This window comes from Lacerta agilis, chromosome 13 (assembly GCF_009819535.1).
Source record: "Lacerta agilis isolate rLacAgi1 chromosome 13, rLacAgi1.pri, whole genome shotgun sequence".
Classification (NCBI taxonomy): domain Eukaryota; kingdom Metazoa; phylum Chordata; class Lepidosauria; order Squamata; family Lacertidae; genus Lacerta; species Lacerta agilis.
The window spans coordinates 24,686,670-25,215,630 of record NC_046324.1 but is presented as its reverse complement, the minus strand read 5'-3'; the positions used below and the strand labels follow the sequence as shown (position 1 = coordinate 25,215,630).

General features: G+C 44.0%; 8 protein-coding genes and 1 pseudogene across 19 annotated transcripts; 2 read left to right on the top strand and 7 right to left on the bottom strand.

The window, feature by feature from the left end:
* The first annotated feature begins 1,731 nt into the window (after nt 1-1,731).
* Nucleotides 1,732-5,739, top strand: CALML4 (calmodulin like 4). The gene is made up of 5 exons (XM_033167962.1): nt 1,732-1,835; nt 1,966-1,996; nt 2,857-2,997; nt 3,911-4,099; nt 5,083-5,739. Exons 1-5 carry the CDS (start codon nt 1,833-1,835, stop codon nt 5,178-5,180), a joined length of 462 nt encoding a protein of 153 aa, XP_033023853.1. The 5' UTR covers nt 1,732-1,832; the 3' UTR covers nt 5,181-5,739.
* Nucleotides 5,740-6,098: 359 nt separating this feature from the next.
* PIAS1 (protein inhibitor of activated STAT 1) lies at nt 6,099-59,941 on the bottom strand. Of its 2 annotated transcripts, XM_033167961.1 has the most exons (14): nt 59,849-59,941; nt 36,473-36,917; nt 25,316-25,400; nt 24,199-24,246; nt 21,974-22,064; nt 21,268-21,402; nt 17,917-18,022; nt 17,032-17,105; nt 15,186-15,346; nt 14,840-14,970; nt 14,395-14,569; nt 12,907-13,049; nt 12,283-12,320; nt 6,099-11,043 (listed from the first exon to the last, which is right to left on the bottom strand). In XM_033167961.1, the coding sequence occupies exons 1-14, from the start codon at nt 59,870-59,872 to the stop codon at nt 10,747-10,749; spliced, it is 1,953 nt and encodes a 650-aa protein (XP_033023852.1). In that variant the 5' UTR covers nt 59,873-59,941; the 3' UTR covers nt 6,099-10,746. The 2 variants fall into 2 exon arrangements, 1 of the variants encoding a protein (XP_033023852.1); XR_004427797.1 differs by lacking the exon at nt 14,395-14,569 and having other exon boundaries at nt 10,942-11,043.
* A 7,400-nt stretch (nt 59,942-67,341) lies between these two features.
* LOC117056946 lies at nt 67,342-67,905 on the bottom strand (annotated as a pseudogene).
* A 34,273-nt stretch (nt 67,906-102,178) lies between these two features.
* On the bottom strand, nt 102,179-122,727 carry SKOR1 (SKI family transcriptional corepressor 1). Its single transcript, XM_033167651.1, has 10 exons — nt 122,711-122,727; nt 122,273-122,434; nt 118,083-120,084; nt 114,649-114,791; nt 113,921-114,028; nt 110,751-110,822; nt 109,084-109,158; nt 106,874-106,948; nt 105,667-105,732; nt 102,179-103,041 (listed from the first exon to the last, which is right to left on the bottom strand). Exons 3-10 carry the CDS (start codon nt 120,059-120,061, stop codon nt 102,944-102,946), a joined length of 2,616 nt encoding a protein of 871 aa, XP_033023542.1. The 5' UTR covers nt 120,062-120,084; nt 122,273-122,434; nt 122,711-122,727; the 3' UTR covers nt 102,179-102,943.
* Nucleotides 122,728-139,691: 16,964 nt separating this feature from the next.
* On the bottom strand, nt 139,692-270,227 carry MAP2K5 (mitogen-activated protein kinase kinase 5). Of its 11 annotated transcripts, none has more exons than XM_033167422.1 (23): nt 269,680-270,224; nt 265,468-265,516; nt 261,878-261,945; nt 258,234-258,303; nt 255,582-255,622; nt 254,654-254,721; nt 250,132-250,189; nt 243,523-243,587; nt 229,158-229,197; nt 223,823-223,891; nt 223,656-223,737; nt 222,740-222,801; nt 215,889-215,937; nt 213,650-213,723; nt 212,584-212,634; nt 206,204-206,275; nt 189,665-189,694; nt 179,738-179,791; nt 173,878-173,904; nt 173,521-173,553; nt 163,470-163,531; nt 160,092-160,137; nt 139,692-140,035 (listed from the first exon to the last, which is right to left on the bottom strand). In XM_033167422.1, the coding sequence occupies exons 1-23, from the start codon at nt 269,845-269,847 to the stop codon at nt 139,913-139,915; spliced, it is 1,461 nt and encodes a 486-aa protein (XP_033023313.1). In that variant the 5' UTR covers nt 269,848-270,224; the 3' UTR covers nt 139,692-139,912. The 11 variants fall into 11 exon arrangements, with proteins under 11 accessions (XP_033023313.1, XP_033023314.1, XP_033023315.1 ...); XM_033167423.1 differs by having other exon boundaries at nt 250,132-250,180; nt 269,680-270,222; XM_033167424.1 differs by lacking the exon at nt 179,738-179,791 and having other exon boundaries at nt 269,680-270,222.
* A 15,571-nt stretch (nt 270,228-285,798) lies between these two features.
* On the bottom strand, nt 285,799-288,454 carry C13H15orf61 (chromosome 13 C15orf61 homolog). The gene is made up of 2 exons (XM_033166890.1): nt 287,869-288,454; nt 285,799-286,184 (listed from the first exon to the last, which is right to left on the bottom strand). Exons 1-2 carry the CDS (start codon nt 288,245-288,247, stop codon nt 286,057-286,059), a joined length of 507 nt encoding a protein of 168 aa, XP_033022781.1. The 5' UTR covers nt 288,248-288,454; the 3' UTR covers nt 285,799-286,056.
* Nucleotides 288,455-291,658: 3,204 nt separating this feature from the next.
* On the bottom strand, nt 291,659-375,531 carry IQCH (IQ motif containing H). The gene is made up of 22 exons (XM_033167649.1): nt 375,459-375,531; nt 374,986-375,032; nt 371,421-371,537; nt 370,967-371,064; nt 370,387-370,495; nt 367,350-367,469; nt 360,125-360,239; nt 358,695-358,823; nt 357,177-357,403; nt 355,265-355,816; nt 353,730-353,796; nt 344,176-344,259; nt 340,612-340,787; nt 334,896-335,168; nt 331,013-331,204; nt 319,049-319,169; nt 317,617-317,903; nt 299,856-300,020; nt 294,737-294,859; nt 294,154-294,215; nt 293,057-293,165; nt 291,659-291,742 (listed from the first exon to the last, which is right to left on the bottom strand). Exons 1-22 carry the CDS (start codon nt 375,529-375,531, stop codon nt 291,659-291,661), a joined length of 3,330 nt encoding a protein of 1,109 aa, XP_033023540.1.
* A 300-nt stretch (nt 375,532-375,831) lies between these two features.
* Nucleotides 375,832-391,815, top strand: AAGAB (alpha and gamma adaptin binding protein). The gene is made up of 10 exons (XM_033166735.1): nt 375,832-375,954; nt 381,165-381,355; nt 383,972-384,068; nt 384,563-384,652; nt 385,792-385,875; nt 387,378-387,460; nt 387,892-387,976; nt 388,678-388,782; nt 389,810-389,859; nt 390,274-391,815. Exons 1-10 carry the CDS (start codon nt 375,888-375,890, stop codon nt 390,349-390,351), a joined length of 930 nt encoding a protein of 309 aa, XP_033022626.1. The 5' UTR covers nt 375,832-375,887; the 3' UTR covers nt 390,352-391,815.
* A 5,975-nt stretch (nt 391,816-397,790) lies between these two features.
* On the bottom strand, nt 397,791-456,836 carry SMAD3 (SMAD family member 3). The gene is made up of 9 exons (XM_033166976.1): nt 456,631-456,836; nt 411,313-411,506; nt 410,999-411,133; nt 409,900-409,974; nt 407,316-407,366; nt 404,008-404,220; nt 403,516-403,653; nt 401,388-401,532; nt 397,791-399,456 (listed from the first exon to the last, which is right to left on the bottom strand). The coding sequence occupies exons 1-9, from the start codon at nt 456,834-456,836 to the stop codon at nt 399,333-399,335; spliced, it is 1,281 nt and encodes a 426-aa protein (XP_033022867.1). The 3' UTR covers nt 397,791-399,332.
* Between the last annotated feature and the right edge of the window lie 72,125 nt (nt 456,837-528,961).

Below are 528,961 nucleotides of genomic sequence, written 5' to 3'. Positions count from 1 at the left end.
ATCCTTAAGGCAATCAAGCCTAATTCAATCCCATAAAAGCCCCAGGCCTAAATCCTAATTGAAATTGGTCAATCTGATCAGTTTCATCCATGAGTACTTCCTTCCATGTGGGGTTGGGTGCCACAACCTTCTCAATCACATTTCCCCCAAAAGGGGGTATTTGCAACCAAGCGGTAGGAGTTGAGGGACATTCTCAGGAGTGGTCATATTTCCACCTCTTTCAAAGGTATCTTACTTTAGGTTATGCGGCATATTTATTTATTTAGCCAAACTTCCATTTGTTCTGGTGCTGAGAGCAATTGTCCCAGGGCATTGTTAATGCTTGAATCGAAGATCCAAATGGTAGCCCTCCGCTCCCTAATTAATACTGGGCAAAATTCCCAGGGGATGTTATCCTTGCACAGTCACTATTCAGCTCAACTGGTTTGTAATACAAAAAAAAACCCCGGCAACTTGAGAACACCTGGGGCAGACCTAGTTGTCTCTTGCTCTGCCACCATTAACAGTCTCTCCTGCCTTCATGGCTAAGGCCCCCTCTGGAGAAAAACCTATTTAATCCTAGCAACGTTTTGGGCAGTGCTTTTTTTCTAGTGGGGGGGAAGGGTGCCGGTACTCACTGCCCAGAAATGGCTGGAGGAGGGACAGCCGAGTGGGGAAAAGGAGGCGGCACTTTGCACATGCTCAGCGGACCGTCAGAGCCGCTTCGGCCCTCACCTGAGGCTGCAGTGGCAGGGGGAGGCTGCTGTTGGGGCTACCCACCTTGCGAAGGCTGCAGCTGGACATGCTCGGCGGCAAAGTCGCTGAAATAAATGTAGAAGGTGGCAGATGCACGGCAGGAAGGGGGCTTCGCCTGGGTGCAAGAAGGGTGGAAGCAGCGGCTCCTGAGGCACCTACGGAAGGGGAGGGGAGGGTGAAGCCGGTTAGGGTGGGAGGCAGAGGCGCCAACGGTGGTGTAGAGTCCTCTGGTGTAGCTGCACCAACAGCAGCTCATGGATCATCACAGTGAACAGCAAAGAGTGAATGACAGCACCCCGCAAGGCCCCCAGCGGGTGGGTGCCTACCATCTCTGAGCGCATAAAGCTAGGAGGGGTAATTCAAACCCCCCTGACTTGGTTGAAGCCTGTGCAGAGAGAATTCGCTAGGTGTCACGAGAGGAGTGGCCAAGGAAAGGGGTACTGCGTTCCGGCACATTCCAGCAGCGGGGGGGAAGCACAATTTGGGGGACCAACTTTTTAAAGTGAGCCCTAAGCATCTGGGGGAATCTCTTGTCCTGCTTTCTTCTGCTGGAAGATTCATCCATGCTAACTCCTACCTAGCGGTTGAGTGACCTCCGTGTGTCCTCCTGAAACAATCGCATTAAGCATTAGCAAATGGGCACCACTAGTTGGTATTTAAACACAGCATGAGGTGTCTTGAAGTCTTTTTGGGATTACCAAGCCTTTGAGGCGCTCTGTCATTTGGGGGATTCCAGGGTGGTAATTGCTGCTTTTAGTATGGTGGCATTTTCTAAAACTGTCACACTGTTTGTTTTTGTTTGTTTGTTTTTAAAAAACACCTATGGAGAGGTGAAAAACAGCTTCCAGTAAATCGACATTTCCATGGCCTACTTACTGTCTGTTTAGTAGCTGCTGAAATCCAACACACAGCATGTCCTGTATCCATGACAGCAAAGAGTATTTATTACACCTGCTGCTTCTTGCTTCTCGTCAGCACGGGTGGACTTTAGACCTCGACCATACTAAGTCAGACGCGGAAGGCAAAGAGACTAGCAAGCTGGCAGGCAAAAGGAGTGGCACACCCCACTGAAAAGGGCAATTAATTAATACCCAACAATGGTGAATGAAGGGGGACGGAATCTAGCTTGTCTATGTGTGTTGGATATGACTGGGAGGGTGATGTTTCTTGCTTTGCAGATTACAGTTTAATTTATCAAACTTTCCCTTTTGTTCCTTTTGTGTGTTGCAGGCAAAATTCCTGTCCCAAGATCAAATCAATGGTATGTACCTTTTTACAAAAACACAATTTGCAACTAATTAAATGTTCTTACCTTCTTGTGTGTGTCCTGCTCTTCCTTGAAAAGAACACCAAAGCAGATTTTGAGGAATTTCTTCTGACAAGTTTCTCGTCGAAGCACCGAGGAAGGTCATTCTTACTTAAGTATTTAAAATATCGGGAAGCAAGTGCCCACATTTTCACTAGGTATGATGGCACCATGGATGCCACCATTTAATGCAGGGTTTCCCAAACTTGGGTATCCAGCTGTTTTTGGAATAGTTTCCATAATCCCTGACCACTGGTCCTGCTAGCTAAGGATATGTGAATTGCAGTCCAAAAACAGCTGGAGACCCAAGTTTGGGAAACCCTAGTTTAATTTATTTTGCAGTTCTTTATAGATGGCTTGTCTGTAGATGCTTCTGAAGGCAGCTCTGTATAGGGAAGTTTTTTTAATGTCTGGTGTTTTACTGTGGTTTTATAATTTGTTGGAAGCCACCCGGAGTGGCTGGGGCAACTCAGTCAGATGGGCGACATATAATTACTACTACTACCTTAGAAACAGATAATAAAAGAAATAACGTCAGCTACCAAGAACTGCTACCTGTTCTCAGCCACAAAATCCTTGTTGATGTGAAAAGTTAAGCACAGCTTCACAGTGGTTCCTCTGTTTTTCAAAGGAAGAGTTTCTGTTTTACCTAGAAATGGGTTAGCATTATATTATTGTTTTCCTGCTGTTTTGTCCAGTTGTTTTCCAAGTGTTGCTCATGCAGTGCTTATAGTAATCTGGAAAAAAAAATTAAAATGAAATGATAGAGAGGGATTTGCACTGGGTTTCTTCCTCTCCTCCTTTTTCCTGACTAGAGTTCAAAGAATGTTTTTCTCTCTACGATAAGAAGCATAAAGGCAAGATCAATGCCAGTGATCTCATCACTGTTATGCGCTGTCTGGGGAGCAGCCCCACCCCCGGAGAAGTGGCCAGGCACCTTCAGCTGCAGAAAGTTGGTAAGTAAAGGGTAGGCATAGTCAATGCTTTAATAAACACTCTCTAGCAAAGGCAGCCTGTACAAATTACTTAGATCCCACCCCAAAATTCTTGGTCAGGTGCTTCTTTCCAAAGGTTAGTGTGTTTTAATGCTTAAAGCAAGGTTAACTAAGGTGATTCTCTCCTGCTGTTTTGGAGTCAAATAATCATAGAATGTTAAAGTTGGAAGGGAGCTAAAGAGTCAATAATCCCTGACAGATGGCCATCCAAACTCTTTAAAAAAAAAACTTCCAGTAGAGTCCACAACCTTCTGAGGGAGTCCATTCTACTGTCCAACCACTCTTACTGTCAGACAGTTCTTCATGTTTGGGCAGAATCTCCTTTCTTGTCATTCAAATTCCTACCCTCTGGAGCAGCAGAAAATAAGCTTGCTCCCTCTTCCATGTGACAGCCCTTCAGATTATTGGAAGATGGCTATCATGTCTCCTCTCAGTCCCCCCTTTATTAGGCTAAACATCCCCAACTCTCTCCACGGTTCCTCACAAGGCTTGGTTTTCCCACCACTGTCTGTTCAAACCCTATTAGCATATATGTGAAATTAGAAAAAAGTTTCCAATGTGCATCACTTTACACTTGTTTACTTTGAATTGCATTCAACATTTTAATCCCCATTCAGTCAGTTTGGAGAGGTCCTTTTGGAGCTTCTTGCAACTCCTTTTTTCTCCTTACATCTGTGAACCACTTGGTGTCATTAGCAAACTTGCCCAGTTCACTGACCATCCCTAAGTCTAGGTAGTTTATGAACAAATTGAAAATCTCAGGTCTCAATGCTGATGAGCCATGATAAGACTGCTTAATCCCCTCCATGGGGCCTATTAGGCACGAGAAACCACCAATTCAAGCAGAATACCCAATTTGTCTTCTGGTTTCCAGACAGGACTGGAGAAATGGATTTTTCAACTTTCCTGACCATCATGTACAGGCAAATGCAGCAAGAAGATCCCAAGAACGAAATCCTCTTGGCCCTGTTGATGGCAGACAGAAAGAAGACGGGATTCATTTCAGTGGCAGAGCTGAGGGCCAAGTTGATGAATCTAGGAGAGAAACTGTCTAAGGAGGAAGGTAAAAAGTTATTACTGGCGAGATTCTCTCTTGGCTGGCATGCATTTGTGACATGTCCCCTCAATCTTAATTTTGCCTGCAGTGAACAGGTTTTTTTAAAACAATATTGTATTGATCAGGAGTAATAGATAAAGGGTGTGCTTACTATGTGAAGCAGAAACTCTCCAACAATTTCCAGGTTATCTACCATCAACCAGATGTTTTGTTGGACTACAACTTACATCAGCCCCTGACAGGAGTTGCAGTCCAAAATATCTGGAGGACACCAGGTTGTGGAAGGCTGCTTCACAGAGTCTGACTTGAGAGTCAGTGTGGTATAGTGGTTAAAGTGTCAGACTAGAACCTCGAAGACCAGAGTTCAAATCCCCAGTCAGCCATGAAGCTCACTGGGTGACCCTGGGCCAGTCACTGCCTCTCAACCTAAACCAACTAAACTTGAGCTGCTTGGAGGGAAAATATGGGAAATAAATGCAATACATAATAGCAACAATAACTGGTTATATTAAAAAGCATTTCCTTTCTACTGACATAGCCTTTTCTGAAACATCTTCAGTCCCCAGTTTGGTTAATTAATAAACTAATCCCATATTGATTGCTCTCTCAGACCCCTTTGTTTCCCATTTTCAAAATGGTACTTCTCTTAAGTTACCTAAATTAGCTGTGGCACCGGCTCCCCCACTTTTCTTGAGAAAACTGGGTTGACAGCACCAATGTAAATATATGGAGCACCAGAGAGACAGGCAGGCGAGTAGAATAGACACAGGCTGTCAATTTATGAGACCAACAGGATTGGGAAGGAAAGCTGTTGGGCTTGTGCTTTTGCACAATGTAACCCACCTATTCCTTGAAATGGGAACACTCTTTGGACCCACTGTAACATTTGGACTCACTGTAACAGGTGAAAAATAAAAAAGGTAGACAATAATCTAGATATAATGTACAACTAAACTGACGTGCCACAATTACTGTGTGATTGTTTACAGTGGACAACCTCCTGAAGGAAGCCAAAGTGGGCCACAATGGAATAGTCAGGTATGAAGACCTGGTCCAATCCATCACTCTCCCTGTTGCCGACTACTGAATCATTAAGAAAGGAAACAGAAGGGCAACCGTCGTCCTTGTGGCTTGCAGTGCTCCTTCAGGTGCTTGATGGAACAACTGGGATCTCCCCCACTTACTTTCCTTAAATGCTTTGTCTTTTGGAACCCTCAAAAATATATAGTAGAGATCCTATTTTTCCCAGGCCCAAATTGTTGGTTCAAACAAACCAGTGGAACTGGGCTTGTATAAAATGGACCACCTATTTCACTTCAATTTCAGTGTATAAAAAATAGTGTGCCTAGGAATTTGGGTTATTTTTCAGTCCTGTGTTGGTGGGCAAATAATTTTAAGGTAGCGTACAGGAAGAACTTGCAGGTTATGTACTATGATTATTCAGCAGGGCTGTGTCTCCTGACCTTGGCAGGAGATGTGTGGTTAATTTCCCTGTATTGAGAAAGCCCATTCAAATCTTGTTTCAAAACAAGGTGGACTTTAAAAACCAAACAGTACAGCAGGTGCTGAGCAGCCACCACCCACGCAACCAGCGGCTACCAATCTGTCTCTGTGGGGCACGATCTACCAAGCCAATAGACAGCCCCCAAGTAGAGTCCAGTTGTGTCACATTTGCGCTGGTTACCTATAGCAGTGTTTTTCAACCACTGTTCCGCGGCACACTAGTGTGCCGCGAGATGTTGCCTGGTGTGCCATGGGAAAAATTGAAAAATTCAAGAGAATTACTTTATATATAGTCAATATAGGCACAGAGTTAAATTTTTTAACATTTTCTAATGGTGGTGTGCCTCGTGATTTTTTTCATGAAACAAGTGTGCCTTTGCCCAAAAAAGGTTGAAAAACACTGACCTATAGGACTTCTCAACAGACATGCACCCCTCCCTAATAGCTTTCCTGCAGATGTAAATTTACAGTGTGCAAATTCGGCAACATTTATTCCAGAAGAGACAACGTAATAATGCTTTTTATTACATCTAAAGATGTTTTACATAAACAGGTAACATTCAGTAGGGTAAACCATTTTTTTCCAATGCATGTAATAAATATTTTCACTTGATACTTTTATACAAACTGACATTGGTCTACTATACATTTTTTTTAAAAGCCACTTTTAAAACTTGTTTGGCATGCTGTATGGAAAACTAAGAAAGTTAAGGCAATGAATCACAGATCTGAGTTTATGGAATTAATAACTTTTTTAAAGTTTCTGCTTATTTACATATTGTTTTCCCTTTTGTTAATTGAAGCGACAAGCAGCAGCACAAGCTGGGGGCCTCTGGCAGGTTCTCTCTCAATAAAAATCTAAGCTCTCATTGAAAGGAAAATAATAAAAACAAAGCAAGACATAATGTATTGCGAAAAAGAAAACACCCTGAAATGTTTAATGCAATGAAAAAGGTTAACCACATTAAAAAAAAACAACAAGGACTAACTATAAGTTCAGTGGAAGGTTTCCAAAAGTGCCTTTTTCCAGGGGACTATGGTATATGTTTGATAGGGATAAGAAAATCTGGGAATGCAGTTATGAAAATAATGCAAGACTTTGCAACAAACTGCTAGTTAAGTCTTAGCAAGGTTTAATTTGGTTTTGCTTTTAGGTAAAAACAACAACAAACTCTGCATCGAGTAATGCCCACAGAAGTGATTCAGAATCACTCTACCCTTGCTATTATACAAGGATCTTGCATCTGTGTGTACTTGTGTAGACACACACACACACACACACACACTCACTCACTCACTCACTCACACCCCCCCAAAAATTTTTTGTACAAAGTGAGACAAACATCCAAGCAGCACACATCCCTCTACTTCTCTTTTGGACAAACAAGGACAAAAAAAGTGAGCCAACAAGTTATGAAATGCAAGAAGTACGCTTTCCATATTCAAATTTAATAGGATTTGTGTGTTAACTAAAATACACCCCTTAACTCCATGTTACTTAAAAAAAATCTCTGCAATTCTTAAAAATTAGTATTTTAAAGAAACTGACAGACTTCAGGTAATGCCAAAATGGAACCTTTTCCCAATTAACTATTATTGTTGGCTAAAAAAAAAAAAACAAAGAACTTAAACACACACTCTGGCCAGGAAATACCTTTTCAAAAGAGGTTCCCAGAATTAAATACATCAAAAATCCCCTCCCCGGCCAAAACCCAAGTTAAGGGAGGCCAAGAAACTCTATTCAGTTTGAATTGAGAAGATTCATTGTTTTTACTTAGTATGAAGGACAGGAGGAGCAGGAAAAGACAAATAAACAACAGTTTGCTACCTTAAATTTTCAAGCACTCTCCACATTAAACATTAACTGACTGACCTTTGTTTTTTATGTGCCTTGTCTCATTTGTAATGCTTTTAAATTTTTCATTCCCAAACTGCAAGTGGAATGCCCACCCATTACTGCCCACCATGGTGAGAAGTGGCATTTACCTTATCAGAGAGAGAAAAACATGAAAACCCATGGGCTCAATGTAGCAGGTACCTTTTAATTTCACAATTAATTGGATTTTAAAAAACTGAACCAGTCCTAGAAGATTTCTAGTCTTACACAGTTCTAGATCTTTATCGAGCACCCACAGGCTAAGAAAGAGGAAGGGCAAAATCCTCCCCCATCCCAAAACACCTTTCAGGCAAGTCACACTGAAGATAACTGCACTCTCAGGCAGTACCCGTTTACTGTAAAGCACAATATTATTTCCAGCATTTTAACACACCAAACAGCACTGAAAGCAGAATACGGCGTTCCTTGAAGCCTGACGAATTGTTGGAAAGTTTCCTAAAATTCTGACTTGATTTGTTTTGTCAGTTGTAGAAAAATCTCGACAAACATGCAGATAAAAACCATTTGAGTTGCAGTAGATACATTTGGTGAGTAGGGGGGAGCCTTGTGTAGATGCTGTAGCCAAGTGCACACTTACATATGCTTTCATTGCATGACAATAAATGGGTCATAAATACAGTACATTCGATTGCAGCCCATCATCTGCATGCACTTGACTGTACCACATATTCTAGGTAACAATATAGGAAGATGCCTCATACTGAGTCAGACTATTGGTCCATATAGCTCAATATTGTCAACACTGACTGGTAGCAGCTCTCCAGGATCCCAGGCAAGGGACCCTCCCAGCTCTACATGTAGTTGGCGGAGACTGAAGCTGGAGCCATTTGCATTCAAAGCCAGCTACAAGACCCACATCTTACTATGTATTTAGCAAGTGGTACCAGACTCAAATTTAAGTGCCTGATAAAAAGCATTCACCTTAAACTAAGAAGCACAGCATAAGCTACAGGGTTTCATCAGAACACTTGTCAATTTTGACTCCTGCAACTACACTGTGACCAGACTTTCCAAAGTTAGCAAATCTCTGATTGTTTCAGTGTTTGGAATGAACTTTCCAATTGCAACAAAATGGGACCACATTTTATATTAAGTTAAGCCAGTTTCATTATAGTTTTTTAAAAAAAGAAATCAGTTTCTGATGCCTCCAAGCTAGATTGAACTTAGAAAGGATTCCTCTTTTGTGTTGCTTTTATTTAGATTTTACTGACATTTAATAAATTATAAACTAGTCAAAGGAAACATTTCAGCCAGACAGTAATGGAATTCACATGCATGAAACAGACACACTGAGACACACACACACAGAGAGAGAGAGATCTATAAATACATATATACACACACATATACATATGAACAAACATTTTAAAAATTCAAGTCAGCTATTAAAATGGCGAAGGGGACATTTGAAAACCCATTTAGAACATAATATATGGTCTCTCAATTAGTTGAAAAGAAATGATTGTTTCCTATTGAAAAGTGGTGGCTTGATATCAATGCAAAGTTTATCTTAAAAACAATTTTGAAAGCAAAGCTGGGGGGACAAGATACTAACTTCTGCAGCTATGGTTTAAAGAAATCGCTAACATGGTCTTTGATAAAGTATAGCAAAAACAAAAAACAAAAAAAACACCACAACCAACCCTGCTACCTCCCTCCTTCCTATCCATTCCTGATTTGTTGTAAACCTAGATTTTTAAAAGCTAGCTATAAAGTATTTTCACAGCAGAGAACAGATCTGCACTCCAAAGAGCGCTCTGGGATACACCAACATGGCTGCTTGGCCCTGCCCTTCTTTCTCCCATGTACTATGAACAGCTTCCCTTTCTCTCTATTTACATGTTATGTCATTTAGTCAGAAAGGAAGAGTTTAAATAATCACCAAGTTGGAAAAGACTCTTTCTTAACTAGTCATACAGGTTTCAAGGTAGTGGGGGGGGGGAAGACCCACAAACACTAAAGGGGAATTAAATATAGTTTCACATGCTCAGTCAGAGGGAGCTAAAATCATTCAATAATTATTTTGAAGTCAAAAGGCAGGTAGGGGGATTGATCACCCTCAAGATTTTAACAAATTTTGGTAAATTTGAAGGAAAGGGGGAAGGACTTTGAACTTTAAAAAAAAACCCAGTTGTATGGGGTTTGGCCACTAATATAGCCCAATCTGATGCAGATTTGTTCTGAAGCAGAAGTGCATAGGGTTGGAGCCTATAGTTCAAATATGCTTGCAGAAAGGACTCTGGCATGCTATTTGTCATTATCCACTGCAAAATACATCTTTTTTCAAATTATATAATCTCATTTAATTCCTGATAGCACAGTATGATGAAGGAAGCTTCACAAAATAGATTTTAAAAGTCCCGGGGAAGGAAGTTTGAGTGTTAGGCCTATGTTGAATGACCTCAAGAAAGCAAGTCTTTAACACGTAACATTTAACATACAAGAAAGGATCACCGATGCCTTTATGGCAGCAGGATTTTAAGAAGCCATTTTGCCTCATGCAAAAGTGGAGAGACCTTCCAATGGTAATGCTTCAACATGCAGGAGTGTGGGTATTTTCTTCCCCATGAAGAGAACTGATGAACACACAAACAGAACAATATGGTGTCTGATGAAGGAACAAGCAAGGTTCCGAACAGATGTTCAGAACCAGAAGGAAGAGCTGAAAGAACATTCCAAGAAGCCACACAACCAGATTAGCAGGCAGAGAATGCTGTGGAATTGACATAAATTACAAAGAAAGAGAGAGGGCCTGATCCACTAGCACAAGACTCATTCGTTTCAATGGTGCTTCTGCAGGAAAATATTCCCAGAGGATTGTGCCCTAAGGAGGAAAACCATTCCCTCCAGTTATTGTGGGTGTCATCTGTCTTCCCTGGAACTAGAAGCCTCCCAGAACTTTTCAAAGCTTCAATCACTCCATTACTTTTCCATTAATATCACTGTGAAGAAACAAAGTGATGTAGTTAAAAATCAAAGCCTTAAAACAAACGAACACTCGAGGCAGAAAGGGTGGTGTAAAATCTTCCGTATCCAAAAATCTAGGTTGGGAGCTTTTGTAATTTTTTTACCAGTCAAACCATATTTTGTTTATATACAAAAGTACAACTGAAAATATAGTTTTGTTCTCTGTACATATCTTAATATTTTTTCCCTACAAAAAGGAAAAGCTCGTCTGTATTTCTAAACAAAATAAGATAAAACAAAACCCCAGATCTCTCCTCTAGCTAGTCCAGTGAAAACTCAACAAGATTCAGTCCAAGGAAATGATATCCGGCATGACGCCAAAGAGAGAGGCTGGGTCTGTGTTACTTCTGTTGGCCACAGGGTGGCCATGGGTCTCTCGCAGGCTGTTGGAGGACACGAGGCTGCTGTTACTGCCGCTGTTGCTGCCGTTAGTGGCTGGAAGGGTGGCACTCCCTCCTGCGTTCAACTGATCCAGGAACATCTGAGACGAAGCATAGGGGAAAAACCGGGAGTGCAAAAGTTCTGGGTCATCTGAAGCAGACACGGCGGCGGCTGCGGCGGCCAGAAGTGAAGTGCTATAATGCTGGAGAAGTGAAGGAGGACAAAGGGCAGCTGTGAGGCACTGGAGAGCAGGTTTTAAACAACAGTACTCATGCATATTTTTGCTACTACTCCACTGTTTTTATTTCACACCCTTCACCATAAGGGCGGGTTGCAACAATATGCTCACACAATGATAAAGACGAGTAAAACCCATTCCAAGCAAAACCAGCACAGTATAGATAAAACAAAAGAGGTGGGTCCACAAGGGTTAAAAGGCCAGGGGACTACAGGCCAATGAAGAGGGGATTCCAAGTACTTATGGGCAGCTCAGTTTCTTTGCAGAACTGCCAGTTACAGGTGCCATGTAATAATACCTGCTCCACATTTGTATGAAACCTGTATTTTAATATAGCAGCACCTACACTTTGGAACTCGCTGCCGACTGACATCAGGCTGATGCCCTCACTGTATTCTTTTTGGCACCCACTAAAAACATGCTTGTTTTGGCAAGTCTACCCAGACATGTAGAATGTTGGCACATGTTTTAAACTGGTTTCAGATTATTGCTGATTTTATTTTATTTTTGAACATTTTAAACTGCTTTTACTGATTTTACTATTGTAAACCGCTTTGATACAATTTATACACTCAAGCTGTGTGTAATTTTTTTTTGAAATAATAATAAATAAAAGGGTCATCAAAACTCCTGCATGCAGATCACAGACATGCTGGATTTGTTGGGTGTAGTAATTGGACACAGAACCGAGTGCCCCAAGAATACTGGTTTTCTGCAGTCACGCTCTAGGAAAAAGGTCAGGCTCAAGGTTTCACTGAGAGGATTATTGAAACCAGAGGAGGCAGTATAATGGGGAGGAATTGAGACCTTGACTGTGGGGAGAAGCCCCACTTCCTATTTACTGAACTTCACTGGCAAAATACACACAGAGTCCTTTAGCATTTCCTCAAAGAAGAAAAAGATCTGAATGCTTTTTAAAAAACAAGTTAAATGTTTTTAGTTTTAAGCAATACTTTTGCAGTGCAATCCAAGCTGTGTAGTCTTGCTCCCCTCAGTGATGGAAATCAATGTTAGAATAATGTATTCTGGCAAAGATATTCTAGCACATCAAAAATAATTTATAATACTGCCTGGTGGTTTCAGCCACTTGACATTTTCAATTTGGGATACTGTATTAAGAAGAAACTCTCCTTATATTGGATCAAAACTACTCCCCTTTGTGACTGTTCTAGAATCATTTCCTGCCTCCCATTAGCAGCTTACCTGATTGTCTCCTGGTAAGAAAGAGAAGAAGTCCAGTCCTATGAAAAAGGCAAAAGGCAACGGGTTTATTTTCTCAAAACACCCCCCCAAAACCAAACAGCTTTAAGCAGAATATAGCACAGATCCTCATCACTCTTGTTTACCCTTCAGCCTTCCTCAAACAGTGCTTCTCTTAAACTAACATACACAAAATTATGTCAGGAAAAAGAAAAATATGTTGGGTTTGTTTTTTTTGCTATAAACCTTTGGTGACAGGCCTTGTGAAGCCATGAAAAGGGGCCAAACCTTGTAGGGCCCATGCTCTGCATACCTTAGATTGTGGGCTCAACCCCCAACACCATCAGTTTAAAAGGATGGTAGTAACAAGGTTGTAAAAGACTCCATCACTCAAGGCAAATACCTCTCACTCAGTAATGTGGTGGCTGCTTCTCTACTACTAATTACAGTAATTAATTCAATTTATATTCCACCCAAAGAAGCCCAGGGCAGCAAACATATCAATAATATAAAATATGCTAAAAAGCCTTCTGAAAACAATTGAAACATTCTTAAACAGTTAAAATATCCAAACAGTAATATCAGGTATTACTATTATCTATGATGTTTGTACCGTCAGAAACCTACCTTGGAGGTCATAGGGCATGGGTGTCATATGGAACGGGTGCCTGTAGTCTTGTATAAGTGACGTGTTGATGTAGCTTGTGTCAACAGCCGGAAGGCTCGGGGTTCTTGAAACAGGAGAGACTTGATGCGGCATACTTGAAATGCTAAGAAGCAGAAGCAGAAGCCTGAGTTTAGAAGATGGGGCCTGCAGACTCCTCCTGCAGTATCCCAAACTGACAGAACCTGGTGTTCAGAGCTGGGCATTTGTGGTCTTTCCTAAAAGACAGCTCCTTTCACTTCATGCTTTTTGACAAATGTTTGACGCAGCTAGATTTTTCATATATACTACTGCCACAAATAATCCTGAGGTTCTCTTGCAGGGTCCTTTTCACCCCCCCCCTTTTGCTTTTGCACCTCTTGATTGCCATCCTGATTCCAATTCAGAACGTAATAACATAAGAAGGACCTGTTGGATCAGGCCAATGGCCCACCTTGTCTAGCATCCTGTTGATATGTGTAACCCTCATGAACAATTTCTGCAGCACAGGCCTCTGCCTAACATTAACCACAGGGAGGGGAGAACATTAAGAGCTCCTTCACGTGCTTCTGTTTCCAGAACTGGGGCTGGTGAAGGATTTGGTCACCTGGGGGCAATTTTTATTCACCAGAAAGGTACAGGTAAGCAAGCAATGGCAAGCTCTTATGCACAGCTCAGAAATGAAATACTTGAAGATATCTGGAGCACCTCTGAAGGCTTGGGGTTCAAATCTCAATTGACTTTTATACTCCCAGCCTCCTTTAAGTATTCCAACAAATGGAAATGGATGTTGTAATTTCAGCAAGGTAGGGGTAGAGGCAGGGAGTGAACTAGTTCAGACTTCCTGTTCATGGAAACTCAAGACAAAAAGTCACACATAACAGAAACCACCCCCTCCCTCATGCAACTTAGCTGTAAAAGACTGTACAGTTTGTTCATCATTAAAGGCAATTTTTTGAAGTAAGGTATTTCCACACTTCCCAAAACAAAATATATTGTTATATTAACTACACTCACGCCAAAACCATACTGTATTTTGATTAGCTAATCACCTTGGTGACATTGTCAGAGGTGTCATCTAGCTTCCACAATTGCCCCAATAGTTGTTATAGGTCCAGAAACTGTATTGCCTCAGGGAAATTCTCTATTATTATTTGTTGTAAAAATGCTTTGATACAGTCTTTTTGCCAGAACCATAACAACTTTCTTATGGGAAAAAGAAGCAACAGAAGGGCCACATTTGCCATTAAAATGCTACTGACTGCATTCCATTTTAGTCATAATCAGAACACGCCTATTGAAATTAATGGAACTGACTGACCTAGGTCCATTAATTTCAGAGAGTCTTCTCAGAACATAACTTCAGCTGAATACAATCCAATGCTTTTAAGTTGAAATGTTTTGATGGCTTACAAGTTCCATGAAATGAAACAGTGAGCTCTGCCTACACAGCATCACCTCTTATTGCTCACCTCTTATTGTTAATGGGTGATGCAGGAGACAGGGAAGGGCAGCTCCTCTTGGCCGATGGCTCCTCCTCTTCTTCATCCGATGAGCTGTCAATGGTTAAGTCAATCACCTCAACTTTCTTATTTTTGCTTGATTGATGAGAGGACACTTGATGATCCACAGAAGAACTTAAGCAACCTAAAAAGAGACCAGTCCAGTGCTGAAGTCCCAACTGGTAATTGCAATGTGTGTGTGTGTGTGTGTGTGTTAAAATACAGTTAAACAGCCATACGATGCTGGGGGCTGAAAGGAGTTGTAATCCAAAACATCTGGAGGTCTCCAAATTGACCCAAGGCTGATGGAGATAATCAACCTGTTCCAGAACAGTGTACCTCAAGATGACTTGATAGCATTGCAAGGTCTGCACTTCGGAAGCAACACTTTAGCAAGTCAACTTCAGTAACTCACCTTCCACTCCATTAAAAGATGCAGTCACCTCTTGTGCCTCTTTTTTTGATCTCATAGGAGCCCAAGTTCCATCTTCCTTAAACTGAATTTCATCACAATCTGTGCAGTATTTCAAGATTTCCATAAACAACCTATTAAAAAAGAGCCTCCTTAGAAACTCACCCAGAAAGCATGGAGGAATTTACACATAAGGAACATTGACGCTTCTGAAATCCATCAGAGGTGGCAACAACACACACGCACAACCTCAGTGGTTTCAGACCTTTACAAAAAGGGCAAAAATATTTCCAGGCACATTACTTGCTTCACTATACCCAGCTTTTACTGGCTTCCAAAAAGTACTTACCCATCAATTATTAGGTGTTCGTAAGGAGCTTTGTTGTCACACACAGGGCAAACCCAAGTGGGTTTCTTCTCATTCATTTGAATATACAAAGTGGCATCAAAGCACTGCAGATGTGAACAAGTCAGGGACCTGCAGGGTATCGCCAGCCGCATTTTACCAAGCTATTAAAATAAAAAGCGAAAACATTCTTTTTATGCCTTGATTTACAAAAAGAACAAAGGACTCTGCTTGAGGTGTGTGACTTTTTGTACTGTTTGTTCTATCCTTTTCAACCCAGCCCATCAAGGGTTAACACAGACTCCAAATTGAACTGACTGAACATTCCATGAGGGGCGGGTGGCTGAATGTTTAAAGAGAATGGGCAGCCGTTTTGTCAGTTGAGAGGGTGATTGGGAGAGGGAGTGTGGGGTGGTTGAAATGTAGGTTTAGGTTAGGTAGTTGTAAGGTTATATATTATATGATTAACAAAGATATTACCACTGAAACTAAGCTTGTACGCAAAGAAACCTTAATGCAACCATTACGATCTTAAGCAAATAAATTTTCATCTTTAAGTGCCAGTCAGAAAGTCGTCTGTGTTATTTTCCAGCAAAGGTACAGAAAACTCATTTGTGTGGACACTCATTAAAAAGAAAAAAATTCCTTCAAGAGTGGAACTGTGAGGGTGTGTCTTTGAGGTGCACTGTGAGGGCGAAATAGGGAAACAGACCCAGGGTGTGACAAAGTTACCTCAGGGAAGAGGTGAGCTTTTACATGAGGGGATTTCTAGTGGCTGAACCCCTCATACTGTGAACACAAGGGATAGTATCATATTTTGCCTAGAGTTTAAAAGGGTACCTGGCCACGTTGGTGCTGGAAAGGGACTCTCTTTTATTTAAAAAGAGAAAGGTTTACTTAAAGGCTAAAGGGATAAGTGGGAGTTTAGTGTTACCTAAGAAAGCCCTGTTAGTTCTTTTAATAAGTGAGAGGACGAAGTGGTAAGACGAAAGGAAGGGTCCTTCGTAATATCACAAGATGCATTTTTAAATCATGTAACTCCAGGTAAGTCAAGCAAGAGATTCAGGTTACACATAAGGGTGGAAGGCACACTCTCCTTCCACTGTCTGCATGAGCAGTCCACCTCCCCAGTATGATCTTCCCAGCTGAGTCTCTTTGATCAACACCTCTGGTGTAAACATTGCCCTATATCTCAAGTCACAATTTGGTCCAAGTCCTATTTTAAAAACCATACACTACAGAACCATTTTCACAGCCTCAGAGTTCACATGTTTCATCTCTGGGATTGTGTGCTCTGATTGAGAAAAATACCTCTCACCTCACTCCAGATACAAAGCAACTTACAGAATTATCACTGTCACATTCAGCATGAAGAAGGACAGCCTCTGATACATCTGGGCTAAATTATCTGCCCCATTAAAATTTCAAGAACTGGCAATGATGCCCCACTATCAGGTAGCAGGAAGACGAGGTTGCTTTAGGACAGGGTTGGCTACCCTTTGGGTGCCCCCCCCCAATGTTGCTGTACTGCAACTTCCAGCAAGGGGCACAGCAACTTGGACAAGGCTGTCTCTGACATTCACAGTGGAAAGAGTTCCTTCCTGCTAAAGTTTGACTTGAAACATTCTCCCCCATTCTACAGGCAGCTGGGGCTGACAAGAGCTGTAGGCTATGGGAGACTGCTCCATACCAATTACCTGGCCTTGTCACAAGAGGATATTGCCCGTTTCAGAATTCTGCCCTTCTGAACACCAAGACCCTTTGCATCAATTAATCTTGGGTTTTCAACTTCTATTCAAATTGGCATTGCTACAGCAAATAAAGCCACTTTAGGGAAGTTAAGACTTACTGGGCATAGAAGAGAAACTCTTAAGCTGGTTGTTGCTATTTCACTGTCAGGATCTGCAGTTAGTTTCTCTTTAACTGTGAAGAAAAGAAGAAATGGGGGTGGGGAGAGGAACAGAAGAACTATTAAAAGATCCATCAGGCACATTGGTTAACAAGGCTGGAAAGATCAGCAGCACAGGAATCCTAACTGGAGAAACCATCACTTGCTGTAGGTGAAGTTAGGAAGTTCTGCCACCTTAGAAGCCTCAAGATCAGCTGGCAGGTGGAAAAACAGCAAGACACCAGGCACTGACCTTTTACCCATGGGATACTGAAGGTGGGAAAGGGAGAGAAGAGTCATAGAGGCAGACACAAGCTCCCCTGCTGCAAGAAGAAAGTTAAAGGGACTGAGGGTGTGGCAGACCCAGTCCTAGACTGAGACCAACTAATGAGCAAAAGGATAGAAAGGTCTGGAAGGAGCACCAACCCAACAAGAACTACAAAGCATCTTGCGGCACTTAAGAGACTAGCAAATTCATTATGACTTAAGCTTTGTGGACCTTAGTCCACTTCATTGGCTGCATAAGGGGTAATCCTAAATCCAGCACACACACACTTGAACATTCACTTCCAAGGTTCAGTAACCCCCCCAAAAAACAGCACGCAGCCCAGCCCTCTCCAGTTCAAGAGGCTTTATATTCTGAGATTTTTTCTTTGCAAAGGAAACTTAAGAGTTGGGCTCCAGAGAAACTTTGGACCCCAGATGCAGCAGAATTATCAGAGCGTGAAGAGAACCGTCATTTCAAGCCCTCATCACAAAAGGCAGCATTAACTGCATAAGGAATAGCTATCACTGTGTCTATCTATCTGGACATTTATATTAGGAATATGCATGAAGTAGACATACTTAGTGCTCTAGAATGATCAGGATTCCTGATGCCTTTCGCTCGTAACCTCTGCAACAGGACTGTAGAAGACAGTTGCTTTACAAGGTAGACTGCCATAGAATAATTCTGAATAGAAAAAAGCAAGAACAAATGAGAATCAGCTTGGTCAATGAGCAGGAGTCTTATTTTAACGTGTCCAAAACCCACCCACCTTCCCAAGTTTTTCCAGCCTAAGGAACCAGAGGCAAAATTCACTGGCAACACGTGCAACACAACTCTCATTTATGTCTACACATTTCCAGCAAGAAGAAAATGGCAGATGCTTTTACTTTTTTGCTCAGGGTTGAAAGACAGACCTTGCGAGAAGAATCAGGATAAGAGTAGGCATGCCCTGCATGAAGCCTTTTACCTTATCAACTACTCACAGCTGGCAGTGAATATGGAACAAGAGAACACCAAAAAAGTCCATGCAAATGAGACTTACTATCGCCCAATGATAATAATATTGCAATGACTAACTCAACAATTGTGGCCATTAGGGAAACTCAGCATGTTCCCCTTCCCCACTCCAAAATCTACCAACTGATCACAGTTTGGCAAGCAGACAGAACAAAGGCACACTGAAGTCTTTGCAGGAGACATAAAGGCATAAGATGTAAGTACAGTTAAAAGCATAACACAAATGTAAAAGATGCCTTAAAAATACTAACCATAAGCATGTATTACTCCTACAATATACTCCTTTGTTAAAACACACACACACGGGCAAAACAAGCCCATTTTCTCTAATAACATTTAAAACATAAAGTTATTTTGTTTTATAATGTGCTTAAGTAAGATATTCTTGTACCAGCAGATGCAACACTAACAATGAATAATGTAAAACTGTGGTTTACAAACAGCTTCAAAATGTATCAGTACTGACAGCAAAGTTAATTTAAACATCTCTTCAAAGTCAATGCAGGGGAATTTAAAAAAAAAATCTGTTACATCAGAAACAAACCAATAAATACATTGATTTAATAGTTAGCAAAACAATTTTTTGTCTCTTTCTAATATACCTCTTAGAGGGGAACTGTCTCTCCAAATGCAAGCCTGCTAGCACTGTCTTACAGAATTCCTATGCTGTAAATAGTGACTATATGGAAAATGATCTGTAACTTCAAAGAAGAAATGGGCAGTTTCATTTATTTATTATCTATATCTGCCATTCTTTTTGGCATAAACATCTAAAAATAATTTGGCTACTCTCAGAATACAACAGAAGCAAAAAATAAAATTATCTATTCAGCTAACCCAAATATAATAAGCAGATGGTACGGAAACATCCACTTCCAAAGTAGAAAAACCTATATACATCCACACCATTTAACAGTGTCAATGAATAGATTGTCAGGTGAATGAATCAATTTCTCTTTGAATTCACCCATATAAAATTAGCCAATTCTGAAGCCATGAACATCACAGTACTCTTAGTTTGCCAATTACATTTTCCAGAAAACAGAAAAACCTGATTCTTCAAGGGACTCAGCTATTAAGGCAAGCTGGTATGTTAGTGGGTTCCTATTGTCACCCCTTCTGTTCAAGATGTTGGCTGTGGTGACATTCCATTAAAGGAGGCACTGAATTTTTAATGATGCCGTCAAAAAGTTTATTTACTTTTTAAGCTTGTGTTCCACAGATTGCCCCAATAAAGACAGCTGAAGATGCTGATTTCTTATCATAATGTGTGTGCACCTTATTGGCTTTCCCACCTTCCTGTTGTTGGTGTGCTCATCTTCCCTCTGTGTATGCTATGAAAGTTTGACCAACAGTGCATTGCTCAGTGTAGCAGAAATTACCGGTACTTTTAAGAACTCCAAACAAGCTGTCTTTGCTAGAGACATTAGAGCTAAATCTCCTGCTGCCCTGCCTGAAAGCTTCAAAACAAGTTGAAAGCAGAGGAGGGTGATAGTGGTTAATTTTAAAAAAATTAACCAGGGGACTCAGGGCTGCCTAAAAGCCACATCCTCTGATCTAAAAGCCTTGTTCTCCTGAGCTCTGATATCTCAAAGCAAGGGTCTTTAGAAGCACAAAGGATTCTGCTGGAATCTGAATCCAATTCTGTCCAGCTTTATGATTCCACAATTGTAGACACCATAGCTTAAAAAAAAAGCAGTGCCAGATATAACAAAGCCGTACCTTTCTTTATTAAGCATTGCTTAGTATGTTATTAAAAACGTTTCCCCCATCAAACTTGTAGAGGGCTACATGTTTATTTAATGCTTCAATTAGGACAAAAGACAAGAGCTGCTAATTAATAGCATTATTTACTGACAGCTTGAATCTACAGAGCGTGGAACTTGCCCACAGCAAGTTTTGATGGAATTTTGGGGGGATGGAGAAGAGAAGTCACATGGCATAGAAGCTGGAACAAGGTTATTATGCCTTTACCTGAATTAGGTTGGTCCAGACTGGAAATCCAGTGTTTGAAAGTCCCAGATGGTACTGCAAATACTAACACCCACTATGAGACCTTGTAGAATTAATTACAAGTTCCAGAAGGCAATCATGTTTTGAGTCTTGTGGCTACCAGACTGAATGTGCCATGCAGCTCTATGACCCTTTAACTTATGTGGGGGCTCTAAATGTTAACTGCATGGAGTCAAGCAATGGCATCAGGATTGCTTCTTCTTTTGCTTACAGTAGTCTTTGGAAATCCAATATTGACATCCTTTCTCCAACTCCTTATCTAAGCTTTCTGTTTCTCAATCAAGGACCTACAAAGCCTTATGCGGCTCAGACCCATTACCTCAAGGACTGCCTCTCCCCATATGAACCAACCTGAACCCTAAAATCGACATCTGAGGCCTTTTTCCGTGGACTTCCATGAGAGGTACAGAAAGTGACAACAAAATAATGGGCCTTTTCAGTGGTGGCTCCCAATCTGTGGAATGCTCTCCGCAGGGAAGTTCGCCTGGTGCCATTGCTGAATATTTTCAGGCACCAGACAGAAACATTTAATTTTAACCAGATCTTTGGCTTTTAATTGTACGTGGCCTTTTAGAATGCACAGGGCGTTTTAATGGTTTTTCCACCCTGGTTTTAATTTATGTATATTTTTTTGTAAACAACTAACAAATTTAATAAATAAATTAATCTGTCTACATTCCATATTCCTCTTACAAGTCTACAAACAGTCCATTCAGGGTCCCTACTCAAATGTAACAAGGTAAACTAAGATATAGTCAGTACATAAAATCGTAAGAAACTACAGAAAGATTTCCACAAAGGCATTAAATCTTGACAGTACTAGTCAAATTCGATAATTTCTACAGATGCATATAGCCCCAGCCCTGCCCCCAGCCTTCTGATAGCCAACTGTAACTCACTCTTCCTATTTCTGCAGTCCACGAGACGACGATTGTGTTTGGTACTGTTGTGGACAGCCGCACAAGTGAGGTGATGTTGATTGGTCTGCTAGGTCGCTTTGGTTCAACCCCATTTTTGGTTGGTGGAAGATAGCCCTGAAACAACACACACACACAAACATCACCATGAATATGCAAAGCAACTTCTCTTTTGCCACCTTGTTTGACCTTGAATGACCTTCCAGAAGTCAGTCATACCCCTTTTATTGATAGGGAGCTGAGGTTGAGACACAGGCACCTGATGCCCAATGACCAGTGCCTCCCCTTACTCACTGCCTTCCAACTCTTAATGAATGGGGAACAACATCCAGTCCCTGATATCCTACTATAACCTCTCAGGAGGAGAAGTGAACTGGGCAGGAAGTACAGAGTAAAACGATTCCCTCTCAGGATCTCCCACTCCTGCTCTCTTTAAATTTCCCTAGACCCCAGTCTGTATGTGAGCGAGGGTGTGAACGGCAAATGGCAATGAAACATTGTTAAGTGGGAGTCACGGAAGAGCTCGTTTGCTTTTCTTGTGTGTCACTTGTTGAATCTTTCAATACAAGACTTATCCTGTGCAATTCAAGACACCACTATTCACTTCAATAGCCCACAAACAATTTTTTTCTTTTCCCCCTAAGAAAGCATCTTTAACTATATCGGTCAAATTTCTGAGGATACTCACAGGAAGGCTACATGGTTTTCCATTAACTTTCACGCAAAGATTTGGTGGGAAGTGATCTTCCTGTGGGCAGCTGGTCTCAGATAAGCAAAACCTAAAAACAAGACAGTGAGTTCAATGACATTTTATATTAAATTCTATACAGGGTCTGTAAATACTACAAGTGACATGGGGAAATGTCATCATTATCTGTGAGCCAGTGTCCCATAGTGCTTTGAAGCAGCCTTCACTAATCTGATGCCCTCCAGGTAGTTTTGACTACAAATACCATCAGCCCAGGCCAGACAGCTATGCTTCCACCAGCTCTATCACAATCACAACTTTACGTGAGTCAATATGGTGGCCTAGATCCCACTCCAGGGGAAAAAAACAATAATGTAAGCTAAGAAAATCTACACACATCTTATTTTGCATCCAATTACCAAGTGTGTAAGGTATAATCTGAATTAAATATTTCAGACTTTGAAACTTGGAGAGCTCAAAAGCTAATAAATCAGACAGGCTACAGACTCCTATTGGAAGAGAAGCAAAACTGGGTCCCCCAGAGGGGAGCACAAAAGCTTTATTCCCTAAATGACAGATGTTTCTGAAAAGACACACTCTTATCCGCGTATGGAGGCTTCCACAGATTGTGTGGAGCAGTCCCCATCCCAAGACATAAATGGGGAAACACCTGTTGTATGCACATCAGAGCACCATGTCCTCTAGTTCAATCACGGGATGACCTAAAAAGGTATCACCACCATTGGGAAGAGGATTTGCTTAAGGCCCCCAACCAAATTTTATTTATGTCATTTGTATGCCACCTATCATAAAACTTCTCTGGATGGTGCACCCAAGTGAACTACAGAGTAAAACAGAAAGCCGTTAAAAAGTATTTCTGAGCCATCCTCTAGATTCCACCATGGATCCTGCATGTAACCCCTGTGACTAAAGGCTCGTGCTGCTGGCAGCCTGTCACAGGCTTCTTCCACCCAACGTAGTCCTATGAAAGCTGCTTACAACCAATGGCAATATTCCTTCCTATTGTTCCCTCTTTCACCTCCACAGCTGCCGCAGCTGCAGCTCTCTCTAATTACTGCCAGCACACAGTCAAGATTCTGGAGCTTCAGTTCAGACACACTCCAATTCCATTCATCTTCCTGATATCAGTGCTTGCTGCATGAGCTAGATTATCCTCTGTGGGTCTGCAGGCACCTCCCTATCCAAGATGCTGACAAAAGAAAGATCAGACCTCAAGAGGCAGGGGGCTGGATTCAGGGGAAGAGGCTGCTACAACCCTTTCACAAACATCACTAAACAGAATGAATGAAATTACATGCCCTGAGCAGACTCAATTATACCCCACATTAATAAATCAACAGTTAGCAAATTGTGAGATGGAAAGAGGGTGAAGTTTAGATTCTCCCCATCACCTGCCTTTAGTTCAATCTGAAACTCAGACATGGATTTAAAAGGCTAATGTTCGCACATGAAGGTGTTAAGCAGAAAGCACGGTAGCAGTGAACAATCTTTCCCTGCCTCTTTCTTTCTGGAATCCATTGAACACAGATCCTGTTTCAGGGTGGAAAGAGGGAAGAGGAGTTGTGGAGCTACAAGTGAATCAGGGGCTAGTAAAGTGAGAAGCATGTCACATGCAATTAAGACACACGGATATCAAGAGGCATAGCTACTAGCACAGAGCATCATTCTGGGGCTTTAGGTCTCATTGATTTAGAAATGGCTACTGGGCTGCATCAAGCACTCTCAACCACGACACATACAGCCTCTCCCCTGAAGGTGTGTGTGTGCATGCACACACACACACACACACACACACACCATGGTGCAAGTCCTCCTCTGGCAGATAATGACAGAATTAATCAAAGCAGCAGCCAATTCTTCTGCCACAGGCAAGTAAAAGCAACACAGGAAGTAATGAGGAGCTGCGGCTTCTCTGTTTACCAATATTACTGGGAAGGGGGGGTGCGTGGAACTTTCAGTGCATAGAGCTATTGTGCTTCTTTCCACAATTATTGGAAACAGAATAATAATAATAATTATCATTATCATTATCATTATCATTATTGTTATTTATATGCCACCTTATACCCGGAGGTCTCAGGGCAAATAAAATTTATGTAAAATAAGCATGATCATATATGCTAATTTCAACTTTCCTTGGTAGAGAATTTAAGGGAAGGGGGTGAGTCCACCAAAACAAAGACTGAATTGTAGGGAAACAATACCTTAGCTGGACCTGCACAGTGAAGTCACATTTGGTTCCAGAAATATCCCTAGCAAAGACATTGGACATCAATTAAAGACTGTACATTACAATAAACCAATTCAAGATCTGAGTATTTAAAGGTCTGAAAAGTTAAACATGCTACTCACAGTCTATGCTGAGTCACTGACCAGAACTGGACTTATTTGCCAGGATCATACCTTACTGTCCACACACACACACACATACCCCTTTGCAGGATGCTAGAGCATATGAACCTTTGATCTGATCCAGTAGCCCACTGACAATTGACCTCTGCTGTGCTTCCTGTAACTTGTATCACTTTGCCCAATTATGCAAACAGAACACATAATAGCAATTCCATAAAGACACCTTTGGGCCAGCACTCATTAAACGACTCAGGCAATGGACTCTAATGGGCTTTCATATGCTGCTTTGGGAAACAGGCCTACGCTTCAACACACTCAAAAAGCCTGGGATCCATCTTGGGAGGCTCACCAGGCAAGCTCTTTTATTTTCCTGAGCCTTTTAATCCAACCTGCTTTAATTCTGATCACTCTGACACTCCTTGCTTGCTTACTTACCTATTTTCTTACATTTTATATCCAGCTTTTCTTCTGACATGGAATCCAAGGGAGCAAAGTTGCAGCTCCCAAGTAGTCTCCCATCCAGGCACTGACCAGACCTGGACCTGCTTAGCTGCAGCCAGGTGGTGGCCTCATGTGCCTTCAGACTATACCGTGGGACCAGTGGGTCACTGTGCTGCATGATTAACAGTTCTTCTTGCAATTTTGGTTTGTTGAAAGGGAGGGTATAAATCCCTAAAATATGTAAATAAATAAAAATATGTCCTCGCTCCCATGACCCACACTCCATCTCCAAAACCCTCTTGATTTACTCATTCAGCAAAACCCTTTTCCAAATTACTGTAGCTCTCCCTTGCACTTCTGCTCTAACCACTCTCCTTTAGCTCACTTTTGGTTATTAAATTCCAAACATTTGTCTTGTTTTTCAATCTTACAGTTACGCACACACACACTCCCTCTCTAAAATGGTTTTTGCATTTCAGAATTCAGATGCACAGGAGTAAAAGGTGTCAAAAGATCACTACCACTTACATGGAACTGCTGATCTGCTGCACTTGCTGTGGAGTCAGGGCAAATGCAAAGCAGGTTTCCCGAAACCGCTGGCTATTATCGGATGCTATGGGAAAATAAGAGGAGATATGAGTGTGCAAGAGGAAGGATCACTCTACTCATCCATTTTGGAAAATACAGACACCCCACCCACTCCTGAGAAGCCATGAATGCAGCCTTCCCCAACCTGGTGTTGTTGAAATAAAACTCCCATCAGCTCCACCTAACATGGCCAATGGTCAGGGATGATATGAGTTGTAGTCCAACATCTTCTGGAGGGCACTAGGTTGAAGAAGGCCAATTTAATGCCTGGCCCATGTTTCATCTATAATTAGAAAGAAGATCCACAACATCACTAGAGTTGAATACTTCTCCCAATAATGCACCCTTATCTTCTCCCCTGCCCAACTTGAATATTTTTTCAATGCTTCCAAAAGAGAAATACAGTCAAATCTTGCTTCCCAAGCGGCTTAGTTACAGAATAAATCGGCTCCCGAACGCTGCAGGCCCGGAAGTAAGTGTTCCAGTTTGTGAACGTTTTTCAGAAGCCGAACATCCAACGCGGCTTCTGCTTGAGTGCAGGAAGCTCCTGCAGCCAATCGGAAGCCACACCTTGATTTTTGAACAGTTTTGGGAGTCAAACAGACTCCAGGAACAAGGAATCAAGGTACCACTGTACTAGAAAAAAAGAACTGCTATGAAATATATATACTTTTGGAATGAATGGAATGCTCATAAGACAAGGTTTTCCTCACTACAAATGTATAGTGCATAAACCTTTGTGCATAACAATCTACAGCAGGGTGGCTAACCTTCAGATGTTGTTGGACTTCAGTTCCCATTTTCCCTCGCCACTGCCCATGCTGGCTGGGACTGATGGGAGCTGGGAGGCTAAAAAATATCTGGAGTGTCCCAAGTTCCCCACTTCTGACCTACAATATCAGCAAATGTTAATTCCTGTGTAGACACTATGGTAAAGACATACACAAAATCCAAATGTTTTCAATGTTGCTATAAAGTATAACATACAATATTAAGGATTAGCAGAGATTTGGTGGCTTGCTATACAAAACAGTTTCAGCCCCAATGCTATACTTACTTTACTTTATTACCAACCCGTGGTTTCCATTTTCCACTAATGCAAGCACTTAAGTAGCATAGGACAGAGCGGTCTGCACCCATCTCTCTAGCTAGCGTTGGATATATTCCCCACTTTACTTGTACAAATATGCATGGGTTTACAAATTTCAGAAATATATTTACAAATTTTATAAATATATCAAATAGTAAAATCTGGTACATCAGTTGTAGCCAACAAAATAGTTGTGCTGGTGCAAGGTACAGTAACAGTATATCCCCACTCTCCTTCCACCATGTGCATCCTGTGTCATCCCAAAATCTGCTCCAGACATTTTGGGGGGAACCCCCAGAGATTTAGTGGGCACATGGGTGGGGGAGAAGGGGAAATCCTTGTGCTGTTGGAAACATGTTGCTTAGTGCTACACTGAATAAAGCAATAAAGCAAGTTTAGGTTTGACAAGACTCTATATATTTCAGGCTTTCCTCCCTGCCCCACCCACACCCTGCCAATCTCCATAGTCTCAATATTTATTGAAATCTTAGATTTATATGTAGGCCTTAACCATGCAAAAAGTGACAAGAGGTGAGCCTTAAGAGTAGCCAAAACGATAAACTTTCAGATGCTTCCAGTCTCTTTCCGAAATATCAGAATAGCTTATTATTCCACTATAGATGTAATCAGATAATGGGATATAGACTTTAGCATTTTTCAAATGCATTTCTTCCCACTAAAAACACAGACACCTGTAACATAGTAAATTATTTCAACATATCTATTCACTGAGTAATTCACAGAGCAAAAGCATATCAACTCATTCACAATGAATTAATTTGCTTCCAAAATACCTAGGTCTTTTGATTCTGTGAGGCTTTTAGTATACATCTGTTCAAACAAGTGCTTGCAGTACAAGGCAATGAAGAATTAGCTCAACAAAAAAGGGACTATGTTTCATCAAATAACAGCGTAATTTAATTAAAATACAAAAAAAGCATCCTGGGAAAAGCTAGACATTCATTTTCCATTTCTCAGTTGGCTTCAATGAAGGATGCAGCACTGCAGTGACTAAATAAGTTTCCTTCCAAGCTGGGATTTTTTAACAACCACCGCGATGTATTACAACCTGTGACCCCAAAGTCAGAGCCTACCACTACACCGGCATATTTTGTGTGACAGCAGATTTGGCAACACTGGGCTGGAAAGCTGCACCATTTAAAGGAAGTGAAAGCAAAAATAATCTTCCTGATTGTAAGTGGGAACTGAGAGTGAGCCAAATATATCACTAACAATATATTATTCATCAAGATGGAAGCTAGCCAGAACTCTAGAACCAAAAGCATCTCCCCTGAGGAAATGGCTGAGGAGTCCTTTTATAGGGGGGGGGGGATTGTGGTCCAGTTATTGCTTATTCTTTAACAATGCAGACTGTCATCTATTTTCATTTATTGAGTACATCAGCTTACCCAGCACGGTGTACTCCAGATGTGCTGGATGATTCTGACTCCCATCAGCCCCAGCCACCATGACTGTGCCAGCTGGGTTCTTTGGTAATACAACACATCTGGAGGGACACAAAACTGGGAAAGGCTGACATACATTGCGTCTCATTCTTTCCCTCAGGAGCTTGACAGCAACACATGGGTGATACTCCCTAATCATACAACTACCATGCACAGTATATCAGGCCACAAGAGCCCAAGGAGATCCATGGCTTAGTGGACAAATGCATGTCCAACACTATATCCACATTACACTGCCTGGCTCTCCTTTTTAGGCACATTAAAGCAGTGTTTTTCAACCACTGTTCCGCGGCACACTAGTGTGCCGCGAGATGTTGCCTGGTGTGCCGTGGGAAAAATGGAAAAATTACTTTATATATAGTCAATATAGGCACAGAGTTAATTTTTTTAAACATTTTCTAATGGTGGTGTGCCTCATGATTTTTTTCATGAAACAAGTGTGCCTTTGCCCAAAAAAGGTTGAAAAACACTGCATTAAAGGATATGTATGTGAAACACACACAAAATGTTTGGCCAAGTGAAGGTGTATGTAAATTGTGTATACTGAAGACTGGGGTTACGAGATGCAATTAGAGCTACAGGAGAAAATATTTCAAATACAAAGGTATGAAAGAAAATTTGTAAAATCTAGTTGGATGTCTCTATTTCCTTCCGCTTAGAAAAAAGAATGTGCTTCTCTCTCTCTTGGTAGTTGCCAGTGGCTAAATATAGCACCACAATCTACCGGTATCTCTTTTAAAATATTTCTTGCTGTGTTGGGAAAAGCTCCCCTCCGATAATCATTCAGAAATGTTCTTCTACTGCCTTTGATGAACACTGTACTATTCAGCCTAGAGCAGGCTGCACCACTCTATTTCAATGGTCATCAGCTCAATTTATTAGCTAAGAATGCCTTCCATCTTCCCTAGCAAATTGGCCATTGCTAAATAATTAAAGAGCTCACTGCGATGACTAAGGATAAAATGTATAGGGAAGTAACTGTCTGCTGGGTAGGTTTCATAGCACAATAAACTCCGACTTATTTAAAACGAGAAAGTTATATTGCTGAATTGATGGCTTACATTTCTCTTTCTGAGAAAGTGATGCAAAAGGAATCTCCTGAAGACAGCACAACATTATAGCATACATACTAAGGTCCATAAGAGATGCAGTGGCTCAACAGAAGTAGAGTCCTGCAAGAATTCTGACACATATTGCCAGGGCTTGATGCATCCAGATAATGCACAGCCTATGGCACACCTATTGCACAACACCATGGCCATGGACACTAGCTAACTGTGGACCCAACAGGGGCAAGAGAAAACTGTTCCCTTTTGTGTTGTTGTTGTTGTTGTTGTTGTTGTTGTTGTTGTTGTTGTTTGTGTGTTTTCATTTCCACTCATTCCTCCATAACTTCAAAAAGCTTCAGCATGTCATTTTGAGGACAAAGATTTATTTAGGTACAGATACTATTCTCTGTCATGGGTCCTTGGAGAAGGGTCGGTGCAACTCCTAAGGATTCTGCTGAATGAAGCCAGCCATAATTCCCACTAGCAGAATCCAGCATTTGTAAATAAGAGCCATAGAGGCATCAACTCTTAGAAGAACTGGTTGAAAAGAGGTAGTATTCTTGGGGATTACCCACAGCATAGTGGAAGGCAATGTGGGTGGTGGCATAAGGCAGCATGGTTTTGCAAAGACCCCAAAATTTCCACTTGGCTTACTAGTCAGCTGTTATTTGTGCTCATCACCAATTCTCCACACAGAGAGTCATTGCACACATGCAGAAGGCTTGGGGGAAATGTGAGATTTTCCTCAAAAATACCAAAACAGTGTAAGTCACTCTTGATGTTTCTCAGCTTCTCCAAATCTCAGAACAAATGAGATCAGACTCCCACCACCCTTCTCAAGCCCTCTGCACATGCTCAAGGACTGAGGGATGATTGGTGGTGAGCAAACGGCTCATGGAAGAGGCGTGGAAGAGGCATGTCACTTGCGAAAAGCTATAACACCCCAAACAACGCTCGTCTCTTATTCTCTTCATACCATGAGATGTCTGAGAGCCTAATGGAGGCAAGGCACTCAACAAGTGACCTTCATGCTGATGGGCTGGGACACTCGGCCTTGGTAAGCAGATGTGTCCGTGCTTGTGGCCATGAATACATTAGACAACATGGTAGCTGCTCTATGCAGAAGACACAAACTGCAAACACCAAGGGAAAACGCACTATTCTACCAAAATCTTATGCTTTTTGACATGGCATTAATGCCTAAAGCAAGCCTTGTATTGTGGGTACAAACAATGAAAATCCACTGCTGCTTTCTGGCTCATTATGATATTTCAGTTCCCTCTTGAGGAGGACTTTTCTTTGAAGCAATACTTCTTAAAGTGCCAAACAAAACACCACTAAGTCAAACAGAAAAGCAGCCCAGGGTTTTGGGGACACAAAATGCCTGCTGGATTTATGGCTAGTCAGTCTATGAACAGATGAGGCTCACATTTTTCCAGAGTGTGGACTGCAAGTAATGAGTGGCGTGGAGAAACCCCCATGGTTTTAGAGCCTGTTACCTCAAGATTGAGAGGAGATAGCAGAGCAGAGGAAGCAGCAGTAAAGGAGGTGAAGAGGATATTTAAAAGATCCTAATTTCTTTTTAAAAAAATAGGGAAAGATTTAGAACAAAATCTATTAGAACAATAGAAGGTGGAATCTGAATGTGGTCTGCCAGAATTCAAGATGTAAAACTGAAGTTTTCATTTGAATTTCAGCTTTGAAATGCAAAATATGCCAATGAAGAATAAAACAAAAATTGAAACAAACAAATTCATTGTGTTCTAAGTTTTTTTAAAGCCGTACGAAAGGAGTAGCTATTGCACTAGAATATCACATTCAGAGCAGAAGAAAGCAGCAAACCCCTTCAACTCAATTGTAAAACTTTTGAAATCCTATCACAAAACATAAAACTATGTGCATTCTCTTCCATTGCTTCCCACCCCCCACAAGAGTTTCTCACTTTCCCTAATAAAATGTTTGATGTAGATGTGATTTATTAATGCTTGGGCCATAGGCCATTCACATAATAAAATAATTTATTGGTTATGAAAAAGGTAAATATTATTTACTGACAAAACAAGAAGTGTCAAAAATGCATGGACTTGAAATATCAAATATTCACATAGCTTCAAGCAAAGACCCACAAATTTGGCCTAGATTTGGTAGCCAGCTAGTTTCTAGTAGCCCATAATGCTTGATTTTCTCACTTCCTGCTCCAAAGAGGCAAAACAAAACATCCCATTTGTACTTTCTGCCCAGAAATGGGGTTTTACTGGGGTAGGGAATAGTGTGTTTGTGTAACAACCCATGATACTAATCCCAACAACAACAACAAAGGCGTTCTCTACATTTTTGTTTTGCCAACTTTAAAATACGGTTTCCTCTGCTAACCCCCCCCCCCCCAATAAAGTGCTCACTGGCAAATGTATTTGTGAACCCTAGGTTTCAAGTTACCTTGTGCAAGCAGATTCCTTGGGAAACAAGATTTTTCATTTTAAAACTGTAAATGAATTCTAGTTGCCAAGAACAAAATGTAAATGACGTTGAAATGATAATTGTCCTGTTCCTCTCAAGCATTTTAATATTAGCCATTCTTGGAGACAAGGAGCTTAGCTAGAGTGACCAAACTTGTCTAACTCAATATGGCATGTTTCCACTTGCCTGTTCTCATAAGTTTCTAAATCTAGCCAAGATCTTCAATATGAAGATTTTGAGGTGGCAATAACCCAGCTCTGGAACTCTTTCTTACAGTTTGAAGATACAAATGTTTACAGAAGATTCAAATACATCGGAATATTTTTATAGCAAACCTGATCAACCAAAACTAAAGACAGGCTAGTTGCAATCTGACACTTGGAATTTTCATGTTCTGTGGTCAGTAGGTACATGATGTTAGCCAGGGTTGTGTCCCTCAGGAATGTGCCCACATCAAGTGTGGGCAATCTTTGGCCCTCTAGATGTTGCTGCTCCACAACTTCCATCAGCAAAGATGACTAATGGCCAGGGATTATGAGAGTTGTAGTTCAGCAACATCTGGAGGGCCAAATGTTCCCCACTACTGGCCTACATGGATGGGGCTTGGGAGCACTCTATTAACAGTGGCTTTGGTTCCTCACAGAGTGCAGACTTCAGAATTGGTGCTGGGAGATACCTTTGGTGTAAACAAGCAAGCATAGCCAATGTGATATAATCTAGATTTTGTGGACTACAACTGCCATGAGTCCCAGCCAGCAAGATGAACAGTCAGGAGTGATGGGAGTTATAGTGCACAACAGCTGCATAGCACCCAGTTAGTTCCTCCTGGTGCATATTATTATTTCTTAAATTTACTGGTCCTTTTTTCAGCAAGTTAACTCAAAGTGACCTACAACATACCGTATATATAGTGTCCCACATAGCTGCAACATCTACATCAGAGGTTGGCAACCTCCGGCCTGTGGGCTGGATGCGGCCCATGAAGGCCATTTTACTGGCCCACAAGCCGCCTGCCAACCAAGCCGCCCGCTCAGCAAGCCCCCCGCGCTAAACCAGCGCAGCGCGACGGGGAAATGCACAGCGAGATGCCGTAAATCGCGTCTGCACATGTCCAGGACGCCGAAAATCGCGTCTGGACATGCGCAGATGCGATTTTCGGCATCACGGACATGCGCAGATGCAATTTCCGGTATCGCGCTGCACATGTCCGGCCCACAGACACTCTCCGTGGTCTTGATCCGGCCCATGGCCGGATAACCTTGCCAACGCCTGATCTACATGAAACTGCTGAGAAAGATCACTCGGGGGTCTGGAACTGGCAGTCACTAATGCAGATGATATGCATCTCTATAGCCATGTTCTGGCAACAAGCTGCAACTGACACGGGGGACAAATAGAAGAAGACGCCTTCGCCCCGGTATGGCTCCCCTTTATCACACACGCACAGCCCAACAAGACAGTAACAAAAATCCACCAATGCCATACAAATCAATCTGACTAACCTGATACAAAACACCCACCCACCCCACCTACACATGAAAACAAAGACCACCACAGCCAACCACAAACGATCAACTACACCTTAGGCCAACTCCAACCTCTCACCATCAAAGGAACACAAGCGAACAACAGAGAACCTGCACAAGCAACGCTGACACCAAACCCTACATATATTAAGTAAAACAGAAACATTGCCACCCCACCTATCTTCCCCCCATCCATCTGCTCCCCCCCTTTTCTTCCTAACGTCTCAACAAATGAAACTGATTTGTAAAAATGTTACATGGAAAAAATACAAGAGACAGACATTGCACATACTTTTGTAAATCAAGAAAACCTTTAATAAAAAACCACAATAAAAAAAATAAAAAAGTTAAAAATATAAAAATATAAAAACCACAATTTAAAAAAAATGGGGACAGGAGCATGCAATCCTGCCCCAATGCCCCCCGACATGCTGGCTGCTCTCCAGACCTTTGTACATTTAGTGCCAATGCCTGAAGAGAATTTCTTAGTGTGTTTGGTTGAACATACTGTACTTAGAACCCTCACTGTAAGCCAAAACACTACCTTATCAGGGTTTCTGGTCATAGGGAGGGTTTCTAAGGATGTTCAACAGAACTTAAAAACTCTCTTCAGATTGTACTGCTAAATGTGTTAAACATCATTCATAAGTGCCTTGAGTGGCTCATTTGTCAGACATAGAAGGGTGGGGTATAAGTGCCCTAATAAAGAAAGAAAAACAGCAGGTAGACGGTCCACATGCCTAAGAACCTGAAATCTTCTTTCAAGCCCTTTACAAAATGCTCATTGTCAGTGGAAAATGCTCCTTAGCCTTATTCAACCCTTTTGCATTGTGCAAAGTTAGAGATGTACACCTGAGGCAGATGAGCTCATGTTTTTAAATCAACTAGAATACAAACATATTGGTTTCAGTCCCATTCATCCTCGTGAATCATTTAAGTGGCTTGCACTGGGTTATTATTAATAGCTAAAGGTATTACACCCAGATGTGGCAAGCCGGGATTCCTTGGGACATTAAGAAAGGAGATTCAGTTCAGTTTGTTCTCAACAAGACACCCTATGAGATTTATGTACAACCTCATTAGATAAATCTGAAAGAAAAGCATATTAGAATTAGGGAGTGGGGTGGAAAATAAAGACATCTTCTCCAAAGGCTCCTTTGAATGGCTTGGAGAAAAGACTCATGCACAAACATACATTCTTTTAACACCACTGACATTGGAATGGAACCTCTCAGGACTAAAAGATTGCTTTTTCATCTATCATGCTTGTTGTACAAAAACTGTGCTGTAATGTTTGTTCTCCATCTTTAGGTGTCATCACAGCACTCTTTTCTAACAGCCCTTATCAGCAAAATAGAAAAAGGAGTCTTTCATACACTTTCTATAGTAGGGATATATGAAGCTAAATTGCACTTGCTTCACACAAATAAACTTACACAACAGAACCCATGGAAAATGGACTGCTTCAAAGAACAGTTAAATGACATTTTCCGCTACATAGTTTTCAACACAAATGAACTCCTATGTAAATTACAGGAGAAAAAGGAAGCCCAGGTGGTTCCTTATAAAAAGTTGTCCTTAGATGTTAATCAGTTTGCATCAGAGAGGGATGCCAGAAGTTGCTAGAGTTAGAAGTAGCTATAATTTTGCTACAGTTAAGGAAATTGTCAAGCAGTTGTGTCCCAGATACTATGGTCCACCAAATCAGGAATGTTTGTCTTGCCTTCTCATTAGGAAACCAGGTCTATCAAAGCTCTCCTGGGGCCAGAAGGAGTATAAATCTGTCTTTGTTGCAGTCATTGTAGCCATACCCTTTTATTAACAGCAGAACTGGCATGGTGATGGGGTGGGATTTATGCTGCAAATGTTTTAGACAGAATCTGGCCAGGACTAGCAAGAAATTTATTCCCATGTTTCTTAGACAATCAAGAGTGAGTTGATCATCTTTCAAACAATTAGAGGTTCCTGTGCCTCACTAATCCACAGACAACTGCAATCAGGCAAGGTATGCATTGGAATAAAATGAACGCATCATCCTCATTACATGCATTCAAAGAGAGAGGTGCATAGTGTCATTCACAATTATCAGGACAGAACACTGTTTCTCAAGATATCAAAGAGGTCAAATTCCTAAGCCATTAATGATTGCTATCACCAAACAAGGGTGGGGTGGAGGGACCAGAAGGAAATCTGAATGGTTACCATGTAAGTATTTCAAAAAGGGAATCATCTTGTCCAGAAAGTATTTAACTCCACAAAATAAAAGATATCTAAAGAGTGACAATGACGTAGGATCTGTTTCCCAAGGAAAAACTCTTCCTGAGCTCTTCCTCAAGCCACCAAGATGATAGCATGAAACAAAAATTCCTGTTGTGCTAGGAAAGGGCCTAGAGAGACAGAAAGCCAGAGACCCTGCAGGGCTGGCTATAATCCAGGCAGGAAGAATCACAAGTGACTGGAATTTACATCAGCCTTTTAGAAACTGTACAAGTGTTCCAAAAAAATGAGGGGCACATTCAAAATACTAAGTGCTTCAGACCCATTTGTTTACTACCTTGAGACAGACAGTGCTAACGAATACTGGTATTTGTGAACAATGCTCCGACAAGGACAGTAAATGCATTGTAACATTATCCATGACAATACAAAATAACTTTGAAAAATGCTTATCTTCACATCTATTTTTTAAGGAGCACCTTTTCAAGCATGAGGTCGCCTTGCCAGATCTGAACTGTATGAACTGGAAGAGTGCCCCAAAAGACTAAAATAAGTAAGTTATAAGCAAACACACACACTTTTGTGAACTGCCAACTTTTGTGGATCTATGTGAAATGCTAAATTAATAGATTTTCAGACTTAAAATGTTTACCAACATTTAAGGTAGTACTCCACAGCTAGCTTCCTATAAAATATTCCTTGGAGAATAATTCATGAATGAACCACTGTAAACTGATTATGACAAAACGTCCTGCTCTTCACATTATTAAATAGTAGGTTAACTGCATTCTTGAAAAGGTATCCAAATGACTGCTTCCTTCAAACGATCTCTGGGTGAAATGTTTGACAAAACTGTGGGCTACACCCATAGTAGCTTCAAGACATTTAATTACATATGCTGGCGATATTTGTAACCTTATTTCCTTCTTGCTCGCCTGTAGATTTAACTTTTTGCAATGGGCCACCCACCCCACCTTTACATTAGCAAATGATTAAGAAACACTGGATAAGGCAACCGACAGACCTATGCACCAGCATTCCCAAGGAAGGAGAAGTATAGCTTAATGACCTTGTATTTATTCCCTACACCCCCATGCACAATGAGTGCATTTGTAAAAAGTAACAATCATTGTTTATTATTAATATGATTTATTACCTGCTCTTCACCACCAGGGTGGGTCACAACAATTTAAAATATAACATTAAACACCATTTAGAACAAATTACAATTAGAATATCCTAAAATATACATCTCAAGTGTCAAAGGCCAGGACAAAGAGGTGAGTCCTTACCTAGACTGGTTGGCTTTATCAGTTCGTCCAACAAGTCGTAAAACGGTAATTTCTGAAGCTTTATGTCTGGATGGACAGGATGGAGTGCTGAGGTAAGGTGGGGCAGTTCCAGTTCATGTTTAGGTCCCATGAGAGAAACAGGGAGCAACGGTGATGTTGCAGGGTGGCTGTCATAAGCAAGCTGTGGAATGGTAGATGGTGACAAAGTACCAGATATGGTGCTTGAGTGGACGCTGGGGATGGACAAGTCTGCAGGGGTCATGATTTTCTGTGGGAACCGCCGCCTGTACAGTTCTTTTATTTTCATTTGGACAGCAGGACTGCAACCAGACTTGAGCAAATGCAGAGCTTTCGTAAGGAGTTCGTGTTTGCGGCCGTGCTTGTTCCTTCCTGCGTATCCAAGAAGCACTTGCAGCTCAGAAACTCGGAGGCTCATCACCATTTGCTTGAAGACAAACAAAAAGCCAAGATAAGTGTTATTAAAATCGCACCATCATTGTACAGGGTGTTTTGCAGAATAAGCAAAGCAAGACAGAACCTTGCCCCAAGGAACTTACAGCCTAATTTAGGAGGGAGGCCAGGGTAACAAGACACACACATAAGAAAATGCAGTTCCACATATGTAGGCATCATTTGGGCTATGGATGAGGAATAAAGACTTAATTCAAAGGCTAAACAGAAGAGATGGGCTTTGAACATTGGTTTGAAGGGATGGAGAGGTTCCACAGAGTTGTTCTCTGAAAGAGTTCCAGATATGAGAGGCTGCAGGAAAAAACAACTTCCCTACAAGCCCTTTTGGAATGAAATGCCATGTCCCTACTAACTTTGATGAGGTTTGCGAAGTAGTCATCCACAGTGGATGAGAAACACTTTCAATACTGCAGGCATAAGTCAATTTGCCCTAAGATCTCTTCCTCTCCAAAAATGGCTCTACCCATTCTAGCTTTTCAGTGCCTTGGGATCAGGCTACCTGGAACATCCCACTCTTCCAGATATACTTTCCTCAAACCTTAAGAATATACCTAGAGGTCCTGCCCTGGGTGCTCTTGCCAAATGAAGTGAGGTGGGCAGCCACCAGGGAGAAGAGAGCCTTTTCAGCATTGGTTTTTCCCTGATATGGAAAATTCTTCCCAGGGAGGTTTGCCTGGTGCCATTTTGGGTGTTTTTTCAGTGCCATGTGAAGACTTTTCTGTTCACCTGGGCCTTTTTATAATTTAGGTTGTCTGGAGCTCTGGGATTTTAAAAGCTGTCTTTAACTTGGGGTGTGTGGCAAGTTCTGTTGTGCTTTCACTGCATCAATGTAGGTTTCCGTCCCCATCCTCTTAATGGTTTTGTTTGTATTTTAGTTGTTTTTTACTTATTTATTGCAAGCGACCCAGAGAATTTCATGCTATGGAGAGGCATACAAATGTCACAAATAAATAGTGTGCTTCTGTTCATAATCAACAAGGCTAATGTAGAAGCTCCTGGCCATCCTTCCAGTGTATAACACAGAGTATATAGCCTCATATCCCAAACAATTACTTTTCTATGGTTCCATTATACTCCCCCCTCAAGGTTGCATGATGCATCATATTTGCATAATATCCAAACTGTCAAAAGACTGAGGGTTACTACAGAAGAACTGGGAGCTGGAGGAATGCTTACACAATATATAATCTGCAACTCTCAAGTGAATGGTTGCATTACATCTGCTCCAGTCCCTAGAAGTTTTATACTGATACCTATGAATATGAAAAATCTAGACCTCTTTGGGCCAGGCTGAGCCTTATTAAACCTCCAGAACTGGCTTCCAGAAAAACAAGGGTGGAGCTCACAAGTCTGAAATATTTTTCCATCTACGAAAGTATACTTAACACGCCCAGAATTTGGGGAGTTTAAGCTTAAAAAGTTACACACTCTCAAAGGCCGCAAACTGGCTTTTAAATCAACTGAAAACTACCCTGTGTGTTAGACCCAAAAAACTTGAGGATCTATCCCCACATCTTATATATGTTGTGCAGCAAGATACACAAATCCCTTTTAAAAACTTAATAAATGGACAAAAATATAAAACCAAAGGAATAAAAGTAAGCGACTGTGAATTGTGAAGTCTAAAAAACTATTCAAGAATGCCACATTCACCTTGATAAAACAAGCCTCAATGAAACATTTTAAAAGCACCATAACCAAGTAATTTATACAGCAAACTCACTTAATTTCTATTAGAAACTGAATAAAGCACAACTATTACTATAATTGTAAAATATATCCCTAAACATGGACTGTGCTGTCTACCTTCACTTTCTTATAGCAATCTCAAGAGAAAAGTCTACTTTGGACTCATATGGAAGAGATCATGGTGGTGAAGAAAACTACACAAGGCACCTAGACTCCCAAGCTCCTAAGTAGTAGCTTGGAATTCGGTATTCCCTCAGTTACCGGTATGTACATAGTCTGCCCCTCAATTTTTTGAGTTTTTCCTAGCCTTCATTGGGACTATCAGATATCCCTTAAATTTCTATGTTGTTCAAGGAGCCATTGACAAAGTGAAGCTGCTCCCCAGTATCACCCAATGCGGCATATAGTGTAAATGGTCTGTCTGTGAATCACCTCTTCATTTAGCCAAAAATTCAAATCCAAAATCTCTGGAAGAAATTCAGAGTGCACAAGAAAGCTCTTTAAAAAAAATTGGTTCTGGAAATAAGTACGGAGAAGTACACCAGCTGCCCAAAATGCTGATGAGCCTCCTATGCAAAGGGTTGGATCCAATAACCCTTCCAACTCTACAATTCTATGTGATGTGGCATACATAAAACATGTTTTCAAATATTTTGCTTGGTGGTGACACAGGAGAGGGCTTTCTCAGTGACTGCTCCCAGATTCTGGAACTCCCTAGAAATGTTAATAATAATAATAATAATAATAATAATAATAATAATAATAATAATACATTTTATTTATACGCTGCTCTCCCCAGTCAAGACTGGGATCAGGATGTTTAACACCAAATATATAATACATTAAAAACACAAAATCAAATGATTAGTTTAAAATACCATTCGAATCACATTTAAAATCAAAATAAAATCAAGTGGGAACCCACAAATCATAACCGTAGGGGTAAGGAATTGAAAGTTCACCAGGCCACTAGTGCTGGTTCCATATGGGCCAATAGAAAGAGCCAAGAAGGCCACTTACATACAGGGTCCCATAGAAAGAAGGGGGTCACACTGGGCCCAGACCAAAGGCCTGGCAGAACAGCTCCGTCTTGCAGGCCCTGTGGAAAGATGTCAAATCCCACTAGGAAAAGACTGGCTGCTCGCAGGACAAGGAGGGATCCTTGTTGTCCTTCTGCGAGCAGCCATAGACCTTTTTATTCCAACAGGCCTGTAGGGACTCACTCTTTTTAAGCAAAGGATTGCTGCTGTGAGGTTTTTATTGTTGTTGTTATTCATATTTCTATTAGATTTGCTCTCATACTGTTTTAATTTTAATTAACCCAGTGTCTTCCTGCCAGCTTTTCTATTTTATCTGTGTTTTGTATTTTTTATTTATAAGCCACCTTGTGACCCAGTTTGTGGAAAAGGCAGTATATAAATAAATATAATATTTAATATAATATTTGAGGAAGCAAAACTAGAGAATGAGTTGGAAAGCCATTTCTCAGTAAAAATGCTAATAGTCTCAACTGGTCCTTTCAGTCTATCTGAAATATTGTTTGTTTACACTCTGTCATCACCTCATAAAGTTAAAGACTACCATTTAGCCTGTAAGCAAGAACCTAATATTTCCTGTTTGGCCACATTACTTTATATACTAATTCCCATGTGGTGGTTGTCTGCATTATTTATGGCATGACTCTCATCAGATGTAAAACCTAACCTTGCCATTTTCAGCCCCCACCTCATGAATCATGTGCATCTTCTTTATTGACCAAGTCATCTAGCATCACTTTATATGAGGATGCTCACTGAAATAAAAGAAGTACAGTGGTACCTCCGTTTAAGAACAGTCCAGTTTAATAACGATTTGGTTTAAAAACTCCGCAAAACCGGAAATAGTGTCTTGGTTTGAGAACTTTACCTCGGTCTAAGAATGGAATCTGAACAGTGGAAGGGCACTGGCGGTGGGAGGCCTCATTAGGGAAAGCACGCCTCGGTTTAAGAATGGTTTTGGTTTAAGAACAGACTTCTGGAACGGATTAAGTTCATAAATCGAGGTACCACTGTATCTGGATTGGGAAATATTCAGTTCTCTTATTCCTCCTGTATGTGGAACGGGAACTGTATTTAACTGATTTAAGTCTTGCCTATAGTGCACTGCAAAGCCTTGAACACATGTTGCAGTCAAGACAGGGAGGCTACAGCAGATGTCATCATTCTGATATAGCTCTATCCAAACCACAAATAACTAATCATAGAAAAGCAGAGCATGTGGTGTCCAGGATGCTGCCAGTGAACTGTCATATACAGAGAAGGACTATTCCACCCTTGCTAACTGTTTGGTCTGGAAGGAGGACACTTGTAATGCTGCCCATATAAGAACCAAGGAACACACTGCCTATGATGAGAGGGTTATCATCATAGCAGTGGATGAGGGCATGTAGATTGATGTTATTTTGGGATCGGTGCAGTGCAACTTTGAGTAAGCAGCACAGCATTCCCTCCAACTTGTTTATGGCTAGAAGTTGAGAACTTGCAGCTCTCCAGATGTTGAACTCCAACTCCCATCAGTCCCAGCCAGCATGGCAAATGGTCAGGGATCATAAAAGTTGTACTACAGCAACATCTGGAAAGCCACATGTTCCCCACCCTGTTTATGGATACGAAAGGGGGTTAATCAAGGAAGAAAGAGAGTGGAAATAATTTCCTGTGCTGAAATACCCTGATGCCCTACTGATGTTCCCATCAGAGCCAGCCAACAAAAACAATAATGGTCTGGTATGATAGGAGCCCAGGAGGTAATATGCTTCAAGCACCTGTGTATTACACTTTTAGTATAGAAGTAACTGTGAATGAAGAGAGAACATCATGGGGCAATGCAATAAAAAATCCTACTTGCAGCAAGACTTGTTTTTTTCTAATTTGACTAACATTTGCTCCATCATTCATTGTTTTAGAAAACAAACTGGTGGAAATTGAGATTCATATTAAGACCACTAAGAACAGCAATATATGGTTCATGAAGGATAAAAGAGATCCTGGGCTATTATATATGGGCTTGCCTTAAATTCCAGTTATAAGATTATAACCTAAGCATGCCATTAGGAAGGGATTAGAAGACTATCATCATCCAACTGCTGCAGAACTGCAAAAGGAAAGCAGGAGAGAAAAAATTCATGGACACTCAGGTCCTTGCCAGACAGGCAGTAGCTTACTTCATTTTACCTTATGGTTTCGGAATGCTAAAAGCCAAGGGTTGTTCTAATGTGAGGGAGGAGGGATGTATAAACCAATGTATCACATAACTTCACCTTTAAGTACTATTCAGGTAGCTGAAAGGGAAGGACTCTTCCTTTCAGATTTTGTATACAGAATGAGAATGCCCCCCCACCCTCAAATCACCATGGCTGGGATACGGAGCATTCACATTTTTTTCCCTTCCCAAAAAACATAATCTTCCTCCATCCAATGAAGTGTGCCTGCAGTTTATAAAAGCTTGAACAGAACAGGCCAATCTGTTCAGAGCTTTGGCTGGTTCTCTCCTAGTCTTAGTTCATAGCTCACATATCGAGGATGACACAGGGAAGGAGGCAGGAAGGAGGTGGAAGAGAAGGATTTTACCAACGTACACGCAGGAGATCCAAAACAGAGCACCAAAGTCCAACAGCAGCCCAAGGGTAAACCAGGAAAACAAACGAAATCCAGTAATTCCCTTAGGACATTATCAAAGTAACAATGACAGCACACAGAACAATCCTGATGATTTCCTAACAATATAAGCTAAAACTCCAGCAAAGCAATTGTACGCAAACTTCAGAGACCAAAATCTAGATTACGGTAATTGAGTACTAATTCCTACAAAACAAAACAGAAAAAACTTCAGTGGGTTCCGAATACAGCAGCCAGGTAACTGACAGATGACGGATTACAGGAATCATGCAACTATCTTGTTATACAGCTTACAGGAGCATTATACAACATGGGACTAAGTTATCTGAAAGACTGCTTTCTAAGATTCTTGGGAAGCTCCTTCTTTCTTGTTCCAACATTGGAACAAATTTAGCAGGAACTCAAGGAAGGTCCTTCTCAGTGACTGCTCCCAGGCTCGGGAACTTCTAGGCCCAGCTAGTCTTGTTTCCAGTAACTTCCTGCCAGCAAACAAATACATTTCTTATTTAAACAGGTATGTGACATATATGCTCACTTGTAAATATGCTGAATTTGATTTTAACTGATGTGCCATCAGCCCAAGAGACTGGAGTCAATGAGCTGATGCACGTTGCCCAAATACATGTCTCCAAAACTTGTACCCCAAATTCCGCAACCAAGACAGTCTTCAGTATGCCTCAGGATCAGGCCAGTCTTTTTAGTACAATCTACCCACCAACACTTCTGCTTTAAGCTTCATTTAAAATTAATGGAAAATATGAATTGCACAGCATTACTCCCTTTCATTTCAATGGGGCTTTCCCCATGCCTATAAGATGTGAGGATGTATGCCTGTATTACTTTGCAAGTGAAAGATGTCTGAGATTTATTTTCTGTCAGAATTTTATTGTTATTTTTGGTATTAAACAAGGTTGTGGGTTTTAACAGTATTCTTTATTTCAGTGCTAGAAAAATAAAGTCATCTTTGCTGGCATTTTCCATCTTTATTACCAGTGTTGTGTTTAGTCATGCAGATGGGAGCTGTTTTACATTGCTATTTGTTAGCCTAGTTTAAAGACAAGTAATTGCAGAAAAATACATTAGCATTAGACACTGTCTTAGTGTATACCATCGAGTGTCTAGAGGAGAATTAAAAGTGCTTGCAAGAATCAAGACAAAAGGCAAAAAATAAAGATGACATATTTCAAGGGAGTCAAGAAGGGGTTGTCAGATTAATCTTCCTTTTGTTATTTAAAAAAGAGATTGCTCCCAAGTTCCCTTCCATTCAGCTGGAGAAATGTTGTCATTACTTTGGCAACCATCACTGGAGTCTACTAGTCCGTAAGTAATTTGAAAGAGCCAGTTTCAACATTGATTTCCCCCATTCTCCAATTCCCACATGAGGTGAGATGCACATTAATGGCTCTTTCTTTGTATCTAAAGACACAGACACCCAGGTTATTTAAATTACTTAATTTTTTAATTATTTTATTACTGAAGTGTACAAAAAGGAAATGCAAGCAAGTATAGAGGAAAATACTAGAATGACTTGTCTAATATTATAGTAACACTTAATATATCACTTTTACAGTTTAAGCTAATACAAACACTCCCCACTCACTCCAACTTCACTTTTATAATAATTCTGCTTCTTTATTATACACCATGCCTTCACGTTAAATAAATCCCTGACTGTTCCTTGATGTATTTGACCACAAGACCCCCAACCACTTAAGCACTTCCTTATACTCCTTTTTATCATCATCACCATCACTTTAATTATCCCTGGTTGTTCCCATTACTTTCTAATCTGTTCAACTTTATTTGGTTTTCATCTCTCCTTCCAACATCTGGCATGCACTAACTGTGCTATGAAGAAAATATGCACAACACCCGTGTCTTTTGGTATACTACGGTAATACTTAACATAACTTAGTAAAGCACATCGATGGATTATTATTCCAATTTAAAAATAATGCAGCTATCACCTCAGTTACCTAACACCAGAAACTTTCCACATTGGGGCATTTCTACCACATATGATAGGGGGGAAAGATTACTATATTGACAAAAGCCAACCATGACAATTTCCCACTTCCCACGCTATTTATTTTTCCAAAATGTCCAGTGCCATTAGGTAGCTATCTTAATATAGTTTTCTTTGTAGGTTATAAACACTATGAAAGCTGCCCCTTTACTAGTTGAAAATCAACAACCCATACTTCATTACAGAGAGAAATGGAAGAAGGAAACACAAATATAGGTGCAGTTCTCAGTGGCAATGCTCTTTAAGGTTTGATCATTCATTGTAAGTGTGTGCCACCTTGGGAGGCAGTGTAATTCTTTAAGAATAAAGTCAATATTTACATTTAGCATTTCTAGTTTGGCCTCCATCTTGCCCATGAGGCTTCCTGTAGCCATGCATTGGCCAGGATCCAAAAAGTTACCTGGATGCGCCCAGTAAAGTTTGAAGATTGATAATCAGGACAGTGAACAGAAACTGCTTGTTCAAGAACATTGTAGGGAAAGGGGAAGTAAAGAAACAGAAATGTTATTGGGTGGAAGGGAAGAGATTGTTCTGAGGGAAAGAATTTAAGGAACAGAAACTGATGGGTGTGCAGAAAAGAGGGTGGGGCAAGGACTATGGTGACTGTTAGGGCCTGGGTCAGAGAGGGAGGTGGATTCTCTCTAGAAGGAAACAGCTTTTATGGAAGGAACATGGAGAAGTCAAGGGCAGGGGTTGTGAGACTACCAGATGGCAAGTAGCTTTGCTTGGCAAGAAGGTAGCAGAGCTACACGCAGGGGGAACTCAGAGTGGTGACAGACACAGACTTCTGCCAAAGATATTCAAAGCTGCTCTTGAGCAAGAGCACAGGAAGCATACAGAGGATGTGAGCCAGCACCAAGGATTAGGAGGGCAGATGGAACTACAGTATAAAGAGGGAGATGGGAGGACAAGAAATAAAGCTGGCAACAACAGAATCAAGGTGATGGGGATAGAGGGGAAAGACACAACTGAGGAGCAAAGGGGCAAGAGAAAGGATATGGAGGAGGCCCTACAGACAGAGTGATGTTAAGCAGGTATTGGTGGGAAGACAAAAGCAAGAAGATTCAAGAGGATCAATGCATAATTGGAAAGGATACGAAATACTTTTAAAGACCTTAATCTCACAACTGCTAACAATGCCTTTAAACTGACCCTGAAAACAACTCTCTTCTTCATAATCAAGGATCCTTTTATGCCCATAAAGAGTTCACAGTTTTTTGTCATCTACAAATAAGAGCCCAATGTTGAAGACATTCTCCCCTCTGCTTTACCTGGAAAACACGACTACAATAATCTGGAGTAGAGTTTAACTCTGCTGTCAATACGTCTTGTGAACACACTGAGATTTGAATTATTTCATCCCATGGCACAAGCATGCCTCTGTCTGGAGAAAAATTATTTGGGCCTTGAGGTGTGTTGGAGAAGCAACTAGAATGCAAAAGCATTCTAATAAGTATTGAAGATTGCATTTTTATCTGCCACAACACTCTGTCTCAAATTGTTCAATGAGCTATTCAGCATCATTTTAGGATTTCTTCCATGGTGAGCCAACATCAGTGCAGATCCCATCAGTGATCTGTTGGAAGCAAGTATACTGAATAATTGTTAATGACTTTTCTTTCTTTTCTTTTCTTTTTTGCTCCAGTGTGCATTAGTTTACTGCAAACCTTACACTTCCATTTGTCGTTTTGTTGTCCATTCACCAATTTTGAGACAACCTTTGAGAACTTTGCACAATCTGTTTGAGTTCCTAATCCTGAATATTTTGTATTACTGGTAAACTTGGGATACTTCTCTGCTGTTCCTTGATTGTAGAACATTAAACAGCAACATAAGACCAAATACAGTGGTACCTCGGGTTAAGAACTCAATTGGTTCTGGAAGTCCATTCTTAACCTGAAACTGTTCTTAACTTGCGGTACCACTTTAGCTAATGGGGCCTCCCGCTGCTGCCGCACAATTTCTGTTCTCATCCTGAAGTAAAGTTCTTAACCCAAGGTACTATTTCTGGGTTAACAGAGTCTGTAACCTGAAACATCTGTAACCTGAAGTGTCTGTAACCCGAGGTACCACTGTACAGATCCTTGTATAACCCCACTGTTCAATGGCTGTGAGAACTTTTTATCTTCTACCTCTGTTGTTTAAGCTGTTACTAATTCACAGGATAGCAAACCCTTTCATCTCATCACTGCTAAGTTTATTTACAGTGGTACCTCGGTCTACGAACTTAATCCATTCCGTTCTTAAACCAAAACCGTTCTTAAACCGAGGCGCGCTTTCCCTAATGAGGCCTCCTGCCGCCAGTGCCCTTCCACTAAGATTCCATTCTTAGACCAAAGTAAAGTTCTCAAACCAAGACACTATTTCCAGTTTTGCAGAGTTTGTAAATCAAACCGGACTGTTCTTAAACCGAGGTACCACTGTATTTTCATTTTATGTATTGTATTAAATTTGTATACCACTCTTCATCCATAGATCCATAGTTTTAAAACATACAAAAACACAAAATACATAATAAAAACAACAAAAGCCAATAAAACCCCTTCCCCCACAAACACATTTAAAAGGGGTATAAGATGTTAATCAGCCCAAGAGGAACATTTTCGCCCAGTGCCTAAAGGTGTATAATGAAGGCATCAGCTGCACCTCCCTGGCGAGAGCATTCCACAAACAGGGAGCCACTGCAAAAAAAAGGCCTACTGTCATGTTGCTGGCACACAAAGAAGAACAACCTCCTAGCCTTGCCAAGGAGGGTAACAGGGTCCTTGTTGCAGGTTGAAATTTTCTCCCACCAGCCAAGGCCACCAGCTGCTACTGTCCCTCCTAAAGTATCTGTTGTCATCGCCAATTATTCCAATGACTCATCAATCTCTTGGCAGCAAGTAGAAAGAATGACAACTTATCCCTATTTAGACCATCTAAACCAGGGGTCAGCAATTTTTTTCAGCAGGGGGCCAGTCCACTGTCCCTCAGACCTTGTGGGGGGCCAGACTATACCCTGTTTCTCCTAAAATAAGACATGGCCATAAAATAAGCCATAGCAGGATTTCTATGCATTTGCGAAATATAAGCCGTTCCCCAAAAATAAGCCATACACCGAAAATAAGCCATAGTGACGTGGTACCTCCCATTAAAACAGCCTGGGGAGGCGTGGCTATGCAGCGTACCGATGCAACGCGGTTAAAATAAGACATCCCCTGAAAATAAGCCATACTGTGTTTTTTTGAGCAAAAAAAAATATAAGACGGTGTCTTATTTTAGGAGAAACACGGTATTTTGAGGAAAAAAATGAACGAATTCCTATGCCCCACAAATAACCCAGAGATGTATTTTAAATAAAAGCACACATTCCACTCATGTAAAAACACCAGGCATGCCCCACAAATAACCCAGAGATGCATTTTAAATAAAAGGACACATTCTACTCATGTAAAAACACGCTGATTCCCGGCCCGTCCGCAGGCCGCATTTAGAAGGCGATTGGGCCTTCTAAACATTTATGCTATCATCCCAAAATGGATGGACTTCAACTCCTGTAAAGCATACCTCCAAGATTTAAATGTACCTTTGTAACCTTTTCCTTTTTTTGATGGCATACAATAGCAGTATAGACACAGAAGTAGAGGATTTTCTATACAAGGTTGACCTGTCCCAAAATGTTCACATGCCTTACAAGCCTAAACCCCTCTTCCCAACAACCTTCCCTTATTCATACTTACAGCAAATCTCCAGCTTTGCCTGCCTAGCTAACTTTGCATGCAGAACAGATATCATTTCTTCAAAAGCTGTTTTAGATAATCTGAATTTTAGCATCCTATCTAACAACTTGTTTTTTCCCTTCCAGAACTGCAACATTGCAGTCACTATCCGTGCAGAGGTACAAATCTCCCCCACCCCCCGCAATACTTTTGACAACTGGGACCTTTGCATCAGGCAGGCAAGTAACTTTGCAGTTAGTATGCCCATTACAAATCTAGGTCCCTAAGTAAATAATCTAAAATTAAGAACATAAGAAGAGCCTGATGCATCAGGCCAGTGGCTCACCCAGTACAGCATCTTATTTACACAGTGGCCAACCATATGCCTGTGGGAAGTCCCCATGGAGTTACCCTTAGAGGCACATCCTTGTTGTGAGAGGATATCAGTTCATCACCAGAGGGATGCTCATTTTTTAGACATCTGTGCTCTTTTCCTCATTATGATCCCATCTGCCCGAAGACCCCGCATCCCAGAAAACTCACGAGGTGACATCAAATAGACATCAAATGAACACCACCACACCCCTGAAAGACTCATCTATATCTGTCTTTACCTCTCAAATTATCCAAGTTAACCATCTTGGCCTCAGCATGAAAAGCCAGAAGCTCTTTGCACTGACCACATACTGAGAATTGCCCTGAGATCTTCAGGTGAAGGATGGTATACAAATTTAATAAATAAAATAAAAAATTCTTGTTGACTTCTGCTCAGCAGGGAAAACACTGGATAGTGAACGTACATACACCCACACACCCCAGTAAGCATCTGCTGGCTTTCTATCATCATAAGGTCTTTGGCTAGAAGGCCTTTTCAGTTGCAACATAAAATGTCTTGATTTTAAGTACAAGCAGCACACAACAGGTTATCACCATTACTGCAACTATAGCAGTGCTAATTAGTGCTTCTGAAATGAGTGCAAAACACTTTAAAATGTTACCCTACAGAGATTTGGTCCAGTTTTCTTGAGGAGGGGAAATTAATAGCCTTGTATGGTTTTGAGCAATGCATTTGGAGCAGGAAATAAAGGGAGAACGCACGAGCAACCTTTAAAAAAACTGCTTATAGGTGGCTGAATTATACATCCCCTAGCCTCCCCTGCCAGACTCCAACCTCATTCAGTATAAGTGATAAAAGGTATTTCAGTGAAACAGCTCATCAATATTTCTTTCCAGCCTCATTATCCAGCATGCACCCTTTCTAACATGCAGTGAGGGTCCTTTGTAGTGGTCATCAATATACTGTACCCCTCACAATATTTTAATCTCATATCCATAGTTTAAAAATACAACTTAGAAGGGATACGCCTGACGTTTAGGAAAATAGTATGTGACAGATGAACAAACAGCTGTTGCCTTGGTGTCCCTCAAAATATCAGATCAAGAACCACTGCAAATTAAAATGTTGTTTGCATTTGGATCAACTTCTGTTGGTGCAAATGCATATAGACATTCAAGCTACAGTGAGTTTACATCCATCAGGGAGATTGGAAGGCCAGCTTACTACTGCAATCATCGCTGCAGTTCTACACACACTTTATGGAATTTCATTTTGTTTGAATGGAACTTACTATCAAGTAAATCTATCTCAGTGAAGGTGATTGTCTCTTCAGAGAAATAGACGCCTAACAACATACACTGCAACTTCTTATACTGTACTGGTCAATAGATTGATTAGTTTGCCACATAACAAATGTTGCATTATTAACTACCTCCATTTGCAGATGAGAATTTTTTCACTTTCTAATCTGACTGATGATGTGGACAGCTAAAAAAAAACATTACTCAAGGATTGACAAAGTCCCAGCTAAGTTTCCAGAAGCATAGTGACAAGTTCTTGACCCAGTTTTTCTAGACTGTATGGGGAAAATCACTCTTAATAGGTTGCCAACCATCTCTCACCCCATTTTCAACTGGATGAGCTGGTTTAATGCCACAGAATGTTCACAAGCATTGTAACTGTTTAAAGGGAAACTGTCAGCTATGACAAAATTTAAATTCTGTGACCTGAGTTTGCCCGACAATGCTAGGCTGTAGGTCTTGTTGGCAGTTAAGATTACTGTATTCCCCTCCCTACTGTTATGAAACCTCATTTTGAGGTTCACTTTTTTCTATAGCTTTACCTCTCTTCAGAAACAATTGCCCTGCAAAGATTTAATACTACCCTTCACAAAAGGAGTATGCATTGTCCAACATCTGGATGGTCATTACATGAGCCCCTTGAAATAAGTTTAGGCTCTCCCTTATCTACGTGATGCCTATAACCCATTAAAGCCTTCGTCATCTGGAAAGAATTCTGTTCTATACATCCACATGCCCTGGAGCCTTCTAACAAATCTCAGTGCAGCCAAAGGCCTAGAAAGCAATGCAGCACTTCTTCAAAGGTGAATAGTAAAGAATCTGACAAAGAAAATAAACCTAGCGGCTAATATTGCAGGAGACAAACGTAATCTTCTCCCACCTAGAAGCCTTTGCCTGGGAGCCTGATGCTCTTGAAACTTGCACTTGTTCTATCTTTTCCAAAAAGAAAAATGCTAAGTACTGTTTCCTAGCAAGAGAGCAAAATACACAGTAAAATGCTCAGTCAATGGAGATTACAAGAGATGCTCATCAGGACCGGAACTAGACTGCTCTCTCAGAAAACAAGTCAATTAAATATTTCAGCTTTAGGTGTTTTGTCATTCCCCCGCCAGCAAAAACTAAATCCTACTACCAAAAATTGTGCAAAGATAAAATAAGTATCCAAATGCAACAAAAATTCATCATAAATCAGTATGATTGAACATTCACAATCTCAAGCAAGACAGACAAATGAACTTCCCTCAAAGGAAGGGGAGGAGCTGACATCCAGTCAAATGATGCCTTTTTGGTGGGCCAGAACCCTGTGGTTATTATCCAAAGTCTTTCCAACAGGAGGCTGGAAACATGAGATCAGGTCCTTTCAGTTGTGGCCCCCCACTTGTGCAATGCTCTCCCTAGGGAGGCACACGTTATTTATTTTGTTGGTGCCACTGCTAGAAAAAGGCTTTTCTTTTTCTCCAGGCTTTTTGCCCTTAACTTGAAGAGTGGCACTGTGGCATATTTTAGTCCTTCCTTGATTTGGCCAAGGAATGCAATCTGAGATTCTGCCAAGCATATTGTTTCTGCAATATGGTGACAAGGGCTTTGCCACCATACTTACCTACTTCAGATTCCTCCATTCTCTGCAGCATGTGAAAGTAACTTGTCTGTGGTCAGAAATACTCACAGGAAATCAAGAACTAAATGGGCATGTGAAAGGGTATAAGCTTGTTTCAATCTGTGTAAATCTTCAGTTTCTAGATGTCCATGATAAATATGGTGACAAATACAGAGAAACAGAAACAGATAGTGATAGCCAAGAAAGGGACTGATTAAATTTCATGTAGTGTTCAGTTCTGTTCCCCCTCCTCTCTTTTTTCAGATCTTTTAATGGAAATAAGTGCATTATGTCTGCTTGATACTGTAGAGGACTAGAGAATACAAATAATTTTCAGAGTAAATTATCATTTGTTTTACTATACTATGATGTTGATTTCTGTTTTTACTGTTTTTGCCTGCTCCTCATAAACTGGCAAAACCAAAGATATGCCAGGTTCCTTACAATTCAGCAGTTTGTAGCTTCATTTGTAATGAAAACTTGTGATTTTCAATATATAAAGAGTACTTTTTAAAATTATTGCATTTTTTTATTTTTTCCATAAATTTACCATTTTTCCCAAAGCTTCAAGATTTCCATAAATTTTACATCTCTTGTTGTACAGGAAGCCTTCCTACCTGGTCAGTGTTCTTCAATTGATTCAAAATGCCTCTAGAACCCTCTTTTGTCACTCCTCTGGCACAGCATGTTTGTAGCATGCAAATATTAAAAACCCAATTTTATTAGGACCAACTACAAAATGTCACAAAACAGCGAGCAAGGTTTTGAGTTATTAATCACCTCCCAGGCCCAGCCACCTGTGCCCTCCCTGCAAGTTTTTATCAGCCAAGAGGGACAAGGATCCAGAATGCAAGTGGTCGCCCTGACTGATCCAAGCACATTGTCCACACCCTTGAGCTTACTAACTGAAACTCATCCAACACAAAGACTAGACAGTGCTCTGGACATCCTTCAGCTTTCGTAACTGGAGTCAGTCCAGGCCCTGCCCTCCCAGGCCAGGTAGAAAAGGCATGCAAGGCAGGGAACAGGTCCTCTAGGACTCACAGCCAAAAAGGTCTACCTACTTTCCTGTGTTTTACACGTTTGTAAGGAATTATGGGAATTGTGATTCTGTGAGAATCTAAACATGATCATAAGTATAATGGAGCACTTAACTCACCATCATAGGGTGATAAGAGGAATAACAAAGAAAGATGGGTTTAACTCCATATGGTCTCAATTTATATTAACTATAGTACAGTAATCTCCCATCTCTTGTCACAGTAAGCACTATGGAGAAATTATTTTAATGCTCTAGATTGAAGTATACCCTGTGGGTGTGAGCTTAATGTGTAATGTAAAACATTTCCCAAGTATTTTGATGCCATGTAGATGCGGGTGGCGCTGTGGTCTAAACCACAGAGCCTAGGGCTTGCCGATCAGAAGGTCAGCAGTTTGAATCCCCATGACAGGGTGAGCTCCCATTGTTCGGTCCCAGCTCCTGCCCAGCTAGCAGTTCAGAAGCACGTCAAGTGCAAGTCGATAAATGGGTACCGCTCTAGTGGAAGGTAAACAGCGTTTCTGTGCACTGCTCTGGTTCGCCAGAAGCAACTTAGTCATGCTGGCCACATGACCCGGAAGCTGTCTGCGGACAAACGCTGTCTCTCTCGGCCTATAGAGCCAGATGAGTGCCGCAACCCCAGAGTTGTCCGTGACTGGACCTAATGGTTGGGGTACCTTTACCTTTACCTAGATGACAGCACACAATATTTAACACCTGTACATGCATTTGTCCTGGAAGATAACACTTTATGCTTGTAAATAAATAAATAAATAAATAAATAAATAAATAAATAAATAAATAAATAAATAAATACTTCCAGTAGCACCTTAGAGACCAACTAAGCTTGTTCTTGGTATGAGCTTTTGTGTGCATATTATTTATTTTTTTATTTTGTTTTGACTATGGCAGACCAACCCAGCTACCTACCTGTAACTTTATGCTTGGTAATTGTTTTTTAAAAATTCAATAAAGTTTGTAATTTTAAAAGTATAATGCCTAGGATTACTTCTGGAAACTCATTAAGACTGACTCACTCTGAACCACACATGCACCCAAAGTATCTACACTGGCTCCCAGTTGATTACTGTGTGACTTCCAAGCTCTCAATCATCCATGTTTAGACTGCTATGCTCTGTACTTAAACCAAACCTTCTCATTCTTCCTCCGTCCCCTTTGCAGCACCTCCTCTCCATGAAATCTGCTGCTCCATTTTCCTTTTCCAACACAATCCCTTTCAACCCATGCATTACTTCCTCGTCTTTCCACGACTACCAGTTGCATCTGTTCTGCAGTTTCTACTATTCTTCAAACCCCATCATCTCCCATCACCTTCCATCTATCCAAAATATGCCCTAATCCTAAAGGCATTACACAGAAGCAAGCAGAACTGACATCCATACAGCTTACTTCACGCAATGCATTTAGGACTGAGGGTGCTTATTTCTGTTCAGCACCACATCTGAAAATTGCTTTAAATAAATGTTAAAATAATACCAATCTAATGGTTACAAATGACTCATGCCTCTTTCAGCAACCACCACTGACATTTTCTGTCTATATGCAATACCTTTAAGCCAATGAAGTTACTTTGAAAAAGAATTTCCAGTCTTTATTAGACAATAGTTACTAGTGTATCCAGGAATAAAAATTCCACCCCATATCCCTGTAAATATAATTGATGAGAACTCCTAATGAAGTATAAAACCCTTCACAAACAAGTATGCATACACTATTCATATTTATGTGTGCATGAAATTTGCAATCTAATTTTTATTGGCAAACATACTTAAGTACCATGGGCTGGATTATTATTTTTACAGTGATGCACAGCTGCTTATTTGATCTTTGCAGCTTCAGCATGAAGAAATAAAAATGTAAAGATGACTTCTCAAAGCACACTGAAAAAACACCGTGGATTATACAAGAAGAAAAACTGTAAATAGGAAGATGCATGGTAAGGGCTGCTCATTAAAACAATTTGAATTGTGAAATTATTCTGCTTGTGTCCAACACTGAGATTTAGATAGATCTTCAATGGAAATGGTTTGAGCAAAATTATAACTAAAAGCTGAAAATGGTGGCTTCTGCTTATTTGGCTATTTGGCTAGTGCTATTATGAAGTTTCTCCATCCTTGGAGGCCCAATCTTCATTATTACTCTCATCTAAAAATACTAAGTACCTTGTTTGTTAGCAGTTTCCTCACATCCATCAAGCCTAGTATTTGATTTCAACTAAGAGATTTACATTCATAAATTCACCTGTACAGAAGAACACATTACTAGATATTTTAATTCAAAATCTTTATTTTGCTTCCATCACCATTACTCCTTAAAATCAGGAAACATAACTAACAAGAAACACATCAAGGATCTTTCCAGTTCCCAAAGGCACTCATTTAAAATGAGAGTGTAAGGACAGAATCCTCTCAATATGGACCTTTGACATCCGTTCAGAAGACAGCATCAACAATGACCATTTTAGAAATAATTAAACTCTGATCTATATGTAAACGTTATGAAAACCTAGAACTGTGTAATGAAGACATTCACACAAAGATCACACAACATACTACTCCAGAACTGTTTGTTTATATGCTTCCCCATCACGTAGTGCAGAGTTTTCCAAACTGTGTGTCACGACATGTTACTGTGTTGGCTGCAGTGTGTAGGTGTCACACGAAAGCTGCCCGCGCTCCTTCCGGGGCTGGAAAGGGGTTAGTTTAATGTCTAGTTTGCTAGTAAAACTGAATTACTGAGTTGCAAAATGATGCATGTCTAAAAAGTGTGTAACTAACATGAAAAATTTGGAAAGCTCTGACATAGTGCATAAACTCCGGGACTCACTCCCTTGGGAAGCAATGATGGCCACTCATTTGTAAAGCTTTAAAAAAGGATTGGACAAATTCATGGAGGAGAAACTATCAATGGCTACTAGCCAAGATGGTGTGCTTCTGAAAACCAGTTGTTGGAAACCACAGAAGGGGAGGGTGCTTTTGTGCCCGGGTCCTGCTTGAAGCTTCCCACAGGCATCTTATGGCCACTGTGAGAACAGATGGGCCACCAGCCTGATCTAGCAGGCTCATTTTATGTTCTTAATAAGAGCTATTATATCATCACACACACAAAATCTCATAGGTGAATAAGAATAAGGAACTGGGGAATTCACAACCCTCTAAAAAAGAACAATGCTGGGTAAGGAACCAATGTTTTCAGAACCTCTTTGATTTTTAAAAGTAATTACCGTATTTTCCGGCGTATAAGATGACTGGGCGTATAAGACGACCCCCAACTTTTCTAGTTAAAATACTGAGTTTGAGATATACTTAACCACAGATTCTCCACCCGGTGTATAAGACGACCCCCAACTTTTGAGAAGATTTTCCTGGATTAAAAAGTAGTCTTATACACCAGAATATACAGTAGATGATATATTAGGACACAAGAAATAGATGAAAAATTCTGACTATCTGGCACTCAAGCTATTTAATGTCTCAGAATGTTTTAGTATGAATACAACATTCAAAAAGAAGCCATTCTGATGTTTACTAAGAAAATACAAAGCAAAACAGAAGAACACATCTCTCTGTAATTTAACAACTTTTAGTGAAGGCGTGCCTGGCGTGCTCTGGTCCATGGGGTCACGAAGAGTCGGACACGACTGAACGACTGAACAACAAAAGTGACAGTTTTACACACAATGGGCTGGATCCACACTGAAGTTAGCTGAACTTAGGTTCCACTGAAATCAATGGGACAAGTTAGTTATGCCATTTAAATCCCACTGCTTTCAATTAGTACTAAGTGCAACCAATTTACTCTGAATCCAAGCCAGGATTATTTATTTTAATGCTTGTATTTATCTTACTTGTTAAGAATACTAACAAGAGGCGGACAAAATATTTCAGTTTAGACTGCACACAAATGTTAGCAGAAATAATTATTCAAGTTACAGTGGGGGATATTTGCTTGGTATTAAAGCGATCCAACAGGGCTTGGAAAGCCATAAAAGATGGAAAGTCTCCCCCGCCTACTTTCTTTGGGAGCATCCTTTAAAATATTAATTACCGGTACTTGAAACTGTTGCCATGGTTCTATAACAATTTACAGTGAGCCATAACCCCTTCTTGCCATCCCTCAATAAAGCATTTGCCCCATCTGACACTTGAAGTAGGGTTTTTCACAAGATCTACAAACTAACCTTTACTCTTCCCATAACTCAAGAAGCAGAAGGAACGGACATTTCCTGTGTCAAAGAACTTCAATTTTTGGTTGAGAATATGTCAAACACAGGTAAGTAGGAAACTTAATATAAATTCCAAAAGGCAAAATGTTTTCCCACCAATTTGACTGCTAACTTACAAAGAAGCTCTTAAGTAAATAAAAGTTGCTTTATTTAAAGGATTGTCCTCGATAACAAAACAAAAAGCATTTTTTAAAGCCTGCAACCCTCATCATGCTATGCCTGCAGGTCACCCCTGCCCACCTTTCCAAAAGAAACAAATGGACAAGATTGATGAAACAAGTCAGTTTCACATTTCTGGGTACAAACCAGTAAGGACAGAAAATTGAGAAGAACTATCTCAATTTCCTTATGCTGATTTTTGGGAAAGCCAGAGGAATAAGCAGTAAAGTTAAGCATTATCGGGAGAAAGGAAAGTTAGCATATGCATTGAAAATATATTAGAGGGAGGGGACAAAAACTTGCCTACTCAGATAGGAACTAGAGGTTAGACAGAGGGCAGCCAAAGTAGAACAACATAAAATTCCAGTTTTTAAAAAGAAACATAGGAAGAGCCCTGCTGTATCAGGCCAAAGGCCCATCTAGCACAGCAGCTTGTTCGTTCCCACAGTGGTCATCCAGATGACTATGGGAAGCTGAGAGCATCAGCACTCTCCCTGTTAGCGATTACCAGATGATATTTAGAGGCATACTGCCTCCGACAATGGCATCTATTTAAAAAACACAATCTAGTAATTCATCAAGTAATTTTATCAAGCTCTCATGAGGAGGAATTGCACACACATATATGTATTCACTCTCTCCAGAGAGGCTTTGAAGGAAGAGGTAAAAGATTGAGGTGGAAATATTTTGCCACCCAGATCAACCAAGCTTAAAACAACTACCTAATAAATGTAGCATCCTAGCCAATAAGAGTCTGTTACCAATACCTTGCTGTATTTACAGCACTAAGATTAATGAAGCAACCCCAAGTGTGAAGGAAAACAGATAAACCTTTTTATGCTTTACAACAAGCTGCCTGCAGAAATGGGCACTAGGCTTCCTTAAGTCTCCTACTGCAGCAAGATTCCACACACACACACCCCAAACACAAAAGGCAATGGAGGTTATAAACAGGATCCATTCATCTTCACCTCACAAAGAGAGCTGCCATCACTGTGTACACATGTCCCAAAGGAGCAAAGAACCTTTCTGAAAAGCCAGGATAAAAAAGCCATAAAAGCAACATGTGTGATTTCGAAAAGCATTAAGACATTGAGAGACACTGTAAACAAAATAATCCCTTGGTAAATGAATTTTAACTGGAAAGCATTTGACATGTATTTTGACATATTATCTATAAAAAGGTATTAAACATGTGGTTTCTATTTTGCTTACAAAGACATCATGATTACAAAAGTCTACAGTATGTAGGGAAAATAAACACCCCCACTCAACCTAGACACATTTTGTTATTCAATATTTAACATGTGACTATTGTAATCATTGTTGAATTTTATAGCATGCAAACAGGCAAGTCTTCAAAATAGATTAAGAAAAATTCTAAATACTTTTTATTTTTTTAAAAAATCCTTTGTGTTTACCAACGGTGGGTATGTTGAGGACTAAAAAAAGGAAATTATGATGTATTACTAGAATACCCCCTGGGGAATCACAGCAAGCAACTAGAATTGTAGCAGCCATATCAAACCTCACTCATTTAGCGAGTAGGGCATTTCAAGACACACACACACACACACACACACATATATCTCACACAAACACACACACTTTATTTGGATGAAGGATTGGCTGCAAAATCATCTCAGATATTTTTAAACTCACTCTTTTTTCTCTAGCTGTCATGCATGGAGGCTATACTAAGAAAATAGCAGTGTATAAAAGGGAAGAGCAAGTGAGATTCAGCACTTTTGGTTTCCTCTCACTTTAAAACAGGAAACCAAGGTGGTGGGAGTTTCCTCCTATCTACTATCCCTCTAGAGAGTTCAGAGCGCTTTAGCTTTCAACATGAGAGAATTTCTTCTCAGGAAATGAGCTAAAAAGCCCTCTCCATCACGAGCTTAAGAATCTAAATACAGCCAAAGTTTCTATTCAGTTTCTTACTCCCATTAAAATAAGCCCTTGATCATTTCATCTATGATTTCAAATAAAATGTAGGTTTAACAAACCTCTTGGGAATTAGAAAAAATGCATGCACACATGCTTATAGTTTTATTTACTTCCTCTGAAAGGCAGCTGTTGCTCACACACACATAATTTGGGTTCCCCGCCTACTGCACTAGCATCTTTGGATGGAGTAATAAAAATCCAGGTCAAGGATTACAAAAAAATGAAATCTGAACCAACACAACATCAAAAGGATCTACTACAAAACCAGTTTCCAGCCTTTGAAAGTGAAAGTTTGGGGAGGGGGGTCTCTCACACATACTAAGCATTTAAAAGTCAGGGAGAGCTGTCAAAACTTTGGGATAAAACGATTAGGGAAATACACATCTTCCTCCTTGTTCTCTGCCCTTTGCACAGTTGAAACCTATGCAAGAGGGGCAGAAAAGAGGGGGGCAAAAGCTGGGTAGGTGCAAGAAGCCAGATTCTGGACAAACTCCGTTCCACGTAGGCGAACAGGACGATCATCTTTGTCTAAGAAGAAGGGGTAGCTTTGTGTGGGACCCCCGTTTTAGATTATTCCACTTGAGATGGAGATGGGGAGGGAGGAGACACACATAACCTACCCTCCACTCATCAAATTCGTGGCCTGCAAGGGGGCGAAGACCCACTGAGCCAGCTCAAGGTAGAGGAGCAAAAAAAAAAAAAAAGGCACAGGCTGATCTGATGCAGATGTGGGGAGAGAGCAGAGTCGCCCACAACTTGGGCAGGAGAACGAGGTCTCCTCTCCTCCTCAGCCCTGGCCAACCTCGCAGGGCGGGGGGTTGAGAGAAAAGCACCTCAGACTCAGAGGGACAGCAGACTCGAGCGGACTGTCTTCCTAGGGTGGGGGCTGATAAGAAAAGCAAGGGAGGACTTACGGGGGGAGACAAACTCAGTTCAATGGGTGAGCCAAAAGGCGCTCCCCCCACCTCACTTCTCCCTCCCTCCCTCAGCGCCTCTCTTCCCTCTCCTCTTACACACCCCCGGATCGCCGACAGCCAGGCTGCCTGCCTTCCCTCCCTCCCTCCTTGCGCTCCTCCACTGGGTTGCCCGGCCGCCGGGCCAGGCCTGCTGCGGGGAGGAGGAGGGGGCCCGGGAGTAGAGAAGAGCCGCGGCGGCGAGGCGGGGGGGGGGGGAGGAAGAGGGGAGGGGGGGCGGCTTGAAACTGCGCCTTTACCTTTAGTTCCGCACTGTCCGCCATCTTGAATCGCGGGGCGCAGGCGCAGTGAACCCCGCCGGTAGGCCGCCTCCCACCACCGCCGCCCCGCGCGCTGCGTTTGAATCAACGGCGCGCCGCCGCCGCCATTTTGTTGGTCCCTCCTCAGGGCGGGACGAGAGAGGGGAGGGGGACTCTCGTCGTGCCACCCTCGGATATTAACAGACATACTGTATTAATGTGTCACTTCTCGTTATTAGCGTGGGGATGTAGAATGTGGAGAGCCATCGAAATCAGTGGGGCATGAGGCATTTCAAGTCTACCTACTTTGAGCATTACTTATTTCTTTGGATATATTATTATTATTATTATTATTATTATTATTAGTGCTTGGATGCCTGAGTGTTTGGTCTCTGTTTCTTGTTCCAGTCCTCTCACTCCACCAGTGCCACCAGTGAGAATATCTGCTGGCAGAATACTGTACCTGCTGAGTCCTCTGGTCTGGTGGTGCAGATTCTGAATGCCAGATCAGTCCATAATAAATAAATAAATAATAACAAAACCACGCTTGTGCACAATCTGATTGTGCATGAGCTGGCAGATGTGGTTCGCATTACCGAGACTTGGGTGAGCAAGCTGGATAGGCCCAACTTTACACTGCTGTGCCCACCTGGGTTTTCAGTAAAAGGCAATCTTCGTTTTGTGCGGGGGGGGGGGGGGTGTTACACTCCAAACTCCTGCTTATGTTGGCGGAGCATGCATAAGCCTGCTCTGCCCCATCCATCCCCATTTCTCATCATTTTCATGACTTATTTGTTATTATTATTTATTGAATTTGTATATTGCCCTATACCCGTTGATCTCAGGGCAGTTCACAACATTTTGGGTCTACCTCCAGGTTCAGTGCCATGCATGCGAGATCGCACGTCATTCAGATGCAACTAAATCCATCATTGTCTGTACTGCACCAGGCTAGACTAGGGAGTTGTGACAGGGGTGTTGCTGTTGTCCATAAGAGCACCATCTACTTGACGCTTAATCTTGGGATGGACTTACATGGTTGGCACCTGATGTTGGTCCAGGGATGATAATAATAATAATAATAATAATAATAATAATAATAATAATAATAATAATAATAATAATAATAATAATAATAATAATTTGTTACTTATACCCCGCCCATCTGGCTGGACTTCCCCAGCCACTCTGGGCAGGTTCCAACAAGAGATTAAAATATCAGTCATTTAAAAACTTCCCTAAACAGGGCTGCCTTCAGATGTCTTCTTAACGTCAGATAGTAGTTTATTCCTAAGAGACAGACTGGGAATGCTGCTGGTTTACTGGCCACCCTTTGCTAGAGGGTTTCCAGTGGTGAAAGCTGGTGATCCTCCTGAAGCCCAGGTTTCGCTATGGAACAGCAAGGTTGACACAAACGCTCCTGAGTGTCCTAGTGGGTGCTTTGGAGCCTGAGCAGCTCCTTGGTACTCCAAGGAGCTCTGGACTATGAAACAGACCAGACAACGACTAGCGTAGCGCAAATGGCTCATGTTTCGCATTGAAGCTGATCAAACCCCAATAAGAAAACACAATCATGCCTACTGTGTAGCAGTGCAAGCTGCAAAGAATGCTCATTTTGCAGCTCACATTGTGTCTCCTAGTAGCCAGCCAAGAGGGTTATTTTGGATGGTCCAGAGGTTACTTTGAGGAGGGACCCCTAGAGCTGAAGTACTCAGTGCCATATTGAGGATGTTTTGTGAGATAATTTTGGCTTTATGCAGTCAACTGATGTGGACAAGGGGCTTCTGGATCCAGCTTTGTCGCTGGATGCTCAGGGAGCTACAGGGAGCTGACTTCAGGCACTAGGCCTGTTGGCAGACCAATTCTGCATTAAAAATATGTCTGCAAATGTGACATGAAGGCTGACAACATTAACCCTGCGATGTGGGAATCCCTTGAAGACCTTGCTCAGATTCAGTGCTGTCAAGTATCCCGTTTTCCCCGGGATTCTCCCTTATTTCAAGCAGTTTCCCGCTGCTCTCCCTTATTTTTTATTTCCCTTTAATTTCCCGTTTTTAATGGAAGCAGCTCTTCCCCTGCTGGCCAGGGACTGGGTGGGAAGACCTCGCCTACTTGGAGAGAAAAGCCTCAGCCCTCAAAACAAGTGGGAGCCGTTTCCCGTGCTTACAGGGGGGTGTATTCCTCCCACTGTATCTGCATCAGCCCCTATCCATTGCCACCAAGCCCCTCAGCCGGCCAATAGGGTTAGCTGGCGGGCGGAGCCTGGCTGCCTTTGAGCAGCTGCTGCTTCCTGTCCTGTTTTGATGGGATCAAACAAGAAGACGATGGGGCTCCATCGCGTAGAGCACATGGCTGCCCTCCTCTTTGCTCCGCTCCGAGCCTGAGCCCGCTTGGAGTTTACATTGCTGCTCTGCCCACTTTTGCTTCTGGCTCCGCCCACCACTGACATGTGACTGTCCCCAGGATAGGTGAGACTGTTGATCCCTTATTTTCAAATCCGAAACTTGACAGCTATGCTCAGATTACATAAATAAACTGGAGAGCTATATCTCAAAATATGTGCATGAAGCAATCTCAATAGGTAGAATACCAGAATGTTCAGTGATAAAAGAAATGGGGGTGGGGACTGTCTCTAAAATTGAAATTCCCTCCTGGCAAGTCACATGACGTTCATCCCTACAGGTTTGCTCTTTCAACCATGCCAACTCAAGGAATTTGTAGGTTTTTGTATCTTGTACAATACTGTGTAGATTCTTCTTTTTATTTTTTTTAAAAAAGCAAATTACTTGCTCTTAGGTGGATTTTTATTACTTAGAACTGAGAAGCTAACAGTGCAGAAGAGAAAAAGAATAAAACTGGCCAAAATGTGCTGTAAGAGTTGTAGGTGTTTTAAAGTGAAAGTTCCCTGGCTAACCTGATCATTTAGATGTATGGTGTCAGCTATTTTGGGCACACCATGCTGCACAACCATGGTAATTGCACACACTTATCCCATATACCGGTATATGATTAGCAAAAGTTTCTCACCACCCATAAGGGAGGAGGAATCTGGCACAACCAGGCTGCTCTAATTCCAAGGATAAGGAGCACTGTTTAAGTGCAGCTTCTGAATACCACAGCCCATACATATGTCATTCCCTCCTGGTTCCTACGACTAACAAAATCTATGCAATGTGTTAGTCAGGATGTCCCTACCACTGGACACAGTGAAGCAGTTGCCTCAGGTGGTAGATGCTGGGTTGTGGGTTGAAGGACAGAACTGCACGTGCACCATTTGGCCTAACCTGTGCTTCCCGAGCTAGCATGCTGCCCTCAGATGAAGGGGAGAAATCTGTCCCATGGATAACACTGAAGCACCTCATTGTAGCTACAGCAAATCTAAATTTTTGCATCTTTGTTTATTGATGATGCCTGTTGAGAAACTTACCTCCCCTTAATTACAATTTAAATAAATTCATGTCATGCTGTACCAGAGTCCACTAAAAAATCTAGTTCATCATTTTCACCAGAATTGAGGACTCAGGCCATATGTCCTTGCAGTCATGTTTCATTACAGCAATCAGGATCAGTGTGCATTTATCTAAGAGAATATGGCTGCAATCCTATACCCACTTGCTCCATTTAATTAAATGGGACTTACTTTCAAGTAGGCATGTGCAGGATTACTGTGTAATCCACACATTCTCTGTTCAAAGTCGATCCCCCATAGATGGTGTTGCGCTTGGGGACATACCTCAGTCTGCTTTCACTTTTAATAAATTCTTCTGCTTTGGAGCCACTTAAACTTTAGAGGAATAATTGTGATGTGTAAATATGATCTATTTCCATTTCCTCCCCTGTTAATTAATGCTTGGAATATGGATGCCAACTCTGTTAGTAGTAAACACTAATTACTACAATGCATTTAATCGTCACATGCTCTAGATGAGTAAAAAATCCTTCCTGTGTGGCCTTTCATCTTGAAAGATGGCATCAAAGGGGAGCAAGCTGGAATATGAGCAATTTGTCTCACTCGCATGAACACATGCACAGACATAGGCACACACCATATGGGAACTGGGAGAAGATGAGTGGTTCACCTGCTTCCAAAAGAAAACAACTGTAGCCTTAAAAAGCTATGATCAGTCTCTTGTTTGCATTCTAAATATTAATCATCAAACATCCACATAATACAGGAAGATTGCATCTTATACGGGGGTCACTTTCCAGGGAGTGCACGTACAGTCGTACCTTGGATTTCGAACAGTTTAGTTCCAGAACATTTTGTCTCCTGAACGCCACAAACCTGGAAGTGACTGTTCCTGTTTGTGAACTATTTTTGTAAGCTGATTGTCTTCCTGCAGCCAATCAGAAGCCGCGCTTTGGTTTTTGAACATTTTGGAAGTCAAACAGTCCTCCAGAATGGATTCTGTTCTACTTCCAAGGTATGACTGTATATGCAAAGGTGTGCATACTCAAAGTGCCCTCTTGGAACCACCCCTATGGACCATCCCTAGCCTTCTGGAGCCACTACACTGAAAGAGCCTTGCCCCCCCCCCAAAAAAAGCAGAGCGCTTAAACGAAAAGCTCTTTTCACACCAGGAACGCCAATAAGACCCAGCTCTAAAAGAGCTTCTAAGCTCTCTGCCCTAGTCATTTTGTGTGGGGGGGGGGAATGCAAGGCAAGGCTCTCTCAGTGCATAAATTCTGGGATGCTTTTGCAAGATCTCACGGAGCCCGTCCTGGTTCCCACAAGATCTCACATGAGCATCCCTAGCCTTCTGGAGTTTACATTTAATTTGAGAACAGAATGCTGGGCTAGGTGGACCTTTGGCCTGATCCAGCCGAACTATTACGTTCCCTGGCTGGCCACTGTAAAAAGCAGGAAGTTGGATGAAGTGGACCTTTGGCCTGATCAGTGGGGTTCCTCTTATTCAGCTTCTTGGGAGTCCAGCATATTATTTAGCCTGTCGGAAGTCCTGCATATTTAGTGTATCTCTTCTGAAGACCGGGGTTATTAAGTTTTCACAGAATCATTTAATTGTACTGTATTATAAAAATCATTATCATTTATTCCATTTCTATACGACTTTATATGTTTAAGAAAAAAATCTCAAAGTAGTTTATAACAAATTAATACCGGTACATCAAATGAAGCAATCCAGAATAAAACATTACTAAAGGAAATAAAATATAAAATGCACATTTAGAAGATGCTAGACACAATTCTGTGGGCAGGGAGTTCCACAGTTTAAAGAAGGCCATCTTCCAGGCTGCAATTTCTGCATTTCTGAGGGTGGTAGAACTTCTGAGGCCCCTATGGATATCTTAGCAGGTAGGGATGGAGATGGTCTTTCAGATATTTGGGTCCTAAGTCATTTAGGATTTTTATGCATCATTGTTGGTCCTTGAATTGCGCCCAGGATGTAGAAATCAAACACTCACTAACAGACCTTTGCTTTCCTGGATGGAGAGATTTGGTATTGAACGTCTTCATTTGAATACAAGACATTTGTCAGATGCTTTTGTTCTGTCTGGCAAGGAGACACCGCACCTAGACACTCGGAAGAGAAGAAAGGGAGACTGTTGTAATGGTTTAATCAGGGACGGTGATTGCAAACAAGTTTGGCCAAAGCCAGTAAGTGCCAACTGTCTTCACTTGTTGGTTGTTCATTTTTCCCTTTGAAGTGCCAAGAGAGTTGTACAACATTTCTAGATCACAAAACAGCTGTGGGGAAAGGGGGCAATTAAATGAGGATAATAATTAAAGCACATATAAAGTTTGTTCTTTTTAAAAAGAAGAAGAAGCAATGATCTACTGGGAGCTATTTCTAGAACCTAAGGTTCAAGCATCTTATCCTGATTCATGCTAAATGCTTTCAAGCAAATGAGCTGGGTTTCAGTGAATATGGAGGTGAAAGGGAAAGGAAGGGGTGTGTAAAGAATGAAGGAGCAAAGGTGTTTGGATTAGTGCAAGCTGATAATTACACTTTTCTCACCAACTGCTGGGATGGGGAGGTGGGGAACAACCATGTCCAATGACGAATATGGATTCTGAGAGTGTGTGTGTGACTCCACCAAGTAAGGATAACAATGTGAGTTCAAAAATAGCAGCGCCCACTATTGCACAAACAACATACATATAATTTCCAGGTAATTACTGCAAAATAATTAGCAGTGCTGGTTTTATATATGCCCTGCTTGAGATCAGTCAGTGCTGCTTCTTCCTACTGTAACTTGACTCCATGCCAAACGTAGAGAGTGGGAGAGAGAGAATGAACACATTTGAAAGTCAAGAAGATGAGGGAGTTCAAGGGGTTTGGCACATCAAGCATCTAGGTCAAGGGTGGGGAACCTCACAGCGCCAGAGGCGGCCCTCCAGGCCTCTCTAGCTGGCCCTTGAGATTCTGCTCTAGGCTGTGTCTGCCTAAAGTGTTTATTATCTGGCTGGCAGGGCCTGCCAAAGACATTTTGGCACCTGAGGCAAATCACAAAATGGCACTCCTCCCTACTGATGAAGAAGGTGTAAGTGAATGTCTAAATCAGAAACAGGAGGAAATAAAGATCTACATTGGGATCTGCTGACCCCATGGATCCTGGTGCCCAACGGCACCACAGGGTATCTGAGGTATCTGCCTGCCTCCTCCCACTCAGCCACCGTAAAGCTGAGGGGGAGGCAATGGGTGGACTGTTTGGGGCAGCGCGGAGCCTGCAGGCGCTCAAACCACCGCGTCACTCCCAGTTATTTTAACTTTTCAAGTCTTAATTAATTGTTGCTAATTTTTCTTATTGATAATTTTATTGTTTTATCGTTTTATAAACTGCTTTGAGGGTTTTTTATGAAGAAAGAAATAAGGAAGCAAGCAGGCTCCCCATCAAGGATAAATGACCCTATTCTGAGCTCCTCCAAATACCCTTAACCTACTGATAGACACTTCAATTGCTTTGCCTTAGGTCTGAGTCCTATATCAGAAATGGAGAATTTCTGGCCTAATTAGGCAGGTCAGGCTTCCCCCATTGGGCCCACTAGGCCATTTGGGCCAAACCCTGCCCACCTGCCCTAGACCTGACATCATGTGTGGCGCAGCAAAGATGTGACTCAGTTAAAGGGAGATTTGCATCATTAATCAGCAGCACCTACAAAGTCCTGTTCAAACCAATGTGCACTGGGCATTTTGAACCCAGACATTCTCTACAGCACATGATGTCTAAAGAAATCCCAAAAAAGTTAAAAAATTATGGGTTGCAGCCAATGCTAGTCCTTTTCAGAGTAGATCCATTAAAATTAATGGACCTTAGTTAGTCATGCTCATTAATTTCAGTGGGTCTGCTCTGAGTAAGACCTGTGTTGAATACAACCCTATGGCCCCAACACAGCTGAGGCTACCCATGATTCTACTATTTATCAGACAATATATTTCTGGAAGCTTAGCCATAGACCACTAGCTTCTCTATTTTCAATACAGTGATAGATCTTCCTTCATCTGCACATAGAAGATTCCTTCTAGCTCATATCAGGCAGCTTGGTTTGAAGGAAAATATGAATTGTTGGTCTCTGTTCCTTTTCGGCAATAATATTCAAGGGCAGGTTTGGTTTCATTTTCGTAATGTTTCAGCCTCTTCATAACAGTTTCTGGTTTGTTATCATCCCATTGAAAAAGAGGCTCTCCAGTAATATCATCGCAGCCAAGGACTTTGGGAATGTTGAATTCAAGGTGGCAGATCCTGCCACTGGCAGGATGCATCCCGCGGGCAGGCGGGCATTGTCTGATAGTCTCAAAAGGCACAGTCAAGTCTATTGGACACAATTTATCCAGAGCTTCAGGCTAGGGAAGCCATTCAGCAACACACTGTTCTGCTCTAGAGTTTTCAGCTCACTTAGCATCAGCCGTGTTCAAGTGTCACCAGGAACCAGTCACTCCTTATCAATATATCTTAGCAATTTCAGTCTTCTGGATCATATTGTCCTAGAAAATGTCCCCACTGGAGAAACGTTTCAGACTGAAGTGCTTGATGATGCGGGAGGACATGGAGCCTTCTCTGGACCCATGGGGGGGGGTCACATGATCAAGACCCATGGCAGCAGCGTCTACACCAGGCATAGGCAAACTTGGCCCTCCAGATGTTTTGGGACTATAATTCCCATCACCCCTGACCACTGGTCCTGTTAGCTAGGGATCATGGGAGTTGTCGTCCCAAAACATCTGGAGGGCCAAGTTTGCCTATGCCTGGTCTACACCACCATCTTGGAACCATTTTGCAGTGCAGGGAGAAATGAAACTAGGTGCCCAGTGGCCGGCCAGAAGACTATTCTGGGAAGCCCTCAAGCAAGACCTGAGCATAAGAGCCCTCTCCTCTCCTGCAGCTTCTAGTGACTTCTCTGGCTTCTGCCACTGACTGTGAAGGCAGAGTGTAGCGGTCTTCGCCAGTAGCTATTGATAGCCTTAGCAATTATGACTTTTGAACGGGATTTAACAGGGCCTAGCTGTGGCTCAGACACACTGTATTTTAAATTTATTATTATTATTACTACTACTACTACTACTATTACTATTCTTATTATTTGCAATACAGTGGTTTGAGGTCAATATGAATTCTAAACATTGCTCTTAGCCAAGGCATTGTTGGACAACGTGCCATAGAAATCATCAGCCCACAGCTTCTTCCCAAGCTCAGTGAGTTCCCCCATGTTTGCTATCTCTAATTCCTCTCACAAAGAACTTTTTGTCGGTCCCTTTGACTTCCAAGCCCACACCCTTTTGGGGGGGGAGGGATCCATCCCTTGACCAGATGTTTTCAAGGTGACTCTTTATAACAGAATGAGTGGTTGGATGGTGCCCAGCAGGAATCCTGGGGCAAAGGTTACGTTCTGCAAACCCTTGGCACACAGTTTGCCGCTTTAAAAATAAATTAAATCTCTCTTGGGGTGAGCCTTCCCTTTCAAAATAGCGAAGGAAGCAAGAGAGAGAAGCAAGAAGAATACAGAATATATAGCCCAAGTCATAGCAATGCACTTCAACACTGGGGAACCTTGGGCACGCAAGCTGAATGTGGCTCCCCAGGCCTCTCTGTCTGGCCCTCAGGCTTCCCCCCACCCGCCATGCCACCTCTGTAGGCTCCACCCCTCACTGACTGACCCTGCTCCACGCCCTCCTTGAATGCTTTTGCCTGGGTGGAATGTTCCCCCTGAACTGTATTAATGCCACTTGCTTGCCTGGATGTCAAACAGAGAGGGGTGTGTGTCAATTTAGGTAGAAACCCATGACTTTTACGTGGCTGAAACGTAGTATATGGTACCTACATGAGAGTAACAGCAACCATTGCTCTGTACACTTTTGCTTTTGGCAAACTGGGTCTATTTTCTTTCATTGCATTTACTCATCGCCTTCTGGAAAATAAGGGGGAGGCTTGATCAGACTCTGGCTTCTTTCTAACACACACACACATCCCCTACAGATTTTGGCCCTTCACGATTTCAAGAGCATCTTCATCATTATTAATATTTTTGGCTGTACACTCTGCCTTTATTGTTTTGTTATTGCTTAGCTTCTCAGAGGATGCTTGCTCTCTTTTTTTTATTTCTCTTGGTTAATTAATAATGGCTCTTCTGGATGTCTTTTTTGGTTTTTAATTTCCTTTGTAATGTTTGGTTTATTTGAATTTGGTTTTATGGCTGTTTATGCTGTCGTTTTTTTTTTGGTACCCCGACTGGGAAGAAATACAGGGTGGAAATGCTTTAAATGTACAAATACTGTAAACGTAAGGCCTAGAAACGTATTTTTAAAAATGATGAAACCTGTGATTCTCAAGATGTTAAATTATGTGCCTGGTATCCAATTCTATGCTACTTACCTGGGATTGTAAAAGGAAGAACTATGCCCAGCTTTAAATGTAACATATTGTTGCATGTACCCCAGCCTCTGAGCAGTAGGGTTGCCAGGTGTCCACTATTTGAGTGGACAGTCCACTTTTTTCACATTATGTTCACTATTATTATTTTTCACAAAATAGACTTTTTATTCAAAAGCTTTATGATGAAATGGTATTTAATACGTGTTAAAATGTTTGTAAGAAAATATATAATTTAATTTAATTTAAACCCCTCCCCCGCTTGTCCGCTATTTTTTGGAAGCAGACCTGGCAACCCCTACTGAGCAGTGAGAAACTACAGGGGTTCCAGCACTTACCGAGAGTTCAGATTCTTTGGAGGGAAGGTCAACAGAGACTGTGATTTCTTTAGGATTTTTTGTTTTATTTACACATCTGTAAAACCTGAGCATAGGATGAAGGGGCTCACAGCATTAACACCTCAATAGAACTTGCCTTCCTATTAGGTTTCTAAGAAAGCCCTAAGTCACAGCTTTGAATCCAGAACAAGACAAGTTTCTGTGTCCCCAACTTTCAGCCTCAGCCAAAACTCTTTTCTTTCTTTCTTTCTTTCTTTCTTTCTTTCTTTCTTTCTTTCTTTCTTTCTTTTTCTTTTCTTTTCTTTCTCTCTCTATCTCCCTGTCTCTCTCTCACACACACACTGCCCCCCCTGGCCTGTTGTTCTTCCTCCCTAGATGCCATGGCATCCAGGCAGGTGAGTTGAAGAAGGGCCTACCCATTGTTTGTTTCTATGGCAACGTCTTTGGAGATGTAAATGGCAGTACTTAACTGGCCAGCTAAGGCCATTATCTTCCAAAGAAACTGGTCTGACAGTCGGCCTCAAACCTCATATACACAGGATCACAGACTTGGAAGGGACTGCTGACTGACACACAGACACACACACCCCAAAAAACCTATAACAATGTATAAACACTGATCCTTTTTCAAACCAGCACTGATTTTTTCCCCATACCCGATTACAGAATTTGCTTGGAAGAAAACACAAGCCAAGCTCCTTCTTAAATTGTGGTGCCCAGAACTGGACACAGACATCCCTTTGGGCTCCAAGATGGAAGAATGGTAGGATACCAATGTAGGAAAAACAATGGGGTGAAAGAAATTGGTCTGTACGCTTCAGGCAAGAAAGTGCCAAACCCTGTGCTTCTCTCAATTCTTTTAAAAACATTCTGCCTCTTGGTTAATTGTTGGAAACTAAAATTCCAATATAGTGTTGAACCTTATATATTATTTTTCACTTGTATAATCTGACATTCTGCTTAAAATGTAATAGTAACCAAAGAAACAAAGTGTATGCAGCACTCTTTAATTGACTCTTTTTGTCAATTAACAAAGGACACCAAATAATTTTGTATATGAAGGATACATGATAATATGAAATAATATTTATGTTTCCTGTTTACATATATGGATGAAATTGTATTTCTTTTTAAATTATGGTATCTTTTGCAATAAAAGGCCTCGATCTAATGCGTACAACTACTGCTATTATTACACAATGGTCAGTCTGCCTCCAATCTAACATATGCTTAGGTGCTGAACCTGAACAGAGGCTGGAAGTGTACTGCTGGAAACAGACATTTTAGTTCCTCCTCTGTGCTGTAAGAATTGGTGAAGTAGCCAGAAATCTGGCTATACTCTTGGAGAGTGGACTGATATTCCAACAGAAACATTCTATCCTCAGATGTCACAAGCCACAGACTACCTCAAATTGCGGCTGGGGTGTGAGAAGCACGTCTGAACCCACATGGGGAGCCATTAATGAAACTCCTCCCTGACTTGAAGGTAATTTTCCAATGGACAATCTTGAAAAGTGATGCAAAAATGAAGTTTGCAGGAGACCAACCCAGAAACTGCAAAGCAATGGGAAGCTCTACTGCATCTGGCAATTCGTTGCTGGGGGTGGGGGTGGGGTGACAAATTGCAATGAACTGGAAGCCCAAAAGGCTAGAACCACCCATTTCTCCTTTCATGTGCAACAGCAACCTAAGACTCTTGCATGATCTAATGCTTTGGGTCTTGATTTAAGCATGCCAGTGTGTTCAGGACAGTCTGTCCCACAAACAAATAGGAGTAAATAGCTTGTCAGTTAATTACAGTATGTCAGTTAATTACAGTCTGCTTCTCTTATCAGCACTCAGCTGTTACAGAACATACAGTTAAGCACTATATATATATATATATATATATATATATATACACACACACACACACACACACACACACACAGAGAGAGAGAGAGAGAGGGGGGGGGGAGATGACCATGGGAAAATAGGTTACCCCTCAGCAAATTTGGATTCATTTGGTCCTTGGAAGCCGCAAACATCTCAAGTTGAAATGCAGACATGAATTTATACCACCAGTAACTCAAGCAGGGGGCATGCCTTGCCTGTAATGGGTTGTGTCTAGCCAAGACCTACTCAGAGTAGACCCATTAAAATTAATTGACCTAAGGCAGTCATGGTCATTAATTTAAATGGGCCTACTCTGAGTATGTGGAGCAAGAACTAGCAAGCCACTCTGGTATCCCTGCCAAGAAAACTCCATGGACAAAGACAACAGGCATAGTGCCTGGCGTGCTCTGGTCCATGGGGTCACGAAGAGTCGGACATGACTAAACGACTAAACATAAGCATACTCTGAGTATGACTAACACTGAATGCAACTCCTTGTGTTCCTTTGTAATGAAATCCAGGTAGGTGAGCATTTTTCTTTCCTCGTTGGGTCCATTATTTTCACTTCCTAAATTTTCTATTTGTGTAAGAAATGAAGAATTATGGGAGGAGGGAGGTGCATGGGAAGAGGGGGGTAAGGAAGTGAGGATTACTGCTGGCATGGCAGCATACAGAATTTTTTGGGTGGCAGTGCCACTAGGGGTGAAGTATCTGCTTTCCATGCAGGTTCCCAGGTTCCAGGTTCAAGTCCTGCATCTCCAGGTAAAGCTGGGGATGTTCCCTTGCCTGCAGAGCTGCTGCCAATCAGCACTTATAATAATAATAATAATAATTTATTATTTATACCCCGCCCATCTGGGCTAGATGGAGCAACAGTTTGACTCAGTATGAGGCACCTTACCATGCTCCTAAGCAACCAAATAATTACAAGCTGAGAGGTACACCTAGAATACAGTATAATCACTTCCTGTGTGGAGGTTATGTTCCAGGGATGGTTCATATACACACAAAAACACATTTACTTAAACCAGCCCCTTGGAACCAGCCCCATATGAACATCCTTACCTTTCTAGAGCTATGCGCCAAGCGGGCCTTGTTTACTGAGCTCTGGGATGCTCTTGCAAGATCTTGTGGGGCTTTCCAAGATGCTGTGAGATCTCACAAGAGCTTCCCAGAGCCTGCACAAGAACATCCCAGAATCTGGTAAGCAAGGTGGAGAGCTTAAGAGCTCTTTCTGCACTGGGAAAAACCCTGCGCAAAAAGAGCTTTTAAGCTCTCTGCCTTCTGCACATTTGTGTGATGTCAGAAGGTCCTCTTTCACTGACCTCACACAAGGCAAGAGCACCCTGGACAGCTCCATGCAGGTCTCAGGCTGGAGACTCCCTAAGAGCAGAACTTGAATGTTGCTTCAGCACCAGCCATCCTCAGACTGAGCTTTAAGGAGGACCTTCAGCCCCTACTCACTTGCTAGCTCTGCCTTCCATGAAAGGAGCCTCTTTGTTTAAAGTCTGCTCTAGCAGTAATTTATTCTGCCCACCGTGGTAGCAGCATAGCACAGGTTCCCCAAAGTTCCCCTCCACAGATGACTTCAAAATTTGCTGAGGGTTTTGTTGGACCACTTAATGATTTTTCTGCCTGTTGTAGGAATTGTAATTCACTATGTTAATTTAATTTTACTTTTTATTGCTTCTTTTATTCCTCACATTGTATGACAATTTGAATTCTATAGAAGTTAAATTGTACTACAATATATAAGAAATAAAGGGGGCAATAAAAACATTATTTTCAAACCAATATAAATATATAATTCAATGGCTGTGCTGCCTCCCATCTTCAACCACAAATCCACAGATGCATGGCAGATTACCTAAATGAAGCACGTGGACCGTGGGGGGGTCTATGGATCACAGTTTGAAAAGCCCTGCCCTAGAGCTTCTGAGATGGCTCCACAGTTGGTTAGGTTGCTTCTGGGACGCCCTGTGGATCATCCCCTCCCCCACTCTGAATCCTCATCCTCAGCCCATGAAGGGCAGCCTGACCCCAGGAGAGTGATGGTAGAGGAGAAAGGGAGCTGGAAGAAGGAGGGAGCAAAAAACAGAGGCAGAGAATCAAGGAGAGGAGGATGCTGAGATAAGGAAATAAGGTACAGAGAGGTAAAGATGACCTAGGGATGAGACAAAAAAGTGTTGCAGAAAGAATGATGGAAAAGTGAGGTTGAATTATTATTATTATTATTATTATTATTATTATTATTATTATTAGTGAGGTCAGTATGTAAGATTACAGCCTGACCAGCATGGGTCCCTTTTTCCACGCAAGTTGCCCAAATTCAAACATGTATCATCCAATATACAGTGGTACCTCTGGTTACAAACGGGATCCGTTCCGGAGCTCCGTTCATAACCCGTGACGTGCGTAACCTGAAGCACCACATCTGCGCATGTGCACAAGGCGATCCAGCACTTCTGCACATGCGCGTGACATCATTTGACACATCTGCGCATGTGCGAACCGCCAAACCCGGAAGTAACGCGTTCCGTTATTTCTGTGTTCGGCGGGTTTGTAACCCGTGTTGTACACATCCTGAAGCATTCGTAACAAGAGATACGACTGTAATGTGTGCACTATCTCAGCCTCCTCTGTGAACTCTTTTTTTCTTGTCCAGGAGGAGGGTGGGATGAGGAACCCTTTTACAGCCTCAGACATTATGAATTGTTTTACTATTACATACCCAAGACTTCTAACCACCACTCACACACACTCATACCCGCCTCCATGTGCCCGTTTGTCCTGAGGATCTGTTTAAGGATGGGCAGAAATAACAAGCTGGTTCCAAAAATAAAATAAAATGGACAATCCTTTGGCAGTGAGTGAAAGAAACGTGGTGTAGCAACAGAGCCAGGGCACATGATCATATTTTGAGAGCATTGTCTCCAGAGCACTGTTAAAAACACCCACTAATTAACGCTTTCTTTGGTTGTCAGAAGGCAGAGGCAGGCAGGCAGAATGCAATAAGGGTGCGATCTCCAAGGGGTTGCAAAGCATTTTTTAATATTTTTATTGTTATTTCGCAAAGCATTATTACTTCTGAAAGTTTAGGTCTGCCTTCCCCAATTTGCTGCTTTGGACTACAACTCCCATCAGCCCCAGCCAGCATGACCAATGGTCAGAGCTTATGCACATTGGGAGTCAAACCATTTCTAGAGATCACCAGATTGGGCAAGACTGGCCCATGGGGTCATGTGCTTCAAGCATTGCTGATGCCAGACTATTTTGTACCATAGACAAGACTTAACCTCTTGCACCCCTGCAAAAATAAAATAAAATGCTAATTTAAAATTTCAAAACAGTTGCTTTCTAAAAATGATTAAATTCCTCAAAATATAAAACAGAAGTAAAATATTATCAGGAATGTATAAGATATATCAATCAATCAATTTATTTATTGCATTAGCCCTATGGCCATAGCACATAGTAAAAGACCAGGCAGTAGCCTGACACAATTATGCAAAGAATACAACAGATACAGTTAAAACAACTGGAAGTAAAATTGTACTGGATAAAACAAATAAAATAAAAAGCACTAGCGGGCATGACGACAGTGTCCATGTTGGGAATATACATAAGACTAAGGCTAAGGGAAGTTGGCCAAAAAGGTGGTCCTGAGTTTCAGGGCCTGTAATATGTAGATGGCCACTCCACGTGAAACCAAGGGGTTGGCATCCACCAGTAGATATTTCATGCGGTCATCGTCCCTGGCGATAGTCAGCGGGATTAGAGGGAGAAGCCTAGATCTCATTGAGGCATATAGTGGGCAGTAGAGGAAGAAGTGAATAAAGTCCTCTATCTTTCCATTGTTGCATGGGCAGAGTCGAAGATCCAGAGGGGTATTGGAAAATACATCCTGTAAGAATGCTGTGGGAATGGCATGAAATCGAGCCAGTGTAAAGGCCCTTCTCAGCGTGGGATCCATCAGATCACTCAGATAGTGGGCCAGAGATCTAACTACCTTCACACGAGGGAACCACGTGGAGAGTCTGGCCGCATTAGATAGTTCTTGATCAAGGGCAGCGTCCCTAGCAAGAATCCAGTCACGAATTTTGTCCTTGTCCCATGAGGATAGGGCGGCGAAGTCTGGAAGGGAGTAGCGATGACAAATGGACTCCAAGCCTCTTGACCAGGTGCTGCTGCCGGTGAAGGCTAAGAAGGCTTGTTTGGCTAGTAGAGAATTTGGAGTTTCAGCAAGCGATTTGTAGAAGGTAATTATCCTGATATGGGCTCTTGCTACGATGGATGATAGGCCCAGTTCCAGTTTCTTAGAAAAGCTAATCTGTATAAAACTGTGCCCCTCAAAAGTCACCACTCTGCCCCTCTGAAGTCTATGCCCTAAGGGGCTGCCTGCACTGGCTCTGGCTGCAAGCAAGAGAATGATTGCTTGCTATTTAGTTACTGAATTCATATCTCACCCTTCTAAGGAGCCCAGGGAGGCAAACAGATATTCAATTTAAAAACAAAAACAAAGCAAAAACATTCTAAAACCAACTAAAACCTTCTGAGAACAATTGCAATATTTTAAAAAAATTCAGTGATCTAGAGGCTGCCAGGAGCAATATTCTTCAGCCAGCAAACGCCTGGTTAAACAGGAATGTTTTCAGATTCCTCTTGCAAGTTAATGATGTCATAGGTTTGCGAGGGGAGGAGAGACCCCACTAAATCCAATAAATTAATGAATGTCAGAATCTAGCTAATAATTGGAATAGGGGAAATAATTAGGATAGGAAGCTACAGCTCTTCCAGACAAGGGATCCCTGGGCTGGCTCATGCAAACCAGCCTGGGCAAGCTAGCTAAGTGCAGAGCCCTAAAGAAACAATACTTAGCTATTAAGGGCCATTGGCAATGCAGAAAAACCGTCATTCCTTCAGCTCTGAGGAGGGGACAGAGACACGAGAATTGGCTGGTTACCAAGGTGGTGGTGGGGTGAGAGGTGACAGAAAAAAAGTGTCGTTTTGCATGGAACAGGGGATGCTGAGACAGGGGCATAAGAAGGGGGGACGGTGGCGGTGGACTGACCCGTTTGCCCTCACTGAGGGGGGTGACATTCGGCACGCTGCCCACCCGCGACTCCCAAGCCTACCCAGAGCCGGCAGCATCCCCCCCCCTTCCCTCTTCATTTTGACAGCTTGAGGGAGGCTTAGGAGTCACGGGCGGGTGGCGCACTGAATGTCTGCCATGGGCGGCTCACTCCACCCCTGGCTGCAGGTTGCACACACCCAGGGGCATAGCAAGGGGGACCGCCCCAGTTTCCATAATGGAGGGGGTGACAAATTATCAAGGAACAATTAATGGCCTACTAGGGCGGTTCATAATTTTTTTTTTAATGCCTGCTCCAAAGGTCTTATCTTACTATACTAGGGATTATAAAGCTATATTTGAAATTTCATGCATATCGGTTAATATCTTGACCCTCCTCCACCAAAATAGCTGTTTACTTGGCTGTTTTCCTATGTCGTGAAGGCTGAAATTTCAGTTCAGTGGAGCACTTACTGTTCCCAACCCTAACCTTGTGGACAGCCATCTAATTAGACTTTGATTTGATTTTGAGATGTTTTTAGGAGGTAATTTAATTATTGTTTGATTTTATACCAATGTTATGTATCTGATGTTAGCCACCCTGAGCCCGACTTTGGCCAGGGAGGGTGGGATATACATAAAAAGTTTTTATATTATTATTACTTATTATTCCTTTGTAAGAAAATATGAAATAATGTAAAAACCATTTTTGCAGGGGGGGGTGTCAATGGGGGGGGGACAAGAAATTTTCCACACCGGGTACCACCTGACCTTCCTATGCCTCTGCGCATGCCGCTCTGGGCACCCGAGCGGCAACCACCCCCCTCGGGAGCACCCCCACCCTGGGCAGCGCAGGCATATGCTTTGCCGCTGTGCTGAGAACAAGAAAGAACAAAGGCCAGAACCATCCTGGCTGTTGATTGGAAAGACTGCAAGCCAGAGACTGGAGAGCATGGCTGGATGCTCTGGACTGAAGCTGGCTGAAACTAAAAGAGGAGACATCTTTGGAGATGTAATGCTGTGAGCTCTCTTCCTCTCCATGTAGATCCAGATGTATATAGCTGTAAAATAAGCCATATATCCTTAAAAAACTACAGCCTCCACCATGCCCTGAATTCACAACAGAAACACAGCCCTGGGTGAGCGCCCGAAACCCCTGGAATCTTGCTACCGCTCAGCAGAGAGTGAGGTGTTGTGTAACAATAATGATGGAGACAGGGACCTCAGTAGGGAGGGCATTTCACAACCAGGGGACTACCACCAAAAAGGCCCTGTCGCAAGTCAGCGCAAACAGCCTTCAGTGACAGCACCAACAAGGCCTCGTCTGCCATTGTAGGGTCAGAGATGGTTGGAACTGGAGTAAGCTCATTTAAGGCTTTATATGCCAGAATTGGGACCAGTAGCTCAGTGACAGTATTATTGTTGCTGTTTTAGTATAGAAGTAACTGTGTGACAAGAGAGCACACCGTGGGTCAATGGAAAATTGCATTTGCCGCAAGACTTTTTATATTTCATTTGGTTAACAATTGCTCCAGCATTCATTGTTTTACAAGACAAACTCACTGAAATTCAGTTTCCTATGAAGGCCACTGAGAACAGCAGTATAAGAGCTAGCAGGACACCAGGCTGATGAAAGTTGCTTTGTGTTCTGTGAAAAGAAAGCGATGGGTGAGAGAGAAGGGGAGAGGTCAAGGATAGGTAGCAGGAATGAGGGAGAGCCAGGGGTGTAGTAGTCATGGGGGTTCTAAGACCTGCTTATTCTTTCTGCAGCAGGTTCTCTCCAGGGTCCGAGAGCCACCCAATCAGCATGAAAGGGAGCCTCTTAGCCACGGAGGAGAAGTCTTCTCACCCTTGGTGCTGTTTGGAGTGAAAGGAGGTGAGTCGGCCACTCTCTCTCTGGAGAAAATGCACAGGAAGATCAACAGGGGGGATCAACAAGGGGGGTGCTCCAAAGCTAAGAATTTAGGAACACTGAAAACACAAGGTGCTTTCTGTTTCTGTTCTGTCATTTGCCCAGGCACATGGAGAAAATAGTAGACCCAGCTGAAATGCATCACATGGAGCTCTGCATTGACCATTGCAGTGCATCTCTGTTTATTACTATTGTATATTTATCAGATTTTTGTATAAGAAGGGGCGTGGCTGTGACTATAATGAAGGAACCCCTGCACTGCTGAATCTGCCACTACGCTACAGATTTCAAAGGCTCACAGAGGAGCAGGTTAAACGTAGCCAAGGTGGCATCATAACTGGCAAGATGAAGGTGGAATCCGGAAGCCCCAACTAGGCAGTAAAGGCACTACCACCTGGCTGCCAAACTCCCTGGTTCAAGAAAATTCATAATTAACAGCTGGTTTAGAGAGGGCTTTGCTGGAGATGCTGCTGCTCATGTGCAGCAGGAAAAGAGGCGAAAAGGACACAGGCCAAAATAACGATTTGATAGATATAAATATAAATTATACAAGTCTCTTGTAGGTTTAATTCCTTGAGGTTTGTAATACAAATGAGATGAAAACGCCAGGACAAGGCCTTGTTTCGGTATTCTTCCTCAGCTGGAAAATTAAGAGACTCTATGTTAATTATCATATCGAAAGTCTGAAGTTGTATACAGATTTACAAACGCATATATGAAATATACAAAGAAATGTACAGGGAAAGTTAATCTTACCTACTAGTGTCTTAGAGTTTTCAGGTCAAAGTGTACCAATTATTTTGTTACGGAAATTACCGGGTCGAGGAGGCTCAGCTCCCGGTCCTACGGAGGAAGCCCGTGGTTCGCTGCGGAGGCAATGGAGACCAGCCGGAGATTGGAGCAAAAGCAAAGGAGTTTATTGCGCAACAAGGTTCAGGAGGATCCGAACCCCGAACAAAGGGTGTCCTGGACTTTTAAAAGTTCCCGCGATAGCCCAGAATACATAGCGAAATACATCACAGAAACGTCAGAAACGGGAGGAGGGAGAGGAGGTTCTAGTGGGATTTACATATAGGAAAAACAAGTTTTGCATAACAGGAAGGATGGCAGGAACCGGTGAATGGATCTAGGGTGGGTGTAATACACATTGAAAGTTTCCACTGTGGAGGGACAATAGAAAACTCCTAGGAGGATGTCTGCTGTCATGGCAACAGATCGATGGATTACCGGGAGGGGTGCATTCCATCCTGCACCTGGATGAGGACGTGACTTGCGGCTTAAGGGATTATGGAGGATGCTGAGTTGAGAGTCCAAAATTATGCAGTATCGAGATAATATACTTCTGATGATCGGAGGATGGCGGGGACCGAGGGGTTAGAAAGGTTATTTTATAAGGAGCAGATAGACACTCGAATCAAGCAGATCGGACCTTGCGTTGCTGAGATATTGATTTTTATGCTATTTTACTGTCTGAGCTGTCAGACAGCCCACCCACGATCTAAATAAGTCCACTTGCAACATTGTAGCAGTTCATAATTAATAGCTTCCCAAAACTAGATACATTTTGGTTTCGGTTCCATTGTTCTCGCAGCAGGGAGCCTGTCAATACCCACTTAGCGCTCAGTCAAGCGTGAAGGTGATGATTGAATCATAGTAGCTGAGCTGAACGTTCCATTTTGCAGGCTGAGCTGAATGCACGCTCCTGATTGGTGGGTTTGCCGTTCATTGAGAAAATGGAGCGCGTACGGAGCACTGTTTGACAGGAGCGCTTTTCCAGGGGCTTTTCGGAACGCAGATTTGGGGTTTTGGGGAACCCTTCATCGCGAGGGTTTTATGTGGTGCTTGTGCGACTTATATGTGTGTGTGGGGTACCCGCTCATCGTCGGGGGGGCAAAGAGAAGAAAGAGGCTTCCAGGTCCCGCATTTGGCAGCGCGGGAGTCCCGCGAGAAGGCTGCGCGGTGGGGAAGGTGGCGGCTGGAATTTTCCTTATCAGTCCCGCATTTGGAGATAAGATTTGTATCTGGTTCGCAGAACCACAAATCCTTTTCTCCACACCTACACCTTCGAGACTTGGTACTCACCTTCCCCACGCGCCTCGGCTGGTCGTATTCAGGGAGAGCGGGCCGGTCATGGTTGGATGCCAACATCGGGTGCAGGCACGGTGGGCTGTCAAAAGCCAGCTGATCGGAGAATATGATGAGCTGTCACACGGCTGTCAAAGTGGCAGGTAGTCACACTGGCGAGCTGTCAAAGGTGGCCAACGAGGAGACAGGGTGTGCTGTCAAATAGCTGTCAAACAGCTGTCAAACGGCAAGCAGGTAGACCAAGGCAAGCTGTCAAAGTGGTAAGTCCGAAAATGTGGAGAACTGTCAAACAGCTGTCAAACGGCAAGCAGTCAGAATAAAGCAAGCTGTCAAAGCGGTAGGTCCGAAAATGTGGAGAACTGTCAAACAGCTGTCAAACGGCAAGCAGTCAGAATAAGGCAAGCTGTCAAAGCGGTGAGTCCGAAAATGTGGAGAACTGTCAAAAAGCTGTCAAACGGCAAGCAGTCAGAATAAAGCAAGCTGTCAAAGCGGTGAGTCCGAAAATGTGGAGAACTGTCAAAAAGCTGTCAAACGGCAAGCAGTCAGAATAAAGCAAGCTGTCAAAGCAGTAGGTCCGAAAATGTGGAGAACTGTCAAACAGCTGTCAAGAGCTGTCAATAGCGGCAAGTCCGAAAATGGTCGGTGGGAACGATGTACGGGGACTCGGGAATGGTGACGCAGGAACTGGGGTGCGATGGACAGGAACTGGGGTGCGATGCTGGGGTGCGATGCTGGGGTGCGACGAACAGGAACTGGGGTACGATGCTGGGGTGCGGTGATCAGGAACTGGGGTACGATGCTGGGGTGCGATGCTGGGGTACGAGGAACAGGAACTGGGGTACGATGCTGGGGTACGAGGAACAGGAACTGGGGTGCGATGCTGGGGTGCGGTGCTGGGGTACGAGGAACAGGAACTGGGGTGCGATGCTGGGGTACGGTGGGCTGTACGAGGAACAGGAACTGGGGTGCGATGCTGGGGTACGGTGCTGGGGTACGAGGAACAGGAACTGGGGTGCGATGCTGGGGTACGGTGGGCTGTACCCCCGGGTATACGAGGGGTGGGAATTGAGCGCAGTCCAAAGGGGAAGGGCTTCAAGGTCCTGTTGGGGCTCTCCTTATGTTCTCAAGTCGGAAGGAGGGGCTTGAACGAATTGCGGGTCAGTTTGAACTGGCAGAGGGGCACGGAAAGGATTTGGAGGGTGTGACTCTGCGGTTGGTTGGGCCACCGAGACCTGGGTGCCTTGGGGTGGCCAATTCCCTTGGGGATGAGGTGGCACCATTTGCTGGTTCTCATAACCCTGGGCCCAAGGAGGGTGCGAAGGAAAGGTGGAGTATGGTGAGTTTCCTCCGGGGAATGGGTAAGAGTTGGCTTCAACCCATGGGCTCCCCGGGTATAAATATGGGCAGTTTCGTCTTAGGTGCCCTGGTTGAAAACACAGGTGACAAAGGCCAGTGGATGGGCCCCAGGGTCGTGGCATGGATGGGCTTGCATTCACTTCTCCCCCTCTACCTCGCCCCCTGCCTCCTCCCCTGGCCAGGAACCCTGGAGCTGGGAAGCAAGGGGTTTCCATACTGAGGGCAAGCACTGCCTCTTCCTCTGCCCTGGTGTCCGTCCTTTTCTTTTCGTCTCGATTGTTAAAGACGGATTTTGCAATTGATAATATCTCACTAAAGGTTTTCCCGTCGTAACCCACTAGGAGATTCAAAGTTTTCCTTATGTCTGGCGTTGCTTGGTCCTTAAAGAAACCCTTTACTATTATCTCGTGGTGAGGATTTTCAGGGTCTATTCCACCCCACGTTTTTATGGCCACCACCAACCGAGAATAATAGTCCGAAGGGTGTTCATTCGGTCCCTGTATTACAGTCTGAACCTTAGTCCAGTTTATTGAGCGCTGCCCTGAAGCCTTGATGCCATCTAGGATGGCCCTTTTAAACAAGTTCAGGCACCAGATGCCATTAGGGGTATTGTAGTCCCAGGCAGGGTTGGGTTCAATACGGAGATCTCTAGGTGTCAGGGCCCCCACCCCTTGAGGTCTTCCTTCCTGGTAGTTTTCCTGATTTAGGGCTTCTTCCGCCTTACTGAGGATGTCAGCCTTTTCAGCCTCATTGAATAGGGCATTTAAGAGTACGTGGACATCCGTCCAAGACGGGTGGTGGGAAGAGAAAATGGTAGCAATTTGCCGGTGGCACTTATCAGGGTCATCTCTCAAGGAGGGCATCACGTTAGCCCAGTTTACTAAATCTGCAGTCCGGAAGGGCTGGTGGGTGTAAATCATCCGTGGGGCCCCATCAGGAGTTGCAGGAGGGATGGGAAAGGCACGCAGGGGCATCTGGTAAGAGGCCATTTGGTGGTTGTTTCCCCCACTCCCTTTAGTTTTTACTTTTACTGGTTGTCGGGAAGCAGATGGTGAAAAGGCACCCTGGATGCGGATGGCCAAGTCCTTAGCGGTCTGAACCATAGAGCGGGTGGTCATGCCTTCCATGTTCTCAAGGAGATTGGAGTGGGGTGACAAAGTATAGGCATCGTGGTCACTGACTGGCGTTAAGACCGGGTCAGCTTCCATTTGGTCATTGGATGTTGCTGCTATTTCTCCCTGGTCAATGGGTTGGACCAGTAGCTGCTCGCCTTGAGCTCCTGCCTGATTGTTCGGGTCTGCATCGTTTTCAGGTCCTGGGAGATTATTTTGTCCAGGGCCATCATTCTGTGCAGGGGGAGCTGTAGGGGCTTGTCTGGGTCGATTATAGTATAGCGCCATGGCCTGATCCATAGAGTCATCGTCCGATGGATCCTCATAAGGGGGCGGTGCAGGACCTCCCTTGGGTTTCCTAGAGGCTTTCTTAAGAGGTTTTATCATAGGCATCTGGAGAGCCGGGGAATCCTTCAGAGTAGTGAGGATTTGATATACGACCTCGAAAGCTTTTAGGTAGTCCAACTGGCGGGGTCTTTCTTCTAGTAAGTGCTTTCTTAGGGTATTTAAACGATCCTGGTTGAAGGATCCCTCCGGTGGCCAGCGGAGTTCAGATGGCATGTTATCAGTAAGAGATGGCCAGGAGTTTTCGCAGAGGTCTTGCAACTTCTGCCTGGATAATATTTCTGAGCCCGGAATTTCTTTCCAGTGGTCCAGTACAAACTCGAGGGGGGAGTCGGGTTCCGGCTGGGCAAAAGAAGGCTTGCGAGAAGCCTTCTTCCCAGTGGAAGTACGACTGGGCTTCGAAGCCTTGGCACCCATTGTTCCTTGGGTTTTTTTTTTTTTTAAGAGGAACCTGGGTTTTTGGGAAAGGAGGGACGGGAAAGGTATCTTAGTAAGTCAGGGTTTCTCACTAAGGGAGTGGGACAGGGGGGTTTCTTAACACAAGCAAAGTACAGTACACAACGTTCCAATAATCTAGCCTGGTCCCTTGCGTTCACTAGTTCGGCTAGCGGGGCGGCTGACCAGGGGGATCTACTCTAAACTACCTCTTCCTTTCCTTTTTCCTGGAGCTCCCTTTTCCTCTTCCTTTCTCTTCCATTTCTTCTCATCTATTCCTATTTCTCAACCCCCATTTCCACCCATTACAGGGTACCCCCACCTGGCAACCTCCTGCCTATCGTTAACAGCTAAGGAAGGGAACCCTACTGGACGCCTGCCACTGCAGTGCCAGATCGGGCAGCCCTTTAAATAGAGTTAAACGGTCCGGAAAAACCTCCCTTGCGTTCGGAAGCGGGCTCACGCACGACCAGCGTGTTTTACATGGCCCGACCGGGGCGGCTGAGGTTTAGGATAGTGCAGAGAAGTCCTTTGCCCCTTGGCAGCTGGCAAAGTAGAAAAAGAGCCCAGTCCCTTGCGTTCGTTAGACCAGCTAACGGGGCGGCTGACTGGGTATTGGAGAAAAAGAGATAGAGCTCAGGACTCCCCTTTCGAGTTGAGCAGCAGTCCACGGGACAGACTGAGAGACAGGCAAGAAATGATAGGCAAGAGAGCAGTAGATTGCGGTTGCCAGGCTTACCTCCCCCCTCCCCCCAATCACCAGTGCACTGGATTTATACTTACGCGTCTTCCACCGCGATCCGCTGGATCGTTGGAGACGAAGCCGGCTGAACTTTGCCTTTGCTCCCCGGTTGGCTCCCCTTGAGACCTGCAATTACCGCCCGGAGGATGGCCAGGGATCCGTCGAGTCTCCACGGGAGAAAAGGGTCCCGTTGCCGGCTGAAGGCTCGGTGGGGGTCCCCAGCCACCACGGGAGAACGCAGGTCCCGGGTTTCGGCACCAAGACTGTTACGGAAATTACCGGGTCGAGGAGGCTCAGCTCCCGGTCCTACGGAGGAAGCCCGTGGTTCGCTGCGGAGGCAATGGAGACCAGCCGGAGATTGGAGCAAAAGCAAAGGAGTTTATTGCGCAACAAGGTTCAGGAGGATCCGAACCCCGAACAAAGGGTGTCCTGGACTTTTAAAAGTTCCCGCGATAGCCCAGAATACATAGCGAAATACATTACAGAAACGTCAGAAACGGGAGGAGGGAGAGGAGGTTCTAGTGGGATTTACATATAGGAAAAACAAGTTTTGCATAACAGGAAGGATGGCAGGAACCGGTGAATGGATCTAGGGTGGGTGTAATACACATTGAAAGTTTCCACTGTGGAGGGACAATAGAAAACTCCTAGGAGGATGTCTGCTGTCATGGCAACAGATCGATGGATTACCGGGAGGGGTGCATTCCATCCTGCACCTGGATGAGGACGTGACTTGCGGCTTAAGGGATTATGGAGGATGCTGAGTTGAGAGTCCAAAAATTATGCAGTATCGAGATAATATACTTCTGATGATCGGAGGATGGCGGGGACCGAGGGGTTAGAAAGGTTATTTTATAAGGAGCAGATAGACACTCGAATCAAGCAGATCGGACCTTGCGTTGCTGAGATATTGATTTTTATGCTATTTTACTGTCTGAGCTGTCAGACAGCCCACCCACGATCTAAATAAGTCCACTTGCAACATTGTAGCAGTTCATAATTAATAGCTTCCCAAAACTAGATACATTTTGGTTTCGGTTCCATTGTTCTCGCAGCAGGGAGCCTGTCAATACCCACTTAGCGCTCAGTCAAGCGTGAAGGTGATGATTGAATCATAGTAGCTGAGCTGAACGTTCCATTTTGCAGGCTGAGCTGAATGCACGCTCCTGATTGGTGGGTTTGCCGTTCATTGAGAAAATGGAGCGCGTACGGAGCGCTGTTTGACAGGAGCGCTTTTCCAGGGGCTTTTCGGAACGCAGATTTGGGGTTTTGGGGAACCCTTCATCGCGAGGGTTTTATGTGGTGCTTGTGCGACTTATATGTGTGTGTGGGGTACCCGCTCATCGTCGGGGGGGCAAAGAGAAGAAAGAGGCTTCCAGGTCCCGCATTTGGCAGCGCGGGAGTCCCGCGAGAAGGCTGCGCGGTGGGGAAGGTGGCGGCTGGAATTTTCCTTATCAATTTCGAGTTGAGTGACTCAAATGTGTTTGTGGAATTTAAGAGAAATATAAGGTGTGGTCTGCTAAAGAATTAAAGTGGCAGTGGTACAGTTTGAGATTACAAAAAGAGTTATAACAATCTACTGAGAGAATTTAAAGCAGCAGTGATACAGTTGGTCTTAAAGTTACAGTAAAAATTAAAGCAAATTATAGAAAGGAAGCAAAGTCCTGATGGTTGTTCAGACCCCGGGGAGAAATCGTATGGAAAAGATGGATAAATTTGGTTTCTTGTTGCAAGAGAAGTCTATCAGAGTTCTTGTGGTGGAAACGATCTAGGGGCAGCTTCCATATAGCGAAGAATAAGAAATCATCTTCTGTGTGTTTTTGTTGTATGTAATGTTCCACGAGCGGCGCTTCCATAATATGATTGCGTATTCTGGATCGGTGTTCATTGATCCTGAGTCTTATAGACCTAGAACATTTACCAATGTACATCTTTTTGCAGGGAAAGGTCCATATATAAACACAGTTTTTTGTGTTACAGTTACTGAAATGCCTAATGGTAAATCTGAATCCAGATTGTTCATCAGCAAATTCCTTCACCTGTGAGGAATATTTGCAGACACTGCATCCTCTGCATCTAAAGTGACCAAAAGGCAACTCGTCCCCTGGTTTTATTTGTGACATGTCAGATTTTACCAAGAAGTCCCTGAGAGCCAGTTTGGTGTAGTAGTTAGGAGTGGCAGACTCGTAATCTGGGGAACCAGGTTCGCATCTCCGCTCCTCCACATGCAGCTGCTGGGTGACCTTGGGCTAGTCACACTTCTTTGAAGTCTCTCAGCCCCACTCACCTCACAGAGTGTATGTTGTGGGGGAGGAAGGGAAAGCAGAATGTTAGCCGCTTTGAGACTCCTTCGGGTAGTGAAAGCGGGATATCAAATCCAAACTCTTCTTCTGAGAGATTGAGTTCTTTTTAAACCAAAAAGTGGAGGTTTCTGACATCCAAGAATGTTGGAGAGGAGGTGCCAATGTGTGTATATAATTGCCTTAATGGAAGAGGTGCGGGGAGTGTATTGCAGGGTGGATAAAATGCAGTTGTCTCCTTGATTTCTCATAGTAGGTGTTAAAAGGTTTTGTCTGCTTACCTTGTCCGATCTACGTTGTGCTGCATATAGTACTTTATGAGAATAGCCGCGCTGGAGAAGGGAGGCAGCTCTGACATCATGTGCGGGGACCTGGGCGATTTCCTGCTGGACGCTGCAGGGACTGCGAGCTGCACTCATCAGTGCTTTTGGACTGTGCTTTTATCTGAGCATGAACAAAGTGCCATGTCCTGTCCTCACTACAACCCTTCTTTCCTCCAGCATCCGAGGATTGTGGTGGGCCTCCCTTCTTTTTAGAAATTCAGCCCTGCTGGAATTTCAAACCAAAGCAGCCAATTAACCAACTGGAAATTAAGTTTTTTTGTTTGGGGTGAGATAGCGAGGCCTTTGGAAAGTATCCAGCACGACCCCTTCTTGATCAAAAGCCTCCACCTCCCAGCCAGAAATTTTGAAAGCAGCTGGTAATTTGGACTCCTATGGGAAACTTGGCAAGAGTTGCAAGGTTGGAATTTTTACTTGGGAAGGCTGAACTATTGCCTGCTTTTGAATTTCTCTCCCCCCTCCCTTCCTTCTGAGTGAGAAGACATAACTCCAGGAATGTCTCCAGGCCCCAGCTGTGCTGATGAAAGCCTTGTAATAAGAAAAAAATCTGCCCTTATTCCCTTATGGGGTACACAAGAGCCCTTGCAAAGTCCTTTGCAGGTTCTCCATTGGTAGGAGTAAAAAACAGAGGCTAACCAGAGAAGATGGAGAAGCAAAGCATTGATCTTTATTGAAGCTGTTGCAACAGCGGTGATTTTCAGGGGAAAAGACCCAGAACAAAGCAGCCATGCTCTTATAAAGACATTTCAAAATCCCTCCTGGAGTCTAGCCCACCCCCAGAAACATCATCCAATCAACAGAAGAGATGTAACCCAAGACCACCACCACCCCATACATCAGAGCTACATCACAAAATGGGAAGGTCAGAGGAGGTAACTTGGGAATTTTCCACACCTGTGCCATCTCTCCCAGACACACATTTCTGCAAAACAAAAGGTTTCCTGCCCTGGCTGGTAGGGCTAATGGCTGTCCTTTGTGAGGGAAATGGCCCATATCTGGCATTCAGGCAGAGACTTCTCACCTCCTCCCTGCAGATGAAAACACTTGGCCAGCTAGGATCAAAATGGAGTGAGGCCTGTCTTCCTGTGCTGTTTTCAGACATGTGGCCTTATTTGTTTGGTACATTAATAACAATTATTATATATGAAAGACCTTAAAATTCTTACAACAGCCTTCATGAATTCACAGTTAATGCTTGCAGCCCTGGATGATGAGACTGACTGATCTAGGAAGCTGAGTCACCCAACACCAGCACAGGGTGCTCTCCCCCTCTACATGACTCTTGGAATGGGTGCTCCCCAGGTGATTCATACCCCCAGACTCCAGAATCTGGTGGTGCATGAGGGCACCCACTAAATGCAGGAATCTTATAAATGGCCATAGACAAAAAGCTTGTCATGCGCAGTGATTAGATGGTGCTTCCTGTTTCTTTGCTTTTTCTCTGAGGCAAAGGTATGTTTTGCATGCTCTGTGAAGAGGAGAGAGCAAGAAACCTATCAACTCCGTTGCCAAAGGCAGTAGTCACGTCCTCAGCTTCTGTTACCGTGTTTTCCCGAAAATAAGACACTGCCTTATATATTTTTTCCCCTCAAGAAAACACACTGTGGCTTATTTTCGGGGGATATCTTATTTTAACCGCTCCACGTTGGTACACTGCATAGCCACGCCTATCCCGGCCGTCTTAAGGGAGGCACTGTGTCACTGTCTTATTTTCGGTGTAATAAACAAAAATCTGCCCTTATTCCCTTATGGGGTACACAAGAGCCCTCGTAAAGTCCTTTGCAGGTTCTCCATCGGTAGGAGTAAATAACAGAGGCCAACCAGAGAATAATTAGAAGCAAAGCAGCTAGTAAGCTTGATCTTTATTAAGGCTGTTGCAACAGGGTGTTTGCCCCACACACAGGAGAGTAGGGGGAAAGACCTAGAACAAAGGAGCTCCTCCCCTTATACATTGGTACCTCTGGTTATGTACTTAATTCGTTCTGGAAGTCCGTTCTTAACCTGAAACTGTTCTTAACCTGAAGCACCACTTTAGCTAATAGGACCTCCCGCTGCCGCTGCACCGCCAGAGCACGATTTCTGTTCTTATGCTGAAGCAAAGTTCTTAACCTGAAGCATTATTTCTGAGTTAGCAGAGTATGTAACCTGAAGTGTATGTAACCCAAGCTACCACTGTATAGAAATTTGAAATTGCCCACGCTGCCGTTCAAGACCACCCCCAAAAACATACAAACATCACAGAAGGGGTGTAACCCAGGACCACCTCCCAAATACATCATAGCTACATCACAGAAAAAGGCAGCCTACAGCAGAAATCTGAGTGCATTGTTTTTCTCCTGCCTGCCAGTTTATATGATAATGTCGGCCATTCCTTTGAGATGGTAATCATTTTAATTCCTGAGACAATGGAAAGGTTTTCTCACCCCCCTCCTTCCTTGCAGAGAAACAGTTTATCAGTTTGGGATTCAGAAATGGTGTCAGGAGTCAAAATGGTGTCAGGACTGTCTGCCTCAGGCATGTGGCCTATACATTCATGTTCGTGTTTGCTTGGTACACTTAGGAACATTTATTACCGGTATATATATAAGACCTTAAAATTCTTACAACATCGGGGTATGGCTTATATTGCACAAGTGCATAGAAATCCTGCTACGGCTTATTTTATGGGTATGTCTTATTTTCGGGGAAACACGGTATTTGATCATTTGCAAACCTTTGACAATGGGACTATAAAGCTGAGGACCTTTAGAGAATCAGACACAAACTGATGGAGAAGAAACTAGGGCTGGAAATTAAGGCTGGGTTTATCTGTTTATTATCAGTTGACAATAGCAAGGTTTGTGCTTCTTCAACTGCAGGTGTGTTATAAGTTAAGAGATTGGTAGGAGATAGTTAAGAATCCACAGTCTAGAACTGCACTTCCAGATAGGGTTGGGTGATATATCAATATATCGTCTAAAACCGGTTTGAAGTCCATGTCGTGACATTGGTTTCTTAAATTTTGACCTAGCAATATATCGCAAATCACGATGTGTGTGTGTGTGCTGTGAAGAAATCACAATGAGGGGAAAACCATGAAGCTAGCCAGTGCCTCTACATAGCTGTTCCATAGTTTATTTCAGACATTGTGATATATCAAGATGTTCAGCTGGTGATATATCGGTCAGCCCCCCCCCCCCAGATGGACTGCCCAGCTGTGGATTTTGGCAGCTTACTATCTGCACCTTAATTCCTTACACTTTGGGGCCTGGCTGCAACTGCTATCTGGCTATGCCCTAGATTGCCCTTATCAGCACTCTTGAGAGCAGTTTTCTTGGAATGGCACTGCTACTTATCCCTTGGTGTGCCAGCTCTGGCCTGGTGCTTTGAAGGGGGTGTTAGGTCAGGGCCAGAACCTCTGTTGCATGCATGCAGCAGATTCGAGGCTTAAACCACACCATCTTAATCCACACTTACTGACTTGTGAGTCAAGCCAGCCAGTGGAAAATATCACCGTTCCTATTCAGCTTCACTGCTTCTGCTCATTCGTTTAGGGTGCAGCGCCCCCTAGTGGGCAACTAGAAGCATGCAGTGCTTCCTTTCCTCAGCAAACCCTGCCACTAGTTCTCTTCTGAAAATAGAAGCCGCCTTCTAGTGAGCCATTGTGCCATCTAGCTCAGTATTGTCTACACTGACTGGCAGCAGCTCTCTAGGTTTCAGAAAGAGTCTCTCCCAACTTTACCTGGAAATGCCAGCAGGGATTGAACCCGGGATGTTCAGCATGCAAGGCAGATGTTCTGTCACTGAACAGCAGCCCTGCCCCATAAGCCCTTATCCTCCTGAATTTATTTTGACCCCCCAACTCATGCCTATATCAGTCTCTGACAACCTAGTATTCTGGGGTGCAACTCCAGTCAGCATAGCCAAATTTACTTACTTATTCAGGAATCTGTCTAATTTGATACATCAATGTGCCACCTTTCTCTCTCTCAAACAAAGCTCCCACAAACTGAAGCTTCATAAAAACCCGAGGAGCAAATGCTGTTGCCATTAGGCAACAGAGACCTGAGAACACAGAGCAGAGATCAAAGACCACTTCCAGCTTGATTTAAAAAATCAAAAACAAAAAAAAACTTCATGCCTGCCACCTTGAGCACCTTTGTGGGATATAAAGGTAATAAATAAATAAATAAAAGTTTGAAACACCCAGTTACTGTGGCAAACAATTCAAATAAATAATGTTTACCCCATGAGGATGGTGTGCCAGCCAAGTGCAGAGCGCAAGATGCTAGTTACCTGGGAAAAGGAACCAAATTCCTCCTCACCTGATGCTGGAGGTGAGAACTCAACCTGAAGAGGAAAGGCATGCGGGATCAGTCCTACTCAGGGCCACTGCTCCTCAACGAACCTGTGAAACCAGGGCCCCCCCTCCCTCCCAGCCCAATGACGTGGTGCTGCCATCATCTGACATGGGGGGCTCTGCTGTAGACGACTCTGGAAGACCTGAGACTCCTTGACTCCCTTGTAGTAGGAGGTTCCTATAGAGGTCTTGGCCCTTTTCACAGAATTATAGAACTGTAGAGTTAGAAGGGACCCCAGGGGGGCATCTAGCCCAACCCCCTGTAATGCATCATCCCTGCAGCATGGCTGCTGCCATGAGTGCTGGAAGGAAGACCTGCTCCCTGCTGCAAGGCCCATTTCCACCTGGCCTAGGGGGCGGGGGCCCAGACTCACCTTGAACTGCTAAAGGTCTCCTGGGAGGCTGGAGGGACATTGCTGGAACAACTCTTGGGTTGGGGCAACTGGCAATAATGTTTTAAACAGTTCTAATTTTGGTTTCTCTGTTTCATTTTTGTTTGGTTGGTGTTGGTTAAATGTTTAGTTGGGGTTGGCGGTTATTTTAATTTGGGTATAACTGTTAGGATTGTTATTGTTGTTGGTTTCTATTGATTTATTGGTTGGTTTGTTGCTTGTATAGGATATTTTGTTTTTTTAATGTTTGATGTTTTGTTGTGTTTTTATATATGTTGTATAAGCTGCCCAGAGTGGCTGGGGAAACACAGCCAGATGGGTGGGCTATGAATTAAAAAATTATTCTTCTTCTTATTACAGCAGCATCTTCTTGCACAGGTGGTGTTAACAACTAGGCTGCCCCTGCTGCTATTATTACACAAAGTAGGTGTGGGGAACCTGTGGCCCCCCAGGCAGGGGTGCCAAATTGAATAAAATATTGGAGGGGGGCAGGTAAGCCCTGCCCCACATAATCAATCACATGACATGGCACAGCATTTGAATGGCAATGCCCACCAACCTTGGGGTTACCCAGATCCCTTAAAATATTTTATGGAGGGGCAAAGGGACCTTGGCCCCTAGGAGCTGGCTCTTCTGCCTCCAGATGTTTCTGGACTACAGCTTCCATCAACCCTGGCCATTGGGCTTGATTGCTCAGGCTGATGGGAGTTGCAGTTCAGTGACATCCAGAGGCCCTTCGCACATCCCCAGTGCTATCTGTGCTGGACGCTGTTTTATGAACATTGCACATGATAGCTGCAGGGAGAAGGGTACATTACCAGTACTAGGGATATTCTCACAAGTATTTCCAGGAGAAGCTCAGTGGGTGGGGGGTGAATCATGCTCAGGATCCAACCGACTGCCATACGTGGCAATTGGCCAGTAACGCTGGGGCTGGTGGCAGAGAAGGGGGATACACTCAGCCTTCTGCCAAGAAATATGGCTACTTGACTCTCACCTGAATCAGCCAGACCTCTTTTAGCTGCCCATCTGCTCTGGTCCTGCTATCTAGGAATGGTGGGAGTTGTAGTCCAAAAGCAACGATGTCACGGTCCGGGTTACAGGCAGAGTCCTGGCTCGGTAAGTCGGGACCAGGGTAGAGGTCAGGAAGCAGGAATCAGCAGTCCAGGGTCAGCAGTCCAGGGGTCAGGAAGCCACAAGTCCACGAATCAGGAAATCAGGAAACCAGGAGTCAGGAAGCCAAAGCACAGCTAGGTGGGTAGCGTGTTGCTGAGGCAAAGAGCCAGAGGGAAATGCTGGTCTTATATACCCCTCCCGGCCCTTGCCACCAGGTGCTATGAGTCTTCTGTCAAGCCTCACCTATGTGGCCAAGCTTTGCCCTTCCAGGCCAAACTCAGGAAGGCCCCAGTCCTGCAAGGCCCTACCAGTCACAGGGCCTGGCTCCTGCACACACTCCTGACACTGGAGACCCAAGTGCAGGCATAGGCAAACTCGGCCCTCCAGATGTTTTGAGACTAAAATTCCCATCACCCCTGACCACTGGTCCTTTTAGCTAGGGATGATGGGAGTTGTAGTCCCAAAACATCTGGAGGGCCATGTTTGCCTATGCCTGCCCAAGCGTTTCTGAGTACCAGTTGCTAGAAGCCACAAGAGGAAGAGGGTGCTCCTGTGTTCAGGTCCTGCTTCCCAGAGGCATCTAGTTGGCCACTGTGAGACCAGGATGTTGGACTGGATGGGCCATTGGCCTGATCCAGCAGGCACTTCTTATGTTCTTATGCTACCCTAGTAGCAACTGATCCATGGACACCCTCACTTTCCCTCATCCTTACCCTAGATCTTGAATTTATTACAACTTCAGAGACAGGCCAGTCCGACTCAAGTGCTTCTTACTTTGGTGTCGGGACAATGATTTGAAAGTCCCCCTCTCTCGCTAGCTCTTCATTTCATTTCCAGGGTCTGCCATCTCCCTCCAGCTGTTTGAAGGCACTTGGCAGTGCTGGTCTTCCTTCATTCAGCCGCTGACGTCTCATTCCCTCTAATTATTTCATATTCCACAGAGTAGATCAGTTTCATAATTTCTAGTATATTAAGCACTTAATATGTTGTGTCATTTGAAACCGCATCTTACAGTCAGCAAAGTGCATTTTAATGAGAGCTAAGTGGTGTGAAAATACTAATCCCACATAACAGTTGGGTTGGTGTTTCATTTTTGCTTTTTTGAAAATTTTAATTTGAACTCTCATATTTTTATAAGCTTTGGCACCCTGCACAGAATATCGTTTGAGCAGGTGGTTGTGTTAAAATAAAATTCAAATAAATGGGTGCTTTGTTAACGCATTTGTCATACTGCTGCGGGGAGTTGCCAACGTATTTACCAGCCACTGCTCCTGTGCCTTTAAGCAGCAGCTTGGTCTGCACACATGATTAACAGCTGACAAGGCTGATTGAGATGCCATGAAAAGATTGATTTGCTGAACTCTGTAGATGAAGCTTCCACTAAAAGCACAAGAGCAAATGGGGTTGCTTTTTCCAAGCAATTGGCAACTGTGGCACCATGACCTCTCCCTTAACAGAGAGCTCTCAGAATGGCTCATAAGCAAGACTGTGGGTTATACAGCAGCAGAGGAAGCTGCCTTCTTCAGAAACTGACTACTGGCTCAGGTTACACTGTTACCTACTCAGACTGGCAGCCCTTGGAGAAGCCGGGGATTGAATCTGGGGCTTCCTGCATAGAATGGTGCTCTGCCCTTCCCCAGCGCTTGGCTGCAAAAAAAAAATCCGCATAGAAACCACAACCCTTGACCAGGGTTTAATTTCAGCCCCGAAGCCCATTTTCAGTCTGCACTAGCTCTACTCCAGACCCCCGAGAAACATCAGACAAACGGTGTTTGGCTACATTTTCCTTCCCTGAGCAAAAATTCCATTGCATCTAGTAAAATTAAACTCCTGTGGGGGGGCGGGGTGAGTTCGAGCAAACGTGCAAGGAGGGATTCAGGAGAGCCTCCGCATTCCGCGGGAGCCCGCAATTGCCGCTCGCGCCCACTAGATGGCAGGCTTGCGATGCGAAACTGAATTAATTCACCATCCGATGGGCACAGTTGTTCGTTCCGGGTTTTTAATGGCACCATATTTTTCCTATTAATGTTTCATTTTACTTAATGAGAATTTCAGAAGCTAATTAAAATATATACCAGAAACCACAATCAGCGACAAATTGTATAATTATCAATAATTATGCACATTCCAATAGTTTGGTGGTTAATGCCTCAGCGAGGTGACATTACAACAGTTTGAGAACAACAGGGCCTCCAGACTGATAGGGCTTTGGTCTTCCTTATCAAAAGCCTAGGAGGCTACATGGGCGTAGCGGGGGGGGGGCAAGGGGGAAGCTGCCTCCCAAATCAGTCACGCTCAATACAAATCTGAGGTTCTGGCCCCACTAATAAAAATCCTGGCTACACCCATAGTAGGCTGCTTCAACCTGAGTCAGCTCATCTAGCTCAGCAAACAGCCTACACCAGACATGGGGAAGCTTTGGTTGCTGGGCTGCAACTCTCTTCACATACAGTTAAACGACAGAACTCCCTTCCCCAGGAGACCACCAACTTGGAAGGCTTTAAAAGAGGGTTGGGCAAATTCTGGAGGAGGAGAAGGCTCTCCATGGTCCCTAGCCACAATGGCTATGCTCTGCCTCCAGAAGTTTTGAACTATAACTCCCACCGGATCCAGCCCCCTAGGACTGTGTCATTGCTGCATCCGATGGAAGCTGGAATCCAAAATGTCTCGAGGGCACCAGATTGGCAAAGGGCGGTTTATACACCCAGTAAGTGGAAATGTGAAAGACCCATAACCAGGTAGCCATTTGCAGTGCTATTGCCACATTTTATCTGCATAAAATGTGGTGTTCTCAATAGCGAAGGCTTGAATGAGCACAACTGCCCTCACCACCACCTGAGACATCAGCAGTGGGGTTTGTCTGAGTGAAAAAAGGTTGACATTGGTCCTACTCTTCCAGGACATAGCAGCTTTCACATTTGACAAGGAAAAGAAATTCTTGAAAGAAGCCGCCGCTCAGCAAAGCCGAGAGAGACTCAAATAACGGAGCCCTGCATTCTGGCTGTAGTGTATGTTCCTCATTTCTAGAGAGCCAGAGTGGTTCAAGGGTCAGAGTGTCAGACTAGGGCTTGGGAGACCAGGGTTCAAATCACCACACGGTCATGAAGTTCACTGGGTGACCTTGGGTCGGTCACTGCCTCTCTCAGCCCAGTCTACCTCACAGGGTTGTTGCGGTGATTAAATGAAGAGGGGGAGAACCATGTATGCCACCTTGAGCTCCTTGGAGAGAAAAAAAAGTGGGATATAAATGCAATGAATAGACATATAAATAAATGCCATCACATGACAAAGTAACAAAAGCTAATCCTAGATCAGGGAAGGACTGCAGGTATTTACACCTTTCCTACCATATTATGAACTACCTTTTGTGGTGAGACCAGTGCCGGATTTACGTGTAAGCTAAACAAGCTATAGCTTAGAGCCCCACTCTCTTGGGGCCCCCCCAAAAAAATTAAAGGAAAAAAATGGATGTACATTTCCAAAATATAAGATAAAAAACAAGTAAAATAAAACCTACATACAGCAACAGTGTTTTGTGTTTTGTTTTGTTTTGTTTTGTTTTGTTTTGTTTTGTTTTGTTTTGTTTTGTTTTGTGTAGGCTCCTATGATGTAAGTAATGGGCCCCACCTGCTAGCCTGCTCCCTAAAATATCACTGGTTTGCTCATTTCTATATATAGGGTGCCTACATTCTGCATGGGCAAATGGCTTTAGATACCTATTAGGTCCATAAATTACCATATAGCATATATTCAACACAAAAACAGTGACAATTTGTTGTTGACAAAGGACAGCTGGACATATAAAGGGCCCCATTACCTTCAGTAGCTTAGGGCCTCATCAAACCTAAATCCAGCCCTGGGTGAGACCAGATTCATTCCTCTCCAGATTGTGGACCTTGTGTTTGGGGCCTGGTAGATGTTCTGATTACGTCTGCAGCCCATGCGCTGTTCTTTCCGATTGGCCAGAATCAGTACGTCAGCCTTTCTTCAGCCTTTTGCCAGACGTTGTCCATTCTAGTAACTGGGGCCATCCCTGGCTTGACCTCTGGAGGCCTGACCCTTCCCATTTAACTTGGTCTATTGCAGTTAGGTATATAAGCGTGATCTTGTGCCCGGGTTGTCCAACAGGAGTCCATTCCACACACCTGATAAAGTCCACCACAGATACAGCAGAAGGATGTAAGAGAATCCCTGCTGGATCCAGCCAAGGCACACCTAGCCTTACATCCTGCCCCCAACAGGAAGCTCACAAGCAGCACCAAAAACAACACAACCACTTGTGTTCTCCAGCAACTGGTTTTCAGAGGCAACCTACCTGCCACAGTGGTAGCACAGCCCTCATAGCTAGGAGCCATGGGTAGCCCTTACCTCCATGAATGTGTCTGATGCTCATAAGAACCCAAGAAGAGCCCTGCAGCTGGATCAGGCCAAAGGCAGATCAAGCTCAGCGTCCTGTTCTCACAGTGGTCAACATCTCAGTGGGAAGCCCCACAAGCTTCCTGGGGTAAGAATGCAATCTCTCCATTATCAGCTGATACATGAGAAACATGTTAGCATGCTCAAGCAAGCACATAATAACTTAAAAGTGTCGCCTAATGAACATGATTGTGTAAATCAGTTGGCACTTGGATTTGTTTGTGTAGAGTTCTCTCTCTCTCTCTCACTCTCTCTCACACACACACCTCTTTCCCAAAGATGCAAGATAAGAAGCAATTTTAATTTTAAAATATCAACAGATTAGGAGAGCCCTTTTGTGCATGCAATGCTTACAGTCACCAGAGAGAGAAAAGCATTTTATTTCTGGAGACCAAAATTCCATCTCCTCAACCATCCGCCAATGACCTATAAATAAATCGGGGGGGGGGCAGACCATCTTAGAAAGATGCAGTTGAAAGGGGGCCTTGGAGGGAAATACTGAGCCTACAGTCAGTCAACCGAGCCTCCAATCAATCAATCAATCAATCAATCAGCAGTTTAAGGAAGGATCTATATTGCTGCCGCCCTCGCCAGTTCTGAAATACTTCGCTACAATTCAGAAAGGAGAGGGGGGACATGAGCACTGGCTACACAACAAGAAGCAATTATTTTAAACTCTCATTCTTTAGGTCAAAGGCCGGGAAGGCTTTCCAGACCGGAACTGCATGTAAAAAAAAAAAAAAGCCACCTAAAGAACCTGTGGAAACTCTTTTCTGCCTTGAAGGTGTCCAAACAAGGCTGGACCAGCACCTATCAAGGATTGGTTGTGCAATGGCCTGCATCACAGGGATAGAAGCCAGAGGTGATTAACCACACCAGCCACCAAACCAGTTGCAGCCTGTCTGCCATTCTTGCAGCCTGCCTGCTGCAGGTGTTGCCAGAAAAATCCCCATTGCATACCCCGCTATTCTTTTCTCTATACCTCTGTTGTGTGCCTCCATGTGCCTCACCGCGTGTCCCCAGGATACACGTAAAATAAGTGCACCCTATGTCACCCCAAAGCACCACACGACACATGGTCTCACCTTCCTTCACCGTTTAAGTCAGAAGATACACCTAGCCTGTTAAAACAAGGAAAACTTGAATTTCTCTATGGAACAATGTGTAAAATTGTTTATCAATGTGTAATTCTTGCTTTTGGATCTTGTTGGTCATGTGTGTCTCTTTGCATTGTGGGAGACCCTACACCCTCCATAATTCCCCTTGCCTGAGATCTTGTAAGGCTGCTGCCTGCCAGAGGAAGTTCCAGAGGGGTTTTCCTCCCCACCTTTTAGTTTATATGTGTCAATTGTCTTGAAATATTGTACTGTTTGCCCAGGTGTGTCACCTGAAAGGATCTCCAGGTCCTGCTGAGCATCCTGATTGTCATATCAAAGGAACCTCAGGAAATCCTATTTCCAATGTTAATGTTTTGTGTAAACTCTGTCTGGAACTACCATATGTAAAACTTGCTAACCCTCAGGAATGTCTCACCTTGACCTGCCTGAGCCATTGGAACCCCACCTTATGTGTATGTCTGACATTTTGCCTTTGTGACACTGAGTTTGTAAAGAGGATGTCCTTCCTCTCCACACCAAAATTTCTAACCTTTAAAGAGAGATGTCACACTTTGTTCTTGGTCCCTCACCTCCTTGCAAGGGGGGGGGGGGAAACTCTGTTGCAACAGGAAATAAAATATCAGCCTTTCTTTCTCTGGATCCTGCCACAGCTTGATAACGAACTCAGGGGATGCTGAGTCCTTTAGACAGGGAATTAGGCCATTAAAAGGCGCACACACCCCTACTTTCTGGTGACAGTATCAAAACTAATGATGTTATTAAGAATCTGTTGAACCACCACAGAAACCTCTATCTAACTTATTAGAAAGATTTATTTCCAGGACAGATTTATTTCCAGGGCTAGAATTATGGGTGGCCCCTAGATGGCCATCACCCACCCACCTCTTCCTATGTTTGGTCCTTCCAAGGAAAAACTTCTGGGGGTTTCTTCCCACTTCAATATTCTGCCTTCTTTCTAATTTTAGAGGTTTTGCAATGAAGAGAGTGTGTGTCAGGGCATAACGGTTCAGAAATTAGAGAAATAAAGTCTGCACATGCTCAAAGGCCCTTTCCATCACACATCCCTGCAGCAAGCCCCGGTTTCGCCAAGGGACCCAGGGCTTAAAATATGCTGCAACTTGGTTCAAATTAAGCTGTGAGAGGAAGACTAGGAAGTGAGTGGGGGGAGCAAAAGAGAAGCTGTGGCTCAGTGGTGGAGCAACTGCCTTCTATCTGAACATCCCTGGTTCAATGCGCAATGCCCTCCCATCAGATGTCAAGGAGATAAAGAACTACACAACTTTTAGAAGACACCTGAAGGCAGGCCTGTATCGGGAAGTTTTTTAAAATTTCATATTTTATTATTTTTTATATTTTGCTGGAAGCCGGCCAGAGTGGCTGGGGAAACACACAGGGTATTGGAATTATTATTATTATTATTAGTAGTAGTAGTAGTAGTAGTAGTAGTAGTAGTAGTAGTACCACTACTATTATTAATCCTGCCCAGGTGATTCGATTCCGGCGCCCTCTGCTGGCCAAAGGAAGAATCGCGAGCGCTTGAGGAATTACGCTCAGCAGGAAAGACGGCTGTTCTCATGTTTCTCTTAATTCGTGTCTAACAGGGAGGTTTGGGGAGGGGCAGCAATCCGGTGCTGCAGAAAAGGAGGAGATTGCAAGGAGGCAAATATGAGCACAGGGCTCCAGGCAGGAGATCTCTTATTTGTTCCCCAGGAGCTGCGAACAAGCAAAGGTGGAAGGAAATAAAGAAAGTGGTTTAGGATCGTCTGAGGCAGCTTATCCGGTTTGGCCCAGGAGAATGCAACACAGATCACTGGTCCATTTAGCTCAGCATTGTCTACACGGACTGGCAGCCGCTGTCAAGGATTTTCAGACAAGTAACACTCCAAGCCTTACCTGGAGATGAGAAGAATTGAACCTGGGACCTTCTTCATGCAAAGCAGATGCTCACCATTGAGCTACAGGTGTTTCCCATGAATCACCCCGGCTTCCCCCTGGCAGCTGCTCCCCCAGACCTGCGGACTTGGCTTACTAGCTGGTCAAACTGGAGATTCCTGCAAACCAGCCAACACCTAAGGGCCATAGCTCAGTGGTAGAGCATCTGCTCTGCATGCAGAACGTTGCAGGCTCAATCTTCTGTATCTCCAGGTAAAGCTGCAAAAGTCTGCAGCCTGAAACCCTGGAAAGCCTCTGCCAGCCAGTGTGGGCAGTATTGAGCTAGATGTGTGCTAACTCAGTCTAAAGAAGACTCCTCTATTCCTGTTTAAACATACCATTGATAGGAGGGCTGAAATCCTATTTGATCTTTACAGGAATCATAGAATTGTAGGCTTGGAATGGACTCAAGTCCAACCTCCTGCAATGTAGGGATCACAGCTTAAGGAAGGACCTCAGCTCAGGGCAGGAGAAGTTCTGAGATTCAATACCTGGCAAGATTTCCAGAGAGAAGACTGGGAGAGACTCCAGTCTGAAACTCTAGAGAGAGCTGCTGCCTGTCAGTGTGGACTATGCTGAGCTTGATGGGCCATTGGTCTGGCTCAGTATTCGGCTTGAAACATCAGGCTTCAAGCAGGGGTGCTGTCAAGGCAGGACTTTGGAGGAGTCTCCCAGCTACATGAGCTGGAGGGCTCGGATATGCCACAAGGAAGTGAAATTCAACAAGTCCAGCCAGGGGTGCCAACTTGAATAAAATATTGGGGGAGGGCAAGTAAGCCCCACCCCACACAATCGATCACATGACGCACAGTATTTGAATGGCAAGGCCCATCAACTTGGGGGGGAGCTGGTCCCCTCAAATATTTCATTGGGGGTCGGAAAACCTCTAGGTCCAGCATCTAAAATGACACCACAACTCCACCGCTGCAAGGGAGCCTTAACTGATGATGAAAAACTGTTGTCCATATTTTGCACAGAGAGAGAGAGAGAGAGAGAGAGAGAGAGAGAGACCATTTCAGATGCTCAGAACCTCGATGCTGGATCAGGCCTCTCCTCCTGCCCCCAATAATAAATCCATCACCAATCACGTGTGGCTTTTCGAAGTTCGCTGCTTTGTTCAAAAGTCGAATTTTATTAAACAAGAACCAAACAAAAACGGGGGGAAACAAAACCCAAAAACGAACACCTGACAAATTTTCTCCGGGAACAACTAGGGGACCGGGGGAGGAGAGTCTGTTCTGGGAGCGGCCGACGCTGGCGATGATTTTGGAGGGCGGGGGCGCCAGGCGTTATGTCCCGATCTCGCCAGCCTCTGTCTTTAAAGTGCTGTTATACATCAACAGTTTACAAGAGATGATGGTCGAGGGGGCTGGGAACATAAATAAATATACAGAACAAATAAACCAGCAAATAAATAAATAAATAAATAAACTTAACGAATACTGGGCGGGGGGAGTCGGGGAAATCACAGTACGCTTCTTCTATCCATTGCACATCGCCACTTGGAAGCCCCCCTCCCCCCCAGACCAAGTCTGTACCAGGGTGGAGAGTCGTGGACCCAAAAAGTGGAAGAGGATGGAGAGAGAGATGCGGAGGCCGGCCAAGGAACTGTGCTGGGCGGAGGGGGTCGCTGGTGTGACTCCCCATCTCACCCACCCCAAATCAAAGGAGCTCGCCTCCGCCCTCTCTCCCGCCTTCCTTACCCTCCACCTTCTCCGAGGTCTTTTCAGTCTGCCTGTGGTCCCGATACCATCGGCGGAACAATCCGACGCAGCCTCTATTTACACGAGGGGGGCGGGGAATGGAGCGGAGGTCACTCCGGATTCCCTCGCCTGTCTTATTTACACAGCTCTGCTTCTTTAGATTCAGGCATGGCTTAGTGTCTCGCGGGCGTCCTCCCCGTCCAGGATTTCTTGAGTGTGAGTTTGTGTGGCACGCACGCCCCTTCCCCCCACCCATTCCGCTTCCACGCCTCTCTAGCAGCCACGGCTTCGGCCCCAGACTTTTGAGGGGGGAGGGGCGCTGGATGTGGAGAAGGTCGCTCACTGGGGCAGCAAAGGAGGCTTGAAGGAGCAGTTCCCGGTGCAGTGGCGGGGAGTCAGCATTTTGCAGGAGAAGTGGTGCAGCGCGTCGTGGGCCTCTGTGGAGTGGGATGCAGGAGAGAGAGAGAGAGAGAGAGAGGGAGAGGGAGAGAGGGAGAGTCAAACGCAGTATAAGTCGTCCCACATGCCAATCCCCCGCGCCCCAACACTAATTTCTCCTCAGTGAAAACGGGTATTAAAATCCATGTTTTGTTTTCTGCTTTATTTCATAAAATTTATACGCCGCTTGATTGTAAAAGCAAAAAGCAAACGTGAAAGCAGTTTACAAAAAAAGACAAAACAATGTAATTATCAATAAGAAAAACTAACAACAGCCATTTAAAAGTTTCACAAAGTTAAAACAGCAATAGACTGTATTTCATTGGGTTTGATTCTATGATTATGTGGCTAAGCACAGATTAAAACTCCTTGACAGTGTTGTTGTTGGGGGGGGGGGGTCTTGACACATTGATCCTCCGAGCCAGAGGTAATGCAATATGGGGTGGGGGACCCTCTATCTTCCTAGCTCTCCCTAAGCAACTGAGCATCCAGGAACCCCATTGCACACACCCTTAGGGATCCAAACCCTTCCAAGATCACAGCCAGCGAGGCTGAATCTTCTTGAGGTCCATGCAGTCTGGGGATGGAGCAGCTCCACCCTTGTCATTCAGCCCAGACACTAAGATCTAGCTCTGAGGTTCCGTTCTGGCAGCTCCGTCACTGAGAGAAGTGAGGTTACAGGGAACCAGGCAGAGGGTCTCCTTGGTAGTGGCACTTGCCTTGTGGAATGCCCTCCCAACAGACGCCAAACAGATAAACAATCATTTGACTTTTAGAAGACATCTGAAGGCAGCCCTGTTCAGGGAAGTTTTTAAGTTTGATGTTGTATTGTGTTTTAATTTGTTGAAAGTCACCCAGAGTGACTGGGGGAACCCAGTCAGATGGGCAGCATATAAATAAGTTGTTATTATTATTACCTTCATCTTCATCATCGTCAACAACCATACATCCCTTTTAAATCTTACCTCTGGGTTTTATTAAAATATTTATATTATTATTAATAACCTGACTTGAAAATGTATCAAACCATCTGACTTGAAAATGTATCAAACCACCCTCCCTCTCTGTATCTTCACCTCCATGACGAGAAACCACAGAAACTTGGAAGAGAGAAAAAAAGGCATAATAAATGCCTTATACCAGGGGTCAGCAACGTTTTTCAGCTGTGGGCCAGTCCACCATCCCTCAGACCATGTGGTGGCCCGGACTATTTTTTTTTGGGGGGGGGACGAATTCCTATGCCCCACAAATAACCCAGAGATGCATTTTAAATAAAAGGACACATTCTACTCATGTAAAAACACGCTGATTCCTGGACCTTCTGTGGGCTGGATTGAGAAGGCGATTGGGTCGCATCCAGCCCACGGGCCTTAGGTTGCCTACCCCTGCCTTATACTTTCTTAACAGGGGTAATCCTATGTGTTGGTATAGGGCCAACTCAGTGCCCTCCAGGAGTTTTTGACCGCAACTCAGCAGGCTGGGGCTGATGAGAGTTGCTGCTCAAAACATCTGGAGGGCACCAGGTTGGCAAAGACTGCTTGCCTAGACAAAAGCACACCCTGGTGAGTTCAGTGGGGCTTTACTTCCAGGTAAGTGGATAAGAGACCGTGGCCTTCAAATGTCACTGAAATCTGTGGTACTTGCTTCCGAGTAAATGTGCACAGAATGGAGCTGCTTATTGCCCAAATGAAATGAGCCTTAGAAACAAGCTGACCTGCCTTGATTGATTGATTGATTGATTGATTGATTGATTGATTGGCTGCATTTATACCCCACCTTTCCTCCAATGAGCTCAAGGTGGTGTACATGGTTCCCCACCCCTAATTTAAACCTCACAACAACCCTGTGAGGTAGGTTAGGCAGTGTCTGGCCCAAGGTCACGCAGTGAGCTTCATGTCCAAGTGGGGATTCGAACCCCTGTCTCCCAGGTCCTAATCCAACATGTAGTCACTGCACCACATTGGTTCTTTGTGGGCTGTTCAAAGGGAGACAGAGACCATCAGTCTGTGAGGTGCTTTGACTAATGAAAAGGTCCCATACACAAGATTGATGCCTATTGTGCCTATTGTGCTCCAAACAAGCCCCTGAGCATAATATGTGCCAGTGTGGTGCAGTGGTTAGAGTCCTGGACTAGGAGACCAGGGTTCAGATCCTCACACACAGCCATGTAGGTCACCTTGGACCAGTCACCACCTCTCATCCTACCTTACCGTACGAGGTTGTTGTGAGGATAAAATGGGGAGGAGAACTATATTCTGCATATGCTGAAAGCTGCCCAGAGTGGCTGGGGCAACTCAGTCAGATGGACGGGGTTACAAACAATGTTGTTGTTGTTGTTGTTGTTACTGCTGCTGCTGTTGTTTTTGTTTGTCCAGCTTCTTGGAGCAAAGGTGGGAGATAATTTAAATGGATCTGATGATGCTGACAATCTGATAATATACATATCAGTATACTCAAGATATTGCTGTTGCTATTGAGCAACTACATTGATACTGATGAGGGGAGTCCCTCTGGTGAGACGTTTTTGCAGAGACACAAAACTCTGATGATGCATAAAATACAGATGATACTGCCCCACCAAACCAGCAGTTTGAGGGGGACGTTCCCCCGCATTTCCAACCAACCTTTTAGCTTCTGCTGAATGGCGTAGCGAGCTTTCCTTTCTTGGTCCAGCTCATTGCACAGGGTATCTGGAAAGAAAAGAGGAGAGTGGGTGGGTAGAGATTTGAAAGAGGGGATAAAAGGGTATTTGATCCACACACAGCCTGTCCGGCCACACTGCCTTTCATCTCCCAAGGCCCCAATAATCTGCCTTCCCTTAAACCGGTGTTTCCCAAACTTGGGTGTCCAGCTGTTTTTAGACTACAATTCCCATCATCCCTAGCTAGCAGGACCAGTGGTTAGGGATGATGGGAATTGTAGTTCCAAAAACAGACCCAAGTTTGGAAAACACTGCCTTACAATAGGCTTTGACAGCCCAGCCAGAAAGAGGACAAGAAACCTGCCTTTCACTCATGACCCCGAAAGAAAGTGAAAGGCAACAACTGGAGATAGTTGGCTGGAGAGAGGCTTTGCTAAGGCTGATTGTAGCAAGGGGGGTTGGGCTTGCTAACTACTTGCAGCAAAAGCCATGCCATGTTGCTCTGGAAAAGGGTCTAGCTCAGCGGTTGAGCATCCTCCTTGCATGCAGAAGGTCCCAGGTTCAATCCCCATGGCATCTCCAGGTAGGACCGGGAAGTCCTCTGTCTAATAAACCTGGAGAGCCACTACCAAGCAATGTCAGCAAAACTGAACTAGTTGTATCCCACCCCACCCCCCTTTTGTCATTGTTGCTATACATTGGAAATCAGCAAAACTAAATTTATATTAAAAACCATCCCTGAGCTACATCATGATGAACCCATGGGCTGACTCTGCATAAGGCTGCTCCCTATGAGTTTTGAGAGCTTAAAGAAAAGGTTGGAATGCGCCCATCTCTGACCCACAGCAATCCTCTGGAGGGGTCGCGATGTGAAGCAAGTATTGGAAACAAGCAGAAACACTTAGGTGGTCACATATTATTAGGAGGGAGCACCCTACTATCTTAGACCCATTGGTCCCTGGAGCTCAGTATTGTCTACAGGAGCTGACAGCAGTTCTCCAGGGTCCCAGGAAGGGAGGCTCTGCCACTGGGAGGCAGTTCCACTATTATTTATCGTCGACGTCATCCTTTAGCAAACAGAAAGGGAAGGGTGGCTTCTCCTAGTTTGGCTTTACTGGCTAGTTCTGGCTTGGGTAATTATGGCGTGCGAGAGGGAGGGGGAGGAGGAGGGGGGGAAATCACCCCCGTACCCCGCACAATTTGCAGCTGCTGCACCATTTCTTCGCGGTAGGCCAGTTCCCTCTTCATCTGGTCTTGAAAGTTATCTGTGGGGTTTAAAAAGGGATCAGTTACTCCCGGGAAAAAGGAAATCCGGCGGAGCGAATATATACAAACGTTGTTCCCGCGCTTCTGAATGTATCAATCCGGATTAACTGCAGACCCCCGCCAGAATCCAAAAGACACAGAAACAATGCAAACCATGCCTTCTCGTTTATAGGTTTTCATTTAAACTGGCTTTTTTCTCGTTTAAAAGTGCATAGGCATCCCCCCCTTTCCATATATTAATCTGGATTAATTGGTGGTTTCCTTTTCCCTGTCTCGCCCCGCTTCTCCCACAATCAGAAAAACAATTCCAAAGGTGTCTTTTCGTTTAATCCCCACCCCCAATTTCAACGTTTATTTTTCAGGGACAAACACTCCCGTATTAATCCGGATTAACTGGTGGGGTTTACTCGCACAATCAATCAAGAATACAGAGAAAGCATTTCAGCGGCGCTTTTTCTTCTAATTCCGGGTTCTTTCTCGCTGTGAGCTCCCCCGCTGTCCTTAAAGGAATCTTGGCGTCTGACCTCCCTTAAAAGACAATGTGTGAAGGGGGGCGGAAGAGCAGCCGCTCTTGTAAACAAGCGAACAGTTTTGAAAGCGGTTGTGAAGACAAGAAGGTCTGGGCGACCTTGAAGACCGGCCCCAAATCCAGGCCCTCTCGCCTCCCCTGCCCCGAGACCTTTGGTTGCTCCCTTCTCCGTCCCCGCCCAACCAGGCTGAAAAGTTGGAGAAAAGTCTGGGTGGCGTATCTAATACAGCGACCTCGCTATAGGAGTCCGCAACACGAATCAAGCACCCTTCGAAATGCATGGACTGAGTGACACTTCCTCCATCTTTAAGATCTCTCAAACAGAATAATTGAGGCGCGATGCATGAATGGAGGAATGCGCGCTCCACCTGCATGAAAAGCGATTTTCAGTCCTTTTGCTATATATATATATATATATATATATATATATAATTACTGTATTATTATTGCCCTCCCTTCATCGTAGCGGTTAACAATAATTTTAAACCTCATAATTATAACGAGTTTGAAATTGTTTACGCTCGTAATTTATGAGGATAGGAGCGGTCCTGCTATTTTAGAGGGCAGGAAAAGATTTAATTCCAGTTCATCTGCAGATTAAACACCCGAGGAGGATGACGCCCTCCACACACTTCAATAACATCGACATCTCGGTTACTCGAGAGTGAGTCAAATTAATTTTCATGGTACCCACCCACTTCCTAGCACGGAGGGCGTTTCATGGGAATTGCTCCCAGGTAAAGAGGATTGTGTGCTGAGAATGAATGGAAGAGGAGATTCCTTTCTCTCTCTCCTCCAATTTCCCCTGCCTTTCGGGGTGGGAATGCAAGTCCAGGTACCTCCAAAGAATCCTTCTTACAGATACAGCAGTTCGGCTCAAAACCATTCCAGCCAAGCAGAAACTCTGCAAAGGCGCGAAAGAGTTAACCTATAAATTAGCAAATTAATAATCGATCGGCTGCTTCAGCCACGGCAAGAGCGCGGAATATCAGATATCAATTCCTGGCGCCTTCAACTGGCTGAAGGGTTTTAATTTCTGCTTTCCACCTAAACTCCGATTTCCCCTAAAGATGCTGAGAGCTTGCCGGTTAGCTCGGTGTTATTTGGACCGGACTTGGAAAGGGTTGCGCTCAACTGCAAAGGGCAGGCAAAGACCCGTTTGGGCAAGTAAGCCAACGCCTACCCCAAGGCAAACTTCGCAAGTGAAACCCACATTTAGTCTTCAAAACCCACAACTAAATTTTATTAGGACCGACCGAAAGGTTACAAAACAGTGGCAACCTTCGGTGTTCTCCAGAACTCTTCATCAGATAGGTCTTGCCTGATGAAGAATTCTGGAGAACTCCAAAGCTTCCGCACTCTTTCCTAAAATGTTCGTTGTTCCTAATAAAGGTATCTCCCTACTGTGGAGTTTAGAGGTTTCTTTGCTTTTCCTTATGGACCAACGTGTCTCCCTTGGCCTTTTGTGTACATTTTAATCGGATGGTCAACAATCCATTAATTGCAATCCGCTTCATGCAATTTCGCCCTTATAAAATGTTTTATTTGCAATCTTTGTAGAAGCAACGGCCCTTTACAGAGACTTCAGGAAGGCGGTGGGTATACCTTTCAGACTTTGGAATTCCCGTTCCAGTTTTTTCCTCAGCTCCATTTGCTCCATGAGGAGTTTTTGCAACTCATCTGTGAAGAAAAGAATATTGGCTTGAGCCCAGAGGGAGAGTCGGGGTAGATGGACCCCAATCCTCTCGTTTCCCCATGGGGAATCATATAACTGTAGAGCTGGAAGGAACCTCAAGGGTCATCTAGTCCAACCCTAATATAAGAGATTATCTTAGAGAGAGAGATTGCCAGCTAGGGCATTTAAATTCGTCAAAAACTATTCTATTAATTTCGGGTTGTTGCTATTTTAAAAGAAAATCAAAACAAAACAAATACACCCAATGCATCTTCACTACCAGCGCAGTCCAACGCCTGTTTACTCAGAACTAAGCCCCTTGATTCCCAGGTCAGCGGGCTTCCTTGAACCCAAGCTGCAAATCTGGGCTGGGGAGGTAAGGATCCTCCTTCCAGATATTCTCTCTGGTGCGCCCTGACCCGGTGAGGAACCACCCATCTCACTCTCTTGCTTGGATATTGACAAAAGACCCTTTAAATCTCTCTATTCCATACACCACAGCAGAAACCCATAGCGAGGCTGTCAATGCGCATTATGAACGGGTTCTCCCCACCCCGCGAGATGGATAGATAGATCTAGAAATCAGGTTCGATGGGCCACAGATCTCGATGAATCGCTGCTAATACGCCCCTCTCAAATCTACATTAAGACAGGCAGGCGAGCCAACAGGGTCTCCTGACCTAGAAAAACGGGGGGGTAGCAAAATGCGGGAGGGAGCGCGTTTGCTTCATCTGGTGACTGAAGAGCGAGGGAAACATTTGGGCTACGGAGTGCAGACAAGAGAGACTGGATGTGTAGGCAGACGACGGGAAAAGAGAGAGAGAGTTTGTGTAAATAACAAGGCATGTATTTAATAAGAAAAGAAGAGCTGCAGTCTCTCCCCGGTCTCGTGCCCAGTCAGTTAGTTAATGTGATAGGAGTCTGCTTGATCAGGCCAGAGGCCCATCTAGTCCAGCATCCTAATCTCACAATTGCCAACCAGATGCCTGTGGGAAACCCACAAGCAGGATCTAACCACAAGAGCCTTCTCCCTTCCTCTGGTTTCCAGCAACTGGGATTCAGAAGTATGCTGCCTCCAAATGTGGAGGAAGAATATAGTCATCGTGGCGAGCAGTCACCGATTAGCCTTCTCCTCCATGAATTTATCCAATCCTCTTTAAAGCCATCTAGGTTGGTGACCATCACTTCCTCCAGTGGCAGTAAGTTCCACAGTTTAACTGCACGCTGCGTGAAGAAGCACTTCGGTTGGACTCCAGCTGGGTGGGGCTGATGGGAGCTGTAGTCCAACAACATCGAGAGGGCACGGGGGGGGGAGAAACTGAGCTAGAAGTTAACAGGGAGGACTGGAGGTCGGGGGAGAATCGCTGTGGATTGGCCCTTTGTGAAACAAAATAGAAAATTCTTTCCAGTAGCACCTTAGAGACCAACTGAGTTTGTTCTTGGTATGAGCTTTCGTGTGCATGCACACTTCTTCAGATACTTTTTGTGAAAGTTAACCTTAGATGCTTCCCACTGTCCTCGACATTCTTTGCGGAGGCCCCGCTTCTCTCCCCGCCCCCTTCCCTTGTCCAGCAAAACCTCAAAAAGGCACTCTTACCTCTCGCGAGGTTCCCAATATCTTTCTCCCCTAGTTGAGTCCCGGTGACGTCAATGCTGACCACCTCGTCTCCTGTGCCCGGGAAAGATGAAATGCAAAGGGTGAGAGCTGATTCCGCCCCCGCCCCCCAAAACGCACACACACCTTGGCAAGGGCACGAGAGGATTCAAGTGCAGGGGAAAACCACCCCCGGCCCCATCATCTGCCCTCGGCCGGCGGGGAGCAATGGACAACTTGCAGGAAACAAAAGTAGAGATGCAGTTGGTGGGAATTATCATACATTTGATTATCAAAGTTACTGTGAGACTCTAAGTCCTTCTTGACATTTGTGCACATGTTGAAAGAAAAGACCCCGATCGTCTCTTCAATATCACGCGATGACATGCACGTGTGGACGGGCTGGCATTGGCCTTACAGCATGAGCAAATCCTCCGCGTAACCTGTCATGGCCTCAGACACCAGGCAAAGCCAGTTCAGGCATTCAAGAGCAGAGCTGTCAAGTGATGGTCACGCACGTGTGAACTCAGCCTTCCTAGCATTGCCAGGCACACCGCGCTTGCACCCGGTCGCTAACATCTCCTCTGGGTCCCGCTAGGCTTGTCCTACCTCCTTTTTACCTATTCTATATATTACAGTATAGAGCCTTAAAGCGTGTAGCAGCTGATTTTAGAAGTCTGGCACAAACCTGGCAGAACTGGGAGCACATTTACTGGACACTTTAGTTCTTGTCTGAAAAAAACGGGCATAATGGCGACATCTCTCACACACCGCTAGTCACGACCAAACCTAACAAAGATGGCTTTGAAAAGGCAAAAGTGACCTACAGCATAGAAATCCCATCCGCCTCCTTCCTTGCAGACTCAGTTTGCGTTCAGTATCAGCCCTACACACCACCCGACCATAGGCACGTGTGAATGGCCGTTCACAGATCTAAACGCCACCCAGAAGATTTGCATACTGCGCCAGATGCTGGGTGCTACTAATTGCACATTAAGGTTAGACTATGCAAACAACCTGCGTTCCCACAGTCAACCAGACCGCAGCTTAAGCGGTTTCCGGGTCCTTGGGGTGGGACCCTAAGGTGTACTCAGTTGGAGAGTAAGTCCCGCCGAGTCCAATGGCTTACTCATTGGCACCTTTCATTTAAGGTGGGGTGCGATTTCCAAGGAAGCCCACAGACAGTCCCAGGACTGGCTCTCGAGTAAATCGGGCTGTTGTTGCAAAGGGGCTGAGAAAGACTCTGGCAGGAGAAAACATCGAAACAGCCCGGTGAGGAGCTCCAGGTGTCACCTTCTTACATTAACTACCGACTGAAAATTTTAAGAGGGCGGTTTGACCGGGGGTGGGGGCCAGAGCAGCCGCCGCCCTTGAATAGAAATCAAGCGGTTTCTTCCCAGCCAAATCCCGCTGCTCCTTTGCGCTGAAAATTTATCACCGAAATTACAGAGAAGCGTGGAAGGTGTCGGGAAGGGAGACAGCGAGGAGTCCCAGCCCCCCTTCCCCCGTTTAAGGAGGCCTTGATTTGTAACATCTCGCTATACCGTCACCATTCCTTCGTTCTCTCTCTCTTTTCCTAACTTCAAGTTTAAATATTTATTTACCATGTATTGGTGCGGGGAGCAAACCTCTCATTGACATCTCCAGTACATCTGGCGTTTCTTCTCCCCTTTTAAACTGGGAGGGCTGCCTTATATTATTTAACTACGGTCCAATATATCAGTTCTGAAAAAAGATGAACTGTGCTCACATGGGCGTAGCCAAGCGGGGGGCAGGGGGGGCAGTTGCCCCCATCAAGTAAATCAATAAAAATATTTAACTATGTGGTTCTGCCCCCTAACATAAAGCCCCCCTCCCAATAAATCCTGCCTCACGTCTTTCTCTCTGCCGCCACACGCACGTTTACTTCCAAGAAGTTTCATTCGTGCTACATTACACATTGAACTTTAGACCGATACCCTGGGACGGGTGGAGTTTTATACCCATCGAAGTAGCCCTAAAGCAGCCTTGGCCAACCTATGATCCCCCGCCCCCAACTGTTTTCAACTACAGCTCCCATCAGTTCCAGCATTATATAGCTCTGCTGGGTGTCGGGAATTGTAGTTCAAAGCAGCTGAAGTTGTTAAGAAGGCGGGGAAAAAGCCATGAATTACTTGGGAAGTCAATATTAGCCACTATTGACACGAAGGGTTGTTTCCAATGCCAGTTCGACTCAAGATTTGACCCACTGAAATTAATGAGCATGGCAAACTTCGGTCCATTCATCTCAATGTCTCTGCTGTGCGTAGGACTTCGTTGAATTCAGCTCTTAAGTTAACCCTCCTTTCCCTGCCACTGAGTACATAGTAAAAATGCTTCCGCTCACAGCTATTTCTCTCCCAGTCCATTAACAGAATACGAGTGGAAACTACTGCAAAGTTTTCACTTACAAAGCCCATATCCGTGTACAGAGGCTCAGTGAAACCTCTGGCCAGAACAGGACCCATAGCAGACCCGGCTGTTTTGATAATCCCTTTTATCCTAAGTTTGTGGTCGTCTTAGTACAGCCAGATGTTTCGGTCAGAGTGCCACCATGACTGCTTGAGGATGGTGGGACTTAAAGTCCAAAACATCTGGAGAGGATCAAGCCCGGAAAGGATCTTTTAGGGGCTGTAACTCCAGGTGTCCCAGCAAATCTAGGCACCCAGTCCTTCGCTAACAATCAGCATCAACCAACCCTGCTCTTCCAACAGAGAAGGAATTTATTATTATCTCGGTCAATGAAAACAGGGATGGCAATGAAGACACATCCCAGCTAATTTCGGCCACCAGGAAGTATCCTTTGGTTGAAGGTGAACCTGGCCATTAGCCAACGGGGACAACTGGCCTGGCTGGATGGCTAAGCACTTCCAAGAACAGGGGGCACAGCCTGGAATCCTCTGATCATCCACCTCCTATGCGCTGCTGCTTCTGCAAGGTAGGTCTCCGAGGCAAGAGGTGCCTTTACGAACACCTTTGCTAACCTGGTGTCCTCCAGTTGTTCTGGGTTGCAACCCACACCAGCCCCAGCCAGCAGTGCCATAGGACGTTGGAAGGTGATGCAGTCCACAAAACCTGGAGGCCACCAGGTTGGGGAAGGGCTGGTTTCAGGGCCGCCCACCCTCCTTTTTTCCAAAGTCAGCACATCATTTTACCTCGGTCGGTGTGGGCTGGGCTGGGCTGAGAGATGCTCCTTTGGTTCTGATAGGATTTCTTGCTCTCCAAATCCTCAGCTGTCGAATGATTGTCTTCTTTATCTGGTTCTTAGAGCGAATAAACCGATTTTGCAGCACAGGCAACGAAAGTATGAGCCTGATATATCCTTAATTACATAATTAAGGACAAAGTCCTCGTTAAAGCCTTCTTAGGGGACAGCCTAATCGCCTTGCCGAGGAAAGGAGCTTGCTCCTTGGGAGGCTTTTATCCCACCAGTTTTCTAAAACCCTCCCCTCCACCGACTCCTTCCTCAAGCAGCGTTCCCAGCTGCCCTCCTTCTACGGGGTGGGGGTGGGGGTGCGGCGTCGGCTGCGCTTCAAAGAAGTGGGCTTTGCAGAGTCTCTCCTATGGAGAGTTGAAAACATTGCAATACGACCCCCGGAAAGAGCATGCTTGATTAAACGCCTGCAGGGCATAGTCTATTTTCTCTTCCCCCCCCCACAAATAAATAAATAAAGCCAATAGCAATATTAGATAAACAATATTGGCAGGTGAAAGTTTTGTTTTTTAAAAAATGGCCCCTGGTTTATTTGAAACTTCTGGGCAAATATTACTTTTTTAAGGAAGTGGAAACGTCAATTCAGACAATTATTAAGACTTTTGGAATCAAACAAAAATCCCGCCCCTGATGCTTCAAAGTATTTCTAGGCGCGTGGTTCATACTTACCATTCCTCTCCGGAGTGCAGAGGTAAGGGGTTGTCTGGGGGCCCAGAGGGGTGCTGGCTTTGAGAGCTTGCGACCGATCCTCTCTGTCTTGTGGATACACCTGCGAAAGAAACAGGGCAACAGTCACATTTATTATTATTTTTCTTATTCTCCATTGTTTATTTTTTATTCTATATGTTAATTAATATTATGCCGCCGTGGGAAAATCTCTCTGAAAGCAAATAAGTGAGAGGGACCCCCCCCCCAAAAAAAGCGTTCCAAACGCTGCCAAATTGGAAACTCTTCGTTGCCCCCCCCCGCCCAGCTTTTCCGAAAACAAGACCCCGCTCCAGCTCAACTCAGAAAACTAATTGTTCATTGAGGAGAGGGAAAGGAGTGGGGGGGGGGGTTTCGGCGACTGTGTGTGTAAAAGGTCTCTTGTCCAGCACAGAGAAAGCCACTTCAGCTGCGATCTTCTTTGAAGGGGGCTAATTTTCTCTACTGTCCCCAATAAATATACGGTACCTCTAAGAAGATCGCAGCTGAAGTCAGCCTTGGAGTTTTTCAAGGCCTGCAAGCTTCTCTCCCCTCTGACCAGCCACCCCCCCCCCCCGCATCACCCCCACCTTCCCTTTCTCAACTCCTCAAATCTAGCAGTACTTTAATTCTATCAGCTTCAGCCAATAGATCCGGGGGTGGAGGGAGTGACGACTCTTCCTAGGAGGTAATCCGTGTCCTTATAGTTCCCAGGGGTCGTGCCTGAAACACTTCGTATCTAAAGAGTGTGGCGGGGTGGACCCAGGAAGCTGGGGTGGGGGGTGGATTTAGGGAGGATTCGTGTTGGTGATCCAGTCCCATCAGAGGTAGTTAAAATGGAGAGGGAGAGAGAGACCTACTTCCTAATATTGAAAGGAGAACTATCCTTTTTAGCTAAGCGAGACACCGCTCTCCTCCCACCCCACAGAAAGCGGGCTGGGGGGGGGGGGGAGAGTCCTCGCTGTGGCAGTCCCTTTACCTCTACTCCTATTGTATTATCTCGATTAGCTTATAAATCCTCGCTTATTCCTAGCGTCGATAACTCTCCCTCTTGTCAACTGTTTTGCGCGGGATGAGGACTAGAAACTTGCGTTGCCTCGCTCCAGGCGCATAGCCGACCCACTCTGCGCCTCTTGCCTGAGGACTGCGCTCCGACTTTTAGGGTCTTTGCAAATGGGTCAGTTCATACAACAGCGGGCCAGTCACTGCCTTCACTCAGCCTAGTCTACCTCACAGGGTTGTTGTTGGCATTAAATGGGGGGGGGGGGGAGTCATGTACCACAACCGGAGCCCCTTGGAGGAAAAGGTGCGCCAGAAACGCGGTAAATAAATAAACAATGATTTAAAAACTCTCTGTGGGGAGAGTGCTTCCTTCCCAAATCCATTTGATTTGAAGCGTCTTTCCAAACGCTGCCTCGGTGCGCCCTTTTGGCTGTTGCCGGAGCAACCTGGTTCAAAGCCACCGCCTCTGCCATAGAGAAATTGAGGCGGGCTTCTTATTAATTAGATGCCTGCTATGGCATCTGCCCCTCGATTCCGGGAGAGATGGGGCCCACCAGCAGGTCTTCCGACGTCTGGAAGCAGCTTTAACCCAACTCCCAACCTTAGCGGCGCTGCGAGCTGGGATCTGTCCACGGTGCTGAAGACAGCACAAGGGCCGCGCGGTGCTTTCGCAGCATTTGCGGTCTTTAGGCAACGGGTGGGATGCAGACTTTCAAATCCGAGGCGTAAATTAACGGAGCTGGAAAGGTTTTGACACTTCGGCTGCGATCAGGGTCAACCCACCGCCTTCTCCCAGCCCAGGCAGGTAAAGTCATGGAGAATCGTATCACGTGGTTCAGGGCTGGCCTGGCTCAAGCCTCTACGCCCACGGATATCCCATCAATGCGTTATTAAGAGTGCAGATTTAGGAGGGTCTCACTAACTTGTGCTGAGTTTGCCCAGGGACATGGAAAGCTGTTTCATACCAAGTCAGGTCATTGGCTCATCTAGCTCAGTATTACTTACACTGACTGGCAGCGGCTCTCCAGGGTTGAGAAACGGGGATTTTTTCCTAGCTTTACCTGGAGGTCCCGGGATTCAACCCGAGACCTTCTGCACGCAAAACAGGTCTTCTAGACTACCCCTGAGCTAAGCCCCGTCCCTTCTCATAAAAATGTAGAAAGTAATTTGCAATTAAAGTGGGGGCACTTGGTCCAGCATCCTTTGCTTGCCTGACCTGTCTTTAAAAAAAATATTAATTCCACAACCTACTTGAGCAGATAAAAAAAACCAACAACTTTGAAATCTCTCAGACTTCTTTTCAATCTGCAACTGAAAGCTATTCGGTCGCACGCAATTAAGTTTTACTCAGAGTAGACCCATTGAAATGAATAGCCCTATGTTAGTCGTGTTCATTAATTTTCATGGGTCTGCTCTGACGAGGACTGGTGCTGAATCCAACCATTGCTTTCTGACCTCCTTCCTCTCTCCCTTGGAAGAGTCTCCCCGCACCCCAGTCTCCCCCAGGCGACTTTTATCCGAGTTCAGTAAAACCTTGCGCTCCTCCAGGGTCAGATTAAGAGGCCCTTAGCACTTAGAAGATTATGGTGCACCCCTCCAGTCTATCATGTAACTGAGAATAAAAACAATACTAAAAGCGAGCGAAATGCGCGTAGTGGGATGAAAGGAAGTCTAACAAAGTTATGATTTTCCCCAACCACAGACAACCAATTCGGTGCATTAAAAAAAAATCAAATGTCAAATCCTTAAAAATAAAATAAAATATCGGTTTGTGAGCGTGTGTCCCTGTTTTGCCGGTGCCCCAAGCACGTGCTTAGTTTGCCTATTGGGAAATCCAGAGCTGCACACGCGAGCAAAACCTCGGAGCTCAGGGTCACTCTTTCCTCTTACTATTGGTCTTCTAGACCAGGGATGACTCAGGCTCCCAATTGTTTAACAAACTACAAACGGGCCGTCTTCCCACCCTCCTTTTAAATAATGCCTGCTTATATCAAGTAATGGGGTGGAGGAGGGCAGGGGGTCCTTATCGGGCAGGACTGCAAGCTCCCGTCTGATTAGGAACATGCATTGCTGGGCTGAGCCTAGGATCCGAGCCTCCCTATTTCTTAGCCTCTATTTTGTGCAAATGTTATGGAAAATCAGCAAGAATAACGAAGTAGAAGGTCCCACAAGCCCGAGGTCCTGTCCTAAACCACCCACCCACCTGCATCTGGCGGCCATGGCTGGGGGAAAAGTCAATAACACCCCCTGTCGCTCGCGCGACCTCCCACTCCGACGCTGGAGAGCCGCCCATACCCAGTTCTGAGCGACTCACGCTCTCTCCATCGTGGTGGAATTCGGGGCGAGGACAGGAGGGGCAGGAACTGGCATCGCCGCCCTTTGTTCCCACCCCGCTTCCCCATATCACCCCTCCTCACACCTCATAGCCGCCTCTGCTGTTGCTCCTTGCCGGGGGGCTCCCGTCGGGCTCCAGGGCCTTCTCCGCAGGCTTCTCCGCGGCCGCCAGGACGCCGACGCTGCCAACGGCTGCAAGAGGCTCCTCGGTCTCGGTCAAGAGAAGCTGCTGGGGCGGAGAGGCTTCCTCGGCTTCCTCGACGGGCACCTCTTCCTCGTCCTCGTCCTCGGGAAAGCGGTTGGATTCGACGTCCACTTCGGGCTCGTCCACCGTGTCGTTGCCCGGAGAGAGGGAGCGGTAGCTGGAGCTACCCTCGCTGAGGAAGTCCGGTGAGAGGTAGCCCGGGCAGCCGGTGGGGCCTCCGTAGGCCTCGCGAGTCCCGTAGAGCTTGGCTATGCTCTCCGCGTCTTTCACGACGGGGCGGAAGGCCGACAGGTAGCTGCCTTTCCTGGGCAGGGGCAGTGGGGGCAGCAAGGCTTCGTCCCCGGAGCGCTCCTCCTCCCCAACGGCCGCAGCTCTGGAGAGGGCGCTGGAGCAGCGCTCGCCGTCGGCGGCCCCGGAGCCCGAGCCTTCCTGTGGGGTGGCGCTGCTGCGCTCGCTGCCCGACGGCTCCGACCCTTCCAGCTCCACGTGGCCGTGGCTCCGCAGGCCCAGAGGCTCTACTGCGGCGGCTGCGGCCGCGGCGGCCGCGGCCACGACAACCGCCGTGGCGGCCGCCTTGGCCTGGCTCTGGGCCGGGTAGGGCGGCACCGGGAGGCTCCCGGAGGCCGGCCAGAACATGGGGAAGGACGGGTAGACTCCGCTGTCCTTAGCTGAGCCCCCCGGCTGCTGCTGAGGCTGGGGCGGGTGGGGGTGGGGCGGCCCCCAAAACATGCCCTGCGGCAAAGCACCGGCTTTGACCTGGTCGCCTCCCCCGGCGCCTCCCAGGGAATCGTCCTGCTTTTTGGGGCACAGCCCGAAGGCGGCGGCGGGGAAGCCGTAGGGGGGTGGGAAGAGAGGCGGCGGCAGCTTCTGCAGCATCCCGAAGCCCTTGCTGGGCACCGGGATGACCGGGTAGCTTCGCACGGCTGCGGCCGGCCCGTGTGCCCCCGCGGGCAAGCCCAGCCCGCCGCGTTCTCCGGGCTGCTCCTCGGCGCCGCTGCAGCGCAGGCTCTTGTGCACCGGGGGCAGGTCTGTGGAGGAGGGCGGCGGTGGGTGAAGTGCGCTCTTGGCCGCATGGGAGGCGCTTCCACCGCCGCCGCCGCCCGCCCCGTGTAAGGAAAAGGTCCGCTTGCGAGTGCCACCGTTGAACATAGCCTTGACGTCCTCCCAGGCGTGGCTGAGGTCGTCGGTGGCCGTCTTGTCGCTGAGCTTGAGGTGGCGGCGCCACGAGTTGAAGTTGGCGGCGTCGGGCTGCGTGTACTTGGCCTCGGGGGTGCGGTGGGAGTGGAAGATGAACTTGTTGGGCGAGAAGTACATGCTGCAGTAGCTGCACTTAATGCACTTGGCCCGCGAGCTGTTGTAGCGGGCCGGGATGAAGCTGCCGCGCGAGCCCCAGGCGCACTCGTGCACCACGTCGAAGGCGAAGTTCTCCGGCAGCTTGGGCGGCTTGTGCTCGCCCAGGAAGGACTTGCAAAGGCGCTCGGCTTCCCGTTTGGTGATCATGCCGCAGCGCCGCGAGGAGATGGGCATGGCGCCGGCCCGGCGGAGAATCTCCAGCTGCACCGGGGTGCACTGCACGCAGGTGATCCCCAGCGCGACCCGACGGTTGTGGATCTCATTGTAGCTGTAGTTCTTGAGCAGCGTGTTGGAGATCTGCGCCAGGCACAGGCGCTCCTGCCCGTCGATGACGAGAGACACGATGGGCACGCCATACAAGGAGGTCTCCCCGACTTGGTTGGGCTTCAGGGGGCTGGCGCCCGAGTAAGGCTGCAGCTCCTGCTTGGAGTGGGGCGAGGAGGAGGAGGAGGAGCCAGAGTCTCTCCCAGTTCCCAGCTGACTGGCGGCGGCCAGCGACTCCATCTCCCCCCCAGACGGCCGAGCTCCTGCGAAGGAAGAAGGAGAAGAAGAAGCACTCAGGACAGGAGGAGGCTGCCAACATTTTCTTACGAAGTGGTGGGGTGGCGGCGAGGAGGGGGAAGCCGCGGCTTGGGGAGGGGACTGGGCGGGGGAGGCTCGACCCCCAGAAGCCCAGAGGCTCGCCGTCGAGGCGAGAGCCGTCGCCGGAAAGAAATGAGGACAGACCCAAGTTCACCGACAGCCGGGCCCAGTCAATCCAGCCGGGCGAAAAATTCCTTTGGGTGGGTGGTGGGGGGAACACCTATCTCTGCACCCTTCCTCCTTCCTTTTAGGCGAGGGAAATGGGGTTCCTTCTTGACCCTCTATCGGAGGCTATGGAGCCTGGGAACCCCATCAAACTCCACCGCCGCCACCCCTCGAAAGAGACATTTCGAAACCCGCAAATATTGGGAAAGAGACAAATGTTGCTGGTTGTTTTTAGAAAGACAAGAGACACACGCACAACCATGGTGGAGCCTGAGGCTAAACACTGCCCTGGCTGGGATTTCAGGGGTGGTTTACAATGAAACAAACACATCGAAGTCCCAAAAATGTCACACGCATGACTGGGGAGATCGTGTGACAGCCCCCCCCCCGAACAAAGTATTTTCTCTGCGTTTCTCCGTTTCTCCTTCACATTCACTCACTGTTTCTCTTTTAAAAAGGACTTGGTTCTTTTTTGGGAAGGGTGGTATGTTTGTGTTTGCTTGTAAATCCTTGCGCATATTATAGTATAACCACAACAGCAACAACACTATTAGGAAAACGGCAATTGCTTCCACGGAGGGCGGGAGAAAAGGAGGCGGCTTTAATTAGAGCAGCGCGCAATTGTATTTACACGTTAGAGGAGCTACCCAGCGAATCCGGAGCCAAAGCGCCCGGCTCGCTCCCACTTTAGACGGCCAGGATCAAGGCTGGTTTAAATACACTCGCTGCCTTTCTTAGCCTGAGCAGTAATCCTGCCCCAACATGGTGCCAGATGTATTTAACAAAAAAAAGGAAACAAACCCACAACCAACTCTGAGCTTTCCTGCTGCCAAACAGAAGCGGGGGTTGAAAAATTAGGAAAAGATCCAGGAGCTTCCAAACAACCAGAAAAGGGGTGGGGGTGGGGTGGGGGAATCCAGTCCAAGTTGCTTTTATTGCCCCTCTCCCTGTATGGGTCTCTAATTTCTAAATAGGGCTGATGGAACAGACTTGAAAGTAGTTGCGCATCGTTGGAAAGTCCTCCTCCCCCTCCCCCGTTTTCTAATGTCTTTACAGGAGATTAGGAGCAAGGAAGATTACTTAACCGTGCCACTTAAAGACTCCACCGGCACGTTAAAAGAAAATAAAAAGAAGGAAGTGGGGGGGGGGAGCAGCAGAAGGGGACCCTGAGCCAAGCGAAGGAGCTTACCCAAACAGGATCGCCCCGGATTAAGTAAGAGGCTTTCGTGGTAATTACACAGAATAGTCCAGACGTTGGTGCCTCGCTCAAATGTGAATACAAACTTCCTTTCTCCCCCCCCCCCGACATCTTCGTCTCCCCCCGCCAAAAAATAAAAATAAAAATGAACATGCAAACGAACAGACTCCAACCACCAGAAGACAGATTGTTTAAAACATAACAAGAAAAGGGGAAACGCGAAATAAACAAATGCGCCTTCACGTGGAAATTAATTACATTTTCAAAGGACATCAATACGCAAAGCAAGACCTCTCGCTGGGCCTGATTTTTTTTTTTTAATTGTATTTGCCCTTTTTGAAAGTGGAGGTTTCTGGGGAAAGTGGCTGATCTCCGGCAGCGGCCGCGAAAAGAAAACCAAACCCGAAATCAGGAAGGAAATATTGATATTAGATTAAAAACGAATATGCACAGAGAATACAAAAATCTAACAAGCAGGAAATACAGAGGAACCAACAAACAGACGCAAGGCAGGCAGGCGAGGCTCCCCAAACAAACCTGCAAAATTAGAAGTATCTGGGGAGGCGAGATTTATTTATTTCTTTTTGCAGGGGCAGGTGGAGAATAGCCGAGGCCGGGCTGGATTTTCCCAAAGAAGCCGCTGTCTTTGCAAAAGCAACCGTTGCGAGTGCCAAGCCAAGCGGTCTCTGGTACCATAAACCCCCACCCCACCCCCAAACAAAAAACCAAGCTTCGGTTAAGGCAGGCGCGGAGAGGGGAGAGGGGCTTACCGTCGGCAAACAGGCGGTTTCCTCTGCCCCAAAATCCTGGACGGGCTAGGAGCCTCCGGCCGCGGCGCGGAGTTTCATTGGGGCTGCTCCAGGCGGGCGCCTGCCCTCCGCCTCCGTCCGTCGGTTTGGAGATGCGAGCAGGAGGCTGACCACATGGCTAAGCTTCACGGGAAGAGAGAGGTGGGGGGGGAAGAGAGAAGGAAGGGGGGAAAGAGGAAGGAAGGAAGGAAGGAAAGGGAAGGGAAGGAAAGGAAGGAGGGCGGGAGGGAGCGAGGGAAGGAGGAGAGAGAGAGAGAGAGAGAGAGAGAGAGAGAGAGAGAGAGAGAGAGAGAGGAGAAAGGAGGATCCTGATCCTTAGTTGAAGACGTTGTACATTGATCCAGTGACAGCTAAAATAATAGGAAGGCAACTCCCACTTAGCAGCACCAACATATTTACCCGAAGTGCCGTCGGGACTCTGGCGCGTGTCAATCATCCCGCGGCGCCAGTCAATCAAAACGCAGACGGGGCTTCTTTAAGGAAAAACAGATTGCCGGCTTGGGGGGGGGGGGCGGTGGGGAAGGGGGCGTTGCGGGGGGAGGAGGAGGAAATTCGGTGCGAAGCAGCCGCCGCCGCGGGCGCCGAGAAGGTAAGCGCGCGGACTTTTTCCTCTCTCTCTCCCGCTTTTTTTTTTTTGCACACCTTTCCCCGGTCAGGTATCTTCAGAGGAGGGCTGGGGAGCGAAAGGGAGGCTTGGAGAGGTCACCCCCCCCTTCGAGGCCACACGCCAGGAAGAACCGTTTAAGCTCCCCTCCTCGCGACTGTTGCCTGCTCAGCGCCAACTGGGGCTCCTTAGTTTCCCTGCTCTGTGTGTACCCCCCCCCAACCCCCAGGGCGGCTGGTTTTCTTAAAGAGGAGTGGGACCTGAGAGCTGGGGGCCTGAGGTGTGGTGATATTAAAGGGGCAGCGGGCGATGTTCTGCTACGGAGTGGAAGGCGATGTTCATTCCACCTCCTCACCGACCACCTGGACTTCGACAGCCCCGCGGAACCACTTAGTTTCGCGGGACGCGGGACGATCCCACCAGGAGCTGTTGATATATAATTTCGGGGGTAGATGGGGAGGGTCCAGCATGTCCGGGGCACAGAGTGCAAAGGAAGGTATTTCTGGGCTGAGAGGCTGCTAAAACGCTGGAGCTTTTACCACCTGTCTACGCGGCTCAGGTCTCTGCCCCGCAATCCCAATCAAAGTGTGCAGAAAGACCAGAGTCCCGCAGGCGAATTTCTCTTCCCCCCCCCCGCCTCTCTCTCGCTTTTCTTTTTGCTCTTCTGGCGTCCCACTTCCTTCACCACAACTGAAAACCAGAAATGGGAAGCGGGTGGGTGGAATCTGAGTAACCCCTCCCCGCTCCCAAAATAACTGTTCCTCTCCCGGACGCCGGGAACGATGCGAACTGAAGCAAAGGGTCTGGGCACGAAAAATCTACAACCAGAGAGAGAGGACAGATCGCATCTGCCCCTCAGGCAAAGGCGCTGATTTAACAGGCAATCTTCTGGCGGGGGCGGGGCGGAGGGGGGGACTCGGGGAGAGATACAACGAAAAAGATGCCCAATTAACTATTCATAAGCCGATCAATAGACAGCAGGGCGGGCGCGGGGGGGCCACTGGAACCCCGGTGAGTTCTTAGTTTTGCAGGAATTGTCGAGCAAAACCCGTCCTGCCTTCTGAAGATGGGACACAAGCCTCGTGTCCCCCACCCCACCCCCACCGTCTCATGATACAGTATCATGGCCACCATCATCATGAGGCGATGAGCCCAAAACTGAGGGGAAAGAGGAGGAGGCTGGTGCCTAAACTGTACGGCTTGATCAATATTTATAGCCTCATTGGCTCTGTTTGCAGGGAGGACATTTAAATAAGGAAGTGGAAATACGCCTGTCTCGGCGTACCTAATGGAGAGCCTGCTGTTTAACGGGGAAAGTTGAGGCGTCTTGGGGTGCCTGGGACCGGCTCAAATAATTTACCCCTATAAAATGATCCCTAAATAGTGCATGTTAGCGTGACACAGGCACAATTATTTACATACCTGTTTTGGACACATACTGTATCTCTGGATGATGAGTGATGGATAGGTGAAATTGATTAAAATATTTCCGAGGAACATTTTGCTGCATAAAAGTGCAGCTAAATATTTATTTCAGAATTTCATATACATAAATGGAGTGGGGGAAACAGCGGAAGGGGGTTTTTCTAGTTCCTTTCATTAAAAAATACCCCCCCCAAAAAAACAAATAAACCCGGTAGATAAAATGACGATTCCCCTCGTAGTTTGTTTAGCACATCCCTTATAAACTACCCGTCCCAACCATAAACTTGGGTTGTTGGAAGAGTCAAATGGGACTTCTGGTGCCCAGGATCGGGGTCTGAAGATGCCTCTGGAACTGGAATTCAATTTCCACTGGAACCCACCGTAGAAAGGGGTTCAAACGTGGGATATAGACTCAATTTCAGACCAAGATTGGCTGCTCCCGATCACGAAAGGGATGGAAGGAAGGAGGCGTGTTTTTGTTTTAAACCCAGCATGCAGGGAAAGATTTCGAAATTGGAAAAATATTTTAATTTTATTATTAGTATTGGATTTAATTTCTTCCCAAACGTATTTCTGTCGGGGGCTCCCTCCTTCTTTTTTGTCTTCCATCTCTTCCAGCTTCCTTCCTATGGAAACCTGACCCGGTGTATTTCCCCCCAACCAAATAAATGTTAAAAATGAAAATTAAGCCGCCGCCGCCGCTTCAAAACTCCCCTCGCTCCTCTTTCCTGGAGCGCCCATTCCTCAGGCTGTTTCTAAAAGCATCGTGGCATTAAGTGCTCTTAATGGACGCGTTAATTAAACTGTAATTAATCATACTGTCCGGCCCCAAATTTGAGCAATTACACTAATCAAACAGAAGTTAATAACGGCCCAGGCTGGCGGCCTCAGGCACTTTGAGGGGAGCAGGCGCTCCCCTCCGCCAGGAAAACAGCTTTCGCCCTTCGCCCCGGCATATGGGCTCCATCTTACAGCGCGCATTGTTATGAAAATGCCCGCGCCTACTTGAGAGTTGATGTATCAGGAAGCGGAGTTTGTCCTTGAAAAGCAGATTTGGGGGCATAAATCTCTGGCGAGGAATATGCGGTGGCGGAGGAGGAGGGGGGGCGCCTGGGTTTGACTTGCGGGAAAAGTCTGGTGTGGTGTTGTTGGGTTTTTTTGGGGGGGGGGGGAGACCAGAATGCATTACATTTGTGGGTGGGGGAGAGAGAAAGAGCGGGGGGCGGTAATTTGAGAGAGTTTTGGCTTGGAGTTTTGAGACTTCTTTTTCGCAGCGAAAAGGTGGAGGATATGGAGAGCGCGGAGAAGGAGTTGTGGGCAAAGAAAAAAGAAAATGGGTGCTCCGGATTTAAGGAGCACAGCCGCACACAAACACACAAACACACTCTCCCCTTTCTCAAATCCAGCGTCCCTCCTGGCTGACTCCGCTAGACAAAAGGTGAGCTGGAAAATCCTGGCAGAGGCCCTCTCGGTAACCCTAACCTCGACTCACCCTCGATGCGGCTCCCGTTTCCAAGCGCGGGTGGCTCGCCATAATTACAATGCGAGTCGGTAATTATTCCTCGCCTTTTAATTATTTAAAGCGCACACACTGAATTCTGCATTGTGACCAATAAATGTTGCAGCCCTGGATGGTCAGAGCTGAGCCCCCCCCCCCTCCACTACATCTCTGCCCCCCCTCCCCACTCCCAGCATTTGTCTTTAATTAGACTTTGCCCTGGCGATGGGAGAGGCGTCCTTGAGCATTTGGTACCCCCAGCCGGCTCCTGAGCCCCTGCAAACCTCCCCCCCCTCGCCTAACCCCCCACCCCCTGCAAAAAGCAACAACAAATGCGTAGTTAAATATTTATTAGCCGTTATTACTGCGCCAACCGAGGCGCCCGGCTGCAAACCGAGGCCCGCCCGCCCTGGCGAGGAAGTTAAAAAGATGGAACCTTTTCATAAGATCCAGCCGGAGAGGCTGGCAGGGGCGCGCAGGCCGCCCCCCGCGGAGACAGGCGCTTTATGCATTATTTTAATATGGGTTAAAGAGAGAGGGAGAGAGAGAGAAAAGTGAGATTTTCAGTATTAATTTGGTGGCATATTTATTTGGTTTTGAAAGAAGGGAGGTGTTTCCTTCGGGGTTTTTTAATATATATTTTTATTAGAATAATTCACAGTTCGTGATGGTTTAATGAGCTTCTTTTATGTAGAAACTCTATGTTTTGTTTTGTTACAAAACTGAGCAAATAAACAAACGTGTGACGCGGAGATTAAACGTAATTTTAAATACTTACAAAGCGCCGTATTTAATCCGATCTCTCTTCCCTCTTCCCTCCTCCCTCCTCCCCCTCTCCTTCTCTCTTCGCCCCCCCTCCCGCCCCGCCGCCCTTCGCCCCAGGGCTCTTAACCTCTGCAGCGCGGTTGATATTAGACCCGTCTGTTAGCCCAGAGTGTCAATTGCAAAAGCAACCCCGAAGGGGGGCGGTGAACTGGGAAGTGGGGGGAGGGGCGCAGAGGGAGGTAAAGTTTGCCACACCGAGGGAAGTTGCTTCCCGACAGACGACTGAGTTATCAGGAGACCCCGAAGTGTTTGGGGGGGGGGCTCAATTTAAAATAGTGGCAGATCGTTTGCTCCGGTGTCATCCCGGGGCGGCCCCTCCTCTTCCAAAAGTGAGGAAGGCATTCTAACCTCAGGAACGAATTTGGGAGAATGGAGTAGAGAGCTCTGGACTCGTTTCTAGCAAGAAACCTTGTCCGACAAATAGCTACCCGAGATGGACCCCGCGGCAGTCCCCAAAGTTGGCTGATTATAATGACCTTGATTGCTTTGCGCTGGGAGGAAACGAGTCTGGTTTAAGAGGTCGTCGGTACAAGTCTAGCCCTGTCCAGAAGGATGAGTCTCTTAACCACCCAGGAGGTTTGGGGAAAGTGGGAAATGCTATTTATTAATTTACCTATGTATTCCACCATGTCCCAAAGGCCTGAGATGACCAAGACCATGTTATTACAAATAACTACGAGTAGAAGCTTTGGCGTCGCCAAGTTTAGGCTTTGACGCGCTTTCAGGAGTGAAATCTCAGGAATGCAAACTTCAGGCCTTAGCTTGTAAATGGGTAAGACCGCATTGTCTCTCCCACCCCTAGTCCTGGTGATTTAATGTGAAAAGCGGGGGGCGTTATTTGGACTGTGGGCCGCCCAGACACTCACTCCGAGAGAGCTGCGATTGGAATAGAAAGTGACCGATTGCAAAGTCGCAGAGGCGAATCGGCCTTCGCCTCCTGACGCGATCGGTTTAAAAGGAAGGACTCGTCGGGCGTTGACTAGCGCTGCGCTGTCCCAGGTGTTGAACTGACCCTTAGCCGGAGGCCCGCACTTGCTGCAAGTATTCGACCCGCGCCGGTGGTTTCAGCACCTGAGACAGCGCCATTGTAAAAGGAGGCGCTTCCCGAATAACACCGTTCGGGGAAATTGTGAGACGAAGGACTCTATACCACATGCCCCCACCCTGTGAGAACATTAGCAGGGAGCAGCACCCCTCTCTAACTTCTCCCTCCCCCGCACCTTTCCAAGAGAGCATAAAAGCAACAAGCAAGACTAGCAGCTGCCTTTTGAGGTCTGTCATAATCCTTTACATGGGAATTTGGAGGGATTAAAGTTTCGGCGCAGCATGATATCCATTCTGCTGCCCAACAGCTCCGACAAAATATTCCCCGCTCATTGTTAGGGTGGGTGCGCACTTAGAAGCATCCTTGCATTTCTCGCCCAGATACTATACCACAGCCAGAAACAATATTATTTCCAGTGCTGTTTCGGGATTAAGGGGAGGGAGGGGAGCAAGCGGTGGGGTGGGAGCGAGTGAAGTGGGAACATTGATTAAGGAGCCATGGGGCGGACGTTCAAAATCTTCCTTTTGACCTCTCTTGTCGCTCTGGAGGTCTCAGATCTTTATCGGGGAAAGCCAACGACGACAACCGACCTTTTTAACTTTAACAGCCAGTGCATAGTTTATAACTAACCCCCACCTGCCTTCTCCCAGTGCAAACAGGAAGGTGAGGGCCCTCCCCAGGAAGGTATCCGCTCCCCCTTATCCTTTCATTGCTTCTCTTAAGCTCCTTGCGATCCCATATCTTTTAACAGTTGAATTAACTGCAGTTTTTTGTCAGTTAATTAGGTTTAATTTACATAATTAGTACAGTATAAAGAGTATTGGGGATAATCAGGAGGTACGTCTCGCTTACTGTGTAAACACGGATTTGGAATTAAAAATCAAATGTAATTAAGGCATGTGTGCGCACGTGCGTGTGTGTTGGGTTTAATTGTAACAATTTTTAATTAAAACTCAATGATCACCCAATGCAAGGGGTTTTGGGGGGATATACACGGGTTGTTGTTTTTCTGAGGGAGTGTGGGTTAAGGAGATGGCTGAGAGTCTCCACTTTTGCCCCTTGTTTTGAAGTATAAGCGGGAGCTGACCCGCCAAACAGGAGTAGCTGGAGAGTGTATGGGTGCAGCTCCTTGAAAGACCAAGAGGGTCTATAGTGGAGAAGATCTGCAGGTACACTCCTAGCCCCTTAGGCTGTTTACAATGAAGCTTGTTTTCAAGGAAAACACTCTCTTATAACATGTCCAATGGACCAAAGGAACTAAATGCCACAAGATGAGCATTGTGTGTTTGCTGCCCTGAGCTTTGTTGGGAGGAAGGGTGGGATATAACTTCAACCAACCAACCAACAAACCCAGAGGGGGGGGGGGGGAAACCTCTCTAACCATGTATCCAGCCCTGCACCCGCCATTCAGTCTCCGCCATATCTATATAGCCACCCATTCATCCATACTACAAGAACACACCGCAGAGCCTGAGCCCTGTCAAACAGAGGGGACTTGTGGCAGCAGAGATAGGAACCTCGAAGTACTGGAGAGCTAGGGTGGATCCTCCTTGGCCCATCCCCTTCATTTCCTGAGCTTGATGGCTTCTGGCCACTTATTATTATTATTCCACCCTATACCTGCAGATCTCAAGGCGGTTCACAGAGTAAAATTTTAAAATCGCAGGGTGTACTTGAATGACTGGTTTCCTTCCCCATTCCATATATCGAACACAGGAAATGGGTTTATATTGAGTCTAAGCTCCGTATTCTGTGGCTCTCCAGAGTTTCAGGCAAGGAATCTCTTTCTGCTCTACCTGGAGATGCCAGGATTGTGCCTGGGTCCTTCTGCGTGCAAAGCAGACGCTCCCCCCCCCCCCCACGGCCCACTTGGATTGTCAAACAGAACCCACACTCCTTGTTCCTGCCCCCAATGAGTAATGAGAAAGCTGTTTGTGCAGGAGGAGAATGGGTGGCGATGGAGTTCTTCTTTAAAACGGGACAGCTCAAGGAACGGTGGGAAAGTGTTATCATGGCAGTCGCTAGTGAGGAAAGGGGGAATGTCTTGTCCCAAACTCTGCTGTGATCGAGGCAAATCAAAGGTGCAAGTGTTACTGGGGGGGGGGGGAATCTCTGTAAGGCTTGGGGAGGGAGTTTCCAAAGTTTTGTTTTAAAAGGGAGGACTCACAGCAACCCCTTCGACGGTTCGTGCGTGAATCGAGCACCTCCTCTTCCGCTCTGCTGTTAATCCGTGCATTTCAGCCAAAACAAGGTACCACTGAAGCGGCGGGGGAAGGCCCACACTTGCAGGATGCTTTTGATTCTGATGACCTAAAATCTCGTGACAAAAGACAGTCGGTGTGGTTTCCCACAGTCGGCAGGAAAGTTGGCCCCGTGAGCTGGTCTTGGAATATTTCGCCTGGGTAATGGGCGCACAAGCAGACCAGTGTCGATTCGGAGGCAAGTCCCGGCGCCCTCAATGGGACTTACTCCCTGTTTCCTGCTTTTATTTTACTCGTTATCTTTGCACCCCGCCTTTCCATCCAACCGTGCTCAGGGCGGCTAGCAGAAAACTTGGGTAGGCTTGCAGTCGTGCAGACCCATATTACTTGAACCATTCTCTGTCCAGTCTGTTGGAAGTTCCTGAACTGAGTAGGGAACTCGGGCGGGGGCGAGGCCGTCACACTTGGCGCTGGTGGGCTTGCGTGGCTCACCTTTTAGGTCCCCCACCCACCCTCCGTCTGCCTCCCGATCCTTTGCCTCCTTGTCACGTCCCTCGAAAGTCCTTTCCTCGCCACTCCGGCTTAAAACTCAGAGGCCCGTGTCATCTCTTTATAAATATCTCTCTAAGAGGAGGCCGCCAAGGCCCTTCCTTCCCCGCTCTCGTTCCTGGAGGGGCTCGCAGGCGAGAGATTGCCCCATAAATCACCGCGGTCTAATTCAGTGGAAGTTTAATAAACGCCTCCTATTGGAAACGAATGTCCCCCATTTAACAGTTGTATCAGCACCATATAAAACCATGACCCCAATAAATTTCATTTTAGCGGCAGATCAATCCCAGCCCTCTCGCTATCGATCCGCGCGGGGGCCTCGCTCCGCCGCAGCAGCCCGCCTGCCGGTGCCATTTTCGGGTGGGAGGGTGGCGAATAGCCTTTCGATTAGACTCTTTATTAGGAAAAGATTGCTCCGAGAAGGCCTGAAAATTAAACGGTGACATTTTAATTACTGGACATTGATAAAAGAATCCGGGTAATGGCTCTTTACAGCCTTGGCACACCCGGACGGGCCTGATGGAGTAATCAACCTGGACGGGGCGGGCAGAGGTCAGAGGCGCAGCCAACAGAGAGAAGCGACCCCCGGGGCAGGCGGGAGGAGAAAGAGAGCCTCTCCTCACCGCCAGGAATAGGCAAAGGAGTGAAGGAACCTGCACCCTCTGCCTTGGTAGTTGGCTCCTCAGGCCAGGGGACCTTCAGCACCTTGGATAGCGACGCCGGAGTCCGACGGCCAGTTGCCCCGCGCCCCTCTTCCACCAAGATCCAGTCATTGCGGTATTTGTACCCACCCCTATTCAGCACAGCCCTTGGTGTTTCTCCAGTATGGCGCTCAGGGCGGAGGGCCCAGAGACATGGTCCCAATCCGCAGGTAGTGTCGCCTGGTTCCAGTCAAGGCCGTTTAGGAATGGGGCAAGTGCAAGTCCAGGCACGCCCACTCATCCAACAGTATCCCCCACCCACCCAAGGTCATCGCGGGCCGGAGAACATATTGCAAAGGCCCTGGCTTAGAAACAGCGGGTTTCCAGATTTCCACTTGGGCACAGCATCCCTTTCTTCAAATTCACACATGAAAGCCGCGCCAAAGACTCAGGGCCCGTCCCCCAAAGCAGCTTACTGCGGGGCGGGGGACGAGTCTGCCCCAGCCTCTCTCCCGGCTCAGTGGGAGAGACTGGTAAGTGACGGTTGCCAAATGAAATTTACACGATCAATAGACAAGACTTTATTGATTAGGTTTAAGCAGCGCCTTCTCCTGCTGCCGGCCGAACATGAGCTAAAAAGGCACAATTAACGCTTTAGTTGGCCCTCCTTCGCTCCCCGCAACCCCGCTCCCTTCCACTTTCCACACGCTGGGAGAGACGGAGGTGCTTGAGTGATCAGGCCCTTGGGAAAAGAAAAAGCTTTGGAGAAGTGGATGAAAAAAGAGGCGGGGGGGGGGGCTGAAAGGTTTTCCAGCACAGCATCGGTTGCTGGATCGTTGGTTCACACAACCAAACACATACACGCAGGCAAAAACAGAGGCAGCTTTCCACTCACCTGTCTTTACAGTAGTCTCATCTGTTGGTTATGCATTTCTCTCTTGGCGAGAATGTGTGGTGGATCAGCTGTTGAGGAACACCCCTCCCCCTCAACACACACACACACACACACCTTTTAAAAACCCTAGCCTAGACACTCATTTTCCATTAAAAATCTCTTGGGCTGACCAGTCACTTATAAACCTTGAACTTTCTTTCCAGGATTCCAGCTCAGAGCAGCTGCGCCAGTGGAAAAAAAAAAGGGATGAGCTGCACAGGTTTGTTCTGCAATAGGCAGGAAGGCTCAGTCCATAAATCCTGTCTTTAGCCTGCACTTGTAGTTTATGGGCCTACCCTTTAGTGAAGGTAAAGTCCCCAGTCAGTACAAATCTTCAGCAATTGTACAGCCAGAGCCCCACTCCTATAAAAATGACACTAGGATCCTGGACAACACTGCTGATAAAAGAAAAAAACCTAAACCACAATTATTGTAGAAGTTTCCCCATCAGAAAGTTAGATGAAAGTGCATTGCCACTTCTGCTTTCACTTGCTACCATGTGCTAGTCCCCATGTACCAGACCTGGGTTATGCCCTAAAGGGCAGCAGGCTCAGAACCTAATCTGGAGCCACACTGGCCAAGTGACAATCCTGGAATTTGTTTCCCTCCCCCCCTTGGATCAGGTAACAACAGCAGCGATAGTGATCTACTTACAATTTATATAGCACTTTGAACGCTCACAGAATCATAGAATTGTAGAGTTGGTAGGGACCCAAATGGTCCTCTAGTCCAACTCCCTGAAAAGCTGGAACCACAACCAAGCAGTGTGTAAATTTTATGAAACAAGCAAGCAAGCAAACAAACCCCTGACAGTTGGCCATCTAACCTCTGTTTAAAAACCTCAAATGAAGGAGAGTCCATTATCCTCCAATATTTACAATAAACAATATTTATATTTTATTTCCGCAATCCTTACAACAACCCTGAAAGTTACACCATTAACCTCACTCTCATATTGCAGTTTGGGGGTTCACAGGTTTGAGTGTAAAGCTGAAAGCCACCCTGTGAGTTTATAGCAGAGGTCAGGCATTTCCTGATTCACAGTGCAGCCTCTAAGCCAGGGCAGTCCAACTTTTCATCGCAGGCGGGTTGCAAGAGTAGGCCTACTTTGACGCAGAACCCCAGGCAGCACACAGAACTGAATTTCCACATCATACATTAAAATGTTTGCAATATATTTAATATTAATATATTTGATTAAATATATATAATTAAACAAACAATTAATAGATTAAATAATCAAATTACTAAATAAATTCAATGTACAAACAAATGTATGCACTTTCGTTAACAACACATGACACATTTTTTAAAAAGGCTTTAAGATGTTTTTTTCTTGAAGGTTGCTGAGAGCAGCTAAAAAGGGCCTTGTGGACTACCCTGTTCTAAGCCATTGTGTTCCACTAACTCTCTCATGACAATGTAAATGGGAGTACCTCTGTGCATGTGCAGAATGCTTCCCTCTCTCTACACCACAAAGAAACCATAGCCAGCTCTATTGAAACTAGAACTAGGGAGCTGAGCTCCCATGCCCAAGTCTGAGACTCTGCATGTCTTGTATTAGGAATAGCTCAGACCTGCATGATGTATACTCACCCAAATTCCATCTACGCTGCAGAGTATTAATAGGATCAGCACTGCAGGAGCAGCATTAGCTTCCAAAAGGGACCATTCATGACAGTCACACTAGAATATAATTTGCAGAAAAGCATTAATGAATTAGGGAATCCCAACTGTAAAGCATCCAAGGACCAACTAGGACGATCCTGTATCAGAAGGCATCCACCTCCTTCCCAAAGATAAACTTACGCAGGATGTTCAAAGATCTGTGTCTGACTGGCCTAGGACAGGCCTGAATAATTAGTGGGGTATTGCTGAGATACTGCAATATTGATTTTTTTTTAAAAAAAAATTATTCAAAAAATGCATTTCTTAATAAACTTAGTTCAACTTTGCAGGTTAGCTAAAACAAAACAACTATACCCAAATAATATTTTGCCAATCTGTACATCCACACACAGTGAGGTCAATGGTGGGGTATGTCTAGTATCTGATAAACATAAATGTTAATGGTCAGTGGCAAATTCCAAGCTGACATTTATTTTTTTAATTGGCAAAATAGCTTTGGGATTTAAAAGTGCTACTCAGAATCTTCCATTCCCTTTGAATTCCTGCTAGTGAGTGGGATGTCCCAACAACAGTTAGGTTCCACAGCCTTTTCTGTGTGGGGCTGCACTCTCTCTGAAATATCAGGTTCATAGTTTGAGATGCTCCTTGATCATATGCTCTTGCTAGATGTGCAGGCAGCACTGTTGGTGAGAGGTGCCATTTCTCCAGTTTGGGCTGGCTCATCAAGTACAATTCTGCCTGACAAAATTGGACTTTGCCTCGGTCATTCACAACCTATTGACTGCCAGATTAGATCACTGCAACACACACTCTCAGGGGCTGTTTTTGAGAAGCCACTGGAAACTGCTTTTAGCAGCAAATGCTGTAGCTGAGATGTTTTTCATTCTATCATTGCACAAATTTTGTGTGTTCTTCCTGTTATGAGTGTGTGAGTGCCAGACTCCCCATAATTCCTGGGTCCAGTTGGTGTTAGAATTTAATCAAGGCTTGAGGAGTTAAACTGGAGTTAAACTGGACCCAGCTCCCCATGTTTAGGCAATGGCCTGGGAGATGGACCATTAAGAGAACAAAGGAAAGGTAATGGGCTATTAAGAAAGCAAAGGCTCTGTGTTGGATGGCAAATGGGTGGGGGTTAGTTGGTTAGAGTCAGAGTTAGTTAGATGACAAAGCTAGAGTTTGAATTAGAGTTGAGAGTTGGCTGTGATGTGACCTAGAGACTGGTGAGGGCAGCAAGCAAAAAAGCCAGAGAAGCAGAGCATGACGTTTGATGCCTGAGCCATTGTAGGCTCAGGTTGTATATATGTTTAAATAAACTATATATCCTAAAGACACCACAGTCTCCATTGTGCCTCATTTCCAAAAGAAAACACAAACCCTGGTAAGTGCTCGGAATCCCTGAAATCTCCTACCACTCGAAGGTTTAGCCCTAAAGCAATGCAAAAAAAAAGTCCCTTATGCAGGGTAGATTTGTGCAGTATTGTGTATAGACTCTTAAAGTCAAGTGTACTGAACATGCACAGCTTTTGGAGCTTATGCTATACAAAATACTCAAGACTAGCAAAAGAACAAAAGCAGAAAACCTACCCCACACTTAATAATTCCAAATATCAAGTAATAAGTGTAATCTTGACACAGTGGAAGTAATGTGTAAGTTCATTCTAAGGAGGAGGATTTTGCTCCAGCTGAAATAATTTGGGTCTTTTTCTGGTGGCTTTTAAAACAAAAAACAACAACACAGTTTGATCCGTTCCATGAACTGTTTTCTCTGCCAATAAATCCGCACACCAAGAGAGCTTTTTCAAAGTGCTGTTGAGGAAAGGAAGAATGACATTTTGCCAGCACCCTGTTCTGAAAAACAAGGCTAAATTGCAGACATTTGGGTCTTCAGGGAAGACAGAGCATATCTATCTATCTATCTATCTATCTATCTATCTATCTATCTATCTATCTATCATCTATCTATCTATCTATCTATCTATCTATCTATCTATCTAATCTATCTATATCCCAGAATGTCTTTCTTGGGAGTACATTTTTAGAAACAGCCACACTTCAACTAATTTGGATTGTGGAGAAAAATTCCCCCGGTGACTCCAATCCAAAATGTGCTTTATTTATGAGCCACTAACATCCCACTTCTGTGCAAGCTGCATATGAGATTGCCTTTCCAAGATTAGAAAGAAACAGAAGGGTGCATTAATTCCCTCCTCCCTGCACGATTTAGTGAAAGTGGGGGTTCTAGTCCACATTAGTGATGCTAAGTACAGTACCAGTACTTAGAGCAGATCAGGCACAGTAGAAAATGCCTTCATCTCCTGCCAGCTTTCTCTTGAAATGCAAAAGCGTTGAAGGCAACAGCTATTTGGGGCATTGGTCCAAGATGGGTGCAGGACTGATAAAGCAATACATGATGTGGTAGAAAACCTCACCATTATGTACATTGGTAGATATGTAACAAGAATGGTTGAGCAAGCTTTTGCTCAAAATAAAAAACCCACATCAGCCATTTTGATCTGCTGAAATGTATTGGTACCTAACAGGGGATGCCATTCCAGTTTTTGTTGTGGGTTGGAAAAAAGTTTCAGTGAAGAGTGAATTCACAGCATGGTCCAAAGGACTGCTCTTGGATATACAGTGGTACCTCGGGTTAAGAACTTAATTCGTTCTGGAGGTCCGTTCTTAACCTGAAACTGTTCTTAACCTGAGGTACCACTTTAGCTAATGGGGCCTCCCACTGCCGCCGTACAATTTCTGTTCTCATCCTGAAGCAAAGTTATTAACCCGAGGTACTATTTCTGGGTTAGCGGAGTCTGTAACCTGAGGTACCACTGTATTAGGAAATGACCAAAAAGGAGAAAGTATAATTGAAGAGCATTTGTTGTGGTTACTTGTGGATCCCACATCAGTCAAGAGTACTCCTGAGGAACGACCCCAAGTGAACAAATGAATAGAGATGTCTGATCCCTTTTGTAACTGTCTATGTGTACTACGGAAGGAAAACACAGATAATGGAGCACTCCGAGCTTTTCAGGAAATGTGATTGGAAAGATCTCCCACCAATAATTGCACTTGATGTATTGTCAGATTTCAACTTGCCCCTTGCAGGTACAGACACATAATGGAATACTCATTTAAAACAAGTATTTGGGGGTCTCCTTCTTCCCTTCACTTCCCCAGCAACTATTAAACATTGTCATCTTTCATGTGAAGCACTTGAGAATTATGGCTTGTTTATACACTGCACCAATTACATGGGAACTGCTGGGAAATGATCCCATAGTAGTGGCTCACTGTTTAAAGCCTTGACACATGTGTCTCCTGAAGCGCTCAGTTTCTCTCTGCCCCCACCAGGAATGTGCAAAGAATTAGGAAGATGTCTGAGGGCAGGTACCACCCCAGGGATAGACAGTTCAATCCTAGCTGAGCTGAAGTTCTGTTTCATCAGATTGTGTGTTTTATCCTGAAACATCCAAGTATTTCAGCATCTTCATGACAACACAAGGCCACCGAAAGCTAATTTCCTCTGCTTTGTTGTCCTTTTCTTTGAGTAGATTTAATAGCAGAACAAAGTTAAATAGGAGTCTTGAAGCATTTGGCTCTAGTGACCTTAAGTAGCTCATGTGATACATGGAGAAACATGAAACCAAATTTCACAGTGTACATATAGCACTTCTGGGGAACAAGGGAGAGTGGTTCTTTGTAGAGGCTGTTGACACAGATCACCATACTTCCATTCTTTTCCACGTTACCCAAGTAGGGGCCAGAGAATGGTCCAAAGGCACATGTAACAGTTGCACTACTGAAAGCTAAATGAAAGAAGTCTGCTGGTTTCATAAGCTGTCTGGATGAGAGATTGCCTGGGAACCCTAAGCAAGGTGCTCCAAGCTCTTTGGGGGAAGAGCTGGGTGTAATAAATGAGTTGAGATTCATGTCCATTCCATTCATTGTTATCTCTACACTCTATTCTGCCAATGGAGATGTATGATGTGGCCCTTATTCTGTAGTCCTTTTTTTGCAGGTGGTTGTGTGGGTGTTAATAGAGGGCCAATTCAGAAACAAAATTGGCATGACATAAATGTGGGTCAAACAGATCCATGTGATCCTCAGTAATTGTGTGTCCATATATGTAATTGCTCTGTGTACATGCAGGTAGATTTTACACATTTATAAAAAGGGTTAATGCAAGCTAGATGAAGGGATGGTTGAGTAAATGGCTAATTAATTACTATGAATTATGGTCAAGTCCAAAAGCTCATTTTTAACCACGCCACCACTTTCTCTCTAGAATTGCTAATTGAGGCATGTAGAACCCACACTCTTCATCACTTGCAACAAGCCTAGACCATCTATTTGCATCCTTTATCAGTCTCTGATGTATGGCTGATAAATGGAAACCAGTGGGTCAAAACGGCATGACCCTTTGGGCTAAAGACAAAGATATTTCATTCATATTTGTGTAAATGAAGGCAAAAGGAGAATTCTTTTTTATGGACTTTTGAGACTAATTTTAACACAAACACCTTTTATACAGGGGAGGTATATGCAAAAAAATTGCTAGGAAATAAATAAATGAAAGAACTGCCTCAGCTCAGTTGGCTCAAAGGAAAGAAATTTGTCTCACTTTTAGCAAAAAGCACCTGCAGCTACCGGTCACATCGAGTCATTCATTGTACTGTTATCTGCCAGAGAGGTTGTGACATTGGAGCAATTAAGACAAACTTTAGTCTATAAGTTCATGCCTGCAATCTCTATCCTTCACCTGAAGATTGATGATCCCTCCAAGGAAGGAAGCAAAGCATTTTCCAGTCTACCTCTGAAGTAATGGTTAGGATTTGTAATTGTTCAGCAGAAATTTCTCACTACAAGGGACTGGTGTACTCCCAAGCTTTTTTTTTTATGATCCTTGTCAGGTATTTAAGTGACAGTGCATCAGAAATAGCCACCTCAGTGTAAACACTTTTGTTGGCTATCATACATTCTTCCAAGTCACTGGACTTTTGAGAAATCTCCTGATGAATTTCAAAAAACAACAACACAACCCTGAGAAATAAACAAATTATAAGACTTAATTTTTTTAAAAAAATTAAAACACTGGTCTACTAAAACAGCCTCAAAATTAGAAAACAAATCTGGGCAACAAAAGTGGAAAAGTCGGCCCAAGACATTTTGGCAACTGAGAAGAACCATAAAATGGTGGCATCTCAACCCAAACCCTGGCCAGTGAAGATCTACATCAGGAGCAATGAGGGAACAAAGTTCTATATCAGGAGCAAGGATGGGAGGGAATCAAATCAACCTTCCCTGATGGTTGAAATGGGAACTGAAGGCCATCATGGGAGGAAAAGGGGCCCGCTCTGAATCATGCTGGTGAGTGCAGAGTCGAGGAGACACCAGAGGGAAGTCCTCATTTCCTCCCTAGTGGTGGGAGGAGACCAGCAAAGCCTCAAAGAGGCCACTGAGGCAGTGGGGGGTGCTGCTGAGGAGGTGGTAGATCTGCCTTCCAATGAGCTGCCACTGCAGCTGCATTCCTTAGAGGTATGATCTGCTGCCCCTATGGGTCCTGCCACCCAAGGCATTTGCCTCACCTTGCCTCATGGGTGAATGAATTCATATATCCACATGCACCAGGATGGACAATGTGGGAACAGAGACCTTTGGTTGTGTTCCTACTGGTAAAGCCAAGTAAATCCCAACCTCCATTATATTATCCCACTAAAGAGGACACATTGCACAATGTCCTCATTTCCCTGTATTGAGAGCTGCTCTTGGGGTTGCTTTGATTAACAGCACACACTTCTCTAATGAATACAAATTTAGCACACATCCTGTGACTGATACCGGTTAGACTTTTTATTCTTCCAACATCATTATTTCCCCTGTCTGGTCCATTTCAATTCATTTTGCTGTTAAAAATAAAAAGACTAAAGGAGATACGATTGAGTCCACAGGACAGTTAAATTCATGCCTATCAATTCATCCACACCACCCATGGACTGCCTTTAAGCTAGCAAAAGATGTATAAAATACTCTGAAGCCAAGAAATATACAGTAAGTTTAATAAAATATATAGTATTTTCTTAATGTGTCAGGAAACGGTGTGATGATAATGGGGGAGAGGAGGGGAAGTTATTTCTTGAATAAAAAAGTCACCATGCCTTTATCAAAGTCTCATGCCAATGCATAAAAAACCCGCATGGGCTTTGGATGGCACCAGAGTCTCTGTCCTTTGGACATTCAGCATCCCCTTGGCTCACTGAGATCCCTGCTGCTGCTGCTGCTGCTGTTGTGAACGCCTCTCCTCTAACATCCGGCACACCCACATGGAGACGACCTCAGCATTCCCATCATTGTACTGGACGATGAAGAGGTGACCCTGAAAGAAGCAGAGATGGACTCAACCAACAGAATCAAGCATCTAAGAACACAAGAAGAGCCCTGCAGCCGCATTGAGTCAATGGCCCACCTAGTCCAGCATCCAATTCTCACAGTGGCCAACCAGATGCCCAAAAGGAGGACCTGAGTGCCAAGGCAGCACTCTCCCTACTTCCCAGCAACTAGCACTGAATGAATGTACGAAACACACAAGGATCTCCAGGTACTGCTACTCAATATCTGTTTTAACTGGAGGGTTTCTGGACTGAATCGGGGCCTTCTGACTGCAAGGCTAGTATTCTAGCCTCACCCAAACTATGGCCCCTGATGCTTTTCTTTTCCATGGAGAACACTGTTTTAAAGTTTTTAAAAAATCTATAAATCAGTGTATTTCTTTTGTAAAGGTCCAATCTGAAAAAGAGAGAAAAACATTACCGGGGGGTGGGGGGATGCTGGGCTTCTTTTCCAGTCCAGTTGAAGGGCAGAAGGCAAACACACACCTTTCCCAGGTGTTTATTACCATCCTGTATTTTTGCTTTAGACATTATCAGATTTCTGCCACAGCTTCCCGATATTAATTTAGATTACATCTTCTTCTCAACAGGACTAAGATGATCAGACTGGCAATTATTGAGATGGGCTGTGGCAGGGACAGAAAATGGAGACCATTGGGGCATATGGCTGAGTGCGGAAGTTCCCTCTCCTCTTTCCTGGGAGCTCCCTGCAGCCCCCATGGACTGTCTAAGAATGCAACAGTTACGCTTTTCAGTTAGTTACTATGCGGGAAGGCACTTGTTTTGCAGAAAGGAACACAGCTCTTGAGAGCTTTGCAGGAGCTACCAGAACCTGCATTCTGTGCTCTGTTCAACAGCTGCAATGATGTGTGCTTTATGATGCATGAAGTACCTAATTAGAAAGAAGGGTGTGCAACTGAACATGTGCAGAATGCCTCCCCTTGAGGCATTTCCTTGCTCTGAGATTAAGGGCCAGGATTCTCAGAAGCCTTGAAAGCTCCTTTTTCAAAAGTCACCCACTGGCACACAGCTCCAGCCTCACACAAGTAGCACAAAAGCAAAGAATGACAAAGGGAAAAGTCAAGTTGACGCTGTTTCCGGAATAATGGCACAAAAATCATCAATGGTCGAAGGGATCTGTTGAAACTTTGCTTCTTAATAGCCATAGCCAGTTGCAACAAATAAAATGATGCAGGCAGAGTAACGTGGCCCCAAACCCTTCAAGAGAACATGGAAATATAATCATTAAAAGGGTGGTGATGATGCAAAAAGCAGTTGAAGCTGGAAGTGGGACAAATGGATGGCTGAGGATGGTAAAAAAAAAGACACCAAAGTATTTTTAGGTTTGTTCTAAATTTGCACCATTTCTGCAATATGAATCTTTCTGTAAGACCAATTTGCCGCTCTTCCATCGCCCAATCACTACCATCCTAGGAGTTGCGTGCTTCTCCCCTTCTGCCTGACAGTGATGCGAACATCTTCCCTCCCCTATACACACTGACTTCCTCTTTCCTCATATTCCTTTAATTCCTGTTAAACACAACAAGATGCGACTACAGGAATTAGGAAGTGGAAATTTGAACATTTGCATTATTTTTCAGATTGTCTAACTTGGGCATTCATCAGTGCCAAAACTTGCTCCTCCTCCAATAACTTTCTGGTCAAGCCTTGTGCTTAGTCTTCCAGTATCCAAGTGCCTTACAGTAATTACTCTCACTGACTTCACAAAATGCCATGAGGTTAAATTCACTTAAGTGTTTGTAAAACTCTTGGAGATCCCTGGAGGAAAGGAACAAATGTCCTTATTCACAATAAAACCTACAATTACCTGCCTGGCCTTTTAAATAAGTCAGCCACAAACAAAACTGGCAAACGAGGAAGGTCAAGGAAGAATTGAGAGGAAAACAAATCAAGATTCCAGAGACAAAAAACGAGAGAGCACACGCACACTGGGCCAGTAAAACCAGCCATTAAACAAAGTCAGACAGTTTCTACCATGAATCTCCTTTACAGCGGAGAAGCTCCCTGCTGTGGAAAAAACCCATCTCACACCAGTTGAAAAAAGAAACTTGCCTTGCTCAGGATTAGCCACAGTAAGAGAGACAGAAAGGAAATCTGGAAACAAAATGGTGTCTGGGAGCTCTAGGCATGCAGTTGCTGTGTGGAAGAATGGAAGAGGCACTGGGCTGCAGGAGTTAACCTGAAAGGCAGGAGGGCCAGGGCTTAAGCTCATTTCACACCCAGTTGCAAACTCAGTTCCTAGGAGCAGAGAAAGAGTGGAGATCTGCTGCTTTTGTGGAGCTAGCTCTGCTCAGTACCGTATTGGCCTAAATATAAGCCACACTTTCCCCCCAAATTCCGTGAAAAGTTAAAGTGCGACTTAAATTTGCGACCTTACAAAAATTGGCTTTTACAATATTGCTGCTGAAACAGACATATGGTAAAACAGAATGGATGTGAGTGCCTGCGCAATTTTAAGGGAGTGGCTTATATTTGGGTACAGTGGAACCCTGGGTTACGTACCTCCTGTGTTGCGGATGTTCGAGTTGTGAACACCTGCAACCCGGAAGTGTTTCCGGAGCGTGCATGACCCGTGTGTGACCCCCGGATGCACAGAAGCGCTCAAATTGCACTTCTTCTGGGTTTTTTGTTTATTTTCGTGAGTTCATGATACGCACGCCCGCGTTACGTACCACGACCCGGAACGGATCGCTTATGTAACCCGGGGTATCACTGTATTGTTTTTCTCTCCTCCCCCCATGAATTTTAAAGGTGCGGCTTATATTTGGGCCAATACGGTAATTGTTTTTGGGTGGTGGTGGGGAATAGTTTCAAAAACAAGCATTTACTTACTGTTAATTCCACCCCAATCTATAGAAACTTTCCATGGGGAAGGGTCTGAGCACGGTGATAAAAATGCAGAAGGTCCCTGGTTTAATCCCCGATATCTCCAGTTAAGAAAGGATCATGAAGCAGGTAATAGGAAAGACCTGGAGAGCTAACGCCAATCAGAGTTGACCACAATGGGCTATATTAGGTGAAACAGTCTGGCCTAATATAAGGTAGCTTCCCACACTCCTTTGGAGATGAGCTATAGCTCAGCGGTGGAGGACATGCTTTGCACCCATAAGATCCCAGGCTTTGTCCTTGGCATTTCTAGGTAGGGCTGGGGAAAGCTCCTCCCTTGAAACTCTGGACAACCACTGCAGCGTAGATCAAGGGTTTCCAAACACAGACCACCAGTGGTTCATGAACTTTATTCAGGTGGTCTGCAACAATTGTGTGAATCTGTGCTTGAAGATGGGAGATAGCACATCCATCACACTGAATATTGATAATTGATAGTATTTTATTGCTTCTTTCATTTCTTATATTGTATTTTATTGTATTACAATTTGAATTCAATGGAATTACAATGGCTATGACAGGCAGAAAAGGTAGACCAAAACACTTGCTTCAGTGTTTTCCCCACTGTTGAATGGATTCCACTGAGGCGGAAGACAAGGGAGACGGTGGGAGGTAACAAGAGATACAGCTAGAGGGGCGAATGAAGTGGGGGGAAGAAGCAAGCAAACTACATCAGAAATGGAGCTGGCAGTTTGTGCAGGTATAATGAAGTTCCAGGCTGTTAGAAAGCGACAGAACCCATTTGTTAACCAGACACTCTCATTCCTAAGGAAAGAAGAAACAAATACACAAGGCACACGCAAGCAGGGAAGGACATAATGTGAAAAAGGGAGGAGGAAAGATGTGCATTCCAGCAGGATTTTGCTCCTTGCGCATTTCAGCAACAAATGAAAGTTGCTGGCATTGATGGGATCCCCTTTATCCTTGAGCAATATTGGTCCAAAACCAGATGGCAGCAAACCTTTGGTACTTAAATATCCCTCTATTGACTCCCTTCATTTTGCAAGGTAATGTTGCAGAAATGTAAATGCACAGAAGCTTGAAATGTGTTTTCTCCTGTAACAAACACTTCCTCAGACAAGAGGTGACCTTGAATTATCTGCTTGGTGTGGGGTCAAGACCCATCCGTCTCTGGAGCTGGATTCAGAGCAGCCTTCCTCAGGAGGATGATAATCCTTACCGCAAGCCCTGTTACCTGAAGTGCTACCAATACCATTTTGCCTTGCTTAACCCCAAGTGTTCCTGCTACTGCCTTGATTCCTAACACTTCACTCTACATGTGGCTGAGCAAAGTGGAAGGCTTATTAGGCAGCACAACAGAAGGAATATGGTGTAACCAGCTGCCCTATTCTATTGGGCTCAGGCTTCTCATGAGTAGCTCCCCATTTCAGAAGGCTGCCCTCTGAAATGAAAACGGTGAGGGAGCAGAGCTAGGGTGCCCATCCCTGTGACCTCCTTTGCATGTTAAGAAAAGCTTATTTCAAAAACCTGTAGAGGGCTTGGGAGGGTTCAAGGAGAACCCCGGTTGCTTGCTTGGGGAACCACACCATGCAGGGTTCAAGGGGACCCTATGAAGTCTTGTCTGCTTACGGCTCCCCATTACAGCTTTTTCTCTTGTTTCTGGGTAGCCAGAGGCATCCATTTGTCCAATAGCTGGTGTGCCAGACCACCAACAATTCATTTTGGTGAAGCTGTCTCTCAGGTGCTCACAGTGACCTGGGGTGTGGGGTGGGGTAGAATTAGGGTTGAATGCCAAGAATATACAGAACTAACTGCTCTGAGTATTCTTGGCATTCAACCCTAATTCTACCCCCCAGGTCACTGTGATCATCTGAGAGAAAGCTTCTCCTCCTTCTCCCTGCTTTGAAATAGGTAACTCTCAATTTCTTTTTCCTAATCTTATTCTCCTAGCCCTCCACTCTACTTTCACATGACCCAAATCCATGCCATTTACATTTTGAGCTTGCCCTGCTGCCTCTAGTGCAGCCTGCTAGATCTGTCACTCTCTCCTTAATCTAAGGTTACCAGTTGTCCCCGTTTCCCGGGGACAGTCCCTGGATTTACAAGTCAGTCCCCATACAAAATCCATTGAAGTTGAAAAGCGTCCCCGGATTCATTGAATAAAATCTGGTAACCTTACCTTAATCTCCCCCCAGCTCCATCTTCACAAATGTAGTCAATCTAGCCTACACTAAAGGTGAAGTTCCCACCTGCTAGCACAAAGCCTTCCTTTCCATGTTACTCCTGAAGAGAGAACCCCTGAATGAAGAATCTTCAGGAGTTGAAACCCACTGATCTCTGGAAGCTGATAGTACAACAGGTTTTTTTTTAAAGTGACTGGTGGCCAGCTTCCTTGCTGTTCAGTACTTTGGTCCCAACCTCCTCTCATCTTGGCTCCTCTTTATGCCTTTGAACTGAGCCACCACTCAGCTCCAGCACTGACAGGGCTGCAACACATGACAGGTTGAAAATATATATTAAAAATTGGCTTAATTTACAAGGATGGCTCCTCCTCTTCCTGTAACTAAGCGCTGCCCAGATTTCTTGCTGCAAAAGTTCTGAGACATGGATGAGGAACCTGTGGCCTTCCAGATGTTGTTGGACCACAACTCCCCTCAGCCATGATTGGTGGCTGGGGTTGATGGGACTTGTAGTTGAATAACACATAGAGGGCCACAGGTTAGCCATTCCTGTTCTGTTGTACCATCACCTGACCCAAACCAAGAAAACAGTGTTGGGTGGAATATAACTCCTAGCACCAAGAGGAGTAACACCAGCTATACAGGCTGTGTGCTAATAGTAGTTCCAGGACAACAGGGAGATGAAGGAAGAAAGGATGCTATTCAGCTAAAGACTTAAATATTTGTTAAGAAATATGTGTCCCATTACACCTGCCCATCTTGTTTCCATTCCCTTTGGTGACTAAATTCTTACACATAGAAAATGGGCACACTCACTACACTGAGATCAAGGTAGCAACACAAACTGATTATTCTGCCAAGCCACATTCAAGTAGATAAAAATATTACAATTTCTCCCCTAAAAAATTCTTCTAGTTTACCCTGGGATCAAAGCCTAGACAGAGTGATGACCCAAACACCTCATTTAGAACAACTTAAAAGACCCCGGGGGGAAAGTTTCTCTCTCTCTCTCTCTCTCTCTCTCTCTCTGTGTGTGTGTGTGGTTAAGAGATTCAGTCCAGGGAAAGGTCAGGTCGGAGAGGCCTGGGGATGGATGTGGGTGAGTGTCAGCCAGCCTAATTTTCTCTGCCAACTCTGAAAATGAGATAAACAATGACAAACCGGGCATTTTAAATGAACTTGTCACATCTCATTTTCTTGAGAAGGGCTGCCTTTTTTAAGCCACTGGGCTTCTGCAGGAAGATTAACCCTTTCAAAGATGAACACCTATTGATAGATGTGAATGATATAGTTCAAACTATCTGGCTTTGTTTAGTAATGACTTCCAAGTAACCCACTATGGACTCTTTGCCTTCTTGGGTTTCTCCTTACCCTTGGGTGTCATACTTTCCCAAGGGAATATCAATGCTTAATTCTCTGCTCTGCCTGTGGAGGAACTTTCCTAAACATGAAATATTACCGACAAAGTGACACTGTGTTGCTCCATTTTCTGCCTTCCAGGAGCTGAGAGAGGTCACCTGGAGGCACCCACCTGGCATGACTTTGGCCCGTGGAATAAAACATTTTCATATGCAACAGCTTTTCCTGGCGTCTGGAGTTGCATGAGAGTTAGCTTTATTCAAGGGTGCTGCTGCTGCTTTTATTCTTATTGACAGTTGATTCGAAATGCTTTCCTTTCTGTATTTTTGCATTTATTACATGGTAGATTAGTATCTTTCTTTCTTTTTTGCATCTTCAATATTTTTACATAAGGGACTAATCTGTACATGAGGGACCCAGGTGGCACTGTGGGTTAAACCACAGAGTCTAGGGCTTACTGATCAGAAGGTCGGCGGTTCGAATCCCTGTGACGGGGTGAGCTCCTGTTGTTCGGTCCCCGCCCAGAGTGGCTGGGGAGACTCGGCCAGATGGGCGGGGTATAAATAATAAATTATTATTATTATTATTACTCCTGCCCACCTAGCAGTTCGAAAGCACATCAAAGTGCAAGTAGGTAAATAGGGACCGCTCCGGCGGGAAGGTAAACGGCGTTTCCGTGTGCTGCTCTGGTTCGCCAGAAAGCGGCTTAGTCATGCTGGCCACATGGCCCGGAAGCTGTCTGCAGACAAATGCCGGCTCCCTTGGCCTATAGAGTGAGATGAGCGCCGCAACCCCAGAGTCGGACACGACTGGACCTAATGGTCAGGGGTCCCTTTACCTTTACCTAATCTGTACATGAAACTAAATATTTGGATTAAAACATGCAAATGCAGCATTTGCTTAATATGAAACACCAAAGTGGTTTATTACATATTATAGCAAATTCAAAGCATCTTTATTAAAGCCTGCATGTGTAAAATTGGAGACTTATTACAAAATGGAGGGTAAACCAACTGTGTGCCTACAAAAGAAAGGTCTTCCCTTGATGTTTGTCTTAAAATACCCCTCACATCAGTCAGACCTCAGAGCGAGGCTGAAGTCACCAAAAATAAGGCCCTGTTTCTGAGCCAAGCAGATTGCATTTCTCTATGTAAGGGAATCTAGAGCAGGGTCTCCCCCCACCTATTTCATAAAGGATGTGGGAGCTCATTTAGGGAAAAGCATTCCCTTAGCCAAGGGTGGAAAAAGTTGCTTAAGACTTTAAAAGGTCACAACCGGCATTTTGAACATACAGGTGAAACTCGAAAAATTAGAATATTGTGGAAAGGTTCATTTCTGACTCATGACATGCAAAGCGAGATATGTCAAGCCTTTATTTGTTATAATTGTGATGATTATGTTGTACAGCTGATGAGAACCCCAAATTAACAATTTCGACTTTGGGGTTTTCATCAGCTGTACGCCATAATCATCACAATTATAACAAACAAAGGCTTGACATATCTCGCTTTGCATGTCATGAGTCTACCTCATATATTAAACTCCAGTAGCTAATGAAAACAATTGCTAACATAAATGGACTTTTCCATGATAGTCTAATTTTTCGAGTTTCACCTGTAGGTCCTGGATTTGGCAACCACTCTGCAACTGTTGCAAGAGGTTGTGCTATACAAACCCCGCAGTCTTCACACTATCGAAAGCCAAGCTGAGGAGTTATTGACATTCCCAAAGACACCCAGTGGGATGCATGGACTATGTGGGCTTTGAAAACAGGACTAACAGTTGCCAATAAACCAGACCGTGCTTTTAGAAATGCTGAGCAAAGGCAAAAACTGAGCTGACAATTTACCTATAATATCAGAGCAAAGGGGACAATGGCATTTCCATTAAATGCAGGAAGCATCTCATTCCAGAACAATAAAATAAAATGGAAGATCCTAACTGTTCTACTTGGAGGCAACCTTATTAGGAAGGATGGCGGTGCCCTCAGATGGCACTTCAAGTACAGTTTATTAGTGTGTGATATTAAAAGGGTGTTTTTATTGCATGATATAATGCAATGGGAACATGGGCACTCTGCAGAAAGACCTTGCACTCAGAAGTGTAATGAACCCAGAGCCCGACAAACATTATACTGTACATTAACCTATCGTTAACGGCACATTAGGGCTGGGGGCACTGCACGCTTGCTGGTCAGGACGCCAGTCAGGACAGCACAGAGGAAAAAGAGAGAGGAAAACACATAGTGCCTGCACAGGAGGAAAGCAAAGAGATAAAATAAATATGGCTACAGGGCCTGATTGGTAAAAAGGTTCTTCTCACAGCTTAGCATGCAATTGTGAGACTTCTCACTGGAAAAAGAAGAAGAACAGAGCAGCTTTATCTGGAGGTATTTAAAAACGAGACTTCGGTGGTTTCTGTGCAATGGCGCAGCGTAAATAGTTTTCATTTAACAAAATATTACACTCACTGGGTCCTCTCTGCCTGAAAGTTGCCATCAAGATTCTTTGACTTAATTCTGACACATTTTTATCACTACTGTCCTTTCCTGCTAAGCTGCCAATAGCAGTTGGTCTTCATTCTCTCTTGATTAGTTGGTTGAACCTCTTGTGAAAGGGCTCCTGATACAAACCTGAATGTTCACTACATACATGCAGGAGTAAATTCTGCTACTGCCTTGGAGGCACCTCTGATGGCAGCGACTTTCACCAGCCGATCTGTTGTCAACATCCTGCCACTACGGCCTCTCCAAACTTCTGCCTCTGAAATCCTGCTCCATCTGGCTGTAGCATGTCCAGACACACTTTGTTCATCAAGCCACTTCTCATCATTCAAGCCCTCCCTCAAAATCCAAAATATTTTTAGCAATTTGTTTCCTGAGCCTCACTTTGTCACTGCCCCTAGACTCCCTCCAAACATCTCCATGACTCATTGTCAGTTCCCAACTGCTCTCTTAATGTGACCAGGGCAGGAGCATCTCACTTCTGCACCTTGCATGCATCTCTATTGCCCAGCTGACATTACACAAAGGCTAAACAGTACCAATGGCAGGAGTAAAAGTCAGCGGTATCAGGTATGACAACGCAGCCAAGAACAGACTTCAATGGTTCTTGGTTCAATGAAGAGGTTTTTTGCTGTGCTTGCCCATGGTAAGAACGAAAGAAGAGCTTTGCTAGATCACACTAATGGTCCATCTAGTCCAGCATCCTGTTCTCACAGTAGCCAACCAGATGACCTAATGGGGGACCCACATGCAGGACCCAAGCACAAGAGCCCTCTCTCCTCCTGTGGCTTCCAGCAACTGGTAGTAATGCAGAAAAAGAGCACATAAGACAAACCCTTTTGTCAATGTGAAAAAAGTCAAAGTGCAAGCTGTTTGGTTACACAACATTCTTCAGAAGACTGGATGTCTGCAATTTTTCAGACTAATAGGAATGCTCTTAGCAGCCAGAGATCCACCAGCTTCCTTCCACTGCCATTTTAAAATGGTGAAGGTGGCCTCTTGCACGGTTCAGTGCCCTGTCACACACTGTAATTAAAATGTTCATTAGTGTACATGAGAGGCAATAGCTTTGAATTGTACAGAAAGCTCAAGATGAGGCTTTGAGAGTTGCCATTTTAAAATCTCTCCCACAAAATCGCTGCAAACATTAATCATCCCCACACTTCAAATGTTCTGATATCCACCTGGCTACACTATTAAAATAAAACTTGCTGCCCCAGGGAAATCCTACTTATTCTTAATTGTTTTGAGGCTTTGATGGGCTTTTAATCTAAGATTAATTTATGCAATTTTAAATAACTCTTCTTATGATTAATAAGCTTGAAAATTAAAAGGAGTCTAAAGCAATTATAATGAGCATTTGGTCATAACCTCATTAGGAGAAGGAGTGAAGGATACAATGCTGGAATTCTTACAAGATTACAATTTAAGGTTACTTCCGGGGAAGTCAAATACAGCTCTCCAAATTGCAAAGGCAGATTAGGCCAGGTCAGTTGGGGGAAACATTGGCTATCTGGATCATCACACTAATGTTATTGTCTCAGGAGCAGCATAAGACGAAGCATTTGAGCGAGGGAGAGAATGGATCAGCGCGGACTGGAACACAGCCAAAAACAAAAACAAAAAAAGCATGCTATTTTGGAAGTTGCTTTCTCTGGGCAGTAAAAGCACCAGTTACACTTCATTATTATTTTAAAATTACCAGTGTGTGATAAAAACTTTGTGTACCAGCACTTCTTACAGTGAGATAATATATTGGTGGTCGGATCAGACTCAAAGCCTGTCTAGTCCAGCATCCTGTTCCCACAATGGCCAACCAGATGCCTCTGACAAGCACACAAGTGGGTCATGGATGCAGAAACCCAGGGCCTCCAACTGAATGAGCAGGCAGCAGGGCCCCTAAACACAGTGGAGCTGGCTCACCACATTTTAAGGAACTACACACTTTTATCTAAATAACCACCCCCCTCCAATATTTAAGCCCAGAGTCTAATTGTGCTCCTCTAACATGGGCAGCTCTGTAGAGGTGTCCCCATCTTTCTTCTCTTTTCCTCTTGCACTTGCTTTAAGAAACACTACCTTTGTGGTGCTGGTTGCCTTACCTTCAATGGAAGGTAAAAAAACAAGGAACTTAAGAGAAGTGAAGCCTGAGCCTGCCTGCCTGCCTTCTTTGTATTTCTTTCTTTAAAATCAATGTTTAATTTAAAAATTAGAAAGTGGAGCAGGCTGCAAACACAGAGGTTGATTGAAGCAAAATTTAAATTCCTGTCAAGTCCATTTAAACACAGGGGCCCTTCATAGCCAATTAGTTGCTCCGTGTGAATGCAGGATAAACTTAGGCCTGGTCACCGTTAGCAGAGAGCAGACCCACTGTGAGGTGCTAGGAAGGGAAAAAATTAACTAAAATCAGGAGTGTATGAAATATTTATCCTCCCAGCTTATCACGATGGGGTTTTGCAAAGTGTAAATGAGACAAAAATCGATTCCTCGTCACCCTCAAATCAATCCCCCCAAATGGGTCGGGGCATCTGTTTCAGCTAAATTTTGTTTACTATGGCAGATTTTGCCTTAATTGTGGTTGTTTATCTCCCGCCGTCCCCAGGGCCCTAATCTCCCGATAACTAATACTTAACACTCATTCCACATCTAAAGCTACTTCGAATCCTCAACAGGTTTCGGAGCTCTTAAAATTATTGAAACTGCAGAGACAGGAGACAGAGTCGCTTTGTGAGAAGGGCATTCTCTTCTCTACAACCAGCTGGGTCCAATCACCACCAGGGATGGAGACAACAAAGGTGCTAAAAGGCTCTTTCACAATTGCGATTGCGCCACCGGGAATTCAGGGATAAAAATGAGCTTTGATGGAGAACTGGGGGGTGGGGGGAAAGAGAGAATCCAAACAAGGTTTGTGGCAGTCTAGCCAAAGAAAGTTACTGTCATAATGAAATGCTGTCAATCACCATGAAAATCCAATTAAGAGCTGTTCAGCACAGGCTCTCTTAAGCAGAAATACTTAAGACGTAATTTCGGCAACTCTACAAATGAGAAAGTGCTTCTGGAGTTATTTTTAAAAAGATCAGGAGCTCCTCCCACAAATCCTGGGCACACACAAACCAGTTTCTCATAGTCCCCTATGAAACAGAAAATGCTTCATAGCCACAAATGCACCCATTTTGGGAATGCTTTAAAGGTGGACCAATCCCATTACTACATCCCTTAGAGAGTAAGAGAATCATCCCACAGCCCTAAATTTGCACTCAGGAATATTTTTTCAAAGGCATAGCATTGTACAGACATTTATTTAATATTTATATTACCCAATGAGAAATGGTAGACCCATCATGGACAGGGTTTATTTTAACGCAAAGGGGAAATGCCCCTCTTTGTCCCTCTGCAATTAGTAACTGCCAATTCAATCCATCCTGTTCCAGTTGAATGTTTATTTTTATCTTTTTAGATGTATCATTATGGGACTTCAAGGCAAACATTGTTCTACTCACTGGGACTTGTGTAGAAGGAAACCTCCCTGAGGGCTATGTCCTAGATTAATAAGTAAGTCTTGACTTTTCTGTATCAGTTCAAATGCTGACACATGGATCTTTGTAAACATTACCAAAGGACACATGGGAAAATGGTGGTGTCCTTCATTCAGGCAGTGGGTGGCTTCTGGGAAAAGGGCCTTCTTCGTGGTGGCCCCCTACCATTGAACACTCACCAGGTAAGCTTGCCTGATGCCTGTCTTACCTTCCTGGTGTCAAGGGAAATTGTTGTTCAGTCGTTCAGTCATGTCCGACTCTTCGTGACCCCATGGACCAGAGCACGCCAGGCACCCCATCCTTCACTGCCTCTCGCAGTTTGGCCAAACTCATGTCAGTAGCTTCGAGAACACTGTCCAACCATTTCATGCTCTGTCATCCCCTTCTCCTTGTGCCCTCCATCTTTCCTAACATCAGAGTCTTTTCTAGGGAGTCTTCTTTTCTCATGAGGTGGCCAAAGTACTGGAGCCTCAACTTTATTTTCACAGACCTTTCAGCAGATTTACTCGTCAAATTTGTTTTATGCTGCTTTTGTTTTAAGTTTTAATGTGGCTGTATTTTTAACTGATTGTTTTGTCTTTCATTATGACACGCTGGAATATTTATCTTGAAGGAAAGGGCACAAATAATAAACAATAGAGAAAAAGTAACCTTATCATGTGCTGCAATTAAGTCTAACTGCTTGAGAGGAGTAAATCAGCCTACAGCTTCACTATGCAGGCAATACTAATGCACAATGAAGTGGCTGCACAGCCATGGCTGGGTTTCAGTTGCACAAATCTGATCTCGTAGAGAAGTCCAAAAAGGGACAACAGCAAGTGTGGCTATTTTTCTGTTTTCTTATGTTTTTAGTTCAAGCTGATAACACATGTTTTACTAGCGTAAGCAAATAAAGAACCCTAAAATCAAACAGTAACAACAGCAATGACTGGATCTGAATGTATCAGTTGATTAATTATAACATAATTCAGATTTTAAAAGTTGTTATTTAAGTTGAGTCTTTTGATTCTGGTGGCATTGTGTGATCAGCAATCATTATACACTGGTATGGAGAACATTGTCCTGCCTCAAAGACTCCTCTAGCAGTCTGCAGGCCTGTATGAACTCTGAGGAGTTGGGGGAAGAGCTGTTTCTAGCACTCAGTTCCAAACCCTAATTCTGCCACATCAGTTAGAAATGTTTACATGCAAAGATGGAGCAAGATAGCAAAGGACTTTTTCTCCTAAGCCTAAGGGGTTCCATTGCTGATTCCTGTCACTTGATGAATTGGCCATAATAATAATAAAAACAGGCTCCTCTGTCCTGTAATTACACCACGGCACCTAGGAGTTGAAAACTATTATTGCAAGCACTGTGCATATTGCAAAATTAGTTAACAACTTTGGTGGTCAGATAATTTATGCAACTACAACGATTTAATAGTAGGCAGGGGATACATCACTTCAAGGACTTCCCCTAGTGGTTTTAAAGGGAAGATAACTGCATTTGGGTAGCTTGGGATTCCCACTATATACTGGTAAAAAGACAGAAGAGGAATATTTTGTTTTTTTAATAAAAAGGAATAAACAACTAGTTAGAAATACACAATCTTTCCTGTAACCAAATCTAATCAAAGGCTGCATCTGCAACATTATTGCACAGGGATATCATAGAATTGCAACTATTTCCCAGTGTTTTTGTAAAAACTGGATATATTTGCAAATCATATAGCTGGATATAGACACAGTCATTCTATTTTGTTACAGCTTTATTGCTTTGGGATAACAGCCTGTTTTGCAGGGCGGGGGGCTGGTGTCCAATGAAGCCACCAGTGCAGCAAGGAAAGGAATGCTGGCCCAGTTATACAGGACAATAGAGATGAGCCTCCTTTCCTTCTCCACTTGTATGTAGAGTGAGGGTGTTGCTGCCCTGACCGACTAAGTGGTGCTGCAACATTAACAAGTTCACTATGTGATCCCTGACTGGCTGGGAACCTGCAGTGAAGGAGCCTTTTCAAGTTAACAAAACAAGGCACTGGAGCAAATTCAAAGAAACAAGGACTACAATGTGTGTGTGTGTGTGTGTGTGTGTGTGTAAATGTATAAAGAGCAGAATGTAAGGGTTGTGAATGTCAATCCTTTCGTATCCAACTCCCAAATGGCAACTTCTGCAGGACAAATCAAACCTCATAAAAATTTGGTGCAGCGTTTGTAATCTCATGCACCGATGCTTCCTGCTCAGATGCCCTCCCAGCTCACCTTGCTTCCTGCACTGCAAGGGATGGGTGAATGCTGGACTGCTGCACTGTGCTTCTCTGGGGCACAATATGGCAGGAATCCTCGTTGGAAGTGTTTGGTGGTGGAAGTGGAGGGAGAAGATGAAGCCCTTGTGACTGAGGCCAGAAAAAGAGAGCCAGAGTGCCAGGTCTTGACTTCTCTGGGGACCAGGAAGGAGGAGGAGTGAAGGCTAAGCTGCCATTCTGCTATGGGCTGAGCTGATGGGGTCCTGCAGCAGAGGGTGCTTCAGATGAGGAACAGCCTTAAGAAACACTCTGGTTTGCTCTTAACTTTCTATCAATAGTACACGCTTCACTAGGAAACCCACCAAGGGACCGCAACAGCATCTGAAAAAACACAGCCATGCAAAAGCCCCAGAAAACGGGGCCATCTTTTTAAACAATTCTCAAAAGCAGGCCGGTGCTACTGGGAGACAATTTCCATGTTAGCATGCTTGCTGAAACACTCTCTGCCACTGAACAGCGAGAACAGATAATAACCATTAGTAAATCAAACTCCTTGGCAATATCCAGCTGTGCCTCGCACATTTACATACAGATAGAATGGGTATATGTTTTTAATATGTATGCGATAACGCACTTTCCCCACAGCTGAAGTGTGTCTTACAAAAGAAGGAGGCGAATGGGAACGCATTGCCATGAGATAATAAAGTGACCTAGATAAAGTATTAGCCAGCGATTGATCTCAAACAGGGGAAGGCTGCCTCTCTCTGACCCGGTTACTTACTATGCATAGATTCCATTAAATAGAGCTTAGGAACTGAAAGCTTCAAGAAAACGGTGCCACTGAGGCCGAGATCGACGGTCTGGGTTGGAGTACGCAAATGTATAGCCTCCTGTCCCATGTGAATTCCTGTGGCATTCAGCTACACCTGGAGAACATACCTCCATCAGTTAAAAGTGAGTCTCCCACCAAGCCAAAGCCTGTTTTAGATTTTAAATGGATGCAGTAGTGTAAACAATTCTTTGCATATTTTTCTGAGAACTTGTGGATTCTATCCTGATATCAAGGCAGAAAAAGTGCTTTAAAGAAACTAAAAATGATGCCCATCTATAAGCATGCAGGATGAATGAAATGACGGCTCTTTTTTACTTGCTCAAATAGCTCAAGAATGATGCAAGCTTTCAAGTTCCACAAAAGTCTTCATCAGGCAAAATATCTAAAAAGCGTGGTGAAGCAGACAGTGACTGACTTGGAACAGTGAGACTTGGGCATGAAGCTCGCTGGGTGACCTTGGGCCAGTCAGACATTCTCAACCTAAATGACTTTGAAGGGCTGTTGTGAGGGCAGAATGGGATAAATGTCACTATCCCAAGCTCCTTGGAGAAAGGACACAATACCAATAGGATAAAATAATAAATACACAGAATATCTAAGTCTGGGATAGTTCTGCAGTCAAGTGGTAGACAGTTGCTAATTATATTTTATCAGGCACTTGGCTCAAGGTGAATTATCTCACTGATTTTCAGGTTCTTTTGCTTTGTGTTTACATGGAGCTTATATGAACACTCTTTGAGACCCATTGGCTACCTGCACCTGGTTAAGCTGGCCCGTCAAAGCCGTTTCCTGGGGTGTGGCTGCTGTCACATGATGACAGCTTCTAGGAGCCATGGGTGAGAGCTGAGTACAGGGTGGGGACCAAGGTGGACCAACTACCCTAGAAGGATCTGGTGCCTTCCAGATGTTTTTGGACTGCAACTCCCATCAGTCCCAGCCAGCACAAGCTGGGCCTGATGGGAGTTGTACTCCAAAGCACCTGAAAGGTGACAGGTTGGTGAAAGCTGCTGTAGGTCATTTGTAAGTCATTCATGAGCAGTGAGAGGAGGGATAAAAATAGATGCTTCCAGTTCTCTGGATATTAGCCATTGGAGATATTGGGACCATGCAGGCAATTTAGTATAATTAAAGGGTGGCAGTAAAATGAAGATAGCTGAGCTCCAGTCTTTTCCCACTCTCTGTTAATGATCGCTAAATTATTATATGCATTTCAGAAAGCCAAGTTTTTAAGGGTTTATTATAACCTCCCATCCTGATGCAGCTCCCATCAAAGTTAGTAGCATCATTTCCATTAGTTGGCCTTAGCCATATTCCACCAGGAGGTTTTGCTGCAGAAGCTCCATTTAAAATGGATCGACAGCAGCAGAAATAAGATTTGGTAGTACACAGTGCTTTGGGTCTTTGTTTCTTCTCTCTCTTTTTCTTTGTGTGTGTTTGAGTCCAAAGAATCAGAGGAAGCTTTTTAAGAGTGAGTTAGGGACTTCCATTGCATGCGAATATAGGCTCTGGCAGATTGAGCAGACAACACTAATTGTGGGTCCAAGGGTCAAGAAGGCAGTTTCTGCACTTACTGTAGAGGGAAGTGAGGGGCAGATGGGGCTTGTCAATCTGGAAAAGTACCCCATCTAGGAGAAGGAAAACTCTTGACTCTACATCTCCGCTGCCTTGTGAGATATCTTCGGGAGAAGAAAAGGCTATGGAGTAAACCCTACATAAATCCAGAGTGGAGTCCCTAAGATGGTTGGGTGGTGCCTCATTTTGGCAACTCCTGCAGCCAAGCTGGTGCCAAACATATTGCTCTGCTTTCCTTTGGGCCACATCAGTGAGGCTGAGAGGGGGGTCTTGTTGTCTGAGCACCTCCAAACACACTGTCCAAGCTTGTGCCCCAGGGAGGTCACTTTGACGTGCCTAACGCAGAGGGTTTGACTTCATCCCTGGAGGCACAATCCATTGTCTCTCAAAACAGACGGATGCCAACAATAACATTACAAAGCCAGAGAGAGAGAGAGAGAGAGAGAGAGAGAGAGAGAGAGAGAGAGAGAGAGACTCTTTTATCCATGAAGCTTTCAAAAGTCTTGTTCCACTGTCCAGATCATTTACTGCCACTTCTCTCTTTCTGGTAACCCCAATGCCTGTTGAGTCACTTGCCGGAACTGCCACTGAGAAGGGCCTGTCATGGGTCACCACGAACAAAACAGTCCTGATTAGGTCCATGTGACCTGATCTCTGGAGCATAAGCAAGGAAGAATCTGATGACAAAACAAAATCCAAGACACAATGGACCAGGAACGTCTGTGCAAGAGCTGCTGGGGTCTCTGCACAAGCAACATCCCCCTTCTCTTTTGGGTCTATGACTGTGGCATCAAGCAGAGCATCAATCAGACTTTTGAACACAGTCAAAGGCCCCTCCCTTTCAACACTGAGTGGCCAGGCTTCAGAAGCCATTTTCAGTGAAGGGAATGCAACGTGGAAGAAAGTGTTAATTTTTTTTATATTAAAAAGTGTCTTTTTAAAAAAGCCATTGTGCATTTTTTAATTATTAAAGGGGGGATGGGAGAAGATATTGTCTTATGAGTAGGACCTGGCACTTCAGGGCAGGTAGTTGGAAAGATATATAACTATGTCGCTGTTCCTATAGGCACTCACCCCTTGGCCTCCGTCTTTATGACTTTACACCCTGGAGTGGTGTTACAGCTTCCGAACACGCACATACTGTATATACTGAGGGTTGGAAGTGCGATCTGCAGATGTTTTATTTATAAGTGGCAGGCCTATTGCATCACGGAAAACATGCATTTACAAAGAGATACAGGTTTTATGAAACCCCATTCTGTTGGTTTAATAGTCAAGCTACCCAGCCATAGAATAATAACAACGCATCAGGTAAATGCATCTCCATCTCTAGAACCTGTTCCAAGTTCTCTCAGATGTGACTAAGTGCAGGAACCTTCCAACCATCAAAAGTTAATAAAAAAAGAGAGAGCGGCAAATTAAGGCAGCCTCAACCATCACTACCCAGAGACAGAATGGACGGTGTGGGGGGGAAATACAAAGTTCCTCCTCACGAAGGTATTTCTGCAATTGCTTAACAGCTCTCTTCAGCAGTTAACAGAAATTACTCACATCCAGATTTATAAACATGGTCACATATCTGACAAACGTGATGCCCATGCAGAGGAAGAGTTCAGAGGGAGGTGGCATCTCTAGGGCCTCAACCAGCACAGCAGAATTTTAGACTTTTTTCCTTTTTCACACACACTTCGCTCCTGCCATAGTGAAATCTCCTTTGAAGCATTGTTTCAGGAATGTCCTTGCTTCTGCCACAGGTGAAGCGGCAACCCTCCGTTGCTTTAGACGTTTTGGCGGAAACTCTTCTTTTTGCCCAGATCCTGTTTTATTTGTTAACAAATTTCTGTTTTATTCACTTTTATCTGCTTTTATGTGTTTTTATTTGCTGTTTTACTGGTCCTAGGTTGTGATTTGGTTTTTGTTTTATTTTTTTTAATGGTGGATTGTTTATTTTTTAGACTGCGCACTGCTCAGAGATTTCTAAAACACTAAGCCTTACATAAATGTTTTTCAATCAATAAAAGTGGTAGAGTGCACAGCTGTTTGAGGAATGCAGGCCAACCCCCCTCCCCCCGGTGTTCAATTCTGTGGCATTCAGTGCAATAGTCTAACATACTTCTACAAAAATTCAATAGTTTACTTTCATCTTAGCTTCCTCCCAGTTTCTACTGGGAAAGTAAATGAACCTATTTGACCTATCAAGAACAAAAGTTATCTATGGGTAAAAGTGAAAATAAAATAAAATAAAAAGGTTTCATTATTATACAAAGTTCAGCATGGGCAGAAACAAATGGCAACTTAGGAAGGAAAAGACCATTAATGAGCTTTGTTGTTTATGATGTTTCTGCTCTGGCCATTGTATTTAGTGAATTGTTATGCACTGATCATGTCAGAGAGCATGACTGTAAACTTAAAAGCAAAATAAAGGACTTTAAAAAGGGAAAGAAGAAGAAAAAGGGAAAAGGGCAACCTGGGGAAATGAAGACATTTCTCTTGGCAATTTGGTGAGGAAGAACGTCACATCTAATCATGAAAACGTTCTACAGAAACCCCAAGATCAGCTTCGCAACAGGATTATAGAACACTGCCAATGTACCAGTATACTATAAGGGTGGATACAAAGTTATAGAAACTGCTGTAGAATTCAGTTTTAAAAAGTTTTTTTTAAAAAAGAAATAATTCAGTAAATTAAGGAAGAAATCAGACTAATTCCTAATACAGAAAGCGTCTTGCTTTGATCAAGAGACCTTTCAAACAAAATGTGTCCCATAACCACCATTATGATTCTGAAACCAAGATAGAAGCTTATGTGCGTTACACCAACGTCTGCTGGCTGTCAGAGCTGGAAGCAAAATTTAGATTTAATGTTAGTTAACTTATGGAGGAAAAACACCCCCCAACAAACTTCTGCATGTCATAAATCAGCAAAACTTTTCTTGTTTGTGTTGTAATGAGAAGGCTGAAGATTTACTTACCATTAACTCTTCAGGGGCTGGGCGTTCCTTTGGCTGCTTTCTCATGCTGTGCAATAACAACAAAACAGAACCCAGATTCGGTGTGAAAAAGCACTAGTCATTTACTTCATTAACTTAGAATGCTGAAGATTTTTTTTTTTAAGTCTCTTATTACAGATGACCAAGTTAATGAAGAACACCACCCAACCCCCACCCTACAAAAGGCTTTATGAATGCACTTGAAATGTCACTGTTTTTCTTTAACTTGACTGCTTCTGCCACCATGAATTAAGGTGGGCACCACCAGGCACTCCACAACGGAGCCCACACTGCAGCCTGTGTTATTTGCAAGGCTAATTTCAGTGGAGGGAGGGGGCACACCACTTTGGCAACCCCTGGACCAGCCACCCTTTCTCCCAGTTTGCTTGTTCTCAGGGCACTTCACACACATTACGTTTTTAGGTGTTCACTTAGATCCTCTTAGGCATACACATGTGAAATGTGTAGTGCGAGACAAATAGGTGTTATGCAAGTTTACTCACTAGGGGCCTGTGACTGGCCAACTCAGGTTTGCTCCTGTGCAATGTGCTACATGCGCCTCTACTTCATACAGACATACAGAATTTTATTTGTATGTCGCCTTTCCACGTTCATACCATGCTCAAGGTGGTTTATAACATGGGAAAAAATCATAAATACAACAAAAGCAGTCATAAACAATAAATAAAGCGTTTAAAAATACACAACCAAACCGAAAAATTTCCACATAAACCACAAGATATAAAGATATAAAAAAACCCAGCAACAATCCCCGACTCTCAACAAAACCCTCAAACACTGCAGCTCAAGAGTTTGTTCAGCAGTCTCAGATTTTGTCTCTGTTATCTCCCCATCCTGATCAAGGAAGTGATGGCAGCCAACTTATGTCTCCTCCCATGTTAGGGTACTTACCACAATAAGCATTTACATACAGGTGGGGTATATATAATAAAATTGTTGTTGTTGTTGTTGTTGTTGTTGTTGTTGTTGTTAAGCTTTTAAAAACAATTTGCACATATTAATACTTCAGGAACTCTTACAACAGCCCCGTGGGGCCAATATTATTATCCCTGTAGGAGGTGGGAGATGGATAGAATAGCACCCTAAGGTGAACTGGTGAGCCTGTTGTTGCAGTGAGATTTGAACTGGGAGGTTGGAGCCCATCTGGCTTACAGCTCACACTCTTAACCCCTAGGCTACACCAGTTTGTGCAAGTCAACCACTCTTCTGAGAGGTTAAAAAAGAAGCTATAGCTCAGTGATACAGCAAAAGCTTCCCGGGCAGAAGACCTCAGGTTCAATCCCTGGTAGCATCTCCACAGCTGGGACAGATCCCTGCTAGAAACCTTGGAGAGCTGCTGCCAGGGTTGAAAATACTGAGCTAGGCTGGAGCAATTGTTCTGACTTAACAGAAAGCTGCTTGCTATGTGCCTAAAACATGTAGCATAGCATAGCATGTGACCTGGGCAGTCCCACCTGCCACAACTTGAGAGCTTGCAGAGAACACAGTGCCCCTTGGAAGATCTATAGTTGCCCTGTGCAGTTATAATGGCACAAGGCACTGCTGCTGTGTAATCTTTGTCTGTTTCATAAATACCCATTTAGCACAAGCTCCAAAAAACTTAAAGGACAAGTCAGTAGCAGGAGCACTTGGTGGATCGCTCCCCTTGTAACTAATAGCCATGCACAGCCCAACGGAGGGTTGCATTCTTGCAAGCCATTCAAAGCCGCCTTGGCAACACTCTTAATCTGACATTCCAAAGTAGCTGGATCTCGTGGGAGAACAAGGCTATTATCTGCCATCATTTATGCTTCAGCCTGACATCTGTGGACATTTCTATAGAGGTTAGCCCTCCTCCTGCCTCAATTAAAAATATATAAAAACGATATGTTTTCAGATTAATCTCTGGGAAGAGACAGAAAGGTACAGCCCCCTGCACCTCAGTTAGCAAGAGCAGGATAGATCACCCACAATTATGGCTGCAGCGTAAAAACCTAATCTACCCGAAACTGGATCAGTCTTATAATAAACATAAGCCTTGTATTTATTATTTCAATTAACTGTAAAGTCACACTGTTAATTCTTCTGTCATAACATCATCCTTTGGGACACTCTAGAGAAGGTTCTCTCGCATTAGTGTAAGTTCGCATAATCTGAACGTATTCAAATGCCTCTTGGCGTAAGGAGCCGATTCCTGGACACTTCTTTGGTAATAAATTTGTGGCTAGCAATCAAACTTTTATTTCCAAAGAAAAGGGGATTTAGAACCAAGGAACCTATGGGTGTTTTCTGGGAATCAGTTTTGATGGTGAGTATCCATATATTTTTACACATGTATTCCTATCATAGTAGCTAATGGATGGCCTAATTCTGTGCAGTGTTGAGCATCCTCCTCCATCTCCAGCTTCTGCAAGGAAACATGTCTGAATCCAACAGTTCTCATAAAAGAGATCAGCTATTCAGTTTGCCTAGAAGCTGAGGGGTTGCGTGCTTGCTTTGCATTGCTAAATTATGTCCATTGAGTTTTTGTCCAGAAAGTTCATCTTGACAGGATAAAAAAGGCAATTGTTCTCCATTAAACCCGAATCATTTACACCAAGCTCAATCTCTCTCTCTCTCTCATCCTTTATCGCCTGCTTATTAAGCTTTCTCTATAAATGAGACATTAAAACATGCCTTCATTGTAATAGGTTGTACTTAGATCTTTAACCTTTTGGTGCTCAGGAGATTCCTTTTTAAAACTAGATTCCTTTTTTTAATACAAAAAAAATCCCCCTAGTTAATTTTAGTGGCCTTCCACTGAATGAGGCAGCTTGTCTGGAAGAAGCAAAACATGCCCTACGGTGTGGTTTAAAATACGGCCCTTACTGAGAAGAGTACCCTCCCAAAGAAGAACTCCATAAAACCACTTCTAAATGAAAAGCCCATGAATTAATCAAGTGCATTGTTTACCCCATTTAAAAAGGTTGCCTGCTTTCCTAAGGAATATGAGAATGCCTGAATAATGGAGTTATAAATATGATTATCTGTCATCCTTATTTTTCCGAGTGATTTAAAACACAAACACACACGCACACACCAATTCCTTGAGAATACACCCAAGATCCCCAACCGTTTATTAAAACAGGGGCTGGGGGTAAAAACTCTCCCTCTGAAGTGCTTTTATGACCCTTTGTGTAAATAACGTTTACATAATTTAAACAGTTTGCTCAGCTTTGCTGGCCCAGCTGCCCAAGGCCTGCCAAGTCCCTGGCGTCTCTGGAAGGATGCAGGGAAAGCCATAAGGTCCTGTGGTACTGTGGAGTTAATGGCATGTATCATTTACATTGAGGGCATGGCACATTTGCAAACGAAGCTTACCATTGAGTGATGAAGTGTACAAACGGCTCTGAGAACTCCCCAACCGGAAGGACAGGCGATTCCTGCAATTGAGTTTGGATTGGGCAGGTGGGGGCAATGGGGGGAGGCGGGAGAGAAAGGAGGGCGACAACAACAACAACAACATCAGAAAGTGCAATTTGTTAATTGTATAGTTGATTTCAGACGGAAAGCAAGCAGGGGATGATGTTGATTTCAAATACCAGACTGTGTATGTGTGGGGAGAGAGAGGGTGAAGCCGTGAGAATGTGTCAGAAATCCTGCATTTAGAAGTAATGAGTGTTATACAACGGGTAAGAATATGTGGAAATAAGACCAAGGGGAGGTAAAAAGGGACAATGATAGCCACGGGGCAGAAAAGAAGGTAGGGAAAGTGTAAATGAGAAATTAATGATTATTTAAGTAACACCCAAATGGTCTTGTAATTAACAAAGAGCTGGGAAATTATTCTTGTGTTGACCTTTGCTTCCTGCATCATACTTGCTATTTATTTACACTTAGCAATCTCAAATCTTGTTAGAGTTAAGCAGGAGAGGCCAGGGGGGTATATGGAGAACTAACTAACTAACTAACTAAATAAATAAATAAATAGTAAATAGCAAGTTGAGCCAACGAACAACAAATCTATGAAAACACAAAGCTACCAAATGCATTTAAAAAAGACCTCAAGAAACATCCGTATTATTTTTCAAAGAGGAATATTTTATCAGCAAAATAGGGATTTACAAATTGAGGAGAGTTTCTCCCATCTCCCCCCCCCCCAAAGATGACAGAGAGACTTGCCAGTGTTTATAGTGTAACAGCTCAGGATGTAATGAAATTGCACTGCGGAGTACTTTAACAGTCATCTCATTAGACCTACAGTTGGAACAAGAGAACCACATAAAACAGGAGTCAGCTGCAAATGACTCCGTTCTCATCTATTCTCATTTGCTATTAAAAATACCTTTCGGCAGCTTTTGCCACCGTTTCCCCCACCCCCCACAACCTCCCCCCACCCCGTCCCTGAGTGCTTTGCAAAGTATGATGCATGCACCTATTTAAATTAACAAAGGAATGACTTATTTTAATCTTGCCGTGCTTTGGAGTGCTTTGGCCATTTGCAAGAGTCATATATCATCACATACAACCTTCCAGTGCTGCAGGCAAGAAACTCAGAGCGTGCAGCATTTGGTGGGAGCCAAACAATTTCTCTCGCACACAACTGTGTCAAATGCATGTGTGGGGTTCATTATGGAGGGTTGCGAGGGAAATAGCTTTGATGTGGTGCGGGAAGGAGGGGTGGGGGGGGAATTAAAAAAAAAAGAAGAAACAGAAGAAGAGGAGAGGAGATGATGATGATGATAAAAGCCAGCTTCACAATACATGCGCGCATATCATTATCAATGGCGGCAGGGAGAAGCGACCACCGAGCTGCTGACGTGATTAGTAAATATACATATAATTGCGGCGGCCAATTATCAGAAAAATGAGAGTGGTAATTACAAGACAGAAAATTAACTAGAACTCTTATTAAGGCTTTGTTTCCGATTCAAACAATCGGAAATTGCAGAAAAATACAATTAAATCAAAAGTAACTGAAGAGTAAAAGGCGACAGTGTTCTGAGAGGCTGCCTTTGACACACACTTTTGAGGATTCTGCCATGTGGGGAGGGCAACTTTGAACCTGGCAGCTGAATGAGTTGCAGAAGGTACAGCTGCCACTTGTATCTCATGGCACTTGCTAACACCACCACCACCAGAAAGAGGCTTCACACAAGAAGCACATGCAGGTGTCACTTATTCAGCAAGGATGACACGCCGTCATGGCGCAGGTCAAGTGTGCAAAGCCCTTTATGTACTTTCTTTCAGGAATCTTGCTAACAGCCCTGTAAGGTAGAACGATGTCACTGTTCTCACATTGCACGTTTGTGTGTGTGTGTTTGGGGGGGCCGTCAGGACTTGGGTCCAGAGTGGGTATTGGGCTAGGGACCGAGCCCGCGGGTGGGGTAGGCGAGTAGGAGTGGTCTTGGCTGAGGATCTGCCTGTGCACCACTGCCCGCTTTTGGTCGAAGGAGGGAACTGCAAGTCTTTTTGCACCCACAGCGCAGAGGTATTCCTTGTAAAAGGTGAATGCTCCAGGTCAGGCTAACTTTCTGGCCTGGGCTAAGCAACAAGGGGGAGACCTGCATTTGATGACTGCAGACCACTTTGCCAAACCCACAAACCCTAAGAAGGAGAGAGAGCACTGGCTTGGTTTAACTCAGTGAGAGCTTGAGGCCGAAGCAAGGTTTGAACTGCAGACTTTGGCAGAAGTGTGAGTTACAAAAGTGGTGGTTAATAAGAATGGAGGAGTCCACAACACAAATTAGCCTTATTTCCATGAATTTGTCTATCAATGGCTACTAAGCTTGATGGCTATCTTCTACCCCCACTGTCAGAGGCAGTATATTTCTGGAAACCAAAGGAGGGGAGAGTGCTGTTTCGCTCAGATCCTGCTTGCGGACTACCCACTGGGGCATCTGGTTAGCCACTGTGAGAACAGGATGCTGGACTAAATGGGCCTCCTTTGGGTTGCTGCGGACCTCTCCTTACGTTCGTATGTTACCCCTGACCATCATGTCCAGTCGTGTCCGACTCTGGGGTTGTGGCGCTCATCTCGCTGTATAGGCCGAGGGAGCCGGCGTTTGTCCGCAGACAGCTTCCGGGTCATGTGGCCAGCATGACAAAGCCGCTTCTGGCGAACCAGAGCAGCACACGGAAATGCCGTTTACCTTCCCGCTGGAGCGGTCCCTATTTATCTACTTGCACTTTGACGTGCTTTCGAACTGCTAGGTGGGCAGGAGCTGGGACCGAGCAATGGGAGCTCACCCCGTGGCAGGGATTCAAACCGGCAACCTTCTGATCAGCAAGCCCTAGACTCTGTGGTTTAACCCACAGCGCCACCTGGGTCCCGGTTCTTATGTTAATGTCCCCCAAAAGTCCCATACCAGCTCTCCATGATATACCAGTTTGCTTCCTTTCTTATTTTACCCAGCCTCAACTTTGAGAGGCTGATCCTGGGGGCAGCCCAAGTTACGGCATTAAAAAAGAGAGAAAGGGAGTAGAAGAAGAAAGAGAGAGAAGGAAAACTAACCCAAGCGCTTTGTATATCTCCAGTTTTGAGTACAGAGAAGGGCAATGTGTGTTTGGGGGGGGGGAGGGATGTTTTGAGTGATGCCTTTGCCTTGTGAATAATGAACAGTTCAGGAAGGTCAACCCATTACAACGGAAGCTGTTTAATTATTAATTATGCCCAATCTATGAGCAAAAGGACAAGTTCAGAATGTTTAATATGTGGTAAACCCCAAACAGGCCCTCACTTGGCATTTTGCTATTAGCACTCGTCAGCAAGGAGCTCAAGCATAACAAGCAAAGTACAGCAGCAGAAAATCTGAGCAAGGTGTTGGGGTGGGGAGGGAGGGAGGGAGGGAGGCAGCTGAACTTTAAACTCACTCCCTAGTATTTAATTTGTGGAAGCGACCAGCCCTCCAGGTGCAGAGCTGAACTCTTTGACCAAAGGTGGTAGAATCTGCATCCCCCCCTCTACTTTACCAGAGTGGCAGAATTTTTAGGGGCATTTCAAGATCCTTTGCAATACTGCAGCACTGAGTAGGATCCAAGTTATTCCCCAGAATCCTCTGATTCTTTCACTTAATGCCTTTGATCACACAAACACACCGCTGATTAGTAACAATTCTATATCCAAGGCCTGCGGGGTTGTTTCTGTTTTTGGCAATTCTTCCTCTATTTCTCAACTTCACAGGCTGAGTGTCAACACATAGGCAGCCAAAATAGCAGAACCACAACCCCATGTGTAAAAGGGCGGTATCAGCATGTCTGGAAGAATTCAGTGTGTTTCATGGAATCACAGAATTGTAGAGTTGGAAGGGACCGTGGGTGTCATCTAGTCCAACCTCCTGCAATGCAGGAATCTTTTGCCCAACATGGCAGTATTATATATATTTAAAAACCCAGAACAGGCTTAAATAAATCAAAAACCGCAGCAACAAAAATGAAAAGTGTACATGAGGTTGTTTGTCAGCATTCAGTTCTGGGTGCAGCACCTCTGCTTGAGGAGGGATGCCTGAGAGCCCTTAGAGGTGTGGATTGGGCCAGCTGAGCTTTCAAAAGGTGCCCAGACAAGGTAAGCCTCCTGGACTGAGAGGGACAATTGTGCCTGTGATCCAAGAGTTATTCCCTAGCATCCTTTGATCTTTTCCCTTAACACCTTTGATCACACACAAACACACAGCTGCTCAGCAAGTTCTCTATACTAACAGGCTGCATGTTACCCCCAGTATATAATAATATACAACTCATTAAAAATTTCTTAGGAAGGTGCAGGATTAAAATGATCAAGCTCTATTGAGAAACAAGTAAAGAATGCAATTACACATCACCTGTGATATACAGCAGGGATCAGCACCTGAGCCCCCCAGGGCCAAATATAACCCCTGAAGACCTTTCCTAGAGGCAATAAAAGGGGTGCAGAAGGAGACATGCTGAAGAAATGGGCACCATTCTTCTCAAAGCAGCCCTCCAGTAAAACTAGCTGCTAAGACAGAACTTACGAAGCTTTCCCCCAATTTCTATCTGTGGCTGAATGTTAAGAATTGTAGGACGGGGATCTCTGAAAGATTTGGGTCACCTCCAGGCAACCTGTTTGCTGAGCATTCATCCTGATTTGCTGGGACAAAGTCTGCAGATGGTGTCAGCTATTTCATGAGCATCCATTCATTTGTTTGCGAGGAAGTTATAAGACATTGCATCAAGGGGTTTTTACCCCACACTTTCCACTGCACTTTCACTTTCCTTACTGCAAAAGCTCCAATTTTGGGAAGGGCAAGGTTTGTTGCACAAGAGCACCCAAATCAACTTTAATTGCACCTCCTGAACTTGCCAGTAAGCACCTGAATCCTAGGTCAGTGCCCCTGTTTTCCAAAAGAATGAGCAGTGCTGACTGTCCACAAAGTACTGCCACAGCTACACATGATATGAGGCTGCAGCCTCACAAGTCATTGTGGACTGAGTTTTCCTGTGATTGCGCCTTGAAAAGTGGCTGCTCTGGTAGGTTTCAAAGTTTCCTGCCTTCAAGGAGCTCTTTCTGAATCAATTTGTCTACTATGAGACCTTGCATCCTTCAACATGGTACAGATTCTCTATTTCTTTGCTTTAGTTTGAGTTCCCCTAGTGAAAGAATCATAGAATTGTGAAGTTGGAAGGAACCCCAAGGGTCATCGAGTCCAACCCCCTGAAACACAGGAATCACAACTAAAGAACCCCTGATAGATGGCCATCCAACCTCTGCTTAAAAAACCTCTACCACCTTCCGAGGTGGTATGTTCTACTGTCAAAATGTTCTTCCTAATGGGATAGAAACATTGAAAAATAAACATTTTGTTCATGGGAGGCACTGAACAGGCCTGTTGGGGCACACCTGTTGCCCTGTGTGGGTTGTGCATGAGCCCTGGGAGCACACCTAACATGCCCCTGTGCCAACTGTACACAGAAGTTGGAAGATTAGCAAGATTGTGTCCCATTAGTGAACTTCTCATGGAAGAACCACCAAAAAGTTTCCAAGGGAACTTGAGGCTCTCTGGAACGCAGCTTGGAAATCACTTGTCTAGGCTAATCTATTAACAGTGGCTGCAACTGCCATCTTTTCTACCACCAAAGGATTTGGTTCTTCTCATTGTGTCATTCTTGCTGCAGCAAAGATGGAAATGTTTTAGCGTGTCTTCCCTCTCTTGCAGTTTCAAACAGCAAAAGGCACAGAGATATGTGCAAAGCGTTCAGTGGCCGCGTCCACCAAAGGGACTTTCCCTCAAAGAACTGAGCCCATTTATTGTTTGCTTCCACCCCTCCGTAAATGCCCCATGCAGCCTTATTGCTTTTTCATAAAACACTGCCGCAAATAATCAAGCATGACCATTGACACCCGCAAGATTGAGTTTTTAGGAACCATTAAATGAGTTCGGCCTCTTGGGAAGGTTTGTTTCTCAGGTTGGCCTAAAGGTAATTATTCAGCTATTCCTACCTGTAGTTTTACCTTGTTCTCATCTAGCCTTTGAATCATGCACATGGGTAAGGTCACAATTTCTGGCTCCAGTAAAGAGAACAGCAGAAAACATTTGGGCCGGAGCGGAAGCAATGATGGATAGATACATTCTGACACTTGACTCTCCTCTGTACACACACATTTAACATCCGAGAGATGGAAGCATACACGGAACTCTGCATGGCACTCTCTCCCTCGCTTTGTTTCTTAAAAAGTTAATGCAGTTGTTGAAAACACACCATAGAAATGTTGAAGTGGTGATTCTAAACGTAATACAGTAGTCAGAAACAAGCCAGGGGGCTTATTGCTATTCCTAATTTAATTGATCCAGAGTATTAGACAGTGATCTTGAGACCTGTTTTGTTGCTGTTCCTCTGCTAGATCCCTTTTTCGTCAGCTTATCCATTTTTATTGTTTGTGAAACAACCTGAAATGCCTGCCTGAAGGAGTAGCAGCAAAGCATCAAGGCTACACAAAACAGCCCTCCGTCATCAAGTCCAAGTCTACCAAGATGCATATCTTGCCTCCTCAAGAGCCAGATCCTGGAATAGCAGAGAACAGCGCAGATGAGCATGGCTGCTGGTTCTGATCAAGCAGACTTTGCCAAGCTAGTGACCTCCAAAAGTTTTTGACTACAACTCCTCTCTGCCACAGCTAGCACAGAGGAAGGCTGACCTAGCTAAACTGGTCTGATGATGGGTTCCTAAAACACTCCAGAAGGTGGACCCTATGAATGGATGTGCCCCTATGCAAATGCCCCATTCCCAACCCTCAGACCACCTTCTTACCAGTTCTTGGCAGACTCCAAATGCCCATAACTTTAGTGCAGTAAAGAACGTAACAGCCAAAGTTGTGAAAAGTATCTTGCTATCCATGGGTTCGGGAAGAAACTTGCCATGCAGAAACAGCTGCAGACTGAAAGGGAGGGGGGTGACTCTGCTCCCCCCACCCGGCACCTACCCTGTGAATTTTAGGACTTTGCCAGCCCTTATTTGCTCTCATGAAGTTGCCACAGAGGGGAGCATTTGGCCCGAGATCATCAGTCTTAGAACACTAAACACTTCTAATAGCGAACACTCACGTTATCACGAATGCACTGAAAACAACAGCAGCTGCACCATACCAGAAAGCAAACAGACCTTCTCTCATGAGGTCCTTATTTAGAAAGAGACACACACATTAGCACAATAAGTGGGAACTATTATTCTCCCCCAACAGGGCTAGATCTTAAAAAGAGCCGAGGGAGGGGAGCAGGGAGAGAGAAACAAGGAGGGAAAACAAAACCAGGCTGCTATTAAGCCAACGTAGGAGGGGAAACCGTAGGGCACCCGCCAGGACCCTAAGGAGGAATGGAAATCAGCTCCATCGGAAGGCAGGGAGCCTAGAAACCAGCATGGCTTTCATTGCACCATTCTGCACAGAATGCAGCTCAGAATCAGGTGGCACTGCTTCCTTGGAACTTCTCTTTCTTTCTTTCTTTCTTTCTTTCTTTCTTTCAACAAAAAACAACTATACAAAGTTTATAGTCCTCATGGTGGTGGGTGGGAGAAGGGGAACTGAAAAGAGAAGCAAGATATTTGGCAAGATTTGTCTTTGAGGGTTGTATCTAACGTTAGCCTTGCTCTGAGCAGACCCTTTGAAATTAATGGACCTAAGTTAGTCATGTCCATCAATTTCAATGGGCATGATCTGAGTAAGACTAACACTGGATACAACCCTTGAGTAAGGAAGAGCACATAAAATATAACTTAAGAATGGCCTACATGAGTGTCCACTTGTCTCTAAATATGTGTATTGGGAGCCTGATCACACTCAGACATCATCTACACAGTGCATGGCGGTTTAAGACACTATATTAGGGATAGGGAACCTGTGGCCCTCCAGATGTTGTTAGACTACAACTCCCATCATCCATGACCATTGAACTGCTGGCTGGACCTGCTGAGAGTTGGAATTCAACAACACCAGGGAAGGTCACCGCCCCACATGGCATGTGGTTTGCTCTGAAATACGATTTGCCATGTTTAGTCCTCTCAACCTGTAGTTTGGACATAATAGGCTTTCAGACACTTCCAAAGGTGTGATTTCTGTGCACACAATGTCACATGTGGAGAAGTTGTTGCAGTTACATTCCACTTACGCAACACGGCATCTGTTCACACGTGTGATCACAATTCAAAGACTGCCACACCAAGTTAGAGCATGGATATGTGAATGGGCCAACACAGGCATAAGACCTCAAGTAGAGCTTACGTATACCTTAAGTCACAATGAAGTCAGTTCACAAATGCAAACACACAGTGACCAAGTGTCCAGAAATCAACAGATGTGCATATCACACACACGCAAACATAAGCATGTATATGCATGTTTGCCCTGATTTGCAAAAACGGATTTGCTACTTCTCAAGGCACTCAGAATCCATCTCCATCCACATGCAGCCCAATTCCTTTCCTCCCAAGTTTTTGGTTCTATCACATCAATTCCAGGCTCAGCCTGTTTCATCAGAAGTTGCTTTGGTAAGTGCAGTTCCCTGATATAGTAGGGAAAGATTCTGGAAATCAACTTCTGGAATTAAGCAGATGGGCTGCCACTCCAGATAAAAGTGCACTAGATCTGCCCTGCTTTCTACGTGTAGGGCTGAATCTCAGCTGCTGTGGGTTAATTTCACTCCTAAAGTGATTAAGAAGTGAACAACTACCACCACCAGAGTGTAAGGAATAATACTATAGTTGGCTCTGAAAAGGGAAATCTGGCAACTATGATCATCCCATCAGAAGTCAGGTCTCCCAAAGAAAATTGTGGTTAGCAGAGCAAGCACCTAAGTGTTGACAATGTGGATACGTACAGTATATTAAAAATCAAAGCACACACACAATCAAATCCAGGTTGATAAAAGAGGCACAGAGGCAAAAATGAATGGCCTGTGGCTGGGATAAAATGCAGTTTTCCAGCTTCTTCTTTTCTGAGAAACATAGTACTGTAATGTGACAAAAGAGAGTGTGGTGGTGGGTGGACACAGATTAAATGTGGTGCATGTAAATGGCAGGAGCATTTGAATAAAAATGCACATTGTGCCCTTCCACAGCTGAATGGCCAGGCATGCAGAAATTTGGGTAACTGGAAATCCAGATAAACAGGAATACTGTTTCCTTAGACCTGCACTAGTAGTCAGGGGATGGGGATGGGGATACATGATGCCCTGACCCAGAGTCCCATATGTGCTTCGAGGTAAATACAAATCCTCCTGCATGTAGAGGATTCTCCACTAAATTCAGTAGCTGGATCCCACCCATGCCATGCCATGGACAACTCATGCGTTTCACCCACTGAAACACTCTGAGCAGGCCTTGTGGGTGGGGAGCTTCACATAAGCAACAGTGTTTCTGCTCCTCTGGAGAAATCACTGGATCAAGACTAAATGGGTTTCAGGTAGAGGTGTGTACAACAGGGCTCCTGCCGTTTTTTGGTTTTTCTCCCTTTGGCAAAACTGAACGGAGGTGACATTCAAAACTGCTCCCGTTTACAGTTCAACCCTGACCCCTTTTAGCAGGTCCTCTTTTGCGCACCCAGAGCTGCACAAAAGCCTGCCTCATTTAAAAGGCAAAATGACAACTTCCATTTCTTTGCATTACCACATCTGGCAAGGTGGAGAGGTGATCAATTAATATGGGGGGCCTTTGGGGGTCTCTGCTATCCAAAAGAGAGAGAGGGAGAAAGAAAGAGACTTTCCTGGAAACCGCCTCCTTTTGCCAAGGATTCAATAGGAAGAGTCAGGAAACAGCACAAAGCAGGACAAGGCCAGCCAGCGCTCAGCAGCTCAGAGCCGCACAAGGCAACTTGTCTCGCAGTTGAGGACGTTGGGCCATTGTGCTTCATTAGGAAACAAAATATAAGCTTTCCAGTCCATTAGGAATGACTTTAGGAGTGAAAGCACATAAGACGGCGACTCACCTCATCAACAATGCACTGGAGTAACTGGAGGGGCTGTGATGGAAAGGAGAAGTGGGGGGAGAGAGAAGAGAAGTATTAGGCTATATGCAATATCTTTACAGTGGAGTGGAAAGAAAAAATCATTAATGCAATAAAATATAGCAAGATTAATCAACAGCAGCAAACTCTTATAAAAACATCGCGGCTCAGGATGTCCTATTATTTCTAATGGTACCTAATCTAATACAGGCAGTTAAAGGTTTGCATTTTCCACAAAATGCAATTTGCTAAGTTTAAAACAAGGCATTCAAGCATGCAAAGGAAGCAGCCATCAGGAAAAAGAAAAGTGAATTTTTTTCCCGAACTCATAAAGCTTACCATTAAAGATCCCTGGTTTTTCTGAATCTGAAAAGGAAAAAAAAGGGGAGGCAATATGTAATTAGCATGTCATAATCAAAATGACTCACTTGGACACATTATGATCACTGAGAGAAAATTATTGTATCGCTGGTGGCAATTTGTGGGCATGTGTTAACACAATTTACATAATGAAAATACACAAATGTTAATAGCTCGCTTCTCATTTATAGGCGAAAGTCAGCAGAATGTTAATTTCACACAACACTTTTTAGTACCCTCCAGGTTGTATTAGAATAGGGAGAAAAACCATAATCCATTTCAAAAGGCTGTTTACGATTCAGATATAAATAATGTTTTATATTGCTAGATTGTGAGCACTGCGCTTAATGTTGCAATCATTGCTAATGTTATGAAGCTCACTCTTTTTAAATTAAAAACCGATTTATTTAAAATTGAAATTAAATCATAGTCAGAAATTAGAATTTTGGATTACTGCCAATGTCTGCTCACAATCTTGCCCCCCCTCTTTTTTTTTTTTGAAGGAAACTTTAATTATGTGTCTGAACTATATGCCTGTTCTTAGAGAACAACAGTTTATGCTCCACTTTTTAGAATTTCTTCTGTGCCCCAAACCTCCCACAGCTACTTTCTGAACACCAGCTTTTGGGTTATAATTATCATTTAAGATCACCAGCTGGCCTGTCCCTCCCAAGACTGCAAATGCACAGCCTTGATCTGAGCATCTCGGGAACTGCAGCAAAGGGGCTACCAAACATTGTCAGAAGTGGCTCAAGGGCCACTGTTTAAGGCTCTTATGTTTAAGCTAAGGATGCCAACTGTATAGGTGGGGATGCTGCTGGTTACATCTCTGAAAACTGGGTGACAAAACTGACCCCCTGACAATTGTACCATTATTAACTATGATTTTCCGTCAACTGTGTGGCTCTTTGCACATATCAACACAGGTCCCTTCCATTCTGCAAGATGCTTCTTTGCCTAAAACATCTTGGGTTCACTCACAGTTAACTTGGCCTGCCCTTTCCATTCAATATTCTCAGCTGACTAGTGCCAGAGATGATGAATGGCTGTACTTCTCTCATTGGCTTTGAGAGCTCTCTTTCCTCCCTGGCTAGCCAGAGGCATTATCCTATAAATTAGGGATGGGGTGCCTGGGCCCTCCAGATGTTGCTGGACTCCAACTCCCATCAGCCCCAGCCAGCATGGCCAAAGGTCAGGGACAATGGGAGCAACATCCAGTCCACATTCCCCATCCTGACTCGAAAAAAAATTGTTCACAAAAGTAGTAAAAGGTGACAGACATATACAACGCCCACAACAGTGTATGTATTTGCTTCTGATTGTGCCATTATCAGGGTTCTCTTGTATCTTTCATCCTTGTGGTTATTTCCAGCAAAGGAAAATGGAAACGTTCATAATTCTCTGTCTGGTGATGGAGAAAATCCCTTAGAAAATATACAGGGAAACAATGTGCAACCTTGCACCAACCATACTGGTGGAACTTCATTTTATTTACCAGGATTTCTAACAAATAAGCCCAGCATTATTACGTCTGAACACCTAAACCATAAAACACATACAGGTAATTTGGGACATTACCTATAAATATGGCCTGTTAAAAAAGTATCACCTGTGCATTAAACACATCAAAATAGATCTCCTCCAGTCATCTATAAGATTAAAATATCAGTTCTCTATACCTCCCTACACCTCCAGATACCACATAAAGCCAATTATAAACTCTCTTTTGGGGTACTTCCATACCCCTAGGGTGCTGTTAGCATAAAGTACATTCTACAGCAGAAGCAAAAGATTTCATTTAATAGAACGGGTTGATGGTAAAGAAACAACAATATTTATTACATTTTTATCCTGGCTTTCCTCCAAGGCATTCAAGGCACTGTATATAGTTCCCCACTCTCCATTTTACCTCAACAACCCTGTGAGGTAGGTTAGGCAGAGAGGCAACTGGCCCAAGGATTCCCAGTTAGCTTTATGGCTGAATGGGGATTTGAAGCTGGGTCTTCCCAGTCTTACCGTAATCTAATCACTACCCCATCATGGCAGAATAGGACAGGAAGTTACCAGTGTTTTTGAAATATACCTCCTTGCAGGGGAATGTGCAGCACATAAGTGCATGGGAGAACTTCCTGGGGTTCTGCACTTTATGAGCCATAATCCTCAGGAAGGTGGGCACTTTGCGCTTGCCAGAAGTCATAGGGGAGAGTATACTGCTTCACTTCTCTTGAGCAGCAACACCTTCCGTGAGCTTGCAATCTGGTGCAGTTAACATTCCCATCTGTTTAAAACTGTGCCTTCAAAGAATCACACGTTCCTCTCTAAAGAGGGCAAAAGTGTGTGCATGTTGTTCTGATCAGAGACAACATATGCATGGCATAGCCCACATCGAGGGATGGGCAGGTGGGGGGCAGAGTAAGCAACACAAACCGCAAGGGGAGCATGCTGTATCTATATTTATTTTCAGCTACGGTACATACCATTTAGAGCTATTATGATCCTGCATAACACAATATGCTGTTTACATTACAGGGGGCAAAATATCTGGCCGACAACCTGAACTGAATATTTACCAGTAAGATGACAGCTAATTGAGTTTATGAAGGAGGGTTTTCCTTCATTCTGTAATGGGGCAGCCTTAATAGAAGTAGGGCACGAGATGGGATGAGGAGGAAGTAAGGGAGGAAGTGAAGGGAAACCACAGCTGTTCAGTCCTGTCGAACTATGCACTTGTCTGAAGCCAGGAGGAGCTCTACTTGAGTCTACTGGCTTGACGAGCAGAACAGGGTGACAGAATTCTATTCGCAGGAAGCAGAGGAGAAGATTGTGAGCATAGGACGCTAGGATTTATAAAGGACAGCTGACTAAAACCTTTGGGAAGAGACTATACAAATGTTCCAGACAGACAGAAAGGTTAGTCTCTTGCAGCAGAAGCAACCAAGGGTATTTCAGCATCTTAGAAATGAATAAATTTATTACGGCAAACTTTTGTGGCACATTTTGCCAAATGTGCGTATTTTCTACCAGCTAAGATTTCACTCCATGCACCTGACAAAATGAAGAAGAAGAAGAAGAGGAAGAAGAGTTTGGATTTGATATCCCACTTTATGACTACCCAAAGGGGTCTCAAAGCGGCTAACATTCTCCTTTCCCTTCCTCCCCCACAACGAACACTATGTGAGGTGAGTGGGGCTGAGAGACTTCAGAGAAGTGTGACTAGCCCAAGGTCACCCAGCAGCTGCATGTGGAGGAGCGGAGATGCGAACCCAGTTCCCCAGATTACGAGTCTACCGCTCTTAACTACTACACCACACTACACCACACTGAATGGGCTTCAGACTGCAAAAGCTTATGCCACAAGAGACATGTTAGTCTTTAAGGTGCCACAATACTCTTTGTTGTCATTGTTCAGCAAATGAAGAGAGGTTCTAGGTTCCAACTCCACATATCAGGAAGGATGAGATATAGAATAAGCATCACAGCCCTTGAAATACTGGATTCCATCCAAATGGCCTAAGCTACTCATGGCTGGGGAACTGGAGTATGTTAGGAGTTGGCCAGCCAAGCTGCACCAAGTAACATTGGCAAGACTTGTTGCCCACAGTGAGAGGAGGCATTTCCATGCTCATACTACATGACATCACTATAAGTGATATTAGTACTACTAAAGCATAAGAAAAATCCCCCACTGTGCCCCTCATTTATAATTCTTCCTTATGTGTACATGTTGCATACATGGGAGTCCTAGAGATATGATTCTCACTTTAGGATACAACAGATCTCAAAGTCAGTCCTGGATGAGCCCTGCCAGTGGAGGTGTCCAAGTCTAAACCTCAGCAGTGGAATAAGTTGCTCAGCACAGTTGTGGAACTCCCAGCAGTGCAAGTTTTCAGAAGGTTGAACAGATCCCTTCTGTTGCAGAATATCCTCTCTTGGGCCATGAGATCTGATGATCCAGTTCCTTCCTAGGGACCAACTCCATTAAGAGGAATGATGAAAACAGCCTTCATGAGGCTAAGTGTCCAAGTAGAGTTTTGAGAAAGTGCTGCGGGTCACAAAATGGCTGCAGCCGAGGCATGGCACAACAAAATGGGTGCCACATTTGAAATATTGGGGAAAGAGACAGGGACACAAAATGGTGCAGGCATGTACCCCCGTCATTCACTGCCTTACTTGATCACAGAGAGGAGCTCTTTTCACCCCTCTGCTGTTTAGAAGTGGGAAGGGTATCCAATCCTGGCATCCAGTGAAATGCGGGCATGTTTAAGGAGGCATGTTCAATGTAGGAGAGGTTGAGCCAGTGTAAGCAGGAAATGAGCAGGAACAGGAAACATCTCTCAAGCATTGTACATTTTGAGGGGAAATTTACTGAGACCTTTCACAGGTGCACTGGTGCCTGTGGGTGCTGCATTGGTGACTCTTGGTTTTTTGCATATTGCTACCATTGTACAAGTACCACTATCAAGAAGCATGGATCAGTTGCCATGAGAAGGGCGTAACTGCCTCCATGGGAAAAGTGTAAATTGACCTAATTCCATGAACAATCTCAGCTGCTGGTCATGGAAGATTGTAAAATAGTGTGAGATTGTACACAAAAACTGGGGGAAGCAATCCTTGCAAATGGTCTTATTGCTACCACTAAGCACCAGCGACGCACATAGAATTCCTGGCTTTTTAATAACTTGACAACTTTATATAAATACGAGAGAGTGAGGGAGGCAGTGGGGTGTGGACCTCAGAAACTGCTGCTGAAGGAGACAAATGTTTTCTTGAGGGGGGACAATTACAGGTCTCCCATTTCAAAAGGTGCTTTGGAGGAACATGCAGCATGAACTATAACTCTGAAGCACCTTTTGAAATAGGACAGCCTGTAATTGTTGCCCCTGAAGAAGACATTTGTCGGAACATGTTGGGCAGGGCATTTGACCCATAAATTCTCCTTCAGGTTATTTTTTTCCTGTCTTTTTGTGGTTGTTTTACTTTTAGCTTTACACTCATGTCATCCTTTTCAGCAGGAAGACACACAGAGTGCATGCTATTGCTCAACTGAGGTATTACACTGTAATTTCAGAAATTCTGCATCAATATATCTGTGCCCATTAGAGACAGCTATTTCACTGATGTCTTGATGCAATATCATTGTAAGTTTAGTCTTTTCTCCATTAAGTAAAGCTGCTCTGCTTTTTTGCCTCTGAAATACTAGGAATACACTTTAAAAAGCTGGGTGTTGTTATGGTGATCTACCACTCCAGGTAGTTTTGTTTCTACGGCTGGGTTTCCTCTTAATCTCTTAACTCTGCTAGAATATCTAAGTGCTACAGCTATATTTTTCACAGACCCTCAATGGCAAGCTACTCAAGCTGTACTTATATTAGGCATATTTTTCACTGTAAAACAATGTTGTTTACAGTCCACAACACTGGCACATCTCTGGAAAGATAAAACATCTGTATAGCTGGGACTGCTACCTTTGCACACAGTTCACGAAAAAGCAAGGAATGTGATTTTATTACATATTGAAATAATTTTTTAAAAAGTCAATATAAAATGCTGCGCACTTTGAGTCCTCTCCCTCTGCCACACACTACCAATGGACAAGTTGGACTTGGAAGCTCTGATGGCCCAATCCTACTGACCCACATGGCAAGATTTATTATGGAGGGGGATTTTACAAGGAGTCTTCTCCAGAGGCTGTACCAGAAACTCTGCTAGAGCTTAATGTTCCTGGAAGGCTAAAGAGCTTCTAGCAGTGACTCACTGTGGCCTCCACTCTTTCTCATCTGCACTGTAGTGTCGTGCTGTGGTTAAGTGTGAACCTGGAAGTATTTGGTTCCAACCTCACCTGTACCACGAACTCACTTGGCTCACCATGCTCTCTGATGTTCAGCGTCCACCCCTGCAATATGGAGATAAATCTTAGCACCCTACCTTACAATCATTACTTCAATACTGTACATGAAGTACTTTGAAAACTTTAAAGCTCTACAAGCTCAGTTGGTAATCTCAGGGTCATGGGTTCAAGCCCCTCATTGGGCAAAAGATTCCTGCATTACAGGGGGTTGGAGTTGTGCTCCCTTCCAAATCTACAATTCTATGATTCTATATATACATACTACAAAATGCCAACAATTAATTAATTCTTTCCTGTTTGTAATGCCGGGGGAACAAATCTGGAAATGCAATTTGTATGTAAACATACAAAACAAGCAAAGAATAAAATATTATATTCTATAAACTCCAAGGTACTGGCAAGCTAGGCAGGGTGCTCAGTAAAACCTATTTTCTGTATGTTCCTGTTGGGGGGGGGGAGAAAAGGTTACAGGGAATTTATGTCTTTATTTTGAAAAGTTGCTTTTGAATAGTTCTGTCTCTATATACTTTCAACAGAAGTGACAAGGAAGACCTCTGCTACCTCTTTCTGCTTTATAGTCCCAGGCACAAGCAAGAAACTCAGGTGAATGCCTCCTTCCATTAGTTGACACTTGCCACAGTTCCCATTTCCTCTTTTTCTCCATCCCTGGCATTGGAGAAAGCCTCTTCTTAAATTGACTAATAAATCTGCATTTTCCATAGCTATTTAGCTGTTCATGCTAGTAGAGTAATAATAACAATAACAATAACAATTTTATTTATACTCCACCCATCTGACTGGGTTTCCCCAGCCACTTTGCGCAGCTCCCATCAGAACAGTAAAAACAAAGCTTAACGAAAGAATGAAAATACAGCAGCAAAAAGAGGTATCAGGAGAATCTAATTTTGAAAACATCTGTTGCACCTAATTTCCCCCCCCCCCCAAGATCTGAGCAATTTCTTAATTCTAAAGATTAAACTGCCTTATATGTTAAAACATTACATTTCCCTCTATAAATAATATTTGGGTGAAAGACAATACTAGTTCAATTTTTCATTCCAAAGAATTAAGCTCCCAATTTCTGTGCTTCCGGAATAGCATCAATGTAAAAGGATATTGCCTCACAACATTATTATTTGGTTTCAGTTGTAAAGTAGTCTAAAATATGTGATCTATATTTAATTACTTAGCTAGTCTTCCATTGACTCACAGAATGTGTATGTATGAAAGCAGATATCCATTGCCAAATAAAAAGTCAATATCCCCAAGAATTATGTTTTTGGCACAAATATAAGATGTCTAATAAGAGCAGGAAAATCTATATGTGTATAGGATTTCTACAGCCATAGGATAATAATAGCAGCTGTCAAATCAACTTTAAGTTATCCCCCTGGAATATTAAAAAGCAAATAGCAGATTTCTTCCAATGTTTTCTGCAAAGAGAACCATATACTATAAAGACTGAGAAATATTACATATAAAATATGATCTTAAAGATCTTTGATTATAATTCAGCACAGAAAACAGCACCACTTTGGCATTAACATGTGAACAGTGTTTAATGTCTTTTAAATGGTTCAATATTGTAATGTATGCTGATGACACCAGAGTTTCACTTTTATTCTGAAACCAACTGCTGCCGCTCATCAGTTTAGTCTCACAAAATAAATGAATGCTTAAATGACACTTCTGTCAAATGAAAAAGAAAACCCTGCAAAACAGCTTTTCCATGCACTCAAGTTAAAAAAAAAAATCATGTTGTTGCTGTTTTCCCCCTCTCCTTTGACAAGTGGCTCTTGCGTTGAAATGAAAACAGGCCAAACTTGGTCAATATTATGGATTACATATAAGAAAAAGAACCTTGGACCTTGCTAATATCAAGGAGCAGAAAGCAACAGCTTCAATTAAAACCAGCCAATTATTCAGCCCTTTAAGATGCAGCAAATAAATGAATTGCTTTTAAATGGAAGTCCTTGGATGAAGAGCTCTTTGACCCACAATTCAATTGCACTAGCAGGAATCATAATGAAGGAGGAATTTGCTGAAACAAAATATTTTTTTCTCCCCTGGAAGGGGGGGGGGAAAGGCTTTTGAATGAGTAACCGAGATGCATTTACAAATATTCTCCATTGCAACAGGGAGAGAAGGGCTACTTTATAAAGGGGGATGGGTCACCTTGAGCTTTGTTTACAAATTACCTTTCCGCTGGCTGAATTCTTACCTCACCACATGCCTCCCTGTAGCTCCTTTTCATTTGGCAATGCCAGGCAGACTTACATTGCTATCTAGAAGCTGAGGGCGCACAAGCCCTTCCTAACAACATCAGAGCCTGCAGACTCCTCTGTGATTTACACAAGACTGTGCCCAACAATGCAGTGGATGAGGAAGATGGCACTCTCTCTAGTCACACTGGAGCACCTGTGGGGCTTGGTAGTGGGGCAAGAAATGCTGTGGCACTCCTGGAGGGAGAAACACAGTTCATCAAGTTGATTTCCCCCTACTCTAAGTGTCTCTCATAAATGAAAGGCAACAACTCATGACATTTCATCCAAGAGACACTCTCAATGGCAACTGGGAAGAGAGAAATGGCCAACAGAGATTGGACAGGCACTGCTGAACCAAAGGAAAGTTAGACTTTCCCACAAAGTTTTTGCTTCTTATCTTTTGCTGTATATTCTCATGCAGTGTGCACCTATTTATGACACGTCAAGAGTAAAAACTAAAACTAGTATTTATATCCCTACCTTCTTTTTCCACAAAGCTGGGGATGCCTAAGGCAGCTAACCACTAAGGCAGTTAGCAATTTTAGGAATATTAATTAGTTAAGTCAAAATGCTTCCAAGATAAATAAATACATAGCAAATATTGTGAGTTTCAAATGCCTTGATGTTTGCTGACCTTAGCAAAATGATGCCACAGAGTGACAGTGTAATACAGTAAGTCCACAACTTATGCAGAAGTTGCGTTCCGGGGATCATGCCTAAAGCCAAAATTGTGTCTAGTCAAAACTCATTGTGTTCGAAGCTCGTTGTGACAAAGTCATTTTCCTGGAACCCTACCCCCTTTCTGCCCCTTAAAAAATAATTTATTTTTGCCCCTTCATAAAGCTGAATGTGCACAAGTTAAATGTGCAGAAGTATACAAAATTAGGCAAAAACAGTTGCCCCAATCCAGTAACTGTCCATGTATAGAGGACAGAATAATAAACTCATTAGGAAGGGCTACCACCTAACTGCATCCTTCTGTGAACATTTTGTGCCTGTCTAGAGACGCTCTCACCTCTGAACAGCTTTGCCGAAACACCAGAACCCATATGGGGTCCTGGATCAGGGTAACTCGTGAGAACTAATCCAATGCAGGATTTTTACCTCACCCCACCCCATTAATAATGTTTTGGACTGCTGCCTTCCTTTATAAAATCAACCCAAAAGAGGAGCATGTTCAATCTTGCTCTTTAACATTCTCTATTATTCACTTTTGTTTCCATCGCGCTGGGTGCCTCTACCCGGAGAGAAGCAATATGTCATCATTTTGTTGAGCTAACTGGCCTAACAGTCTTGTCCCTTTGAGTTAGGAACAAGACAGCAACACTTCATCAAACCGTTGGCAAAAGCCAGGCAGGAAAGGGCTGGCAGAAGAAATGGGAAGCAGCCAAGTTTTCAAATCTGGTGACTTTATTAGCCATTATAGAAAAGGGAAAAAAACATGTTGGCCCCAAAAGTTGTCCCCTTTGGAACAGAAAGCTCCCAGTAAATATCACCTCCATCAGTCTCACCATTGCAGTTTTGTAATAACCGATTTCAGCGCTTGCTAGGTGAACATTTGTTGAAAAGGCATCTTCTCCACTTGCCACTACTGCCTCCTCTTTTTGGGGTTTCCTCTCCCCCTCCCCTCCCCTCCTTATCATACTCCTTATTTGAAACAGATTTTTAACAGATAATCTTGCTCGTTATAACAATATCTCGCTTGCATTTTATTCAAATAATTCTTAAAAACAGCTTTAAAAGCCGTTTGGAATAAACATCAAGCTCACCATCAATCAAAGGCAAAAAAAAATTCTGCTGGCGGTTGTATAAACATCAGATCAACTCACTGATGTCTTCAAGGATTTCAGACTGAACCATAAAAAACTCCATTAACTTCTGACAAAGAATGCAAATTAATCGCAACATGGGGTGAGATGAAATTAAAGGCTCTTTTCTAATCAATGACAAGGCAGGATGAAATATTTACTCCTCTCTCTCTCTCCTCCCTCCCTCCCTCCCACCTCCAACGCTTGCCTGTGTTCAGGGTTGCATTCCTCAAGCCAAGCCCAAACAGAAGGTGAGTGCACAAACTTGGCCACATCAAGAACTGCTTAGATCCTCTCAGCCCTAAAGTAAGCTGCTTGCAAGTTGCACGGATTCAACACGCACACATGCACACACACACACACTCCAAATCTCAGGTGCGCCCAATTTGTTATTCACACTCTCCTGTGCCAGTGAAAAGAGGTGGGGGTGGGGGAAGAGGAGAAAAAAGGCTGGCACAGACAGATGCACCAGGAACCTGAAATGACAGTTCTGCCCTCCGGAAGCGCGATCACTACAGAAAAATCTAGTACAGCCTCCAGGTGAAATGTCTGGTGCTCCATATGGAGCAGAGAAAATTAACAACAAGATGGAAATCTCACAAGCAGCAGGGAGCTGGATTTTTTTGAGGGGGGAGGGGGGAAATGAAATTTAAAGATGAAGAAGGAGAAGTAATAAATTAATGGGGTGTGAAAACATTCAAAGCTTTACAATACCAGGGGCACTATTTGCTCAGATTTTTTTTTAAGAACAGGAGGGGGGAGCATCCCCCCTTCCAAACTTCAAGTCATTTTGATGTAATTTATTAACAAAGATCTGCAAGTGTATCCAAAAATAGGTAAAATGGGTTTTAGCCAGATCCAGAAGGACTAGTTTAAATACATTTCTCAGAATCCTTCAGTTTTCAAGTGTTGCCTTAGAACACTTTTGCAATGGACTTCTCCTTGCTGCCCCTAACTTGGAACACTAGCAGTGACTACTTGACAGTGGGAACTGTCTGCATTTCTCTGCATTTTTGTACTGTTAAGTATGCCTCTGCCTTCTCTTTAAATCAGGGCAAGCTGAATATCTGGAAGAAGAAACTGTACTGCACTGTATTTCAGTTCGACAATTCTTTACACACAGAATCAGAAAATGCCTCCAAATCAGCATTAAGGGACAGTATTTAGAACTTTTTAAAGACTCACAGATACACACACATACATCTAAATGCAGTTTTTTTTTTTTAGGGGGGAACTAGTTTGGAAGAAGGTATTTTGGTTTCATGTTTGAACTCGCAGAAAAAGTCATTTATTGTCATGGAACGTTTGCTTAAAGTCATGAACTTCACCCCAGTTTTTGTAGATATTTATACATACAGTACATCAAGATAAGAACATTCCTTTAAATTATTTCTTTTGATAGAAAATATCTCAGGCTTTGAAAAGGACTTCAAGTTTCTAAAAGATTGTACTCTATAGCTTCTTAAGAGATTTCTGTCCCCCAAACAGCAAATAAGTGGTTACCATCACAATAGTAAGTTCATAAAAACATTAAGTGAATCAAGAATTTGCTGGATTGATCAAACCCGAGAGCTTGTTTGTGTAAACACCTGGTAACAGCAGCGGCTGGTCTAATTATCACAATATTTAAATGTTTTCTCTGCAAATTGACACATTTGCAAGTGAGCTGCAAATGAAAAATACAAATAAAATTCACCATTCATCAAAACCAAAGTCCTGAAAGCACTTACAAGCTTCTCATGTGACTTGCATAAGCAGTTGTTTCTCATCTATATGAATATTGTACATAAGATAAAAAAATATTCAGTAGGAAACTCTCACTAGGAAACATTTTTTTTTTTGCAAGTCCCCTGTTGAAACCAGCAGGAGCTGTTCCACATTTCGCACAGGCTGTTATGCCTCCAGGTGTTTTGCTTTCAGTGAAGGAAGACAACATTCCCAGTTTACAATGTCCATACTGATCCCAAAATGCCTCTGAGTCCTCCTGCCCCAATCTGGGAGGAACTGAGAAGACAACACATACACACAATGCAACAAAATATAGCAGAAGGATATACATGGGCATGATGGCCTGAAAAAATGGTGACAAGGAATGGCTGACCTTATAGATAGCCCATAGTGGAATTTCTGCAAAGTCAGGAATTTAAGCAGGGGTGACCAGCACTATTGGTTTTTTTGGGGGGGTCAATTCTGCTTCTTTGAGTGAAATGTTTCAGTGTCTTACATTAACCCAGAAGGCAGAATTCACATGATTTGAAGGCAATCTTGGTAGTCAGAAATATATGCTGATAAAGTAAAGGGACCCCTGACCATTAAGTCCAGTCGTGTCCGACTCTGGGATTGCGGCGCTCATCTCGTGTTACTGGCTGAGGGAGCTGGCATACAGCTTCCGGGTCATGTGGCCAGCATGACTAAGCCACTTCTGGTGAACCAGAGCAGCGCACAGAAGCGCCATTTATCTTCCCGCTGGAGCGGTACCTATTTATCTACTTGCACTTTGACGTGCTTTCAAACTGCTAGGTACTTTTCGTGCTTTCGAAAGCACGAAAGCAACATATGCTGATATGTTGAAACAAATATGTTGTTTGCCAGAGGGGGTTAACTTGGGAATTACTTATAATGACTATCAAAATGCATTAGTGGAAGGGTGAAACAGGCAAATATGTTCCATGCTTCCTCCATGATCAACTGAAGGCACCGCAGTCCTGGCTTCCCTCTGGCACATCCTGATTTTGGTACATTTTCATGTTAACCACCTTTTGCTATGCACCTGCAACAAACACACTTCTGAACATTCATTCCTCCCCCACAGCTGTTTCTACATATATATTTATTTCTGGAGTCTATTGCTGAGATAGCTGCACATCTAGCTGACATAATGTGCACAGCAACTTGCTTTCACCTGGCACCCTCCCTGCGAACTGCTGCACCATGGACTGGGTTTGGGTCCACAGGATCATACTTCATGTTGCTATGGTTAGGCGAGATGTAGCTTTGCTGCACAATTTGCTCCACAATCAGACCACCACCTGTTTAAATATTTCTTGGCCGTCACCAATTTAAGAAGAACAGATGATGCATCTGCTGACTCTAAAATGGTTAAGAAGTTGGTTTTTTTAAAAAGTAAACAAGTGCTCCTAAACACAAGGAAAAGACAAAATCTCTTTCTATTATTCAATAACCACGGTGGTGAGGCATCTGCATAATCTAACCATGCATAAATTAGAATGTGTTATTTGCATAATAATAGCAAGTTAATAGATGCTTAAAGAGCACAGACCAACACCAGCTTTAAATCAGACATGCCTCCAGGCACTTTGGCCTGTATCAACCAAGACTTTAGGAAAAATGGGTACAATCCACCAGGGAATGGGTCCTGCACGTGGATCACTAAAATGACTCAGAGCTGTGTAAGAGATCCCAACTGATTGTGCAAAGCCACCATCCATTTTGATACAGAATATACTGGTGATGTTGTGGGTGATTTGTACCCCATATCCATGAAACAAAAAAAAGCCAAAATAAATAAATAATTAAAAATGAGGAAGAACACTCCGAATAACTCATATTGCTGCATGGACACCTCACATAATTCTTGAAGGGCAAGAACATAATTCTTCAACACTTTTCAAGCAAGAATAACAGCAGGTCTTCTTCCCACCCCTTGAACTCCTGTCATCCATTTTTCATGACAGGTACTTGCAAAGAAATACAGCCAGAAAGGGACAGCTGACTAGTGTACTGGAGACTTTCTCTTCTTCTTTTGATATTTTTATACAGTATATTCAACAAGCATATACACTATGGGGGGGGGGGTAGCTCACAGCTTCTCAAACAGCAGTGCCTTAACAATAGTTACCAGGGAAGTCTAAGGATACAGTATTTCCCGCCTGAGTTCAGGTGTAGTATTATTGGTTTTGACTCAAGTAAGATAATAGAATTGTAGAGTTAGAAGGGAGGGATCCTGAGGGTCTTCTAGTCCAAGAATCTTGGTTTCGGGATATAAGAAAGTAGCAGGGTGGTAGGTTCTACCATTTTAGTAATAACAGAGAAAACTGTTTGACTCTCTGCGTACGAGGTCACTATTAGAACGGCCATTTAGCCTAGGGGTTCTATATGATCTACTAGTATATTCATATACTTGTGTGCCTGACTGGTTTTTCTCTAGTGTTTTTATCTTTTTTATCTGTATTTTTAGTTGCAAGGGCCTGCTGGCTACGCGAATCAAGTCTGATGATGATGATGATAAATAATAATAATAATAATAATAATAATAATACCATTTTAGTAAGCAACCAAGGCCTGGTTCTCATTGAAGTAGAAAATCAATGCTCTTCTATCCAAAAAATTCCCTCCACATTAAGCAAACAAACTTACATGGAAAGACTAGACCCTTTGTCTTCAACATCTCCCAAACATGCTGCTTTCTATGTAAACTGAATAGAAGAGCAGGCACCCCACCCCACCCCCACCCCAATGTCTGTAGTCTGACATGGTTCAGCACTGACATAGTTTTACCACCACAATGAGAACAAGGCCTCAGATGTATTGGCAGGTCAAAAAAGGGTAGGTTCACCAGATTTTTTCAGCACAAAGTGAAAACTTTCTAGACACTCCATGTTGGACATACACAAAATCATGAATGGCTCAACACATATTGAATCACAGTATCACCAAAGCCCTTTTGAACAAATCAACGTCCGAACAAGGGTTAGTCAGCAACACATTGATGGGTTGAATGCTTCAGAAATACACACAGCATGTAGGTATTTGCATTATACTCATACAACATTGCACATCAATAGTCAGATGAGCCTTAGGCACAGGTCTTATGATCTATGTGGAAAAGAGCTCCTTTTTCAGATCACTTTGTGATTGCTAAGACACATCACCTTTTTTCACTTGAGGTGCAGGCAGCAATATGATCACACTGCTTATTTATCTTATTAGATGTCTTACCAGCCCTTCACCACAAGGTCCTAGGGTGGGTCACCACAATAAAATACACAATGATAAAACTAATATATAACATAATTAATGTAATTATAATATAATCTATAATATAATACAATATAGTTACAAACATAAAACAAGGAATGTGTAAAACCTATTGAAACCAGTTGCATATAAAACAATTCTAAAAAGTTCCAATGCAGATGCAGACTGGAGTGAAGACTGCCACTTAAAGAGAGGTTTACACTGATTTTTTTTTTGTTCCCATACCATTGCTAATGTGCAGGAACATCTCTACTACCTAAATATCAGAAGGCAGTATGACCAGGAGTCTGGCTCTCACAGTCACTAGCCTACCTGGACAGTGGCCATTAGCCTAGTTGTTGGGGTTCATCTGGCATCAGTAATTGCCACAGACAATTGCTAGAATTAATATTGCATTAGCAGCAGTATCCCTTTCCCAACAGCATGTTGCAACTTACTTAAAACAAACTCATACTTTTAAAGAACCCAGCCTCAGTCAACACTTCCCCCACCCTGTATCAAGTCAGTTTAACCACAGACACCCCACATCTCCCCCCGCAAAAAATAAGATTTGCATTAAAAAGTTCTAATCATTCTGTCCAAACAACTGGAGTGATGCAAGGCTTTATACCCCCAACTCCACAACACATTGCTGAACTCATTTAATAGCCTCAAGTATGTCAAATAAACCTGGAGTTTAAAAACAGAATGAGATCAATGGCAGTTTGGGAAAATTCTGCACATATTACTGTTAGGTTTAACAGGGAAGATTTATATGAACGTGGTTGCAAGGCTCACAATTGCTCTCTGCAACTTCATACATAGGAATGAACGCCACAGTGGCAGTCAGTGATAATGAACATTCTTACCTGAGGATACGGGAACCTCCCGAGAGCAAGCTGGGAAAGGAAATAATATTTGTCTAGTTAGAGAGATTTGCATTAGGGGTTGAGGAAAAGGAGGGGGGAAGAGAGAGGAAGAAGAGGGGGAGAATAACTAAAAAAATCAGTATGGCATTGCATGTAAAATGGACAGAGATAGAACGAGGAGACACTGAAGCAAAACTAACCTCTAAACATGGAGAACAGCTATATTTAGAACAGACAATCATACAGAAGAAGAAATCTGTTAATACATCTGGTGGCCTACCCACCCACCAACCCTGCCCACCTCTGATACTCCCAATCCTAATTCAATGTATTTGGATGAAGAGAGAAAACAGTGTGAAGTGAATAGTATGGAGAAAGCACCCAAGACGGCAGAGTGTGGACACTGGTCATATTCTCACAATACATTGAAAGCATCATTGCCCCACTTTAACAGCCATGGATCCCACCCCCCACCCAAAACGAATGATTCCTGGGCACTATAGTTTGTTAAGGGTGCTGGGAATTGTAGCTGTGAGTGGGGGCTCTCCTAACAATTCTCAGTAACGCTAACAAACTGGGCTTCCCAGGATTCTTTGGGGGAAAGTCATGACTGTTAAAGTGGGACAATAATGCTTTAAATGTATCGTGTTGATGTGAAGAGTGTCAAGAGCGGGAGCTGTAACTGAGGCCCCTTCTGGTTTTGAAATGCAAGCCTCATCGTGCTCCATGTTAACCAACAAGGAAGGAGACCAGCCTTGGGTCTCTGCCCACTGTAGGTAACATGGATTAAAATCTTCACGTCATTCATAAGCCACAGGGAAAAGTTTGTCTTTCCACCATGGCTCTAAGGATTGAAGGGCTCTTAAGGGGTGCCAAAGGGTACAAAATCCAAGAGAAGTGAATGCTCCCTCCCTGTGGGCCACTCAGGCACAGCCCAGATCTGTGGGGCTCTGACTCTTTTCGGGCCTTTCAGAGGCCACATGCTGCCACTCCAAAAAGGATGCACAAGGCCCAGAGCAGCACATACAGCTCCTCCGCCCAGGCCTCACCATTCCAAGCCAGGGTGGTTTTGACTCCTCATTTTTCACAACAAAATACTTCATTGATGCTCTTCCACAGATGCTCACTGGGTTTGTGTAAAGTAGCAGTTAGGGTGTTGGATGTGGGAAAGCACATACAGTTCCTTAGATGGCTTTGGCAGAACCACTCTTTTTCTAGATTGCCTTAAAGGGTTGTTTTAAAAGAGGAAGCATACTACGTTGCAATCTGCACTGATCCTTTGGATACATGGCAAGTAAGAATTCAAAACCAGCATCTTCATAAAAATGATATTTTGGTCTAAAACTTGCTTGCCAGAAGCATGAACATACCTGCACACAAAATGCAGTTCAACATCCAGCACAACAGCAAGACCTTTAAATGTTATGCATATTAATACAAAAGAGGCATGCTCATACAAATTAAGCACATTTACGGTAAGCAAATATAATTTATTTTGAATACAGAATTTTGTTTCATCAGTATAGAAATTGTTATTTTTGCATATAGAATGCAAACAAGTCTTGACTATAATTTATTTATTTTAAAGACAAGCCCCTCTGTTGAGATTTGCTTCAACTGTGAAGAGGGAGCAGCACCCAAGCAGCAAGAAACCCAATTCAAGAACCATTGTTCTACTGGGCTAAGCAGAGTCCTCCCCCCTCTCCAAGATTGTCAAGGTATTATAAATTAAGAAACTCACAAAAGAGCCTGTAATCTTCCCCGAAATAGCCTGCAGATATGTCACTGTACTAAATGTGTTTCAGATTTAATGAAGCTTTAATGTCCTTTTTAATTTTGCCTGTTTCAGTATCACCAGGGGTCGAGCAAGGCAATCAGCACTCAAGAGGATGGTTTGGTTTAAAACTAGGAAAAAACTCATTTGCTTATGAGTTGCACTGTATTTTCTTAATTAAATTTACTGAGTAAAATGGTTTTAAGTTCAACCAACCAATGACCTCTGTATGTAGATTTAGATTTATAAATAGGCCAACAGCTAAAGCATAGAAGCCAAAAAACACACAAAACAAAACCCAACCATGAAAACAAACAGATTAGAGCTTTGCCAACAGGAGAATTGCTTCCATACAACAGAAGCCATTTGGACATAAAATGATATATAATCCCGAGAGGAAAATTGAAAAGATAAAAGCACACAACTTAAGACACTCAATCAGAAAAGTCAACCCGTTCCATCGCAGTTTTGGGAACATATTCCCATTAGCCCTCTTAGCTTTTGAATCCTCCCGGCTTGACAAGTTAATAGATCGGTGCCTCAACACAGTGGAACCCTCCTTATTTGAATCTCGATTATCCAACATGCTTGCTTATTTAAATTCATCGCTTACTACTATGTTCCAAAATTTCACTTCTGAACACACTGGCTTCCCATAGGAGAGCTCCTCCTTGCAGCAGCCACATGCTCAAGATGGTCCTATGAAGAGCACTAGACTGCACATTCTGTGGATTATGCAGAAAAGTAAAGGACACATTTGACAAAATGCCAAGCATTTCTTGCAAAGGACTAACAAAACAAAAACAAGTCCTGCCTTAGTAATTTTGTTCCTGAAATGCAAGACCCCTAAGCATGCTGAGCTGAGACAAATCTTGGAGTTATGGAAAGCGGGGAGTGACCAAGTGAACTCTGTAGATGCAAGTTCATTTCTAATAGCCTAAAACATATGCAATGGGTAGGAGATTAAATTTTGCCATCCTCAAGCTGCTACACCACATTATCTGATCCACTGCAACGTACAGTGGCTCTGAGGTACCACTCCTGTGCAGTTCCAGCATCCTCTCCAACGTACCACGAGATCCAACTCAACAGTGTGATCAGCTTCCTTGTCACCCCCACCACCCAAATATGACCACCCCAAAGCCATCACTCATACAGCTGGGGCTGCCCTGCCCATCTTGCAAAGGAGCTATGCTCAGTAGTGGAGCATGTGATTTGCATGCATAAGGCCCCAGATTCAACCATTTGCACTCACTGTTGGGTGGCAGGGCTGGAAAAGCTCTCTCTCAACCTAACTCCTTAGAGAGCCAACACCAGTGGGAACAGACAGCACTGGGCTGATTTTGTATAAGGCAGCTTCTAAGATTCAAATGCATCTCTAAATCAGGGCATGATGCCTCAGTGACTTGCTAGGAGAATTGAATGACAAAGATAAGGGTGAAGTTATTTGTTATGTCCATGATTAAGAAAAGTGAAAGGAGGTAACACTAAAAGCTTTAACATTCACAGAATAGTATAAACCAAGGATGGGGCACCTGTCCCCTCAGCCAGCCCAGTAGCTGTATATAGTGCATTAACTGAATTACCGCATGAAAAATTGTATGTACATTATCCATAATAAGACATAATACTCATACCAACCCTCATCAGTCCCAGGCAACATGGCCAATGGTCAGATGATGGGATTGTAGTCCAACAATAGATGGAAGGCCACAGATTCCACACTCCTGGTATAATAGGTACCTCATGCTGCTTTTCAGTGGTGACTTTCTATTTACACAACCCTTGCTGAGGTGTAGCTGTCTCCACCAGTACTGAATTTTACAAAGAACTTGAAAACATTCTTCTTTACCCAGGCATGTGATGTCTGAAGGATACTGTTCCTGGCAACCCCGAGATCACTGGATGAGATCATGTTTTTAACTGGTTTTTGACTGTTTTAACTGTAACTGCTTTTAGAATGCTTTTTTTTTTAAAAAAAATATTTTTGCTGTGGATGTGTTTGTTTCCCTGGGTTTCTTCAGGAGGAGGGGTCAAATCCGAATACACATCTTTCCATCCTACCATGAAACTTTCAATATACCTTCAGTTTTAGTGACCTTCAAAGGTGCATTTGGCTGCTGGGGGAAGGCACAGACTGAGGGGCACTTAGAGGAACACATACAACTGCAGTTCAGTGTTAGAGAACACACTTTGCATTTCATGAAGAGCTAAGTTCAATCTCCAGCACCCTAGGGAAGCATGGCTGAGAAAGACGTGCCTTAGCTTGACACTCTGGAGAAGTCTGGCTGCTGGAGGAGACAACGCTGAACTGGATGGACCAATGACCTGATGCAATGTAAGGCAGCTTCATACATTCATATACAAACAAGCCGGTCGTCAAAGTTTTTCCGAGGTCTGGGAGCATCACCTGCCCTCTCTGGTCTACTGGCAGCAAGAGGTACCCCAAGGTGCTCTTGTTGCAATTCCACCTTTGACTAGATCTGAGTGGCAATGTACTCATTAAATCGCAGCTTAACATCCCTCAAATGGCGAGTTCAAGATCCACTGCAGGCTTGGGTCCTGACATTAATGTAAGCAGAAAGCCACTGAGGCAAGGGCATGCTGAATATTGTTTTTAAGGACAATGGTGCTATAAAGTCTCCTGCCCACCCTTCTTTAAATTACTCTGGGCGACTTGCAAGTTTGTTTGGTTTTTTAATTTACAGTTATACTGAAGAGCACAGGATGGCTTTATTTAGTTGCATTCCATGTTTCTCAGCATAACTGCAAATTGAAAATAAGCACTTACGATACTGCTTGTGATCGAGCTAAAGAAGAACTTTATAGTCTGAAATGTTCTAAAATTTGTTCTTAATTACTTTGTGCACATTTTACACAATTAAATTTCCATCTCAAGATTTTGCATTTAGATTGTGCACTGCAGTTAAACCCTCAATTTAGAGGAAAGCAGCCGACAGTTTGGAACATTCAGACATTGGAAACTTTTTTAAAAACAACAGACCAAACAAACCCAGACATAACAATGGATTACCTGGAACTCACATGATAAGATTTCATTTCCGAGACCAATTTGTAGATTTCTAGATTCAAGGTTTAAAATCGCTTTAACATTCCACTGACAAAGACCCTGATAAATATTAAATACTGCAAGAAGAAGCCCTATCGTTTTTCCTTCCTACCTATACCAATTCCACTGTCCTCTTATTGCTCAGTTTAAAAAAGAATCCAGGAGGATATAACCGCAATTTACTCATGTTAAAGTGCTTTGGAGGTTAAATTGGCAACAAAGAACAAGAGACGCAAACCACCTTGAAATAGGGTTTCAATTAAATGAGAAGGATTTAGTAACACAGGTCCAAAAGAAAAAAAGGGGGGGGGGGAGAGTTACAAATTAATTTAATCTTCTGCCTATAGTTCGCAGCTGCACTCCAAAGTGTCTGGGGCTTAGAAACAAAGCAAGGCAAGGCCACTGAGCGGAGGAAGCTTCCATTTTTAATGTACAAGACCATTAGCTGATAACTTGTGGAATGTGCGAGGGCCATGAGCCCGAGTAACAGAGACAGATGAAATGACACGTCTGTTGGAGGCTGCACCTAGGCTAGGGAGAAAGGCCACCAGACCAAGCAAGAAACATGCCCTCTGGGACCTCCAGGCAAAAGAGATTAAACCCCAAGTTTAATTCACTTTCACTAAAGCCTTATAAATCAAAAAGAATTATCCAGTGCTGCAAAAATTCTGCATACTCCCACCCCCCAATTACTTTAGGTATGGATGCTCCGTTTTTGAAAAGGCTGTAAAGCCTGGGATCTACCTGAGATGAGAGACCTACAGCTTCAAGTTTGGCTGGCAAGCTAAAATCATTGTATTTAATTTGAGTCCTGGAGAGGAATTCCTGGTGCCTGGAGGCTGAGGCTTTGGTGCTCTGCATAGCCCACTCTCCGAGTAATCCTCCAGTTGTTTTGGACTCCAATTCCTATTAGCGCCAATCTCAATGGCCAAAGGTCAGTGATGATGAGATGTACAGTCCATAAACATCTGGAGAGCCACAGAACAATGTAGGAAGAGCTCTTCTGGATTAGCTCAAAGGGCAATCTAAGCCAGCTCCCTGTTCTTGCAGTGCTGCACTTCTCACACTCTTTTGTAGTGTCCATGTTTAGTTCTGCTTCTACTTCCCTCCCCTTTGTCTACCCCATAGCTGTCAACTTTTCCCTTTTCTTGTGAGGAATCGTATTCGGAATAAGGGAATTTCCCTTAAAAAGGGGGGAAAGTTGACAGCTATGGTCTACCCGCCCCTGAGTCATATTTGAGATTGTAAGCAACCTGGAGCAGAAAGCCATCCTCTAGCACTCTGCCTAGTGCCAGCCGCACTGATGGTGCTGTAGAAATAATAAATGATGTGGAAATGCAAAGAAATGGAATTGCAAAGAGCAAGGTCCTGCTGGCAAATCAGACACAGTCCTGCTCAGAGACAGCCTGCCCATGATGTGGGCTGAGGCAGCTGCATCAGGCGGTGGCGACACCCCTTCTGCCCCTGGCTGAGAAGCGGTAGCAGCAGTGGCTTCTTCCAAGATCTTGTGAGATCTCACCAGAGCCTGCTGCTGTCATGGCCACTTTTTGCAGGCACTGCCGCAAGACTCAGGTAAGGGAGGTTTTGGCGATGTAGAGGTGATGAAACAGGAAGCGCCAGCCCAGTTCTGCTCCTTCCCAACTCTCCCAGCTTCTCTTATTGGGGGAAGAGTGTGAGGGGAGATGGGGCTTGAGCTCCCAGCCTGCTGCAGATTTGGCAGCATAGGACTGCCAAGAGTAGGGTGCTACTCTCTTTGTACGCTGGTTTGCCTTAGGCACTTCTGTAACGAAAAAGGAGCTTGAGTAGCAATAAAGATGGCTAATTAGTTGAGTTTCAGAATCCGAGTTTTGTTTAGAGATGGATTTGTAGGAAGACCACATACATATTTCTTTCACTGCTCGTACACCTCTCTGTTCACATAATTGCGTTATTTATTTCCTCAGCACAAAGCCTGCCTACTGTCGCCGAGCAATGAATGCCGGAAAAGAAATGATGCATTGAGGTCTCAACCTGGGCAAACTTTACCTAAACTTACACTTTATTGCAGCTTAGTTCACAATCTTCCCCTAATATAGGGTTACCTCCCAGCGCAGCAAGCGGATAAATCATTCTGGAATATTACTCTGGCTAAGTTTCACTGTGACTGGAGCATATGCGCTTCCAAGCCTCGGAAGCAGAGGCCCATAAAATACACTAATTACTAGAAGTTATGGTCACTGGGTGATTGATAGCACTCTGCAAGGCAACTTCTTCATTCCCAGCTTTGCTGATGGGCCTCACCCGCCACGGAGGAGGCAATTATTAATTCATGACCCAGGCCTTGGGCAGTGGAACCTTTACTTCCAATTCTACCCCCCACAAAAACCACCACAAATGCTGGACATCAGCTTTCGTTGTGACAATGGAGAAGTTGCTTTCAACAGACGACCTTTGTTTGGCAAAAATCACAAGGGAAGAACTAGAATGGTCTGTCACACACACACATGCCACTGATTACAAAATTCAATTGGTCCATATGCATCAGCCTGTCTCCCAGTGTGCACATCTCCAAGACCAGTGTACGTGGAACCAGTGGAAACTACAGTTCTATAGTCACCTGCATGTTTTAAAAGGGCTGGTTTTCAGCTGCCAAATCCTACATGACTTGACCTGTACATAGCTCAACAGTCTCACCTCCGCCTCTACAGAGTATCCATGGTCAACCAAGAGCGCCCTCTTTGGCCTACCATCTGTGTGGCAAGCCTAGATAAAGGCATCTGAAGAAGTGTGCATGCACACGAAAGCTCATACCAAGAACAAACTCAGTTTGTCTCTAAGGTGCTACTGGAAAGAATTTTCTAGATAAAGGCAAACAGAGAAGCTAGCTCTACAATATTCTTCCTCTTGAGATTCATGAGTAACTGAGCAATGTAAAACTTCTCATGCCAACAGTTACAGAGCCATGCAAATGCCAAACAATTTTTATGTTTAAATTTAGAGAGTTTTATATTTTATGTTGGATTTGTTTATTTTTTAACCAGTCAACAAACCATCACAGAGCAAGAGTTTAACAAAAGGTAAGACAACAACACATTCAGTAAAATTTACACACTCAGTAAGTTATATAAAAGCATGAACAAAACTTGCAACTCTGCATCTCCCTAGCAAGACGCAGAATTCACCCTTAAAATTTTCCCTGACTTCAATTACTACAGACAAAGAACACACAAGCTACATGTCTATCATGTCCACTTCTAATATCTAAAATATCCATCTGCAAGGATATCTCAAACTGTCTCCATCTCAATTTTTTAAAAACAGAGCTCCCCCTCCTAATTCTTTATGCATACTTCAGAGAAGTCTAATTTCGCCACTAAGGATGAGAAAAACTACTTCCAGAAGTAGTTGCTCATTTCCTCTAAGATTTTCTTAAGAGGACACCAAGGTTCACTGAAGATAATTTTTAATCAATAGTTTAATGTCATTTTATATGCCATCGTTTGTATTGTTATTGTAGTCCAGGGGTGGCCAACATGGTGCCCTCTAGATGTTCGGGACTATGACTCCCAACAGCCCCACACAGCATGACAAGCAATCAAAGAGGATGGGGATTGTAGTCCAAAACACCTGGAGGGCACCATGCTGGCTACCCCTGCTGCAGGCAGTTCACCTCTACATAAATAAGAAGAAACTAGATTTCCAGGGTGGGAAGGCATGATCAATGGTGGTAAAAGGCAAAGCAAAGCAAAACAAACAAACAAACAATACCCAATAAAGACCAAAAAGTTAGCTTGTGTATCCAGAAATAGTCCAAAGGAACAACAGGGGGGCACCTGCATGAACTCAATAAGTAAGAGATATGCCCTTCAATAATTCAAAGTAATACAAAACAACTGACTGTAAAAGAGAAAGAAATTATGTTTTCTTTTCTTTGCCAGCTGTTAGATCAGCTCAGAGCTCATATGGGGAAAGTACCAGCTCTACAAAACAACCTTCTCCACTGTTAGCAGCCTAAACAGAAAGGCACAGTCCATTCTGCTTCCAGCAGAGCTTGTGTTCATTCTTACCTAACACATGCAAAATCTGGCATCAAAACAAAGTTCCCATTCAGAAGACACTACTGTATTTCTCTCTCAAGAAATAGGTTCTGGAGGTTGTAATATCACTTCTGGAGAAGATACCCTTTGAGTGCCTTTGCCTATCAAGGTGGTTTTGTGGACGTGCATAGTATTAATTCAGAAATTGGACAGTCAGAACTGGAGTCAGCAGCAACTGCATATGGACGAGAAAGGAGTTGGGGTCAGGGAGAGAAGGTCCTGGAAGGATAATAAAAGACTCAGAGGCTCTGGAGATCTGTTTGAGCAGCTCTGTGGGTTGGATGTAGACTAGCTCTTGGCAATCCGGTGCCCTCCAGATGTTTAAGTCTACAACTCCCATCTGCTTCAGCAAGCACAGCTATGTTGGCTGGGGCTGATTGGAGTTGTCGTCCAAAACATCCAGAGGGCACCAGGTTGGCAAAGACTGATGTGAACTATGAGATTTCTCTTGAGGCACAAGGCACCAACAGCTTATATTATTAATATATATTTTTAAAGCTGTAACTGAATTGTTTTGGTCTGCTTGTTACCATAATGGAGTGACTTGCAGCCACCAAATCACTATCTGGTTCCTTGGATAGTTGGTTATAAAATAGTGTTTGTTTGTTTTTTAAAAAAAAGTCTAAGGAAGGTTGGAAATGTGGCATGGAAAATAGTTAAAGCAATTTAAAACAAATCATACCGTAGGTACTGAAATGTGCCCAGATCCATCTAATGTGTTCAATTAACAACTACTTAAAATCTTCAAAGAAAGAATGGGGAAATAATGCCACTCTAAATGGGATTAGTTAATACTGACCTTCTATCTTGCAGAAGCAGACACAGAATTAAAGAGGAGTGACAAGACAGCTTGAATTTCCAGCAGTGAACTGAAAGCAACCACTGGCCATGACTTTCTAGGGAAGTAGATAGGACCGCATCTCTACAGTGCAAGCTCTCTTTGCCTGGCACTGGAAATCTGAAAGGTGGGCATAATCAGTGCCGGATTTACGTATAAGCTAAACAAGCTATAGCTTAGGGCCCCCAAAAAAATTTAAAGGAAAAAAACTGGATGTACATTTCCAAAATATAAGATAAAAAATAAATAAAATGGCTTTAGATACCTATTAGGTCCATAAACTACCATATAGCATATAGTCAAAACAAAATAAAAAAATTCCTTCCAGTAGCACCTTAAGAGACCAACTAAGTTTGCTCTTGGTATGAGCTTTCGTGTGCATGCACACTTCTTCAGATACCTGTAACTGGAACATATATTCAACACAAAAAACAGTGACAATTTGTTGTTGACAAAGGACAGCTAGACATATAAAGGGCCCCATTACCTTCAGTAGCTTAGGGCATCATCAAACCTAAATCCGGCCCTGGGCATAATGAATCTAGCAGCAAGTGTGATGCACATTGGGACCAGGGCCCTGCAACAAAGTAGCAGGACCTAGGACCACATGAAGTTGCCTTATACCGAATCAGACCAATTGGCCCATCTAGCTCAGTACTGCTTATACCAGTGTTTCCCAAACTTGGGTCTCCGGCTGTTTTTGGACTACAACTCCCATCACCCCTAGCTGGCAAGACCAGGGGTCAGGGATGATGGGAATTGTAGTCCAAAAACAACAGGAGACCCAAGTTTTGGAATGACCTACACTAACGGTCAGTGGCTCTCCAGGGTTTTGGGAAGGAGTATTTCCCAGTGTTATGTGGAAATTGAGTATGGGACCTTCTGCATGCAAAACATGTGATCTACTACTGCAATACTGAGGGTTGCATTGTTTTGAGACATGGAGAGCCAGTGTGGGACATAAGGGCATTCCTAGATTACACTGTTATTGATAACACTAAAGATAACTAATAATAATGATTTGTATAACGCTTTTCGTGGGATGCAGGTGGCGCTGGGTCTAAACCACTGAGCCTAGGGCTTGCTGATCAGAAGGTCGGCAGTTCGAATCCCCGCAATAGGGTGAGCTCCCGTTGTTTTGTCCCAGCTCCTGCCAACCTAGCAATTTGAAAGCACGTCAAAGTGCAAGTAGATAAATAGGTACCGCTCCAGCGGGAAGGTAAACAGAATTTCTGTGTGGTTTTTTTTGTTTGTTTTTTGAAGCGGCTTAGTCATGCCAGCCACATGACCCGGAAGCTGTCTGCGGGCAAATGCCGGCTCCCTCAGCCTATAGAGCGAGATGAGTGCTGCAACCCCAGAGTCGTCCATGACTGGACATAACAGTCAGGGGTACCTTTACCTTTATAACACGTTTCAGTGTGAGACCATCAGCTGTTTTGTCATCCTGAGCCTGCATGGTATGTACTAGAAAAATGCCACTTTCTGGTGACCAGACAGAAATGTCAACATGGGGAAGAAGCTCAAACAAAACACCCCTAACAATCGCTCTGGGGAGGTTTTACAACACAGAGGAGACAACAATGGCCCCAGCACAATATTACAGGACTCATAACTAGGTCCCAAGAGATGCCTCATGCTTCGCTTGTTGCTGTCCAATTTATCTTTTTTAATAGTACCAGGAAAGGGGGAAAACCCACCAACCCTCATGCTTCAGTTTTCTCAGCAAGAACATTTCAAGAAAGGCCAGCCACTTCAACCAAAACATTTCCCATGGAGATAAAGCAGCCTTCCCCAAACTAACATTAAGAGTATAAGAAAAGTCTAGCTGGAGCAGACTGGTGTCTGGCATTCTGTTCCTTCAGTGGCCACCCAGATGCCCCAGGGAGGACCTGAGTGCAAAAAAAGCTCTCACCACTTGTGCTCCCCAGCAACTGGCATTCAGAGGGATGTTGCCTCTGATAGCAGAGACAGTACACAGCCATTGTGGCTAGTAATAGTAGTAGGATTTATTGGGAAATAAATTGTGAAACGCTTAATTTTCAACCTGTACTGGGCCAGGACTTGCATCTCCAAGGAATTAACACCCTCCAAACCAGAAGTCCCCCTACTGTGGGCTTCTCAGAGCGAACTGTAGCTTAGGGAGGCTTGATCATATGATGCTGCCTAATACCACGTCAAACAACTGGTCCATTCAATCAAGTACCATTTACTCAGCCTGGCAGCAGCTTTCCAAAGGCTCTGACAAAAAATGTTTCTTCCCAGTCCTGGCAATGCCAGCAACTGAACCTGGGACCTTTCACAAGCAAAGCACATGCTCTACCACTGAACTATAGCTTTCTCATGTATCTACATCTGTAATGTAACACATTTTAAACTCCTTTCTCTCTTCCACTGATTTTCTCAGATATTCTCAGGGTCAAAACCTGCATAAGGCCTATTTGCTGTGTACTGTTTACTACCCCTTCCCCCTCAAAATAAAGTAGATTTAAGATACAATTGCATCCTGCAGCTTCTTTTCATTCAAAATGGAAACAACCCAGTTACACACACATTTTTAAAAAGTGAGAATACAGTATAAACATGAAGGGTAGTTTAGGGTACACAATTCTGAGCAAAATGGATAAATACGGTAGTCTGACTTGGTAGCAGGCAGATCCACACATTTTGCTCCAAGCTTAGAAGACTAAAATAAATTTCAGGTTGACGAAAGAGTTCAAGCAGGCTCTGAAGCATTACTGCACTGCTGTCAGGCTGGGTTCTTTTCCCCTACACAATTATGCAAAGAGTATCCTTTTTTTAGGGCCTGTTAGGAGTGAGCAGAATGCATTAGCTGCTCAGAACAAATGGCCTCACATGTCTCAATTCTCTTTTTATTACCCTACCATATGACTAATGAATCTACAGTATAGAAGTATTCTATTGCCATCCAGAAGAATATCAGCCATCCTCTATCTGGGAACCTCCAGGTGTTTTGGACTACAACTCCCATAACCTCAGCCAGCACAGCCATTGGGAGTTGCAGTCCAAACATTTGCCCAGCACCAGGTGGGGGAAGGTTGGTATAGATTGTTGCCCAGACTAGGATCAGCAGTTTTCCTGATTACCCCAGAAACGTTCAATATTAGATCTCAGCCCTGACACACATGAAGCAATTGTTCAGAAGAGAGTACACCTGCTTTCACAGAATGCCTCAATCTCATGACTCAACCCACTGCATGCATGTGGGATCAAGGACTCAGACACATTTCTAAGCTCTGGCTTCCTTTCTTTTTCTGAATAAAAGAAGTGCAGAGAAAACCTCTTTAGCTTTATTACCCAAGGGATCTAAGGAACACACTAGCTCAATGACACAAAGTCTGGCTCAAAAGGGATCTTTGAAAATTCCAACATAAACTCCAGCTGTCCTCTCCAAATGCTCCCTGGCCCACCCCAGTGTCAACAGACAGTGTGACTTTAATGGCAATGACCTTGCATGGCTTCCTGGAGCATCACCTTCACCTTTCTAAAGCCATTTTCCCTTGCTCTCCTCATTTAACACATCACTCAAACCACTTCAATAAAACAACGATCATGTTGAGGAGAGGTCTCCGAGGAGCAGATGACACACCAATTAACAAAGCACACAGAGACAAATTGTTCCATGCTTCTGACTCAGGAGAGAAAAGCAAGCAGAAGGCGAAGAAGAGGAAAGGAAGTTTGTTCAAGAAGAGGCAATAAGCAGACCCTCCCTGTGCAAAGAGATGGCACTACCCAGGCCCAGGGCTCTTTGCACAAGCTCTCTGGTGTTAAGTTTAACTATCCCCGCTATAGGATTCAAACATTTAGTTGTGGGGAGAGCAGATTACTTATCTGAAGTCATCATGCAGTGTTAGCAACAGAAAGCAGAAAGGGGCCCTCCCATTTTATCATAATAACTATGTGTGGTATGTCAAGATGAGAAATGAGCTGGAGGTTCAGGTCAAGCCAAAGCCATAGGCCAGGTTCTGTAACATTCTGAATTATCCACATTATAACTGTTGTTGCAGCTAAGAGTAGATAACCACCCAGGTCATGTTGTTGTTGTTCAGTCGTGTCCGACTCTTCGTGACCCCATGGACCAGAGCATGCCAGGCACGCCTATCCTTCACTGCCTCTCGCAGTTTGGCCAAACTCATGTTAGTAGCTTCGAGAACACTGTCCAACCATCTCATCCTCTGCCGTCCCCTTCTCCTTGTGCCCTCCATCTTTCCCAACATCAGGGTCTTTTCTAGGGAGTCTTCTCTTCTCATGAGGTGGCCAAAGTACTGGAGCCTCAACTTCAGGATCTGTCCTTCTAGTGAGCACTCAGGGCTGATTTCTTTGAGAATGGATAGGTTTGATCTTCTTGCAGTCCATGGGACTCTCAAGAGTCTCCTCCAGCACCATAATTCGAAAGCATCAATTCTTCGGCAATCAGCCTTCTTGATGGTCCAGCTCTCACTTCCGTACATTACTACTGGGAAAACCATAGCTTTAACTATATGGACCTTTGTCGGCAAGGTGATATCTTTGCTTTTTAAGATGCTGTCTAGGTTTGTCATTGCTTTTCTCCCAAGAAGCAGGCGTCTTCTAATTTCGTGACTGCTGTCACCATCTGCAGTGATCATGGAACCCAAGAAAGTGAAATCTCTCACTGCCTCCATTTCTTCCCCTTCTATTTGCCAGAAGGTGATGGGACCAGTGGCCATGATCTTAGTTTTTTTGATGTTGAGCTTCAGACCATATTTTGCGCTCTCCTCTTTCACCCTCATTAAAAGGTTCTTTAATTGCTCCTCACTTTCTGCCATCAAGGTAGTATCATCAGCATATCTGAGGTTGTTGATATTTTCTCCGGCAATCTTAATTCCGGTTTGGGATTCATCCAGTCCAGCCTTTCGCATGATGAATTCTGCATATAAGTTAAATAAGCAGGGAGACAATATACAGCCTTGTCGTACTCCTTTCCCAATTTTGAACCAATCAGTTGTTCCATATCCAGTTCTAACTGTAGCTTCTTGTCCCACATAGAGATTTCTCAGGAGACAAATGAGGTGATCCGGCACTCCCATTTCTTTAAGAACTTGCCATAGTTTGCTGTGGTCTACACAGTCAAACGCTTTTGTGTAGTCAATGAAGCAGAAGTAGATGTTTTTCTGGAACTCTCTAGCTTTCTCCTTAATCCAGCGCATGTTTGCAATTTGGTCTCTGGTTCCTCTGCCCCTTCGAAATCCAGCTTGCACTTCTGGGAGTTCTCGGTCCACATACTGCTTAAGCCTGCCTTGTAGAATTTTAAGCATGACCTTGCTAGCGTGTGAAATGAGTGCAATTGTGCGGTAGTTGGAGCATTCTTTGGCACTGCCTTTCTTTGGGATTGGGATGTAGACTGATCTTCTCCAAACCTCTGGCCACTGCTGAGTTTTCCAAACTTGCTGGCATATTGAGTGTAGCACCTTAACAGCATCATCTTTTAAAATTTTTAATAGTTTAGCTGGAATATCATCACTTCCACTGGCCTTGTTGTTAGCGAGGCTTTCTAAGGCCCATTTGACTTCACTCTCCAGGATGTCTGGCTCAAGGTCAGCAACCACATTACCTGGGGTGTATGAGACCTCCATATCTTTCTGGTATAATTCCTCTGTGTATTCTTGCCACCTCTTCTTGATGTCTTCTGCTTCTGTTAGGTCCTTTCCACTTTTGTCCTTAATTGTGGTAATCTTTGTACGAAATGTTCCTTTCATATCTCCAATTTTCTTTTACAAATCTCTGGTTCAGGTCATAAAGCATATTAATGACGACCCAGGTCATAAAGCATATTAATGATGGCCAGGATATACAAATTTTACTCATCATGGAAAAAAAAAACTTCAGATGAACACTCTTAACTGCAACAGCAATACCTCAAAATGTTACAAAAACCTGTCTTTGGCCTGACCAAGCTAGGCATGAGCTGAACCCTCATTTCCTGCACCCTCCAGTTCTCTGGCACTGGAGTGGTCCATTTTACTTACCTGCGAAGCATGCCCAACCTAACATTTGGCAACCCAAGTTGCAGGCATGGAACAACAATAGAGGCAGAAATGAAATCTAAGTTCATTCTATGGGCTAGATTCAACTAAGATGTTGTACTGGTGCAATGAGGCTCCTCTTGCACTCCCTAAAAAATAAAAAACAACTGCTCCCTGCGCATAACAGTGCAGGGAGAGGATGGGGAAAACAGTTCCCTCTGGCAAGCAGAAAAGCTTGTGTTGATAGAACAATGGCTTTAGCACAACATTGAATCCCATCCATAGGCTATAAGATGATGTAGCCAGTATGGGGTTGTTCCAACCTCAAGAGAAACTTCTTTCTGAAGAAGAAATCCTTTCTAAATAAAACACAGAGACTAAACAATGGTTGCTTAATACTATTCAACATGCAAAAGGATGCTCCAAAGTGCAGTCACTTTGTAATCTTAGTCCCAGTTCACAGGTTTACAAATCCCTCACAATGAATAGCCCTGTACTCCCATTAGCTTCCTAAATGGTGTGTGAGCTGGGCTATCCATGCTGATGCCTGGTTCTCTAGTAGCCCCCCTTCCACAGGATGCCTCTCCCTCAAAAGAAGGGAGGGATCCTCTGTGGCTTGGGCATCAACATGGATTACTTGGCTCACATGTTGTTTCTCCCATGCAAAAATTTCATATGCAGGATTTCTTTAAAAACACCCAAACCTTCATGAATCAGGAATCTAGACCCAATTGTGTTCTTTTTATATAGTTGAAAAACAAACATATAAAGGCACCTACCTCCATGAAGGAAATCCCTAGGCTCCAAACATCAGAATGAATCCCATACTGCTCTCCTGAAATGCGTTCTGGCTGTTAAAAGCAAATGGGGAGAGATAACTGAACCTAATGAAATGTCCAGAAATAAAAACACAACCTTAATTAGAGAATGAAAATGAAAACTCAGATTCTCAAATTTTGATAAAAATGTTTGAAAGCATGTACTCTGCTGAATTTATTTCAACAGCAAAAGCAGACTTTTAAGGACTTTTCTCTTCACTCTCCTAACTGGGACCCATAAGATAAGCTCTCATGTAGGTTATGTTGGCAGGAGAGGGAACAACAATCCTAGCTGCACAATCAGAGTATGAGTGGCAACTTTAGAGGGCAATTGCATCACAAGGATACAGTGAGACATGGAGTGGGACTTAAGAGGTGAAATTGGAAACGTTTGGGCGGGCAGCACAACTGGCAGAGAGTGGAATGGCGAGAAGCCAAAAGTTGCTTGGGGTTTGAGGAACAGCACTCTTTTTCAGAGTGGAGCTGAAGAGGAAGGAAGCAAGCAAGCATGAAACATGTGGCCAGCTTGACTGGGGTGGGTTGTCAGAGCAGCAAAATGTTGGTGGGGCCTTTAGAATTGCAAACCAGGAGCCAATGGGTTGACAGAGAGTACACCACGCTTGACCCAGTTACTGCCCCAAAGGCAGCATGCCAGCCTCAGTTGTATGTAGCTTTGCCAAGCATGGCCAAACTGCACTGTGCACTTGTGACATACAATACTGGATGGAGTTACAGCATCATGTGTAGCCTCACCTATTCAGGGCTAGTAATACTTGTGTTTCTGACTGCTCTTATACAGCACCAGGACCACCATTCTTTCATTGCAACTGAGCAACCAAAATGTCACCAGGGAGGCTGACCTCTCCAACTGCAGTACCCCTACAAATGCTACCACAGGGCAACTTCCTGGGAGCGCCCTAAGAGCAGCTCTCACTATACGGACCCTTAAATAATACTTATTTCTATTTCTATCCCAGAGTCTCTGATAAAGTTATAATAAATGTACCCTTATAGACAACAAAGCAATCAAAATAAAACCAGCTGCCTTAAACTACTCAGGACATCACTTTCCCAACACTGCTCACATATGCACTTCTATTCTCACGTCGTCTGTCTTATGCAAGTTACTAGCATATCTGTATGAATGTGTGAAGCAAGCAAGGAGGGTGTCCACAGAAAAGCAGCTCTTGTTTAACTGTTCCCAAGCTAATGCACATTGCAACCTGCAAATAAAAGAGGTTCAGCTCACACCAATTAGCAGCAAGTTTAATACCGCTCGAGACAGCAAGGAACGCAAAATAGCCAGCCAGCTCTTTTACTCAAAAGCTGTGCTCTAAGTATTGCCAAGGTCAAGTACAGTGTGAAATGCAACAATAAAAAGACTCGACAAGACTCTCTTTCCCACTGTGCTGTTAATGCACCTGTCTAGTTCAGGCACCTTGCACAACTCCTTTCCCCCTCCACTCTATAATAACCCAGAAGCCTTTAGAGAAAACAAACGCACCCAAATTAGTGCCAGTCGAACGTGCTCAAGGATGCTTCCTCTCAGCTGCTAATCCCAGGTCAGGAGCTTTTAGCGCCAAGTAAACGTTAAGTAAAAAACACAAACACAATGGCCTAAATGGTCTTTAAGACTCAGCCTTCTAGACAGCACAGAGGCAGAATCCTCCCAGAAGCAAAGCACATGTAGAGAACAGACCATAGCACTTCTGAGCTGAGTCCCTATGAACAAAGGCAAAGCTGTAGCGGTGTTCTGGAAAGACGAGCCTTTCCTGTCCTGAGCTTATCATGGGCTGTAGGGCTTGAACTGGGGATCTGGGAGGTCAGACTCTAGATCCCTTCACTGTCAGAGGCAGTATGCCTCTAAATACCTGACACTGGGAATCACAAGTGGAGAGAGTGCTGCTGCACTCTCAGGTCCTGCTGGCAGGTTTCCCACTGCAGCATCTGGTTGGCAACCTGAGAACAGGATGCTGGACTGGAGGCCTGCTTCAGCCTGATCCAGTAGGGATATTCTTATGGTTTTATGAAAAGCTAGTCAGGGGAGGGAACTACAGTCCGTTAATCCTGAAGAACCAATTCCGGCTTCTGCCCTCCAGAGAGCTCCCGGGTCTGCTTCTCTTCCCTCAGTTTGTACAACCTGCCACTGAGGGCAGCCACCAGGCTCTTCAGACAGACAATAATCTCCCCTCTGTCATGTACAGAGGCAACCTTGGTATGGCTCATGTTAAGCCAGTTCTGGTAACAAACATTTCAGAAGTCCATAAATTACTCTCGAAAAGCACTTCACTTTCTCCTTCCTAATCTTCTTCTCAGAGTGGTTTCAGAGACTTGACAGCTATGTCAGTTGAAATGCCATCAAATCTGTGCAAGTATACATGTGTGCTGCAATTTTATAGCAGCAGCAAAAGGGGGAAGAGCACAGAATGTAACAGCGCTGCAGAATTTCACTTCCTAAACACCTCCGTTAAAAACAGTTAAGTTCCTAGCCTTTATGGCTGCAAACACTTGCTAAGCAATGCCAGTTTGGACAGAGCACAATATTTCAGTGGTATGCCTATCCCTTGCTGTTCTCTGTAACTTAGAAGTAGTAGAATAAATTATGCAAAATAATTTTAAAAATCACAGAATAAATTATGCAAATATGCTCAATTTGCATCATTCATACAGGACATGGTTTTCCTTAGCACACAGTTTGAATTGCCTGGACACATAATTATATAGAATAAAGCAGTACCCACAGGTTTTTCGAATCTCTCTGCCACTCAACTTTGGAGGATTTTTTATTATTACTTGCAAGCTGAATTACTGGCACATTTTCCTCCATACCTTGATTGAAATTTGGTTCCCACTAGGGAACAAACAGAATGGCTCTGTGGGCAGATCAAACTGTCAGGTTGCCATCCCTGCTTCAGATCTGAAGCTGTTAGGGTAGGGATTTGTCTGTCTTTAACCTTTTTTCACAGTATAATTTTAAGCAACAATCATTCTATTAAGAAGAAGATTGATTCCAGGTAGGAACTTGTATCGCAGTATCCATATAGCCATGTTGCTTAGGCACCACCTTGCAAATTTGTTACAGTGAGCTGCCAGCACCACAGCTGAAAGGCCAGAGGGAGGGCAGAAGCATCCTTGACATCTTGAGGCAATGTTTCTGAGCTGCTTCCACGCCAGATGACAGAAGGCCAGCCATGAGACACCTGATCCACCACTAAATGTGCCCCTCTGAACACCCCCTTGAGCAGAGAGCTTGAAGCAGTGGGTGGGGGAAGGACAATTTCCTTCACTAATGAAGGTGCAGAAACTTTACTAGCAAGAAAAAGTTGCTGCTCAGCTCTTTGGAAAAGTGTGTGTGTGTTTACCCAAGGTAAGCTACTCCTGGTATAAATTTCACAAAGTGAAGCTTAGACATATGTGGGGACTGTTGCATCTGTTTTGTGTTACAAGCTCTTCTTAGTTCGAGACCAAGTCTATTGGCTTCCGCTGTTTGCATTCTGCTCAGCCCCATGTCAGCCCTCCAAACAACAAAGGCACTGTAAGGAGTCCACAAAACAGTTACATCTGTCCATCTCATCTCCTGTGCACCAGATGGAACAGGATACAGTTCTGTCCCTCTCTTCGTTCCTAGTGTTATATACACCACCCCCTTCTTTCAAGATTACACACACACACACACACACACACACACACACACACCCGATGACTGGAAACAAATTCATTCAAGCAGCAAAGCAGTCCTAACAGAAGAACTGACAAAACATCTTACAGCTTTAATCCTCACTTTTTTCAATTAACAGATGGATGCATCACAGTCATCCGTAAACAATAAGAAAAGAAGTAATTTCTTTAATGCACACCTGGGAAATAGATGTGTAATCGAGGTTTGTACATTAAAAGGAATAATACAATTTAATTATTACAGCTATTTAAAGTCATCCAGAAGAAAAGCTAGAGTTGGGTAGAATAATTTGTTTGAAGTCCTCCCACTGCTTAAATCAGAGTGTTCCAGCTTTTGAGGAGATAGAGATGTGGCAACCAGCAAGCTGGACTTATCAAAACCAATACATTTTAAGCCCTTTTACATATTTGCCGTTCTGTACTTTAGGAAGTTAAGTGAACCAAATACATTGGCTAAAAAAATGTGAAGCGAATCAATGATTGCAAAAGAAGGAAAAAATAGTATCTGCAGTATTCACAATTCAAGATTACTCATATTCCTGCTGGGAATATTTCCTCTTTAAGCAGAAAGGTGGAGGCAATGGAGTGCCAGGAATGACATCGCTCCTGCAAAGCGGGAGCCTGCGCTCAAGGCATTTGGCAAACCCAACAAACCACCCTCATCTGTGGTGCAGGCAGGGTCCCAGAATGGCAGAGGCCAATCTCTGTCATTTGGACTAGCATTTGAGCACAGAGCCTAGGGCTTGCCGATCAGAAGGTCAGCGGTTTGAATCCCCGTGACAGGGTGAGCTCCCATTGTTCGGTCCCAGCTCCTGCCCACCCAGCAGTTCGAAAGCACGTCAAGTGCAAGTACTTTATAAACTTTATTTATTTATTTGCATAGCCCACAGGCCGTTGCATCAAAACAAACAAACAAACAAAACATATTACAGATACTGATAAAAACCATATATAACCAATAAAATGAGCTGAATCGGGATTCGGCACAATTAAAACAAGAATAAATGAGATCTTAATTATGAGGGGGCACTGTTATTCAGCTGGCAGCCCTCAATTTCATGGCCCTCTCAACAAATCTGGCTACCTTCTCCGTTGTCTGGGTATTCTGGTCTGCCAGGAGGAAAAACAGTATGTCCTCGGGCGAGCGGCCTGGAATGGTGAGTATAAGCGGCGTGACGATCTCTTCCCTCAGGTCTTTATATAAGGGACAAGACAGGAGTACATGTGATACAGTCTCCACATTACCGACTCCACAGGGGCAGAGTCGATTCTGGAATGGTGTTTTTGAGAATCGGCCTTCAAGAACAGCGGAAGGTAGCATATCTAATCTGGCCAACATAAAAGCTCGTCTATATTTTGGAATAGTTAGATTGGACAGGTATGCCGCCTGGGAGTCCAGGTAGGAGGGGGGAAGATGAATGTACCATGAAGTGCAAGTACATAAATAGGGACCGCTCCAGCGGGAAGATAAACGGTGTTTCCGTGCACTGCTCTGGTTCGCCAGAAGCGGCTTACTCATGCTAGCCACATGACCTGGAAGCTGTCTGTGGACAAACGGCAGCTCCCTCGGCCTATAGAGCGAGATGAGCGTGCAACCCCAGAGTTGTCCGCGACTGGACCTAATGGTCAGGGGTACCTTTACCTTTTTAACCTGTGCATATGCCCAAGCACAATTAAGAGTCACATATTCATAACCTCTATTCTCAAGATGCCTGGAACACTGAACTATATGTCAGAGATAGGAATGGAATGAGGGCATGCATTAGAACAATGTTCCTCAACCTGGTGCCCTCCAGCTGTTTTGGACTACAACTCCCATCAGCTTCAGCCAGAGGATGGCTGCACCTGAGCATGAACACCAGAAGGCAGGAACAACTGTTGCAGCTGACCAGGCAAGAGCAAAAAGGCCAATCCACAGGCTTTATGCTGCCGGTCATTGCAGAGGCTGATCTCTCACACTTCTGTTCTCTTTAGTACCTGAAGAGGCACCAAAAAAGCTTACTAGAAAAGCACTCGCTTAGCCAGTGAGGTTTCCTATCAAGGTCCTAGAGACTCTTAACAGCAGCAAGTCAAGAATTACAATCCACGCCCACCCTCTTGCCTTTCTGCATGGCCACAGCCCACATGTGGCATTTACCCCAAACCCAAGAGCTTCAAAACACAACCAAGAATCATTTTTATTGGGTTCATGTTCTATTATTTCTGTATCACTTTTCCCATCATTTTTACAACCCTGAGTTACACTGATGAAGCAGGCAGGGCCTTCATGGTGGAGCACAGAACTGAACACAAATCCCCCCAAATAAGGTGGATCTCTCATGAACCACACATGCTCCTTCTCTGCACACCCAAACCCCCTGTGCACATGGGACATTCCCTTTGTTATGAGGTAAACCCAAAGAGCTGCCTCATCTGTCAAAGGGAATGAGCTGACCTTGCAGGCACAGGAGTTTGGTATGTGCACTATAGCTTTTTATATTACTATTCCTCATGCCACATTTTAAAAAATACTGTTTCCTTATTTCCATATCTGTTTACTAAGAAAGACTTAAGACACCTAACAGTAGAAGAAACAGCACCCGAACTAAAAACTACAGACAAAATTGAGCAGCCCACTAAAGGCTATTTGTCTGCAACAGAAGTATCTGCATACATTTACTTACCGCCATATAAGCATTTGTCCCGACATACGTCTTGGCTATGGAATTCACCAGCTATCATACAAAACAGCCTGTTAGAGCCATATAAAGATAATGTGGGAATAAAACGGGCAATTATTCCTCATTTAACCTACAATCATTCCATGTATAAATCAGCTAAAAATTATATAAAGTGTGTATGTGTGTGTGAGGAAACAAATTTGCCTGTGAAGGCATTAAAAATGATTAAATCTCTCTTTCCTTTTGAACAAGAGCCCTAATTTAAAACAACCACAGTATTTCACTTTATGGCAGATAACCTTAAAGACAATTCTCTTTTAAACAGGATGCTTAGAGATTTTAGTGCTCCACCAACCAGTTGGATATAAATAGTCAATTGGAAGGAGGGTTTTATTTTATTTTATTTTCAGCACATCCAGTCAGCCATCCTCCTCCCCCCACTGTCAGCTGGCTCAAGATGTGAATAAAGCCACCTTCATTATCAGGCTGGAATGAACACTAAATATGCTGGAGGGACAACAGACTTTGACAACGTATAATGCAGCAGTGACCTTCTCTTTGGTCCTCATGTTTGGCTGGGAGGAAAGGTGGCTGCAATTCAATTCAACATTGCAGCAAGCTCATGGGTCAGTATCACAGAGGTTCTCAAGGGAAGCCCAAAATGGAAATTAATTAAAATTTGTGCTGCACATTGTTGAAGCCCACCACCATTGTTGCTCCCAATATTAATTTTTACTGTGGGCCAGTTGGGCTCCCCAGGCGATCCTCCCGCTCTGCCCTCCCTTTTGTTTGATCCAAACGCTTTCAGAGCCAAGCTGCATATCAATGAAGTTTGCTATTCGTAAGTAGTAATTACAATATCAGCAGTTTTTACTGTCATTAAACAATGAACAATCATATTCTGATGAAGAAAAGTCACCAGGAGATTTAAAAAAATAAAAGGGATGAATCTCCCATTCCCAGCAGAGCCAAGCTTGCTTGCAAGGGGCTCTGCTTGTCTTGTGGCCAGTCTGGAAAACATGTGCTAACAGGAGGGATATATATGAAAGGGCAGAAGAAACGAAGGTACCTGTGTGCTGACCCCAAAGTCACATAACTTGACTTGGCCTCTTGTGTTCACCAACATATTTGAGGGCTTCACATCTGTAAGGGGACAGCAACACATGATAAGGAAGCAAAGCCATACAGCATTCACACTACATTAAATATAACTTACTATATATAGCTTATCGTTTATAAAGAGAAAAGTTTTCTGGCTGCTGTACTAAGTTTATTTGAAAACACACACACACACACGTCTGTGCTTGCAGGCTTAGGGCTCGTCCACACACATGTGGGACTCATATTTTGATCGTATTACGTACCAATGAATTCTTCAATGTCTAAGAGCTTTTCTTGTTCTGTGGCTGTGCCTTGCAAAAAACCCAATCTTATCTGCTGAGTCAGACCTTATAATTTGCATTAGTCGCTGGACCCAGTTTTCCCCTTGAACCCGCCCACATGTGCATTTGGCTTTCTGAAGGTTGCCCAGAAGGTCCCCACCTCTAAGCTAAATGCATGGCATGGAGGACTGCAGTTGTGCTGGGGATGGAGATTTATATTATTCAAAAATGTCCCAAATAGGGGCCATAAGTTCTTTGGTAGGGTGTGTGTTTTGCCATCTCTGCTCTAGAGTGAGATTTCTCTAAATCTTAAAAACAGACAGATAGTGGAAACAATTTCCAGAGGAGAAACATTAATCAACAGAGTATTGTGGTACCTTAAAAGACTAATACAGTACATTGCCACAATAAAAATTGCTAGCCTCTTCATTAACAAGACTCTTCATTAATTGTGGAAAACCAACCAGGCAACATAGTATCTAATCTACCACAATTTTTATTGGAATTTTTTTAATGCACCTTTATTTCTTCAAGAAAATAAATAAACAGCCTAGAGAAAGCACTGTGTGTGTGTGTGTGTGTGTGTGTGTGTACAATGTTCTCCCAGAGCATCTGTTTTGTGATTAATACTTCCATTTTGAATGTGGAAGAATTTAAACAAGAGCCAAAATGGAACATTATGTGCCCATCATCACAAGTGTTTCCTTAATACCAATTATTTATATGAGACAAGCCTTATGGAGGATGAACAGATGCCTTTTCATTCCACCTCCATCTGAGCTATTTTTTACCAGGCTACTAGATAAATGGCATGTGGGCAACTCTTTTCTAGCTGTTACAAAAATGTGAAGGAGAGGGTCAAGAAGTGGAATGCAGTTGCCTTATTCAATACCAAATAGACATTTTAAAAATCCATTTTATTCAAAATATTTTTTAAAAACAAAAGCCACCCTCTCCACTTGAATTGCACGCAAGCATTAGAGTGCAGAATTCCAAAGTTCAAGGAAACTGAGCAATACAAACCCTGTTTGAGATGTGAATTGCTAAGAGATAATTATCAGCAGTAACACATATCTACATATACATATGAATGTATGTTTCACCACCCCCTGTGCATTAGCAGTAACAGCAGACAAATTGTTGCTGCTGTTCTGACCCTTGTCGCCTGCTCCCTCTGGAGGTTGCTGACTATTTTAAGAGCTCAAGGGTGGGTTCACAAATTAGCTCATTTAAAGATCAGATGGCTGCATCAGTAGGACTATCTCTGCTCTGCAAAATCTGCAGTTTGGGGGTTCACACTGGAAAGTTTTCATTATGAATATCAGCCACTGATGGCAGATTGGGGTGCTCCAGTTGAATAGGCCAGGCTGATACCTCAGCAGGAGAAGTTTGTCACCATGGGATGCATCTGCCATACTTCTCACCTGTACATCAGGTGGGACATCCATTTGGGAGGCCCTGGTGACTGGTCAATACCCAGAAGGAGCCAATCAGCTCCAAAGCATGGAACAATGAACTACAATACTGGGGCCTGAACAGCTGCTGTAAGGTGCCAAATCACAACTCTATGGCTCACATACCACTCTGAGAAATTATTCTTGATGGGTACATGGCCAGAGAAATATCAAAATGTAAATTTGCTTCAGATGATATTTATAATATTTCAGTCACCATCAGCAATTTCCACTCCCACAATTTTCAGCTATGTTCCAAAACCCTGAATCCCATCCCAGACTGTGCTTATATGCATCAAGCCAAATGTTAACTTTATGCAACAGATGAAGTACCTGTACGTTGCTCCCTTAAAAAAACCCTTCATTCTACCAGAAACCTGTTAATCTTGAATACATCACAGTGATTCCTTTTCTGAAACTAAACAAACTATTATATGCACTGGAAAAATGCAAAAACAAATCCACAACTCACCTCTATGCAGAATTTTTAAACTCCATAAATATGTAAGGCCTTTAACAACCTGCAAACAGGAGAGAGAAAGGAATGCTTGAAGGTATGGATTTTCATTTTCTAGAGTTAAAACTGGAATCTACCATGATATAAAAATCACAACCAAAAGAAGTCAGATTTTGGCCACCTTTGTGGAAAGGTATCAATGTATACCTTATCTATTTTTCCTCCCTTTGAGGATCAAACTTATCAGCCACTAATAGCTTTTTAAAAGTTAATCACCTTTGCTGTATCTTGTGGTAGTACATTCCAAGCTTTACTGGAATTCCTGTAATGGAGTGTGAAGAAGCCACAGGAAAGTGGCCCTTGTGTGATCAACACTTATGCACACCCTGTAACAAAAAGCATCGCAAAGCACATGCCAAGGAAAAAATGCATTTCTTCTTGTCTTTCTATAGAGCCAATCAAATCAATAGCTAAAGAATTTAAACCGCCAGGGTGTGGAACTTCTTACTTCCTTACCCCTGTAAATTTTATTCCTAAATCTGCACCTTAGCTTTCAAATACCTTGCAAATTTTATAAAGCCTTGTCTATAATGACACCCTAAAAACCTGATTTCTTGTTTCCTCCTTTCTGTTGGGTCAGCATTTTAACATGGAACATCTTTCTTGCAAAATTCTGCTAGCTATTCTACACATTTGCATTCATCTTCCTGATTCAAATGTGCCACTGACCAAGACTCAAAAAAACCAAAATTTTATTTCTTAGAACTAATAAAAGTTGCTTCCTTAGAATTCTGAAAATCTTTTACTTTAAAAAGTGAATAAGGGACTTGTCCTTATAGTAGAAGACAAATACTAGAAACTGTCCACATGTTTTCAAGTTGAGTGTACACAAAACAGCAGAAATGGGGTGCAAGTCGGGAGGGAAATCAGTTATATCCTCTCATATAAGAGGTAGCTAAGCATCTTTGTTTTTCACTGTACATATACTGTAACAACACGTCAAGGAGTGGAGGCTACACAAAATGTAAATGCATATTGCTGTTCATTTTTGGATTTTTAATTTTGGATTTTTAATTATTAACAACAACAACATTTTACATCCAGAGTGACAAAAAACAAATATTAGTTCATTAAGAGCTTTTGTACCAAAGCATGTCTGCTGAATAAATACTTATAAAAAGCACACTCTTAACCAAGCAGATTTTTCATTTCAACTTTTTCTTTTTTAAAAAAGAACATTTCACAACTACAGATCCAACAATGCCCTATAACCCTTTGTACATTGATCAGGAATCACAGCTATTCATTTACACTGAATAAAAGGCCATTTCCCGGTTCAGAATGTAGACGCAAGGTATTGAGCATTATATCAAAGAGATGGTGGCATAGAATTCATTTTGACTGAATACTCCAGAAGATATTGTGATATTCAGTAAAGCAGCATTTGACAACAATGACTTGACAAAGCCTTGACACAAATAGTAGTTAGATCGGCCATCAATCACTCACTCTCTTGACAGCTTAAGTGCACATCTTTTGCGGGGGGGGGGGGGGAGGAGCTTCAATCAACATTAGCACTCAAAATACAGTGCACTGTGTTACTGCTTCGGGAATGGAAATAAAAATAAAAATGTGAAGTTACGAGCAAAAGGCAGTTTGGGAATATTTGGTAGCCCTGTTTTAGCTTTGGCACAGCACTGGAGGAATGTCCTTGTCTTCTGGTTGCAACTGAAAGGTTGTTTTTAAGTCTTAAGTCTAGCATCAAGAACTAACAGGTGGCAAGGCTGTGTAAAGTGGATTCCATCCATGTTTTACAGATCAGGAGCAAGACCCTCACATTCACTTGTGCAAAATCAGTTCAAGTTTCTCTTAAACTGAATTTGTTAAAGAAAGGATGCAGTTGAATATAAGGAATTGGGACAAGGGACAGAAAAACACACAAAAATATATTAGCAAGTTGATACTTAACTGTGATCCCTTGAAGGTACCAGGAAGACATTTGCTCTGATCCAGTTGGAGAGCTTCTGCAATCATATCCCCAGCTAAAGGGGAAATCCTGTATCTGGACAGACACTACACATGCAGTTCCCCTCCCCAATCTAATAATCAGGAGTTGCAGGAGTAGCATAATTCATAACACACACTCTCCCACTCCACCTTCTCTGCTGAATGGCTGAGTGTGGTTTTTTTTAAAGGCTCTTATCACATAGCCCTGGCTGCCCCATGCACACCTCCAGACTTGCAGGCTCACCTGCACAAGTCTCCCCTGGTGCCTGTAGGGGCCTGTACCCCCATGCTGTTGAAATTAAGCGTGAAAGAAGCATTTATTGGAGTCTGTAGATTGTGGTGTGTGCTAGGTTGAGTAAGGGGTGGAATGCACCAATTTCTCCTGTTTGCAGATGTCTCCATGGGCACAAAAGGGTTGTCAGCCCCTTGACTAGACTGAACTAGAGACTTAAGATTTCTTAGATCAATCTCTCAAAGTCAGGTTAAATCATGCAAAATTTTCATTTCAGTTTGGCCATGAATCCAATGTGTGGCCTTGGACACAGCACATGTTCCCTTTCTGAAAAACTGCTTGAAGATGCTGCTCCAGAATGCTTGTTGTCAGGATAAATGCCCAGGAGGAGAAAGTATTTGTAATTTACAGTGAACTATAGAAATGAATGTTATTTAATATGATCGTGCAAATCCTCTGGGCTGCAAAAGTGAAACACTTTTACTCTCACCAAAGCAGTCCGTGTGTGTGTGTGTGTGTGTGTGTGTGTGTGTTAGAAGCGAACCACCCTGAGTCTGAAAAAACAAGTCCATCTCCAAGTGCTCCAAAGCCATAGCATCAGACTAAAAGATGCTCTTTGCACATGCAGCTAAAGTGGAGAGAATGAAGCTGAGCTGCGAATTACAATGAAAGGAGCCTAAATAGCTGCCTGCATCAGATTAAAGGATTTCAGTTGTCAGCTTGATGTATAATGAGTGTGGAAAACAGGCATTTAATTAAATGGTACATTTTAGAATAACTTTTTGTTCTGCTTTAAACCACTTAAATTATCAAAGCCTGCTTCAGATTTAGCAATTGTTCAGCAGCACCCTACCCCATGACACCTCCCTTCCAACTGGTCTTGGCTGCAGCTTTAAAATTATGATACATTCTCTTCTTAGACTTGGAGAATTCAGCTCATTATCCCCAGCATGGCATGAAGGGATAAGATCTAATACCAGTGAAACAACTATGTTGAAGCAGCTCCTGGATGGATCATGGAGAGAAGACTATCTGGGACCTTCATGTATACCACTCTAATGGATGGAGCAAACAGAATTATTATTGATCTTCTGGGAAAGACAGGTCTTATATACTGGGGTATGTTATATGCCTATACATTGTGTAAGTGCATAACTTAATATTAGGGACTACTCAATTTAGGAAAAAAGAAAAGAAAAAGAAACAGGGCAAAGGTTTATAGAATTATGAACCATGGCAAAGGGGGGGATAGAGCGGAACCTTTCTCCTTCTGTCCTAACAGTTTAATATGGGGTCACCCAATGAAGCTGCATGACTGGAACAGGATGGTCAGAACTTTAAACTGAAAAGTTATGAACAATTGAAGGAGGCTATGACTGACTGGTTGCAGTATTACCAGATTAATGAAGTTTTTAAGGTAGATAGAAAATTAGGTTTTCAGATTGAGAAATCCAAGTTGGAAACAGAACTAATTGAACCAAATAGTAAGAATCTTTCCAGAATGTATAATCTATTGCTAGAGTGGCATACAAAAGATGAAATGGTTAAATCAGTTATGATTGGTTGGGCAAAGGATGTGGGTCATAATATAATGTTGGAGGATTGGGAAAGACTTTGGAAGCAAGGTATCAGATTTACTGCATGTAATGCTTTAAGAGAAAATATTATGAAAATGATGTATAGATGGTATTTGACACCAGTGAAATTAGCCAAAATGTATCATGGATTGAGTAATGAATGCTGGAAATGTAAAAAAGTAGAAGGTACCTTTTACCATATGTGGTGGACGTGCCCAAAGGTAAAGGAATTCTGGGAGAAAATTTATAATGAGCTTTAAAAAGTGTTGGAAAACACATTTATTAAGAAACCAGAGGCCTTTCTGCTGGGCATAGTCAACTATGAGATTCCCAATAGAGATAAAACATTTTTTATGTATGCCACAACAGCTGCTAGGATTTTAATAGCAAAAAATTGGAAAAGTGAAGATCTACCGACAGTGGAAGATTGGCAGATGAAGTTGATTGAATATATGGAACTCGCTGAACTGACCGCGAAACTCCGAGACCAGAGGGAGGAAGTGGTGCAAGAAGATTGGAAGAAATTCAGAGAATATATGAAAAAACGTGAAAAGATAGAGATATGAACTGGAAATCAGCTGAACTAATGGTGACAGCATGAATTGTCTTTAGAAAAAGTAGGATATAATTGATAGAATTGTTTTGTAAAGGTATGATATAAGTTTATAAAAGAAGAGATAAGATGATAGATTAGGAATGGATTGATTGTTTATGATGATTTAAAGTTGTTATAAAGTTACTAAAGTAAAATTGAAATGAACGCAGCACAGAGGATGGGAGGACGTCCATTAAGTACGAATTAAACAAGTTTAAGGATGTTAAAGAATTTATTTGTTGTGTTTTTGATGTTTGAATTTTTGTTGTTTAGTCAAGTGTTTTTATACGTATTCTTTCTTTTTTTCTTCTCTTTTTTTTGGTTTGTAGTATGTGTAGTGTCTGTATTTTGTATTTTGTTCTTTTTCATATGAAATATAATAAATTTTCTTTTAAAAAAAGAAGCTGCATGACAATACATTAAAGACTCACAGGAGGAATGGCCTTCTTCACATACTGCTTAATAAACTCAAATAATTTCCTACCATGAGATGGTAGCTGCTGTCTTAGATAGCTTTAAGAAGGATTATGTAAATTCATGGAAAATGAGTCTATCAAGGGTAGCCTTCTGCAAGCTGCTGCACTACAGATGTTTTGGACTACAGCTCTCAAGAGCTTCAGCCAGTATGATGAGTGGGAGGTGATGGGAGTTATAGCTCAAAATATCTGGGGGGCACCAGATTTGGGAAGGCTATCAAGGGCCATTAACCATGGTAGCTACAAAGAACCTCTGCGTATACCGTATTTTTCCATGTGTAAGACTAGGATTTTTTTTAACCAAAAAATGGGTTTGAAATTGGCTCATCTTATACACAGGTAGTGCTAAGGGTTTTTTTTTCTTAATTTGGAGTCCCCAAAAATAGGGGGCATCTTATACATGGGGGCATCTTCTACACGGAAAAATACAGTAACTCTGAATGCTGATGATAAACAGTATGAATTTGCACAGAAAACTAAGCAAATACAAAAAGAACTGTTGAGATCTGTAGTGGTTTTGTTATGAAGAGACAAAATAAATATGGGAGGTAGAATTGCATAACACCTTTCACAAAAACCCAATAGAAATGTATGGTATAAATGGTATAATGGTATAAAGTTGACTATGCCCTACACTGGGGAATACCGTTGCACTCCAACTCCTATCAGTCACAGCCAGCATGCTCATCGGTCAGGAAAGATGGGCATTGTAGTTCAACAACATCTGGAGGACCCCATCTGGATCACCCTGTCCTAAACTCTGTAATATGAGTTATTTACTTTTTATAAAGTCAATCTGATATACTACCACCCCCCCCCACCCCCCCCCCCCCCGGGGAAACTGAATACAATCAACACTGCAAATACACGCAGATGAAGATGTGTTTCACTTGACAAAAACTTCCTGGTAAGCATGTAATAAGATACAAGTGATATGGAATACAACATTAGTTTCAAAATATATAACGGGATTGCTATTAGGCCGTTTGAAAAACATGTGGTTTTTATGTGGCTTTTAGAATTTGTTTAGAGTATTCCAACATTATCAGAAACTGAAACTGAACTTTAATGGCAATTTCCAGACATCTCTATGAAAACAACTTTCAAAGTGAAAAGTAGAATTTAGCAGAAATGGTGAAAATGACAAATTAAAGAGAATACAGTACGCCAATGTGAGAATTAATAATTTAAAAACTTTGTAGGATGTTTTCTTATAAGCAGACTTCTAAAAGGTAACGGGACCCCTGACCATTAAGTCCAGTCGCGGACGCCTCTAAGGTTGCATGCTCATCTCGCTTTATAGGCTGAGGGAGCCAGCGTTTGTCCGCAGACAGCTTCCGGGTCATGGGGCCAGCATGACTAAGCCGCTTCTGGCGAACCAGAGCAGCGCATGGAAACGCCGTTTACCTTCCTGCCGGAATGGTACCTATTTATCTATTGCACTTTGATGTGCTTTTGAACTGCTAGGTTGGCAGGAGCAGGGACCGAGCAACGGGAGCTCACCCTGTTGCGTGGATTCGAACCGCCGACCTTCTGATCGGCAAGTCCTAGGCTCTGTGGTTTAGACCACAGCGCCACCCGCGTGCCTAAGCAGACTTATTAGGCTCCAACAAATTAGAAACGAAACTTATCTGAGATTCTGTAATATATACTAGAAAGGGAAGAGGTTTCCCCCACCCCCATTTTTAGAGGGGTAGTTGTGCAGTCTGTTGCACCAAAACCAACCAAGGGTCTTGGGGCCTGTTGAAAACTAACAGATTTTATCATGGCAAAAGCTTTTCTAGACTGAAGTCCAGAATGAAGTTAATGCTAATCCTCAAAAGTTCACACCATAATAAATTTGTTAGCTTTCAAGGTGCCTCATGACTCTCACTCTCCCCTTCATCTTCCTATATTGTTTATATCTACAAATATCAGCTGTGATAAATATTTAAGTATTTAACACTATTATATTAAAAACAGAACCCCAAAGTACTCACTGCTACGGCTATTCTTCCCAGTACGTGTTCTGGAATTTTTCTGTAGACATCCAAAGAGCCCCCTGCAGGAACAAACAAAACATAGTTAATATCAAGTAAAACAGAGAGCAATTTGCTGGTAAAGAAATTGACTCAGAAGAAAGGATTTAGCCTGTAATAAGCAAAGTGAGGTCTTCCAACGTCCCCCTTGTTCACCTATAGGGCTAGCCCAAGCCACTGCACTGTATCATCTGAGAGGAAAGCACAATCCGGAGTAGTGCTCCAGAGTTCTCTGTGATATTGCCAGGCATAGGGGGGAAATATCTTGCTATCAAAATCAATTGTTTGACTCACCTGCTCAGGTGCATCTGCCTTGTTCATTTTATACATTTTTAATTGGATGAACAATGGGATTAAATTGCTAAAGAAACCCAGGTGGAAAAATCTCTGAAACTCTTAATCCTGCCATGCCAAACCGACTATTGCTTGCTGAAAACACACAGGACAATGGGTGAGCTAATAGGCTTATTTAAAGGAAAATCTGTGCTGGCGACTGAAACATTAAAAGTGGGAACAGCTGTTTTGTCAGTAAAGACAGATTGTATGCAAGTTGAAAATATCAAGCAACAGATAAAACAGCATTTACTTCTGTTCTATTTAAATTTTCAATAAAAAGTCAATGCAGCTCCATTGAGGAAAATGTAACATACTTAACATCAAGTAATCATGACTCTCGCCTGCCTGATGTGTTAAGGCTTGTGAAACGTTATTATTTTTAAAATACCTCCTAAAAAAGAGAGAAAAAGACATCTTGCACCATCTGTACTAGGAATCACTTTGTGCTTCTTTAGGATGTGCACAAATGTTCAAATTGATTTCCCAATTACATTAAAAAAAAACAGTTGAGGCTTTTCAAGAATATGCAAGCACCACTCACCATCCATGAATTCAGTACAAAGGGAAATCCTGTTTTCTACAAAAAAAGCACCGTAAAATCCTATGATATAGGACGAATCACACTGCAGATGAAGAAAGAGAAAAATGTTGTCAACATTGAAGACACACTACACATAGAATTGAAATGTAAATGCTAGAAAATTATACCTTGTAAAGAATTTCTAACTCCGACATAATCTGCTTTTGAAGTTCCAGTGTAATATCTAAAGGGATCACCTGAAAGTAAGCACCAGAACATTATATCTCATTACATAATGCATGTGAACACTGTGGCCATCAACAAACCTATATATTTTTCAGGTGGCACTGAAAACTCCTGCTCAAATCAACTGGCTACCACCAACAGACTGCCAGTTTGTTGCCAACAGAATAGGGTATTTCAAGTGACAATCAACACCTGTAAAGATCTTGGCTACCAGTAACTAAAGCTCACACATAACAAGTTACCGGCCAGTGTTGCCCATGTTACCCCCGACCATCCTTCAAGGCACCTCAGGGTGCCACGGCACACTGGTTGAAAACCAGGCAACCACCAAGTCAGTTTTATCTGACCCTGGGAGTGGCAACACATTTTAAATAAAATTATGGGGTGTTATGGAGCTCCCTCCCATTACATATCAGACAGGTACCATATTTATTGTCTTTCTGGTGCCTACTGAAGTTTTTCATTTTCCAACAAACCTTTTAAGTAGAGATTTTTATTTAAACAGATTTATGTATTGGATGTGAAACTGTTTTTACACATGTTTTTATTATTGAATTTTTTATCGTTTATTGCTTTAGGGTGTTTCATGGAAAGTGATTAATAAATTAAAATACAATAAGTAATAACAACAACACCACACACACACTCCTGAGGTTTTTGGATTAACACAACCAACAATACACGAGGTTGGCAATGGAAAACAACATGGCCTCCAATTTAAAAACAAAACACCATACCACACACACAAAAATAACCCATTTCTAAACCTACATTTTACAGTATTGATGTCTGTCTAAACAGAGAAAAAAGAGCATAACCAGTTTCTATCAAGAATTTGCTTTAGGGTTATTTATAAAAGCTCTCACTAAACTAAATTGTAACTGTAATAGAAAGGCTGCCAAGAGAACATTTAACACATTTCTCCAGATCAATAGTCATTTGCCAACAATATTCACTTACATTTTTTTTCCAGGGTGGAAAGCTTAAAACAAAGTAACCTGCTGGAACACTGTATCAATTTTGCCCATTAAAACAACAACAAAATTTAACCCTCTATCATATCTAAAAGAGATTGCTTTTCCAATTGTTAAAACCCTGCTCGAAACTCAGCTTCCCCCATTGCAAAAGCTTTAGCCGAATATTGACTGGATTCGATGTCACGGATGGCAAATGCTGCATCAGCCAAGACGTGAAATGAAGAAAGTCCCTGAGCTGCTGTGAATTACAGGCACATTGATTTTTAAGAATGGAAGGGTCTTAGCCCTGCTTCACACAAAATGGCTACCACATGGTTTTACTCAACATTGCATTAATGCTGCCAATTGCTCCAGGCCACAATGTGTTCACGAGCAAAGGCTTGCCGCAGAGATCGGCCACTATGACACAATCTCATGCCACAGCACTGCAAAACTGTGGCCACGGCATGCCACATGAAACACCCACTATGCAATTTTAAGGAGTTTCCATTTTGCCCAAGGTAAGTCCTAAATAGTAATAATGGTACATTCACCACTGTGGACTTAGCCAGAATTATTTCAGGACAGAGGCAAGTAAACTTTTTCTGGAAAGGGTTGCATTTCCTTAGGGGTCACATGCCAGCAGTGGGCAGGACCAGGGCTCAAGGTGGGCAGTCAAATTCTCTTCTTTCTCTGTCACCAGCTTCTCTTTCTCTCTGCAAGGGAAGATGTTCTTGCAAGAGGTCTGAACCGATTGCTTACAGAGGGCTCCCCCCCCCACCTCTGTTTTGGCTTTCCTCCCCATTTTGTTCTTGCTCTGCCTTCCTTCTTTCCTTTTAGTTTCCCCACTGGAAGTAAGGCTGAGGACCACACACAGCCAACTTAGAGGAGGCTAGGAAACTTCAGGAGATCCAGATTGTGGCCTGATTTGATATTGAGTCAGTCACGCATAAACCCACCCATTTCAACATGGCACAAGTTCCTCTCAACTCCCCAAGGCTCACTAAAAGTAAACCTTTGGAATGCCCTCCCCAATGAGGCCCACCTGGAGAACTCACAGCTATCATTTAGCCACCAGCTTTTAAGAAATGCTAATGTAAGCATGTAACTTAGAGCAGTTTGATTTTACCACCTATTAAAATGAGCTAGTTTGCACACATTATTACCTAAATTGTACTTGTTTCTAACTATTCTCTTGGCTGCCCTGAGATACAAAATTATGTTGAAGGTGCAGGATATAAACTATGTCAGCAAACAGGCAGCCAGGATTTTCCTGTTGGATCACTGACTCAGACTACAAACCAACCCCCTCCCCCCTTTCCCAGGAGCAAGCCCTTCTGAATTCAGTAGGAATTACTTCTGGGTAGACATGTTTAGAATTGCACTGTAATTCTGGGCCCCCAATCACCTATGGATTTACATGATTTTAGTTACTCTAAATACAGAAATGGACGAATGGTATTGAATGCTGGGACCTGCATTTGTACTCTGGCCCTAATATTTTATTAATTTATTTGAGTGGAAGTGTGTCAAGAAGATGGGAAGTAAGGAAGGAAAGGGGTCAGGGGGCATGTTCATACAGTTTGAGTGTATCCCATTTCCCAATTTAAAATGGGAAATGTATCTCCCAGCCCTAAAATGATTGCCCCACCTTGTGTTAAATAACAGCAGCAACAGAAATAGCAATCAAGTTCCTATCTACAATGGCTTTGACACGGAACACTGCAAGGGGAAAGGGTTAACCCTACGAGAAATACCTGAGCCCATTTTCTCCACTTCTCTCCTACACCTCCAGGACAAATAAGGATGAGTTGTCAAGTTAAATACAAGCAGTCAAGTGACTGAATTATAATTTACTCGGTGCTCAATTTAAATTAGTGAGAGGCTATTAAAATATACAGTATAGCGATGGCAATTCATCACCGGCTGTCATGGATGACTTCATCTATTTGCTGGAATGGTGTGCGCGCCACTAAAGGGAACGAGAGCAAAATCACAGGTCAAATTAAGCTGCAACTCCATTTTAATTCACTTATTTAATCTGTGGTGACATAATTGTCTTTTACAGTATGTACAACTCAGAGGAAATTTGGGAGTACGATAGTCAGTATACAAATGATTAATCAAATGGACCATTTAAATGCTAGGTTAAGAGCAGAGGAAACACTGTAGTTGCAGAACAGCACACAGCCCCCTCACACACAATGCAAGGGAAGGGATGCTACCTCCTCAGTCGTGTGGCTTCCCACAGGAGACAAATAGGTTCAGAGGGCACATTCCACAGGCATCAGCTGATAGGAAACCACTAAGCAAGAGTTTCTTGCATACTTAATTCATAAAGATTTTCCCTCCTTTTTTAAAGGTAAACAGAAAAAGTTTTGAAGTGGGAGGGGGAGTATAAACTGCTGACACCCTCTTTTTTCAAACTCTTCTCCCTCTTTCCACAAAGCAAGGCTCAATATATTTTCACACCCGAATCAACAAGTCAAATGGCATTCTTATGCCCAGCCTAAGGACCTGCAACCTCAACTTGCTTTAGCTGCTGGAGTGCCAGAGGCATCTTGCTCTCTGAGCCACCACGAGGACTTTTGACAGAGCTGCTGGCCCCTTTTCCGCTGCATTTAGATGCTGCTCCGACAAGCAGTCACGTGACACAGGAGGCCAATGAGATTCCTTCTGGCCTTGTACCCTGAAACTTCTGCCTGAGCAACTTGGCGTTCAGGTAAAAGATCAAGTGTCTCTCAGATGGCCCACATCTGCTCACCAGCTGGCCAGCTAATCTGCTCACCAGCTGACAAGAGTGGTTGTCTTGTCAGTATTCATATTATTATTACATTTAAACCCTACCTCTTCTCTTGTTTAGTCGTGTCTGACTCTTCGTGACCCCATGGACCAGAGCACGCCAGGCACTCCTCTTAGAACCCTTCTCTTACCCTTCAATGGTTCAAGGGTTCTTCTCTTAGAACCCTTCAATGCAAATATTATGGCCCCTCTCTTTCCTCCCTTCCCATTTTATCACCACAGCCCTGTGAAGAAAGTTAAGATTATTACATGGGGACTGGCCCATTGTCTTCTAGTGAGCTTCCTGGCTGAGTTGCAGACTTTAATCTGGTTCGCCCAGTCCCTGTCCTGTGCTCTTAACCAATATACCCCTCACACTGGTCCACACTTGCTTTGCTTCCAAACCACCAATCTTCACACCCACATGAGGAGCTGTGATTATCCTTAACCTCTTAAGTAGCTACAGCTGTGCAAGAAAGTGATAAAGCTGTGTTGGTGCTTCAGTCATATCCTAAACCTTGATTTACTGGCACCAAAAGTATTGGGATCAGACACTTATTATTTAATTCCCATAATATATTGATTTAACAAGAAACACATTCACAATAAAAGTATACAGTAGATAAGAACAATTTCAAGTCCAATGCAGATACAGGTTGGGATAATAATCTCCATGTAAGGCTTGCTGAAAAATGACCTGTTCTGATAAGTAAGGGGTGGGTGTGTTTCCACAAATCAGGGCAATATATCAGGGCAAGCCCTAATTATTTAACAGAAGAATCAGGCTTATTTTTCCCAACCAGGGAGTGGTGGATTCCAAAAAGGAATTCAGTACAATTTGTCTAACACTGCCTTCGCCAACCTGGTGCCGCCTCCCCCACCCCACCGCAAGATGTTTTGGACTACAGCAGTTGTGCTGGCAGGGGCTGATGGAAGCTGTAATCCAAAGCATGGGGTTTCGATTTTGCCAGGTCAGCAAAAACTTAAGTTTAGGAAGAATTTGTTGTTCTCCCAGAGTATGCTGATGCCTTACTGGTGGAAGACAGAAGGTCTCTGAGTAGAAGCAGGTAAGGAAGACCCATTTCAGAAGGAAGATGAAGAAAGCACTTGAAAACATATAGGATGCTGAAGGCTTCAGCAACAGAATGGACAAGCTGGGTCAGTGTGCTTGGTGCACCACCAGTATCTGAGATTTTCTAATTGACAGTTTCCAGTTCATCGGTACACATTACTTTTCCAATGCATGCAAATACTTCCCAAGTCTACTTGTGTGACCTAGAAAGGGAAGAAAGAGTGTGTAGTGGTGCAATAATAATATAATATAATATAATATAATATAATATAATATAATATAATATAATATAATATAATATAAATGTGTGTGTATATGTGTGTATGTGTGATGCTTTTTGCATTAAGGCCTGAACATGTATATGTTTTGCTTTCATGCACCAAGGCAAATAATGCAGCAATAAGAATTTGATGGTTGGGGCTGGGTAGGAGAGGGCTTTTTTAAAAAGCAGTTTTTGGAAGAACATACCTTCACGGCTAGTATTTTCCCACTAGGGACATGGTTTGCTCTGCATACAGAAAAAAGAGAAAAAGTCAGTTCAAACTGCGGGGGACAGGGGAGGGGGATCACATCAATTCTTTGTATTTGTTACACTAATGAATACATACTTGCAGCCAATACCATTTTTGAGCAACTTGTTAATTTGGGTGATACACTTCACCAGTTCTAGCTCTTATGAAGTAAACAGCTTCAGACATCTTTCCAATTTGCAAACTCAAATCAATCTTTCACAACTCCTGATTCACCAACTGAATGCAACCTATCAACTGCATAATGTGGTTTAATAAAAGCTAAATAGGCCTCCCATTTTGCTGCCTGCCTGGGAGTGCAAAAACAGAGAAGGGGGTGATATCAAGCACATGGCAGGTATCAATACCTAGACTATTCTTGCCTTGGTAGGACATTGCAGGACTCACCTAAAAAGCACACCATAAAAATGCAATGTGATTTGCTAGCCATAAGGACTGCAGCCTTAGTGCCTCTGCTCATATATATTATAATTTTTACAGAATAATCACTCAAACATTTACATTTCTATTATTTCATTTTAATTTATGTAAATACAATTTATGTATTAAAATTATGCACAAGCAATGTGATTTATTTGCAAACAAAAGTAAATTTTAGCAGCATTTATGCAAATCCCAAATATACTTGAAGAAAAAGCATTTAAAAGCAGAAAAGAATATCCACTTAAGTGATAATTGAGAGACTGACAGCAGAAGGCACAGTCAATAAACCAAATAGAAGGTAATCCATGAGGTAACTATTGATGAACCAACAATGGCAGAACATTTTGACTTTCAGATCAGCAGAAACGATAAGAAAACAAACATCTGAGATGGGATGCTTAACGTCTGTTAGTTCAATATGTACTGTGCTGGGCAGTTTGGCAACTTAATTAGCATGTCAAGAAAGCCGATCCTTCCCACCACCCTCTTATTCCATGAGAGGAGTGGGGATGGGGATGGTCTCTTGTTTCCAAATGAATTAAAAGGAAAGACTTGATGATTTAATTATGATGCACGCCAATTCATCCGTGGAAGTTTGGGTTAAATTTCCAGCAAAGAGCAAGTACCTGGTTTGGTTTACAGAGCATTGACAGTAGCAATTTAACTTTTAATTATCATTGAGAAAGAGATCACAAAACAGATACCGTGCCCACAGGGGCAGAGCATCCCTTTGGCTTCTGCAAGTGCCATGCTACCTGGAAGAAAGGAAACTTGTTTACTCCTGACCGCCATGGCATCTCAATTGTCTTGACCTCCTACAGCACATTAACTGTAAAGTGATTAATGGAGTCTGAATGGGAGCTTTGGTTACACCAAAAGAAAACCGGACACCTCAGCAGTGTTTTAATTAACAGCTAACACTTCAAATTAGGCTGTAGCTGCTGCAGTAATTACCTGTCCCAATGAGTTTGCTGGAAAAACATTCCCCCGCAAGTGAATACTAAGCAGAACAACTAGTTGACATTGGTCGTTTAAATTATGTGCTTGCTACCTTGATCCAGATACCAAACCCAATTCAGGGCCACACATATGGGCACATGGAGCTCCTACACACAACAATTCTTCCTCCATTTGTTTCAATATAGGAAGAATAGCAACACATCCAAAAGAATGCATGTTCTAATCTTCTCCTTGTGGTGAAAAGAATGGGGGGAGGCCGGGCCGCTTTGTATAGTTTCAAATCCCCGCAGTTCTGCTTTCTGGGAGAAGATGGATCAAAAAGGGAAAGTATTCTGGATCCAGGTGGATATCGTTAAAAATGACTTGCTTAAGTAAAACATGATTTGTTTGAAACAAAAAAAAAATTCTTTCCAGTACCACCTTAGAGACCAACTAAGTTTGTTCTTGGTATGAGCTTTTGTGTGCATGCACACTTCTTCAGATATGTTTGTTTGTTTCATTACCTGGTCAAAATTTATATCCTCTAAATATAACATCACTTGAGATAATTCAGTGTTATAATCTATGGATTGATTTTCCAATTAAAGCATTTGGATCAATTAACAGGGTGCTGAAAATCTTGCAGAATAATGCATGGTATAGTAAGCCGTCCTCCCAAACAGAACAGTATTATTTCTAAATTAGAAGGGCATTGATTCATCATCTCACTGACTTTTAACCCCTCTTTCTGCTCACCTAATCAGAAAAATTAACTCATGGTAAAGATTGGCAGTTTTCATTCTTCTGAATAGCCTCTAACGCCTAGAGTAGTTATTTTAAGCTGCTTCTACATTCGATATTCCTACCCTGTTTAAACAGACTACAGGAAAGACGAAGTGTCAGTTGCTGCCTTTTTGACACCTCCCCACCAGGAAAACAAAAACAAAATACAGAGCTCTCTTGCTGAATGTTACCTATTTGTGTTCATTACTCTGAGCCTTCTATATCCATGTACAAAAAACAGCTTTTAAGCATGACCAGCACAATTGTGTCAAATATTTTATTAACCTTGACTATTAACCATATCCCCAGACGTTTGAAGCCTGAAGGGACTTGGTGTGGGCCAAGTCCATTTTGCATAACTCTAAGTTTCTACCACTTGGAAAATTCAAATGCTTCCCTGCAGGGAGCTCTGAGAAGGCAATGTGCCCAGACCTGGCAAGAGAGCTATTTTGGGCACAGAAAGACAGACTGTGTTATCAGAGGCAGGCGTGTGTGCACACACATACCACTTGAGAGCCAAACCATTCAAATTTTCCTAGTTGCTTATTTCCCCCCCTCCTGAAGGAAGGGTGATGAGCTCACTAGTGTGTGTGTGTGTGTGTGTGTGCGTGCACAAGCATGCACGGTGGGACCAGAACAATGATCCCAAGAAGTCAAGACAGGAAAAACCAAGGAACCTGAAACTGCTTTCTCCAGAATCTTGCAAGTTCTCAGCACAGTCATGTAAGTGACAGGTGCCTGTTGGACAAGCATGAGACCAAAGGCCTATCTATTCCACCATCCTGTGGCCAACCAGATGCCTTTGAGAAGCCCTCAAGCAGGACAGGAGCATAACAGCAGTCAAATGCAGACACATTGATATGAGCTGCCCAAGAAGAGGAAATAACTAACTACACAATGTTCAGAAAGCCTGCTGGAGGGGAAGATGTCTCTATTCATAATCTCCATCCTCTTATTTTGGATGCAACCCTACTGCAAGGCAGCTGTTGATTTGGCTCCATAATACATTACTCAACGATAATCCTCAGTGTTCAAAAACTCCTGGATCAGAAAACAAGATGAAGCACCACCCCACCAGAAACAAAATAAGCAACAGGGGAAAACCAGCCGATCACATCCTCATGCATGAGAAGCTCAGTTTCTCTAAACATTACACACTGTGCAAGGATATGGTGCTCACTGGCTGCAGACAACATGTAGCAAAATCACGTACAAATTTGGTTCCAGGCCTTTTTGTTTGCACGCTCTAGATTTAGCACTCTGCTCTGTGCTAATGGCCAGAGTTTGGGAGTTTTAATGATGATATTTTCACATACTGAAACAGCCGTCTAAAAAGGAAAAGATTCAGATGGCTTCCAGGAAATTAGCACTTTGACAGTTGTTGCCTTCTGTAATAGGCAAGCCCATTAGCCTGACTTGCTGGTTGTTAAAAAGAGGATATTCAGAAGTGAGCAGCGCTAGTAAAGAGCAGCTCTTATTGGGACTCAGCTCATTCAGAGCAACAATCTATGCCAGCCCTTCCTTCTGTCTGAAATCCCACCGCAGATGCTTGAATAATGACCACAAAATGATTCATTATTAACTTGAAGGCATGCCCTGGCCCACAAACTGTGTGCCTCTAAAACTCTTCCAATGACTCAAGACCTGCTTCACAATTTTTGGAGGAGGAAAAAAAGAATCCTGCAGTGACAGAATGGACTGTACCATTTTAGGCTGCAGATAAAGGAATCACATTCCTGAATGCTCCCCTGTGCTTTATAAATTTGTTTAGCCACTTTAAAAAAGGATTTATTACCAGTCCTTTTCTGAAAGGCCCCAGAACAGCTTAAAATGATAAAATACTATATTAAAATCAGTTAAAATAATTTACATCAGAAGAAGGGGGTGGGTCCTAAAAAATATATGACTCAGCTGTTAAAGGCCAGGGTAAAGAGGTTGAGCCTTTAGCTAAAACTATACAATGAAGGTGCCAGACAGACCTCTGTGGGGAGGGAATTCCACAGCTATAAACTTCCAAGGGTGGTAGAACTACCAAGAGGGGCCTCTACTGCCTATCTAAATACCCAAGAGGGTCTGTAGGGAATGAGGCAGTAGTATCTGGAGACTAAATCATTTAGGACTTAATGTGAACACCTTGAACTGCCGTGGCAACCAGAGCAGTAGTTTCTGAAGAGGGGTTGTATGTGACTGACAGCTAGGTGGACTCCCAGAAAAGGGGCCTGCTGAAGAAGAAAAAGTAACTAACTATACTCCTGTTTGCTTTTATACAGAAAGACAACCAACATGCCAATCCATGCTCTGTACAGCTTGAACAAGCTTGCAATAACCCTCACTGAGCTAACCATGTTAGATCCCATCTCCTAATAAACAGGCTTCTGTTGTTCCTTACAAAAAATACCTGACTTATTTTTAATCAAGAACTTAACTTTTTGCTGAAAATTCAGGAGGATGAGTACAGTGTAAAAAAACCAAAACAAGTTTAATTTAAGAATCAACCAGTTTCTAATTAAACTGCCATAGGCAGCTGGTTGGATAAGTTTTAATCAGTTTCAGTCACCTATTGATTGGGATACTGAAGCTTTAAAAATTAAAAGTAAAAGTAAAAGATGATTGGGGAATTGCTCCATCTCAGAACAACAGTGCAGCCCTCGGTAAATAACTCCTCTTTTAACCATCAGCTAAATGAACACTTCAATACTGCAGTACAAAGTCTTCTGCAAAATTACTTTAACTAACAAGCAGAAATTTATCAGCTTCAGCCAAAATCAATGCTGAAATCAATTTGAACACTGGTTGTGTCTAAAGGGGCTCATTGGCAATTTAGGGAAATTACACCATGTAAATGTCTGTGCTTTAATTGAACAGTTTCATCAACTAGGCTGTGATTGCTGTCCATTCATTTATTTACTTTCATTGCAGCGCCAGTTCAGCAGAAGGAACGGTTTTTGTCAAGGCTGGGAGGAGGCACTTCATCTTCATTTTATGCACTTTTGTGCATAACAGATTTTATGAGCCAGGCAGCCAACGGCTGGGGTCAATGGAAACAAGTGAACTGCAATCACCGGTCAGTGTTGGTTAACCTGTAACGATTGTCCACAGGAATTTGGTGGGGTGGTAGCCCAGATATAGTTAGAGCAATCGTTAGATGAATGCAAGAGGGTAAACACAGACAAGGAGGAAGAGGATACAAAACCCTGTGGAAAACAAGAGGCTGATGTTTCCATGTGTGAAAGATCCCCCCCCCCCAAAACCAGACTACTTGTGCACTAGATTTTTTTTAAGTCCACTTAAAAACAAAACAGCACAATATTATCAGACCAGAAAGGTGCATCTAAGCTCAACCTTCTCTGATCTATCTGGGCTCCTCTGGGCAGCTCACAAGCTGAGTATGAAGGCAATGGCCTTTCCCTGTGATCTGACAGCTATACTGCCCTTGAACATGGAGTCTCTATTTAGATAGCATGGCTATCTATTTAGATAGTTATTGATAGACCGAGACCAATCTGCCTAATCCACTTTTCCAACTCACCTAACTTGTGGGCAGCATCAATCTTGTGCTGGTTATATACATAAAAATCTCTAATAATATTTGTATCTCACACTTCTGGTACAAAATCAATGTTTAAAATGACAATTTAATTAACAGCATAAAAAACAGTCAACCAAGGAGAGAGGAGCAGCAGTTAAAACCAAACATAAACACATTATCTGCTACATACAATGAAAGTCTGCCAGTCTTTAATGACTGATGAAAAACTGCAAGAAAGTTGGCCAAGTGATATTCATGGGGGCAAGTGTTCCATAGTCTTGGTGCAGCCACTAAGATGTCCCTCTGCTTTCTCTCTCATCCCACTCAAATGTGCTTCCACTCTAAGTGGGACACAGAAAAGGGCCCTTCTTTCTGCTCTTAGGAAGCATTTTTAGCATCTTCAGCAAGGGAAAGTCCAAGAGGACTTTTCCTTCCCTGTACCAAGCATAGGCTTGTGAAGAGGTTATTCCTGGTCATGATTAGCTAAATGGGATCTCCGTGTTCAGAGGCAGTATACCAGGGGTGGAGAACCCCAGACCCTGGGACCAAATGTGGCCCCTCAAGCCTCTCTACCTAGTCCTCAGTATTCTCCCTAGCTACACCACCTCTCCCAGGCCACACCCCTTAACAATTCTGCTATGTGTCTTCATTGAGTGCTTCTGCCAGAAAGAAAATTTACATTCATTGTTTCACCTACTTTTGCCTCTAGCCACTGGCATGTGGTCCTAGAAGGAAGTGTGGCCCTCAGGCTGAAAATGTTCCCCACCCTTGCAGTATATCTACAAGGGAGGCATATGACTGGGGAGGACTGACCCCTTCCCAGTTAAGTATTTCTATTGTTTTACTTGGCTATGCCCATGCCCCTTCCTGCCCTACTTATGAGGCTCCCAGAGACATCTGGTTGGCTGATTCTGGAAAAGGAAAGCTGGACTAGGTGGAACTTTGGTCTGATCTACTAGGCTCTTCATAAATCTAAACCAAGCTCTTAAAGCCAGAATGAGCAGACATGGATAAACATGTGGAAGATCTTGCAAATGTTTAGATGATGCAATTCAAGTGAGAAATATTATGTGTTATTTACCAGTGACACAGTTTTATATGATACTAATAAGGTGTTTTTGTTCTAAATAATTCAGTGCTGTTTCTGCTCAGCCACAAATGTTAGAAAGTGTGTGCTGTATTATAAATCACATTGTTAACATATTTCACTGGAAATGAGGAAGCAATTTTGCAAAAAAGAAAAAGAAAAAGTGATTTCTCAGAGCTCTGTAAACCAGCAATTGAGTTTAAAAATGTGGCAGGAGGCAAACCCACTTTCAGTGTCACTTGGCCTTTCCAGTGAATTATTTTTCAGAAAAGCAATTTAGGTAAATACCCTAGATGCTAGAGTATACAAATATTTTCCAATATATACACAACAGCCTATATACTCTATCATACTAGCTTTTTGGCAAATATTTGTGGGATAACACACACAAAAATATCTAGTTTAAATTACAGATGGGTAGCCATGTTGGTCTGCCATAGTCAAAACAAAATAAAAAAAATTCTTTCCAGTAGCACCTTAGAGACCAACTAAGTTTGTTCTTGGTATGAGCTTTTGTGTGCATGCACACTTCTTCAGATACACTGAAACAGAAGACCGTTTCAGTGTATCTGAAGAAGTGTGCATGCACACGAAAGCTCATACCAAGAACAAACTTAGTTGGTCTCTAAGGTGCTACTGGAAAGAATTTTTTTTATTTAGTTTAAATTAGACAGAGTTAATAAGTCCACAGCATATAACTATGCTAGATTGAATACTGGAAACAACTGAACTTAAATCAGATCCAGTTCACAATGCATAAGGATTTAATAGGTTTGGGGGTGTCACTAGCTGTTGTGAGCAGGGAAGGAGAAACTCATTACTTGCTGTGTTTTACTTTAATGGAAGCTGCCCAGAGTGGCTGGGGTAACCCAGTCAGATGGGTGGCAAACAAACAAACAAACTGGTAAATTCTATTAAATAAAATGGCTGGGGTATGGATGGAGGACACTGGCCTAGTGTCAAGCGCTGCTATGAGGTGCAGGGCAAGCTAGAAGGTGTTGAGTGGTAGCTGCTTCACTGCTTGAATGGGACACTCAAGGAACATTCAGACAAACTGGCCATATGCTGAAACACACTTCATAGCCTGAGCAGTATTGTACTGAGCTACCAGAACAGCATCAAAATCCAGGGGTGCTTAAATTCCAGGTGCCAAGCTCAAAGTGCTCACCATTACTAAGTTATTAAAATGGGTGGAAATAAACATAACAGAAAGCTAAGAGCTATAAACCACCTTTTCTTTAAACAAACAAACAAACAAACAAACGGACAAAAAATTGGATTCAGCAAGTTCTCCCTAGAAATATTGCTATAAAAGTATTGATTTTTTTTTAAAACCCAACTCAATTGACTGAAAAGTTGTTTGTATAGCAGTATTGGCCTAGGCAATGCACTGGAACAATTTTGCTGCACAGAGTAATCAAGTGCATTTCTAAAGTATAATTATATTGTCATAAAAATAAAGCAAAGATACCCTTCTCTTCAAGCAATAAACCCACAGAGGCAGTAAAAACCCCAAACACATAGGCACATATATACACACTCCAGTGGAATGGTGTCTTCTAAAGAACACAACCCCCCCCTCCCTTCTCTCACTCTTCCCTTAAGCCACGGTTAGCATGAAAGTGATCAATATCTCAATCTCCATAAACTATTTCAATAATAGTTAGTTCACCTGGAAACAGAAACTGAACGCTTCTGCTCAGCGACCTGAAACGTTCCTTCTTGTTTGTGAAATGCGAGTAATATTTCATTGCCATAATGGCTATGACTCAGTGAAGGGTTTTAGGAAGACACACACACACACATGCTTTTGTTCTTCAGTTACAAATCAATATGAGGTGCACACATTTCAGAAACATGCAGAGAGTGTGGAAAGCTGGAAGCCAGAAAATATAAAATGTAGCAGCAGAAGCATTTGTAATTCATTTTATTTGACGAAATGATCATCAATTGCCTCCAAGGCAATATGTGTGGCTGCTACCTATAGCCAGAGAGAATTCAACCACCTGTAAGCTTTCAAATGGGGTAATTTCAGTTTGGCTTCTGCTGTAACACAATTCAAGGTGCTCACATTAGTGTTTAAAACTCTAAATGACTTAGACTCTAAATATCTGAGAGAGTACCTCCTTCTCTACAGATCTTGGATGTTACGTTTGACAGAGGGGGCCCTCTTGATAGCTGCAATGCCTATATAGTTCAGGTAATGGTGGCTTGGAAGAGGGCATTCTCTATGGCAGCCCCTAAGCTGTGGAATTCCCTCCCCACAGAGCTGTTCCAGCATCTTCATTGCATAACTATTGCCATATTCATAGCAAAATAAAAAAAAATAAAAATTCCTTCTAGTAGCACCTTAGAGACCAACTAAGTTTGTTCTTGGTATGAGCTTTCGTGTGCATGCACACTTCTTCAGATACACTGAAACAGAAGTCACCAGACCCTTATATATAGTGAGAGAGTGGGTAGGGGTATTACTCAGAAGGGTGGTGGGAATGGGTGATTGGCTGATAGGTGTGGAAAACCTATTGATGACTGGTAACAACTGCAATTGGTCTTACAGGAAAAAGCAAGGGGTGAGATGACTAAAGATAGCTTTGTTATGTATAATAAGATAAGAATCCAATGTCTTTGTTCAGACCAGGTCTCTCCGTGGTTTTAAGTTTGGTAAAAAGTAAAAGTAAAGGGACCCCTGACCATCAGGTCCAGTCGTGTCCGACTCTGGGGTTGCGGCGCTCATCTCGCTCTATAGGCCGAGGGAGCCGGCGTTTGTCCGCAGACAGCTTCCGGGTCATGTGGCCAGCATGACAAAGCCGCTTCTGGCTAACCAGAGCAGCGCACGGAAACACCGTTTACCTTCCCGCTGGAGCGGTCCCTATTTATCTACTTGCACTTTGATGTGCTTTCGAACTGCTAGGTGGGCAGGAGCTAGGACCGAACAACAGGAGCTCACCCCGTTGCAGGGATTCGAACCACCGACCTTCTGATCGGCAAGCCCTAGACTCTGTGGTTTAACCCACAGCGCCACCTGGGTCCCTTAAGTTTGGTAATTAGTTGCAATTCAGCAACTTCTCTTTCCAGTCTATTTCTGAAATTGCTTCGTAGTAAGACAGCTACTTTGAGATCTTGTATAGAATGTCCTGGGAGACTCAAGTGTTCTCCTACTGGTTTCTCTGTCTTGTAATTCCTGATATCAGATTTATGTCCATTTATCCTTTGGCGTAGGGTTTGGCCTGTTTGTCCAATATAGAGAGCTGAAGGGCACTGTTGGCATTTGATGGCATATACACAATGTTAGAAGATGAGCAATTAGAGGTAAATAGTCCTGAGATGGTATGTTTGATGTTGTTGGGGCCAGTAATGGTGTTGTCCGGGTGTATGTGGCAGCAAAGTTGGCATCTGGGTTTATTGCAGGCTCTGGTACCAGTGTCCATGTTAAGTCCTGTTGTTGTATTATTGTGGGTGAGGAGTTGTTTAAGATTGGATGGCTGTCTGTAGGCAATGAAAGGTCTTCCTCCCAGAGCTTGAGAAAGAGAACTGTCATTGTCTAGGAGAGGTTGTTGTAGATCTGTGATGATGCGTTGAACTGTTTTGACTTGGGAGCTTTATGTGATTACTAGTGGTGTTCTGTTATTTTCTTTTTTGGGTCTGTCTTGCAGCAAGTTCTCTCTGGGTATCAGTCTGGCTCTGCTGATCTGTTGTTTAACTTTATCAGGCAGATACTTTAGTTCCAAAAAGGTTTGCTGTAGAACATATTGCCATATGTTGAAGATGTACTTCTTTAACCTGGCCTTTGACACAAACACCCTAGTGTGTGTGGGGAGTGTGTGTGTGTGTGTGTGTGTGCGCGCACACACACACACACACAACCCACCCACCCTAATCTTCTGATTCAAAAATTGTCTCAACCTTATTTGTTATATTATATTTTAAAATTACTGTAATCTGCCCAGGGACCCGATAAAAAGCAGCTAAGAAATCCAATAAAATAAAGGCAATACAATCAAACACAGGATATAATTGACCCCCTATTGAGTCTTCCATTCAATCCCAGGAAATATTTCAAAATAAACATCCACAGCTAACGACCATTCTGATAAACCTTACATGGTCTCAAATGGTATGTTGTGCCATGAACCTTTATAGATAATGATCACCAATGAACATATTAAATAGGCCAAGAAAGCTGTTCTTTATATAAAGGCTGATCCACATGTTACATAGGACAGGAAGTGCCTCTGAAAACAGCATTCTCCTGCTTCCCCATAACATCACTAACCACATCAGTCAAAGGTATGGGACAGAGGTTGCTGGTTTTAAGTGCTGTAACAGTTTGCCAACCTTGTGCCCTCCATATGTTCTGGACTACAATTCCCATCAGCCCCAGCTGCCACAGCACATAAGCCCAAGCATCATATGGCTCTGCTGACTGATGGGAGCTGTAGACCAAAACACCTGGCGGGCACCAGCTTGGCAAAGGCTGTATTAAGGGGAGAGATCTTAACATAGCAATGCTGACTTGGGTGGCAGTATAACATATGCCACATAACATGTCAGCTCCAACTTAAATTCACAGAGACAGAGGTTGCAGATAGGCTGCTGGAATTAAACCAGGTTAACAATGTAATATTTTTCCATGACAGCATAGTAAACAGAAATCCATTTAAAAGCATGTTGTGGTTTTAAAATTCTCTTTAAAAAACAAAACAAAACAACCTTATATTGTCTTCTAAGAAAACAAAAACATGTGTTTTGTATATGGAAAACAGTTCTTCCTGGAAGAAATCTTTATCATTCCCTCAAGGCTCTCCTTATGAAGTTTTATTTTAATTCCTTGTGGGGTATTTTTCATACACTACTGCAGACTATTAAGTGTGAATGCTTGCATTATGGGACTAAAACATTTGCACTATGTAGGAGATAAAGACTTTCTTGTCAAATAAAGCACCCCCTTGCTATTGTAATCCTTAAAATTAATAAGGGTTTCCGTAGGCAGCTTCTGCAGGCAACTGGCTAAGGGAGTTCACTGCACAAGGTTTCTTTTAGGGGATTTTTTAAAAAGAGGGGCGACAAACACACATAAAAGTGGGAGAGAGTATCAAGGGAGCTGTAAACATAAAACATGCATTAAATTTCAAAGCTAGCTGGTGCTGAACAGGTGCAACTGGGGTGATGAGGTGAATGCATCTCTCACTTTCAGGTTGTATGAGCAACCACAGAATAACCTCCCAGTTCTGAAAGAAGCTTTGTCCACTGCACATCTGTCAGCTTCTACCTGCTGTTATTATTATTAATATTTAAAAGTTTATATACCACTTAATGCCAATATAGGCTTATAAGCAATTTTCAATAGTATAAAAGAAGTGACATAAACATTAAAAACAATGATTAAAATACACAGAAAATCCCAGTTAAACAACAGAGCCATTAGAACAGGACACTCAGATCAAGGGATTGCCTGTGAAAACAGGTGTGTCTTCAAGAGAATGCCAGTACAGATGGGACTACCCATATTTGAGCAGAGGGTGATTGATAGGCCTCTCTTGCCTATCACCCTCACCCAGGGGCTTATTTTAAGATGTGCCACGGTAAGCAAAGCTCAAGGGGGGTAAACCTATCTAGAAGGGCTAGATTTTCAATCAGACCAAATAGTTTAAGGCAAAAGGGTTGAATTTTGGGACAGTGGGAAATCCAAATGCTTAGCCTCTTATCGGAGAGGTGCCCTGGAGCTGTTACTCAATTAGAACTGGACAGCTCATCAAAAGGATTAAACTACCCCCCAAACTGTGTAGCTACACCAGGTATACCAAATGCAGGGGTCAGCAAACTTTTTCAGCAGGGGGCCGGTCCACTGTCCCTCTGGACTATATTTTGCAAAAAAAAATGAATGAATTCCTTTGCCCCACAAATAACCCAGAGATGCATTTGAAATAAAAGTGCACATTCTACTCATGTAAAAACACCAGGCAGGCCCCACAAATAACCCATGGATGCATTTTAAATAAAAGGGCACATTCTACTCATGTTAAAACATGCTGATTCCCGGACCGTCCGTGGCCTATTTAGAAGGCAATTGATCTGGCCCCCCGAGCCTTAGTTTGCCTACCCATGCTCTTATGCATGCAGATAATAACAGGAGAGGCAGCTGCATCTTATGTTGATCAGATGATTCACTGATCATCAAATTCAAGAGGTGGCAACTCCACCATTAGCAAACTTTTCTGGCAACTATGGGTACCATATGCACATGTTGAAAAAGGTGGCTAATTTCTCAAAAGGCAACTGTAATCACCACAGTGGTTAAAGAAAATCACACAAATCCACCCTAATGGGCAAAAAAGCATACATTTGATGAGGTACAAGTATCTCCAATGTCAAGCTAGGCAGTGGTTAAGAAACTAAAGGTGGGTTGGTCAAACAATTCATTGAGCTCAGCATCTCATCTACCAACAGTGACCAAGACGACACTTGGGGGGTTGGAAGCAGAACATCATGACAATATATATCCCCCAACACCATTGGGATGCACCAAATGGAGGCTGGATAGTAACCAGAAATACAGCTTTTGTATATACATAATCCTTGCTAGTGGGCTGGCCTTCACAATAAGAGTTCCAGAAGTTGGTTATTTAACAAATGGTTACTAGCTGCCGACTGAACTATCCTCCATGTATTTATCTAATCCAGTTCTAAAGCCATTTATGCTTGTGTTAGCAAGAAGTTCCATTAGCTTGATTCTGCATTGTACAAATAACTTTTTCATTTTGCTTGTTGTAACCCTACTGTCTAACGATATATGAAACACTAAAAATAATAAACTGGCTGTGTTCACAATACTAATCCTTGGTTTGTTCGAAATATGACTTGTTTCACAGACGAGCAAACAAGTCATGGCCAGTTTCTCCAAAGCTTGATTTGTTTTCCAGCTGCTCTTACATCATGCTTTTGCAGCTTAGCAAGCATCTAAGATGGGGTGGTCAAATAAGCCATGTCCAAGGAAGGATGTTGGTTTCAAACATAACCCCAAACCATTGTTAAAACAAACCATGGTTTGTAATCCAACAGTAAACCATAGCTTCACGTTGTGGTTTCTTTTGGTAGAAATCAAACAATCGTTAGTCAGCTGGGCTTGGTTCACACACGCAAATAAATTATAGTTAGGCTAAACAAACCATGGCTTAGTGTTATGGGTATGCCAGGCCACTTGCACATGGGGTGTTCTGATCTTCCACCTCAGTTTATTTACTCAGTAGAAGTAAGAGTGACAACACTCCAGAAATAGCATTTTCAGAGTACAGTAGCTACTTTCCACATCCGCCTGGGATTCAGACAATACCAAACAAGATACATAAAAACAGGGGCCATTTTTCAAGATCTAAGGTAGTTATGGCAACTCCTAGAAACATTAAATACAATCAGCGCTTCACAGAGGAAGAATAAAGGCCAGATACCTCATGACACATTCCTAGAGAAGGGGGGGGGGAATCACTGCCGCCTTTCTCAAAATTTGAGAGCAAAAAGAAGAAAAAGGGGAAGGGCAAAACTCACTTGTAGACGGTTCCTCCATTGCCATGACCGAGGATGTCTCGATACCGTATGTCTTGTTCATTCATCTCCACGAGAAAGAAAGAAAAACAAAAGAGATGTCATGCCGTGGATGGAAGTGTCAAGGAAAAGCAACTCTAGGCCATAAACAACCAGCCGTCTGGGTCATTTCAAGTTCAGCTGCAAGAACGAGGAGATCAATACAACATTTGCTGTCCAATTTATAAAAGACAATACCAAGGGACAAAGTGATGGAAAGTTTAATGACAATTTGTTTGCCTGGGTCATTTCATTAAAGTTTGATAAAAGGTGTCAAAATGGAATGATAACATAGCTCAAGAGGAGCAGATCACAGATATGGAGAGGAGAAAAGAGGTCTTGACTGCAAACCAAGGCCTAGGTTGGGAGGGGGCTTGAGAGGCCCACAGCCGGCACTGACATTAAATGTGGCCAGGAACCTGTCACTGCAGTCCACCTACAATTTAGTTCTAGAACTGGAGAAGAGCCATCAAAAAAAGATGTTTGAACTTGTTCCAAGGCTGGCATCTTGGTCAACCTGAGATCACAAAATAAGTAGTTTCCAAAATTTGTAGAACACAAACCAGTTAAGAGACTGAGAGTCAGCTGCAGATCCAGGCATTCCTTCCCAACAACAAACTCCTCCCTCCTATCCTGATAATATTTTTCACTAAGCAGATGTTTTCACTAAGCAGATGTTAAGAGATCAACCCCACTGCATCCACATGTACCAATCCAGCACCTGGTATTGTGTCCAGAAGACAGTTCTGCAAATTACTAGAAATGCACGAGCACCAGTGAAAATAAAGGTAGTTTCACAGATGTACTATAACAAGTAGACCCTTATCATAAGAGATATAATCCTGACACACAGGTTTTGTTGGGCAAAATATTTCAGTATGCTTTCAGCTGCAGAAAGTAGATTTTAGAAGCAAATTGCATGCTAAGATAAAATGTTCAAAACTAATCTTCTGGAAGGCAACAAAAGCCAAGCTTAAAATGTTCTCTGCTGCACTACAATTCAATGATAATCTATTCCAAGAAAGTATTTTTTATTTCTATAAATGTGCAGGTGATCATCAGAAGCACAACGGCACAAAAGTAGACTTCATATAAATTGCCTGTTTAGTTTGTTGCAGCAAACTTAATATATTGAAATTAATTAATACCCAATGGCCAACCATGAATCAAAATTAAGGTTTATGCTATGGGATTTTTTCCTGAATGGTTTTTCCCCTTTCAACAAAAGCAGACCAAGAAGGGAAGAACATTTTGAGAAATTCTACCTTTCCTGAAATGCTGTGTTTCCTCATAAAAGGTATGACTAAGAAAAACCTAAAAGAAAATACTACCTAGGCTCATGAACTTAAGTGTCTCTGAAGGATTTCTTGCCCCGGAGAAATGGGCACACTATGATCCAAGTAAATACAAATGAGCGGTACTATCTACACAAACTTCTCCTGAACAGCAATTGCCAATCATTTCAATGGACTTACACTGTAAAAGTTCCCCCGATGAATTCTGATGTAGGTCAGTTACTTTAATCTACCTTTGTACAGAGACATCGGAAAAGAAACACTTCAGATTTGCATCGCTGCAAATGTCCTTTGGGGAGTAGCAGTTTTGTTGCTTAATTATACAAGCTTTGATTCAGGAAGGACCAGTAAAGGTTTCACAAGCACAACTGTACTGGGAGTTTTGCAGGAGTGTTTCTTCACTCCAATTCATTTAACCTGTGTTTGGCCAAGTCACCTATTTTAAAAAAGAGTTTATTGTTTCCCATGACTGCTACCTTGAGCAGTGGTTCTCAAACTTCCTTCTCTGGGCCACACTTTCAGAATAAAAATCTGCTAGCGCCACACCAATTTTTTATTTAATAAGAAATACATTGGAAAACAAAAACAACTCCTAGCAGTGCTTGATTTATAACATAGAACACAACTACTATATAACAGGATCATGAGACATGCAGAAAGTATAAAATAATGCAGCTACATAAAAACATGAATCATTCCCAAAATATAATACTTATTGTCCTTGAATCTTAACACCACTACACCATGCTATACCAGTATGGTGTGTCAGAACCTTTGAGAACTACCAACCTAGAGTGTGCATATTCTTCAAAGTGTAAACTGGGCCCAAGGATGGCCAGATGCATTTTGAAGCCAGAGTAAAATAAATCTAAATTGCATTCCCCTACCCCACCCCAAGATGGGCCACAACCCATTAGGAGGTCCATTAAAGCAACTCTGAGCTACACACCTGTTTACTGTGACCCTTAATGACGACCCAGTTCTGTGGCTTGAGTTGGTTGTATTCCACAGGTGAGCCAGGGTTTTGACAGGGCTGCCTGCCAAAAAATATCCCCCAAAGTCATCTGAAAACCAACTGGATCCATCAGTCTCCAAGGGCAGACCATTATAATAGGTTCCCTACTTATGCAGAGGAGGAAAGCAACTGAAAGTTTAAAACTCAACAGGAGGTGATCTGACCACAACAAGCAGCTACAGTGGTACCTCGGGTTAAGAACTTAATTCGTTCTGGAGGTCCGTTCTTAACCCAAAGCTGTTCTAAACCTGAAGTACCACTTTAGCTAATGGGGCCTCCTGCTGCGCCGCCACCGCACAATTTCTGTTCTCATCCTGAAGCAAAGTTCTTAACCCGAGGTACTATTTCTGGGTTAGCAGAGTCTGTAACCTGAAGCATCTGTAACCCGAGGTACCACTGTAATGCTATAATCCACCTCTCAGATGACCCTCTTCCTGCCAGAGTGTGGCTGGCCACATGTGATGACATGTTGGGACAGCCCAACTGCTGTCATGCAAAGCTATTAAGTTATGAGCAGCCCCAGACTTAGAAGCCTTATTATGAATACTGAATTCCCCCAGAACCAACAACCTGAAGATCCTCAGTGCCACATCCAAGACCACATCTGTCAGTTCAGCCTGGGAGGTATTATTATTATTATTTAATATAGTAAACCAACAGAGTCCCTAATGTTTCCTGAGCGCCCATCACATTCATTCATTAAATTTGCATGCTACCCCTCACCAGAAGATCACTGGGTAGATCATAACATAAAAATACAAAATGAAAACCCATTCAACCCGAAAGGAGGCCTGGTGACAAAGATCAAATTACTATAGACTATAGTGGCACCCTCTCCCTGACCCTCAAGCCTGCTCTGATGCCACATTGAGTAGTCAGGTGGGCACAGCAGGAAGATACCAACTCCACCCTGCTCACCCACCCAGATCGCAGTAATACAAACCAGGTTGGCCTCCTCATCCAGCAACAGGTCATGGATGAGGGAGACCTTATTTAAAACTGACCTAGCATTCAATAGCAGCATGCACAAGCCTGAGGGTTGACTGACAGAGCAACCAGACTTCCTCTGGCTGTCCAAAGAATGATTCTCGTGTTTAATCAAAGGCTTTTTCTCCCAAGGAGTCCCCAATTCCAAATTAGTCTGACATACTCCTTGATGAGAACAAGAGGCCTAACGCACTAACACAGGCCATCTTGGTTTGGCCTTTTCATTACAAGTGTAGAGGCTCAAATACATCACCATGGTATGTATTTGCAAACCTGATGAACTCCAGATGTTTTCGACAGCAACTCCCATCAGCCCCAGCCAGCATGGCCACATGATGCTGGAGTTGGAGTGATAATAGTGGTGCTGCCTGGGGCTGATGGGAGTTGTAGGCCAAAACATCTAGACACTATCAGGTTGCCAAAAGATGCCCTACTTTACTGATGTAAAATCCAATTGATCAACTCAGAGAGACATTCCTATAGATACCTAGTAATTTATCAATAATAATTACGAAGTGGGATGCCTCAATAAAATCATAACTACAACTTCATAGCAGGTTCTGAAATACTAACTTTTCTGAAACAACCTTGATTGGCTGCCAATGTTAATAGAACTAATGGCAAGTAAAAGAGTATCCAATTACGGATCAGCAAACAAAACACTCTTTGTTTATATCTGCTGTCCTGGAGAGAAGCAGCATGCATCTCTTATAAATCATTAGAAGCAAAAATGCTCAATTAATCCTTATTTGATACGTAAAGCTCTAGCAGAAGTCCGGCCCTATAAGCTATGCCTCCTCTGTACCAATCGAAGCTCTAATGGCTTCAGAAAGCAGTCACACTCTATGAGCAGACAATTGAAGAGATTTAGTAAATCCCACTTTATAGAGCAGAGACTAATCGGAAAACACAAGCCAGTCAAATGTTTCTTATGAACTGTTGACACTACATCAATGCTGAATCAATTGGCGGCATTTTCTCTGAGTGACAGAAAAGAAATAAATATTTATATCACATAACCTATATCAATGAACCTAGGCAGAAAGCTATTTCTAACCTGTCAATATTTGATTATCTTGAAGAATCGTGTCCCCTTTCTTTTAATGATTAATATGAATTCCTTATTAAACCTAAGTGGAGGCTATCAGGGAAAAATGTCTTTATTAATGCTTTCAAGCAGAAGGTGCAAAAAAGGAAAAAGAAATAAAGAATTATCCACTGTACTACAGCTATACTAAAGTATAGCTTAAACCACCAAATTATTAAAAAACTAAATAAAAAACAACAACCCTAGAAGTTACAACCAAATAAACTTCCCATGTCGTGTCTCTGAATCAAATACAGTCAGTAAAACCAACAAGACCACACAATCTTAGGGAACTTGACATTAATTCTCTCCCCTCCCCCCAGTTAAGAATGTTCTGATTTCACTGACATCAAGAGAACTCAAACAGGCTAGACTTGGAATGGATATCCATGACTCCCACCATCAACCACCCCTCAGTACAGAGCCCTGTCCATGTTTCCTTGTGCAAGGAGGCTTTCTCATTTGCTTCAATTGGCAGCAGGGTGGGGGGAGAGAATGTCTACACCTCCACCCCTTTAGATCTGACTGTTCTGCTGAAATGATGGGGAGAACTTCCGGTGCCCTATATTTCAAAAGAGCTGATGGTCACCATAGGCATCTAAGTAAATTAAAGATACAATTATTCATCCACTACAACAGCCCTTCATTCACTTATTTTTGAAACATTATATAACACTAAAGGGGTATGGATAATGCCCAGAGTTTGAAAACTATACAGGTCTTTATATCCCTAAATTCCTGAGAACTCTTTGCATGCCTGGGCTTCCCAAAGTCATCTACAAGGATCGTTTTCTTTCCCCATCAAGTATTTAAAGTCCTCCACATTCCATTAAGAATATTAAAAATACTTCTGTTCTCAGACAGAATATTTAAACCCCTGCTTCCTTAATGACACCTTTTTCTCCTCCTCTACCCCAGGAACTTTAAACATTTATTACAGAAAAGCATTTGTGAAAGATTAAATCAAATGCTGAGGGTGGGTAAAACCAACAGGCATGTATTTTATTTCATTTTTATAAAGCCCCCTTGCTATATTTCAGGCAACAGTCACACACAGCCTAGACTTAAAAAAAGAAGAGCTGAAATCCATATTCCTAAGTTTTATTTAAACAATTCTGATCACAAATAAGCAAGGCTGCAGTGCAGGTGACACTAGCGGGACCATTCTCATCTATTAAGAGCACAATGTTACAGGTGAGCCGCTGAAGGACAAGCGTGAAGACCAGCTTTTATCTTCTTGACACGCTCAACTACAACTACTTGATTCATGAAATGCCAATGAGGCTTGGAGAGGTCACTGTGTGAAGGCACTGAATACGCATCTGAGATAATTAAGATTTCAGCCTTCGAAACATGGAAGGGAAGTGAACAGCAGTTAAGAAAATCAATAAGAGTCTTTTATTTGCAGTGACACAGATGTCTCAGTCAATAGTGTCTAATAGGCAAGCTTGATCGCTGTGGACAGGTGCCTGCCTCCAAGGCTATCAAAGGGCTTTCACCATGACAAACATTAAAACTTATTTATGTTGCTATTGAAAGATCCTGCTGCCTTGCAGGTACTTCCATTTAGTGGTGTATATTTAAAGTCATTATGCCACTTTGGGCCTTCCCGCCTATTTGAATCAAAACTGGCCAGGAAGGACTTGCCCTGAAGTGTCCATTTGCCCATCAATTGTGAGGCTATTGCATTCAATTGCAGGTGCCAGGGGAAGGCAAGTAAGCCTTCTACAGATTTCTGCCCCCTTTACAGGACAAACTGATAACTAACACAGAGCTCCAAATAACATGACAATGCGTACTTCTACTACTACCTCCACTCTTCATCATCTGGCAGCGTGTGTGTGCCTTAAACCTATATGCAAAGATCTAACAAGCCAGGAATCCTATTTGCTATTCAAAATTGATTAAGTTTTCTTCCCCTAAATTGAGGTAGCAGCAGAACGACGGATGCGAAAGGCGCTTCAATCTATTTGGAGCTAAATCTGATTAGTGCATTTTGAGAAAGGCAAAGCAAATTGGTGTGCCAATCCAAATCAATCAGGACAGAGGCGCCTCCACAATACGAGCCCTTTCACAGCTTCTCCTCTACTTTATTAAAAGACCACATTACTGATAAGTGAACAGTAAGCATCTCTGAGGCTATCCTAAAACACAAGACATTCATGAACAAGCCCATCCAATACACCTACCTGGCCATTAGCTAATATTTTCTTCAGTTCTGCAGAAGACTTCTTCAAACTGCACAATCAAGAACAAAAAAGGTATTTTTAGTGATTGCACCAGTGCACTTTATTGAATGGAACTGCAACTCGTACCCAACTAAAAAAGTATAACACTACTTAGCATTACATCTGCCTATAATCACAGCTGTGTGAACTCAGCACCCAAGCAATTAGCCTAGAATTAATCATCACAGTTTTACTTTTTTCATTTCATTTCTCCTCTCAACATTCAGATTTCCAAAAAAACTGAACTTTCATGATGAAATGGTAAGGTTGTAGAGAGAAAAGACGTGCAGGGAAAGGGCAGTGGTAAAGCAAGAGTGGTGCAACAGACAGAAAGCTAGACTTGGGAGCCACTCGTTTCAAATCTCTGGATTAGTTCTAGATCTATAAAATGAGAATGGTTGCAACATGCCACTCATAGTTGTTGATAGAATAAACATGTCAACCAGTTCTAACCACTGATGCTTTGAATGCAATTTTAACTCGTTAATTGACATCCACATAAGACTGTAGTGCAGTGCAGGGTAGTCCAATGCTTGGCCCAAGGGCCCCTCTCAGAGCCTTATTTGATGGCCCTCAGCAACATCTGATGCCCCCCCAACCCTTTGTGCTGCCTTAACAAAGCTGAGTAAGGGAGAAACTGGGCTTTGAGAAGGAATTGTGAGGGCTGTGACAGGGTCAAAGTGCCCTTCAGCCTCCTTCCCAAAGCCTAGTTAGAGGTTTCTTAGCTTTGGGAAGGAGGTGAAAGGGTTCTAGGACTCTGCCAGAGCCCTGTGTCTCTTTCCCAAAGCCCTGTGCCTCACTTAGCCAGCTTTGAGAAGGCAGTGCAAGGGATGGGAGGGGGTCAAATTTGGGCCTTGTTTTCCCCACCCAACAAGGCAGTGTGTGGCCTGTGGGTTCCATGTTGAAGTATTATTGCAGCCCACTTGATATTAAAAGTTGGACTGCCCTGTCCTAGGGTCACAATCCATTAGGAAGTTTTTGTGCACGAGCCTCATTGAAGTGAATGTCAGCTGTGTAGGTGCTTTTGCACAGCCTCCCATTCATTTCAATTGGGCTTAAGCAAGAACATCTCCTGCTTTATCATGACCCCCCCAAAAAAAGTTAAAAATGCAATGAGATGTAATTAATATATCTAAATGCATCAGTTAATAAGCCAGGATATGAATGTGCAGGCTGCAGCTACACACAGCTCTTTCATTCTTGCTTTGCTTCTCCATTTGCATGAAGGGCAAAATGGACCAGGAAGCTGCAGTTGTAAGCCATAGTTTACAGTTGGCTTACAAATCATGACTTGAGATCACCAAATAAGCCATTTTGCTCGGAGAGTTTTCATAGGATCATAGAATTGTAGAGTTGGAAGGGACCATGAGGGTCATCTAGTCCAAACCCCCTGCAATGCAGGAAACTTTTGTTCAACATGGGGCTCAAACCCATGACCTTGAGATTAAGAGACTCATGTTCTACTGTTTAGTTCGGAAGCTCCAAGTTCACATGCAACAGAAAGGTATGATCAGCTGTGACTTCTTGATTTGCTTTTCCTCTCCTCATGAAGTGAGTAGCAAAGAAGGAGCAAAGGGGCTGCACACAGGTGCATATTCTTATTAAGCCAGGGTGCAATTGTGTGAATGCAGCTGTATTCTTGACAGGCATGAGTGTCTTATCGTCGATCATGTTGACTGAAATTAAAAACATGTATATGGTATCTTTGTTCTTTAATAAGCTTCTTGTCTGCTGGACTACTTTAAAGAAACGTTGCCAAATGAAAAGTATACTGATCTTGTCATCTCTTGCAACCAACTGTTTTGTGAACATGAAACAGAGGCAGGCTGTCAATGACTTCAAAACAGTCATTCCTAATGCAGGCAGGTTTTGGAAAATGAAAGTCAATTAACTGCCCCATTAGATGTCAGCTTCTACAGAAGACACTGCTTGCAGGGCACTTTCAGAACCAGCTTAAAGTATGTGAAGAAAACAACTGACCACAGAAGGGGGGAAGGGACTTGCTTTAATATGACTTAATAAGCTTTAATAATTTTGTAATAATACAATCCTAATACTTTGCTGATAATCCTTCTCCTCTCGGTAAGCAATAGTTTTGATTCCAACTCTAGACCAATGCAGGTTTCACATACAACACAGAATGACCTCCCCTGTCTTAGGCTACTGTGGCATTTAGCTGAGGTAACAGACAAGGTTCTTTCCTTGCATTTCCTAATAGAAACAGGTAACAGAAGAATCATTCTCTCTCGCAAGCCTTTCCTTATATATTCTTCAGTGACTCCTCTTCTTTCATCTCTGCAATAGAGCAGGAGTAACCAACATGGAATCCTTGGACTACAATTCCCATTATCCATAACCACTGGTCATGTTGGTTTGGGGTAATGGGAACTGTAGCCCAACACCTGGAGGGCAGCACATTGACTACCCTTGACTTAGAGGATTCCTACAGGTCTCAGCTGCTAGCTTTAATTCTTCTTTAGTATTTCTCCCTGGCACCGCAAGGCTTCACTCATTGTCAATTTTTAACCACCTTTACACAAAACAAAACCAATTGCTCTGTCCATCACCCCTTGAACTTCTGGTTCATCATAATCTTGCAGAACTCTCAATGAGACAGAAATGTCCTGAAGCAGAAGACAAAACGTATAACCTCCATTTCCCTGAGGTAGCCCTATCCTTTCCGTAGGCTTGCAAAACTGGATCCATCTTTGTCTCTTCTCTTTCCTTTGGCCCACCACATCCAAGCTGTGCCCATATCCTGCAGCCTTGCTGTTTCTCCTTTATCAAGATCCACCCTTTCTTCCACCTGTTGCTAAAATCAACTGGCCATGGATCTTGCTATAGCTGTTGTCTTCAGCTGATTTAGAACACCTCTGAATTTCCCCCCTCAAGCAAGGATAGCCACTTGAGTGACAAGAGAAGATATCAGCAGAACAGTATTGTTCTGTATCACATAATATTCCAAAATGGGACAGGAACAGTCCACTATAATATAGGAAACTTAAAGTGCAGTGTCTTTAACAGGGCTGGGCGATATCAGCTTTTCAGCATTGTGATATACCATCAGTCAAACATCGTGGTCTGGAAATATACAGTGGCACCTCTGGTTGTGAACGGGATCCATTCCGGAGCCCCGTTCACAACATGAAAAGCCCGTAACCTGAAGCGCTGAATCTGTGCATGTGTGCAGTGTGATTCGGTGCTTCTGCGCAAGAGTGATTTAGTGCTTCTGCGCATGCGTGAATTGCCGAACCCAGAAGTAACCCGTTCCGGTACTTCTTGGTTCGGTGCATTCATATCCCGTGACGAACAAAACCCGCAGCTATTGTAACACAAGGTACGACTGTACCGCGATGTTGAAAAAATAAACCACATTGGCCTCAGCCTGTCAGGCTCACCGCGGGAGCTGAGGCAGTTTCACCCCAGCGCCTAGCGGGCTGGGACAAGGCAGCTTGTTTGTACGGCTCAGCTGGGGCGTAAGAGGGCTCTCGGTCCCCAGCTGAGCCATCCCCTGTGCTCTCCCTGCTCACAGACAAGCAGGGAGAACATCGGGGATCCTTTGTGAGGCTCTGCTGGGGATGGGGAGGGTCATCCCCAGTGCTTCCGTCACTTGCATGAGAGCTAGCGCTGGGCTGGGGGATCCTTTAACTGCTCGGCTGAGCAGGGGGAGGAACAAGTTGTTTCAGTGCTTCGCCGATGCAGTTTTTTTCTCCCTCTCTGCAGTATGAGGGCAGAGTGGGATGGCAATTACACTCAATGATATATTGCTGGTGAAACCACCACTGCTCCTGAGTCACTCAGCTAGCAACGTTCACTGGAGGAAGTCGCTAGCAGAGGGACTCAGAAGTGGGGGCGGTTTCTCCAGTGATATATCACTGAGTGAAGCTGACATGGCGGTCTGCTCCTCATACTGGTCCTGGGCCTAGTTGCTTGATTCACAAGACTTCACTCGTTGGGTCACTAACATTCCCAATTTACAGAGGCTGAAAAGAGATGAGCTGCTCAGAACCCAGCAACTCAATGGCTAGGAAGGGTCTTGAAATCTGGTCTCCGAGGTCCTTGCCCACAGTCACTGTGCAGTGTATCAAACTGGCTGCCTGATTTCCCACAATGCAATCTATGTAGAGACAACTAGTATTAATCACATTGGAGAATAAAACCCCCGCCCGCCCCCGCAACTGCCCAATGTGAAACAACCATAAACACAGGATGTCTGTATGCCCACTACAGAGCATGCTAAGTTCTGGACTGGGGCAACTGTGCAGAGAGTGCCTCAAAGAAATAGGTTGTCGAAAGGCACAACAGCCTCAAAGACTTAACGTTGCTTTTGACAAGCCACAAAACCTTGCTGAAAACTGGTCAACCAAATCCCCCTGAAGTTATCTGGCATTTCCTTATTTGCTCCTGTTAATTACTATGCAGAAATCACTTCTCGGGTTCTGCTTTAATAAAACGCATGCATACTCTTCCCTTCAATTCTTACCTATTGCTTGGAAGGGAGTCCGGGACGGCTGCGCCACTATTGTTAGCAGACCCTGCTCGCGTATTTACCTGCAGGCAGGAAAGGAATCTTTATCAGTTGTTTCTATTCCGAGGACATGGTTCTAATTAACCTTTAATTTGCCGTGAATTTCCTATTTTCTCTAGGAAGGTTAATTAGCTAGTTGCCCATGGTAGAAAGCCACCCTCTATGTAGGTTACCACATTGTGTTATCAAGGAATCATGCTCTTTTATTCACTCTGCATTTGAAATGCTTGGTTAAGTAATACAATCAAGAACAGGCACACAATAAGGCTTTCATTTCATTCCTATTAAATACATCTTGCTCATTCCTCCCCTCCCCTGTGTGACCATTTTGCAGTAATATATCAATTACATTTGTCTAATATGTCACCAGAAAGGCTGAGATATACTCCGCACAACTGTGTATCATTCGTAATTTGAGATTCATGTAACATTACACAGATGTGTGTCGATAAAATGCAAGTTAAAACATAAATATTGCACAATGTTTGGGCTATGCTTAAACCGGTATAGATTAAGTACGTCAAAATTAATATGATCTTCTTTCTTTGTTACAGATCGTTGGCACAGCCCAAGAGCACAGCTCCTGCACAACTCTGATGTCTGAATGGGGCACCAGAAGGAGGAGGAGCACCTTATTTCAGAGAGAGAAAGCAAGAGAGAGAACAAAAGCAAGAAAAGAAACAAATTTCAGTCACTGATAAACCACACAACTTATTCTGATAGCACAGTCAACACCATACGGAAGGAATCTTTCCTCCACAACGTTTTTAAAAAATCTGCTTGTCAAAGCTCAGAAAGTACCATTTTGTTTGACATTTCAATAAGTGGAACACAGCATTGCAAATCCATCTAAGTTTAATGAAACGATTATTGAAATTCCTACCTTCAGGCCATGTATGTTCCGTTTCCCTGGAGGTTTGCAGGCTGAAACAGTAATTGACTAAATTGTAGAACACATCAGGGCCATTTACAAATTTGCTCAAAATGAAATCTTTCTTTTTTTGAAAAATGAGAGCGATACCAAAATTAGTAGAGAGAAAAAAATGATTGAGATATGGTTCCCAAAACTCAAAGCAGGAATTATGTAGAAGCGTTTCTAGACCTGCAAGAATGAGCATTTAAAGAAAGATTTGTAGTTTCTGAAAGCCAGCTAATATAAATTCTAATTTTATCTTAAATTTCATCAAAATCAATATAACTGTGAGTCATAATGAACATCTTCTAATCCAATTCCCAATAACTCCTATATGTTTTTCATTCTTTTTCAGTGTTTAACTAAACATTTTTTCAGGAGATGCTGTTTTTAGCAGAGGTGATCAAAATACATTTGGGGAGGGTGAGGGTAAATGATGACACAGCTATGCCAATGTGCCAGACACCCACACCATGTAACTGGGATCAATGCTGCCGGCACTTTTTGTTCTGCATTTTCCACACTGAAAATCCAAAGCTGAAGTTTCAAATTTGACTGCCTTAGGACACCAAGGACCAGGCATGGCATAAATTGAGATGATCTCCTTAGTTATTTACACAAAACCCATGACAGGCTGTTATGAAATATAGGTTTTTAAGATGAAGTACTGCAGAGTGAAAGAATTATTTCCTTAAAACCTTTCGAACTCCACATTGACTTTTTCTCTCCCCCCCCCCGCCCCCCATGCAGTGGATATGCTTTTGTCAAATGTTAAAGCCACAAAGGCTTCGAGCTATATGTTACGGACAGTTCCCATTTTAAAACTACAGTGCCCTACAAATTGTATGTTAAAGGGCCTGTCAATTTTGATTGATTGTCTGGGAAAGGATGAATTTGATTTTTTCCCCCTTCTCCCCACCACCCATTCTCAGAAATACATGCATTTCACTCCAGCTTTTGACAGGAGGAAACAATGCTATTTATTAGTCAAGAGGACACATGTGATAGTTATTAAACACAGCAGTTAGGATCAGCCCATGCAATTTAAGCTATGGAAAATACTGCCATTATATTTTTAAAATAAGAAATAATGGATTGCTAGTTTAAGGGCAAAAGCTGAGAGGGAAATCTGAAAAGCAGCCAATGAAAATGCAACCAGCCATTCCTAATTTGGGGGTGGAAGGGCCAGAATAGTAAATAATATTTTACTATTAAATATTTAACCAAGTGTCCTTTTTTTCAGGTTATATACTAGTAACAAACTTCATTAGGTGCAGAGTTAAGCCATGATTGGAGAACAATTTAAAATTCCACAATCAAATTCCAGCACACAGCATCCCGGCAACCTTAACTCTGCATAGCAGGGGGGTAACTTCAGGAATTGCAGCCTTCATTTTTGGTGCTTTAAACTGCAATCCTAACCCAATTTTAACCCTTGGGGTAAGACCCATTGAACTGAATAGGATTTACCTCTGGGCAGACATGGTTAGGATTGCACAGCAAATCATTTCATCCCTTTGATTTAATTCTGAGCCCTGTGGGTTTCCACCCTACTCCGACCTCCACTAAATAAAAACAAAACAGGCTTATCTGCATTTAATGAGTTACATGTTCCAAGCCAATTGCATACATGCCTTTAAACTATTTCTATCTTGCAAACAGATTTCAAGTACTTGTTACAAAAACGTGCTTTGCCAAAAAGGAATGGCCAGATGTAGGGCAAATCTGCGCTTAAAAAATAATAATTCTCTTTTTATACAGTACTTGCATCTGGGATGCACTGGAAAGAGCTTAGAAATTGACATAGTGAGAGATGAGCCTTCCTCTCACTGGTGGGATCCACTGAGATTGCATGCTTCCCTCATCAAGAATGAAAAAGGACCTCTACATCCTAAACCCACATTCTCTTCCACACAACTGGTCTCTAAACTGCCAGTGTTGTCAAGACTCCTTTTGAGATCTTATTAGCATGTGTTAGAGAATTCTGTTGGTTAATTGCCCAATTCAAACTTCAGAGAGTTACAAGTAGTGAAAAGTCTAGAGTGTTTTTAATTGGAAAGCTTGTGTTATGATTATTTGTATACCATCAGTTAACTGATGAAGAGTATAGTTTTTAATTATTTTAATTAATTTATTGCAGGGACATTTACTTAGAGAATTTAAAGCCATCTCTCTTAACAACTATACTTTCAGAGATGGGAAAGGGGAAAATTACATATCATGTTAAGATACATGCATTAAGAAAAGATTCCCCTTAGCCTAGGTATTGATAAGATTCCAATTTTTGCTATCCCACGCAAGCAGCAAAGAAGTGGACCACCCAACAGTTAGTGGTTGCTAGCTGCATAGGCCAGACTTCACTGATTAATCTGCTTGGCATCTGTATGCATTCACACCTTTGCACTCACCATTTTTAAATGGGCACAAGTTGGACAATGTAAACTAAAATCTGGTCTGGAGAATGACTTTATATCTGCAGAAACTGTGGTGTCCCAAGAATAATGGATTCCTCCTTCCAAAATTAAGACATAAATGTGATATTACATGCCTCTGAACCCATAATCACCGATAAAGCAGCTTATAGATACAATGGCTGGCAATTAAAACTTTTTAAAATATTACCTCTTGGATATATCTGCAGAGGCACTATTAACTGTCCATTTACTTCCTGTTCCATTACTGTGGAGTAATACTGCGAAAAGATGTATGAGAAAGAGAGAAATCATTCAGTTATATACACAGACTGGCAACAGTGTGTCTCCCTGAATTCAACAGTTCCAGAGAGACCATGCTAATTGCAGCAAAGAGATTGACTAATGTTCTTTCTTTCAGCTGTCACCAAGACATTTTGCCCTCTTCGTTGAATTCACAGCAGTATTTTGTTTTTAAAGTGGCAACTGAACCCTTGCTTACTGACTGCAAAAGGACAACTGTAAAGGGGCTTCCAATTTCCTACAGGGGCAGTTTTAAGACTTTAGTATTAACTTTAAAGGCCCTAAACAGTTCGGGACCAAGGTGTCTGAAAGTGTATGCTCCTGCACAGACCTGCCTGATCCCTGCAAATCAGCTTCAGATGCTCTCCTGGTTGTGCCACAAGCTGCAGATGTCCGTCTCGCAACAACTCTGAACCGTTTTTTACCACTATGATTGAATATTTTGTATTTTGTATTTCTATTTGTGTAAATCGCCTGGAAATAGCAACAGTGATGATGATGATGAAGAAGAAGAGGAGGATGAGTTTGGATTTGATATTCTGCTTTATCACTACCCGAAGGAGTCTCAAAGTGTCTAACATTCTCCTTTCCCTTCCTCTCCCACAACAAACACTCTGTGAGGTGAGTGGGGCTGAGAGACTTCAAAGAAGTGTGACTAGCCCAAGGTCACCCAGCAGCTGCATGTGGAGGAGCGGAGACGTGAACCCAGTTCCCCAGATTACGAGTCTACCGCTCTTAATCACTACACCACACTGGCTCTAATATTTTTAAATAAGCCAAGCATGGTAAGCTTTATCATTTCTATAGCTTTGCAAGGAGCTTTACAATTATCATTATCCTTTTTTCTTTACTTGAGTCGGCACAATAGGCCAGCAATGCCTCAGATTTACTCACAGGGAACCCCACCACAAGATGCAGGAATGGCCACTACCTTTGAAAAAGGCTTAAACACACACATGGAGACGTCTGCCAGTAGTCAAGAGTGCTAAATGCAACCTCTTTCACATAGTAGATGCAGAGGACAAACAGAGATGACCAACATTTGTATATTCTCTGCTGCTACCAGGGGTGTAGAAGCAGCTGGCCGGCCAACACTGGCAACAAAATCCTGGGCAAGATGGATCTTCGGCCTAATCTAGGTAAGACAGTTCTTTGTTCTAACAGAAGATGGGAAGCTGTGAATTGACCAAGCTATCCAGAAACTCAAGAGCTGAATGGAGATTTGAATCCCCATAGACTGCCCATGTTCTACACCAGGATGGCTAACCTTTGGTCCTCCAGATGTTGCTGGACTACATTTCTCATCATCCCTGGTCATGAGGGTTGGAGGGTAACAGGTTAGCCACCCCTGCTCTACTCTATATGCTGGACCATGGTGTCATTCTCCTCTAGCAAGAAGCAGAGAAAACTAGCATGAGCTTAAAAGCAGATATCTGAAATATGCTCAAAGGGCCAGGACCAGCCTCAGAACCCAGATTATAACAGTGCAACTCCTACTCATTTCATTGGGGCTTACACCACAGAGGTTCATAGTAGATTTTGCCCTATGTTTCTTTAAAAATAAAAAAGTAATGTCACTTTCTCCATTACTCAAACAGAGATGACAAGTAAATGAAATATCAATCATGTCAGCTGTCAACCTTTTGGGACAGCAATAACTGTTAACAAGTAGTCTGGAAAAATTGTCCAAAAATGATTTGTCCTCCACATATGAGCACTTGAGGTTGCCATGGAAAGTTAAGATGCCAGTGGCTATTTGGAACATTGTTCAGGTATTCTTTTTAATGGAAAATTTGCCAGTTATTGATCCAAAACGTGTACCCTTTGCTTCCAAATGGCTGCGAGCAACTTTCCAATCAGTGGCTGTCAAAAAAATTACTGCCTTTTTATACCAATAGAAGACAACCGTGGCAGTGCAGCCCTACTGTCACTTAATGCCTCTCTCTTAATTAACCAAAAGTACCATAAGAAATTCATTCATTCATTGCTATAGGGATTATAAAATAGGTTGTTGGTTTTCTAAAACACCTTTTTGTCCTATATAGCAAATTTATTATGGCATTACTTTCAAACAGCTTGTGGCAGTTTCTGAACAACCTTGGAATATATGTGGTTCACATGTGAACCAAAACAAAGCCTTCGCCAAAGCTGACCTCTATTATATCATTTATTTCTCAGTTAAAAACAAATCTTCAGTTTGCTTTGACAATAGCATAGCCTGAAAAGGCCCGGCACTCACTCCTGCAGGCTGCAACTTCTCAAAACTATGGCTATGATGTTATGACTCATACACCATACCAAAAACTCCCTGCAGTTTCAGGGGCAATTTGCCATGCAGAATGAGTGGACTGGGCATTAGTGAAACATAAGTCCAAAACCCTCTTGGGTACACAGAGTGAGTTGCATGCTTTTTTAGACAAGGGACGTAAGTTCCTCTGTATACAAGCTTTACTTCAGTGGGAAGGGCAGTGGGGATAGGTATTACAGCAGCCCTCCCTTCATTGAAAGGACTGGGAATTTGCTGCACACAATGAAGTTCCAAGTGGACATTGGAGACTCCTTGTGCATAAGGAACCCCTGAGTTAGGCTGTCAGAGCACAATGTAGAACTCAGGTCTGCACTGAAGAACTGTCAATCATTTTATCTTTTTAGGAAGAAAAGATGTGGAAGACCAATGAATTGTGTTACTCTATTTTAATTGGGGGGAGGGGAGATAATAGTTAAACTCATGCTCATTTATAAAACACAAAGGACAAGTCATTTATAAAGTTATATACAAGTCATTGAGATTCAATGAGTAACCTTGTTTTCATATTTTTACAGTTATTAAAAGACAATACATCTTTAAAATCTTCTCTGCATGCTGAGCCTGCAGCTAAAATATAACTCTTCTGAGAGAAGGGGTGAAAAAGTCTCCAGATGAAAGCAGATTTTGTTTTTAAAAACACATTTTTTTTAGAGCCGAGGGGTTCATTTTTAATGAGCCGTTACTTTAAGTACTGCATAAAAAAACGCAAGAAATTGATAGTCCATTTAGTTTGCACTATATCTAATGCAAAAGTCATTAGGATGCATTACTCTCAATGTTCATGATATGATCTGTAAGTGTAGTTGCTTTTTTTCTCTAAAAAAGGAGCGAGCACTTCAAAGTTTCATGTGAGATCTCTGCACCAAACCAATAGAATAAATAAATAAATAAATAATACACCCTCCGTTAGCTTTTTAACAGTTTAGAACACCAGAAAAAGGGGTGGAGGAGGAATGAATGAATCTGATCAGAAGCCACCAGAAGCCTCTGCAAAAGTCAGGCTGAAATGAAGTCATAGAACTCTTTGTATCTGCCATTCAGTTCAAAGTTTCTTATACAGGAGACGTGGATTGTGGCTGAAATCTCACATGATTATTTATGTATTTATTGAATAAAATTTATATACTGCTTGATTGTAAAATAAAAATCTCTCAATAATTTACTAAAAAAAACAAACCAATACCACTATTAGTAAAATCAATTAAACATTCAAAAAATTAAAACTAGCTATAGGAAATACCTACATAGGACAGCATTGCTTTCATTTCTTCATCACTTCGAACAGTAATCCTATCACCGTCCTCATCTTCATCTGTAAAAAAGCCCATGTCATTAGAATTATTAGTGTAAAAGAATCTTACGCATTTTACAAAAAGGAACCTTATGTTGTATGCCTTAGCAAACAAAACTGTAAAGTGAATGGATTTTAAAACAATAACGAAGTAAGGCAAAAGGATAAGAATGCACTGTTAACCAAATGAATTTCAGATGTATAGTATTTCCTAGTATAGTAATTTCCTAGTATAGCCCATAAAAAGCTTCCTTACACCAAACCAAACCACGGGCCAATTTAGCTCAATAACTATCTACACCAGCCCTTCTCAACCTTGGATCTCTATATGGTGTTGGACTACAACTCCCATCTTCCCTAACAAGCAAAACCAGTGGTGGTCAGGAAGTATGGGAGTTGTAATCCAACAACATCTGGGGACCCAAGGTTGAAAAAGGCATGACTACACTGACTGGCACTGGCTCCACAAGGTTTCAGAAAGGGATCTCTCCCATCCCTACTTGGAGATACCAGTGATTGAACCTGGGAGCCTTTGCATGCAAAGCAGGTGCTCTGCCACTGAACTATGTCCCTTCCCAAATGAGGAGACAGTGAACAAGAACAGAATGCTGAAAGTCATACAAATGTTATGCCTTCAGATATGCCCTACAGCTTCACATCCTGTGTATTATTATATTTTTTGCCAAGGATGATTTGCACTTATTCAGATAGAATTAAATGGCTATAGAATTTCAGGTCGTAACATAACCATCATGTTCATATATACAGGTGTTGATGCTGTAGAAAGTTGGATTTAGGATAAACATTAGGGAGAAGTATGGTTGTAAAGGCAACCATAGGTGATGTTTTCCCTCCTACTTCCCCTCCCCCCATTCCTTCTCATTTTCAAAATATAGATTAAACTCTTCAGGACAAAAACCTGTCCATTTTTGCTTATCTTATTCTGTAAACTCTGTGCTGCAGCAACAATGCTATGGGTGGAAGATACCCTGGTGTCAAACTAGATAATTCATTATATAGCAAGGGTTGGCAGAAAGTAGATCAGGATCTACCCATAGATCTGAGTGGTTTGAAGTACTGTATATCAGTAAGGATTTCTGACTCTTAGCTGTTTAAGAACACAGCAACAACACAATGAAAAACGCTGGGGTGGGGGGAGAGTGGACTGTTGTGCGAAAGGACTATGGCCTGAGTTCCATTCTGCCACTGAAAGGACATTTCCGTGTTCAGAATTCTAGAATTCTTAAGTGTTTGCCTTCTGCACCTGGCTCCAGTTGGAGGATCATGGGGTTCTGGTGAAGAAGATGAAAGCCTGAAATCTGCTTTTCCCCTGATCTGCAACACCATTTCTCAAAAGGAGACAGGAACACAAGCCTTCATTTAAAAATATAGTTTTTCTATCTTCAACAGAAGCCATTAGAATAGTAACTGCTATGAAAATTCTCAACACAATCTGACTCTAAATGAAAAGAGCTATTAAAAAAAACAGAAAAGAAAAGAAAACAGAATCCTGTTAAAACAGACACCTTGAAGGAATATTTTGTCGTGAGGGGCCACCATTTGAAAAGCCAATTGAAACAACTAAGAAAGCACTTCATTACTGTAGATTATCTCTAAAAGCAACACAAGCTTTGGAATTCTCAGGTAAAGCACAGTGTCTTTCGTGTTCTTAACATAGAAACATTTCTGCACAAGACAGATGGTTGATGGGTATTAAAAGAAGTAGGGTCTGTCTAAAACAAAAGAGCATAATTTGTTATTTGGAGGTGGGGGGAAACCCACTAGACACTGTATTTCTCAGATTAAGTAGGAAGATTTTTTACCACCCCTCTGGGAATAAAATGTATGGAATCACCCTCAAAATGTTTCTGTTCAACACAAAGGTTCAGAAGAGGTTTACCAAGCCCCTCTGCTTGCCTAGAGCACAAACAACATGATATTCCAGCCCATTACGGAAGCAAAAGTAGAACTAAAATAAAATAAAGCCTGGATTTTACTAATGTCACATCCTCATAAGACACCAAATAGAATGCAGCAGATGGCAGTCAAATATTCCAGAGCAATCTTTGCAAAAGATGCAGTGTGTCATGCACAATGCAAAACGGTTTGGGATAAAAGGGCCATAACGAGCCATATGTCGTTAGTCGTTTTATTTGTAGCAACATGGCGTACAACAGCGAAAGGCCCATCAAGGTCCAATGGTGAGGGAGAACTACAGCCCCAGGTAGAGGCAGACACAGAAGACACACTGGAGATAGCAATAACTAAGCAAACAGGAGAGAAAGCTGCTGTGGATAGCAATTAAATGCCTCCGAGAAAGCCATCAAGTAGCTGAGAAGATGCTTAAACCAGTAAATTTCAGGCCTTCAGCATGGAGAAGATAACCCTGAAACCAAGCAGCATCAATATACGTTAACATATTTCTGTTGCCACTTAAATGGCAGGGGAAACAATGTCATGCCGGTGTAAAATGACAGGGTAAAACCAAGAACTGGAAAGCACAGCAGCAGATGTGAAATCTATATGTCAAGGCAAGTTCTGCCTAAAGGTGTCAGTAATGTGGATTACTGCTCTGGCCGCAGTGCCTGCTCCTGGCACACAAGAGTTTAGTGGAGGTTGATGCACAAAGCAGGAAAGCTGAAAGGACAGTCCTGGCAGCAAGCAGATGTCTTCACACAGTTATACCAGCTTGACCAGACCCAAACTCTTAAAGCCCTTTCCATGTCTCAAGAACTCTTCCCCAGCAATAGAGTAATTATTAATAATAAAATAATGCTTTCCCCTAACTGTTCACAGCAAGTACGCAATCTCTATACAACAATCCTGTAAACCATGCCAGTCTCATTTCCCACATATTACAGACTGAGGGCAGGGGAGTGGGCCTGAAAGATAGCAGCTTGCTTAAGACCACCCATTAGGTTCATAGCTGAGCTGAGGTTTGAACCTAAGATATCCAGTCCATAGTGCAAGGTCTCTATCATTACATTACACAGCCCAGTACTGACAGTTCTGCCATCAAGAGCTTGATACTTACACAGATTAAGCTTTTGGAGACTTGAGCTGAGACAATAGCTGTTCTCCCACTAACAGAATGATTAGGGGTGAGAGTCACCTGATTCTAGAGAATATGACATTTCAGCAACCAATCTAATGTTCTACATTTGTACACTCCACTCTTCTAAAAGCTAGCTACTGATTTCTGCTTTTAATAATAATAATAAAATCTGAAAATTAAAATCTCAGCCTACAAAGCCTCCAGGTACTTTATACTTTTCATTTAATTTGAGCAATATAATTGCAGCACGCACAAAGAGCACTGTAAGGTCATGCTGGTAATTAAAGCTATATTGTAGAAATATGCACTCTCAAAATGTGATTAAATAATAAAATATTACTTAGCTTGGGATTGTCATTAAACTTGCATTCATATATAAATATTTAACTGTAGCATATCTGAACATAAACAATATGTAGTTGTCATTTTTTTAAATAAATAATGTGAGCACTGAGCCATCCTCAGACTCATATCATACACATACTCACATTCAAAGGCTGTTGTTGTCGCATCAGGCAGAACCTGACTGATCACATCCTGCAAAATAAAAATAAAAATGGAGGTAGAGTGAGCTATATTTTTATCAACCCTTTTTGTAAACCATTTACTTTCAGATCCTCTTATTAGCACATTCACTGGTTTTTCTCTCTTGCTGCTGGAACAGAAGATACCAAAAGCAAATGCAAGTCATAGGATCATAGAGTTAGAAGTCACCTCAAAGGTCATCTAGTCCAATTCCCTCCCCTACCAATGCAGAAAACCTGCTCATCTAGCACCTTAGATAGGGCTATCCAGTCTCTGCTTTTAAACTTCTAACAAAAAATAGAGCCCACCACCTTCTGAGACAGTCTGTTACTGTTGAATAGCTCCTTCCTAGTTCTTCCAAATATGACCAATCATGTAATTTGAACCCATTAAGTTGCATGTCATCCCCTGGAGCAACAGAACACAAATTTGCACCATCATTTATGTGAAACCCCTTAAAATTTATTACATTGCCTCTTTAACATCTCTTCCCAAGGCTCTTCTCCCTTGGATTTCTTCCCCCTTCAACCTTTCCTCATAAGACCTGCTCTATACACCAATCACAATCTTTGTCATCCTCCTCTGGAAATGTTCATTTGGCAATATTTTTCTTAAACTGAGGTGCCCCCGAAATTGGCACATTATGTCAAACAAGATCCAACCAAGGTCTGAGTGACACCTTTACTTCTTGTGTCCTGGACACTATACAGTACTTTTTTTCATGCAGCCAAGAATCCCATTAGCCATTTTAACCACTGCATACTATTGCTGGCTCATGTTTGGCCTGTGGTTTACTAAAATCCCAGATACTCTTCACATCTACCACTGCAAGGTTAGGTGTCATCCGTCCTTTATTTGTGCATCGGATTTTGTATACTCAAATGCAAAGCTCTACATTTATCTCAGATGAAATTCATTCTGTACACTGAGTTGGATCCTCCAGCCACTTTGGTGTCACCTGCAGATTGGGTATACCTTCATCCAAATATTTTCCTTCACCATGCATTCAGTAAGCATGTGTCAGGTATACTGCCACAGAAGAGGGCACTCTAATCCAGCATTCGAAACTCCCCTTGTTCTAGGCACATTTTGTGACAGGGAATTTCATTAATGTGAGCAGTTTCTGAGCTCTGAGTGCAGTACTGCGCCTAAGATTTCAGATTAAAACTACCACTGCTGGAAGGAATGGAGGACCTTTTTCTGCTTCCCCACTTCCAGCCACTCTCTGAAGACTGGAGAAGAGACCCTCATAAGAATATAAGGGGGTGGGGCAGGCAGGGGATGTAGGGCTGTTGTTGTTTTTTGCTGTCTTCACATGAGGACTAGACCATATGAACATAAGATTTTAGCTGCAGTTCATTCATTTTCAGCTTTGTATTCTTGTTATAAAAAGGGTGCCTAGACACTCCATTGTGGCACCCATAACCTAGGTTTAAGGTGCTATTTAGCTCCTAGCTTTCATATCTCAGTTTCTAACACTGCTCTAATCCAACTCTCTCTCCCTAGGAAGACAGGAACTACTCATACTCTATTGACTTGAATGCTGAACATGCACTAACTCGGAGGCAATCTCAAGTGCAGAAATGGCTATCTGGCTAGATTTAAAATAAATAAATAACATGTACCTTAAGGACCCAGTTTCCAAAATACATGCCAAATTTTACTTCACTAGTGTCAGATGTTATTTAGCTTAACTAGGAAAATAGCCTTTGGTACTCTTTAAGCTAATGTGAAAGTGCCACTGACAAGGATGTTAACAGGGTGATCTGGAAATCCCAGTTGGGAAAGTAGCCATTATCTTCAAAGTTTATACATGATAAATGATGTAAAGTTTGGGTTAACAAAGAAACAGCAGAGTGTCTCTTTCCTTTACCACTGGTCAGCCTTCTTTAACTGCATATACAAAAGACTTGTTAAGCCACATTAAAAGTTTGTTATTACATGACTCTCTGATTACTAGATCAGCTCAGAGAGAAAAACAAAAAGCTCAAGATTCAGCACTCTAAAAAGGAAGTCATTGTGGACATTGGAAGTTCAGATGTATAGCACTAAGCTATGGCCAAAATTTGTCCCTTCTTGCAAAAGAAAGGGATTGTTCCATATTCTTAAGCAGTATTCTTTTCAGACTCCAGACTTAAATGTGCATTTGGGGACCTTCATAACTTTTTTGCTGTTGCCACCCACCTTAGGTCAGGCTGTGACCTAATCGCGGATCCTAACTTTGTTGGCATCCATCTGTCTCGAGAGACAATGGAGTATGCCTCTGGGAGTGAAGTCAAACCTCTGTGTTAGCAGCACCAAAAAGAACTCTCTAGGGTGTATGGAGGTACTGGGCGGCCCAGATGACAGGAACCCCACCCCCTTGCCCTCATTGATCAACCAGCTGAACCTAAATATTAGACAACCTCAGAAATATTCACCAGAACATTTTTTGTGAAAACTGTCTATGTGATGCAAGAAGAACGTAAAGCAGGTCTGCCTGGTGGTTTTGTTTAATTTCATACAAATCTACCATACATCACCAGCTTTCTGCACTGTAAAAGAAGTTGCCATCATTCAACAGTTTAAAAATTGTTCTTCCTTTTATTTATGCTGCAGTTCTACGCATAGTCCTTGGGAGCAAGTACCATTGAAATTCTTTCCAAGTAAACATGCATAGGACAAATTATCACACTACATGCACTAATTGACTTACCAATGAGTATTTGTGCTATCTATGTTTCTTGCAAATGCTTCCATGTCCCACTACAGGTGTTAATGAAATCATATCACCAGTCTGCTACTATAAAACATTAAAAGCAATACCTATTTAACATATATTTAAGATCTAATTATCCTTTGCAGACACTAGTTATTCTCACTGCCATTAAAGCCCCATCTTACAATTTTCTCCTTTACATACTGCACTTCACAATCTAACTAGGTGGGCTTGAGTCCATAAAAACCTATGCCATAATACATTTGTATGGGCTCATCCAAACTTCCGTTTTTCCTGTGATTTCCCAGCACAGGTCCAAGAGAATTTTCATTTGCCCCCTTGCTCTCTCCTGGAAAATCCAGTTTACTGCTGAATCAGAATAAACATCAACCCACAGTTTGCTCTGATTCAAACTTAGTCTTGTAAGGTGCCACAAGACTATTTTTTCCTGCAGGAGAATGACACAACTACTCATCTTCAAATGCCTGGAGTTGCACACCACATCACAAGTCTGCGTGGATGTTCATTATTCCACCACATTATAGCTATAAAAAAGGAGCGTGGAGTTCTTATCATTAAAATTGTGATCTGGGAAGTCTATTCACTAACCCAAAACAATATGCTGCTGAAGAGGAAGCAATTCTGAAGGCTTTATTACATTTCTCTCCCAGACCTGTGTTTCAGAAAACCTGGTGCATCTTGTGTCTTTTGACTACTCTGATAGAGTGGTGCTTCCAGACAGGTGTGTATTTATTAAAATATTTGTATACCCCTGTATCATTAAAAAATACCAAAACACTTTATAGCAATAAAAACAAAAAATGTAATAAAACCATTAAAATGTTAAAAACATGACGGGATTTGGGTCTCTCATGTGTACAGCATCCACAGGACACAGGCATCAAAACGCCAACACCCAATGTAACCCAGGTTAACACGTTCCAAGGAAAAATGTGATAAATTTCCAACAACCATCTTACAATCTGGATGCAGAATTCCTCTTCTTTCTCTGAAACCTCCCTATGTGGAAGAGGAGCTTCCAATTCACTGGACAAAAAGGAAATTCTCCATTGCTGCAACTGAAAAGAGGGGGAGTCCGGGTCTACTTCGCAGCAGCTGCGGGGTAGAGTGGGATGGAGATAACCACCTGTTATTCCGGAGTGTAGGTGGGGGGGGGGGAGGAACGCAAAACAAACCCCACGGAACAAGCAAGAAAACATCCGGTCCTCGCCCCAACCCCACATCTCCAATAGGGGTAGTTGCGGCGTTTCAAAACCGAAGCCCCCCACCGGAAGGCGGTGGAAATGCGGGGTAAGTAGCAGGGAAGAAGCCGCTGCTACTCCGCCAAATGCCCCCGGGATAGCACAACCGGGGCACCCACCCACCCATATTTTCCTGGCACCTCACGCCCGAGCTAATGGGGAGGGGTCCCCCGAGTGACAACCCCCCAGCCCCATATTCCTCCTCTCTCACTCACCAGGACGTCCCTGAAGAGCAGCTGAGGCGCCGGGTGGACCGTCCAGTCCACGGCGCCGCCGTCCGGGACGCGGATGCGGATGACCAGCGCCGGGTTGGGGGGCTCCATGGCGGGGCTGGGGCCGGCGGCTGAGGCGGCGTCGGCGTCGCCCACGGCCAGTAAGAGCATCCCCGGAGCAGCAGCCGGGGCCGAGGGAGACGGAGCGGGCGAGGGCGGCTCACATGGCTTGCCCGGACTAGGCCGAGGCGGGCCTGAGAGGAAGGCAGGAAGAAGGAGCCGGGCGGGATTCCCCCTCAGGCGCGGCTAGGCCCAGGCAGGCGCCTTCGTCGCGGAGAGGAAAGGCTGGGAAAGCTGAGGGGAGGCGCCGGCGATGGTGCAGCCGCCGCTGCGCCGGGGAAGGGGGCAGCCGGGCAGGAGTTCGCCAGGGCAGGAAGGCCCCCTTCGCCGCAACGGGGACGGCCTCCTAAGCCGGGCCTCGCCCCCGCCGGCGCCACAGCAGCCCCCCCCCTTCCCTTCAAGGACTGGAGGCTCCGATGCCCCGCGAAATGACTCCTTTTCTCTCCCCTCCGCCCGCCCGCTGCTCACCCCAGTTAGGCCGCCTTTGCTAAACGTCACCCATTCCGCGTCTCCCCCCCCCTCAGCATACACAGCGGACATTTCCTGATCGCCTAAACACAGACTTATTTATTTTTCTGAAGTCTCGTTTCCCGTATTTCTGCATTGCGTGCCTGCATTGTGTGCAAAAACCCACAATGAAAACCACCACTATTTAAGTGTGTGCGTGCGAGGTAGGTATATATATAAACACATAGCACAACTTTTTCCATCAGCGCCACCGAAAGGACCAGCAGCTTTCTGCTTCTCCTCTTCCTTAAATTCTTTCGTTCACAGGAGGTCATTCCAAGAACTGTAGGCTAAGTAATGTATGTGTTGTGTACACACCAAGCCTTTAAAGAGCATTCCAAACACGTTCTTTTCCCTCCAGGCGTTCTGGGCACCGGAGTTTACCCCCTCACGGTTGCAATTCCCAGCAACCCTTAACAAACTGCTGCACCCCGAATTTAATTGAAAGGGAAAGGAGATGTTTGAATGTGCTTTTACAGGTATAATGTGTAGCTGTGTTTGTGTTTTTCCTCCTCCCCTCCACATTACCTTTCCTTTTGTGTTGTGTCTTTGGAACTAAAGCTGAGAGCAGGGATTGACATATCATTGACATTTGTAAATTACTCTAGAAGCCTGATTTGGCTGAAGATTGAGAGTATTGAAAAAAACCAAAACATTAAAAAGCTTTGAAATGTCAATTTTCTTCCCTTCCCTCTTGAAAAACAGCGGGGGGGGGGGCAGACCAGCTTCTAGAGCAGCCACTATAAAATATACTATGTGCTGCCAAAGCAAAGGCCCTCTCCCTTTTCCAACACCCTCCCCCCACCAAGCAGTAAAACACCAAGGAGATTCTCAGTGGTAAAGGGGAGATCTAGGGCAGATCTCTGAGCCTGCGGGAGTTCTTCTGGCACCTTTACAGCATCTCTCTCACACACACTATGTGGCTGAATATGTATTTTATATGTCCCTTACATTTAAAGTGCATTTCTTTCCCTAAAGAATCCTGGTGCTTTCCCCAAAGAATTGGGCTGTGCACACTGTGGTTTGATCTTTTGAGGGCCTTCTCAGTAGTGGCGCCCACCCTGTGCAACACCCTCCCTTCAGGTGTCAAGAAAAGAAACAACAATCAGACTTTTATAAGACATCTGAAGGCAACCCTGTTTAGGGAAATTTTAAAGAATTGATATCTTTATTATGTTTTTAGATAGGTTGTAAGCCGCCCAGTGGCTAGGGAAACCCAGCCAGATGGGTGGGGTATAAATAAAATAATAATAATAATAATAATCCCAGACAAATCGCTGCTGACACATTCTGTCTAATTCTGTTATGAATTTGGGTTGGTGGGGGGCACCTAGACGGGGGGGGGGGGATTGCATTCACATTCTTGGAGCGTCTGGCTTAAGGGCAGCATTGGATTCAAAAGACAGCAAAAAGCCACCTTCAGTGTTTCTTAGTTCCAGCCTGTCATCCCCCGCTCACATGGAGTTCTGCCCCTAATCCTCCTTCTCCTTGCTAACTGATAGGAAGGGCCTCCCTTAGCCTATGTTATTCAAAGTTGAAACCCTGAACCTGCCCTTTGCCTCTTCCCACTAGCACTCAGCAAAGAAGGGGCAGCAACTCCCCTTGCCTGGCTGTCTTGCCCTGTCTTGCGTATTTAGCCAACTCTAAATCCAGAGTGTTTCTGTGTTTGGCAAAGTTTAATCAAACCTTTATTAATTCTAACTTTTACTATATCCAGGAATTTAGGGAAATCTGGTCCCCCATTCAACTAAAAGTTTTGCAGCTTTTTTTGCAAAGGGTAAAGCCCTGTTTTTTTGAGGATCAGCTAAATGTTTTGCAGCTTTTTTTGCAAAGGGAAAAGCCCTGGGTTTTTTTGAGGATCAGCTAAAGGTTTTGCAGCTTTTTTTTCAAAGGGGAAAAAGCACAGAGGAAAAGGCCCATTTTTATGGGGTTCAACTCACATTTCTGAAAAATCTTAAGGAAAGGGAGCAGTTTCTACTGTTTCCAGACAGATAATCTAATCAGCCAGTCACATGTCCTGGGGAAACAAACAACCTCCCTCTGCAGCACATTCAACAAAGGAGGGCGGGGCTGAAAGGGAGCCGGGACTCTTATCTCTCTCCTGATCTCTTGCTGATCAGCTGCTGAGGGGGGTCCTTTCAACACCCCCTTTTCTCTTTGTAAAATAAAAAGCACAATCTGCTTTTGGCCCCTGGGCAATTCAGCTCCAGGGACCACCATTCGCTCCATAAGACGCACAGGTATTTCCCCTTACTTTTTAGGAGGAAAAAAGCACGTCTTATGGAGCGAAAAATCCTTTAAAGGATAACTGTTTCTCAAAAAGAATGTTTGGGGGCATACCAGAAGTGGTGGCTGCTTTTCGTAGGTGGACTTCACGTGCTCAAAGGTTCCTTAATTCTTAGCATTTGTCTCCCCACCCCGGTTTAGGAGTCTCCCCAAGCCAGAGCAACCCCAAGCTGCAGACCTATTGCTTCATGGGGATGACAACCCTGTCAAACACACCTGGATTAGTAGATCCCCTGACCCACAGAGCCTCCATCTTCTCTGGAGTTTATTCCCATCCCATCCAAAATAGCTTCTGGACATTGGTAGCCCAAATCCATGTTCCTTATGGCTCTGCCAAGTCGGAAGTACCAAGAAAGCAAAACAAATTATCTTATTATGCACTGGTTTGGTGGTTGTTTTATGATTTGCTCTTGACTCTATCCAGGATTAAGCCTTTAGACTTGCTGTGAATCCTGCTCATTGAAACCTTTACAGGTGCCCAAGAGTTCCTTTCTTCTGCTGCACCTATCCCAGATTTCTCTTCCAACTCCTTCTCCCCTTGCCCAACCCATCTCTAGGACAGATTAAAAAATCATAAGGAAATGAACAGTAGAGAGAAAGTGATCCATCCATCCCAATGTCCTAATACTAGCATTCATCCAATCAAATACATTGACTATTAAGTTCATTTCCAAAGGAAAATGCTTTTTCACACGATGGAGAAATAACTTTGGGTACTCATTGCCACAAGGTAAGCTTATGGTCACAACTCTAGATGGTTATTAGCCATGACAATTGGACAGAACCTCCATGTTCAGTAGTAGTAATCCTCTGATTAGCACATACTGAGTGTAAACACCATGTGGTGGGAATCACTATAATGCCTTGCACTTGTAAAAAAAGGGGGGGGGGTCAGCTCCTGCAAAATAAACAGAGAAGCTCATACAGTACAATACCATGTGTGAATAGGCTGTAGTCTTTATCATTCAAGGTAATTGGCGAACTTCATAATTTGATTCAAATTCATTACATTTCCCCCCCCCCAAAAAAAGAAGAAAAATAAAGAAGAGCCCTGCTAGCAATATTTTATATAATTCATGTAAGTCTTTGGCTCCCACTCATTAAAATTCTAGATGGTTTAGGGCTTTTTTAAGTTTAATCCTTGAATGGCCATTAGCGAAGATAAATTATCTTTCTGTTCAATAACTTTATAATTTAAACTGGTACCAAAAAAAAAAAAACCTTAATAGTCTCATCTCGAGAATATTCCAGGAATAGTGACTGTCCACATGGACTTTCAGTGCTGTTGAAATGAACCTTCTGCCAGAAGTCCCAATGTACCATTCAATGAAAATTCATTTTCTATTAAGTTGTAAAGAATAGGCTATGAAATCACAGCTTTTCTATGGCCTTACAGTCCCACCTTAATATATATATATATATTCATTCATAAACCTATAGGGAAAACCAATTCAACTTACCAGATTTGCATAAATATTATGTAGCTTTTCAACATGGCTATTCTCTGCTGCAGTTCCTTATTCCAGTTTGCATTGAGACAGCAGTAATCAAACTTCAGCTTTTTAATATTTTTCCTTCTAAAGCACCTCAGATATTTGCAAAGCAGCAGTGTTTTCAATTCTATGGAGAATACAGGAACAAACAAACCAGCTACAGAGCTTAGAGAAAAATATTCTAGTCCTATAAAACAATGACTCTGACATTGACTTAGATTGCATACTCAAGATCACTTAATGTCAATGAGTTACCCCTTAAGACATTTATTGATTAATTTATTCAAAGCACAGTACCAAAGGAGTTTGCGTAGTGCAAAGGTTAAACAGATGAGAAGCATGAATTAATTCTACCAGACTCCAACTTACAATTTCCCAAATGTCACTTGTATGTTCCAAGCTCTACCAATATATGCTATCATAGAGTCACGGGGCTAGTTTGCTTGATTACTGCAGCATCAAGCGGTCCTTTGCATGTGAGAATGAGTAAATATGGATCAAATGACACAGACAGAACTTAGGAAGCACTCCCAGCACAAAAACGTCTGGAGACCCCAGGTTAGGGAAGCCTGAAATGACTCAGGGAGGCATATTCAAATATGTCAAAAGTGCATACGTTCTTTATCAACCTCCAAAACAGCCCTGGAGCCAAAAATACGTGCAAATCGTTCTGCATGGCCAAGACATACTGTATTTCTCAAATAGCAGTTTCCTACTTGGCAACAATGACAAGTTACTTTTGAAAACTGATAAAAGTTTGGAGCAGTTTGTGTCAGAAATATGGCACTTGTTGGCATCCATCTGTCTCCCGAGACAATGGAGGAGTGTGCCTTTGAGGATGAAGTTAAACTGTTAGGCTGTATGCCAATCTGGTTGAGCTCACAACTTCTGAGTTTATAACTATATAACACCTCCTGTGTTGTTTTTGCTGCTTTAGCCTGGGGAGTGTGCATCGAGGTCCTGGGCTGCCCATACAATATCACCCTCTTGGCCTCGCTGATGTGGTCCAAAGGAAAGCAGAGCAATACACTTGACACCAGTTGGGCTGCAGGAGTTGCCAGAAGGAGGCATACAAGATGTCATGCAACTGCCTTAGGGACTCCACTCTTGATTTGTGTAGGGTTTACTGCAGGGGTCAGCAAACTTTTTCAGCCGTGGGCCGGTCCACCATCTCTCAGACCATGTGGTGGGCCAGACTATATTTGGGGGGGGGGGAATGAACGAATTCCTATGCCCCACAAATAACTCAGAGATGCATTTTAAATAAAAGGACATATTCTAATCATGTAAAAACATGCTGATTCCTGGACCGTCTGCTGGCCAGATTGAGAAGGCGATTGGGCTGCATCCGGCCCATGGGCCTTAGGTTGCCTACCCCTGGTTTACTGCTTAGCCTTTTCTTCTCCCGAAGATGTACCACAAGGCAGTGGGTACAGATTGGTCTTCAGGGTTTACTCCCAAATCCTTTCTCACAAATGAGCATAGCCACAAGGCAGTAGAAGTTTAGGATTAAGAGTTTTTCTTCTCCTAGATGGGCTACCTTCCCAGGGTGATGAGCCCCAACTGTCCCTCATTTCACTCAACAGAACATGCAAAAACCACCTTCTTGACATTGGATCCCCTATTGGTCTCTTCCGCTCAATCCACCAAAGCCTGTCTTCGCATGTAGGGGATACTCAAGTAGTTATGGCACTGGGGTCTGTAGTTCAAAAGCCCCTCACCCCAACTGTGAATATCCATCCATCCTGAGCGTGCTCTTGAAATAACTGTACGGAACCCAACCATGGTGACAAAGCAGATCAGTACCAGGAGCAAGACTGAATTCCTCCCCCTCTCCACAAATAACAAGCAGATCAAATATGTACAGTAGTGCAGGGAGAACACATTTATTAAAAAAATGTATTTCAGTACTGCTTTTCACTTAAAATCACAAAGCAGCATACCGCAGAATGTAAAAATCACAGTAAAGCCAACACCTAAATAATAATCATAAGAACAGTGGAGCCAAAGCAAACAGATCAAGAATAGACTGACCATTAATTGTCAGAAATGGCCTGGGAGAGTAAACGAGTTTTCAACAGGCGCTGAAATACTATCGTTTCTGCCTGCTATAACTCAGGCTGTATGCACGCCATACGTATAAAGCAAACTGTTTTCTCCATATAATTCTGGGGACTGTAGTTTACCCCTCGGAGCTACAATTCCCAGCACCCTTAGCAAACTACAGTTCCCAATATTCTCAGAAGTAATGTGCTTTAAATATATGGTGTGTATACAGCCTCAGAGGTAAGATGGTTCTGTAGAGGGCATTACTACAGAAGACCCCTTTGGCATGCACAAATGCACCACCAATTTATTTATTTTTTTGTTAGTCTTATCAACAGTTTAGATATTTCAGCCAATAATCAGATTCTCAATTTTTTCTTCCAAATGTCACTTTGGACCAGATTTGGTTGCTCTAACTATAACCCCCTCCTGGTTACAGTGGGCTACCACTCAATAATACATCACTTATTTTATCTGTACATTGACTGGTGTGTGCATCCCATTCCTTTCACTGCAACAGGCTGGCAATTTTGCCCTTTTCCCATGAAACAAAATGAAAAGGTGCTTAAGTGCAATATGCACTACATTATTACAGAACACATTCAGCATGAAAGGTACAGATTGGGCCACATTAACAATGTTCCTCAACCTCCTTCCACCAGCTTCAGGGGCTCTGTAATTGTTTTTGCCAAGCTATAAATTTTTGAGTAACAACAAAATTATTGTGATTTTTCTTACTAAATTATTCATACATTACAAAGCATATATGTAACAAGGCCCATGAATCACAAGGCATATAATGACCATATCTTAATGTCAGTTCTTCAAAGAAGAGGAATTCAAATAGATTTATGCATTTGGGTTAACTAAGGCACGTTGTTTTTATAGCCTTCATAATTCTACCTGTTCCTCCCACCCCCCAAAACAGAAACTTTATATGTTTTTTTAAAAGTGCTTTTTTATAAAATGAAAGCTTTGGAGGGGGCAGAATAGCAGGCAAGCCAGGCTTTTGTGTTAACAAGTGCTTTATATCATGTTTTGCACTTGGGTTCAATTAGTAGTACAGTACTAGTATAATTGGAAGAAAAGTTTTGTAATGAACCAGTCCAGGGCTCATAAACTGTGCTTGAAATGGTGAAAGCATCATTAAAGCAAATATAAGGCCTGTAGACAGCCCATAAGTTTGGGGGTGGGGGGAACAATGACAAAAAAGTAGGGAAGTAGATTATCTGGTCTGCTAGCCTTTTTAAGTTGGTTCTTAAACTGTTTTTAGTTAACCCTTATTTTTTGCAGCCTTACTGCAAGTTAAACATTCAAACAAATTCACTAAGCAACTTCAACAATTGTTACCTTTCTTGCTACCAATTAGCAAAAAAGACTATTATTTTTTTTAAAAAAAAACTCACTAGTAGAAGAAACAAGAATAAGCTACAACTGGAGTATAGTTTAGAGCAAAAGTTAGTTTGCTATAACATTTTCGACTTCCGGCGGCGACGCCCTCGCGGGCGGTCGTGGGTTGCCTTGGCAGCGAGGCGACCCAGGCCGTCCCGGGGGTTGGAGCCCCGCTACCGCAAAGCGGGGCTCCGGTGAGGCGCAGGAAGAGCGTCCCGCGCCTCGGGCTCCCCGGCGGGCCCACTATGGCTCCGAACCCTTCCCCCGTTCCCCCTGTAAAGGGGGAGTGGGGGTGAAGGGACTACGGAGCCGGGCTATAGGGGAAATGCCCCAACCGGGACGGCGAAGCGGCGGCCGCCGCTCGCGGTGAGCGACATCGTTCTCCCTGCAGAAAGTTAAAAAAAGGAAGCCTGGTGGTCGTGAGTACTGAACTGGATTTATTTCTGACATTTAACGACCCGGGAGGTATCACGGAAAGGAAGCCTGTTTCCCTCCCTTCGGTGGAAAGAAAATAACCGTATTGATAGACTGCTGTTACAGTGATGGTTACAATGTTTTAACTTTTGACAAGTGAGACTGTTTGAATTTCCCTTTGGGGGCTAAAACAGTGGAAAATATCTCTTTTTGGATTTGTAATCCTTGCGCCCTGGCTCCAGGAAAAATGGCTGCGAAGGCTTGAGACTGAGCGGAAAAGTACTGGCATTAAGATGGGAAAACATTGAAACCTGACACCTATGCCCACTTCAGCCATGCTGGGTTTCGTTTTTGAGCTGGTCCTAGACTCTGGACTAACTGACGAACAAAGGATTATTTTTTTGAGGCTTGAACTGATTAACCAGAAACTGGTGTTGTTGAACCGGGATATGGCAGAAAAGGTATTTCCCACAGAGGAGACTTTTCAGGACATTGCTGCAATGGAAGAGAACCTTGGCAAAGAGCTGAAGGGGATTATGGAAGAACAGAGCAAAACGGCTTGGCATCTCCGAGAAGAAAAAGAAAAGTCCTGCGAGGGTGGCAAACCCAGGACGAGGAGGTTATATATATCCAACTTCTGGGGTGAGAGCTCGGAAGTGATGGGGGGGAAATTATTAAGTCTACTAACAAAAGAAGAATGGAATGTCGAAATGGAGAAGCTGGAAGGCGAAGAATTGTGTACCCTGATGCTCTATGCAAGGATTTCTGTGAACTGTGTCTGGATCTGTGGATGTACAAGAAAAGAGGACAATTTGAGGAGTGGTTCTGAAGTAAGAAGGAAAAGGAAAATGGTTAGAAGTGGGATAGGATGAATTGTATTGTTATCCTGAAGCCGGTGTGTCAAGTTTTTTTTTTTTTTAAGCTTTTGAACTAGATAAGGGATATTTTGTTTTATTTCTTTATTAGCAGCAGTTTTAGGAAAAGAAGTTGTTTGATATGATTTGATCCAAGAATAATTTGTTAAGATATGTTAATAATATGTTAAGATATAAAGAACAATATGTTTTGTTATTAACTATATGAAGTTACAATATGATTTGATTTTATACAAGATAAGGAGTGAAATATTATTGTAAACCAAAAAAATAAGACTTTTTGAAGAATGTTTAGTTTTGAATTTTTAAGTGAATTTAATTTTAGAGATATGAAGTTATTAAAGTAAATTTGGAATAGGAGCCGAAGGAGAGAAAACAGGGGAAGTCAATAATGATGATTCGACCAAGAATTTTTTTTTTTTAAGAAGAAGAAGAATCGTTGGTGTGTTTGTATTTGTTCAGTCATAGTGGTGGGTAAGTGTTGGGGTTAATGTGGGTGAAGGTGATGGAGTGTTTTGTGTTATGGAAAAACCAATAAATTCTTTATAAAAAAAAACATTTTCTTCAAAGCTGCAAAATGTAGTATAGGTTAATTAAAATCCAGTAACATCGTTATTATAACTTAAAAGAACAAGATCAACTTTACGCTGATATAATATTGACAGTTGCTATGGATGTACCATAAATGTAATTATTTGGGGGGAAATTTAGGGTGGGCTACAGATAAAATTTAGGGAGGCAGCACACCCGGCTGCAAGCCTACTTGGCTGTCTGTCCATGCTACCTTGCTTTTTTTAAAAGCAGAAAGACTGTTATACTATCCCAGGGGTTGGCAATCTAAAGCCCATGGGCCACAAGCGGCCCATGGGGGTTGTTTAACCAGCCCATGGACCCCCGCCGCCCGCTCAGGGACCACCTTCCGCGATGCTGGCCTGTTCCCCATTGGCTGCAGGAAGCTCCTGCAGCCAATGGGAAGCTGCGCACGCCTCCTTCACGCCAGAAATAGTGTTTGCACATGCATGCACGCGCACAGACACTCCAGCCCACCGTGGTGTCTGCAGAACTGTGAACTGGCCCAAGCCACAAAAACTTTGCCAACCCCTGTACTTTCCCTTACTTAGCAATGTACATGAGTGTCAATCCACATTTCCATTTTAAATAACAAATGTTTCTCATCTGAACTTTGTTTAGCTGTACATTGTCAATGGAACATGCATGCCATCAGATAAAGTATTTGTGACCTGATCAGAATTCCTCAAGAGCCACTTCATAGCATTATTATTTAATTAAATTTAATTATTTTATAAAATATAGCACCATGTATTTAATATTAGAATTTTAGCAACTAAGTGATGTAAATAATCAAGCTTCACAAATCTATGTAGCATAAGCATATTCCACTGATAAATTTTCCCGACTAGTTTCAACTCAGGGTTTTGTTTGGTGTTGATGTACCGGTACCTGGCTACCTGTACATTAATTTAATCTCTGTAAGTAGCTTTACTGTGTTCTTCCAAACTGTTCATGGAAGGTTTTTTTTTTTTTTTAAGTTACAAAATATCAGGTTTTGCAAGGTCAACAACTCCAAACAATTGGAATGGGTCAATTAATCATGAATGACAATAGGCATTAGTTTGCTTTCTGTGTACCATTAAGGGTTTTTCAGCAAATAGAGTACCTAAAATACCATTTTACAAGACTATTTTGAAAGCTGAAAGTCACTGGATTTCTTTCCCTTTTTTGCTGCTCATGCTATTTATTGTACCTTAGCACTAATCCTTAAATATCTAAATGAACAACTTCACAAGTTTACATGTTGGCTTATTTATTTAAAGGATTTTATCCCTGCATGCCAGTCGAAAGAAGACTCCCAAAGCAGCTCTCAATAAGATAAAGCCAACCTTAAGGATTATAGTCTGAAAGATATGACACAAAAGGAGAAGGGAAGAGGAGGATGAGGGGAAAAGCAAGCACAGACATGATGAATCTGAGTTAGAAAGTTCCTGCAATGACTAGCTAAAATAGTGAGTCCAAGGAGAGTAGGATCCAAAACGTGCTGATATGTCAGCTGAGCTGGCAGGTAAGTTCTACGGTCCCATTTACATCATTGGGCTCAAAAAAACCACCACCAAGACAAATGGGTTTCCAAGTCTATGGTGTATGTACGCACATTTCCAAGTGCCAAAATGGAGCAACTCTCCATGACTTCTATCGGTTTTGATTTTTCATTGTTTTTATTTTAAAATGTACAGGTTAAAGCTAGGTTTAGTTCTGGAATTAAAATAAATTCCCATCAGATCTGAATAATCAATCTTTATACAAACATAAGATGCTTAAGACCATTACATATTGACATTAGTAGACATTAATGCAAGCAGGACATTAACACAAATACACAAAACACCCAAGAAACCCCAGCCATTTGGATTAGCAAACAATACTCCACGGAACAGAGCTTCTGTTAATAATGTTTCTTATTGTTGGGAAATCTCTAGTGGACCAAATTTGTCAAATACACAAAAGGTGTAAAAGTGAAATATAGTAATTAAGACTCTCACTTTATTGATTGGGCAGCTTAAGTAATTTTTCATTACTAACGTAAGATTTAATACATATAAGTAGTTAAAGATTCTGCCTTGGCACAAGCCATTAGCATGTAATTGAACTAGTAAAAAAGATCAGTTTAACCTATGTTGATTACCACCTTATCTTTGAAAGGCAATTAAGGACCTCAATCATTGCAACAAGATTTGATTGTGTGGCCTTTATTGGACATTGATCTTTCAGCAAAGCGCAGTTACATTTTCCATTAATTTACAGTAACACAGTTTAACTTCGATACCTTAGACCATTGACCCAGGTAAGATGTCAGGCTAAGCACTTGTTTAGGTTAAGATGCTCCCACTAGTCATTACTGTTTAAAAGGGGATGCTGAAAAAATGCAGATACCTATCAACTGAGTTAAGACTAAGGTTTCAGTTATCGGCATTTGTTTCATCGCGCTTAACAACAAAGTTCTCGGCCTTTATAATGTCACCCCCCTCGCTCTTTTAAACATCATCCTTGTATAGAGTGAAAGAGATAATTAAAGCAAGAGGTACAAGGCCAATCCTATTGTGTTTCAAAGGAGAATACAGCAGATCACATTTCCTGAAAGTTTAAGGGTCATTATGTATTCCAGTCATCTTAAATATATAACACACGTACATTTCAGAAGTGGGTATAAACTGCATGCCAAGAGTAATTTATGGCCAATTGTACAGAATGGCCAAGAATCAGCAGGGGTATGGGGGTTCCCCTCAAATCCAAAAGTAGTTCGCCATGTAACATGGAGGGGCAGGGAGGTTATTTGAGAAACAAGAGCCTGAAGCCGTCAGCTGGAAACTGCTCTGGCCCAACTGACTGAACTAATCCATGTTCCTCAGCTAGCAAAGTTGACCTAGAGCTGCTAATTGTTTAGTCACCAATATAACTCTTTTAAGCTGATTTTATACTAAGTGCAAATGGCCCTTAACATCAATATTTCTGTATCTTCTCAGTTCCTATAGAGACCATATATTATTTTGATTTTTTGGTGAAGTGCTTAGGTTTTATTACACTCAAGTGGTATACAATGGTGCTTCAGGTTACATACGCTTCAGGTTACATAGTCCGCTAACCCAGAAATAACGCTTCAGGTTAAGAACTTTGCTTCAGGATAAGAACAGAAATTGTGCTTTGGCAGCGCAGCAGCAGTGGGAGGTCCCATTAGCTAAAGTGGTGCTTCAGGTTAAGAACAGTTTCAGGTTAAGAATGGACCTCCAGAACAAATTAAGTTCTTAACCCGAGGTACCACTGTATATGTATTGTTAAAAATACATACATATCCATATATATGACCCTGTGTGGGTCCTGTGTGGACCCTTCCTGGGGTGCAAGACAAACAAGTGTCATGACCACAAAGCCCAGCAGAGATTAGGACATACACAGTCACTGGCTAGGAAGTTGGACTAGGTGAAGTAGTAGTTAAATTTATATACTGTCCATCAAAAGATCTCAGGGCGGTTCACAGAATTAAAAAATAAAAATAAAACACAAGTAAATAATTAAACAAAAACAACAAAACAATAACCCCCCTTCCGATAGGTTTTTAGCTCCAAGATGGATATGGGTGATCAGGGGATCCCTGAACATGTGGCTGGCTGGCAGGCAGCAGCTAACTGAACAAGATGCCACAGCACCAGGGCAGGAACCTCACAGACCCTTCCCCTGAGGAACCAGGTGCCTTTCACAGTAAGTTGCCAGCCCAATGGCACAATGAGCACACCAAGTCAGAACGCTGGTCCTTTGAAGTTTCTCACAAGTGGGAGGAGCCTGGAGTGCAGTGGCTGGGAAGCAGAGGCTTAAAGGGCCTCACTTGGCTTACAAGTCTTCTTGGAGCAGGTTCATCCAACAAGTTGTTAGGTGAAGGACTATAGTTCAGAAGTTGAGCATCTGCCTTGCATGCAGAAGACCCCAGGTTCAATCCAAGGCATATCCCGGGAAACCTAGGAGAGTCTGAAACCTTTGAGAGCCACAGTCGTATCAATTTAGACAATATTGAGCTCGGTGGACTAATGGTCTGGTTTGATATAAGGCAGAGAACAATAATTTAAATTAAATAGGAAATACATATGAAGTCCAGTCTATCCAATACATCTCAGCTGTGTCAACAATTCCTAAAAGTCTGTGTAAAAAAAGTCATGTTTTCAGTGGATGTTGAAATGACATTGAGGCATTGAGTTCCAAATCACATAGTCACACATCATCTGTCCTACATAGCCATATGAGCAAAAGGAAGCAGGCTTCAGTTAGTTGACACCCCAAAGGAATAATCCCTGCAAAATGAACAAACTCTCTCTCATGTATACACGAGAAGTGTAACATTTTATGAGTAGCATTTGTTCCCTTCAAGTACTTCAACAGGTCACCCACTAGTACTAATGAATCCAACAAGTGATATTATTATATTTGAACTCTGCCCTCAGCCATCTTCCAAGTTCATCCCTCACCATGATCAACTTCAGAAGTGCAAGAGGTCCATTGATTTTCATGTAATAAAAGAAAATGTTACATTTGCTTAATTGTTACACAGTGAGAGCAGAGCAAGAAATCAAGTCTCTATTTAATGCTGCAAGCAGCACTGAATTCTAGTGGATCAATAGAGTACTTTGTCAAAGAGGTTCTCCAAGGAGGCATGCCCATCACTGTATGGACAAGGAGTCATGTTGCCTCCACTTATCGAAAAACAGGTAAGCAAAGTCAGCAGTCTCCATTATCAGAAATCAAATACGCTGCAGCTAGCAGAGAGGCCACTCCAAGGAAAAACTGTATTTATAGTGTGGTAATTAAAAAACATTTTATCAGTCTTGTGTTGAGAACAAACCTTTACAGCAGAATATTGACAAAATAAGGAGCAATGAAGGAGCAGTATTTGATTCTAAACTTATGAGTTGCACTTATTTAATTTTGCCCATTACTCGGAAAAATCAGTTCCCGCTATTCTAGCAAAATGCTAATACTCACTTTTATTATTAATGAAGCTTAATATAGTACAACAGCTACTCCACAATGTAAACTGTTTATTTAACCTGTGTTAGAAATATTCCTCGGTACCAAATATACTAGGTTAAGTGTTTCCTTGATTACAGATTTGTTTACAGTTGCTTTGAAAAGAAGCAAAGCCATTCACAATTCAAATCTGAAGCAAACATTTTAAGACACATACTTGTGCATGCATTTCATTGTAGCTTTACGCTTTAAAATAGTTCTGCAATATTTATTTTCAATGCAAGAAATATCTCTTCCTGAGGGGAAAAATGCTGACCCAATTTAAATCAAATTTATCCATACAGTCTTAGTGCTGCCAGCCAAATTTTAATCTGTTCTGCAACACTTTGTTCTTCGTCAATTAAGTAATAATAATAGGTTCAGAAAGTTCAAAGAAAACTATAGTGCATAAAGGTAAAGGACCCCTGGGGGTTACCAGTAAGTCCAGTCAAATTTGACTATGGGGTGCGGCGCTCATCTCCGCTTTCAGGCCAAGGGAGCCAGCATTTGTCCGCAGACAGCTTTCCGGGTCATGTGGCCAGCATGAGTAAACCGCTTCTGGTGCACAGAACTCTGTGAAAAGTGCCAGAGTGCATGGAAATGCCATTTACCTTCCCACCGCAGCGGTACCTATTTATCTACTCGCACTGGTATGCTTTCAAACTGCTAGGGTGGCAGGAGCTAGGACAAAGCAACGGGAGCTCACCCCATCACATGGATTCGAACTGCCAACCTTACAATCAGCAAGCCCAATTGGCACAGTGGTTTGGACCACTGCACCATCCGTGTCCCAAATATGCACTAAATGGTGCATATTTAGTTTGGAGAGCACAAAATCATTGCATGCATTAACTATACATTAGCATAACCCAAAGTTACTTTTTAAAGTTCAACTGACTTCAATAGGAAGTCGTCTCTGAAATCAGTTGAACTGAACTGCTCAGTTTGGACCAGATTATATCCAAACTGTCTGTGTGTGGCTTCTATTAAGCACCACAGTTTACTTAAGTAATCCAGAAAGCTATGCACTCTACTAAGTGAAAATGAAAAACAAACAAACATTTTTTTTTCTGATTTTCTAGACTTTTACACAAAGGACTTGTTTACCTGTATGGGAATGAAACCCCCACCCTTTGCATATCAGTTTTATTTTTGTTTTAAAAATCAAAGTTACTTCATGGGGGTAGCCAACATTGAGTCCTCCAGATGTTGCAGAACTACAACTATCATCACTGACCATTGGCCTTTCTGGCTGGGGCTGATGGGAAATTTACTCCAAAAGAACCCAGAGGCACCATGCAGGCTATCCCTGAGGTAGTCACATTTGGATAGTGTTACAAGTGTTGGGCAACAATATCTTGTATGATACTGCACCAAAAGATACATGATCAGTAAATAAGCAAAGACAGTTCCCAACAATGTATATTTTCATTATTATATTTATTATTTGCAGACCAAAAGTTTTTGAAAACAAAAGTAGCTTCAAGTAATTTTCCATGGTTTTTTAAATCTATGCTGCACTTTGCCAGACTCAAAGAAAACTAAAATGGTACTGAAGGAAAAATAGGGAAATCTTGAAACTTGAACATATTACACACATAGATTGCAAACAACAATCCCCCTCTGTCTGTCTTTTGCTGCAATATACCATGAAAGTGTCAGTCCTTGAAATGAGTAGTTTAGTACATGGCACCTTCATCTTCTTTATTGAGGAAGTAAATAGTGACTGGGCCACAATGTGTGTGAACAGTTTCTGTGACACTGACAAGGAACCAGGAGCCAATTCCATATAATAAAGTTGGGATACCTATGTATAAAAAGGGGGGAGAACAAATAAAAAAGTAAAACCTCATATAACATAGTACTGCAGGGCTCTAGCCCACCTCCACCAACAAGTTGCAAGACATGATTTTGCCACCCTTTAAAGCCAGGCTGGTTCCTTGAAAACAAAACATGAAGCATGTTGAGGTAACCCATTATCTGCACTTAAAGATGTTCTGATCACCTTCCTGGTGTCATTCTTTATCTCCCACTTGGACTACTGCAATGCGCTCTATGTAGGGCTACCTTTGAAGGTGACCCGGAAACTGCAATTAATCCAGAATGTGGCAGCTAGACTGGTGACTGGGAGTGGCCACCGGGACCACATAACACCGCTCCTGAGAGATCAACATTGGCTCCCAGTACGTTTCCAAGCACAATTCAAAGTGTTGGTGCTGACCTTTAAAGCCTTAAACGGCCTCGGTCCTGTATACCTGAAGGAGCGTCTCCACCCCCATTGTTCAGCCCGGACACAGATCCAGCGCAGAGGGCCTTCTGGCGGTTCCCTCAATGTGAGAAGCAAAGCTACAGTGAACCAGGCAGAGGGCCTTCCCGGTAGTGGCGCCCGCCCCGTGGAACGCCCTCCCATCAGAGGTCAAGGAGATAAACAACTACCTGACATTCAGAAAATACCTGAAGGCAGCCCTGTTTAGGGAAGTTTTTAATCTGTGATATTCTAATGTATTTTAATATTTGTTGGAAGCCACCCAGAGTAGCTGAGGAGACCAAGCCAGATGGGCAGGGTACAAATAATAAATGATTATTATTATATGCCTTTCACTGCATGTGCTTTTACAAGATACATGCAAAATCCTTAGTGAATTTATTTTGTTCTGAAAGTATTGGCTGCATTCCTGAGGACTAGGAATAAGTACTCCTGTTTTCTGCACATGTTCAATATGATCATATCTCATTGTTCTCCACTGATGTGGCCAACACTGCTATGCATTTAGAGAAATTATAGGATCAGGGTAGGGAACCTCAGGCCTGGGATGGTCAAGTGATGCCTCTCTATTTTGTTCTCTATTCTACTCTTGGGACTCTGCATCTCATGCCCTCTATCCACAGACTACACCCCTCTCTGACCCTGCTCCAGCATCTCTGCCTAGCTGGAACATGTCCTTGAACTGTGACAATTACTCTTGCTTACTTGAATGGATAGAAAGGTATGTGTGTGAACGCAGAAACCTGGATTTTGTATGGCTGGATTGTAGTGTACTGCGCAAAGGTAAGAGTCACATCAGTTGCCCTATGCGCTTTTAATCCTGGCCCTGTCACTTTTGTCCCTGGGCCTGTGGGAGTGAGTTCCATAGGTGCTGTGTAAAATATTTTTTTGTATCTTCCTTGATTTAAGTCATCTCCCTGTTACATCAAGCGTTAACTCTATTCAAGGTCTCATGTGGAACACCCTCCCATCAGAGGTCAAGGGAATAAACAACTACCTGACATTCAGAAAATACCTGAAGGCAGCCCTGTTTAGGGAAGTTTTTAATCTGTGATATTTTAAATGTATTTTAATATTTGATGGAAGCCGCCCAGAGTGGCTGGGGAGACCCAGCCTGATGGGCGGGGTACAAATGGTAAATTATTATTATTATTATTACTACGCGTCAAGCTCTTGCTCTGCGCCACCTCTGTACAGGCACAGCCCATTCGAAGACAACACTCACCAAAGTTTATTAGTTTGAGAGCTGTGAAGAAGTAGTTCTGCATCGCCAGGTCCTGGTGGGGCGCTCGGGAACAGTGGTACTTGATGAAGGGGAAGCAGCCAGTCCGCAGGATGTGGTAGTTTGTCCCTTTCACCTCCCAGTTGAAATTGGAGAGCCCAAACTGGTCATTGTGCACCGCGCTGTACTTGACGCAGTAGGAGGTCCAGTGGGGCAGCCCCCTCTGCAGCAGGTGCTGGCTCAACACTTCGGAGGCTTTGGGCTTAGCAGGGCCCCCCCTGGGCAAGAGGGCCAGCCGGAGGAATCCCTCATGCACCTGCTTCAGGAGGGCAAGGCTACTTGAGGAGGGTTGGAAGGCAACCCAGCCCACCTGCCTCCCCATGCCTTGCTCTCCGACCCGACAATATCCTGGGGGAGGGTGGATTTCTGTGTCTCCTACAAATATGGTCCCCTCCAATGATTTTTTTTGGAGGGACAGCCAATTTTTTTCCTTCAGACCCCCACCTCAAACTACTTGCTGACACCTTTCCCAGGTAGCTTCTATTGTTGACATGCCCCTCCCTCCTCAATTGTTCACACACACCCCACGTTGCTGAGGGAGACTTTTCTTCAGTATCTGCTGCCCCTCTCCTAAAACAACTCCCCCCCCTTTGCAGCCCCTCCCCCTATCGTTAATTGCCCCGATCAAGGGGCGAGGTTCCTGCTTCACTTACTTGCCCCTCGCAACGACCTTCCCTAACCTAAGCAACGCCACTCCTCCCCCCCCCCAATCCCGGGAAACAGCAGCGCCCCCCCCGCTTCCTAGGGCTCCCTTGCACGCTCTGCGCCTGCGCCAGTAGCTTCCCGACAACCGCTCTGCGCCTGCGCCAGAACCGGCCTACTGAATTTGTCTGCTCGTCGCGCGCTCCTGACTGGATGACGCGCGAGGCGGGGAAGCGGGCGCGCGCCTAGCTGCGAGGATCTTTTCCGCTGAGCGAGGCCGTGCTCGCGCGCCCCTCATGTCAACATAACTCTAACAACAACAACAACAATATGGTCCTCAGTCTCAAGCACCCTTTTCTAACACAACTTAAATAAAGTGTTCTTTCCACCGGAGTGTTTGGACTAGAAAGCTGCTGCAATTCGAACAAACAAACAAATGAACTCTGTGGTGATTTATCTGAGGGAAACTCGTGGCTCTGAACCATTAAGCATCGTCTGTGATGTGAGGAGAATAATTGCGCAGAAGAGCGAGCGAAGAAATGGGAGCAGCCTCTCTTCCCCCGCCCGCCCCCACCCACCCCTCATCCTTCAAATTTGGATAATTATAAACAATATTTCAAACTCAGCAATCTTAGACCAGTGAGCTGTAGAGCAAGATTGTGCTAATTAATCAATTACTACGCAATCACGTACCCTGTTTATGTACTAGAATGCACTTACAAGCCACTAATTATTAATCATCGTCAGTAACACATTTTGACTCAACTTTACCTTTGGATAATTAATAGAGCAGGGAGAGCTTTAATATATTTCTTGATTAGCAGAAACAATGGGGGTGGGGGTTGTAGGCAAGACAATAGAGACCTGGATACTGGTGCTAGGGTTTTTTTGGGGGGGGGGGGTATGTATGTCTCTAGAGCAGCCCTTTGGGTGCCATTGCATTTCATGGGCAGTCAGTATCTTGTATCCCCAGGACCTTGTCTGGAATGGAATTAATGGAAGGGAAAATAAGTGTGCGTTTGTGACACCAAGAACTTGGATGTACTAATAGTTTTGAAGCTACTGTTTTGGAGTATAGGTGCACAATGGGACTTTGAAAAGTCACCTGTTTGGGTGGGGGTGATGCTCTTGTCTCTCAAGTCATTTTAAAAAAAAAAAAGCTGACAGCAGGACCAGACCAGGGGCTGCTGCAACTAAAAGATACCACCTGCTGTTTCACACTTCCCCTCCTGGCCCTGTTTCCATACTAGCCGGTCCTTTTCAGCATTTTGTATCTTTTAAGAACTCATGCTCAAGTTTGCTTATTTCCACCTATGACAAATTCACGGAGAAGAGGATCAGGTTATCAATGGATAAAGGACATGATGGTTTTATAGTACCTCTAGGATGCCTTTGGATGAATGTTCCTGCATTCAGCCTGAGAATATTTTTGTAGCATTTCGATATTTTAAATTGTAAACCAAAGTGCTATATAAATGAAAATAAATGCATAAATGCACTGTTTGAAGGCTTCTCATTGAAGTATCTGTCTTGCCGTTGTGAAAACAGAAGAGTGGACTACAGGTCCCATTTGATGTGAGCCAACTGCAAAGTAAGGTTCTTCTGATGCTCCCATTCAGTCTGTTTCTGCCTGTTGTGTTTAGATTGTAAGCCTCTGGGTATGGGACTGACTTATTTTTAATCTGTGTACGGCACTTAGTAAATGTTAATATGTTTTATGAATGAAAGTGATACAAATAATATCACCAGGGCTCAGCTCCAAAACCTTCCTCCAACCCCCAATGCCAGAGCTGAAACCCAGAAGGACTTGTGAAGTGGAATATGAGCACACTTATATGAGATCTGGTAGAGGAGGGGTGCCCCATCTATGGACTCTGCTGCCATACAAATGTACTTTAGTTATTCAGGAAAAGGAAAGTCCAATAAATCCTGTATTCTGTTAGGAAAGCTTTCATATGGAAAAAGCTTGGGAAATTATAGGACCCCCCTCCCCCCAAAAAGGAAGCTAAAAATGCAAAAAATATTTTCAAAAATAAATGCACTTAATTTTATTGGAAGTATAAATCAATACTCCTCTAAGCCATATAGAGGTAATAGCATCTGATACAAAATTTTCAGTGAAAACAAATTCTATGAGTCAGGATTCACTATTGACACTGGTCTATGTTCTGCTACACGTATTTTTCCACAATCCAAAACACAGTTGTAGGTGGAGTGTTTATTGCAGTGTGGGGTAAACCAGGTGGATAATTTAAAGATGTTCAGTGAGCTTAACCTACAAGAAGAAATAGATTATAACTTTAAAAACAATTTAAGGATTTATTAATTTTTTTTTAAAAAAAACTTTTTTCCTGCATTCAGTACCACCCTACCCTAAAGATAAGCACAGGGAAAGACTTATCGTATACTAACATTTTACTATTTGTTTCTAAAGTAGTTGAATTACGAGAGACTGTTTTGTTAAATTTGAGAGCAAATATAGTGTAGAATTCCCCTTCATGGATCACTGCCTTGTCGTGGCGAAGGGGCTTGAATAACTCCCAGAATCTATGAGCTATGCTGTGCAGGGTTACCCAAGACGGACAGGTCATAGCTGAGGGTTTAGACTAAATGTGATCCACCTGGAGAAGGAACTGGCAAACCACTCCAGTATTTTGCCAAGAAAACTCCATGGACATAAAAAAGGAGAAGCTTTGAATAGAAAGTGAGAGTTTCCAAGGCATGGGGTCACGGAGAGTCGAACACGACTAAGACGACTAAACAACAACAACAACATAGTGTAGAATTAAACCAAATGTGTCTCCTTCCACAGGATATCACCCCCCCCCCCCCATGACATACTTTCACAAAACATAATTTTAAAAAACCAGACACAACCCAAATCTGAGAAATTAAGCTTTGACTGTTGTGGCGGGGGAGGATATGGTTGCCATGAGCCAGGCAACATTGTTGGGAGGTCAACAGACAGTCACACTCTGGCAGAGCTTGTGGGCATAAAGTGACTGAAAAGGGCTATTTGAAAATGAATAACTTATTTTCCCCAGAGACATGAGAATAAGAATGAAGAAAGATTACTTTTAATGTCTACTAACTATTTTGTGGAAGCTTCCTCTTCAAATTTTAACTTGTTTTGCTCTGTAACTCCCAGAATTCTTTCAATCTCTTGGACAGCTCTCTATAACAAAATCAAACACTTCAAGTGGTATAACAGTTGTTTATGCTCCCTGCTCATCATTGCACCAGTAGTATCAGGAACTCACAGAAAGAGTCACTCTTCAGGACTGGCCCAACCAATTGCCAGATTTGGCAGGCTCCTTGGTCTGAGTAGTAACTAAAGTCAACACAGAGCTGAAGCAACAGGGTCAATCTCATTCACGCTAAGGCTGAAGTAGTCAGGATTTGCAGATAACTATTAGAGCTCAAATACAGTTGATTCACTAGGAGCAGTGTGGGAACCTTTGGACCTCTCAATATTGTTGGATTCCCAACTCCCATTAGCCCCAGCTGGAATGATCCAGAAACATCTGGGGGGCTCAAAGTTCCCCATCACAGGGCTATAGCATGAAATAATAGTAAGCTTCCTTGAATCCTTTGAAGTCCTGTGCATTTTTTAAAAGGCCCAACTAATCTACCTTCTGACACTGCTGTGGAGTTTCGACCTAGATCATTTTGTGGCATGTCTGTCAGGTTCTCCTGATAGTTGATAACATGGCCAGTACCAGGCCTGAGTAGGCCTTTAGCTTAAGGCTACCAATGAGCCCCCTTGGTGCTGACTTGGACCCAACCCCAACCAGCCCCTTCCTAACCACTGGTGTCTGCCATCATTTGCTCCCCTGGCACCACTGTACCTGCCAGTCACTCAATCCCTCCCACTAGATGAACTTATCTACGGTAGTAGCACTGCATTCTTGGAAATATAACATGGCAGCCACTCAGTTCTGATTGGAGCTAAGTAGCTAAATTGCTCCTATTCTAGAGACCCAGGAAAAGTAAGTGTCAGCCCTAGTGGTAGGTCCTGCTGGGATGCACTAAAACAGAAGTCCCTTCTTTGACCTGGGCATCAGAAACTAATCAAGCTTACTTATTTGTCATTTCTTAATGTATGTGTTTTAATATATCTTGAGGGTTTCATTTTGTAAATCAATAAGAGTAGGCTTTAGGAAGGCCTGCATGAATACCTTTCTGTGCCACCAATTAGGAACTCCAAGAAAGGATAGATTTAAGATGAAAACCTAATTGCTCTTGAAGAATCCTTTCAAGTATACCAGTGGCTCCCAGCTCAAGCAAGTCTATGTTACCACATCTAAAAAAATAAATTTAACTAGCAGATTGACTGGGAATCCTACAATATTGACCTGTACACAATAAAACATGTACTGCTATGGAAAGAACCCAGGATGGCTTAACAGTTGTTTATAATACAGCATGAGGTGTTTTCTGTCCTCTTAACAGAAATTTAACTGGGATCGTTAGTTAATTAACACCTCACCTTAAAATTGGTCTCGGCATGCATATTAGGTGCTGATAATTCTTGATAGATGATGAAGAGTTGCTGAGCAAAGGTCATGAGGACCCCCTGGAGATGTTCTCCAATTGTTCTGTTAATGATATCCAAACAAATGACTTTGCCAATGATTCCATTCGCAGGCTTAAGAACAATCGCCCTCTCATTTGGGCCTGTCAGCCCAAGGAATTTAATAAATATTTTCAATCTCGTAAGGTGGCAATCTTCAGGGAGATATGAAAGATGAGGCTCCATTTTAACTTGTCAGTAGAAAGGATTTGTGTAATAAATAATTTTTATTAATCAAGTAGCAGAGGAGAGCAAGAGGTTGAGTCATTCCAAGCCTTTTCACTTTGGGCATCAAATATGTGGCTAGATACCACAAGTGGTATGAAAATATCACTTTATTACTAATATTAAGCATGCTGCTGTAAACATGTCCTTTTAAAGTTCCACTGTAACAAGTTTGGGTTGAACTGTTTTAGTGAGACTTGGGCAGAAGAGGACATGCTGCTTCCTCATGCTCATCCTCTATGTACAGGTGAAACTCGAAAAATTAGAATATCGTGGAAAAGTTCATTTATGTAAGCAACTGTTTTCATTAGCTACTGGAGTTTAATATATGAGATAGACTCATGACATGCAAAGCAAAATATGTCAAGCCTTTATTTGTTATAATTGTGATGATTATGGCATACAGCTGATGAAAACCCCAAAGTTGAGATTGTTAATTTGGGGTTTTCATCAGCTGTACGCCATAATCATCACAATTATAACAAATAAAGGCTTGACATATCTCGCTTTGCATGTCATGAGTCTATCTCATATATTAGTTTCACCTTTTAAGTTGAATTACTGAAAGAAATGAACCTTTCCATATTCTAATTTTTTGAGTTTCACCTGTACATCTATGGAATTCCTTGCACCATTTGGGGGCCTTACCCAGGGCTAGGTACATCTGTGAATGAGTTACTTTCTCAGGAACATGTATGGAAGAATAACCCTTAGCCTATGGAAGGGAGTAGAGGTGTTCAACTAGAGGATTTTCAAGAAGCTTCCAGAAGTCACTCTTGAAAACTTACATAATTCCAAATTTGAGCCTTTTATAATCTTCAAACAGAGTAAAAACAGTTCCTTCTTTTTGCTGTTGGAGTAGAGGGAAAGGTGTTAGCATTGCATAATGTAAACAACAACTCCTCTTAAAAAAGTAAGATGCTAAACTGTATTGCGGTGTGAATAATCATAATTAGAGAGAGGTGGTCACTTTAAAACCAGGCCTCAGAGCTTTTTGCTTCTTGGCTGACATGTAAAATTGTCTGGAAACCATGCTATAAGCCCCACCCCCTTAAAGCCCACATGAGTAGAATCTGACAACAGTTGCAACAAGCCAGCAAGACGTGTTTCGATTCAGAAGCTCGAATTTGAAAACAGATTTTCAGGCTTTGAGATTGGGTTAGTGATAGATGATAATCCATGTTAGAATCTCAGAGTTCACAGAAAGATTCTCATGGATTATGGGGATATGTGAGAGAATCACAGGGGCCAAAAATTTAGAGATATTAACTTTTCTGTGGTCAATCTAGAATGGATTTGTGTGCTGTTCCTCCTTCCAAGCTACTTTCCTACCTCTATTTCATTTAAATGCAAAGCACATGATCTTCCTACCTGGACATCATATCCAACCCCATGAGCCTTGCACATATGAAGGAAAACATTATAGTAGATGAGGGAAAAGTTGGCATGTCTGATCGAATTGCTCATGGCAACATAGCGGCTGACCACAGCAGGCTGACAAAAAAAGCAGAAGGGAAAAAAGTTGAGTGTAACGAAGCACTAATACAGCCTTCCCAGATTTGATGCCTTCCAGATGTTTTGAACTGCATCTGCCATCAGTCCCAGCCACCATGAATGGCTATGCTGGCTGGGGCTGATGCAAAGTGTGGCCCAAAACATCCGGAGGGCACCAGTTTGGGGAAGGCCAGACAAACGTATTCTTGCTACAATACAGAGCCCTTTTACAAACATGAAGTGAAATCTGGAGTTTATTATAAATCCTGCAAAAACAATTTACTTCCTAAAGACCTGCTTCTTGGGAGGAAAGCAATGACAAACCTAGACAGCATCTTAAAAAGCAAAGACATCACCTTGCCGACAAAGGTCCGTATAGTTAAAGCTATGGTTTTCCCAGTAGTGATGTATGGAAGTAAGAACTGGAACATAAAGAAGGCTGATCGCTGAAAAATTGATGCTTTTGAATTATGGTGCTGGAGGAGACTCTTGAGAGTCCCATGGACTGCAAGAAGATCAAACCTATTCATTCTGAAGGAAATCAGCACTGAGTGCTCACTTGGAAGGACAGATCCTTAAGCTGAGGCTCCAATACTTTGGCCACATCCTGAGAATAAAAGACTCCCTGGAAAAGACCCTGATGCTGGGAAAGATGGAGGGCACAAGGAGAAGGGGACGACAGAGGACGAGATGGTTGGACAGTGTTCTCAAAGCTACCAACATGAGTCTGACCAAACTGCGGGGGGCAGTGGAAGAAAGGAGTGCCTGGCGTGCTCTGGTCCATGGGGTCACGAAGAGTCAGACACGACTATATGACTAAACAACACATTATTATTATTATTATTATTTTCTATGGACACAGCCCTCCCACGGTGCCTCAGCGAAGGTAAATAGCTTCATATACATAACAAGTGAAAACTGAAAATGGTGGCAGCTAGGGCCTCTGTAGACAACAAGGTGCACATCAAGGGGTGGACCCCAAGCAGTGACTGCCTGTGGGCATGGGCAGGGGGATGGGCGCAGCTCTACAGTTACAATATCTAGTCCTCCGCGATAAAAATGGAGGAATTAGGATCCATTAAGCAGTTTTAAAACTGCAATAACTGATTGTGTTAAACGGCTTAAAAGAGAAAGCATACAGCCATCGGAATGGCATAGATAAATTTAAAAATGTGTTACAATAGTATCTGAAAACACCAAACCCACAAGATAAATATAATCAACTGAATAGTCTTTACTTTATTGAAGCAAATTAATTATTCTGAGAAATGTCTATGCAGTCTGGAAATTCACGAGAGATTCAATCTGGGGTGCCAACTTGAATAAAATATTGGGGGGGGGGAGTCCCACCCTGCATAATCAATCACAAGATGTGGTGCACACACATCATTTGAATGGCAATGCCATCAACTTGGGGGAAGGGAGGCTCCCTCAAATATTTCATTGGGTGGTAGCAAAGGGACCTTGGCCCCTAGCAGTTGGATCCTATGAATCCAATTCTGCAAATTTTGAAAGCTAAATTTCTTTAAATTTCTAGAGGGGTCACCAGTAGATGTGCTGTAGTATTATATGCCATGCTAGTTAGGGATGTTGGGAGTTGTAGTTCAAAACATGTGGAGGGCACCAGCCTGACAAAGGTTGCCATACTGGCTCTCATGCAATTATAATACAGTGGTACCTCTGGTTAAGAACTTAATTTGTTCTGGAGGTCCGTTCTTAACCTGAAACTGTTCTTAACCTGAGGTACCACTTTAGCTAATGGGGCCTCCTGCTGCCACCGCACCCCTGCCGCGCAATTTCTGTTCTCATCCTGAAGTAAAGTTCTTAACCCGAGGTACTACTTCCGGGTTAGTGGAGTCTGTAACCTGAAGCGTTTATAACCTGAAGCATTTGTAACCTGAGGTACCACTGTATATGAACATTCTCTGTGATTTTGCTTTTGACTTGCTGGGGCTTCTCCTGATGCAATGTTTGGCATTTTTTAAAGTGATGCCCTTGGGTGAACGTGACACATTACAGAAATTGTTTTTCATTTAAGTTTTCTGGGATATACTTTAAAAGCATGATCTTAAGAGCTTAGGAACTCTTTAAATAGTTGTTTCCTTAACAGTGCTGCACTGGCTGGAACTGAAAGCAAAATGCTCAGATCGATATGGAATTTTTGCCCAAGATGTGTTTTCTCACCTTCTTTTATTTCTTAGCAAAGTGCTATTGATTGGGCAGTTTCAATAAAGAGGTAAATAATAACTGCAAGCAAAACTGTGTTCCATTTCTAGAAGAAAGTGGTGGCAGAAGAACAAAGGTGTTTCGACCACTGTGTGTGATATTTGCCAAGTCATTTCAGAGCCGATTCACCAAAGTGTTTTAATTTCAGTGGGGTGCATGCAGTAATACACAAGAACAATGGAGGAAGCTTAGTAGAATTTGCATGCATGTTATTTCTTCTTAATGGGCTTCCTTGATGTTCTGTACAAACTTACTTGAGTTGCATTAGAATGTTAATGATCAAAATGAAAAAACTTCAGAGACCTGAGATGCTTTTTAGTCTAACCCTCAGACCTAAGGCATGAAAACTGTGGTGGTGGCACTGGCAGGCCAGCCTCATCCCCTCTCCAATCTGCTGCTCTGGGAGCTGTGATCTGTTGCATGCCATTGCTATTCCCAGTGGCACTCAGTTCCCCAGTTTTGCCTGCCATGGTTCCCAAAGTGAAATTGCAGGCAGACTTTTGCTCACATGCACAAATATTACAAGAATGCTGGCAGCCGCCGGGAGCAGCAGGGGCCACAATTTGGCTGGGGTCCTAGCCTGAAGCGCATTTAGCACAAGGGGTAACCCAACCTTGGCTGAGAATACTTGGAGATCTAAGAGTATTCATTGTCCAATCAGGTAACCAAAGCTCTCAGAAATTCCTTTTGGCAACAGAAGGCCACAAATAAAATAAATGAATGAATGCTTGATAAAATAATCCAAGTAGCAGTTTAACAAGCGTAAACTTGAATGTGGCGGCAATAACACAGAACTATTGTTTAAGCGCAGGCATCAGTTTGATGAGGTGCTTATTTCAGCTACAAAGCAGGCAAACACATGCATAATGAACTGCCGGATGAATTATTAATGTCTTGCTTATTTAGCCTCATCTGTCTCGAAGATAATGTATCCTAAGTATAATGAGTGATTGGTTTTGTACATAATTACAGTAGCAGCAGTATCTAGGAAATTTGCTCTTGCAAAGGAGAATTCTAAAAATAAAAATCATCACTCGCACTCGGTCACCGCTCCATTTTATCAAAATCAAAGCGAGCAGCCTGGTGAATGTGTAATAAATTCGCGGGGACGGAAGCATTATTAACATCATAATTTCACATAAAGTGTTTTTACTTAATCATTCATTACAGATCATGCGCTGTAAAAAGATTTGTCTCCTGTTTATTTCTCTCGGTTCTTTAAAAGATATCTCTGACACACTAGTCCTCTTTTTGTTGCCGCTGACTGCTAGGTAAGCAAGATTTGAAGGAATAAAAAAGGGGGGATTATAGGCTGGGAGTGACAAATTTACGTTAATCCTGACAGAATTTTAATTAAAAAGTTGCTACTTGATTACTTTTCATTTCTAAAACATGTACTACTGGGACTAATCATATGTAATTTACTCCTCTCCAACTCAAAGTAGTGGTGTGACAAGAACAATAGATCAGAAGCTCATTAACCTCTAAATTACAAAGCTCTGACACTTTTCGGATGACATAAAATCTCTATCTGTAGATGGATAAGAAGAGGCTTCTGGACCACTCTGACCAAGCATAAAAATGAGAGGGTTCCACCCCTAAGGCAGGTTTAAAAAAGACAAATCTGAGTTAATTTTTCTGTAGATAGCAGGTTCCCATTTCTACTACTGGAGTTAAACACCAGTTCAAAAAATGCAAACATGTTCCCTTTGTGGCGAGGAGAAGATCAATGGCAGGAGTAGGTAAGAAGTTGGATTAAGAACACCTAGCTACTTTAAATGGCCTAAAGTCTCCAGGGCAAGGAGAATGACATCCCAGAATGCTGAAGGAACCTGTAGGTGTTATTTTAGAACCACTGTCTGCAGTCTCTGAAAATTCTTCAAGAACAGGTGAGGTGCCAGAAGGCTGGAGATGGGCAAATATTGTTCATATCTTCCAAGAGGGAGGAAAGGCCCATCTGGGTAAGTAGAGTTCTAGCAGCCTGACACAGATAGTGGGGGGAAATCTCAAACAGATTAATAAGTAGTCATCCTGTGAGCATAGAAAATAATGCAATGATTACCAGTGGCCAACAAGGGTTTCTCAAGAATAAGTCGTGCCGGACCAACCTTATATCATTTTTGGGTAGTTACTAGTTTGGTAGATCATAGAAACGGCATGGGCATAGTATATTTCGCTTTCAGTGGAGCATAGGACAAGATCTCCCATTTTTTACTTGTTAACCAGATGGTAAAATATGTGCTGGATAATATTGTTAGGTGAATCTACAACTGCTTGAGCAACTGTACCCAGTGAGTGCTCATTAATGGGTCTGTGTCTACCTGGAGAGAGGTATTCAGTGGAGAGCCAAAGCATTCTATCCTATGCCCAGTGTCCTTCAATATTCTAAAACGATACTTTGTGTGAGGATATAGAAGGGTATGCTTATTAAATCTACAGATGATGGGAAAAACTGGGCGGAGTAGCTAACACCATAGAAGACAGAATTAAGATCTGAAATGATTCCTGCGTTATGGGGGGATGGACTAGATGGCACTTGGGGTCCCTCCCAACTCTAAGATTTTATGATTCTATGATTCCACAGGCTGGAACTGTGAGACAAACAAATAAACAAACATAGTAGCATTGATCCGCCTTACTGAATGCCACAGGGTGGCTCAGGACACCAGTGCAATGGAGCAGATGGGTAGCCAATCCTGTTCTGGCTCCCAAGCAATTATTTTCCAACACAGTGGCTAGTAGGAGGTCACTTGGGTTACTCATCACTTACCTGGCCTGGTTCCTTAGGGGGGCGGCGGCTTTTTGGTTTACTTGGAATGACCTGGCATTCAAAGCGGCTTAACTTGCAATCCAGTGTTCCGTTTGTAACATACAGCAAGACCTGTGTCAAAGCCAGATGATCGCTATAGTGCAGGTCCAGGTCTATTGCCCATACCTAATGACAGCAGAAAAAGAAAAGTAAGGAAAACTTTTGTGGCAGCACTCATGTAAAGGAATAGACATTTGCTTTCTGACAGTTAACTGCACAATCCACCTCCTCTTCTAGGCTGAGAAACAGACATCACTATTTCAAAGTTAAAATAATCTTTATGGTAGAGCAGCAGCTGCAAGTAACTCAATAAGATGGACTAATTGTTCTGAATTTTTTTAACTGTTTGTAAACATGTCTCATATTAGTTCCCTCCCATTGGCTCATAACCCAACCACCCCCAAGCTGGTGCCCTCCAGATGCTCTAGACTGCCCCTCTCATTGCATCTATCCATTTGCCATACTGGATGGGGCTGATGGAAGTTGGGAGTCCAAAAAATCTGGAGGCCAGAAGGTCAGGGATGGTTGCCCTGACTAACAGAGCAATCCAATCCCCTGATTTTCCATGCTGGAGTGGGTCTAGATTAAGTGGAGGTGTCCCTCTGTCCAGCACACATGTGGTTCTAGGCAGTTTCCCATCTAGGCACTGACCAGATCCAGACTTGCTTAGCTTCAGCAAGGTGGCCTCATGTGCCTATGGACCACAGCCCAGCAGAAATGTACTCAAAGATGGAGAAACATAGTGTCACTGCTGTTTATGCATGCAAAGCCAAGCACTTGCTTGTGAGCACATATGTGATCAATTCCACCAGCATTAACTGTGATGTGCTAATGCACCAGTCAGCAACAGCAAAGCATCTACAATCCTGCTAGGTAGACTATAAATATATATATTTACAGGAGCTCTGAAGCTAACTTGCCCCGGAGACAGCTTTGGGATGCAAGCCATATCTCAGTTCTACAATCGGACAGAACTATGCAACTGAGAAAAAATTAAAGAAAGTTATTATCTGATTTCAGTTATACATTAGGGAGCAAGGGCAGAATTTAAGAAACTGGGCAAGACAGATAAGATACACAACTGAGACAAATTATTCTGGGGAGAAACCGAAGTATTTTTTTTATTTACAGTACTTATTTATATATAGCACCATCTATGTACACAGCACTTTGTAAAGAACAGGTTTGACAGATCCCTATCTCAGGGGGCTTACAATATAAAACAGACACAGAAGAAAAACAAATGGGAGGTAATGGAGGCAGGGGAGAATATGTGTTGATTTCAAGTGCCTGTACTTTGGCTTAGTTACATGATGATATTGTTACTAGGAGGGTGCTCCAAAGATTTCTAGGAAAGGTAAGCATTGAGGAGAGGGAGGGAGGGGAGGGAGGGGAGGGCAATTCCAGGCATCAGCAGCAGCAAGGAGGAAGGGATGGAGTCATTTCAGAGAGCAGAATGGGGACATTTGGATAGCTTTGGGTAGTGCAGATGGTTAAGTAAAGATCACGGGAAGAAGGGATGTTACTAGATGTAAGAACAGAGATTTTGGTAGGTGGGGTGCAGGAAGAAGCTGATGGAGGGTTTTGAAGGTAAGCCATGAAGCTTATGCAGGATCTGGGACTGGGCAGGAAGTAGTGAAGGAGTTTAAGGAGAAGAGCCATAGGATCATAGGAAGTTGCTTTAGACTGAGTCAGACCACTGGTCCATCTTGCTCATTATTGTCTACACTGACTAACAATGGCTCTCCAGGGCCTCAGGCAGAGAACATTATCAGCCCTACCACTAGGTACCAGGGATTGAACCTGGGACCTTCTGCATGCAAAGCAGAAGCTCTGCCCACTGAGCTGAAGTCCTTTCCCATGTGACATATTCAGAGCAACAAACGAGGCAAATAAAGCTGGCTGCAGAGTGATGGGTACAGGTGAGTGAGACCACAGTAGGTGAGGCAATAGGAGACCCCAGAGAGAAGAAAGTTTGCAGCCATGAAGATGAGAGCTACAGAGGGCACGGAGCAGATATTTTGCTGAGGATACGGACGGCAAAGGGCTGTGATTTGTCACATTGTAGAGAGAGAAGTGGCATGATTTGGCAACAGATTGCATTTGTGGGTCCAAGGAAAGATAATAGAAAGCCAAGGCTTTAACCTGATCAACAGGGTGGATGGTGATGCTAATGGATAAGGAGTGGGAACAAGGAGAAATGGGAGAAAATGGGATAAATTTTGTATGGACACATGGAGCTTGAGACAATGCTGATGCACCCAAGCAGACATATCAGAAAGGTAACTGGAGATGGAGGATTGGATGGATGGCAAATGATATGGATGGAGAGGTAGCACTAGGAACTTGTAGGTGGCATTGAAAACCATGAGAAGTGATGAGGCTACCCAGGGGGGTAATGTATACAGAAAGAAGAGTAGAGGGCCAAATGCAGAGCATGCCAGCCATCAATGTGGGAGGGGCCACAGAACAGCCACGTGGGCAAAGATGTCACATGAGACACCCAAGCTAGAAGAGATACCCAAGATGCATCTTCCAACTGGGCCCATGATCCAAAAGTGCTTCAGAGAGTTCTAAAATAGGCTAAACACTGGCTGTAGTTTGCCTATCATTACATCATGGAATGTCCATCAGTATTCCAACTGTTCAGAGTAAAGATGTCAGTGACAGAATGACAGCAAGCAGTCTAGCTTCTTTAAGGAAAGGTCTATCTGTGTTTTGGGCAAGCCGAGAATATTGGGCAAGGAAACAGGGGGAGCACTAGTGTGGAGCAGTAAGGGCAAAGGAGTAACAGATACTTTGACTTACCGTAACTGTCCAACTGGCCAGAAAGTTCTGCTTCTGTCAAAGTAATATTATGGAATTTCTATTCTTCCCCCCTCCCCCCCAAACCACCACAGTTCTAATGACACTTACATGGGCAAAGCATGAGTACCTGGACGGGGGTGGTAGTGGGGGGTGGTAGAGGAATAATACTAGGGGTGGCCTGCAAAGGGAACTGAAGAAAAGGCATCCCCCCACACCTGCCTTTTCCTAACTCCTATTAGTGCAGGTGGCCCTGGCAACATATGTGGCCCCAGAGTTCTCCCCCGTTCCCTGTGAGCCATCTACACACCAGTCTGATCTGTGAACATCAGTCCTTCGGAACAAATCTTGCACACAATGACTTGAATAAGCCACTGAATGGTAAATGGCATCATTATAAGGCTATTAAGAGGTCAGGCAGTCAAGGCCTCTTGCTAAACTGGAGCTAATTTCTGAATCATATTCACAAAATAATGCCCTTTTTATAACAGCAAATAAATCACATCAGTAACAGTTGTTAATAACGAACTGCCAAGTATCTGTTGCGCGGTTAAATATCCTATTTGTCAACTTAAATATTTCCCACTGCATGGAGGAAAATGCAAATTGGATGCTGATGGCCAGTATTCTTTGGTACATTTCAGTAGGAAGATTTGCCAGTTATAATTCTTTACTTCCACCCTTGCCCACATCTTCAGATTTGCTCTGTGGAGAAATGAAGGCCCTTCTCTAGTCCTGGCTTAGCATGCTGCAGAAGCTTAGATGAGCTACCTGGGTCTGTTTATTTATTTGATTGGAACCACCCTTTAAGTTAAGCCATAAATCAGTGCCTCTTTTTTAAACAGTATGTGTGGGGATAAGCGCCCACCTTGTGAATATACCCTTCTTCAAAGCTTGCCACTGTTTTCTAGACCCTTTCCCTCTTGATATGCTCCTTAGTTTTCTAGTCCAGTTCTAGAACTAGAAGTGATGAAGCCTGAAACATTGCCTGTGGACTGTGGCTTCCCATAGCCCAGTTTGGATTCTAGAACTCACAAATGGAAACGGTGAAGAAAGGAAGCATTTTTGTTTCGTTTTGTCCCTTGCACTTAGGAAGCCAGAAATGTGGGGTGTCCTATTCTCCCCCACGAGCAGAATGATTCATGACAAACCATCTCTAATTTCCACTTAGTGCCATGGGGGAACTGCTCTTATCCAACACTCCCTGCGTCATGCACAACCATGGCAGTGCAAATGTGATGCCTAGTTCACAGCCCACTTTGTTAAAATGTGTGGACAATCTCAGAAGACAGTGGGAAGCTGAGCAGGGCTCCCATGCGCATTCCTTGCTTCTTTCCCCACAATCATTCCAGCTTTAAGGAATTCTTTGCCACCAGACTGATATGATGGCGGTACTAAAGCCCATTTGGGGGAGATTTCCAAGATGGTTTGTTTCCCCAAACTTGTTCCTCTTAATGATATATAGGGAAGAGCAGGGTCTAGGAACTTACTGCCTTCTTATTAGTTGCAACATGGAAATTGCACAACACTGGCATTCCCCAGACCTTTGCTGTCTACAAAACTGATTCTGCAAGATTTGGCATTTTGCCCTTCTAGAGAAATTAACCCACTGAGCTAGATTATCTAGCGACCTCTTTCTCAGTGTGTGGCTTCTGTTTATTTCCTATGTTAACAAGAATATATCTTGGCTCGTTTATAATTTTGGAAAAATAATCTTATTTAATGCATAGTTTTGTCTGGACTGTTCATTTTGAATGCACTATTTGTATTGTGACCCTGCTTCTCTCTCTGGGTTGGGACTATTGTCCTGATTTGTTGTTTTCTGTCTATGTTTCCACTTTGAAAAACTCTTTAGCTAAACTAAAAGCACTAGCTCAATTCTGGGAAATGCAGGTTTATTAATTACATTTTTATCCTGCCTTTCCTCCAAGGATTTCCTGTTTTTATCCTCACAACAACCTGACAAGGTAGGCTAGGCTGAGAATTGGGGGCAGGCCCAAGGTCACACAGGAAGCATCCTTGCTGCTTGGGGATCTGAAGCTAGATCTCCAGCACTAACCATTGCACCATGATATCCAAGAACAGAGCATCCACGTTCAGCGACAGCTTCTGATCATTGCAGGGAATTACAGCAATTATGTATACCTTTGCCTGAATCACACCTCACTTTCTGGTTAACCCAGCTGGCCTCTGATCCAATCCAGGAAAGGCAATTCTTACATCTCTAGCAGAAGCACAATAAACTATGCCAACTGAGCAGAAATAGGGCCAAATCCATTTAGTTTGCACATATTGCAGATTTTAAGATTTTAATGAAGGTCAGCTCTGCCGCCGCCATGCGCTTTTACAGAGATCATGGATATAAATGGAACAGTCCCCCCACCTGCATAGTGAGAAGTAGCAAAGGTAGCAGAGTGCCAGTCTCAGCTGCTAGTGGTTGACATCTCATCACAAAGTAGAGGTCCAGCATAGCAGATGGGGCCCCATTATGTTAAGTCAGCAAGCCCATGACTTCTCTTTGCTGGTGGGTGGGTAGACCCTCCTGACCAAACCTGTATCTATGAGCTTCAGGCTTGCACAATTATCCCACCGCCACAGTGCCTTGCTGCCTAGTGCTCACTTTGTTGTTCACAGAACTGAATTGTTTTCAATAGTTCAACATACAGGTAGTGGTGTGCTTATGTTATGAGATATGGAAAGGTAGGCAAACAGATGTGAATGGAATCCTACTAGCCTCTTGGTTAATGGAGACATTTTCATTTCCTGGGGGCAGGGGTGGAAATCCAGCAAACAGGGGGCAAGATATTGATCTTGGGATGCCTTAAGCAGAGTGCTTCTGCTAAAATAATATTTCTCTCCCATTGCTACGACCCCATCACTCTTCTCCTTAAGTCTCTGTGCTGGCATCCATCACACCCGCTATGAACTCCAGGCTCAAATATGTTTGTGTTGAAAACTCTTTGGGCTGCAATTATATCCTCGGCACCACCTTCATCCATTCTGCTTCTAGTCCTTCTTCTAGGGGCTAGCTACTTCCTTAAAATTGCAAAGCCTTCCCAAGGCAACCACTTATTAGGCTGTTCTCTTATCGCCCATGACCACCAGCTTGCCTTTCCTTGCTCACTGTGCAACTTTTGACAAACTCTCTGCTTTGGCAAGCAATGTGTTTCTCCTCTTATCTAGTAAACAGTCCCAAAGGAGCTGCTAAATCAATAAATGATAATGGTGTGAAGCAAACATTTGCTAGCCACCTCCAGATGTTTTCAACTCCCATAGAGGCCAGAGCCTGTTGAGACATTTTCCTACAAAAAGGGGCTGCCCTGCTTGTCCTGAGAGGTGGGCAGGACCTCTGCACTACTGCAAGAGACCTAGGCAGTGTATGTCCTGCACCACTAGAGCCCAATTAATTTTGTTGCAGTTGCTTGGGATGCTTCTGCTAGTCAGCCATAGCTGTTTATAAGGCAAGAACCATAGGAAGTTGCCTTATACAGAGTGAGACCAATGGTCCACCAAGCTCAGTATGGTTTGTAGCTCTCCAGGGTTTCAGACAGGAGTATCTCCCAGGCTTGCAGGGAGATGCTGCTGGGGATTGAACTTGGGAGCATCTGCATGCAAGACAGATGTTCTGCCACTGAGCTACCGCTCTTCCCAGCCACGCTCCTCCAGCCCTCCTTCCTCCTACTTCTCCAGCCTTCCTTGTGGGATTTGGGTATGTAATCAATGAGGGTGCGACTGGCTACTTTGAAATTCCCACATGGGGTTATTTAATACAGGACATGGTGGTGGGCAGGATCTCAGGTTGTCAGCAAAATCAAAACCCAAGCCATCGGGTGTGGGGTGTGGAGACTGCAAAATGAAGGCATGGTGAGTGAATAAAGTCACAGTTATTGTGTCATTCTTTACAGCTGCCATAAAAATGTTTCAGTTTTAAAACGTGAGAAGGGCAAGGAAGCATAAATTCTTAAACAGTTACTAAATTATCGCTTTTCTTCCCCCGGTTTAATTGTTTCTTTCTGCCTCTGATATTGACTTCTACATTATTATACAGAGTACACCTGCCTTTAAAAAAAAAAAGAAGAAGTGGCTGGATGACACTGTAAAAATGCCAATTAGTAAAATATTAATGCAAGTCGGGTTTCTCAGAAGAGAGCTCTCTTTATTATGGTTAAAATTCACAACGGGACTGAATATTTTAGCCAGGATTGAAGACTGTTATCTTATTTGATTGCCATCTAGTGGTAATAGGTAGAATCCCTCCAATTTAAAAAGCATGTAGCAGCCAAAAAAACGGTAGTACAGAGGAGGTTGAAAAAAATTGCTTTGAAACAACGCAGATGAAGATGCATGGTTCACTAAAGAGGCTGTGGCCAGCATCCAAAAGGTATGGATGTACAGTATGCAAGTGGAGATTTGCTTCTGAATTTCATTGCAGTATTTCCAGTGCCGAAGAGGCAAACTGGGATGCAGGTTGCAAAGCAGATTGTCTCTTCAGTGGCAGGAAGTGTGACTGCGAAATTAGAAAGCAAATATTTGTCCGTGCATATGGTTCTCTTCTTGAAGGCTTCCACTGCTCCATTGCGGTTCCTCATTATTCTCTTGCAATTTCTAAGCTTTCTTCCCCTGTTTTGTTAGTGCACATGCAAGCTGCCTTGTGAGAGTATATGTACCCTGAAAAGGCAGGGTAAAAAAGCAGATATATGAAATAAAAACAAATAATAGATTTGGGTGAAAAGGCCAACTCCCTTAAAAAACAACCCCCAAACCCTGACTCATTGCTTCTGGGAAAACATTAACAAGTGAGCTTCTCTGGCCGTGCACTGGAACCATTCACAAGGCCAGCCCAACATACAGAAGAAGCCCATGGAGTCTACACAGGTTGACTTCCACACGTGAAGAAGGGCCAGGCAAGTGTGATTTTCAGATTTATTTTTTATCGGGGCAGAGGACTGCAGCCAAGTGACCATTTGCCTCCTTTTCCACTGAGACGCTTATTAATAGTGTCAGTCCCAGAACGCAGCCTTTGAGAAGAAGGTGCTTTGGATCGTGTTATGTCGAAAATTGACTGTGCAGCCTCCCTCTTTGTTGTCTCTCAGCCATTTCCCTGTCTCTGAAGTGCTCCATCCTTCACCCGGTGACTCCTTTCGTTTCCTTGTGAGGGACTTAGTTAAAGGCAGCTTGAAAGTTCAAATAAATTACATCAGCTACTTCTCCCTTTTCCAATTTTCTAGGGCAATGTTCAAAGAATTCTGAGATGGGGGGGGTGGCGGAGGAAAAATGACTTGGTTTCATTTCACAGCAGCCATATGGGCTCGCTCTTTTCCTCTCATGTTCAACGAGGTGTTATAGAGTTCTATCTCCAGGCTCTGCAATTCATAACTTTCCAACATGGGAGATCAATGCAGCTATTCTACAGGACAGTGAATCTAGACGTCTTGGCAGTTGTTTTTTGAAAGGTTGCAATTCAGATTTCCTCATTTGAAGACTAAACACTGTCCAGGTGGCATCTGGAACGAGTTAATGCTACTCCAAAACTAGCAAGGAGCAGAACTGAGGGTGACTACAGTGGCTCCAACACCCCCACGATGCATTACAGAAATTCTGGCTGCCTTGGTGAAATCCAGAATGCTTTTTGCTAGGTTGGTTGCACATGTTCTGCCTAGAATTCCAGTGTCTCTCCAGACTGGTGTTTTATTACAGGTATATTCTTTACCATGTTCTTGACACCATAGTATTGCATCAGTGGTGAACTTATTCTGCTTTATTAGTTGCTCTGTAATGCTTCCCAAATGCTACCACATTACCTGTTTTGCTGTTTGGAGGGGCTGTATATAGCACAATAGTAGTAGGACAATAAATAACACAACCAGAACTTTGGTGGTGTTTCAGCAGGAAGTTACAGGACATGAACTGGTTGGGAAAGAAGCAATACGATGACCCCATAGCTTTAGCAAGCACAAATACAATTGAAATCAGGATTGCTTATAATTGTCCCGATAGCATCATAAGCACAAATAATCATGAATGCACAATGGAAAGGATACCTGGAGGTATCTTCAGAGGGTTTTTTTTTTTTGCACCATGCTAAACCACCCTAAAATTCTGCATTCAGAAAATACAAATTCTGCACCAGGAACACCTGACTTTTCTGATTGAGCAAACTCACATATTTTGTTTTGTTTTGCATAATTTGTTTCAATTTTACTCATCATGGGGAGGTGCAATGCTGAACACAGAGGCCCCGCCTACAACTGTTGGAAATCTGACTCAGCTGCTCCTTAGACATGGGCTATTTTAGCAAACATCATTCACACACTTCAAACGTGTCCTAGAAACGTGTTACATTAAAAACAAGAACCCAAAACCAAAAGCTGACACTCTTGGGAAGCTAAATCCTGTGCTCACTTGTCACATCCTTCTCTTTCTCTGTGCTCATGGGATCCTGGCACTTAACTCAGTTTGTTAATTCAATACCCGAATTTTAACGATATTTTCTTGAAAACCTTTACATTCCAGAGCACATTGTTGAACCACTGCTGTGCCCCAGTGCAAACTCTGCTGAAGGGAAGGCATCTGCACAGGAGCGGTTCCTGCAGGATTGTGCCTGCTGCCCTTAATTGGCTTGAAAACTCATCATCCAATAGAGTTCTCTGTGGGTTAGATTGGAAACTACAGGGAAAGCTCCAGCAGGAATTGCTCTGTGTTGCTAAACCACAAAGTGTCTGGGCCTTTCTATTACATCCCCCCTCCAATTACATAATTAAAGTCACCTATGATATTTTGAGGCATTCCTTTGACATAGGCTACATCCCACTGGAGATATGTTTATAATGAAGGTTTATATGTTTTACAAAATGTTCTGTTTTCAACAATAACTTCCATTACGCCATTTGTCTCTCAGTAGACCCTGCTTCTGCCTTTATAGCACTTGTGAAAAACAAAGTGCTTATAAAACCAGGACTCGAGAATATAGATCTTGACAAGCAAGCAAAAACAGCAGTTAAAGGGCACTTGCCTCCCTCGTAACAAGGTCTCTGTTCTGTTTTCTGGGCTGCTTTCACTTAAGATTTTGATTTGCTTGCTTTTGCTTTAGGGTTGGTTTTGTTCAGTGCATCAAAACTTTTGAGTCCCTTAAATCATTATGATGATGTGCTATGGGTGGGGTGGTGGTGGTGGGGAGAGCTGCATACTCACCAGCTCCTCTGAGCTGATTACATTATCTCAGTCAATAGGTTATTTGGGTAATTTCTAGGACTGTTTGCTAAACCAGTTAAAAGGCATTTCCCCTCCTAGCTTTTAATCAATGAAATAACAGATTCAAATAGGTATTATTAACTTAGTGCAGATTAAACTTCGTGGAAAGCCGTTTTTTCTCAGCTAAATAATCAGAGATAATTTGTTTGGGAAATCAGCTTAAAGCACAGGGCATAAATAAAAGAGCTGTAAGCACACAAAGCTGGATGGAGAGAACCTCACATGCGCACCAGGGAGCTCACAAGGGCTCTCCCATTCACTACAACGGAAGGGTCAGCATCCTGTGTGCAGAAGGGACAGATGCATAGGGCGTGGCTCCCCCTACTGGAATGAAAGGGAAAGTCCTGGAAAGGAGGGGAACTGCCGTGTGCCAATCAAGAGCTATCAGGGTCCTCTTTATTTTTCCGCATATTGACCCTGCAGACCAATAAAGTGTTTTATTTCAATAAGACGTTTTCCTTTGCATTTTCTCAAAGCCACCTTTGGCTTTCTGCAGACTAGCTTTTCCTTGCCATGACCACCAAACAAACAAGGAGCGAATTGCCTTCCCATTTATTGAAAGAAAATCCGATCACTTCAATGAACATTTATAAGCAGTTTGCTCTAAAATATCATGACGTTCAATAAAATTTCCTTAAAATGAGATGAAAGCAAAGCACAGATGTGCCTTACAAACAAAACCAAGAACTGTACCAAACAAAATAATAATAATAATTAAGAATCAAGAGTCCAGGAAAGCTTGGCGAAATTGCATTTTTAAAAAGAGGTGCTTCGAGGTCACTGATGTCCCTTCCTCGCAAATTCCCCGAGGGAGGGCACTCCAGAGGGTGGGTGCTGTCAACAGGAAGGCACACTTCCATATTATCACAAAGTGATAACCCACAGGCCATGCTATAAACCAACAGGGTCTCCTGGGAAGATCTTAAAGGTGGGTTTGGTCTGTATTGGGGTTGTGGGGTGGGGGAGAGGCTGCTAGTTATCCCGGTCCCCAGTTGTTTCTGGGGAACCTTTTTGCAGCCTGAGGGCCACATTCCCTTCTAGGGAACCTCCCAAGGGCCACATGCCAGGGCAGGGTCAGAGGCAAAAGTGGGAAGAGCAATGAACATGCATTTTACCTTTGTGTTCTAGGCTGGTTCCTACGTAAACTTCCACATACCCCTCCCTACCCTTCGGTGAGGAATGTGGCCTGGGGAGAATCTCAAAGGCGAGATGGTGAGGCCTGGAAGGCAGGATTTGGCCCTCAGGTCCGAGGTTCTGCATCTCTAGTTTAGGCCTTTAAATGTCAACAACAAAACCTTTAACTTGGCTCAGCAGCTGACAGCTAGTGCAGATCTTTCAACACCAGTGTAATATGTACAGGTGGGTGTCCCACTAATCAACCTAGTAGCAGCATTTTGTACTAGCTGCAGTTTCTGAACCAGGCATAAGGGTAGCTCTGCGTACAGCACATTACAGCAGTTTAATCGAAAGGCTATCAATGTGACCACAGCAATCAAGCAGCAGCATGTTTTCTGCACTGTATTTCAAGTGAAGTGCCACTATTGTTTTGTAACCTGCCCATAATCTCCTTCTCTTTTGAAATCTGGATACTCACTCAGTCCAGGAGGAAGAAACTAGCACCAAAGCGGGTTCCCTTACTTTCACACTTCCCCGCCAGGGCAACCAGGGCAATGTAGGTGTGTTATTCCTGCCTAGAGGCTAAATTCCATAATCTTTTCTCCTCAACAATTGAGGAATGTCTCCAGGACACACATTTGAGACAAGATACATTTTATATCTGAATATAAATTTTGCAACAGTGGAATTCTCCTCAAAACCTAAGAAAATTAACCAGTCAGCTCTCTACCTGATGTATGAACAACACAAGCCTTGGGCTCTAACGAATCAATAAAACGGATTTTAACTGCTGGAAAGGAGAACACACGACACATTGATCTAGGCCATAATAACTCTTCCAGCTGGTCAGTTAATGCTCAGGAAACGCCCAGTGCCTATGGTGTGGTTCCTTGTGTAAAATGGATATTAAATATATGCTTGGAATATGGTCCATCACTGAATGATGGTGGAGGTTTTGTTGCTCTTCAGAGAACAACAGGGGCATACATAGCTTATCAGAAAACCCAGACACACATGGCTTGGTTCCTGCAAACATATGAATGTTGCCCTCTAAGTCCTACTCAGAGTAGGCCCACTGAAATTACTAAGGTACTAACACTGAATAGGCCTCAATTTACACAGAAGCAGCGAGATTGACTATGAGATTTGCACGTGTTTAGAACCTAAAGGCTAGAAGATGAAGTCACCAAGAGACCTGATTACCTTTTCACATGCCCCCCATGCTCCATGCCCCCAGTCATGTCAGGTGGTGTTATGGGCTGTCCTCATCATCCTGACTCCGCCAACCCATGACAGGTGATGGCTGGGTGCCCCTGAATCAGTCAGGCTCAAATGCCTTTCCTCCTACAATGCCAGTGTTTTGTTTCACCAAAAGCCTCGCAGGCTAAGCTCTGTACTTAGCCTCTGTACTTGTGCCATCTAGGCCATCTAGGCCCCAAGAACCAATTCCTGTCCATCAGGCCCTACAAAGCCCCAGCCTTCTAATCACTTCATCGTACTGGAGAAGAAGAGTCTGCCTTTGTAGGTTTTTGGACAAGACTTGCTTTGGATCATCTTGCTTTCACTTGGAACCTTTGGGACTGTACTTGCCTTCTGACCTTTGCCTAATATTTCTAGAATGTGACCTGGGAATGTGCCACTACCTGCAGATTGCTGACAACCAGCAAACTATGGCCCAGAAGCCTGACCCCCTCCCCAATTGAACCCAGACACACAACTACTTTACTGTGCACACATTCAGTCTGGGCCAAGAGTCAATTCATGTGGAATACAGTCCCAATTTCTAGACTCCCTTGAGTGGATTCATCTCAGCCAAGTGGATAGAAGTTAAACATCTTATCCTAAGTGGTTTGGAGGCAGGCAAGCAACAATACACTGCTCAAAGTAATGTGGAAACCAGGCAAAAAAACTGTGTGTGTGTGTGTGTGTGTGTGTGTGTGTGTGTGTTATTTCAGTAACTTTGCACTGGTGTACTAAAAACCCTTCAATTCCACTTGATCCAAATTTCCATGATGTCACTAGGGTCTTTTTCATTGACCCCTGTTCTCTTTCTAACCATTCCATTTGCAAATCAGAGCCATTTCAAGACATTGTGAGACCCTAAGCAGCTGCTTTGCACATGATATGCAAACCCCAGGGTCTCTAGCACCTGAACCGATGGTGCAGCTTTTAAGTCTCATATGGCTGGTTCTTGACCAGCTCCTGAGGATGGCAGGGTAAGGCAGTTGCTGCAGCCCTGCAGGAAGGTCAAAGGAGGCAGTTCCTAGGCAGCGTTGCTCCAGGGAATAATAATAATAATAATAATAATAATAATAATAATAATAATAATTTATTTGAACCTCACCCATCTGGCTGGGTCTCCCAAGGCACCCTGGGCGGCTTCCAACAAATATAAAAATACATTGAAATATCACAGATTAAAAACTTCCCTAAACAGGGCTGCCTTCAGATGTCCTCTAAATGTCTGGTAGTTGTCTATCTCTTTTGACCTCTGATGGGAGGGTGTTCCACAGGGCAGGCGCCACTACCGGGAAGGCCCTCTGCCTGGTTCCCTGTACCTTTGCTTCTCGCAGTGAGGGAACCGCCAGAAGGCCCTTGGTGCTGGATCTCAGTGTCGGGGCTGAACGATGGGGATGGAGATGCTCCTTCAGGTATACAGGACCGAGGCAGTTTAGGGCTTTAAAGGTCAGCACCAACACTTTGAATTGTGCTCAGAAACGTACTGGGAGCCAATGTAGATCTCTCAGGACCGGTGTTATGTGGTCCCGGCGGCCACTCCCAGTCACCAGTCTAGCTGCCGCATTCTGGATTAATTGCAGTTTCTGGGTCACCTTCAAAGGTAGCCCCACATGGAGCGCATTGCAGTAGTCCAAGCGGGAGATAACCAGAGCGTGCACCACTCTGGCGAGACAGTCTGCAGGCAGGTAGGGTCTCAGCCTGCGTACCAGATGGACACAGAATTAACCTGTGCCTCCATGGATATATGTGAGTCCAAAATGACTCCCAGGCTATGCACCTGGTCCTTCAGGGGCAGTGTTACCCCATTCACGACCAGGGAGTCCCCCACACCCGCCCACCCCATCCCCCCAAAACAGTACTTCTGTCTTGTCAGGATTCAACCTCAATCTGTTAGCTGCCATCCATCCTCCAACCGCCTCCAGGCACTCACACAGGACCTTCACCGCCTTCACTGGTTCTGATTTGAAAGAGAGGTAGAGCTGGGTATCATCCGCATACTGATGAACACCCAGCCCAAACCCCCTGATGATCTCTCCCAGCGGCTTCATATAGATATTAAAAAGCATGGGGGAGAGGATGGAACCCTGAGGCACCCCACAAGTGAGAGCCCAGGGGTCTGAACACTCATCCCCCACCACTACTTTCTGAACATGGCACAGGAGGAAGGAGCGGAACCACTGTATAACAGTGCCCCCAGCTGAAGCTGCCTGCATGCCACTGAGCATTGGGTGGTGAAGGTTGTAAAGATTATTTTCCATGTGGCTTGGCTTGCTTGCATGAGCCACCTGGACTCTGGGGTGACCTCTCAGTCTGCCCACCTCTTTCACTCTTCGCTGGCTAAGGAAACACATAAATGCCTGGGGGTCCTCCTGAATCCAGCCCACGGCTGCTTCACTGGTGGTGGTGGTACCTAATAATATTGCCTCTCCAAGCAACTGCTTGCACAATCAAGCCAGACAGATGCAGGTATTTGTCACCTATGCCCAAATGTGAGGGACTCATTTTTTTCTTATTTCAAAGTTGTGAGCACCCAGTAAAAATCTGGCCACTTTCTGTTGCCTAAACAGCTGCGTTTATGCAAAAGACTCATATCACTATGACAGGTTTTTTTTGCAATTTTAAGATATTTAACTACTCTTTGACTGTACTGGTAACAGATGTTTAATGATATATTTAATTTTTAGATTTAGCAAAACAAGCATAGATCATTGGTTACTTTCTGTATAGTACAACTCCGGAAGGATGCCTAAGTGTACAGTAAGTTCCAGAGAATTTATTTGAGCCTTTGAGCTACTGATCTAAAATGGGAACTGGGAAATTAGTGTGAGAGTGTTCGAACAAGTCTAATAGGATTTCTAGTTTGCCAAAAAATAATGCTTTCAGAAGCACAATCTTTGGTGTAATCTCTCTCTCTCACAACAAGACAGATGGCATCATTAATTGCCTCTATATCTAATTAAGTTGGGGGGGGGACTCAGCTTAACTAATGCTAAAGTTGTGGCACAAGCTGGGAAATGCAGGAAATTGCAAGGTAGAACAACTGAGTGGAAACAAAAAGGAAAGAGGAGCTGATGGGAATAATAACAGAGCAGGAAGGTGTTTTTTTCTGCTGATGAAAAAGGGGTGAGATTCTTTCTGTGGAACTGCCATCACTAAGGAAGGTGGGTGATATGCCTGCATCAATCCCTTACTTTTCTGAGTAGAGCAAGTTTACCCAAATATTGCAGTTCCTTGCCTATTATAAATGTTTATCATTGATGACAACTACACATTTTATGCATTTAAAAAAAGTTAGTGGACATGTTTTTGCTTTTGTTTTAGTCCCTATGAATATCTATGCTTATCTATAGACTTATTTGTTTACTTTGGGCTTTGGGGGTCAATTTAGGATCCTGGGTACTTAGTTGTGGTACAGTGGTACCATGGGTTAAGAACTTAATTCGTTCTGGAGGTCCGTTCTTAACCTGAAACTGTTCTTAACCTGAGGTACCACTTTCGCTAATGGGGCCTCCCGCTGGCACCGCACCCCTGCCGCGCAATTTCTGTTCTCATCCTGAAGCAAAGTTCTTAACCCAAGGTACTATTTCTGGGTTAGCAGAGTCTGTAGCCTGAAGCGTCTGTAACCTAAAGCGTCTGTAACCTAAAGCGTCTGTAACCCGAGGTACCACTGTATTAATTACAAGCAGGCTATACTGTCATGCTGGATTTGTGTATTTTTTAAAAAGAAATTGGATATGTTTGGTTGTAAGTTGGTTTGGGCAAGATAAAGTGACTAACAAATGTAATAGATAAAGAAATACAAATATATTAAGGGCTTTAAATATTTTATTGTTAAATGTTCATTTGATTGCAAACTGCTTTGATAGGTGTTATAGAAGCCACTAATCAATCAATCAATCAATATTTCTGCCTCAAAGATTAGTAACAGAGAGGTGAATTTGTTCTTGTGCTGGGGCCACTGTCAACCAAGGGCACTCAGGGTTTATGTCCCCTAAAATATTTGGTATAACAAGCCCCTACATATCTGCGCGAGGCAGTGAAGGATAGGCGTGCCTGGCGTGCTCTGGTCCATGGGGTCACGAAGAGTCGGACATGACTGAACGACTGAACAACAACAACATAATATCAACATCTCTCAGTTCCTGATGTGAACTTCTGGGTCACACAGCCAGAGTAGGGGTGGGAATAGAGTGAGGAATTATATTCAGTTCATACTTAAAGGCAAATTTACCTAATTCACGTTTCCTGAAACAACATGAGAACTGAAATGCAACTGTCCTTCGAATGCAGTTCCCCAATCAAGTAATGTGTACAAAATACATATACTAGGTTAAGTGTGTATATAGTACATCATATTAGGAAAAAATACTTAAATGTGTATATTAGGCAAAATCACTTACAATGATTTGTACATTTAGGAGAAATTCAGACTATTATGCTGATGAACTTTCATGAGGACTAAAAAAAAAAAAGAATTTGCAAACTGATGTGGTAAAGTGAGAGAAACCGAACCTGACAGATGGGACCATCCTTAATTCAGGCAGGTCTAAGGACAAAAAACTTGATTTTTAAACAGTGGTTGCTGTTTTCAAGGTAATGTGTTGTGAATCTCATCCCTGGAGAGAAGAGGGAGTACAAGCGAAATGTCATGTTGCCATTTTCCTCTTGGATTTGTACATTGGCTCCCAATACAGTTCCAAGCACAATTCAAAGTGTTGGTGCTGACCTTTAAAGCCCTAAATGGCCTCAACCCCAGTTTACCTAAAGGAGTGTCTCCACCCCCATTCTTTGGCCCGGACACTGAGGTCCAGCTCCGAGGGCCTTCCAGCAGTTCCCTCCCTACAAGAAGTGACGTTACGCCCGCCCTGTGCAATGCCCTCCCATCAGATGTCAAGGAAATAAACAACTATCTGAATTTTAGAAGACACCTTAAGGCAGCCCTGTTTAGGGAAGTTTTTAATGTTTGATGTTTTATTGTGCTTTTAATATTTTGTTGGGAGCCGCCCAGACAGGCAGGGTATAAGGAACAAATTATTATAATTATTATTATTCCAATGTGTCAACCTTTCTGGCCTGATCTTTTCCTCCTCCATTCCAATGGAACATCTGGAAAACCACCAATTTGCCAAGCCCACCCAATCTGTCCTTGTAATACAGCATGTTTCATGAGGATGGAAATTACTAGCCTGTGAGAGGAGGAGAGCAGAGTGCTTTCCTCTCCCCCCCCCCACTCCACCTTTTATCATGATCACATTTCCACAGTATATGCAAGCATGTCATAGGAATTTAAGATTCTGCTTCGCCGACTCACCTGCTGCCCCATGGTTTGAGGGTGGATGAATGTCACAAAGTCAATGGAGAAGTATCCAACAACTCCTCTGGATCTGCAGGCCTCTCCAATCTGAAGACACAGCTTGTTAAGGACCCGTGGCTCAACGGAACACTGGGGAAGGGTGGTTCCTGTGGAGCGCAGAGGACCATCTGCATGGAACTGGTCTCCAGAGGAAACCATTGATATCTCTCCAGTTGGTTCTATTAGCATGTCCACTTTGAGGCTAGTGATGCTGTCTGAGGGTGGGAAGGCTTCTATGATGCCACCTAGTTAGAGAGAGAGAAGTTGCTAGGATTCCATCAAGCAGTGCCCCTCCCCCCAGTACAAATTAAATGCTTGTTCTGGGATACAGTATTGCCAGTACTGTATTTTCTCTTTAATGATTGTTGCCTTCCAAAAATAAACAACTTATTAGGGAAGGTGCTGCCTGGTTCAATGGAAATATTGAACTTCACTTCAGCTTCCACTGTGATTTTCAGTTTCCTCTGTGCTTATAGCTATAAGGAGAGTCATTTTCAAGCCTTGGATGCCATATGAAAGGGCATGCTTGTTGTTAGAGAGTCATTATTGGGAATGGAGGGATATAATTTTGTGTACATAGCAGTAGAGATGAGATCAGGATTACCCAGGAGAAAGATGAAATGGGCATAGCCACAATGCTGAGCTCCCAGGAGAGGAATGGCATAACAATGCAACCAGATCAATAAATATGCTGTGCTTCCATAATTACATGAGCCAGCACAAAACTTGAGACACTTTGCTTCAAGTTCCTAAAAAGTTGTTTGAGATCTCGGAAGCCAAAAGAAAGAGCTGAGCAGGAGTCCCATTGGTCAGGGAATGAGATTTCCATGATCTCCAAAGCTTCTTGACCCAACTTGATTCTAACCAAATCTGAAATGCTAATGAAACTAAGGAGACTAAGGAGAATATGAATTGGCTGACATAAGGTCTTCAGAAGGTTGCAGAATTCTACAGTGCAGAATTTAGAGGTTCTTTTATTGCAATAATAGCTTACTAGCCTCAGAAAAGCCACAGAACACACTAACGCCACAGCTAGCACCGTGACTCGAAGCCACAAAATGTTGACAGTAGTCCTTTGAGATTTCTTTCTTCTCAAAGTTTCTTCTCAAGCATCTTTTGCCACTCAGGCAATTCCTAGCCATATGTCTGTTTCCATGTGTTTTCTAAAGTGTTTGTGTGGGGGGAGAGTTCAGCAGCTTCCAGCAAGGAAGCCAAGCCCACCACAACTAGGCAGAATCAAAGATGGCTGCCTACATCTTATTTTTCAACAGTTAAAACTGCAATGGGGAAATGAAAAAGGGCAGAGAAATATCTAAATGAATGAGAATGAAGTACCGGTGATATAATTATCCCTCATAGCACTTAGCAGGAACTTAGCAGTCTTATTTACCTTGACTCACAAATGTTTGGAGGAATTTTCCCCATGTAGGAAATCGTTTCTCATTGACAGCCTGAGCGTGCTGTGCTAAAAGGCCCGGCAGCTCCTGGGAGATCTTCGCCAAAGCTGGTTCCTGCAGAAACAAATTAAATAGAACCACAAGCAATTTTACTGCAGAAATGAAAACTGCTTGTGGGGTGATTAAAAACCAGGCCTCCAACAGGCTGTGTGGTTACTGTTTAACCACAGCCAGAAAGCCTTTTTTTAAATGTTTCCTTTATCTTTTTCCTTATTCTTCTTTCATCCATCTGAGAACATTTCCTCATCAAAGATACTTTCTTTTTAACCACTGGTTCTATTATTTGTTTCTTTTTAGCAGAAAACTGAACAAAATAAACAAAATGGGGAAGATGGCAGGCTACAAACATATCTGTTGGTCTACCAGGGTGATGGTAACTCTAATAATCCTATAAATAAATAAATAAATAAATAAAATAAAATCCATTCATTAACTCCTTATTCAGATGCATGTTCCCATTCTCTCCTGAGGGCTCATGAGGGCTCTCCATTTGGCAACAATCTACTCTGGCTTGTCTGCTGGACCTCACCAATTTGACTAAACCTTTTGGGCATACCACTGTTGTCATCTCAGAGCACCTTGACCTTGGGTAAGTTGGAAAAAACTATTATATTAAGTCACTGTGCATGAAGGAGATTCAAGGGACCAGCAATGTGCGAGATGAGCAGCATCTAGGGATGGAAGAAGGCAGAGATTTCTGTTCCAACCTGTATTCACCACCATCAATGCTATTTCCATTCTGCTGCAGTTCAGTTTCTACCAAACACAACACTGCCTCTGTCTGCTATTTAATGTAGGTTACATACAGTAAGTTATGTAACTATGTAACATATTTATTTCAATGTAAAGGAAACATCGAAACAATGTAAAAATGAGCAACTGATTACTTTGAGGACTTAACACAACAATAGAAACAATATTGGTGGTATTCGCTTGGCTGATTTTCATTCCTGGTCACAGGCGAACACACGATCAACACAATTTCTACTTCCTTTCCTGTTTTTGTTAGTATTCTCTGACATCTGTAGCAGCAACTCAGTGGAAACATCCTTCTCCATATAACATCCATAGAACCAAGCACCCACAATGTTGCATACAAGCAAGCAAGCAAGCAAGCAAGCAAAGAGAACCCAATATTAATTTCACAGCCTTCCCCAACCAGATGTTTCCAGATGTTTTGTACTGGCTGTGGCTGATGTGAGTTGTAGTCTAAAACATCTGGAAGGCGTCAGATTGGGGAAGGCTGTCAAAAAGTCAGAGTGCTGAGCAAGCACATCAAGCTTAGGGACTCTGTATGTTAAAACTCCAGGTCGCTTTTCTCTAGCTGCATCCTGATCACTTCTTTGCTTCCCTTGGGCCTCTTTCCTTCTGCTTCATGACCCCTTGAAATTGGAAATGTCCCATGCTCCAAAAGAGGACCAATTGCCCACTTCGCACACCAATCCCGGGACTCTGTTCTTGCTCCCCTGGACTGCAGGATGGACTAGTGAAGCATCACACTCATTTCTTTTCCTTGCTAGACAGGGTTTCTCTTCATTTTTAAATGCTGTGTTTTAAATGCACTGTATGTGGAGGCAACAGCTTCTCTTAATAACACACTACAAAGTAAAACTGCTCTGTTGTGTTTGCCAAAAGGCAGTTTGTGAATTCTGAACACAAATGAACATCTTTGAGCCTCAGCCTGGGAACAAATTACCTTTCCCTGAAGCATATGGTTTAACTCACTTGCTTAAGATATCTAATGTCTGCAAAGCAGAGAGCTCCAAAAGCTAGCCTTAAAAAAGCAAAAAAGAGAACATCTGCAACAGCTACAGGAGAAGCACTCCAAGACATTAGAGACATGTCAGCCTATCCTTCATCCCACACAAACTGGTAGAAAGAATGATTTACGCTAACACTGTTAAACACACAAACATATATAGAAGAACAAGCCTTGTTGATAAAAAAAAAAATCAGCATGGCTTTTGAAGGGGAAGGTTTGGCCCAATCAACTTTTTAGAATTCTTTGGGAGTGTCATCAACCTTTGCTCTGGAAGATACTGTATATTTGGATTTTAAAAAACCAACATCATTTGAAAAATGTATTATTCTTACATTACATTCTGCATTTGACAGAAAGCTTGATGGTGCCTATAAGGGCACCAGTGCCAACAGCTACTACTGGCAACTAATAGTGGAGAGTCCCCTAAAAGCCACTGGCTTGCTCCAAACTCCTAGCAAAAAGAAAAGGTGCAGGGTATCTGTATACACTGAGGGAGGATTTGCTAATAAGTTATAGATTACAATGCTGTTGCAGTAGCACTGAACCAGCTGAAAAGCACCATATAGACAAGAGAGGGAAGAAAGAATGGCTTGTGCTTTTCTTTCATGTATAACTAATTTAAGAACTAGTGAGAACTAATGATTTCCCATATTGGGGGAGGGGATTGCTTGGTCCACATAAATTTTCTCTTCATTGATTAATGCTAGCAAGATGCTCTATCTACAAATCAATAGGTACCATTAAGTTGCTTCTGTCTTATTTTCAGTGCACTAGATAAAGCCATTCCCTCTAGTCACTCTGGGCTGGATCCCAATGCATATATTTGCTTCTTATCAGGGGGTTGGGGAAAGAGAGAAAATCAGATCCTTGCATTGCATAGTGGGTGATGAAGTTGTTTTTGCTTCACAGTTACAGTACCCAGTGTCAATACTGATGTCATATCCTATGAGACTAATTGGTTTATTGAAGAGCACTGGACCAGGGAGATCTGGGAGAAGATATGACAGCCTTCTTCATATATATAAAGGGCTGTCACATAGAAGATGGAGCACGCTTGTCTTCTGCTCCAGAGACTAGGATCTGAACTAAAGCCTTCAAGTTACAAGAAATGAGATTCCAACGAGACATGAGAAAGAACTTTCTGAAAGAAAGAGCTGTTTGACAGTGGAGCAGACTTCCACAAGAGATGGTGGACTTTCCTTCCTTGCAGGTTTTTAAGCAGAGGTTGGATAGCTGTCTGCTATGAAATTCCTACATTGCAGGGGTTGGACTAGATATTCCTTCCAACTCTACAATTCATTGATTCTATATTTCTAATCTAATCACCATCTCCCACCTAACCTAAGGTCACGCACATGTGGTGAACAAAAAATGAAAGGAAAGCCTAACTGTTCTTCAGGAATAGATGAATCTATCAATTTTGATTTCTCTCATTTTTCCAATGTGAAGTTCAGTTCACCCCATCTCCACGTAAGTTTGTGATTTTTTTAAAGTCCTCCTGAAAATTTGTCAACATTTAAGTGAGCATTTCTCGTACTTTACATAATTTCCTTGCTTTATTTGCAAGCACTTTTCCCTAACGTAATGCATTTTAATATATTATTTTCAATAATATATGCATCTTTATGCACATACATTTGTCCCTAACATATCATTTGGAAGAACGGCACTGCAAAATTTGGAAAAGTGCACATTTCAAAGTGTATGTTGTGTATTCTTTCAGGAAGCATGAGTTAGGTAGGCTTGCATTAAAATGTAAACTAGACTGAATTTATCACTACTATTCACAGGAAAAGTGAGAGAACAAAGTGAAAAGCAATCCTGGTGGTTGTACTTTTTTTTTCTTCAGATGGGTGCATTCATTTCCCAACTTCTGAGCTCTTACCACTGTTTAAAGTTCTCCCCAGAACCCCAAGGACTGAAAAAGTACTTAGCTGAAAAATCCACTTCCCAGTCAAAAGTTGTCTCTCATGGTTTCAGCCACTGGGTTTAAGAAAAAGCTTATTGTGAGGCAGACTGAAATGGGAACGCTGTTGGGTTCCTTCCACTACACACACACATGCACACACCATCCAGCAGTTTGCAAGTACTTTAGAATTTGTTTCGTTGCTTTGGGGGGGGTTGTTACTTTCTGGTGCTGCAATCTACGCAAAAGAACAAAAATGCTGGAAAATGTTTTTGGAAGCAATCAATCGCCTGCCACACTTACTTAGAATTCAAATGCCGCTTTTAGGGCTGAATGCTTGAGTGTGCAACTGCAAATTTTAAAATTAAAAAAGTCCCGGTTTTGCCTTTCATGAGAGACATTCTTTTGGAAGGTAACATCATGTAAAACAGCTGCCATTACCAAGTCACGCAAATGGTTTTTGTATGTAAAATGGCTTTGTAAAATATTTGCTCCATCTGCTGAAAGTAGCAAAAGACAATTTTCCCCGATACCTAATGGCCCATTTCAGCTGGATGGCAAGCGATTCGCCGGGGTAGCGCCTTGCATTATGTCGAATGGCGAGAACACTCCACAGAACTCTCCACTTATGCGGTATTATCTCCTCTCTGCTTCTTGAGAGGCCTGTCCCTCATTACCGCGGCCCGTCGCTCTGGATCAACGCGCAGGCCGAGGGGCTGCTTTGGGCTGAAGAGGGCCTTTGTCAAAGGGAGGCACATATGCTGCGCTTCAACAGCGGACCGCCAAGCAGCCACTTGCCTCGACTATTAGAACAAGGAGGTTAGCCCTCTTTCAACTTTCCACCACTTAAACTGCTGCTCCCGTTTTCTCCACACCACATGGGTCACGCTATTCTCTTCTGGCTCGCTGTGCTCGCCGAGGATTTCAGTACCTACAGATTAATCAATCCCTTTTCATTCTGAATTTGGCCACACACACAAAGCCTAGAGAACATTGTTCTAGCCCCAAACAACCCCCTGCAGCTCTAGGCTTCATTGTGGAGAGATCTCTCCATTTAGAAGCACATGGCTGCCTTGTGCCCTGAACCACGTCAACATCTGTTAACAGGCCAATAAAAACAAACAAACTAGAATGGGGGGGACTGTGTTCCCCCTCCCCAAATCCAAGCCCAATGAAGGAGCTACATAGGGACCGCAGGGGATCTTTTCGGGGGGGTGGGGGGGATATATGTCACAAAAACTGGGATCAACCCAATGTTTTTAAATAAAGGCAATATACTGAAACACACACAGGACAGCTTTGTAGTGTTGTAAAGAAATATCACACATTTATACAATTTTATTCATTCATTCATTCTATTGTTGCTGCTTTTTGTTTTTAGCAAAGCAATCACCCTGGACAATTTATTTTGCAAATGTGCTTAAAATTATGCCATGCCTAGATATAAAGCTGGTCAGATTTCATTTCTTTAATAATGTGTAATAGGCATTTTTCTTTAAACAGGGAACACTTGTTAATACTCAAAAGCTATTGTCATTATATATACTTATTTCTTTTTATAAAAAACCCTTTCCCAAACAATGATGCAGAATTTAATATTTTTTTAATCTGTTGAACAAACAGAAACTGGGAAGGCCAGAGTGCAAAGGGCACACCCCTTGCACACCTCCCTATTTATTCTGAATTGTCTTGTGCAGTTGCACCCATGCAAAGTGTGGTTTTGCTCTTGTCTTGCCGCTGAAGTGCAAAGTGGGATCAAGAACAAACATGAAATCTTCTTTCAGGCTGCTGGGATTGAACATTTTCCAAATACTTACATTTAAAAAAAACAACAACACCAAAATCAGAATTTTAAATAATTTATTTCCTGATGTTATGTTCTATGTTTTTTAATTACTTCTGAGAGGAAGTCTACAAATGCTAAAACAGAATAAAAATTAAGTCCTTGGAAATTCACAGGAGCCCCCTGTTAATTGTTTAGTCATTGAGTTCATTGTTACTGTTGTATTAACTGTTGAGATACCGGTAGATGACTTTCAAATACCCCTGCCTAATCCCAAAATAAAACAAACAAACAAAATCACCCTTTGTAGCAATACACAGTTGAAATCTGTATTCATTTTTAGCCTGCCTCTGCTTCTTTGAATTTAGCAGAATAAACATTTTAATATAATCTACAGAGGCATTTTATGGCATGTGATAACACTGATGAATTCCAGATTTTTTTTCGTGATCTTGCTTTATTCTCCTCATCTCTGCGCGGTTACTGCTAAAAACTGGCAGTTAAATTCAATTGATTCAAAATATTCTGAATCCATATGGCCTAAAACCCTGAAGCTTGAAGCTCTGATATTGCCTCACTGCTGTTTTGTAGCATTTGCAAAGACTTCAGTCCCCAGATGGTAGAAGTAACATTTAAACCTCCTTTTCTCTGCTTTGTACAATAGACCTTGGCATCATTTCAACTGTTTACTCCGGTAATTAACAGCACTGATACCACAACAATTACAACTCCTACAATCTTAACACAATAATGCTATGAATTAGTGAGAGCTAATGGCTGGAAGGTATAGTGGTTCCAGACTGCGAGATCCGTGCATTTCCCCCGAATAAAATAAAAGGTACCAAACAGCACGGCTCGCGGTAGACAATGATTACCTAGTAATTAGTTTACACAAAGCTTCCTATTTAATGGCAAAACGCTGTAATTAACGCGTGACAGAAAATCAAAGGGTGCTTTGTAAGCATATGAAAAATTAACACCGCAGGCCCATAGCTTTATGTACTGATTAGAAGAATATTAAATCAATAGGACATGCAAACCAACAGCTTGCATATCTGATTATTGTAGGTCCTAGGAATTTAACCAAGGGACATAATAAAATAACAAGACACAACAATTAAGGAATCAGGGAATCACCTGAAACCCAAACACTGGTAGCCACATTAAATATAATAACCGACTGAGCAAGAGCATCACAGCTTGTTCTCTGATGTAATAGGTAAACACAACTTGATATCCCGTCGATGGCTATATAGTTTAGAGACTAGTGGAGACCTCTTCTGCTAGCCAATATAATTTTAACATCCACTATTAAGCTACATGACATTCGGAAAGAGCTATCAAAATACTGCTGTTGCAAGTGGCGTTTCTTTTATTTCAGATCATAATCGGTCTGGAAGACCGTGTTCCCTATGTAACAATTATTGCATAAACTCTGTAGTGATAGCTGGTGGTCACACACCAGCAGCATCTCTAGAAACATAAACCACAATGCTGCCTGTGGGATCCAGAACACATTCCTTCCCTTTCCCTGAGCCCATTCCTGGCCAGGGGTCGAGTATATGCATGCAATTCAGGAACCAACTTTATGAAATGGAGGGAGGGTGTAAGTCAGTTCCCCCTGATTCTGGTTTATGGGTTCATGTGGAAGCCCTGCTGAAAGTTCTCACAGGGTACACTTGTCCCCGTTCCACAGCTGTAACTGGCTCTGCATGGTCTTCTGTCAGAGCATGGCTGAGGGCACAAGTCCAGTGCCTGACAGGCTGCCCATATGGGGTCCACCCTTATTTGTTATCAGTCCTACTCAAGAGGAACATGGCGAGCTGCCTTACACTGAGTCAGACCATTGGTCCATCTAGCTCAGAACTGTATACAGTGGTACCTTGGGTTGTGGACACGATCCATTCTGGGGTGCCGTTCGCACCCCGAAAAGTCCTCAACCCAAGTGGCGATATCGCACATGCGCGGAAGCGTGATATTGCGCTTTTGCGCATGCACTTCCGGGTTTGCCGTGTTCGTAACCCGTGCCGTTCGCAACCCGCAGCAAACACAACACGAGGTATGACTGTACAATGATTTGCAGTGGCTGGCCAGGATTTCAGAGAGGGATTCTCTCCCAGTCCTACCTGGAGATGCTGGGGACTGAAGCCGGAACCTTCTGCATGCAAAGCAGATGCTCTACCACTACTACTGAGCTGCAGCCCTTCCCCTGGCACAGGGAGTTGGGTAGGACCACACTGTTGTTTGCTTCTTGCATTTAAATGAATGAAGTTACCCTTGGGGGGTGGAGTAGTTGCACGCAACCACTGAAACTCCCATACTCCTGAAAAGTTGTTGAACAACGGTTTGCAAGGCATATTTTAATTATCTGGGTCCTGATAATGAAATAACAAGTAATTTCAACACTATAAAAAAAACCGTAAGAAATGTCTTGCTGGATCTGACCCCAGGATCTATCTGGTCAGCATTCTGTTTCCAGAAGCAACTGGTCCAATGGACCCTTTGGAACATCACAAGTAGGGCATGGAAGTGATGGCCATCGCACACACCTCACTGCTTCTTTCAAACATTTGCTGGTGGGGTGCCAGTTTCTTCAGCTCCTAGTTCTTCTCAAAACATCTTACGTGACAAAAGATGCACAACTTTCCACAGACTGTAGCTTTGGGGTGGGGGTTCCAAGAATTGGGCTGCCCCTTCTTGTGCCCAGGTGTTTTGTGATGGGCAATCCCATTAATGCCACTTGAGAGCTTAAGGGGTGGAGATGTATAGCTCAACTAAAAGTTAGTCAATCAGTAGTTGGTAGGAAAATTATTGATGTGTTTTACCTACACGTAAGTCTTTAGAATGGTTGGTTATGTGTGTTGGACTGAGGGCACAAGGATTGGGGAGTGTGTTGACTTGACTGGAAGTGATTCAAATTGCCACATAAGCTCTTGGACCACTAACATCCTCTTGAACTCACAGAAAGTTTCAGAGGAGATTACTGTGATGACTGTATGTCCTGAATGGAATGGTCAGCATCCTGGTATGGAGGATCCAACAATTAAGACTCCATTTTTACATGGAATAGACACTCAGTATAAACTCCGGTAAACCACATTATGTTTAATCGGTTGCCCTACTACATACCAATGAAGGAAAAACCTTGGGATTGTATCATAAACCGCTATGCAAATGATGCTATTTGTAAGTATTAACATAATTTAGTGCTTAGAGTCATATTCTCGTTTCTAATAACTCTACCGGAATGGAGAGTCTTTTGCCGTGTACTCCTAGCCTGCAGGATAGTCTTTCATCACAAAGCTGAATTTTTTAATAACCTGCCAGCATATGTTTGGTAACGTGGCAGCTTAAGTCGATGACACAATGTCTTCATTATCGAAAGCAGGTCTCCATACTGTAATAGGACATTAAAGCATGCCTGTGCTCATAAACTAATGCTTTGATGGCTAAATGCAGGAGCATTACAAGAGCATTCAGTAACAAAGGAGGATTCTAATCCTCTGCACTCAGTGGAAACATTCAATGGAGACCGCAATTCGTTTCTAAATATGAAAGACTGGTGCTGTTGAAAAGCCAGGGCTGAGATCTAAAAGGTGAGAAATGACGATATATTATTTGGAACAGGGAAGGGAGATGCTCTCAAGGAGTTTGATCAAATTGCTTGCAGTCTTTCTCCCTATTATATGTGTACTGTGACACTTTAATGGGAAGAACACCAATGGGTCAAACGCAGCATAACAGGGCACTCAGGCCCACTCTGGACTGTTATTGTTTGTGTGGGCATATCCTGCAACACAGCACTGATGTGCAACAATAGTGCATTTGTGGTGTGTTTGTACTAGATCATCTACACACCATTCAGCTTTATTAGTTGCTCCACGGTGCTTCCCCAATGCTACCGCGTTATTTGTTGCTGATGGCAGCACTCTAGCAACACAAGTGGGACAACACCACCCACCCCACCCCCCAAAAACACAAACTGTGGTAGAAAAAGGTTACAGGATTTCAGCGGGAGACCAACACTGCTTGGAAATGAAGCAGTATGACCACGTTGAAACTTTTGATGATACGAACATTATTGAAGATTGTGCATAATTGCTCTGAAACCATCATCGTAGTACAAATCATAATAAATGCACAATAAAAAGGGATGTGTGGAGGGTCTTCACAATGGGGTATAGTGCCAAAATGAGTAGGTTGCAACCAGTATGCTTCTGAATACTAGTTTTGGAAACTACAGGAAGGGATAACACTGTTGCACTCAAGTCCTGCTTGCAGACATCCACGTCGCTACTCTTAGAACCTAGATGGGCTAGTAGCCTGATCCAGCAGCAGGGGTAACTATGGTGCCCTGAGCGAGAACAAAATTTGGTGCCCTAAGTATTTATTTGGCACCCTCTCACCTCCTGTTCTGTGCATGCTCTCAAGTGCATTACATCATAGTTGCAGCAACTCAATCACCTGTCTGGCACCACAACCCAATAGATTATGAGCATGGAAGCTTGGTTTTGCAAGCCAATAACCCTGCCTATAACAACCCCTCGTTCATTCTAAAGGTGGAAGCAAATGGGAAGTCTAAGATGCCAATTATTGCCCCATTGAAATGAATGGGGTACCCTATACAGCCTGTAAAAAGATCTGTGAGTGCATCTGATCATACACAGAGACCTGTAGATCAAGGTGAAACAAGTTATTTAAACTTTGTTTCATCTCTGTTTCTAAATGGAATTTAACTGGATGATTTTAGTTTAGAGACTTCTCAGTTTGGGGCTATACGTTTTCAGCAAAGCAATTCATTACACCAACATGTAAGATTTCTCACCTGCCCTTCACCAGAAAGTCCCAAGCTGGGTTGCAGCAATACAATTAAAAAGAAAAGTAAATAAAGGAAGCTAAACAGTTTGTATACAATTATTTAAAAAACACAAATAATTTGAAGCAAAAGGATCATCAGGTTGATTAACCCAAACAGAAGAAATACAAAAAAAATCTTAACTGTCAAAGACTAGGGTAAAGAGGTATTGTCTTCGGCATACTACAGAACTATGTGGTGAAAACATTAGACACACCATGTGAGAACAGAGTTCTACAATGTAGGGACTGCCACAGAGAAGGCCCTCTCTCCCAGGCTACCATTCCCCAAACTTCTGAGGGCAATGGAACGGTCAAGAGGGCCCTCTCTGTTGATCTCAACACCTGAAAGCATAAGAAGTGAAGGCGGTGGTCTTTCAGATATTTGGAGCCTAAGTTGTTCATGGCTGTAAACACCAATGTGAGCCCCTTAAATTAGCAACCAGTGTAGCTGTTTCAAAATAGGAATTACATGAGCTCTAAATGGAACCCTGGCCAGTAATCTGGCTGCTGAATTTTGCACATGTTGAAGCTTCTGAATCATCCTCAATGGCAGCCCCATGGCAAGTGTATTGCAATAATCCAATCTAGAAGTTATCAAAGCATGGAGCTCAGTGGCCAAGTCATCTCTGTCCAAGAGGAAATCATAGTTGTTGAACCAGCCACAGCTGGAAACAGGCACTCCTTGTCACAGAGACTACTTGAGCCTCCAGTAGCAGTGTTGGATCCAGGAGCGCACCCAGACTAAATAAAAAATGGCATGAAGGGAGAGTTTTGGCTTGCCACCATGAGAACAGGGTGCTGGAATAGATGGGTCACTGGGCTGACCCAGCAAACTCCTGTTATGTTCTTGTGGTTTTATGTGGGAATATGCTTGGCAAGAAGAAAGAGCAGATCAGAAAGAACTTCTAAAGCCTGATTAGTTTCAAGAAGCCAAGAGTATGAAAACCACTGCAACACCCCAGATATACACAAGGTGGGGTAAGCCTAATGAAAATGTGCTTCGCAGAGACAATCTGGAGTGTAGCAACAGCCACTAATCCAAAGAAAATGTGAAATTATTGCAGCGACTGCACACTGTGGTTCATGGCTAGAATGGGATGCTTTTGAGAATATAAAATGGGTTAAGGTGCTTCAGTTAAGAGTACAGATTGGAAGAAAGGTAAATCATGGGTGTCTTTGATAAAATGAATAATGATTGGTCTTACTCATGTAGATTTCTCCTCCATCCTGTCCCAATGGCATGTACAATACATACTGCACTGAAATGACCCCAGTGAAGATTTTACTAAGATAATAAGTAACTTGTCAATGCCAGCTTTTACCTTTAAAGTCCTAAGCAACTATACCCCCAAATTAACTGGCAACGATTTTTTAACAAGTGTTCCCTATTTTATACAGGACAGTTTAGGTGCCTCTCTCCCCTTGGAACCCCTAAGACCTGCAATGTGCCAGGTACCTCTACCTTCTGAGGCTATGTTGACACCTTCAAAGTAGCTGAGCTTCTCCTATTGCACATAAAATATGAACTCCAGGAGGCACTGGATAAAGTTCAAAAATAAAAGACACCTGAAAATGACTGATGGACTTACATGTGCCCACTGCAACTTCCAGATATCAGGGCCATATCTCTGAATCTCCCTCTGAAGCCAGGGGTAGCATTTGAGGTTCTCAGAGATGTCACAGAATGCTGTGCCATTTCCCCCAAAGTCGCTGTCCACTTTGAACACCCAGCGTTTCACGTCTGGGTAGTCAATTATCAGCTGACTGATGACTTCAATCATCTAGGAAAAACACACACAAGGTTTTCACTTAAATACAAATGGATGTCATCTTAGCCACTCTCCACCTGAAACTGATTGCCTCATTTTCTTACAGATGTTTAAGACGCAGGTGAGACTACAGGGACAGTTTGAGCGGGGAGGAAAAGCACACAAAGCACTGTATTTGTGTTATGACAACAAAGACTGTACTTGAGCTTTATATTATTTATCCTTTTTTAAACTAGATGGTTCTAAAAATACCCTTTTCTATCTTGAGGCTTCATTGTTGGTGGGTTTGACTGTAACTGCAGAATAGAATGGCTCAGGAAGTATTTGTTACAACAGCCATTCCAAAGCACTTTTTATTATTTGAACTTCAATCACAAATGGAATTATTATTTGTTTGCTCTGTGTCCCGTTATTTGTTGCTTTTGAAAGCCCAATAAATGGGTTTTCTGTTGACGACTCCCCTACAGAAATGAAATGGATCGATAGTATTGTAAAGATTGCACCAACGGAAAGAGTTATGAGGTATCTTTAAGTGAAAATTGAACTGTGCCTTAAATTATTGTCATCTTCCTTTGATTATTTAACGCCTCGCATCAATATTTCCTGCTGTAACAAAAACAATCTGAAACAAATTGAAAGGGGAGCTAATATGTACGATGGTTTGGAGGGTACCATTTATAGAGAAGCAATATTAAAGCCAACACTTGGGGCAAGTCTAAGCCTGTGAGATTTGTAATGTTGTGGTTCACTTTGGCTACAAGTTGACCTTCTGCCATCTGCTTCTGCATTTAGCGCATGGTTAAGGGATGCAGCCACTCTGTTGAGAATCTCTGGCCCCATGAAATGGTCAGTGTGCAGGTGTTTTCTCTGTAAGCAAACTGAATTCTTACAATTCTGGTACGAATTGTACCCACCTGCCATCAATGTCCCACCCAATGAGGGTGCAAATGCAACCTCTTTGAGCACTTGTCCCTCTAAGTTTTGACAAGGCAATTCCAGCTTCATTTCCTGTCTTGGTTGCTCATCCTCGGCTCTGCCTTGTTTATTGCCCTGTCATTCTACCCCAACCTGATCCTACACATCCTCCTCTCTGGGCAGATCAGTCCTGCTTTTCACATCTATATGTTTCCTTAGATTGTGTGTGTGTGTGTGTGTGTGTGTGTGTGTGTGTGTATTTAGTGTATACCAAATAGATTTGATATGTATCTCAGATACCTTAAGTCAGCACTAAGATGAAGGAAACATTTAGTACAGAAAAGGTATTGTTGCCTCATTCTGAGCACTGGTGATGTGCTTTATCTGCCGTCTGGAATATGCAATAGATTTGGTTATCTTTCGTTATTTACAAGCCATTGTTTAAAATGACTCTTCTGAAAACCAGCAGCATTCATAAATCAAAGAGTAATCACAACCTCCCCAAAATCATTATGATTCATATCAATGACAAGCAAAGGACTATTGATTCTTGCCCTTGGAAGATATAAAACAGGGTGCAATTTTCAAATTGCAACACAAAGAGGCAGGGTTCTTGTTTCCAAGGAGCTTTCTGTGTTATATAATCGGTTCAGAACTGTCCAGGGAACGTTTACATGAACCAAATTAGGAGTGAGTAATGAAATAAATTTTCATAGCTACTGATACTCCTGAGTGTTTCAAGACTTGGAAGCCACCGTGAACTGGCCCCACATTAAAGAACAATGGCAATTTGATCCATGTTTGTCAAGTAATTTGGTAGTGCAATTTGCATTCATGCATAACAGGGATGGAAAGCCTGTGATCACCAGAGGTTGTTGGACTACAGCTCCCATCATTCCTGACCACTGGCCAGGCTGGCACGAGCTGTAGTTCATCAACAGCTGGAGGGCCACAAGTTCTCCATCCCTGATGCATGGTGCGCTTGCAATTATTTACCATAAAAAATTCATTCCAGTAGCACCTTAGAGACCAACTAAATTTGTTATTGGTATGAGCTTTTGTGTGCATGCACACTTCTTCTTTAGCAATCATGGTTGATGCCCCAGAAAACTCATATGCTCCATCAGAATGCATTTACCGAGTTCTCATTGTCTTTAGCCTGGCTTTGCTAATTGGTGTGAACTCAGGTGGATTCTGGGGGTATTCCTACATCCCAAGACATTGTCTTGCCTTTGAATGCTAGATAGGGCCATAGACCTGACCTGACCCAATAATCTTGTCACCACAAGTATTCCTACATCCCAAGACATTGTCTTGCCTTTGACTGCTAGATAGGGCCATAGACCTGACCTGACCCAATAATCTTGTCACCACCAATGCAAAAACTGGAAAATCTTTTAGTCCAGGGATACTTTACATGCATCAAATTATAAACAGAAGATGAATATGCAACATTGATCTCCAAGACTGACAGGCAGGAGTATGCCTGGCGGCTGGCATAAAATGCTCAGATCCTTTTCATCTAGTGTTGCCTGTTCAACAGACCATAAGCTCTCTGCTGCACTTCAGGCTCCTGCTTTCAGTTTGAGCCTGAATCAGAGCATGACTGGATTCAGCTATTGCTGCACACGGCCCAGCCTGGCCATGGCATCTGGGAAATTCTCCCCTAGAAAATGGGAAGGAGGTTCAATACATGGCGGCTGCGAGCGAGCAAGCCTTCTTAGTGGCTGCACCTTTTCTTTGGAGGCCCAGTTCTCAAATGCAAACTATGTTGTGGAAACTGATCAAAATGGTACCATATAGAGGCAGCCGCATGGTGGAAGCAGTTTCGGTTGAAGCAGCTTCCCCGCATGCAGGTTGAGCAATTGCACATGCAATTGCCTCGAACATCTGGTTAGTTACGTGGAGCTGCCCTCAGGCACTTATGTTTTAATTGGTTAGCACAACCCTATTCATATGTATGAGCTGGGGCACAGTTCAGGAAATTTACTGAGAGCTGCTGTGCAGAATGATTCTAATGCAAACACTAGCAATTGGCAACAACCACCCCAATCCTAAGCACAGACACTTGAAAGAACGTCCCGTGAATTTCAAAATAACTGACTTCCAAATAAATGTGTTCAGGAATGAAAAGGTGCCAGGCTCTAATTCACAAACCAGACTGGTCTCACTGAAGTCGTGCGAGAGGTTCAAGGGTTGTGATGTATCAATGGCTGGATGTGGGCCAGCAAGACCAGAGTTCAAATCTTCATTCAGCCATAAGAAGGCAATGTGGTGCAGTGACTAAAGTGTCAGACTAGGATCTACGAGACCAGGGGTTCAAACCTCCACTCAGTCATGAAGTACATTGGGTGACCATAGGTCTCTCAGCGTAATCTTACAGTGAAGGGCAGGCAACAAATAAATAAATAAATAAATAAATAAATAAATTGATAACCTACGTCACATGGCTGTTGTGAGAATAAAATAAGGAGGAGGAGAACCATTTATGCTACCCTGGCCTGAACTCCTTGGAGGAAAGGTGGGATATAAATGGATAGGATAGGAAAGGGTAAGGTAAGGTAAGATAATGGAATAAAATAATAATAAAGCTCACTGGCAAAGACATTAGTATCCCACTCATAGATCCTAGGGCTGGTCCCTGGCACTGAAAACAGTTTCCAGGTCTCAGTCCTTATGATCCCTGGTGTGAGTGAAGACTTCACCTTCAAAGTAAGATTTGACTGGGGACAACCAGATGTTTGAATGGCCAGGTTCTCTCAGTCACCAAAACTGCCACCATTCTTACCTGCTGCCTGCTGTAGATGTCATAATGCCCTGGGGGTACCGGCACACAAGCAGCTGCAAACACCCTTTTGCTTCCTGACTTGGAACTGTAGAGCTGAGCTACTTCCGGGGTGGGACCTAAAATGGGCACATCCAGCTCATCAGCCACTGCCAGGTCATCTTGGCTTAGAAGCCCTCCGACAATGTAGGCGTATGTGCCCTGGATCAGCTTCTTGATCCTTTTGATGGTCTTGGGGCTATACTTCAAGAAGGTAGCCAGGGACATGGGGCGGTTCTGTATGAAGATCACATTAGTCTCGTTAAGAGGTGCTCCTTCGCTTTCTTCCACGGAGCTAATTTATAATGTTGAGTGCAATAAATACATTATTAATAGCAGGCTGGGTTATGACCTATCCTGTAGCGTAGCAGTTTAAATTGATAAAAGCTGTTGGGGTGAGGCTCCATAATCGCTCACATCTTTAGTGTGTCGGAAATGGGCTCGCTGGGAATAGAACTAATTACTACACATCTGTATTTATTTGATCCACACGGAATTCTCCTTCTGTCACTTGGAAGAGAGGCTTGCGGCCTTTGGATAACGGTGATTCATCTCAACACTTCTGGCACGGGTTGACTCTACCGCGTCAAGGGGGAGAAATCAATACAAAAAAATGAAGAAGGCCCACTCCCACAGCTGGGCAATATTTCACTTTATGAGGAGCAGCATCTTAAACGGTTCTTTCAGAACATAACACTCTCAAGTTACAAAACACCTTTGCAGATCACATGCCATTCTGTGGGATGAACACCTCTTCATCAGCCACACAAAGTCCTTATTGTAATTATAATCCTGGTCAAATACAGAAGGACAACTACCGGTACTTAGAAACACATTGGAAGATACAAGTCACGGCTGCTTTGCACGTTACAGTTTTAGCTGTATATGTAAGAAACGTGACATGTGAAGATCACAAATATTGTGCTTGCAAATACAGGCAACTCCCCACTTATGCCGGGGTGGGGGGTTTACATTCTGGGCCCCTGCACAGAAATGTGTTAGAGGGGAGCCCACTACAATATAGCTTCCCACCCAACAGCTGTTGAGAGGGGTAGTGCAGCTCCCAGCTCTCTCCTGCCATTTCATGTCAGTATTGCATTACTTATTTTCCGGCGCCATGCGTATACATAGAAGCATGTGAGTCAATCGCTTGCAAGTGGGGGGGGGGTGGATACCTGCATGTGCCACCATATTTATTAGGGAACGGTGCTGAGCTGCAGCTTCCTCTTAATGGTGAGCTGAATTGGCAAGCGTGGATTGTCTCTACATAATGTGAGGATAGCCCTAAGACTTTACTAGATTTTAAAAACTTGGATCTCTGAATCTAGCATATAGGAATCCCACTGTCCACAGAAGAGATTCATCTCTTCTAAAACTTCCCTTTAGAACAGGGGTGGGTAACCTGTAGCCCAGATCCACCATGCCAATACTTTTTTGTTGGCTATGTTCCCCATAATTTGGAATAAAAAAATTATTTCAAAGTTTGGCGTTGTCCCCCACTGTGGTGCTATCGTGTTCCTGATGTGGTACTGTAGGGGCCCTATCAGTTCTCCAAAAAATGGGCACCTTTGCCTCTATTTGCCCTGCAAAGGGGCACCCTTTCTCCCATTGGTGTGTCTTAGAGCTCAGAGAACAAGACACAAACTTTCTTTTTCAGAACCCCTAAGACCTTGCAACAACACTGCACTTGATAGAGAAGAGGCTCCTTTGCAACACAGAAAGACCCTTGAATTGATTTGCTGTCACCATCCCCACACGTTATAGTGTTAGGGCAGGAGAAGAGCCTCCTTCCTCAGGGCTGCCATGGGGAGCAAAAATGCTGGAAAGTCTGCTATCCACCTGTCTGCATTAAGGCATGTGTATACATCTTCCTCCCTGCTTTCCCCCACTGGTCTGCTAAGCATGTGTGTGTCTGCCTATCTGTATGCTGCCTCTCCCAACTGCCAGCTGAGTATGTGTGTGTGTGTGTGTCTGCCAGCTGCCTGAATGTGCGTGAGTGTGAGTGTGTCTGCCCGCCTATCTGCATGTGTGTGTGCATGCAATGGCCATGGCCATGTGGTATTCCTCAGAGGAGTGGCCAGCCCTCAGAGTTTAGAAGGAATGAATGGAAGTTGTGCACAAACTCATCTCCGACTCCTACCCATTTAAACCTTAGAACTGCAGTGGGAAGAGCTTAATGTTATAAAGTCTAAACCAGGGGTCAGCAACCTAAGGCCCATGGGCCACAAGCAGCCCACGGGGGTTATTTAACTAGCCCACGAGCCGCCCCTGAACCGAGCCGCCTGCTCGGCAAGTCACCACATGCTGTGCTAAACCGGTGCAGCGCAGTGCGGGGGCTCGCTTCCGCGGCGCAGGAAACTGCGTCTGCACAGATGCTGGAAATCGCGGGTGTGCACTATCTGGCCCATAGAGGGATCTCCCCTGGAGTGAACTGGCGCAGGTGAGTTAAACCTTGCCGACCCCTGGTCTAAACATCCCCACTGTCATGGCCACAGTCATGCATGACCTAAGTCTGCTTATCTGAGTGGGTGACCTTCTGCGTTGTTGTTTTACATTTTTCTTTAGAACAGCAACCCTCATATCAAAAAGCACCTTTGAAAGTTTCCAAACTTCCCAAAGTGCAATGCCCTGTGGCATTAGGGGCTGTTGTCTGAGAAATCCATGCCCAAAGCCCTTTCAGGCATGCAGAACTAGCTGCTAGGTTTTATGGATTCCACTCCCCCACCCCCAGCTTCAAAGAAATCTGGGTCTATCTGCTTTTCAAACCTCTTACTTTGTGGGCCTCTGTGCAGCAGATTAACTGCTAATGATGTATTTCCATATATGGAGCTGAAGACTGCTGCCCACCTCCACAATTCTCACCCTTAAGTACACCCGATTGAAATATGCAATTAAAACTTCAGTACAATGGACTGTGCCTGTATTACAAAGAATCCACGTCCTGCTTGTGCAAGGTATTCAACATTCACCCTTTGTCCTCCAAATATATATACATGTGAACATACACCCTTTGTCTACTTTTATAATGGTGAGAAGCCCACTGGTGTCAGTAACATCCTTAAGGTTACTGTGCACCGAAATGGTTTGCGAGACTGAGGCTGATAAGCTGGAGGCTGTTTGGACTGAACTAAGGGGTGACTTAACTGTATGAAAAGCATGGATTGGCTGAACTGAAAGAATATGTTTATAATAAGTCAAAATTTAAGAGCCAACAAATTTGCATGTTGCGATTACTGTTCTCGTATGGTGCGGCATCATAGTTTTATAGTACAAATAATTACCCAGCAGCAGTGATCTTGCAGTGAAAGGGTTTTTTAATATTAAAAACAAACAAACAAAATGGGGAAGGGACAGATAACTGTAGCTGATGATACAGTGGTACCCCGCAAGACGAATGCCTCGCTAGACGAAAAACTCGCAAAACGAAAGGGTTTTGCGAGTTTTTAGTTGACTCGCAAGACGAATTCGTCTATGCCTGTTTTTCGCAAGACGAATTCGTCTGGCGAGGTACCACTGTAAGCTGGCTTACCTTTTCGCTCTGGTCGGGAGGGGTGATGTCCGCGTCCGCCATTTTGGATCGACTGTGCATGCGCAGTCGATCCAAAAGGGCAGACGCGGACAACATCCCTCCCGACCGCAGCGAAAAGGTAAGCTCCGCTGCCGGTCGGGAGGGGGCCGTGGCATCATGCCCGATGTCGGGCATCATCCCATGGCCCTCTCCCTCCCTCCCGGAGCCGCGGAGCTGCGTTTTAAGACTGCAGCGATCGCTGCAGTCTTAAAACACAGCACCGCGGAGCTCCGGTGCCGGTTGGGAGGGGGCCGTGGCATCATGCCCGATGTCGGGCATGATGCCACGGCCCCCTCCCTCCCTCCCGGAGCCGCGGAGCTGCGTTTTAAGACTGCAGCGATCGCTGCAGTCTTAAAACACAGCACCGCGGAGCTCCGGTGCCGGTCGGGAGGGGGCCGTGGCATCATGCCCGATGTCGGGCATGATGCCACGGCCCCCTCCCTCCCTCCCGGAGCCGCGGAGCTGCGTTTTAAGACTGCAGCAATCGCTGCAGTCTTAAAACACAGCACCGCGGAGCTCCGGTGCCGGTCGGGAGGGGGCCGTGGGATCGTGCCCAATGTCGGGCATCATCCCACGGCCCTCTCCCTCCTTCCCGGAGCCCCGCCGCTGCGTTTTAAGACTGCAACGATCGTTGCAGTCTTAAAACTCGGCGGCGCGGAGCTCCGGTGCCGGTCGGGAGGGGGCCGTGGCATCATGCCCGATGTCGGGCATCATCCCACGGCCCTCTCCCTCCCTCCCGGAGCCGCGGAGCTGCGTTTTAAGACTGCAGCGATTGCTGCAGTCTTAAAACACAGCACCGCGGAGCTCCGGTGCCGGTTGGGAGGGGGCCGTGGCATCATGCCCGATGTCGGGCATGATGCCACGGCCCCCTCCCTCCCTCCCGGAGCCGCGGAGCTGCGTTTTAAGACTGCAGCAATCGCTGCAGTCTTAAAACACAGCACCGCGGAGCTCCGGTGCCGGTCGGGAGGGGGCCGTGGGATCGTGCCCAATGTCGGGCATCATCCCACGGCCCTCTCCCTCCTTCCCGGAGCCCCGCCGCTGCGTTTTAAGACTGCAACGATCGTTGCAGTCTTAAAACTCGGCGGCGCGGAGCTCCGGTGCCGGTCGGGAGGGGGCCGTGGCATCATGCCCGATGTCGGGCATCATCCCACGGCCCTCTCCCTCCCTCCCGGAGCCGCGGCGCCGTGTTTTAAGACTGAAGCGAGCGAACAGCAGCGCTGCTGTTCGCTCACTGCAGTCTTAAAACGCGGCTTGGCTTGGCTCCGGTGCCGGTCGGGAGGGGCCCCCGGACTTTTTTTCCCATAGGAACGCATTAATTAAATTTTAATGCGTTCCTATGGGAAAAGGTGCCTCGCAAGACGAAATTTCCGCAAGACGAAGAGTCTTGCGGAACGAATTAATTTCGTCTTGCGAGGCACCACTGTATAGCCAAGATCACCAACTCACAGCTGAGGCTTGGTGAGTTCAAAATGATCCAAGGAGCATCCAAACACACCCTACCATAAATGAGCTTTACTGCATTGCAGCATTATCAAAAGCTCTTCAACAATGCAAGGGTACAGTAGTTGGAGGGGCAGAAGAATGGGGTGGGGGTGTCAGTTTCCTTTCAGAGTGAATTCTAGAGAATTAAAACCAACTAGATAGGTTCAAAACAACCAAGATATCCAACACCCCTCAATTAAAGCCATTAAACGATCCAAGGGGAAAAAAGAGAGTCTTAAATTGGATTTTGCCACAATAAAAAGCTAGAGAGAAGGGAGGGAGGGGACCCACTGTCTGCGCAGCTGCAGAGAAGGAAGCTCTGAGCAGCAGAAGGCATTTTGAGTACTTAGTTTTCCATTGCATTATAAATCTCTTTAAGTTCAGAGATCTAGATGAGGCCAAGCGTTGGGCAGGGACCAGTGGAGAAGGGCTGAGCTCAGCTCAACTTTCAGCCTGCAAAGCTAAACCAGGATATTTCCAACAGTCTTAACTAGTCACTTAATCTGTGAAGCTCTTAAAACTTGCAATAATATTTCACTGACGGCTACCAGAGCGTTGCAAGTTATAAAATTTCCAATTTAATTTTACGGCATTCCCCCCAGCTGTAGTAATTAGAAGACACAAACTCACAGGGAAGCTCTTTATGGCTTCAGGGGTGAGGATTTTGAACCTGTCCTGCAGGTCACCAATGTCCTTAGGGCTTCCAGATATAACAGCTGGCTGCAGACCCAAAAATGTATTGTAATAGTGCAGCATCTCATCGCTCAGTGGGAAGGGGCAAATGTAGATGACGTCCACATTAGGATCTTAAAGACAAACAAATGAACAGGAGACTCACTGTTAATTATTGGTAGAAAGGTAACTTTGCTTGCGGGTATTACTTTTCATAACCACTTTATTTATTTTACAAATATCTTTATCTTTGCACATGTGTACACACACACCTCTGCTCCAAACCTCTCTTTTTCTCTCTCTCTGAAGAAAGTAGAACAAACCAGCCAGTTTTCAGAACCAAGTCCACAAAACACAAAGTGTGGGATTGTTGGCTAGAAGTTCAGAAGTGTTGCAAGGGAGACTTAGCTGAATGACATGTTTTAATATGGATGGGAGTTGTGCGTGGCTTTGAAAACATCTGCTATTAAAAACCAAGGTAGATTCAGCTTATAGCTTTGAGAAGGTTGAAGAAGAAGCAGTTTCATACACTGCCCAGACCAATGGTGGAAGAAACTCCCAATCTTGTAACAAGGAAGTCTTGAAGTGTGTTTGGTCAAATGTACAACACAACATGGTGTTTAAGACACAGTACTTTAGGGACTGCCACTCCCCATATGAACCTACTTAGACCTTCCAGTCATCATCTGAGGCTCTTTTTTGTGTGCCCCTTCTGAGGGAGGTGAGCAGGTGGCAACACAAGAACAGCCTTTTCAGTGGTGGTTCCCTGACAGGGGAATGCTCTCCCCAGGGAGACACACCTGACGTTAAAAAGGGATTAGACAAATTCATGGAGGATAAGGCTATCAGTGACTACTCACTAGGATGGCTATGCTGTCTACTTCCATTGTCAGAGGTAGGTCTCTGAATACCAGATGCTGGGAACCACAAATAGGGAGAATGCTTTTGCTATCAGGTTCTGTTTGCAAGCTTCCCATGGACATCTATATGGCCTAGAGGAGCCTTTCTCAACCTTGGGTCCCCAGATGTTTTTGGCCTACAACTCCCATCATCCCTGACCACTGGTCCTGCTACCTAGGGATGATGGAAGTTGTAGGCCAAAACATCTGGGGGACCCAAGGTTGAGAAAGGCTGACCTAGAGGGATATTTGGCCTGATCCAGCAGGTCTCTTCTTATGTTCCTGCTGTATGATGTTAAAGCCAAACTAGATTTCACAATGGAAATGTGTGAATAATTAGTTAGTCTCTTTACACACTTTGACATTGAAAAGGTATCACCCTGTTGGGAGAGGGAGGCAAATGACTGACCAAAAAACATCTTCCCCAATTTGCCTCCTGAGTTTTCGTGTTCTCTCCACTCATGGAGAAGCCAATAAAATCTTTCCCAGAGGTGAGTCACAAAACACTCCTCCAATCTAGCTACTGTGTGCTAGAAATGCTGCCTTCTTTGCCTTCATTTTTTAATTTGTTTCCCACTGCTGTCACCACTTGCTGAACCACCAGTCTTAAGTGCATGGCTTAGAATAGTGTTCACAGCCTTCCCTTCTCTCTGCTCTCATAGGTCTCTAAATCCCACCTGCATCCAGGAATGACCCCACCCTTCCTCTCCTGCTGCCATGGATATTGGGAAATGCTTCCTAATATGCCTTGGTGATGTTACTTCTCACTTTCTTTAAATCCTCCTCAAAATGTTTTCTGTGAAGCTTTTGGCAAAATCCAAGGGTCTCCATAGCCTACTGTAGCGTAAGTCCCAAGTACATATAACTGAAATAATCACATTCCCTCTCCCTAATTACTCCAGTCTCCATTTCACATCCTGATATTTCCTGCATGCTGTGGACTCCTGTGTTGCTGATTTGAACCTATCCTTTGCCCAGGTGCAGATCCATTTTGGAGGGACAGCCCAAATACACATGTAACCCAAGTGGGAATTCGAGAAAGTAGTCTTTTAATATCTCCCAGGAAGCTCCTTGGGGAAAGGTGGGAGACAGATGCAATAAACTAAAAGGGGGAAGGAGGTTTTTAATAGAAGGAGCCGCAAGCCTTCCAAGTGGTAGTGTGACATGGTGCCTGCAACTTTCCATTCATTCAGAAGTAACAAATCTTTCCTAAAATAAACACTACCACATAAAAGAACCGCACTGAGGACAAAACAACATTAGTGCCTTCATAATATATAAAGGCAATTAAGTGATTATTTTAGACTCCTGTAAATTTTCAGAACTAATACATTTTTGTGCAAAATTCGCTAAATGGCATTTATGAAATAATAATGATGCTGAAATATAAATGAATCATGTAAAGTGTGTCATTCTGGGGAGCCAGAAAAGTTGCCCATTGACAAATTAATATTCTTTGTTCCTTTGCTTAAGGAAGGGCTGCCACACAGGGGACCCTCCCCAGTTCAGTTCATGTCCCTTGTTGTCTCCTATTCATTTACAATATTTCCTTTTGAATACTTTAAATAAAGGATCACCTCCTTGCAACCCTTCAAAGGAAAACCTTGTTGTGAAATTATTTATAGCTCCAATTCCGCATAATGCCGAGCACCCACATTTGACTTTTTGGAAAATGTATTTATTAAAACATTTCTACCCCACCCTTCTGGTGTACAACCACCACTGAGAACATTTGAAAATTACAATTTTATAAAACAATAAAAAAGCAACAAGATCAGCAATTAAAACTAACACATACAAATAATTATCTGCCACATACAACAAAAGTCTGCCAGAATAAAAAAGTATTGAATGACTCGCAAAAAATATCAAGGAATGGAGCTAACCACACTTTATGAGTTTCAAGGTCTGGGCATAGTCAATAACCCTAGAAGAGACACTCCTTCTTATCTTAGGGAACATGCATGATGATATGGGAGAGGGGTAATACGCCAAAGGGTAATGCTTTGAATTGTGTCTGGAAGCAAATTGCAGGATCCCATTGCTAGGTGACGGCTTTCGGGACCAACTTAAGCACCTAAAGATTCCTCAGATGCAGTTCTATTTACATAGTAGTAATCCAACCTATACACAGCAAAGGCACAAATTGCCAATCTTTTTTGGACCGGGGGCATATTTTGGATTTTGAGTGCTAGGGGCATCAGTCACAAAACAGCTGCCATGGGGCATGGTATATAACACAACATTGGGGGCATGACACAATACAAAATTAGATGGAGTACAGCCACTGCTGCTCCCTGCCCCTCCAGGGGCAACCTTATGTTTACTATAGGAAGTAATCCAATAGTAAAACGAAATCTGACACGTGAGCTGGTTGCGAGCCACAAATACCACTCTGCTCCTCAGAATTGCCGGAAATGGGATGTGTTCAGAGGACAGTGTAAGGAAATGGGCAAAAGCTAGCAGACATCCTTCAGTAACTGAAACATCATTGATTGGGCACCAGGAGAAACCATTGCTTGCATGGTTGCTTGCATTGGCTTGAAAATACTATTCACTGAAATGGGTCTTTTTTCCTTTGGGAAACATGAAGGATGTATGACAAATAGGAGTGTGTCCGTACCTCGTATTTCACAGAGTCTTCCAAACTGTGTCCCCTGATAAATAGTGAAATCAGGAGTCGCCTCTCGAACAGAATGTGCATACCCTGAAAGAAGCCACAACACATTATCTGCACTTGCAATGATCTCCACACATGGGGGTGTATCCAATGCTAGTCATACTCAGAGTAGATCCATTGAAATTATGCCTAACTTGGGTCCATTAATTTCAACTGGCCTACTCTGCATAAAACTTAGTTGGCTACAGCCCCAAATTTAAACCTAGGATTGTACACTTGGATGGCTGTGTTCTTTGTCTCTCTTAGGAAAAGGCAGAATTATGATGTCAAGGTTTCATAGCAGCTTCACTGCTCATATCAAAGTCTGTCCACATATGAAGTTGATATTTGGTACAAAAGTTGTCCAACTATGTACTGCAATCATCAGAAAAGTCTTCAAATAAGACATTTTTTGCCTAAAAAGACTTCAAGACCACAATGATGAAGCTACACAATCCAAGTAATAAATAAGAAAGTATGGAAAACATTACTGTGCACACTCAAAATCACACACTTGCACTGGGCTTTGAATCCAACTGAAATGTGAAAAAATGTGTCTTGGATTCCTTCCAAATATGGCAGTCAAAATTCTTTCCTGTGAATTACAGCAAATTATACTTCCATTAAACGGAGCAGGAGCCTAGATTTCCCTCCCCCTTTAGTGGAAACCTAATCTACAGCCTTTTAAAGAATCTCTAAGTGCCTAAAATATCCACATCTCTCTGCAATACTGATCAGAAACAGGAGAAATGAGGCATCCCCAGGTTCAAACATAGCATTCCTAATTTAAGATTTTTAATTGTCTTGTTTACTATCACTTCTCCAAAAGCAAGCCATGAACTAAGGTTTTGCATAACAGAAGACAATGAACAAAACTAGATTATTTGCATTATTATTGGATAATACCACACACAAATAGAACCATGTTAAAAGGAGACTGTGACGTTAAATCTATATAAAATTCATTCAGCAGAACAAAATGCACCCATATGTATTTTTATTTAAAAAATATAAAAGATAAATAACTCATAAAAGCAAGGCTCTTTTTTGAGACAGCAACTTGAGACATTTTCCTTTATAAGTTTTTTTTTCTTTTTTGCAGTTTCGCACACTCTCTCTCTCATTAAATGCATATTTAGTTTATAATAGCTGTGACATCTGGAACACTTTTCACCCATTCCACTAAGGACTTCTGCTCCCCGTTTGTTAAAGTAAAACTTGTGTGGGGTTCCCTAGAGCACATTGCTTAGTGGACGGCAAACCTTTTCTTCGCTATAGGACTGAAAATGAGTAAATAGGATGCATAAACTGTCAAAGATAGAACCATTACTACAAACCAATGACATGATTTCCTTCAAAATGGTTTATACATAACGCCTTGTATGTTCTATTTACAACTTTAAACTTAGCTAATTCAATGTTAGCCTGCCTAAAAACTGTCCTAATGTAAACAAAACAAAACAAAATCAATTGGCTAAAGAAAGAGCTGTCATGAAATCAATAGCAAGTGCTGCTTAACAAACACAGGCTTGATGTGGGTTCTTGAATGGTTTGCTAACAAGATTGAAGCAATGCCCTTTCCATATGACTAATGTACCAAGAATCTTCAGAAACGGGGTGAAAATTCCTGGGGGGGGGGGAATGCTACAACATGGAAAAATTGTCCTCAATGCTCGACATTTTGGAAAAGCAGCAGCAGTAGACATTCTAGACACACATCTGTATCTTCATCTGTGTGGGGTGGGTGGGTGAAAATTCAAGAAACCTGAGCACTGAAAAAAATCATTATATGAGCATATATATGAATGCTATGTGGCACAGTATCAGGCTTCCAACAGTAATAATAATAATAATAATAATAATTTATTATTTGTACCCCGCCCATCTGGCTGGGTCTCCCCAGCCACTCTGGGCGGCTTCCATCAAACATTAAAATACATTTAAAATATCACAGTTTAAAAACTTCCCTAAACAGGGCTGCCTTTAGGAATTTTCTGAATGTCAGGTAGTTGTTTATTCCCTTGACTTCTGATGGGAGGGCGTTCCACAGGGCGGGCGCCACTACCGAGAAGGCCCTCTGCCTGGTTCCCTGTAGTTTTGCTTCTCGCAGTGAGGGAACCGACAGAAGGCCCTCGGCGCTGGATCTCAGTGTCCGGGCTGAATGATGGGGGTGGAGACGCTCCTTCAGGTATACAGGACCGAGGCCGTTTAGGGCTTTAAAGGTCAGCACCAACACTTTGAATTGTGCTCGGAAACGTACTGGGAGCCAATGTAGATCTCTCAGGACCGGTGTTATGTGGTCCCGGCGGCCCCTCCCAGTCACCAGTCTAGCTGCCGCATTCTGGATTAATTGCAGTTTCCGGGTCACCTTCAAAGGAAGCCCCACATAGAGCGCATTGCAGTAGTCCAAGCGGGAGATAACTAGAGCATGTACCACTCTGGCGAGACAGTCCGCGGGCAGGTAGGGTCTCAGCCTGCGTACCAGATGGAGCTGGTAGACAGCCGCCCTGGACACAGAATGAACCTGTGCCTCCATGGACAGCTGTGAGTCCAAAATGACTCCCAGGCTGCGCACCTGGTCCTTCAGGGGCACAGTTACCCCATTCAGGACCAGGGAGTCCCCCACACCCACTCGCCCCCTATCCCCCAAAAACAGTACTTCTGTCTTGTCAGGATTCAACCTCAATCTGTTAGCCGCCATCCATCCTCCAACCGCCTCCAGGCACTCACACAGGACCTTCACCGCCTTCACTGGTTCTGATTTAAAAGAGAGGTAGAGCTGGGTATCATCCGCATACTGATGAACACCCAGCCCAAACCCCCTGATGATCTCTCCCAGCGGCTTCATATAGATATTAAAAAGCATGGGGGAGAGGACGGAACCCTGAGGCACCCCACAGGTGAGAGCCCAGGGGTCTGAACACTCATCCCCCATCACCACTTTCTGAACACGGCCCAGAAGGAAGGAGCGGAACCACTGTATAACAGTGCCCCCAGCTCCCAACCCCTCTAGCCGGTCCAGAAGGATGTTATGGTCGATGGTGTCAAAGGCCGCTGAGAGATCCAGCAGAACTAGGAAACAGCTCTCACCTTTGTCCCTAGCCCGCCGGAGATCATCGACCAGCGCGACCAAGGCAGTTTCAGTCCCATGATGAGGCCTGAATCCCGATTGGAAGGGATCCAAATGGTCCGCATCCTCCAGGCGTGCCTGGAGTTGTTCCGCAACCACCCGCTCAATCACCTTGCCCAAGAATGGTAAATTTGAGACTGGGCGATAGTTGGCCATATTGGCCGGGTCTAAAGATGTTTTTTTAAGAAGCGGTTTAATGACCGCCTCCTTCAGCGGGTATGGGAAGACTCCCTCACAGAGGGAAGCGTTCACCACCCCGCGGAGCCCATCGCCCAGTCCTTCCCGGCTTGCTTTTATTAGCCAGGATGGGCAAGGATCAAGGACACAGGTGGTTGGTTTCACTCGTCCAAGCAGCCTGTCCACATCCTCGGAGGTAACAGATTGAAATTGATCCCATGAAACATGACTAGACAGAGCTCTAGCACTCTCCCGCCCCAGCCCTGCTCCCACGGTGGAATCTACCTCCTTCCGAATCTGAGCGACTTTATCTGCAAAAAACTTTGCAAAAGCATTGCAGGAGATCTTGGGGTCCCTACCAGGCCCCGATGACGATGGTGGTTCTGCTAAACTGCGAACCACCTGGAAGAGTCTCCTGCTGCTGTTTTCTGCAGATGCAATAGAAACGGTGAAGAAGGCCCTCTTCGCCGTTGCCATTGCCACTTGGTAGGCTCGAAGTTGAGCTCTAGCCAGTGTCCGGTCAGATTCAGAATGAGTTTTCCGCCACCGGCGCTCTAGCCGTCTCAGCGACTGTTTCATCGCCCTCAGCTCCGGGGAAAACCACGGGGCTGTCCGGGCTCCATGCAATCGGAGAGGGCGCTTCGGAGCCAGACAGTCAATAGCCCTGGTTAACTCCACGTTCCAGCGGGTCACCAGGGAATCAACTGAAAGGCCATCAACATGGGATAAAACATCCCCCACCACTCTCTGGAAGCCCATTGGATCCATTAAGTAGTGGGGGCGGACCATCCTAATTGGTCCTACCTCCCGGCAGAGGGGAAAGGTCGCGGAGACAGAGCTTTTGGGAAATTTACATGCGGAGTATGAAAACAAAAGCTTTTCTCTGTCATTCATATCTAACATCAGGTAAAGACTACATGAAAGTGTATGACATATGCTACAACTGAAGTTCTATTTAGTTATCATTTGTGTTAACAGAAGAAGCTATCAGAAAGTAACCTTAAGCAACCAATCTCCTTAACTGGATTAGTATCCTCCATATCATAACCCACAATACTGTGTTCCTAAACATATTTCTTGGGAGTCTGGCTGGGGAAATGGAAGCATATACCGAAATAAGGGCACTTAAGTTAGCAATCTTAGTTATCATCTCAGATGGTCTGGACGATCTGAAAGAATAACTGAAGGTGCAACAAGATGGTAGCAGAGCAAGGAGAAAGTTTAGCAAATCCTTTCCAGATGCTCATGTCTAGCAAACCAAACTATGAGCCACAATGGAAGGTGAAAGGTAGCTCAGCGGTTTCCCCTAAGGGGAAGTTCCTTCTGCTCCCCAATATGATGATTAATTATTAGATCCTGAGTGAAAAGGCAAAATCTGCCAAAGCTTGACAAGAAAAACAGAAATCTGCTTTGAGACTAACACCCCGAGCTGGTCTGAATAAGCTACCAGGATGCATGTCCTTAGTAACAGTGCCATGTGCACTGCTTGTGACATTATCCTGGTGTCACGGCCAGGAATCCCTAAACCAGGAGATATGAGGTACAGCCTGACCTTCCCACAACACACACCTACCTGATTCTAATAGTGAGAAGCCTCTGGTACCTTAAAGAAAGCATTGGTGGATGGGTGGCAAATCTTAGTACAGACTTCGTCGACCTGGTGCTCTCCATTTTCTTTGAACTACAACTCCCATTAATCCCACTTGCAGTCCAAAAAATATGGAGGGCATCAGGCAGGCAAAGGCTGCCTTAACACAAAAACATAGAAGTGTAGAATCATAGAGTTGGAAGGGATCACAGGGGTCATCTAGTCTAACCCCTGCAATGCAGGAATCTTTTGCCCAACCTGGCACTTGAACCCATGACCCTGAAATTAAAAGTATCATGCTCTACCGACTGAGCAGCCACATGTTATGAGCATATAGAGATACCAATATTGCTGCAATGTGCATGAAGACTACACATTTCCAAAGGAGAATTATGAGCTGAAATTGAGCAGTAAATCTTCAGAAGTTCTCTGTGGAGCTCATGAATATTACTAGAGGGTCCAAATCTCCTGCCCGTTCCCCACTTTTTTTTACTTGCTTATGGGGAGGATGGGCACACTGAAAAGCACAGCACCACTGGTGAGAATCCAGCTGCCTGCCATCTTAACTACCACAGAGGCAACTATATGTAAAAAAATAAAATCTACAGAACAGGAAACTGAGATCTGCTTAAGGATGCTGGTGGACTTAGGTCTAAAAGGCAGCCACATTCAGCCCACGAGTAGATATTAGGTTTTATTCTGGAAATCCACTGGTATCTCAGTAAGATCACAGCCTTCTAGGAATTGCCAGGCAGGGCTCCTTGTACTGAGGAACTGCCTTTGTGACCCTCACTGCTCTGCACACGTGTAGCAAAACTGAGCAGTAGTCAGAAACAAAAACTCCCATTCAACACCTAAAGCAGGTTTAAGATGGGATGGTGAGGTTAAGGGGAGAAGGGAATGCTTCCATAATCATACATTATATGCAGCTTCCCCAGAGCTGTGCTGCGGAGCAGAACTGTTTATTTTATTAGGATGTAACACCACAATAGCCCAGCGTTTGACTTGGCAAAGAACCCCTTTCTGCACTATCATAACCCATAAATCATGGCCGAACGCCTTATTGTAATTTCAAAAGTAGTATTAATTTTTAAAATTCACATGTTAATTTAGGAAACAGGATGGAATGTTTTTTATTGAAGAACTGCATCCCACTACGGCATTTACCTAATGTGTTCATAGAATGGTCCTCTGTGTAATTGGGAGATTTCCTAGAGGTTACAACAGATAATGGAAGGGAACTGGACAAGGCAGTAGATTAAGCACAGTCATAGATTTAAATATTAAATATTATGTAGCGCAGGAAGGGGATCTGTCATTCATTTGAAAATAAAACATCCAAGTGGAAGCATTACTCTCAAAATCACAGAAATTCTCTCACAATGAATGCAACCTATGTTATTGCCTTTCAGTATTACCGCAAATGAAATGGGCCACTCAGATGACATTTCAAAGAAAAAAACCATTTATTATTAGCTAAATTCTTAAATATTGTTATTAATACTAGACTTTTAATGCTTGATAATTCAAATTATTTTTGAAACTGATTACTACATTTCCCCCCTTTGACCTGTCCTTTGTTTGTTAAATATTATGGTCAATAGATGAATAAATTGTTGTTGATGGAGTGATTTCATTTCCCCAAAATTGGACTGAAAATTTACAAGGCATTTTGCCTCTACTGCCATCAAGATAAGCTGAATACGAACAGAGAAAAATGAACCACATATCCAACTAATCAAAATGTCATTTCATTTTTCCAGTTCCAAAGGTTTACATAAGTCAAAAACTATATGCACACCATTTTTAATACCAGCTGTTTTTAAAGAGAAAGCATCATTATAGCAGGCTGATTACAGAAAATGCATTGTCTCCCCATCCTGCACTCTCAACAAGTGTCTCTTAAACTCAGGCAAACTATTAATGTTAGAATTATGGCTGTTCCTCAAGAATCAAAGCATAACATTCACAAGATACACCGTGATCAAGGAAGGGCACATGGTGTGCTTTGATTTTTTGCACTTTCATTTCTAGTCTTAAAATGACTGATTCTTTTAGAGACAAAGTTGCCAGTAAATGGCTTGCACACAAAAGCAGCAATGGAACAAATATATTTGCTTTAGCTTTATCTACAAATATTGTGAAATGCAAGTTTAGCCTGCTACCCAAGCTGAAACATTAGCAAACACCAGCATAACATTCCAGAAACACCAGTTTAATGGCATGTTTTGTGCTATGTGGTAATTCTTTTTGTGCACTGTGGTGATTCTTTTTCTCAAGCATTTGCTGCTACAGAGAAACTGACAAACTGATCCTAATACTGGGAAGAATGCCTCACTCATCTGAATTTATGTCCAGTACGTATAGTTATGATTGCCAATCTAAGGACGTGGCTACTTGCCATATGGACAAAAATGAAGTTTGGCTTCTTTATACCAACACACACTTGTGAGTGGAGAGGAGTGGTCTGATGGTGTGGTTAAAAACAACAAAAACAGTTAAGTAGACTTCTCCTGCTTTGATATAAGCATTTATGGTAGAGCTGTACTAAAAGCTGAAAAAGATTATTTAAAAAGAAAGAGAAGGAGAGAAGAGCTAAAAGTGTTACATCAGTTTGTGGATTCTTTTTTTATGTCCGGAAAATTCGCCAGCATTTTAGTGCAAAGTTATCTTGATATATAAATTATTGTATGCAATTTTACCTAATACACACATTTTGGGAAGTGATTTCTTCTAACATAATACATTTACCTAATATATGCATTTTTGTACACATTACTTGATTGCATTGCAAAATGTGGGTACATTAAAATATGGAAGAATGACTGTGTTTCAGTTTACATATTGTTTCAGGAAGTGCAATTTAGCTAGATACATCTTCAAATGCAAACTGAATGAAGTATCTCCCTCAGCCTGACTAGGGAGTAAATCCCACTGAACTCAGCCGCCCAGAGTGGCAGGGGAAACCCAGCCAGATGGGCGGGGTATAAATAATAAATTATTATTATTATTATTATTATTATTAGTGGGATACTTCCATAGAATTTGTCTGGTTCCTTGATGCCAGAAAGTGCCCTACATAGATCAGGCAAAATGTCAATTTTGAAATGGAAATAGTCTTTTTAAAGTGCAAATATTCTAAAGATGCTAATTGCTACCCCTTTAGTTATAGCACCAACATTTTATTTTTCTGTCAAATGTTCTCAAAAAGGAGAAACAAATTATTTCTTTAAAAAACATCTTCAAGACATTTGCATAATCTCCAATGACATTTGTATATTTTGCTAGAGGTAACAGAAAGCAAAAGGTTATATAGAATATAATGGGGCTCACTTGCAGAAAAATCTTCATCTATTTTTATTATATCAAAAGAATTAGAAAGGACATCTAAAAGCGCTAAGCATGTGGTAATATTGCTGACGTCTGATTCCAAAGATCTAAAAATGTTTGTTTGCCAGCCATAAAAATTATTGCCCAACTCCTCTTTGCATTTTAGGTCAAGAGCAGTAGAAAGTACAAAATAAAATGATAATGTACTATGGTAGAAAAGGAAGCTAGGCTGCATATTCCAAACCAGTGTGACACTTCACACGTGGCTTTGAAGAGGAATGACTGAATAAGACCAACGGATTGCAAACAATTGTTGGGGCATTCACAGGTATGAAATTGCCCCTTCATTCTGTTCTTTTTGTGCCAGCCAAGTCACCCCAGAGGTTCACCCCTCCCCCCTTCAAGCTGAAACCGTAAGCAAGAGCAAAGATGCATATATTGAAGAGAAGCATTTAATACTTCTTACATAGTTTTCACTCCTTCGGATTAAGCCAACTACATTTCCTGAATTTAAGTGGATTTTAAAATCTGCGACCACGGCTTATATTTTCACCAATTTCCTAGATAGAATATTTCTACCCTTTTGAAAAAACACTCAGGCTACCCCATCACTTTCCAGGAAAGACTTTTTTAAGCCCCCCAATTCATAAATGTAATTAAATAATTACATTAGTGCTAATTAACATGAAACTGCAGATTATTTAAGTACGGGGGGAAACCCCCACTATTCAACTTCTTAATTATTCTTGTGCACATAGCATCTTCTTTTGCTCAGGCGCCCAAGGTGCAAATAAAGCATCCCATCTGCTCGTAATTAGAACTAAATAATTTCAGAGAATGCAGCTTATCATTTTGACTGCACATTTGATTAAAAACAGGGCGCAAGCAAGATCCCAGTTTATTGGTGTAATAGCAACGAAGCAGGCAAGCCCATGTCCCCCCTGTCATTAACAGATACTGGAAACATTATCTGCTATATTGAGGGGAGGGGAGGGGGGAAGAAGGGAGGGGAAAATACAACTTTTTAGTTCATTTCATACAGATGAAAGCGAATTACAGCAAATCACCTCTCCACTGAATAGCGGCCTCTACATAATGACTTTATTTGCTTAATCCCCAAATTAAACGCCGTTTCAAGCGAAGGCCCTGTGTTATTACTCTCATCATGTCGACAACATTTTCCTGCCGAGACCAATTTGAATAAAACAAGGGCCTTCCTTGAACTCAATCAAGGAGTCATAATGTGGTGGGTAATAGAGGTTGCTGATAGATCCACAGACAAAAGCGTTATACCTAATGATGGGATATGGATAATGGTCCTCCTAGAGGTCCTGATGCGATTCCAGTTGGCGGCCAGATGCTAAAAATCAAGAGAAGGCATTGATCAGTGACAGGGGGAAGCTGTGGCGGATACAATCCAGTCAAACTTCAGCTGTTTCCCTCCCCCCTTCCCTTTTCCCACTGTACAGTTAAGCCAGGCATAAATTATATTAATTGATTTAATCACATACTTAAAACATCTTCCCCAATTAATTTAATTAGATGGCTACATGAAGCTACTGGCAGGGGAAGATTAGAGGCTGATCACTTAATTAACAGAATATGAATGAAAAAAAAGAAAGCAAACATAAATGAAATGGTGAGCACTAATTAAAAGCCTGTCTGCAAACTTAAGTACTTTCTGACAAAGTAGGGACTGCTACAGAAGCAAGTGAGAATTCTCTCCGCCCCCGCCCGCCCCCCATCAAGTGCACAGCACAGGTGTAAGGGGAGAGGAAAGGTCAGGCAGAGAGAAAACATAGATGAAGGGAGAAAAGAGTGGAACTAGACTGGAAGACAGATGTGTGTTTTGCTACCCAAAATGGCAGCACTGAATCAAGTACACCCTACGCTCCCCTGTACCATTTCTAAATGGAAGCACAGAGTGGTATCCAACAAAATTCTTTTGCTACTTTTGGCTATACTGTACAAGGGAATTTCCTGTCCAACCCCTCTCCCTAAGTGCCCCCCCAGTCTGCCCTAGAGTTACCCCAACTCTCCAGACTTGGGGAGGGCCTGGAGGAGAGAGATGGGGCAAATTTTGTTGCACTAACAGAGGCATGTCACTGGACACTGCCCATTTTAGGCTCATTCCAAATTTATTAATATTTTTATTATTAAATTTATTAGTCCCAGGAATAGGGTGGGTCCTGAAAACAGACACCTTAGGTGTTAATGGGCAGGGTAAAGGGGTGAGATTCAGCATATGACGAAAGCCTGGATGTTGAAAAGTTTTTCAGATTGTACAAGTTAAGAGAGATGATTGAGTATTTCACTGTATTTTTATATGTATCTCTTCATTTTTAGCTGCGAGTTTATTACTGTACTCTTGTAGCCCGCTTAAACAGTGTATATGTTAAGAAGAATATGAACAGTATACATAAATACATAGAATTATGGGGGAGGGAAAACATAATAAGGGTTGCCATTTTCCACCACAATACCATAATCATTGCGATGTCTAATTTCAGCCTCTGTCAAACCATTTAGAAAAACTAGATAGTTTTCTAACAAGAGTGAGCCAAGTAAAAACAAAATGAATTGCCCTCCTAGTATGTAGAGGGGAGGAAACAGGGAGCAGTTCTGGGTGCCCCCCCCCGCTCCTTTTTGTGAGAAGAGGGGGTTGAGGAGAGAACTTATGCACAGAAGACTGAACATCTAATGAAGGATGAAATGTGCTTGGACATGTGTACAGTTAAATGAAAAAATAGTAGCATTTTAACGCAACCACTCAAGCAAGTGATGTTTAGAGAAGGAGCACTGCCAGAACAGCTGGCAGCCTTGCGTACCTTGGCCCTGATGTAGTAATTCTCCAGGTGTTTCTGTCGCGATTCCTTCAGGGTATTTCTGACACGCCCCCGGTGAACATGCACAAGCCAAGAGATGGCAATCACTCCCGAGGCCCACTGCTGCTGCCTGAAGGTGATGTAGGCTTTTCTGAATTTGTAACACCTCCATAATGCCTGTATCTTGGTAGCTGCCACTGCAGTGCCATTTTGGCCTTTGTATCTCTGGCCAGGTTTACTTAAGATCTTTTTGACCGCCGAAATGTTCTTTATCACAGAGAGAATTTCCTCCCTAGTTGGCCTCTGGTTCAGCTCAAAATCTGGAATGATCTCCATCACTCTCTTCCCCTTGACGATGGCGGAGGGAACAGCATAGTCCTTCAAAAAGTTAGAGACGTGCTCCAAGAAGGAAAGGACACTTCCCCAGAATAAGCAGCAGTGTTTTTTAAATCCTTGGAGATCAAGAGCCGTGTAGTCTATGGCTCCCTTGCGAATAGGTATCTCAAACTCTAAAGAGAGATCCTGGAAGGTTGGAGATGATGTTATTTCTGCGGTCTATGGAAAGAGTGAAAGAAGTAAAGAGAGTAAAACAAGCAGTGGAGACATGCTGTCTCATTAATACTTACAAAGAGAGCCTAAGGATCCAAATCCTGGAATATTATGACTACCAATTCAACATGCATCCAGCCTAGCCACGATATCGCAAGCTCTAATAGCACAAGCTTTGCAGTTTTATTTAGGGTACTGCAATGTGCTCTATGTGGGGCTTCCCTGGATGACCGTCCAGAAGCTGCAGCTGTCTGCAATGTGAGATAATGTGTTACTGATCCTTCAAGCTCTGCATTGACTCCTGCTGTGAAATTTCCTCCCACTGGAGATACAGATGGCCTTCACCTTATCTGTTTTTAGACCTCACTAGGTGTATTTATTCCTTCAGGACTATGGAAATGAGTTATTTAAGGGCTTATTACTTTTGGTGTTATTGCTTTCTATGTAATACTGTCACGTTGAATTTTGTGTACCACCCTAGAAACCTTTGGGTCAAAGGGCGGATTATAAATACTGCTAACAACAATAATACTAATAATGTTGTCAATACAAGGACGATCTTGACCAATCACAAAAGAGAAATAAAATACCTTATGGGTCAACTGAAGAAGAGTAATGTTTACCTAAAAAGAAAGCTATTGGGGAAGAGGCCGGGGGCTAACATGACCAACCATGACGTAATAGCTATTTTTTCTTTGTTTGTCAGGAGGACTCTCATGGGGTCAGCGCAGCTAGAACTAGGAACATGCAGTTCTCTGTGCAGCTGTTCCATGATCTAGCAAATGTGCAGCTTGGAACACCTTCCTAGCAGTGAAGTACCTTCAGACTCTGGACTGGCCGCTAAGTCCTCCTTGACAGGAACAGCTATAAAAAGGATTCCTCTTTGGTGCAAGATCTTGCCTGAGCAATGAGGTCTTCCTGACACTTGTGTGTCTCTGACCCTGACTCTGACTACCGAGTTCCAGTTTTGGTTCACTTCAGACAACTGGACATAGCTCAGACCTGACAATGTGTCCCAATCTACATTTGGAGTCTGTGTGGGATTCCCCGTTCACTTCAATAGAGAGGGCAGCTCCATCCATCCCCAGGGAAACTCATCTGCATACGGAGTCCTGAATGCTATATCAGCCTTTCCAAATCTGTTGCCTACCATACGTATATTTTGGATCAGAACTCCCATCAGCGCCTGATCACTGGCTGCGCTGGTTGGGCTTGAAGGGCATTGGGAGTCCAACAACCTCTGGAGGGCACCAGGTTGTAGAAGACCATATTAAAATCGCTTGGCTTGAAACTGGGGTTATGTAGCTGGGTGCTATGAATCAAATGGATACCCAACATTTACAGGATGGAAATCATTCTGTCATACCTTTACCACTATGGAAGAAGACTTGGACAATGCTCGCTTCTGAATTGCCTGAATTAGGGGCAACTTTGATTTCTTGGGCGAAATAACAGAGATGCAGGATGGGGGTGGAGCAATGTTGCCCTTGCTTCCCCCTCTTCCCTTGCTTGAGGCGGAGGTGGAGGTAGGCCCAGACTTTGGATAAGGAGGAGGAGCTGGGACTTCACCTTTCTTGCTCTCCACACCTCCATCTACAGAAGGGATGAATGTTGTGAACAGCTTTTATTAAACGTAAATATTAGATCACTAAACCTCAGGTATCAAATCTAAATAAATAAATAAACAACCTTGATGAATGATGAAATACACAGGGAATTAAGACCAGATCTGTTTTGTTATTCCCAACATTTCCAACGAAAGCTACAACTATAAGCATCAACTGTATTAAACTACAGGGTACAATTTGGACTCTTCCAGGCTGTAGCTATTTTCTGGGGAGATTCAATCACATACGGACAAATTCAAGTTGATTTGCACACATGGAGAGACACTCAAATTAGACTTCTTACGAAGATGAAAGTGCAAGAAACAACCTCCCTGCAAACAAATCAGGATGAATGCTCAACCAACAGGTCAGCTGGAGGCAACCACAGACACAAAAAAGCATGGCACTGGAAATGCATTTTCAGGTACAAAGCGGACAGAGGCAGAACAGACCTTTCATGGGTCCAGCTCCTATTCTTAGCAGAACAGGAGCTGCTGTTACAGTTTAATTTGACGAAGAGTATCATGGGATGCCAGGAGGCTGGGCTTTGGCAGAGTGGGATGGCTGGTAGCCTGACTGCTGAAAAGGCAGGGTGGCAATGGTAAAACCATTGGTCAGCTCAAGCAAGCTTGACAAACTGAAGTATATTTATTTAGAGCATTTGTACACTGCTCTTCACCCAAAAGTGGCATACATGAAATCAAAACAAGACACTCCCTACCCACAGACTTATGTTCAAACAAACAAACAATAATACAACAGATAAGGGGAAAGGGAAAAGGAGGAAAGAAGAAAATAAAACTCAAAACTCAGGCACCAATTTCTAGACAGTTGTTCCTATATTGACCAACTAGTAAAGATCAGAGGCAGGAGGTGCCTGATGGAGCTGGGCCTCTAGCAAAGCAGATGGAATGAGCCCTGCTTCCCATCTCTCCCTCTGAGGCAGCCTGATGAAATGTTTGCCCTCAGATGACAGTTGAGGGGAGAGGAGGCCTGATGGAGCTGGACTGTCAAAGCAGAGCTGATGGAGTAAGCTCTGCTACTCAGCTCTCCCAGTGCTGGAATGGCTGCCCTCAGATGAGAATAGGGGAGGAACTGTTCTGGCAAGTTACCAGAAAGGAAGGAAGATAAATCACCCACAGACTCTACTGGGTTTGTCTGCTGCTGTGACCACTAGTCCTTAGAAACACCAACACCATTGCCAAAATACGGAACACTGACCAGACAATGGAGAAAGTTTCTCCTTTACAGTATCAGCAGCATCTCTTTGTCCCTACCTGCAGCTGGTTTCTTGTGCTTTTCATGAGATTCATGAAGAGGAGCAGCCTGAGGAAGAATGGGAGGCTTCGCTAGAGTAATCCTAGCTGCACGTGGAATCAGGCCTCTTTCAATTAGATTCAGGATCCCTAGATAAAAACCAGGGAGACAAGTTCTTTCAGAAGCAGCTCGGTCTGGGAAGTATAAACTCAGTCGTAAAGCCAGCCCACCAATATCATAGAACTGTAGAGTTTGAAGAGACCCCGAGGGCTGTCTAGTCCAAACCCCTGTTAACGCAGGAATCACAACCCGTGGTCCCCCATCCAATCTGAAACCATACTGGACCCTGCTTAGTTTGCAAAATGTGCCAGCAGTTTTATTCCTGCACCGCTACCAAGCAACATTTTAAATACTAACATTTGCCTTTGGTAAAGGTGAAAAGGAGGGAGAGATGGAAGAATGCTGGGAGGAAGGAAGCAATTCCCTCTTGCTTCCATCTCTCTCAACCTTCTGAGACAGGAAGTGGTTCAAAAGGAGATCAAGGCGGAAGAGGAAGAAGAATGTATAAATGAGAGTATTCCTTTTCCTCTTCACTATCTCCTCCAGTTGGAATATGACTGAGGTGGGAGGGGAACAGTGGTGGTGGCTGGTGCCCCCTGGGCAGAAGGTAAGGAGCAGCCCAACAGCAGGTAGCTCCTGAACCAATGATGGATGGAGAGCCAGTGTGGTGTAGTGGTTAAGAGCAGTAGACTCGTTATCTGGGGAACCGGGTTCGCGTCTCCACTCCTCCACATGCAGCTGCTGGGTGACCTTGGACTAGTCACACTTCTCTGAAGTCTCTCAGCCCCGCTCACCTCACAGAGTGTTTGTTGTGGGGGAGGAAGGGAAAGGAGAATGTTAGCCGCTTTGAGACTCCTTCTGGTAGTGAAAAGCGGGATATCAAATCCAAACTCTTCTTCTTCTTCTTCTTCTTCTTCTTCTTCTTCTAGTTTCCCTCCCATTCTTTAGTTTTTCACTAAGAAGGATGCTGACAGCTAGGGACAACCCCAGGACTGGTTGCAAATTAGAACATAGGAAGTTTGGGGCTGGCTGAAGGTAGACTGAGGCTGGTGGGGCAGCACCACATTTGCCCTCACAGACTAGCCTCCACTGGAAGGGGGAGGCAGGCAAAGGTATCCATGACAGAAGGACGGAATCTTCACTTGTGATTTGTCCTTACACTCTTCCCCACTCTCACACACCATGCAAAGAAGAGGTGAGAGAAGGGGGAAACAGTGAGTGAACTTCCTGCCAGGTGTTGCCCATTCATCCCTATTTTAAACAGCCCACCAATCAAACTGTCTGCCAACCAGTGTTCTAGGTGAAATTGTAAATGCCCAGCATAACATACATGCCAGGACATGTATAGCAAAATAAATCCCAGTGGATTGGGCACGCAGCTGTGACTGACCTTTCTCGGCATCTGTTTCAGAAACTGGAAAGGAAACCTTCTTCAAATGGAAGGAAGGTGGAGCTACTGAGAGGCTGGGGACCGTAACACCTTTTGCTATCTTCTGAGTTGGTGCCTAAGGAGAGATGAGAGGAAACTTATTCCTTCATCAGCTGCAAACCTTTTTGATATTAAGGAGTTCTTCACGCACGCGTGACTAAATAATAAATACAATTTCCGCTATGAATAGTTTCATTAAGGTTTAATAACAAAAAACAGTATGAGCTCAGATTTTACTGCTTAGGAACATGCCACACGATTGTCGACTGTCAGCGGTTGAAGCAATTTAAAGGAGAGTTAATTAAAATCTAATCAATGTCTTGTGATGTCCGCTATGCTATAAATAATAAAATAAATTTATGAAAACAAAAACACCCACAGCCTTTTACAAAGAATTAGCTAGGTTTCAGCAATGACACCATGTAAACCAAGAGAGGTTAACCTGTGGCCCTCCAGACGTTTTTGGACTACAATTTCCAACAGTCCCAGCCAACATGGTCAATGTGCCAGGGATGATGGGAACTGTAGTCCAGCATCATATGGAGGTGGCCACAGGTTAACCACCCCTGCTGAAAATGTAAAACTGGTTATTCTGAAACAGCCACCATATTTTGTTGTTGTTTAGTCGTTTAGTTGTGTCCAACTCTTCGTGACCCCATGAACCAGAGCACGCCAGGCACTCCTGTCTTCCACTGCCTCCCGCAGTTTGGTCAGACTCATGTTGGTAGCTTTGAGAATACTGTCCAACCATCTTGTCCTCTGTCGTCCCCTTCTCCCTGTGCCCTCCATCTTTCAGCAACATCAGGGTCTTTTCCAGGGAGTCTTCTCTTCTCATGAGGTGGCCAAAGTATTGGAGCCTCAGCTTCAGGATCTGTCCTTCCAGTGAGCACTCAGGCCTGATTTCTTTGAGAATGGATAGGTTTGATCTTCTTGCAGTCCATGGGACTCTCAAGAGTCTCCTCCAGCACCATAATTCAAAAACATCAATTCTTCGGCGATCAGCCTTCTTTATAGTCCAGCTCTCTCTTCCATACATTACTACTGGGAAAACCATAGCTTTAACTATACGGGCCTTTGTTGGCAAGGTGATGTCTCTGCTTTTTAAGATGCTGTCTAGGTTTGTCATTGCTTTTCTCCCAAGAAGCAGGCGTCTTCTAATTTTGTGACTGCTGTCACCATCTGCAGTGATCATGGAACCCAAGAAAGTAAAATCTCTCACTGCCTCCATTTCTTCCCCTTCTATTTGCCAGGAGGTGATGGGACCAGTGGCCATGATCTTAGTTTTTTTGATGTTGAGCTTCAGACCATATTTTGTGTTCTCCTCTTTCACTCTCATTAAAAGGTTATTTAATTCCTCCTCACTTTCTGCCATCAAGGTTGTGTCATCAGCATATCTGAGGTTGTTGATATTTCTTCCGGCAATCTTAATTCCGGTATGGGATTCGTCCAGTCCAGCCTTTCGCATGATGAATTCTGCATATAAGTTAAATAAGCAGGGAGACAATATACAGCCTTGTCGTACTCCTTTCCCAATTTGGAACCAATCAGTGATTCCATATCCAGTTCTAACTGTAGCTTCTTGTCCCACATAGAGATTTCTCAGGAGACGGATGAGGTGATCAGGCACTCACATTTCCTTAAGAACTTGCCATAGTTTGCTGTGGTCGACACAATCAAAAGCTTTTGCGTAGTCAATGTTTTTCTGGAACTCTCTAGCTTTCTCCATAATCCAGCGCATGTTTGCAATTTGGTCTCTGGTTCCTCTGCCCTTCGAAATCCAGCTTGCACTTCTGGGAGTTCTCGATCCACATATTGCTTAAGCACCATATTAAGGCCATTTAAAATTGTTCCTTATGGTAGTTCATAAAGTGGTTTAAGCAAATCTCATCCTTTCCACCACAAACCCTTTTCGGATATTTCTGGTGGCCTGGTGAAACTCACTCAATTCCCTGATATATGGTATACAGTGGGCACGCAACTCATGCATAATCTACTTAAACAATCATGATTCAAGGTGAATATCCAAAAATTAATTAAACAAATGGAAAACCTGCCACAGAAATAGCTTTTTAAGCCCCCCGCCTGGTTACTGGTCTCTGGGAGAATCAGGCAAGGGCCCTGGAACACTCCTAGAAGCCCACTCTGGACAGGTAGGGATGGTTTCATGGGACTGATGGTTCTGGGCATTCCTGGCTTTATGTGATTTTGCCTTTGCATGTGGACCCCCAGGACAGAACCCTCACATAAGTGATAGGCCCAGTGTACATGAATGGCTCTTCATCATATCTAACATCTGCAACATGGAGCAGTTTTAAGTCTGGTGCTTATTCACTACTTTATGTCAAATAAGTGAGCGGCAAAATCTGAGCTTGGGCTGTCAATTTACACCTCTGTTTCAGCACAAAACAGGGGGTGGGGAATACAGAGGCGTTGGACTTGACCATCAAAGGCTGTTCAATTATCTTCACAACTGAAGATATCTTTCATCAGAAGTGAAGCAAAGGCCACAGCAAAGAGCTGTCAGGAGAAAAGAGATGGGGAATGAATGACACACCATAAAGAAAGCAGGAGGGGACAGAAAGTGCTTTGTCCATCCTCCACACCTCCATGCTTGAAGCATCAATTAGTTAGTTAGGAAACAGCTCCTTACTAACCTAGAAGAGAATGGGTGGGCTACAGACAGATTGTGCCTATTTGTCACACATGACAGTGTTCTTAGGAAGAAAATTAGGGGCAAAGTTGGGAGGCCAAAAGGATCCAGTTCATTCCAGGTTTAGGATAGTGGGGAAACTGCAACACACTCTCAGCTGGTGGTGTGAAAGTTACCTAGGAAGTTGCCTAAACTCAAAGACTATGGAATGCCGCCATAGGTAAAAAACCAGAGAAAGCCATAGGTAAAAACAAAAAGAAGAATTTGGGTTTTTTTTTCTAACCATTACACTACTGTCAAGTGTAAGTTGCTTCAATTGCAGTGCCATGTCTGGCATTGGTTCCAACACTAAGGCTGCAGTCCTAACCATGTCCTATTGACTTCAATGGAGCTTACTACCAAGTAAGTGGGGTTAGGATTGCAGCCTAAGCCATCAACTGATTGTAAGCCTGAACACACCATTTGAGAGCCTTTTCTAACATAACACTTACCACCAAAGGAATGCTTCCCCCCTTCTTCCCCCACAGAGGCATTCACACAAGCAACCTTTCTTTGGACCAGGTTGGCCACACGACGTGGCCTGTGGTAATCTCAGGAGCAGGAAGGAATCAGATTGAATCTACCACCGTAGTCACCAGATCTTTCTTGAAAAATCCCCACAGATGACTCATTACAACACAATGAATTTGACATATCTAATTTCACAGAAACATTCTGGCGAAGAGAAACATTACATCAGAACACCATTTTCAAAGGTTAGAAAAGAAATCTTAATTCGGGCTGCCGGCAAACATTTGCTCTGCATAATATGCCTGGAACGTGCTGCAGAAGTATTTTCTCCTGATCTCAAGCAATTCTGTGTATAATTAACTTGAGGCCTGAGACAAAACAATTCTATTAGTCTTTTTGAAGTGCATTTCTCTTGTGGATAAGAACTCCCACTCAATATGGTTATTTTTCTCTGCTTCAATTTAAACCAACCATTCCCCCCCCCAAAAAAAGATTTTCTGTTTAGCTCATTGTATTTCTTTTGTTATTAACAAAGCAGTGCAGAGGCAAAAGAAGCTTTTGAGAGAGAAACACATTTCAGAAAAAGGGAATGGACACTGGAGGTTACCATCACTTTGTCCACCTTATACTTGCACAGCTGAGTAGCTGACAGACAAGTTTTCTCTTAGCATCAGATCAGTGCTGATGACGGATCACAAGCAGATTTGGCTTCAGATGCTGCTCTTTAGTGACACTGACAAATTAGCTGGATAATTATTTCATATTACCAGTGGCCCATGGAATTGATTCCACAAAACTATGGACACATGGAAAATATATAGTCCATGCGAAAAAACAAACAAACAAAAACCCCCAAATACTTTCCATCTGTGATGAAACTCTTAAGTTTGAGTATTTGATAGTCTTCCAAAGGGGGAAAAACCCCTCCTGATTTTGTCACTATTAAAATGCTTTTTGACTGTGGAAAAAGGAGGTACTAGATGTAAAGATAATGTAAACTACAGATGTTTTTACACATTTAATAAAGCCTTAAATCAAGAACACTACACAATTATCTATTCTTAAAGATTTCCCTGAGTTGAATATGGCACCTCTCTCTAGGTAGTTAGAAGCGCTTAACATATATATCAGTAATCCTTCCAACAGTAATGTAAGGTAGGCCAATATTAGTGGGGTGGGGGTTATGACATATTTAGGCCACTCAGTGAATTCATAGCTAGCATGACATTTGAAATAAATATTTCATAGCTCATCCCTTTAAGCACTAGGTTAAGTCTGCAGCCTCCTTACCATCTGAGTCAATGCCTTTCAGTTCTTTGTGTGCATGTGTGCACTGGTGGGGTACAGGAGTCTGCGTTTAAACTGTTAGGAAATACTTTTTTTTTTACTAAAAACCTACGAAAAGTCCCCCCCCCTCCCCAAATCTATCAATCTCAAAACTCTGCCATACCAGGTGTTGGTGCAAAAATAGCTACACAACTCCAGTCCGTGCCACATGTGCTTTTCAAAAAACGAAACAGAAGCAGCACAGAAGGAAGTGAGCGAGATAATTGCTGGCTCGAAGTGCCACACATTTTACTTGTGGGCAGAGGGCCAGCTTACACCAGGCAGAATTGGACAGTGCTGCTTATTGGAATTCTGGGCTGGGCCTTCATTCTGGTCCGGCGACAGCTGTAAGCCAGCAGCCCATAGCATCTCAATCAGGCGCTGAGCTCCGTCAAAGAATGCTGATACGGACGGAAGCCGCTTCAGCTGCACTCCGCCTTGCAGAATGACAGTCAATCTTGGATTCCAGATGACAAGAACTGGATAAAAAATGTAAAACAAATGGTGACCTTTCCAAAGATTAATTTGTTTACCAACAAAGAGCTCTCCGTTTGTCATCCAGGATAGGGGTGACCTTCACATTCCCATTTCTAGGTTGAGAGGAGGCTGAATGTAGTCATCTGTTCACTTAACTCTGTCTCACCAATTATTCCCTCTCTTATTTTTGGTGAAAGGGGCAGTTTATTAATTCTCTGTGGTCTCCTGCTATGTTCTTATAAATGCAGTCAACGTATTCCAGATTACTGCAGTGGAACATCAATTTGTTTAAGTCTAATTCTGCTATTGATGCCAAAATCATGGTTTTTTTTGTAATTGCAGCCATATGCAAGCATTTAAAGTGTGTGTGCGCGTGTGTTTGTGTGTACAGTATATTCTTTTCTTCAGATCTTACAATGCTTCTATCCACTCTCCTGTTCATTTGAAATAAAAGAAATTGTTTTATTGCCATCATTTAAAAAATGTATGCATGCATCCCATAGGAGATTAATTCAAATACATGCGTACATAGCACAAAACACACACAGAGAGTAAAAGCGGGAAGAGGAAAAGGAGCAATTGGAGTAACTTAGTTGAACGGGCAGCAGAAGACAGCAACTCGTAAAAACTCGAGATCACCACAGCATTAAATTCTTCCTTATGAATAAATGAAGAGGTTCCAAGTTTACATTATTTATTTATTTATTTATTTATTTGGATATTGGGACCAAAATGCCAGTATAAGTCTATGGCTGTGCAGCAATCTTTATGAAAATGAGAACGATAGAATGCTCCTTCCAGGTCACAGCAATTATTTAGAACTATCATTGTGGCAATTTCAATGGCTATTTTCCTTGGTGTATGTTCTATGACCGAGGTGAGCAGCTCATTAGGCCATGTCAGAAATCACTGGCGAGAGGAATGTTAGAGGGATGCAGCTCATTTGCATCTCTAAGATGCAGACAATTAACATAATTTGCATCCCATTTTAATTAACATTGCTAATCTGCATATTTTAGCCACATGTAATTAACATAATTTCATGTGTTCACAAACAATACTAATCTATACATTTAATTGCTTGCAATTAACATAATTTGCATGTGATTTTAATTAACAGTGCTAATTTGTATATTTCCATTGCTGTAATTAAAATAATTTCATATTTTCACAAGTGCTGTCTTCTTGTACATCACAGTTGCATATAATTGATATAATTTGCAGAAAATTTTTCATGAATACCAGTAAGTTATATATCCAAGTGGTTTGTAATTAACATAATTGACCTATCATTTTTTTAAACAAAATGTTGATTTTCAAGGACCAGGATTTATCATAAATGTGCATTATCTGAGACAACTTCCAAGATCCAAGTTGCTATCTTTTGTAAACTTATGGCCAAAAATGGTTAAGCACAGAAAACATGGAGAATCTAATTGAAACAGACTCAGGGCTAGTTTGTATATGCAAACTAATCATCAGATCAGGGCCGTCTCATCCATAGGGGCTGGTGGCGCGACGCACCAGGGCGCCGGGCCCCCCAGGGGCGCCCCCGCGAGCCCGCCAGCATACCGGGCTCCCCCTCCCCAACCTGCCCCTACCCCCACGGGTGGGCGGGTGGGTGGGCACTCGCGCGCGGGCGGGCTGCAAGCCGTCCGCCCTCGCCTCCCGGAGCCCCAGCTGGAGCCCCAGCTCGGCGCCCCCGCCCGCCCACCCCTCATCCCTTGCCTGCCGGTGCGCGATCACCCGCTCCAACACCACCACCCTCATCCCCCGCTCGCCCCCCCCCCTCCCGAGGGGCGGCCAGTGCAGGAGGGAGGCGGGCGGAGAGGCAGCAGGCCGGGGGCGCCGAGGGATCGCTGCACCACGGCGGCCGATCCCTCTAAGATGGCCCTGCATCAGATGACTACAACATCAAGTGATTAAACATGTTAAACACAACTTTCATTCTACCTCCCATTGCCTCAGGCACAAAACTTTTTAATGGAAAGAGTTTACTCATCAAGAAGGTGTGGTCATCAAATGTAAAGAAATCAATGCAATGTCATTCGAAGCCCCCATCTTCTGAGGCTGATCTTCTAGAACTAGGACTGCATCTCCTAACCACCCACCCCCCAAAAGCTGCTGCAATACTGCCTGCCTGGATTGTTTTGGGGAATAATTTACAATAGTTACAATAATACTGAAACAAATAAGCCATTGAACCACATATTTGTTACTTACAGGGACTTTTTGTCTCTGATTCATTATTGGCAAGTCAACTCCATAGTTCTCATTTACAAAATTTCGATGGCAAGCATTGCGTGGATTGTACATAATCTTTACCATCATTGAAAGTTTTTGCTGCAAGAGAAAAAGCTGTAAATAGATGCTAAATGGAACAAAAACAAAGGTTCTAGAGAACTCATCTGCTGATAATTTGCACACATACTTTGAAAGCATGTGTGGCGTTGCTAAGGATGTACGTGCACTGGGTTTTCTTGGCCAATTGCCTTAGCGCACTGATGTACAACCACAAGGCAGAATTTAAACAAAATGGCTAACTAGAAAAAGCAGACATATACAGCCCAAGAATGGAGCACTAGAGTAAGAAACATTAGATTGTATAACCCCTGCTTTTGCCCTTCTGTCACCAAATCAGGGAACTAAACTCTTAGCTACTACCCTCCTTGTGGCTTAAAACTCTGCAGTAAAGGTGATCCTACTCTCAGAGGCTCTTTCTGGCAGCTTTGGCCTTACTTAAGTCAAAGAGCTCTGGACCCTGGGGCTGGCAGCCATACATTAGTTGCAGGACCTAGAGCTTCTTTGGCTGCCTAGACTCAAAAGGTTGATATATCAGTATTTTGTGGTGTCAGGCTCAGGCAGAGGTATCCCATCACCTCTGCCTGAGCCTGACACCACAGAATACTTGAGCAGCTCTGTGGCAACTTCCCTGCAGAACGCCAAGAACATAAGAAGCCCCATCTAGACCACCACCCTGTTCTCACAATGGCCAACCTATAAGTAGAACCTGAGGACAACAGCACTCTCCTTACTTGTGATTCCCAGCAACTGGTATTCAGATTCTTACTGATAAGCAGCTGTTGCTAGCCTTATCCTCCATGAATTAATCTAACCCTCTTCCAAAGTCATCCAACTTGGTGGCCATCACTATCTCTTTGGGGGTAAATTCAATCCTGAAGGTAGCTCCACCCAGCGTCACTCTTGGCTTGGCATGCTTTGTTAGGAGACTGCAAGGGACCCATGAAGGCATGAACCAAGGCTTCAGGATCTCAGCTGCAGTATGACTTAGGAACTGGGTATGAATTACATTTTAAGTCATTCAGCAAAAAACTATCCACATTTTATTAACCTTGCCTTTTGTGGGCTAGAATCTTACTCCACCCCCTTCCACCCCCCCTAAATGTTGAGATTCTCTGGATGTTGAAAAAGTCAGATAATCCACTGGGCTCCTCTGCTTAGTATCTTTTGCTCTAAACATTCCACTGTGTGAAGCGGATGTAGTCAATTCCTAGTCTGATCAGCAGGCTACATTTGTGGTCCTGCCAAACTTGCTGTAGATTTTTATTTAGTTATTTATTTTTAAATCAGGGATTACCGGCCCAGTGAACCAAAACAGCTTCCTCTGGTTCAGCTTCAGTTCACTGACTCCATGAAGGTAAAGAACATGCTTAGGAAGTAAATGGGAAATAAATAATAATTAAAGAAATGGGAATTCAGAATCCTGAAGGGAGTGATAATACTGGTTTTAGCTGGATGGAATGTCTCCAGCTATTTTGCTTGCTTTTAAAAAAAAATCCAGCGGAAGAAAATCCTAGTGGAAAGGAGGGGGGGGACATATCTTTAATAAGCTCATCTTCGGCTTAATGAATATGATGCCTTCTGTTTTATGGATATAAAAATAGAAGCCACAGAAGTTAACACACAGGGTAGAATTATCCCTGTGTGCAGGCACTTGCGTTTCACACAGAGCCTGTCTTTTAATTGTGCTGAAAGGAGAGGCAACAACACATTTGGACCTGTATCAAGAGCAGTAATACCTCCCTGTAGTTTTCCCGTAAACATGGCACTGAAAATGAACACAGGCTTATTCCCCAGCTGATGAATGGGGAACAGGCATGGCTGCTTAGAGCTCTGATTTTCTCTGCTCTTGCTCAAGCAAGTTCAGCAATCTATCAAGGCTGAAGATCTGGCACCAAAAATGATTCAAAATTTCTGCCATAACAAAGCCCAGGCCCTCAACATAATTATGCAGTTCTGCCAAAATGAGTCTCATTTTAACGATTTACTTGAACTTCCATGTTTGGGGCTTTCACAGAATCCAGAAAACATAGCAAATCACCAACGTAAATGTCTAACCTGCCCTATACCCAGAAGCTTAAGGCAGGTAACAGGCAGCAATCTCTTAGCTGGATTTCACAACTGTTTCATGATAAAGAGTCGTTCTGCCAATGCACCAGCAATTGAGAACAGCTGGCAAAGCAGAACTACATTTATTTTCTGAAGTTAAATGAGGGCTGTTTTTTTTTGTCGGCAGATGCCATAATGACATTATATGAAAGGGCAGTGGGGCTTCAGTCCCACAAGGTAAACCCTGGGTAGGCCATAGCATGCCCCTCTCCAAATTGAGATCAACCATGCATTCTGAAGTAGAGAGAGATTGGAGGTTGGTATTAGAAGCAAAAATATTTAATGCAGGAGCAGCCCCTTTCATTGTGGTTTTGGCCAACCTGCTTCTGATCTTCTGTCCATAGATCCTCTACATATTTTATGCTTCTGCTGCTCATCACAGCATTTCATTTCCTTGTGATATAGTTCACTTAGAGCACCCACACCTTACTTTTAAAGAATGTTTAATGCACCTTTAAAATACGTAACTTCCCCCAAATAACTCTGTCGATTATATCTTACGCTTCAGAGAGGTGCAATTTTCAGTACCCTTAACAAAACTAGGATTCTTTTGGGGAAGTCATTTGCTTTAAAAGTATGGTGCAGCTGTGACCTTGAACTGGATTACGCCTGCTGCACCCCTTTCCACCCCTCATTTCGCTCATGTGCGGTCTCACACACTATAGCTACATCCATTGTCCTCGCAGACAAGGACACACTCCAATACCCACTTTCTGCTTTGCAAAGCAAAGCATCAGGCCTGCCCTTTGGGACTTGAAAGGTTCTTTGAAATAGCACTAGGGAAAAGATACTCAGTTGGGTGCGTAAGACAGTTACAAAATCGGATTACAAGCCATGAGTTCCTTCAGACCTTTGGTGCAGAAGACCTATGTAGTGACAACCTGCCGCAGGACTGAGTGGTAATTGCAGACATCTCTGGGCAAATTATTTCTTTATGTGAAGTCTCCATGGGGAGCCCCCTGAGAGAAATAAATAGGGAAATGTTGCAAGATTTGGTTCAGTTCCAACTTTATTTCCACACCTGCAATAGTTTAAACTGCTGCAATTTATTTATTACCCGTTAAATTTATATCCCACCCTTTCTCCCAGAGGAGCACAGGCAGCAAGCAACAAACAAACAATAAAACAATAAAAAAACCTTAAAACTTGGCTTAAGTAGATGAACTCAAAGCCACAACAGGAGGCATTATTAGTGTTCTTAACTTTGTAGACACAGAAATGTACAGAATCCTGAGAACAACTAATCCAATTTCTGTTGTAAGATGGAAGGCATGTCTTCTGATACCACTTTTTGTATGTGAATTTTTGACTATTTGTAATATGCCCTATGAACTCTACAAACACACAAATACTACAATTAGAATATAAACATCTATATTTAAAAATATACAGATAAAGTAGCATACACAAATAAATTCCAGTACTCTTACCATTTGGACACCTGTCTTGAACGCAGATCCACATCAGAAGGTGATGAAATTGTTAGCACCGTTTGGTTTACAGCATTTAAATACCTCTCAGTGTGTTTCTGTTCAGGGATAGGGACAAAGAAAACATAGGATATTGTGGTGATGACAGAGCTACCTGAGCCAGCAGATCTGAACAAATTTTGAGCTTTGAAAACAAAAATGAAAGACATCACCCCAGGCTCTGAATTTGTCCAAGTTTATGCTATGTCTAAGATAGCCATATAATGCTGAGTGCCCAAAAAGTACTGTCATTGCTCTAAAATACAATACTTGGAACTTCAAACCTTTTACTATTCAGAAACAGAATTTAGAAAGTGTTGAGGTGTCACATTTTCACTTGAGGATAAAATATTGATTAACACTTTCACTGGGAGACATTTCCCCATTTTTGTTGGAAGATTCTCCATCCACTTACCTTTATTCTGTTCTCTGTACTTTCAATAGCAGCTTCAAGGTTCTGAGCATCCTGCAGTTCCCAATCATGGCTGATGTCTCGCAGCTGGTCCTTCAGCTGTTGAAGATCTTCTTGAACCTAGAAAATCAATTGAAGCTTGCAGTAAATGCATGCATCATCAGAGGGTGTAAATATATTTCACAGAAACTGAAAGCAAAACAGATTTACCGTATTAAGCACTGCACACAAACACACACTTCAGGGAGCAACCTCTGCAATTTTACGGAACACAGAAGAGGAGATGAACAGGTTGAAAGGGACAAGGAGGGGTGTAAAATATTCCACCCCAAAAAGCATGCAACAGCAGGAAAAAAACTTGGTAACTATCATTTCTTCTATACAGGCTGCAATCCTAAACACACTTATTATTTAAAATGTATAATCTGCCTTTCCTCCCTGAAGAGAACCCAGGGCAGCTCACAACAATAACATTATATAAAACAATGCAAACAACACCACAACATATCACAGACAGTACTTAAAATCAAAAGTGCAAGAATTTCATTGCTAGGAAATGCAATCAGATTTTTCTTTATAAACCTGCATAGAGTTGTACTGCTTAACTGCAATCCTACATAATAATAATAATTTATTATTTATACCCCACCCATCTGGCTGGGTTTCCCCAGCCACTCTGGGTGGCTTCCAACAAAATATTAAAAATACAATAAAACATCAAACATTAAAAACTTCCCTAAACAGGGCTGCCTTCTAAAAGTAAGATAGTTGTTTATTTCCTTGACCTCTGATGGGAGGATGTTCCACAGGACGGGTGCCACTACTGAGAAGGCCCTCTGGCTGGTTCCCTGTAACTTCGCTTCTTTCCATGAGGGAACTGCCAGAAGGCCCTCAGAGCTGGACCTCAGTGTCCAGGGTGAATGATGGGGGTGGAAATAAGTCCTATTGGACTGAATGAAACTGGCTTCTGGGTACATATACTTAGGATAGTACTGTCAGATTTCTAACCCACATCATCCAAAATGCTTGAGGTAACTTACAACTGTAGTACATCCAAAACAGAAAGGGAAATAAATATGATGAAAATATCAATAAAATACACTGTCAATTTAAAATTACCTACAGGAGCTTAACCAAAAACAATAAAGGTTCGCAGCACTTTAAGCCTGGACTTTGGCAACGCTCTAAAGAACACAGCAACCAAGTTATAACTCCATACATCATTATCAAATGAGTATCATATTACAACAACAAAGAGGGCATTCTTAGCAGAGACAGAGGATGGTAATGAGACAGAGGATTGGAGGTATTTTTTAAAAAGTACATAGAGCCCAGTGCATGTGGGCCATGTTTTTCAGCTGGAGGACCACATTTCATTGTGGGGAATCTTTCAGGAGCAGCATGCCAGTGGTGGAGCCAGAAGCAAAAGTGTGCTGGGCATCAAATGCACATTTTACCTTTGTGTAATAGGCTTCATTCCAGTCACACAAAGGTCCAAAGGGAGAGGCCACATTTGTCTCCCAGGCCCAAAGTCAGCCTATTAAACAGGAATGGACAGCACAAGCACCTCAGATTGTACCTGGCATGAAGAGGAACTCAAACATCTGATGGAACATGCTTTCTGTAACCTTACTCATCAGAAAGCATGCATACTGCTGACAACGTTCTCCAGAATTCTGGATAACCTCACTAAGCAGTTTCATGTAGATATTAAATAACATAGGGGAGAGAATCAAACCCTGAGGAACCCTCACTGAAGCCTCCACGGGGCTAAAGAGCACTCCCCAAGCATCACCCTCTAGAAATGACCATCCAAGTAGGAACCACCACAAAGCAGTGCCAACCCCCTAAGTCAGACAGCTGTTCCAGAAGGATACCATGATTGATCGTCTCAAAAGCCATTGAGAAATCAAGGAGAATTACCGGTAACAGGGACACATTTCCCTTGTCTCTCTCCCAACATAGGTCATCATACAGGGCAACCAAAGCAGTTTCTGTGCCAAAACCCCAATTGAAATGGATCTAGAATATCAGTTTCCTCCAAGCAGTAGAGGATTAGCAACTGGGCAGTAGTTACTTAGATTTTCTTAGTCCAGGGAGGGCTTCTTGAGGAGTGGTTCTACCATTGCCTCCTTCAAGCAGGCAATGACCACCCTCTCTTTCATGGAGACATTAATCAACTCCTTGGCTCAGCCAGTTGTCCCCTCCCTGTTAGTTTTTATCAGTCAAGAGGAGCAAGGGTCCAGAACTCAAGTGGTTGCCCTGAGTGAGCCAAGCACACTGCCCACCTTATATCAAGTCAGAGTACTGCTTTTATGTAGTTCAGTATTATGTACTCTATTGGAAGCAGCTCTCCAGGATTTCAGACAGGGGCTATTCCCAACCCCATTCAGCGATATTGGGGATTGAACCTAGGACCTTTTGCATGAAAGGCAGATACTCTACCACAGAGCTATGGCCCTTCATCTTTTCCTAAACATTACCACATGCAGCTGCTGGGTGACCTTGGGCTAGTCACACTTCTCTGAAGTCTCTCAGCCCCACTCACCTCACAGAGTGTTTGTTGTGGGGGAGGAAGGAAAAGGAGAATGTTAGCCGCTTTGAGACTCCTTCGGGTAGTGAAAAGCGGGATATCAAATCCAAACTCTTCTTCTTCTACTGTTCACTCAAGTGACCTTCCCAAGATCTAAGCTTTGCAAGATCAAAGCAAGGGTCTTCACTGCATACTAATCAAATGTGTTCCATAATTCTAAGCATAGCTTACTCAGAAGCTAGGCCCAGAGTTCAATGGACTTTGTTCACCAGTTAAGTGTGCATGACAGTGCAGTCTCAGCTACTATGGAAAATCTCAGCTCCCTTGAAATTTTCAATAAACATTGCTAAATCCGATCTTTCTCTGCCAAAAAGCTACGCTTCAATGTGCAAAAGGAGAGGAAAAATAAACATTAACATTTGAAGAAAGCTGGGAGGCATCAAGGCAAGAACTCACAGAAGTTACGTAAAAGGTGCAATTTGAAAAACAGTTGAAAGGAGGCTCTGGAGCAACCAAAGCACAGAATGTGTTTTTATTGTATCTTTCCTATGCCCAGAACTCTGTATAGCCCACATTTCATCCTCACAACAATCTTTTCAGTTGGGTTAGGGCAAACATGTGCATGTGTGAGATGTTAGTCTTTACAATGCCCCATGACTGTTTTTAGTGAGATAGTTTGGTTTAATTTTCACTACCATTTCAGACTGGTGAGGGCTGATTTAATTCTTCAATACAAAAACAGGGCAAGTCCCCACACATAGACATCTAGCATGTCAGAAGGCTTTGCTACAGCCCTCCTTTCTGATATGCTTTTTGTCTACATGGAGGGACTTTACCTTTTTGCATGAAGATTTCAATAATAAGAGCACCCAGGCACAGGACTGACCACTTCAGAGTTGCCCATCAACAATCAGCAAACCTGGACAGCAGAGGAACCACACTAAGTCATAAGGGCACAATGGTAGCAAGATTTCTGTTTAGGAAACAATGGAAGCTGCTTTATATTGAGGGAAACCATTGGGCCTGTCTACTTGCACTGAGAGGTGGCAGCTCCCCAAGGTTTCTTTCAGCCAGGAGGTATTCTCAACCCCACCTGGAAATGCCATTGGGGATTGAATCTAGGACCTATGACATACAAAACAGATGCGTTACTAAACATGTCATGGAACAGTTTAAAATGCAAATGTAAGCTCCCATTGTGCTTATTTTTTAAATGTGCATCTACAAATATGAATTGGCATGTACCACTTTTAAGTAAACCTGTGTCCTCCTTGTGGACGCTGCTCCTCCTCCTCTTTTTTTCTTGGCACTTTGTAAATGGCCAGCCTAATCAGGGTCTTCAGGGACTTAAGGCCAACACTGCGTCCAATGGGAGCGACGCAAAGGAACTTGGGAACTATGGCTGGGTGGGCGCGGGAGGCCATAAGAGCAAAGGTTCATGGGAATTTGGTCAAGCGGCTACAAGGCCAATAGAAACGAGGCTAGTGAGGCGGCCGTGAGGGACTTGCCTGCAGTGCTATTTGGACCCACCTGAACTAAAATGCGCCCTATCTCCGCCCCCGGCCCGGCCACCTCAGCCATGACTCCTGGCTGAGGCTCCCTCCCCGCAGCGGCGGGACTGCGGTGTAGCACGTGACCGTGGCCTTAGCAACGGGACGCGCGGCCCGGGCGGGACCATTCCAGTCAATCTGAGGGGTTTTTGTGTGAAGATGCAGCAAAGAGAAAACATAAGCCCTGGGGTGAGCCGGAACCCAATGTTTCCCTCTCATTTCACATCTCGTTTCCTCTACACAAAAGACTTAAACCTCAGTCCACAAACATTCTGCGTCTTGTCCCCTCACCGGGGCGGTAATAGTACGACCCAAATGGCCCGGAAGGGGCGTGACGTAGACCGGAAGAGGAAGCACAGGGCCGTTTCAGAACCTCTAGTGGGTGTCATGGCTGTCCCTTGCGCCTTAATCACGAGCTGCGCCGCCGAGTTCCCCGGGGAAGAGCTGGTGAAACGTGAGTCGGCTCGACCCCCGTCAGCCTTGTTTCTTTTAAAGTGCTGCGCCGTGGCGTCATATCTCGGCGCCGCCTCTAATTTTGGCGCCGTTTCTCGTGGGATTTTCACCTCCCCCGCAGCTGCGCGTCGCAGTATTTAAGAACTTTCTCCCCCTTAAAATGCAAACTAGTTACGTGGAGTTAGACTTGGAGCCTGTTTGCCAACCCCACAGTTTCCCTCCTCTAAAATCCGGGAAATAATGGAGCGTCCACGAGCATGTGCAGAGTGTCAACAACAGACTTGCTGTCGGTGTCAGGCTTGAAAATAGCTACTAATAAACGGGAGCGAGCGAGATAAAGTAAACTATAGGCCTGTGCGGTTTGCTCTTCCGAAGTGTGAGGAGTAAAGTGGGTTATGAAATGTGCTCAGAGCTCAGATCTGAACCTTTGTATTCATATCTTCAGACTTGTGAAATAATAAAGAGTGCTTTGGAGTATATGCAGAGATCATTTTACTTGCCTCCTTGGTGGCCACAGTCAGTCCTCGCATAGGTAGGAAGGGCTGGCACATTGGAGACCCATTTCCTCTCCTCTCCTGTCCTTCCTCCAGTACCTCCCATATTCTGCATTTCACATTTCTCTTGATCTGGTGTTCTCCAAACGCACCTCTGGTATCTGCCATCTGTACAGCACACAATATCTATGCAAAACATTGCAATTCCACTTTTCTAGTATATGCTCAAAACAGGTTATAATAAAACAGTTAAAACATATAATTCCAATCAAGTAATTGTTAGACAGGTAAATGGCAGCAATTAAAAAACCCCAGAGACAAAAGGCATTGTCTGAATCCTCATTTGTTTGAAATCCATTAACCATAGCTGCTGTTTCTCATATAATGGGAACTATGGTTAACTCTGGCTACTTAGTCTATTTTTCTCCTTGTGCAAAGGGACTGTGGGTGGATGCAGCAAAGCTTTTACATAATCTGGTTTATTTAACCAAAATTTGATCATGTGAACACTCTTGTAGATTTTCTTGCAATTCTGTGAGAGGTTTTCTGAAGTTTACTCCAGCAGGTGGCTCTCCAGACACATAAAGCAGGAGCTCTGTTTGCATACTTTCCCAAACCAGAGAGAATTAAATGAGATCACTTTTTAAAGCATTTGAAGGAATCACAACTGCTTATACTATGAAGTAAGCTGAATACCTGTTGGGAACACTGTCAAAAGTCAGGCTAGAAGGAATTTGTAGCTTGCTAGAACAGCTAGTAGTAACATACAAAGAATTTTGTGTGTGTGTGTGTGTGTGTGTGTGTGTTCTGGATTGAAGTCATAAAAATAGCCACCTATTGATTTGAAGTGGAAATTCCGCTTTTGCACAGTCACTGCATAGTCTCCTGGGTAGGCTGGACTGGAATCTGTGGCAACATGATGTTTTTTATGTTAATTGATGTACAATTACATATATGAAATACATCAAAACAAATAACAAAAACAGGCATGGAGAAGAGAACATATAACCAAATATGAATGCAGTTATAGCTGAAATCATCATACAAGTATATTACAATGTGATTACTCCCAAATCAGATTTCCAAAACAATAATTGAGATGACAGGAGGTTGAATCTCTGGCACCCCTGTGTTGATGTATATATGAGTCTTGCTTAGTTGTGTTTCTGGTCATTTGTTGTATACTCCAGTGGTACTACAGCTGAAATCTACCTGGGGCCACAGCTGCTGATGTGGACACTGCCTTCAATCCTGAGTAAGAGAAGGTGGGCTATATCAGTGTGGGGAATTGTTACAGGTTGGCAGGCCAGATCCTTATCCCTCCTCCCATCCCCATAGGCCTATTTTGACAGGTGGGTGGGATCACCCACCTGCCAGTAATAAACACACCAGGTAACTGATGCCTGTCAAAGTTCAAAGGAGGACACAGTCAGCTGATTGTCACTTGCAGCAACATCCTTTGAAGGTGCATGTTCAAGCACCAATCAGCTGGTTGATGCTCGGAGTAGATCTTCAGAGAAGCTCCTTGTAAGTAACAGTAAGGTGTACCTTGGTTGCATGAAGTCCTTTTGAAGTCTCTGCAGAGGAGGAAATGCTTCTTAAATGCTTCTTAAAATGGATTATTTCCCCCTCTGCAGAAAAAGCAGCTTGCATTCAAAGCACTTAGGGAACTGGCTTGAATACAAACTGCTCCCTCCAATGTGGGGAGAGAAAAAAACTTCAGGAGCTTAACTTGAAACAAGAAAGGACTTCTGCTTTTGTTTGTTCTTGGCTATATAACTTATAGTGAGAACAGAGATTAACCACAGTTCCTGGCACGGCATGGCAGTAAAAAGGATGGGAGAGGAGCAAAGTGGCTGCAAGCACGTTTGCCCAATCACAGAAAGTCATATCATGGTTTGCCTTACTGTGTCATGTGAATTGTACCACTGCATATGTGATTTAAGCAATTGTTCAGTCTTCTTGCTTTCCTCTGTTCTACGCTGACCTCTTGCATGCAGAACCGGCCCTCTGGTTCAGATGGGAGCCCAAGTCCACCCCTGTTCAATGTAGTTCACTTTGCAAATGTGAGTAAGCTGGGTGCCTGCTGCAGCAGATCTTCTTTGTCGGAGCACAGTAGGAAGGTGTCAAAGAGCTGGCTTGCGTTTTGTGAAAACACCAACCACAGAGGTTGGCCTTGAGGCGAGCTGAAGTGTTGTGGTCACCAAGTGCGTCTGTTGATTTTTCAAAGTTCTTTGGATGTGAAACCACAGACCTTCCCTATGGTTGTGAAGATCAAAAATGAAAAGCGAGCAATTCCATCGAGACACGGTTGTTTCCAAACCCACGTACTTTTGCCTTTATAGCAGTTTTCTGAAAAGCCTTCTTTGGGGCCAAAAGCAAGTGTGGACTTGAAAGCTTATCCTAAAATGGTTATGTTCTCTCCGCAGCTAGATATAGAAAGGTATCATTATAGTGGGAGGGCTCTATGATATTTGCATGAAAACGTACACTGCTTTTGAGGGAAACTTCTGAAACCCAACGGCTTGAGTGCATCTATTCCAAGGTTCTGGAGGGCTTATGGGTTCATGGAGAGCGTGTGGGATGCAAGTTAAAGTTGGAGCTATTTGATACAAATGGATCACAGATGAATCGGGTTGCCCCTCCCTTTGGCTAGGCTAAGAGCTACTTTTATGGGAAGGCCACTTATGGGATGAAGGTGGGCCACAGCTCCACCCAACCCACAGTGTGGGCTGCCAGGAAGCCCTGCTGCCACAGTCATCTCTCTCTTCACACACTTTTTGTTTTCTCTGTTAGCAACTGGAGTGGGGAAACTGGCATTCCTTAGTGACTACCTTTGCCTCCACAAACCTCTTGTTCATTTCCAGACGCTCTTCTCTGGGCCATTTCTCTGCCTAAGGTGTAGTAGTGGTGACCAGAAAGAGAGCTTGGTTTGCTGTGACCTACCTGAGAGGTCTTAGTATTAGTGTTACCATTTGTTTACAAAATTTCAGACTATGTTTCATTGTGTCATGGGCTATATGAAATTGTGCACTTGTTTTTATTGCTGATCGTTTTATTTCAAAATTGTTTTGAGCTATTATATGAGAAGCGATTCATAAATTGAATCAATTAAATAGTAATTCCAGGGCAGTTTCTTATGTATTACCACAGGTACGAAAATCATGTAAAATAAAAACAGTCATTAACACACACACACACACACCCCCCCCCAAGTAAAACAACATGAGAAAATACAAAACTCAAGAAGCGACAATCACTAATTTTCCTGGGAAAATAAAAATGTTCTCACGTGGTGCCATCAGTTTCTGGCATCCCTGCCTCCATGGGAAGGGAGTTCCACAGTTGAAGGAGCCACAACAGAGAAGGTTCTTGCATCTCTACCCGGGGGCCAAGCTCACCAGCCAGATGAGAAGAGCCTCCACACAGTCTAGAATGGTTGATATTTTCCCAGCAGTAGTCAGCATGATGCCCTTCAGTTGCTGTTGATTTACAGCTTCCATCATTGTCCCTGACTACTGGCTAAGGCTGATGGGAGTTGGAGTTCATTTACATCTGGACAGCACCATGTTGGCTAGCCCTGAGCATTTTAACACGTATTAAAACAGGCTTTAGTATTCTCATTTCCCTCCTGAAATTTAATGATTTTATGGATTTAGCTGTAGGACCTTCAAGTTGCAGATACCTACATGAGATGGCAATCTTAGGCTTACTCGTATGAACAATCCTGTTTTCATTGAGGTTGTGTACAGGAGTGCAGCCTCACTCTCTTCTCTCATTTGACTAGAGTACTATTTGGTGTAGGTGGGTGTGACATCTCTTTCCTTTAGTCATAAAACACACTGTGTGGTCACACTCTCTCTTACCTTCTCTGCTACTTTGTATGGTGGCAAAATAAGAAGGGAGGGGTGATGCATTCTGCTTTGAGCTTCGAGAAAAGGCAAGATTGATAAGTAGTAAATATAATGAAGGGGAAAAGAAAAGTAGTCAATTAATACTAACAAATGGCTTATTAATGGAATAGTGGGAAAGGACCATAGCTCAGCGATAGCATCTGCTCTGCATGAACAAGGTCCCAGGTCCAATCCCCAGCATCTGTGGAGACCCCTGCCTGAAATCCTGGAGAGTTTCTTGCAGTGTGGCAAATACTGACCCAGATCAACTTGGTATAAGGCAGCTTCTTATGCACCCACCAAATGACAGCAACAATGCTGCAGAGGCTTTGGTTTTATTTATTTACAGCAGGGGTTTGGAACCTACCTTCCCCTCCTCCTCACTGGGCAACTTCAACAGATGGGCAGGCAGCTGGAAAGGGGCTCTCCTTTGAAGTTGGTTTGCAAGCAGTTTCAACGCTGACTGCTTTGAAGTGGACTTCAAGATGATTTTGCTGCACCTTTACGTGCCTCACACCTGACATCATCAGGGATGGGGCAGGTGGGTGTGGTTTGGGGAAATGGCCTCCTGGGTCTGATTAGGACGTTTCCCTACCCCTGGTGTGCAGCATTTTTTATGCCTCCCTTTAATGCCAAATTCACTGGGTGACTGACTAACAGTAACAGTAACCTGTTCCTACAGTAACATCTGTTTGGGCAAGATTGTGCAAGCATATTCTGGGTGTCCCTCTTTTCTCTCCCTACTCCCAGGTCTTCCCAAAAAGGATAGGGGCTTGAGGTCATGATCGCCACCTCTTAAGGTCTTCCATATGTTCCTCTTTCAGGTATCATTGGGACAAATGAGCTTCCCGAAGATGTTTCCACAGGCAGCGGAGCCCGGTTTTACCCCTGGACAATAGAGAATAAATACTACTCGGCTGACATCCATCTCTGCGTTGTGACAAATCAGTTCCTTGTGACAGCTGAAATTGCTGAGTCAGTGCAAGCCTTCTTGGTTTATTTTGACAGCACATCAGTGAGTACTTCAGAACTTCAGTGCCTGCCTGTCTTAATGGATCATGTGTGCTGATCAAATTGATGAATGATTGGATCAAATTGCTGCTGGTTTTGCTTGCTAGTTTGTTTTGCTTTCTAGGAGTGGGTTTGGTCTTGTCATTAGATTTTACTTTTGTTTTGTACTGTTGTCAGTTTCCTGTAACCTGCTTTGTGTACTTTTGTAGAAAGGCAGGGAATGAATTAATGAATAATATTTTGATCTCTGCAACCCTCTGTCCCTAAAAATTATAATGGCCAATTCTGGAACTGACAAATAACTTGGAAAGTTCCTTGAAAGTAGTTTTAAGGTTGCCTGCCCCAAAACTGAGGTAAGGAAGAGCTTGTAAAAAGCAAGAGGGCATTCTTGTTTATATTTTGCTCCCAGACTCTCAGGAACACCTTCATGTGATAATTCCATCATGGAAATTTATGTGCCTTTTAATGTTGGCTACTTTCCCCTCATATTAAATTGATGTAGTTGTTAGAATGTTTTTCTCTCTCTTCAACAACACCTATGTTGTGTAAATTAGCCTTTGCCAACTTGCTCTTTTGGATCTCAACTGCTATGCTGGCTGGAGCTCATGGGAGATATCGACCAAAACATCTGGAGGGCACCAGGTTGCTGAAAGCCTTTTTGGCTCTGTTTTCAGAACAACACCATCCCAGTTTTTGGAAATTCCAGCTGAGCTACGTCATTACCATTTATATTACACATACATAATGCTTGTAGAAAACAGTTTCCTGAGAAATTGTTACGCAATTTTTGTTTGTTTTATATAAATTTGTATAGCAGTCGGGTTGCCAATGTGGACAAGTTGGACTCCAGATATATAGTTAGGTTCCCAAGTTCCATCAACCCCAGGTGGCAGAGCCAGTGATCAGAAATACTGAGTTGTAGTCCACCAAACTATGGAGGGCACCACTTTGACTACCCCTGGATAGTTTCTGTTTACTTGGGATGTTTTGGTTCAGTCATTCAGTCGTGTCTGACTCTTCGTGACCCCATGGACCAGAGCACGCCAGGCACGCCTATCTTTCACTGCCTCCCACAGTTTGGCCAAACTCATGCTAGTGGGATAGCTTTATTAAATATGTTATTGTGAGAGGGTCTCTGGCTATATTCAAATGTTGTGTTTACCTTTAGGCAGCATTACAGTATTACTTTTGCACTTTTGTAACAGCTTTGTTGGTTAAATAGTAAACTTGACATCAAAGTTTTAAAAACTTTTTTGAAAAAGTTTCTCTAGCTCCCAGTGAAGCTTCTCTTCTCCATGAAGACATCCCACTTTTGCTCTAGAGCTGATCCTTCTGTTGCCTTCTCAGCAAACAAGCACAGGACTCTCTTGTGACAAGCACCTCTTCCGGTGGCATAGTGTTTCTTTGGTTAATGTGCATTTTAGTGGGGTGGACTCTTGTTCCTTGTTCCTTTTGTTAGAGTGGACATCTGCCAGGTCTAGCATTTACATTGCTAAGCTGAGCTATGTCACTGCATCGCAGTGGCACTTCGAAGGAAGTGGTCTGTGACTCCTCCAAGGAGGACCATCTTTGAGGCTGACAGTGCAAGTTTCTGTTTTGATGCTTGTAAGATTTCCTCCCTGGAGTGAAGGTGGTTGAAGACAAGAGTTACAAGTAGCTGAACCACTATCTAGACCTGTTATCTTTTCTCCATTTCATTCACCTCTGTGTCTAGTCAAATTGGAGATACTTGTTTGTTGCTAAGTGGTGGCAATTAAAGGACAGGAGGAAATCAAGAGTGGAGTAATTGAGCAACGTTCTCAAAAGCAATGGAAGCAATATTGGAACCCAAATCTCTTTCCTGCCCCATCAAAAGCCAGCATTTACAAGCAAGAGTTGGATTTGCATTCCAAATCCCACTTTGTATATATCCTTGAGCAAGTTGCTCTGTCACATATTCAGTTCCTGTCAAACTGCAACTGTAAATGATATACCTTCCACTGTTGCTCTGTTCATAAATTAGGAGTGTGTTTCATTTTTCACAAAATGATCCTGATTCCCAAAATTATTAGCCAGCACAAGTAGATATAGACTTACAACCCTGTTCTGTGCCTGTTAACCTGCCTGCCAGTCTTCTGCATTTTTCTTTTTTGTCCTTTGGTTGGCAACTGGGGGCCAGGTAAGCAGTGCTTGGGTAGTAGGATTTGACCCAGGGAATTCTAGCAGCTGACCGCTAATCGCACTAAGGACATCACATTAAAATATATTTATGTCTTGCTTTTTTCACATGGGTTTCAATGTGGCTTTTCTTCTGGAGATGATCTCTTGTATTTTAGTCTCTCTTACTCTCAGCTGTGCTTTCTTATCAGGGCTTTGTTATTTATTTACTTGTGACATTTATATACTGCTTAATCATTAGCATGTTTAAGTGGTGTACATAAAAATAAACTACGCAGAGAATAAAACAATTAAACCTAAACACTACCATAAAATGCCTGCTGGAATAAGAAAGTCTTTGTCACTGTGCACCTGAAGTTCAGAAAGCAGAGTGCCTATCATGGTACTTAATGCACTTTCGCTTGTAATACTAAAAAAAATTACCTGGAGAAGGCGGCCAGCAACCTCTGTGTAATTTTTATAGATCTCTGGGCTGGACAGCATCTCTACGTGGCTCCCTCTCATAGAAGAGTGGCTACCAGAAGTGATGATCTTAGTCTGTGACAGAGTCTCTGAAAATGGTAAGACAACAAGGCCAAGCCTTTGGGAGGGTGGGCATGGCTGTTCTGGCTGGGGCTGGTGGGAGTTGGAGTCCAGAATGCATGGCAAGCACTGGGTTGGTGAACGCTGCTCTCCATTCTAGTAAGATAGCACAGTTTGTGATCATGTGCTGAATGCTGACCTTGACTGTGTATTTATATCCCACTTTTCTTCCATCATGGGACTCAAGAAGACAATTTGAGTTCTGCATCAGCTGCATTGATCAGATTGTTGAAAGTCCCACCTTCTGTTCTACAGTTTCCAGCCTTTAATGGTTGCATAAATTAGTTTAAGTGTGATGATATATGATGGCGAAGTTCTGGGCAGAACAAGTTGCCCATATATAGCTTTGAGGATAAAATAAGAGCCCTCCCCAAGGCATCCCATCCAAGGAGCTCCTAGTACTGTGGTTCTAATGTGGCTGCAAAAGGAAGTGCATCTATTGTTGGCAAAAACCAGATTCCATTTATTTTAGGCATCAGCCGACAGAAAGCACAAGAGTGGTGCATCAAGCACGGCTTTGAGTTGGTGGAGCTCAACCCAGAAGAGCTGCCAGATGAAGATGGTGAGTCCACCCGCCCCCACTTCCTATTTCCATGAAGTTAACTTTGCTGCCTGCCAGCCAGGGTTCTGCCTAGATTTCTACAGATTCTTATTTCTGGGCATGCTTCTTCTCTAGCTTCTCTGCCTGCACTGGTGCCGTCTCTTGTTGGTGACAGACACAGCACCAGAATTACAAACCAGCTGTCTTCAGCATTGTACCTTGTGCCATGGCTGCAAGCTGCCTGCCAGTGCTTTAGGAACATAGGATGCTGCCTTATACTGAGTCAGACCATTAGTCCATCTAGCTCAATATTGTCTACACTGACTGCCATTGGCTCTCCAGAGTTTCAGTCAGGCAGTATTTCCCTGTCCTGCCTAGAGGGGCTGGGGATTGAGTCTGGGACCTTTTGCATGCAAAGCGGATGCTCTGCCATTGAGCTACGGCCCTTCCCCATGAAACAGCATGCCACATCATAATTTCTTTCCTAGTTTTATAAATTGCTAGTTTAGAGCCCAATGGGAAAATTTCAAGGTGACTCATCAGTTTAACAATAAAATCGAACGAGCTAAATTGTTTCCAGTCTTCCGGTGGCTTCTTTTGACTCCGTGCAGGAGAAAATCTGTAGACAGATGCTAAAGGCGATCAAACAGAAGTTGTTGGTTGGTGTTCCTTTCTTTTTTCAACCCTTCTTCATTGCTTCCAATTTGAAAACTGAGCTAGAGCAAAAGTCAGCTTTGACAGAGAGCAACAGCTGGCTGAGAACTCTATTACATTTTTCATCTTTGTTCCAAGCTCTTTATTTGCACCTCACTCTCCTCCAAAGGTTCAGGGTGGGTAACACATTTTGGGGTGTAAGTTGAAAGTAAGAGTGATACTATGCACCTTAATCAAAGAAAGTCTGTGTTGTTCTTGGGAAATTGAATGAATATATGTTTATCTGCTGAATATCTGAGAAAGGTCCCCAGAATTTACAGAATGGCTTAAAAAAAATAAGAAACCACAACATTATCACAGGCTTCTTTGTGTGTTTAAATAAGTGCACCCAGAATTCCTAACTAAATTAAGAGATAGTGTCTTCTTCCCAGTTTCTTAATCTGTTGACTGGTTTCTGAAAAAGCCTTTTTAAAAGCACATTTCCTTTCCCCTCTCTGCTTCTTTAGATGACTTTCCAGAATCGACAGGAGTGAAGCGAATCATCCAAGCCTTGAATGCCAATGTTTGGTCAAATGTGGTGATGAAAAATGGTACGTCATTTTCGGTTTGCTTTTTAAAAACGGCGTCTCTTCCTCTATAACTTCCTCTGCTCTCTCACTGCTTTGCTCAGGCTCCTCTTCATGCCTTCATTTTGTGTCAGAATTGGCACTCAAGGCTTATGAGAAATTAAAGCTCATTCAAGCAGAGCCCTGGCAGCCGAGCTACCAGCCTCATGTCACTCTAGCCCCTAAAACTAGAAATGAAGCTTCCTCTGCTGCTCTGTGCTTCACTTCTATATTTACAGCCTTCCATCCCATCACAGAGCGATGGCTCGGAGCACATCTCTTTTAAACAGGGTCTGAAATGGCCTGGGTTGCAGGAGGCACCTGACTGGACTGATTCCCCAGCTGCTTGGAACTGGATGCATTTCCTTTGCAAGTGAAGAGAAATAAAAGGTGCCTGGATTGGTCAGATAACGTCACCTGTTTGGACATATAACTACATTTTGATGTGGGAGTAGAGATTTGATACTAGCCGGAAGTAGTGTTGACACCCTGGATATTGCCTTTCCTTAGGGCAATGTACCTCATTCTTCCCCTCTCAGTTTTTCATCACAATAATAAGCCAAGAGTGTGACTGGTCCAAGATCACTCAGGGAGCTTCATGGCTGATTTGGGATTTGACCCCTGGTCCCTCCCAGCTCCTAGTCCAGCACTCTGACCACTGCACCAGCCTTTCCATTGTGTTTTCTCACCTCAAAGGCTTCTGGGTGGACAGGAGTGAAGTTGTGTGAAGATTGGCCTTGGGGTTTTGCATCCCTGTATCATGCTGAATACAAGACAGCTGAGACTGTGCTTTGAATACTCCACCCTCCTTAGTTCCATAATAACAGAATGAGCTTTCAATGGTGTCGAAGCACATCTGCTCAGTTGGGGGAATGCACAAGGCTAACCACTTGGTGGCTTCAAGGTGGGAGTTTTCAGACCTCCTTTCTTTAAGTCGGCACTCACAGATGTTAACACATCACAGCAAACTCTGTAGGACTCCACCAGGGAGGGAAATTTCCCTTTGATTGCACAGATGGTTACAAAAAACTCAGGGGGCTTCTGAATTTAACTTCAGTGTGGCACCATTGTAGCAAATGGCAGAAGAGGTGCCCCCCCCTTGTAGTGCAGGGGAAACCTGCTTGGGAAAGTTGTTGTGTCCTCCCCGGAGAACAGCCTAGTTACTGGGCAGGCATCTCTCTCTAGTCATGGCTGGTGACTTAAGCAAAATGGGGAGTGGGTGGAGGTTAGAACTCACCTCTAGCCCAAGATGGTTCTTGCATAGGAATTCTAGCCCTGGTTATTCCTTATCCAACCCTTGATCCACAGCCACAGCCTTCTCCCATGATGCTTATGTCAGTCAGCTGATCAGCAGCTACGCAAAGTTCCTGCTTAGGTTTTTATACAGAGAACACACCTCTCACACAAAGTGATACAGGAAGGGCTTCTGCTTCCCCCTCGAAACTGGCATCACTTCAAGTGTTAAACTCACAGCTCTTTCTTTTCAGAAGTGAATCAAGGCTTTGGCTTCCTTCCTGCTTTAACGGGCACAAGTCGCAGGCTTAGGACAGAAGAAAACGAAGATCCAGAAGTAAACAGTAATTTTTTAAAATCCTTTTTTTTTATTCCCCCTGCCCCGTCCACCCAAAAAAACTTCTTTGTCCATCCTTTCTTGCACTCCTGTCCCCTTTATCGCAGCTATGAGCTAACCTTGTGGGTTAAATTGGTCAGTTTACAGGTCCATAACTTAATCTTATCACATCCATGAGGACTAGGAACTTAACTTGCTCTTTACCTTTTTTTAAAAAAAAACCAAACACCTCAGATTCCATGGATACTAAATTCTTTGCCCAGTACCAAATCCTGCTCTGTTCTTAGCAGTGTGGAACAAAACCAGTCTTGTTAGGGCTTGTGGGAAAATTTCCTTCCAAGTTGGTCTGGGACTTGTGGCCTGTGAAAGCCAGAAGACCAGCTCTCTTGTTGCATATGTTGTATCTAATCTCATTTCTCCCTCCCCACCAGCCTGATCCCTTGCCAGTGGAGAGAGCTGTCGATGCAGGAGAAGACGTGGCTGATGCAAACAGCCAGCAAGCTGACCCTGCTGCTGGTGAGGAATTATCTTTTGTTTGAGAGATAACAGCAAGCAAGGCCAAACTTCTTGCTGGGAGCAGCTAGGGCCCTGCCCCTCCAGCAAGCAGCTGGCAGGTCACAGCTGCCCATTTGCCCCAATGCTGTGGGCTGAATTCATTTGAATCGGTGGGTGACTTTGGATCCACACCTTTGCTCAGTGCAAATGTATATGGTCTAAATCAGGCATAGGCAAACTCGGCCCTCCAGATGTTTTGAGACTACAATTCCCTTCAATCCTGACCACTGGTCCTGTTAGCTAGGGATGATGGGAGTTGTAGTCCCAAAACATCTTGAAGGCCAAGTTTGCCTATGCCTGGTCTAAATCCACTTAGCTTTTCTTTAAATTTAATAATGCAAATGTAACAAAAAGAGGAGACACCTGATGTTGGCTGCAACTGCTGTTAGTAATTGTCATTCAGTGATATGTGTGTGTGTGTTTAGTGAACTGGGTTTTTTAATGGGTTTTATGTATTCTTACTTACTTGTTTCTGTTGCAAGCCATGGCTTAAAAATTGTTGAAAGAAAGAAAAACAGCACCAGCTCACATTAGATACACACACACACACCCCCCAATCCTGACTTGTAGTCCGTAGGTAGTCCATATGTCCAAACAGATAGCCATAGGAGATGGGCTGCAAATGTGGATATACATTCATTCTGCTCTTATGATTCTTGCAGATCCTATGCTGGATATGGATATTCAAGAGCTTGCAAACCTCACTGCAGGAGAGGGTGACCTAGAGAACTTCGAGCGATTGTTCTCAAAGCTGAAGGAAATGAAAGGTACTGCCCATCTCGTGTATTACACAGTCTCTTGCAAGCCTTTCTATTTGGACCAGCAGTTCTTGGCCACAAGTGAAGTTTCCTATTTGTTTTTAATCTGGGAGTTATGATTTCAGTATAGATTCTACTCAGCTTTCTGTTTTCTAGTGGTGGGGAAAACATTTTCTAAAACTTGAAAGATAGCTTGGTTTTAAACTGAGCTTGCTTCATCCCCCGTGATGGCACTGAGATGGCGGTAGAATCTGACTCTTCCTCCTTGCCACTTTTTTGTAGCTTTTGCAATACAGTCATACCTCATGTTGCGTCCGCTTCAGGTTATGTGTTTTCGTGTTGCATCCCGCAGCAACCTGGAAGTACCGGAACGGGTTACCTCCAGGTTTCGCTGCATGCGCAGAAGCGCTAAATCGCGCCGCACATGTGTGCAGACGTGGCATTTCGGCTTACATCAGTTCCGCGTTACGGACAGGCTTCCGGAATGGATTCCGTCTGCAACACGAGGTTCCACTGTAGTGGCAACAAAGGAATGAAGTAAGGTATCTCCTCCTCCTACAGAGAAATGCAAGTGGCCATAGGAAAATTGAATTTCCCAGTACTCCTTGCACCTGGCATGCTGCTAGAACAGCATCTCAGGCATGGAGGGAGAGAGGAAGGATGCGGCCTGCCTCCTATTACCTTGTTAGCACAGCAAAGGTAAATGAGAGGTTTAGGAGAGAGCAAAGATGGAGGATTAAAAGCTGATCCAGACATGAATGTTTGGCCTCTCACTGCTATTTTTATGCTTGAGATGAGCTTTATGAGCTGTCCAGATTCCTGTTCCTCATTCTCTTTTGGGTGCATTGCTGGTTTGCTATCTGGTTCTTCAGCAATGGAAGAACCAGTGCATACTTTCTATTTTCAGGCTGGTCCCTTTTGTGTAGTTTTCTTTCAGCTTGGCCAGTTCTACCCCCAACTGGAAAAACACCCTTCTGCTCTTTCTCAACTCTTGACCAGTTTTGACTGTAACTTTCTTTCCTTTTCATTCCTATAGAAAAGGCTGCCACGCTGCCTCACGAACAGAGGAAACTGCATGCAGAAAAGGTGAGGATTTCAGAAGAGCTCAAAACTTCCCTTAAAGAGTAATTCCTGGCCAGCATTTCCATTCTAAGTAGAAATTGCACTGCAAGCATTCTAAGCCAAAAATAGCTTAAATCAACTATTTTGGAGGGGAAATAGCTTTGGTACTTCGGCTCATTGGCATATTATCAACTAGATTCAAGTGGCCTTGCCTTTTCTGCGATTAGCGAAAGGAGAATTTATGGGAACCTGCTTAATTTGGTTTACATTTAGAGAGAATGTTAATGTTGTGTTTCATACAGATTGGCCCCTGTGTACTTAACAGAGGACATCCACTCTTAACCATGGGTGTGTAAATGAGAGTTGGTTTCTTATCTGCTGCAGGAGTGTGGCTATCCCCTGAGACTTTAACTTGTCTTGGTAACTCTTGAATTGTAGGTTGCCAAAGCATTCTGGATGGCCATCGGAGGAGACAGAGATGAGATCGAAGGCTTGTCTTCCGACGAGGACAACTAAGGCCTGTATGTTGTAACGAGGATTGTTTCTTACATACCAGCCATTGTTGGCTGCCATAGCGATTTTTCTTTGACGAAAGGCCTAGTTTTTTTGCATTGGGTGCAGCAGAGGCTGGAGAAAGACCTACTCCTTGCTCAGTTCCAACACACTGAAACGTGGATGGCCCCGTTGGTTGGTTGTTTCCTTGCCTGGAACTGTCAATGGGAACCTGGGAGCTATCAAGTCAATGAAGCAGCAGGTGTGTTGCTATTGCATCTCTGGAAGAAAGAAAAAATCATGGTCCCTACCCAACCCCAACAGAGAGCTGTAAAACATCTCTTTGTGAAACTCTCATTTGTGAACTGTTTACCTCCACACATGCACATCTTTTCATTTGCCGTCATTTCAAAGGAGAGACCAAGACCAAGGGCAGGGGGGAGATAATAATCAGCAAGCCTTTGTTAGTGTGATGGAGGGAAGTGATATTTCTGGATGTACTTGCACGTGATGGGAAAATGGTACTCGCACAGGCTAAAATGCTTTTTGAATATTTATCAACCTTTTGTCATCACAATAGGCATGAGAAAGGTATGGTTTGAAAATGTTCCCTGCCTGTCTTATCCCCACCTCCACACACACACATTATGGCAGCTGAAAATGTAGGTCCAGCAGTAAATAGGCAGGAGAAAGGCATGTGCAGTCCTGTAGTATTTTATAAGCCCAGTTTCCTTGCCCTGTGTACCAGCTCCCAGTAACTGGGCAAGGTGAATGAAGCTGAGTGTGGAAGATTGCAACCCCAACACCTCCATTAAAGAAGGGTAGCTATTTCTTCAGTTTCTAGGGCAAATGATGGGAGCATCTTGCTGCTAGAGAGGGGGGCAGGTGGGAGAAGAGAAAGAGGGTGCCCAACCAAGAGGCTTGAGGACCACAGCTTGACTATCTGGCTCATGTCACTGTAGTAGTGTGAGTGTGGTGTCCACTTCCTTCCAGAAAGCAGGGTTAGAGTGTCACTGTGGTCAAGAGTTCCTACACGTATGGAGATTTTCTCCATTGCTGCCTTCAAGCGTAGCCGCTTGGGGTCAAAAGCTGTATGCAATCCCCCGGGAGAGGGGAATTTTATCTCTGACCAAGCAATGGCAGAATATAGGATTAAATTCACTGCAGCAAAGGAAGAATTAAACTGCTTTTGGTGCAAACATAAAACTTGCGTTTGCACAAGCACCGGCGTTTCCTTTTCTGCTTTTGAAGTAAACGAAGACCACAATCCACTGATATTTCCCTGCATAAGGGAAAGCCTTGGTTGGTTTCTTACTCAGCATCATTTCATCACCGGGGTGGGGAGGGGCTTATGCAGGGGGATTTCCCCCGTAGGTGGTGATCTAGACATTAACGGGAAAACCCACAGTAAAAGCCTGTTGTACCTCTTGTGTTTCTTTTGTGTACTGTAAATGGGCTGAATAAAGTTTGTTATCCATGAGCAGTAAATCTTGAACTCTGGCATTATAGACAGTGAGGAATAGTTCAGGGTCATAAACTAAATACCGTATTTTTCCATGTATAAGACGCAAAAATTGGGTGTCTTATAAACGAAGAAAAAATGCAGAGGAGGGATGTGCGATTAATGGCAGCAGCAAGCAGGAGATTGGCAGCGGCGGCAAGGCCTGCTGGCGATTGGCTGTGGTGGGTGAGTGATAGGCGGAAGTGACCTCCCCCACCCAAAAAAAAACTTAATTTTTTAATTTTGGGTTAAAAAAATAGGGGTTGTCTTGTATATGGGGGCATCTTATACATGGAAAAATACAGTAGGCCTAACTATTTGCGTAGCTTTCTTTTGGGAAAAAATATGTCATGCCCCAATATATTGAAATTTCAAAAGTTAGTTGCAATTTCATTCAAGCAACATCTGGAGGGCTACAGGTGAGCTAGCCTGATCTGTTTGGTACCTTCTGTTGTGTATTACAGGACCTCCCACCCCCAGGACCACAATGCCCATGGCAGGGGAAGGCGGCTAAGGCTGCCATTAAGTTTTATAAAACAGAAGGGATGGTTCTGTGTGACCAACCTCTCATTTGAATTCTCTGCACAATCATGCACCCAGTGTTCATCATGCATGAGGGATTATTAAGCAACCTGCAGTTCACTATCAACTCACTGCAGATAGCTATCCTCAAAGGTGCTGCCCCCATAACTGATGTAGGGATCATTATAGATTTAACAACCAGCGCACACACCCTAGGGAAAAAAGAACAGTACAAGTTTCATATAAGAAATAAGAAGACGTGGATATTACAGGCTTTTAATAAAAATAAGCTTAATAAGCTAAAGACCCATAGATGACAAACAAAGGTTCATTAATACATAATCCTCAGGTATAAAATAGAGAAAAAGCAAATACTGGATGCAGATCAGATTGCAAGAGCCAGAGAAACACTTTTTTCAAGGAACTGATTGCTGAGCTACCTCCATCTAAAGACGGAAGAGGCTTGAAGAACATGGCAGTCTCCTGAAATGAGCAGCTACTGATTGCAAGGGAACAGAAGTGGAAAGGCAAACCATACTATTTACTCCATATATGTTTCACTGATGATAATAGTAATTTTAAAAACCCAAACAATTTCAGGCTCTGGATACTTGAAAGCATTACAAGTAACAGCTCATCCATCTGAAGATGTTAACCACTAATGAAGCAGGAGAATGCATACACAAAGTAGCCATTACCAATGTGGGGCCCTCCAGAGGATCTGGGACTACAACTCCCATCAGCCCCAGCCAGCACAGCCAATAGAGTGGCGGGGTTGATGGCAGTTGTGGTGCAAAGCATCTGGAGGGTACCAGGGTGGCATAGTGAGCCAACCATTCATTTCAATAGGTCTCAATTTTAGCACACTGAAAATGGAGGGTACCTAATACCACTCAGTGTCTTGTACCAAAAATTTTATGCCACTTATCAAACTATAAGCCACTTATCAAACACAACAGAATAGGGCTGGTGGGTGGTGGGGTTTACTGTGGGCATGATCCAGCCAAACATTAAGTACATACCCCACTAATATAATTGGAAGAGATTAGTCATTCACTTAACTCTCCCACTGTTATCAGTGAGCTGTAAAAGTGCTTAATTTCGGGCTGAATAGGGGTCTTTTTTACTTTCCAAATCCAGCTCCATCAGGTGGTTGTATTTTAAGTACAACCTCCTCCCCCCACACAAATGAAATTCTCAACTCTTCAACCCCAAAATTTCCTTGACTATTGAAAGAAGTTACATAAATATGGAAATCTATAAAGCTAAATTAACAATTTTAACCCTGTGGCTCAAACTGAACTACTCTACAAAAAGAAGGGGGGGGGGGAGGGCTAATAAATGTCTCACTCTACCCCTAGAAAAGTTATAAGTTAGGATATTACCTCTGGTATGTTCCCTACCACACAGGACTGCTAAAGCCCCAGGAGCAAGAGAGAGTGTTTTGTACTTATCATCCCTTTTGCACCTCCAGTCCCACCAAAACCTGCCATTAGGTGTAGGTAGGTAGATTCAAGAGTTGCTTCAGAGCGTGGGTGTCCCCCAACTTTTCATAACGCTCAGCTTAAACCAGCCTCTTCCAGACCATTCCTCCATCTTCTAACACACTGCCTTTTGTCGAGGTGCCCTGCCAGCCACAGACCCATTTTCCAATCCCTCCTGCAAGTGATTGCTGCCAGTTAAAATTTGATCGCACAGGCCTTAAAACTCTACAGCAGCTTCCCTGGACCTGGTAGCCTCCATGCTGGCTGGGGCAGATGGAAGTTGGTAGTCCAAAAGCAGCTGGAGGGCAACCAGACTGGGAGGGGGGTGGGGAGAGTCTGCTCTACAGTAAGCTAGATGCAAAATAATACACATTGCAACTTGATTCAATACGTTAATTAAAACGAAAAGCAGTTTCACCACAGTCTCTCTCTCTCTCCTCACACACACACACACACACACACACACACGTCAGTCAAGGCCACCTGGGTGTGCCGGCCAGCAGCCATGTTAAAGAAACACGTGTAAGAGTCAAAGACCCAGCTAATGACTCAATAACCAGTTAACAAGATACCAAAAACTCCTTGCACAGAGGCTGAGGAGTACAGCTAAAAAAAGAGCAGATTCCAGTATGGGTACACGTATAAATCTAATAGCATACACTAGTGCTACATATCAAAATCCTGTACAAGTTAAAAATATTTTTTTCTTAAAAGCAACGTAATCACAGTCACCCTTTTGGCATTTGGGGGAGGGGGGGGGTAGAGCTTCGTTGGAGCCAGGGCCCAGCCCCAGGAACCAAGGTGAAATGCCAGAAGCGCGTGACATCACTGTAAACAGGAGGGTGCCTCTGAGCATGTGCGGAGTTTTATTTGATGGAGCCTCTCTCTTTTTGAAAATTAAGCATGGCACATGGAAGTTACAGGCTACATTAAGCAAGGCCCAAGTGCTTTATGATTCCCTCTTAATTAGTGTCAACAAAGAAGCATATTTAAGACAAATGGGGGCAGAGAGTAAAGACTAGTACTGTAGAAGGAAGGAAGTTCTCCACAGCAGCCACCCATGTGGCCACAGCCCTGCTCCCAGCACATGGTATCTCCCTTCATTGCAGTGGAGGAGGTGGACCTGTTGACACTGCAAGACAGGGAAAGGGGGGGAGCAACTAAAAACAAAAGTTTATAATGTGAACAATAACCTTGCGCTTCATCTGACCATCTGGACCAAACTACCACTTAGGTTGGCCAAAGCTCTTCTACAAAGTAACATATACCCAGCTTTAGGGCTTGTTGGCTGGTTTAGTATAAAAATAAACATCTGTGCCACTCAAAACCAAATCAGAATTGTGTGACATAATTAAGACGCTAGTGATGTGCAGCTCCAGCCAGAACAAGGAGATTGCAAGGCTGGTGGCTTTTTACACAGAATCATAGAACCGGAAGGGACCCCAAGGGTCATCTAGTCCAACCCCCTGCAATGCAGGAATCACAGCTACAGAATTCCTGACAGATGCCCATCCAACCTGTTTAAAAACCTCCGAGGAAGGAGATGTCCTTGCCAACACTCTCTTGCTCTTGGAGTGACAAGCCTGGGATCTGAGGAGCTCTGCAACAGAGCGTCTAAGGTGACATTATTAACTTTCAACCTGCGGAAGAAGATTTGCAAAACATCCATAGAGCAGAGTGTTGTTGTCTGTAGGACAGAATAAGGAAGCCCTGGCATGCACCGAGGGCAGGGAAACGGGACGCTTCCTGCTATGGTGCTGCCTGCCAGTCTCTCCAAAATAGCCACAGCTGAAGCACAGGATGTCATCCTCCTTCCAGCCACTTCTGGTTCCTTCCTTGGTCCCATTGCCCATAAGCCCTTCTCACCTGCAGTGAGGCACAATGAGAGGAAGGAGGAAAGGAGGGGGAGTGTGGTGAGGGAAGCTATAGCTGAGTCCCCCGTTTTGGAGCTCCACTTCCCAACTGCTATCTGGCAAGGCACAAGGGGCCTCTGGAACAGGTACTAAGGATGCAATCTGGAGGAAGTTAAGTGCACTTGAGCACATTTGCCTGGATTCCACCTTATATCTAGAAACCAAACCATAAAAACCTCACTTTATTAAAAAGCTAAATAGTCTAACTCGGGAGGTGTGCATATCTATTACGAAAACAACAGTTTATAGTGTAGCATGTAATAGTGTAAAACGCTTTGGGCGAAGGGACCCAATTCAGTGGTGGAGCATCTGCTTCCATGCAGAAGGCCCCAGATGCAATCTGGCACAAACACCCCAGGTAGGGCTGGGAGGCATCCCTGCCGGAAACCCTGGCAAGCTGCTGCCAGCCAGTGCAGACAGTATTGAGCTAATGGTCTTACTTGGTATAAGGCAGTTTCCTATGTTGAGAAACTGAAGGGGGGGGAATGCTGTAATTTTGAATTCTACCATTTGGATATGAGGCAGATTAACCACATCTGTCAAAAACCATTCCACACACACACCCCATTGGTTTCAGTTGCATGTCTTGCATAAATAAGGGGGTCTCCCTCTATCAGACGTTGGAACTTGGAGGGACATGTGAAGAGGAGCATTTCCAATATGGGAAACGGCACAAATCTCTCTCATGCACAATCATTTGCTGGGTGTTATGGACTGTGGGAAGCCTTCCTTGGTAGTGAGTGTGTTCATGTGGCACGTTTCACATGAGGAAAGAGGCACAGGTAGGTTTATCACACATGCTTGGGGTATATGCGACTTGTCTAGAGAGGAGAGACCTAAGAAGGAAACTGAGTGTGTGTGGATCCTTGAAAAGCTGGTGAATGTGTGTATGCTGGAAGGTGGGTTTATGAATTTTGAGGTTTCCTTTACCTTGCTAATCATTTGTGAATTAAAATGGGAGTTTGCATACAAAAGGGACAACCACACCATCCAGTTATAAATGGGGAAGGGTGACAAGATCCATGGTCGAGCATCTCTGTAGTTCAATCCCCATCATCTTCAGAAAGGGCTGGGAGATAACTTTTCTTGAAACCCTGGGAAGCTAAGCAGTGTAGACAACACAAAGCAAGATGGACCAATGACCTGACTCGGCATTAAGGCAGCTTCCTATGTCCCTATGTTAGCAGGTACAGATTCTACAGGTATTTAAGCACACCAGTATATGTGACACAGACTACGAAGTACAGTGGTACCTCCGGTTACAAACTTAATTTGTTCCAGAGGTCTGTTCTTAACCCGAAACCGTTCTTAACATGAGGTGCGCTTTCGCTAATGGGGCCTCCTGCTGCTGCCGCACCGCCGGCACGTTACTTCCTCTCGCATCCTGGGGCAAAGTTCGCAACTAGGGGAATCTACTTCCGGGTTAGCGGAGCTCATTACCCAAAGCCTTCATAAGGAGGACAGTGCGTAACCCAAGGTTCCACTGTAGTCCCATTGAACTTAGTGGGACTACTTTGTTTTCTGTGTGTCACGTATTTCTCTGGGCAAATAGCAGTAGATGAAAAGAAAGGCATTTCCCTGATCCAGGAAGTTCCCCACCCATTTTGTAATGCCTGGTTGAGAAAAAACACTTTGAGCAAGTGCAACACCAGTAATCGGGGTGCACCTGGCAATTATATTTCAGTAACAAACACAGCTGGGCTAAAAATAATGCTCCTCACGGTCCTGATTTCTGTTACTGCCAAGACTGGTCTGTCCATTTTGACAAAGGTCACTTATCTGGTTTCTTGTGTATTCCCATTAACAGCAATGAAGCTTTGTGGTGGTTTGGCTCCTCCTAGATTCGACAAATACCCGACCAAATTCAATATGTGAAACAGAAACGGCATCTTCAAACCAGCATTTACAGATATTTGCAAATCCACTATGTTGCAAATGCAGAAAATCTATTTAGCACCTTTTTAGCAGCTCCTTGAGTCATCTTACAGTGGCCACAAGGTGTCTCAAATAGGGTTCTCAGGTAGCCTTTAGTCATTAAAAATATGTTCACTACCTTGATCGGAGTAACAGCTCAATGACAGCTGCTTTAAGTGCTGTGCTGGGCCTCTTGCTAATCATCCTAGAACTGGGAGATTTAACCGCCGCACATTCCCCTGTACCTGCAACAGGTCCTGGCTGGGCACTGATAATCTCACATTTCTTGATCAGATCACGTTGATTACCACACACTGCTTTTGCCATCAAGTCCAAAATGCTGACCAGAATGTAGAGCACTGAACAGACACACACCTGCCATTCTAACAGGGCAGGAAGAGTGTATGATCTATTTACAGCTCCTTAACCACTCTAAGAAGCAAAAACTGTCAGTCAAGCAGTCTTGGTCAGATGCACATTTCTTACCAATTGCAGATGCTACCTGTCCTTGGCAGAGGAGTGTATCAATTTATACAGGACAAGGGCAACCAATGGACAATGCCACAGCCTTGGCTGAATCTGTCCTGGGCCATTTATTATTAGCACCTCTTTTCCCTTATCAAATGAGCCTTTGACTGCCAGCCCTTTAAAGCGAGACTGCTGAGCTCCCTTTCCCGAGACTCCCCTAATGAACTTTCAGAGCCTTTTAAAAAAGTTAGTTAAGGCAGCACATTGTGAGGACAACCCACCAGTTAAATATGTTAATGGGGAAATCAGGGGGAAATCAGCAAGATCTCCCTGTGACAGAAAGAAGGGACACTGAAATATACACTGAAGTGGAATGTGGTGATGTTGTGCATAATACCACCTCTGAGATCATTGCAACTACGGTATAAATCAGGCCTTCCACACTGCAAGAAGTGGAATATCTGTAAGCTTGGGGCAATGCTGCTTCATTGAGTTGCTACTCTCTCCTTACCCTTTCCTCGCCATTCCTTCAAATGGTCTAACAGGGATGGGTCTAGCAGGTGGAAATGTAGGCACAGAAGCAAAAGCTTTTTTTTTTTTTAAAGGAATGTAAAAGCAGTCCCTCTGCCACCCATTTCCCAAGCTGGATGTCCTCTAGTGAAGCGGCCAGACTGGCAGTGGGATGGCAGGGGATAGAGACAGACAGAAGAGGCCCTTCTCTTTGCTCTCTCCTGTTCTGAGAAATGCTGACAAGGGCATCTGCGGACATCCAACGTGAGCTGCAGAACCTCTGCAAGGGAAGTCGCAAGTCTTGCTCCACTTCACTGGAACTCAAACTTGGCAGCGTGTGTCAAAACATCTTCTACCATAGTCCAAAATTTCTCTGCGACTGAAGTGCCAACTGTCTGGGCCAGGTCCACGAGACACTGCAACGGCAAAACCTCTGTTCGTTCAAGCAGCGCCAGAGCAAAATCTTTCACTGAAAGGAAGGAGCCATCGCTACGTGGCATCGGGCCTCAAGAGACTGTCGGCCGCAACGTCACTAGCAAACCCTAAATGCTCATTTTCAACGCGATCCTTAAGTTTTCTTTTTAAAAAACAAAGAGAGGTAAATTCTCAGGTGAGGGACTGACGTAGGTTGCCCTTTGCCAGGAGTTAAAACAGATTCCACTTGCAAGTCTTGGCTTCTGCTTCCAGGCTCCTTTAAGACACGCTGGAACAGCGGATGCTCGGGGAGCCCATCTGGGTCAGGACCTTGTCTAGCCACTGTAAGGGGCCATTCAGATGGAGCTCGATCCAGCAGGGAGTGCTTGTGACCGTCTGCCGCCTAGAAATGAGAAGGAAGAATGATAATCAGGGCTATGTGCTCCCCACACTAAAAATCACAAGAGAAGGTATCGAAGTTCTGCACCAGGAATTCTGCAACCAGTACAGATTGTGTCAGTTCCATAGCTGCATATTTTTAGGTGTGCATCCCCTTGTTCAGCTTCTACTAATCAACAGGGGCGAGGGGAGGCAGCCCTGCACAGCCCCCAGAACTTGCGTGGCCTTTCAGCAGCTGGGCAGCCCCCCTTTCTGCAATATAAGGGAGGGAGACAGAAACAGGAGGTTTATTTGAGACATGGGGGCAGGCAACACTTCACTGGGTGGGTCACCAACTGTGCAGTTTTGACAAAGAGCTACACTAAGGTCTTAGCTGAACACATGTAAGCCTCTGTCCATAGTCCTTGAGGACTAGAAGCTTATACTTAAAAACAAAATAAAAAGGAAAGGGGTTTCTTGGGATGCCAATTTGTGTGCCAATTTGTGTCCAAAGACTGAACAGCTGTAAACCCTCCCAGGAAGCTTTGCAGGTGTTAAGAAGCACCTCCCTTGTCTCTGCAAGCACAACCCAAAACCTATTTTGGCTACCCTGTAATTGTCAAAGAGAATCACCACACCCATTCCCAAGCCACTGACTTAGGAGAGGGGGTGGGGACAGAATGGGAAGCTCATTCTGTGCAGCTACATGGCTCCCTAAAGCACATCTTTTGTACAAATCAAAAGCCTGAAGAGCAAAAACAGTAAAGGCAAGGCAAAAGCAAGTGATTTGGGAAGTGGGGGGGTAGCTTTGCGCTGGGACAGAGACCCAACTAGACTGGAGGATAGCGGCCATATCGCACCAAGAGCAAAAGGCACTCTGGACTGGAGCACCATCCCCGAATGAGAGCCAGTCCCTCCCCACCCAATGCAACCCACTCATCTGGATCTCATTAAGAGCCCTGGCCCTGGGCCAAGACGAAACACAGTCGGCAAGCAGGCAGGGAGGGAGGGAGCAAGTTGGTTTCAAAACAAAATAGACTCCAGACATCTGGAGAAGTTGAAGGGGGTAACCCGAGAGGCCTCGGCTCTGGGCTTCATCTCCAGTCACTTGCAAGGAGTGGGGGGAGGAGGAGGGGGCCTGCAAAGGCGCAGCTGCAAAGAGACTTTGATGGGGTGCCCTCTCTTGAAGAAGTCCAAGGAACAGGGACCCAGAATGCCCTTTAAGAATCTTCCTGGCTTTGATCCTACCTGCACAGCACCTTCAACCAAGCAAGAATTGGGCTGTGTTCAATCCCCCCTCCTCTCTTTTTCCCCAGATTTACTAGCAAGGGGGTGCGCAAACAGTAGCCATTATCCTCAGGGAGGATGGGAGTTGTAGTCTAACACGACCTGGAGGGTCACAAATTAGCTACCTAGCCCCCTAATACAATGGATTAAAAAGAAGAGAGAGAAGACAGTCCCCACGCGAGACCGATTGAGCAGCTAAAACAGAAGGGGCCCTGACACTACATCACCACCAGGGCCCCAACCTAGAGAATTCAACCTGGAGAATTCAGCCACAATGGAGAAGCTTGCAGGATTTCCTGTACCGATGCCCCCTCCCTCCCACAGCTCCCCTTTCTCAAGGGCATGTAAGCTGAATCAGCCCCCACAAAAAATGAGATTTGGACAGTTCCCCCCTCTTTTCTAGCCACCCCAGCACCCTATACGGAGCTGCCTTGTTTTGACCACACAACAGGACTTTGGGGCCTGCCTGTCTTAATGGATCTTGTGTTATCTTGCTGCTGGTTTTGCTTGCTAGTCTGTTTTGAATTTTAGAGCCCCCCCCCCCCCGTTTTTAGATTTTACTTTTGTTTTGTACAGTTGCCAGTCTCCTGCAAGCTGCCTTGTATACTTTTGCAGAAAGGCAGGGTATGGATTCATTAGCAGCAGCAACAACAACAACAACAACCTGACCTGTATTCAGCCCCCCAGCCCTTGACAAAGCTCATTCGGATTGTGCACATTCTCGTCAGCTGGTAGACGGCTTCGAATCCCTGGTTCACAGACTGGGCCAGAAGGGCAGCAAATTCCTGGTTGTTAAAAATCTTCAAGTTACAACCTGTTGAAGACAAGGCCAGGGCAAATGTCAACGTGCAGTCGCTGAAATGCGGAGACACATGGAAATATTTGATTTTGATTTGATTTATTTTTTTGCTGAATGAGAGGTGACAACACACTCCTCCACAAGCCAGAACTTTGTAAGAAAGGCAGCAAGGGCAGTGAACACAATGGAAGGCATCATCCTGCAGACACCTGCCTCAAACCCCTTGCAAGGTCAGGAAGAAGAGCCCTCTGATTGAAAGAGGAGTTGGGGTAGGGAGGGGATAACCCTGAAAATGACAACCATAACCTTGTAATATTTACTAATAATGCAATGAGCTCATCCTCTTCCCCACTTCCACCCCTCATCCCCCCCCCCCCCAGGGCAGATAAAAGAAAGGACTTCTTCACACAGAACATAGTTAAATTATGGAACTTGCTCCCCGGAGGCTTTAAAAGGGGATTTGGCAAATTGCTGGAAGATAATGGCTACTAGCCACAAAGGCTATGCTCTGTCTCCACAGTCAAGAGGCAGCAATGCTTCTGAATACCACCTGATGAAAACCCCAGGAGGGAAGGAGAGAGCTCTCATGCTCAGGTCCTGCTTGTAGGCTTCCTTTGGGGGCATGTGGTTGGCTACTGTGAGAACAGGATGCTGGACCAGATGGGCCATTGGCCTGATCCAGCAGGCTCTTTTTTTGCATTCTAAGCATCAAGTCTGCCCAGCCCGGCAGTAAATGATGCTGCAGGCTCAGACCCAAGTCCCTCCCCCATGGAGGTTAACCTTCACCCACACCCATTGCCAAGTGGAGACTGGGGGTGCCTGGGAGAAGAAGATGCTCTTAGCATCATGGCGGAAGCACCTGCGCTCAGTTCTGGTAGCAAACTGCACAGTCAGTTCTTAATGCACACAAACAAAACACCGTTCACTCCCTTCGTCACCCACTCAACGTTCAGAGGAGCTCCTTCCTCCGAAGTCCAAGTTTTTGATGCACGGGCCCAGCTGCGAGCTAAAACTCCCTCCCTTAAAAAAAAAGTTTCACAGCTGCTTTGGAGTGCAGAGAGGCAGGAAAATAAAAAACGTTTCCCGTCGGCTGTCAAACACATGACAGCGTCACTGCGCTTCGCTCAGCGCCCCAACCAGATGAACTCCCGAGTCTTGGCAGGCACAGAGTTGCTGATCTAGGCACAAGCTCAGGCCAACGCCTACAGATACACACACAAGCACAGCCTTCTGATAGTGAGGTCAGAAGGCAAATGAAGGGGAAGTTGCAATCCCTAGGATATATTCCTGTCAAGTTCTTTCTACAAATCCAACGGTACAAGAGCTTCCCCAAGCTGGTGCCCTCCCAATGTTTGGGACTGCAGCTCCCAGTGATCAAAACGCCTGGAAGGCACCAGCTTGAGGAAAGCTGTTCTGAAGGACCTTGCCATTAAAGCCCAGTTAAGGAGCAAAGTAAGTTCGGTTTGAGGACCTGTGTTCAAGTCCTTTCCCTTGCCATGGACCCAAATGGAAGATTTGCAGAATTAATATCTTTGCATTGCTGCAAAAAAAGGGAGACTTCTTCCCCAGAAGTGGAGTGGGTGACATGAGGGGCTCTGGTGCTGGAGAAGACTTCCCCATCAATGTTGTTTGGACAGCTGCCATTGACCCATCCTTGGGGGACCCAGAGCACTTGGCTGCCCTTGAAAACTTGGTGAAACTTGGTCAATGAAAATTGTTCTGGAGAAGTGGATAGCACTTCCAAGAAATGAGAGTTCTTGGGGCATTGGGTGCTGCACCCCAAATGCTGTAGTTTGGGTAGCATGGACACAGCCCTGCTCAGAAAGCTGGCGGCATCTTACAGGTAAGGGTTGGCAATTGTCTCCCATCCACCAAAAAGAGACCACATCTATTCCTCCCTTGCAGAGTTTCAAAAGTCATGGCAGTTGGTGGACATAGGGACAAAAGAAATAGTGGCAGGCATGCAGCAACAGAAGAGGAAAGCCACTCATGAGTTACCTGGTGGGATCTTGCACACAGTGGCCGGGTGCCACCCATAGCGCTGGTTGCAGTTAGGAGACTGGACAAAAATGGCACTGTCGCTAAGGCACTCTGCGAACACCTCCCCTCCGATGTAATATAGCCTCACTCCTCTCCCTAGGAAAACACAGGGCAGCAAAGTCAGGGCAAAAGCAGTCAAAAGGCAAGGAAGGACACATTCAGAAGCAACGGCTCTCTCTCTCTCTCTCAAATGGTTTGGAAGCTATCTTGGGGGCACCTGCACCGCCACTGCTGGGCTGGATGAGACACTTAGTGCATTACCCACCATGGAAATCAGGTGTTTAAATTTATCCCTGCCTCCCCACCCCATGTCACATGGTTGCTTGTAATTTATCCTCATGGCCAGCCTCCGAGGTAGCCCAGGGTGGGTGGCCCAGCCTAGTGGTCCAAACTCTCCACCAAATTCCACCACCAAACTCTCCTCGGATTCAACAAGGCGAGAGACGCTACCGATGTGTCGCCTGGTGAGCTCCACCGCTGCGTTGCGGTTGACGTTCGACAGCAACCCGAGGCAGAAGCGCTCAGAGTTTGAAGGGTCGGTGAAGCCGTCCACCGTCATGGAGGGCTGCGACGCATGGAAAGTTTCCCCGACACGCTGGTTGAGCTCGTAGTAGGAGATGGAGCACCAGAAGGCAGGTTCACAGTAAGTGACTGGCTGGAGATCTGCAAGAAGCGGAAGCGAAAATGGCAACAGTAAGACTTCTCAGCAGAACTCTGCATCTTTGGCACTGTAACACCACCCACAGAGTGACAGAATTGTAGAGTTGGGTTGTCTGGTCCAACCCCCCGGAATGCAGGAATCCTGCACCTAAAGCTCAAAAAACAACTGTTGCACCAAGTTAAGATTTCTGAATCAATCACAGCTTGCTTAGGTGCCTCTGCAAAGTGGACATTTTGGATATTTCATAGAATTGTAGAGTTGGAAAAGGACCATGACGGCCACCTAGTAATCAGTGGCTGAATATCTGAGAAACATAGCTATAATGGTACTACTTAAAAATGAACATTTATTTTTTTTTGGGGGGGGGGGAAAGAAGAAGAAGAAGAAGAAGAAGAAGAAGAAGAAGAAGAAGAAGAAGAAGAAGAAGAAGAAGAAGAGGAGGAGGAGGAGGAGGAGGAGTATGGATTTGATACCCCGCTTTTCACTACCCGAAGGAGTCTCAAAGCGGCTAACATTCTCTTTTCCCTTCCTCCCCCACAACAAACACTCTGTGAGGTGAGTGGGGCTGAGAGACTTCAAAGAAGTGTGACTAACCCAAGGTCACCCAGCAGCTGCATGTGGAGGAGTGGAGACGCGAACCCGGTTCCCCAGATAACGAGTCTGCCGCTCTTAACCACTACACCACACTGGCTCTGATTTGCCAACAGTCCTGTATGTTTCATAATTTGTACCCTATCTGGCTGCTTGTGCCAACAAATTCCTTTTTCACAAACTTTCAAGGCAAAAATTTGACAAAGCATTTCTGAAGAGCAGCTGACAGATGCTATCCTTCAAAAAAATTGCAATTCTAAAATGTATAACACTATTGTCAGCCCAAAGGTGGAAAGAGGAAGCAGTCCCGACCAAAGAAGATTGGCAAACCAAGCTGATGGACTATGCTGAAATGGCTAAATGAACTGGAAAGCTCAGAAATGAAGACGACAATAAAGTTTAAAAAGAATGGGAAATGTTTATTGCATATTTACAAAAGTATTGTAAACAGGTTAATACATTGGCAGGATTTGAAGAACACCTGTAATTTTAGAAATACTGTAAGAAATCTGAGGTAGAAAAATAATTTGGAGTAGAAATGATATGCAGTGGAAAAGGAAACATAAGGAACCGGGGAGGGGGGGAGAGCCATGGGGTTTGGAGAATCCCAATTTACAGATTTTATATTATTTTGGTATATAATTTTCTTTATTTGTGTTTGTTATTGTATTTGTTACTGTGTTTCTTTTCTTTTCTTTTTGTTATATTTGTTGAAAATTTAATTAAAATATTATTAAAAAATAATAAATAAATAAAATGTGTAACAAAATTTAGATGGCAATGTCATTTTTATAGATGGCTCGAATAGTTCAGGATGCTATGACTTTAATATCTATAAATCAAGAAGTTCTTGAAGCATTCCAGCGAGATCCAGTAGAGTAGCAAGTGTTACGCGTCTCCCTCTGCCTCTCCACCCAACTGCTTCTGTCCTGAAAGCAACCCCTAAAAGAGGTTGGGGACTTTAGATTTGGGGCTTTTTGCCTAAGAAAGACTCTGGAGAGCTGCTGCCAGTCAGAGTGGGTTCAGTTTCCCACACTCCTGCACTGATTTGCAATTATTCTCCTAGCAAAACTCATCAGCATTTTTGTGTGCAGTTTTGCCTGGTGGACACAGTCCTGCCGGCCATTTCCCTCCAACGTAATGCATTTTCACTAATAGCATTTTTCATGCACACTTTCCCTTAATAGCCGGTCGGAGAAGTGGACCGCAAAATTTGGAGAAGCTTGGATTCTGAAATATGGCAGCATTTCAGTTCACACATTGTTTTGGGAAGTGCATTGCATTGGGAAACGGCCATAGCTGTCAACTTTCCCCTTTTTTGCAATGGGAAACAGCGCTGGAATAAGAGAATTTCCCGCAAAAAAGGAAAACTTAACAGCTATGCACATATATTCCTTAGGTCAAACAGGTGTGGCAGGGTTTTGGAACACAAAAGCCAGAAGAGGCTCTTTGGTGAAAGGAGAGGAGTGAAAATTTGAGAGGAGCAAACACATCACAGGTAGCAGTACCTTCTTTCATTTTTTTCATTTTTCATTCTTAATATTAATGCTTCGTTGGTTTTAAAAACTACACAAAGTAATCAACAGAAAGAAAAAATAAAAAAGTAAACAAGCATTCATTCCATAATTAGTGCTTGTTGTAGGTAACAATTTGTAGTTGGTTTCCACATGACCTCCGATCCCCCCATTGTGGTTCCCAAGTTCCATTCTTTAACTACACACTAAGCTTTGTTTCTTGTAGGTTATTTCAATTACATTGATTTTATAGAATTATCTTATTACATGCAGAAAGTCAACCCAAGCCTGCCAATGGATTTATGTTTTTGCAATGTTCTTTTAAATAAACTCCGTACATGTCCCACTCTCTATTAAATTTTTGATCAATAACATCTCGAAACTTTGCTGATAATCTGGCTAGTTCTACATACTCTCACATTTTGTTTTGCCAATTTAGTCTGGATGGGGTAGCATCTCCTTTCCAACCCTTTGCGATTAAAATTCTAGCTGCTACTGTAGCATACATGAAAATTCTCCCAAATTTCTTTGAGATTTCATTATTGCTCATTATTCTTAGCAGGAAGGCTTCAGGCTTCTTGGGGAATGAACATTTAAACATTTTTTTTAAGTTTGTTGTAGATTATCTCCCAAAATTCTCTAATTCTTTTGCCGTTCCACCACATGTGGATCATTGTGCCTTCTACCTCCCCGCATTTCCAACAGGTGTTTGGCCTAGATCTAAACATTCTGGCCAGTTTAACAGGTGTTAAATACCACCTGTAGAGCATTTTCATGCAATTCTCAGTTAAATCATAACATGCAGTCATAACTGCAGTCAGGACCTTCTTTCAAATCCAACCTTAAGCTAATTATTAAAACAAACCACAACTTGCCTTTGCAAGACATTTCCCTGTTAGGTGCCCCACCCACTGGCTTCATATCACTGATTAGGCCATCCCCGAAACACCTCTATGTGAATTTCAAAAAAGCCCAAGCGGCACCGTCCTTACCCAAATTGTTGTGTGCAGGGGACATTGGATTTGGAGATAAATTTGGAGAACCTGGGTGGGGAAAGAAAGAAGATACAATTAGGGTAAGCTACTATCTGCCCAAGAAGAAACACGGAATCCTAGTACTGTAGAGTTGCAAGGAACCTAAAGAGTCATCTAGTCCAACCCCTTGGAATGCAGGAATTAAGCTGATACTGCTACTATAGTGCTTTTAAAATAGTGATGACATATCCACAACAATCACTTGCAGAAGTTCTTGGGCATGCCCTTGGGTTTACCCCAACTTTTTCCTTCCTCTTCAGCTGTAAATGGAAAGAAGAACCACGTGGAGCCAAGGTGGTGTAATGGTCAGAATGTTGGACTAGAACGTGGGAGACCAGAGTTCAAATCCCCACTCGGCCCATGAAGCTCACTTGGTGTCCTTGTGCCAGTCATTGTTGCTCAGGCTAACCTAACCGTGCAAGGTTGTTAGGTTCTTGGGTAAGTCAGAAGAACAATTCATGAGGCACTTCTAACAAGAGTTACCTGGGGTCCCACTGCTGCCTCTTCAGTGGGTGAGTGGGTGACACTATTGGCACAGGGAGAACAGGGCACCATCCTGCAGCTGAAGCAGATTATAGGGCCAGCCAGCGGCAACTGTACTTGCTCCTTCTGCTGCCTAAAGCCTAGTGCAGTCATGGCCAAACTTGGCCCTCCTGTTGTTTTGGGACTACAACTCCCATCACCCCTAGTTAACAGGACCAGTGGTCAGGGATGATGGGAACTGTAGTCCCAAAACAGCTAGAGGGCCAAGTTTGGCCATCACTGGCTTAGTGGGCTTCCCGTGCCCAAACATAAAGTGAGGAGGACACCCTCTTTCTGCCTGAAATAAGAGAGAGAGATGCGGCATTTGTACCCTGTTCTTCTGCCAAAAAAGGCTCCTCAGGTGGCTTACATACAGCAATCAAAATAAGAGACAGTCCCTATCTGGACAGGCTTGCAATTCAATTTTTAAAGAAATGACACACAAGGGGAAAAGGACAGAGAGGGAAGAGGGACAAAGAAAACATCAAACTTGGGCACCAGTTCTTAACCTGTTCTTACAATGACCAGCTGGCACGGCTCAAGGGCAGGAGGTGCCTGATGGAACTGGTCTTTGGGCAAAGCTGATGGACTAAACTCTGCTTCCCAACTCTCCCCATGACTGAATGGCTGAGTTGCACTCCAAGACATCTGGAACCCACCAGGTTGTAAAAGGCTGCACTAGAGGCTCAAGCCTTCACCATATGACATGGACCAAGACACCTGCTGCATGTCAGTTCCATGAGCACATGCCACTGACACCTGAGCCATTCTTCACGTCCCCTTTACCTTTGTATTTGGCATGGAAAACATGCAAATAAAGTTTTAGGAATCGAAGACATGGATAAAAAAACCTGTATGTTTTTCCCACGCAGACAGGGCACTCCAAGGGTACATTCAAAGCCAAAGCTAGTTCAAATTATGCCCCTGAAGACACGCCCCGTATAGCATTTCAGACAGACGCCGACCACATGGCCAATAATTGCACACACCAATGGTGTTGTGCCAAAGAGGGCTGAGTGTGAGGCCTACCAGCAATCCGACGCCAGCCTCCTCCCACCTGTGTGCTTATGGCAAAAGACGATAAATGTGTCACTTGTTCCCCTTTTAGAAACCCACAAGCATTCTTCAGCCCCAGCTAGGGCAAGGGAGATGGCAAACAATACGTGGCAGGGGTGTTGGTGTGGACTGTCCCATTCTCTCTTCCCCAGCCCTTGTGTTTGCCCCAACCTTTCCCTTCCTCTTCAGCTATAAATGGAAAGAAGAACCATGTGGAGCCAAGGTGGTGTAATGGTCAGAGTGTTGGACTAGCACCTGGGAGACCAGGGTTCAAATCCCCACCCGGCCCATGAAGCTCACTCGGTGTCCTTGCGCCAGTCACTGTTGCTCAGGCTAACCTAACCGTGCATGGTTGTTAGGAGGACAAAATGGAGATGGGGAGTATGCTGTGCCAGCCTGGAGGGGGTGCAGCAATCAGGCCTGGATCACTCATGATGTTGTCTCCCCAGTGCCCTGATATGGGGCTTCTGCCAGTGGGATTACACACCTTTGACAGGCAGAACTGAGAACTACATGCCAGAGGAGGAATGCCAGCATCACTCCATGGGCATAGGCTGGTGGAGCTGTCCGGGCTGGGCAGAGAGAGACCTCTGTCCCTTCCTCCACTACTACCTTGCCCACCTCTAGGCATGATGAATCAGGGGTTTGAATGACAGCCTAAATAAATAAAGAGAGATGGAAGACTCCAAGCCAGGTGGAGAAGGGGCAGTGGGTGGCATTCAGCTAGGTTTTCCTCCAAGTAAACTCATTTAAATTAACGGACCTAACTTGGACTTCTTGAAATTAATGAACATGACCAAGTAAAATGTGGCTGCATGCTACCCCCATATACGGAGTGCAAGAGACTGGGAGAGACATCATTTCTAATGAGTTTTCAAACTCTGGTAGATTATTCTACTAAAATGACAAGAGAGATGAGCACAATTCCATCAAATGCCACATACTAATTTCCAGCGTGATGTACCTGCATCCATGCTATGGTTCATCTGATGGTCACTGGTTTCTCCATCCTCACTCAGATAACCAGGAGGGGGTGTTTCTGCAATTGGGGGGGGGCAGGGCACGGGGGGAGGGGGAGAAACAGCTGTCATAAAAATCAAGCAAAATTCAGGAAATATGAGCACATATTTATAAACAATACTGCCCTTGTCCTATGTCTTGAAAAGAGCTTTATAATCCAACACCTCCTTGAAGTTAATGCTGCAAGATCAGTAGCTACAGCTTCCCCTTTTACAGGCGGGTCAACTGAGGCTTCTCTTAAGGTCCAGGACTTGCGAGGACCTTATCCTGAGCCCACTCTAGACTCCAGAGTTAATTTTCAGAAGACCTCCTTCCCCGTGCTCCTTTATTCACTGGGAATGGAAAACGGGTTAAGATGGACAGGCTCGGAAGCAAGAGAAAAGGAGCAAGAAGTTGAAAGCCCTGAGGTGACATCCTTCATTGCTATAGTTAACTTCCATTCCAAAAAATGTAGATTGGAAGAAAGACACCAAGAAGCAGAAATGTTAATGTTTTCAAGTGTCTAAGCCCAGAGGTGGGCAGAAAATAGGCCAGACTGACTGGAAGATCTTGGGGTGATTTTCGATTCCCAGCTTCTTAGCAATATTTACTTATTTAATGACAATAGCAGCAACTGAAACGATCTCCCCACCCACAACAAACCATGTGGCTGAAAGAGAATGCTTAGGCGTTAGAGGGGCACCAGACGTGGATATCTGGTTCTTAGTTCTGGTATTGATCACAAATTCCTGGACTGAGCATTTGCTCAGAGGCACTCTGGGCTGAATCCAAAGTAACACTGAGTAACACACCCATCGCACCAGCAGAAATCCTTGAGTTGGATACCACCATCTGATGCTTAATTCACAGCTCACCAATATTTTGTACCTGTGTCTGGTAGACCTGGGGAGGGGGTGGTTCTAGTCAAAAGACACAATGTAGATCTCCCAGGCCTTGAGCCTGATCACCTCTGGTCTCACCAACAGAGCGCCTGAGCTGTAATTCCATCCACCCAATGAAAAAGGGTCCACACACCACTTCTGTTGGGGCAAGGCATACCGTACCTGGAATGTAGTTGCTTTGAGGTTCTATGCCTGCTGGGAAGTTAGTGTTCTCTGGAATGGAGTGGCTATAATCATCCAGTGGAGGAAACTCAGCTGGGATCTCTGTATGCCTCGGAACCAATACTGGAGGTAGCACTGAAGAGGTAAGACAGCCAAGGAGCAAATGTCAGCAAGAAGTCTAACAACAAGGTCAGCAATACTGGGTCCAATTCCTGTACAATGTTGGGTGCAATTCCACCACCTGCTCCAGCTTCCAGTGTCCCAGCCTTCTACACAAACACTAAACAAACAACAACAGAGGCCCATTATAGTACCTGGTGTCTCCACTCTTTGATAGTGATACGGATTCACACAGACTTCATCCTTCTTCATGTTAAAGGCGTATTCACACATCTCCATGGCTCGCAGTTCGTGGTGGCTGTGAAGATCTGGCCACCGCCAGAGCCGGCAATAGATAACATGAGGGAGACCCTTTCGGTGGGATACCTGCAGCCGGCCATCCAGCGATCTGAGATGTTGGAAACGAAAAGGCAATATTAGAAGTTGAAAAGGCAGAGGGGCTTTGGTTTGAGAGTTCTTCCCTATTGAATAGAAGAATCTTATGGCAATTAGAAGGAAATGAATCCACAGAGACAAGTTAGCTGGTTATTAATGTATCGGCAGAATGGCACTGCACCGTTACCCATTTTGTTCACCAGAGGGGCGGGAAGAACAGGACAACCAGACATTTTGATCTTGCTCTCCTGAAAAATCAAGGAATAAGGAATAAACACTGCACGTGGATCCAACCTACAAGAGATTTACTTTAGCATGTACAGCCAAGAAGGGGTAAGCAGGAAGCACATCACCCCAAGAACGAAAGAAGAGGCTATTAAGCTTCTGTATTCTTGCTTGTCAATATTATTTAGGCACTCCTCTCTCTAACTCTCGCACACTTGCACACATTGAATTTTTAAAGTGTTTCTCCCAACTCTCTGTACAGAACAGATTAACAGCAGGGAGGGCATTTAAAAAAACACAAGAGCAAAGGGATGCAAACATTTAAAAAGTAGCAGTGACAACAACAACAACAACAACAACAAAGCTGCAAGGAACATGCAAAAATTAAGATTACTCTGAGATGGAAATCTCCACTCCATTATTTATTTATTTTTCCTGGAATTGCACAGTTAAAGACTAAATTATAAAATTCCTTAAATGATAAAAAAAACAGCAGCCATGTCTGAAATGTTGGTTATAAAACTCTTCCCTGTAGCAAAATTACAGCTCCTGCAACATGAGACACCTTTTGCAGAAAGCTTCGTAATAATTTTTGTTTTTAAAATGCACCGTGTGATTGGAAGTGAACCTTAGAGGATTCCTGGTTTAAAAGCACGGCAATGTAGAACACTGGCAGAGAATTCCCCCAGGCGAAGAAGCCTCCAAGCATCCCTTTCCCTGCACTCAACAGATGCTATTCCAAAAGAGATGGAAACAGAACCATGGCAAACAAGGGTCTTCTAAGGAGGCCAAGCCAAGGAAGCAGGTGAAGGCAAGAAAGCTGGCTTATCTCAGTCATGCCAAAATCCATTAATCTCATTTTTCCAAGCTCCTTCTATTTCCAAACTTAAATTCAATTTTCTCCATTTCCACAACAATTCACAATTTTTAAAAAAGTTCTCATGAAACCTCACCAGCATTTTAGTGTGGATGTCTCACAACAAACATATTTTTATATGCAGCCTTGACTAATACACACACTTTTTGCAAGCAATTCCCCCCCCCAACATAATGCATTTTCAAGCACACTTGAAAGTGTACGTGCATTTTAGTACACATTACTTGGCTGGAGAACAGCACTACAAAATTCAGAGAAGTGCAAAGTTTCAAAGGATGGCCGTGTTTCAGTTTGCCTATTGTTTTGAAAAGCACAACATTGGTTCAGCTTTATTTCCCCCCCATGTAATTTATTGAAAATCAAGACATCATATACAATGTATTCCAAATCAGCAAAATCTGTACTGAACTAAATCTCTCCCCAATCCTCACTCTCAGCTCTGCTTCACTCCCCCTGCCTCCTGCGCCAGATTAAAATTACAACTGAAGCCATATTCCAAGTGGCTTTAAGAAGTCAGCCATCAAGGTCCAAGCCAGCACAAACACAGTGGCCAACTGCAAGTGGACGCAAGTTCTGCCAACGCCCTACTGTGCCGCTTCCTTACCTACCATTTAAACAACCTCCCCAGCACACCAGATCCATTTATTTGGGACAAAACCGGTGCCAGCTGGGAAGCTTTCCCACGCCCATGGCTGACTGGCAACAGCCCTGTTTTCCTACTCAAGCTCCTCCATGAAAGGTTGCAACGGTGGTCAGCCCTGTCCAGCATCAGCACTGCCATTTCCTGTGGCAGGAACTTTTTAAAGTTTGCTCTCATAGGCTAAATACCGAACCCAAGCAAACGTCCCAAACATCCTCCGCCCTTTTGAGTTGTGTCTGGGCAAGAAGAGATGGAGGTGGGCAGTGTCGTCTATGACACACAGGGGAAGGTGGAGTCCAACTCAGTTATTCTAGGCTGAACCCCAACCAACATGAACTAGATGAGGGAGCATAGCTGGATCTGGAGAGGGGGGGGGAGAGAGAGAGAAGCGGTGATGCACTTTGTGAGCAGGCCAAGGAGTAAGAAGGACCTGGTCTGCCAGAAAGTGCACCCAACAGCTCCAGGGAGGGAATTCCAAGGCACCCAACAGCACCATCCATTATCTACATCTGTGCAATCACAGCAGAAGGGTTGTAGCTCTAGAGAAGCATTTCCCAAACTTAGGTCTCCAGCTGTTTTTGGACTACAATGCACATCACCCTTAGCTAGCAAGACCAGTAGTCAGGAATGATAGGAATTATAGTCCAAAACCAGCTGGAGACCCAAGTTTGGGAAACAATGTTCTAGAGCAGGGGTAGGCCCACGGGCTGGATGTGGCCCAATCGCCTTCTTAATCTGGCCCATGGACATTCCAGGAATCAGAGTGTTTTTACATGAGTAGAATGTGTTCTTTTATTTAGAATGCATCTCTGGGTTATCTGTGGGGTCTGCCTGGTGAGAGCCAGTGTGGTGTAGTGGTTAAGAGTGGTAGACTCATAATGTGGTGAACCTGGTTCGCGTCTCCGCTCCCCCACATGCAGGTGCTGGGTGACCTTGGGCTAGTCACACTTCTCTGAAGTCTCTCAGCCCCACTCACCTCACAGTGTTCGTTGTGGGGGAGGAAGGGGAAGGAGAATGTTAGCCGCTTTGAGACTCCTTCGGGTAGTGATAAAGTGAGATATCAAATCCAAACTCTTCTTTACATGAGTAGAATGTGTGCTTTTATTTAGAATGCACCTCTGGGTTATTTGTGGGGTCTGCCTGGTGTTTTTACATGAGTAGAATGTGTGCTTTTATTTAAAATGCATATCTCATATCTGGGTTATTTGTGGGGCGTAGGAATTCGTTCATTTCCCCCCCCCAAAAAAATATTGTCCGGCCCACCACATGGTCTGAGGGGCGGTGGACCGGCCCATGGCTGAAAAAGGTTGCTGACCCCTGCTCTAGAGCATAAGACAAGCCTGCTGGGTCAAGCTAATGGCCCATCTAAGTCCAACATCCTGTTCTCACTGCGGACAACCAGATGCCTGTAGGAAACCAGCAAGCAGGATCCAAGCCCAAGAGCCTTCTTCCCTCCTGTGGTTTCCAGCAACTGGTGTTCAGAAGCATTGCTGCCTCCATCTGTGGCAGCAGAGTACAGCCATCCTGGCTAGTAGCCATCGATACCCCTCTCCTCCATGAATTTGTCTAATCCTCCTTGAAAGCTGTTTAGGTGGAAGATGGTAGAGCATCTGCTTTGCTTGCAAATGGCCCCAGGGTCCCATCCCTGGCAACATCTCCAGATAGGGCTGTGAATGAAAGTCTCTTTTCTCAAAAATCCTGGAGGGCTACTGCCAGTCAGGGCAGACAATATTGAGCTAGCTGACTCAGCACAAGGCAAACCAACATGTGGTTTCAATCGCCCCTCCCTTCCTCCTTTTATCTTCCAGGTTTTTGCAGTGAGTGTGGTTGGTGATTCAATTTCAGCATGGCAAAGACCAATCTATGCAAATTGAGAGAGAACAACCTCTCATCTCAAAAGCACTTTGGTGAGTAAGCTAATAATCCTCATTCCAGATCCACTGGAGTCGTGAGTCTCATACTGTTAAATTAAACACTCCTTTGAAAAAGAAGCAGCGATTCCAGGCATACCAATTCATTCACATCTCAACATCCTACGTGATCCAGCAGGGAGTTTCATCAGAACAGGAAGAGAGCGGAATGTCAAGGAGATTCTCTGGCGTGCTGAAGAAGGAATTGCTTAATGCACAATGCAGCCTTTTCCAACCTGGTGCACATCTGCTTCAGCCAGTATGGCTGTGCTCCTATCAGCTCCCAACAGCAAATGACTGTGCTGGCTAGGGCTGATGGGAGTTGCAGTCCAACACATCTGGAGGGAGGGCACCAGGTTGGCAAAAGATGGCTTAAAATAAAGACAGTCAACTCTGGTCCAAGAAGGTCACCAGGAGACAGAGCACAACACTTGAATTTGCACATTGTCAAAGTACTGTTGCCTATTTGGGGAAGGGCCTTGGCTCAGTGGTAGAACACCTGCTTGGCATGCAGAAGGCCCCATTGTTCAATCCTGGCACCTGCAAAGTAGGGCTGGGAGAGACCGCAGCCTGAAAGACTGGAGAGCGACTGCCAGTCAGTGTAGATAATTAGGAACAGAGGGAGCTGCCTTGTACAGAGTCAGCCTGTTGGTCTAGCTAGCCTAGTATTGTCTACACCAGGCATAGGCAAACTCCGGCCCTCCAGATGTTTGGGACTACAATTCCCATCATCCCTAGCTAACAGGACCAGTGGTCAGGGATGATGGGAATTGTAGTCCCAAACATCTGGAGGGCCAGAGTTTGCCTATGCCTGGTCTTCACTGGCTTGCAGCAGCTCTCCAAGGCAGGGGACATTCTCAGCCCTATTTGGAGATGCTGAGGATTGAACCTGGGACCTTCTGCATGCAAGGCAGATGCTCTACCTCTGAGCTATGACCCTACTCCATAGCTAGGCCAATGTAGACCTAGACTGACCAATGGTCTGACTTGGAATAAGGTCAATGGATACCATCATAGCGAAGCAAGTGCGGGCAAAGTTCTCCTTGGTCTGAGTTATTCTTTTTACCAAGTTCTTATAAGTCTGTTAACAGACCCATCCCTGCAGACTCAGAGACACAGAGGTGGTTTAAAAAGCCATGAGGTTTTCATATTTTTAAGTTCTTCTGCATCTGATGAATAATCCAGACCTGTACTTTCTTCCTGAGGCGGTTTTATGACTGGATTGGCCCATTTTTGCCAAATACTAAATAATATATTCCACCCACCCCCCGCTGCCAATTACAGAAGCACTCCCAGGACTGGAGAAAATCTGCCATCTAGTCATGAAACCCAGTTTGCCAGCCCCCTCACACCAGACTCTGCTTTAGATTGGCAGATGAGAGGGCGGGGGGGGGGGGCGAGGAAGGAAGGATGCCTGTACACACAGAAGAGACCAAAAAGGATCCTCTTAAGTTGCTTGCTATCCAACTGGCCTTGTGGTTTGGGGACCAAGGGTGGGGAGAAAGCGAGAGAATGGAGGTGACCCTCCAAGCCCTCTTAGTCCCAGGACCCACTAGCTGCAGTCTACATCATTCTAGCTGGTCACCTGTCATGAGCAAAACATCCTCAGGGCAACCAGGCAAGGAAGCCAGGATTTTTTTCAGGCCACTGATACACTTCTGGTTCTGGTATTTGTGGCATGTGTGAGAAGGCAAGTGAGTGACTTTCGGGGAACCAGCCTATTTTGTACACCCAAAACCATGCACTTCCCCCAAAGGGGTTCAGTGGCGTTTGCTACACCAGTCCTGCCCCCCTCCCCCAAAAAGCAGTTCAACCAGGACTATTTAGAACCACATGCATGTGGATAACACACACACACACACATACAGCAAAGACTTGTAACAGGCCCTTCACAGCGGTGGCCCCACAACTATAGAATCTGAGTGCTAAAGAACACAAGACACTATTGTAGAGCATTCATCCATCTGGCTTAGTATTACATGACTGGCAGCAGCTCTCCAGGGTTTCAAAGTAGAGTTTTCTCCAGCCCTACCCAGGACTGAACATAGGACCTTTATGTAGCATGCAAAGCAGGTGACATAACACTGTGCTATGGATGCTCCTAATGAGCACAGGAACCTACCTGATACCAAGTTAGACCACTGGCTCAACCAGTTCAGTATTGTCTCTAAAGTGGTTTGCAGCTGCTCTCCAGTGTTTCAGGCAGGGGTCTTTTGCAGCCCCCACCTGGAAATGCCATTGGGGATTGAACCTGGGACCTTCTCCATACAAAGCAGGTGCTACTGCCACTGAGGTATGGCCCTTCCCCGTGACTAGGCAGGCAGGCCCCATCCACTGTGCCTCTAAGTGGGCCTTAAGACCTAGGCCTTCCCTTGAAGCCTTTGCTGCTTGAAATAAGGCTATAAAGCCAGGGCTCTGCTGCCAGGGTCTGGGAGAGTTCTATTGTCGCCAGTGCTTTAATTTACTTCTGCTCTGGTGGTCAGCTTCCTAGTGTTATGAAACCGACATTCCAAATGGTTTTGCGTTGTGTTTGAACTCCGGTGCCGATTGCATTTTGCGTGGTGAGCTGCTTTGTGGAGCACAGTTCTCAAAAAAAGCAAAAGAAAAAAAAAGCTGAAAATCCTTCAAATAATAAATAAGGCATGGGGGGGGGGGGAGAGAGAGAGAAGTGCATGTCACAGAACATTCCCTGTCTCTCCCCACGACAAAACTGGGACTTCTTGTGACATGGAACCAACACCCCTTCCGGGTGTCCGGCCCTCCAGTTCTCGCTGACCTCGTTCAAAGCTGCTAATGAGCGAGCGCAGGGTGAATCATTTCCTGCTCGTCCACCGCACGCTGCATCCCAGGAGATGCTCTCAAAGACTCCCCTTCCCCACGTCGAGGCGTGGGGCAGGGGTCCAGTGCACCTGACAACAAGAAGACTTTCCCTTCTTGCCCTTACCAAAACACCCTCAGAGTTTCCGTAAGAAGAGGGGGCATAAAATGTTTGTGCCTCTTGAGGGGGACGTGACTGACACAGCTTTCTCGGGGGGGGGGGGGGAAAGGAAAGGTGAAAAGGGCAGCGGAGAGACAGCAGAGTCGAGTTTATTGCTCTCCAACTTCCTTAATTATGAGTCACCATCGGCAGAGAAAGAAAACCCAGTTCCATAAACAGAGAACACAAATTTTAAAAAAAATTGCGGGGAGAGGATGGAGGACCTGATAAGGCGTTTTTGAAAGTTACTGCATTACGCAACACAGGGTTATCAAAGATTACTTGCAGACATCTGCAGCCTCTCATTTTTCCCAGAGATGCAAAACAAGACAAAATCTCATTTGCGACCCTGCTCATCTGAAAACCAACACAAAAGCTATCAGGCCCTCTCGAACAGAAGTCACAGAAGCGGCCAAGAGGATTTTGACATCTCGAGGTGGAAAACACAAAAGGCATCCGGCCCCTTCCACACAAGCCTGGGCCTGATGACATGGAACAGGAACGCTGTTCCTGGGTTTAATTTATTCATATTTTCATAGAAGTGGGAAATCCAACAAGATCTTGCAGTATGGAATGCTCCTTTTTAGTGTTCCAGGCAGCCATACCTTCTTTCAAGGCACTCTATTCCAGCCCCCTCCCAGTTTTAGCTGGGGCTTATGGGTACTGTAGTCCCAAACATCTGGAAGACATCAGGTTGCCTAAGACTACTCTGCGTCATATTCATTTACAATGTTACTAGGGGTGGGGTGAGCAGATGATGATTACTAGTAAAAAAAGAAAGAAATGATTTTGCTGTTAATTAGTTATATGTTTTTGCTGCTGAAAATTCTGCTGCTCTTTATGGGTTACTGAATGGTTTTCCTTATAACATGCTGTTCTTTTTCGATTTTACGTTATACTTTATGTCCTTAAAAGTTTTGCAAGTTGCTTGCAATTCCTAATGTGGCAAGCAATTATTGGTATAAAATACCATCCCGAGACAAGCAGTTACTTTCAACAAAGCTGGACAACTAAAAAACTAACCCTCAAGCAAAGTTTTCACAACTGAATATTGGCACATCCAAATGACATCACAGAGAGAGAGTTGTGAGGAAAGAGAGAGACAGCCAGGACTGAGCTCATCATGCTTGGTTTTCTTGCAAATATCACCATTAATAAAAACAGGGAAAAACAAGATAAATAGGGGGGGAAAGAAAGAGGGAACATTATCTTGGCAGAGAAGCTGGTGTCACAAGCAAACTGGTGGGACAGCTGCTCAACAGAAGACACAGAAACCAGAGAAAAACACTTGCCGGCTAGCTGGGGCTCATGGGAGTCATGGTCCAAAACATCTGGAGGGCACCAGGTTGGGGAAGGTTGACTCAAATCTCCCATGAAAAGTCCCAATATTGCAGCAAACATCCACCCACTGCATTACAAAAATCCCGAGGACTTCTTGAACAGAAGGAAGGGGAGAGGAAGAGATGCAGATTGGCTGGTAAGTACTTTACTGCCATTTTTGCAAGTAGCTCACTTCTCATTCTTTGGCTCCTCCACAGTTGACTTTTCACTGGTAACCAGTAAATCGAAGAATCACACACAAAAGTATTCATCCATCCAACCTATCAGCCAACCATTAGCTTTTGTGGAAGGTCACCACCCCAACTGAAAAGAGAGAATACACCCTAAATTTAGTTTAAGTTGCATGATTCAGGACCCCAATACCTCCAGGGCTGCCTTTCTTATATCAACCTACTGAGATCCCAAGATCAGCATCATAGACCCTTTTCTGTGTGACTTATCCTAGAGCAGGAGGCAACAAGAGGATGGACCTTTTCTGTCGTAGACACGTTTATGGAATTGCTTTCCCCCAGGGAAGCTTGTCCGTTTCAGACTCTCACTATTTCAGCGCCAGGCAAAATGGATTTATTTTCCCAGGCATATGGACAACAATAACAGCCTGACTGTTACTGGCTGTGCTTTGGTGTTCATTTCATCTTGATGGAGGAAATACATATATATTTTCCACTGTGCACATGCAACTTGGTGTACACTGCATTGCTTTAAATGGGTAAGTTTGTCATATACTGTGTTGTTTGAATTTCAACCTTTGCAAGTCACTTCAAGAGAGGACAAATACTGGTTTTCCACTTGCAGGAATTTATAATTGGCAAGGAGGAATTACATAAGGCAGCATTTTAAAAATGCCATTTCCCCCCACTTGCAATTCCCAGGAGGTACAATTCATTCTGTCGCCTCTGGTCTCCACCACTTTATTTCCGCCTCCTTTCCCTGTATGCATAGGCCACAAAAGCATGCTTGCTTTTAAAATCTTAAGAAATAAAAATAAAAGAGTGGCCACGTGGACCTACATCACCAGATTACTGTAGGTGTGATGGCTTTAACCAACTGAGCTATCCAAGCTGTGGCTGAATGGATGAACCGATTCAATTGAGAAGCCCTGCATTTATGAGACAACCTCAAGCAATTAAGCCAAGGGTACCCTGGCTTGTGGCAATTGATGTGCAGTGGCTCATTCACACATGCAGCTCGTCGCCTGACATCAAGTGACACAAACCTGTGTGAAGCAAACCATAGATTTTGACCACTTCAGAAGATGAAGACAGGGCTTCTATTCACTGCTGCCGGCCTGAGAGCAAGATGTGCTTTTCTGCAGGGCTCCCAAGTGTGTGGCAAGATGAAAGTGACATGCACAAATGTTGCCTAGGGGGTGGAGATGGAAGGATGACAGACATAGAGCTCTTCTTCCAAACCCCACATTTGCCTGTGACTAAGGACTTTGTTTTGCACACCCACTCGGCCCTCTGAAAGACACCCACATGCCCCTCAGCAAAATCAGCTAGCTCACTCAAAAATGCACATATGGGACACCAAATCACGCCCCCTCACCACAGCAGTAAGCCTGTTTACTAAGAAAGCCCACACCCCCGAACGTCTGCTTCATTGGGGGGGGGGACCACCTTCAACTAGTCTTCCCCCCCCTCTTTTTTTCAATCACAAGCCCCAAAACAACACATTATGTTCCAGAAAGGGCCCGAAGCTCTTGCTGTTATTTTCCTCCCATTTACAAACCCTTCTGTTCTTGATTCTGCACTTTAGATTGTCTCAAGCTCAGGAAACATTTTACGCCATATTCAAGCTGCATTCAGTTAACCAGCCGCTGAGCCTATGCAGAGATCAGGCAACACAAGTCCCTCCCAACATGCAAAGAAATGGACGTGGTTTCAATTTAGAATTAGTGCTGCCTATATAAAACAGCCCGGCCAAACTAAGCCCCTGTGAATCTTCCAGCTCTCAAGAAAGTAAGCCTTGGGAGTGCAAAGTGGCATTATTTATAGAGGCAACCTTGCAAACAAGTTCACAAAAAGGGGTGGGCCTGCTAGCTTACATATATTTACATGACAGTGCTGTGTAGTGGTTAAAGGTGCTGTACTAGGGCCTGGGAAACCAGATTTCAGATTCCAGCTCAGCTATGAAGCTCACTAGGTGACCTCAGGCCAGTCACTGTCGCTTAGCCTAGCCTGCCTCGCAGGGTTCTTGAGAGGATGAAATGAGGAAAGGGAGAACAATATTATGGCCATCTATTGAGCTCCTCGGAGGAAAGGCAGGGTATAAATGCGAGACATCCAAGCAACAAAGTTAAATTTATACTGGCTGTCAGGGACTGGCTGGATGAAGAGGAGTGGTGGGAGACACCAGGCGGGGAATCCCCAACGGGAACCTCAGAGGAGGAAGGCTCAGAGCCGGGGAATTGGTGGTGGGACATGGGTGAGAGGTCAAAGGGAGAAGATTGGGAGGAGGCAACAGGGTTTGTTGAGCAGGAGGAGCATAGGACAGGGAGCAGTTCAGACTCCGAGGCTGAAGCAGAGGAGGGGGATCAAGAGGTTGCTGAAGAATCCAGGGAATCCCCCACTCCTGCTGTGACAAGCTCCCCTCCCCAGGGGCAAGACCTGCTGGGAAGGGTTGCTAAGTTGTATGCAATTTCCCTGAACAAAGAGTTAACTTCACTGACAGCAAAGCCCTGAGTCTTTCCTGCTGACCTGCATCTGACTCCAGTTTCATGAAATGGGGGGGGGGGGAGAGAGAGAGAGAGAATCTGGAAATGCAACATGAATAAAGACAAGATAAGGTTTTTACAACATCAGCTATGGATGGCTCCGCACAAGATAAAACATGCCCCAAAGCGGCAGATGCAGACAGATCCTACTCCTTGAACAAGGTAACTTGAAATGGATCACTTTCTGTCTCCAACAGCACACAGCATTCCACACTCCCTGGTGTTACAGTCTGTCTTAAGACACAGATTGTTCTGTTCCAGCCCAAGCAGACCGTTGGGACCGGATTTCATTTTTGAGACTTCCATTTCAAAACTAAACTCAAGTTATTGGATGCAAGCTAAAAAGAGACAGCTACCTGCAGAAAGGTACAGTTTCATTGCAAATTGCCCAAATCAGCATACACCTCCCTCTGCATCTAAAGCAGCCCTCACCAATCTGCTGCCCTCCGGATTTTTTGGACTACAGCTCTCTTCTGCGCCAGCTACCTGATCGGGGCTGATAAGGAGTTGCAGTCCAAAATATATGGTCTAAATCAGGGGTGGCCAACTCCCAAGAGACTGTGATCTACTCACAGAGTTAAAAACTGGCGATGATCTACCCCCTTTTTGGGGAAACAAACAAACAGATACACACACACACACACACACACACACACACATTCATTCAATAATTCCTTTCAGTAGCAAATTAGAGACCAACTAAGTTTGTTCTTGGTATGAGCTTTGTGTGCATGCACACTTCTTCAGATACTTCTTCAGATACCCTTTTTTAGGGGTTCAGGTCAAAGTTGTAGGGCTTTTTTAGGGGGAGGAAAGCCCCATTTCTTTGGGGTGCAGGGCAAAAATGTTGAGCTTTTTTTCATGGGAGCCAAAGTTGTTGAGCTTCTTTGGAGGGAGCCAGTGATCTACCAGTGATCTACCACAGACGTCCAGTAATCTACCAGTAGATCATGATCTACCTGTTGGACATGTCTGCTCTAAATAATAAATTAATAATAAATTGTGAATTGGTTTAACAATATCTCTCAATATTGGTTGGACAGACTTTTTCTGAACACGGTATAGTTATCTTTTTATTAACACCTGGGTTGGTCACTGTAAAATGTTGCATTGCCATTGCGGCAGCAGCTCAGACAATAGCAAAAATTATTGAATGACACAAAAAGAAAAAGACAAGACTAGTTACAAAACTAACGCAAAGTGTTTTCCCATCCTTACAGTACCTGTAAAAACAATCATTGAAGACAAATGCTGTAGGGAGGGGGAAATAATTTAACAATTTTTTTTCAGGTTAGGTGTTGTTAATCTGAAGTGTTCGTTTTTTTACAAAAAGTTTTAGTTCTATTTTTATCTTTAGACTGAATGTGCATTTGTCCAGAAAAACAGCCCCAAAATACTTTACTTTAAAAAAAAAGGCATGGTTGCAACTCATGCAAGACATCTCAGTTCATTCTTCATATTTGCCAAATATCCTATTCCAGAATAACACACAACCTCCCCAGGAAACGTTTTTCAAGGCCAACAGCACCTCTCCAAGATCTTTCGTATCTCTGCTGCCTTTTTACCGGAGATGTCAAGGACTGCAGTTGAACCCAGAAACTTACATGGGCAAAGCCCAGGCACTGCCACCACCCAGCTCATTTCCATGGACCTTCACATGCCATTACTTTTCCACAGGCTGCAAAGCACCATATAAATAATGGTGATTTTAAAAAGAAATCTTTTCTTTAATGGCACTAATTAAAAACCCTTTAAAATAGTTAATGGGAGCCCAGTTCAAACATTATTTTGTTTGAGAACAGCAAAATAGTATTGTATCATCTTAACTATAGCAGAATGGGCTTTTAAGTCTTCTTTTTTCCCAGCAACTGCCAGGGACAATTTTATTAGTCAACAGAGGCCCAACAGAAGACACATTTGATGTTTAAAGAGATTTCCAGAGCTCCAGATCTGAGGTGATTTTTTGCAAAAGGCCGAAGAACAAAGTGCCCGTTGTGATGAGGTCTTAGAATTCAGCAACGGCTGCTCAACCACCAATCATATTTGCACCAAAAATAAAATGTTTTGAGAAATGTTAAGACTTCAAGCCAGTTTGTCCCTTCTATTAATGGCACATTACTCTCCACAGAGGCAGGACGTTTTCGCTGCTTAGGGAATTTTACCATAGACGAAGACCAGGCCATTAAAAGGAAAGCCTCAAGGCCAAGATTTTCATTTTCCACTTTCTTTGCTGTGAATAAATCAATATGATGCAAGTGAGATTAATAAAGATTTGAGATTAGCTTCCTTCTTATGAATATCGTTGCTGATAGAATTGTGCGGTGAAAATGGTGGGCAGTTAAGCTCGGAGCAAACTTAGAAAACTACAGCTGCGTTGTGTGAAATGATGAACATGTGGCTAGTGGTCAGTTTGGGTGGGGTTTTCTTTTTTAAAGAAAAGGCTGTTAAGACAAATTTGTGGGGATGAGAACTACCGGCACCTTGCGTTCAGCAGAAGCATTTGGAAGCAGACGAGGGCACACAGTGCAGCTAGCATCTTCTGTGCCCTGCTTGGGAACTTCCAGAGGCCTCTGGCTGGAGCCTGCTGGAAACCAGACTGATTCCGCAAAGGCAATTCTCATCAGAAGCGGAGAAGACTTCCTACCCTGCCCCATGTAAGGGGTCAGCATCTAGGCAACCAAGAGATGCAGTTTCCCTCCACCCACTGACTGCCCCATCAGCTGACTGTGTGGATCAAGCTTCCTCTAGCAACTCTTGAGGCTGAATGAACAGCTACGCAATCTCCACCTCAAGGGCTACAATATCGGGTAATGCTCTCTAGCTGCTGCCTCTGCGGCTCAGGAAACTTCGCTGCGGTTTTCCAAGTGTTGTGCTTACACAGGAGGCTTGGAGGGAAGTGAGATCACCAGCCCCTTCTACTCGCTCAGCTAAGTAGAAACAGCTGCGCTCAAGACACACAGTTTTTGTGTTATTTTTATTCTGCGCAAGCCAGCCCCCGTGAAGCTCCAGCCTTCCCTAACCGGGTGCCCCCTCCCCCCCACCTCTTGTTTTGGATTACAACCCCCATCAGTCCAAAACATCTGGGGGAGCACCCGGTTGGAGAAGGGCGTTCTTGTACAGTTACAAATTGTATTAAAAGTCATATAAATAGAATCCAATGCAAACCTCCAAACAGTGACAGGGAGCACTAACAGAACATAAGCCAGTTTTAAATCAGGTACAACTGTTTGCTTTTTAATTTATAGCCACAACACGATAGATGCCAGCTGTCTTGGTTTTCACCACCCAGCTCAGCAAAAATAGATACAGACTGACAGACAGAGGGAGAGAAGGAGGAAGTACGTCAGTGACTGTGGAGGATCTGGACCAACTCTGATCCTTGTTCAACCAACAGAGAATAGATATAGGAATGGGATTCAGAGCACTTGCTTTGCAAGCAGAAGGTCCCAGGTTCCATCTCCAGGCTTCTCCAGGCAGGGCTAGGAAAAACCCTGGGGAACTCCCAGTTAGCACCAGCAATAGGAAGATGCATTTCCCTGTAACCAGAAGTGAACTGAGCTCACAGTCCTTTCACACAAACGTCCTCTCCTGGTTTGCTTTTGACAGTTCCACAGCCTCACTTAGGTGGGAAAAGACATTGTGTTGTTCATGAGTAGGCAAACTAAGGCCCGGGGGCTGGATCGCCTTCTAAATCCGGCCCACAGACGGTCTGGGAATCAGCGTGTTTTTACATGAGTAGCATGTGTCCTTTTATTTAAAATGCATCTCTGGATTATTTGTGGGGCATAGGAATTCGTTCATTTCCCCCCCCCCAAAAAAAAAAATATAGCCCGCCCCCCCACAAGGTCTGAGGGACAGTGGACCGGCCCCCTGCTGAAAAAGTTTGCTGACCCCTGTTGCTATCGTTAAACAATTGGAAGTCAGGAACCCTTGCAAATTTACTGCAGATTGTGCAGAGATCTATTGGTAGACCAAAATCTACCTTCTGCCCAGCCCTGTCCCGCATGACAAGAAATATCATTTGAATGAAGACTGGAGCAGCAGTAACACAGGTGACGCCCCACGTTGGGTGAAATATTCTGGCATTGCAGGGGGTTGGACTAGATGATCCTCAGGGTCCCTTCCAGCTCTACAGCACTATGATGCCACCAGCACATCCACACAAAGCACACTCAAAAGAAATGAACTTTTCATAGCATGAGGAATGAAGTCTTTCTCTGGGGTTGAAAGGGAAGAGAACATGTGCAATGCAGGAAACATTTAGTGAGATACATCTAAAGCCAGCAACTAAACCTGCTTTAGCAGCATTAATTACCAAGACTGACACACAAGATATTTCAAAATATGCACCGGCCACAAAGCTCTTCCCCCTTTCCTACCCCCCAGCAGCTGTCAAAGTCAGAACTGGTTGCATCTTGTGGTTCACAGTTTACACAGATTAGGACTTTCAAAGTAATGGGGAAAGGGGGAAGGAGAGAGAGAGATTCCAAGGCGGAAGGAGAGAAAGTGTTATTCTAAGGCCAGATTCTTTCACTCTTTCAGGACAGCACCCAATAAAGCACCAAAGCAATTTCACTTTGTCCGCAGCTGAGCAGTAGCCGTCTCTCTCCCCCACACCCAGAAGTTAAGTTTCCAAAATGAGCTTCAAAAGCCAATAGCTGGTGTTAGAAACCACTGACTTTTACAGCTGGTGGTTCTGCTCCCTTTGAGAGAGGTTTATGTGTTCACACAGGCAAATTCTCTCTCCCCCCTCCCAATGATCTACCCTCCTTTAGAGCAATCCTGACCATATCTACTCAAAGTAAGTCTTACATAATTCAGTGGGGCTTAGCTTTTTTCTGATAACTGATTCATAGGCATAGTAGACTGGAGGTATCTTTGTCTAGTGGACAAATGCAAATTTTCAAAACCAGCCCCTTGGTGAAATTTAACAGGATGCAATTATTTTTTTATGTATCCTTGCATTTATATCTCATCTTTCCTCCAGTGAGCTCGCAGCAGCATTTGTGGTTTCCCCCCTCCCCATTTTACCCTCACATCACAACCATCCTGTTCAGGGGGTGCCAACTTGAATAAAATATTAAAAGTAAGCCCTACTCTGCATAATCAATCACATATGCAGTGCACAAACACCATTTGAATGACAATGGCCATTAACTTGGAGAGGGTCTGGCCCCCTCAAATATTTCCGGGGGAGGGCTGAAGACTCCTCAGCCCCTAGGAGTTGGTTCCTATGATCCTGTTAGGTAGGTTACGCTGACAGGCTGCGATTAGCTCAAGGTTATCATGTGAATTTAAAGGCAACGTGTGGATTTGAACTCTGATCTCCTGAGTCCTAGTCCAACATGCTAACCACTACAGGACAGCAGCACCTGGATATGACCGTGCTTGTAGTCAGCATAATACAGCCTGCTTACCTGAATTTACAAAACAATATGAAGCCAGGAGAAATATTTTCTAGCACCAGGAACCTCCTCTACGGATTCCACTGAGTGCAAGTTGTACAAGAGCCGTTCCATGCACAACTCCTGCACACTTTCCACTTATCTCCTGAAAAATCAGCCCCATTGAAATAAATGGGTCTGGGGTGCAAAAAGAAGAAAGCAAGAAACTGGTGAAGGCAACGCAAATAGTGGCGTTGTGACTTGGACTCTCACTCGGAGTGTGCTGTTTTTCCAGCCACTGCAAGCATGAAGCAAAACACTAACCTCCCTTTCCAAAACAAAATAAACCTTGTCAGTTCAAACCTCTTCAGACTCGTGGCTAGCAGTCCCTTCCCTCACAGATGGTGTTCTTGGTTACATGGAAACCCTACAATACTGTGTCTCATCCTCCTCAAACCACCAACTATTGCCCACACTTCGTTTTCAGTCAATCAAACCCACCTAGCAATGATATAGACGCAGTTACAGCAATCTGGGCTTCTTGTGACCCTGCTCATAGGCAAGCAAGCATATTTCAGATGGGCAAAAGCCATATGCCCCCTGTTTTTCTTTTCATTCTTAACATTTATTCCTCTTCTGTTGATTTTATCTACATTCTGATAATTTTCTCTCTTTAATGTGCGTTTTTAATCACCATTCTAAATGAGTATTTTGTATTATTTTATGTAAACTACTTAAGAAACTTATTTGAGGCGCATTAGAGGCTGCCCAAGTCAGACCATTGGTCTATCTAGCTCAGTATTGTCTACACTGACTGGCAGCAGCTCTCCAGGGATTCTGGCAAGGATCTTTACCAACCCCACTTGGGAGACGCTGGTGATTAAACCCGGGACTTTCTGCATGCAAGACAGGTGCTCTACCACTGAGCTACAACCCTTTTTGATTAAGCAGTATATAAATATTGCTAATCTTGCTAAATAAATAAATAAATAGAAAATAGAAAACTTATTGAAAACCTCATTCCACTGAAACACTCTACTGAATATTTATGTATTACACATAAACTAACCAACAATTTATAAGTCATGCATCATGGAGGGGTTTCCAGATACCCCACTCCCTGCCTTTGAAAACCTTGTAATAAGGACGAAGATGAAACTGCCAAGCTCCCTTGTTATTGCTGCTAATGCCAGGGGGTGTAATGTTGCTAATTCAATCTTGTTATATATTTAGTACTGAAATGTGGGGGTTTTGCATGTTGTTATATTTGTTATTACTGTATGTTGTTGCGTTATTAAATTACAAAATTGCTCTTGCAATAGTTGATTTTGAGATGCATTCCTTTTTTCTTCGTCGTAAGACGCTTTGGGCATTTGCAGAAAGGTGGCATACAAATGACATTATGATAATGAAAACAGGCTGATAAATAGATGGATTGGATCCCATACTTTTTTTTTCCTTTTAAGGTCTACATTTGTTTTAACATATGACCTACTCCAATCCCAGCTGTTCACTGACCAACTCTGGCCTATAAACCTCCAGGGAGAAGGCTGTACCAGAAGACCGAGGGAGGGCATAGCTCTCGTGAGCTCCCTTGAACTCTGTACAGCACAGAAACTCTCTTGTGTGAATTAATGCAAAAGGGGAACGCAGGCTGTGGATTGGAGGCCTTATCAAGTGGAGCGCTGGGGGGGGGGGGAAACCTTTCAAAAAGGAAAGAAAAGGGGAAATCCAGCAAAGTCACAGGTATAAATGCTTAGCAAGAAGACTGAACCTTGCCGCACCCAAAAAATCCTGGGAACAGAAGTTTGCCCGTCACAGAGTTACAATTCCCAGCACCCTTAACAAACCCCAGTTCCCAAGATTCTTTTGGGATGGGGAATGTGCTTAAAGTGTGTACTGAGCCTCAGATTTCTCATAAAGCAGAAGTGAAAGCCTCCCCTCTCTTTTGATTCACTTTGAGGGGTGTGTCTTTATATTAAAGTTCAAGGATGACAGGGGCTCTGTCCATGCCAAAACACGACCCCGGCACCAAAAATGGAGCACCAAGTGAAATTCCTGCAAAAAGGTCAGGCCTTGATCCTATTTCCAGAAGGATGCAAAAAGGGGTTGCAAGAGAAGGGGCCGCATCCCCCTCCCTTCAGGGGCTCCATCTGGCTCATCTCAGGGAGAGGCTTTTATTGCCTCCCTCCAGTCATGAGACGCAGACGAAGGTTACTAAAGGTTAAGTCTCTGGCCCAAGAGAGAGTCCCTGTGCAGCCAGTCGCCATGGTTACAGCATCCTCTATGGTCATGGTGTGCTCCCCAAGGCTGGTTGCTAAGGAAGGCCTAAACTTCACCCCCAGGCCCAATTCTGCGCTTTATTTGGCTGGGCCGGCAGTTGCTGGTTTAATCCCCATCCAAGGAGTGGGGTGGAAAGAAAGGAAAAGCCTTAATTATGTTCTCCCACTGTAATATTTTAACAAGTAAACCCAGCCATTGCCAACTTGGAACCCTCCAGAGGCTTTGGACAACAACGCCCACATATTCGCTGGCTGGGACTGATGGGAGTTGTAGTTCAAAACATCTGGAAGGCACCAGGTTGGCAAACCCTAATTTAAACAGTTGTTTAGCTTCCACTGACTGAATTTGCACCCACAAATTGCCAATAAAACTCCAAGTGAGCCATAAAAACACAGAGTGGACAGCTGATCCTGAAGGGCCTTTATAAACCAAAAAGAGGGTTATAAACTTGACTTGCTTGGTTGTAGGACAGCAACAAGTCAACAGATGGACTGAGCAGCCCTTAAAGCCACAACTCGCCTTTCCCCCTTCTATCTCAGTAGCCACTGTGAGCCTCAATGTAACCCCCACAGGTCATGCTGTGAACAATTCCATCCTATGCATTGTTTTATCTCCATTATCTCCAAACACAGCCCCTTGCCAAAAGATGTCTGTGCCACCACTGGTGCAACACACCTTAGCAAATACATCACAAGCGTACAAAATCAGTGTGGAGAGTTGAGTCCGTGTCCAGCATAGATGTGCCTTTCAAAAGGCCTTCAATTCTGAAGGGGGAAATCTGTCTCATCCTCACCCTTGCATAAGGATTTATTTATTTAAAATATTTTTCACTGTGCTTTTTTAACTCTCTCACCTGAATTGCACACAAAGTTGCTTACAAGTAAGGCTGCAGTGCTAGATACACTCACTTGGGAGTAAGCCCCTCTGAGCTCAATGGCATTTACTTCTGAGTAGACAGGTTTAGAATTAGAATGCATATAAAAAAGCACAACAACAAAACCACCAGATCCTAGGTGTGGGTCACCATCCGCCACTTGAAAGCCGCTGCTTTGGAAACTTGGGAAGTTAAAGCACCTTTGTAAGAGATTGAGGGACAGCCAGCCCTGTCATTGGGCAGAGTAAAATGGCTGCCTGAAGCAACAGGTGTGCAGGGGCATAGAGTAGTAAAATGTCTTCAGTTGGCCCTGGAGTTGTCTTTTTGTCCTGCATTTCCAGCATCAGAGCTTGCCTTGTGGCGACTGTTATGAACTGGTAAAAATGTCCTACACCAGTTATTAGTTGCTACTCTTGTTACTCAGGGAGTAAACAGAGAAAGTTCCATACTCCACACACACAGAGAGGATGAAAATGATACATGCCTCTATAAGGTGGATGTCCCTACGCAGAACTTTATTATGATGTCTGAAAAAGTGCTCTGAACCTTCTGTTTGCTCAGCACTAACTGCAATAAGTGCTGCATGCAGTCGCTGTTCTTTGTTTCTATACTGTTTCTTTTCTTTGTATATACCGTAGTTATTTCTGAAAACTCAATAAACACATCTTTAATAAACAGAGGATGGAAAACTTAGCCCTGCCCCGGTCCCGCCACCTCCAGAAAAGACAAGCAAGACAAGAAAAGGATATACATCCTCAGTAGGACATTCCCACTTTGCCTCTCCATATATGGTCCGGCTTGGAGCACACCAATTGCCAGAAAATTGCAAGTGGGTGATGAAGAAGAGCTCACTTAAACAGATGACATCTGCAAGAAGCACACGAAGCTTCATGCCATGTGATACTCTTGGCCTAAAATCAGTGTGCCAAGTTGATTTAAGAGTCCGAATCTTGTCCACTGTCAGAGAGATAGCGACTTGCGCAAGACCACACAATGAGCACAGGACAACTAGGGAAGAGTTGGGATCTAGGATTTCAAGGAATATATTCAGCACTCTGCCCATTGGACTCCTTTGGCAAGCTCTGCAAATACGTAATCGTTTGAGCTGTCTTTCAGCCAGGAGTGAATGATTTAGGAACCGTCTGCATGAGATGCTTGGCCAGGATTTAAACTATGATCTAATAAGAGACTCCCATTCCAAACACTGTAGTATTAACTGTCCTGTGACCATATATAAACTACTCTTATCTCAAGTTTTTTAACATACACACACACACAGCCTCAGCAGACATAGTTTGGGTTATCTTAATTCACTCAAAAGGAGCAGATTTTTAGATCAGTAGAGCATGAGACTCTTTAATCTCACTGTTGTGGGTTTGAGCGCCACGTTGGACAAAAAGATTCCTGCATTGCAGGAGGGGTTTGGGCTAGATGACCCTCGTGGTCCCTTCTAACTCTATAATTCTATGAAATAGAAATTAGAATATCAGACTGGGGCCTGGGAAACCAGGGTTCAAACCCCCACTCAGCCATGAACACCCCTGGGTGACTTTGGGTCAGTCACTGCCTCTGAGCCTGACCTACCCCTCACAGGGTTGTTGAGAGGATGAAATGGAGAGGGGGAGAAGTGTGCACACCACATCAAGCTCTTTGGGGAATAAAAGTGGGATATAAATTTACAGTAGTAGTGATGGGCATTCTGTAGTAGCCCGCAACATGCCCATCCATCCCAGCTAGGACTGGTGAGAGTTATAGGCCAGAGCATTCAGAGAGCACCAGCTTGCTGAAGCCTGGCTTAGATGTATTGAACAATTAATCTGGGTTTGGAAAGATTCTGTGTGACAAATCTCAGAGGTTCCCTCCTCCTCCTCCAGGGCTTAGACAACCCATGTTTGACTCCATCAAATGGCTTGGGGCTGGCTTGCTCCACTCTGGCTCCCCCTTCCCTGCAAAAATGCAAGCTTCAGAGTAGGAAATGCTTGAAGACTTTCTTCCAGGCCCTCCTGACAACAAAAGCTGAAGCAGAACAAATGATGCAAAGCAAAACAAATACAGGAAGAAAATAGGAAATTCTTTCCAGTAGCACCTTAGAGACCAACTGAGTTTGTTCTTGGTATGAGCTTTCGTGTGCATGCACACTTCTTCAGATACACTGAAACTGTTTCAGTGTATCTGAAGAAGTGTGCATGCACACGAAAGCTCATACCAAGAACAAACTCAGTTGGTCTCTAAGGTGCTACTGGAAAGAATTTCCTATTTTGTTTCGACTATGGCAGACCAACACGGCTACCCACCTGTAACTGAAATACAGGAAGGTTTCCTTCATTTACACAGCTTTTCAGAACTCAGCTACTGTACATACACAAGGGCTTTAAAACACACACACACACAAACATAAACACAAAGTACACCCTCCCTGATCAATTGATATGGAGTGGAAAAAGAAAGAAAGGGGCTCAGCTTCTGGGGGCCTTTATAAAATAGAAACTGCATATTTACCACAAAGTTTGCCAGCCAGGAAGGCACAATCTGACCAAAAACTGAAGCTTAAATTTGAAAGAGGAAGCACAATGTTTTAAACATGCAACACATGTACACACATAAACACGTCAACAGCAGCAGGGGTTTCCCCCCCCCACCCCCACCCCGTAGATCAGGTTGTACAAATCCCACAGAGATCTGTTTTAAATACACACCTAAATTGACGCGATGGGTGTTTTAGTTGACATTTACAGCGGAGTTATTTTTTTATCCTTTTTAAGATCCTGATAAAGATGAGCTACCTCCCACAATACTAGGTAGCACTGCTTGCTTTGGTTCCTAGAGAAGCATCGAAGATTCTGCTCACTCATTGCACACAAACATTTTCCATGTGTATACTTTGATAAAAGGCCATGGAAGGGGGGGGGCTCTTTCCAACATCCTTGCAACTGTGGGGAGGAGGGAGCAGAATCATGGCCAGCTATATATATATCCCACCCCACAGCCCCGCTCACAAACACAGAGTAAATGTCTGGTGCGCTCCACACAAATCAGGAGTTCTCAAGTTCCTAATTGTGTTGAGCGTCTAAACTAGACTTCACCAATGTATGATACTTGGGCTGATGGCATTTGTAGTCCAAGACATCTGGAGGGCACCAGGTAGAGGAAGGCTGCTCTACATTGTTGATTAAAGTCACTGGCTTCCAAGCAAAACCCAGCAACCGATAATAGCCACACAATTCCGGTTGAAAATCTCAAGCTGTTTTTAGCAGCAAAGACGTCTTCGTTTGGTATGTGGGGTAGAATCCACCAGGAAGAAAGACACAAGGGGCTCTTCTATCCAGGTATTGAGGGGAGGAGAAAACTTTAGAACTTTCTTGCGTGCACACACATAAACCGTTCAATCCATAGGAAGGCGCTGCAAACTCAACAAGACGCCCCCGCAGTCAAGCCAAAACATGCCTTTTGCATTCCCCGTTCTGAGCAAACAAGAGTCCCTTTGAAAGAGTCTTGTTTCTTCCCACTGAAGGAGCAGACTGCAGTTCTAGAACAGCAGCACCTGAAAGCTTCCACAAGGGAAAAAAATAAGAGCACCCTCTGCCTCTTCCTCCTAAAAGCCTTCTGCCAAAAATAAGAAGCTTAGATGCTGGTGGTTGTTTTCAGGAGCATAATGAGCTCTGTGAGGCACTGAGGGTCTGGGACAGACATACCCCCTCCCATTATTTTTAATCCATAAATAAAGGGAAGGAAACAGCAAGGATCAGCACTAAGTGATGTGGAGTTGGGTTAAGCAGCAAGGAGGCTGCTCGTTTGAAGTCAGAACCAAAATTATTTAAATGGAAACAAAAACACAGCCAGTGATGGGCAGTGGTGAAAGCATTGGACTAGGACCTGGGAGACTAGGGTTCATATCACCACTTGGCCATGAAGCTTGACCTTGGGTGGGCCAGTCACTGGCTCTCTCAGTCTGACCTACCTCACAGGGTTGTTGTGGAGATTAAATGAGGAGGAAGAGAACCATGCATACCACCTTGGGCTCCTTGGGGAAGAAGCTGGGATATAAATGCAACGAAATAGGTAAAAAGGGAATAAGGGATTGTTTAGAGCTCAAAAAAGAGCCCACTCTAGATTGATGAATGGGCAGTAAAAGGGCAAAGTGGTGTTCAATGTGAGTGACGCACATTGAAGCAAGAAAAATCCTAAGTGGCAGGGGTCAACCAGGAAAGAGGGAGAAATTCACAGAGGAAGTTGCCTCGTACTGAGTCAGATCATATTGGTCTATGTAGTTCAGTACTATCCACACTAACTGGCAGTGGCTCTTCAGAGTTTTAGATGTGAGACACTCCCAACCCTACCTGGAGATGCCTCCCTGGATTGAACCTGGGACCTTCTGCATTTAGGATCAGCCTCATATAAACAACATGCCTTAACACTAATCTATGCATAAAGGGGTTAAGACCATAGAGTAAGCTGCCCTGCCTGTCTTAGCTAGGTTACACATCATTACCTTGGGAGGAAGGGTTACGAAACCTCTTTGTTCTCCCACTTTCCACTACTCCTTTTCTTTTTCAGCAAGTGATCTAACCAGTAAGGATGTCTACGCAGAATGCTCCAAGCTTAGACTGTGTGGCTTTAGCAAGCCATCTGTTTGACAGTGGAATGCACCACCTCAGATGGTGGTGGACTCTCCTTCATTGGAGGTTCTTAAGCAGAGGTTGGCTGGCCATCTGTCAGGAATTCTTCAGCTGTGATTCCTGCACTGCAGGGGGTTGGACTAGATGACCCTTGGGGTCCCTTCCAACTTCTGCAATTCTATGATTAAATTACTGAGTTATGGCCCTTCCCCAAATGCGTAGGAATGCTTTTTTGAGGCACGAAATCAACACAGCTCCTTTCCCTCAGGCAACAAGTAGCGAGAGTCAACCTTGCCACAGAAAAACTTCAGGCCGCAGTGAAATATTCATCCAGGGGGTGGGGGAGGGGAGAAGCAGCACCAGCAATTCTGGCACACGGCCCACACTGAGCCAGGGCCCTCGCTCCTTCCCCAGAGAAAAAGCCTCCCAGCCGGGCCCCAAACATTTAAAGACCCTGCCCTCTGGAAGAGTCATGAACAGCTGCGAAGGGGAAGAAGAGAATGCAGGGAAGGAGCCCGAATAAAAAGCAAGCAGAGCTGGAGATTGAAAAGAGGCAGCTGCAACTTCCCCTTAAGGAAGAGCAAGGATTATTTCTGCAGTGTTTCCACAGCAGACATGGGGGTTGAGCCTGTTTGGATTTTTAAAAATTCATTTATTATGCTTGCAGAAAAAGATGGTTTTCAACCACTTTGGAACTATCTATCTATCTATCATATATATATATGATATATATATATCTCTCAAAGCAAAGGAGGTTAGGAGCTATGACGATAAACTGCACTTTTATCCCTCAGCGTTTCACTAGTGTTTCTACCCCAGCCTGATTGCCCAGTAAGTTCCTATCGTCCTCGTTTTAGTGAAAAGCAGTTTCTGAACTCTCATCACAACACACACACACAGCCAGTATCCCAATGACTGCAGCGAGAGTCAAAGCCAGAGAGCAGTCCTCATTTAATATAATTATATAGGGAAAAAGCTTATGTAAAGGATGTGAACCTTGCTCTTACCCAAAGGCATTTGTTCCCCAGCTCAGCTAACAAGTCACTGGAGAAAGAAGGGATCCCAAGAGGGTGGGGGAAGGAGAGGAATGGGCATATCTATGCTACAATTCCAAGCCAGCTTCAAAGGCTGTGAAACTGTGGGCTGTACTTTATCACTAAACCATCGTTTAGGCCAGAGGTGAGGGAATAAATGCCTGTGGTGGTCAAAAGCGGGCGAAACAATGGATACAATTGTTAGCTTTGTACGGTAGGCTAGCTTCCATACACACCCACTCTCTGTCTTCCAACCGTGCAAGCAAGGGGCATTATCAGTGTTCTAAGACACAGTACAGTGGTTGGGGTTGGTGACATGACTTACTGCGCAACAAGTGTCAGGAGCAAGCTAGTTAAGCCTTCATTAGAAGGAACAGGGTCTGCTCAGGAGTTCCAGGCCTAATGAGCACAGCAACTCTTCTTCGGTATGTCTTGTGCCTATTAAGCAGTTGTGGAGACTGAAGGTCCCTGCCTTCACACAGCTGCCTAAGTCTCCTCCTCTCCTAGGTCCTTCCCAAGCAATGTGATACTATGCCGGCATGTCTGGTCTTTGCTCTTCCCCACTTCATACCTCTCCTGGTCCTGGGAGACGAGGGAAGAGGGTAGCTTGTCACAGCAGGAGGGGGAGACACCCTGGCTTCTTCACCAACCTGGCTCATCTCTGCCTCTTGGCCTCCCTCCTCCCCTGCTTCTGCCTCTGGACTTCTCTCTGCCACAGATTCTCCCTGCTCACTAAAGCCTGTTACCTCTTCAGCTTCTGGCACCTCCTCCTCCCAGGCTTCCTCTGATTACTCATCGTTGTCCCAGTGCCAATCCCCACGCTCTGAGCCTTCTTCCCTTGGGGTTCCCCAGCTGGTGCCTCCCACCATTCCTCTGTGTCCAGCCAGCCCATGACATCAACTCCAATTAATCCAGCATTCTACTTCCAGTACCAGCTGCTTGTTTTCCTGCCCACTACCTGTTTTTCCCATGTATACTGCCCCTGAATAAGGAGGCTCCACTTGGTTCTTATGACCAATAGACCCAGCTTCCATGAATTTGTTTACTCATAGTAGGGAGGCACTCCCCAGATGGCAGGTTTTAAACCCTACTGACTCACAACTATACTCAGAAATGTCCTGCTTCTTTTGAAGTGGCAAAGATGTTCACGAATTATTAAAAACACACTTTCTCACACACAGGACTGGCACAGTGAACAATCATTTTGTATTTGCATAGCATTTCCTCTTCGATACCATCACAGGAGTGAGTAGGGCAACTAATGCATAGCGATAATAACGCCTGGGATTAATGAAGTCAATGTTTATTGAGGGTTTTTTTTCAGGAGGATGGGACTGTAACTCTTGGGGGGAAGGGTAGTGCCACCCTCTGGGATGGGAGCGAGGCAGGCTGAGCTGCAGACGGAGATTAGCAGGGCAGGGCCCCATTCACCCCAAACAGACCAACCTCCACTGTCTGCAAAGTGTATCTCCAATAATTATAAAGTCTTCCTGGATGTTATTATGGTGAGCATTGCATAAGCTAAAATCAAATGCCTGTGAAGGGGAGGAGAGCAACTCCAGAGCTATTGAAAAGTGATGACACAGTACACAAAGCTTGCTGAGGCAAGCCAATGCCCTGGGGCCAGGGATCTCAACATTCACTTGTGCAGGCGTGGGGAGGGAGAGAAAATGTGTCCCTGTCCTAAATTCACCTTGGGAATAAGTACTTGACTCAACAATATACTCCGTTCCACCACTACCCCAAAGAGAACCCTGCAGAAATTAAGTTTTGCTTGTCATTAGTCTTAAAAAAATAAAAATCTGAAAGTTGTTGTCACCTCACCACACCAGGGAAAACTGTAGTTCAGAGGCAGAGTGTTGGAGGCTACCAGAAGACAGAGGATACCCATCAGCCCCAAATCCGTGATCTTGGTAGGATGGAATGCTTTTTAACATCATCTTTGTATTTTTATCCCCTTTTTCCTCCAAGGAGCTGAAGGTGGCGTGTACATAGTTTCTCCTCTTCCCCATTTTATCCTCACAACAACCCTGTGAGGTAGGTTAGACTAAGAGTGACTGACTGGCCCAAGGATATCCAGTGAGCTCCAAGGTCAAGTGGGGATTTGGACCCCGGTCTCCCAGGTCTAGTCCAATGCTCTTAACCACTACATCATGCCAACCTACTAGAGGAAGGCAAGTCAGATCCTTACAAGACACAGATTAACACTAGTTGGCTGGGAGTCTTGGGGCTTCTGTCAAAGAACAGCAAGAGGCAGAAAGGGGGTTGACTTCATGAGACATCCCTAAGGCTGGTCCAGTCACCAGGTCTAGTTACCCTGGCTCTCAAATTTGTAGTTGTCTTTCTGTCAAAGAACTCAAGATCACATACCTAGGATCACACTCTTCATTTTATCCACCCTAATAGAGAGGTTGAGACAACAGATAGCAGCCACATTTGCACACAGTAATAAATCAGGTCATCTCAACCAAGTCCAGTATTGTGGCTTATTGTGGACAAGCAGCTGCTACCCAGGTCTGAGCCAGATAAACCAGCTGTGACAACCGAAACTGAAATAGGGCTATGCTGACCTCTAAGAAGGCACGATCCCGGGTTCAAAGCTTGTTGTTGTTGTTGTTGTTGTTGTTCAGTCGTGTCCGACTCTTTGTGACCCCATGGACCAGAGCAAGCCAGGCACTCCTGTCTTCCACTGCCCCCCGCAGTTTGGTCAGACTCATGTTAGTAGCTTCGAGAACACTGTCCAACCATCTCATCCTCTGTTGTCCCCTTCTCCTTGTGCCCTCCATCTTTCCCAACATCAGGGTCTTTTCCAGGGAGTCTTCTCTTCTCATGAGGTGGCCAAAGGTGGATCAAAGGTAGCGGGAAGCAAAATCTTCCTGGTTTATTTACCCCACTCGAGCAGGAGGAGCAGTGAGGCAGGAGCAATTGGTCAGCTTGCACCACCATAATGCTTGATCCTGATAAACCAGGAATACTGGCTTATTAGACTTGTTCACACTGAAAATTACTTATTTTATTTTATTTATTACATTTGTATACCACACTATACCTGCAGGTCTCAAGGTGGTTACCAAATAAAATCACAATATAAGAACACAAACGACATAATAAAAACAAAAACAACCCAATAAACCCATCTCTACACATGTACTAGTGTTTATGTGAAAGACTGCACACTTGTTGAGGTGTGCAGCTCAACTACTGTATTTGTGTACGCAGGTGCACAAATTGTATGCTTGTTGAATGTGCAATGATTCGAATTCAGCAGAGATTTGTAGCCAGATCACCCCAACAGAGTCTAACACTGTAGCCATTCTTGGGTGACTTGTTTATATTCTCACACACTGCTCTGCCATGTTATTCAGATTTTACATACAATCCCATCCTGCAGGATGAGGGTGGCTTACAAAGGGATATAAGAAGTTTGGAAACAAAACTAATGAGTGGTTTTTCAAAATGACTCAGGAATGAAGCACCAACATATCCTATTTTGCAGAAAGCAGTCCCGCACTGAAGGGCTGTCCAGTTATAGCAATAGTATTTATTGACATTGTACAACCTGTGTACAATGAAATTAAATGAGCCTCCCCACCCCCGCCAAATACTCAAGTTTAAAGATAAAGACTCCTGAGAAGGGAGAGCGTTGAAGTTGCCCATCAACACTTAGCAAAACTAGGTCACCTGCTCACAGTCTTGCTCCCTGGGATGTTGTATATTTCTATTTAAATTACACAGCTTCATTGTAAAAAACAAAAACAAAAAAAACCTCTAAGCAGTTTGCAAGAAATATTAATAAATATTAAAATAACAGCCAAAAACAAGTAATTTAAAATGTTTTAAAAGGTCATTAAAATTAACAGGAAAGGAGATTAAAACTTGTCAATATCTAAGTCTCTGAAATGTTTTAAGCAGGTGTCAAATAGAGTAAGTACACTGAAGGTGTTGCAAAGTATAGCTGCTGCCACATCAAAATAACAATTTCTTAAAACTACAACCTGAGTATTGTGTGGCAGCTGTAACAATGTCAGTTTCACAGATCAATGTGGTCAAAATGCACAACATGTGGCATAATAAGGCAATTCTGCAAGTTATTGTTACATTGTAAGAATTCTTTTAAAGTTTGCATCTGTTTGCAGATACTGTATTAACTTCTGCAAATTTGTTTCTTCATTTCTCCCCCTTTCAGCCAAAGCAAAAGTGGCTAAGAAACATCATCCCCCCCCCAAAAAAAAGATAAAATTGCCCTCTTTGGGCAGCAAAGGGTTTTATTGTTTCAAAAGGCCCTAGGCTGATATTACTAGCACTTCGCTTAGCTCAAGAAGGGCTGATCCATCCATCAGCGAGCCAAGCCGTGACTCAAAAGCCTGAACACTCAGCAAAAAGCAGCAAGTGACTCAGCCCCTTAATAAAAGCTTCCCACATCACTGATGGGAAGTTCTCCCAGATATCAGAAAGTGAATCACTTGACAAACAAACAAGGGCCAGAGGGCCCTTGTAACTTGCAAAACCTGGGCTTTTTCCAAGATCTGGATCCAGGAGGCTTAGAAAGCGCAGTTGTTTAACAAAGACAAACCCTGAGGGCAAGGTGTTTCTGCAGACCAGAGCCACACCCTAAGTGTGGCTTGTAATCTGTGACTGTGAGCACGAGCGAGCGTGTGTGTATGTATGGACGGAAGTGTGGCACACCCAACTCTCCACTACTTCTTACAAAACAGCAGCGCTCAAAGTGGGTAGGTAGGACAGGAAAGCCTCTGGCAAAAGGTTCAGAGCTGGCTCAGGATTCCAAGGAAAAGTAAACCTCATGCCAGGTAATGTACGACATGTGAACTACCTGGCTAGACATTTATTCATTTGCTTATCAAGTTTTATACGACCCATCAGGCCAAAACAGCCCCCATCATGGCAGCTCACGGCCCAGAAACATAGAATTGTAGAATTGGAAGGGACTCCTTAAAGCAGGGGTCAGCAAATTTTTACAGCCGTAGGCCGGTCCACCATCCCTCAGATTATGTGGTGGGCCGGACTATTTTTTTTTGGGGGGGGGGTGAACAAATTCCTATGCCCCACAAATAACCCAGAGGTGCATTTTAAATAAAAACACACATTCTACTCATGTAAAAACACCAGGCAGGCCCCACAAATAACCCAGAGATGCATTTTAAATGAAAGGTCACATTCTACTCATGTAAAAACTTGCTGATTCCCGGGACCGTCTGTGGGCTGGATTGAGAAGGCGATTGGGCCGCATCTGGCCCCCAGGCCTTAGGTTGCCTACCCCTGCCTAAGAATCATCTAGTAGTCCAACCCCCTGAAATGCAGGAATGACAGTCCCTGCCAGATGGCCATCCAACCTCTGCTTAAAAACCTCCATCAAAGCAGAGTCCATCACCTTCTGAAGTAGTCAGTTCCACTGTTGAGCATTCAATGGATAAATTTTATGAAATAAAAATAAAATAAAAAGGAGAGGGGAGCAGAGGGGGGAAACCAACTATGTGAATGTGTGTTAACTTTATAAGTGATATAGCCAATAATAATATAAACAAATCGCTTTTTCTAATAAAATAAATAAAACATACAGCTTTCTAGGCTTCTGTTTGGATCACTGTTCCACAGCAATTGCTACAACCAGGGTTAAAACAAAAACTGGACATAGAAGGCAAGAAGTTACAAAAACTCAACATTTCAACCCATGACTTCCAAGGTTTTGGGATTGGAGATCTGACTGTAAGGCAGAACAGTAAACCACATGGATTGCTGAAGTGGGGTGGGGGGAGAAAGAGAGTATACATTTTAAAAAAAATTAAAAAGAAGGAATTCAAGTAAGTGGGCAGGAACTTACTGGAAATGGGATACCTTTTGCCCAGAAAATTCATTAAGGGTGAGGAGAAAGAGGTGGGGGAAGGAGTCGGGTTTCGTCCTTCTTGGCTTCACATCGTGTTCCACATGTGCAACAGCTGTACTCCTCTGGAGAGAAATATTCCCCATATCCAATATGCACGAGGCACAGCTTCCGAGCTAACAAGAGCTCAGCAACAAGAACAAACCAAAAATATTCAAGGAAGGGTTTTAAGCCCTCTGTGTCCATTGAGGAACCTCTACAATCGGCAGAAGAGGAGGAGGAGGAGGAGGAGGAGGAGGAGGAGGAGGAGGAGGAGTTTGGATTTGATATCCCGCTTTATCACTACCTGAAGAAGTCTCAAAGCGGCTAACATTCTCCTTTCCCTTCCTCCCCCACAACAAACACTCTGTGAGGTGAGTGAGGCTGAGAGACTTCAGAGAAGTGTGACTAGCCCAAGGTCACCCAGCAGCTGCATATGGAGGAGCGGAGACGCGAACCCGGTTCACCAGATTTTGAGACTACCACTCTTAACCGCTACACCACACTGGCTCTCCAGGAGTCAGAGATTAGGTTTTACAACACACTCAGTCAACACAAGGAAGGTTTTCAACCCTTCCCCACTCACCATGGCAAGTGTGACATTGCCCTTTGGCGAGCACGACCTTCTTCCTTGAGAGATGACGAGCCTTCTTAGACTGCTATGTCCAGAACAGGGCACAGTACTCCAGGTAAGGTTTCACCAAAGTAGAAAAGAGTTTCTTAGGATCTGTATCTGACCTCCCCAATCTGGTGTCCTCCACACATTTTGGACTATAATTCCCATGACTCCAGCCAGCATGGTGAAGCGTTAGGGATGATGGAAGTTGTAGATCAAAGCACTGGAACCAACCAGGATGACAAAAGCTAACCTGGACACTATATTTCTGTTGATACAGCCAAGAGTTGCATTGGCCTTTTTAGCAGCCGCATCATACTGTGGGGACTCACATTCAGCTCAGGATCCACGCAGAAAGAAAGAAAAACCGTAGTTGCTTTTCACATGTACTGCTGTCACACCAGGTATTGCCCATCCTATATTTGTGCATCACTGCCCTATGCCCTGCGAGCAAAGCCAAATTCCTCTCCCCTTCATTTGCAACCAACTGTGGATGTTCAGGAGCAACAGGCAAAATGAGAACCTTGGGACAGCTTGGCTCCAACCATCCAGATTCCATGAAGTTTAGTAAGCAACACTGGGTCAACCAGTGTCTCTCCTACCTTGCAGGACAGGTGAGTGCGTAAGTTGGATAATGCTGTGAATACCACCCTGAGTTTCTTAGAGGAAGGATAAGACATAACCACGAGAGAGAAATAAAGGAAGTAGAAAATATCAGAGAGGGTAGACTTGCTCCAGGGTAAAGCAGCTCCACAGCAGATCACAGCTGAGTGGTGGATAAGCAATCCATCAAAACAGCCTGGGAGATGGGGTGTGCATGCAACGAGCCCACAGAGATGAATGCTGCAGTTTTATGAAGACTGGTTAAGGTTTACCGCCAAACATCTGTGGAATGCTAAGGCGTGCCCAGAGGTGGCACATACCTAACTATAAAAAGGATGTTTTCAACTAAAAGCCAAAGTCAGCTGCCTTCCCTGCATTGAAAGACTGTTAAAACGATGCATCTGGAAAACGAGTAATAACTATTAAGTCCCTTTGGAAAGATCCCGATCTTTGAACCAGGCACGAATGGGGCTCATAGGAACTGCCCTGCTGGATCAAGCCAGTGGACACCTAGCCCAGGGTCCTGTTCCCATAGTGGCCAACCAGATGCTTGTGGGAAACCTGACAAGAAGCAGGACCTGAGGGCAACACCACTGCTCTCCCCACTTGTGATTCCCAGCAATTAAGAGTTATCTCACTTCTGTTGTTGTAACATTCGACTTCCAAAGCATGGCTTCTGATTGGCTGCAGGAAGCCAATCGGAAGCTGTGGAAGCCCTGTCGGATGTTCAGCTTCTGAAATAATGTTCAAAAACTGGAACAGTCACTTCTGGGTTTCGATCGTTCAGGAAGCAAAACATTAGAGAACTAAGCTGTTCGAAAACCAAGGTACAGCTGTAGTTCCTTACTAAGCTGAAATATGAACCAGCTCCTTTGAGTCTCCTCTCAGATGAGCAACATTAAACTACAAATATCTAATTAGCCATAGTTTACTGTTCCATCTGAACTGAGAAACTACAGGGGAACTACTGTTGCCCATTCAGAACAAGCCATGGAGGGAAACTTTGTTTTATTCATGGCTTGTTCCAAAGCTGGTAGCCATAGTTTTCAGGGAATTGATGATTAATTATAGACTTCCCAGCTTAAGCATGGCTCACAGTAAAGGGAGGAGTGAAGGCGCTAATTGCATGGGCAAAAGACTTGCATCTTGGCTTAACAAGCAAAGACACAATCATCAGGATACAGCCATGCCCTCACACTCACAGGCACTACCAGCCCTCTTTATTTCATACCCTTACAAAGAATCTCATCACCATGTGAGTAGTCATGCATTATGAATCAAAGAAAAGATTCCGTGAATGGACTAATCCAGGAAGACTTGGGAGAAGAGAAAAATATTCAACAAATGGCAAAAAGATCACAATGCTGGGGATCGCTTCATATCTAGGGCATTCCAGAGGGCTGCTGCCACAGCACTAAAAGTCCATAAGCTAGTAGTAGCATGCTTTACTGTAGGGACCCTATCAACAAATCTTCAGCCACAGATCTGAGTAACCAGGGGGAGATACAGCTTTGCAGATTCCCTGGTTCAGAATCATACATTTTCTTCTTCTTCTTTTTTACACAAGTAATAAAACCTTGACACTAGCGCAGTAGCTAACCAACAAGCAAGGGACTGCCCTCTCATTGCCCCTTCTCTCAATTTGAGGAAAGATACTAGCCACCTTCAAAGGGCTGTTGTTATTACTGAGACAGCACGCGCAGAGGTCCTCTGTAATATTACAGCACAAGGAAGAATGAACTCGGTAATTATCTTTGAATATAGTTTATGGGAGTCACACTAGGAAAATTATACCCTACAATGAACATTACAAAGCTATAAACCAGCCTTTGCCAACCTGGTGCCCTCCAGACATTTTGGACTATAACTGCCATTTGCCCCAGGCAACACAGGCTGATGGGAATTCCAGTCAGAAACATCTGGAGGGCACCAGGTGGTCAAAGGCTACTGTGAATTTATCCCCCCCCTTGCCCCCCTTTCCACTGCAAGGTGCCCTGAAGGCCCTTCTTTCCATCTTTAAAATGGTGCAAAGCCCCTTCTCCCAGTCCTTTGCCTCCAGTGGCTGTGTGGTGCCAAAGACATCCCAACATATGTCAGGATATGCAAGACACATCGGTGTTAGCAATGGACTCCTGCTCTCCTCCACTCCTAGGCTTCCTGTTTGCAATTCCCCAAGAGATCATAATCTCGTTGGAAGAATGCAGGCCAAAGATTCCAGCATCCACAACCTTCCATAAGAGGAAAGTTTACAACTTTTTTTTGGGGGGGGGGGCTGTTTAATTCAGATAAAGGAGAGGAAGAGGCAATGCCATAGCAGTGTCTAAAAGTATGTGTGCAGTTGAGGAAGTGGGTAGAGAAAAAGTTTTTCTCCTTGTCTTATAAACACGAGAAATTGAGGAAATCCAATGAAACGGAACATTGAGAGACATAAGAAATAATTTCTTTACACAGTGCATAGCAGAACTATGGAAGTGGCTCCCAGAAGGGGCAGTGATGGCCACCGACTCAGATGGCTTTAAAAGAGAATTGGGCAAACTCACAGGAGGAGGATAAGGCTATGACGTGATTACCAGTTGCTGAAAACTACAAGAGGAGAAAGTGTTGCTGTTGCACTCTGGTCCTGCTCACAGATTTCCCATAAAGTATTTGGTTGGCCAATATGAACAGGATCCGGGACTAGGTGAGTCGCTGGTCTCACCCACCAGGACTCTTCTTATGTTCTTAAGCATCGGTAGGCAAAGTAAGGCCCGGGGGCCAGATCCAGCCCAATCGCCTTCTAAATCTGGCCCACAGACGGTCCGGGAATCAGCATGTTTTTACATGAGTAGAATGTGTGCTTTTATTTAGAATGCATCTCTGGGTTATTTGTGGGGCCTGCCTGGTGTTTTTACATGAGTAGAATGTGTGCTTTTATTTAGAATGCATCTCTGGGTTATTTGTGGGGCCTGCCTGGTGTTTTTACATGAGTAGAATGTGTGCTTTTATTTAGAATGCATCTCTGGGTTATTTGTGGGGCATAGGAATTTGTTCATCCCCCCCCCAAAAAATATAATCTGGCCGGTCCACTGTCCCTCAGACCTTCCCCAAGGTCTGAGGGACAGTGGACCGGCCCCCTGCTGAAAAAGTTTGCTGACCCCTGTTCTTAAACAGAAGTGGGATTACAACAAGCATTTGCTAAAGTTCAAGGGAGGCAAGCCTCATCCAGAGCCCCACATTCTGCCAGTGCTCTAATGCTTCCTTGCTGTCTCCAGTTTTTCATGGCCAATCAACACAAAGGCTTTTGAACTGGAATCCCCTCTCCCTTTTTATATTTTTAATCCAACACATAAAAGCAGGCAAGGACAAATTGTTTATCTGGACGATCCAGAAGTCCTGCAATCTATATCTAGATCTATCTTGCAGATTTTGTGCAAAATTTCACCATGGAAATGCTGCAAGTCCCACCAGGGCAGAGAGGTGGATGAGAACAGGCAAGTCTAGACATATCTCCTGTCTCCTTCGTAAGGGTTTGTGCCCAATAGACTCTAGCAGTTATAGTGCTGAAGACAGAGTTTGGGTTTGGGTTTGATTTTTTAAAAAAGAATTTCAGGGTTATGTCATCTGGTACGGGGCTGGAAATCAGGAGCCGTTTCTGATTAATTGTTGTTGAATTATTACGAGTTTGCATTATTTGTTTCTGAATTATTGTTATACTATTGTGTCTATAGATACTGATGGAAATCTTAAATGCTCATTTTAAAGTTCTTTTATTATCATGAGCTGATTTGGGCTCAAGATAATTATCAGAGAATAAAATCAGAACATTTTGCTCCCTAAAACACCCTCACAATCTTCTGTAATGTAGAGCAGAAATCCCACTGCATAAAAGGCCCCATACACACCATACATTCCACCTGCAAATCAGTCATCAGCACTGTAGTTAAGGGTTCTAGGAGCTGTCATTCTGTGAGGGGGTAAACTATAGTTCCCATATTTCTTGGGTGGTGCTTTCAATGGATGGTGTGTACACAGCCCTAGTCAATACAGAAATGATTTCCTGGGGTTACAAAATCCAAGATCCAAGGCTCTATAGATTTCCCTAACCACAGTTTTTTATTACTCCCCTAACAACTCACAGGAAATATTTAAACTGTTTGATACTTCACCATGAAGGGAAAAAAATGGTTTTGCCAACTTGCGTTCTTACTTCAGAAATTAATATGTCTACTGTGACCCTGTGCTTGCAGCCACTATCATTCTCCTAAGGCACTTGCAAGGTATCTACATTTAAACACAGACAGCAAGGACTTTATCAGACGTCATTAATCCTGCATTGTTACACATTATCCCACTTTAATTATCTAACCGCAGAAGTCAATAGAATGACTCTGAGGACCCAACTAAGGCGAAAAGGAAGCAAAAGAACACTCTAGGCAATTCCCAAAGCACAGAGATTTATTTTTAAGTCACTAGGCCCATTGTGTTCATAGAACTACACCCATTTCTTTGGAGGATGTTTGTTTCTTGAAACAAAAAGAGCCAGTTGCAGCAATACCCAGGATTTCTTTCAATTGCAGACTCCCTCCACCCTCTACCAAATACCAAGATCACTATGGTGAAAGTTCAAGAACACATATTAATCAGGCTGTAAAGGTTAAGGGACCCCTGACCATTAGGTCCAGTCGTGTCCGACTCTAGGGTTGCGGAGCTCATATCGCATTACTGGCTGAGGGAGCCGGCGTACAGCTTCCAGGTCATGTGGCCAGCATGACAAAACCACTTCTGAAGGCAAACCAGACCAGCGCACAAAAACACCATTTACCTTCCCGCCGGAGCGGTCCCTATTTATCTACTTGCACTTTGACGTGCTTTCAAACTGCTAGGTGGGCAGGAGCTGGGACCGAGCAACAGGAGCTCACCCCGTCGCGGGGATTCGAACCGCTGACCTTCTGATCGGCAAGCCCTAGGCTCTGTGGTTTAACCCACAGCGCCACCTGCATTTGTACCTAGAAGCCAAAACTCTCCAGATCCAAGTTGCAAGGCTGCATACATCATACACTTGCTTGGACTACTGCAATGCGCTCTACGTAGGGCTACCTTTGAAGGTGACCTGGAAACTGCAATTAATCCAGAATGCGGCAGCTAGACTGGTGACTGGGAGTGGCCGCCGGGACCACATAACACTGGTCCTGAGAGATCTGCATTGGCTCCCAGTACGTTTCCGAGCACAATTCGAAGGAGCGTCTCCATCCCCATCGTTCAGCCCGGACACTGAGATCCAACACCGAGGGCATTCTGGAGGTTCCCTCACTGCGAGAAGCAAAGCTACAGGGAACCAGGCAGAAGGCCTTCTCAGCAGTGGCGCCTGCCCTGTGGAACGCCCTCCCATCAGAGGTCAAAGAGATAAACAACTACCGTATATACCCGAGTATAAGCCGACCCGAATATAAACCGAGGCACCTAATTTTCCTACAAAAACCTGGGAAAGCTTATTGACTCGAGTATAAGCCGGTTTACCTTTGCCACTGTGGAGGAGGAGGAGGAACGAGCAGCCCGAAAGCTCCTTCCTCTTCTTCCTTTGCCAAGTTTGCATTTATGCAAGCAGTTCAGGAATGGAACAAGCTGCCTAGGGAGAGTAAAGAACCGCCGTTCTTGTACACTTCTTAAGGAATGGTTGACTGGGGAGAGCAGGTGGCGGCACAAGCGGAGAGAAAGGGCTTCTTTCTCGCCACCCCCACCACACGCCTCACTTGAGTATAAGCCGAGGGCAGCTTTTTCAGCACAAAAAATGTGCTGAAAAACTAGGCTTATACTCAAGTATATATGGTACCTGACATTTAGAAAATACCTGAAGGCAGCCCTGTTTAGGGAAGTTTTTAATCTGTGACATTTTAATGTATTTTAATATTTGTTGGAAGCCGCCCAGAGTGGCTGGGGAAACCCACCCAGATTCGGGGGGTACAAAAAAATTATTATTATTATTATTATTATTATTATTATTATTATACATTTTAAAAAAAAACTCCTGGGATTTTTGTGTGTGTGTGTGCTTTCAATGTCCTTTAATGGTATGGTGTGTGTACAGTTTCAGCCCATCTACCTGCAGAATCCAAATTTATCATGGTATAAACTGATACCTAGCAATACACTCAATGGTATTCCACAAGACTCCGTTGTATTTTTGGAGGAGAGGTTTCTCATTCAAGGCGAACCACCACTCACTTGGCAAAAGGGCTCCAGCAAATGTACGTCCTGCAGTGACCGTTTCCTAGCCTGGCTCTCAGGATGTGTTCTCCACATTCGCTGAAAATTTATCTCTCTTCTGGTTTACTGTACTTACTGCATCCCCCTATTGTACCTTGACCACAACCTCCCCATCCGTACTGTGTGTCTGATGGAGCTGCCATCGCCACCCTCTGTCTGCGTGGAAAACTATGTAGTTTTAAGGCAGATCCAGACCATCCATTTCAAGCACTTCCCATACACATTTAAAGCACATGACTTCTCCCCAAAACACCTGGCAGATATAGTCTGTTAAAGGGTGCTGGGAACTGTAGCTCTGTGGGGGGGAACTACAGTTCCCATGATTCTTTGGGGAGAAGCCATGTTCTTAAAATGTGCATAGGGAGTGCTTTATAAGTTGTTTTAAACTGTTTCTAATACAGACAACTCTGCACTTACGTGGGGGTTACGTTCCCAGGTAACACCATCTAAAAAGCCTGAAAATACCATCTAAACCTCTGGAAACCCTTGAAAGGCCTTTAAAAAAAAACCAGCAGCGCTTACTAGCCGTTTCTCCCCACGTTTTTCATGTTTCTAGTTTTCACACTCTTTTCAGGCCGTTTCTGCCCTTTTCATGCCTTTTCACCATTTAAAATCAATTTGTTTATTTCCTGCCACTGCGCATATACGCAGCCGCACATGAGTCGAACACAAGTTAAGTGGAGAGTCGCTTGTACTGTTTTTACTGCTGTAACCCAACCTGGGACCTTAGAGTGAAGGGCAGGTTATTATTATCATTATTATTATTATTATTATTATTATTAATGATTATTATTATGGATAGTGTGGGTGCTCCCCTACAGTGGGAGAACAAAGGGCAGGCAGTACTCAAAAAACCCTCAGCCTGGAAGCACCTGTCTCCAGGGCTCTAGACAAGAGACTTTCCCAGCCCTACCTGGAGATGCTGCCAGGGATTGAACCTGGGGCATTCTGCATTCAAAGCAGATACCGGTACTCTGCCACTGAGCTATGGTGCCTCCCCACTCTCTCTACAGATCAAGGTGCTTCCCTGAAGCCTGCCACAATACAGTGGAACCTCGGTTTTCGAACTTAATCATATGACATTCGGGAGCTGAAACGTTCCAAAACGGAGGCGTTTGGGAACTGAGGTTTGACTGTATTTACATATTCACAGCCCTTCTGCCCACTGCAAGAATTCAGAGGGCATTGGGCCCGGTGGGTAAAAAGCAGGCAGAGAGAGATAAAAAGAGATGAGAAAGTGAAGCAGTAAGAAGGAAATGTATTGTAGCCTGTAACCAGAGCATATTGGGATTAAAGGTGGATCTGCATGTGAAAAGGGCGGACAGCTATTGGTCTGTATTATTTCCTGAGGAGCAGCTGGGTTTGTCTCTTGCAGTAAAAACAATCAAAGGAGTCTTGAGGCCCCTGACAAGACTCACACATGTATTATAGCAGAAGCTTTCGTCAGCTGTAGCCCAATTCACCAGATGCATGGAGTGAATTCTTAGCTGGAAGGAAGGTATATACAGTGGACGCTCGGGTTGCAAATGTGATCCGTGCGGGAGGCACGTTTGCAACCCGCAGCATTCGCAACCTGCAGTGCCGCGCCTGCGCATGCGCAGGTTGCGATTTGGCGCTTCTGCGCATGCGCAAAGTGCGATTTAATGCTTTTGCGCATGCGCCGAAACCCAAAAGTAACCCGTTCTGGTATTTCTGGGTTTGGCGCGGTGCACAACCCGAAACCATGCAACCTGAAGCACTGTAACCCGAGGTATGACTGTAAAAGAGACAAGCCTAAGGTGGGAGTGGAATGGCAATGAGATGCAAACAATTACAGTCAGTGGTAAATGGGGCCTAAATGTAGGTTCAAATAGGCACATCTTTTACAGTAGCAGGTTGGTGATAATTACTCAGCATTGTGGAGCACTGACTGTAGGAGGGCACAAACCACTCATGACGAAACTGGCTTAGACAACACAGATGCCGTAGCAAAGATAAGTCACTTAACACATGTACAGTGGTACCTCTGGTTACGTACTTAATTCGTTCCGGGGGTCCGTTCTTAACCTGAAACTGTTCTTAACCTGATTCACCACTTTAGCTAATGGGACCTCCCGCTGCCACTGCGCTGCCACAGCACGGTTTCTGTTCTTATCCTGATGCAAAGTTCTTAACCTGAAGTGTTATTTCTGGGTTAGTGGAGTATGTAACCTGAAGCGTATGTAACCCAAGGTACCACTGTAGTGTGATTTAAAAAAATAATACCTTGTCTCAAGCTCTACCTTTATTCCAAAGGCAGCAGCACAGTACATCAAGCCCCAGGGGAAGAGGGAGGAAGACCCAGAATTTAGAATTTAAATGTGAGCTCAGTTGAGTTCTGGGTCTCAAAACAAATTCCTGAGCTCAGAATTATTTTTGCATTCCAGTGACACTTGGAGGAACTCATGGTTCTAGTTGTGTGAGTGTTTTTTAAGTATATCTTACAAATTGTATATCATAGACTAACCACTTCTGTCCTAGATTAGCACCCTGCCACCCACATCCACACAAAAAGATGTCAACAAAGGTGGCAGCCGGACCTTGCTGGGGAGAGTATTCCACAAACAGAGAACTACCAATGAAAAGGTCTTCTCCTCCCTTCAAGCCTCCCTCGAAGGAGGGACCAGGAGAAGTGCCTCAGATGAAGATCTAAGGGTTCATATTCAGAAAGGCACTCCAGAAAAATACTGGAGTCATGAGCCATAAAACAATGTAATAAAGCAGCACTCTGAATTGGGCACAGAAGTGTACAGTGCATAATACATGTACACCCATGTTAAAAGTGGTGCAGCAACAGCATTTTTCACACGGTGGCAACTTAGGCAACGCAGGCACACCCTGGGATCAACTACAGAAAGCCTCAGGGGCACTCCCAGCTTCCCTCTGGGAGACAGTTAGAATCCAGAGCAATGTATGTACTCTGGAGAAAAGCATCTGCACTGCAAATACCTCCAGACTCCTCAAGAGAGAAAGAGTGTTTCCCTGACAGGGGAACAAAACACACACATACCAGGGTCATGGGCCAGTTTGAACGAGGGGGACAATTCCATTTCAGCCACAAATAAAGTGGTTAGTCAAGACCCCTGACCAGGAGCAAAGCAATCCCACAGAGAACACTTCCTACCCAAAATGATGCAGAAAGGAGGTCAGTCTCATCTGTAGTCACTCCCGAAACCTATCAGCATAGGACACCACAAACTGATTCGGATTTCTTAAAACTTTATTACGGATTTACTCACAGCCTGAAAAAGCGGCCTACATTTCATAAAATAATTAAATAAAGCGAAATAACAACGGGGGATGTCAGGAATCGCCGCCCCATACAAAGAAACATTTCAATCCTACACGATACTCTCCATCTTCCCAGAGGGGCCAAGCGCAACAGATGCCCCTTTGTGCAAGCCAGCCACTCCACACTAAATCATTTTGACAGCCAAGACACACATTTACGGAGCGTTAGGAAAGCAGGAGGCAAGGACGGAAACAAACAGGGGGAGACACACACAGAGAGAGAGAGAGAGAGAAAGCACTATTTCAGGACTTTCTGGACTGTATAGCATGAACTTTAGCCTTTTTTAAAGAGAGAGAGAGAGAGAGAGAAGCAGTGATGCCTTATAGCTCAAAAGAAAAGAAAATTTTTAAAGCTGCCAAACAGCTCAGTTTTTCCAGTTCAGCAAAACCTCATAACAGAACGCTAAGCACAGCAGCTCCCACCCCTCAAAGACACTTCTGAAACTTTACAAACTTCCCAGCTCATGCGTGCAAAACATGAGTGGTGGTGTGTGCCTGCACACGCAATGACAGCCATGCACGGAATGTAAAGAATGAATGGCCAAAATAACAACCATGATTAATTACTTGGCCCATATAATAATCCCCACCCTGTTCAGCTTAGGTGTTACTGCCCTGCCCGTAAGAAAGAGCTGCCATTGCCTGGGCCCACCAAGAGTCCTGCAAAACAGAGTCGTGCTGGTTTCAACGCAGTTAGTTACGTGCAAAGTTTTTTGCGTAGAAGTGGAAGGAGGAAGGAACACCAGCGTTTGGCACTAACGGGAATAAAGCAAGAGACTCACACTGTTATTTCCAACCCAAGGGGAAAGTAAGTGAGATATGGATGCACAGACCCCAACAGAATATTTGCAGGCTCCCCAGTTTGCATAACACATGTAAGGTTCTCAGTTAGTTGCTCATGAGTAAGCAGCCAGGACTCCGCTGTCTCTTTTAAAGATTTTACAGTATTGTGCAAACTATGTACAGTGCAGAGCTAAAAAGTTCATGTCTGTATCAAGCGGTATCAGAATCCGGGAATGGCCCCTTTCGGTTCTGACCCCAACAAAAGAGTTTCGGTATAAGAAAACCCTGCCTTCCATCCTTTCTTTTCACCCCACGACGTCTTTGGGGCGACGGAAATTGTGTTCCCCCTGTATCGCCCTCGGGACTGTGGGAGTGCTGGGTCTCTCTTGCATCCCCAGAGCCTCTACAACCTTTCCCCTGTGAACTCTCCAGAGGAGGAGCTGCTGGCAAGGTGGGACTGGGGCTCTCTGTCGCATCCGGAGAGCCCTTCCACCACCTTGCGCTGCATTGGGGACAGTTCCCTGAAAACACACCTACTGTATTCTACAAATACAAGTTAAGGAAGGCCTTGCTCTTGGGCAGCCTTTGCCAACCTGATGCCCTCCAAATGTTTTGGGCTAGAATTCCCATCAGCCTCATGCCTGCAGAAGCTGAAGCCCCTAACATCTAGAGGACATCAAGATGACCGAGGCTGTTCTTGGGTACCTCCTGCAATCGCAAGTCGCACCTCTGTGGGTTGTGAGGGAAGAGATACACGAGAGCTGCTATGGATCAAGACTGTCCATCACTTATCCAGACATCGCTGAGGAGCACTACATTCAATGCTTAAAGGTACACTGCTTCTCTACAGTGAGGTTCTATTTCTTTCTCAGAGAAGGTCTGCATAAGCCTGACTTCCACTACAGGGGAGGGGTTTCCTGTATCAGAGCGTCTAGCTGCCTGCCTACAGATACCTAGAAATGAGTCACTTTACACCTGCTTCTAAATCAAGGTGTACCTCCCTCATATATACGCCTGAGCTTAACTAACTGCTAACTGCTTGCAGGGAAGACCAGATCTTTCATGCTCATCAGTCCTACCCAGAGACCCACAAGTTCCCCATCCTTGTTTGGAACACAGAAACCTGCCTTATACCAATCCAGACCCTCGGTCCATCAAAAGAAGGGTTTCAGACAGGGGACATTCCCCAGTGATCCCTGGAGATGCCAACCAAGCAAAGCAGATGTTCTGCTGCTGAGCTACTGCCATATACAGTGGTACCTCGGGTTACAGACGCTTCAGGTTATAGACTCCGCCAACCCAGAAATAGTACCTCGGGTTAAGAACTTCGCTTCAGGATGAGAACAGAAATCATGCGCCGGCAACAGGAGGCCCCATTAGCTAAAGTGGTACCTCAGGTTAAGAACAGTTTCAGGTTAAGAACGGACCTCCAGAACCAATTAAGTTCTTAACCCGAGGGTACGACTGTATGAGAATCTGGCCTCTTCATTATACAGCTTTTGGAGAATGCTGAAGAGACACCTCTTGACCCAGGCTTTTGACATTTCAGTTGTACGGTATATCTGTACATCCCATCTTATCTCTTGCGACTGCAAGTTGTTTTGAACTGTTTTCAACATTGTGCTTCAATTGCTGCAAGCTGCCCTTGGACCTTATGGGGATGGGCAGGTAAATTAATAATACTGTAATATTAATAACAATACATGGATACAGCTACAGCAAGTCTTCTGGGAGGCCTTGATGAAAGCACTTGCTCTCACTCACTCACTTGGGCTTTCTAAAATGCCAAAATAGAACTATGAGCAGGTGAGCTGACCTTCCAAAGACAAGACTATAAAGCAGCTTTCCACAACCTGGTGCCCACTAAATGTTTTGGACTACAATTCCCACCAGGTTGGGGAATGCCACCAGAAAGTATTTCATGATAGAAATCAACTTTACATTTAAAAGAAAATATTCTATTTATAATTTTCACGATACACAGTGGGATTTAAAGAATTCAAACAGGAGGCTGGGAATCCTTTTAAAAGCTGTTTTAGAAAATGCATGTGTATAGATTTGCAGGACAAAGTTAAAAAGCAGTAGACATCCATAAGGGTGTGTAAATGCTCCAAGGTATGGCGAGGTTGTCCCCAAAGCGTCCAGCTGTGTGCAAGAGGCTCCATCAGCTTTCCCCAACCAGGCACCCTCCAGGTGTTTGGGAGTTGTAGTCTAAAACTTCTGGGGGGCACCAGGTTGGCAAAGGTGGCTTACACAGCACCTTGAATGGATAAAGGAGATCCCACGCCTTTTACACTGGGACACGTCTAAGATCTACACCACCCTTTCATTGGGACTGACAGATCCAGTTTTTTAAAAACTCTCAGCACAATCCTAACCATGTCTACCCAGAAGCAGGCCCTAGTGAATTCAATGGGGCTTCTTCCCAGGTATGGGGTGGGTGCTCGGATCGCAGCCTTAACGCGCTGCGCAGGGGCAAGGAGGAAGAACAGGCGACCCCCCACTTTTTTGCTATTGTTCCAACCCCACATAAGACCAAGTCCAAATGCACGGTTACAAGCGACATGCCGGAGATCCCGCTTAGCAACCCACTTTCCTCGCCGCGTTGCGGAAGAACCGGTCGGCGTGGTTTCCTGTGTGGGGCCACCAGGTGGTTCAAGGAGGGGAAGGGGTCCCCAGCCTAGCCAGAAGAGGTTTCAGAGGAGGAACCAATTTCCCCAGCAAAAGCAGCAGGAAGTGTGGCAGGACCCCAGAGGCACCTGCTTCCCCGCCTCCGCCTTGGCCGCACGCCGCCACTCTGCCCATGCCCAGAAGCGCCCTCTCCTCACCTGGGGATGGTGATGCACTTGGTGTTGACGCTCTGGGTGGTGATGGCCTTCTCCAGCTCGTCCAGCTGCCCGGTCTTCTTGAGCTTCTTCACGAGGCTCTTGACCGCCTTCTCGCACCACTTCTCCTCTTGCCCATTCTGCTCGCCTTTCTTCCAGCCCAGCAGGCGCTTGACGATGGGGGGAGTGAAGGGCAGGATGGACGACATGGCTGCGCCGCCGGCCCCAGACAGGGAGGAGGAGAGACGGAGACGGGAGAGAGGCCGGCCAGCCGGTGGCTGCGGCAAAACGACGGAGAGAAAGCGAGAGAGGCGCCGCCAAAGAGCCAACAACTTCCCTAGACGAGAACTTCGCGGCGGCGGCGGCGGCAGCGGCCCCCGGGCCGGCCCGCTTGGCTCCGGCGGCCCGCGGGCTGCAGCAGCGAAGAGCAGGCGGCAGCGGCTGCACAAAGGCGGCGCGCGTCGGGGTCGAAGCTGCAAGGGGCGGCCGCTGGCCGGCTTGGCCCGGGGACAAAGCCGAGGAGAGCGCCGCAGCTGCAGCAACCTCCTCCTCCTCCTGCTGCTGCTGCTTCAAACTTTCTCCCGACTTCTTCTCCGGCTCCAACGCGAAGGCGCCTCTGGCGGCGGCGGCGGCGAGAGCAGCGTCTGCGTTGGCCGGGCCCTCCCCGAGCTCCTCCTTCTCGCTGCGTTTTCTTGGGCGCGTAAAAGCGCGCGCTCCGCGGCCCGTCTGAGTCTCATGCAAATACGAGAGCCGCCCCCGCCGGAGGCAAAGCGAGGGGGCGGGGAGAGGGGGCGGAGGAGGAGGCCGCTTGCCGGCGGCCCTGGAGCTCCGGACGCCGCTCCCGGGACGGGACAGGCGGCGCGGCTCTGCCTGCGCGGAAGGGGAGCAAACAGGGGGAAAGTTTCCTTCCACCTCCCCGCGCAGCGCACCACCTTCCGATGTAGGCGGGGGTTTTGCCTGCTGTGTTTCATCCTCCCTGGGCTGCTGGTGAAACCCACAAAATCAGGAGAGTGTGCTGTAGGGGTTAGAGCGGTGGCTCCCAAACTTTTTTGGGGGGGGAGGGGGGTCCTCCCCCTTGGTTCCATAAACACTCGCCCAATGCCCCCGCCACTGCCCACGAAGGAGGATAATATTGTAACACAATGAAAGTCAAAACAGTAACAGTTGCACATTTATTCGAAATCCAGTTAAATCTATTTAATTCAACAAAATCGATGAAATTGATCCAGGGACAGCAGCTTTCGCCTTGCCTCAGCGTCCTCCCCAGGTAATCTCCCCTCCCCCCCCCCCGGACAGTACTTTGGGAACGACTGAATTAAAAGTGTATCTAGACCTCTAGGTTCCAAGAAATCCTCACTCCTTAGACATAAAGTTCCCTGGGTGAAACATTTGATTAAGTCACTACCTCTGTAGCTCTAAACCAGGGGTGGGCTATCTAAAGCCCGTGGGCCAGATGCGGCCCAAACGCCTTCTCAATCCGGCCCATGGATGGTCTGGGAATCAGCATGTTTTTACATGAGTAGAATGTGTACTTTTATTTAAAATGCATCTCTGGGTTATTTGTCGGGCATAGGAATTCGTTCATTTCCCCCCAAAATATAGTCCAGCCCACCACATGGTCTGAGGGATGGTGGACTGGCCCACAGCTGAAAAAGTTTGCTGACCCCTGCTCTAAACCTACCTCATAGGATTGTCGTGAGGGGGAGAGGAGAACTGTTTGTGCCACCTTCAGCTCTGGAGGAAAGTTAAGGTGTAAAGGTCATGTTTACTTACTTCACTGATGAATCGCATTTCCATGAGGTGTGTGGAATGATCTACAAAACAATATTTATTTATTAATAAAGCGCTGTGGGTTAAACCACAGAGCCTAGGGCTTGCTGATCAGAAGGTCAGTGGTTCGAATCCCCACGATGGAGTAAGCTCCCATTGCTCGGTCCCTGCTCCTGCCAACCTAGCAGTTCGAAAGCACATCAGAGTGCAAGTAGATAAGTAGGTACTGCTCCGGCGGGAAGGTAAACGGCGTTTCCGTGCGCTACTCTGGTTTGCCAGAAGTGGCTTAGTCATGCTTGCCACATGACCCGGAAGCTGTACGCCGGCTCCCTCGGCCTACAGAGCGAGATGAGTGCCGCAACCCCAGAGTCGTCCGCGACTGGACCTAACGGTCAGGGGTCCCTTTACCTTTACCTTTATATATAAAAGAGTTACATGTAGCAAAAGCATATATCGAAACCATTTTTAAAATAAATAAATAAATACAGTTTAAAGCTGCAAATGGCACACACATAAAGTTAAATCAGATCCAAGACAGAGACCAACTAGGATAAAGATTTTAGAGGAATGTCTTTCACAGGTGCTGAAGAGATAATAGAGGAACCTGCCTGATGTGCAATAGGAGGTGGTGGTGGTAATAATAATAATAATAGGCTTTGGTACTATTTATATTATTATCTATGATAAAATAATAAATTCCTCTTCCCACCAGGGGGTTTGGCCTTGAAGCCTCTGTGGAATACCAGAGCTGGGGGCTGGAGTCGTGGAATTATAAGCAAACATGCCTTGGAGCATGTGCAAGGTGCCTTAATAGCTCACTCTTTCATTCTTTACCGTATTTTCATCCTGCTTTTCAGACAGGCAGCTCACATCAATTTTAAAAAAACGGACCGAAAGACGGAGTAGCCCTGCCTGCCCTCAGGTTTTCCAAACGGAAAAGTCAAGGCACTCAAGGAAACTGCAGCTGGCTGGGATACGCTCGTGCTACACCCAGCCTATTTGCTGCACTGAACTCATTGCAAGAAGAGGGAAAGAAACAGAGCATTGCAATGGCTAGAATGTCAGGCTAGGACCTGGGAAAGCAGGATTCAAATCCCCACTAAGCTAGGGAAGCTTACCTGGTACCTGGAGCCAATCACTAGCCTAGCCTACCTCACAGGACTGTTGTGAGGATGAAAGGGGGAAGCACTACGTGTGCCACTTTGAGTTTGTTGGAGGAAAGGTAGGGTACAAAGGTAATGAATAAATATAAATAAATAATGGTAAGAAATAGTCCTGATGCTATTTATCATTTATAGATGCATGTGTGCACTTTGTATTTGCAAAACACATGCCAATTTGCCCTTGTGACAACCCTGTGAGGCGGGACTTCTGTTATTTCAATTTTAGCAGATGAAAGGTTGGGCGAGAGTGACATGACCAAGGCCACACAGCCAGTCAGTGGCAGAGGAAGAACCTGAGGGAGTTCTCCTGACTCACCCAGAGCCAATTTTGGGAGATGGGAGGCATAGGGGAAAGAGGGGAGGGAGCCCCTTTGCTTAAGCAGAAGTCCTCATGCAGACCTCCTGCTCTTGGGGTTCATTAGGTGATTCCCACCCTATACCTTTAAAGCATATCTGAAGCACATTCTTTCCCTCAAAGAATTCTGGGCGCTGTAGTTTGCAGCTCACAGAGTTCCATTTCCCGGCAACCCTTCACAAACTACAGGGCCCAGAATTCTTTGAGGGGAAGAATGTGCTTCAGATATGCTTTAAAAGTATTGTGTGTATACATAGACTTAGCTGATGGGTATCTGAAGAAGTGTGCATGCACACGGAAGCTCATACCAAGAACAAACTTAGCTGGTCTCTAAGGTGCTACAGGAAGGATTTTTTTAAATTTTTTATTTTGTTTTGACTGATGGGACTTAGTTCACGCCACAGAAGCTGCTTGAGTTTCTGAAGATTGGGCTGGATCTAAAAGCACCGTGACTGCAAAACTCACCTTAAGAAAGAGTATGACTGGCTCCAGTCCATAGCATAATGTGCCCACCTGCAGCAACTCCATCTTGTCTGGACTGAGCTTTGTTGTTGTTGATAGTGTTTTTTTTTTTTTTGGCCTGCGTCCAGTCCACTATGGATTGCAAACAACAATTCAGCACTTCTACAGCTTTTTGAAACTGGTGGAAAAGAGAAGTAGCCTTTGACGTCAAGCCCTATACAGGGTGCGCCCTAGACGTCACAACACATGCACGGCATCCAGGGTGGAGTGCGTATGTGCGGACATGCACAGTCCACCCATGATGCCGGGCGCGAGCGTCCAGCATCACTTCCGTGCAAGCGCGGCGGCGGCAACTTTTAAAGTTGCAGCGCGTGAGCTGCAGCACTGTGCTGCGGCTCACGCGCCGCAGCCTTAAAAGTTGCCGTCGCCACGCGGAAGGGGTAGCGGGCGGCGGCTTGGGAGTGGGGGGGGTGGCACCGAGTGTCACCCTCCCCCCAAGCTGGCACCTGGGGTGCTCCGCCCCCATCACCCCCCCTTGGTACACCACTGAGTGGGTGCAGGGCTTTTTTTTAAGCCAGAACTTGCCAGAACTCAGTTCCAGTACCTCTCAGGTGGGTGCCATTGCCATTATAAAAGAACGAGGGAGGCGTTCATGGTGAGTTCTGCCCCTGTTTTTCTAGAAAAATAGCACTGGGTGGGTGAGTTTCTTTGGGGTCAAAGGCCATGTTAGACAATAAAGGTTAAGCCTCTGGTGGCCATACAAGGTCAGCTGAACCTCTAGTAAAGGTAAAGGGACCCTTGACCATTAGGTCCAGTCGCGGACGACTCTGGGGCTGTGCGGCTCATCTCGCTTTATTGGCCGAGGGAGTCGGCGTACAGTTTCCGGGTCATGTGGCCAGCATGACAAAGCCGCTTCTGGTGAACCAGAGCAGGGCATGGAAATGCAGTTTACCTTCCCGCTGGAGCGGTACCTATTTATCTACTTGCACTTTGACGTGCTTTCGAACTGCTAGGTGGGCAGGAGCAAGGACTGAGCAACGGGAGCTCACCCTGTCGCGGGGATTCGAACCGCCGACCTTCTGATCGGCAAGCCCTAGGCTCTGTGGTTTAACCCACAGTGCTACCCGCCTCTAGTAGCCAACCCTTATTGTACAGCTAATGGTTAAGAGTGGCTCCCATAACTGCACAATGTATTAGACTGGATTTTGACCTTGTTTTCATTCATTTGCTTTGGCCTGGCCAGAACCTTCCTCACCAATCTATTTCAACTACAAAATTTGCTTGTAAATTTTCTATGGTTATGGGAGTGTTAGGATTACTCCAAAGGCTACCTGCAAACCCACAGATCTGTCTCCAAAGCCCTAGACAGGGTTGCTTTCTGGCAAAGAGTTTTGGACATTCTCATAATGGAAAAATAACCGAAAGGAAAAGGACAGAGTCGTCCTAATTTTATACGGTCTGGATCCCTTTTCTGGCACAATAAGAGTCTGGTACCTTACAAGCTTCCTTCAGGATTATATAAATCGAATAATGTGCCCTTTTAAGTGATGAGAATGGCTTTTCAGCACATGCACAAACCCCCAATAACAAACTACTGGAAGCAAGGCTCTTTAAACCAGAGGTTTTATTTTCTGTTAAATATTAATATGTGTCAGTGTCTGTGATCTGGAGGTTGAGATGAAAGTGCACCATTCTCCATAGTTTATGTATTGGAAAAGCACTTGGAATGAAAATAATAATATTTTCATGGGTAGCATGCGCCACTCAGTCCCGTAATAACAAAGCCACGAGATCCTAGTAAATGTTTTTATGTGTCTAGCTAATTTTTTAAAGCCTCCTTGGGGGCAATCCTATATTAGAGTTACGCCAGCTGAGAGGCTTTAGGATTTGATGGAGTTCCCACAACGCCAGTGGCATAACAGCTAAGCTGGCAAAATCCATCCCCTCATTACACCAGTGTAACCGCTGAAACAAGGTAGACATGTAGGCAGCACAAGTGAACGCTGAATTCTATAAAGCCGGGGAGGGGGCTCAGGCCTGGGGGTCAAATGTGGCCCTCCGTGCCTTTCCATCTGGCCCCCAGAACATTCCCCATGTCACACCCATCACTGTCCAGCATTACACCCTGGCTGGAATATGTCCTTGAACTCTTGATAATGCATCTTGCTTGTCTGGATGGAGGAAGTGGATGGGTAAGATTTAGAGAACTCAAAAATTGAGAGAAACAAACAACAGTATTATTAAGTGGGAAGGGCCATAGCAAAATGGGGGAGCACCTGCCTTGCATGCGGAAGGTGCCACATGCAATCCTCAGCATCTCCAGGTAGGCCTGGAAATGTCCTCTGTCTGACACACCCTTAGAGGGACCATTGGTCTTGCTCAGCAAAAAACAAATTCCTCTATTCTTGGGAGGGGCTGCGGTGGCTCAGGGGCTCATGCTTTGCACATGGAAGGTCCCAGTTTCGATCCTCAGCATCTTTAAGAAGGGGTGGGTATGCCCCCTGCCTGAGACCCCAGAGAGCCACTGCCGGTCAATATGCAGACAATACTGACCTAGATGGACCATTGGTTTGACTAGGACTCAGGCATGTCCAACAGGTAGATCGTGATCTACTGGTAGATCACTGGATATCTGCGGTAGATCACTGGTAGATCATTGGCTCCCCCCAAAGAAGCAGAACAACTGTGTCTCCCTAAAAAAAGCCTCAAAATTTTACCTCCTCCCTGAAAAAACTCAACAACTTTGACCTGAACCCTCCCAAAATGGGCCTTCCTCCTTCTTAAAAAAAGCTTAACAACTTTGACCTGAACCCCTGCCAGTTTTTAACTCTGTGCGTAGATCGCAGTCTCTCGGGAGTTGGCCACCCCTGGACTAGGTGTATGCTTGGGTCCTACTTGCAGGTTTCCCGCAGGCATTTGGTTGGCCACAGTCAGAAGAGGAGGCAAGGCTAGATGGGCCCTTCTTACGGTTTTAAGCCATTTCCCAGTGTTTGGGGCTGGCCCACCCATGAGGCTCGATGAGGAGGTCGCCTCATGCAGCAGGCTGGGGACAGCTAGGAGGAAGGGCAGATCCAGGCACTAAGGAACACACCGTTCACTGCTTCCTGTGTTTGTCACCCACCCCCACCTCCTCCTCCTCCTCCTCCTCCTCCTCCTCCTCCTCCTCCTCTGCCCCCCCCCACTGCCTGCTCCTCTCCAGACTCCTTTTTTCTCATCCGCCTCTTTCAGTGTGCTGGGGTTTCCTCTGGGTGGCCTCCAGTTGCCTCAGGTGGCAGGAATGGGGTGGCAGGGTGTGCATGTGCCATTTTCTGTTCTGCTTCAAGCAGCAAAATGTCCTGGGTCGGCCCTGTCAATGTTCCTAAATTCATAGAAACCCAGGATGTGTATGCAGGCCTGACACCATCTTCCCCAGGGGGAAAAGGAGGTGGAAAGTTTTCTCACCCTCCAACAGTGAGAAAAAGGAATAGGGCCGCTGTTAGAAATGGCAGAGAAGCCTGGATCCAGCAGCTGATGGGATATATTTTTTTCTTACAGAAAGGTGGTGGGTAGGGAAAAGCTGTGACCTAGAGGGTGATGATGCTGAGAGGGGGTGGAGAAGCAAGGTGGACCCAGAGATGGGGATAAGGGTGTGCTCAGACTGGGGCAGCCAGTCGTCTCCCCCCACCCGACTCCCCAGCCACCGAGTTCTCTTACGTAACCCTCAAGCCAATTCCGCACACAACTGTCTGTTCCTCCTGAGTACTTCTAATGTTTGTCCTCACCGCCGCCTCGCCAGAACACATCTGTTTAAATCTTCACTTTCCTTTTCGAACTGGGCATTCCGTATCCGAGTGAATGTTTAAAGAAATACACACACAACCCACCAAACTGCCCCAAAGCATTTTAACAAGTAAATATGGGTTTTTTTTTCTTTTCATTTTTATGAATGGGGCCCTGTTATCCCGAAACTGGTCTGTAATGATTCTTTGTTCCTTGAGTCTGCTGGACTCCGATAAAAGGGTATTCCTATTCCAGGAACATTTTTGCATTTTTATTTTACTGGGTGAGAGAATAGAGAAGGAGTTATTGAGGTTTGGGTCAGTAGTGATGGGAGGCATTCAATGTGAAGTTTTACTCAAGAGTAGACCCAGCTTAGTCAGGTTCATTAATTTCAATAGGCCCGCTCGTAATAAAACTTAGCTGAATGCCTCCCATCATCATTTACCGAAGCCTCAATTATCCCTCTCCTCTTCTCCTACCAAGCAAAATAAAAATGCATGAGATAACATGTGCAGAGGAGGGCGAATGAGATGATAAAGGGCCTTGAAAGTAAACCTTCTGAGAAATGGTCGAGGGGGCTGAGGAATGAGAATGAAGAGGCCATATGGATGGAGATAGTAGGCTCTGAGGGAGAGAGTCACTGCTGTGACCATGTTAGATGGAGTTGCAATTTAGGTGGTCATTTTGAATTTTGTGCTTAGTTTTGTTTTAATGGCTTAGAAACCAAGCCTTATGAGGAACGTTTAAAGGAGTTGGGTATATACTTAGCCTGGAGAAGACTGAGAGGTGATAGGACACTCATCTTCCAATATCTGAACGGCTGCCACATGGAAGATGGAGCAAGCTTGTTTTCTGCTGCCACAGAGGGTGAGACCCAAACCAAGGGATTCAAATGACAAGAAAGGAGATTGTGACTAAAATTTAGGAAAAAACATTCTGATGGTAAGAGCTGTTAGACAGTGGAACAGACTCCCACGAGAGGTGATGGACTCTCTTTCCTTGGAGGTTTTTAAACAGAGGTTGGATGGCCATCTCTGCTTTAGCTAAGATTCCTGCATTGCAGGGGGTTGGACTAGGGATTCAAGCTACACAGCTGCATATAAAACGTTTTAAATGTGTTGTAAAGTGCAATATACAAATGTGACACAAGATGGCGACAGCGAGCTATGCAAAATTCAATGTATTCTTCAAAACATTTTAAAATAAAGCATTTTCACAGCATTTTTTTATATGTGTGTAGATTCCACCTAGATTCCATTCTATGATTCTATGACAGATGGCCACCCAACCTCTGTTTAAAAACCTCCAGTGAAGGGAAGTCCACCACCTCTTGTGGGAGTCTGTTCCACTGTATAACAGCTTTTACCATCAGAAAGTTTTTCCAAATGTTTAGTCGGAATCTCCTTTCTTGCAACTTGAAGCCATTGATATGAATCCTACCCTCTTTCAGGTGGCAGTGGGTCCAATCCCCATTCCCCATTCCCCACCAGGAACGGATAAGTCAAGGAAAAGTTATTACCAACTCCTTTTTATTCAATATTCACAGAGAGAGGCCCAGAAATGCAGCCTCTTGGAATAATGGTGTTGCCCCGAGTGAGTCTCAAACCCCTCACTCTCTCCCTTCATGCGTCAACCCTACGGGTGCTGAACAGTACCCTTTGCGTCTGAACTCTCTGCTCTCCTACTTTCAATGCTTGCCAGGTTCTGGGAGAGAAGGGTCTGGAATGCTTTCTAAAGACACTGTGTCCATCAGCTTCCCCCCCCCCGCCCCGGTGCTTCTCTCCCATTATTTCTGAGCTTTCTCCCTCATCTGCCTTTGAGCTGTGATCTCCCTCACACCCCTGTTGTAATTCTGAACTGTATTCTTCTTCTCTGGAAGGGTCAGGCTGGAGAGGTGGTCTCCTAAACACTTCTGCCCAATCCCTGACACCCGCCAGAGCAGGAGGGGTTATTTAGCTGTTTTTCCTGCACAGCAGGGGATTGAGCTACATGACCCTCAGGGTCCTTTCCAACCCTTTAGTTCTATGATTCTATGAAGTAGAGTCGGCAACAGATCAGGCCTCAAATAAGTCCTGCTTGTTATGTGGTCCTAGTATGGTGGTGACTCAGGGCTTATCCTTATCTACACTGCAGAATCTCAATAAGCATTGCATCTCCCTCAGGGACCACCAGAATGGAAGCTTGTTGAGAGGGACTAGGGATCTTTCCCAGAGAATTCCCAGGACACCGTCAGCAAACTACAATTCCCAATATGCTTTGAGGGGGAACAAAGGAAAGTTAAAACACCTGCAGAGTTGGCGTAGGATGCACTTGGCAGCTTATTGTGGATTTGCTGCATGTGCCAGCAAATGTCCGCATGGCATTGTCCTCACCAGAATGCTGTCCCATAATTCCCAGATTTAATCCAGATCGACCCCTTCCTCATAATTTATTTATGAAACAGAATCTCCTCTGAAATAATAAATCTGGATTTAAACACATGAAGACTATGCATTTAAAGCACCACTCAAAAGAATCCTGGGAAGTATGGTTTGTTAGGTGTGCTGGGAAATGTAGCGCTGTGAAGAGTAAACTGCAGTTCCCATGATTCTATTTTCAGGGTGCGTGGGTGTGCTTTAAATGTATGGTGTGTACACAGCCCCTATAGGTAAATAATATGGGGTGGCATCTCTAGGTAAGGGCAGGGATATCCCCTATCTTAAACCCTATAGAGCTGCTGCCAGTCAGTGCAGACAGTACTGAGCTAGAGGGACCAATGGTCTGACTCTGTAAAAGGCAGCACCTTGTGTTTCTGTCTGCCAGCTTCAGTTTCTCACATCCCCAAAATGTGGAAATGTGGGAACGAACATAACCAACCAACCTTACAGGGTTGTTGTAATGATTACTTAGACGTCTAGAGCTTTGGCCTGATTCTGGAAGGCAGCTGCTTACAAACATAAGGATAAGGTGGTTCAAAAGTGTCAGGGGGTAATGAGCATGCACAAGCCAGTGTGGTGTAGTGGTTAAGAGCAGTGGACTCGTAATCTGGTGAACCGGGTTCGCATCTCCGCTCCTCCACATGCAGCTGCTGGGTGACCTTGGGCTAGTCACACTTCTCTGAAGTCTCTCAGCCCCACTCACCTCACAGAGTGTTTGTTGTGGGGGAGGAAGGGAAAGGAGAATGTTAGCCGCTTTGACACTCCTTCGGATAGTGATAAAGCGGGATATCAAATCCAAACTCTGCTACTCTTCTTTTGTTTTTGGATGCACTAAATATTTTTATTTTTACTTTTTAATCCAGGGGAAAACGTGAAAAAGGACATTTGGTTCAAGTAAACTATATTCCACTTTTGCTAGATGCAAATCTCTGGAAAACACTGTTATTCACCCAGTGGGATTTTTTAAAAGAAAAAGAAAGAAGGGGGGTTTGGAGCCCCTAAGGCTGGTTTTACATAAAAGTTAACCTGTCAAATCAATCAGCATTGCAAAAATAATTATGATGATGCTGTGCGACTCCAGCAGTGGGGGTTTGGCTTAATCATCTTTCCGTTCCAACTGCACCATTCCAGTTCTGCATGAGTAAGGCAGCAGACTGCTCAGTAATGAGCATTATTATCTCCCTTCCCCACCACTGGGGCTGAGGGAGCCTTGCAAGGCCGGCAAATGGCTGTTGCCAAAAGGGCGAAGGCTGAAATCCAAACCTCGGGCATGTGACGGAGCTCTCTCAAATGCCAAGCAGGCAGAGGCCCCCTCGAGGGTGGAAAATCCTGCTCTCAGAAACATTCGGATGCTCTCGCCTCAGCCCAGAGAGCCTGGCGTGCTCTCCATTGCTCCCCCAGGAGCATGCAGCCCTCTTTGTGGCATGGGGCAGGGAGAACTCAGCATACAAGCCTGCAGGTCCCATTCCTGCAAAAAAAAAAAAAATCAACCTAGGGCACATGCACACCCCATATATTTAAAGCATGTGGCTTTCCCCCACAGAGAATCCTGGGAATTGTAGTTTGTTCAGGGTGCTGGGAACTGTAGCTCTGTGAGGAGTTGGTTGGGCACTGGGAGGACAGGATGCTGGACTAGATAGCCCATTGGCCTGATCCAGGAGCCAGGTTTTTTTTCCAGTTCTTATGGTCTGACTCTGTTTAAGGCGGCTCCCCATGTTCCAGTGCAAAGTATATCTCACAGAATCATGTTCACAGAAGTTTCTGGGGCTCGCCCAGGTCACACGAGGACACTTTCTCTTTGCCTTTTTAAGGGCAGCAGAAAGGCAAGGGCTGGCCTTGCCCAACTCAAACTGAATCCTGAAATCCAGCCCTTTCATCTTGCCATTGCTTTCGGCCTTTTCCAGAGACTTTGAGATAACATAGGTAGGCTGAGCATTGCCGCCCCCTTCCCTGCACATGTGCGCAGCCTTGCTCTTTGCACAAAGAGAGGCCTCACAGAGGGGTACAGTTTTAGAGTCAGCCTCCAGAAGCTTTGAAGAGGCAGGGTGGGGACGGAGTGTGTTGCATTTGCGGAGGGGGGGGGCCTTTTCACTGGCATCTTGGGATGGGCAAATCACGAAATTTCAGTTCCTTCTTTTTCCATTCTTAAGTTCCATTCTCCGCATTTCCTACTCAGTTTGTGAATCTTTTGTCGTTGTTGAGGTTACCAATAAAATTCATCAGCATTTTAGTGCAAATTTCTTATGATACGCACACGTTTTAGCACACACACTTTTGCCCAATACTCACATTTTGACAAAGGGATTGTCCCCAGTACATTGCATTTTGCATATGTTGGTTTCACTAATCTATGCATTGAGACACACACTTTATCCCCAGTCTATGCATTTTTGTAAACATTACTTGTTTGGAGAACTGCATTGCAAAATTCAGAGAAGCACAAATCTTGAAAGATGACTGCATTTCGGTTCGCATCTTGTTTCAGAAAAGTTTCAGGTAAGTTCAACATCATGTGCAAACTGCATCAAGAGACAGCTTCCGCTCGTGACGGACCAACGCAGCCAGCAGCAGCTCCACTCCCAGGTCAGGCGTGACCCAGGGGTGCACCAGGCTCCCTCCATGCCCCGCTCCCCTGGGGGGGGGGCTCCTCATGTACCCACCCCAGATGGAGGTAGCATACACTCCACTACTGGTTAGAGTTTTGGACTAGGACCTGGGAGACCAGTGTTTAAACCCCCTCAGCCATGAAGGTCACTGGGTGACCTTGGGCCAATCACTCAGTCTCAGCCTGAGCTACCTCAGAGGGTTTGTTGTGAGGATAAAATGAGGAGAAGTATATACACCACTCTGAACTCCTTGGAGGAAAGGTGGGATATAAATGTAGTAAAGAAATAAACTGTTTGTCGCCCCCCTCTCTACTTATAACAGGGTTGCAATGACTATGTTGTTGCTGGATCAATGTTGTTTGATCAACGTAAGCAGGGCCGTCTTAGGCAGATCGGCCGCCGTGGCACGGCGATCCCTCCAGCGCCCTCGACGTGCCGCCTCTCTGCCTCTGGGGCCACCTCCCTCCCGTGCTGGCCGCCCCTTGGGAGGGGGGTGGGCGAACGGGGGGTGAGGAGCGTGGTGCTGGAGTGGCGCAGGGCTCTGTGCGCCCTTCCAGCGCTCCAGCTGGGGCTCCCCACGCGGGATGGGATGCGAGGGTGGCCGGCTCGCAGCCCGCCTGGGAGCGGCATGGGCGGCTGCAGCTGCGCCAGCAGCGCGCGAGCGCCTGCCCGTCCGTGGGGGCGGGTTGGGGAGGGGACACACGGTATACCAGTGGGCTTGCGGGTGCGTGATTCGGGGGGCGGCGCCCTGGCGCACCGCGCCAGTAGCCCATATGGATAAGACAGGGCTGAATGTAAGGTTACCAGATGTCCACGTTTCCCGGGAACAGTCCCGGGATTTACAAATCAGCCCCCATACAAAATCCATTGAAGTTGAAAGGTGTCTCCGGATTCATTGAAAAAAATCAGGTAACCTTAGATCAACGTCTTCACTCGTGTAGCCATGTGGGGCACCTGCTGTGCCCTTGATCAGTGTTTTGCCTATGTACAGACTGAGCATTAAAGAGTTCAGTAGAAAATGCACCTTGAGGTTGTTAGCTCAGAGAGGGAAAGAAGATAAAGTGCCTACCAGAGAAGATTGGCAAATGAAGCTGTTGGACTACGCAGAAATGGCAAAAACTGACCGGAAAGCTCATGAACCAGGAAGACCAAAACTTTAATAGGGAATGGGGGAAATTTACAATTTCCCTTTAAGACCACTGTAAGCAGCTGAAAACAGCAGGATTGCAATGACACTTGTAATGTAACAATAACTATGGATACAATGGAGTTATATATAAAAACATTTTGTTTGTTTAAAAAAAGATGCAGTTGAAAAAGGTTTAATAATAGAACCCATCGAGGGGAAGGTGGGAAGTCCAGAGATTCAGGAGAATCTTGTAACTTTGTATGTGTGGTGGTATGATTGTAAACTTAAATATGTAAAACCAAATAAAAATTATTATGCAAAAAAGAAAAAAAGAAAATGCACCTTGAGTTTGAGTTCTTCATTGAGTGGGAGCCAGGACACAAGGCTGCCCTTGCAAAACCCAGCAGGGAGGACAATGGTGATCTTCTAGATGGTTCTGCTTGGCATTGGTGCTGCCTGCACTTCCTGTTGGGTCTCCCTGTGCTTCACCCAGCCAGTCTTAAGAGACCCCACCAGGCACCACTACTCAGAAACAAGTGAAGTGGAAACTGTGGGTCCAGGGAGAGGTGTTTTTGTTTTTTTGTTTTTTGCAAAGCCTTCTACCGTTATGACGCAAACTAACTATTTCCCTCTCTGTAATTATCTTATTGTGGTGATCCAAGCCGCATGACTATTGTATATTCTCCAACAGGGCCGGCCCTACTATCTGGAAGGGTGAACCTGCTGCCTCAGTCGGCAGTAATCTGACCTCCACCATCCCCACCCCCAGTTGTGTCCCATAAGCTAGCTTGCTGCTCTCAGGTACATTCAGGTATACTACTCTACCACTGGTATTCAAATAAGATTCAACTGCAAGTCTGGTCAGATTCTGTACATGGAATGTGAAAGATCGCCATCTTGACTTTCACCTCGGCCAGGAAAATGTCTTGGCTCTGCTCTCTGAAGACATTTTGACTCTTGTTAGGATAAAATAGGGACCCAGGTGGCGCTGTGGGTTAAACCACAGAGTCTAGGGCTTGCCGATCAGAAGGTCGGCGGTTCGAATCCCTGCGACGGGGTGAGCTCCTGTTGCTTGGTCTCTGCTCCTGCCCACCTAGCAGTTCGAAAGCACATCAAAGTGCAAGTAGACAAATAGGGACCGCTCCGGCGGGAAGGTAAATGGCGTTTCTGTGCGCTGCTCTGGTTCACCAGAAGCGGCTTTGTCATGCTGGCCACATGACCCGGAAGCTGTCTGCGGACAAACGCTGGCTCCCTCGGCCTATAGAGCGAGATGAGCGCCGCAACCCCAGAGTCAGACACGACTGGACCTAACGGTCAGGGGCCCCTTTACCTTTACCTTTAAGATAAAATGGATTTCTTTTGGACCCAAACTGTGGTCACATCCACACCTTACATTTAAAGTAGTAGTGTACGGTTTTAAAAGTCATAGTCCCCCCCCAAAAAATATATATTCTGGGAACTGTAGTTTGTTAAGGGAGCTAAGATTTGTGAGGAGACCCCAATTCCCCTCACAGAGCTACAATATCCAGAGCTCCCTCAGGAGAGGGATTGATTGTTAAACCACTCTAGGAATTGTATTTTCTTAGGGAAAAGGGGTTTCTCCTAACAAGTCTACCTCTCTAACAAACTATAGTTCTCGGGGTGTTTGAGGGAAAACATGGCTGTTTAAAGTGGCCCGATAGCGCTTTAATTGTAAAGTGTGGACGTAGCCTGAGATTCTGTGGTTCCTACTAGTATTTGGGATACAGTGCATGTGCCAAGACTTTGGGCTCAAGATCTCAGGATGTCCTGCATGATAAAGCATGTTGCATGCATGTTAAAGCATGACATGTGATCAGGGGCACATATGGGGCTGGTAACACTAGGGAATGTCACTGCCCTCCATTACTCATGGCCCTCAGAGACCCAGAGCTGGGTTTACAAGTCCTGCTCTTGCTTCCTTGCCATCAAAGGGGAATCGAGGTTTGTGGCTGTGCAAGTCAGTACTTGGCAGAGTGTGTTTTCGTTTATATTTCACAAGAAGTATGGGAGGTTAGAAGGGCATTCTTTTTCTCTCTCTCTGTTAAAAATCAGATGTGCTTTTGAAACTGGATGCTTATTTTTGTTAGAATGATCTGCCAGGGGCAGACCACCCCTCCCAATTGCAGAGGATGTGAGAAGCGAAGTCTTTTTGTTATTGCCTTTCTATGCAGAAATGGAGGTGGTTGGATACATCAGGCACACCAAAAAGGAAAAAAAGGAAAGAGAGAGTTTGTGTTTTGCTATGATGAAGAAGCTCTTTTTTCCTTGAATGGACAAATGCAGTTTCCTCCCATAGAACTGAGATCCTGCAGTGGCGTGCACTGTTACTGCACTGTTTCTTCATAGATGAAAACTATTTTATTATTTTTAATTGCTTATTTAATGGTATTTCTATACTGCTTACATGGGGGGGGGGATCTGAGGTATAAATAAGTAAAAATACACACTGGGCAACATCAGGTTGTCGCTATTTTGCACGGGGAGTTCAAATACGCACCATAACTTTAGTATTCCCGCATTCAGTGTAGATGAAAGCGTCCAGTCGTCCTAGAGCAACGAATCCACTCCCCCTTCCCCCTTTTTTCCTTTATTTAAAAAAGCACCCTCAAAATGTACTTTTTGCAGTTTAAATAATGAAGAAATGCTTTGAAAAGTGTGGGAAGGACGGTTAAGTCCCGTCAAAGGCGACTATGGGGTTGCAGCGCTCAACTCACTTTCAGGCCAAAGGAGCCAACGTTTGTCCACAGACAGCTTTCCGGGTCATGTGGCCAGCATCACTAAACTGCTTTTAGCACAACAGGACACCGTGACAGAAACCAGAGTGCACAGAAACATTGTTTACAGTGCTGGATGTGGCAGCAAAGTTAGCATCTGGGTTTATTGCAGGCTCTGGTACCAGTTTCCATGTTAAGTCTGGTTGTTGTATTATTGTGGGTGAGGAGAGATTGCAAGAAATACATTTTGGATACTACTATAAAAATACAGGATGGACACATAGACACCACCTTATACCGTAAACCAACTGACTGACAAACATATCTACATGCTTCTAGCTACCATCCCAAACATACCAAACAATCCATTGTATATAACCAGGCCCTACGTTTCAGCCGCATCTGTTCCAACTCTACCGACAGAAACTCTCACCTAAGAGATCTACAGCAAACCTGTTTAGAACTAAAATATCTGCCTGATGAAGTTAAACAACAGATCAACAGAGCCAGACTGTTCCCCAGAGAGGACCTGCTGCAAGACAGACCCAAAAAAGAAAATAACAGAACACCACTAGTAATCACATAAAGCTCCGAAGTCAAAACAGTTCAACGCATCATCACAGATCTACAACAACCTCTCCTAGACAATGACAGTTCTCTTTCTCAAGCTCTGGGAGGAAGACCTTTCATTGCCTACAGACAGCCACCCAATCTTAAACAACTCCTCACCCACAATAATACAACAACCAGACTTAACATGGACACTGGTACCAGAGCCTGCAATAAACCCAGATGCCAACTTTGCTGCCACATACACCCGGACAACACCATTACTGGCCCCAACAACATCAAACATACCATCTCAGGACTATTTACCTGTAATTGCTCATCTTCTAACATTGTGTATGCCATCAAATGCCAACAGTGCCCTTCAGCTCTCTATATTGGACACACAGGCCAAACCCTACACCAAAGGATAAATGGACATAAATCTGACATCAGGAATCACAAGACAGAGAAACCAGTAGGAGAACACTTCAGTCTCCCAGGACATTCTATACAAGATCTCAAAGTAGCTGTCTTACTACGAAGCAATTTCAGAAATAGACTGGAAAGAGAAGTTGCTGAATTGCAACTTATTACCAAACTTAAAACCATGGAGAGACCTGGTCTGAATAGAGAGATTGGATTCTGATCTCATTATACATGATAAAGGAACATGATACATGATACATTATACATGATAAAGCCATCTCACCGCTTGTTTTTTCCTGTAAGACCAATTGCAGTTGTTAACAATCGTCAACAGGTTTTCCACACCTATCAGCCAATCACCCATTCCCACCACCCTTCTGAGTAATACCCCTCCGCACCCTCTCACTATATATAAGGGTCTGGTGACTTCTGTTTCAGTGTATCTGAAGAAGTGTGCATGCACACAAAAGCTCATACCAAGAACAAACTTAGTTGGTCTCTAAGGTGCTACTAGAAGGAATTCTTTTATTTTTTACTTTGTTTTGCATATATTAGGGTAGGTGTGCATAAAAATGCATGTGTGAAAAACACATAACAAAAATGTGTTATATTAAGGGAAATTGGTTGGGGGGGGAATGTGCGTATTAGCAAAATGTGTTTATCAGGAGAAATTTGCACTAAAATTCTAATGAATTTTCATGAAGAGAGAGCACGCAAACTGATGTGGAAATGTGGAGAAGTGAATTTAAGACTGGAAAAATGAGAAGCTGAAACTGATAACTTGAGGGAGCCTTACATGCCTGTGGGGTGGAATTCAGCTGGAGACCTTCCTATAGGCGCTGTGTGGGCCTCTTGTCAGGAACCTTGAAGAATCTCCTGAAAACCCAAGAAAGCTGCTGGGTATGACTACAGAACTATCGAGACCAGCCTTCTTGAATCCAGCAATGACCCCTCAGCTCCATCGCCTCTGGGAAGATAAGAGATTGCTGGCAGAATGCACCCTTTGCCCCAATGGACAAATTTCCACTCTATGGGCTAGGCAGTAAATGTGCACACACACACTTTTGTACATATGCATATGTGTACATATATCCATGTACATCTGTTTTACTTCAAGGATGAGGACACAAAATCCTCCATTCAGCCCATGCTTGCATCTTGGGTTTCATTTCCGCAGCTGTTGGATAATCCCCAGCCTGGGAGACTGAAGACTGGAGCAGCCCTAGCAGATATCCTGCCCTTAAGCAGCAAAATCCTCCTCCCACCCTTATCAAGGGATACCTTCCTCCCCATTTCTCTGCTGCTATGTTTCTCTAAACGGCACTGCCAAGGCTGGCAAAACCAATGTTCGATTCCAGAGATTAGCAATGTGCTCTCCAACCGTCCCGATTTTCCCGGGATGGTCCCAGAATTACAAAAGCCATGCCAGCTTCTGATTTGACCCCCAAATGCCCCGATTTTCCCCTCCAGCACCACTGCCGAGCTTTGGGAGGAGGATGAGCCAGTGCATGTCTCGAGGGGGGGGGTGGCAGAGGCTGCTGCTGCAAGGGAACACCCCGTTGCTTCTCCATGGCCACCGCTGGCCTCCTGCCTTAGGCAGCTCAACCTCCCTGCAAAAAAAACCACAGACTCTAGAAAGAGTTGACACGGGTGTGCGATTCTTTTCCTGAGCAACGCAGGAATGGAGTGGCGCCACTGCAGACCTCGCAGCCAACCTGAAACTACAAATCCCAGCAGCCTATTCGAAGTGGAGTTTCCCGTCTCCAACTGCAGCTCCTGGCAGGAGGTTGGGGACCAGAAGTAAAGACGATAATAAATAATACCCAGAATATAATGTATTATGCATATTTCTTCTCAAATTCTGTTGATATCATTTATATTTTGAAAGGGCTATACCAGCGGTCAGCAAACTTTTTCAGCAGGGGGCCAGTCCACTGTCCCTCATGAACTAATTCCTATGCCCCACAAATAACCCAGAGATTCAATTTAAATAAAAGGACACATTCTACTCATGTAAAAACACGCTGATTCCCGGACTGTCCGCGGGCCACATTTAGAAGGCGATTGGGCCTCATCTGGTCCCCGGGCCTTAGTTTGGGGACCCCTGGGCTATATAGTCATATCTTGGATCTCAAATGCCTCGGTTCCTGAACAAATCGGCTCCCGAATGATTGAAACCTGGAAGTGAGTGTTCCGGTTTTCGTATGATTTTTGGAAGCTGAACGTCCGACGTGGCTTACATGGCTTCCAATTGGCTGCAGGATGCTCCTGCAGCCAATCAGAAGCTGTGCCTTGGTTTTCGAATGGTTTCAGGAGTTGAACGGACTCTCGGAACGTATTATGTTCAAGAAACAAGGTACAACTTGTTTTAAATGTCTGTTTTCATCACTATTTTGTAATGAAAATTTGAAAGTATTTTATAATAAATATAATATAATATAATATAATATAATATAATATAATATAATATAATATAATTAATGAAAAAGCATCTCAAAACGGATAAGTGTTAATTATATTCATATACAGTGAGAACCTTCAAGTATAACTGCATTGATTCACAAACGAGAGCTCAAAGCACCTAAAGTGCATAGAAAATATGGCAGTTAGAAAAGAGGCTCTTCTCCAAGTGAAAGAAGAGCTTGTCTCAGAGGACTTGACAAGGCGGCATTTCTGCCGGGAGGGACATTGGGGGGGGGAGCAAAGCAGGGACTCGTCTTCTGTGGGCCTTTTAGCCCCCTTGGCATCAAGGAAGAAGCTGCTGCTGCGCTCAGCTCCAGGCATCGCTCCCAAGAGGAAGCCATTCAAAGCACTTGCAACTTAGTTGGGTGAAAGCACCGTATTGGCCCAAATATAAGCCGCACCCGAATATAAGATGCATCTTTAAAATTCAAGGGGGGGGGGAAGAGACAATACCCGAAGATAAGCTGCTCCTGGCTGCATACTGGGCGAGAGGGAGCCGTACTGTGTGCGGGCAGCCTTTCTCCTTCCTTCCTCGCTCTCTCCCTTCCCCACCTTGGGGGAGAGGACGGGGGACTGTTTGCCCTGCGCTCCTGGCTGCATACTGTAAGGTCATGAATATAAGCCGCACTTCAACATTTCACGGTCAGAATTTGGGGGGAAAGGCGATGCTTATATTCAGGCCAATGCAGTAAGACCTGATGATGAGGGAATAAACATTGTGTGTGCGCGCACGCACATGCAAAATGGATCTTCAGTGGAGCATGTGTGTGTAACAAAGCTGCAACTGGTGTTCTTGTGTGGGTGTGATGGAGCTGCAACTGGAAAGTGTATGTGTTTACGTGTCTATGATCACATGCACACTATGTTGGGGGTGGTGTGGGAGATTAAAATGTCATCTCCTAGATACCTGGTGCTGATCCGGAGAGAAAAGGGTGATTGAGACCAGACCAGGTCACCGTGACATGCTGATATTAGACTTGAACCCAGTTCCCCACTTCCACACCATACAATTAAAGCACACGGATGCCACTTTAATAGCTTCTCCAAAGGATCCTGGGAACTGTAGTTTACCCCGCACAGAGCTACAATTCCCACCATCCTTAACAGACTACAGTCATTTACTTCAAATGTGCTTAAATGTGCATAGCATGGATGTGACCTGTGCGTGCGAAATGATGCTGCAATGGAGGCAGGAGGGGGCAAATCCACAATATACATTTAAAGCACACCCAACACACATTTAAAGAACATGAATCCCCGCAAAGAAGTGTGAGAATTGTAGTTTGTTAAGGGCTGCTGGAAATGGTGGCTGTGTGAAGGGAAAACTACATGTTCTCAGGATTGTGTGTGTGTGTGTGTGTGTGTGTGTGTCATGCGCTTTAAATGTATCCCTTCGCTGTGCAATGTTTGAACTCCTCCACCCACTAAGCACAAGGGGTCTTGATTTAGTAGACTGAGAATGTTGGATGTGTGCTTATTTCTGGAGGGTATTTTGGTTCTCGTATCTTACTAAAGTAGCAAATGGCAGAGAGATAAAGAGATCAGCAAAAATTCTTCCTTTGTTTGACAAGCATAAATATAATAGAAAAATGCCTCCTCCGAGCTCATGCATAGTTGTTGCATTAAATGTACATTTATGAGTCAAAATAAGTTTGATTTAATTTACATGTAATATCCTCCTTTTGCAGGAAGTACAAGTGTCGGGGGGGGCAGGAGGGAGGTGAAGGGGTTGACAAATTAATGTATTTTGGATCAGCCACTCCTTGGAATTTATCTTGGCTGCTTCTTTCCTGTTTGGCAGGCAAGAGGGCGAAACGCCAAGAGATCTGTGATGAATCCCAGGGCCGTTTGTCTCACGGACATATGCAAATTGTTACAGCAGCCTGTGTTGCAACTCACCCACGCAGGCAAACAGATTTTACTCACCACCTGATGAAGCCAGAATGAGTCACAGGTGGCTCTTTGCAACAATACCTGCCGGATGGGCCCCTGAACATATGGCTCAAATAGCATTATTAATAGCAGAAATCAGAGGTTTCCCATTAGTCACATGGGAAAGAACCAGACGGAACGGGGGGGGGGGACACCTTTGCTGAAAAATACCTGATACACACCAGCCCCCATGATTCACCTGAAATCAGGACACTGCACCCCTGCTTCAACTTCCTTGCTCAGTTATGAGGCTAAAGTTGTTTTTTCCTTTGCAAAGGCTGGGCAGGACAAAGACCAGGCCATAGGCTCACCCGAGCCAAGTTCCTGTCTGGCACGCCTGGAGGCTACAGGTAGGGGAGGCGACACGTTTTCATGCTCCTTTAGCTTCAGGGCCAGTCCTGCCATTAGGCAGAGTGAGCGAGCCTCCTCTCAGAGTGGCAGAGAGATTCTGAAGGAGAGGGCGGCGTGCCTAGGCCACTTTAGTAGCATCTCAGAATTGTAGAGTTGGAAGGGACCCCAAGGGTCATCTAGCTCAACCCCCCCTACAATGCAGGAATCATAGCCTGCTGCCTTCAGATGCAGTAGAGGATGCTGTCCTGTCAAAATTCATAGAATTGAATTGTAGAGTTGGAAGGGGCCCTGAGGGTCATCTCGTCCAACCCTCTGCAACAATATTTTGCCCAATGTGGGGCTTGAACCCACAACCCTGTGATTAAGAGTCCCATGCACTACCGACTGAGCTAGAAGGGTGGAAGGAAGATTCTGCTGCCTGTCCAGCTCACTTCTGTAGGTGGAATAGGGGTGGGTGGGTTGCCATCTTGCCCTTTGCATCGGGCAGCAAAATGCATTGGATGAGCCTTAAGTCTGAAGGTGCATTCAGACATGAGAAGTATTGTGTTACTTTCCGTGATTATAACACTGGTGCCACTATCCCATTTCCTGTTGTTGCTTTCTCACTGCAGTACCTGTTGCATTATGGAACTGTGGCTTTTTGACTGACCTACCAGCAGGTTGCATTAAATTTCATGCACACCAGTGGGGTGGGTTGTGACGCAACAATGAACATCATTGGACAGGGTTGCTACTCCCCAACTCTTTCTGCATGTGCCTGCGTCTGTTTCCTGGTATGATTCACCTAAGAAAACAGAAGGGAAGAACTGTATGTCAGTATCCAGCTCCAGAGTTTGTCATTTTACTCCCACAATTTTCCAGGTAAAACGATGTGTAAACGGGTTTTTTTTTCCTGGAACCAAATCACATGGAAATGAGTTCTGAACTTCTAAACTAATTCCATTAGTCTTTCAGAAGTGACTTTTACGTCAACTGAAACTAATGCAGAAATCAACACTTAGGAAAATGGAATAAACGGCACTGTGAATGCAGCCTTAGATATCATTTTTCACACGTTGCTCCTATGAAGGGGCAAAAGATGGAGGAAGGTTCTTCAGCAGGCAGGGCACAGGGGCACTGGATCTGAGCTGCAGGACAGTTCTTTGTCTATTTCCCTCCATCCCTCGCTAGCGAAGTTTGACAGGCTGTTCACCTGTCAATCGCTTAACATCACAATGATGTCAGATGACTCTTTATCCCCGAACATGTCTTGAGAAACCCCTTATGAAGCACTCTGCAAGACGTTCTTGAGATGCCCCTTGAGAAGCACTTGCAAGACCTCCTTGAGAAGAACTGCAAGACCTCCTTGAGAAGACCCTTGAGAAGCACTCTGCAAGACAGCTTATTAAGGCCCGACAATCAGCTCAGTTTTACCTTGCTCAGCATTATCTCAGCGCTTTACAGGGAGAGGGGTTTTCAGACACTACCAGCCAGCTGATTGGCAATGTCTGGAAAACACCTTTAGGTGGGGCTAGGTTTGTACCTGCCCCACACCTGATGTACTGCCCCACACTTGTGCTATGTCATCTATTTATTTGTTATTACTTTTAGATCCAATTTTTTTCCTCCCGGCAACCCTGTGAGGTAGGTTAGGCTGAGAGGCCCTGACTGTCCCAAGGTCACCCAGAGAGCCACATGATTCAATGGGGATTTGAACCCTGGTCTCCCAGGTCCTAGTCAGACACTAACCACTAGACCGTGCTGGCCATTGGGGCACAGCTTAGTCAAAAGGGGTTTAACAAGGCAAAAACCTTGAGTCTTGTCAGGGAAAAAGGAGAGGCATGAATAAATTTATAATATAAAATAATAATGAGGAGGAAGAGGAGGAGGAGAACCATGGATGCCACCTTGAGCTCCTCGGAGGAAGGCAAATGATAAGAAGAAGAAGAATGTCTTAGAAACATGTATCTCAGGTGCCAGAGGCAAAAAGAGGTTGGGGACCTTTTGTTACCAATCATCTACAGACGAACCGGAAGTGAGTCAAGCCTCTCCTAATAAACTGAGGACTCTCTGCTGCTCTGAGCTGGCTTTGGCCTCAGCTGGCTATGCCTCATGACGGACTCCACCGAGAGGGGCAAGGCGTGAGCAATTGTGTTTGCTCAGGATAACTAACAGTGTAAACAAGGCCTCTGTCACCAGCTTCCTCTCCTATCCCCGCCATCCCTACACACTCCTGACTGACTTCCTACATCTCAAAGGCTTCCCTTATTATTCTCTCCAATGATAACCACATATTTTGCCTCCTGGGGTCCTGGGTAAGAGATCAAAGCAGCAGCAAGAGCAACGGTGGGAGGCTGGGGCAGACGCAAAAGCAAACCCCGGAGCTGGGACAAGGAGGGAGGAAGGAACAGCCTGCTGTCTTCAGCAAGCTGGGGCTGAACATCAAACAGGCCATCAGGGCGGAGAGTCCTGCCGGAATCTTGCTTGCAACAAGCCTGCGCGTCACGCTCTTTCTTATCTTCTCCATCCAAGTGGATGCTGAGAAGTGGACAGTCTCATGAGCAATTTTTGAGATGGCTGGGCATTTTCTTCCTCCCCATGGGACAAGACCCGAGATCTGTATCAGCTGGTTTTCAGATGTTAAGGAGGATACATGCCTTATGCAGAGTCAGAAGCTGTAATAAACTGAGTCAGACCGTTGTTCCATCTGGCTCAATGTTGTCTATGGGGTAGACTCTACACTGATTGGCAGCATAACCAAATGGATGTTCTGGGAATCTGGGATATCTTCTTATTTAGCAAAGGTCCCCGATTCTCACTGCTATGCCATGGGGACAGAGAGGGCAGCGAACCTCCCAGGAGAACAGAAGGCCTATCTAGCCCTGCACCCTGGACTCATGGTAGCTAACCAGATGCCTGTGGGAAGCCTGTAAGGTGGATGTGAAGCAATGAGCACTCTGCCTGCCTGCATTTCCCACCAGCAACTGGTCTCCACAGGATCTGACAGCGGAGCCTGAGCTTAGCCATCATGGCTAGTTGCCATTGTCCGCATTGCCCTTTACGGATTAGTCCAAACCTCTTTTCAAGCCATCTAAGTTGTTGGCCATTACTACCTCCTGCAGGGGTGAGTTCCATAGTTTAACAGCATCAGCTAGGGTTTTTGGGGTTTGCTCCTGTTTTTGTTCTGCTATACCACAAGAATGCCCCACAATTTATTTATTTGCAAAAGGACTAAAGTGGTTCTGGGGGGAAATATATATTCATATAGGGTGGCCATATGTCCAGAATTTCCCCCGGACATAGCTGGTATTCAGCCCCATTAAGCAGCATCTGGGCGGAAATTGCTGAAATGTCTGGGAAAATCTGGGCATATGGCAGCCCATGTCGGTCGTGTAGATTTTGTCGATTTTCATTTAAAATAGCTAATAGACTCAATTTTTTTTTTTGTACACAGATATACTTGCAAGTAATGTTAAAACCAGGGCCGTCTTAAAGGGATCGGCCGGCGTGGCGCAACGATCCCTCGGCACCCCCAGCGTGTCGCCTCTCCGCCCGCCTCCCTCCTGCACGGGCCGCCCCTCGGGGGGGCGAGCGGGGGATGAGGGGCATGGCGCTGGAGTGGCGCAGGTCTTTGCACACCCTTCCCAGCACTCCAGCTGGGGCTCCGGAGGGCGGCCGGCTTGCAGCTTGCCAGCCGGCGCGCAACCCCCCGCCCACCCGTGGGGGCGGGGGCAGGTTGGGGAGGGGGCGCCCGGTATGCCGGCGGGCTCGCGGGAGCGCCCCTGGGGGGCCTGGTGCCCTGGCGCGCCGCACCACCCAGCATCTATGACGAGATAGCCCTGCTTAAAACATATCCATTCTCAAAGATATCATCCCTGAGTGCTTTGGCCACCTCATGAGAAGAGAAGACTCCCTAGAAAAGACCCTGATGTTGGGAAAGATGGAGGGCACAAGGAGAAGGGGACGACAGAGGATGAGATGGTTGGACAGTGTTCTCGAAGCTACTAACATGAGTTTGGCCAAACTGCGGGAGGCAGTGGAGGATAGGCGTGCCTGGCATGCTCTGGTCCATGGGGTCACGAAGAGTCGGACACGACTGAACGACTGAACAACAACAACAACAACAACAACAACAACGTTAAAAAAAGTCGTGTCTTTTTCTTCTGTCAAATTAATGAGAATTATAATTACTTTTTCTTCTTATTCTCTTATTATATAGGGAGTTTTATTCTATTTTATTTTATGCCCAGCATGAAGGGTTTTCTTTTATCTGCCTGGAATCTTCCAAAGTTCAGCTTCATTGGATGTCTATGAGTTCTAGTGTTGTGAGAGAGGGAGAAAACCTTTCCTGCATCCACTTTCTCTTTGCTGTGCATAACTTTACAATCTTCTGTCATGTCACCCCTTACTCACCTTTTCTCTTAATTAAAAGTCCTAAGCGCTGCAACCTTTCTTCTTCATCATAGTGTATTCGCTCCATCCCTTTAGTCATTTTGGTTGCTCTTTTCTATGCACTGTGGGAAGATTGGCTGTGGTGGGTAAGCTGAGTTCCAGGGATACTTACCCACATTTAACTGCTCTCAATGTGTGATTTAGTTTGAACACCATTGATCAGCGTCATCCAAGAGAAAACAAGATGTCTCCATTTCCCACCAGCAATGCAGACATCTTGCACATCAGCTTCGGTGTGGATTCCAACACTGGCAAGTATGGATGGAGGACCAATTTGGTTTGGTTCACACTGTCATGTTAAACCTGCCTCATTCATGCTTCCCAAACCGTCCCAGGAACCAATAACACAGCTATCCTTTGAAACTTGCACTTCTCCAAATTTTGTGATACAGCTATTCAACCAGAAAATGTGCAGAAAAACGCAAATATTACAAAAAAGTGTGTTTGATATGTACACATTGAAAAATAGCATACAAGGCTGAGTTCTGTTTGGTAAAATTGCTTAGAAAAATGTGTATACAGTAATAGGATAAAGGCACACTTAAATACTAGTGGATTTTCATGTGGACTCCAGAAATAAAAATTGCAATCTTAGGTAGAAACGAGGAACTGAAAGAAACTGAAATTTACAAGTCATCCATTCACTCTGAACACACAGATACTTCTGAACAGATATCAACAGGTATGTTTCAACAGTAAGGTGAGCATCTTACTATCACCTCAAAGAGTGAGTTACCTCCCTGAGAAAAGTGGCTGGGATGGTTATCTGTAAGCAAAGCAGCAACAGTGCAAACTTCCATCCCCAAAAATAACCATAATAACAAACAGGAAAGAACGCTCCCAAAATAACAGTAACAGATGCTTTTGTTCTTTTAAGTCTTTGTGCGCCCTCTTGTGGTGATGGAAGTACATTGCCGAGATGCATTTCGATACAAAAACATTAAAAGGTTGTGCAGCTGCTCAGGATCCAAACATCCCTTGATTGCCACGTATTTACTGTGATAGATGCAGACGTCTTTCCCTCACATACCTCTTCTCTTGCAGGAAAGCCACATTTCCCAATGAAAACCCCACTCTTTTCTCTTCCGGAAAGCAGGTTTGCTTTGTGTCAGCGAGAAGTTTGGTGCCCTCTGAGCATCTGCCTAATTGCCGGAACATGGGCATTTATTAGCCACTGTTAAATTAAGCCTGGCTGGCATTATGATGAGCCAATGGGGTGAGCAGAACAGCCTTGTTCTTCTCCAGCAGCAGCTTCACACACAAAGACCATTCACCCTGCTGGATTGTGTACCACATGCAACCCCATGGAGAAAGTGGGTAGAGAAAAGTTTTTGCTCCTCTTTCATAACACTAGAACTCATCTGCATCTAATGAAGTTGAAGGCTGGAAGATTCAGGACGGAAAAAGGAAAGTCCTTCTTCATGCAGTACATAGCTAAACGATAGAACTTGCTCCTACAGGAGGAAGTGATGGTCATCGACTTAGATGACTTTAAAAGAGGATTAGACAAATTCACGGAGGAGAGGGCTATTGATGGCTACTAGCCATGATGACACGATGCTCTGCCTCCACAGTCAAAGGCAAGTAATGCTTCTGGGTACCAGTTGCAGGAAACCACTAGAGGGAGAGGGCTATTTGTGCTTGCAGATTCTCCACAGGCATCTAATGAGCTGCTGTGAGAACAGGATCCCGGGCTAGACGGCCCATTGGCTTGATCCAGCCAGGCTCTTCTGATGTTCCTACTATTGTAGAGACAGTGCCGTCTGTCTATAAGTCTGATTTTGTTATTGTGTATCACTTTCACAACCATAATTATTTGAATGTGTGTGTGTGTTTAAAAAAGTAGACTTGCATACCCTCCAACATTCCTAAGGAGAAAATAGGGACATGGCTCACTCCCACCCCTCAACTGACCCTCCTCAACGCTCCCATTTTGGGTCCCCCCCCCCAAGCATGTGCTATCAGAAAATGGTGAATGCCATCACCACTTCACCAACAGGACACAGCACACATCATCCCCCCCCCCCCCGTCCTCAGAAAACCCTTAAATCCTGTTTTTATTTTATTCTTTGGTAGATTTATAAAAAAAAGAAAAAACACACACCAATAAATAAATTTTGGAAAGCTGCAAGAGTAGACATGGAAGCAACGAAGCATTAAAATAAAATAAAATCAAGACCCCTTGTGCTCTGCTCCGCTTCCCCTTTCTTCCCACCCAGAGCTTTCTGTGGGACATTTCTCCTGTGACTTTAACAGCAGCTTGATCTGCAAACATTAGCAAGTGAGCATGCTTATCTTTTTCTGGGCAGTTGGCAACCCTTCCCACGAGGAGGAGTGACGTTAGTGCAGCCATGTGGGGATGTCCCACGTGTCTCTTCAGCTCTGGTTTTAAGAGAGGATGTGTTCCCTCATCTGTGGAAAGTAAATGAGGGACAAACTCTGCTAACATTCCCCACGGAAACATCAGAGCAGGGGAATGCCTTCGTTTTTAAAAGAGGTGCCCATATCCCTCAGACTGGAGCCAATGATGCTGTAAGTGTGAGCAGAACCAGCAGGAATGGGCCAAGACCTTTTGCTGCCTGAGATGGCCACCCACTCTTCCATGTGCCAAAGCCAATCGGACTGGTGGCTGCCTTGTTTCAACACTTTCATTGGGAAGAATTGCAAGGTGAAGGCCTAGCTCTCAGTGCTAGAGCCTCTGCTTTGCAGGCAGAAGGTCCTAGGTTTAATCACCGGCTCTCCAGATAGGACTGGGCGAGAATCCCTCTCTGAAATCCCGGTGAGCCACTTCCAGTCAGTGTAGTCAATACTGAGCTAGATGGGCTAAGGGTCTGACTCAGAATAAGGCAGATTCCTATGTTCCTATGTAAGGATGGTGTCCTCCACTCTTCCTGAGGCCAGTATGCTAGCTTAGGAGGTGTAGGGCACCCCACAACTCTGATTTCCAACCCCTCATTGCCATTTCCCCCAGCATCTGAGATTCTGTCTAATGGTACGGCCTGCCTTGAGCATCCACCTTAGTTTAAATCAGAGGGACCAACCAGAGGTAATCCAGTAGATGTTGTGGAACTCCAGCTCCCATCATCCCTGATTGTAGGTCATGCTGGCTGGGGCTGATGGAAGTTAGGCTCCAGCAACATCTGCCAGGCACCATGTAGGCTACAGTTTAAATTCTCTGGAGCCCAAATGGAGATGTCTCAGGAAGCAAGGGTTAAATCTGGATGCCACGAAAGAGGATGCTCAAGTAAGGGTGCCAGAAAGGTGCCTCTGCAGCTGCTTGTTTACCAACACAATTAAACCGATCGACTATTTACTGTATTTCCTTTCTTAAAAAACGAAGCCCCGTCCACACATCTGTTCTTGATTTCCGATGTGGCGTTGCTGGGCTGGTTGTGAGCAGCAGGTGCTGGGAGTATCTGGTGAACATTAGGGAAGAGTCAGTTTGGAGGCAGAGGCGGCGCCAGGAAAGGCTGCCGATTGGACAGATGTTAGTTCATTACTGTTAACTTGGAGCCTCGGATATTTAAGGGAACAGTTGTTTGTTGGGGAAACACAGCTGTCAACGGGGGGCGATTTTGATGGGGGGGAGGAAGAAAAGCAAATTTCTTCTGCTGGCCAAAGGACACAGAAAGGCAAAGCTATGAAGGACAGACACACAAACACACAGTGCCCTCACAAAATCAAATGGGCATTCACCACCCCCAGAAGCACAAATTAGGTAGGTTCCCATTAAACTTTTCTCCCCTGCCCTGAATGAACGTTCTTTAAACATCTGTGTCCATGCAGCTAGGAAACCTTTAAAGTCACATTTTCATAGAATCACAAAACTGTATAGAGTTGGAAGGGACACCCCCAAAGTCATCTAGTCCAACCCCCTGCAATGCAGGAACGCACACATGCATCACATCCACACTTGAAGTGTTTGCTGCGGAAAATGCTCTGGATACAGCACTGGAAACCTATCTCAGGGTCGAGGAGACTAATTTTGGTGGCAGCTCCACCTGGCACCCTATGGGAAATGCGGGACAGGGTGGCCCACTCCAATGCTCAAACTGTACTGGGAGCAACTATCATGACCTGCCTCCTCAGTGATCTGCTCATGATGTAACTGGGAACTTTTGATACCTGGGATTTGCTTTCCTTCTTTTTGCAACATACCAGGTAGATTGTAAGCTTGCAGGCTGAACGTGCGTCGTGTGTTTGTGCTTTAAAATAGCTTATTGCAAAGTTTTGCAGTTTTAGTTATACTTCTGAAATTTGTGCACAGCACCTGAAATGTTTTAGGCACTTTATAAATTTGTATGTAGACAGGAAGTTACTTAACTTCTCATTCATGGTAGATATTTCCCAGTGATGGAGAGAATGACAGCAGAAGCGTAATTGGATGTCCTTCAAAGGCAGTTTGATGCTACTGCTGTGATTTTTGTATCTCAGTTTCTGGACCTCTCTGGCTGATCTTGCCTGTTGGTTTGGATCACCAAAGGAGGGAACCGGGTGAAACAATTATGAAGGATGGGGAATCAGGTGTGCTGACCCCATTAGGGAATCTGTCAGTTTCGATTTCTCTCATTATTCTAGTTTTATGTTCAGTTTGCCACATTAATCTACTTTTTTAAAAAAGTCATAATGAAAACTGGATTTATACACATACAAACACACACACAGGATTTATATACCACTTCATCCTCAAAACCTCTAAGAGGTTTACATAGTATGTTTCAGTGTGCCTTTCTCATAAAATGCAGATTTTTGTAGGCAAATTGGCCTAATATACACATTTTTGCAAACCATGTTCCCCGATATAATGTGTTTTTAATATGTAATTTTCAGTATATTATAATTTATATCTATGAATCACCTGATGTATAAGGAGTCTCCAAGCAACTTACAAAATGCAAAATAATTGCATTTTATGTGCAATTTCCTTTAACATATGCATTTTTTTTGGTACATATTATTTGGTTGCAGAAATCGTATGACAAAATTCAGAGAAGTGCAACTTTCTAATGCTAGCCACAAGAGCAAATTGGGTTGGTTTGCATTAAATTGTGAACTGAACCCAACTCCTTCACCATTCCTACCTGCTATTTGCCTTCTGGAAGCGGCCTTAGATACTTCTTTAGTGAGCATCATTTCTCAGTTTGAAACAGGACCAGCAAGCCTGTATATTGTACAAGGATGAGAATTCAGGACACGGGCTTTATGAGATGCCTCCTCTTGAATTTAAAATTGAGATCTGCTCTATCAAAATCCAAGAGTTCTGAGCTGTTACCTTTAGAGGTGGTAGGCAAAGATCTCCAAGGCCTTTAGTGGAACTGCTAGATATAAATATATATTGGTAAGTTAAGCAAAATTAAAGAAATGTTAAGAATTAACTAAGGGCAAGCAAGACTGAACGGATAATAAGATACCTCCGGATGTTCATCATAGTGGATTTCCAGACAGTTAAATTGTTTAATGTGTTTCCTTTGGTTCGCCTATCAATCTCCCGGCCTGTCTGAAAGGCCCTCCTAATATTCTTCCCCCTTTGACGTGATTATCGCTTAAATGCCTCAGTGGCACAACAGCGGTGGCTCTCCCACCAGGTAGGGCCTGTGATTCATTGATGGCACTCGGGTGTGGAAAATTGATTGCTAGCTATTGTCAGCAGGCTCCGATTAACTCGCCAGGGTTGTCTCTGCGACACAAATTAATAGTGGGGAGAATAAAAGCAGGGAGAATAATTTTATTAATTAATCACTTCCTGTAAATAAATGAATCGAGTTTATTAAAAAAAAACCTTTACATATTAAAAAGTCAAACCATTCAGTTTGTTTCTAAAAATGGGGGCATCCTCCCTCTGGGGCCCACCACATGTTGGCATAACAAAGGAGCTGGAGGAAATATGAATGTTGAAGGCACGATATTGTCTTCAAAACTTTCAAAACAATTAAAGAAGAGATCAAGTCACCCTGAGCCGATCAAGAGATTATTCCAGTAGCCTTGGAGAACCACGATGTGAACGTACGATGGTGGGGCTGATGGAAGCTGTATTTCAAAACATCTGGAGGACACCAGGCTGGTGAAAGCTGCTGTGGACCACTGCTTGTTCTCTGACACCATGCGTTCCTATATTCTGCCATCCATTCTGCTTAATGTGAAGATAAATTCTAAGTAGGCCAGTGGCCCATTTCCAAATGATTGATTGATTGATTGATGATTGATTGATTGATTGAATATCCCACCCTTCCTCCAAGGAGCTCAAGGTGCCATGATGTCATGGACTGGTTGGACGTAGAGGAATGGTGGGAAGAACAGGCTGGGGAAGCGCCAAGGCAAGAAGGCTCAGAGCCTGGAGACTGGTGGTGGGACAATGATGAGTGGTCAGAGGGAGCAGACTGGGAGGTGTCAAAAGCTGAAGGGGTCAAATAATATAATCTTAGAGTGGGAATGTACCCAAGGGTCATCTAGTCCAACCCCCTGCAATGCTAAAGCATCCACGACAGATGGCCATCCAACCTCTTGAAGCCATTACCTTGAGTCCTACCCTCAAGAGCAGGAGAAAACAAGCATGCTCCCTCTTCCTTGTGGCAGCCCTTAAGATGTTTGAAGATGACTATCCTATCTCCTCTCAGTTTCCTCTTTTCCAGGCTAGTTTCCAGACCCTTGACTATCTTCTTGGTTGCCCTCTTCTGCACATGTTCCAGCTTGTCAACATCCTTCTTAAATTGTGGTGCCCAGCATTGGATACAGTGTTCCAGGTGTGATCTGACCAAGGCAGAATAGAGTGGTGCTATTACTTCCCTTGATCTGGACACAATACTTCTGGTGATCAGGGGCGGAGCAAGGGGGCGGAGGGGGTGGGCCGCCCCAAGTACCTCCCTGGGGGGTGACACTAAGGGCAGCGCCCCGCCCCTGCGATCGGCGCCACTGACGCATGGCAACTTTTAAGGCTGCAGAGCATTTTAAACTGACAGTGCTGCAGCCTTAAAACTTGCTGCGCCGCTGCATGCACAGTCCACCTGGGATGCTGCGTGCGCACGCCGTGACGTCATGGCGTGCATGTGCTGGGGGCGGTGCGCCGCCCCCAGGGGGTGCACCCACTTTGCCACCCTGGGTGGCAAAGCGGCTCGCTACGCCCCTGCTGGTGATACAGCCTAGAATAGCACTAGCCTTTTTTGCTGCTGCTGCATCACACTGTTGACTCATGTTAAGCTTGTGGTCCACCAAGACCCCATTACTTACATGTATATCTGTATATGTGAATATATGAATCTATTATTCCCCAAACCACTTCAGTCCTTCTACAAATAAATAAATTCAGTTGACTATATAGCGTCACTTTACAGATGTTTTCAATTGTTTTTCAATTGTGTTTTTATTTTTAATTGTATAGATTTTTCACTAATATGTTTGCTGCCCTGGGCTCCTTTAGGAGGAAGGGTGAGGTATATAGTTACTCCTTCAACCACTAACATAAATATTACTGATCAAATAAAAACTCTTTAGCAGTGGAGTGGGGTGGATTTTGGGATGACACACTTTGCGGGAACTCCCATATTGTTAGACCAGGATTCTAAGTTCCAATGGGGCCTCATTTTGCTTTACTGAAACTCTCTGTCTGTTCAGGCCTACAGTTCCTCCACCAGGATCTTGCTGCAGTTGGACAACAGAAACCCGCTTGCAGGGTTTGTCTGAAGAAGAGTGCTCTGAGCAGGACAAAGAATGGTTTTTTGTAAGTTCTGGGAGCAGCCTATTGCTCTGCCCCACCCCCTCTCTCTGTGTTTCCAAGTTGTACGCCTGAACCTGAACCCGGTCTTTTCCAAGTCTTGAGGCTCCAGGCAATCTCCGATTGATCGTTGAGACAAGAAAATTAAATTTGCATTTTAAACTGACAGCAGCTGTTCCTCTAGTAATGTTTCAAAAATGCCTTGGAGGGCAGATTATCCCAGGCAAAAAAATGCACACTTGTGGGGTTTCTTTCTGTCTGTTGGACTCTGTGGCACAGCACACTCTCGGCACACCGGCAGACCTACTCCTGCACGCTGTTTGGAAAGGGCCGCCATTTGACCTTGACACACTTCCTTCGTCCTTTAGCCCATTCCGGGGCAAATGGCTGCTGGAGGCCAAGGTGGTGAAGCAATTTTGGGTAGAAATAAAGAAAGGGGTAGAAGGAGAAACCACATTCCATTTCCAATGCAGCCCCAACCCAGATCAGGGGTGAGGAGTAAAAAAAAGGGGGGAGGAGAGACATAACTAGTTCTAAGTAGGGGAACCATTCTCAGTCCAAGAGGAACATTCCCCTTTTGGGCATCCTTCCGGGAGTCACATGACATTGGTGGGCGGGGCCAGAGGAGAACATGGGCAGAGTAATGCATGTAAATTTTACCTTTGTACAGTGGGGCATTTTCTACACTCATCCCTCTCTATCCTCCATCCAGGCAAGCAAGAGGTATTACCGGAGTTGAGGGACACATCCCAGCCAGGCAAGAACAGCCCAGCTGGGTGTGAAACAGGGCCAGTATGGGATGTGGCTGGGAAGGAGAGGGGTGAGGAGGTGGGGGAAGTCTTGTTGGAATGGCTCTGCTGCTGTGTTTGCACCACCATGATCTCCCAGCTGCCTTGCTTTCCCTCCTCTCTTTCCTAGCAAGTGGCAATGACTCAGCTGCCAAGTGAGCACAAGAGCCACCCCATCCGCTACTGTGCAGACCATTGTATGCTGTCGTGAAAAAGAACTTCTGCGTGACTTCTGCAGGAGAAGTCCTGAATCACTAATCTGATAGAGTTTTTTGAGAGTGACAGCAAGCCTGTAGATAGAAGAGATCTAGTTTACATTATGCACTTGGACTTTCGAAAAGCTTTTGACGCGGAACATCACCAAGGACTCTTGAACAAGCATAGCAGTCATGGGATAAGAGGAGAAGCCAGGACCAGGAATTTGTTATGAAACAGAAATCAGAGAGTAGGACTAAATGGAAGTTCCCCCAATGAAATAATAATAATAATAATAATAATAATAATAATAATAATAATAATAATAATAAAAAATTCATACCCCACCCATCTGGCTGGGTTTCCCCAGCTACTCTGGGCAGCTTCCAGCAGAATATTAAAATACAATGATTCATCCAGTATTAAAAGCTTCCCTAACCAGGGCTGCCTTCAGGTGTCTTCTAAAAGTCCGATAGTTGTTTATTTCTTTGACATCTGATGGGAGGGTGTTCCACAGGGCGGGTGCCACTACCGAGAAGGCCCTCTGCCTGGTTCCCTGTAGCTTCGCTTCTCTCAGTGAGGGAACTGCCAGAAGGCCCTCAGCGCTGGATCTCAGTGTCCAGGCAGAAAGATGGGGGGGGGGGTGAATGGATGTAGAAAGTGGAATCCCTCCAGGATCACCATTGGGACCTGTACTTTTTAACATGTTCATAAACAGTCTAGAGTTAGGGGTGAGCAGCCAGGTGGCCAAGTATTCTGGCGATGCTATATTGTTCAGAGTGGTTAAAACAATAAAGGGATTGCTAAGAGCTCCAGAAAAGCATCTCCAAACCGAGTGAAAGGCAGTAAGTTGGTAAATGCAATTCAGTGTAAACAAGTGACGCATGTCAGGGCAAAAATAATCTTAATTTTGCATATATACTCATGAGGTCTCAGCTGGCAGTGACTAACCAGGAACAAGACCTTGGAGTCATAGAAGATAGCTCAATGAAGATGCTGACCCAGTAAATTCTACACTAGAGATCACAGGACATAAATTGACATTAAATCTGCCAATATCATAATGTCATTATGCCAATTTATGCTGCAATTTCACTCGTGTGTTCTGGTTTGAAGAAAGATATTGTAGAGTTGGAAAAGTTTCAGAAAATGGCAACAAAAATGATCAAGGGGATGCAGTGACTCCCTCCTATGAAGAAAGGTTGCAGCATTTGAGACTTTTTAATTCAGAGAAAAAGTGAGCAGGCTGTGTATAAATTTATGCAAGGTGTGAAGGAAGTAGATAGATAAGTTTTTCTTCTGCCAGGGCTTCCAACAAACCTGAATGCTGGAAGATTGAGGACAGACAAAAGAAATAACTTTTTCACGTTGCATAATTCTGAATTCTGGAATTCGCTCCCATGGGCGGTAGTGATGGCCACCAACTTGGATGGCTTGAAAAGGGGATTAGACAAATTCATGGAGAATAAGGCTATGCTGAGGCAGGAATGTGTCTGAATACCAGGAGGAGAGGAGAGTGCTGTTGTGCTCAGGTCCTGCTTGCATCCTTCCCAAAAGCTTCTGGTCAGCCACTGTGAGAATAGGATGCCAGACTAGATTGGACATTTGCCTGATCCAGTAGGTTCTTCTTATATTCTTGTGAATGGAATACAGTGGTACCTCGGGTTAAGAACTTAATTCGTTCTGGAGGTCCGATCTTAACCTGAAACTGTTCTTAACCTGAAGTACCACTTTAGCTAATGGGAACCTCCCGCTGCTGCCACGCGATTTCTGTTCTCATCCTGAAGCAAAGTTCTTAACCCGAGGTATTCTTTCTGGGTTAGCGGAGTCTGTAACCTGAAGCGTCTGTAGCCTGAAGCATCTGTAACCCAAGGTACCACTCTAGCAGCTCTCCACACTTCTTGTTCCCAGCAACTGGCATTCAGAGGCATCCTGCCTTTGACAGAAACCTGACATCTAGCTCCCCATCTTCAGCTTGCTCCACCTCCCTTATAATAATTTATTAAAATTGTCTCAGACCAGCTCCAGGTCCACCTCCCTTGGTTTCGCTAGTACTCATTTTGGCAAGGCAATATCTCCAGGACTCCAGTCCAGCCACTGTCAGTTCCTTATTGGAGAGCCCATCTCACCTGATCGTTGTAATATTTGCTTTACCTTACCTGATCATTTCAGACCACAGACATTCCTTTTGACTAGCTGCTCACATGGTGATGCTGAGTTTCCTATCACACCAGATCTAAGTTTGTAAAGTTTATAAGTTCCCCGACATTCATGTTAAATAACTGGGCACATGGAGATGTCTTCAAAAGGAATATCAACCATGAGAATCCGACAGGGCGACTTTGTCATGTCAGAAACCACACATGAATTTGTGCTCGGGAAAGGTTTTGGCTCACACCAAACCCAGTATGAAATGGAAAATGGGTTGGACTTTAATATAAATACAGAACATTAAAGATGCATCTCCTGGTCATCAATAAATAACCCAGAGTGGGGAAAAACACACAAGATTTGTCACTGAACGGGAGTATGTTACAAACAACGAAAGTTTCCAAAATTAATTTTCCTCATTTTAGTTTATTAAAATTGCTTTCATCCATCTCCCATGTTAAATATTTTATTTTTCCATATTAATGGCTGCAATTTCGACCGTGGCTTCCTTCTGTCATTAACACTGTACAAACTTAATATCATTAGTAGTTTTTTCCTTTAATTATGTGACTGGAAGAAGAAAAACATCAAAGTTTCCGTGAAATTGGAATAGTATATCTAAATTGCCTCATGTTTATTTTAACATTAACAGTAAATGAAGCTAATGGGCTTCTATATTATTAAAAGCAGCCATTTGTGTCCTGCCTGCTTTAAAAGATGTTAAATAATTAGTTATTTAATAGAGAGGTGCAAAATAAATCAAACAAGCAGAAAAACTTCCACGTGAGCCGTAGTGCTCCTTCCTTCCGGAGCCCTTGGAGAGGGTGTGCAGATTGAAGACGGCGCCCCCAAGCCATGTCCCCCCACACCCTACTGCGAATCTGATAGCTCTAATTTAATAACAAGCCCTGAGGGCCTCCCTGCCACCTCTGAGATGTAAAGGAGCTGCATATCTGGAAATGATCTCTGGAAATCATTTAATGAGTTTTTATTGGGTTCCTTCGCTCCTCAAGTTCCTTCGCTCAGCAGCAGGAAAGTCCTGACCCACAGTCCCAGCTCAGCACCTGAGCTGGATGTGTTGGTTGGGGACGACGGGTGCTGTAGTTTGAAGCAGCTGGAGAGGGCACCAGGTTGGGGAAGGCTCCTGCTTGAGTCATGAGCAAAGGTAGCAACCCCATTGTCCCTGATCTGTTCCCAACATGGTCTCTCAGTTACAGAGATGGCAGGAAGGCAGCCCACCTTTGCTCTCCCTGCACCGCACCGCCTGCCAGTTTCGTATCACATTAGCAGCTGCGGCTTACCCCAGAGCATCCTGGGAACTGTAGTTTGGGAGGGCATTTGGAATCAGTTTGGAGGGAGGTGGAGCTACCCAGAATTAATGGCTTTTACAGGTTCAGGAGATTCCCGTAGGTATGCATAAGTTCCGTAAGGTTATAAATTAAAAGAATCAATTTTTAAATAGGCTAACTAGACCTGTGAGGTTGCAAGACATAAGGACACTCCAGATGACCTGTTTATTGAGCATTCATCCTGATTTGCTTGCAGAGGTCTGAACAAATCCTGTCTTCTTTGAGCAGGATGGCTGCATGATAATAAGCATCGATCCTAATTTGCTTGCACACCTTCCCCTTAGTAATTCATTCACCCCTCACTATTCAATGCCTTTCCCAAAGTTCCAGAGACAAGAAATTCCGGAGTGACTCACCTCATTGTCTGGAGATGGAACTCCCAGGTTCACGGGGCTCCTGGCTCTGCTGTGATGTTCCGCTTGTGTGTAGTGCAAGGGGGGGGGGATAACATTCTGTCCATAAAGAGCTGTGTAAACATCTTTCATTACCCTACTGTTTTCTGTGGGCAGTTTCCCCTTCTGCCCTGCAGTGAGAAAATAAGCAGGGACCAGAAATCGGGTGGAGCCTGTAAATCTGAAAATTCAGTCTCTATGAGGAAGAGTAGTTGAGACTAAGGTTTCAGTTGAGGGTGGGGAGTAGGAATAAAGGAAATTCGGAAGCAGGAGAAGGGAGGGGATTGAACCACTCAAGCCCCTAACCTAACACAGCCTTCTGCAATGTGGTGCCCTTTGAGTTTTTTGGACTATAATTGCCATCAGACCAGGGAGTTACTCTTACGTATTTCTTCCCTGAGTTGGTGAGGTTCATCTGACAACAAGAAACTGAGACTTTAGTCTGTGTCATCGACCCAATCTTGTGGAACGCTCTGCCACAAGAGATTGAACATGTCCACCTTCTGTTTCAACTTTAAACACCTGCTGGAAACTTTTTCTTTATTCCACCAGGCCTGTGTGGGCTATTAAGAATGCATCCTTCCACAATGGTTAATTAAAGTCCATTTTTTAACCTTTTAATAGTTTTTATTGTTGTGTGGTTTTATGTTTTTATTGCTGTAAACTGCTTTGCTATATATATATATATATATATATATATATATATATATAATGACACAGCAGTATATAAGCAATTTTTATAAATTAATTAATAGTAACAAAAGATTCCTAAGCTGGGACACAGGAAAGGGGCTCTTTAAATATACCCCTGGTACTGGCGGAGCTATTTGCCCTTATTATTTGCTTGGCTGCTCATTCCTGTGCATGTGCCAGAAATTCAATACAAGGCAATACAAGTGGGCAGCCAAGGATTAGTGAGCAGCCAAAGTGTCCGGCTCAAGTGACTGTGCCCAAGCCTCTTTTAATGTTCCTATTTTCACTGTTCCTATTGAAGCTATGGTTTTCCCAGTAGTAATGTATGGAAGTGAGAGCTTAAAGAAGACTGATCGCCGAAGAATTGATGCTTTTGAATTATGGTGCTGGAGGAGACTCTTGAGAGTCCCATGGACTGCAAAAAGAACCAACTTATCTATCCTTACAGAAATCAGCCCTGAGTGCACACTGGAAGGACAGATCCTGAAGTTGAGGCTCCAGTACTTTGGCCACCTCATGAGAAGAGAAGACTCCCTGGAAAAGACCCTGATGTTGGGAAAGATGGAGGGCACAAGGAGACGGGGACGACAGAGGATGAGATGGTTGGACAGTGTTCTCAAAGCGACTGGCATGAGTTTGGCCAAACTGCGGGAGGCAGTGGAGGAGAAGGGTGCCTGGCGTGCTCTGGTCCATGGGGTCACGAAGAGTCGGACACGACTGAACGACTGAACAACAACAACAACATTGAAGGTGGAAAGGGGTTAAAGAGCCTTTTATCTGAGATGACTTCTTCACTCTGCCTAATATATGACCTCCTGTGCCTGCCTTCTCAGACATTTGTTTTACCTCTGGCCAGAATCCAAGAGGGCTAAACGTAACTTCTAAAAGCTGACACAGTTTTTGAGAGGAGGCGCCTCTCACTCACTCAAGATCCAGGGCCATAGTAATAGTTATAATACTATAATTACTAATACTAATATACCAGTATCCACATTTTTGCTTTCGGGTTCCATATGAAAATGGTCGCTTGAGGCCATGGATGGGAAGTAGAAAAAAATTAACTTTAGCCCATCCTGCTTGCCAATGTTGTACCTCCCAAAAAACCACCCCCAGCACACACACACACATCCAATTTCCTTCTGTACCAGAAGAGGCCTCTGAAGACTGAAAACGCAGAATCCTAGCTGGGTGAAGCACCCTCAGGTTAGAAAGGGGAGGGTAGGTAAGGAAGCCACTGGGTATGATGAGCTAGGCCAGCTGCAGGGAACCTTAATCAGCCCAAGGGCCACATTCCAACCTGCTGGGGGCCACAGCTAGAGGCTCTCTGAATCTCTCTCCAGCTTGCTGCCTTTTCCTCTAGGTTACATCATTGCAAAATCCTAACTGTAAACTCAGGTTTCGTCCTTCTAACTATCTCTGAGCTGTCGTCTCACACAGAGTACTCTTTCCTTCATTCTCCTAATGGCCCATCACCCAGGTGATCACCTCAACGTAGGAAGCTAGCCTGGCTTATATTTTAACACTTGCTCCAGGGGTTAGAAGGCTCCTGCATACAGCCTCCCCACCAAACTCATAACAATATTAAGCTCTCATCTGAGGATGCCCTTGAGCACTTTTATGTCCAAAATTAATGGGATTTTAAAAAGCTTAACATTGGCAAGGTCATGCCCTTTATTCTTTTTTTCCCCCAAGAACAGCAGCAGCAGCATCTTCCAAAGAGGTGCATGAAGTAGTGTCCGAATCAATATTGGACAGCAAAGCTACATTTGATAATAGTTGTACCAAAGGGAAGAGACTGGTGATGCCCCTTCTCTTGTGATAGGTGAAATTGTACCAGTCCTTGCTATTAAAAAACCCACCAAGGGGAGGGGGCTGTGCCCTGCAATGACCAACTGAGGTTTCTCAGACTTGATTGGAGGAAACAATAAAGGCTTCTAGTGCCTTTAAGGGAGTCTGAATGATCACTCCCATTTCTGTCTGCGAATTATTATTTAAAAATGCGACTGAGGCTGCATGGAACGACTGTCAGATGTGCAATAAGGAGATTCAGAAGGCATCCAGAATCGCCAAATACCTTGTCAGAATCCAGCTCTTTGAATATCCATCACACAGTCCTTAAGACATATTAAAGCGGATTTAAAAGACATGCGTTTTCTCTCTTTAAAGGAATACATTACTGCTATGTAGGCCTTTGTTTTAATTAAAATAGGTATTGAAATCCTCAACGCAGCTCTAGCAGGATTGTTAAAAGGGGACCAATCCATTTGCTTATCTGCAGCACAGCCAAAAAATATCCTTGTAATTGTCATTTTCCAATGCAGCAGAAGGCTTAATTTAGTTCAATCAAATCAAAAAAGCAGCTTTAATTTACGGAGCAATAAAATCCACAAGCATCACTTTCGATCAAAGAACTAAAAAACAGTCCAGAGCGCAAGTGGAATGTTTATTTTGTACAATGGCCCATAACTGCATTTATGTGATTTAAAAGCTTTTTGAACCATAGGGTAATATTACATGCATATAGAATTGAGCACTTGTTATGGCTCATTTCTCCCCGCAGAGACCAAAAATCATTTGCTACTCGATTCCTACCTAAAATATTTCTTTTTACATATAATTCTCACCGCTTACTTTAAATGGGATCTTTGTATTAAGAATTCCAGCCCTACTCCCCTCACAGCAGATACAAAGTCAGTTAGTGAAAGGGTGCTTAATATCTCTCAAAATATTGGCCAGCATTTCCATGTGGTCTGGAAAACAGACATAAGAACGTAAGATGTGCCTGCTGGATCAGGCCAATGGCCCATCTAGGCCAGCATCCTGTTCTCACAGTAGCCACCCAGATCCTTGTGGGAAACCCACAAACAGGACCCATGCACAAGAGCAGTTTCTCCTCACATGTTTTCCAGCAACTGGTACTATAGTCAGAAGCATTACTGCTTCCTGCGAGGCAGAGCACAACCATCATGGATCACCTTCTCCTCCATGAATTTGTCCTTTAAAGCCAGCCAAGATGGTGGCCATCTCTGTTTTCTGTGGGAGCGAGTTTCTTTTCACTGCCCTGAATCTTCCACCATTCAGCTTAATGGAGTTCTAGAATTAGGAGAAAGGAAGGAAAAAAAAACCTTTTCTCTATCCACTTTCTCTGTGCCAGGCATAATTTCAAACACTTATATGCATGTCCTCCAACGCTTTGAAGCCAAAATCTGGGACACCACCTTCCCATTTGTTATTACGAGAGCACGGCAGCCATTTTAGCTTCCATGATCTCACACAATTTCGCAATGCGGTTCCCCGCCTCCAAAAAGCGCTTTTTATCAGGCGCAACACCCCAAAACATGCATTTTGAGCACCATGTGAACTCACCGCTCTGAAAAAACTCTTTTTCAGGGCGGAATCACATCGAGAAATTGTGCAAGATCACAGCAACCAAAATGGCTGCCATTCTCTCTCAATAAAAAAAATAAATGGGATGTCCTGGTTTTTTTCCAGGAAACTTGCAGGATGTATTATATCATGTCACCTCACAAAGCTGCAATTTTGAGTTCAACAGAAGCTTCCTAAGGGAACCACCCATTGGCCTAGCATGGACTGAAGCATACCTTCACCCCAATTTCTCTCAGCAATGAGGATTCAGTGGTGCAGGGTGTAGGCAGGTTTCAAAATTCATTTGTATCACCTCAACAAGGATATAGTAGCGAGTAAGAGGTGAAATGATAGAGGATTACAGAATTATGCCTGGCATGGAAAACGTGGCTAGAGAAATGTTTTTCTCCCTCTCTCATAACACTAGAACTTGTGAGAGTCCAAGGAAGCTGAATGTTGGGAGATTCAGGACAGCTAGAAGAAAGGACTTCTTCACTCAGCACAGAGTGAAACTATGGAATTTGCTCCCACAGGAGGCCAGTGATGTCCAGCAACTTGGATGGCTTTGAAATAGGACTGGGCAAATTCATGGAGGAGAAGGCTACCCATGGCTTGTAGCCATGATGGCTATGCTCCGCCTTCACTGCCAGAGGCAGCAATGCTTCTGAATACTAGTTTCTGGAAAATGCAAGAGGGGACTGTGCTCTTGTGATCGGGTCCTGCTTGCTCCTTTCCTACAGGCATCTGGTTGGCCCCTGTGAGAACAGGATGGTGGATGAGATGGGCCATGGGCCTGATCCAGCAGGGTCTTCTGAGGTTCTTCTGAGATCCCTGGAGATTTACGGGCATTTTTGCAAGACCCCTGTTTATTTACAAACATTCAGGCTGAGCATAGGCAAGAGGTATGCAATGTCACACAGTCATAGATGTCCCTTAGTTCACCACTCCCCCCAACAGATTTTGAGGAGTGGGGTGTGTGTGTGAGAAACTGGTGCCATCTTGCATGTGTATCTCCCAGTCCGGTTCCAATCTAAACTGAAGCTTGAGTGTTACACCCAGGCTTTGGATTGCAAGGCGACTTAGCATGGAGGGGAAAGAGGCCTCCTGTTCAGAGGTTTGCTGGCCATCAGTTTACTATATTTATGTTATTTATCCTATTATATTTATTAGTCACTTCCTCACCCCTGCCGCAAAAAGTAAAACACAAAGCACACCCCTCCCCCAAAAAAGGAACTGGCACTGTTATAGGTGCCATGTAATATTTGTTCTGCACTTGTAAGTACTCAATCTTTTAGTGTGACAGCACCTACACTTTGGAACTCCCTGCCCCATGACATAAGGCAGGTGCCTTCACTGTACTCTTTTAGGCCCCTGCTAAAATCATTTTTGTTTAGGCAAACCTACCCAGGTATGGAGAATGTTGACATGGTTTTTAGCTCATTGCTGATTTTAATTGTTATTTTTTAATGTTTTAAATGGTTGTTTTAAACACCCTTTACTGAAAATTTAACTGCTTTATTCTTTTTTGTAAACTTTTTTGAGGTTTTTGTTTTAAAGAAGAAATCAAGCGGTGTATGATTTTTTAATGATAACAATAAAAGAAAGCCTGCAAATGGATGCGCCTAGCCCAGATGATGTACTTGGGTAGAACCTGCTGGCTACGTTTCAACTCTCCCTCCTAGAATTCAGAATGATTGGGTTGAAAGAGACTCCTCCCTCCCAGTCTCATAACAATGTATACACACCTGAGCAACAACCAATATAGGTTCTGCCCTCCACTGCAGAAAGAAAAGAAATAATAGAAATCAAGGTTGCTCCATGTTCTCCATGCTGGTTTAGCTTGGTATCAGCCACAGAAGTCAGCATCCTGAGACTCTCAGACCCTGCTTGATATAATTTTTAATTATGTTTTGTGAATCAACAACTGAATCAACAGGTTTCTAGCCTTCTTGGGTGTGATGAAGAAGCATATAAAATATATGGGCAGCAAGACCTCCAATGGACTTGGAGCCAGGTCTTGCATGCTCTCCTTCACCGGAGGTTTTTAAAGAGCAGTTGGGTGGCCATCTCTTAGGGCTTCTTTAGTTGTGCTTCCTGCACTGCAGGGGGTTGGGCTAGAAGGCTCTTGGGGTCCCTTCCAACTCTACAATTCTATGATTCTATGCACAGCGGTTGCTCCTCCCCAGGACTATCTGAAACAGGAGAGATTGGGCAAAGCAGCAGTGGGCACCGCTCCGTTTGGGCAGATGGGGGCACTGTTTCACTCTCCACAGCCTGCCCTCAGCCAGCTACCAGCTGCCTGCCTTTTTACTTAAAACCAGGGGGTGACCCTGAGATAGATAGATGAGAGATGAGAGAGAGAGAGAGAGAGAGAGAGAGAGAGAGAGAGAGAGATGATGATGATGATGATGATGATGAGAGAGAGATACATTTATGATTAGATAGATGATAGATAGATGATAGATAGATAGATAGATAGATAGATAGATAGATAGATATGGATAGATAACTCAAAAAAACTATACTGCCCTTCATTCAATGGTTAAATTCTGTTTCAGAAAGAGTTTTGCCAAGGGCTACAGAACAAAGCTTGTTGCCATGATTCCACACAAAGCAAGCACACTATATGGCATGGACCCTTTTGTGGCTTGAGGGCCACATGACCTTCCAAACAAGTTTCTGGGGGCCACCTGCCAGTGATTGGCAGGACCAGGGGCAAAAGTGGGCAGAGCAACCAATGCAAATGTTGCCTTTGTCGAGCAGGTTAGTTCTTACATGCCCTTGCAATGCCCCTCTCCATCCTCCACCCAGAGAAGCCAGGGGTGTGGCCTTGTGAGAGGAGGGGCGTGGATGGGGAGAGTGCCGAGGGCCAGGGAAAGAGGCTGCATTTGGATCCTGGGCTTGAGTTTCCCCACCTCTGCTGGATGCAGAGGAGCTCATTAGAAGCTTGAAACGTCTCCTTGTGGACCCTTTATAAGCTGAGCTGCAGTGGGAGCTCCTCCTCCAGCGGGTCTGTGTCGAATGAGGCCTCAGCTTGCGCCACTGCAGCCAGCCCCCCCTTCCTATTTTGAAAAGCCGCCAGGATCCGGGCAGCCTCTTTTCTCCCTCCCCTGCCCTGTCCCCCTCCTGTCCCAATTGTTTCCGAATCTGCTCTTTTCCTTGTTGCTTTTGAAGATGGCTTTATAGAGAAAGGGAAGCTTCAATAGCAGCAGATGGCAGATAAGTAGGAATGGTAAATAGTTTTAATTACTGCATAATGTAAGTGAGACAATAAAGGGGAAGAGTGTTGGAGCAAGCTGCTGCTGCCACGGAGCGCGTTAGAAGTGTTACGGGACCCAATTTGTCTGGGAGGCAGCATGTGTTGCTCCGAGTCTTTGGAGGGCTTTAAAAGAGAATGCCGAAAGAAATATTAATTGCACGGTTGGTCTGCCCATCCATCTTCCCCACCGAAAGTCGCAGGCTTCCTTTAATTTCAGGGGAATGGTTTTCAAATGGGAATCATGCAAATGAGTATCTTAGCTATTCATTTGTTTTACTGCAAGCGTTTTGTGAGCAAATGGCCTACAGCCTGCAATGAATTAAAAGACACTGGCACTGGAGACCGATTTTTAATACAAAGTCCTGACACGAAGACGACCCCGACCGACTGCACTGAAAATGTTGGCATAGCAACTTTGGGCATTTTCATGCAAATTGGCTCCTATATAGATGATACGAGTGCAATGATTTCCTTCAACTAATCATCATAAAATTAGTTTCACTATATTTAAATGCCTCTACTTAATGCATTATATCCATATGCATGAAATTGCCTTGGCTAATGCAGTACATAAAATGCCAAAGACACAATGAATAGCCAAATTGCAAACAGTTATGCTCTCTCCCATTAAAAAAAAACACAACAACCCTCCTTTTTGCCCTATTCTTTTTTTCTTTTCTTTTTTTTGGAGGAAAGGAGGGGGAGTGTTGTTATTGAATGCGTGGTTCCCCAAAGGCATCTATCACCCATTGCTAACAACGCACACAAACACTCAGCCTTCGTTTAAGTAACGATAAGGTTGGAACAAAATCCAGCCTAACCCAAGGAAGACACTGAAGAATGCTGCCATTTCAATCCCCTGATATTGGTGAGAACAGAGACAAGGCGTTTGGGGGGTGCGTCCTTGATGTGGAACCTGGCAGGCTGCGTAGAAATTGCACTTAATCCCAGTGTTCCATTTTTAACGGAAGAAGATGAGTCTGAGGCTAATCAAAAGATCACTGCCTGCATCAACACATCTGATCCAAAAATGGTCTTGCCAGACACATCGTATTTTTTGTAGCCTTGGCCAGATATGGCCAATAATGGCAGAAGGGCCATCACTATCCATGACCATCACTATCCCTTGACCTATCCTCAAGGACCACCTCCTTCCATATGAACTTACCTAGAACCTGAGATCATCTTCTGAGGCCCTTCTTTGTGTGCCTCCATATGAGGTCCAGAGGGTGGCAACACAAGAACGGGTCTTCTCTGCAGTGGCTCTCCATTTGTGGAATGTTCTCCCCAGGGAGGCTCACCTGGCACCTTCAATGGAGGATAGATAGATAGATAGATATTTTATTACGGCCATTGGCCCATCGCACACAATTTTTCAAACAACATATATATACTTAGCCTTTCAACTTAAAATTTCGAGAGAACTTTAAAATAACAGACTACGCAGTAAATTTACAACATAAAACATCACCCCCTATTCGTAAATTTATAAAAAACATCAATTAGGGTATCACGTAATTACATCTTGAGTCATGATTTAAAAGGATTGTCCAAGCCGCACAGAAGTCCGTTTTTCTTCTTTTGGGATAGGACGCTGATCAAAAATCTGGCAACCGTAAGTGATCTTGCAGGGTCTTCATCATTCAGTAGGTATCTCAGTTTGGCTTCGTTCGAATCGTCGGCAATTCCCTTTAAATATGGAGCAAGAAATTTACTCCTGGACGATGAGTGAAGAGCACAATCAAAGATTATGTGATACAACGATTCTGGTGCTCCACAATTACAATCACATAAGAGCAACCTGGCACCTTCATTATACACCTTTAGGCACCAGGCAAAAACATTCCTCTTTAACCAGGCCTTTGGGGTAGGGAGTTATTGGGTTGGTTTTGTTCTTATTTTGATTATGTATTTTGTAGTTATCCTGTAAACTGCCCTGAAAGCTGCAGGTATAGGGTGGTATATAAATTTTAAAAATAATAATATTAATCATCACTGTATTTGCAAGTGGTGACCATTTGCACAGCAAAGGAACACCCATCATACAGAAAAGAAAGGAATAGACACATTTGTGGAGGGTAGGTCTAGCCATGGCAGATAAAAATGGAACTTCTGTGCTCAGAACAGTACAGCTCAGACACCCTGATACTGGAGGGCAACAACTAAAATGGTCCCCCCAACTGCTGAAGTAAAGAAAACTTATGGGAGTAGGGGACCAGGTGTGGATTTTTGTGTGGAAGAACTGCATGTTGTTCTTTGATTCTAAGCTTAGGTCTGGGTGCCACTGTTTCGCACTTGGACCTAGACTGGGTGGCCTTCCAGATGTTGCTGAACTACAAATCCCATCATCCTTGAGCACTGGCTAAGGCTGATGGGAGCTGAGGCTGATGGGAGCTGTAGTTCAGCAGTATCTGGAGGGCCACAGATCACTCATCCCTGACCAAAATTCTTATTTAAACAAAGAAGATTGTGTAAGTCTGAAATCTCCTCATCCAAGCAGTCAATGGTTATCTCTATCTTACCCTGGTGGAAATTTGGCAGATGACACTAGGAAGCTGCAGAAGTTGTCAGGAGCAGCTACTGAGAACATTGAAAGCTACCTGATACTGAGTTGCACCATTGGTCCATGCAGGTAAGTGGTGTCTACACTGACTTGCAGCAACTCTACAGGATTTCCAGCAGGGGTCTTCCCCAGCCCTATTTGCTGGGGATTGAACATGGGACCTTCTACATGCAAACAGGTACTCCACAACCCTTCCCCATTTAAGAAGATTTACAGGAGGCAGATGTCATGTATAACTGACCATTGCAACACTAGCAGGATGCAGAAGAAAGCAAAAAAGGAACAATGGAGGATGGTCCATTTGAATGAATGGGTCACTGCCATATTACTCACAACCTGCCCTCATCCAGCCATTGCCTGCCTGCCTGTCCAGAGGGTGGTGGCAGGGGCCATCAGCTTCCTCCTCCTTAGACTCAATGCTACCACTGTATAAACTTAGCACAGAGGAGGTTGGGTACAAAACTAGACTGAGTTGGCTCTGTCTGCCATTGGCTCTGGTGCCATCTACTGTTGGCCTCCCTCCTTTCCACCCTACCAGTCCTGATGGGCACCAGACACAACTGAAAAGGAATGGTGGTAGTGTTTGTTATATATCCTAGAGGTGGGGAGCTTTTTTTCAAACCATGTAGACTCCATAACACCTGCTCCCTACCTGCTAGGATCACTCAGATTTGCCATGCAAACTCCTGGGGAGTCATCATGAGCCTAGCCTCCAAGGATCATAGTTTTACCCAGCAACACTCAAGGTTAGACAGGAAGCCCATCAAGAACTTACCCTGCTTTTTCACCAGCCGCGAAACAACAGCATTTGATGGATGGCCCACAACTGCCCAAGCAAGTTGTGTTCCACCATTATGATGGGGTCTTCTGTAGCTGTAATCTTAAAAGCTGGTGCATCTCGAGGCATGAAATGATTTCTAATGGAGGGCCATTAAACATTCCTTGAGATTAAGCTTGCAATGCAATGCCGCACAGTACATGCCCACTGAGTATCGGTGCCAAGAAATTCAAGAAATGTGTAGAACAAACACAGGCTTTCTGGGAAGAAGGGCTCTTGGGCGTGTTTCGCCAAAAAAACCAAAAAAAAAAAAAAAATCCTCATATGCATGGCTCTTGGTCTTCCTCAGATTTGCTTCCACAAGCAGCTCTGCCATAATGACACAAGCCACAGCTCACATGCTGGCTGGCCCCGTCCTCTTAGCAATGTCTCTTGAGCAAAGGCAACCAAGTTAATGTTCTCATTGTGTTCAAATTGTGTTCTTATTGTGTTTTTGTGGGTGTGTTATAAGTTTGTTTCTGCCCCACAACGTCAGCTATAGATACCAGACCTTCCTTTTCTACATGGCTAAGTGTAGAAGGAGAGGTGGCGTCCCCTAGTCACTTTAAACCAGTGTTTCCTGAATGTCAGAAGGGAGCCAGTCCAGCTTCTCCATGCAGGGAGTTACAGAGTCTGGGAGCAGCCACCAAGAAGGCCCTTTCCCTCATTTATATTGAGCGTTTGATAATGATAGCATTGTTCTCTGCTCAGTTCACAGCATAAAACAATTAAATGCAATTAAAATCACAACATTCTAACATAAAAGTTTCCCGTCAAAGTGAAGAATAAGGGCAGGTAGCAAATATGCTTGAAGCAGCGGTTCACAACACTGAAAACAGCAGTTTTTTAAAAAGGACTTGCAGAAGAAAAGTGTTCACTTGGTGCTGAAGCGACCCTAAAGAAGGCTCCAGGAGGGCCTCTCTGTGGGGGATGGTCTATAACCTGAGGGGCCACTGCAGGGCAGGCGCTGTGCATGGTAATAAACCTTTTCCCTTCACTTAGCAGGAAACCTGTGAAGAGGATCTCAGGCTATATAAGGGGATGTCTTTTAGATATATAGAGATTGTTAAATCCAGCACTTTGAAGGAGGCCCAGAAACATAATTTGGTCAGAATGTTCTTAAAAATGAAGGGAATGCATTCTACATTTAGATGCAAAACATTTTATGACAAGAGTGTTGAAGGGTACCTGCCCTTTGAGGAGTCTATTTTACCCCTTGTGTGTCAGTGTTCTGAGCAAACCTCCTGACTAAAAGGAGGCCAGCCCACAGCAGTGGCTCATACAGAGAGACAGCAGGGTAGGCTCCTCTGGGAGCAGGTAATTTTGCTTCCATCTCAGGAGGTATAGTTTCTTCCTTGATGCAAAGAGATGGCTGAAGCACAGCCCCACTGCAGAGGCAGACTGGAAGGAGGCCAAGCCAGAGCAGTAAATCATACAGAGAGACACTGAGCAGCCTCCTTCTTTGGGAGTGGAGGCTTGGGTTCCCAAGAGACCATCCTTTTTATGTTGCCATTTGTCACAGACGCCATGCAGGTTGGGAGTAAGTGGTGTAAGCAAAAGATACTCAAGCAGGCAGCCACTCACGTTAACATTTTTTCTTTGCTCTTGCGAATCTTCTTGGTGGTGGCTTGATTCCAAGGATGGCAAAAGGTCCATAACTCATCTCTCAAATACTAATTGCAGAACTACTTAATTAAGGCAGACTCTATTTCCCCCATGTTAGCTTTATTTTTCTATTGCTCTAGCCGGAGTAATTTGCTGAAATGAAGAGTTTGCAAGTTACTGCAAAGTCGCACAGGTGCGACTGAACAGAACCTGACTCAGCTCCAGGAATGAAGCAGCAGTGGGAGAGATTAAAGCACCTGCAACAAAAACTGCATCGCAGCACGTGCCTCCCTCCTTCCGCTCCGTGTCTGCAATATCAGTGCAAATAGGAGTATAGGGAACTACCTTGTACCAAGTCAGACCACTGGTCCATCCAGGCTGGCCCAAGACATTTTGCCGCCTGAGGCAAAATCATAAAATGGCGCACACACAAGGGGATTGTAGTTGAACAGCAGCAGCAGCAGGCAAGCCCCTCGCCCAGCTCTGTGTGGGAACAACCCCACAGAAGCAAGGGCAGTAAAAGGGGAGGGGGAGAGGGGCAACTCCAGTTGACGCCAAACCATGCTTTCCAAATACCTGACTAGAGGACCTGCTGTGAACACTGACATCCTGACTGAAGGATGGCTAATATTGGCTGTACCATATTAAGAAAGTAAAGAAAATTTGTGGTTATCTGTGATTTCTGAATGAATATTTTATGCCTTTATATTGTATTCCCTATTTTCAAGTTCAGCTCTGTTGACACGTAATGTTCTGCAAGCACAGGACAGCTCCCGGAATGATTCCTGGGGGTGAATTAAAGTGAAAACAGAGGGAGGTGTCTTTTGGCTCTCAGCACAAGGGACACAGCTTTTGTCTTGTAAGCAAGAGGCACCGGGTTTGAGAGCTGTAGACTGAGCTAGCAGCTGGCTTACATATAAGTTTCCACTGTTAGCTTGCTCTTGCAAGAGGCAGTGGTGGCCACCATCTTGGATGAGGGTAAGACAAATTCATGGAGGCTAAGGCTATCAATGGCTGCTGATCATGATACCTATCTCCTCCTTCCACCACCAATGTGCTTCTGAATATCAGTTACTGCAAACCACAGAAGGGGAAAGTGCTCTTATGCTCAGGTCCTGCTTGCGGGCTTCCCTTTGGGGAATCTGGTTGGCCATTGTGAGAACAAGTTATTGGGCTAGACGGGCCACTGGCTGTGCCTAGAAGGGCTCCTCTTATGCTCTGACCCGTACTGCTCTGGCACTGATATTCCTAAATTGACTACCAGACCAAAGTCCCTCCCAGACAACCTGTTTATTAAGCATTCGACCTGATTCATCTGTACAAAGTTTGCACACAGCCGTTTGCTGACACAAGCTATTTATTGAGCATTCCTTCTGATTTGTTTGCAGGGGGGTTAGATGGTGGTTGTGACAAAACAAGGGTTATCCCACACTTTCTGGTACATTTCCCCCTTACTAACCTTATCATTAAAAAATACCAGTTTTGCAGGGGAGTGGATATTTTTGTGCAGGAGCACCAAATCAACTTTAACTGCACAACCTGAACTGGCCAGTCTGTGATCGATTCCCACCTGAAAATGGTGACAGGCTGGATGCACCTGGAGATATTTGCTTACTCTGGTATATAACACAACCTTCATCCAAGGATCTCTGGCATTATGCATGTGAATCCTGCTGAGATCCACAGGTATAGGGCAGTTTACAAATTTAATAACAATAATAATAATAATAATAATAATAATAATAATAATGCATGATTGGTCCTTCTTTTCACCTTCTCCCATTTGATCTGCTCAATAATAATAATATTATAATAATTTATTATTTATACCCCGCCCATCTGGCCGGGTCTCCCCAGCCACTCTGGGTGGCCTCCAACAAATACCAAAATACAATACAAGTCACAGTTTAAAAACTTCCCTAAACAGGGCTGCCTTTAGGTATTTTCTGAATGTCAGGTAGTTGTTTATTCCCTTGACTTCTGATGGGAGGGCGTTCCACAGGGCGGGCACCACTACTAAGAAGGCCCTCTGCCTGGTTCCCTGTAGTTTTGCTTCTCGCAGTGAGGGAACCGACATAAGGCCCTTGGCGCTGGATCTCAGTGTCCGGGCTGAATGATGGGGGTGGAGACGCTCCTTCAGGTATACAGGACTGAGGCCGTTTAGGGCTTTAAAGGTCAGCACCAACACTTTGAATTGTGCTCGGAAACGTACTGGGAGCCAATGCAGATCTCTCAGGACCGGTGTTATGTGGTCCCGGCGGCCACTCCCAGTCACCAGTCTAGGTGCCGCATTCTGGATTAATTGCAGTTTCCGGGTCACCTTCAAAGGTAGCCCCACGTAGAGCGCATTGCAGTAGTCCAAGCGGGAGATAACCAGAGCATGCACCACTCTGGCAAGACAGTCCGTGGGCAGGTAGGGTCTCAGCCTGCGTACCAGATGGAGCTGGTAGACAGCCGCCCTGGACACAGAATTAACCTGCGCTTCCATGGACAGCTGTGAGTCCAAAATGACTCCCAGGCTGCGCACCTGGTCCTTCAGGGGCACAGTTACCCCATTCAGGACCAGGGAATCCCCCACACCCGCCCGCCTCCTGTCCCCCCAAAACAGTACTTCTGTCTTGTCAGGATTCAACCTCAATCTGTTAGCCGCCATCCATCCTCCAACAGCCTCCAGGCACTCACACAGGACCTTCACCGCCTTCACTGGTTCTGATTTAAAAGAGAGGTAGAGCTGGGTGTCATCTGCATATTGATGAACACCCAACCCAAACCTCCTGATGATCTCTCCCAGCGGCTTCATATAGATATTAAAAAGCATGGGGGAGAGGACAGAACCCTGAGGCACCCCACAAGTGAGAGCCCAGGGGTCTGAACACTCATCCCCCACCACCACTTTCTGAACACGGCCCAGGAGGAAAGAGCACGGCCCAGGAAGAAATTGCAGGTATTGCAGGCCACCCAATCACTCGCTGGCTTTGAGCAAGCCACTCTTCCCTCAGCCCTCATTCTCCCACCTGCAACATGGGGATGATAATACTGACTTGCCTTATAGGGTTGTTGTGTGGACAGCAAATAAATAATACTCTGGACACTTGAAAGGGCTGGATGCAGCAGGATGCAGTGATGGTGATGGGCCAAGGAGATGCCTCCAATTCTTCTAGAACAGGGATGGAAAAACACTTTCAGCTTGGGGGGGGGGACCTTCCCTTCTGGGAAACTTCTGAAGGCCACTCGACAGTGGTCGGTAAGCCCAGAGGCAAAAGTGGGGGCAACGTATGCAAAACTGTACAGCAGACTGATTTCTACAGGCACTCGCACATCCCTCTCTATCTTCCATCCATGTAACCAGAGGCATTTGGGAGTTCAAGGATGCATTTCAGTCAGGCAAAAGCAGCAAAAAAGCACCAGTGAAGGTTGTGGCCTAGGAAGTGTTCTGAATGCCAGATAGCGAGGTCTGAAAGGTCCAGTATCTGTCCCCTGGGCCTGAGATTCCACCTGCCCCCTTGCCTCACAGCAAAGAGATTTGGATTTCACTCGTTTTTGCTGAGAAATGGAAGCAGGAGCCAAGTTTCTTGTGGGTGCTCAGCAGGAGCCCTCTCCTCTTTCTGAGCCGCCTGCCCACAAACCACGGCCCTGTCACGGAGGAAATAATCCAAACATTTACAACATTGCTCTCTTCCCCTCGCCGACAATTTTTCAAGCTGTTAATTCACTTCATCTTACTATTCAGGAGGCAGTGCCTGCGAGATATTGGCAATCATAATTTTTATGACTTGTTATTGTAACGCTGCAGTCAAATTTGTCTCCATGTCACCCCAGAGAATAACAGAGCATCAAATTAGCATGGTAAGCAAAGTGGGGGAGAGGGAGAGAGAGAGAGAGAGAGAGAGAGAACACACATCGCGGTGGGTGGGTGGGAGTCACAAACACAGTTTGAGGAAAAAGCCCTTTAGACATCTGGTGCGGCTGAAAACCAACACTTGGACTTTTGTCACACTGGGTGTCAGCAACAGTCAATATGTTTCCGTTTTCTTTCTAATTGGAAGGGTGGTGGAGCTCAGTGGGTGTTTGCCAAGGAGGAAGGGCCATAGCTCAGTGGCAGAGCATCTGCCTTGCATGCAGAAGGTCCCAGTTTCAATCCCCAGCATCTCCATGGAGAGAGCTATGTCTGCAATCCTGAAGAGCCGCTTCCAGACAGTGTAGATAATCCAGGGCTAGACAGACAGACCACTGATTTAGCTTCCTTTGTTCCCAAGTATCGTGGGATCTTCATCGCTTGATGACATTGCACTGGTAGAGTCATCACTTGGTGGCGGCAGCAGCAGGGGTCAAGTTGGATGTGCGAATAAGAAGACCCTCATATTGTCTCAGAGATCATGCAGAATAAATTTTCTGCTGAAAGTTAGGAAACAAAAAAGGCACAGAAAGAGGCAAAATGGCAGCTGGGCAGCTATTGTGAAGCTATGTGGCTGGAGAACTAGCCCCCCCCCCAACCTGGTGCCTTCTAGATGTTTTGTACTTCAAAAACAGCTAGCACAGCCATATGATGCTGGGGCTGATGGGTTTTTTAGTCTAAAACAGCTGGAGGGCACCTGGCTGGGGAAGGCAAATCTAGTAGAATCTGTGCCCTTAGTGTGTCTGAGACTTTGAGACCCACCAGAGCCACCGTACCAGGCTGATCTGCTTTGGTCAATTCTTCTCTTGGCTGATCCTCTCATTTCAAATGCAACTGTTCTTGTTTCCTTTCTTTTTCTTGGGCCTCGACCCTTCAGAAAATTAACCCTTTGCCGCTCCATCTTCAGTCTACTTTCAGTTCTAGCGACGGGTAAACAGAGATGAGTATTTGTGAAGGAGCAGGCTACTACAGCTGCCTTCAGCAGCCTGGCACCTTTCCGCAGTTTGGGCTACAACTCCCATCAGGCCCAGCATCATTAGTGGGTGGGGCTGATGGGAATTGTACCCAAAACATTTGGAGTGCACCAGGTTGGCAAAAGCTGCCCTATGGATTCCCGCAGCCACATTATCATCAGGCCTTATGGAACATTTTGCCAAGCCAAGAGAATAAATCCTAACTCCACCCTCCACCCCTTTCCCCCCAGTTTTTGACTGGCCACAGAAATTGTGGCTACATTACCCAAACCCAGTGGCAGGGCAATGCATGTAGCCAGCTTGCCAAGTAACTATGAGCACACTGTGGTTAGTTACCACTCAGCAAATGGCAGCTTTATCCTTTCATTCTGATGAAAGTTAAAGAATTAAGCCCCCTCACCCCTCGCCAGATAGTGAATATTTCTGCCTTATAGCGTTACTTAAGGCAAATTCTATATCTAGTACTTCATTAATTTCTTTTCTTTTCTCCCTGCCCCCTTTGAAAATCAAAATGGAAGTCATTTGTGCTTATCTTCTGCTAAACAATCTGGGTCATAAAAGGTAAAACCATGGGTAGCAGAATGTAAACACACACATTTTTCCTCAATAAACATGCTAATTTCTAGCTATAATATTCACAAGTAAAATATCCATCACGCAGACCCTATTTGGCAAAGGCAGAAGCCCTCATCAGTCAATGAAGGAGGTTCCTGCCAGTTCACCGCAGGAGGCAAATAGTACAACTTAACTCACTTGATGATGCCCTCGAGGGAAAAACATGAGCCTCATAAATGAGTCTGGAAATGTGATAAAAGGATAATCTTGCATAAATGAGACTATATCATCATTACCTGCACAAACATAACTAAAAAAAAAAAAAGGAAAAAGGAAGCATTATTTGAACGACAGAGTCATATTCAGTATAAATTAAAACAGAAGGAAAGGCAAAGAGATGGATCTGCACTGGAGAAGTGAGTTGACTTCTAGCCCAGAACAGCTGAGAAAGTGACAGAATAATACTCATCTAGTCCATTTCAGTCCATTTCAGTTACAGGTGGGTAGCCGTGTTGGTCTGCCATAGTCGAAACAAAATAGAAAATTCTTTCCAGTAGCACCTTAGAGACCAACTGGGTTTGTTCTTGGTATGGTCTCTAAGGTGCTACTGGAAAGAATTTTCTATTTTGTTTAGTCCATTTCAGTTTTTCCTTTCATCACATTTCCATCTCCATTTGCGATTTTTTTTTTTAAGCCAGCACCAAAAAATGTAGCCATTTTCATGCACAATACTCTAAACTGTAGGTGATCTCTCACCAATTTTCATGTTTTCGTGCACACCTTCTGGGAAGTGCAAATCTGATTTGTCCTGCTTGGGGGCTTCTCATAATGGGCATCTGGTTGGCCACTGTGAAAGCAGGAGGCCTCCCACCTTTGGCCAGATCCAGTGGGTTCTTCTTATGTCAGTGCTCAGTAAAGTCTGGACATAGTCTAGCCCCCACAAAAGCTTTGTACAAGCAGATCAGGATGAATGATGCTCAATAAACAGGCCATCTAGGGGAGCCCCTAGCTAGTGTCAGTCCTGAACAGTTTTTTTTTTTTTTTGGAATCTGGATGGACATGTAGGCCTCATCTCCAATTATTTTATATTCTGCTAAGATAAATTAGGGTCCTAATTGGAATTTTTGATTTAGTAATCCTTCCTATCCCTCATCCCGCCTGCCCTGCCTACTTTCCTGTCTAAACATCCCACACCCCTTACCTCCTCCCCTTACGCAAACCTCATTATATTTTCCCACCAAGGGAATATTTATCATAATTTTATCCCATCTGTCAAATGAACCCTCCTCGAGGAAATCAGGTTATTCAGAGACTTGATATACAGAAGGCCCTTCACTTTCTCCTTTGATACTGACTTCCTCCAGCCTCTGGTGGGACAGCATTAGGCCCCGGGGGTAAAGAGACGCAGTTGTTCTCTAGCTTTTGAGGGGAAATGCAAAATCTCTATTAATTACCATGCAAATCACTGGGTGAAAAGAGTCCTACCCTCCCTCCCTCTCTCTGAGTGGGACAGAAACTCAGTCTGGATCCAAGCTGGGGGGTGGGAGAGATATCTCATAATCTGTGTTTGCCTCATAGTTTTGGCAAAGGGCCCTTGTAACTTAGCCAGCCCATGCCAAGGGATTGCAAACTTTCTCCTGCCACACACAAAAAGCCATTCCTGGCTATGTTGCAGGTTCCACAGCCAGGGTGGGGAATCTCAGACCTATGGCCCTTGGGGCCTCTCTGCCTGGCCCTCAATACTGTTTCCTGGGCACACCATCTCTCCTAGGTCCAGTGCTTTTTTCTGGGGGTACGCATACCCCTTAACATTATCTGAATCTAAGTTTGGCTTCATTGAGGGGCAGTATTTCAATATAAGTAGGAAAATTAGAGTACCCCTAAACATTTTTAAAGGGGGGGGGGAAGCACTCCCTAGGCCACACCCCTTTCCAGCCCTGTTTCTAACATCCTTGGGGGAGCATCTACTCTTGGTCCTATCAACATCAGGGGCATGGTTGGTGGTCACACAACACAGGGCCTTTTCTGTGGCTGCTCCCGTATTGTGGAATTCCCTCCCAAGAGAGGTCAGACTGGCTCCCTCTTTGTTTTCCTTTTGCCAACAGGCTAAGACCTTCCTGCTCAGGCAGACCTTTGGAAACTAAGGTGCAGATAAGGCTGATCACTGGGCTGGCATCGTGGCAGACTGCATTTTCAATCAAAATTATCATACTCACAAATCAGCCACAAACTGTATTTAATTGCTGGTTCTAAATGTGTTCTGATGTATTTTAATTATTGTTTAGAACTGGTTTGTTTTCATCGCTCTGTATTTTATAATATTGTTTTTAAACGCCATAAGCCGCCTTAAATCCCAACTTGGAAGAAAGGCAGGATATAAATGCAATAATAATAATAATAATAATAATAATAATAATAATAATGTGGCTGCACGGCTTGGCCTTTTAGAAAGGAGGCAAAACACAAAGGATTTCCAAGGTGGGCTGTCAATGGAGGCTTTTGGGTGGCAGCCAACTCAATCGCAGCTGGAGAAAAAGAAAAGGAATTTACCTAATGACGTCCTTTGACCTGAGCCTCTCCCATCATTGTTACAAATAAAACTGTTCTTGTGTTGCTTAAATACTCTGCTGTCAGAAAAATGGGATGATGGCAGAACAGGAATGACCTCCAAGAGACACAGACCCGGCTAGAAAAATCTTGGCCTGAGTCCTGGGCGTAATTAATGGTCCTGTTCCCAGGGAGAGACAATGATGGATCTCTGTATGCGCCAGGCCGCCAGGCCGGGTCTAATTCAACACTTGTCACCCGCACTTCGGGCTGTATCAACAAGCCCCCTGGACTAATGAGCTAAGCTCAAACAGAAAATGACCTCATGTGGGCTGGGATTCCAGCCACGAATCTCCTCGGCAGTGTTTCAACAGCCTCACTTTTGACATGTTGCGGTTCGGCCTGGGCGTCACAATTGTTTGGGGTTCCGCAGGATGCCACTCGGGGCATTTGTTTGCTTATTGAGCAGCCGGGCTGGCCCAGAGCTGGAGGTCCACACAGCTGGGAACAGAGGAGCGCTTGCAATAACGAAATGCCTCTAATTGCATTATGGAAACGCGGAGAGAGATGCAAGGGGGCAATGGAGAAGGATGCTTGCCTTTATAACAGCGGAATGCCTGGGAACAAAACTGGCATGCATGGCCTCGCCAGCTATACTTCGCTCATTTGCCTACCCTGGTTTTCCCAAAGGCTGCACACAATAACCAACATTTGCTTGTCTAAAGTAGTGGTTCCCAATTTTTTGGTGGCCGCTGCCCTCTTGGTTCTATAAGCTCATCCCCACTGCCCACTACCCCACCCTATAAGAACAGAAAACCTGACCCACTAAGGAAGATAATAACACAAAACAATTTGAAACAGTAACAAATAATTTCACATTTATTCAAAATCCAATTAAAGCAATTTAGTTTGATTAATTCAACAAAACTGGGGAGCTTGATCCAGTGGTACCAGCTTTACAATGTCATTCAGCACCTTCAGCCCCCACCCGTTACCCCCTTGCCTCTTAGTAGCCCCCCTAGGTAATCCCACTGACCCCCAGGGGGTAGTACCATCCACTGTGGGAACCACTGGTCTATAAATCTGGGTTGATGTGAGTGGAAGGCTCAGGGTAGTTTTTCAGGCCTATGGACAACACATGTTGCTACTGTAGGAAGACAGATGCTTTTTCATAGAATCCTAGAGTTGGAAGAGACCACGAGGGCCATCCAGTCCAACCCCCTGCCAAGCAGGAAACACCATCAAAGCATTCCTGACAGATGGCTGTCAAGCCTCCGCTTAAAGACCTCCAAAGAAGGAGACTCCACCACACTCCTTGGCAGCAAATTCCACTGTCGAACAGCTCTTACTGTCAGGAAGTTCTTCCTAATGTTTAGGTGGAATCTTCTTTCTTTTTATGTTAAGGTAGAAAACCAATTAGATAGGAATATAGGGAACTGCCGTATATCAAGTCAGACAATTGGTTCCTCAAGCTCAGCATTGTCTGCACTGACTGGCAGTGGCTCTCCAGGATTTCAGGTGGAGGACAATTCCAAGCCCTGCCTGGAGATGCCGGGGATTGAACCTGGGACCATCTGCATGTAAAGCAGATGCTCTACCACTGAGCTATGGTGATAGCCAAGGGAATAGATAATCAAGTGAGTAATACATAAGCTAAAATATGTCATTGATTGGCTGGTGGTTGGCTTACAGAAAGTTAAAAGTGTGATAAAAGAAAAGAAAAGAAAAACCCCATTAGAATACCACAATGCAAAATAAAAATATAAAACCTGAAATAAATACAAAACAGCGTAAATACAATTCACAGAGGCCTAACAATTTTGGGGAAATAAAAAGGCGACATCAAGGTTGGCCCAGGTAAGCCTTCCTTGGGAGAGCATTCTATAACTGCAGGTGCCACCAGAAAGTGGGTCCATTCCCATTACAGCTCAGGTGATATGGGCATCCCTGTTGGACATGGGGACATGGGTGGTCCTTCAGGGATGCTGGTCCCAGATTGTGAAGGGCTTCAAGGGTCAAAAGTAGCATCTGCATAATGTGGAGGGAACAGGGACTAGGTCAAACACAGAAATTTCCTTCTTTCATTTGGACTGTCATAAGTCTCTCCTCATAGGCAAGGACTTCTCATTCACCTTATAAGAACATAAGAAGAGTCAGGTCTAATGGGGCCCATCTAGTCCTGTTCTCACGTTGGCCATCCAGATTGATGTTTCCGGCAACGGGTATCCAAAGCACTACTACCTCTGATACTGGAGGCAGAGCCTAGCCATCATGGCTGGCCCCCATTGCTATCCTTCTCCTCCATGAATTCGTTTCATCCTCTTTGGTGATCACTGCCTCTCGTGGCAGCAAGTTCCACAGTTTAACTATGCACTGTGTGAAGAAGTCGTTCCCTTTCTGTGTCCTGAATCTGTCAACATTCAGCTTCATTGGATGTCCCCAAGTTATGTGTTATGAGAGAGGGAGAGCAGCATTTTCTCTATCCACTTTTTCTCTATCCACCTCACAGGAAAGAGGCTGATTCCTGGCTCCGCTGCTCATGCTAATCAGATCTCTCCCTTGTGGGATGAGCTCCACGCATGCAGCGGAGTGTGTGAGCCACTTTAGTTCAAGGAATTGTACCAATCAGAGTAAATCTTGGAGACTGCTGGCCAGTTCCCTTCAAGGGAATTTTTCGCCTGGTTCACTTCTTCATGAGGATCTGCAAAATTTATTCCAACACTCTCCTTCCCTCAGCAACTGAAAATAGGATTTCTTGGAAGAAGCAAACCTGCCATTATGTGTGATGCCTTTTCCTCTCTCCCAGGCCCTCACTTATAATCTGAGTGCTCCAGATGAAAATGATAGACCCTGCCCAAAAAGGGAACTCATTTCTGCTACGCCGGCCCTCTGTTAAAGGAGTCAAGGGTGATAGTTTTGGCTTGGAAGGGGTAGGGTTTTTTACATCAAAAATCCGATAAGTTATATAGTTTCAGGACTCTCAAAAACACCCCCTTAGATGTTCAGATGGGCTGTAATTTAAGCCGCCAGACGCTGACTTTTTGACCAAGAGAATGTGCAACTTAGCTGGATGCTCCGTGGAGACGGAACATTCCATGATCTTTGTAGCCAAGCCCTGTTTCTTCTGCAGGCCATTCCAGTCAGTCTAAATCAGGCATCCCCAACCTTTGGCCCTCCAGATGTTTTGGACTACAATTCCCACCATCCCTGACCACTGGTCCTGTGAGCTAGGGATCATGGGAGTTGTAGGCCAAAACATCTGGAGGGCCGCAGGTTGGGGATGCCTGGTCTAAATGGTATGGCTCAAGGAGAGATGGGTTCTGCTCCTCCTTGTAACACTTAAGAGCCAGGGTGGTGTAGTGGTTAAGAGCGGTAGACTCGTAATCTGGGGAACCGGGTTCGTGTCTCTGCTCCTCCACATGCAGCTGCTGGGTGACCTTGGGCTTGTCACACTTCTCTGAAGTCTCTCAGCCCCACTCACCTCACAGAGTGTTTGTTGTGGGGGAGGAAGGGAAAGGAGAATGTTAGCTGCTTTGAGACTCCTTCAGGTAGTGATAAAGCGGGATATCAAATCCAAACTCCTCCTCCTCCTCCTCCTCCTCCTCCTCTTCTTCTTCTTCTTCTTCTTCTTCTTCTTCTTCTTCTTCAGCTAAAGTCCATTTTTCTGTTTATACAGAAATGAGATTCTATAACCAGTTTTGTACCCACAACGCAGTTCCCACTGGTTTCTGCTTTACAGCTCTGGAGAGTTCAGAGTGCTTCACCTACTTTATCTCAGTAAACCCTACAGCAATCCTGCAAAATAGGTCTTTCTTCTTCCTTTTCCTCTTCCTCTTCCTCTCTCTGCTGAATGACAAATAAGCTTCTATCCGGTTTATGGAGTATAAAAACCAAGTGCACAGACTTTAAAACTATTTTTCATTAAAACTTTAAAATATAAACACCCATCCTTAAAATAAACAATAAAACAACCCCACTAAAGCCATTTATTATCCCCATATTGGTGGGATGGAGGGCTGAAAATAAGAAGCATTGAAGAAGCTTTGGAAAATATTTCCAAATGGGTCCATCTAGTTCAGTATAAAGGTAAAGGTAAAGGGACCCCTGGCTATTAGGTCCAGTCGCGGACGACTCTGGGGTTGTGGCACTCATCTCACTTTATTGGCAGAGGGAGCCGGTGTACAGCTTCTGGGTCATGTGGCCAGCAGGACTAAGCCGCTTCTGGCGAACCAGAGCAGTGCACAGATAGTCTTACACCAATTGGCAGCAGCACTCCAAGGTAGGGGTAGGGGATAAATTCGAATGAGTTTGCTTTTAAAGCTGAGCCTATCAAACCCACACATTCCAAACCAATACATGCACCAAAACATAGCCATCCTTTAAAATTCTCTAAATTTTGTTTATTTTGTGAATTATTGTTGCTACGAATACTACTACCATTATTACAATTTATTACTCACGCTTCACCCTAAGGTCCAAAGGTGGGTTACAATAATTGTTTTTCCAGACAATGTACCCATTGCCAAAGTGGTTTGCTTCTGCTCTGATTGTTAATGAAAATAATGCATTGTATTAGAGGGAAATGCTTGGGGGAAAACATGGAAGGCAAAATCGCTTAGGAAAATGTGTTTGTTAGGATAAATTTGCACTAAATACTGATGAAAGTTCCTGAGTATTATTTAAAGAAATAAAAATCACAACTTGCCACAGAAATGTGGAGAACTGAATTTAAGATTGGAAAATGCCCACAAGGAAATGCAGCCTGAACTATAAAAAAAAAATGTTATCCACCCTGATCTAGCCACTCCGCCACTCCTACAGAGCTTCCCTAGTTTATCCTAAATTACCGCAAACATTCCAGAATGACCCACAAAAGCATTTGTCAGTGCTTGAAACTGATCAGAGCAGAAGCAAACCACTTGGCAATGGGTACCGTACATTGTCTGGAAGAAGAGCAGCTTGTTGGCCTGTTCTAGCAAAAACAGCCAAGAGCCTTTTCATCATAAAGTTCAGCACAAAACAAGAAGCACCACAAGGATACTACCATAGTCTTCCACAGCTCCTGCTCACGTGAATAGGTTACATCTGCCTAAGTTACACTCAAGAGGAGGCCCATTGCCTTGATTAACTTAAGTCCACTGATGTCAATGGATCTACTCCAGGGATCAGGGAGAAATTAGGTTCAGTTCATATTTTAAAGCAAACTTTCCTCATTCATGCTACCCCAAAACAATAACACCAGCCAAAATGGAACCATCCTTAAGAAAGCTCAATTCTCTGAATTTTGCAATTCAGTTCCCTGTCCAAAAACTGTACAAACGTGTAATGATGATGAAATTTAATACCTGTCCTTCATGCACAGGTTTTAGGGTGGATGAAAAAAAATTAAATTCAGTGTTGAAAACTGTTAAAAGCAAATTACAGTCACAGGAATAGGGTGGGTCCTGAAAACACACATCTCAGTTGTCAAAAGCCAAGGGAAAGTAAAGCCTAGATGAGTTGGAATAAGGGGAGAAATTGAATCCAGTTTACATTTAAAAGTGAACCTACCTATGTAATTGGCACTTTCCAAAACAGTATGTGAAGCAAAACACAGCCATCCACCAAAATTGGCACTTCTCTGAATTTTGCAGAGACGAAGAGAAGAAGAGTTTGGATTTGATATCCCGTTTTATCACTACCCAAAGGAGGCTCAAAGCAGCTAACATTGGAGCAGTTCTCCAACCAAGTGAAGTATACAAAAATGCATCTACCAGGGCAAAGTGTGCATAAAATGCATACATTGGTGGAAATGCATTATATTTGGTGAAATTGATTGCAAAAAGTGTTTATTGGGGAAAACTGCATACAAAAGTGTGCATATTACAGTAAGTGCAATGTGTACTACAATGCTGATGAATTTTCATGAGGGTTTTTAAAACAAAAAACAGACTGAACTGAAGGAGGAGAGAAATGAAGAGAACCCGAAATTGCCAGATTCATCCCCTCTTACTTCTAGTCTCAGTATGATTTAGTTGGATACACCCCAAAGAGATTTGCACAGGAGAGCACCCTCATGGCTTGTGTGCTTACAAATTGCTCATGGCACAAGTTTCTATAGGCAAAATAGGTCTACTTCATTTGGCACCAAATGAATAGGAGACGGGTGAGGAGATTTGTTGTTATCATGGCCACAGTTTCTGGTTAAAAGCACCAAAAGTACTGAATGACAGGCTTAAATGTATTTCTCATAATTGCTCCTCTAGCTCCACCTCTGTAACGCCACTAGATGGCAGAGGCCATTGCAAAATGCTGTGCTATGCAGATGATGTTGGCACATATCGGTGGCAGCTCAAATGGTGCTCCATGCTGCTGGGTTTGGGTCTGAGCACTGGGAGACCACTGGGAGAGCACACTGAGGAGCTTCTGGGGTGGGGTGGGGATCCTGCCTAAAGACAGACACATCACAGTCATCAACAAGCCTACTCTCTATTTACTCTGCAGTCGGTTTGTTTTGCCAGTTCCATAATGTAGGGTTAGTTATGGCGGCTAATGACAGGGTGGGTCCGGTTTGTGCCTTCCAACTCTTGCAAGATGAAGGCAAGTAGCTTGCTACTCAGAAAGTAGAAATCAAAACTGAGAGGCCAGGCAACCTTTATGGCCCTTCGTCACATTTGGAGGTGTGGGTTTGCGCATATCATTGCGAACATAAACGCGTGAGCATCTGGGATGTGAGTTGGTGTGGTCCATTGCACTTTGATGCTTGAACTCTGATATCCAAATGGCACATTCACAGCTGCTCATTCCCATGAGGCAGAAACTACTGAGAAACTGTGTGGATTTGGACAGGGGTGTGTGATAGAGCTGAATCACTGAACCCGGGGACCTGCCTTGGACTCTTTCTCCATTATGCCAGTTCCATTACAGCAAGCAACAGATGCTCACTTGCGGACACATGGGAAGCATGCAGGCAAACTTCGCAATTCTCTCCAGTCAGGGGCACTGGCTCCTGGGGGCAGAGGAACTTTGCTCTCCCCCCCCCCCCCGTTTTTAAGGAGTGGGCTGAACTCCCTCAATATCCAGTGGAGAAGTCACAAAGTTGCACGGCGCTGCAAACGGGACATCACAATATTGTGCACAACGGTGGCCTGGCCAGGGCGAAGGCCCCCTAGATTTAGAGGCCCGGTATAATTTATTGCTGGAATGGCATATGAAAGATGAACATGTTAAATCTGTGATGATTGATTGGGCGAAAGATGTGGGACATAATATAATGTTGAATGACTGGGAGAGACTGTGGAAAAAGACCCTTAAATTTACAGCATGCATGGCTTTGAAAGAAAATATGATGAAAATGATGTATTTGACACCTGTTAAACTATCTAAAAGGTACCGTGTTGCTGATAATAAGTGTTGGAAATGTAAAGAGAAAGAAGGGACCTTTTACCACATGTGGTGGACATGCCCCAAAATAAAGGACTTCTGGGAAAATATTTATAACGAAATGAAGAAAGTGTTAAAAAACACTTTTATTTAAAAAAAACCCAGAAGCCTTTCTATTGGGAATAGTAGGGGTAGAAATCCCCAAGAAGGACCCCACATTCTTTTTGTATGCTACTACAGCAGCTAGATTATTGCTTGCTAAGAATTGGAAGACACAAGATATAACAACGATAGACGAATGGCAGATGAAGATGGTGGACTTTATGGAACTCACCGAAATGACGGAGGATACGTGACCTGAAGGAAGAGACAGTTGAAGAAGACTGGAAGAAATTTAAAGACTATTTGAAGAAATTTTGTAATATATATTAAAATATTCCCTTAGAAAAGTAACTATAGGTTGTAAGTGCTAAATTAGGGTGTAGGAGTTGAGAAAGATAAATGTGGAATTTTGTTAAAGAATAATTGACAATGATTTATTTAAAATTATTTAAGGTTAATAGATAATGTTGAATAAACTGCCAAAGGTGTAAAATGATGAAATTCAGAAGGAAGAGTCTGAGGGAAGTCACCCCAAGATGATAGAGAAGTTAGATGAAATTAAGAAAAATGTATGTTGTGTTTGTTTTTGTTGTGTAGTTGCATTGTTGTTTTGTTTGTAGTGTTTCAATGGTATTGTTTTATTTGTTTCTTATAAAATGAATAAAAATTATTTTTTAAAAAAAAGAGATTTAGAGGCCCGAATTGCCCTTGCATGCAGTCATGGGTTTGCAATTATGGGAGAGGGGAGACTGCGGCACTGGGGAGAGGGCAGGCTGGTGAGGCCCCCTAGATTTAGAGACCTGAGTTGCCCTGACCTCACATGAAGTCTTGGGTTTGCAATTTTGGGAAAGGGAGATTGCTCGCTGGGGAGCGGGCGGGCTGGCGAGGCCCCCTAGATTTAGAGGCCCTAGGCTTCACCCTACTTAGCCTATACATAAATCCGACACTGCATGGTGCTTACCTCCTCCCTGTGAAAAAGTTTACCTGGCAATTTCTACAGGTTAAGGAGATTTCCAAGGCACAGGATCAGAATTGTCATGGCGTCAGGCATGGAATGTCCAGAGTGAAGAATTGACTCTTTATTGTCAAAAGTACACTTACATGTTAGGGAAAGGCATGTGCATCGGTCCTACGTCTCTCAACTACTCCTAGGTGTGCACCCGATGAGGCAGTTGCTGCAACAGAGAGGCCCCACCCTTGACTTCAGCTTATGTATCTCCTCTACCCGAGCTGCTTGCAAACACGGGAATACTCTACCTGCATGTAACCTGTTTCTGCTCCTCCTGCTTCAATCCTCTTCTGGTCCTGGGAGGCAGTGGAGCAGGAAAGGTAGGGGCAGGAGGAGGAGGTGTGGAAGTCCTTGACTGTACACCACTGTCCAATCCTGCAGTTTCTCCTGCCTCTGTCTCTCGTCTCCTGGCTGTTATAGGTTCCCCTAGTTCACTGACCCCTTCTTCCAAGTCAGCCTCCAACCTCCACTTCTCCTGCTGCCCACTCCTCTCCTCAGTATCCAGCCACCCCCTGACAAGAATAGGATGGGTATTTTTCCTGGTCATTTGGCAACTTTGTAGGTAACAGACTACTAAACCCAACGTAGCATCCTCCCCTCCGTAGGCACCTTTCATGGGCATTGCAAAATGCTTAGCATTCTTTACTCACTGGTATATCACTTAATGCAAGGTAATATACAAGGAGGAAAATGCTATATAATTTATGGCAAGCTGCGAGCTCAAGGGACCACTCAGGTTTACATTTGATGTCAAGCAAACTAGCCTTGGATGTATTGCTAATGTCAGAGAAAGCTACACACCCACTTCCTCTTTGAGCTGTGCCAAATGTGTGCTCATCTGAAAATAAGCTGCATTCTTAATGGAGAAAAGTCAGGAGATTCTGGGCCCACCCTAAAAGGTAAAGTTATAATAACAGATGGATGCAAATGATGGCTGCCTCCAATGTGAGGTGTGTGTTTTTTAAGTTGACTCATCATCAGTTTTTTAACTTTTATATTTGCATACATTTGCATGTCACCAAAACCTCCACGTAGGTGTGTTTCCGATGATCCCATTTGAATCTATATAGTATTTATGGTCAGATTACCCATTTCACATACCAGTGGGGAACCTCTGGCACTGGGGCCACATATGGCCTCTGGACTTCTCTATGAGAGCCAGTGTGGTGTAGTGGTTAAGAGCGGTAGACTCGTTATCTGGGGAATCGGGTTCGCGTCTCCACTCCTCCACATGCAGCTGCTGGGTGACCTTGGGCTAGTCACACTTCTCTGAAGTCTCTCAGCCCCACTCACCTCACAGAGTGTTTGTTGTGGGGGAGGAAGGGAAAGGAGAATGTTAGCCGCTTTGAGACTCCTTCGGGTAGTGAAAAGCGGGATATCAAATCCAAACTCTTCTTCTTCTCTTCTTCTATGTGGCCCTTGGGACTGTCCTCCAGCCAACATACCAGCCCTGCTTCATACCCTTCTGGAGAACTTTTGCCTAGATGGAATTTGTCCTTGAGCTCTCCCTTCTCTTGCGGGGGCCCAATTAGTGCCATTGCCTTCCGTTAAGAGCTTGGGTGTAATCCTTGACGCCTCCCTTTCCATGGAGGCACAGGTTACAGCAACAGCCAAGGTGACATTTTCCCACGTTCGCCACTTCAAGCAGTTGGTCCCTTACCTTTCCTGCCCCGACCTGGCCACAGTGACCTCCCCAAATGTCGCAATGCGCCTCTCCAGCCAAGGTGCAATGAAAATACACTTGTATTAGAGGAAATCTAGTCTCAAAAATTGTGCATAGCAGGCAGAATTGCATAGAAAAATGTGCCCTTTAGGAGAAATTCACACTAAAATGCTGCTGAGTTTTCAACAGGACTTAAAACAACAACAAACAAACAAACAAACTGAAAACTGATGTGTGGAAATGTGGAGAACCAAACTTAAGATTGGGAAAAATGAGAAAATGAGAGATATAAAAATTCACGTATTTGCTCATCCTCATTCACATGTCATTGTGCATCCATAGAGAACCTTAAAGCCCCCAGACATGTCAGGAAACAGTTTGTTCACCCTTGTTCACATTTGAGGTGAAACAGACTTGCACTGAATATCTATAGACAAGGTGATGTAGATTAATTATAGGGTCTTGCGTCTTTTTAAATGTTTGTAAAAATCAGCAAAAGCGGGGCAGATGCCTGAAATTAGGAAAGGGGGCTTACCTCTTTCCCCTTGGATCTTTTCTGTGTTCCTAAGGAAATTCCCCCACAAAAGACCTGATATTTGGCCTGTTCATGAAGGTAACTCATGACACCTCACCAGGTGAACCAATAGCAAGGGACAGAGCAAGCTTTGCAGGTTATGATATGATAGTTATGGGGGTTATTGTTTTCCTTTGTTCCTATAGGATGCGGTTGGTGCTGTGGTCTAAACCACTGAGCCTCTTGGGCTTGCCGATCAGAAGGTCGGTGGTTCAAATCCCTGCAATAGGGGGAGCTCCCCTATGTTATGTAATTTTGTGTTTGTACATTGTAAACTGCCCTGTGATCCTCGGATGAAGGGCAGTATAGAAATTTAATAAACAACAACATTCATTTGCAACATTACGCAAATGAGTGCACCATTGCGGTAACAACTTTACCCCAACATAAATTTCTATAGGACCTAAAGATTGAACAGCTGTCAGCAGGGGGGTTTTTATACCACAGAAAAGCAGTAAAAGGGAGCCATAGAGTTGGAAGGGCACCTGTGCGGTCATCTAGCCTGACCTCCCCTGCTCAATGAAGGATCTGCAATGCAGGGATCTTGCAACCGCTGCAACGCTGACAGGCACCCGTCCAGCCTCTTCTTGAGACAATTCCAGCAAAGGAGAGCTCCTACTGTTTGCATGATGCGGGCGCCATAAAAGCATGCAATAGAATGGATGTTTGCTGAAGATTCTCCTGCAGGCTTAGGTCAATCCTGAGCCACACACCAAATGTCCCTGCAGGTGCCGCAGAGCAGATGGACCTGCAATCTCCAAGCTGGGAGCTGTTCGGCTTCCTGCCTGTTTTCACTTTGTTTAACAGCTGCCCTTTGTTCTCTCGCTTCTTCGCAGACAGCAGATGGATGGAGACGTTTCATGGACCATCCCCAAATCTTCAAACTTGCTTTCCTCTGATTCAAAGCACCTTGGCTGAGAAAAGGCACCAGAGACATGCAGGAATGTCCTCAAGCCACAAATGTTATTTTATTTTATTTTATTTTAAAATGTTATTGCAATTATAAGCCACCTTTCCTCCATGGAGCTTATGGTGGCATGCCTGGTTCTCCTCACAACACCCCTGTGAGGTAGGCTGGGCTGAGAGACAGTGACTGGTCCAAGATCAGCCAGACTGTGTATGCACCATGTATATTTAAAGCACATGGCTTCCACCAAAGAATCATGGGAGCTATAGTTTGTTAAGGGTGCCAGGAGTTATAGTCCTGTGAGGGGAAGACTTCAGTTCCTGGGATTCGTTAGGGTTTTAGATATTTGTGGCCTTTTCTAGTAGGGTGAGATGGGCTAGACCTGGCTTTTTCTATCTGTTTGGATGTGTTTTTGTTCTGTTGGGAGTTTCACACTTGGTTTTAACCTCTGCACCATTTTGTAAGTTGCATTGGGTCACTTTTTGTGAAAAAGTGACTAATAAATGCAATTATTATTATTATTAAGAGTAGTGATAATAATAAGGTAATGGTAAATGACCCCTGGACAGTTAAAGTCCAGTCAAAGGTGACTATGGGGTGCTCATCTCCGCTTTCAGGCCAAGGTAGCCGGCATTTGTCCACAGACAGCTTTCCGGGTCATGTGGCCTGCATGACTAAATTGGTTTTGGCGCACAGAATACCGTGACGGAGCTTAGAGCACATGGAAATGCCGTTTACCTTCCCACCGCAGCGGTATTTATTTATCTACTTGCACTGGTGTGATTTTGAACTGCTAGGTTGGCAGAAGCTGGGACAGAGCAACAGGAGCTCACCCCATCGCGGGGATTCGAACCACTGACCTTCAGATCAGCAAGCCCAAGAGGCTTAGTGGTTTAGTGCCACTCACTGACAGCAGCCTGTTCTCCAGCAGAATAGAGCCAGGGTCCCAGTGGGAAATGGTTTGCTTAGCATATTTGTGTACTGAGTTCCCCACCAGTTATTCATTGACCTTTTTAAGTTAGCACTGAGAGTGGGTGCCTCCCCAAGGTGTGTTAAGTGTTCCTTTGTAACTTTCCATTTTCATCTTCATTTATTGTGTTTGTTGCCTGCCTTTTCTCCCAGGAGCTCAAAGTGGCTCTCCTCTCCCTCATTTTTTAATCCTCAGCACAACCCTGTGAGGTAGGTCAGACAGAGAGGCTGTGATTGGATCGCACATTGAGCTTCATGGCTGAGTCAGGATTTGAACCCAGGTCACGCAGTTCCTAGAGCCACTGCCACACCTTCTGATACTGAAGGATAGTTCAATTTCCTC

Bases quoted from the DNA above. Each gene is read 5' to 3' on its own strand.
- MAP2K5 (XM_033167422.1), bottom strand. From the start codon at position 269,847: ATGCTCTTACTGGCCGTGGGCGACGCCGACGCCGCCTCAGCCGCCGGC. The intron at 250,190-254,653 runs GTAAGAATTGAA...TTTTTGTTCTTG, and splicing joins GACTCCCTTCCAAGCAATAG to ATTGTGCAGTTTGAAGAAGT. The intron at 173,554-173,877 runs GTAAGCTTTATG...TTTCCATCACAG, and splicing joins AAAACCAGGGATCTTTAATG to CCCCTCCAGTTACTCCAGTG.
- SMAD3 (XM_033166976.1), bottom strand. From the start codon at position 456,836: ATGTCGTCCATCCTGCCCTTCACTCCCCCCATCGTCAAGCGCCTGCTG. The intron at 403,654-404,007 runs GTAGCGTCTCTC...GTGTTTTCCTAG, and splicing joins GCTCACCAGGCGACACATCG to GGAGAGGAGTGAGGCTATAT. The intron at 401,533-403,515 runs GTAACTCATGAG...TGTCTTCAACAG, and splicing joins TGTGTGCAAGATCCCACCAG to GTTGTAACTTGAAGATTTTT.
- IQCH (XM_033167649.1), bottom strand. From the start codon at position 375,531: ATGGCTGAGGTGGCCGGGCCGGGGGCGGAGATAGGGCGCATTTTAGTT. The intron at 340,788-344,175 runs GTACGGACACAC...TTTGTCTTTAAG, and splicing joins AAGACTCTGTGAAATACGAG to ATCCTAATGTGGACGTCATC. The intron at 294,216-294,736 runs GTAGGAAGATCA...CTACTCCAACAG, and splicing joins GGGTTGGATATGATGTCCAG to CAAAAAGAAGGAACTGTTTT.
- CALML4 (XM_033167962.1), top strand. The intron at 1,997-2,856 runs GTATGTACCTTT...TTTCCTGACTAG, and splicing joins GTCCCAAGATCAAATCAATG to AGTTCAAAGAATGTTTTTCT. The intron at 2,998-3,910 runs GTAAGTAAAGGG...TCTGGTTTCCAG, and splicing joins CCTTCAGCTGCAGAAAGTTG to ACAGGACTGGAGAAATGGAT.
- PIAS1 (XM_033167961.1), bottom strand. From the start codon at position 59,872: ATGGCGGACAGTGCGGAACTAAAG. The intron at 36,918-59,848 runs GTAAAGGCGCAG...TTTGTCTTCAAG, and splicing joins CGGACAGTGCGGAACTAAAG to CAAATGGTGATGAGCCTCCG. The intron at 24,247-25,315 runs GTAAGTGGTAGT...TGTCTTTGCTAG, and splicing joins CAGCAGATCAGCAGTTCCAT to GGATATTTCTGGAACCAAAT.
- SKOR1 (XM_033167651.1), bottom strand. From the start codon at position 120,061: ATGGAGTCGCTGGCCGCCGCCAGTCAGCTGGGAACTGGGAGAGACTCT. The intron at 106,949-109,083 runs GTATACCCACCG...TAAACCCCACAG, and splicing joins GGAATTCCAAAGTCTGAAAG to ATAACTTTCAAGACCAGATG. The intron at 103,042-105,666 runs GTTGGTTGGAAA...CCCACTCCACAG, and splicing joins CATTCAGCAGAAGCTAAAAG to AGGCCCACGACGCGCTGCAC.
- AAGAB (XM_033166735.1), top strand. From the start codon at position 375,888: ATGGCTGTCCCTTGCGCCTTAATCACGAGCTGCGCCGCCGAGTTCCCC. The intron at 384,069-384,562 runs GTAAGACAACAA...CATTTATTTTAG, and splicing joins TGACAGAGTCTCTGAAAATG to GCATCAGCCGACAGAAAGCA. The intron at 385,876-387,377 runs GTACGTCATTTT...CTTTCTTTTCAG, and splicing joins AAATGTGGTGATGAAAAATG to AAGTGAATCAAGGCTTTGGC.
- C13H15orf61 (XM_033166890.1), bottom strand. From the start codon at position 288,247: ATGGGGAGGCAGGTGGGCTGGGTTGCCTTCCAACCCTCCTCAAGTAGC. The intron at 286,185-287,868 runs GTGAGTGTTGTC...TTTTATACATAG, and splicing joins TCTCAAACTAATAAACTTTG to GTATCCCAACTTTATTATAT.